Below are 576,716 nucleotides of genomic sequence, written 5' to 3' on the forward strand. Positions count from 1 at the left end.
GGCCTCAGCCTGGATGAGGGCGGCCATTTCGTGCACTTTTCGTGGGCTCCCGCACTTGTGCGCACCAAATGAGGGGACTGCGACGTCGAAGAACGTAATGCGCAGGCACGCACCACGCACGACCGCACCGCGCATGCGTGGTGGCGCAGCAAACGTGCTGACGCGACAACGTGCGACAACTATGGCTCCGCCCATTTAAAACGGCAATGCCCTGCCAAATCTCGACAATGCCCAAGATGTGGCAGACTTGGCCACTATGCTGTCTTCTGCCGAGCAGCTCAGCCTGCCAATTCATATCGCTTCAGCCAGCTTCGCAGGAATGTCCGTGCAATTCAACCCATGGTCACCGAGTCCGATGCGGACCTCCCACACAGTAGTGACACCGAGGACCCAAAGGCGCCTTTTCGAGTCGGTGTTGTGACAAAAAACAGGCTGCCCCGAAGCAAAGACACCAGCCGCTGTGGGTATACAGCATCGATCCAGACGATGAGTGGTGTGCCACCCTGACGGTCAACCGGTCCCAAATACGATTCCGACTGGACACTTGTGCCTCCGCCAATCTCATTGCGTGGTCTGACTTCCAAAGCCTTTGTGTCAAGCCAGCCATCCTTCCATCAGCCTGCCAGCTATTTGATTACAATGGCAATGTCATTGCTGCTAGCGGCTTGAAGTGACGCACAAGTCACGCAAAGCCATCCTTCCTTTTGAAATCGTGGGCTCCTCGAAAGCCTCCTTCCTTGGCGTGCAGGCATGCAAGCTGTTGAACCTAGTTTAGAGAGTTCACTCTCTCTCTCCTGATGACACGTCTGCTTTCCAGGACACTGACTTCAGAGCGCAACTCAACACCATCATCGACCAGCACCACGATGTCTTCGAAGGCATGGGCATGCTCCCATACACCTACAAGATCTTATTGAAACAGGATGCCACGCGTGTGGTGCACGCACCTCGCAGGGTCCCAGCACCACTTAAGGACCGCCTCTAGCAGCAGCTGCAGGACCTCCAGGACCAAGGAGTGATCTCCAGAGTCACGGAACCAACCGACTGGGTCAGTTCCATGGTATGTGAGAAAAAGCCTTCCGGCGAGTTGAGAATTTGCATTGATCCCAAGGATCTAAATCGCAATGTCTTGAGGGAGCATTATCCAATTCCCAAGTGCGAAGAGATCACATGCGAGATGGCTCGCGCCAAGCTCTTCACCAAACTAGACGCCTCAAAAGGATTCTGGCAAATCCAGCTCGACAAATCCAGCAGGAAACTGTGTACATTCAATGCCCCCTTTGGCAGATATTGTTACAACAGGATGCTGTTTGGGATCATATCCGCTTCAGAAATTTTCCAAAGGATCATGGAACAAATGATGGAAGGTATTGAAGGTGTTTGCGTCTATGTCAACGACATAATCATTTGGTCCGCCACCCCGCAGGAGCATGTCAGTCGCCTCCAGCGCGTGTTCAAACGCATACGTGAGCAGGGCCTATGCCTCAACAGGGCCAAATGCTCTTTTGGTCAGATGGAACTCAAGTTCCTCGGGGACCACATCTCCCAGTTGGGTGTGCGGCCGGTTGCAGACAAGGTGGCTGCTATCACAGCCATGAAAATGCCAGAGGACAAGAAGGCGGTCCTCCGATTTCTGGGCATGGTCAACTTTTTAGGGAAGTTCATCCCTAACCTCGCCTCTCATACCATGGCTCTCAGGAGCCTGGTCAGGAAGACGACAGACTTCCAATGGCTCCCTGCCCAAAAGCGCGAATGGAGAGAACTCAAAACCAAACTCACCACGGCCCCGGTCTTAGCTTTCTTTGATTCAGCAAAAGAGACCAAAATTTCGACCGATGCCAGCCAATCCAGCATTGGGGCAGTTCTCCTGCAACGCGATGAGGCCTCATCATGGGCCCCCATTGCATATGCGTCATGCGCCATGACCCCCACGGAACAGCGCTACGCGCAGATAGAAAAGGAGTACCTGGGCCTTCTGACCGGTGTGGTTAAGTTTCACGATTATGTGTACAGACTTCCTCAATTCACCGTAGAGACTGACCATCGCCCACTGGTCAATATAATACAGCAAGACTTGAACGACATGACGCCTCGCCTCCAGCGTATTCTTCTCAAGTTCAGGCGATATGACTTCCAGCTGGTATACACCCCAGGCAAAGACCTCATCATTGCCGATGCTCTCTCCAGGGCAGTCAACACTCAGTGTGACCCAGCGGGATTCATCTGCCAGGCTGACGTCCATGTGGTCTTCGTGGCCTCCAATCTACCTGCCACGGATAAACGCCTCGTCCAAATTCGCCGCGAGACGGCGGCGGACCCTTTGCTACAGCGTGTCCTGCGCCACCTAACAGATGGGTGGCTCAAGGGCCAATGCCCTCAGTTCTATAACGTCAGGGATGATCTGGCGGTAGTAGACGGGGTTCTTCTGAAACTGGACCGCATTGTCATCCCGCATAGCATGCGCCAGCTCGTCCTGGAACAGCTACACGAGGGCCATCTTGGCGTGGAAAAGTGCCGCCAACGGGCTCGAGAAGCAGTGTACTGGCCCGGCATTAATGAGGACATAGCCAACACAGTGCTCAACTGCCCCACTTGTCAGCGCTTCCAGCCGGCCCAACCACGTGAGTCCCTGCAGCCCCATGTGTTGGTCACGTCACCTTGGACCAAGGTGGGCATCGACCTGTTCCACGCGCTGGGTAGAGACTATGTCCTGATTGTGGACTACTTTTCAAATTACCCGGCGGTGATACGGTTGCACGACATCACATCGTCTGCAGTCATCCGTGCCTGTAAGGACACCTTTGCTCGACACGGCATCCCACTCACGGTTATGTCGGACAATGGCCCCTGCTTCGCAAGCCAGGAATGGTCCAACTTTGCCAGGTGGTACAATTTTGCACATGTGACATCCAGTCCCCTGTACCCCCAATCCAACGGCAAAGCGGAGAAGGTCGTCCACATAGTCAAACGGCTCCTCTGCAAGGCTGCCGATGCTAGGTCCGATTTATACCACGCCTTGCTGGCCTATCTCTCCGCCACACTGTCCACTGGCCTGTCGCCAGCCCAGTTGCTCATGGGTCGCACCCTGAGGACGACGGTACCGTCCATTCATGTCCCAGACCTCGACCACGTTCCGGTCCTTCGACGGATGCAGCTGTCTCGTGCACAGCACAAGGCGGCTCATGACTCCCGTGCAGCTGATCTCCCTGCTCTGGCTCCAGATGACAACGTCTGCATCCATATTCCGGATGGTGGCTGGTCTGCAACTGCTGTGGTCCTTCGGCAGGTGGCCCCCCGCTCGTTCCTGGTCCATCTTCCAGATGGCTCTGCTCTACGCCGCAATCGACGCGCCCTTCATCTCGTTCCGCGCTCGCTACATGATCATCCACTGTCGCCTCGCCCTCCTGCTGACCCTGTTATGGACTATGCAGAGATCCCAGTCACTCTGCATCTTCCTCACTCTGACGCAGTCCAGCCCGCTCCTCAGCCGGCGGCTCCCGACCCACCCGTGAGGCGGTCAACCAGAATTCGTCGCCCACCTCAGAGAATTAATTTGTGAACTTTGTGGACTTATGGACTTTCTGATTTGTTCTGTTCTTCCATTTGATCGTTTACATGGTTTGTATATAGCGTTCATCTCGTTATTCTTGTGACATACTGTTTTTCTGCACCAGGCACCTTCCCATGTAAGTAGCTTAGTTCTCATGTACGTAGTCCTGTAAATATTTTGCACACACATAGTCAGGGACATTCTCACCATACACTATTTATTGCCACACAGGTACATTCTTTTATAAAAGGGGGGATGTCATATATACGCCAGTATATCAAGGTGCAGGCACACACTGATGGACACACAGTGGGACCAATCAACACACACAACACCGCAGCCAACCACCAGTTAGAGCACACGCACTATAAAGACGGGGCATCGGAGTTCCCGCTCATTCGAGCTGCAGCTAGCTAGGAGGACAGAGCTCACAGCCTGCAGCACAGACACTCACCTGAGTGCATCGACTGGTTTGGACAAGGCAAAGGTCTTTAGTTAAAGTTAGTATCGTGTTAACCCACAGTCAGAGTATGTTAATGATTCAATAAAATAGTGTTGCACTATTTAAAGTGTTGGTGACCTGTATGTGTTCCACGGATCCAGAGCACCCAACACAACAGGGTCCAGGGCATCTTTTGTCGCTCTCACCTGATCCTCCAAAGCGTGTACATATCTCCCTCTTTAGGCGCATGGGAAGGAGATGATTGGTACGCTCAAATAGTTGATGGATGACATGTTGGCCTTGATAAAGGAGGATTTTTGAAAGGTGCGGGAGAAGGGAGAGGTGTTGAAGGGGGTGGTGGAGGCATTGTCGCGGCACTGCAAACAGCTCAGTTCAATGGGAGTGGAGCTGTGGAAGGTGGAGGAGAGTAATAAAAGGCTAGGAGCCAAAGTGAAGGACTTGAAGAACAAGTCATGGTGGCAGAATCATCAGATCGTGGGACTGTTTGAGGGGCTGGAGGGAAGGTTGTGTAGGTCAAAGCCTCCAGGAGATGAGTCGAATATGAGGTTTTTTTTGGAAGGGCTGGAGTGTCCTAAAGTAGGAGAGCAGATGGCAGGATTGGAGGAGCCAGTGGGGATAGAGGAGGTTCAGACAGCGATAGGAAGATGCAAATAGGTAAACCATCAGGGCAGGATGGGTTCCCGGTGGAATTCTATAAGACGTTTTTGGAAAGCCTGGTGCCACTGTTGATGGAGATGTTTCAGGACACAATGACTAAAGGGGCACTCCCAGTGACGATGCGACAGGCTGTTGTTAAAAAAGGATCAGGACCCGGTGGAGTGTGGGTCGCATCGGCCAATCTCACCGTTACATTTTGATGCCAAGACTTTGCCAAAGCATTGTCGCATAGGTTGGAGGAATGCCTTCTGCAGGTGATTGGGGAGGATCAGATAGGGTTTGTAAAGGGTAGGCAGTTGTCCTCAAATGTGCAGTGCTCGTTAAATATGGTGCTCTCCCCATCAGGAGGGGGGGGAGCTGGAGGTGGTGGCGGCGCTGGACACAAAGAAGGCGTTTAATCGAGTCGAGTGGAGTTATTTGTTTGCGGTGTTGGAGTGGTTTGGGATGAGGCCCAACTTTATGGCAAGGGTTAAATTGTTATATAAGGAGCCGAAGGCAAGTGTTTCCACAAATGAGGTGAACTAAGGTTATTTTCAGCTGCAGAGTGGAATGAGACAGGGATGTCCCATGTCCCCCCTTTTGTTTGCGCTGGCGATATAGAGCCCTTCGCCATTGCGCTGAAGTGCTCAGATAAGATGAGAGGGGGGGGGGGATAGTGAGGGGGAGGGGTGGAGCCTAAGGTGACCCTGGATGCTGGTGAACTTCCATTGTTTATTTCTAACCTGGGTTCTACGGTGGGGGTTCTAATGGGGCTGATTAGGTGATTTGGGGCTTTTTCGGGATATAAATTGAATTTGGAGGAGAGCGAGTATTTTTTGAGTTATTCTCCGGGTGTGGGAGCTGGCCTGGGAGCATTACAGCTTTGTGTGGTGATTAATCATTTCAGGTACCTGGGGATGCAGGTGACTTGGGACTGGGATCAGCTCCATAAATTGAATTTTACGAGCCTGGTGGGTGTAGTGATCTCTGTATATCAATATACATGATCAGTGTATGTAAAACTAGTACAGTCAATTCAACACTAGATGTCTCACTATCAGGTGATATAAAAAGGACTTTCCTCTTCTTTCTAAGAGTGTGCGCATCAGGAGCGTGAACAGACAAGACATAGAGTAGCTAGGGAGAGAGAAGTGATAAGTTATTTCATTATTATATTGTATAGTTAGTTATCTTTACTATATTTTATCTGTTTACTAGTTGAGTACGAAGTAAAAAGAACTCACAAATCTAATTTATATTACTCAATAAATTAGTTTATCTTTACAAGAAGAAAACTGTTCATTTCATCAACTCAGCTGGTTCAAAAGAGTAATATACTATATTACACCCCTGATCATTGGCAGGCTGGGTGCAGGTGGTAAAGATGAATATCTTGCTGCGGCTTTTATTTTTATTCCAATGCTTGCCAGTCTTCTTGCAAAAGGTGTTTTTCCTGGGGGTGGAACGGTTAATTTTGTCGTTTATATGGACAGGTAAAGTGCGAATATTCAGAAGACGGTGCTTCAAAGAGGGCGACAATCTGGGGGTTTGGCTTCGCTAAATCTCGGCGAATGCCGAGAAGGTGCGGGGCTGGGATAGGGAGTCGGAGGCAATGTGGGTGAAGATGGAGGCAGGGTCATGTAGGGGTTGGGATTCCGGGCGCAGCTCCCATTTGCCCCTTGGAAATTCTCAGGTAGTCCGGTGGTGGTAGCCACCCTGAAAATTTGGAGGCAATATCGACAACATTTTAAGTTAGGGGAAGGGTCGAAGAGAATCATCTGTTTGAGCCAGCGAGACTGGATGCTCGGTTTCCTGAACTCTCCATGTGACCCCCAACCCTCCCTCCACCTTCAGCCCCATCCTCTTTCAACTCCTCCCACCCCATCCTCTTTCAACTCCTCCAACCCTTCCTTCACTGCCCCCCCCCTCCCCCCCCTCCCCCCCACACTGCACCGCTGTGAACCATGCATGTGGCCAACAATGTCCTCTCTGTGTCGCCTCAGGAAATGTTTTCCCAAAATCGGTGGGAGAGGGTCCAGATTGGCAGTGGTGTGCCAGACATCAGAATCCTCAGTTACTTTGAGGAGCGGGCTCTGGTGGTGACCGGTGTGGCCGAGGCCAGAGTGGTCACCAACGCAGAGGCTGACGGACACTGCGGAGGTGAGGAACCGCCGGGCTCCACCTAGAGGACCTGTCAAACGGGAGTTATTATTGCTTTACTGACTGATCCATCCCTACCACTGACCACATGTCCATTCTCCCGCTCGTCCTTCAGCCGATGGTACCGACCCATCACGGGTGACCCCCTCTCCAGCCTCCCAGAAGAACACCTCGGAGGAGAGCTCGGAGGATGCCACCATAATCGTCATGTCACAACTGGCATCTCCACCCTCCACCTGCGCAGATACACACACCTCAGTGGGAAATGTTAGTGGTCAGGCGTCTGGGGCACAATCAACATACAGTTCGTGTGCCCCCGGTCTCTTTGCCTGAGAGCAAAGATGGCTGCTCACCTTCTCGGCTCTCCACGGAAGCCCTTCTGCCAGGTTCAGGTTCTAAAAAAGGAGTACTAATCGGCGCCAGCTTGACCACTTCCTGGGGAGGCCGATGAATGATGGGAGGCAGTTGGATATGGGGTCGCTCCTGTTAATTGTATGGAAATAGGGTTTAAGTGGTGATAATTGGTTTCCCACCGCGCTCCAGCAAGGTCCCGATTTTGCTCACTGGAGCGGGCCGGTTGCATCACACGCTGTGTCTCCAGCAGCTTATCGATAGAAGCCTTCATCGGCTCAAGCAGGTCCGCTTTAATCTCCCTGAAGCAGCGCTGGATAACCTCCTGTTGCTCCTGCACCCACTGCATCCATGCTGCCTGGTCTCCGCCCGCCGCCATTTTGTTCTTCTTCCCTCGCACCTTCTTCGGGTCCACCACCACTTTTTTAGTCGCCCCGCTTCTGGTAAAAGCCATAGGCTGTCGGGGCACTATTGTACTCTCCTTCCCACCGCGGGAAACGTCGAAAAAGTGCCGTTGGGGGCCCTGAAAAGAGCCCAAAAGTCAGTTTTTTGCGGGAGCTGCCGAATGTGCGACTTAGCTCCGCATATCTGCAACCGGAGGTCCTACACACTGGTATATGATGATACACAGACAGGCAGTGATTGACACACAGGATGACCAGTGAACACACAGACACAGCAGCCAATCACCAGACAGGACACGCCCACTATAAAGCCAGAGGGCACTAGTTTTTTTCGCTCTCTTGGGATCCAGCCTCTGAGACAGTCAGAGCCCGTGAGCAGCAACTAGAACACACACCATGTGGTAGTAAGATAGTCTGGTCAGGTTAGCCTCTAGAGCCATGACGCCAACTGAGCAACGATACGCTCAGATTGAAAAAGAATGCCTGGGCCTCCTCACAGGGATTGACAAATTCCATGATTATGTGTACGGACTCCCCAAATTCACGGTCGAGACAGACCACAGGCCATTGGTTCACATCATCCAAAAAGACCTTAATGATATGACGCCACGGCTACAACGTATCCAAATCAAACTCCGCCGCTACAATTTTGACCTGGTCTACACCCCGGGCAAAGAGCTCATTCTGGCCGACGCACTCTCTAGATCCATCACCACGCCGTGTGAGCAGTCAGACTTTGTCTGTCAGATAGACGCTCAGGTGAAGTTTAGTGCATCCAACTTTCCGGCCACTGCTGAAAGGGTCGTGCAAATTCGTCAGGAGACGGCCAGGGATCCTTTACTCCAGCGGGTGATGCGATATCTCACCAAGGGTTGGCAAAAGGGTCAGTTTTAGAATATAAAGGACAATCTAGCGGTAGTGGACAGCATATTAATGAAGCTGGACAGGATAGAAATCCCAAGGGCAGCACGGTGGCACAGTGGGTTAGCCCTGCTGCCTCACGGCGCCGAGGTCCCAGGTTTGATCCCGGCTCTGGGTCACTGTCCGTGTGGAGTTTGCACATTCTCCCAGTGTTTGCGTGGGTTTCGCCCCCACAACCCAAAGATGTGCAGGGTAGGTGGATTGGCCACGCTAAATTGCCCCTTAATTAGAAAATATGAATTGGGTACTCTAAATTTATTTTTAAAAAGGATAGTAATCCCACAGAGCATGCGAGAGCTGGTCCTCAGCCAAATCCACAAGGGTCACCTGGGCGTCAAAAAGTGTCACACGTCGAGCCGGAGAGGCAGTATATTGGCCAGGCATCAGTCAGGATGTCACCAACACGGTCCTCAGTTGCGCAACGTGTCAAAGGTTCCACCCGGCTCAGCCCAAAGAGACTTTACAGCCGCATGAACTGGTGTCCTCCCCATGGTCCAAAGTTGGTATTGACCTCTTTCATGCCGAGACTATGTCCTCCTCGTGGACTACTTTTCCAACTACCCCGAGGTGGTTAGACTGCCTGACCTCACTTCAGCAACGGTCATCAAGGCATGCAAAGAGACTTTTGCCCATCATGGCATTCCAATTACAGTTATGACTGATAATGGCCCTTGTTTCTTCAGCCAGGAGTGGACGGATTTTGCCCGGCGGTACAATTTCACGCACGTCACTTCAAGCCCCCACTACCTCCAGTCGAATGGGAAGGCTGAAAAAGGAGTCCACATTGTTAAAAGACTGTTGTGCAAACCTGCTGACTCGGGTTCGGATTTTAACCTGGCGCTGTTAGCCTATCGGGCGACTCCTTTGTCCGCTGGCTTGTCCCCTGCATCGCTGCTAATGAACCGCACACTACGGACGACGGTCCCGGCTATCCACATCCCGGACCTTGACAATTTTCTGGTCTTGCAGAGGATGCAACAGTCTTGGGATTAATGCAAGTCGGTGTACGACGCCCACTCCACAGATCTCCCTGCTCTGGCTCTTGCTGACCGGGTTCGTGTTCAGCTACCTGACGGTGGCTGGTCTGCCACGGCTGTGGTGGTTAAACAAGTGGCCCCGAGGTCGTTCCTCGTTCGCATGCATGATGGCTCCTTTCTTCGGCGTATTAGGCGGGCACTGCGGCTATTTCCACACCCGCCACCGGAACGTGATGTCCCGCCTCGCATGCTGGTTCCTCAGGATGCACCTTTCCATGAGGCCACCGATCTGCCAGTTCTTTTACCAACCTCTACATTGGAGGGAGTTCCGCCCGTTCAAGTGCAGGCGGCCCCTGACCCACCCTTGAGGCGGTCAACCAGGACTCGTCACCCGCCACAGAGACTGGATTTATAGACTGAATGTTGCATTACCTTGTGCTCCCTTTACACATCTGTACATATTGTTTCTTCCTAATTTGTTATCTGCCCTCTATCTGCACTAGACACCTTCCCATGTGAATATGTTAACATACTTTGTATATAGTCATGCTCCTGTACACACACACACACACTATTTATTGACCCACACACATTTTTATGAAAAAAAAGTGGGGAGATGTCATAATATACACACAGGCATATGATGGTGCACAGACAGGCAGTGATTGACACACAGGATGACCAGTGAACACACAGAACACAGCAGGTAATCACAAGCCAGAGAGCACTAGTTTTCCCGCTCTCTTGGGATCCAGCCTCTGAGACAGTCAGAGCCTATGAGCAGCGACTAGAACACACACCATGTGGTAGTAAGATAGTCTGGTCAGGTTAGCTTCAGGTCTCCAGTCAAGTCAGCATAGTGTCTGTCATAATATACACCAGTATATCATGGTGCAGACACACACACACACTGATGGACATGCAGTGGGACCAATCAGCATACACAACACCGCAGCCAATCACCAGTGAGAGCATTATTTATCTCCCTGTGGAATATGAGCTCCCCCGTTCGTGGGTGGAGGCCTATCAGCTGGGGCTAAAGAAAAATTGCCTCAAGAAAGCCAGTCTGGACTGGGACCGGTGAGAGCAGTAGTCCCGATTGGGACCGGATGGCGGGAAGTGAGCAATGCTGTGGGTGGAGTCGATTGACACTCCAGCTGATTTACTTATTGTTCATAGTAAGTATAAAGCCAGCGGAGCTCTAAGTAAATCTGTGTAAATCCCAGTGTAAATATAGGGTGACAGACAAGTGGCCATCTGATCCCACTGTTGTAGGAATCGTGCAGCAATCTGGGCAGTGTAAAACTGGCAATTGAAAGTACAGGAGATGCGAATATGGTGAGACTTCGAGGGTTCCCAATGCATATCTTCAGGATATGCAGGTCTCGAACTATCTGTAGACTGAAAGAATTGAGTCTATGTATAAGCATTCACTATATTTCAATGTGCATCCTTTGTTTCTAATTTGTTCATTTTGGTGAATAGGTCTTGGTTTATATTCCTTTCTGATCTTATAACATTTTAAGAGATTCAAGCAGAATCTTGCCATAGTGGACTTTTATTCAAGGTATTTTGCTCAGTTAGCTTGATGGCCAGTGTGTGGTTCAGAATATGAGAGTTCAATTCCTGTTCTGGCTGAGAGTGGGCCCCATCTCCTCGCCTGCCCCATGCTTGATGCAGAGTGGTGCCCCTCAAGCTATACAACCAATTGTCTCTCTAATAGAGATGCCCTTAGCCCCTCAGGGGCTATATAAACCTTCCTGTATAAACCTACTAAAGTGATTATAATGGGAGACTGAATTAATTAATTTTAATCTGTTTCAACCATAATTCTTCAGTGCGCATTGAAAACCCAGTGGCATATCTAACAAGGCAATTCTTCTTGATGATTGAAATATTTATCTAGAGAGTTCAAGTTGGCTTTAATGATCTCAGGTATAAGCAGATATCTTGTATTCTTCAACTCAAATACAAGAGCAAACGTGCACTTGGGGAAAAACAAGGAGACAAATGGGTGTCAAGTCAATACAGACTAATAAGTCTGGAGATTTCATTTTTACAAGTTATTTTAACAGAAGTTACTATTTTGACATCCAAGTAAAAGATGGAAGGAATTATGCAACAATGTTGAATTTTCAATTACAGCAGTGTCATGCTGTGAACCAGATATAATGCAGTTAATATTCCTAAAGCTGCTGAAAATATCAAATGAATTTTATGAATAAACATGAAGTTAGTATAAATCAGAAACCACAATGTGGAATTAATTAGCGCTATTCGTAGGAGCATCACTCAAAATGCTCCTCACTTGGAGGTATTATGAAAAGTTGTTGTAATCAATTGAATAGCAATTACTGTCCCTCGTCAGATATTATTAAGTTACTCAATGTTTATTATACTGCTTTAAAAAGATGCATGAATTATTTTTTTACACCGTGCCTCTTAAGTAGCGTCAAGGAAACCTAAATGAAAGACTGAATTCTCCATCTGGATTTGCTGGTTTCTCCACCAAATCAGGTCAGTGTAGATGGAACTTACAGAGACAGAAATAGGAGGGTAGACGTAACCAATTGCGCATCTCGCTTTCAGGTACAACTGCTTTTGGTTGCTTGCCTTGCTGTAGGATTATTTAAACTAGTCAGTTGTGGATATACAGTGTATTGCACAACACATGTATCATAACTTAAGCAGCAGGATGCAGATTCAATTCATCATTCTGAATTGGCACAAATAGGCTTGCTATTTTATATTCTATTCCCATTTCATTACCTATTTACATGGCATTTCTAAATGTCAGAGATAGATATTCCTTTATTAATTGAATGTTTCAGAACGATCAATTTTTTGACAGATATCTCAGAGACCAAAACAAAGGCTCTCCAGTTTAAGATGGGAGATAAGGAGAGTTTTTTTTCTCTGATGGTCATTGGTCTGAAGAATTCTATTCCACAGAGCAACAGGGGCATGGTCAACACAGCCATTTAAGACTAAATTAGATAGATTATTGATTGACAATGGAGTAATAGGATATATCGGGATAGACAGGAAAGCAGTGTTGACACCACAATCTTATCAAATTGCGGAGTAGGCTTGAGGGACCAAATGGCCTACTCTGACTCCTAATTCATATGACTGCTCCACAGGAGTATTGTTTGCCATGCAAAGGTTCAGTTTTGAGGCCCTGTATTTTCTCTTTTTTTTTTAATTTGTTTTTATTCAAAATTTTTCAATAACTTTTACAAACCACTACAAAAAGAAAACACCAAAAAGCATAGTAATAATTAAGAAAACAAGGTTAAAAATTAGCAAAACAAGGTGGGGTATCTGCCCTTTACAAACAAAATCTATCCACCCCCCCACCCCCACCTCGCCCCTCTGGTTTGCTGCTGCTGCTGACCTCCACTTAACGTTCCGCGTGAAAGTCAAGGAACGGTTGCCACCTCCTGGAGAACCCCTGCAAGGACCCTCACGAGGCAAACTTTATCCTCTCCAACCTGAAAAATCCAGCCATGTCACTGACCCAAGCCTCTACACTTGGGGGTTTCACGTCCCTCCACATTAACAAGAGCCGCCTCCGGGCTACCAAGGAGGCAAAGGCCAGAACTCCGGTCTCCTTCGACTCCTGCACTCCTGGATCGTCTGACACACCAAATATCGCTATCCCCCAGCTCGGTTTTACCAGAGTGTCCAAGACCTTGGACATGGCCTTTGCAAAGCCTTTCCAAAATTGTTAGTGCTGGGCATGCCCAAAACATATGGACATGGTTTGCTGGGCCCCCTGAACACCGCGCGCACCTGTCCCCCACCCCAAAGTACTTACTCATTCTCACCACTGTCATATGCGCCCGGTGCACCACCTTAAACTGAATCAGGCTAAGCCTGGCACAAGATGAGGAGGAATTGACCCTGCCCAGGGCATCAGCCCACAGGCCCTCATCTAGCTCCTCACCCAGCTCCTCCTCCGACTTGCCCTTCAGCTCTTCCACCGAGGCCTCCTCCGCCTCCTGCAGCTCCTAGTATATGTCCGATACATTGCCATCCCCTACCCACACGCCCGAGACCACCCTGTCCTGTATCCTCCGGGCAGGTAGCAGCGGGAATACCCCCACCTGCTTTTTCACGAACGCCTAAACCTGCATGTACCTAAAGGTATTCCCTGGGGGCAACCCTCAGACTAGCAAAAGTCCCATCAATAAACAAGTCCCCCATCTTTTTGATACCCGCTCTGTGCCAGCTTAGGAACCCACCATCTATTCTACCTGGAATGAACCTGTGATTGTTCCATATCCGGGTTCAGACTGGAGCCCTTGCCTCCCCCTGTGCCGTCTCCACTGACCCCAGATCCTCAATGTCCACCGGGCTCGTGGTGTACCGTGTCGGCGGGAGTGGCAGCGGAGCCGTTATCAATGCCCCCCAGGCTAGTATCCCTGCAAGACGCCACCTCCAACCGCTTCCATGCTGCACCCCCTTCCTCTACTACCCACTTTCAAATCATGGATATATTCGCTGCCCAATAATAGCTGCAAAGGTTCAGCAGCGCCAGCCCACCCCCACCCCAACTGCACTCTAAGAACAGTCTCTTAATATGCGTGGTCTTATTTGCCCACACAAATCCTGTAATAATCCTGTTGAAGAAGGACTTGGGGATGAGGATGGGAAGGCACTGGAAGACGAACAAGAACCTGGGGAGGACCGTCATCTTCACGGACTGCACCCTGCCCACCAGGGTAAGTGGCAGCATGTCCCACCTCTTAAAGTCCTCCTCCATCTGATCCACCAGCCGTGCTAAATTGAGCTTGTGCAGGGCATCCCAACTCTTAGCCACCTGAATGCCCAAGTAGCGAAAGCTCCTCTCCACCATCTTAAGCGGTAGCTCTCCCAGTCTCTTTTCCTGGCCCCTCGCATACCTAAAGTACTCCGACCGCAGCCAGTTCGTCGAAACACTCGCTACCGGGGCCTGAGCAACAATTTAACCCACCCTATAAATTCCTCTCTAAACCCAAATCTGCCTAACACTTCCCACAGGTACTCCCACTCCACCCGATCGAAGGTTTTCTCCGCGTCCATTGCCGCCACTACTTCTGCACCCCCCCCCCCTCCCCCCCTTCCCCCCTTCCGAGGGCACCATGAACACATTCAGGAGCCTCCGCACATTCGCGTTCAACTGCCTACCCTTCACAAACCCCGTCTGGTCCTCATTGATCACTCCCGGGACACAGTCCTCAATCCTAGTGGCCAAGATCTTGGCCAACAGTTTGGCATCTACATTAAGGAGCGAAATCAGCCTATAGGAGCCACATTGCAACAGGTCCTTATCTCGCTTAAGGATGAGCGAGATCAGAGCCTGCAACATCGTCGGGGGAAGGGCTCCCTTTTCCTTAGCCTCGTTAAAAGTTCTCAACAATAGCGGACCCAACAGCTCTGAGAATTTACTGTAAAATTCTACGGGATACCCATCCGGTCCCGGGGCCTTGCCCGACTGCATACCCTCCAACCCTTTACCCAATTCCTCCATCCCAATCGGGGCCCCCAATCCCTTTACCCACCCCTCGTCCACCTTAGGGAACCTCAGTTGGTCCAGAAATTGCTTCATCCCCTCCACCCCCCCCCCCCCCCCCCCAACCCACCCTCCGGGTTTCTTACTCATACAATTTGCCATAAAAGTCCTTGAAGACCTTGTTGATCCTTGCCGAGCTCAGCACCATGTTACCCCCCCCATCCCTAATTCCCCCAATCTCCCTGGTCGCCTCTCTCTTCCGCAGTTGATGCGCCAGCATCCTGCTTGCCTTCTCCCCATACTCATACATCGCTCCTTGTACCTTCCTCAACTGAGCATCAGCCTTCCCCGTGGTAAGCAGGTCAAACTCCGCCTGCAGACTCCGCCGCTCCTTTAACAACCTCTCCTCGGGGGATTCCACGTTCCTCCTGTCCACCCTAAGTATCTCCCCCACCAACCTCTCCCTCTCCACCCTGTCCCTCTTCTCCCTGTGGACCCTGACTGAAATTAGCTCCCCCCTGATAACTGCCTTCAGCGCCTCCCAGACCACACTCACTGAAACCTCCCCCGTATCATTGGTCTCCACATAGCTTTGGATACACTGCCGAATCCGCCCACAGACCTCCTCATCCGCCAAAGTCTTATGTCCAGTCTCCACAGAGGGCGTTGGCCTCTCTCCTCCCCCAGCCCCAACTCCACCCAGTGCGGGGCATGGTCCGAGATGGCAATGGCCGAATACTCCACCCGCTCCGTTCTCGGGATTAGTGCCCTACTTACCACAAACAAAATCAATCCGCGAGTATACCTTGTGCACAATGGAGAAGAAAACTCCTTCGCCCTTGGCCTGGCAAATCTCCATGGGTCCACTCCCCCCATCTGTTCCATGAACCCCCTCAGGACCTTGGCCGCTGCCAGCCTCTTACCAGATCTCGACCAAGACCGGTCCAGTGCCGGATCCAGGACCGTATTGAAGTCCCCCCCCATTACCAAACTGCTCGACTCCAAATCCGGAATCCTACTCAACATCCGCTTCATGCTCGTCCCAGTTCGGAGCATACACATTCACGAGCACCACCCGGGCTCCCTGCAACTTGCCATTCACCATAATATATCTACCCCCTTTATTCACCACAATACCCGCCGCCTCAAATGCCCCCGCTTGCTCACCAAAATTGCGACCCCCCTGGTCTTCGCATCCAGCCCAGAGTAAAAAACCTGCCCCACCCATCCCTTGCTCAGCCTGGTTTGATCCGCGATCTTCAGATGCGTTTCTTGTAGCATGACTACGTCTGCCTTCAGCCCCCTTAAGTGCGAAAACACACGGGCCCTCTTGACCGGCCCATTCAGGCCTCTCACGTTCCACATGATCAGCCTGGTCAGGGGCCTAATTACCCCCCCCCCCCTGCTGACTAGCCATCTCCTTTTTTAGGCCAGCCACGTGCCCGCACCTTCCAGACCCCAGCTGGAGGCTTCCCGTGCCGACTCTCCCCTTTAAAATACATTTAATATATAAGTCAGCAAAGCAGCATCCCAGCCCCCCCCCTCAACTCCCCCCACCCCAGTCAAGCATCCGCTTAATCCCCCCTACTGCCCCCATTGCACTCCCGCAAGTCAGCTGACTCATGCTGACCCCGGCCGCTCCCGCCTCCACCTCCAATCTCACTGTCGGCTCCCCTTACGAGTCTCCAACCCCCCCCCCCCCCCCACCGAAGTGAGGTAAAGAGAGTCTCCCCCTACACCCTGTGTGTACAGAGAAAGAAGAAAAAAAACCAAAGCACAATACTCTCAAACCCCCTAGCTTCGGGTACTGCCCCCACCATTGAACGGATAAACTGCTCTCCCTGTCTGGGCAAACCCCACCACCTGTGGTGCAGCTCTTCCCAACTGCGACCTCACCCAAAGCCTCAAGGGCCCAGGGCAAAGGGGGCACCAAAAACACAAGAGAACACGGGGAAAACCCCAACATAACACCGCCCCCCCCTCCCCCTCCACCCCACCAGACTTCCCACAACATACTACAGTCCATTAGCTCGAGTCTAGCTTCTCATTCTTGATAAAAGTCCACACCTCGACCGGCGTATCGAAATAGTGGTGCCGGTCCGGATATGTAACCCACAGCCTCGCCGGTTGTAACAGCCCGAACTTCACCATTTTGCTGTGGAGGACCGCCTTGGCCCAGTTGAATCCCGCGCGCTTCTTGGCCAGCTCTGCACTCCAATCCTGATAGATACGGATCTCGGTGTTCTCCCACTTGCTGCTCCGCCCCTTCTTTGCCCATCGCAGGACACACTCCTTATCGGTGAAGCGGTGGAATCTTACCACCATAGCTCTCAGCGCCTTGTTCGCCCTAGGCCTCCTTTCCAGGACTCTGTGCGCCCTATCCAGCTCCGTGGGCCGCGGGAAAGCCTCCGCGCCCATCAGCGTACCCAGCATTGTGGTCACATATGCCCCAGCATCCAAACCCTCCATGCCTTCAGGGAGACCCAGGATCCGCAGGTCCTGCCTCCTTGACCTATTGACCTATTCTCCAGGTCTTCCAGCTTCTCCAGCCATTTTTTGTGCAGCGCCTCGTGCGCCTTCACTCTAACCGCCAGGCCCAAAATCTCATCCTCATTATCAGAGGCCTTCTGCTGCACCTCCTTGATCGCCCTCCCCTGCATCTTCTGGGTCTCCACCAATCTCTCAATCGACGCCTTCATTCGGGGCCAACATCTCCGTCTTTAACTCCGTCAAGCAGCTTCTCAAAAACGCCTGCTCTCCAGTGACCACTGGGCCCACGCTGCTTGATCCCTGCCAGCCGCCATCTTGTTTTTTTGCACCCGTTCTCCTCTCTTCTCTAAAGCTGCTTTTTTGATCGCCCCACTCCTGGTCCACTCCATACAGCACTGGGGGACCCTCACTGTTTCCTTTCCACACTGGGAATCTCCGTCAAAGTGCCGCTGGAGCTCCGTAAAAGGGCCTAAAAGTCCGTTATCGGCGGGAGCTGCCGACCGTGCGACCTACCTAGGAATAGCCGCAACCGGAAGTCGAGGCCCTGTATTTTCATTAGGATACCAAATAATACCTATTAATCCAGTGTCAAATCTGCACATGTATCATTTTAAAGAAGCAGGTTTGCATTAGATAATATTGAAAATATGATATCCTTTGGGGACAGCGACCATGGAATGATCAAATTCAGTGGCCAGGTTTTGTGTTAGTAATGATGGCAAAACTATCAATGCTCACCATCATTACTTCTATGAACCTGCCAGCAACCTCTGGAGTCCAAACATGCACAATTAAATGTGGAAATCCAGAAATTGCTGTCAGTGATTCTGCGCTTCTCCACTGTTGAAGCCCCCAGTGTGTAATCAATTAGAAATTACTAAGCCAATGAAAACTTTCCCTTAAACTTCTAATAATCTTCTTGTAAAAATCCTTGAAAAATTGGTCAGTGTTCTATGTTCATAACTGCTGAACATGTGGATAGATTTCTTCAAGAACAACCTGTCCCCTTCCCATAGCAGATTTCCCTGCCATGTAAGGTATCTAATAACTCCCCCTTTTGCCCCCCTCTCCTCATCGTCCAAGGCCCCAAGCACTGCTTCCAGATGAAGCAGCAATTTATACATGCGTTTCTGACCATCTAGTCTACTGTACTCACAGCTCACTATGTGGCCTCCACTACATCAGGGAGATAAAATGCAGATGACTGCTTTGCCGAATCCATCCCAGTTTTTACGACCCCCTGGGCTAGTGCATGGTCAATTCCCCATTTGACCCAGACTGGCAAAATACCCAAAGTCTTTGGCCCTTGGCTGCGAAATAACTAGTCACCAGGTTTGTATAGTTAAACACATTTAAATTTATCAATAACAATACCTAGAATTAAATATGCAGCAAATACAAAAGGTGAACGATTATCTAATTCCTAAACCTGCCTCTAACCCACCCCCACCCTTAACATATATATGCACACACACACACACACAGAGGGGAAAAGAAGAGTGTAAAAATAATAAGTTAAAAAGGATAAGAGCATATGTTTCAGGTGGTTATCATCTAGCACACCTTCCTTTAATCTAAGCTTTCAATTTAAGGTTTCTGCTTTCAGCTTGTAAGGATTTTCACTGTAGATTCATTCAGGACTCTGCAGTTTCAGAAATATGGCAGCTTTGCAGCTTTTCTGGTGAAAAGCGAGCGAGAGAGCAGCTCCTTTCCTCCAAGAGTCCAGGCCCCGACTGTGCTTTCTATATTTCTCTGAAAATTCCCACTTGTGTAGAATTCAATCACCGTTTGTTACCATGCAGAATACAGCCTTTTGGCCAATTCATTGGCCACCAGCCAACCAATCAAACCACATCCCTCCCATCTCTCAGGTGCCATAAAGTCTGAGTTCTGTTGTTCAAAACTAGCACAGTGTACTATGTTGCAACCTTGAGTTCCTCACTTCCTCTGTTTGACTTAAAGATGTATGTCCATGAAGCATCGATGGATCAAAATGATAATGGCAAAAATAAAGAAAGGGGAAATAAGGGAATCAACAGGACGGACCCTTACACTGTTGAGTCCAAAAGCATACCTCTGAGCCTGGTGGCCTGTAATTTTAATTCTTCACCTTGCTCTCATGCCGACACGTCTGTCCTCAACCTACTACACTGTTCCAGTGAAGCTCAGCACAAGCTTGAGGAAAAGCACCCCATATTTCCATTAAGCACTTCACAACCTTTTGGACTCAACATAGAGTTCAACAATTTCAGACAATAATCCCAGCCCTCATTTTTGTTTCCTTTTCTTTGCATGTTTTGTTTTTTCAGGCAGCAGCACACCTGCTCTATATACATCTTCCTTTGCGCCTGTAAGACAAATTCTTGTAACTCAACCTCTTTCATCCTCCGACAGATCTTTCTTTTGTCCTTTTCCCATCCATCCCTTGCTTAAGACCCATTAAATTTCTCACTTTAGCCAGTTTCGCTGAAAGATCACAAATCTGAAATGTTGGGCGGAATAATGGCAGTCTCAGGTTCTGACTTAAAACTGGCATGTTTCGCTCCAGAAATACAGCCAGGTTTCCTGTCCAGATCAAGATCGGTGGGCTTGTTTTGCGCCGCCACTCTGGCAGGGCAGGATCTGATAGAGATCAAGGTGCCATCTTTAAAGGGTGCCCTGATCAGCGAGAAAGCTGAATTCTCTCCCCAAGCTTCGGGGCGATCCCCCACACCACCACAGAAGTAGGGGGGGCACCACCAAGATCCACTGGCCAGCCTCATTGGCGGGGGTTGGGGCAGATCTCAAACTGAGATTTCGATTATATCAAAGATCAGGATGATTGAATTACTTTAAAGGAAATAAAGGAGAAAATTAAGCAAATTGAAAGAAAAATATTTTTCAGCAGCAGATACCAACCAAAACGGTGTGAAATATATTAAGAAAACAAATCTACTGAAATTTGAAAATGCGTATCACACCATATGAAAAGCAGAAGGACTGAGGGCTTGGGGAGTTAAATTGGGAAAACGATATTAAGAAATTTGTGTGGTACCACATCAGTAAGAGGACAGTGAGGAGGCGATGAGAACCAAAAACAAGCAGACTGTACAAACCTTTTGAATGTTTATTTCTCTGAAGTGTTCACAAGCACAAATAGTCAATGAGTAATTAATTAATTCAGTGGAAGCCCTAGATAAGCAAAAATGGTTCAATGTCAACTGTTAAATGTTCAGGAAGAAAAGACTGTGGCTCAAATGTCCTGCACGTATACTGTGATTGTACCCACCAGGAACCTCTGCCGTGGACCCCTGCAGATCTTCCATGGTCAGTGTAGCTTCCTCGATTAGCCATTAAATGGTGAGCAATTTCAATAGACAACAAAAGACAAACTACTGCAGTGGCTGGAAACTGAAATAAAAAGAAAATGCTGGGAACACTCAGCAGGAATGGCAGCATCTGTGGATGGAGGAACAGAGTTAATGTTCCGAGAAGACTCTGAAGGGCCATACAGAATAGAAAAGTCAACTCTATCTCTGTCTCTCCACTTTCAAGGCACTTCATAGGAACAGGTTAGTCTGAGAGCAGGTTAGTTTGAGGGGTGGGGTGGGTGGGGAAGGATAGTCAGAGAGGTCCCCATGGGGAGTTGTGGGAGTTCAATACTATAATTACCTAGCATTTAAAAGCAGTTTTAGTTCTTCCAATTCCTCCTGGGTAACTATTCATGTGAGGAAGTTGGAACCATCCAAAGACTGGGATTTAAGTTGGAGTATCTGATGGTTCCCAGTGCAGGGCAATTGCCCAATGGAAGTTTGAACTTCCCAGGCAATTGCCATGCAATACTCAGGTGGGGCTCCCATGGGGAGGCTCCCAGCGCACCTATGGAGTACTCCCCCAGGGGAACGTCAAAGAGATCCAAAGTTATGGGCCTATAAGTCAGATAACTAAAACATTGGCCAAAAGGTTAAGCAATGAAGAAAGTAAGGTAGAACAGTATAGGGAGCGAAGTCCATAGCTCAGTCCCTAAGCAAGCAAGTTATGAAGATGAAATAAGGAGTCTACAAAAGGATATAGATAGGTTAGGTGAGTGGGCAAAAACTTGTCAAATGGAGTATAATGTGGGAAAATGGGAGGTTGTCTATTTTGGCAGGACAAATAAAATAGAGGCATGAATGATTGAAGATTGCAGAGCTTAGGGATGTAGTGAGAACTTGGTGCCCTAGAGCATGAATCACAAAAAGTGAGTCTGCAGGTGAAGCAAGTAAATATCAAAGCTCATAGAATGTTGTCATTTATTGCTAGGGGAATTGGATACAAGAGTAGAAAGGTTATGCTTCAGTTATACAGGTATTAGCGACACCACAACTGGAGTACAGCATTGGTCTACTTATTTAAGGAAAGATATAAAAGTGTTGGAGGCAGTTCGGAGAAGGTTTACGAGATTAATATCTGGAATGGACAGGTCGTATTATGAGAAAAGGCTGAACATGTTAGGCTTGTATCTGCTGGAGTTTAGACGAGTAAAGGGCAACTTTATTGAAAGACATAAAATCCTGAGAGGACTTGACAGGGTAGATCTTAAAAGAATGTTTCCGATAGTGGAAGAATCTAGAACTCAGGGTCACTGTTTAAAAATGAGGGATTGCCCATTTAGGACAGAGATGAGTGGCAAAACTTTGAGGCTATGGCCGGAGGATTCGTGGCATTTTATGTGGGAAAAATCAGTGCTGCCCCAGAACAGATGCAGCGACTGGTGAGGGGCTAGCCGCCACGCACGTAAAACTCCCAGCCTCCCACGAAATAAACGGCCGGAGAATTGCCGGGTCCGTAGCTGCGCATGGCGATGACCTTCAGTGGTCGTGTCGTACAACATGGCGCTTGACCATGCGCAGGACCGACCTGCCAGATTGTGCCCCTCGGATACCCCCTTGCCACTCCCTGGCTTACCCCCACCAGACCCTCTAGCCCTCGCTGAAGCCCCCCCGCCCCCCCCGGCCAGCAGCACGGTTCCCGCCCGATTGTGGCAGCGCTGGACACAGTCAGTAGCCGCCACGCCGGGATCCCGCACGGCTGGGACCACACATCCCCCACTCCATAGTGAACTCGGCCCATAGGGGAGGGCCTTCAGGTGACGTCTTAATGCCATCCCAATGGTGTGTGTCATGATGACGCTGTTTTAGAGGGGGCGGTGCATGCGCAACCTGCGTAAAACAAGCGCTGCCCCCAATTCGGTTGCAAAAATGGATTCTCTGCCCAATCACCGATTACGAAATCGTCGTCGGGAAACGGAGAATCTCGCCAAGGATTTTCTTTTCTAAGAGTTCCGAGGCTTTGGAATTCTTCAGGCATATCCTCAAAACATCTTTAGGGCATAGGATTCTTGATAAACAAGGGGTGAAAGACTATTGGTGATAGCATGGAATGTGGCATTGAGATTAAAATCAGATCAGCCAGGATCTTATTGAATGATGCAGCAAACAAGATGGACCGAGTGTCCTATTCCTAATTCATATAACTGAATGGTTCAATGGTGGACCAATAACAATCTGGGATGCTTAGGAGGCCAGAATTGGAGGAGTACAGATATCATGCAGAGCTCAGGGCCTGGAGGGGATTACAGAGATAAGGAAGGGTGAAGCCCCAGACAAGCATTTTAAAATCCACACACTTGACTAGGAGCCAATGTAGGTCAGTGAGCACATAGTCATACGTAAGCACTACTTCACACAAATTTAGACATGGGCAGCAGGGTTTTGGAGGACCTCAGGTTTACAAAAAGTAGAATGTTGGAGACTAGCCAAGAGTGCATTGGAATAATTGAGTCTGAAAGTAATGAATGAGGGCTTCAGCAGCAGATAAGCTGAGGCAAAGGTGAGTAGGGCAAAGTTACGGAAGTAGGTGGAAAATTAGCCTTCATAGTGGGAAGAGTAAGTGGTCGGAAGCTCATCTCAGGGTCAAATATAACCAAAGTTACCAACAGACTGTTTTCATCTTGGTCTGCATTTAGATAGTGATGGAGTTTGGAATGGGGTCCGAAAACAATGTGCTGGATATGACACCAAGATAAAAGTAAATTGCTGCGGATTCTGGAATCGGAAACAAAAACAGAAAATGCTGGAAAATCTCAGCAGGTCTGACAGCATCTGTGGCGAGACAACAGAGCTAAGGTTTTGAGTGTGACGAAGAATCATCTAGACTCGAAACATTAGCTCTGTTCTCTTTCCACAGATGTAGTCAGACCTGCTGATTTTTCCAGCATTTTTTGTTTGTTGCTGGATCTGACAGTGGGGTAGCTGAGAGATGTTGTGATAAGCTAGAGTTGTCAGGTTAAATGAGCAGCCTGATATTGTGTTTTCAATTGATGTCGGTGCAGTTGAGAAGTCGGAAGCATGGACATGGGGTAACGATAAATCCTTTGAGACAACAAAGATAATGGTGTTGCTGCAGGAGCAGGAATATTTACCATACAAGAGGAGCTGGAAGTTTATTGGTAATGGGGGGGGGGTGGGGGGGGGGGTTGAGAATAAGAATTGGAGGGGACCCTCGGCTCTAAACAAGTCATAGGTGTAGCCACTGACCCCTTTGTAAGAGGCTGTTTCAAAGCTTTTTAATAAATGCGCCGAACAAATCTTTTCGGCCTGCAGGTGGCCCCTCATCCGATCAGTTCATTAGTACATCTGAACTGCTCATATGCCTGGATCCTGAGCAGGTCTGAAATATTAGGAATTTAGATGTTTTTAATCCTTGCCTCCAGACAACTCTTGCCTCCAATTTCCCTTTATGGCAATGATCTTATAAAAGGGCAGTTTTAGGTTCTGCACTCCTCCCCCCATGGCTATCAGAAACTGATGAAGTAGCATAAACTAACCACATACTTGACTACAGCTTCATCGGCATGGCCAAAAACCAAATCCGAATGGGTGATGGATCATTATTTGGAGGTTTAGGAACAACTGCTTCACTCTGCAACCCAATCAGTAGTCAGGTGTACCCGAGATCACCAAGTGTGTATCGCTATAAACCAGCTTCCATGTGCTGTCTTTCAGCTGGCAGATTTGAGTTAGGAAACATTGTCAAGGACATTGTCACAATGCGCAGGATGTGCTTTCTACAGTAAATTTGGTCACAGAGTTAAGCAGTTACTCCAACCGCTTAACATTCATTGGGATTTGGTTTGTGTCCAGCAGTCCAGCAATGGGGTGAGTTATGTGACTTGAGAGTAGTTTGTAGTGTCTGTTCGTGTAGAGAGGGGTAAACCTATTCTTACTGTTAGTTAATTGAACCTTCCTGGAAACCTGGCAAGTGGGTTTCATTGGGGTCAAACGGATTCCAAAATGATACGCCCGACGATGGGCATTTGGAAGAGAATGTGTGCCACTTGGTGGCAGAATCCACTACTAAAGCCAGCTGAATTTTCTGCCTTCCAGGATGCTGCTGATGATTGCCCAGCCTGATTCACTGGTGCGACTGGAGGGAAATGATTGTCAATGGGAGCAGGGATTCTTTATGCTACAGTCCATCCAGTAATTTACTGTTATGATAATCCAGGTGGAACAAAGTTATCAGTGCTGAGTGATGTTTAGGTTCTGCCAGTTTGGTGATGAGCATGGTTTTGCATGCATCAGACACACTGCAGACCAAAATAAAAAAGAACGCCAGACCTTGTTTGATGAGGATGCGGAGGGGGTCCTGTATGGGGCAGAGCATGCACCTGGGATGCTCTAGCCGCCTCCAGGTCCAACGACTAGGGGGTCTGGCCAACGGCACGAACTTCCCATCCCCACACCCCCTCCCCAAGAACACGCTCCCTGTACCACCACACCCCACCTGTGATTCCTACCTGCCTCCCTACAGGGTGTGGGCTCTGGGTTGACAGTAACAACTTGTCTGGTCCATGGGGTGGAGGATGATGACAATCCCCTCCAGTGAGCTCTGGTGCATCGTTTGACAAAGTCTGAGTCCTGCCTATGTCCTCCTAGGTAATCCCTGCATGTGAGCTGGAGATTCCATCACACGCTCGCACCGAACCCTTGGAGTGGCAGAGGTGTTGACGGGGTTAAAAGGGAGGGCGAGGAGCGGGGTACCGGAGATGAGAGAGTCCGAGGTGCTTCGGTGTTCCAGCACCACCACCTCCCTTGGGGTGCCCGATGGCCTTTGGGCTACTCCTTGGGATGGGGGTGCGACTGGAGCGAACTGCTGGGACACCCTATCACTTGCCATTGCCAGTCCTGGAGGCCCGCTGTCGTCTCGCCTCAGGTCTCCATGTTCACGGTCATGGAGCACAGGGACTGGGCTACCACCCTCTGGGACTCGCTCAGGTGAGCCAATGCCTGGGTAATGCTAGCAACACACTCAGCCATAACCCGTTGTGACGACACTAAATTCTAGAGTGCCGCTGCAATATCCCCCATTGTAACTGCGCAAAGCTCTGGAGCGTGCTGCAATGTCATGGCCCTGGTACATAGTTGTCTGTGACAGGGCAGCCCAGTACTGTGCCTTGACCACCACATGCACAGAATGCTCCAGGCCTTGTGCATCCTCATAGTAATAATATTTATTAGTGTCACAAGTAGTCTTACATTAACACTGCAATTAAGTTACTGTGAAAAGCCCCTAGTGGCCACATTCCGGCGCCTGTTCAGAATGTCCAATACACCTAACATGCACGTCTTTCAGGACTTGTGGGGAGAAACTGGAGCACCCTTGGAAACCCACACAGACACGGGGAGAAAGTGCAGGCTCCACACAGTGACCCAAACTGGGAATCGAATCCAGGTCCCAAGCACTGTGAAGCAACAGTGCTAACCACTGTGCTGACCATGGCCGATGCCACTCCTGCGGTGTTGGCCTGAGTAGCCACGCATGGTCAGAACCACCTCCTGTCCGTGTAGGCAGTCTAACTCCTCCAACTGCACCTGCAGATGGTGGTTGGTTGTTGACAGCCCCTGATGTAGCCCCCTGCTGTGTCTGCATCTTCATTATCGATGGGACCACAGCTTATTGAAGCCAGAATCCGGTCTGGACAGTACCCACTCCCTGGGGTCGGTCTGAGGAATTGAACAAACGAATGTGATATAAAAGTTAGTTCAAATATTAGTTACAGTAATGTGGATGTGATCAGTCTAATAGTAGTGAGTTCACAGACAAAGGATTTCAGAAAACATGGCAAGGAAGGGGGGAGGGGTGGCTGGTAGAGGATGGGAAAAGGAATTCTGGGTAACAAGAGGCCCAGGGTTAAGGAATGAGAAGTGAGCCAATCAGGATTTATGGCCAGGTCAGGTGGTGTATAGGATGGCCTATGGGAATCTTGTATGTGAAACTTGATGCCATTTGAATGCATTTGTAGAGATTCCTTTGTCTCCAGTAGCACTCGGTTCGGGAGACCCCAGGAGGCAGCTTGTGTTCTGGGTCTTTGCAAGTTGGTTAAAAATAAATAACACTATGCCTACAAATCCATCTCGAGTTTTATTGAGGCTAGACTGACGGGTAAAGAAAAATTAATATTGTCAGGTCCACCCTCCAACCATCCGCCCCCTCCGGGGTTTCTACCTCCACCTGAAGTACCACAGCACATGTGTAGTGCATGCCAGATAGTGCCCCATGAGCCTCTTCACTAACATGCCCAACCGAGGCGAGTATCTCTGGGATGGTGGAGGGTGTTGTCCCCAGACAGGTGCTGCAGGGTATCTCGGGCTGCGGTTTAGGGTCTTGCGTCGCTATGCGTTGCCGACTCCTCACTGTCATCTGCTTGTGGCTGGGGAATACCAGAAGGGCCCGCTTCGTCACCAGGGGATTCTGCAAGACACAAGATATGACGCATGATAGGATAGGGGGTTGGGGTGGGGGAGGTGATGGAGTGGTATGGGGATCATGCCATGTGTGCCATAAGGACAAGCAACTCAGTGGGGACTCACTTCGTTGCCCCATGCCAACCTCCACCTTGGCGACTGCCGTCTCTCCAGGTCCACTGGCCAGGTGCTGCTCCACGGCGGTGACAATAGGTCCAGCGGTTCCCCTCTCGCCTTCTCTCTTTCGCTGCAGTTATGTGCCTTCTTCTGGAGAGGGGGGGGGGGGGGGGGGTACAGAAAGTGCATTTTAGACAGTCGGACGCGTGCAACCCGTGGTGGGCAGCTGGTGGCCTTGGTGGCCAGGGTACCCAGCCATTGCGGGCAGTATGGATGCTGGCATGAGTTGCCGGGTGGGGAGCTGCCAGTGGGTTTCGGTCACCCTCCAGATTGGGGGGGGGGGGGTTCGGGTGCGGGGGGGGGGCTGGTGCCAGGGACATGGTACTGTCTACTCAACCTGGCTGCCCTGAGGGGGCTGTGCAGCTTTTTTCTGCATTGCTGGCCGGTCCTGGCAGTAGGGCGCATGGTGCTCATGGCCTCTGCCACGTGTGCCCAGGCCCGGTGTATGGCGGCGGGTAGTAACCTCCCTCCCATCCTAGAGAACACGGTGGCCCACCTCTCCTCCATGGCTCCAAGCAGGGTCTAGTGGGGTGCTGCTCTTTATGCTGCCATCTTATTGGTGAGGATGGTGCGTGGAGTGTCAATATGGGGCTGCAGCTCATCGGTCTCTCGCTTGGCAATCCCTACCCTGGTGAATCAGACATCTCTTTTCATTGGAATCAATAGAGATCCATGTGGCACCAGTGCTAACCCATTAATGGATCACAAAATGCTTCTGGGCCTGCCGCCAATTTAGTGGTCGTAGAAGTCCACTGATTCAATCCCTGGCGTCAACACTTTTAATTAATAATCTTTGTCACAAGTAGGCTTACATTAACACTGCAATGAAGTTACTGTGAAAAACTTAGTTTTAGAATCAGAGAATCCCGCCCTAGATCTTAGCTGCACCATTATAGAGAACTTCCAAGAAGAGGTACAGACTTCCAAATGAATGAAAGAGGTAAAAAGGAACGAGAAAATAGACGCACGGGTGAAACTTCGGTTTAATAGTTCTTTGCACAGGTTTGAGTGTTATCCCTCTTGCCTGCTCCTCTCCAAAAGATACTCCATGGACCACAATTCTCTGGTAATTTATTACAAGTAGTAATGTATGTCTGGCTACCTGAACTTGAATCTCAGTAGGTGTGTTCAAACACACAATTTCCAAAAGGGGTCAGTGAGTAGGAGCCAACATCAAGAATCCATCTTCCTTCTGGGCTCAGCTATCTGATCACTAACCTGTGATCTTTCTGGTCTATGCCTTGGAATCACACCATACATGCATTCACCTACAAAATCCATCAGGTAAAAACTAACCATAAAACACTGAAAAGCATAGGTTTGTCAAAATGCATCTGTAATGTTATAAATTGTGGGCAAAGCTATTAAATAAAATGCCGAATCAATTTCACTTTCTCAATCACGCTGTAACTCTTCTACTCTTGTCACAAGGCAAACCTTTTATTATGTAGAAAATTACATAACCAGACCAAGATATGACCAATACTGAACTCCATTTTTCATGCAATTTTTGTATAAGTTCAAGGACATCCAGCACTGTAACAAAACAGGACTAAATGCTACGAAAATAGAAACGGTGAAACTGCTCTGTGTCTTCACACATTTGACTGAGAAATTTGGGTTGTTTGAAAAGGTATAAAATGATACAAGCAAATTAAAGCTTCACTTATCAGACATTAGATTGAACCTTCGGTTTCGTTGCACAATGTAAATTAATTTTGTAAACATTTTTACAATAACTTTAACTGAAGAGGAATGCATGTCACAGTTTTATTTTTAAAATTTAAATTTTTGCAAACTACACAGTAGTTTCGTTTCTCCAAAATCCAGTTCTGATGTTTCCAGTGCTGTCTGCATTCAGCAAAGGAACATCGAGGCCACTGCCTTTCAGCAGTCCATTTTGACTAGCCAGGTTAAGGCCATAAGATTTATGGTTCTCAAGTTCGACCACTATGGGCTGTTGCAGGCTGTCTTTACTGCTACTGGCTCCATCCTTTACTACATTTTGATTGCATTGTGTCGGTGTATAACTGACATCACTACTATCAGGTTGGCTGTGACTTTGATGGCGTTCTCGAAAAGCAGAGCGAGACCTCCTACTGCCATGATGACTCTCATGGTTACTGTGTCGACTCCTTGGCTGGCTATTGTGCACACTTCCTTCTACGCTAGTAGGCACATCATATGCATACTCTCGTAACACAGTCAGCCTGCTGTGTCGATGAGCTTGGTGTGCCCTAGTCCGATTTTTATGATGCCTGTTTACTTGTCCATTAGAACGGTATGGCACTTCTACAGGAGCCACATGCATCTTTAGGTCATTGTCCATTGAATGTTCTGTAAGGCTATTGTCAAGCTGCGTTGATATGTTACTTGCCAAAGGAACAATCTGGTTCTGTACTGCTGCAGCATGTAGATTAGTCAGCTTACATCCTGAGAATAGTTTGTTGTTGCTGGATGCAGACTTATTTGTACAGGAGGACTCTGCACTACTGTTGGTAAGTTTTGGGGTTTCTCGATTGGCATGACTGGAATCCATAGGCTGAACATTAACTTGCATGGAGTAAGTACTCCTCCCTGGACAGCATGTTGTCATCCAACATAGTCGCACATCTTCTCTGCCAATACAATGGTGAAGTATAAGAAATGCAGCTAGGCTCAAAGCTGTGGCTCCAAACAGACAGCTAAAAATAAGGTCCATCGGATAGTACTGGGAAACTGCCAGTGCACCCGATACCCACAGGGCAATATACATAAACAACGATAAACATGCACCAAGCAGTTGTGCTTGGAATGTGTGCTCATTCTCCAGTGCAGAGGAGGAGACTACAGAACAATTTGCCTGTGATGTTGAATTTGAATCATTGACATGACCCTCTCCATGGTCTGTGCTTGCCAAACGCTGATGCTCTTCTGCTGCTTCCTTTAGTTCATATTTTCGCTCTGGGTGCTGTTTAAGCTGCACAAATATGCTTAGGAAATAAATGCAGTTTACGAAGATGATAAAGCCCACAGGTCCATAAAATGCCCCTAAACTTGGTTCCCAAGCCATCCAACAGCTGCAAGACACAAACATGAAATATTATGTTAGGAGTCCCAAGCAATTGAATTCAAATATACATCCTAATTTAGTAAAATGATTTGGATTAACTCACAAAACAATGCAGTGCAAAAAAGAACAACCTCTTAGTTTTAAGATTTTCAAAATGGAAAAATCCATTATTTTAAAACAAAAAAAGTCAGTGAAATCGGATTTTGGTTTGGTTCATGCCAGATTTTCTGAAAATGCAGTTTAGTATTTTTAAAAAGTAGGTCACTTATCTGATAGGAGGTCTCCCCTCCCCACCCCCACACACAATAAATCCAAATCTTGTATATGAAAATAATCCTGAAGGGATTGGAGAGCCTTCAGGCAATATGGATCTGGGGTGATTTTCAGGGGACATGGGTGTCACAAGCTAGGACAGCATTTATTGCCCATCCCTAATTGTCCTTGAGAAGGTTCCCAAGCCATCCATGCTGAAGATCATGTGGTGTAGGTACACCCACAATGCTCTTAGGGGGGGAGTTCCAGGATTTTGACCCAGCATATATGGAGGAGGAAGAAGAGAGAAATTCACTTGGAAACATATATGCCAGTCACTTAGCTGGGTCTACCAGTCTATAAAATCAATCTGGTTTAAATGTTGCAATAAAGTGCAAGACGTTGATTCTCCCTCTGGTTATAACCTCATCTCCCTCAGTAAGAAGAGAGACAATGAAACAACAACTGCACTCCACCAAACATCTAGCTTTTAATTGCTCCAACAGCACTTGACGTTACTTAAGATGTTACAGAGATATTATTTAATTCAAAGAATGAGGATTATCCAACACTTTATCTTTTAATATTTTATTTTTGCTTGGCATTCTTTAAAAATATCATATCTACTTTTCAGATTTAAAATGTCGATCTGACAGAATAAATAACAAATTGTCATAGAACATTAAAACAATTACAACTTTTACTGCAAGGCAATAGAATAATCCTCGTTAAGTCCTCAAACAGGTTGGCTCTTTCTGTAAATGTTTAATGCTGAAAATGTGCACGTAGATTTTAAATGCGTTACTCCACGTAAAACTGGCGTTGTAGATTGGCAAAAATAAAAAAGTATACTGAAAATAATTAGCATGCCAGACAGCAGCTATGGAGAAGGAAACAGAGTTAATGTTTCAGGTTGATGCCTTTTTGTCAGAAATGGAAAAGTTCAAGATGTAGCATGCTTTAGGCAAGTACAGGGGCAGAGAAAGTAGGGAGAGTCTATGATAGTGTGGAAGGCAGCATCATTAGAACATAATAGAGATGGAAAAACTGGGAGAATCAAAAAGAATAACCTCTGTTTAATTTCGGATTTTGAGCATTTGAAGTATTCCCGTTGTGGATTTTAGAAAAATGGCTCAATTTTCATTTCTGTTTAAATAAATGGGCAAAGAAAATTGTGTGGTTTCTGTAATGGGTGTTTAATCCACAATGCTAGTGTTATGCACTGGCCGCATGAAAATATACCCATGTTCACCATGGGCCAGAATTCTATGCTCCCCCACCAGTGGGTTTTTAAGGCAGTACGATAAAGCGGAGGGGGGGGGGCATGAAATTGAATAGATGGAATACCATCCCGGTTCCTGCCCACCCGGACCACAGGTCGATTTTATGCTGGGGCTGGCAAGGCCTCGGCAGGAAGGTCACCCATAACCCAGTTGAAGCTCTTTAGTGGCAATTATTGGTCACTAAAGGGCCATTTCCTGCCCAGCCTCAATTTTTTAGGCTAGCCGGATGATTAAACTTCTATGGGGTAAAAATAAGTTACATCACGGGTGGTCTGATGGTTCCTTGCCTTTTTCCCGAGGCCATCATTGTTCCCTTCACTCCCCACAGGGCTTCCCTACTCTCTCTGCTCTGGGACCCCTTGAACTTCCATGGGCCTCCAATGCCCAGCCTTCGGCTCCGATGTCCTCCTGTATTTCTTCTTCTGCAGCGCTGTTGCTGCAGGGACCGGAGCGCTGCTGGCCAATGAGATTGGCTATCAGCATCGAAAGCGGGACTTCCTCCCAAGTGAGGGATGGAAGTTCCATTTTCAGCTACTTAAAGTTCATTTGAGAGTGAAATGGCTGAGGGGCACTCGTGAAGTCGGTGGCAATGTGTTCCCCGCCGACTCTTCAGATGGCAGGATGCAAGACTTTGCTGTTCAAAAAATTCAGGCCATGAACTTATTATGATTTGTGCAGTGTACTTTTACCACCACTAGATGATGCAAGTTCACCTTGTAAAAAATCTGAAGTATATCTAGATATGTCGCAGTACAGGAAATCGTTTTTTAAAAAGCCGGTATAGTGTGCTGGCAGCAATTTCAGAGCCTCACTCAATTTTTACATGGACACTCTTTGTATGTCATACTGCACTAAAACACTCATACATGCTTTGAAATCCTATGAACTTAACGGACTCTTTTCTGGCCTCAAACTATTATTCATAAATACCAGCTCTTTCAAAGCTCTGTGGCTTGTAATGTATTACACATGAACTCCAGTTTCACACCACTTAATTCCTTGCTGGCCTACAATGGCTCCAATGCCCCAATATCTCAACTAAAATTTGAATCCTCATTTCTAAACCATCCCTCAACCCCACTCCTATCTCAGTAACTGCCCCCCAACCCCTTCCACCCAATTTCCGTAATTGCTTAATTTGTTGCAACTCATCTTGTGCGTCTTCTTCCACTTTACCTCACTATCAGGGATTGGATCTTCAGGTACCTACGTCCAATTTTCCCTGGAATTTTCTCAGTAAACCACTTTGCTGCTTCACCTCACTGTCTTCCTTTTAAAACCCTCCCCTGAACAACTTCTTTGACCAAAGGTTTTGTAACTCCTGTTAATCTTTGGTGTGACATTAACTTTTCTTCATGCAACTGATGTATTTTGGGATTTCAGCGTGGTGGTGTGTCACACGAGGTATCGACTTCGCACACTGGTCTGTTCCTGCTCTCTGAATGGTCTGAGTGACCGGTGACCCGACCTGACTCAACTCGTCCCAATCTGCCCAACCTGACCTCGCCAAACTGCCCAAACCCAAAAACCAGCAAGATCAGAAATCTGCCCTGGATTCAGTCCCAAGTTTGTCAGTTTGAGACACTGTACCTGTACAAACTATTATATCTTCCATAACATTTTTCTCTAAAATGTGTTTAAACAAAATTTTCGCAGTGTTTCTCTGTGCCTACTCTTCACTTTAGGGCAAGAGCTAATTCCAGTAAAATCTGATTGTTGAGTAATAGCTTGTATTTATATCATTAGCTTTCGGAGCGCTGCTCCTTCCTCAGGTGCGGGTTCCTTCCTGACATCGAAACAAACCTGTTGGACTTTAATCTGGTGTTGTAAGACTTCGTACTGTGCTCACCCCAGTCCAACGCCGGCATCTCCGCATCATTGTATTTATATGGCATCCTTAGCTGAATAAAACATCGCAAGGCACCTCACAGGAGTGTTATCAAACAAAACTTGACACCAAGCCACATAAGACGTTGGGCAGAAAAGAACAAAGAAAATTACAGCACAGGAACAGGCCCTTCGGCCCTCCCAGCCTGCGCCAATCCAGATCCTTTATCTAAACCGGTCGCCTATTTTCCAAGGATCTACTTCCCTCTGTTCCCCGCCCGTTCATATATCTGTCTAGATGCATCTTAAATGATGCTATCGTGCCCGCCTCTACCACCTCCGCTGGCAAAGCGTTCCAGGCACCCACCACCCTCTGCGTAAAAGACTTGCCACGCACATCTCCCTTAAACTTTCCCCCTCTCACCTTGAAATCATGACGCCTTGTAATTGACACTCCCACTCTTGGAAAAAGCTTGTTCCTATCCACCTTGTCCATACCTCTCAATTTTGTAGACCTCAATCAGGTCCCCCCTCAACCTCCATCTACCTCCTAATCTACTCAACCTTTCTTCATAGCTAGCACCCTCCATACCAGGCAACATCCCGGTGAACCTCCTCTGCACCCTCTCTAAAGCATCCACATCCTTCTGGTAACGTGGCGACCAGAACTGCACGCAGCATTCCAAATGTGGCCCAAGCAAAGTCCTATACAACTGTAACATGACCTGCCGACTCTTGTACTCAATACCCCGTCCGATGAAGACAAGCATGCTGTATGACTTCTTGACCACTCTATCAACCTGCGTTGCCACCTTCAGGGTACAATGGACCTGACCTCCCAGATCTCTCTGTACATCAATTTTCCCCAGGACTCTTCCATTGACCGTCTAGTCCGCTCTTGAATTGGATCTTCCAAAATGCATCACCTCGCATTTGCCTGGATTGAACTCCATCTGCCATTTCTCTGCCCAACTCTCCAATCTATATTTTGCTGTATTCTCTGACAGTCCCCATCGCTATCTGCAACTCCATCAATCTTAGTATCATCTAACATGAGGTAGGTGTTAGGGAATATTTTGAAGGAGGAAAGAGAGGGTGGCAAACAAAGAGGTTTAGGGAGGTTACTCCAGAGTTTAGGCCCTTAGGAGCTGAAGGCAAGGCTACCAATAGTTGAACGATTACAACCAGGGATATACAAGAAGCCAGAACTGCCAAAGCACAAATTTCCCAGATTTGTAGGACTGCAGAGAAATAAAGGTGAGGTAGGGAGGCCATAGCTCTGGAGGGATCTGAAAACAAGGATGAGCATTTTAGAATCAACATGGTGCTTAACTGGGAGCCACTGTAGATCTAGGAGACACATGTGGTGGGTAAATGGAACTTGATGCGAGTTAGGGCAGGCCAGCAGAGTTTAAAATAGTTATTCCATTTACAGGATGTGGGTGTCGCTGGTTAGCCCAGCATTTATTGCCCATCCCTAGTTGCCCTTCAGAAGGTGGTGGTGAGTTGCCTTCTTGAACCGCTGCAGTCTCTGAGCTGTAGGTACACCCACCATGCTGTTTGGATGGCTTTAAGTTTGAGGCCAGAATGTGCAAGGCCAGTTATGCATGGAATGGAATAGTCAAATCCAGAGGTAATGACGGTATGGATGAGAGCTTCAGCAACAGATGAATTGAGACAGGTGTGAATCTATTTCAGCATCAAGCATGATTTCAGGACCAATTTATAATATGCAAATCAAATCATAAATCAGTTGCAGAACCTGATACAATTCCAAGTGACCAATAGGTGGAGTTTTAATTATATACATTTCAACCACTGATACTAGGCTGTAAGCAGCACAACCAGATTGCAGCAGTAAGTGCAGAAATGAAGTTATTGAAAAAAATCTTGATTTTTGAGAGCAAGAAGTTAATTTCAATTTTGAAGCCTCACCAATATACAAAAAATTTCCGTTGCAAGTATTATTTATCATGCAATTTATGTACCTCCTTATTTATATATATTTTTTAAAAGGCTGTGTAGGTGGAGAGTAACAGCAGGGTGGGTGGGGCACGGGGGTGTTTGTTATTTATTTGTTATAACATTTCCCGTTTGTTCTCTTTTTGGTTGTGTTTGATGGGTGTGTGTGTATAAAAATATATATGCCTTAATAAACATTTTAGAAAAAAACTTTATATTTACAGTTGCATGAGTGAATTTATCATTGCCATCCGGTCATGATGAGTCAACTTTATATTGTGGATTAATGTGTGTGGCAAAATGGGCAATGGTAGCAGATTCCCTTCCCTTGGAAATCAGTTGGGTTTAGACAAAACAGCAGCTTTCATGGTCACCTTTCTAGGCCATAAATCCAGATGAACCAAATTCCATTTTAAGCATGGCATGATAGAATTTAAATTCATTTCTCTGGAGCTGCTAGTCCAGTAACAGCGACAACATCCATGATATCAGAATCAAAATATGCAGTTTCGGGACTCTACACACCTAGGTTTTAGTTTTAAAGTCATACTAATAAGTTTGGCAAACATTCCAAAAGATTCTTCAGAAGTAAAAAGCAGGTTGCAAAATAATAGCAAGTATTAGATTGATCTCCAAACAGACTCCAGTAACAAATGCTCTGTTTTACACAGCATTTATCAATACATAACCTTTCAGGAATTTTTTCACCCCTTCCTAACTCCAGCTTGAAGTCTGCCCAACATCACCTACTGAAAACAATCTAAAAAATTAACGGAGTACTTACTATGGTGCATTTACTTTACTTCCATAATTTTTAATATTAGCTGCTGCTGTAATACCACATACTATGATAGGAATTCCTCCACCAATGAGGTAGAACCTGAAAAGACATGATCAAGAGGAAAGGTGCTAAACAACTGCAAGTCTGTTTTTCAAACATAACTGTTTCCGACAGGTTAGATCTTTTAAACTCGTCAGTGGTACAATACACGAAATCCGTCCAACATAGTACTTACCCACTGATTTTAGATGTGACACAACTTTATCACATAATGTAACATTTTAATCATTGCTGAACATGTAATGATATTCTCTGATCTTGGATAATTAAATGAGTAATGGACATCAATGTTCCCTTAAGCTGTGTAGATTTGTAGTCATTGTAGCAATTGGGAAATGTGCCATGCAGGGAACAAATACATCACACACAAGGAACATTCCCGTTAAAATATGCCAACATATGCCAAATATGCTGTACAGCTATCTTAAATGGGACATGCTTGCATCATGTTGGCCACACACAGCAAACAGAAGTTAGGAGGAACATTGATGAACATACATTAATTAACTTTTCAGCCAACTTGGGAGATCAATGTGTAGGTAGCATGTTGCTTTACAATTGACTGATGCACAGTGGAAAGGGAGGTTATACATTTTGACACAGTTCACGGTGTATACAATCACATAGAATATAAAGCACAGAAGCAAGATCGATGTCCCAATAGGTCCTTGCAGACATTTATGTTTCATACACGCCTTCTCTGATCCCCCTTCATCTTGCTCGATCACAATCTTACGTAATTTTCTTCTCTGTGTTTATCCAGCTTCCCTTGTATGTCTCAATACTTTTCACCTCAATTTGGAGAGTTCCAAATTCTAACCATCCTCCGGTTACTCTTGAATTACTTATTGGACTTTTAGTATCCCTCTTATGTTAATGGACCTTAGTTTTAATGGACCTTGTTCTACAAGTACAGATTATTCTAATTCTTAAATGACTGTATTAGCATCAAAATAATTAGTATCTGCACTATTGCACTATTCGGTAACCAGTCAGATTATTGACTGCAGAGATAAAAAGGAAATACTGGAGATTGGAAATGTAAATAGTAATCCTGAAACATAAGGTAGAATTGAAGAAGATTCAAATTTAAAATGTAATTTTTTTTCTTCATTCCTTTCCAGAAGCTAATGAAACTGCCTGACATTTCCAGCATATTAAGTTTATTCTTAGGTTTATTGTAATGTTCCAGCCCCTCATAACCTTCGGCTAGCTTATCCAACTTGCGTTTACGACTAAGAAATTGCAAAAGCTGCAGCATGAGGCTTTGCGAGGGCAGGAAATTATCAGTTCCACACTAGGATAGGAAGTCTTGGAACGGGCTAGAACTCCTGCTCCATTTGGATCCACCAAAAAACAATGCTTGGACAAGTTTGACTGACCACCAGAAGTTTTTTCATTTAAGTTTTATTTTTCTGAATTATTTTCAAAAAGCAGTTGGTTCGGCTCCTCAAATGCCTGGAGCAAAGACCGCCCGCTCTGCAAAACTGTACCAGAAAATTACAATCAGGTCTTAAACCAGCGTATGATTTTAATTTTCTTATTTACGCAGCTTTCAATTGATTTTGGTGGGCTGTCCAGAAGGAATGTCTTTTCTGATTACAACATTCTACTGGTTCATTCAAGTAAGTGACATCTCCGATGCAGTGTGAAAATCAGCGAGTGAAAGGAACTATAGGTTTTATACTTAGGTGTCAAATACACAACAAAATTATCTATAGGTGTTGTTGGAGATGCTGTTAATACTTAAGGAGTGTAAACTTGGATGCGTAATATAAAATTATGCATATTTAATATATTAAATTGTACTTTTTGGAAGAATAATGAAAATACAGTAATTTTGGAATTTGCATATAGCTTAAATATTGGCTTCAGTTTACAGCCTTCAAATTTTAGTTACTTTACTTTTAAAATATTACACACGATCAAGACAAAAAAAAGTTTTAAAAGCTCCGCACCGTATTGAATTTAAAATCATGCATACTTCCTGTGATCAGATTGGTAAGTTGGGAAAAATATTGGAACAACAAGCAATGGCTACTAATTATTTTTAAAATGTTCCATGAGGTCTAGACATTGAATAAGAAATTAAAATCAACATTTTTACATTTAATGAACAAACGTTGTCCTACTTTATTAATACGTGCTATTTTGAAGTTTGTGGACTCCTTAGTACTTGGGCCCTTCTTATTGCAAGGCCCATTCCTATAAAAATACGTAACAGCATATTTAAAAAGATTATTTTCTCTTTATTCCTCGCAGCCTGCATCAGGTTTTGTTCCTTTCCATATTTTCTTCAAATCGTTAATTATCAAATGATTGTAAATCCATTTTACCATTTTATTTTCCTCAAATTGTACCTCAATATCTTATCAAATAGCTTTCAAAATGTTCTAAGAATGTGTTTTTTTGATGATGTAGAATCAAGACTGAACCTATTCACATGCATACACAGACACATATCTCATATCAAATGATTTTCCTTGAAAGCAGCATTACTTAATCGTCAAAGTAAGATCATAAGCTGAATTCTAAAAACATTCTCTTCTGAAATTAATAAACTAAGTGCAAAGTTAATGCATCATCCAACAATGAAAGCATCCCCTAGAAAAGGACTCTTGGGTTAAAAAAAAAGTCTTCAAACCTCTGTATGATCAAGTACAAAATTCTGAAACAAACTGTACATCATAGCTTATGAAACACGAACAAACATTCTCACCTGAGCATTGGCCGAGGTGGGGGTGGGGGCTCTTCAGGGTCTTGGCATCTCTTTGCTTTCCTTGTCAACTGTTTGAAAATATTTCGTGCTGTGACGCCAACCCACAGGATGGTGGCGAGGGTAGAATAGTGTAGAATTATCCCAACCTACAATTTTAAAAGATCAACAGGTGAGGAATTATAGAAATTTAGAATCTGGAACTCTGTCATTACACTGGGGTATGCTATAATGATGAGTTTATGTTTTACTATTCATTTACAATATGATTAAATATGCTTCTCTCTATAACACAGTTAAACTATTCACTGCATATGCTACTGCATAATTTAACCAGTTTATGGGCGATCCTCCACCTAAAATTCCACTCAAATATAAAACTGTCCCATGAAATTACAAGGCAGCTATTCACCAAAACTGGAACCTTCAAATCGACTTTCTCAAATATTTTCTCCCCTCTTCACCATTTCAACCAACCCATGTTCATCTATTTTCTCCTTGTTATGATGCCCGAAAAGACCAACAATACTCAAAAATAAATTTGAACTTCCAGTTATAATAGTTGAAAAGGATAGTATAACAAGATTTCAAATTTTATGATTCTTACTGTAATGAATAACTAAAAACTATTTTCTTCTTGTGGGCAACTTGTACTTTAATCTAGAGAAAGGATTCCCTTTTGTAATTATCACACACCACACTCTCCATGGAATTACAGCCCCCCATCCCCACGAGTGACCACCTCCAGATGCTTGCTTAGTTTTGAGAGATTTTTCTAAATCCACTACCAGCAGTAAAGCCTGTCTCATTGATTCTTCCTCTCTGGCCATGCCAGGAAGAATCTTCAAGAAACCTACAATGGCTGCAGGATATGTCTATTCCACTAACATGCAACGTGTTACCCTGGTTCAGGTAGAAAAACTGATTAGCTATTATTTACCGCAACTCTCTTTCACCTTAAAAGTAAATGGACAGTTTAGAGCACAAATGTTTACAACCCAATACTTTTAACACCTTTCCGGGACTTGGGAGATTCAGAGTGAACTCAGAGACTGATGCTATTGTCTCCAACCATGAACACTGTACATCTTAGCCTCAGTAACACAATCAGGAATTCCCTGACTTTTAACCCTCCGCCCACCACCCCACCATCACGTTGTCAAGCAGACTTCAGAAAACTCCATCCCTCTCTTTCCTTTCTAAGATAGTTAAATGGGAATTTTGTTTCACAACTTTCAACATTCAGCCAGATGCTCACTGATGAGTTAAACATCAGAGACATTTCAGCAACATAGGTATACTGCAGAGAAATGTAAAATCAGTAGTGGGGCCCAGTAACCTCAAAGGAACGTTGCTAGTTATCTGTCAGAGGATGAGGAGTGAAGCATATTGGAACAACATATGAGAGTGGGCTGCAATGTTTCTACACTTTGGTTGAAATTACATGGGAAGGTGGGAGACCAGACAGGACAGAAACATGAAGGAGGCTGTGACTTGTAGACAAGAGGTCATCCAATTTTAGTTGCTGATGAAGGTTTCCCATCATTTGCATATATAGGATGTTGTTGATAAACAATGTACTACTGAATTCAAATAACACAATCGCAAAGGCTGAATTAATCTACTGATATTAATACACAAGAGAACATTAATACACATGCCAACCTGCTTCTTTTGGTGCTGCTAATTTTAATGTCTTAAATCACCCTTCCCAAACCAATCACCACTACTTACTTCACCCTACTGTTAACACAGAGGTTCTCTCAAGCTCCTCTCTGTCATGTTTCTATGGACAATTCTCATTCTTGTCATGCTGTATTGTATTTTACTGAAATCCTAGTGGGGAAAACATCTGCTGCACTTTTTATTTTCAATCATTCAGGGCTAGGCCAGCAATCATTGCCCATTCCTAACTGGCCATGAGAAGGTGGTCGTGAGTTGCCTTCTTTGAACCTGCTTCCAATTACCCATTTCTGAAATCCTACAAAGTAATGGAAGCTTATGTTCACGATTGTCTGCCACAATACCAGCTATTGATGAAGTTCTTCACAGAAAAACTTACTGAAAGGAATTAAACCAGCCTACCAAACGGCACCATTTTACAGACAGTGTATTTCATGATTTTAGACTTAGTTCAGCATTGATAAACTGTTTGAGCCTCACTGTGAGATTTATCATCACAAATGTCATGCATGACTACAAGGATGCAAGTATTTTGATGAACAATATTTATAATCAAGCTTTTCTTGATATATATTAATGATCAAAATTTGGGTGTATTTGGCACAATTTCAAAATTTGTAGGTTGAGAAAAAGGTTGAATTATTGTGAGCTGTGATGAGGATTGTGATAAGATTTCCAAAGGATATAGCCAGGTTTGTGAAAGGAACAGACACGTGGCAGGTAACATTTAATGCAGAGAAGTGTGAAGTGAAGAATAAGGAAAGGCAATATAAACTAAAGGAATGTAGGATCAAAGAGACTTCAAGTAGATATGCACAAATAGTTGAATGTGGCTGGGCAAGTAAAGTAGAGGTACAGGTGGCATCTTACCATATTTTTTCCAAAAAGTCAGGCTCAGACTGAAAACTGGTCTGTACTCTCCAGTTGCACAGACCAGTTTTCTCTTCAGATTTCGAGCCTCTTTGAAGAAAAAAGAGAAGGGGTTTACTTCGTCACTCTGGCTGGCTGGGGCCAGATACAGCCGACACCTGGCTCCAGAGATCAGGGTGCCATCTTTAAATGGCACCCTAATCAGAACTGAAAACTGAGCGGCCCCCACCACGGAGGTATCGGGGCTCTCTTTCTCTCTCTCCCCCACCCCTTCCACGTAAGTAGCGCCGGCGTTTCTCCCGCGCATACAAGTTTCTCCCTTCACAGCCCACTCTCTTTCTCTTTCCCCCCCCCCCCCCCCCCCCCCCCCCCATGGGGCTCCAATGAGCGCCGCACCTGGCACAGGCATGTTTCTCTCCTGGGTGGGGGGGGGTTAGCTATACTTACCTTTGCACCACCAGACGAATCTCCTCGACTGAATCCTATTTGTGAAAGATGTTGTAAACCTTGCTGGTGTATGAATACTTACGGAGGAATCATGTGGTGGGTGGGGGGCTCATTGATATTAAAATATTTACTTTAATGCAATTAAGTGAGGATGCTGCCCTTTTGAGGGCTTGAACCTCATGACGTCGCTGGCGAATGGTGGGGAAAATCAAGAAGCGATCGCGTTTCCTGATTCTCTTCAGATTATTCTCCCGCTTCGCCGTTCTCTCTGACATCAATCGTGGGCTGAAATTTGCCACCACAGAATACAAAAGCAAGTAAAAGTCTAGCAGCGGCTGTGCAATATGACTGTTCTTTGGAATGCTGAAGAAGTCATATTGGACTTGAAACACTCACGGTTATACTCTCCATAGATGCTGCCAGACTTGCTGAGTTTTTTCAATACTTTCTTTTTATTTCAGATCTCCAGCATCCACAGTATTTTACTTTTATTTTTGAGGTCATGATGCTAATTTATGATAAAACACTGGTTTGGCCTCAGTTGAAGCATTGTTTACAATTCTGAGCACTAAATTTTAATGAGGATATCAAGGCTTTAAGGGGGCGCAGAAAGTATTTGAGAATTCAGTTTTATTATCCTTTCACGGGTCGTGGGCAGTGCTGGTTAGGTCAGCATTTATACTGCTCATCTCCAATTGTCCTCATGGTGATGGTGGTGAGCCACCTTTTGAACCACTGCAGTCTGTGGCGTAGTTAGGGGTCGCTTAGCTCAGTTGGCTGGACGTCTGGTGCATGATGCAGACTGGCGCCAACAGCACAGGTTATTCATGAAGGCCCTGGCTTCTCAACCTTGCCCATCGCCTGAGGAATGGTGGCACTCAGGTTAAATCACAACCAGTCAGCTCTCAAAGCGGAGAGCAGCCTAATGTCCTCTGCGACTGTGGCAACATTTACATCTAGTGCTGTTACGGAGGAAATTAGGATTTTGACCCAGCTACAGTGAAGGAATGGCGACATAGTTCCAAGTCAGGATAGTGTGTAGCTTGGAGGGGAACTTGCAGATTTTTATGCTCATCTGCTGCCCTTGTCCTTCCGGTGGTAAATGCCATAGGTTTGTAAGGGGCTGGTAAAGGAGCCTTGTTAAGTTCTTGTCGTGTATCTTGCAGATTGTACACTCTGCTGCCACTGTGTTTCAGTGGTGGAGGGAATGGATGTTGAAGGTGTGCCAATCAAGCGGGTTTCTTTGGCTCGGATGGTGTCGGGCTTTTTTAGTGTTGATGGGGACTCCTCACTTGTGCCTTGTAGATGGGGACAAGCTTTGGGGAGTCAGGTGACGAATTATTCTCATCCTCTGACATGGCTGATCCATATGAATGGTTCCAGGGATAAGCATCTTCAGTTACAAGGATAGTTGGGAGAAGTCATGGTTGTTCTCCTTAGAGAAAAAAAGGTTCAGAGGATATATGATAGAGATGTTCCAAATCATGAAGGATCTAGATAGAGCAGATACAGAGAAATTGTTTTCAATGCCGGAAGAATTCAGAATCAGAGGACACTGATTTAAGTTGATCGGCAAAAGAAGTCACTGAAACGCAAGAAAAACTTTTGTTATGTGGCAAGTTGTTAAATCTTGGAATTCACTGTCCAAGAGAGTCATGTAAACAGATATAATCATGGCTTGCAAGAGGGAATTGGATGAGCACCTTTAGAGAAAAGTATTACAGAAGTACATGGAAGGGATCAAGACATGGGTCTAACCAAGTTGCTCTTGCAGAGAGCTGGCACAGACTTGACAGGCCGAATGGCAGCTTCTTTTTGTTCTTCACAATTCTATGTTCATAAATATACATTAAAAGCATTACACTCCAGTTCTACACAGTAACTTGTGCACGCTTGAGTGTTAATGTGCTCCCATTTTATCGCTGGCAGTTTGCCAAGATTATGCTCTGGTGAGGTTTCTTCTCAGGTGTCTTATATGGTTCCAATCAGCATAATACATGATACCATCTAAAGCTTAAAGGTGGTGCAAGTAAGGAAAGTCATCACCAAGGTTAGAAGAGTAAACCATTAGGGCCAATTAGGCAAGGTGTGGCACCTCAGACGTCAGGAGACACATATTATTTAAGATACCCAAACAGGGTGAAAAGGTAACCCAGAGTAAAGCTTTCAGATAAGAACGGTATAATAAGGGGTCACACATGAAGTAGTGAAGGCAAAATTTAGAATGTCAGCAAATACTTTTTAAAAATAATATTTATCGAAAAACTTTTTAGTTGAACAGAATAACATAAAATACAAAACAGATGCTTCAAGTTCCAATATACAAAGAACACAATCCAACAATCAAGAACACTTCCAAATTAAAGGTAAGCAAGTACCGATGATCCCCCTCGAGGATGGAATCCACCAGCCTCGGCCATTCCACCTTCGCAATCTGTTCAGAATGCACTTTATAGGAATTTATTCCCCCCCCCACCCACCCACCCAATGACCACCTTAAGTGTTCCCCATAACATGGAAGGTGAAATAGACTCACTTTTATTAAACTTAATAGACGGGATTCTCCTGTGCGGGGACCAAGTCCCCACGCCGGCGGGAAAACCGGCGCGAACCACTCCGGCGTCACCAGCCCCCGAAGGTGCGGAATTCTCCGTGCTTCCGGGGGCCAGGTGGACACTGGAGGGGTTGGCGCTGCGCCAGCCGGCGCAGAAGGGCCAGCGAGTTAGCGCATGTGCCGAAGGGCCGGCGTGATCTTGCGCATGTGCAGACCGGCCGGCATTTTCTGGCGTATGCACAAGGGGCTGTCTGCTCCGTGCCGGCCATGGTGGAGCCCTACAGGGGTCGGCGTGGAAGGAAGGAGTGACCCATGGCACAGGCCCGTCCGCAGATCAGTGGGGCCCAATCGTGGGCCAGACCACCGTGGCCCCCCCACCCCACGAGGATCGCACCAGCTGACTTACCTGCCAGGTCCAGCCATGTGGGACCATGTCTAATCCACATCGGCAGGACTGGCCAGAAACGGACGGCCTCTCGGCCCATCGGGACCCGCAGAATTGCCGGGGGGGGGGGGGGGGGGCTGCCAACGGCCCCCGACCGGCATGGCGTGATCTCTGCCCCCGCCCAAAAACCACCGCGGGAGAATACGGCTGCCGGCGTCGGGGTGGGATTCGCGCCGTACCCCAGGGATTCTCTGACCCGGCCCCGGGGGGGGGGGGGGGGGGGGGAATCCTGCCCAATATATTCCCCAATGGCAGAGGACACATGCTCGCAAAATCTTTATCCACCAACAACGCCATATCCAATGTCCATGGCGAGTGCTGGGAGGCACCTGACTCTAGGATCAGATTCACAAAATGTGGAGCATGACCCAAAATCACAATCGCTGATATCCCGCTCTCTTAACCTCGGGGAGGAGATATCTTCCGACAACAAAAAAATCAATCAGCGAGTAAACCTGATGGACATGGGAGAAAAAGAAAACTCTATCCCTCAGGTCAAAAAGCACCACAGATCTGCCACGGTTTGGTGAAACTCTGGGGACAATCATCAACTTTGGTGGTTAAGGAAAACTGGTGGTATTGGATCAGCTCGGTCAAGTGGAAAGTATAACAGGTGGCTAATTTTATTTCAACCAAAATTACACTGTGGGGAAGGCAGGAGAAAATTTATTTTCAAAATGTTGGAATAGTTATAAATTAAGATTAAATTCATCTACGTGTTTTTTGATGTATTGCAAACATTGAAAAAAAACATCAGGGGGCCAACTCAAATTTACCAAACCAGCTAGCTCACAAACCAGAAGGTTGAACCATGTTCAATCACTGAAACAAACCGTGATGCCAAACAGAAACTTTGTCTGCCAAGTCCACGAGCTATAGACTCCAAGTACGTTGGATGCTGTTTGTCCAGACAATTGATCAAACTCAGATCAACAATACCTACCTGTACGCACACACACCTGCAACAGAATATGACCAAATTAGAGCATTTCCTTCAGAGTTACTAAAAAGAACTTGCATGTGTATTGGAAACATTGCATGATCATGCTATACAGGGTACCTTTCTAAGACCTGGGATCAAAGCCAATCTTTTGGGGAACCACTTCAATTCATAAGCAACATGTACATTGCTGAATTTAGGAGTGCTGATTCTTCGACCGATTCTTCAAATGATATCACCAAATATTGGAAGTTGGCTTTGTGAGCAGCTTGACTGTGAATGATGAGACTCCACTATTCCAAACTATTTTTAATTAGGTTCAATTACTTCAAATAAAAAGTGAATGTAAATGTACACTTTCAAATAACCTCAGAGATGCATACTATTAATACTATTGCTTTGTGTCCGTTCCTTCACTGGTATTATTTCTATTGCAAAGTATTCATTACAGAGCGCAAATAAAGAGACTAAAAAATGTTGCTTACCGCTTGGCAAACACTGATATTCCTAGTCTGATTGATACCCCCTACAAACACTGCACACGTCAGGAAAACGTGAAAGCAGAAATTAACCAACATGTGCCAGCTCTTTCGGCTGATCCGAACCGCACTGTCAAAACAGAAGAAATTAACAGGTGTTACTGAATGATCACAAATAACTTTAAATAACATTTCAAACTTTTCTTTTCTTTATTCATCCCACTTTAGCCAGCTTAGCAGAATGGCTGGTGCCTTCAAAAGCTTCAATGTTACACTGTGCCGTCATCCTGTCCAATGGCACATGCGCATTGTCGTTCAAGATATAGTATGGGATATATGTAGGCTATTGCTGGATTTCTATTCCAGTACTTTTGCATTTGTATGAAGGGAAAGTATTTATGTGCAAAGTCATTGATCAAGGGGTTATGTTTGTATTTTTGCAGATAACTGGTCATAATTGATGATTATTAAGCTTTGTTTTAATTTGCAACAGAATTATAAATTTGGACTTCCGGTTGCGGCGATGCACTGCTAAGCCGCACGTTTCGGCAGCTCCCGTTCTAACGGACTTTTGGGCTCTTTTCGGGAACCCCAACGGAATTTTTTTTTGACCAAACCCAGTGTGGGGTGACGAAGGAAGGAGTCCCCCCGGGTGTGTATGGAAAGGATCGGTGGTAGTGGCCAGATTGCGAAGGATCCTTTGGAGCAGCGGCAAAGAGAAGGAATAAGCAAGATGGCGACGGATGGAGCCCAGACGACATGGGGCCCGGACCAGCAGGAATTCCTCCGACGGTGTGTGGAGGAATTAAAGAAGGAGGTGCTGGCGCCGATGTTATTGGCAATCGAAGGGCTAATAGAAACGCAAAAGGCCCAGGCGATAGAGCTCCGTGGGGTGAAGGCGAAGGCATCCGAAAACGAGGATGAGATTCTGGGCCTAGCGGTAAAAATGGAGACGCATGAGGCGCTACATAAGAGGTGTATCGAAAGGCTCGAAGTCCTGGAGAACAGCTCGAGGAGAAAGAACCTCCGGATTCTGGGTCTCCCTGAGGGATTGGAGGGAGCTGACGTTGGGGCTTATGTGAGCACGATGCTCCATTCGCTAATGGGAGCTGAGGCTCCCTCGGGCTCCCTGGAGGTGGAAGGGACTCACCGGGTCCTTGTGAGGAGACCAAAGGCTGGAGAACCACCAAGGGCGATAGTGGTGAGATTTCACCGCTTCACCGACAGAGGGGCAGTTTTGAGCTGGGCCAAGAAGGTACGGAGTAGAAGGTGGGAGAATGCGGTGATACGAGTGTATCAGGACTGGAGCACGAAGGTGGCGAGAAGGAGGGCGAGCTTTAATCGGGCCAAGGCGGTGCTTCACAAGAAGAAAATAAAGTTTGGAATGCTGCAGCCGGCGCGATTGTGGGTCACGCACCAAGGCAAACATTACTACTTTGAAACGTCAGATGAGGCATGGACCTTCATCCAAGAAGAGAAACTGGACCAGATCTGAGGGACTGATGCTGTGGGGGAGACGACGATGTTGATGTATAGAAATGTAAATTGGGGAATGGGAGGTTCACAGTATCGAGACGATAGACGGGGTTTTTTCTCTTCTTGACGGGGGGGGGACACTGAGAAATGTGGGCGCTGGTGGAAAAAGGGACTGAGGGGGGGATGGGAAATGGGGGAGCTGCGCCATGGGGGGGCGGGGGCGATCCAGGAAAGCGCGGGATTTTTCCCGCGCTAGGGAGAGGATGGCGGGAAGATAGGCGCAAGAAGGATGAGAGTTCCACACACGGGGTTGTCAAGGAGAGAGTGGGGGAAGCCGGGGTCAGTTGGAGTCAGCTGACTTTCGGAAGCATCATGGAGGGAGTAACCATGCTAGATGGGGATCTAGCGGGGGGGGGAGTCAACTGGGTTGCTGCTGCTGGGAGCGGGAGGGAGCTGGCAAGGGAAGAGGTGGTCGGGACGGGAGGGCGCCGCCTGGGGGACGGGTGGGTGCGCGGGACCTGGACGGGGGACTGGCCTAGAATAGGGGATGGCTAATCGGCCGGGGGGGGGGGGGGGGGAATCCGGCTGATTACGTGGAATGTGAGAGGCCTAAATGGGCCGATTAAGAGGGCCCGAGTGTTCGCGCACTTAAAAGGACTGAAGGCAGACGTGGTCATGCTTCAGGAGACGCATCTGAAGGTGGTGGATCAGGTTAGGTTAAGGAAATGATGGGTGGGACAGGTGTTCCACTCAGGGTTGGACGCGAAAAATAGAGGGGTGGCGATATTGGTGGGGAAACGGGTGTCGTTCGAGGCTAGGAATATAGTGGTGGACAATGGGGGTAGATATGTGATGGTGAGTGGTAGATTGCAGCGAAAGAAGGTCGTGCTGGTAAATGTATATGCCCCGAACTGGGACGACGCGGGATTTATGAAGCGGATGCTGGGACGTATCCTGGACCTGGAGGTGGGAAGCCTGGTAATTGGGGGGGGGGGGGGGGGGGGGGGGGGGGGTCAATATTGTGCTGGATCCAGGGTTAGATCAGTCTAGATCCAGGACCGGAAGAAGGCCGGCAGCGGCCAAGGTGCTCAGGGGGTTCATGGAGCAAATGGGGGGAGTGGATCCGTGGAGATTTGCCAGGCCGTTGGCCAAAGAGTTCTCCTTTTTCTCCCATGTCCACAAGGTATACTCCCGGATAGATTTATTTGTTTTGAGCAGGGCACTGATTTCGAAGGTGGCAGGAACGGAGTATTCGGCCATAGCCGTTTCAGACCATGCCCCGCACTGGGTGGATCTGGAACTAGGAGAGGAGAGGGAACAGCACCCACTCTGGCGACTGGATGTGGGACTATTGGCGGATGAGGGGGTCTGTGGAAGGGTGTGGGGATGTATTGATGTTCCTCTCCCCCTGGAGGCCAATGATGACAGTGAGATCCAGGTGGGGGTAGTATGGGAAGCACTGAAGGCGGTGGTTAGGGGAGAGTTGATCTCCATTAGGGCTTACAAGGAGAAAAAAGAGGGCAAAGAAAGGGAGAGATTAGTGGGGGAGATTTTGAGTGTGGATAAAAGATATGCGGAGGCCCCGGACGAAGGACTATATAGAGAGAGGCGAAGACTTCAGACGGAGTTTGACCTGCTGACCACAGGGAAGGCAGAGGCACAGTGGAGGAAGGCACAGGGGATGAGATACGAATATGGGGAAAAGGCGAGCTGGCTGCTGGCCCACCAGCTTCGTAAGAGGATAGCGGCGAGGGAAATTGGGGGAGTCAGGGATGAAATGGGAACTACGGAGAGGAGAGCAGGGAAGGTAAATGAGGTGTTTAAGACTTTTTATGAGAGGCTATATAGGTCCCAACCCCCGGAGGGAAAAGCGGGGATGCAACAGTTTCTGGACCAACTAAGGTTCCCGAGGATGGAGGAGCAGGAGGTGGCAGGTCTGGGGGCGCCAATTGAGGTGGATGAGGTGACTAAAGGGCTGGGGAATATGCAGGCAGGGAGGGCCCTGGGACCAGATGGGTTCCCGGTGGAATTTTACAGGAAATATGTGGACTTGTTGGCCCCGCTGCTGGCGAGAACCTTTAACGAGGCCAGAGAAGGGGGGACTCTACCCCCGACAACGTCGGAGGCGACAATATCACTAATCCTGAAGCGGGATAAAGATCCGCTGCAATGCGGGTCATATAGGCCTATCTCGCTCCTGAATGTAGACGCCAAGTTGCTGGCAAAAGTGCTGGCGACGAGGATCGAGGATTGTATCCCGGGGGTGGTGCATGAAGACCAGACAGGGTTTGTAAAGGGGAGACTACTGAATGTCAACGTGCGACGTCTGTCGGGGGTGATAATGATGCCCCCAGCCGAGGGGGAGGCAGAGATAGTGGTAGCGATGGATGCAGAGAAGGCATTCAATAGGGTAGAGTGGGAGTATCTATGGGAGGTGTTGAGGAGGTTCAGGTTCGGGGAGGGGTTTGTCAGTTGGGGCAAACTCCTATATGGGGCCCCAGTGGCAAGTGTAGTCACAAATCGGCAGAGATCGGAGTATTTTTGGTTACATAGGGGAACAAGGCAGGGGTGCCCCCTGTCCCCATTACTGTTCGCGTTGGCAATTGAACCACTGGCCATAGCGTTGAGAGACTCTAGGAAGTGGAGGGGGTGGTTAGAGGGGGAGAGGAACATTGAGTGTCACTCTACGCAGATGACCTACTGCTATATGTGGCGGATCCTGTAGAGGGGATGACAGAGGTTATGCAGATATTGAGGGAGTTTGGAGATTTTACGGGATATAGGCTAAATATGGGGAAGAGTGAGCTTTTCGTAGTACGGGGATCAGGGAAGAGGGATAGATGCCCTGCCGTTAAGGAGAGTGGAAAGGAGCTTCCGATATTTGGGGATCCAGGTAGCTAGGAGCTGAGGAACTCGACACAGACTTAATCTGACGCGGCTGGTGGAGCAGATGGAGGAGGATTTCAAGAGGTGGGATATGCTGCCGCTCTCACTGGCGGGCAGAGTGCAGGCGGTAAAAATGATGGTCCTCCCAAGGTTTCTTTTTGTGTTTCAATGTCTCCCCATTTTGATCACTAAGGCCTTTTTCAAGAAAATAGACAGGAGTGTTGTGAGTTTCGTGTGGGCAGGGAAGACCCCGAGGGTAAGGAGGGGGTTCCTGCAGCGCAGCAGGGACAGAGGGGGACTGGCGTTGCTGAATCTGGACGACTACTACTGGGCAGCCAATGTGGCGATGGTTTGCAAGCGGATGAGGGAGGGAGAGAGAGCGGCATGGAAGAGGCTGGAGATGGCGTCCTGTAAAGGAACGAGCCTATAGGCGCTGATGACGGCGCCGTTACCGCTTTCCCCGAAAAGGTATACCACAAACCCAATGGTGGTGGCAACCTTTAAGGATCTGGGGGCAATGGAGGTGACACAGGCGGGTGACGGGTGCCTCGGTGTGGTCCCCGATCAGGAATAAGCATAGGTTTGTCCCAGGAAGGATGGACGGAGGGTTCCAGAGCTGGCACCGGGCAGGAATTAGGAGATTGAGAGACTTGTTTATTGATTAGTTTGCGAGCCTGGAGCGCTGGAAGAAAAGTATTAGTTGGCCCTGGGGAATATCTTTAGATATATGCAAGTGAGGGCGTTTACGAGGCAACAGGTGAGGGAATTTCCGTTGCTCCACACAGGGGATCCAGGATAGAGTGATTTCGGGGGTATGGGTTGGGGAGGGCAATGTGTCCAAAATATATAGAAGATGAGAGACGAGGGGGAGGCGCTGGTAGAGGAGCTGAAAGGAAAATGGGAAGAAGAGCTGGGGGAGGAGATTGAGGAGGGGCTGTGGGCTGATGCCCTAAGTAGGGTAAATTCCTCTTCCTTGTGTGCCAGGCTTAGCCTGATACAATTCAAGGTTCTACACAGAGCACACATGACGGGAGCAAGACTGAGCAGGTTCTTCGGAGTGGAGGACAGGTGCGGGAGGTGCTTGGGAAGCCCGGCGAACCACACACATATGTTCTGGTCGTGTCCGGCACTGGATGAGTACTGGAGGGGAGTGGCAAAGGTGATTTCAAAGGTGGTGAAGGTCCGGGTCAAGCCAGGCTGGGGGTTAGCTATATTTGGGGTAGCGGAAGAGCCGGGAGTGCAGGAGGCGAAGGAGGCCGATATTCTGGCCTTTGCGTCCCTGGTAGCCCGGCAAAGGATCTTACTTATGTGGAAGGAAGCGAAACCCCCCCGGCGTGGAGGCCTGGATAAACGACATGGCAGGGTTCATAAAACTGGAATGGATGAAGTTTGCGTTGAGAGGATCGGTTCAGGGGTTCTCCAGGCGGTGGCAACCGTTCCTTGACTATCTCGCGGAACGTTAAGGGAAAATAGATCGTCGTCAGCAGCAGCCCAGAGAGGGGATGGGGGGGGGAGAACGGGACAATTTCTTGTTACGTTGCTAGTTCACTATTTTATTTAAATAATGTTACTTATTAGTTATTAGACAGGAGTACATAACATTCTGAACAGGTTTTATTCCTTGGTTATTGTTGCAACAAAGGATTGTCTGTCCTTCAGCAAAAACAGAGTTATAATAGGGGCAGCACGGTAGCATTGTGGATAGCACAATTGCTTCACAGCTCCAGGGTCCCGGGTTCGATTCCGGCTTGGGTCACTGTCTGTGCGGAGTCTGCACATCCTCCCAGTGTGTTCGTGGGTTTCCTCCGGGTGCTCCGGTTTCCTCCCACAGACCAAAGTTGTGCAGGTTAGGTGGGTTGGCCATGATAAATTGCCCTTAGTGTCCAAAATTGCCCTTAGTGTTGGGTGGGGTTACTGGGTTATGGGGATAGGGTGGAGGGGTTGACCTTGGGTAGGGTGCTCTTTCCAAGAGCTGGTGCAGACTCGATGGGCCGAATGGCCTCCTTCTGCACTGTAAATTCTAAAATTCTATGATAATATGAATAGCTTCAGATTACATTAAGACCATAAGACCGAGGAGCAGAAGTAAGGTCATTCGGCCCATCGAGTCCACTCCACCATTCAATCATGGCTGATTTCAACTCCATTTACCCGCTCTCTCTCCATAGCCCTTAATTCCTCGAGAAATCAAGAATTTATCAACTTCTGTCTTAAAGACACTCAACATCCCGGCCTCCACCGCCCTCTGTGGCAATGAATTCCACAGACCCACCACTCTCTGGCTGAAGAAATTTCTCCTCATCTCTGTTCTAAAGTGACTCCCTTTTATTCTAAGACTGTGCCTTATTATTATTAAATGATAAGCAAATGACAAGCAAGTAATATAACCTGGTATCTAAGCTGAGGTGAAGACTTCTGATTCCATCGGCTACCTGTTTGACGGTGAACTTCCAACCACCCAAAAAATCACTGAGCATTAGCCCTACGAAATACGCCCAACAAACTGGGACCTAATTATTTTTCTTTATTCTTTCATGGAAGCTGATGTCACTGGCAAGGCCAGCATTTGTTGTTCATCCTCAATTGTCTTGAATCGAGTGGCCTGCTGGACCATTTCAGAGGGCAGTTAAAGATTTGCTGGAGTCACATATGTAGGCCATACCAAGTAAGGATGGCAGATTTCCTTCCCAAAGAAGGTTAGTAAATTAGAGGGGCTTTTGCAACTGATGATACGGAAACTAACTTTATATTCCAGAATTGTATTAATTGAATTGAATCCAATCTGTGGTGGGATCTGAACATCTGCCCCCAAAGCATTAGCTTGGGCTTCTGGATTAGTAGTCCAGTGTCATTACCATTCCACCACCACCTCCCCATAATTATATACATTACTTTGGGTCAATGCCACGACTGGCTCATGGTACTGAATTATAAAATGCATTACCTGTGGTAGTAGATGTAGCTGGCAATAATTATGGCCAAACAAATGAGCAATACTGCTGCAGCAACATACACTACTGGATGCAAGAGGTCAACAATTTGCAAAAGGAAATCAGCACCAGTCAGATCCTGATGGGTACAAAAATGTCACAATCAAACATGGATTAAAGATGAAAAATACATTCATTCATCAGCTGAAAGAGGTGAATGATAATCGCAACATTTCAAAAGTGGAGCTGTTAGGCAGCTTACAAAACACAGCAAAACCCCACAAATAGCAATGTGATAATGACCAGATCATCTGTTTCAGCAATATTATTTGAGATATAAATCTTGGTCAGCCCCAATCTTCTTTGAAAAGTGCCAGGGAATCTTTTATGCAAACCTGAGAGCGCTAATGAGGCCATGGTTTAAATTATTTGAAAGACGACGCCTTAGGCCAGTAGTCTCCAAATAGTGGATCATGATTGACAGGTCGATCAAAGAATCTCGAACAATCAATTGTCATTGCCTGCCAAACCAAGCCAAATTGCGCGAGACTTGGGATGCTCGTAATGATGAGCCAATCAACCCATTGCATGCCAACTCACACCAAATTGCACAAGATGCAGGATTTCTTATAATGGCAAACACATCAGCTCATTGTCTGCCAAACCATATCAAAGTGTGGGGTGTCTGATCACATTTTACCTATTGGTTTCCATGGACGGTGTACATACCGAGAACATTTGATTACAATATAAATTTTGCAATGTGTGATCCTTATAAATTTCTATAACGGTATAGTTGGTGTGAAGGAGGAGTGTATTATAGTTAATATTTTCCTGTTTCATAAATGTTTTATTCTTTTCTTAAGTTTGTCAGCAGTCGTGCGAGTCGGTTCGTCCATGCATTCAAACAAAAAAATACAAGTGGCGGGATTCTCCATTTCTGAGATTAAGTGTTGACGCCAACAAATCGGACACCACTAAATTTGAAAAGTGTTGCGAAGTAGATATGTAAATTGCGTAGTAGTGATCAGGTCACATTGAACAAGGGTAACCTGTAGCATGTATTAGGAAGCAAAGACAGAGGGTGATAGAATTCCACAATTTTGAGGTCAGCGTTATATAAGAGTGCTTTCATAAACAAGTATACAGAGGTTGAAGAGTGTGTAGGATAGTTCAATTACAATTGAAAAGGAACAAAAGAAACCATGTCTGAAGTTCAGAATTGTTGTATCAATATCTTACCATCAGTACTGCATAGTTATTCAACGAGTAGCACTGCATTGTGGTGACATTCTCATCTGACATGACAATCTGGCAGCCATCAGATATCCATCCTCCATAACCATTCAAGAGGTTGAAATCCCAGTATGCTGCAACAGCATCTACCCCATGTGCAATACGACGCAATGTCACAGTAATAGGTTGACTGAGAGGATATTGGCTGTTGCCATCTTTTAAAGAAAGGCAAAGAAATATTACAAGGATAAGAAAGCAATTCAAATTAACAAATGGATAAACCTGTACCTTTAAACAAGCTGCACTGATTTTTCTCACTGTTGGTTTCCTAAAGTTATCCAAGAGCATAAGAATTAAGAGGTTGAGTAGGCCATTTGGCCCCTCGAGCCTGTTCTGTCATTTGATTGTGGTCTCAACCCTACTTAATGCTCCCGCATGATTGGAAATATCACCGTAAATTCATATCATCAACAGGAGTCTGTGCGGTCTATCTAATACAGAAGAGCATTACACAAAAATGAGATTACCTTTTATTTTTGGTCAACAGGAACAAAATCATATTTAGAGTTCTACAAATGTCAACAATCTAACTAGTAAAATCAACAAAATTTAGGACTACACATAGACATCTGTATCACAGTGTCACACCGCGACAAACAGCAGGGGTAAGAGCAGTATAGCTGGAGCCATACAAAACAAAGTGACCAGTTGCAGACAAAATGAAAACAAAAATATTGAATCTTTTTCTCATTCATCAGAAAAATATATATTTTTAATTATATAATTTTAGCAACATAAACCATTTTTAAAATGCTGTTTTGAGTTGCTCTAAGCATCAACTCGCACATTATAACCAGTTATATTATTTCTAACAGTATGAAGTTGCTTGGGCAGAAACTAAATTGACTGGATTGAGAAAGGTGAAAGTGAGCTTTTCCAGTAGTATCTGTGTCTCCTTTGCTTCCACCTTATGAACCATAATTGCTCATTTTTCAACTTAAATCCGAATAAGATAACTGCAAGGGATCTACACTATTTTCTTTGTCTCGCCTTTCAATTCTCTTTGTCATCATCATACATTGTTATTAACTCTAAGATGAAGAAATTACATTTAGGTATTTTGACTGCACACTCCCAGATTCCTACCTATCTTAGTGTAGATGACCGGAGAGGCCACAGTCCGTCTCTTTCCATCATCTGCCAAATTTGTAGAATTCCCCGTGCTTGGAAAAAGTTTGCCATTCCGGAAGGCAATAAGATGTAATTTGTAGACTGCATCTTCCATTTGGTTTGGTACAGGATTGTGGACAAACAAGGATTGTGGCAACTGAACAGATGCTTCTGCAACAGTATTCTATAGTGTTTAAAATAAATAGTTTGAGAAGTGCTACAAGTGTGTTTCATCAAAGGCTAGATCGTGTAAAAAGTTACAAATATCTGGACTTGAAAATTAAGATTTCAGTTAATGTATATTCACTGTTGTAAGGGAAATCACATATCACATTATTCAACTTTCCAAGCAAAAATAAGGACACTGGATAAAGTGGAACAGAAAACTGGCATGGAAGGGAATGGATGTCAAGTGTTTTAATTGCCAATTAAAAGGGATGCTGTAGTATACTCCATTTACTAGTGGGAGAATAGTATAAATAAAATAATTAACCTTCTATGCAATCCCACTTATCTATCAGTCTCCATCCCACTCCACTTTATATTTATAAATAAAATACTTCCGCTTTATAAGCTCAAAATCCTGACAAAAAATTCTGATCTTGTATGCGAGTAGTGTGGTACTACTTCTCAGGTCTTGTGTCTGAAGGCAGGTGCTTGGCAATTATTAACTACATTTAGGGAAAGGAGGCAGGCCCCAAGTGTACCTCAGCCAGAACAGGGATCAAACCCCTGCTGTTGTCATCAATCTAATCCACATGCAAGCAGTCCAGTTAATCGAACTAACTGCATCATCCCTGCCCTATATTTCAGGACAATCACAGTTATCTATTTTAGGAATACCATTAATACAATACTTAGTCCATGTACATCATTTGGATGAACACATCAGATTGATTGATTTTGATGACGAAATATTGATTCTATTGGATAGTGTGGTCTCTTGTGCAGACTAATTCATCTTTCATCGGACTTATGTGAACATTGTAAGGCATGGTCAGGCTTCACCCTGATGCTGTAATCTTGCTCTACAATTACAAAACAGTTACTCCAACATTATAGCACTTCAAAGGGACTGAATCATTAAAACGCAAATGCATGCTCGGTAGTGAAGGAAAAGAAAAATGTTGGGCGGGCTTCTCTGGTCTCTGACGCCAAAATTGTGTTCCAGATCAGGCTGAAAATCCCCGTTTGCGACAAAATCGGGGCGGTGCCGCTTTCACGATGCCCTGCCCACTCCAAAGCAGCATACTCCAGGAGTACGCCGCAAGTCATATCGACTGCCTCAGGACGTTACAAGAGTCCCACTCCCCGATGCTCTGCCCCTGACTGGCCAAGTTCGCAACGGCATCGGTTGCGTGTGCTATTTTTTGTCGGAAACTCGGCTTGGCGGCTGTGGACTCAGTCCAGCACCACCACAGTCGGGGGAGAGCCAATCCGTGGGAAGGTGGGACTTTGGCAAGGGTGGGGGGCACTGCGGGGGGTGGGCCGGGGGTCACGAGCCTGGCCAAAGGGAGGGCACTATTTCGCAGGCCGCCGCTGTGCGCATGCGCGGCCACAGACCCGGCACTTCTCCGGCTATATCAGCAACTACAGCCGGGTGCTCTAAGCTGCCTGCCTGCTAATCGCCCACCAATCGGAGGATCGGTGACCGTTTTGCGCTCGGTTGTAAAACGCCACCGTTCCCACGCCGGCGTCAGGACATAGCCTGAAAATCGGAGAATCCACCCAGTTATGTTTTAACCGAGAGCTCACAAACACTTTTATTTCTAAATACACCACATTCCCACAAAGAGAGCTGTTAAGCTCCAGGAAGAGACTCATTGGGCATTCAAGGAATTACAGAATTGCTATGGCACAGAAGGAGGCCATTTGGCCCATCATGTCTGCACAGGCTTTCGAACTGACATTCTGACTTATTGTCAAGTGCCTGCCTTTTCCCCATACCATTGCACATTATTTCTATTTAAATAATCATCTAATGCCCTCTTTAAGCCTCGATTGAACCAGTCTCTGCCAGACAGTGCATTCCAGACCTGAACCATTCATGATTTTTGAAATAAATGTTGACTAACTGGCAGTAAATTTACTGGATCATTGCATATGTTGATGTCTGGTTGATAATGTAATTCAAGGTGCTCAGTTGATGAGCATTGTTTCATTAAGGATTGAAGAGAGCCTGCGGGGACACACTTCGCAGTTAAGAGGCAGAGATCTGATCTGCTCCATCCTGTGATTAAACCAACCATCAAGAAAAAGATCTGTGTCTTGTTCTATACATCACTATTTGGCTTCGATCCATTTATCAGAATAGACCAGATATTCTTTCAAAAACCTTAAATACACTATTTTCCCCCCCATTCACACATGATTTTTACAAATTATCTCACATTATTTCTATATTTACAAACCAAAAACAGGTCCACACTGCTACCACTGTGCATCAGTGGTGCAGTGAATGAATGATTGTGGATGAGGTGCTAACTAAGTGGGCTGCTTTGCCCTGGATGGTGTTGAACTTCTTGAGTGTTGGTGGAGCTAAACTCATCCAGGCAATTGGAGCGTATTCAATCACACTCCTGGCTTGTGCCTTGCAGATGGTGAACAGACTTTGGGAAGTCAGGAAGTCTGTTACTTGCTACAGAATTCCTAGTCTCTAACCTGCTCTCATAGCCACATTATTTATATGGCTCGTCCTGTTCAGCTTCTGGTCAGCATGTTGCTTGTGGGGGATGCAGGTTTAGCAATGTCATTGAATATCAAAGGGCAATGGTTACATTCTCTATCTGGAGATGGTCATTGCCTGACACTTCTGTGGCACAAAATTATTTGCTACTTGTCAGCACAAGCCTGGATACTGTCGAGGTCTTGTATTTGGACATGGAACTGTTTCAGTAACTGAGGAATTGCATATGATGCTGCACACTGTGCAATTATCACTGACCATAGAATAGAATTTACAGTGCAGAAGGAGGCCATTCGGCCCATCGAGTCTGCACTGGCCCTTGGAAAGAGCACTCTACTTAAGCCCACATCTCCATCCTATCCCCGTAACCCAATAACCCCACCTAACATTTTAGACACTAAAAGGGCAATTTAGCATGGCCAAACCACCTAACCTGCACATCTTTGACTGTTGAAGGAAACTGGAGCACCCGGAGGAAACCCACGCAGACAGGGGGAGAAAGTGCAAACTCCTCACAGAGTCACCCGAGATCGGAATCAACCCGGCTCCCTGGTGTTGTGAAGCAGCAGTACTAACCACTGTGCCACCATACCGCGCATCCCCACTTCTGATCTTATGATGGCAGGAAGTTCATTGATGAAACAACTGACGATGGTTGGGTTTAGGATACTATCCTGAGGAATTCCTGCAGTGATATCCTGGAGCTGAGATGTGACAGACCTCTAACTACCACAGCCATCTTCCTTTTTGCCAGATATGACTCTAACCAGTAGATCGGTTTCCCCTTGATTCTCGTTTACTACAGTTTCCCTCAAGCTTCTGGATGCCATACTTGGTCAACTGCAGTCTAGATGTCATGGGCAGTCATTTTACCTCACCAAGTGGAACAATTAAAACTGGGGATGCAAGAGAGGCCAGAATTATGGGAGCGCAGATATCTCTTGGAGGTTTGTGGAGCCACAGGAGATAGGGAGGGGTAAGGAATGGGGACATTTGAAAACAATTATAAGAATTATAAAATCAAGACATTGCTTGACTGGAAGTGAATGTAAGTCAGCAGCACACGGGTGCTAGGGAAACAGGTTTTGCTAGGAGCTAAGACATGGGCAGCAGAGTTTTGGACAACATCAAGTTTTCAGAGGGTAGACTATGGGAAGCCAGATAGGAATGTATTGTAATAGTTGTGTCTAGGGATAACAAAGGCACGAGTGACAGTTTCAGCAGCAGACGAGCTGAGACAGGCAAAGTCGAGTGATGTTATGGAAATGGAAATAGATGGTCTTAGAGATGGCATGAATAGGAGGTCAGGAGTTCATCTCAGGATCAAATTTAACACCAAGGTTGTGAACAGATTGTGTTTAATCTCCGACTGCCGATAGAGAGATGGAGTCTGTCGCCAGTCCAAAGATGTGCAGATTAGGTGGATTGGCCATGCTAATATTGCCCAAAGGTTAGGTGGGGTTACAGGGATAGGAGTGGGGGGATAGGTAGGGTGTTCTCATCAGAGCAAGGGCCGGTGCAGACTCGATGGGTTGAATGGCCTCTTTCTGCACTGTATGGATTCTATTATTCTATGAATGGAATTTGGAGTGGGAACCTAAAACAATGGCTTCAGTCTTCCCAATATTTAATGAGGAAATTTTTGATCATTTGATGTCAAACAAACAATCTCATAATTGACCAACAAGATAGAAGTCTAGAGAGGTGATTGTGAGGTAGAGCTGGATATCATTATTCATGTGAAAACGTGCTTCAGACACCACCGACTCAGCTACACAACTGTATAGAGACAATGGAGGTGGATTGTGTGGTCAATTGTATCAAAAGCTGCAGACAGATCAAGGAAGATGAGAAAAAAAAGTTTATCTTTATCGTAGTCATGTCGAATGTTATTTGTGACTTTGATGAGAACAGTTTCGATACTCTGGTGAAACCTGATTGGGGGGCTTCAAAATTGATTCCAGGAAAGATGGTAATGGATTTGGGGGAATCAACACATTAAAAGGCTTTGGAGATGAAAGGGAGGTTTGGAGTAGGGCACAACGATGGTGGGGGTCAAGGGTTGTTTTTTTTAAAGAGAGGGGTGATGACAACAGATTTAAAGGAGGGTGGGACAACATTTGAAGAGGGAGAAACATTTACAATATCAGCTGACGTGGAGGCCAGGTGGAGGTCTCCCTGGTAACAAGGTTTAGGATGTCTCCGAACGGGTAGCGGGCATCCTGAAGGGGGAGGGCAAACAGGCAGAGGTCTTTGTACATATTGATACTAACGACATAAGCAGGAAGGGCCACGAGGTCCTGCAGCAGGAGTTCAGGGAGCTAGGCAGAAAGTTAAAAACAGGACCTCTAGGGTGGTAATCTTGGGATTACTCCCTGTGCCACGTGCCAGTGAGGCTAGATATAGGAAGATAGAGCAGCTAAACACGTGGCTAAACAGCTGGTGTAGGAGGGAGGGTTTCCATTATCTGGCCCACTGGGAGCTCTCCCGGGGCAGGTGTGACCTGTATAAGAAGGGCGGGGTGCATTGAAGCTGGAGAGGCATAAATATCCTGGCTGCGAGGTTTGCTAGTGTCACACGGGAGCGTTTAAACTAGTATGGCAGGGGGGTGGGTACCGGAGCAATAGGTCAGAAGGTGAAAAAATTGAGGGAGAACTAGGGAATAGGGCCAGTATAGCTCTGAGGAAGAGCAGACAGGGAGATGTTGCTGAAAATAGCGGGACTGGTAGCCTGAAGTGCATATGTTTTACTGCAAGAAGTATAACAGGCAAGGCAGATGAACTTAGAGCTTGGATTAGTACTTGGAACTTTGATGTTGTTGCCATTACAGAGACCTGGTTGAGGGAAGGACAGGATTGGCAGCTAAACGTTCCAGCATTTAGATGGTTCTGGTGGGTTAGAGGGGGATGAAAAATGGGTGGAGGAGTTGCACTACTGGTTAGGGAGAATATCACAGCTGTACTGTGGGAAGACACCTCAGAGAACAGCGAGGCTATATGGGTAGAGATCAGGAATAAGGGTGCAGTCACAATTTTGGGGGTTTACTACAGGCTACCCAACAGCCAGCAGGAGATAGAGGTACTAAATGAATACTTTGCATTAGTATTCACCAAAGAGAAGGAATTGGGGGATGTTGAGTCTGGTGAAGGGTTTGTAGATAGCCTGGTTCACATTGAGATCCAAAAATACGAGGGGCGCAATTCTACCATCGGGAGTCTAAGTGCCGACGCCGGAGAGAAAACCGGAGTGTTTCACTCCAGCGCCGGAGCCCGCTCCCAGCCCCCTGTTCTTCCGCCCCCGGGGAGCTAGGAACGGCGTTGCTTCATTTACGCGCGCCAGGCCTTGGCGCCGCGTAAAAGCGGTGCCGCGTAATGACGTCACCCGCGCATGCGCGGTTGCCGTCCTCCCAAGGCCGCCCCACAAGATGATGTTGGATGGATCTTGCGGGGCGGCGGAGGGAAGGAGGTCCTCCTTCAGAGAGACCCCATTTGAGGGCGCCCCCCCCCCCCCCGGTGCAGGAACCCCTCTCCTCCCCCCACAGGCCGCCCCCGGAACCTGTCGTATTAGGCAGGCTGCTCGGCCCATCCGGGCCCGAAAATCGCCGCTCGCCCATTACCAACGGTAAGCGGCGATTCTCCCAGCGGCCAGCCGTGATTCTCACCGCGCCGGTTAGGGGGTGTTCGGAGAATCACGTGCAGGTGCCGGGACCGCGTGGCGGGACACGCGCGGCGCCCCAGCGATTCTCCCACCTGGCGTAAGGGAGAATTCCGCCCGAGGTGTTGGGCGTCTTGAAAAATATTACGGGAGGAAAGTCCCTAGGGACTGATGGGGTCTACCCCAGAATACTGAAGGAGGCTAGAGAGGAAACTGCTGAAGCCTTGACAGAAATTGTTGGATCCTGACTGTCTTCAGGTGATGTCCCGGAGGACTGGAGAACAGCCAATGTTGTTCCTTTGTTTAAGAAGGGTAGCAAGGATAATCCCGGGAACTACAGGCCGGTGAGCCTTACTTCAGTGGTAGGGAAATTACTGGAGAGAATTCCTCGAGACAGGATCTACTCCCATTTGGAAGCAAATGGACGTATCAGCGAGAGGCAGCACGGTTTTGTGAAGGGGAGGTCGTGTCTCACTAACTTGATAAGAGTTTTTCGAGGAGATCACAAAGATGATTGATGCAGGTAGGGCAGTGGATGTTGTCTACATGGACTTCACTAAGGCCTTTGACAAGGTCCCTCATGGCAGACTGGAACAAAAGGTGAAGTCACACGGGATCAGGGGTGAGCTGGCAAGAAGGATACAGAACTGGCTAGGTCATAGAAAGCAGAGAGTAGCAATGGAAGGGTGCTTTTCTGATTGGAGGGCTGTGACTAGTGATGTCCCGCAGGGATCAGTGCTGGGACCTTTGCTGTTCGTAGTATATATAAATGATTTGGAGGAAAACGTAACTGGTCTGATTAGTAAGTTTGCAGACGACACAAAGGTTGGTGGAATTGCGGATAGCGATGAGGACCGTCAGAGGAGACAGCAGGATTTAGATCGTTTGGAGACTTGGGCGGAGAGATGGCAGATGGAGTTTAATCCGGACAAATGTGAGGCAATGCATTTTGGAAGGTCTAATGCAGGTAGGGAATATACAGTGAATGGTAGAACCCTCCAGAGTATTGACAGTCAGAGAGATCTAGGTGTACAGGTCCACAGGTCACGGAAAGGTGCAACATAAGTGGAGAAGGTAGTCAAGAAGGCATACGGCATGCTTGCCTTCATTGGCCGGGGCATTGAGTATAAGAATTGGCAAGTCATGTTGCAGCTGTATAGAACCTTAGTTAGGCCACATTTGGAGTATAGTGTTCAATTCTGGTCGCCACACGATCAGAAGGATGTGGAGGCTTTAGAGAGGGTGGAGAAGAGATATGGAGGGCATTAGCTATGAGGAGAGGTTGAATCAACTCAGTTTGTTCTCACTGGAACGACGGAGGTTGAGGGGCGACCTGATAGAGGTCTACAAAATTATGAGGGGCATAGACAGAGTGGATAGTCAGAGGCTTTTTCCCAGGGTAGAGGGGTCAATTACTAGGGGGCATAGGTTTAAGGCGCGAGGGGCAAGGTTTAGAGGAGATGTACGAGGCAAGTTTTTTTTACACAGAGGGTAGTGGGTGCCTGGAACTCGCTGCCGGAGGTGGTGGTGGAAGCAGGGACGATAGTGACGTTTAAGGGGCACCTTGACAAATACATGAATAGGATGGGAATTGAGGGATACGGACCCCGAAAGTGCAGAAGATTTTAGTTTCGACGGGCAGCATGGTCAGCCCAGGCTTGGAGGGCCGAAGTGCCTGTTCCTGTGCTGTACTTTTCTTTGTTTGCAATGGTTTTTATTAGGGACCAGAGCGCCAAAGGTAGAGGTGAGGCTGCGTTTGGTTAAATCAGTGGCTGCAAAAATGTTGTGGTGAAAGGAGGGTCAAAGGCTAGATCGTTGTGTTTTTAAAAATGCTAAATGAATTGGAGGATAATTTTGTATCCAGGGACAAGTATGTATCAAGGGACAGTTAGTGAAGGTAGGGTTGAAGTATGGGTGGGGAATGTGGGTGGTGAATGATACAATGAAATGCTCAGAAAGGTTTTTATCTGTACTTGGTACGATTGGCATTAGCCAGATCTTGTGAGATGGTAATGTCGCAGGGGTGGCCATTAAATAGGTTGTAAAGTTTACATGAAGGGAGAGATTTAGGGAAGATAAATGGACTGCGATATTAGAGGAGAGAGAACATGGACTTTGTAACTGAACCAGCATTAATAACTTTTTTAAAAACATGCTATTTGAGGGAAGGAGTTTCACCCTTCCATAATCCTCTGAATAAAGAGATTCCTAACTTCTCCCCTATATGGCTTGTCTCAATTTTAAGATTATGCTCCCTTGTCTTAGTCTCCCTCTCAGCAAACATCTCTCTCTCTCAATCCACCAATTCCTTTCAAAGTCTAAAACTCTCAATCAAATCACCCTTTCACTTTCTCTATTCAAAGGAGTACAAGCCCAGCTTATGTCGTCTCTCCTCACAATCTAACCTTTGAAGCCCAGGTAACATGCTGGTGAATCTCACAGAAGTGCCTTTCACCACTTACATTATACTCAAATCAAATCCTTTTTGGTCCAAAATGGAAGATCTTACTTAGAATTACCTGCTTTGAAATCCATCTGCCACAGTTCGGTCGACTCAACTAGTAACATCCCTTCATAATTTTATATTCCTAGCTACAATACTTACTATGCCACAAATCTTTACGTCAACAGCAAACTTTGATATCTGGCTCCCAATTGCATTACTTAAATTATTAATAAATATAGTGAATAGTTGAACCCTTAGGACAGATCCTTAAGGGGCACTACTAGTTACTGCCTTTAAATTCCAGTACAATCCATTATCCTCTACTCTGTTTTCTATCTAGCCAATCTTCTCACCAGGTCCATAGCTTGCCTTTAATTCCAGTTGTTTTCATTTTGGTTAACAGTCTCTTATGCAGAATCTTATCAAATGCTTTCTGGAAGTCCATGTAAACTGCATTTCTATGTCTATTACTTCAGTTCTAGAACTCTTTGTCACAAAAAGCTGTGGAGGTGGGTCATCTGAAAATTTCAAAACCAAGATAGATAATTTTTTGTTAGGCAAAGTATTAAGGGATACTGAACCAAAGTGAGTAGATAGAAGAAACAGATCAGCCATGATTTTTCACTGAATGACAAAGCAGGCTCAAGGAGTTCAATGAGATTCAAAAACAGCTTTTTCCCCTAGACTCCTAAATGACCCTCTTGTGAACTGACCTGTTTAATACTACACTCTTGAATGCTCTAACCAATGCCGGTGTCTAGGTATTTACATTGTGTACCTTGTGTTGCCCTATTATGTATTTTCTTTTTCTTTTCATGTACTAAATGATCTGTTAGAGCTGCACGCAGAAAACTACTTTTCACTGTGCCTCGGTACATGTGACAATAAACCAATCCAATCCCTATGTATCACATTGTTGAGCTTTTATATTGGAAAAATTCAATCCATCCAAAATTTCCTCTTTCTTGAGAGAGAATTGTTTAATATAAGCATTTACTGCCAAATATATAAGTGGTTGACCAAAAAATCGAAAGGTACACATGCTCATGTGCTTGAATGTTCAAATCTAAAGTGCAGGTACCAGATATGCACCATCAACTGGTGTATTCTCCATGACAATGTCTCTACCAATCAGAGTCCATTTGCCATACAGAATACATTTGTTATTTCCCTTACATTGCTATTCTTGTATTTTGTACTGATGAGGGTAAGATGGAAAGTTGAGAAAAAAATGCCTTTTTTAAAGCAATATTCTGGTGAACTGGTGTGACGACAATAATCTCTCCCTCAATGTCAACAAAACGAGAGAGATTGTCATCGACTTCAGGAAGTGTACTGGAGAACATGCCCCTGTCTACATCAATGGGAACGAAGTAGAAAGGGTCGAGAGCTTCAAGCTTTCAGGTGTACAGATCACCAACAACCTGTCCTGGTCCCCCCATGCCGACACTATAGTTAAGAAAGCCAACCAACAACTCTACTTTCTCAGAAGACAAAGGAAATTTGGCATGTCAGCTACGACCATCACCAACTTCTATAAAGCATTCTTTCTGGTTATATCACAGCTTGGTATGGGGCCTGCTCTGCCCAAGACCGCAGGAAACTACAAAAGGTTGTGAATGTAGCCCAGTCCATCACGCAAACCAGCCTTCCATCCATTGACTCTATCTATAATTCCCGCTGCCTCAGAAAGCCAGCTAGCATAATTAAGGACCCCACGCACACCAGACATACTCTCTTCCACCTTCTTCCGTCAGGAAAAAGATACCAAAGTTTGAGGTCACGTACCAACCGACTCAAGAACAGCTTCTTCCCTACTGCCATCAGACTTTTGAATGGACCTACCTCGTATTAAGTTGATCTTTTCTCTACACCTTGCCAGAACTGTAACATTATATTCTGCAGTCTCCCTGGATTCCTTCCCTATGTACAGTTTGCATTGTTTGTACAGCATGCAAGAAACAATACTTTTCACTGTATACCAATACATGTGACAATAATAAATCAAATTAAAATATTTGATAGTTTTCTCTTCAGGTTGATTTTAATTATAATAAATTACTATAAATACGCTGATAAAAGATTTGACAATGTCAAGAAAGCAGAAAAGTTAACATGTATAAAATACAATTAGATTCTATTCAGGAAGGTTTGTATAGGAAGCTAAACTGAAGCCATATTGTTTGGATATTCGGTCATAATCATCCTTTAACATAAAGAGTTAGGTTCTACAATCAGCTTTTATTCACACGCATGACATAATTAACTTTCCCCATCTCCCACCAGTACAAATACAGTCATCTAATCCATGAACAAAAACTTTGCAATTTCACATCGTCGCTCAGGTTTTAATAAATGTATATACAATAATCATAGAACTGGCAATGGAACATTTTACTGCTTGAATCAACATTAAGTATTTCCAGACTGAGTGCTAATAAAGTGCCCTGGCAATAATCCATGAAAAGCAGCTCTGCCTGTACAAGTGCAGCGATGGAAACGTCAATTTCCCACAGCAATCTTGGAGAGATTTCCAATCTAGTTCCAGTTAACGTTAAACTCACTGTTAATTTAATGTAAAGAATATTAACAGAATAAGGAGATTTTCAGTACATCAGTTAGGGCTGAGTTCACCAAGTTCTCAGGTAAATTGCTTTGTGATTACTAACCACCTGGTTATCTTTTACTGCTCGTCTAAGAGTTGACTATAGTATTTTAACAAGAGCACTCAATAATAAACTGAAAATTTGAGCAGGTTGCTGAAATAGTAACATAATAATTACATTTACTAATAATTAGTAAGAATCCATGGAAGTCAGATGATTTGGCCAACCTCCACAATTATTCAGAAAAACTCCCGATTGTTGTTCAATAATTGCCTTACTTTGCAAAACCATTCTCGAGCATTAATCAAGGCAGTTATATCAGAACAATTACATTCCAAAAGCACCACAATTAGAACTTTATATAAAAATAAAATGTACACATATCTTTCTCATCCGTAATTACTTTCTTACCTTTATTACAAAGCTGGAAAGTGTGCTGCTAATATTGCCAGGGCTGCATTTAAAACTGAACTGTTTATCCAGGTTGCCATCAGGATCTCGGCGTGTAAAGTCAGAAAGTCCTGTTCGGTCTGCCATGGCTACCTTCTGGAATACAGTGCAAGTCATTCCAGTGAAGCCATTAGCCTTCACCACAGAAGCTTCCATTGCAATGTTTGGAGAATACTGTAGAGACAGTAGTTTAAGTTGTTAGATTGCATATCTATACAATGATCAACATATTTATTTTGGGGGGGAAACTGCAAACAAGGACATGGGTTTTGATATCTTTAACGATGAAACATGTTTTAGCAAAAAAAAAATTGACAATGGCTCATAAATGGGCAGAAGGCGAATTACACCTTTGTTTTATAGGTACTAATATTTTAACAGCTACAAAATATTTTAAAGCTCTTTTCTTACTGTGGAATAAACCAGGGCTCCACTTGCTAGCCTGTAAGTAGCAATGCGTTGTAAACACTGAACAATTCGAGTGCAGGCCTTTGCTTCCCACTGAGCCAGCCAAAGGACATGCTGATCTGCTAACATGATGTTACTAGCAATATCCACCATGACATCCCCAAGCTAAAACAAACACATTAAAAAAAAAGTCAATGCAACTATTAGAAAAAATACAATCCTTTGACATAAAACATTTTCAGCACTATTAAACAGTGCAGACTATTAAAAGCCCAGTTCGATCAAAACTGACAATCTAACAATCTTTGGAAACATAATAAAAATACTATCATTATTTTTGTTAAAATATTGAATACTGTCAGATCACATTTTCTTCCACAGATGGAATGCTTACATAATAGCTGGTAATGTTTAACATTCTAATGTCAAAAATGCAAAACAATCTTTATGACACTGTATAGATTACATAAACTCAGTTCAATGTCTGTTCCCACCAGATTTTCAAACATAATCCAAAGCAAGTAAAGCAAATGGGATGCTTTGATTTCAGAGGAGACTCAATTTAAACCAAACGCAACATTGATCTGCCAATTACAAAACTCTTGTCTGTCAACCAGTTGCACAAGCAGAATACTAACTTGTCTCTAAAATTAAACACCAAGTGCCCGATGTTCTCATGCCACACTACTCTTCCAACAATCTGATTATGTTTTTACAGTTGCAAATTCATAACTTCTTACAAGTTGTGTATTTCAACTGGCATGTACCAGTTATGAGTACATTGTCCCATGTCTGAAAATGTCCCACGTATGGTCCGATCAAGGACGGTAGCGGGAGATTGTGTATTGAGTCTGAAGAGATAGGAGAGGTCTTGAATGAGTACTTTTCTTCTGTATTTACAAATGAGAGGGGCGATATTGTTGGAGAGGACAGTGTGAAACAGATTGGTAAGCTCGAGGAAATACTTGTTAGGAAGGAAGATGTGTTGGGCATTTTGAAAAACTTGAGGATAGACAAGTCCCCCGGGCCTGACGGGATATATCCAAGGATTCTATGGGAAGCAAGAGATGAAATTGCAGAGCCGTTGGCAATTATCTTTTCGTCCTCACTGTCAACAGGGGTGGTACCAGGGGATTGGAGAGTGGCGAATGTCGTGCCCCTGTTCAAAAAAGGAACTAGGGATAACCCTGGGAATTACAGGCCAGTTAGTCTTACTTCGGTGGTAGGCAAAGTAATGGAAGGGTACTGAAGGATAGGATTTCTGAGCATCTGGAAAGACACTGCTTGATTAGGGATAGTCAGCACGGATTTGTGAGGGGTAGGTCTTGCCTTACAAATCTTATTGAATTCTTTGAGGAGGTGACCAAGCATGTGGATGAAGGTAAAGCAGTGGATGTAGTGTACATGGATTTTAGTAAGGCATTTGATAAAGTTCCCCATGGTAGGCTTCTGCACAAAGTAAGGAGGCATGGGATAGTGGGAAATTTGGCCAGTTGGATAACAAACTGGCTAACCGATCGAAGTCAGAGAGTGGTGGTGGATGGCAAATATTCAGCCTGGATCCCAGTTACCAGTGGTGTACCGCAGGGATCAGTTCTGGGTCCTCTGCTGTTTGTGATTTTCATTAATGACTTGGATGAGGGAGTTGAAGGGTGGGTCAGTAAATTTGCAGACGATACGAAGATTGGTGGAGTTGTGGATAGTAAGGAGGGCTGTTGTCGGCTGCAAAGAGACATAGATAGGATGCAGAGCTGGGCTGAGAAGTGGCAGATGGAGTTTAACCCTGAAAAGTGTGAGGTTGTCCATTTTGGAAGGACAAATATGAATGCGGAATACAGGGTTAACGGTAGAGTTCTTGGCATTGTGGAGGAGCAGAGAGACCTTGGGGTCTATGTTCATACATCTTTGAAAGTTGCCACTCAAGTGGATAGAGCTGTGAAGAAGGCCTATGGTGTGCTCGCGTTCATTAACAGAGGGATTGAATTTAAGAGCCATGAGGTAATGATGCAGCTGTACAGAACTTTGGTGAGGCCACATTTGGAGTACTGTGTACAGTTCTGGTCGCCTCATTTTAGGAAGGATGTGGAAGCTCTGGAAAAGGTGCAAAGAAGATTTACCAGGATGTTGCCTGGAATGGAGAGTAGGTCTTACGAGGAAAGGTTGAGGGTGCTAGGCCTTTTCTCATTAGAGCGGAGAAGGATGAGGGGCGACTTGATAGAGGTTTATAAGATGATCAGGGGAATAGATAGAGTAGACAGTCAGAGACTTTTTCCCCAGGTGGAACATACCATTACAAGGGGACATAAATTTAAGGTGAAAGGTGGAAGATATAGGAGGGATATCAGAGGTAGGTTCTTTACCCAGAGAGTAGTGGGGGCATGGAATGCACTGCCTGTGGAAGTAGTTGAGTCGGAAACATTAGGGACCTTCAAGCAGCTGTTGGATAGGTACATGGATTACGGGAAAATGATATAGTGTAGATTTATTTGTTCTTAAGGGCAGCACGGTAGCATTGTGGATAGCACAATTGCTTCACAGATCCATGGTCCCAGGTTCGATTCCAGCTTGGGTCATTGTCTGTGCGGAGTCTGCACGTCCTCCCCGTGTCTGCGTGGGTTTCCTCCGGGTGCTCCGGTTTCCTCCCACAGTCCAAAGATGTGCGGGTTAGGTGAATTGGCCAATGATAAATTGCCCTTAATGTCCAAATTGCCCTTGGTGGTGGGTGGAGGTGTTGAGTTTGGGTAGGGTGCTCTTTCCAAGAGCTGGTGCAGACTCAAGGGGCCGAATGGCCTCCTTCTGCACTGTAAATTCAATGATAATCTATGATTAATCTAGGACAAAGGTTCGGCACAACATCGTGGGCCGAAGGGCCTGTTCTGTGCTGTGTTTTCTATGTTCTATGTTCTATGTATAGGATAGCAGTTCCCAAGCAAATATCGATTTAGTAACACTTTGACAGACTCGCATCATACACAAGCTTGACTGACATGCTCTTAAATGTATAAACAGTTTTGTTTAAGAGTTTACTGATGAACAACAAAAAATTGTAATAAGAATTACATCATATTCCTGTAGAAGCCTGCAGGTTTATAATCCAATACTCATGTTTTTCTGTGCACTGTTAGAGATTGTAAAGCAATGGATGCAGATTCATAAAAGAACAATGTGTCCAGGCAAACGTCCTTAACTTTAGTCACTCACTTGAACAAATTCTCAACATCATTTTCTAAAAACTCTCTCTAATTTAAATAAATTAAACTCCATTACTCAGGATTTTCCAGCATTTTTGCTAGCATTGTGGGATTTTACTTTTTTATTTGCCCCCTCCTTTGTTTTTTCCCCCCCAAAACAATTCTTTGTATGTTATCCCCTGGTACCCCGAGCAATATTTATTCTTCAATCAATTTCACCAAAACAGATTATCTGGTCATTACACTGCTGTTGGCAGGAGCTTACGGTGCAAATTTGTTGCCATGTTTCTACATCACAACAGTGACTACAGTCAAAAGATACTTCACTGTCCGTAAAGCGGTTTGAGACATGTTGGTCATGAAAAATACAATACAAATCTAAGTTTTTCTTTAGTTTAGGGTTGTAAACATTCTTTAACCGTGGCTCTTCTTCCATTCAGATTGTCAATCTAGGCTCAATTGTAATTCCTTGCACATCATGCCTCTTGTATGTTCAAGCCCCACTCCAGAAGCTTGAGCACAGATTTTAGGCCAATGCTTTTGTGCATTACTGAGAGAGTACTGCACTATCAGAGGTGCTGCCTTCTGGGTTAAGTGTTAAAACAGGACCCATTCTGACCTCTCAAGTGCCAAGAACCAAAACTAGATTATCTGGTCCCCTATTTCATTGCTCTTTACCGGAACTTGCTGTGAACAACTTAACTGTGATACTTCATTCAATCTACTAAAAAAATTACTTAGTTAGCTGCAAGGTGGTTTGCGACATTCTGAAATGGTGTACGGTGCTATCTTAGGTTTCACTTATTTCATTAGTTATTCTACTTTCTTGCCTTGTACTTTTTTGTCTACCATCTCTTTTATCTTGTTCCTCAAATTCATCAACATTAATAACTGTCTAACTTTAAACTAAATGTACGTATTTCGCAATAATTACTTATCTTAAATAATTTCCTTCAAGAAAGAGGAAATTCTGAATGGATTCCATTGTTCCAATGAAAAGACTCAACAATGTGACACACAGGAACTGGAGTAGACTATTTAGTTCCTCGAGCCTACGCTGCCATTTACTGAAATTGTGTTTCCATTGAATGAAGGAAACAAAACTGTCATTGCAACTGTGTTTTAAAGGTGAAAAGTAAAAATTCAGGTACTGAATTACTAGATTGGAAACACAAACCAGGGCACTGATACGAGTTACAAGACTAGATTGTTCTAATGGCAGGGTTTCTCACCCCACCAGTCGAAGAGTTGATGGGAGCACATCTGCATTAATACCAAAGGGCGAGACATCCACCCCTAAGCACACTTTAGAAAGCTTATTGCCGATCAGATGGTTGACAACTCTGGAATCCCAGCCACGCCAGTTTCGAGTAGTGACTACTGCTGGGAGTTCCTAAAGAGGAGATGGCTATGGAGACAGGTTTGAGTCCAGGGTATCAGCAAAGCCTGGCTGGTAGGACCCAGTGAAAGGACAGAGGATGTTGGGGTGCCAGGTTTCAGATGCTGGGAGAGGAAGCGGGGTCATTGCCAGTGAGCACAGGGAATGTGCAGCCTACACCCCCACCATTGCCACCAGCCCACCGCCGTGGGTAAAATAGCTGCAGGGTGGGATGAGGCACATGAGTGATGATTAATCGGCCAACTAGGGTCGCAAATATTACCCAATGCCTTAACCACCTATCCAAAGAATGGGAGCAAAGTCAGTGGTAGGTGGTGGGCAGGCCACATGCTGGGCCAAAGCACTCCCCACCATCCCACCTTGTCTTTGAACCTGCCGAGAAGGGACCATAAAATTGACCACGAGTGGAATAAAGGTAATTCAGATGAGTCACTCTTTTCATGCATTATATTCAATTTGTCCTCTTGGAGGTTCTACTCCTCGAAATAAATTTTTCCAGCCAAAGTTCAGAAGAATTTCTCACCGGCCTACATAGGTAATCAAATGAAAATGAATAATTATCCCTTTATCTGGTTGCCACTATTAATGACAATAAGACATTTATTATACATTTAATCGCTGACATGTTTGAGAAATAGATCAAACTCCGTGAAAAGCAAACAAATGAACTCAATCAAAAATAATCATTTATTTTTGAAAAATATTTTATTAAGGCAATTGTATTATGATTTTAACAAAATAAGCAACCACACACCCAACCAACAACAAAACCCAGCCAACGTAGCTTACATAAACAACTCCGCAATCCCAATTTCCCACCAACCTTCTCCCACCTTACCCAACTCCCCATGCCTCCCCTTTTTAACCCCTCCCCGCCACTACTGACAGCTTATTTTTTCCCAACAAAGTTGATAAACTGCTGCCATCTCCAGGCAAACCCTAGCATCAATCCACTCAGGTCTTCTCAAGCCCAAGAGACCCAGCCATGTCACTGACCCACACACCCGAGTCCCTCCATGTCAATAAAATCCATCTCCGGACTACCAGGGAGGCAAAGGCCAAGACATCGGCTTCTCTCGCTCCCTGGACTACCAGGTCTTCTGAAACACCAGAAATTGCCACCTCTGTACTTTGAATCACACTTACCTTCAATACCTCCGACATGACATCAGCAAACCCCTGTCAAAATCCCCTAAGCTTTAGACATGCCCAGAACATATGGACATGATTTGCAGGTCCACCCTCATACCACCTGCACCTATCCTCCACCCCTTCAAAGAACCTGCCCATCCAGGCCAGAGTCATGTGCACTCTGTGGACCACCTTAAATTGTATCAGGCTAAGCTTTGCACACGATGAGGACACCTTTACTTGTCTCGGGGCAGCCTCCCATAGTCCTGCCTCTAGCTCCCCACCCAGCTCTTCCTCCCACTTCCACTTCACCTCCCCTAGCGGGGATCCCTCCCATTCCACCAGCTCCTTATAAACCTCCGGTACCTTCCCCTCCCTACCTTATCCTGTAGCCCCTGGGTAGTTGGTGCAGGAACGTCGATGCCTGCCTCCGCACAAAGTCCCTCATCTGCAAATAGCGAAACCCATTCCCACCGGGCCGTTCAAACTCCCCCTCCAACTCTTCCAAACACGAAAAGTCTATCTATAAACAGATCAGCAAACTGCTCAATCCCACCCGCTGCCACCCCGAAACCCCCCATCAAGTCCCCCCGGAGCAAACCGGTAGTTGCCACACATCGGTGCCCAAACCGATGCCACCTCCAGCCCCATGTGCTGTTGTCACTGTCCCCACACCCTCAGGGCCGCCACCACTGCCGGGCTTGTGGAGTACCTGGCCAGCGATAATGGCAGAGGCGCCATTAACAGTGCCCCCAAATTTGTGTCTCTACACGAGGCTGTCTCCATCCGTTCCCACGCAGACCCCTCCGCCATTACCAATTTCCTGCCCATTACCCATTTCGTGACCATCGCTATATTTGCCGCCCAATAGTAATTTATAAAGTTCGGAAGGGTCAGCCCCCCCCGCCCCGCTCCAGCAGCACCTTCTTCACCAGCAGCTTCTTCACCCACGGGGATTTACCCGCCCACGCAAACCCTGAGATCACTGCATTCACTCTCCCGAAAAAAGCCTTGGGTATGAAGATTGGGAGTCGCTGGAAAACAAATAAGAACCTCAGGAGGACCATCATCTTCGCGCTTTGAAGCCTTCCTGCCAGTGACAGCGGGAGCGCATCTCATCTTCTAAAGTCCCCCCTCATCTGCTCCTCCAACCAAGCCAGATTCAGCTTATGCAGCTGGTCCCACCCCCACGCCACCTGAGTCTCAGAATACTGAAAGCTCCCCCCCACCACCTTGAATGGCATCTCCCCCAACCTCTTCTCCTGCCCCCTCGCCTGGAAACAGAAAGTCCTCACTTTAATCCATATTCAATTTGAACCCTGAAAACCGGCCGAATTCCTCCAGGAACCCCATAATTCCCCCCCCCCCCCCCCCCACCCCCAAGTAGGTCCGAAATGTACAGCAACAGATCGTCCACGTAAAGAGAGACCCTATACTCCACCAACCCCCCCCCGCCCCGCCCCGCCACTATCCCCTGCCAGTGCTCTCAGCGCCATCACCACCAGCTATATAGCCAAGGCAAAAAGCAGTGGGGTGAGTGGACATCCCTGCCTCGTCCCCCGGTGCAGCCTTAAATAACCCGAGCTCATCCGGTTCGTCCGCACGCTTGCCACTGGAGCCTGATACAGCAGCCGGACCCAATCCACAAAACCCTGCCCAAACCCAAAGTGCATCAGGACCTCCCCAAATAGTCCCACTCCACCCAATCGAAGGCCTTCTCTGCGTCCATGGCGACCACCACCTCCACCTCTCGTTCCTCGGGGGGCATCATTATCACATTTAGTGGCCTCCTGATATTAGCCGCCAGATGCCTCCCCTTAACGAACCCCGTCTGGTCCTCCCCGACACACAATCCTCAATTTGCGAGGCCAAGATCTTGGCCAATAACTTGGTGTCCACATTTAGCAGTGAGATCGGCCTGTATGACCCACACTGCTCCGAATCCTTATCCCGCTTCAAAATTAAAGAGATTGAGGCCCGTGACATCATTGGGGGAGGGGGGGGGGAATGCACCCTCCGTTCCCTTGCCTCGTGAAACACCCTTACCAACAAGGGCCCCAGAACCCCCGATAATTTTTTACAAACCTCCACTGGGTATCTGTCTGGGCCCGGGGCCTTGCCTGACTGCATCGCCTCTAACCCCTCCACCACTTCGACCAGCCACCCACCTTCTCTCTCTTCCCCCGCCCGCCCATCCCCCTTCTGATCAACCATAACCCCTCCTGGGCCAGAAAACAATCACATTTTTGAGCACATCAGCAGATGCTGCCTGTTGGGTAACTGCAATCAAAACTAGTAATAGAGTTCTACAATTTTCATAGCTAATCAGTCTACCTGTTAAAACAAAACTAGATTTCTGAAACTAGAAATGCTTCAAATAATTGTATCCCCTTTACTTACTATGAAATGACAATGAGCATTTGAGCAGATCATTGTTCTTGGAAATGAAAAAAAAATGGAAAGAATGTCTCATATTGCTGAGCTCACTAAAACTCTAAGTAAACATGAACTACGTTTTATTCACACATGGCTGATCAAAAGAATACAATCTGGACTACTCCGCTTGACAATAAGTATTTCTAGTTACTGCACAAAATGAAACCAATCTATAAACACAAACTTAATAAGGAACTATTCCATTTTAATGGCTTAAAACTCTCATCTGTAATTTAGTTTCACTATTTTCAATGCCTTATTTTTGCCAATTCATTGTATACATTCAAGATGGTTTTACATTTAAATGAATCATCTTGCGGATTTGACTGAATGACAACTATTGTTTTGCATGACAGAAAGATAGGTGGCAAAGTAAACAATGTAGGTGAAAGCATAAATTTATAAAGGGATGGGCAAAACTACAGCAAATGGATTTTGATTTGGCAAGTGCAAGGTTCTCCCTTAGGAGAAAGAATACTGAATAGTGAAAAGCTAGAAATGGAGGTCATAAAAGACTTCAGATTCCATGCACAGTGATCATTAAAATATCATGAAATAGGCACACACAATAAATGAAATGAAATGAAAATTGCTTATTGTCACAAGTCGGCTTCAAGTGAAGTTACTGTGAAATAACATATTTCCCCTGCTGCAGTCCATACTTCACCCTCCAAGAAACAAAATATTTCAGGACAATCACAGTTATCTATTTTAGGAATACCATTAATACAATACTTAGTCCATGTACATCATTTGGATGAACACATCAGATTGATTGATTCTGATGAAAAAATATTGATTTTATTTGATAGTGTGGTCTCTTGTGCAGACTAATTGAAAATGAAAATCGCTTGTCACGAGTAGGCTTCAATGAAGTTACTGTGAAAAGCCCCTAGTCGCCACATTCTGGTGCCTGCTCGGGGAGGCTGGTACGGGAATTGAACCGTGCCGCTGGCCTGACTTGGTCTGCTTTCAAAGCCAGCGATTTAGCCCTGTGCTAAACCAGCCCCTGTAATCAAAAGGGTCAAAATAATCAACAGAAAGCTGAGCGTTCTGTTTAGAGGGCTAGAATACAAAAGTTCAGAAGTCATCTCTCGCTTTACAACACCCGTGTTAGACTATACCAGGAGAACTGTGTTCAGTTCTAGACATAACACAGCAGGAAGGACATACTGACTTTGGAGAGAGTTCAGTGTAGACCTACCAGCATGATACCTGGACCCCAAGGGTTAATTTTGGAGAGAATTTTCTTCTTTTTTTAAAAAAAAATCGTTTCTTAGATTGTGAGCATCGCTGGCAAGACACATCTCTATTGGTATTGCCTTGACCTATTTGCTACAATGTGAAAATATACACATCAAGGGAGGGAGTTCCAGGATTTTAGCTCATCAAAGATGAAAGAATGATGATACCGCAGCACAGTGGTTAGCATTGTTGCTTCACAGAGCCAGGATCCCAGGTTCAATTCCCGGCTTGGGTCACTGCTGCACGTTCTTTCAGTGTCTGTGTGGGTTTCTTCCGTAAGTCCTGAATGAGGTGCTTGTTAGGTGAATTGGACATTCTGAATTCTCCCTCAGTATACCCGAACAGGCATCGGAGTGTGGCGACTAGGGGATTTTCACAGTAACTTCATTTCAGTGTTAATGTAAGCCTACTTATGACAATAAAGATTATTATTATATTTCTAAGTAAAGATAGTGTGTGATTGGAGCAGACCTTGCAGGTATTGATGTTTCAATGTGCCTGCTCTCCTTGCTCATCCAGTTATTTTCGGGGGGGGGGGGGCGGGTGACAAGTTGTAGTGCATCTTGTACATGGAACAGAGTTTTTTGTTTCACATGATTTACTTGCCGGCAGTGACTGGAAATGCATCTCGTCAGACACAGTAGTTTAGGTTATCATAGAACTTACAATGCAGAAGGAGGCCATTCGGTCCATCGAATCTGCACTGGCCCTTGGAAAGAGCACACTACTTAAGCCCCACGCCTCCACCCTATCCCCCCTTTATCCCCGTAATCCAGCAACCCCACCTAACCTTTTTGGACACTAAGGGTAATTTTAATGGCCAATCCACCTAACCTGCACATCTTTGGACTGTGAGAGGAAACCAGAGCACCCGGAGGAAACCCACGCACACAAACGAGAGAACGTGCAGACTTCGCACAGACAGTGACCCAAGCCAGGAATCGGACCAGGGACCCTGGAGCTATGAAGCAACTGTGCTAACCACTGTATTGTATTGTATTGATCAGTAGTGTCCCAACAAAATGTGCTTCATGTTTATTTCAAACTTTACTCAGTTCAGCAATACAAGGCAGAGCTTTACATTTTTTTGGTAGATCATTGTTCTTTGAAATCGTTTAAGTACTTCTTGTAATCTGACAATAAATGTCATACTTTTAAAATGTTATCACCATTTGAACAACTTAATTTTAATTTTGTTTTTCCTGCTGGTAGCCCAGAATGAAAATTGTGTAAACCTCACTAGTTGTAATTGTTAACTAATCTAAGGCTTCAGTAGCATCCGCCTACGATGTTCATAAATGTAACCTGAATCTCCATTAAATTAATTAGATTTGTTTTCACTGAGATTTATAATCGATTTCTCATACAATGCATGATAAATGTTTTGTTGTCAATGGTAATGGCAACTGGATACAAGAATAATTATTTATTTTCATTTAATTGTCTATGTGGATCAGTGAGAAATTATTCAGAGAGTTCCCATGGGCGATTCCTGTTTTTGCTCTTGCCATGGAATGTGAGGTGGTGGAGGGAGTGAATGCGGAATGTGGTTAATCAAGCAGACTGTTTTGTCCTCAATGATGTTGAGCTTCTTTAGTGTTGTTGGAGCTGCACGCACCCAGGCAAGTGGACAGTATGTCATCACACTCCAGATTTATGACTTAGAAATAATGAAAAGGCTTTGGAGTGAGGAGATGAGTTACTTGTTGCAAAATACTCAGAGCCAAGCCTGCTCGTCTAGCCACAGTATGCGTGTAGCTGCTTCAGTTAAATTTCTGTTCAATGGTAACCCCGCCATGTTGAAGATGGTCATCAGGCAATTGTGTGTTGTGAATATTCAATCATCTTCAGCTGCTTCATCAATGACCTTCCTTCCATCATAAGGTTGAAACACTTGCTGATGATTGCACAACATTCAGCACCATTTGTAACTCATCAGATATTAAAACAGTCCCTGCTAATTGAAGAAAGATCGGGACAGTATTCAAGCATGGCCTGATAAGTGGCAAGTGACCGTTGTACCTCACAAGTGTACGGTATTGGCTATCTCCAGCAGGAGAGAATCTAACCATCTCTCCTTGACACTCAATAGCATTACCATCTCTGAATCCCCCACTATCAACATCATGGGGGTTATCATTGACCAGAAACTGAACTGGACCAGCCATATAAATACTGTGGCTCCAAAAGCAGGCCAGAAGCCCAGAATTTTGAGGCAAGTAACTCATCTCCTTACTCCCCAAAGCCTGTTTTCCATCGACAAGCCACGAGTCAAGAGTGTAATGGAATACTCTGCACCTGCCTGGATGAGTTCAACTCCAAACATAACTAAAACTTGACAACATCCTAGTCAATGCTGCCTGCCTGAATGGCACCCACTAACCAATTTAAATATTCATCTCCTCCACCACTGATACACAGTGGCAGCACTGTACCATCGACAAGATGCACTGCAGCAACTGACCAAGGCTCTTTTGACAGCAGCTCTCAAACCAACAACCTCTACCTCTCAGAAGGTCAAGAGTAGTAAATACATGGGGATACCACCACCACTTGCAGATTGCCCTCCAAGACACATACCATCCTGACTTGGAACTATATTACCATTCCTTCACTGATGCAGGGTCAAATCCCTGGAACTCCCTTCAGAGCAGCACTGTGAGTGTACCTGGCCGAGATCAACTGCAGTGGTTCAAGAAGACGGCTCACCACCATCTTCTCAAGGGCAATTAGGGAGGGGCAACAAATGATAGCCTAGCCAACAAAGCCCAAATCCCATGAAAGAATTCAAAAAATATACCTCGCCATTTCCTAACTAATAAATAACAAACTCTCTACCACAAACAATAGTTTATCCTTGGCTTTTTGTAAATTTTAGATCAGAGATTGATAGCTTTATGTTCACCAAAGTTGTTCAGAGGTTTTGGACAAAAGCAGTGAATATGGAGTCAAGCCATCAGCCATGTCTCACTAAATGGTGGAATGGGCTCAAGGGACTAAATAGCTCACTCTTGTTCGGATGGTCTGCCTGTTGTTCTCGTTTCTTTTTATAACATAAGAGCACTTGGTTAAATGTTTATGGGATACAGATAGTTCATGAAAATTAGAGAGTTGTCAATCTTGTTCAAAGAGACATGGCAGCAAGTGCAACAAATTGAAAAATGAACACTGATGTTTTCAAATGAGATTTGGTTCAGGTAAATTGGTGAGAAAAAGCAGAAAAGACATTTACTCAGCAACTTGCTATTCTATACATGGCATAAAGAACTTCATACTTGTATCAAATGATTCATTTATACAAAATATGATCCATTCACTAGGCAAAAAGTCTATATTTCATAAGCATAACAAAACATTTTGGGGAAGGAATTAATATAAAATGTAAATATGCCGAAGTATTTACAGGTGACATTGAAAATAAATAATCTCAAAAAACCACCTCTTTGTATTTCTCTGCAAATCTGTCAAATTTTTCAATCATTTCAGCCACAAAGATGACATCCATCTTATCAGAAAAGTTTGCAGCTTCCACAGTGTATGCCAGAAGTTGCCGTGCTGTTGCCACAGTGTTTGTGAGATTCAAAGGCATCTGTTTATATAAAATGAAATGGTAATATTACAGCTGGATGACAGAGTAGAAGAAACCTATGGTCACTGTGAAGTAACTGAGATAAACAATTCATAAAGATTTTGCACGATGCCACTTGTTTTACCTTTTACGTTGTATACACCATACTTAATGCACAGCACCCAGAGCAGAAAACTGCAAAGTGGCATGTCAACGATAACAAAAATATCAGGAAAACATTTCAAGATTACAATGCACCTCATCTCTCAGATTTAGTATGCATTCTAAAAGAGGTTCCTGTAATTATACAGTGCCTTACCATCCTGCCAAAATATTTTTCCTTGTTTATATGATGATGAATTAGTTTACTGCAGTGACTGATGAGCAAGCTAATGGCCAGGGTTTTCTGGCCCTGACGCCAGCAGGCATCGTCACGGGCGGGATGGGAAAATTTGGACAGCCGTTGACTTTAACGGACTCTCCAAAGTTTTCTGTCCCACCCACAATGATGCCCGCCTGTGTCGGGGCCAGATATATCTGTCCAATGTTACAATTCTTACAATATAAACAGCATGCATTTTTGGTAATGTTATTTGAAGTTTGGGTTGTTTACTCAAGTTCTGGTGTGGTATTTAAACTTCGAGATAAGAAATAATAATAATGCTTACAGATTTAAGCGGCCATCTACAACATGCAATAGTAAGTAAAGTTCAGAAAAGGCAAAGTTCTATTTAACTACAGAAACGTTTCTTGCATATCACAATATGCATTGCCTGTGCTGTACATTTCTTTGTTCTTTGTTTGTATCCCTATAACTGAATAAGTGTGTTTATTTTCTACATGAATTCAAGATATAAATTTAAGCTTGCAATAATTTTACAGCATGAGATAATTTTTCTAATACAAGTGAACACTCGTGAATGTTCGATGTACCTGGTTAAACATGTAAAGCACCCGTGTCACATCATTTGCATACTGACATCGAGAATAATTGTCATCGGACCAAAATCCTCCTCTATCACACTTGCGCCAAGCCTTCTTTTCATCCTGAGAGCCACCAGGGTATATGCCGGTGCCAGCGGAGTAACGGGTACAGAGCAGGTAGGCAGTGATGCCAGCCAGTGTACGAGGCCATCTGTGTGTAAGAAAATGATTCCATTCGACTTACTCAAATTTAGCGCTAAACAGAAATTTAAAGTTTAGTTTCCAGAAAAAGAAAAAAAAAAACTATTGTCACAGTTCTGGCCTACCTCTACCCTATTTCTTACGTTTCCATACTCTAAACCTATCTTGCCTATGACAACTTTGAATATTTGTTGATCAATTTTGAAAAAACAAATTTGACGACCCCTTTATCTATAAAACAGTAAGGAAAATATTGAAAATGACCACAACATTACACTAGAATCAAAATATAAAACCAGAAATATCAAAACAATCAGTTCAGTATTTTAATTTTAATGTTATGCGTAAGTCCCTTTTTACTGCAAAAAGCAAAATAACACCATAGTTTCTAAGCATTGTCGAGCTCCAAGTAAAGTACAATATGGCAGACCTAAATTAAATACTTCCCTTAACTGGATTTAAAAAATATATATATTTTTTAAAATTCTCCTTTTTCACATTTTCTCCCAAATTTAGACCCAACAATAAATAATAATCAGTAACGAATGTAATGTCAATCCCCATATCAATAACAACGATCCCATTCTCCCACCAAACCCCTAACATTAGCCTGCATGTTAACATAAACAAATGACAAAAAGGAATGAGGAATCACCCACAGTCACCATTAACACATACAGTCCCCCTCCCCCCAACCCTCCCAGCCCCCCACCCCCCTAATGTTTGATGTGATTCAATTCTCGAAAGTGCATAATGAATAATGCCCATGAATTGTAGAATCCCTCCACCCTTCCCCTCAGTTCAAATTTGACCATTTCAAGCGTCAAGAATTCCAGCAGGTCCCCCTGCCACGCCATGGCACAGGATGGAGAGGTTGATCTCCACCCTAACAGGATCCGCCTTCGGGCGATCAACGAGGCGAAGGCTACAACATCTGCTCCGTGCCCATTTCCAACCCCGACTGGTCCGACACCCCGAATATGGCCTCCCGAGAGCCCGGATCCAGTTTCACGTGCACCACTTTAGAGATTACCCGAAAAACTTCCTTCCAGTAATCCTCCAGCTTTGGACAGGACCAAAACATATGAATGTGGTTTGCCCCCTTCCCAGCCCACAACGTTCACATACATCTTCTACCCCCTCAAAGAGCCGGCTCATCCTCGCCCTTCTAAGGTGTTCTTTATACAACATCTTCAGTTATATCAGCCCCAACGTCACATACGAGGTGGGGCGTTCACCCTCTGGCGCACCTCATACCAGAACCCCTCCTTCATAACCTCTCCCAACTCTTCCTCCCACTTTGCCTTGATCCCTTCTAGCGGCGCCCTCTCCTCCTCCAAAATAAACCGCCGATACTACCCCCTTCTCCAGTCTCCCTGTCGTCAGCACTATGGAAGCCGGCTCTACTGTATCTACTTTCTGGCAAAGTCTCGAACCTGCATGTATCTAAATATTTCCCCCTGTTCCAGTCCATACTTCACTCCCAGCTCCTTCAATCCCGCAAAACGACCCCCAAGAAACAAATCTTTTAGTGTCCTAATTCCTTTCTCCTCCCATCTCTGAAAATTTCCATCCCACTTCCCTGGTTCAAATCTATGGTTCCCCCGAATCGGCATTTCCCTTGACCCTGCCCCCAACTCGAAGTGCTGTCGAAACTTCCTCCAAATTCTCAACGAGGCTATTACTACTGGACTCCCCGAGTATCTCCCCGGGGCCGTCGGGAGTGGCGTTGTCGCTAGCGCCTTCAATCCCGATCCCCTACCCAAACTCTCCTACATTCTGCCCCATTGGGAGTCAACCCCTCTGACTCAGTTCCGTACCTTCTCCACATTCACTGCCCAGTAATAATACATCAGATTCGGAAGACCCAAGCCACCTGCCTGCCTTCCTCTCTGTAGTAGCACTTTTAAAATTCTGGCCACCTTCCCATCCCATATGAACGAGGTAATCATCCCTTCAATCTCTCTTAAAAAAAAAAATGCCTTTGGCAGGAAAATCGGCAGGCATTGAAAAATAAACAGGAATCGCGGCAGCACATTCATTTTAACCGCCTGTACCCGACCCTCCAGTGACAGAGGGAGACCATCCCACCTTGCCAGATCAGCTTTCATCCTCCTCACCAAACTAGAAATGTTGTACCTACGGGGCACCCCCAATCTTGAGCAACCTGCACCCCCAAGTATCTAAAGTGAGTCCCTGCCCTACAGAATGGCAGCCCCCCCCCCCCCCACCTCTGCCCCCATCCCTAGTCGAGACACCACAAAATATTCACTCGTTTAGATTTAATTTGTATCCCGAGAAAGACCCAAATATCCAAAGCAGCTCCAGTATTCCCCCTATCGGCACACTCGATCTGACACGTATAATAACAAGTCATCAGCATACAAGGACACCCTATGCTCTATCCACCCCCCCCCCCCCCCCCCCACCTCCCCCGGCACTATCCCTTTCCATACGCCCGAACTTCTTAACGTGATGGCCAATGGCTCAATCGCGAGTACAAACAGTAGGGGGGGGGACATAGGACATCCCTGCCTAGTCCCACGGAGGAGAGGAAAGTATTCTGAGCTGATGTTATTTGCGCGGACACTGGCCCTCGGCTCCTTATATAATAGTTTTACCCAGTCCGCAAATCTGGGTCCAATTCCAAACCGCTCTAGAACTGCCATCAAGTACCCCCATTCTACCCGGTCAAACGCTTTCTCGGCGTACAATGCCACAACCACCTCGGTTTCCTTCCCCTCCGCCGGTAGCATAACCACGTTCAATACCCTCCTAATGTTCGAAAAGAGCTGGCTCCCTCTCAAAAACCCCGTCTGATCTTCACCCATCACCTTCTAGAGGCACTCCTCTAGCCTTCCTGCCAGTACCTTCGACAATATCTTTGCGTCCACGTTTAAAAGTGATATGGGCCTATACGACCCACACTCTGTCGGATCCTTATCTTTCTTAAGTAACAGGGAAATCGATGCCTGCCCCAAAGTTTGTGGTAACACCCCCTTCACTATCGCCTCCTCAAACATCCCCACCATCAGCGGTACCAGCTTATTGTTGAATATTTTATAATATTTCACCGGAAACCCATCCGGCCCTGCCACCTTCCCCGACTGCATCCTCCCAATCGTACCTTTTATCTCCTGCTCCATTATCACCCCCTCTAATGTAGCCCTGTTCCCCTCCCCTAACCTCAGGTACTCCAGCCCATCTAAAAACTCCTGCATCTCCTAGCCTCCCCCAGGTGGCTCTGACCTGTTCAACCTCTCACAGAATTCCTTAAAGACCTTGTTAATCTGGTCTGGAGCTACCACCAACTTCCCTGCCCTGTCCCGCACCTGGACAATTTCCCCTGCCGCAGCCTCCCTGTGGAGCTGACTCACCAACATACTCTCCATGTACAAACTGGATTTTAAATAGGATCTTGTAACCTATGCTATTACGACATTATATCAATGCCTTTAATGAAAGAAATCTGCCATCTTTACCTGGTCTGGCCCAAATGTGACTCCAGACACACAGCAGTGTGGTTGTCTCTAAACTACCCTCTGAAATGGCCTAGCAAGCCACTCAGTTTAAGGGCAATTAGGGATAGCCAATGCTGGCCCAGCCAGAGACACCCACATCCCATGAAAGAATTTTAAAGATTCAAAACTGCAGACAAAAAACTGAACAAAAGACAGCACAACTAGAATGAGCAGGAATGGGGAAAATAATTATAATCACTGGCTAACATGCTGCATAAGTACTAGCACTGCATTTCCAACATTTTAGAAACAAGTCTGTGCAACATAGTAAAAAAAATTGGACAAAGTGTACTTATACACCAGGGAGTACGGGGGGTGGGGGGAGATGCGGATTGAAATCTGTGTGGCGATGGTGGCAACATGCATATTTGTTTACATGTATGTTGTAGTCTAGAGATTAAAACAGTGATGGTAGAGGCTTTGACTTTCTTTCCATCACATGGCTAACCTGGAATCTCTCCCTCTCTCATTACCTGCATGTTTTGGAAGGATTTTCAGGTTGATAATCAACCTATTTGGCCATATTATGAGCATGCCTTCCTTGGCCATCAGCTCCTCAGGTTGGACTTAAACCCAGTGCTTCTGGTTCAGGGACAGGAATGCTGCCCACTACACCACAAGGATTCCGAAATCATGTGTAGAAGGAGGATGATACTGGAGCTAATACTTAACTAAATTTCTTCACAAGCCAGGTCTCATTATGCATTAACAAGCACAGAATTTCACAGTTTTGTCCTGCTTGGGAAATTGGAGCTTTATTTCTCTTTCACTGATGTACTCTCCTCTCCTTACTGGTGCGCAGTAACAAAGGCATCATGTACCCTGTGGTTCTTATCTACAAGAGTAAGAAGTGCTAAATTCAGCATTAAAACAATACTGAATATGGTAAATTCTTTCTTTACATGACTCAGTTATTAGAACTGAAATAGTTACATTTGAAAAGAATAAATATTTATTAGCACCTTGCTTGTAACATTGCACATGATTTGGATGATAGGCTAGTTTATATCAATAATAGTTTATTGTGCATTTCTTGCAATGAAGACCTCTTGTCTTGCACACTCCAACAACCCTAAGCTCACACAAACTCTGCTGGCTATATCATAACTCCCACCAGGTCCTGTTCTCCATCACTCCTGTATCCACTGACCTACATTGGCTTCAGTCCACGCAAGGCACAAATCCCTTCCTATGTTTAACCTCCAGCCCTGTATCAGTGAACTCTGCATTCCTCCAATCCTGATTTAGTCATTCCCCCACTTGGTTTACAGCACTATTTATTAGAAACCATTTGCAGAAACCAAGTATGGCCTGTAAGCTTCTAGAGCTAATAGTTGACCAATAATATGCAGAAGCTCAAAAGTGAACATTGTGTCCACCATTTGGGACAACACAGCACATTTCTATTGTTTTACGTATTCCAGGAAATGTTATGGAAGATGTTAAAAACTGAAATTACTATTTTGCTCAGTTGTGTGTGTTATGCAAAGTTAGATCTTCCTGGTTTAACTTAACCTCTGCTTGCTAGAGTAATTATCAATTCCACCACGAGGTTGCCCTGCTACTCAAGGTACACGAAAACAATAAAATATCCCGTTCAGCTCAAAAGCTTGCCCCATTTTTTTTTACATTTGACTCCTGATATTGATTAATTAAGTACTGTGCTTTATGGAAGAACTCCTTCAAGGGTACTCAGTTCAAGGGTAATTAGGGATAGCCAATGCTGGCCCAGCCAGAGACACCCACATCCCATGAAAGAATTTTAAAAATTCAAAACTGCAGACAAAAAACTGAACAAAAGACAGCACAACTAGAATGAGCAGGAATGGGGAAAATAATTATAATCACTGACTAACATGCTGCATAAGTACTAGAACTGCATTTCCAACAGTTTAGAAACAAGTACTCAACAATCAATCCTGATAACATGCTGGATTTCTGAAACAGGTTTCCCAATCTTCTGACAAAGGTGAGAGTTTGGCTAACTTTAAAACAAAGTTCTGTACTGTAACTTAAGAGCATATATCATTGCAACTTGAGACAACTAATGTCTTATCTTTTTTACTGCCATTGTCTGCACATATTTAGAAACTCAGCACTTTTTATTAATTTAGATAGACAATTAAATGCATCAAGAAAATTGATCATTTACTAAACCACATTCCTAGAGAATAACTACAAATTGATGCTCAAGCATCAATCACTCAACTTTCCCAAACCCCATTCCTGTACATATTAACAAAGTAGGTTTTGTTGAAACTCATTTTTAATAAATGCCACAGTCCGAGACAATTTTCAAATATATAGTACATCTCAATAATGCCTTGCAGCCAGCAATTCTATCATTGCAAATTTATTAACTGCAATCAGTTGTGATGAGTAAAGAAAGCACTTTAATTTTAGACAATAAGTTTATTGAAAAAAGGACACCACCATATGAAACATTCTGCCAGTCTTTCATGAAAAAGCTTTTTTGTGCAAGGTCATTACCTGAAATCACCTTTGTTATTCATCACCATCTCTGAAGGGCAGTACTTAGCTGAGCTCTCCAAGACAACTACGTCAATCTGTTTTGTTTTGTTTCCTCGGTTGGTTTGAACATGGCATTCCCAGTTTCCAGTGGAACCCATTTGGATATTTGAGATAGTTAGAGCACTGCATTTAGAAATAATTACATGACCATTTTACAGAAACATAGAAAGGAATACTCAAGTTTGGAAAGAATTTATCTTTGGAAAATGGACTAATTTATCTTATTGTAAATATCCACAGCTGAAAGATGTATTAACTACATGCATGCCCACCAACAACAAGGACATTTCTTGAAATGGATCAATGCTTTGAGCAACTCTTTAATGCTAAATGACATTTTTTCTAAATTTAAAACTCACTGAAAGTAGAGAATAACATTTTGAAGCAGTGTCAAATCTTTAAGTATCTTAAAGCCATTGAATACAATATCTTTACTTTGCCAAATATCAAGTATTATGAAGTAAATGTTGGAAAAGGTATAAAAACCAGGGGTTGGTTTAGCACACTCGGCTAAACCGCTGGCTTTTAAAGAAGACTAAGGCAGGCCAGCAGCACGGTTCGATTCCCGTACCAGCCCCCCCGAACAGGCGCTGGAATGTGGCGACTAGGGGCTTTTCACAGTAACTTCATTTGAAGCCTACTTGTGACAATAAGCGATATTTATTTCATTTCAATATAACCAGCATAACATTTCTGTGAATTTAATTCACATTTAAAATGCACTATCAAGGATACCTGAAATAGCTTTTCTCAACATTTGGAGCATTACAATCTAGTAAGATAATATTTTCCACATTTAAAACATTTGCTTTTGAGCAAATATTTGGACACCTATGGAAGGGTAAAAAATCGCACTGGGCAAAGTGTCAAAGTAGGGACATTATATCCAGGTCAGATGTCCTGAAACGTAACAGCTCAATGAAACAGATTGGAAAGACAATAATTTTTAAAGACCCACTAAATTGACCTTCATAATACTAGAAGATACATCCCATAAGAAAAAAATAGAACGCTTTACAGTGTTGATCTATTTCAAGTATAGAAAAAAATAGACCTCATTCTGCACATGCACCATAATTATGGAATTGAACTTTCCTATTCGGAATGTTAAGATGTAAATAATACAAGCCAGATTATTACCTTGCAATAAAGGAACAATTGTGTATCATATTTTTTTCAACAAGGATTCCTTGGGACTCATCAGTTTCCACTATCTTTCCATCCTGATACCAGAGCACTTGCATGTCCTGGCCAATATAAGAAGCCATGCACTGAAAAGGCAGACTGTCGCCCTCAAACACAACCTGACGGTGGGAAGGGGTCAGCTGAAAGGACGGCAACTCAAGAGGAGCATCTGCAATAACAAAGATGAGTTCAAATAAAAACTGTTCGCAAGTACAGGTTTCAGTTAGGTTATAGAATGCAATAATGATAAGTTATTAAATACAAAACTGAATGCACAAATATCATGAGAAGGATTTTACGTTCCTCATTGGCAGGTTTGCATACCTGGAGGTGGGGAGGGGGGTCGTAATATTTCCTGGCTGGCTTTCCCAAACTGTCCTCAATTTTACAGCAGGCAGAGGGCAGCCCACAGTGAGATAGGATTAATTAATGTCCTCATATAGTGATGGTGGCGATTGAATTTTACATTCGGTTTGTGGGAAAGACTAAGTTGAAGACAAATCCTTTAAATTTAAATCAGGGCAATCATGAAGGCATGCGAGTAGAGCTGGCTAAAGTGAACTGGAAAATTAGGTTCAGGGATGGGCTACCAGATATGCAGAGGCAGACATTTAAGCGGGCATTTTAGAATACACACAATAAGATACATTCCTAAAAGAAAAAAATTCAAGGGGAGGTTAACTAAAAAAATTAAAGGTAGTATCAAACTTAAAGAAAAATAATATAATTGCATAAAGATGGGTGGTAGTTCAGAAGATTGGAAAGAATATTAAAAAACGACAAAGAATGCCAAAAAGATTAATAAGGAGGGAAAAATTTGAGTTCCAGAGAAATCTAGCGACAAATATAAAACAGACAGATAGTGAGCCATTCTATAGATCTTTTAGAAAGGGTTAACAAAGTGAGCACTGGCCCAATAGAAAATAAGTCTGGGGAATTACTAATGGAAAATAAGGAGTTGGCAGATTAATTTAAGTGATATTTTTCATCGGTCTTTACGATAGAGAATACAGTAACACAGAAATAACCATAAATCAGAATTTGGAAGGGAGGACGAACTCAGAAAATTAGCACCAGGGAAGTGGTACTGGGCAAATTGTTTGAGCTGTGGGCTGACAAATCCATGGCCGGTCCTGATGGATTTCATCTTAGGATCTTAAAAGTGGCTAGTTTTTTTTACATTTGCTCATGGGATGTGGGTGTCGCTGGCTGGGCCAGCATTTATTGCCCATCCCCGAGGAATTTAAGAGTCAACCGCAGTGCTGTGGATCTGAAGTCATATGTAGGGTAGATCAGGTAAGGACGACAAATAAGAAATAACAAAAGGAAGAAGTCCTTGGAAGGAGTAATCTATAGGTTCCCAAACAGTAGTTCTATAGTGCTGCACAGTATAAACCAGGAAATACTGGGGGCTTGTAAGAAAGTTACAGCAATATTCATGGGTGATTTTAATATGCACATAGACTGGAGGAATCAAATTGGCAAGGATAGCCTGGAGACAGAGTTCACTGAATGCATTAGAGATTGTTTCCTGGAACAGTATGATGGGGAACCAACCAGGGAGGAGGCTACTCTTGATTTGGTATTTTGTAATGAGGAGGGATTAATTAATGACCTCATAGTTAAGGATCCACTATGGAGTGGTGACCATAGTACGGTAGAATTCAAGATTGAGTTTGGGGGTAAGAAAGTGGAGTCCCACACTAGTGTTCTGGAATTAAACAAAGGAAATTACATAGGCTCGATGATACGATTTAGCCTGTATAGACTGGGTGGAAGGCTAAAGGGTAGGACAGCTGATGAGCATGGCAGTTGTTTTAAGGACATATTCAATTCCTCACAACTAAAATATATCCCAGTAAGAAAGAAAGATGATAAGAAGGGTAAAAAATATCCATGGCTAAACAAGGAGGTCAAGGATATTATAAAGACAAAAATTAAGGTATAGCATATTGCAAAGGCCAGTGGCATGCTGGAAGAGTGGGAAACTTTCAAACATAAACAGAGGGATGCTAAAAAAGTAATAAAAACAGAGGGATGCTAAAAAGGTAATAAAAAGAGCCAAGGTAAATTACAAAAAAAAAAGCTAGTGCAGAATTTCAAAATGGATAGCAAAAGCTTCTACAGGTACATAAAAGAGAAGAGAGTCGCTAAGGTGAATGTTGGCCCCTTGGAAGATGAAACTGGTGAGTTAGTAGTGGGGAACACAGAAATGGTAAAGATGCTAAATCAATACTTTGCCTCAGTTTTCACAGTGGAGGACACAAATGCCATTCCTATAGGAACAGGCAATTCAGAGGTAATAGAAAGGGTGAAACTTGGAACGATCAGCATCGATAGGGAAACGGTACTCAACAAACTCTTGGGATTGAGGGCAGACAAGTCCCCCGGGCTTGATGGCCTACATCCTAGGGCGTTAAAAGGAAATGGCAGCAGAGATAGTGGATCCATTGGTTATAATAGTCCAAAATTCCCTGGACACGGGAAAGGTTCCAATGGATTGGAAAAATGCTAATTTAACACCCTAGGCAGAATGTGGGAAATTACAGACCAGTTAGTTTGACACCTGTTGTTGGAATATTGTTAAAATCAATTATCAAGGACGTAATCTCAGGACATTTGGAAAGCCAAAGCGCTGTCCATCAGAGTAAACATGGTTTTATGAAGGGAATTAATCATGCTTGATTAATTTGCTAGAGTTCTTCAAAGATGTAACAAGCAAAGTGGATAATTGGAATCCTCCATAGTATATCTGGAGTTAGGGAAGGTGTTTGATAACGTGCCGCACAGAAGGTTAATTCACAAGGTTAGATCACATGGGATTAAGGTTAATTGATTAGCTTGGATAGAAGACTGGCTGATGGACAGGAGACAGAGAGCTGCCATAAATCGGTATTTTTCTGGATGGCAAGATGTAACTAGTGGAGTTCCACAGGGCTTAGTCCTTGAGCCCCAGTTATTTACAATCTATATTAATGACTTGGATACAGGGATAGGAGGTTCCGTAGCCAAATTCACAGATAACACAAAAATAGGGAGACAGTAAGTTGCAATGAGGAAATAAGAACCTTACAAATGGATTTAGATAGGTTAGGAGAGTAAGCCAAAACGTGGCAGATGGAGTTCAACATGGATAGGTGTGAGGTCATGCAGTTTGGTCGAAAAAAGTGAAAAGGCAACTTATTATCTAAATGGGGACAGACTTCGCGGTGCTCCGATGCAGAGGGAGCTGGGTGTCCTTGTGCATGAGTCACAGAAAACTAGCATGCAGGTGCAGCAGATGATAAGGAAAGCAAATGGAATGTTGGCATGTATAGCAAAAAGAATTGAGTATAAAGGTAAGGAAGTGTTGTTGAAACTATACAAGACATTGGTAAGACCGCACCTGGAGTATTGTGCACAGTTTTGGTCCCCTTATTTGAGGAAAGATGTAGTGGCATTGGAGGCAGTTCAGAGGAGTTTCACTAGATTGATTCCTGGGATGAGGGGTTTGTCCTATAAGGAGAGATTGAACAGTTTAGGCCCAAACTCTCTAGAATTTAGAAGAATGAGGGGAGATCAAATAGAAGTATACAAGATGCTAAAACGTGTGGATAAAGTAGACGTGGAACCGATGCTTCCTCTTGTGGGGCATTCTAAAACGAGAGGACATAATCTTAGAATAAGAGGGAGCAAATTTAAAACAGATGTGAGGAAAAACTACTCCCAAAGGGTTGTGAATCTGTGGCATTCGCTACCCCAGAGTGCGGTGGATGCAGGGACAGTGAGTAAATTTAAGGAGTTAGACAGATATTTAATTGATAATGGGTTGAAGGGTTATGGACAATGGGAAGGGCAGTGGAGTTGAGGCCATGACGGGATTAGCCATGATCACATTGAGGGGGTTTAGGCTCGGGAGGCAAAATTACCTACTCCTGCTCCTAGGTCATGTGTTCTATTGAAGAGATACTCTGGCTGATTGTGGAATCCAATCTCTTGGTCTATTGCATTGTAGGTAGCAGATGAGAAACATATCAGCCATGATAGAATGGAGGAGCACACTCTATGAGCCGAATGGCCTAATTCTGCTCCTATATCTTATTTCCTTCCCTAAAGGACATGAGTGAACCAGATGCATTTTTATAACCATTGACAATGGTATCATGGTCATCATTAGGTACGAACCCTGGTCTCCAGAGTATTATTACCTGTGTCTCTGGATTTCCAGTCCAGTGACAATACAACTGCACTACTGATCATTGTTTTTAACTTTCCATAATTTCCTAGATTCGGGAAAGGTTCCATTAGATTGGGAAATAGTGAATGCAACTCCTTTATTCTAAAAGGGAGGAGACAGAAAGCCAGTTAACGTAACGGCTGTCACAGGGAAAATGTTTGAAATTAATATTGAAAATGTTTGAAATTAATATTAAAAATGTCACTTAAAAATGTCAAAATCATCAGGCAAAGTCAACAGAGTTTTGTGAAAAGGAAGTCATGGTTAACCAATTTATTAGAATTTTTAAAGTAACATGTGCTAGCGATAAAGGGAATGTACTGTTTTAAAATTTCCAGAAGGCATTTGATAAGCTACCATATCAAACCTGTAGGTGGTAACCTATGGACATGTATACAAAAGTGGCAGTAAATGGTCATTTTCTGGTTGGCAAGATGGAACAAGTGGTGTGCCACGAGGATTAGTGCCGGGACATCAATATTTTGGAATTTATGCAAATAACTACGATGAAGGGATCAAAGGCTTGGTTGCTGAATTTGCTGATGATACAAAGATATGTAGAAAATTAAGTCGTGAAGATGACACAAGGAGTATATGTTAAATGATTGGGCAAATATTTAACAAATGGATTTTAATGTAGGTAAATGTGAAATGGTCCATTTTGGCAAGAATAAAAATCATATTCTCTAAATGGTGAGAGATTGTAGAGCTCTTGAGGTGCAGAGCTGCCCTAGTACATGAATCACAAAAGATTAGTTTACAGATACAGCAAGTAATTAGGAAAACTACTAGAGTATTAGCATTTATTGCAAGGGGATCTAAACACAAAAGTAGAGAGGTTATGCTTCAGCCCTATAGGACATTGGTGAGACCACATCTGGAGTACTGTGTATATCATTAATTAAGGAAGATGTAAATGCGTTCGAAGCAGTTCACTAATATCTGGAATGGGCAGGTTGTCTTATGAGGAAAGGTTGGACCAACTGGACTGGTATCTGCTCAAGTTTAGAAGAGTAAGAGGTGACTTGTTTGAAATATAGACGATCCTGAGGGGTCTTGACAAGGTGGTTATGGAAAAGATGTTCTTGATAAGCATGGGGGTAAAAAATCAGGGGAAGTGAGCATGTAGATTTGAGATTGCAATCAAACCAGCCACGATCTTATTGAAAGAAGGAGCAGGCTCAAAGACCCAATTGGTGGCCTGCTGCTCCTAATGTGTATATTCGTATGCCTGCCCTCGCCCCAACTGAGGCTATTGGAATAGGTTCAGGCGCAGGGGAGAAGGGAAGGCCGGCAGGCTATCCTGTTCGGGCCCCAGGAAGGAAAAGAGAAGGGGTGGCGGGGGAAGGGAGGGTGCCTCCTTCAAGGTCCCAATATGCACATTGAGCAATCTTCTTCTGTCCACTGCCAGCTATTCTCTCCCCCCCATGCCTCTCCATCAAGATCCTCACCCTATCTTGGCAACACCACCCCCAGAAGCCTCACCGACTTAACCTGCCTTGAGAATCCACCCACCCCTTCCCTGCCCCATCCTATTCCTACATCCATTACTTTTACTGGTCCTGGACTTCGACTCTGGGGACTGTTTGCAGCTCAACTCTGCGGACTGCTTGTAGTTGTAGTCCTGGCCAATGTTACTGCTGGTGTTGCTGGGAATACTAAGCGGTTTGCCAGAGATTGGACAATCACTCTGAGGTGAGACGTCTGCCCAACTGGAGGAGGGAAGTTCCATCTATAGTCAATTGACACTCCTCGGAGCGTTAAATAATTACAGGGTTGCTGTGATTGGCAGGAATGTGTTCCCGACAGACTCTTCGGGTGATGGTGTTTCAGATGTCTCTTTAGTGGCTGTTGTTCTTAAGTAATTTTAACATTATTATTTCTTTATCGCTTAGCTTCAGGAATATAATTGTTTTAATTTCTGGCTCAACATAATTAAACTCCGTTTTCTAACTCTGAGTACAGTGCTTACAGTATTGCCTTTACCCATCAGGTAATATTTCATAAGTGGCAAGCCCCAAAACTGAGCCTCTAATAGTGGATGACTGAGAGATGGTCGAAGGGCTGTCGTCGAAGCCCTTAAAGCAGTTAGGTTGTTCTCATAACTTTCTTTGCTATTGACTTCAGCTTTTTGTACCTGAGGCCATGGAGGATTGGGTCCTGACCAATGAGGAAACAGACCGTACTCATCAGGAAATTGGAAAAAGCATCTTGGATGTCGGAGAGCAGAGAGCAATGGATCACAACGGTGGAAAGCAGAAGGAATTGTGCAAGAACAGACCGTGCCAGGCAGTGTACAACATGACTGGAATGCAATGAGCAACGGCCAGCAATTTCTGCTTGGGTGTTTGAAACTCTTGGGCGCATCTGGTATATTAGTTTTTTTTAAAAAATGTTTTATTAAAGCTTTTCCAACCAATGGTTTTACATAGCAAAAATAGAAGTACAAATAATAATAAAAATAAACAAGAATTCTTAAACAAAACAAGGTGGGTGTTGTCTTCATATAAAAGTTACATTATATCAACAGTTCCCCCCCCCCCACCTGAAACCACCCCCCCCCCCCCCCCAGGATGCTGCTGCTGCCAATTACTGCTCCCCTAGAAAGTCAAGGAAAGGTTGCCACCGCCGCAAGAACCCCATCAAGGACCCTCTCAAGGCGAACTTTACTCGCTCCAGGCTGAGGAAGCCCACCATATCGCTAGCCTAGGTCTCCACACTCGGGGGTTTCGAGTCCCTCCACGTTAACGAGATCTCCGGGCAAAGACCAGTACCTCTGCCTCTTTCGCTTCCTGCACTCCCGGATTCTCCGACACCCTAAATATCGCTACTGTTGGACTCGTCTTCACCCGAGTGTCCAAACTCCTCGACATCACCCTCACAAACCCCTGCCAGAATTCTTCAAGCGCCGGGCATGCCCAAAACATATGGACATGGTTCGCCGGACTCCCTGCACATCTCGGGCACCTGCCCTCCACCCCAATAAAAAAACCTAATTCTTGCCACCGTTATATGCGCCCGATACACCACCTTAAACTGAATTAAGCTGAGCCTGGCACATGATGAGGAGGAGTTCACCCTGCCCACTGAGGCTTCCTCCACCTCCTGCAGCTCCTGATATATGCCCGACACCTTCCGCTCCCCTAACCAGATGCCAGACACCACCCTGTCCTGGATCTTACGCGGGGGCTGCAGCGGAAATGTCCCCACCTGTTTTCTAAGAAAGTCTGGAACCTGGCGGTACCTGAACGCATTCCCCAGGGGCTGGCTGAACCTCTCCTCCAGCGCCTGCATGCTAGGGAAAGTCCAGTCTATAAACAGGTCCCCCCATCCTCCTGATACCTGCCCTATACCAGCCTTGGAACCCCCCATCCATCCTACCTGGAGCAAATCTATGGTTATTCTGTATCGGGGTCCACACAGAGGCGCCCTCCTCCTGCCTGTGTCTCATCCACTGCCCCCAAATCCTCAGTGCCGCCATCATCACCGGACTTGTGGTATATCGCGCTGGTGAGAACGGCAGCGGAGCCGTGACTAGTGCCCCTAGGCTGGTGCCTTTGCATGACGCTGCCTCCAGCTCCCCCTCCTCCATCATTCACTTCCTAATCATGGCCACATTGGCCGCCCAATAATAGCTGCAGAAGGTCGGCAGAGCCAGTCCTCGCTCTTCTCCCCTCCCCCCCTTTAAGTTGAGCCTGTGCAGGGCATCCCAGTTCCTGGCCACTTGTATCCCCAAGTACCGAAAGCTCCTCTCCACGATCTTGAGCTGGAGCTCCCTCAGTCTCTCCTCCTGGCCCCTACCGTGGACCACGAACAGCTTACTCATCCCCACGTTCAATCTATACCCCAAGAAGCTCCCAAAGTCCCTCAGGATCCGCATGACCTCCCCCATCCCCTCTAGCGGATCCGAAATGTACAACAACAGGTCATCCGCGTAGAGGGAGACCCGGTGTTCCTCTCCCCCGCGCACCAGGCCCCTCCAATCCCTTGAAGTCCTGAGCGCAATGGCCAACGGCTCAATTGCCAGGGCAAACAGCAACGGGGACAGGGGACACCCCTGCCTCGTCCCCCGGTGCAGCCTGAAATACTCCGACCGTAGCCGGTTCGTGGACACACTCGCTCCAGAGGCCTGATACAGCAGCTTGACCCACCCTATGAATCCCTCACCGAATCCAAATCTGCCTAACACCTCCCACAAATACTCCCACTCTACCCTGTCAAAGGCCTTCTCCGCGTCCATTGCAGCCACCACTTCCGCATCCCCCCTCGGAGGGCATCATGATAATATTCAGGAGCCTCCTCACATTCGTGTTCAGCTCCCTGCCCTTAACAAAACCCTCACTGGTCTGGTCCTCACCAATCACTCCCGGGCCACAGTCCTCTATACTGGTGGCCAGAATTTTTGCCAACAGTTTGACGTCAACATTCAGGAGCGATGTCGGCTTGTAGGACCCCAGTGAAGCGGATCTTTCTCCTTCTTCAGGATAAGCGAGATCAATGCCTGCGACATTGTCGGAGGGAGGGTCCCTTTCTCCTTTGCCTCATTGAAGGTTCTCATCAGGAGCGGGCTCAACAGCTCCGAGAACTTCTTATAAAATCCTACAGGGAAGCCGTCCGGACCCGGGGCCTTGCCCGACTGCATGCTTGCCAGCCCCCTGACTACCTCCTCCAACTCAATTGGGGCACCCAATCCCTCCACCCACTCCACTTCCACCCTCGGGAACCTCAACCGGTCCATAAACTGCCTCATCCCTTCCCCCTCCCCAGGGGGTTCCGACTCGTATCACTTCACGTTGAACTCCCTGAAGACTTCATTGACCCTCTCTGGGCTCAGCACCATGTTTCCCTCCTTATCTCGCACTCGCCCAATCTCTCTAGCCGCCTCCCTCTTGCGCAACTGGTGCGCCAGCATCCTACTCACCTTCTCCCCATACTCGTAGACTGCCCCTTTCACTTTCCTTAACTGCGCCTCTGACTTCCCCGTGGTCAGCAAGTCGAACTCCGCCTGACGTTTCCGGCGTTCGTTCAGCAGCCCCCCTGGGGCCTCCGCGTATCTCCTGTCTACCCGGAGTATCTCTCCCACCAGCCTCTCCCTCTCCTTCCTCTCTCTGTGGGACCTGATGGAGATGAACTCTCCCCTAACGACCGCCTTCAAAACCTCCACCACTGCCACCGTTACCTCCCGTGTCATTCGCTCCCACATAGTTCTCAATGCTCCTCCCTATCCGCCCACACACCACCTCATCTGCCAGCAGTCCCACATCCAATTTACAGAAAGGGCGCTGACCCCGCTCCGCCCCCAGCCGCAGATCCACCCAGTGCGGGGCATGGTCCGATACCACAATGGCCGAATATTCAACCCCCTCCACCCGCGGGATCAGCGCCCGACTCAACACAAAGAAGTCTATCCATGAATAGACTTTTTTTTTTAATAAATATTTTATTGAAAATCTTTGGTCAACCAACACAGTACATTGTGCATCCTTTACACAATATTATAACAACACAAATAACAGTGACCTATTTTATAAACAAAAAATGAAAAAATAATAAATAACAAAAATGAAAACTAACCCTAATTGGCAACTGCCTTATCACAAGTAACACTCTCCAAAAATATAATTTAACAGTCCAATATATAATTATCTGTAGCAACGACCTATACATATTATACAGTATATATTAACAACCCTGAGAGTCCTTCTGGTTCCTCCTCCCGCCCCCCCCCCCCCCCCCCCCCCCGATCCTGGGCTGCTGCTGCTGCCTTCTTTTTTCCATTCCATCTATCTTTCTGCGAGGTATTCGACGAACGGTTGCCACCGCCTGGTGAACCCTTGAGCCGACCCCCTTAGAACGAACTTAATCCGCTCTAGCTTTATAAACCCTGCCATGTCATTTATCCAGGTCTCCACCCCCGGGGCTTGGCTTCTTTCCACATTAACAATATCCTGCGCCGGGCTACGAGGGACGCAAAGGCCAAAACATCGGCCTCTCTCGCCTCCTGCACTCACGGCTTTTGTGCAACCCCAAATATAGCCAACCCCCAGCTTGGTTCGACCTGGACCCCCACTACTTTTGAAAGCACCTTTGTCACCCCCATCCAAAACCCCGGTAGTGCCGGGCATGACCAAAACATATGGGTATGATTCGCTGGGCTTCTCGAGCACCTCGCACACCTATCCTCCACCCCAAAAAATTTACTGAGCCGTGCTCCGGTCATATGCGCCCTGTGTAATACCTTAAACTGAATCAGGCTTAGCCTGGCACACGAGGACGACGAGTTTACCCTGCTTAGGGCATCTGCCCACAGCCCCTCCTCGATCTCCTCCCCCAGCTCTTCTTCCCATTTCCCTTTTAGTTCATCTACCATAGTCTCCCCTTCGTCCCTCATTTCCCTATATATATCTGACACCTTACCATCCCCCACCCATGTCTTTGAGATCACTCTGTCCTGCACCTCGTGTCGGGAGCTGCAGGAATTTCCTCACCTGTTGCCTCGCAAAAGCCCTCAGTTGCATATACCTGAATGCATTCCCTTGGGGAAACCCATATTTCTCGGTCAGCGCTCCCAGACTCGCGAACTTCCCATCCACAAACAGATCTTTCAGTTGCGTTATTCCTGCTCTTTGCCACATTCCATATCCCCCATCCATTCCCCCCGGGGCAAACCTATGGTTGTTTCTTATCGGAAACCCCCCCAAGGCTCCAGTCTTTCCCCTATGCCGTCTCCACTGTCCCCAAATCTTCAGTGTAGCCACCACCACCGGGCTTGTGGTGTAGTTCCTCGGTGAGAACGGCAATGGGGCTGTCACCATAGCCTGTAGGTTAGTCCCCCTACAGGACGCCCTCTCTAATCTCTTCCACGCCGCTCCCTCCTCCTCTCCCATCCACTTACTCACCATTGAAATATTAGCGGCCCAATAATACTCACTTAGGCTCGGTAGTGCCAGCCCCCCCCAATCCCTGCTACGCTGCAAGAATCCCTTCCTCACTCTCGGGGTCTTCCCGGCCCACACAAAACCCATGATGCTCTTTTCAATCCTTTTAAAAAAAGCCTTTGTGATCACCACCGGGAGGCACTGAAACACAAAGAGGAATCTCGGGAGGACCACCATCCTAACCGCCTGCACCCTCCCTGCCAGTGACAGGGATACCATATCCCATCTCTTGAAATCCTCCTCCATTTGTTCCACCAACCGCGTTAAATTTAACCTATGCAATGTGCCCCAATTCTTGGCTATCTGGATCCCCAGGTAACTAAAGTCCCTTGTTACCTTCCTCAACGGTAGGTCCTCTATTTCTCTACTCTGCTCCCCTGGATGCACCACAAACAACTCACTTTTCCCCATGTTCAATTTATACCCTAAAATATCCCCAAACTCCCCAAGTATCCGCATTATTTCTGGCATCCCCTCCGCCGGGTCTGCCACGTATAGTAGCAAATCGTCCGCATACAAAGATACCCGGTGTTCTTCTCCTCCTCTAAAAGTACTCCCCTCCACTTCTTGGAACCCCTCAACGCTATCGCCAGGGGCTCAATTGCCAGTGCAAACAATAATGGGGACAGAGGGCATCCCTGCCTTGTCCCTCTATGGAGCCGAAAATATGCAGATCCCCGTCCATTCGTGACCACGCTCGCCATCGGGGCCCTATAAAACAGCTGCACCCATCTAACATACCCCTCTCCAAAACCAAATCTCCTCAACACCTCCCACAAATAATCCCACTCCACTCTATCAAATGCTTTCTCGGCATCCATCGCCACTACTATCTCCGTTTCCCCCTCTGGTGGGGCCATCATCATTACCCCTAACAGCCTCCGTATATTCGTGTTCAGCTGTCTCCCCTTCACAAACTCAGTTTGGTCCTCGTGGACCACCCCCGAGACACATTCCTCTATTCTCATTGCCATTACCTTGGCCAGGATCTTGGCATCTACATTTAGGAGGGAAATAGGTCTATAGGACCCGCATTGTAGCGGGTCCTTTTCCTTCTTTAAGAGAAGCGATATAGTTGCTTCAGACATAGTCGGGGGCAATTGTCCCCTTTCCTTTGCCTCATTAAAGGTCCTCGTCAATACCGGGGCGAGCAAGTCCACATATTTTCTATAGAATTCGACTGGGAATCCATCCGGTCCCGGGGCCTTTCCCGCCTGCATGCTCCTAATTCCTTTCACCACTTCTTCTACCTCGATCTGTGCTCCCAGTCCCACCCTTTTCTGCTCTTCCACCTTGGGAAATTCCAGCCGATCCAAGAAGCCCATCATTCTCTCCCTCCCATCCGGGGGTTGAGCTTCATATAATTTTTTATAAAATGTCTTGAACACTCCATTCAATCTCTCCGCTCCCCGCTCCATCTCTCCTTCCTCATCCCTCACTCCCCCTATTTCCCTCGCTGCTCCCCTTTTCCTCAATTGGTGTGCCAGCAACCTGCTCGCCTTCTCCCCATACTCATACTGTACACCCTGTGCCTTCCTCCATTGTGCCTCTGCAGTGCCCTTAGTCAGCAAGTCAAATTCTACATGTAGCCTTTGCCTTTCCCTGTACAGTCCCTCCTCCGGTGCTTCCGCATATTGTCTGTCCACCCTCAAAAGTTCTTGCAGCAACCGCTCCCGTTCCTTACTCTCCTGCTTCCCTTTATGTGCCCTTATTGATATCAGCTCCCCTCTAACCACCGCCTTCAACGCCCAGACCACTCCCACCTGGACCTCCCCATTATCATTGAGTTCCAAGTACTTTTCAATGCACCCCCTCACCCTTAGACACACCCCCTCACCTGCCATTAGTCCCATGTCCAGTCTCCAGGGTGGGCGCCCTCCTGTTTCCTCCCCTATCTCCAAGTCTACCCAGTGTGGAGCGTGATCCGAAATGGCTATAGCCGTATACTCCGTTCCCCTCACCTTCGGGATCAACACCCTTCCCAGCACAAAAAAGTCTATTCGCGAGTAGAATTTATGGACATAGGAGAAAAACGAGAACTCCTTACTCCTAGGTCTGCTAAATCTCCACGGGTCTACACCTCCCATCTGCTCCATAAAATCTTTAAGTACCTTGGCTGCTGCCGGCCTCCTTCCAGTCCTGGACTTCGACCTATCCAGCCCTGGTTCCAACACCGTATTAAAATCTCCCCCCATTATCAGCTTTCCCATCTCTAGGTCCGGAATGCGTCCTAGCATCCGCCTCATAAATTTGGCATCATCCCAGTTCGGGGCATATACGTTTACCAAAACCACCGTCTCCCCCTGTAGTTTGCCACTCACCATCACGTATCTGCCCCCGTTATCCGCCACTATAGTCTTTGCCTCGAACATTACCCGCTTCCCCACTAATATAGCCACCCCCCTGTTTTTCGCATCTAGCCCAGAATGGAACACCTGCCCCACCCATCCTCTGCGTAGCCTAACCTGGTCTATCAGTTTTAGGTGCGTTTCCTGTAACATAACCACATCTGCCTTAAGTTTCTTAAGGTGTGCGAGTGCCCGTGCCCTCTTTATCGGCCCGTTCAGCCCTCTCACGTTCCACGTGATCAGCCGGGTTGGGGGGCTTCCTACCACCACCTCCCCCCCCTTGTTGATTAGCCATCCCCTTTTTCCAGCTCCTCACCCGGTTCCCACGCAGCTGTATCTCCCCCAGGCGGTGCCCCCCAGCCCATACCAGCTCCCCCCTCTCCCCAGCAGCAGCAACCCAGTAATTCCCCCCTCCCACCCCCCCCCGCTAGATCCCCCGCTAGCGTAATTACTCCCCCCATGTTACTCCCAGAAGTCAGCAAACTCTGGCTGACCTCGGCTTCCCCCCGTGACCTCGGCTCGCACCGTGCGACGCCCCCTCCTTCCTGCTTCTCTATTCCCGCCATGATTATCATAGCGCGGGAACCAAGCCTGCGCTTCTCCCTTGGCCCCGCCCCCAATGGCCAACGCCCCATCTCCTCCACCTCCCCTCCTCCCCCCATCACCACCTGTGGAAGAGAGAAAAGTTACCACATCGCAGGATTAGTACATAAAACTCCTCTTTCCCCCCTTTTTAACCCCCCTCTTCGCCCCCCACATTCGCCCCACCACTTTGTTCAAATGTTCTTTTTAATAACCCGCTCATTCCAGTTTTTCTTCCACAATAAAAGTCCATGCTTCACCCGCCGTCTCAAAGTAGTGGTGCCTCCCTCGATATGTGACCCAGAGTCTTGCCGGTTGCAGCATTCCAAATTTTATCTTCTTTTTATGAAGCACCGCCTTGGCCCGATTAAAGCTCGCCCTCCTTCTCGCCACCTCTGCACTCCAGTCTTGATAAACGCGGATCACCGCGTTCTCCCATTTACTGCTCCGAGTTTTCTTTGCCCATCTAAGGACCATTTCTCTATCCTTAAAACGGAGGAATCTCACCACTATGGCTCTGGGAATTTCTCCTGCTCTCGGTCCTCGCGCCATCACTCGGTATGCTCCCTCCACCTCCAACGGACCCGCGGGGCCTCCGCTCCCATTAACGAGTGCAGCATCGTGCTCACATATGCCCCGACGTCCGCTCCCTCCGCACCTTCAGGAAGACCAAGAATCCTCAGGTTGTTAGTCCTTGCGTTGTTCTCCAGTGCCTCCAACCTTTCCACACATCGTTTCTGATGTGCCTCATGCGTCTCCGTCTTCACCACCAGGCCCTGTATGTCGTTCTCATTCTCGGCTGCCTTTGCCTTCACGACCCGAAGCTCCCGCTCCTGGATCTTTTGTTCCTCCTTTAGCCCTTCGATCGCCTGTAGTATCGGGGCCGACAGATCTTTCTTCATTTCCTTTTTGAGCTCTTCCACACAGCATTTCAAGAACTCGTGTTGTTCAGGGCCCCATGTTAAACTGCCACCTTCCGACGCCATCTTGGTTTTTGCTTGCCTTCCTTGCCGCTGTTCTAAAGGATCCACTGCAATCCGGCCACTTTCTCCTCCTTTTTTCATCCGTATCCAGGGGGGATTCCCTTCTGGTTTACCGCACAGTGTTTTTAGCCGTCAAAATTGCCGTTGGGGCTCCTATCAAGAGCCCAAAAGTCCGTTTCACCGGGAGCTGCCGAAACGTGCGACTCAGCTGGTCATCGCCGCACCCGGAAGTCATCCATGAATAGACTTTATGGACATGGGAGAAAAAGGAAAACTCCTTCGCCCTTGGCCGCGCAAACCTCCACGGGTCCACCCCACCCCCCATCTGGCCCATGAACTCCCACAGATCCCTGGCCGCCGCCGGCCTCTTTTCTGACCTGGACTTGGAACGGTCAAAATTGGGTCCAAGACCGTATTAAAGTCCCCTCCCATAATCAGGTTACTTGACTCCAAGTCCAGGATCCTACCCAACACGCGACTCATGAAGTTCGCATCGTCCCAGTTTGGGGCGTATACATTCACTAGCACCACCCGGGCCCCCTGCAGCTTGCCACTCACCATTATGTACCTGCCCCCCTTGTCCGCCACGATACTCCCCTCCTCAAATGCCCCTCGTTTACTAACCAAGATTGCCACCCCTCTGGTCTTTGAGTCTAACCCCGAGTGAAACACCTGTTGCACCCAACCTTTCCTTCGCCTCGTCTGGTCCGCGAGCTTTAAGTGCGTCTCTTGCAACATGGCCACGTCCGCCTTCAACCCCTTTAAATGCGAGAACACGCGGGCCCTCTTGGCCGGCCCATTCAAGCCCCTCACGTTCCACTGGTATATTAGTATTAATGGTGAACACACCTAGAGTAGTGAAGACTCTGAAATCGTGTGCTTTTGGAAGTACTTCAATTTTTTTTTTGAGTTCTTTTCACCTCAGGTTATATTAAGACTACTAGTACAATAGTATAACGTTGAATGTTAAATTCTTACCACAAGTCAGAAGTTCTTTCTTAACACTCGTTACTAGCTGGCCGTGCAGAGATTTGGGGAAAGCACACTTAGTTTCTCGTACAGTTATATTTTTAGTCTTTATCCACTGAATCATCCAAAGCAAGTTGCAATCACACAAAAGATAGTCCGTCTGAAATTCGCTAACAATGACAAAATTAAAAAATTAACTGTAATGTTGCCAAATAGTTTTTCTTTACAAGGATTGTTCTCTCAAGAAACTTGTTCAGTTACAAAAATCTGACAAAAATCTAAAAGGCACCTAAAACATATTTCATGGACCCATGTGCTGGTGCTTAAATTAAGTTTATCTAACTTTTCTGAAAGTATAATTTGAAATATTTTCCAATTCATCAACTGAAATTATCAATAATGAAATAAACCCAATAAAATACATTTTATAGCATACAGTCAATTAAAGATATTCAATTCAACTAAAAATAAAACTGCATCTTTTAATTCGAATGGCAACTTGTCTGAATTTTATGACAATTTCAGACTCAAGCTGAGCAGGGAGACTATGCGAGATAACTGCCAGATCCTGGCATACCTGGCACCGCGGGGGAATGGGGGAGGACACCCTCTCCCGGAGGCCGTCAAGGGGTCCTTCCAGGCCCTGAGTGGGAACCTGTCCGGAATCTCACAAGAGGGCAGCACGGTAGCATTGTGGATAGCACAATTGCTTCACAGCTCCAGGCTCCCAGGTTCGATTCCGGCTTGGGCCACTGTCTGGGCGGAGTCTACACGTTTTCCCCGTGTGTGCGTGGGTTTCCTCCGGGTGCTCCGGTTCCCTCCCACAGTCCAAAGATGTGCAGGTTAGGTGGATTGGCCATGATAAATTGCCCTTAGTGTCCAAAATTGCCCTTAGTGTTGGGTGGGGTTACTGGGTTACTGGGTTATAGAACATTACAGCGCAGTACAGGCCCTTCAGCCCTCGATGTTGCGCCGACCTGTGAAACCACTCTAAAGCCCATTTACACTATTCCCTTATCGTCCATATGTCTATCCAATGACCATTTGAATACCCTTAGTGTTGGCGAGTCCACTACTGTTGCAGGCAGGGCATTCCAAGGGTTATGGGGATAGGGTGGAGGTGTTGACCTTGGGTAGGGTGCTCTTTCCAAGAGCCGGTACAGACTCGATGGGCCGAATGGCCTCCTTCTGCACTGTAAATTCTATAAGCTCGGTGCTCAGTTGCATCTGCGCTGTCACAGAGGCTTTGTATGCCCGGTCGACTCAATACATCCATTTCAACGTGAACCGAGCAGCGGGGTTCACCGCCATCACGAACATGTTCCAGGTCCAGGGGTGATCCACGGGATGCATTCCCCATTACGAGCACCAGCAGATGACAAGCTGCTCTACACAAACCAAAAGGGGTTCCCAAATTGTCATAAAATCTAGGCAAGTTACCATTTGAATTAAAAAATGCAGTTTTATTTTTAGTTGAATTGAATATCTTTAATTGACTGTATGCTATACAATGTGTGTGACCATCATGCATGCCTGTGCCCGATATTCAGGCAGTATGCATTCCCCTCCGCTCCTTGCTACTGACTGGGTGTTGGCTCCTGGCGAACGGGATCATTCACTGTGGACGTGGTTGATGACACCTATCCAGAGACCACAGGCCGATGCAGACACCCCCTACAACAACGCCCATGCAGCGACCAGGAGTGTGATGATGCGGTGCTTCGCCATTCTGAAGATGCGGTTCAGGTGTCTGGACCACTCTGGAGGGGCCCTCCAGTATGATGCTGAGAGGGTTCCCGTATCGTGGCGGCCTGCAACATCATGTAGCAGAGGGGTGACGTTTTGGAGGAGGAGGATGAACTCCAGGCCTCGCCCGATGAGGCGGATGCAGAGTAGGGGTAGGATAGGCAGGACCTGTGGCCCAGGCAGGTATGAGAGGCGGAAGACTGGTGCGCCAGAGGCAACACACGTGGAGCACTCTATTTGCCTCCAGCTTCACTGACTGGGGAGGGGGTCTAGCTAGAGGGATGGACACTGCATCCCACCCCAACACCCACCCCCCCAGTCCCCCGCCTGCAACCCCGTCCATGATACATACCTGCCGCACTACGGAGTGTGGGCCCTGGGTTGGCAGTAACAGCGGGACTGGTCCATGGGACGGAGGATGATGACAACCCGCTCTGGGATAAGTCCTGGTGCTCCGCATCTTCTGACATCTGACTCCTGCCCACGGTAACATTTTCCACCATCCACCTGGGTGATCCCTGCATGAGCTGGCCATTCCATCACATGGTCCCATTGGATCCCTACGCTGACCAGCTCGCCCCTCAGGTGGAACAGTCGCTGAAGATTGGCATGTAGGTACAGCAGGCAGCGAGGAAAGCTAATGGCAAGCTGGCCTTCATAGCGAGAGGATGAGAGTATAGGAATAGGGATGTCTTGCTGCAGTTATACAGGGCCTTGGTGATGCCACATCTTGAGTAATGTGTGCAGTTTTGGTCTCTTAGCTTGAGGAAGGACAGTCTTGCTCTTGAGCGTGTCCAGCGAAGGGTCACCAGACTAATTCCCAGGATGGCAGGACTGACATATGAAGAAAGACTGGATCAACTGGGCTTGTACTCATCGCTGTTCAGAAAAATGAGAGGGGATCTCCTAGAAATATATAAAAACCTGATGGGATTGGGCAGGCTAGATGCGGGAAGAATGTTCCCGTGTTGGGAACGTCCAGAACCTGGGGTCACAGTCTAAGAATAACGAGTAAGTCATTCAAGACTGAGATGAGGAAGAACCACTTCTCTCAGAGAGTTGTGAGCTTGTGGAATTCTTTACCACAGAAAGCTGTTGGGGCCGGTTCATTGGATATATTCAAGAGGGAGTTGAACGTGGCCCTTACGGCTGAAAGGATCCAGGAGTATGGAGAGAAAACGGGATTGGGATACTGCATTTGCATGATCAGCCGTGATCATATTGAATTGGTGTGCAGGCTCGAAGGGCCGAATGGTCTACTCCTGCACCTATTTTCTATGTTTCTATAGCACTTTGTGCAAATGGAATCAAAGGGTACAAAATTCTGAGAACACGCACTAATAGATTAAAAAACAGCATCTTCCCCGCTGTTAGCAGACTCCTAAACGACCCTCTTATGGACTGATCTGATCTCTTCACAAATCTTCTCTACTGAGTAGTACTACACTCCTGTATGCTTCACCCGTTGCCTGAGTCTATGTATTTACAGTGTGCATTTTATGTTTGCCCTATTATGCATTTTCTTTTCATATTCGGAATGATCTGTTTTGAGCTGCTCACAGAACAATATTTTTCACTCTACCTTGGTACACGTGACAATAAACCAATCTAATCCAATTAGGCTATCGAGTTGGATGATCAGACATAATCATAATAAATGGCGGAGCAGGTTCAAATGGCTTCCTCCTGCTCCTACTTTCTATGTTCCTATTTACACAGAAGACATATGATAGTGGTTTGCTTGCCTAGTTTCTGCGTTATAATCGCTGTGTGGTATATAGAGGTCAAGGTCAGTGATTTAATAATATACAAAAGAAAAACAAGAGACTAATATTGGCACAAAATGGAAAACGTCTCTTTTTGAAAAGAATTCAATATTAGGTTAACGAACAGCACTTTCTCACCTCACATCCCAAAACATATGAAGATCAATTTCATTTTTAGAGTTTCCCTTTCAAATGTATCTTTCTAAAAAAGTAGTTGTGCACAGGGGTGGCATGGTGGCACAGTGGTTAGCAATGCTGCCTCACAGTTCCAGGGAACCAGGTTCAATTCTGGCCTCGGGTGACTGCGTGGAGTTTGCACTTTCTCCCCATGTCTGCGTGGGTTTCTTCTGGGTACTCTGCTTTCCACCCACAGTCAAAAGATGTGCAGGTTAGATGGATTGACCATGCTTAAATTGCCCCTTAGTTTCCAAAAAAGGCTAAGTGGGGTTACTGTGTTACGGTGGAGGTGTGTGCTTAAGTCGGGTGCTCTTTCCAAGTGCTGGTGCAGACTCGATGGACCGAATGGCCTCCTTCTGTACTGCAAATTTTATGATTCCATGATAAGTAGTCTTGGTTAGGCAGAGGAGTGGGCAGGACTAGACTTCTACAGGGCTTCTTCTGACTGTCCAATATAACTGATGGAAGCTCAGGCGAAATAACATTAAAGCATTATTTGCACTGACTTTTGGGGAATTTTGTTAGTCTTCTACCAAGTTTACAGTGATAGATTAGGTTAGCCAACACAGAAATTCTACCTCATTCTGTGAACCCATAATTTGCCACTAAGGGATACTTAATGTTCTATTTTTCTTTTAAAAATGGTAGTCTATTCTTCCTTGCTCTGTGGAGAAAGTGAATGAACACGATGTACAAGCAGCTGACAAAGAATTATCCAGCGTCGAAACGTTAGCTCTCTTCTCTCTCCACAGATGCTGTCAGACCTGCTGAGACTGTCCCATATTTTCTGTTTTTGTCTGACAATGTATATTAGTTTCGTAACATTTTGGGCTTCCGGGTGCGGCGATGACCAGCTAAGTCGCACGTTTCGGCAGCTCCCGGTGGAACGGACTTTTGGGCTCTTAATAAGAGCCCCAACGGCAATTTTAACGGCTAAAAGCACTGTGCGGTAAACCAGAAGGGAATCCTCCCTGGACACGGATGGAAAAAGGAGAGGAAAGTGGCCGGATTGCGGTGGATCCTTTAGAGCAGCGGCAAGGAAGGCAAGCACGAACCAAGATGGCGTCGGAAGGTGGCAGTTTAATATGGGGCCCTGATCAACACGAGTTTTTGAAACGCTGCGTGGAAGAACTTAAAAAGGAGATGAAGAAGGAGTTGATGGCCCCGATATTACAGGCGATTGAAGGGCTAAAAGAAGAGCAAAAGACCCAGGAGCAGGAGCTTCGGGTCGTGAAGGCAAAGGCTGCCGAGAACGAGGACGATATACAGGGCCTAGTGGTGAAGACGGAGATGCACGAGGCACACCATAAACGATGTGTGGAAAGGCTGGAGGTGCTGGAGAATAATGCGAGGAGAAAGAATTTAAGGATTCTTGGTCTTCCCGAGGGTGCAGAAGGGGCGGACGTCGGGGCATATGTGAGCACGATGCTGCATTCGTTAATGGGATCGGAGGCCCCGACGGGTCCGTTGGAGGTGGAGGGAGCATATCGAGTGATGGCGCGAAGACCGAGGGCTGGAGAAATTCCCCGAGCCATAGTGGTGAGATTCCTCCGATATAAGGACAGAGAGATGGTCCTCAGATGGGCAAAGAAAACTCGGAGCAGTAGGTGGGAGAACGCGGTGATCCGCGTATATCAAGATTGGAGTGCGGAGGTGGCGAGAAGGAGGGCGAGCTTTAATCGGGCCAAGGCGGTGCTTCATAAAAAGGTCAAATTTGGAATGCTGCAGCCGGCAAGACTGTGGGTCACACATCAAGGGAAGCACCACTACTTTGAAACGGCAGATGAGGCGTGGACATTTATTGTTGAAGAGAAATTGGAATAAGTGGGTTATAAAAAAGAACGTTTGAGACAATGTGGTGGGGCGAATATGGGGGGCGAAGAGGGGGGAAAAAGGGGGGAGAGATGATTTTTATGTTGTTAATCCTGCGACCCGGTAACTTTTCTCTCTTCCCCATGTTGTGGGGGAGGGAGGGAGGGAGGTGGAGGAGCTGGGGGCGTCGGCCATTGGGGGCGGGGCCAAAAGGGAAGCGCAGGTTTTGTTCCCGCGCTATGATAATTATGGCGGGAATAGGGAAGCAGGAAGGAAGGGGCGTCGCACAGTGTGAGCCGAGGTCACGGGGGGGAAGCCGAGGTCAGCCAGAGTTTGCTAACTTCTGGGAGCAACATGGGGGGTGCAATTACGCTAGTGGGGCATCTAGCGGGGGGGTGGGAGGGGGGGGGTTTACTGGGTTGCTGCTGCTGGGGAGAAGGGGGAGCTGGTATGGGGTGGGGTGGGCGGGGTGGGGGGGCACCGCCTGGGGGGACACAGCTGCGTGGGAACCGGGTGAGGAGCAGGATAAAAGGGGATGGCTAGTCGAGAAGGGGGGGGGGGTAAAGAGCCCCCCAACCCGGCTGATCACGTGGAATGTGAGAGGGCTGAACGAGCCGATAAAGAGGGCACGGGTACTCGCACACCTAAAGAAACTTAAGGCAGATGTGGTTATGCTACAGGAGACGCATTTGAAACTGATAGACCAGGTCAGACTACGCAAAGGATGGGTGGGGCAGGTGTTTCATTCGGGGCTAGATGCGAAAAACAGGGGGTGGCTATATTAGTGGGGAAGAGGGTAATGTTTGAGGCAAAGACCATAGTGGCGGATAGTGGGGGCAGATACGTGATGGTGAGTGGCAAATTACAGGGGGAGGCGGTGGTCTTAGTGAACGTATATGCCCCGAACTGGGATGATGCCAACTTTATGAGGCGCATGTTAGGACGTATCCCAGACCTAGAGGTGGGGAAATAGGTAATGGGTGGAGATTTTAACACGGTGCTGGAACCAGGGCTGGACAAATCGAGGTCCAGGACCGGAAGGAGACTGGCAGCAGCCAAGGTGCTTAAGGACTTTATGGAGCAGATGGGAGGAGTAGACCCATGGAGATTTAGTAGACCTAGGAGTAAGGAGTTTTTGTTTTTCTCCTATGTCCACAAAGTTTATTCGTGAATAGACTTTTTGTTTTGGGAAGGGCGCTGATCCCGAAGGTGACGGGGCGGAGTATACGGCTATAGCTATTTCGGATCACGCTCCACATTCGGTGGACTTGGAGATAGGGGAGGAAAAAGAACAGCGTCCACCCTGGAGAATGGACATGGGACTAATGTCGGATGAGGGGGTGTGTTTAAGGGTGAGGGGGTGTATTGAAAGGTACTTGGAACTCAATGATAATGGGGAGGTCCAGGTGGGAGCGGTCTGGGAGGCGCTGAAGGCAGTGGTTAGAGGGGAGCTGATATCAATCAGGGCACATAAAGGAAAGCAGGAGGGTAGGGAACGGGAGCGGTTGCTGAAAGAACTTCTGAGGGTGGACAGACAATATGCGGAGGCACCGGAGGAGGGACTGTACAAGGAAAGGCAAAGGCTACATGTAGAATTTGATTTGCTGACTACGGGTACTGCAGAGGCACAGTGGAGGAAGGCACAGGGTGTACAGTACGAATATGGGGAGAAGGCGAGCAGGTTGCTGGCCCACCAACTGAGGAAAAGGGGAGCAGCGAGGGAGATAGGGGGAGTGAGGGATGAGGAGGGAGAGATGGAGCGGGGAGCGGAGAGAGTGAATGGAGTGTTCAAGGCATTCTATGAAAGATTATATGAAGCTCAGCCCCCGGATGGGATGGAGAGAATGATGTGTTTTCTGGACCAGCTGGAATTTCCTAAGGTGGAGGAGCAGGAGAGTGTGGGACTGGGAGCACAGATCGAAATGGAGGAAGTAGTGAAAGGAATTAGGAGCATGCAGGCGGGGAAGGCCCCGGGTCCGGACGGATTCCCAGTTGAATTTTACAGGAAATATGTGGACTTGCTGGCCCCGCTACTGATGAGAACCTTTAATGAGGCGAGGGAAAGGGGGCAGCAGCCCCCGACTATGTCAGAAGCAACGATATCGCTACTCCTAAAGAAGGAAAAAGACCCGCTGCAATGGGGGTCCTATAGGCCTATTTCCCTCCTGAACGTGGACGCTAAGATTCTGGCCAAGGTAATGGCAATGAGGATAGAGGATTGTGTCCCGGGGGTGGTCCATGAGGACCAAACTGGCTTTGTGAAGGGGAGACAGCTGAATACGAATATACGGAGGCTGCTAGGGGTAATGATGATGCCCCCACCAGAGGGGGAAGCGGAGATAGTGGTGGCGATGGATGCCGAGAAAGCATTTGATAGAGTGGAGTGGGATTATTTGTGGGAGGTGCTGAGGAGATTTGGCTTTGGAGATGAGTATATTAGATGGGTACAGCTGCTGTACAGGGCCCCGATGGCGAGCGTGGTCACGAATGGACGGGGGTCTGCATATTTTCGGCTCCATAGAGAGACGAGGCAGGGATGTCCTCTGTCCCCATTATTGTTTGCACTGGCGATTGAGCCCCTGGCAATAGCATTGAGGGGTTCCAGGAAGTGGAGGGGAGTACTCAGGGGAGGAGAAGAACACCGGGTATCTCTGTATGCGGACGATTTGTTGTTGTATGTGGCGGACCCGGCGGAGGGGATGCCAGAGATAATGCGGATACTTGGGGGAGTTTGGAGAATTTTCAGGATATAAATTGAACATGGGGAAAAGTGAGTTGTTTGTGGTGCATCCAGAGGAGCAGAGCAGAGAAATAGAGGACTTGCCGTTGAGGAAGGTAACAAGGGACTTTCGGTACTTGGGGATCCAGATAGCCAAGAATTGGGGTACATTGTACAGGCTAAATTTAACGCGGTTGGTGGAACAGATGGAGGAGGACTTTAAGAGATGGGACATGGTGTCCCTGTCACTGGCAGGAGGGTGCAGGCGGTTAAAATGGTGGTCCTCCCGAGATTCCTCTTTGTGTTTCAGTGCCTCCCGGTGGTGATCACGAAGGCTTTTTTCAAAAGAATTGAGAAGACTTTCATGAGTTTTGTGTGGGCCGGGAAGACCCCGAGAGTGAGGAGGGGATTTTTGCAGCGTAGGGGGGGGCTGGCACTACCGAGCCTAAGTGAGTACTACTGGGCCGCCAATATCTCAATGGTGTGTAAGTGGATGGGGGAAGAGGAGGGAGCGGCGTGGAAGAGGTTGGAGAGGGCGTCCTGTAGGGGGACTAGCCTACAAGCTATGGTGACGGCGCCGTTGCCGTTCTCACCGAATAAATACACCACAAGCCCGGTGGTGGTGGCTACACTGAAAATTTGGGGGCAGTGGAGACGGCATAGGGGAAAGACGGGAGCCTCGGTGCGGTCCCCGATAAGAAATAACCATAGGTTTGTTCCGGGGAGAATGGATGGGGGATTTGGAACATGGCAAAGAGCAGGGGTAACACAATTGAGAGATCTGTTCGTAGATGGGACGTTTGCAAGTCTGGGAGCGCTGACCGAAAAATATGGGTTGCCCCAAGGGAATGCATTCCGGTATATGCAACTGAGGGCTTTTGCGAGGCAACAGGTGAGGGAATTCCCGCAGCTCTCGACGCAGGAGGTGCAGGACAGAGTGATCTCAAAGACATGGGTGGGGGATGGTAAGGTATCAGACATATATAGGGAAATGAGGGACGAGGGGGAGATTATGGTAGATGAGCTGAAAGGAAAATGGGAAGAGGAGCTGGGGGAGGAGATTGTGGAGGGGCTGTGGGCTGATGCCCCAAGTAGGGTAAACTCATCGTCCTCGTGTGCCAGGCTAAGCCTGATACAATTTAAGGTGTTACACAGGGCTCATATGACTGGAGCACGGCTCAGTAAATTTTTTGGAGTAGAGGATAGGTGTGCGAGATGCTCGAGAAGCCCAGCGAATCACACCCACATGTTCTGGTCATGTCCGGCACTACAGGGGTTTTGGGTGGGGGTGACAAAGGTGCTTTCGAAGGTGGTGGGGGTCCAGGTCGAACCAAGCTGGGGGTTGGCTATATTCGGGGTTGCAGAAGACCCGGGAGTGCAGGAGGCGAAAGAGGCTGATGTTTTGGCCTTTGCGTCCCTCGTAGCCCGGCGCAGGATACTGTTGATGTGGAAGGAAGCCAAGCCCCCGGGTGTGGAGACCTGGATAAATGACATGGCAGGGTTTATAAAGTTGGAACGGATTAAGTTCGTCCTAAGGGAATCGGCTCAAGGGTTCACCAGGCGGTGGCAACCGTTCGTCGAATACCTCACAGAATGATAGAGGGAATGGAAAAGAAGAAGACAGCAGCAGCAACCGGGCGGGGGGGGGGGGGGGGGGGGGGGGGAGGAACCAGAAGGACTCTCAGGGATGTTAGTGTATATGTATAATATGTATAGGTAGTTGTTATAGGTAATTGTATATTGGATTGTTGGATTGTATTTTTGGAGTATTTATTTTGGACAAGGCAGTTGCCATGTAGTTTTGTTTTTGATTTTGTTTATATATTATTTATTTCTTTGTTTAAAACTGGCCATTGTTATTTATATTGTTATATTGCTGTGTAAAGGATACACAATGTACTGTCATGTTTGGCCAAAAAATCTTGAATAAAATATATTTTTTAAAAAAAGTTTAGTAACATTTTGCATCAATTTTACAAAAGTGTCTAATTCGCCAGATTAAATTCAATATTTCTTTCAAAGCAAAATAAAAAACAAACAGGTGTTTGAGGGAGAAAAGTATTATTTAAATAGAATCAACCAAAGATAATTCCAATGAATTCATAGAATTTACAGTGCATTCGGCCCATCAAGTCTGCACCGGCTCTTGGAAAGAGCACCCTACCCAATCCCACACCTCCAACCTATCCAGTAGGTTGTAACCCAATAACCCCACCCAACACTAAGGGCAATTTATCATGGCCAATCCACCTGACCTGCACATCTTTGGACTGTGGGAGGAAACCGGAGCACCCGGAGGAAACCCACGCACACACGGGGAGAACATGCAGACTCCGCACAGTGACCCGAGCCGGAATCAAACCTGGGACCCTGGAACTGTGAAGCAATTGTGCTAACCACTATGCTACCGTGCTGCCCACATAATTGCACACAGGAGTGAATGAAAGCTTTACAGCAAGTAGAAACAAAGTATGGACAAAACTTTCAGAACATGAGAAGTAGCTAAGGAAAAAATAAACTTGATGTATCACTTACATATATTTCAGCGACAAAAGGTTCTCAAATGTCCCTTGTGCCAATGTAGAAAACAGGTTTCCTGAAAGGTTCCTGGAAATAGAAAAATCAGTTCTAAAAATCCTGTGCTGTTTCATGAAGTTCTGTTTGCAATTTATATGAATGATTTCGATGTTGGAATAAAAAATACAATTTCTATATTTGCAGAAAACACCAAAATGGGAGATAGTCAACACTGAAGAGACGGCAACAAGTTCCAAGACGACATGAATAAACGTGCATGACAGGTATACGATTTGAGATTAATTTCGACCTAGATTAGGCATGAGGTATTACATTTTTCCAAGTTATGGTAAACCTACACCCATCTTTGGTTAGGCCACACTTAGGGAGTAATGTGTACAATTTTGTACAAAGTATGTGGAGGCACTGGAGAGAGTGCAAAAAAGAAATTTACATGGATAACAGAACTGCAAGGCCATACACATCAGGAACAGAGTAAAAGCCGAGGTCTCTTTTCTTATTAAAAGATAATATTGAGGGGTAACCCAATAGAGATCTTTAAAAATTCTTAAAGATTTTGATACAGTAAACACAGAATATTGTTACTTGTGGGTAACAACAAAACAAGAGGCCACACATTTAAGATAGTCACCAAGAAATTAGATACAGAATTCAGAAGGAACTTCTTTCGCTAGAGAATAATGAAAATATGGAACTTGTTACCACAGGGAGTAATCATGGTAGGTACCAGAGATGAATTTATCAGGATGCTCGATAAGCATTTGAGAGAAAAGGGAATAGAGGGTTACACGACTAGTGCTAGATAAGTAAATATGGGAGGAGACTGGAGTAGAGCAGAAATAGAGTCGTTCGGCTAATTTTGCTTGTTTCTGTGCAGTATGTTCTATGTAATTAACTAAACAAAATCTAAACAATGTCAGGATTAAATAAAATCAAAATATAGTCAAAATATACACTATTTTAAATTAAAAAGTAAATTCACTTGAACTGATCACTTACAAACGGATAAGATTTGATATGCCTCTGAACATTTCCCCATTTAGACAGCCTATTCTGTTGTTAGATAAATCCCTGTAAGAAAAAAAAAATCCACCAGGTTATATTGGTTACTACATATAGGGGAGATTTTATCTCTCCATTTTAGAGAGTGTCTACTCTTGTGAAGTCATACACCCATGTATCACCTTTCTTTCCTTTGTTGGGCTCCCCTCTCCTAGGATATACAGCTCCACCGCAGGCCAGCTGCTAGGAGGCATCAAGGAGCATGGTGACGTGGGTTACCATCAGACAATCCTCTTTCCCATGCAATCCAGCTTCTATTTTCTTCAGCAAAGAGATGTTCTCCACTACCTGTACTATTAGCAGTTATTCACCAACAACCATCGATTTCAATCAGACTTCACTCTAACTAGAGTCAGAATCAGACGGGGCTGAACAGACAGAAAAGAAAATGCAGGGTTGTTGTTTCTATTGCCTAGGGTGTCTAGAACACACGGTCAAAGGCTCAGGGCACAGAGTCGGCCATATAGGACAGAGATGAGTTGTAATATCTTCATTCAGAGGGGGGTAACCTATGGAATTCTCTACCATAGAAGGCAGCGGAGGCCAATATACTTAAGAAGGAACTGAATATACTTAAGTAGGAACTCGATAGATTTACTCTAAAGGTGTCAAGGAGTATGGGAAAAATGCTGGAGTACGCTGTTGAGATAGAGGATCAGCCATGATTATGCTGAATGGCAGATCTGGTTCAAAGGGTAAATGGCCTACTCCTATTTTCCATGTTTCTATTCAAACTCCACACCAGAACCGAAGCACAAAATCGAACTTAACACTACAGTGGACTACTAAGGGAATGTTGCATTGTTAAAAATGCCACTTTAATCGGAGGACTGATCTGTTGGCAAAATACCTTAAGACACTATTTAAACAAGAGCAAGTTTTGCTTAATGGCCAACATTCATTTTTGACAAAACTTGTGAGAAAAGGGTGGTACAATGGTTAGCACTGCTGCCTCACAGTGCCAGAGACCCGGGTTCGATTCTGACCTTGGGTGACTGACTAAGTGAAGTTTTCACATTCTTCCCGTGTCTGCGTAGGTTTCCTCCAGGTGTTCCAGTTTTCTCCCGTGGTGCAACGATGTGGTTAGGTGGATTGGCAATGCTAACTTACCCCTAGGTGGGATTGTGGGGATAGGGCCTGTGTAGTGTTATGGGCGAGGCTTTTTCAGAACCCCAAAATATATCATGGAGTTCAACCAACCTCTCCCTTTAATGGATTTGCTGCTTTTCCTAGCACACGGCTTTTTCCCCCGAGGTGTGGGATTACAATTATGGACGCGTGGGTTTTTAAAACACAAAACACTGTTTATTCCATGAACTCAACTTAACGTCTTAAATAATCATTGGATCTCTTAACACCCCTTACTTCAAAGATAACTCAGAAAATATTGCAACAGTAAATAATTCCTTAAAATGTTCCTTCAAACTTCCAAGAGACTTAACACCTTTAAACAAAATCACATCAGGTTAAAGGCTTTACTTTAAATCACCCAAATGATCCAGAGATAGTCTTTCATGGCAGAGATCACAGCTTTCCAGCTCACTGCAAAACACAGACACACACCCAGCACTTTTCCTCCAAACGTGGCTTTCTACTTTTAAACTGCTCTCAGCAAAACCAGCCAGGCACTTTTTAGCTGCTCTCAGCAAAACCAGCCATGCACTTTTCAAACAAACTGCAAAACCAAACTGCAAAATCTGCAGCTCTCTGGAAACCGACAGACACAAGCTGTTTTTCCAAAACTAAAATTAAAAACCTGCAAAATGGCTGACCTAAAGCCCAGCTCCACACACTCTCTGACATCACTGTTTTCTTAAAGGTACATTGCTTAAACATCCATGTCTTAAAGTAACCTCGCATGACACCTCCCCCCAAGAAAAAAAAAAACCCCATCATCATCAGGATGGTTTCATTTTTCACTTTTGCACCATCCACTAAGGAATGCACACAGTAAATATACATTTTCATTTAAAGAAAACAACACACGCAAACAGTTATAATAATATAGTCCATTTTTCTTTGTTCTTCTTCCTCCAACCAAAATCCTTCTCGATTGACAGTCTCTTTGAACAAGAAAGTCTCTGCACGATCCATCCATTCCTCTGTGCCTCGGCATTTCTCTTTAGAATCAGATACTTTAGTTCAATCTGACCACAGAGTCCCTTGCAATTCTCCAATACAGGAGCATTGGTGATCACAGCTTTCAGGCAGTCAAATGCCTGTTGAAAGTCCGCTGTCCATTGAAATTCTTTACGTTTCTTCAGCAATTCCAGCAGTGGAGTAATCACGCCACAAAACTTTAGCACAAATGTTCGATCAAATTCATTCATGCTAGGAGATCGCATTATTTCCCTTTGTCTTGAGGGTGTCGGAAACTCTGCAAGGAAAGCGATTCGGGCTTCTCCAAATTCACTTTCGGCTAGGTTCATCACTAAACCCGCCACCTGAAGTCGATCGAAGAACTCCATACGATGGTTTAAATGTTCTTTCCATGTCTAGAAGTTGGAAATAAAAGCAGATTGTCCCACTTTCTCCATGCAATCCTTCAATGGTGCGACAGGATAAGAGTCCGTTCTTGTAACTGCATTCACCTTTCTATAGTACACCATCGCTATAGAGTTGGGTACCATCTGGTCTAGGTACCATCACTATGGGTGAGCTCCATTGGCTGCAACCCACTTCAATTATGCCATTCTTCAGCATACTCTCAATCTCTTTGTTAACTTGTGCCAATTTTAAAGGATTAAGTCGATATGGATGTTGTTTGATAGGAACAGCATTTCCCACATCTACATCAGATATAGCCATTTTAGTACTTCCCAATTTATCTCTGCAAACTTGCCCATGTGATATCAATAACTCTTTCAGGTCAGTTCGTTTTTCCTCTGGAAGGTAACTTAACAATTCATCCCAATTTTTAGGAACATCCTCATTTTCCAATTTAATTTGAGGTATGTCAAATTCAGTCATCTGGATTTGGTTCGTCACTTTGTGTTAGAATCATTAAAACTTCCTTTTTCTCTCCTTCCCTTTCAAAGTACCTTTTAAGCATATTCACATGACACACTCGGTGAGTCTTCCTTCTATCTGGTCTTTTTAACCACATAATTCACCTCACTTAATTTCCTTTCAATCTGATACGGTCCACAAAACCTAGCTTTTAAAGGCTCCCCTACCACTGGTAACAACACGAAAACTTTATCCCCACTGGCAAAACTACGATCCGCTACCCGTTTCATCACATTTTGTGCAACTTTCAAAATGTTGTCTAGTCAATTCACCTGCTCTATTTAATCGTTCCCTAAAATTTGACACATAATCCAATAATGTAATTTCCGATTTCTCACCTACCAATTTATCCTTAATCAATTCAAGTGGTCCTCTTACCTCATGACCAAAAATTAGTTCAAAAGGACTAAATTTAGTAGATACATTAGGTGCATCCCTAATTGCAAACAATACAAATGGAATTCCTTTATCCAAATCCTCTGGATAATCTTGACAATACACCCTCAACATTGTCTTTAATGTCTGATGCCACTTTTCTAATGCTCCCTGCGATTCTGGATGGTACGCAGGTTATTTAAATTGTTTTATTCCAAAGCTATCCATAAATTCTTTGAATAACTTTGAAGTAAAATTCGATCCTTGATCCTATTGAATTTCTGTGGGTAGTCCATATCTAGTAAAGAATTTAAGTAACTCCTCCACAATCCTTGTAGCTGTAATATTACGTACTGGAATGGCCTCTGGAAACATAGTAGACACATCCATTACAGTCAAAAGATATTGATTCCCACTTTTTGTTTTAGGAAGCGGTCCTACACAATTTATTATGACCCTCGTAAAAGGTTCCTCAAATGCTGGAATGGGTATTAAGGCCGCTGGTTTTATCACTGCTTTAGGTTTCCCTATCACTTGACATGTGTGACATGATTGAAAAAATTTAACTACACCTTTATGTAGTCCAGGCCAATAAAAATGTTTCTGGATTTTAGCTGGAGTTTTCCTTATTCCCAAATGACATCCCACTGGTACCTCATGTGCAACTCGCAACACCTCCTTTCTATACCCTACCGGCAATACTAATTGATGAACTTCTGCCCACTTTTCATCCGCATGCATATGCACAGGTCTCCATTTTCTCATCAAGGCATCATTTTTACGGTAATAACACTCTGGTATACTCTCAGATTCCTCTTCCGTATATGCTTTCTGATATATCCGTTTTATTTCTACATCTTTCTGTTGTAACTCCACCAATTTTCCTGAACTAAAAATATCTGCCTCATCCTTCACCTGTTCTTGTTCTTTTTCAACCATCTGATCAAAAATCGTTTCTGATAATTGCACTTCAACTACACCTTCACTCTTAGATTTCTCCTCTTGTCTTAAAGTGTGACTTTGCGACCTTGTTACTACACAATCCGGAAAAATCCCAGGATATTCGTCCTTAAACACTTCAGTTGACTGATTTTCCAATGGCTTATCAACCACAGTAGGCCTCACTCCCACCTGCGATCCAGCTATATCATTACCCAAGATAAACTGTATTCCTGGACAAGATAGTTCCTCTATTACTCCTACTACCACTTCACCACTCTTCACTGGACTTTCCAACCTTACCTTATAGAACATAGAACATAGAACAATACAGCGCAGTACAGGCCCTTCGGCCCACGATGTTGCACCGAAACAAAAGCCATCTAACCTACACTATGCCATTATCATCCATATGTTTATCCAATAAACTTTTAAATGCCCTCAATGTTGGCGAGTTCACTACTGTAGCAGGTAGGGCATTCCACGGCCTCACTACTCTTTGCGTAAAGAACCTACCTCTGACCTCTGTCCTATATCTATTACCCCTCAGTTTAAAGTTATGTCCCCTCGTGCCAGCCATATCCATCCGCGGGAGAAGGCTCTCTCTGTCCACCCTATCCAACCCCCTGATCATTTTGTATGCCTCTATTAAGTCTCCTCTTAACCTTCTTCTCTCCAACGAAAACAACCTCAAGTCCATCAGCCTTTCCTCATAAGATTTTCCCTCCATACCAGGCAACATCCTGGTAAATCTCCTCTGCACCCGCTCCAAAGCCTCCACGTCCTTCCTATAATGCGGTGACCAGAACTGTATGCAATACTCCAAATGCGGCCGTACCAGAGTTCTGTACAGCTGCAACATGACCTCCCGACTCCGGAACTCAATCCCTCTACCAATAAAGGCCAACACTCCATAGGCTTTCTTCACAACCCTATCAACCTGGGTGGCAACTTTCAGGGATCTATGTACATGGACACCTAGATCCCTCTGCTCATCCACACTTTCAAGAACTTTACCATTAGCCAAATATTCCGCATTCCTGTTATTCCTTCCAAAGTGAATCACCTCACACTTCTCTACATTAAACTCCATTTGCCACCTCTCAGCCCAGCTCTGCAGCTTATCTATATCCCTCTGTAACCTGCTACATCCTTCCACACTATCGACAACACCACCGACTTTAGTATCGTCTGCAAATTTACTCACCCACCCTTCTGCGCCTTCCTCTAGGTCATTGATAAAAATGACAAACAGCAACGGCCCCAGAACAGATCCTTGTGGTACTCCACTTGTGACTGTACTCCATTCTGAACATTTCCCATCAACCACCACCCTCTGTCTTCTTTCAGCTAGCCAATTTCTGATCCACATCTCTAAATCACCCTCAATCCCCAGCCTCCGTATTTTTTGCAACAGCCTACCGTGGGGAACCTTATCAAACGCTTTGCTGAAATCCATATACACCACATCAACTGCTCTACCCTCGTCTACCTGTTCAGTCACCTTCTCAAAGAACTCAATAAGGTTTGTGAGGCATGACCTACCCTTCACAAAGCCATGCTGACTATCCCTGATCATATTATTCCTATCTAGATGATTATAAATCTTGTCTCTTATAATCCCCTCCAAGACTTTACCCACTACAGACGTGAGGCTCACCGGTCTATAGTTGCCGGGGTTGTCTCTGCTCCCCTTTTTGAACAAAGGGACCACATTTGCTGTCCTCCAGTCCTCTGGCACTATTCCTGTAGCCAATGATGACATAAAAATCAAAGCCAAAGGTCCAGCAATCTCTTCCCTGGCCTCCCATAGAATCCTAGGATAAATCCCATCAGGTCCCGGGGACTTATCTATTTTCAGCCTGTCCAGAATTGCCAACACCTCTTCCCTACGTACCTCAATGCCATCTATTCTATTAGCCTGGGGCTCAGCATTCTCCTCCACAACATTATCTTTTTCCTGAGTGAATACTGACGAAAAATATTCATTTAGTATCTCGCCTATCTCTTCAGACTCCACACACAATTTCCCATCCCTGTCCTTGACTGGTCCTACTCTTTCCCTAGTCATTCGCTTATTCCTGACATACCTTATATAATAGAACACTACTCCTCTCACCCTGAATTCCACATATCACCACCTTTTCTGGCAACATTCTTCCCAAACGACATAATTCCTCATTTCTTACCATTAAAGATTGACTAGCCCCTGTATCTCTTAAAATTGTGACTTCTTTACCTGCTCCTCCTGATACATGAGTAAACTTTACCCAACACAAGTAAATTCTTTAAAGACATCTGGCACCTTCTTAATAATCACTTCTTGAACAGGCTGTACAAACGTTTGCACCTCCTTCGCTTCACTTGGGCTTTCCTTCACCACTCTAACAAATCCCACTGTCTTATCCTGTTTTACCACATCAGCCTTTCCAGTGCTTTTCTTCAACCACCAACACTGTGACTTTACATGGCCTAGTTTATTACAGTGAAAACATCTGAAACTTTTCATTTCTTTTCCACCCTCCTGGATTTTTTTTTTAATGAGGTACACTCCCTTTATTGTCTCCCATCAGATCACCTTTACCTTTACCACTCGAGTATTTCTCATGTCCCCAGTTTCTATCCCTCACTGCCTGAAACTGATGTCAGAAACCAATCTTTGATTTATGAACTAATTCATAATCATCTGCCATTTCCACTGCTAATCGCGCAGTTTTAACCCTCTGTTTTTCCACATGCATTCTCATTTCATCAGGAAATGAATTTTTAATCTCCTCCAAAAGTATAATTTCTCTGAGAGCTTCATACGTTTGGTCTATTTTCAAAGCCCTTTTCCACCTATCAAAATTACTCTGTTTGAGCCTTTCAAACTCCATGTATGTTTGACCAAATTATTTCCTTAAATTTCTAAACCTTTGGCTGTAAGCTTCAGGCACTAGCTCATATGCACTCGAGATGGATTTCTTCACCTCCTCATACGTCCCAGATACCTCCTTCGGTAGTGTTGCAAACACTTCACTAGCTCTACCTACCAGCTTTGTTTGAATCAGAAACACCCACATGTCCTGTGGCCATTTCATTTGTTTAGCTACCTTCTCAAATGAAATGAAAAAGGCTTCCACTTCCTTCTCGTCAAACCTTGGCACTGCTTGGACATATTTAAATAGATCCTCACCACGTCTTCGACTATGACGCTCTGTCTCATTATCCTCATCCATCTGTACTTTTCCCTTTACGTCTGCCAATGTTAACGGATTGTCATGTTTCATGGCCATTTTCTGAAGTTCAAACTCCCTCTCTTTATCTTTTTCCCTGATCTGTATCTCCCTTTCTTTTTCTTTTTGTTCTGCTAGGGCTATTCTTTCTTTTCTCCTTTCTTATCTCTCCTTTTCGTTTTCCTCTCTCTCACTCTCGTATTCCAGCCACTTTACTTCTTTGTCATGTTCCATTTGTTTAATTTGCAACTACATTTTTGCCATTTCCAATGAGTCAAACTCTATCTCAGGCAACTTTAAATGCTTAACCACCGCCATAATTACCTCACCTTTTCGCATTTGATCAGGTAATGTTAACTGCAATGTTCTTGCCAAATCTAACAGTCTGCTTTTCGTTTCTGTCCATAAAGTACTACGTGTGACATTCTCCACCCCCAAAAACGTCTGAGCCTCTGAAAGAGCGATTGTTCACAACACTCTCCCCACTTAAACTAAAATACCACACCGGAAAAGCAACAATCCTTCACTGTCTTTAAGTTCACAAAAGCCAATCCAATAGATAGACTTTTATCCCCCTTGAGCCCCCAATTATTATGGGCGAGGCTTTTTCAGAACCCCAAAATGTATCATGGAGTTCAACCAACCTCTCCCTTTAATGGATTTGTGGCTTTTCCTAGCACACGGCTTTTTCCCTAGGTGTGGGATTTCAATTATGGACACGTGGGTTTTTAAACACAAAACACTGTTTATTCCATGAACATAACTTAACATCTTAAATAAACATTGGATCTCACAACACCCCTTACTTCAAAGATAACTCAGAAAATATTGCAACATTAAATAATTCCTTAAAATGTTCCTTCAAACTTCCAAGAGACTTAACACCTTTAAACAAAATCACATCAGGTTAAAGGTTTTACTTTAAATCACCCAAATGATCCAGAGATAGTCTTTCATGGCAGAGATCACAGCTTTCTAGCTCACTGCAAAACATCGACACACACCCAGCACTTTTCCTCCAAACCTGGCTTTCTACTTTTAAACTGCTCTCAGCAAAACCAGCCAGGCACTTTTCAACCAAACTGCAAAAACCAAACTGCAAAATCTGCAGCTCTCTGGAAACCCACAGACACACACAAGCTGTTTTACCAAAACTAAAACTAAAAACCTGCAAAATGGCTGACCTAAAGCCCAGCTCCACCCACTCTCTGACATCACTCTTTTCTTAAAGGTACATAGTGTAGCCACCTAAATTGGCCAACTCACGATTTAAAATGGCGAACGGCAAAGGCTGATGGGAAAGTCAGCCAACGTAGACAGAAACCAGCAGCTGCAGGTTTGCTGTGTATTTACCTCTGCAAAGGCCAGACAACAACGATACCAGCGACCATCAGCATAACAAAGTAGCAGCCATCTGTATACTGATGAGCAATCCCCGGGAACAATAAGCAACATTTTGGACACACAAAGCAAAGCCAGACTCCTCGGCGCCAGCAGGAGCCACCACAAAGGAGGTGAACGAGCACCTCAAGACCGCCCATCGATCAGGGAACCGCTCCAGTATTGGAGAAAATCGAACCAAGCAATTGGGACACAGTCCAATCACTTGGGAGCAGGTACAGGGTCCGTCCCGAAAGGCTAGAAGCCCCTGGGGACTATAAGAATTGAGCCCCAAGTTCAAATTGCTCTCTTCACGCTCTCTTCAGCTCTTCTTCCTGCCCGGGTCACCCAGCAACATGAACCAACATTGACCGTGACCGGTGCAGTGATCGTCGACTGACGCAAGTCTTAATTCAACGCTCGCTACGAGATAGGCGCTCCTAGCTACCAATCCGTACCAACTTCGAATCCCGCAGACTCAGAACCCGAACGAATGGCCATTTGTTCCCCTGACCTGGTGGGCCAGTCCGAAGTTAAGTATAGGCCTGTTAGTTGTAGAAGTAGCTTAGACGTAGAAATTGTGCACGAGTAGCGATTACTGTGTATAATAAATGTGCTTTGATTTAAATCTTACTAATCGGTGTATTGGGTTATTGATCATTACTCGGACTTGAACCTCGTGGCAGTATCATAAAGATACCTGGCGACTCGAGAGCAAAGGTAATAAAACAGAGCAATTGAACCAAGGAGAAAGTTAGCAACATTATTTGTCGACTCTGGTGTGAGCCGATCTAGAAGTGGAAAACCACTCCAGGAGAACACAGAATTTGAATTAGAGATCCAATCGGAAACAGAAAACCACAAGTGTTCAAGCAGTTCTGATCAATACTCATAATTCAGAAGTGTGTGTATGCATGCATAACTAACAGGGCTATAAAGGTAAAACTGATAGATTTTTTTGTTGCAACAAAACTGTCGGAAGTTTGTATATCGGAAGGTAGTGAAAGCCGTACCCGTATTTACAGCACCGCCTTAATACCCCTGTCCGAAATTTGAAGAGGAGCATTCGGATAGGAAGGATGGCAATGCAATGCCTCATGAACCCAGAGGAATTTGCGGTCGCAGCGACCAGCAGCAGTAGAGTGGGACAATGTCCCATTTGGGAGGAAGAGATCAGGAAATATCTCAAAGGGAAAGGATGGCCCCTTTGGAATGAATTCTGTGACAACGAGGAATCAGGCCCCGGGAGTATAGGACATACTTGGTGGGAGAACCTGAGCGAGATCCACGAAAAGAGCTCAGGGAAAGCGCGCAAGCCGATGGCAATCGTGTCCTGCTTGGCACAATTGCGAGGCACAGAGGAGGTCGTTAGGACGCTCCAGAAAGAAGTTGAGGACATACATAGAATGAGTAAGGTCGATGTAAGCGAGGTAGAAAAGGACAATTTGGAATTGAGAAGGAAGTTGGCAGCAAAAAATGGAGAGGTGGAGGATGCCAAAAGGGCACACCAGTCTTGTCTGGCGCACTTAAGCATCTTCCAGTCTCAATATGAAAAGGCCTATCAGGACACGCAACGTGAGGTCCTGGTACGTGAAGAAACAGAAAAACAGGTAGAAGCATTACAGAGACAGTGTAGTGATCTAAAGGCGGCATTAAGAGCACTCCATGCTGCCACCACAGAACAAAGACAAAGCACATTAGATCACACAAAGTTCCAGAAGCAGATTGCAGAGCTGCAATCGCTGCTTTCAGTTCAGAAAGGCTTCCAGGAAACCTTTGGAGCGAAATTAGATCAGGAAGACGGCCCTGATTGGGAAAAATTGAATGAAACAGCGCAGAGATATGTTCAGGGAACATGTGGCAGGGAAAGCCACAAAAGAGGAAAGCGCCCCAACCCCCCACAGAGCAGATAGTTCAGGCTCCAATGAACCCAGTCACCACCCACCGCACAGCCACATCGGACGATGCAGAATTTCTATACTCCACCGCAATCCTGGATGCGATCATGTATAACCGGGGTGACCCTGTAAATGGCCTCAACAAATGTAGGCAAAAGAAAGCCGAGCACCCCACAGCGTTTGCTGGATGCCTGTGGATCCACTTTGCAGCAGTCTTTGGAGACTTAGACCGTGCCCAAGCTTGCGCGAGTTATGATCCCTCAGAGGAGGCCCATAACGAGAAGTGGGTAGTGAAAAGATTGTCCTGCACTTGGGAGTAATCTATACAAAGCAAACCTGCAGTCAAGAATCCCGAGGAAAAGCAGGCCGACGCAGATATACTGGCAGTAAAAACACACCAGAACCCCGCATGGCTGAATGAAGGAAAGAACAGCCCCCCACCCAAGTCACAGGAGTGTTACAACTGTGGACAGTTGGGACACTTCGCAAGAGAGTGCAATGCCCCTAGAAAGCCATAGAGAGCCCAGCAGACGGGCACTCTGTGTAAGAAAAAGACAGAGCCCATTCATAGTATTAGCGCCCGTTCAGATCAGACGGACTTGACCGGAACAGACTGACTGTGTACGGGCTCCCCCAGTTGGGTCTGCGACACCCTTTGGGATAGGTCCGGACGACCGGTAGTTGTAGCGAAAATTCGGGGACAGCCCATCGAATTTCTCTGGGACACAGGAGGGTCCCGCACCACAATAAATTCCTCCACCATGTTCCAAAAGGACACGTGGCCCACTACAGCCACCATCACCCTCAGCGGCTTTACAGGCCACTCACAGCAGGGACACATCACAGCCCCTGTACCAATTCAAATCGCCACCATCACCACCAAGCACCCCGTAGTTTTAGTTGACCTGCCCCACAATGCAGAACACATTCTGGGAATCAATTTCATGAATTCCCATAATCTTTCATTTGATCCAGTCAACCAGTGTGTCTGGAAGATGGCAAAATCCGCAAAAGCCCCCGCAACGCTCAACATAGGAGAGTACGCAAACAAAATTAGCGCAGTAGGTGAATTCTGGTTCAACCCGACCACGCTTAGCACGGACAATCAGGTTAGGGTAGTTCTGTAAAAGTACAGGGCAGCATTCGCGACCCACAAGCCTGACTGTGGACGGATGACTGTTTCCGTACAGATCACAGGACCGGTCCCTAGACCCCCAAAACAGTATGGATTTCCCCAAGAGGCAGAGGGAGAAATCTCCAAGGTAATAGAAAGCTTATTAGAGCAGGGCGTACTTAGATCAGTAGCCTCCACTAATAATGCCCCGATTTGGTCAGTGAGAAAGCCCGATGGATCATGGCGACTGACCATCGATTACCGGGAACTCAACAAAATCACCCCCGCAGCAGCCCCCACAGTAGCAACAAGTCCCGAGACCATGCTCAAGCAGGGATTCAATTCCCGATTCTTTACGGTTTTGGATGTCAGTAATGGATTCTGGTCCATTCCATTGCAAAGGCGTGCCAGTACAAATTTGTCTTCACCTTTAAAAATCAGCAGTACACGTGGACATGCCTTCCACAAGGATTCCACAACTCCCCCTCCATTTTCCACCGACAGCTGGCAAATGGTTTAGCCAAATTCTCTCGCCCCGAATGTCTGGTCCAGTACGTAGATGACCTACTACTGCAGACAGACACCAAGGAAGAGCACATTGAGCTTCTGTCCGAACTCCTGGAACTCTTACACTCAATCGGTTGTAAAGTCAACCCCAAAAAGGCCCAGATTTTGGAAGATAAGGTGATATATTTGGGAACAATTATCACACATGGTAAACGCGAGATCGAGCATAAACGGATTGACTCGATTGCTAAATTGCCCCTTCCCCAGAACGTTTCAACCCTCTGGTCGTTTTTAGGACTGGTTGGCTACTGCCGAAACCACATTGACGGTTTCGTCAGCAAGGCAGCACCCCTCTCAGACCTCCTAACGAAAGGAGCCCCTGGGAATGGCTTCCGCAGCATATGGATGCTGTGGACTCTTTAAAACAGGCACTCATAGCAGCCCCCCGCACTACAAGTTCCAGACCCGCTTTCGCCCTATGCTATAGAGGTAGCAACCACAGACCGCACCCTTTCGGCCGTGCTCCTCCAGGAACGGCACGACCAGTTAAGGCCCGTAGCTTACGCCTCCAGACTTTTAGATGCTGTGGAGCAGGGATTTTCAGCCTGTGAGAGGCACCTGCTCGCAGTATTTTTCGTACATTACCGGACTGAACCCCATCACAATTCTCACCGAACACACCCCCACCCAACATTTACTGGACGGACGACTCAAGGACGGTACAGTAAGCCAGATTAGAGCAGCTAGATGGACCCTTCTCTTGCAGGGACGGGACATCACTGTTAAATGGACAAAGACGCACACCTTTTTAGCCGACCACCTACAGTACCCCGGAACCCCCCATGAATGTGAAATTATCTCTCCACACCACACCACAGGCCCCTTTATCGCTAAAACACCCCCCAGAAAGATAGGTAGTTCAACCCAGAGCCCCCAGCACACAGACATGTGTGAGCCCATAAAGATCTATGTGGATGGATCTTCCACAGTATTGGATGGGAAACGCATAACAGGTTGCGGTATTTATGTCGAGGACACACAGGGACGCGCCCGAGAGGAAATACCATTAAAACTTCCAGGCCACTTGGGCGCACAGGCAGCAGAGCTCGCGGCCATCGCATATACAGTGGAACACCCAGATTCCTTCCCCAGCCCAGCAGACATGTACTTGGACAGCTTCTATGTCTGCAACAGCCTCACGGAATTCCTACCCCTGTGGAAAGCAAGAGGATTTGTTTCCGCAGACGGAAAACCCCTCCCCTCAGCCCTATTGCTCCGTCACATTTTAGAGAGAGCACAGAACAGGACTTTTGGGACAGTCAAAGTCCGAAGTCATCATCGTTCCTCCCCCCCTGGAAATGTGAAAGCCGACGCACTGGCTAAAGCAGGTTCCAGGCACGGACACCACCCGAAAGCGCACCAGTGAGTGCAGTTCAGGTCTCACAGACAAAGATCGAGGATCTAGTGGAGGCCCAGCAGGTCAGCAATCTCAGGGAGATTGTAAAAGGAAACTATCCAGCACCCTATGAGCGGTATAGAAATGCTCTGACCACACAAGACGGTGTGGTGTTAAAAGACACCCTTTATGTGGTTCCTGAACAGGACAGGAATCAACTGATTTGTTTGTTCCATGACAGTCACGGACATCAGGGAATCGATCCCACCACAGCCCATCTCAAGTAGCTCTGTTGGTGGCCGAATTTAAAGGATGATGTAAATCACGACATCGAGAATTGCCTTATCTGTGCCCAGAATAATCCGGACAGATATGCCAAAAAGGCTCAACTCAGCCACACCCGACCAGTTAACGGCTCCTGGACTAACCTCCAGATTGATTTTATAGGACCATTGCCCCATTGCAGGAATGGCTATAAATATTTACTCGTGGTGATAGGCACGTTTACGAAATGGGTGGAAGCATTCCCATCCAGAACAAACACAGCAAAGACCACAGCCAAGATCCTCACCCACCACATCTTTACAAGATGGGGACTCCCCCGCAGCATTGAATCCGACCATGGTTCCCATTTTACGGAACGTGTCATGCAGAACGTCATCACGATATTTGGCATCACCCAAAAATTCCACATAGCATACCACCCACAGTCGAGTGGTATCGTGGAGCGCATGAATCGGACCCTAAAATCCACCCTCAGAAAAATGGTCCAGCAAAACAACACCACTTGGGACTCAGTCCTCCCTTTTGCGCTGATGTTTTTGCGTAATACAATTTCAACTTCCACAGGTTACACCCCACACACCCTCATGACCGGACACCCCATGAAAGGCACAGAATTTTTATTAGGTTTAGACTTGAGCAGCCCCGAAGTGACGGCTCTCACGCACGAGAAAGCAGTAGAGCAATTAGTGGAAAATGTTAAAACGGCTCAGCTAGCAGCTGCAGTAAAATTGGGCACCAGAAAGAAACAGAGCAAGGCTTGTTTCGACAAGACAGTGCATGCGACTGAGTACAGTATAGGACAGCAAGTGATGCTCTCCATATACAACCCCAGCACATTCCTGTCACCAAAGTACTCGGGTGCGTACTCCATTGCGGACAAAGTAATCCCTTCCGTATACAAGATAAAGTATCCCAACGGTAAGACTGCGTGGTTCCATATCAACCAGCTGAAGGCATATGGAACACAGTCTACTCACACCACGTCATGCTCGATGCAGCACACCACACCCCGCCCACAGCCAACGGAACCCTACCACCCCCCAACACGTCCAGCCCAGCCACGGACTCGACCTCGACTCCACCCCCGAAATATACACTCCGCCACGGAACGCCCACCGACTACAGCAGCAGAGACAGCGACTGTGACTCGGACGATAGCCACAGCACGCCTCCCTACTATCCCCATGCAGCAGGACCCACACCCAGCGAATCCGACTACGATCCGAGTGATCCCTTCATGATCACTTTCCTGAACAAACCCCACCACCGACCAACACTGACGACCCCGATTCCGTCCCCACACAACTAGACACCACCTATTGGCACAGAGACAACTCATACAGACTCGTCCGAAATGACGAGAGTGACCCCAAGTCACACCATGCAGCCCTATCAACCTTAATACATTCAAGAGTTTGGCATCCGGGAGAAGATGACGACCTTGAGTCGGACTCCCAAAACGAGAACCCCTTTGCGACCCTGTTCACAACCGATAACTGAGGTGTCCAGATGATGTTTTAAAAGGAACCGCTTGGGAGAAGTGTTGTCCTTTCTGATGGAACCACGCCTTTTCGGCCGAAACCTCTCAGGACTTGCCCACAGAGACTCGCTATTGGCCAGACGCTAGTTCAGAGGATCTAGTTTGTCTGCAGAGACTTGTTAAGGTACCAGACGTCCGTTCATAACTGCCCTTCTGGTTCGAGGGAAGAACCATTACGGCAGCCCCACCACGATGACTACATTTCCTGCCCGTTCTTGTCGGTTGCTCAGGCGGTGGAGAAACGGCTTGGGTCCCGCCCTGCCTGGGAACCCCCTCTCTGGTCAACTACGCTTGGGTAGGGGAGACACGGCATTGGTAGCCGTCCTACACGGGGACTCCATCCAACTCTTACCCGGGGACTCCATCCAACTCTTACCCGTCGCGGCCCATACGGACCTTATTTTGGAAATTTTAGTTCAAAAGGTTTTGTTTTGTTTCAGGTAACCCTTAGGTTGCCAACCACATGCTACTTACATCCTGAAACATTTGGATGGTAAATCGCACAGTCTGCGAGACTAAAATTCGTTTTTTTGAGAGAAAAAAAATAGAAAAATGAGGGAGTCACACATAGTGACCAATTATAAAGGGAGTAATTGGCACTAAAGGAGACAGACTATCATACGAGATGTTAAACCAAGATAGTTACAGACGCTATGCTTGTTTCCACAGAACGCTAGAAGCTCCAGGACCAGAGAAGAGAAGAAAAGAGAAGAGCCACGAGGACTTCCTTCACATGGTTCACCATCATGATAATGGACATTTGGTTGCGAGTGAACGCGAACCCCATGACTTCAAGCCCCCCAGCCGTTAATGTTTCACTTCCCCACAGTACCCAGTGCCCAGTCACCAGCGACACCACAACATCTTGGTGTGCCAGGTTTATAACCTGGTACTCCCTGTCCTATGTAATAGAATCCTTACTGGTATTGACGATACTCTGCTGCATCGTGCAGACTATGCATCTAAGAAAATGGAGAAGGAGAGCCGACCGCACTCGCACCCCGGTATATAGGATCAGATCCCCTATTTTCGGATACGACCAGACCCCCGACCATCGCGATCTATAATAAAGAGCATTCACTTGCGGTTTTATTGTAAATAAAGAAATGTTCAGAATGTTCATTAGCAATTGTACGATCCTGAGCTTGACTGCCAAGCCAGGAAATGTGTATAAACTGCTATGATTATGTTTGTATGGTTGAGGAAGTTAGAGTGATGAAATGTTTAAGTGAGTGTAGTGTATTAAGGATAGTTAGAGGTTCCCATTTTTTTTGTTTTGTAATGCATGTCCCTGTTTGACATAGCGCCCCTTAGAATTGTCAGGTAAAACTTTTTTGCATAGTTATGGTTAGTGTAGAGGCCATGAAAGAAGTGCTCCCCAGGTCAGGGAATGGAAAGCAACGTAGTTATGTGATCCTTCACGCTTCGCGTTAGGATCACAAGGAGGGTGTGTAGCCACCTAAATTGGCCAACTTCCGATTTAAAATGGCGAACGGCAAAGGCTGATTGGAAAGTCAGCCAACATAGACAGAAACCAGCAGCTGCAGGTTTGCTGTGTATTTACCTCTGCAAAGGCCAGACAACATCGATACCAGCGACCATCAGCATAACAAAGTAGCAGCCATCTGCATACTGATGAGCAATCCCCGGGAACAATAAGTAACATTTTGGACACACAAAGCATAAGCCAGACTCCTCGGCGCCAGCAGGAGCCAACACAAAGGAGATGAACGAGCACCTCAAGACCGCCCATCGATCAGAGAACCGCTCCAGTATTGGAGAAAATCAAACCAAGCGATTGGGACAAAGTCCAATCACTTGGGAGCAGGTACAGGGTCCGTCCCGAAAGGCGGGAAGCCCCTGGGGACTATAAGAGTTGAGCCCCAAGTTCAAATCGCTCTCTTCACGCTCTCTTTACCTCTTCTTCCTGCCCGGGTCACCCAGCAACACGAACCAACATTGACCGTGACCGGTGCAGTGATCGTCGACTGACGCAAGTCTTAATTCAACGCTCGCTATGAGATAGGCGCTCCTAGCTACCAATCCGTACCAACTTTGAATCCCGAAGACTCAGAACCCGAATGAAAGGCCATTTGTTCCCCTGACCTGGTGGGCCAGTCCGAAGTTAAGTATAGGCCTGTTAGTTGTAGAAGTAGCTTAGACGTCGAATTTGTGCATGAGTAGCGATTACTGTGTATAATAAATGTGCTTTGATTTAAATCTTACTAATCGGTGTATTGGGTTATTGATCATTACTCGGACTTGAACCTCGTGGCGGTATCATAAAGATACCTGACGACTCGAGAGCAAAGGTAATAAAACAGAGCAATTGAACCAAGGAGAAAGTTAGCAACAATTGCTTAAACATCCATGTCTTAAAGGTACTCTCGCATGACAGTAGTGTGGTGCTCTTTCAGAGAGTCCGTGCAGACCCGATGGACCGAATGGCCTCCTTCTGCACAGTAGGGATTCTATGAAAATCACATCAATTGGTGAGTCACTAATTTGGGGTTTCACAAACCTTGCTATGTGCAACTTTGCATTCAAAACAAAATTGTAGGAGGGAAGCAGCAATTTATTAAGCCAAAATAACATGTTTATTAATGAGGGGGGGGAGAGAGAGAGAGAGAGAGGAGACAGAAGAGGAAGAGGGGAAAGAGTAGTTTGGGGGAAGGAAAAGGATAATGTTAAAGTTTCCTTCGATCGTTAAGGTTATTCATGGACAAGATATAATTGTTGTCCTCTTTCTCTCCTTGGTAGATTGCCATTCTCCCTAAACCTTTCTGCCAGCACTAATAGGACAGTAATAACCTCAAAAACATGTTGTTAAACTTATTATCGCATTAATGGCAATAATTGGTCCATTACAACTTTCCAGGAGTCAGTCTACTTCAGATGGCATGCCTCGTATAATACATAAATAAAGGTCATCTGACAGTCCTGATTGTCATTTTAGCACTGGTTGCAGCATATGACAAACACTCCCCAAAAGGTTTCACTTGTAATACAGCTGAAGAGACATTGGAAATTTAAAATTATTTCTGTGGTGCCAACAGGGGTAGGGGCACTCCACTGTTCTCCACAGTATAATCTGGACCACTGCCACATTCCACAATTGCTAAACCTGCTCCTCCCCAACCGCACCTCCAGCTGATGGCCTGGGCATTCGAGCCACCTGATGTTAGAGTGGTCATTTGGCAGTCAGTTCCATTTAAATAAGGCTGAAGTCTTAAAATATTCTCTGACTTCATCCATGAAATAGACGGGCTGTTGCACTGGCCAGCAGTTAACCCCTCTTGTTCTGCATAGCTCTTACACACCATTTCCTGTTGCTTTCATCATATCTTCATATATCCATATTTTATCAAATTTTGTAATCTCTCATTTGCAAGTCTTGTTTCTTTTAGTCTCCTTTCTTACTTTGGTATGGCTCTCCCTTTTTATCTGCTTTCTCTTTTTCTCTATTTATGCCTGATTCTGTATGATTGTCTGACAAATACACTAGTTTCTTCCTGCAGATCTCTTGTTTTTCCCTGACACATCTGAAGCCAAAACTATGATCTTCACCCTCTGCACAAAATGGTGGTTTTTCTCCTGTGCGTTCTCAAACTCCATTGTGAAGAGTCCAACAAATTCAGAAACATTAGGGTCAAGTAATATACTAAAAGTTCCTATCATTATTGCAGGCTAGATTTTCTGATTCCAGCTTTTTATTTTCTTCTCTACCAAAACGGAGTCTCATGTCTGCAAAACAAAAAGTGGAGCTTAAATCCGGATGTACAACTTTGCTCAGGTGTCTCTTTTATTGAACTGTTCTTAGGAAATTCACAGTGCCAAACAATTTAAAAGAAACAACACTCAGTCTCTCACATTCACCTGCTGCAACATGTACACAAAGGAAAATAATGAGCTGAGGCCTGAGAAGAAACAGAAATTGGAACTTTTACATGGAACAAGGCAGGCGTCAGACTGGACCCTTTGAATTTTTTTTAAAAGTCAGACATGGTGGAAGATAATATATTAACAATCGCTTGCCATTTAGACCATAAATCACTGAATTTGAAAGAAACAATGGCAAAATTATGGATGGCTGGATTGATGAATAAATGAAGTTGTTAAAGATCTTAATAAAGTAGCCATGTCATACACATTGCTCAATGCAAACTCCTGTCACAATTAAAGCGAATGAATCACTCCTATTTTAGGGAAGTACTCACATGACAAAGACCAGTGCTGAACAAAACTCTACCTGTTTTTAATTATCGGAACCACAGTTTTCTAAATTGAAAGAAAGTGCAGAGTTTGGGCTATGCCAGCAGTGTGATGACAAATGTCGGTTCAAAACCCAAATATTTTGGGAACAGTGTGCAACACAAGGTGCATTACATTCTAGGTATTATTGGCAGATTAAACCCAGACCAACATAAAAGGTTGAATGGAACTTTTAATTTTACTGGGGCATAAAATGGGCAATAAAGAATTTGGCCACCCATTATAAACCCTCTTCTGGATTTTTCAATCCATTGAAGTTAACCGAAATGAAAATTGGGTGGGTTTACAAAATAAACCACCTATCCAATAGAACCCATTCCACACACCAAAATTAATGTTGATAGTTCCGAGGTTTGAAATGTGTTCGAAAGCAACACATTTTCTATTCATAATACAGTAAAAGTCACTGTTATTTGGCATACGATTGGAATGGAGGTGCCACTTAATCAACCACACTGGTTGTAATGTTGAGTTCTGTGTTTTCATCCAATGGGAAAGCTCCAGGATGATCACACAGATATTGAGAGGTGGAAGAGCAGGCGAATCGAGTGAGCGGCACCATAGGAAGATGGTGCAACAGAGTAATGGGAGGCTGAGACTGGAGTAAGGATTGACTGCCGATAGCTACTATCTGTGCGAGTCTGACATCTCCAATCAAAAGAACAGACCTGATAAACTCAGCCACTGAATTCTGGTTAATTTGGTTGGTAGAGTGTCAGATAACAACTATTTTACTGTACTGTTATAACCTATCTGAATACTATTGGTTATCCCATAATATATTTTAGTTTATTGACAACTCAACAATACAAAAGAGTCAGCAACATGCAAAAGCATCACAGTCACAAATATCAGTAATATGCTGAAGGCATTTACAAGATACAAAAGCCACCAGTTCTCAAGCCAGCACACACATACAACTAGCTCCTGTCCCCAACAGTAGCCCCACATTGGCAGAAAGGTGCCCAACGAGCAGCATAGACCCGGAAAAGAACGAGAGAGAGAGAAGAGAGAAAAGAGAGCGAACACCCCCTTTCCTCCCAAGAGGGGCCACAGTTCAATCTAAAACAGTTCCTTTGAATAGGCCACCAGCTGCAAAGCCAGCATGTAGCCACCTCTCCACCCCCACCCCCCCAACCCTCCCAGTGGTAGCCCCACATCGGTGGAAAGGTGTCCAAATGAACAACAGAGACCACTGGAAAAGGACACACCAACGCGCTGCCCTAATGGCAGTCCCACATCAGTGGAAAGGCACTCCAATGAGCAGCACAGACCACCAGAAAAGGACACAACGATACGGGGCATTGCAAAAGAGAGAGGCATAACACCCTTTACAAAAAAAGAGAAACAGGTACAGAGCAACCATAAAATACCCAACAAACAATTAAAGACGAGGCAAAGCTGCCAGCACTCAAGCCAACACATGTTCCCCTCCCCGGCTCCAGCAACAGTCACACGTCGGTGAAGTGAGCTGCCGCAAGCAGCTCCGTCCACCGGAAAAGGACAGGCACTGCACAGTTGAGGAGGGAGAGAGAACATCCCTCCCCGTCACCAGCATCAGGGAGGAACCCTCATCCCCCAGTGCACAGAAGCAGGAGGGCCGCAACTGGCGAGCACCCAGCCACTAAACCCAAAGTAACAAACAAAAATATAATAATAACCATACAATCCCCCAACAGTAAAACACAATCAACAGCAGTATAAACAGTGCACATAGTCAATCGGGCCACTGCCCTACTGCTCTCACAGCTCCCGCATCTGGTTCCAGACACCATCCAGTCTAAAACTGTTAAAGTGAGTTTGTTCCAGTCTACTTTCAGCCCGACAACAGGCCAACCAAGATCCGCTCCTTGTTCCACTTCAAGCCAATAAGGACAAAGGCAGCCAGTGACAAGTACGAGCCCCAGGCTTGGCAACTGCAGGCACACACTCTCCTCTCTCTTCCCTGCAAGCAACTGGCAGCAGGAACAGGCTCCACTTCCTCACCATTCAACCGGTCATAGCACCGTTCCCCTTGCCATTGTCCAGGCTTCAAAGTCACAGTTGTTTACAGCATGGAAATGGTCCCTTCGGCCCAGCTTGCCCATGCCGCCCAGTTTCTATCACTAAGCGAATCCACTTGCCTGCATTTGGCCCATATCCCTCTATACCCACCCTGCCCATGTACCCACCCTGCCCATGTAACTGTCTAACTGCTTTGAAAGGAAAACATTGTACCCGCCTCTACCACTGCCTCTGGCAACTCATTCCAGATCCTCACCACCCTCTATGTGAAAGAATTTCCCCTCTGGTCTCTTTTGTATCTCCCGCCTCTCACCTTAAACCTATGCCCTCTAGTTCTAGACTCCTCTACCATTGGGAAAAGAGTCCAGAAAAGGCAGACTGCATACAGAATAACACACTAGGTCCGGAAGCAGGGTTACAGCCAGAGGCAGCATGAACTCAGAGACAGATTCCCCTCCTGCACCTCAGAGCATGAGTTACTCAGGTGGAGTGTGAGCTCCCCCAATGAGGGGGGTGGGGAAATCATTAGCAGTTTCAGCTGTATAAACAGAGCTGGCCAGTGGTACCAGCTAGAGTAGGAAGCAGTGGTGAACTACTGCTGCTGTGTATATATCTTGTAAATAAAGTTATTTTTCTTTTTGACTCTACAAACTTGTGCTGGATTCTTCGTGGCCCTCACAAAATGTACCAATTGTTGAAAGCACATTTGGCCTTTGTTCCCTTATACTCACGTGCATTAAATAATTCCATACTCACAGTCTTTTCAGTGCTGAAAGTCCCCAGAAAGCATCTGTTTCTATATTGCCAATAAGATTGTTCTTCATGTCTCTGCAAGAATAAAAAAGTATTAAATATAAAGGCTCATATTCCAATTAGTTAAAACACATTGCTTTCTTTTGCGGATGATCAAGTACTGAGGACACTTATGAAGTTCAGAACAATCAATTAGAACATTTTTAATATAACAGCTCATTTTCTCATAATGTACAGCTGATGCGGAATATACATGTCAATGAATAAAACATGTTTCACTTGGGCAATTTATTGGTAACATTTTAATAAATGTGCAGCTCAATTGGACCAACTATTGTTATTATAGTCAAACACAATGTAATATAATAATCCAAAATATGTTAATGTAGCTGTTAAAATGAGTATAATTTTTGAGACTAATGTTTTTTTCAGCGCATTTAAAGGTAACACACAAATCAAAAGGACTACATAGAAATGTGTGCACCAGCCCCTTACAATTCTAAGAGTGCGGGGCAGCATGGTGACGCAGTGGATTAGCCCTGCTGCCTCATGGTGCCGAGGTTCCAGGTTCGATCCTGCTCTGGGTCACTGTCAGTGTGAAGTTTGCACATTCTCCCCGTGTTTGCGTCGGTCTCACCCCCACAACCCAAAGATGTGCAGGCTAGGTAGATTGACCATGCCAAATTGCCCCTTAATTGGAAAAAATGAATTGGGTACTTTAAATTTTTTTTTAAATTGCAAGAGTGAAAATGTAGTTACTCTGTTTTAACAATATGGTAAGAAGTACATATTTTCCAAATTTCAAAGCAAATCTTATCTGTTAAAATATCTTCAGTTCAGTATAATTCCTTATTTTATTTTTCCTTCAAAGGGTCAGTGCTCATGAGTTTTTCATTTAACTTTCCTCTTTTACCCCAACTCTCCAAAGGAACGACCTATTACATTGAACACTCCACAGGCAGCAAGCAGCAAACCCTCCAAATAGGAATATAAAATGTTAAACAAATGTAAAATATTTAATCATGGGCTCATCATAAGCAAACCCAATCCAGTCTGCATCCACTTGAACATCTCCAGAAGGATTCTAAGTGATGCTTGTTCTAGACCCGCTACCAGAGGAAACAACATCTGGGCATCCAGTCTGTTCAGCCTGGTCAGAATTTTATACGTTTCAATTAGATCCCCTCTCTTTCTTCTAAATTCGACTGAATACAGGCCCAGTTGACACAATCATTCCTCATACAACAATCCTGCCATCCCAGAAATCACAACAATCCTGCCATCCCAGAAATCACAACAATCCTGCCATCCAAGGAATCTTTCTGATGAATCTGCGCTGCTCTCCCTCTATAGTAAGTCTATCCTTAAAGTGAGGAGATCAAAACTGCATGCAATATTCCAAGTGTGGCCTCATTAAGGTCCTGTACAACTGCAGCAAGACATCCTTGCTGCTGTACTCAAGACCTCTTGCAATGAAGGCTTCCATTTGTCTTCCTAACTGATTGCTGTACCTGCATACTTACTTTCAGTGGCTGGTGGACTAGGACACCCAGGTCATTTCCCAATCCATCACTTTTTACCTAATACTCTGCATTGGTTTCTCCTTCTACAGTGGATGACTTCATATTTATCCACATTATGCTGCATCTGGCATACATTTGCCCACTCACAACTTGTCCACATCATCTTGAAGCCTCTTAACATATTCCTCACCCCACTCACATTCCCACCAAGTTTCCTGGTGTCAGCAAACTTGGAAATATCACATTTGGTTTCCTCATCCAAATAATTAATGTACATTGCGAATTGTTGGGGCCTAAGCACCCTGATCCCTGTGGGGCTCCACTAACCAATGCCAGCCACTCGAAAAAGGTCAATCTTTTTCTTACTCTGCTAACCAATTCTCAGTCCATACCAATATATTACCACAGTCCCTTGCACTTTAGTTTTTCATATTAACCTCTTTTGTGGGATTTTATCAAAACCTTTCTGAAAATTCAAATACACCACATTCACTGATTCAACCCTTGTATTCTGTGAATCTCATCCTCACAAAATTCCTGTAGGTTTGTCAAACATTATTTCCCTTTCATAAACCTATTGTTGACTTTGTCTAATCCTGTTGAATTTTTCTAGGTGTCCTGTTATAGCATCCTTCATAATAGTCCAGCATTTTCCCTACTAATGTTAGGCGAACCGGTCTGTATTTCCGTTTTCTGTCTCCTTCCCTTTTTTAAATAGAGGGGGTTACATTTACCACCTCCAATCTGCCGGGACAGTTCAGAATCTACAGAATTTTGGAAGATAACAATGAGCGCACTCACTGTTTCTATCAGACCTTGGAGATTTATTAGCTTTCAGTCATATTAATTCTCCAGCACTATGTTTAGTAATACTAATTGCCTTCAATTCCTCCTTCTCGCTAGACCCTTAATTCCTTCGCATTTCTGCGAGGTTATTGGTGTCTTCCACCAATAAGACAGAATTAAAGCAGTAATTTAATTGCACCGCCAATGAGTGAAAGGCAGTGATGAGCTTGAGAAGGATGGAATTCTGGAGGCAATTGCAACATAATCATTGCATGAAATACCAGCCAATAGGCATAAAGGCTCTCTCCAACTATTTCACTCCCTCAAGCTGATAGAGATTATGAATTTAGCAGGTGATATCAAGAAAATATTGAGAAGTTGCTCCAGTGTAATTTGTAGATGGTACACACTGTTCTGACTGTGTGCTGGTGATGGAGGCAGTAAGTCTTTAAGGTACGGAATGAGGTACCAATCAAACAGACCAATTTATCCTGAATGGTGTGAAGCTCCTTGAATGCTGTTTCTGGTCCAACAAGGAAGGAGACATTGCTATATCTGGTTCTGGGGAATGAGTTGTATAAATTAAATGTCTGTCAGGAGACATTTCGGGGACAGTGATTACAATATCATAATGTTTAGGTTGGCTATGGAAAGGGACAAGGAGCAATCCAGAGTAAAACTAATTAAACTGGCGGTTGGACAAACTTCCATGGGGGATAGCAGGTCTGGTCCAGGTAAATTGGAATGAAAGATTAGCAGGCAAGAAACTGTAATAGAACAATGAGCTGCCTTTAAAGAGTTCAGGTACAGTTACGGTACATTCCCACAAGGGGGAAAGGTAGGGCAAACTCCAGAACATCTTGGGGATGATTAAAGAGTTAAGAGTAAGGTGAAGTAGAAAAAGGATGCATATTACAAATGTCATGTGAATACTACAATTGAGAACCAGGTTGAATATGGAAGGTTCAGAAAGTTTTTTTAAAAAATAGGGGAAGCAAAGAAAGTTTATGAGAAGAGGCTGACCACTAACATATAAAGGAATCCAAAAGTTTTCTCTGGACATACAAAAATAGTAAACGGGTAGTAAAAGGAGCCCGGAGCCAATTAGGGACCTCAAGAGGAATTTACAGATAGAGACAGGTGGTATGATTGAGGTACAAAATTAGTTTGCAATCTTTACGAAGAAGGTGCTGCCCAAGTCATGGTGAAAAAAGGTGGTTGAGACATTAGATGGGCTAAAAACTGACGACGGAGGAGGTATCTGATAGGCTAGTTGTATTTAAAGTTGATAAGTCACCAGGATTGGATGAGATGCAACCAAGTATACGGAAAGAAGTAGGAGTAGAAATTGTGGAGGCTCCTTCGGTACAGAGGGTAGTGCCAGGGAACTGGAGAATTGCAAGTGCTGCACTCTTGCTCAAAAATGGTTGAAGTGTAGGCAACTGTATGACAGTCAGTTTAACATCAGTGGCGGAGGACGCTTTTACAAAAAAATGCTAATTCAGGACAAAATTATCACTCAGACAACTGTGGATTAATTATGGAAAATCAGTATATTTTTAAGGGCAAATCATGTTTAAATAATTTGCTTGCTTTTTTGATACGGTGACAAAAGGGTTAATGAGGTTGTATCGCATGAATTTCCAAAAGGCAATTAATAAAGTGCCACATAACAGACTTGTCAGCAAAGTTAGAGCTCATAAAATAAAAGGGACAATAGAAGAATGGATATGAGAATTGGCTGAGTGACAGGAAACAAAGTGAAGAAGTGACATTTGTTTTTCAGACTGTAGATATCCAATGGACGTTCCAGGGATTAAAGTTAGGAACCCTGCTTTTCCGGATATATATTAATGACCCAGGCTTTTTTGTGCATGACAAAGAAAGTGAATTGTAAGGAGAAGAGTGGTAAACTTCAAGAGGATATAAACAGGAATTTACAGAGCAGAAGGAGCAGAAGCAGCAGAAGGAGCAGCCCATCGAGTCTGCACCGCCCCTTGGAAAGAGCACCCTACTTAAGCCCACACCTCCACCCTATCCCTGTAACCCAGTAACCTCACTTAACCTTTTTGGACACTAAGGGCACTTTTTCATGGCCAATCCACCTAACCTGCACATCTTTGGACTGTGGGAGGAAACCGGAGCACCTGGAGGAAACCCACGCACACACGGGGAGAACGTGCAGACTCCGCACAGACAGCGAACCAAGCCGGGAATCGAACCTGGGACCCTGGAGCTGTGAAGCAACTGTGCTAACCGCTGTGCTACCGTGCTGCCATACCCCCTGCCTCCAACTGTAAATTCCCCTCAAGGTCCCTAACTGGTCCGCTCCTAATAGGAGATCCTGGGCTTTATAAGCAACAGTATAGAGTGCAAAGCAAGAAAAAGTTATGGGACACTGATTTGGCTTCAACTGGAGTATTGCATTCAGTTCTGGGCACCGCTCTTTAGGAAGGCAAAGGAGAAGCTGCAGAAAAGATTTGTCAGAATGATTTTCAGGGTGGGAAGCTTCAGTTACGTAGAACTACTGGAGATGATGGACTGTTCTCCTTCAAGAACAGAGTAGATAGGGAGACACATTTTTCTTAACGGAAAGATAGAGAACCAGAGGTCATGATTTAAGGCAAATGGCAAAAGATACAATGATGACATGAGGAAAGACTGTTCTTCGTGGTTAGAATTTGGACTGTCTGCCCAAGGCCGTGGTGGAGACAGATTCAATCATGATTTTGAAAAAAGGACTGGGCAATTATGAAGCAAAAAACAATTGCAGGGGTAGGAGAAAAGGCGAAGAAGTGGGACCTCATAGTAAATGATCCTCTTGGTAAGAGTGAACATAACATGATAGAATTTCACATTCAGGGCGAGAAATCCATGTCTAAATCTCGAGTCTTAAATTTAAATAAAGGCCACTACAAGGGTATGAAGACACAATTGGTTAAACTGCAATGAGAAAATAGGTTCAAAGGTAAGATGGTAGAGAAGCAGTTTTAGACATTTAAAGAGATAGCTCATAACTCTCAGCACAAATATATTCATTGAGAAAGATTCCAAGAGAGGGGTGAACCATCTATGGCTAACTAATGAAGTTAAGGATGGCATCAAATTGAAGGAAAGGATACACAATACTGCAAAGATTAGTGGCGAGCCAAAGTTTTGGAAAATATTAGCAAACATCAAAGCTTGACAAAAGAAACAAGTGATAAATTGGGAGTATGAGAGAAAACTAGCAAGAAATAAAAATAAATATAGTATATAAAGTATATAAAAAGTAACGGAACAGCTAGACTAAATGTTGGCCCTTGAGAGGATAACTGGGGAATGAATATTGGGAAAGAAGAAAGTTGCAGAGACTTTGATCAAATATTTTGTATCTGCCTTCACAGTGGAAGGTGCAAAAAGCATCCCAAGAATAATAGAAAAGCAAGGGCAAAAAGAGATGGAGGAACTTAAAATAAGCACAATTAGGCAAAAAGTACTAGAAAAAACTAAAGGCTGAAAAATCCCCTGGACCTGATGGCCTATTCTCCAGGGTCTTTGAAGAAGTGGCAGCTGAGATGGTGGATTCATTGGTTGCAATCTTCCAAACTTCCCTAGATTAGGAAAGGTCCAAGCAGTTTGAAAAACCTAAAATGTAACAGTTCTAGTAAAGAAAGAAGGGATGGAGAAATGGTGAAACTATAGATCAGTTTGCCTAACATTCATATTGGGAAAATGCTATAATTCTAGGGGAAATGCAGATTCAACATGGTTTTTGAAAGGAAAATTATTTTTGCCAAACTTATTAGAATTTTTTAAGATGTGGCAAGCAAGATGAATAGTAGTGATCTTGGATTTCCAAAAGGCATTTGATAAGACGTCACATGAGGTCACTGCACAAGAGTTCATGGTGCTGTGAGTGATAAATTAGCATAAATAGTACATAAGCTAGCTAATAGTCATTTGCTACCTATATTGATGACTTGGATGAAGGAACCAACTGGACTGCAGCCAAATGTGCTGATAATTCAATGATAGGTAGGGGCTGCAAGTTGTGAGGAGGATACAAATAGTCTGCAAAGGGATATAGATAGGTTCAGTTAATGAGCAGAAATCGGGCAGATAGAGTGTAGTCTTTCATTCATCCATGGTCAGAGGGTTGGCAACACCAAGAAAAATCTTTCTCCACATATTTTTATTTTCCAATGCCCTCACTGCCTGTCCCCGAGTCCAGTCCACATTCTAAAATTATCCATTTATGCCATCGCAAGGCTTTCTTGTGCATGATTCTCAGGCATTGGCCTCGCATTGTCTCCTTTTCTAAGCACTCTATACCTGTTTGCATCACATTTCCAAAACATGTCAGCTTCCTCAATATCACTGCCTAAAAAAGGTTCCTCCTAACACCAGTTTTGAGTAGCCAATCGTTTGTTCGCTTGGTATTCTACGATGTCACACGGAATATGTCTGAATCCTTTCATTTCAAATATTCTTATTTGAGTCTCATCACTCTTTTTGATGATCCAGATGGAGCATAATCTGGGAAAATGTGAAGTTATCCACTTTGGCAGAAAGAATAGAAAGGCAGAATATTATTTAAATGGAGCGAGACTGCAGATGGCAGCAGTAGAGAGGAATCTGGATGTCCTTGTACATGAATCACAAAAGTTAGAATGAAAGTACAGCAAGTAATTAAGAAGGCAAATGGATGTTGGCTTTTATGGCAAGGGTGTGGAGTATAAACGTTCTTGCTACAAATGCACAACACCTTGGTGAGCCATACAGGGTACTGGGTACAGTTATGGTTTCCTTACTTGAGGAACATACTTCCATTGGAAGCAGTTCAGAGAAGGTTCACTAGGCTCATTCCAGAGATGAAGTGGTTGTCTTATGAAAAAAGGCTGAGCAGGTTGGGCGTATACTCATTGGAGTTTAGACGAATGAGAGGTTATCTTATTAAAACATTAAGATTCTGAGGGGCCTGGCAGGTTAGATGCTTAGAGAATATTTCCCCTTCTGGGAGAACTTGAGGGCACAATTTCAAAATAAGGGTTCTCACATATAGATATAGATGATGGAGCAATTTCTTCTCTCAGAGGATTGATATCTTTAAATTCTCTTCCACAGAGAGTAGTGGAGGGTGGGTCAAGAAATATATTGAAGGCTGCGTTAGATAGATTTTTGATCTTCAAGACAGTCCAAGGTTATTGGGGTGGGGGGGGGGGGGGAGAGAGAGGGGTAGCAAGTAGGCAGGAAAGTGGAAACCAGGCCGCAATCAGATCAGCCTTCATCTTAATGACTGGCAGAGCAGATTCAATGGCCTGAATGGTCTACTCCTGCTCCCATTTCTTCTGATTTTATGACTTGCTCTTGCAGAGAGCCGGAGAGCTGGCACGGAGAGAACAAGCCAAATGGCCTCATTCTGTGCTACAACCATTCTATGATTCAGTCAGGCAAGCAGAGAATGTTCCTTCACACTCCTGACATGTGCCTTGTTGATGGTGAAAAGGCTTTGGCAATCAGGTGATGAGTAACTCATCATAAAATATCCAAGCTCTGAGCTGCTAAGTAGATACAGTATTTATATAGCTGGTCCAGGTAAGCTTCTGATCAATGGTAACCCCCAGGATGTTGATGGTGTGAAATTTGGTGATGGTCATCACATTTCTGGTCACCTCATTATAGGAAGGATGAGGATGCATTGGAGAGGGTACAGAGAAGATTTACCAGGATGCTGCCTAGACTGGAGGGCATGCCTTATGAAGAAAGGTTGAGGGAGCTAGGGCTTTTCTCACTGGCGCGAAGAAGGCAGAGAGGTGACTTGATAGAGGTGTACAAGGTGATGAGAGGCATGGACAGAGTGGATAGCTAGAGACTTTTCCCCAGGGTGGAAATGGCTGTCACGAGGGGACATAATTTTAAGGTGATTGGAGGAAGGTGCAGAGGAGATGTCAGAGGTAGGTTCTTTACACAGAGAGTGGTGGGTATGTGGAATGCACTGCCAGCAGAGGTGGTGGAGTCAGAGTCATTAGGGACATTTAAGCGAGTCTTAGACAGACACATGGATGCCAGTAAATTGAAGGGGTGTAGGTTAGGTTGATCTTAGATTTGGATAAATGGTCAGCACAACATCGTGGGCTGAACGGCCTGTACTGTGCTGTACTGTTCTTTGTTCTACAAATATCAAGAAGAGGTGGTCAGACTCTCACTTGTTAGAGATTGTCATTATCTGCACTTGCATACTACAAATGTTCCTGATACTTGCGATGGCCAGCCTACATGCTGCGCAGAGCTTGTTGCACACAAGCATGCACTGCTTCATTATCTGAGAAATTGTGCATGGAACTGAACACTGTGCAATCATCAGTAAATATCCCAGCTTGTGACTTTATGTTGAAGCAGCTAACGTGGTTTGGATGCTGCAGTGAGGATCACCTGCAGTGAAGATAATTGGTTTTCAACAACCATAACCATCTTTCTTTGTGCATGGTATAAATCCAACCGCAAGTGAGTTTTGCCCCTGATCCCTATTGACTTTCATTTTATTAGGGAGCTTTGATGCCACACTAGTGGAATGGTGCCTTGATATCAAGGGCTGTCAGTCCCACCTCACCTCTAGAATTCAACTCTTTTTGTCCATGTTTGTATCAAGACTGTAATGAGGTCTGGAGCAGAGTGGTCAGGGCAGAACCAAAACTGAGCGTCCATGAGCAATGATAAAATCTTCAAAAATACATAGCAGTGTGTCAAGAGGCCACGATGCAAACACTAGCCTATCACGGAGTATCAATCCCTTTGTTGACCTGTGTTGTGTACTGCAAAGCAATCCCAGATTGAGAAATTTAAAATGAAGCACTTACATTTTTTTCAATTATCTTGTGTATGATTTGGCATGTCTCAACATTTCCAAAATATGATAGCTGCAGAAAATATCAAAACTTAGATAAAAATACTGGCATGTGGAGACAAAACAGTTTCAAAATATGGCTTACTGGCCTTTTGCTCTCGACACTACTTGAAAGCTGCAGAACTCTCGATGAATTACAGGTTTCAAATGATTACCAGTTCAACATATCATTAACTAAAATTGTTTTAAAACTGAAGAGGCAAATAAGACCAGGCAGTCCTTTGAAACCATTTCATTTTGAAAATCTCCTCTCATCTCTTAAAAGTAGAAAAACAACATCTACCATTAGTGTTTACAGCAATGTAAATAAACTCCCATCAGAAATGTTTAAGAGTTAGATAGTACTTTAATCATGCTGTCAATTGTACCCAACTCAGACTATGTTTGGGTGACGTTAAACAACATTGCAGCAGACAGGGTACCTGGTTAATACTGAGAAAAGGAGGGGAAGCATTAGTTTAGCAGATTCAGCTAATCTCTTAAATTCAGACATTGAAATAAAACAGATAGCTGCCATCACCAGACCTAAAACTCTCAAAATTATCTTTTACCGAGATCCACATCACTTAAAATAATACCATATTCCTGAAAGGAAACTCAGACTGCAGACAGAAGCATGTGATCATGATCAAAATCTTTAGTGGCTGGCATTGCAGTTGACTATTCCCATAATAGGCTGAATCGCAGCCTTCATACAATACAAGTTATGTGCTGCAGTGATGAGATGGTTGATCTCAGACAAAGTTCTAATTAGCTTATTATCCAGGTGCAAAGTTACATGGAAATTTATGTTGCGAGACACCATGATAAGAGACAAGCATTTTCTGAAGTCAATGGGTCTGAATTCCTACTACTTGTCAATCTACCCTTTCAAATTGAATTGAATTGGAATGACTTAAGGTTTTTCCATATGAGAACAGGGAAGTAATGCATCTCTTAGGTCTAAGACAGCTAACCAATACTTCTGGATGACTGGCTGGATAATCCTGATGGAACTCTGTTCAACTCTCCACAGGTGCTACCTGACCTACTGAGTATTTCAAGCATTTTCTGGTTCTTATTTCAATCATCCCCTTTATATCAGTTTGTCTACCTCCACTAATAATTAAAGAGGACATATGATCAGACAGTGTTGGGGCAGCTCATGCACAATCGTTGAAGGTGACAGGATGAATTAAGTGGGCATTCTTTGCTTTACAAATAAAGACAAGAGTACAGAAGCAACAACGTTATAATAAACCTTTATAAATCACTGGTTATGTTTCAGCTGGAGTAGTGCGTCTAATTCTGGACACTGCACTTTAAGAAGGATGTCCAGTCCTTAGAAATTGTGCAGAGATGTTTACCAATTGGTAAACATAAAGCTTGTCGATTCAACAAATTTCTACGTCCAATTAATTTAGGAGCCAGGAACAAAAGGAAATGTTTGGCAAAGAGAAATGTGGGCCCATTCGAGACAGAAGAATTCAAAATGAGCATCAAGGAGGTGACAGAGAAATAAAATAAATACTTCATGTCTGTCTTCACAGAACAAGATACAAATACCTCCCAGAAATACTAGAGAATTAACGGACAAGTGGGAGTGAGGAACTGAAAGAAATGATTGGTAAAAAAAAGTAGTAGTGAAGAAATTAATGGGACGGAAAGTTGATAAATCCCCTGGACCTGATGATCTACATCCTAGAGTATTGAAAGAGGTGGCTATAAAGATAATGGATGCATTTGAGGTCATCTTTCAAAATTCTCAAGATTCTGGAATGGTTCCTTCAGATTGGAGGTTAGAAAAGAGGGAGAGAGAAAACGAGGGACACAGACCTATTTACTTGACATTAGTGGGAGCAAAAATGCTAAAATCTATCATAAAGGATAAGGTAAGTGAACACTCAGAAAGAAATGGGAAGATTAGACAGTCAACATTTATGAAAAGGAATTCATGGTTGACATCTGTTAGTGAGTTTTTTGAGGATGTAATCAGCAGAATAGATATGGGGATACCTGTGGATGTGGTGTATTTGGATTTTCACAAGTCTTTTGACAAGTCCCACACAAGTAGGAACACATGTGATTTGGGGTAAAATACAGACATATTTTTAGAATTGGTTAACAGGCAGAAAACAAAGGAATAAATGGGTCATTCTCAGGTTGGCAGGCTGCGACTAATGGGTTACCACAAGAATCATTGCTTGGGTCCCAGATATTCACAATCTATATTACTGATTGAATATGGGGACCAAATGTAGTATTTCAAAGTTTGCTGATGACACAAAACTAGGTAGGAATGTAAGTTGTGAGGAGGATGCAAAGGGGCTTTGAGGGATTTAGAAAAACTAACTGAGTGGGTACGAAGATACCAGATAGAATATAATGTGAAAATATTTGGAGTTATCCACTTTGGTAGGAAAAACAGAACTGCAGAGCGTTTTTAAAATGGTGAGATTGGGAAGTGTTGATGTTCAAAGGTAACTGGGTGCCCTTGTTCATGAATCATTGCAAGTTAGAATGCACGTGAAGGTGAAGCTAGTAATTAAGAAGGGTATGTTGTCCTTTATTACAAAAGGATTTGAGTATAGGAGTAAAGACATCTTGCTGCAATTGCATAGAGTCTTGGTAAAACCACACCTGGGGAATGGTGTACAGTTTTGGTCTCCTTACCCAAGATAGGATATACTTATTGGGGTTTGTTTAATAAAGGTTCACCAGACTGATTACTGGGATGGTAGAATCGTCCTCCGAGGAGAGATTGAGGAGTCTGAACCGGTATTCTCTAGCATTTAGAAGAATGAGAGGCGATCTCAATGAAACATACCAAATTTTGATAGGGCTAACAAGAAGGATGCAGGAAGGATGTTTCTCCTGGGTGGTGGGGTCTAGAACTAGGGGATTCAATCTCAGAGTAAGTGTAAGGAATTTCCTCACTCAGAGGTAGTAAATCTTTGGAACTCCCTACTCCAGGGGGCTATGGAGGCTAGGGCAGAGAGTACATTCAAGTCAGAGAGCAATAACTATCTAGAGGGTAAAGACATCAAAGGATATGGGAATAGTGTGAGAAAACGGTGTTGAGGCAGAAGATCGAATTGAATGATGGACCTTCCGCGAGGGGCCGAATAAATTAGTCTTGCTCCCATTTACTGTGTTCCAATGATCCAACTCATTTGTGACCATTTCCCCTTCAAGAATGTTGAGATGCTTTCATTTTGAAGTAATGCTTCATGCTAGCAATCGTCTACTTCAGTAAGTCATTGCTGGGAAACTGAAGCTATCCTCAGCAACCATGGCTGATAACATCAGTGCAACATCTTAGGGCATGAGTTGAGCATGTGTATAATGAGGTCCGTGCAGTTACCATGGTCGTAATGGAGTACATCACTGACATGCTAAAGGCACATTTTACATTTCTGAATCAATCAGGGAGACTCTGCAATATCTTCTGCAAGTATCTCAATAATTGTAGTTTTATGCCATCTGCTGCACATGTTTGCTGCACAAAAGTGGTTCATCATAGATACCATGGAGGCTAAAAACACAGCAGTGATTAGCCAGTGCAGCAACAGGCTGAAATGGGTGTAAATGAAAACACACTGGAAGAAATATTTGTTCCACTTATAGAGCAAAGTTTCATTTGAGTCCCATATATGTCCACTATACTAACAGTCCTGTTGAGATCTTTACCTTTTTCTCCACAAAGAGGTCAGCTCTGCAGCCACTTTTCAATATCCAACCATCTGAACTCCTATTCATGTAACCAAATTGTCACACCTGTACAAAAAAAACGTATTTGCACAACCCAGAATTTTATTGCCAACCCCTACTTGTGTATGTTTCTAATCTTTCTTATCACTGTATATACTTCACGGTGTTATGTATGTCAGAGGGAGCACCATCATCTGAATGCCATGCAACTAGAACTGGAAGTTGTATCTGCAGAGCAACAAATCTCCAGGAAAATGGAGACAACGGTACCAAGGAGATCAGTGAAGCCCTGCCAAAGCCCCGCTGGCAGCCGTTACCACAGCAGCATCTTCAACCACTGCCAAGGACATTGAAGCTGGAAGAAATTGTCTTCTTGATACACAATACCTCAGACCCCATACAGCAATCATCTCGACATCCATCAAGGAAGGACAGACTGCTTCAAGAGCCCCTCCTCCAGATGCCTAAATGCTCCACCATGCACTGCAACACTGTTGATTATTTCTCCAATGACCTGCATTTCCTGTGACTAATATCCTCCACTTGATCCACCATTTGCTACACACTGTCCAATATATTTGGTTTGATCCCTGTAGAGACTGCTCACATTTTAAAAATAAATGAATTCCCCAGCGACCAACAGAGTCGCATGACAATCTAAGATTTTTATTGTAACACAAACGATAAACCTTTGTATGTCACACCACTCTCTATGTAGCATTGAAGATTCAATCCCAAACTCCTCCCAGCTTTTTAGCAGGCTTTCTTCTCCCTGCATCACCAGGGTGAGTCTTCTACTTTGAAAGTTGTTGGGCTCAGTCTTCTGATTATCTCCCAACTGGTTTCTAGTAGCAAGACATCTCCTGTAACTCCTTGGTCCCAAAATCTCAACAAGTCCCGTCTCTTTGAACAAAAAAACTCTTCAATCAGCATTCTGCTTGGTGGCTAACATACAACAAACAGTCTTTTCCTTGGCTTACAGCTGGCTCCACTCTCCAAGTCCCATCGACCAGCTGCCTATCTTTGTGTCAAAATTTGAAAACTGGCATTTTATTTTCCATAGTTTTCCGCCAGGGGTCTGCCTTCAGGCAGCGATCTCACCATCCTCCTATTCAGGTAATTCCATTTCGCTTTAAATTAAAAGAAACATTTAAAAACATAATCCATTGTAAAGTTGTACATTTGTAACAATTCCTTAATGCCTGCACAAATACTTGATGCCCAACCATCATGTACATATTTTTAAATGCACAATACAATACAAGAGATCCAGATTATCAGTCTCTTTAGTAGAGAATGGATATTGCCTGATCCTCTAAGCAATGTTTTCCTCCACGTGTCTACCTTCAGCTGCTCTTGCTCAATTGCAATCTGTATCAGTTAGCCTCCAGCAGTGAGCTTTTCAGTACACGATAGAATGCTGGTACCCCTTCCATAGAATTCAAAGGGAAGAATAGAATACATTCAGATAGGTGATAACACGCCCAATAGAACATAGAACATAGAAAATACACAGATCAGGGAATCTAGCGAATAGCACAGGGTAGTTAAAACACATATGCATTAATTCTGGATGTTGGTTCTCTGTCTGCAAATGTCCTTGAGTCATAGACTCCCTGCAATGACCATTCTAAGATATGAGGGCATCAGAGGACATTCGGTCTATCGAGTCTGCACTGACGCTCTAAAAAAAACACTCTATTAAGACCCACGCCCCCACCCTATCCCTGTAAGCCCACCTAATTTTTTGGGGACACTAAGTGACAATTTAGCATGGCCAATCCATCTAACCTGTACATCTTTGATTGTGGGAGGAAACCGGAGCAGCCAGAGGAAACCCACACAGAGAGAACATAAAAACTAAAAAAAGGTATACAAGTATTTCCTGTAATTATCCAAGTACCATAATAATTGGATTTCATCTTTCATGTCATTAAAACAAGGTATTTCAAATATAGATAAAAACATTAAAAATTTAGAAAGCAAATCCATTCAGAAATATCTAAACTTTAGAAGCAACATTCGTTCAATACACTATTCGCTTTGTTCTCTATGAACCAGTGAGTTAAGTTTGAAAGGCAACAGAGTATGAAACCCAATACTCCTACCGTAACTTGAACCTTCAACAAGTGGTGAATAACGTAGAATTCTTGCTTAAAATGGTAAAACTCACATATCCACCATTCAAAACTACAAGCTTTCAAGTACCCAGAGGCAAATAAAAAGGAAAGGTTTGTTTAAAAGCTTGTTGCAACAAGTTCATAGCATACACTACGCAGCACTTCAAAGCAATCTTTGTGAAGCCAATTTCCAATTCAGAATATTGACAGTTTTGTTTCTGCAGTATATGGCTTTTATATAGATAAAGCACACAAATGCTAACAAAATAGCTGTTTCTTAGATCAAACTTCCGATTCCTCTACAATACATCAACTATGGAGTTTTGTACACAACTGGTGCTTGGGATTTACATTAGTCACAACATGAATAACCTTTGCTCCCATTAAACATTCATGCCAAATGTGTATTCTATTAGCAAAACATTAATTTAAGTTTGAGATTTTCATTCTTATAATCTCACTGGAATATACTTGAGCAGATATAATTAAATTTGAGAAGGAAGATGTATGGAATGGAGCAAAAATGGTAAAAGAAATTACAACCATTTTTGCATAAAATGAATACAGATGGTATCAGCTTTTAAAAAAAAGACCTGGTAGCAGGCCGATGGAATACAAAATATAATCTAGAATTTACAATGCAGGAGGCCATTCGGCCCATCGGGTCTGCCCCGGCCCTTGGAAAGAACACCCCACCCAAGCCCATGCCTCCACTCTATCCCCGTAACACAGTAACCCCACCTAATCTTTTTTGGAGACGAAGGGCAATTTACCATGGCCAATCCACCTAACCTGCACATCTTTGGGCTGTGGAAGGAAACCAGAGCACCCGGAGGAAATCCACGCAGACACGGGGAGAACGTGCAGACTCCGCACAGACATTGACCCAAGCCGGAATCGAATCTGAGACCCTGGAGCTGTGAAGCAACTGTGCTAACCACTGTGTTACGGTTAAAAAAAGTCAACCAAAGATGTGCAGGTTAGGTGGATTGGCCATGATAAATTGCCCTTAATGTCCAAAATTGCCCTTAGTGTTGGGTGGGTTGCTGGGTTATGGGGATGGGGTGGAGATGTTGACCTTGGGTAGTAGGGTGCTCTTCTCCAAGAGCCGGTGCAGACTCGATGGGCCGAATGGCCTCCTTCTGCACTGTAAATTCTATGATTCTATGATTCTATGAACCCTTGTGAAAGCAAGACAAGTGTCTGGAATACTAAGATTTTACACAATATCATTCAGACTTCTGCAATTTATACTCAAAAAGATTCTCGTAACCCTGCTCAGCCACTTAACCTATCAGACCACCTGGTGCATTTGCTGCTTTAATCTTTACTTGATGTATAACTCACAGATGTTGTTACAATAGCTAGAAACACAGAAGAATGACCGTAGTAAAGTGGAGGAATTCACAGCTGGAGCTATCTTAGAAGACAATTCACATAGCATAACAGTCCGATCTACACCCAAGTTATGGGTGTAGATGCCAAGAAAATGCCAAGTTAATTCCCATTTTTATTGTAGTATAGCTATGAGTTCAATTGTACATTAATGGACAAGGGACTGGGAGGGAGAGGTCACGTGGTGCGAGCAGGGGAGCAGTCATCCACGAACTCCAGCTCTGCTCATCCTTTAATCCATTGTTTTATCCTGTGTATTTTTCAGGATATATGGTGTGTGCTATGTCCCTGGAAGTTCCTTTTTAAGTATTTTTATTCAACAAATTTTCAACAGTATTACAATACAAAACTCCAGAAAAACCTCCCAGCCCACTTCCCCCAACAGTCAATGGTAACCAAATGCCGAAAATGCAGGATGAACAAACGCTAACAATTGTAGACCCCATCACTCACCTCCCCCCACCCCAGAGCAAACATCCTTTTCTAGGGTCAGGATCTTCAGCACTTCCCCATGCCACACCAAGGCACAGGGTAGAGAAGATGACCTCCACCCCAACAAGACCTGCTTATGAGCAATCAGCAAGGCGAAGGCCAAAATATCTGCCCCAGCACCCGCCTGTAGCTCCGGCCCATCCGACGCCCTGAATATGGCTTCTAGGGGAACCAGGCTCCACATCCACATGCAGAACCGCCGAGGTGGCTGAACACTGTCCTCCATAACCTTTGCAGCTTTGGGCAGGACCAAAATATATGCTCACGATTCGCAGGGCCCCTCCCATATCGTTCACAGACATCCTCCACCGCTTCGAACATCCAGCTCATCCTAGACTTTGTGAGGTGTGCCCTGTACACTACCTTCAGCTGTATCATAAGACCATAAGACATAGGAGCGGAAGTAAGGCCATTCGGCCCATCGAGTCCACTCCACCATTCAATCATGGCTGATTTCAACTCCATTTACCCGCTCTCTCTCCATAGCCCTTAATTCCTCGAGAAATCAAGAATTTATCAACTTCTGTCTTAAAGGCACTCAACGTCCCGGCCTCCACCGCCCTCTGTGGCAATGAATTCCACAGACCCACCACTCTCTGGCTGAAGAAATTTCTCCTCATCTCTGTTCTAAAGTGACTCCCCTATCAAAATCCCCCACTGACATCTCCGCCTCCAACAATGAGTTGGCAGGCATATTGGGATGTTCCTCGCAAAGTCCCGCACGAAGTCTGCTTTTCCTGAAGCTTTCGCCCCGCACCAGCCCAAACCCTCCCCCAACTCCGCCAAACTCGCAAATCGCCCTCCCAGAAACAAATCCTTAATTTTTTAAATCTCCCTCTCTTCTCAACCCCGAAACCTCGCATCCATCCTCCCCGGCTCAAACCCATGATTCCCCCCCCTAATCGGCATCCCCCCCCAATCCAGCTCCCAACCTAAAATGTTGTCTCCAGGTCTTCAACATGATCACCATCACTCGACTAACTATATATTTCCCTGGGGCAGCGCCCGCAACCCTGACCCCCTGCAAGAGCCCGCCTGTATCCTCACCCACATAGCGCACCCCTTCACTGCTCCAACCCCAAACCTTCTCTGCATTTACCACCCAGTAGTAACACCACAATTTGGGAAGCATAACCCCCCCCCCGCCCAACCTGCCGTCCCCTCTGCAGTGTCACCTTTCTAATCGTGGCTCAAATAAACGGAGATGAGCCTGTCTACCCCCCAAAAAAACGCCTTGGGCAAAAAAGACTGGTAGGCACTGAAAGAAGAACAGGAATCGTGGCAAGTCATTCACCTTTACTGCCTGCACCCGGCCTGCGAACAACAGATTGACCCACCTCAACAAATCAGTCCTCACCTACCCCACCAAGCTGGTGAAGTTAAACTTTTGAAGCCCAGCCCAACCCCAGGCCTCCTGCGCCCCCAAAGACCTAAAATGGCACCCCCCCTCATTCCCCACCCCTGCTCCTACTCCCGGTGGGGAGACCACAAAATACTCACTTTTCCCTACATTCAATTTGTACCCCGAAAACGTCCCAAATCTCTGGAGCAACCTCAGTATACTCCCCACTGAAGAACCTGGCTCCGAAATATACAGCAGCAAATCACCAGCATATAAGGAGACCCTCAGTTTCACCCCGCCTCTCACTATGCGTTTCCACAACCCGAGCTCCTCAGCACAATAGACAAGGGCTCGAGAGCCAATGCAAACAGAAGGGGGACATGGGGCATCCCTGCCTCGTACCCCAGTGCAATGCAAAATACCCTGAATTCATACTATTTGTGCGTCCGCTTGCCATCAGCTCCTTATATAGCAGCTGCATCCACGCCACAAACTTCGGGCCAATCCCAAATTTCTTCAACTCCGCAATCAAATAACTCCACTCCACCCGATCGCGCGCCTTCGCCGCATCCAGCGCCGCCACCACCTCCGCTCTGCTGAAGAAAGCACCACGTTCAACAACCCTTTACGAACCACATCTGGTCCTTCCCAATCACCTTTGTGAGGCACCCTTCCAACCTTAACGCCAACACCTTTGCCAATATCTTGGCATCCACATTCAGTAGAGATATGGGCCTATACGCCCCACACTCATTGTCCTTCTTCAGCAACAGCAAGATGGAAGCCTGTTCCATTATTTGCGGCAATATAACCATAGTGTCCTCAAACAATCCCACCATCAATGGCATAAGCCTGTCCTTAAATCATTTATATATTCGACTGGATACTCATCGTGCCCCGCCGTCTTCCCTAACTGCATCCTCCCAATCAACACCTTCGCCTCAGCCTCCACACCAGTACCTCCAACCCTGCATTCTCCACCTCCCCCAACCTCTGATGCGCCAGCCGACACAGAAACTTCCTCGCCTCCCGCTCCTTCTCCGGTGACTCCGACCTACACAATGCTACCGTAGGCAGCGCGGTAGCATTATGGATAGCACAATTGCTTCACAGCTCCAGGGTCCCAGGTTCGATTCGGCTTGGGTCACTGTTTGTGCGGAGTCTACCCGTGTGTGCGTGGGTTTCCTCCAGGTGCTCTGGTTTCCTCCCACAGTCCAAAGATGTGCAGGTTAGGTGGATTGGCCATGATAAATTGCCCTTAGTGTCCAAAATTGCCCTTCGTGTTGGGTGGGGTTACTGGGTTATGGGGATAGGGTGGAGGTGTTGACCTTGGGTAGGGTGCTCTTTCCAAGAGCTGGTGCAGACTCGATGGGCCGAATGGCCTCCTTCTGCACTGTAAATTCTAATATGAAGATCCTTATGGAACTCCTTGAGCTCCATATCAATCTGTTCTAGAGCCACCACCAACTCCCCCATCTTACCTCGCATTTAAATTACTTCCCTTGCCACGGCCCACATCCAGAGCGGACCTGCTAACATACACCTGCCTTCTCCCCGGACTCATCAACAGCTCCCCTCGCCCTTCTCAACTGACACACCGTTTTCCCCGTGGACAATGCGTCAAACCTCATCTGCAACCCCTTCTTCTTTCTCAGGAGACCTGGGTATGTGTCCCATCCACCTCCAAAATCTCTTCCATCAGTCATCAGTGTTCCTCCCTCTCCTCCTTAGTCTTAAATGAGATCACCTCCCGCCCCCCCCCCGCCCCCCCCCCCACACCACCTCCTTCAGAGCCTCCCAGACCACCGACCTTCCCCGTGTAATTAAACCCCATGTACTCCTCAATCACCTTCCCCACCTTGTCACAGAAGCTCCGATCTGCCAGTAACCCCGATCATCCATTCTCCACCCCAGCCTCAAATCTGCATCCTTCTCTTAAACTACATCTATCCAATGCGGAGCGTGATCGGAGATTACAATTGCTGAGTACTCCGACCTCTTAACTCCGCCTTTTCCATCACAAAACAGTCAATTCTGGAAAGGTTCACCAGGGAGAAAAACGATTACTCCCAATAACTTGTGTGTAAAAACCTCCACCGATCCACCCCTCCTTTCTCCCTCATGATCCCAACCAACGCCTTCGCCCACCCCTCAGCTGGGTCAACAAGTGTGGCTGGGACCTGTCCACCTTCGGTTCCAACACTGTATTCCAATCCCTCCTACTGTCAGCTCATCCAGATCCGGGATGGCTGATACAAACCCCGCATCATCCCAATTGAGGCCATATACGCTTGCCAGAGCTACCAACCTCCCCTCCAACGCACCCATCACTATCACATACCTGCCCTCCCGATCAGCCATCACCTTCTCCATCTGAAACCTCACCCTCTTGCCCACCATAATCGCCATCCCCCCCGAGGCCTACTATCGAATGTAACACCTGACTCACCCAGCCATTCCCAAGCCTCATCTGATCCTTCATCCTCAACTGCATCTCCTGCAGCATCACCACATCAGCTTTTAAACTCTTCAAGTGCGCGAAAACTTTCGATCTCTTCACCGATCCCTCTAACCCCCTCATGTTCCACGTCACTATTGTGACTGAGGTACTCTCACACCCATCCCCCCACCCCCCCCCCCCCCCAAATCCCCTGACCCTCCTCTCTGCCATCAATACCCCGGGCCCTGCCCATCCAGCAAGGTCCGCCCCATCCTTTTGTTATGATGAAACACCTCCCCCCTCCCAGAATTCCCCCCATCCATTTCCTCTTGCAAATACTTCACCCACTATCGATCCCCTCCCTCCACCATTCACACCTCCCAGGGCCATAGAAACATGCAGGCTCCAACGACCACGGCACCATCCCCACAACACTCTTGTTCACGAGCCAACCTTAGTTTGTTAATTCGATGGTGCCCACTAGAGGTCTCCCTCCTCCCTGCGCCCTCCTCAGCAACCCAGCCCCACATGCCCCAAAAACCCACCTCCCTTATACCAAGGAGCAATATAGAACTGCACCCACAAGAAAAAGGAAAAGAAAACCAAAACCCAAAACACTGTAAACAACCCCCCAATTCAGGAGACAGACAACGAAGCCCCAAGCCAATAGAAAACCCTCCATAAGAAAAACACGGTCTCCGTCCCCACCAACCCAGTCCAAATCCCAACACTCATCTCAGTCCCAGTCCTTCAGCCTTAACGAACACCTCTGCCACCTCCACCATCTTGAAATAAAAGTCCCTCGAATTGTGATTCACTCAACTTTGCAGGGTTTCAAAGTAACTTCATTGCAATGCTAATGTAAGCTTACTTGTGAGACTAATAAAGATTATGAGACCACTCCAAATCTCACTTCACTGCAATACAATGCCGTCTTCATCCATCCAAAGGCTGTCCGCACTTCTCACCAGCTCCGTTAGGTCTTGGTATATTCGTATACTAACACCTTCACACTTCATATCTCTTCTCTGCTTTGCCATGCTCAAGACCTTCTCCTGCGCGTGGAACTGGCTGATTCGCTTTAGGCTTCGGCCTGAGGGACAGATGTGCCCTGTAACGGGAGGATTCTTCACCCTCCCCCATCAACTCTGCCAACATCTTTGCAAAGTACTCGGTCAGCCTTGGGCCCTCCACCCCCTCAGACAGGCCTATGATTCTCAGATTTTGTCTCCTCCACCTGTTCTCCAGGTCCTCTATCTTAGCTTTGAGCCCTTTGTTGGCCTCCACCACCCTCCGCATCTCCTCACCCATTGAGGTGAACTGGTCGCTGTGTTGCGACAATGCCTCCTCCACCCCCTTCAACTTCTCTCGTTGCTCCCGCACCTCGACCGACGCATTCATCACTGCCACCTTTATTGGGGCAATCCCCCGCCCCATCCACCTTTTCATCGCAGTCATCATCTCCCTCCGAAGCACTTTCACATGTTTGGCAAACTGCCTCTCGGACTCCACCGACATAACCTTGGTCAGAGTTTCGACCGTAAGGGGAGCGATCCAACGCGTCAACCAAGGCCCCACCATCTTACTTCCTGCAGGACTCAGCCTCACGTGACAGCAGACCTTTGCTCGCCCCCTTCTTTTCAGCACCCTTCTTCTGTGTCTTCAACATTTCCCATCTTCCTTATGATTTCCACACCAACTTATTCACAAACTCTCCCTGAAACCTGGTACAAAAGTCCAAAAACCAGAGACTCTAGCAGGAGCCACCTAACGTGTTGAGCAGACTCTTGCCTTGATGGTGGTGCGAGCATCTGAATGATGGCCGCTAGCGAGGAAGTTAACTTGGCTGAGGATCCCAGCTCTGCGGTGCAGGTCATTTGAACTCACTGTGAAGAATTGCGGGGTAGCTTTAGGAGTGCGGTGGAAGCACTCGAGAAGGTTCTTGCACTTGAAAGAGCACACTCCCTGGTGAGGGCCCACCTTTTGTGTTATCGAAATTTTGTTGCATGACGTGTCGTCTCTCTTGCCTGGTTCGGCAGAGAGGAGTTAAGTGTGGTGTGCCCCTGAGCCGGTCCCTGGCAAGAAGTGATAAACAAGTTCCCGATTGAGTTCGAAAATTGGCTGACATGCCTTGGTAATCTTGATTTGGAGGTTTAGTGCATCAGATTCGATGAATCACAACATATCCTGTCTTTGAAGCCAGGGGTAGCTTTGGCCCACCAATTGTTGGTCCTGCTTGTCCTGTTCTCGATGCTAGTCATGAAGGTTTGGAAATGGCCAAGCCGGTTAATTCATTCCCCCTGGCTGGGGCCTAGGCTGTGGACCGCCTGGGTGTAACAGCATGGTGGAATTGATGGTCTCTCGTGCTTCGATCGTTGAAATGCTTGAGAGATCCTGAAGAGTGCTTGCTGATCCTGGCTTATCCTTCATTTTCTTGTGCAACATGGAAGATGTCTTTATCCTGCAAAATGCCCCATGGCTCTTCTCTAGCCCTGATGTTGCTCCGTGTTGATCATGTTGCTGATTATTTGCTGTTGTCTTTTCTCCTATAGAGGTGCGAAACAGGAGTGTGATGGCCAGTATCGTTAGTTATCCTGATCTAGCAGAATTCCAGAATTAATTAGAATTAATCTAGTAGGCAGGCCCCACAAACATTCCCATCTTCAAAATCAGCAAAAATGACAGATGCAATATAGACAATTACTGCCTTATCAATCACCTAACAATCATAAGCAAAGTAATAGCAGGTGTGAGTGATAGTTCTGTAAAGCTGCACTTACACAGCAACAACTGCTCACTGATGCTCAGGGTGGATGCTGTCAGTTCCTGGCCTCCTTACACCCTTGATCCAAACTTGTGCAAAAGAGCTGAATTCAGAAGTGAGATGATAAAGACTCCCCTTTATATCAAGGTAGCATTTGACTGGATGTGTATTAAGGACTAGTTTCGAAATGGAAGTTAATGAGAACCAGGGGAAAAGCTCGACATTAGTTGGTCATACCTAGCACAACGGAAGATGGTTGTGTATGTTGGAGGCCGATCATCTCTGCCCCACGTCGTCACTGCAAAAATCCCTAGGGCAGTACATAGGCCCAACTATCTTCAATGACTTTTCCTCCAATTGGGCAACATCACCTCCATGCAGGCCGAAAGACGCCAGGACCAGATGGGTTCCCAGCGGACTTCTACAAATAATTCTTAGCAGCACTTGCAAGAGATGTTTGCAGACTCACTAGTGAGGGGCACCTTGCCTCCAATGCTAGCACAAGCCATTATATCGCTGATACCCAAGATAGACAAAGACCCAACCAAAAATGGATCCACTGTCCCCGCTCCTACTTGCGCTGGCAATTGAACCGCTGACGATTTCCCTCAGAGCAGCAAAAAAATGGAAGGGAATCAAAAGAGGAGACAGAGAGCAGAGTCTCATGCTATGCAGATGGCCAGTTCCTCTACATCGCGGACCCACAAAGCAGCATGGAAGGGATTATAAAGGTCCTGAGTTCGGAGCCTTCTCGGGCTACAAGCTCAAGCTGAGCAAGAGTGAAGTCTTCCCGGTGAACGTGAAAGGGGCAGAGCTGGAGGGATTACCATTCAAGCGAGCCTAATACAAGTTCCGTTATCTGGAGATCCAGATTGTCCACAACTTGACATGGATACACAAATGGAACTTGACCAGTCGGGCAGAGGAAGTAAAAATAGGGCCTACAGAGATGGGACACAGTCCCGATCTCCCGAGTGGGAAAGGTACAGACGATCAAGATGAACATGCTGCCCAGGTTCCTGGCCGTGTGTGTGTGTGTGTGTGTGTGTGTGTGTGTGTGTTGGGCGGGGGGGGGGGGCTCCACTTGCGAAAGGCTAAGCCTCATGCAACTGAAAGTGGTGCACAGTGCACAGCTAACCAGAATCCAAATGAGCAGGTTCTTCTCAGAGGTGGAGGATAAATGTAAACAATGCCAAGGGGGCACGCCAACCACACGCACATGTTCTGGGCATGCCCCAGACCTGTCAGGCGCTGGACAGCCTTCTTTGAAGCAATGTCCAAGGTTGTGGGGTGAAGGTGGAGCCAAGCCCAAAAGTGATAGTCTTCAGGGTACCGGACCAGCCAGAACTATTTATGGGGAAGGTGGCCAACGCTCTTGCCTTTGCCTCCCTAATCGTCCGCCGAAGAATCCTGCTCAGCTGGTGATTAGCAACGCCACCCAAAGCTGCAGACTGGCTGGCCGACCCGTCAGATTTCCTCCACCTGGAGAAAATCAAATTCACCATCCGAAGTTCGGAGAGGTCTTCCAAAAGACATGAAAGCCAAAGACATGGAAGCCAACTTGTTCCGAGACCTGTTTTTAAAAAAAATTATTTTTATTCGCCTCCTTTTTCACATTTTCTCCCAAATTTACACCCACCAACAATAAACAATAATCAGCAACAAATATGTCAATCCCCATAATAACAACGATCCCATCCTCCCACCAACCCACAAACATTTACATAAACAAATGACAAAAAGGAATCAGGGATTACCCATAGTCACCCTTAATACACACAGCCCCCCCTCCCCCCAACCCCCCCATCCAATGTTCGATGTTATCCAGTTCTTGAAAGTGCATAATGAATAATGCCCATGACTTGTAGAACCCCTCCATCCTTCCCCTCAGTTCAAAATTAACCTTCTCAAGAGTCAATATTTCCAACAGGTCCCCCCGCCACGCCAGGGCACAGGGTGGAGAGGCTGCTCTCCATCCCAACAGGATCCGCCTTTGGGCGATCAGCGAGGCGAAGGCTACGATATCTGCCTCGCACACGTTTCCAACCCTGGCTGGTCTGACACCCCGAATATGGCTTCCCGGGGGCCCAGGTCCACTTTCACGTGCACCACCTTGGAAATTACCCTAAAAACCTCCTTCCAGTAATCCTCTAGCTTGGGACAGGACCAAAACGTCTGAACGTGATTAGCGGGGCCCCCTCCACAACACTGACACACATTTTCTACTCCTTCAAAGAATTGGCTCATCCTCGCCCTCGTGAGTGTGCTCTGTATACCACCTTCAGCTGTATCAGCCCCAACCTCGCACGAGGTGGAGGCATTTACTCTCCGGAGCACCTCACACCAGAACCCCTCCTCTATACCATCTCCCAACTCTTCCTCCCACTTTGCTTTGATCCCTTCCAGTGGTGCCTTATCCTCCTCCAAAATAGCTCCGTACACCGCCGACACTACCCCCTTCTCCAGTCCCCCTGTCGTCAGCACCTCCTCCAGCAATGTGGAGGCCGGCTCCACCGAGAAGCTCTGTATCTCCTTTCTGGCAAAATCTCGAACCTGCATGTATCTAAACATTTCTCCCTGCTCCAGCCCATACTTCGCTTCCAGCTCCTTCAATCCTGCAAACTGACCCCTAAGAAACAAATCTTTTATTGTCTTAATCCCCTTCTCTTCCCATTTCCAGAAATTTCCATCCCACCTTCCTGGCTCAAATCTGGGGTTCCCCGAATCGGCATTTCCCTTGCCCCCTGCCCCCAACCCGAAGTGTTGGAGAAACTGCCTCCAAATTTTCAATGAAGCTATTATTACCAGACTCCCTGAGTATTTCCCTGGAGCTATCGGGAGCGGCGCTGTTGCTAGTGCTTTCAGTCCCAACCCCCTGCACAAACTCTCCTCCTTCTGACCCACTGGGAATCAACCCCTCTGACCCAGCTCCGCACCTTCTCCACATTCGCCGCCCAGTAGTAGTACATCAGGTTCAGAAGACACAAACCCCCTGCCTGCCTACCCCTCTGTAGCAGCACCTTTCTCACTCTGGCCACCTTCCCTCCCCATATGAACAAGGTAATCCTTCCCTCAATCTCCCTGAAAGAAGCCTTTGGCAGGACAATCGGTAGGCAACACATTCATTTTAACCGCCTGTACCCGGCCTGCCAGTGACAGAGGAAGGTCGTCCCACCTTGCCAGATCGGCTTTCACTCCCCCACCAAACTTGAGATGTTGTACCTGCGAAGCCTCCCCCACTCCCGGGCAACCTGCACCCCCAGATACCTAAAGTGAGTCCCTGCCCTACGGAATGGCAGCCCCCCCCCCCCCCCCCCCCCCCCCCTTACCCCTGCCCCCACCCCCGGCCGAGACACCACAAAATACTCACTCTTGTCTAGGTTCAGCTTGTACCAAGAGAAAGATCCACATATTCCCCCGATCGACACACTCGGTTCCGACACATATAACAGCAAGTCGTCGGCATATAAAGACACCGTATGCTCTATCCCCCCCTGCACTATTCTTTTCCATGCTCCCGAACATCTTAATGCGATGGCCAATGGCTCAATCGCAAGTGCAAACAGCAGGGTGGACATAGGACATCCCTCCCTCGTCCCACGGTGGAGAGAAAAATATCTCGAGCTGATGTTGTTTGTGTGGACACTCGCCTTCGGCTCCTTATATAGTAGCTTTACCCAGTTCACAAATCTTGGTCCAATTCCAAACCGCTCAAGAACTGCCATCAAGTACCCCCATTCTACCCGTTCAAACGCCTTCTCGGCATCCAATGCCACAACCACCTTTGTTTCCTTCCCTTCCGCCAGTGCCATAATAACGTTCAAAACCTTCCTAATGTTCGAAAAAAGCAGACTCCCTCTCACGAACCCCATCTGATCCTCACCTATCACCTTCGGGAGGCACTCCTCCAGCCTACCTGCCAGTACCTTTGCCAATACTTTTGCATCCACATTCAGAGGTGATGTGGGCCTATACGACCCACACTCCGTCGGATCCTTATCTTTTTTTAAGCAACAGTGAAATCGATGACTGCCCCAAGGTTTGTGGCAACACCCCCTTCCCTATCGCCTCTTCAAACATCCCCACCATCAGGGGTGCCAGCTTATCCTTGAATTTTTTAATAATATTCCACTGGAAACCCATCCGGCCCTGCCACCTTCCCCGACTGAACATAGAACATTACAGTGCAGTACAGGCCCTTCAGCCCTCGATGTTGCGCTGACCTGTAAAACCACTCTAAAGCCCATCTACATTCCCTTATCGTCCATATGTCTATCCAATGACCATTTGAATGCCCTTAGTATTGGCGAGTCCACTACTGTTGCAGGCAGGGCATTCCACGCCCATACTACTCTCTGAGCAAAGAACCTACCTCTGACATCTGTCTTATATCTATCTCCCCTCAATTTAAAGCTATGTCCCCTCATGCTAGACATCACCATCCGAGGAAAAAGGCCCTCACTGTCCACCCTATCAAATCCTCTGATCATCATGTATGCCTCAATTAAGTCACCTCTCAACCTTCTTCTCTCTAACGAAAACAGCCTCAAGTCCCTCAGCCTTTCCTTCATACCAGGCAACATTCTGGTAAATCACCTCTGCACCCTTTCCAATGCTTCCACATCCTTCCTATAATGCGGCGACCAGAATTGCACGCAATACTCCAAATGCGGCCGCACCAGAGTTTTGTACAGCTGCAACATGACCTCATGGCTCCAAAACTCAATCCCTCTACCAATAAAAGCTAACACACCGTACGCCTTCATAATAACCCTCTCAACCTGGGTTGCAACTTTCAGGGATCTATGTACATGGACACCGAGATCTCTCTGCTCATCCACACTGCCAAGATCTTACCATTAGCCCAGTACTCTGTATTCCTGTTATTCCTTCCAAAATGAATCACCTCACACTTTTCTGCAATAAACTCCATTTGCCACCTCTCAGCCCAGCACTGCAGCTTATCTATGTCCCTCTGTAACTTGTAACATCCTTCCGCACTGTCCACAACTCCACCGACTTTAGTGTCACCTGCAAATTTAGTCACCCATCCTTCTACGCCCTCCTCCAGGTCATTTATAAAAATGACAAACAGCAGTGGCCCCAAAACAGATCCTTGTGGTATACCACTAGTAACTGGACTCCAGTCTGAACATTTCCTATCAACAACCACCCTTTGTCTTCTTCCAGCTAGCCAATTTCTGATCCAAACTGCTAAATCACCCTGAATCCCATGCCTCCGTATTTTCTGCAGTAGCCTACCGTGGGGAACCTTATCAAACACTTTACTGAAATCCATATACACCACATCAACTGCTTTACCCTCATCCACCTGTTTGGTCACCTTCTCAAAGAACTCAATAAGGTTTGTGTGGCACGACCTACCTTCACAAAACCGTGTTGACTATCTCTAATCAAATTATTCCTTTCCAGATGATTATACATCCCATCTCTTATAAACCTTTCCAATATTTTGCCCACAACAGAAGTAAGGCTCACTGATCTATAATTACCGGGGTTGTCTCTCCTTCCCTTCTTGAACAAGGGGACAACGTTTTCTATCCTCCAGTCTTCTGTCACTATTCCTGTAGACAAAGATGACTTAAAGATCAAAGCCAAAAGCTCAGCAATCTCCTCCCTAGCTTCCTAGAGAATCCGAGGATAAATCCCATCCGTCCCAGGGGACATATCTAGTTTCACACTTTCCAGAATTGCTAACACCTCCTCCTTATGAACCTCAAGCGCTTCTAGTCTAGTAGCCTGAATCTCAGTATTTTCCTCGACAACATTGTCTTTTTCCTGCGTGAATACTGATGAAAAATATTCATTTAGCACCTCTCCTATCTCCTCGGACTCCAAGCACAACTTCCCACTACTGTCCTTGACTGGCCCTACTCTTACCCTAATCATTTGTTTATTCCTGACATATCTACAGAAAGCTTTAGGGTTATCCTTGATCCTACCTGCCAAAGACTTCTCATGTCCCCTCCTGGCTCTTCTTAGCTGTCTCCTTAGGTCCTTCCTAGCTAACTTGTAACTCTGGAGCGCCCGAACTGAACCTTCATGTCTCATCTTTACATAAGCCTCCTTCTTCCTCTTGACAAGTGTTTCAACTGCTTTAGTAAACCACGGGTCCCTTGCTCGACCACTTCCTCCCTGCCTGACAGGTACATACTTATCAAGGACACGCAGTAGCTGTTCCTTGAACAAGCTCCACATTTCCATTGTGCCCATCCCCTGCAGTTTTCCTCTCCATCCGATGCATCCCAAATCATGCCTCATCACATCATAATTGCCTTTCCCCCAGATATAACTCTTGCCCTGCGGTATATACCTATCCCTTTCCATCACTAAAGTAAACGTAATCGAACTGTGGTCACTATCACCAAAGTGCTCACCTACCTCCAAATCTAACACCTGTCCTGGTTCATTACCCACTACCAAATCCAATATGGCCTCGCCTTTCGTTGGCCTATCGACATACTGTGTCAGGAAACCCTCCTGCACACATTGGACAAAAACGGACCCATCTAAAGTACTCGAAATATAGCGTTTCCAGTCAATATTTGGAAAGTTAAAGTCCCCCGTAACAACTACCCTGTTGCTTTCGCTTCTATCCAGAATCATCTTTGCAATCCTTTCCTCTACATCTCTGGAACTTTTCGGAGGCCTATAGAAAACCCCTAACAGGTTGACCTCTCCTTTCCTGTTTCTAGCCTCAGCCCATACTACCTCAGTAGACGAGACCTCATCAAATTTCCTTTCAGCCACCGCATTACTGTCCATGACTAACAATGCCACCCCTCCCCCTCTTTTACCATCTTCCCTGAGCTTACTGAAATATCTAAACCCCGGCACCTGCAACAACCATTCCTCTCCCTGCTCTATCCATGTCTCCGAAATGGCCACAACATCGAAGTGCCAGGTACCAACCCATGCCGCAAATTCACCCACCTGATTTCGGATGCTCCTGGCATTGAAGAAGACACACTTTAAACCACCTTCCTGCCTGCCGGTACACTGCTGCAACTTTGAAACCTTACTCATGACCTCACTACTCTCAACCTCCTGTATACTGGAGCGACAATTCAGGTTTCCAAGCCCCTGCTGCTGAACTAGTTTAAACTCTCCCGAAGAGCTTTAGCAAATTCCCCCCCGCTCAGGATATTGGTACCCCTCTGGTCCAGGTGTAGACCATCCCGTTTGTACAGGTCCCACCGACCCCAGAATTATCCAGAAATCTGAAACCCTCCCTCCTGCACCATCCCTGTAGCCACGTGCTCAACTCCTCTCTCTCCCTATTCCTCGTCTCGCTATCACGTGGCACGGGTAACAACCAGAGATAATAACTCTGTTTGTCCTAGATCGAAGTTTCCACCCTAGCTCCCTGAATTCCTGCCTTACATCCCTCAATTGCATCCTTTATCTCCTGCTCCATTAATGCTCCTTCTAATGTAGCCCTGTCCCCCTCCATGGGACCAGTGTTCTATCGAATAGGATAAATAGGTTGGTCACAAGGACTTTAAACTAGCAAGTTGGGGGAAGGGAAGTGTAAAGCTATGGACAGTATAATGGTTAATGGAGATCAAGGCAGCAGGTTACGTGACAGGTTATGTAGAGATATGGGTTCAAAGACAAGAAAAATTAGGAGAAAGGGTAAGAGGAAAAATAAATCGCGAAAAGTTACTGATCAAGGTGTTAGGATTCATAACAAAGACATAAAAAACAACATAAGTGTCCTTTACCTGAATGCTCGTAGTATACGAAATAAGGTAAATGAGTTGATGGCGCAAATCATCGTGAATGACTATGATTTAGTGGTCATTACTGCAACATGGTTAAAAGGTGGTCACGACTGGGAGTTAAATATCCAAGGGCATCAGACTATACGAAAGGATAGAATGGACGGTAAGGGAGGTGGTGTAGCTTTGTTGTTTAAGGATGGCATCCGGGCAATAGTAAGGGATGATATCGGTGCTATGGAGGACAAGGTTGAATCAATTTGGGTGGAAATCAGGAATAGTAAGGCGAAAAGGTCACTGATAGGAGTAGTCTATAGGCCACCAAATAGTAACAGGATGGTAGGGCAGGCAATAAGCAAAGAAATAACGGATGCATGTAGAAATGGTACAGCGGTTATCATGGGAGATTTTAATCTGCATGTCGACTGGTTTAACCAGGTTGGTAAAGACAGCCTTGAGGAGGAGTTTATAGAATGTGTCCAGGATAAGTTCCTGGAACAGTATGTAATGGAACCTACAAGGGAACAAGCGGTCCTAGATCTGGTCCTGTGTAATGAGGTAGATTTGATTAATGATCTCATAGTTCGGGATCCTCTTGGAAGGAGCGACCACAATATGGTGGAATTTAAAATACAGTTGGAGGATGACAAGGTAAAATCAAACACTAGTGTTTTGTGCTTAAACAAAGGCGATTACAATGGGATGAGAGAAGAACTAGCTAAGGTAGACTGGGAGCAAAGACTTCATGGTGAAGCAGTTGAGGAACAGTGGAGAACCTTCCGAGCGATCTTTCACAGTGTTCAGAAAAGGTTCATACCGACAAAAAAGACGGTAGAAAGGGGAAAAATCGACCGTGGATATCTAAGGAGGTGAGGGGGAGTATCAAATTGAAGGAAAAAACATACAAAGTAGCAAAAATTAGTGGGAGACTAGAGGACTGGGAAGTCTTTAGGGTACAACAGAAAGCTACTAAAAAAGCTATAAAGAAGAGTAAGGTAGACTATGAAAGTAAACTGGCTCAGAACATAAAAGCAGATAGTAAAAGCTTCTACAAATATATAAGACAAAAAAGAGTGGCTAAGGTAAATATTGGTCCTTTGGAAGATGAGAAGGGAGATTTAATAATAGGAGACGGGGAAATGGCTGAGGAGCTGAACAGGTTTTTTGGGTCAGTCTTCACAGTGGAGGACACAAATAACATGTCAATGACTGATGGAAATAAAGATATGATAGGTGAGGACCTTGAGATGATTGTAATCACTAAGGAGGCAGTATTGGGCAAGCTAATGGGGCTAAAGGTAGACAAGTCTCCTGGCCCTGATGGGATGCATCCCAGAGTGTTAAAAGAGATGGCTAGGGAAATTGTAAACGCACTAGTGATAATTTATCAAAATTCACTAGACTCTGGGGTGGTCCCAGAGGATTGGAAAGTAGCAAACGTGACACCATTGTTTAAAAAGGTCGGCAGAAAGCGGGTAATTATAGGCCGGTAAGCTTAACTTCGGTTGTAGGGAAAATGCTGGAATCTATCATCAATGGAGGGAAATTGTCCTATTGGGCAGACGCAGCATGGGTTCACAAAGGGTAGGTCGTGTCTGACTAATTTGGTAGAATTATTTGAGGACGTTACCAGTGCAGTAGATAATGGGGAGCCAATGGATGTGGTATATGTGGATTTCCAGAAAGCTTTTGACAAGGTGCCACACAAAAGGGTGCTGCATAAACTAAAGATGCATGGCATTGAGGGTAAAGTGGTAGCATGGGTAGAGGATTGGTTAACTAACAGAAAGCAGAGAGTGGGGATAAATGGGTGTTTCTCTGGTTGGCAACCTGTAACTAGTGGGGTCCCTCAAGGATCAGTGTTGGGCCCGCAGTTGTTCATAATTTACATAGACGATTTGGAGTTGGGGACCAAGTGCAATGTGTCAAAGTTTGCAGACGGCACTAAGATGAGTGGTAAAGCAAAAAGTGCAGAGGATACCGGAAGTCTGCAGAAGGATTTGGATAGCTTAGGTGAATGGGCTAGGGTCTGGCAGATGGAATTCAATGTTGCCAAGTGTGAGGCTATCCATTTTGGGAGGAATAACAGCAGAATGGATTATTATTTAAACGGTAAGATGTTAAAACATGCTGCTGTGCAGAGGGACCTGGGTGTGCTGGTGCACGAGTTGCAAAAAGTTGGTGTGCAGGTGCAACAGGTGATTGAGAAGGCTAATCGAGTTTTGTCTTTCATTGCTAGAGGGATGGAGTTCAAGACTAGGGTGGTTATGCTGCAATTGTATAGGGTGTTGGTGAGGCCGCATCTGGAGTAGTGTGTTCAGTTTTGGTCTCCTTACCTGAGAAAGGACATATTGGCACTGGAGGGAGTGCAGAGGAGATTCACTAGGTTGATCCCAGAGTTGAGGGGATTAGATTATGACGAGAGGTTGAGTAGACTGGGACTATACTCATTGGAGTTTAGAATGATGCGGGGGGATCTTATTGAAACATATAAAATTATGAAGGGAATAGATAGGATAGATGCGATCAGGTTGTTTCCACTGGTCGGGGAAAGCAGAACTAGGGGGCATAGCCTCAAAATAAGGGGAAGTAGATTTAGGACGGAGTGTAGGAGGAACTTCTTCACCCAAAGGGTTGTGAATCTCTGGAATTCCTTGCCCAGTGAAGCAGTTGAGGCTCCTTCTTTAAACGTCTTTAAGAAAAAGATAGATACCTTTCTAAAGAATAAAGGGATTCGGGGATATGATGTACGGGCCGGAGAGTGGAGCTGAGTCCACAAAGATCAGCCATGATCTCATTAAATGGAGGAGCAGGCTCGAGGGTTAGATGGCCTACACCTGTTCCTAGTTCTTATGTTCTTATGTTCCCCTCGCCTCGGGTACTCCAACCCAGCTAGAAATTGCTGCATCTCACGGTCTCCCCCGGGTGTCTCTGACTTGTACAACCTCTCATAAAACTCCTCAAAAACCTTGTTAATCAGCTCCAGAGCCACCACCAACTTCCCTGCCCTATCCCTCACCTGAAGCATTTCTCTTGTCACTGCTTCCCTCTGGAGCGGACCTGCTAACATATCTCCATGTTCATAAACTGCACCTCTTGCTCGTCTCAGTTGGCGCACCGCCTTCCTGGTAGACAGTCGGTCAAACCTCGCCTGTAGTTCCTTCCTCTTTTCCAGCTTCGCTGGGTCCCCATCTTCTGCATAACTCCTATCTACCTCCAGCATCTCATCTGTTACCCTCTGCCGCTCCAACCTCTCCACTTTGTCCACCCTGACCTTAAACAAAATTACCTCACCCCTCACCACCGCCTTTAGAGCCTCCCAGACAACTGCCTTCGACACCTCACCATACAGTTGAAACCTACATATTCCTTAATTATCTTTTCAATTTTCTCACAGAACACTTGGTTCCCCAAAAGCCCCATATCCAGTTTCCACCCCGGCCTCTGCGCTACCCCTTCTCCAGTACCATCCACCCAATGCGGAGCATGATCTGACACTGCAATTGCCGAGTATTCCGACCCTTAACCCCAGCCAGCAATGCCTTCCCCACCACAAAGAAGTCGATCCACGAGTATACCTTATGGACTGCTGAGATAAACGAATACTCCCATTCCCTTGGGTGCAGGAACCTCCAAGGGTCCACCCCTCCCATTTCCACCATTAGCCCAGCCAGCGCCTTCGCCCCCCGATGGGACCAGCGAGCGCGGCCGTGATCTGTCCAACCTTGGTTCCTGCACCAAGTTCCAGTCCCCCCCCCCAAAATCAGTTTGTGTGTGTCCAAGCCGGTGATGGCCCAAACACCTTCTTCGCGAAACCCACATCACCCCAATTGGGACCGTCTACACTTAACAGCGCCACTAATCTCCCCTGCAGCGCCCCTGTCACAATCACATATCTATCCCCCTGATCTGCCACCACCTTCTCCATCTGGAAGCGTACCCTTTTGCTGACAATTACCGCTACCCCTCGAGCCCTTCCGTCAAATGAGTCCCTCAAGTGAGTTGTTCCGAGACCTGTTTGAGCCAACAGTAAGGGGGGCGGAAGAGTAGGGGCCATGAAGGCACCAGATAATATAAAGAGGAAGAGAGACAGAAACAGCCAAAATAAACAATGCTTCCCCCCCGCCCATATCTAGCTGGCAAACATACACAACCAGTCGCATGACCTAGGGCTTTGTCGAGGCAGGCACAAGTTAAAATGCAAACAAACCAGGATGCCAAGGGAACACCTAACAGGGGAGTGGGAAGGAGAGGGAGGGCAGGGCTACCTGATGGGTTTGGGGGATGGGGGAAAGAGAGGGCTATTCATGGGAGTGACCCTTTAAGAAAGGTTTTTGTCTTATCATATGGCTTCAGTGATGTCATTTTGTGGATGGAGCTGAACTGTGGCTGTGAAGTTTATTTTTGTTTTCAGATTTGGCTGCTGTGGACTCAGACAGAGAACAGAAGTGTTTTGGCCTGTCTCTCTCTATTTTCATTTTAAATATTTGTTCCTGTAAAAATCACCTTGGTGGTGGCTTTAGATATAGTTTGCTTTCCGGAAAGGTTCAAAGTTGCTGGTGAGACGGGGTCAGAATCTCAGGAAAAGCCAGTCTTATTCAAGTGAGAATGCAGAGTGCTGGGCCACGCCCTTGAAAAGGTTTTTTTGGTTCATGTGATTTTGTTTCTGAATTGGAACAGTTAAGGGGGAATTCATCAAGTGTTATACATAAACTACTGTCACTGTGGGGTATCTTTATGTTTGTAATTGATAAAAATTCTTGCTTTGTTCTCTAAGTTCTGAGAATAAAGCTTATTTTGATTAACGTGTATAGGAAGGCTGTTGAATCACACCTCAAGTGAAGGCTCTTGTGCTCCTCCTAGCCAAATTCAACAAAAAGATATAGGTCAGGTGAACTCCATAATATACTTTGGAGTTTCTAAACCCTGGCCCATAACAATATGTAAAACATAACTTTTTCTGTAAATCATGTAAAAACAGCCAATTTCTCAATAAAATCTCCAACTCAATTACCCCCTCTGGCAACGCATTCCATTTTCCAAAATCTTCTGCATTTTTATAAAAGCATCCTGTAATAATTTTCTTCATTTCCTTGGTGATCAATTCAAATTCACAATTCCATTGACTTCTCAAACAAACAGAGGAAACAGTCAAAAGCAGAAGGGAATTCGATAGAGTGCATACCTCTGCCACACTACGCTAACTCAAAAAATTATTAGAATTAAACATTTCTTATAAGTGTCTTTTCCCTTCCTGGTTCAGCTGAAAAATGAAATCATTTTATTAAATGCTTCCATCTCACTGAGGGCACTTCCAGCTAATGTACATCCAACAACGTGTTCTGAAAATTCTGCTCACGTTTCTAATGGGCCATCTGAATCAGCACGCTTAAAATGATGACTGGCTAAAAATATTTTTAGGGCTATTTCCAAGTTAGGCTATGGGCTTGTACTGGGAAAAGTAAACTAAAAATATATTTATTTTTTCCCAATTAAGGGACAATTTAGCATGGGCAATCCACCTACCCTGCACATCTTATGGATTGTGGGATGAGACCCATGCAGGCATGGGGAGAATGTGCTAACTCCACATGGACAGTAATTCGGGCCGAGATTGAACCCGGGTCCTAGATGCCATGAGGCAGCTGTGTTAACCACTGGGCCACTGTGGAAAAGACAATTTTGACTAAACAGCTGATACTGGAGTCCAATTTTCTTTAAATAGAAATAGTGAGAAACAGGAGGTAAGTGCTATGTGGGTCAACTGAAAACATAGTTGATAGAATTTACAGTGCAGAAGTAAGTCATTTGGCCCATCGAGTGTGCACCGAACCTTGGAAAGACCATGCCACTTAAGCCCATATTTGCATCCTATCCCCTTAACCCAGTAACCCCTCCTAACCTTTTTGGAAACGAATGGCACTTGAGCATGGCAAATCCACCTAAACTGCACATCTTTGGACTGTGGGAGGAATCCGGAGCACCCGGAGGAAACCCACGCAGATACGGGGAGAATGTGCAAACTCCGACAAGACAGTGACCCAAGCTGGGAATCAAACTAGGACCCTGGAGCTGTGAATCCACAGAGATAACCATTATGCTACCGTGCCGCCCAAAGGCAGGAGGTGGCAAGGCGAGGAGAGGATGTTCTTCCCTTAATTTCAGGACAGAGTATTCTGTAGTTGTTCTATTTAAATGAGTCACCCAGTGAAGTTTTGTCATATCTATCATTATTTTCAGATAATTACAGAAGGGTAGCCCTCTTGCCTCAGAGGCATTTGTTTTAATCCCAAATACAGAAAACATAATCCAAGCAAACAACTCAAGTGTAGTATTGATTAAGTACTGCAGAGGTGCCATCGTTCAGGTCAGGTGTTAAATCAAGGTTACAGTTTTCTTCTCAAATGTATGGTTAGGAGCCGATGACACATTATTAATTTCTGCTGATCTCTTGAAAAAACATCCTCTCTCAACTACCACAAAAAACAATTATTCATTTGTCTCAATGTCAGGTGTTGACCATGCTGCCTATAAATTGGTTTCTGACTGGCCGATATAACAGTGATCACATTTCAAACATGCTTGGGATGTCCCATGGCCATTTTCATTACCAACTATACCAAGTGAAGCTGATCATCACTGCACTATATGGCCACCTTACTTTGAAACAAAGCAGCTTGGAACAATTTGAATCAAGCCTCACTTCATCTAGCATCAATTTATTTTGCCTGCAGGGATTGAATAAACATGTCAAAAAGCCACAGTTACAAAGTTAGGTCACACAAATAAATAATTGTTATGTCTCTGGTTCCTGCTAGTACACTGGTAGATATGGAGTACCGTGAACCAGATTTCACAAAGCAGGCTGCTAAAATGAGCGACTAACACCGCAAGCTGAAAAGGCATCTATGCAAATTCTTAACAGTGAAAATAGTACCAATATTTTGTTTCTCTATCTTCATGCAGAATGCACAACTAATTAGCAATTTTTGGAAACGTTATGCTGGGTATTATAGTGGCATTAGGAATTCAATGGGCTGCAGAGAAAACAAAATATTTCCTGCAGAATCCATCACAAGTCATTTATTCTAAAGTCAACCAAGAAGTAAAAACCTTCCCAAATTTTTTGCTCAAAGTGAAATCTTGGAGTAGGTTAACCATACACTCCATGCTAATTTTTTCTACATTAATCAATTAATGTTCAGATCAAGAGTATTAGATAGATTGGTGCTGTGTTTGTATAGTCTAGATATCCAAATGATTAATATGATCTAAATGATTGCAAGTTCAGTATTCAAACATGCTTGGTTCTGGAAATTAGTTCAAGAAAACAGCAGTTTCCACAGGGATCCAGTATTAAACAAGGTAAGTATTTATTCAATGTTATCAATTTTGTGATTTCTTAGCTCACATCTTTAAAGTTAACATCCGGCAAACTATAAGAAAATATCTCCTTAGATAAAGAATGTTATCTACATATCATTAAAAAAAAAAACTAAATGTTCACCTAGTTAAGGAGTGATTAGTGCAATTAGATCAGAGAGATCCAGATTCATTCCCTAGATTTATAATCTCAGTCAAGCCTCAACATTTGGACTTGGTGCCCTTGGTTTGGAAGAGAGTTTCCTTAATGCTGTTTTAGTGATTCATGTTGGAGATTCCACCTGTGGTAGAGTAGCTTGGTTTCATTGTATCTATATCAAATAACATGCTAAAGTTTGCCATCTAGGATTGTACATGAAAAATAGCACAACGGCAAAGTTCCAGAGAGATCTATGGAATCATAAACTACAGATGATCAACACCTTCAGAAGAGAAAAGGTAAAAATATGAGGCGAGGGACAGCTTAAACTAGCTAACTCACCTGAAAACAAAATTTCAAAAAATCTCTTTAAAAAATTGGAGGTGAGAAGCAGGAGGAAGAAGACACGTTGACATGCACGAGAACTGGCAATGTTTTTGGTTTTGTTCTGGTCCGACCATCATAACATTACTGGGTGTATGCAAAAACTCCAATTGCTTGTCACCAAGGTTTCGGCACTTTTGGGCTAGCTATAAATGGTAGAGTAGACTCAGCTCTGGGGAAATTCTCAGCCATGTAGCATTGTGTAAAGCATAATATTTATTGGGTCATCACATGTTGATGTAAAATGTTGTGCAGGTTTCCTTGGCTGATATTTCTAATGAAATCATAAGCATTTTCTGAAAGAGATTCTTGTGATAGTTCCAGTATAGCAAAAATGAAGAAATCTTCAAAACATATTTATGATGTTGCAATACAAAGTAACCAGGTGAATTGCTAATTTAGTCCTAATAATGCCAGAAATTAATATGAATGAAGCCGCTCCACTTAAACATACCAAGGAAAATTAATTCAGAGCCAGTCTTGAAGTAATGGCACTCAAGAAAAAAAAAACTTACAAAATATCATACTTTGGCCAACAATTCTAGCCAAAAGAACAGGTTAAAAATAGGATTGTCATTTTAATTCTATGTTTGGATTAAGCCAATATTTAAATAAAATGGGAATATTTCCTTCCAAGCAGTAATACTTCCATTTCACTGGCGTGAAATCAAAATGACTGGAACTGTAACTTTACTTTCATGTAGGTAATTTTTATTTAATTTTGGGAAGGTCTTCTGAAGAAAAGCAAATTTAAAGCGCTTGGGAAATGTAATTTTAGTTTCAATATTTTCTTTTAGTTTATATTTCTAAAGCAAGTTGAAATGCCTCACTTGAATTTTCCTTCATAATTGAGAAATGATACAAGAATTAAATTAAAACATAGGTTTAGGACCCAAAATAATTTCATGGCCAATATTCTTTTGATGCATTTCTCATACTTTTGTGAACATTTAGCTGCTTGAAGCACTTTCATTCATATTCTCATTCTTCCTTTGAAGGGACTCGAATACTTATTTCAACTCAGAGATCAAAAGCTGGCTTTCATTCTATTCTCCAGCAACATTTCAGGCAGCCGAGGTCTGCTGCCAAGGGAAAACATTCTTAATTCTTAATTCTTCACCCTTGGTGGAAAATAACTTTTATTATTCACGCTGCAAAAGTGAAGGTAATGGGTAACTCAAAAAGCAAAGTTCATTCGTTCTACCGATTTCAAACATGAACATTTATTTATATACTAATTACATCAGGCATGGAAATTTGAGAAGGAGAAAGAAAAAGGGAGAACAGGCTTGTTTGAACAAGTGTGCAAGACAGAGTGCGTGAGAGCAGTATGCAGAGATAAAAAGAAGTGTGAGAAAGAGAGACAGACAAAAATTTTCCTTACAGCATTGTTTGGGAATACTTCAACTGGTTCTTTGAAATATCAGTAATGGCTTATAGTCAAGTAAAAAGTTATGATTGCTATCAGGGGGATTACTAACTACAATTAAAAGACAGAATTTGTTGTTTCGATAAAGTATTACTCCATACATGAATAGCCAAGCAATGCAGGTTTTTATGCTCCAAAATTGGGAAGAGAAGATTTAGAGGAGATTCGATAGAGATATTCACACTCATGAGGGGTCTGGCTAGGGTAGTAGGGAAAAAAATTCTCACTGGTGGTGGGGTTGAGAATGAAGAGGGAACGGGTTTAAGGTAATTGGCAAAAGAAGCAATGGAATCATGAGGAGAAACCTTTTCACGCAGCAAGTAGTTAGGATCTGGAATGCATTGCCCGAGAGCCTGATGGAGGCAAATTCAATCCAGGCATTCAAGAAGGAATTGATTATCTGAAAAGGAGGAATGTGCAGGTTTGTGGGACAAAGGCAGGGGAATGGCACTACGTGCATTGCTCAGGCAGAGATCAGCAGCAGACACAGGAGAGAAAACAGCCTCCTTCTGTGCTGAAACCATTCTGTGAAACCCATCTTGTTCAGAAGTATGACTGAATTGCTGACTGCTTACCAGTATAACTTGTACCACCATCCAATCTCTTCAACATTAGTCGTCTACAGTTCCAGAATTTCATTACAAACTTCAAGAATAATATATTATCTTTTGTTTAGACACACTGCAAAGGTTTGGCTTTAACCATGTGATGACTGTTAGAAATTGTTATACTTGATATTTGTTGCAGTATTGTTCCTAAAAAAAGGGTTTTGAATGCATGCAGCCAGTATGTCTGCTAAAACTATAATTAAGGGATTGTAAAAGTAAGGAAATCATTGATTTTAATCATTTATTTGTTTACAGATAGAGGTCTAATGGAATATTGTTTTGAGTCTTTTGAGGATCCCGGGATGCAGATACTTTATGAGTGATTTTGGTCCTGGCTAGCCAGGCCATGGGGCATCTTGTGGGAGGAGATAGAAGAATGTCTTATGCTGGAGGTAGAGATGATGCAATTAAGGTGGGGGGGGGGGGGGGGGGGGGGGGAGGAAAGAGTTAGGTCTGCCTCTAGTTTTGGAATGCAATAGGATTTTAAGTTGAACAGAAGCGTCTTGAGTATGCTCCTGAAAGGTTCCATCCAAGGAATCTGCACAGAGAAAAGCAAGTAAACCTGATTGTTAACTTTATTTACAAGTGGTCTTTGAACTATATTGATTTGCTGAATTGGAATATATATAATATATAGTCGCAGCTGTAGGGAGTAAAGTTCAAGTTTTTTTAATTTAAGAACCATTTTAACTGTTAAATGTAAAGCTGTTGCTTTGTTGCTAATAAGACCATAAGACATAGGAGCAGAATTAGGCCACTCGGCCCCTTCGAGTCTGCTCCGCCTTTCAATCATGGCTGATATTTTCTCATCCCCATTCTCCTGCCTTCTCCTCATAACCCTTGATCCCCTTATTAATCATGAACCTATCTATCTCTGTCTTAAAGACACTCAGTGAATTGGCTTCCACAGCTCTCTGCGGCAAAGAGTTCCACAGATTCACCACCCTCTGGCTGAAGAAATTCCTCCTCATCTCTGTTTTAAAGGATTGTCCCTTTAGTCTGAGATGGTGTCCTCTGGTTCTAGTTTTTCCTACAAGTGGAAACATCCTTTCCACGTCCACTCTATCCAGGCCTCGCAGTATCCTGTAAGTTTCAATAAGATCCCCTCTTATCCTTCTAAACTCCAACGAGTACAGACCCAGAGTCCTCAAATGTTCCTCATGCGACAAATTCTTCATTCCAGGGATCATTCTTGTGAAGCTCCTCTGGACCCTTTCCAAGGTCAGCACATCCTTCCTTAGATACGGGCCCAAAACTGCTCACAATACTCCAAATAGGGTGTGACCAGACCATTATACAGCCTCAGAAATACATCCCTGGTCTTGTATTCTAGCCCCCTTGACATGAATGCTAACATTTCATTTACCTTCTTAACTGCTGACTGAACCTGCACATTAACCTTAAGAGAATCATGAACAAGGACTCCCAAGTCCTTTTGCGCTTCTGATTTCCGAAGCATTTCCCTATTTAGAAAATAGTCTACGCCTAAATTCCTCCTTCCAAAGTGCATAACATCACACTTTTCCACATTATATTTCATTTGCCACTTCATTGCCCACCCTCCTAGCTTGTCCAAGTCCTTCTGCAGCCCCCTTGCTTCCTCAATACTACCTGTCCCTCTACAGATCTTTGTATCATCTGCAAACTTAGTAACAGTGCCTTCAGTTCCTTCTTCCACATCATTAATGTATATTGTGAAAAGTTGTGGTCCCAGCACCGACCCCGAGGCACACCACTCGTCACCGGCTACCATCCTGAAAAAGACCCCTTTATCCCCACTCTCTGTTTTCTGCCAGTCAGCCAATCCTCTATCCATGCCAGGAGCTTACCCTGAACACCATGGGCTTTTAACTTATTTAACAGTCTCCTATGTGGCACCTTGTCAAAGGCCTTCTGGAAATCTAAATAAATCATGTCCACTGGTTCTCCTTTGTCTAACTTCCTTGTTACCTCCTCAAAGAACTCCAACAGATTTGTCAGACACGATGTGATTGATTTGGTGTTTAAATTAAAGTTAGTTTTAACATAAAAGATATCTATAGGTCAGTGCTATCATTCCTTTGGTGCGGTCACGTTTTACAAATTGCAAATAGTTGGGCTCTCATTCGGGATCCTAATAGTGGCCTCAGCCACTTCAAACTTCAACTCAACAATCACTTCAAGGTTTTTTACTTCTCACAATGTCATACAGATATCCATATGTCATATAGCTTGTTCAAATAGCGCCTTTTTATTTAAGTGCTGTTTCTAAATTAGGGAACTTATCCGAATAGCAGTGCCTCCATTTTTGTTTTAATGTGGCGGCAGCACTTTCGGCAAGAACTACACAATAACTGCGAATGCACTGATTGTGTTTTTTTTTTTTTTTTAAAACACTTCCCACTGCTTCACTTACCGTTTGTCTCGTTCCGTCAGACTTGTGGCTTCCCTCTCCCAACCCCCTCAGTACCTCCAATCAATGCTTCCCTTCCTCCAAATCCCCTCACTCTCTGCTGCTTCCCTCTCACGACACTTTCACCACCATCCTCCCGACCCTCCCTCGAGCAGTTATGGGGAAGCAGCAAGGGAGTTGGGAGAGATACAGCGAGCAGGTGGGAGCGAGGGGTGGCAAACCAAATGGTGAGAGGGGCAACATGTGGTGAGTGACTGAGAGGGTAAAGAGATGGAGCAGCATCTTCCATCTCTTATAGATTTGAAAGTTTTGGCATTTAATTAGGGTTCATATCCATTTTAACTGCACCTAAAATAAGCTGGATAAGTTAAAACTATATATGCGCTCGACTTGGCACATATTGGGATACAATTTTAGCAACACGAGAAATTTATTCTCAGCTTTTTCCTACATTGGCTAAATGTTATTTAAAACTTGTGTTGAATTTGGAACAGTCAAATGTATAATCAATCGGTTTGGGATTTCCTTCCCCTCTCACTCCAACTTTCCAAGTTAATATAGAAATCCATCAGCGGCCTCGGTGTGGTCCCCGATAAAAAATAACCATAGGTTTGCTCCGGGGAGAATGGATGGGGGATTTGGAACATGGCAAAGAGCAGGAGTAACACAATTGAGAGATCTGTTTGTAGATGGGACGTTTGCAAGTCTGGGAGCGCTGACCGAAAAATATGGGTTGCCCCAAGGGAATGCATTCCGGTATATGCAACTGAGGGCTTTTGCGAGGCAACAGGTGAGGGAATTCCCGCAGCTCCCGACGCAGGAGGTGCAGGACAGAGTGATCTCAAAGACATGGGTGGGGGACGGTAAGGTATCAGACATATATAGGGAAATGAGGGACGAGGGGGAGATTATGGTAGATGAGCTGAAAGGGAAATGGGAAGAAGAGCTGGGGGAGGAGATTGAGGAGGGGCTGTGGGCTGAAGCCCTAAGTAGGGTAAACTCATCGTCCTCGTGTGCCAGGCTAAGCCTGATACAATTTAAGGTGTTACACAGGGCGCATATGACTGGAGCATGGCTCAGTAAATTTTTTGGAGTAGAGGATAGGTGTGCGAGATGCTCGAGAAGCCCAGCGAATCACACCCACATGTTCTGGTCATGTCCGGCACTACAGGGGTTTTGGGTGGGGGTGACAAAGGTGCTTTCGAAGGTGGTGGGGGTCCAGGTCGAACCAAGCTGGGGGTTGGCTATATTCGGGGTTGCAGAAAAACCGGGAGTGCAGGAGGCGAAAGAGGCTGATGCTTTGGCCTTTGCGTCCCTAGTAGCCCGGCGCAGGATACTGTTGATGTGGAAGGAAGCCAAGCCCCCAGGTGTGGAGACCTGGATAAATGACATGGCAGGGTTTATAAAGCTGGAACGGATTAAGTTCGTCCTAAGGGGATCGGCTCAAGGGTTCACCAGGCGGTGGCAACCGTTCATCGAATACCTCACAGAAAGATAGAGGGAATGGAAAAGAAGAAGGCAGCAGCAGCAACCCGGGGGGGGGGGGGGGGGGGGGGGGGGAGGAGGAACCAGAAGGACTCTCAGGGATGTTAGTGTATAAGTATAATATGTATAGGTTGTTGTTATAGGTAATTGAATACTGGACTGCTGAATTGTATGTTTGGAGAGTATTTATTTGGGACCAAGCAGTTGCCATTTAGTTTTGTTTTTTAATTTTGATGTTGTTTATATATTATTTATTTCTTGTTTAAAAAACTGGCCATTGTTATTTATATTGTTATATTACTGTGTAAAAGATACACAATGTACTGTTATGGTTGGCCAAAAATTTTGAATAAAATATATTTTATAAAAAAAAGAAATCCATCAGCGTCGGCTGGGAATGAAAAGATAATTTATATGCTACAAATGGAATGATCTAGAAAATATTTCACCGCCATCACACATGACTTACAGATTCATGAATGGAATTTCAAATTACTTCTCATTTATCACATATAATAAAATGGTAGAATAAAATTTAAATTTTTAATCAAAATCTCATATGCAAATTACAGAACAATCCAAATATTCTGATGATGCAGTACCAATATTTTTTTTTAGTTTTAGTATCCTCAAATATTACACAGAGATGTCACTACACATGGGAAAAAGTGACTTATCTCATCAGCCAAATCATCCTCACATCATCATTCATCCAGTACTGAGAACAACAGGGGAACAATGACAAAAAAGGAGATCTTGGGTGAGAATATCTGCAGTCCCTGGAGGGCAAGGGGCAACAAAAGAGGGATAGTTCTGGGGATGAGGGAAGACAAAAGAGAAAATGTGTCTGACAGGTAGAACAAAAGACCAAGATTGTGAAAAGTGTGTCGTAACAAATAACCAATTATGGCACAAAAACAAAAAATGCAGGAAATATTCAGGTAAAGTAGCATCTAGTTGATGGCCTTTCACCGAAACTGAAGAAAGATAGAAATGTGAGAACAGTGGTTCCCTCAGCCTTTGGATTGGTCCGCGAGACTACTGCAGTTGGTCCGTGGAAAAAAATACATACGAGGGACACGTAATTGTATCATAATCAATGTTAAATTATTATTCAGAATGCAATTTGCTTCACAAACACCTCAGTGTAATAAAATCTGCAAAGTATTTGAGTGCGCGCATCATAAACAATTAGAAATAGCTGTGCTTTTAAAAACGGTTGATATACAAGTTTGACTCTCGTTACCGCAGGCTATGGAAAAATGTTTAAAACGGCTGGTATACATGGTGGTCTGCAAAAGCTTTTGATGACAATCTTTGCTCCGCATAAAGGAAAAGGTTGGGAACCGCTGTGTTAAGAGTTTTAAGTCAGCAGAAGGTTGGAGGGGGCAATCAGAACAAAAGGGAATTACTATTTCTCTCCAGACACAGTAGATCTGCTGAGTGGGAGTCATATTCATGCATAGCTGAGTCAGGGAATGCATTAAGTTATGTTTAGGGTTTTTTGCATAAATATATATATATATATATATATATATATATATGGAAATCCTTGGAGCAGTGGTTGGCAACCTAGGCTAGTGAGTGGGCCGTCATCTCAATGGGCTGCAAGATTGAAATCTGGCTTATTCACGAACAATGACCCCATGAATAAGATTAAATGCATTTAATACCCACTGAATATTTCATAACGAGTTATAGAAAATGCTCAATCATTTATATATTAAATAGAACTATCAGCTTCAAATAATAAAAACAAAATAAATGTTTACGCTTTGGACAAAGAGAAGCACACGATTCTCCCAGTCAATGTTGTGTGTAATCAGCATGCAGCTCACTTCACTTACCTTTGCTTTACCTGCCGATCACTTCAGTCATACTGACAGGAAAAAAGCATTCGGACGGAAATCAGTCAAATATGGCAACCCTGCACTTGGGCAATGATCAACTCGTGGGCTGCACTCAAAATCCAGATGGGCTGCATGCAGACCCCGAGCCACAGATTGCTCACCACTGCCTGAGAGGGATCCAGCGGATCAAGGAGTTTTAGAATCAAGGCGATCTGGATAGTGGTCTCAGGATGGATTTTCTGCACATTGGTTAGTGCTACAAATACAAAGTTTAGATGGTGGATAGGTTTTGGGACAGTCCTTTTAGTGATAAAATGGAGACGTGACGGTGTCATGTCACCAGTTCTGAATTCTGCCCAACATCAACCCTAGGTGGCTTGGTTGTTATGAGGTCAATTGGGATCCCAAGTCAAGAGACCTGCTGACATATGCAAGATGGTCACTCCTGGCAAGAGCATCTTTGATAACAGTGGGTAGACTGTTACGGTGAAATGTCAGGAACATCAGGTTTTATAAACAGTTGGACATTAAATAGTCTCTTTAATTCCAAGATGAAGTTAGGGGTCAGAGGATAGCTATTTGGTATTTCTTGCTGGACACAAGGTCCATGTGCTCATGTTGCCATGAAGATGAGCTTGGGCACAGGAAACGTCCATATTAAGCAATTGTAGTCTTGGGTTAGAGGTTTTCCTCAGACATCACAAAACAAGCTAGTCCTACACCTGAAGCAGGGAAAATGTTGACCCATTCAAAAAAGGTAAAGGTAGTCCCAGATGACCAATGGCTGCTTTCTGCTTTGAAGGAGAAAGCTGACTTTTGGCGATTTAACCGGAGGATCACCACACCTCAGATGTGAGGGAAAGGTTGAGAAGGTGGGCCTTCATGAATAATCCTATGGTTACCATGCAGAACACGGGTGGGAGCTCACGCTTCAACTGAAGAGACTACGTTTGTTAGGATCTAAACAAGGCTGGAAGATTTGCCGAGACAGAGCTAGTGAGAAGGAATCTCCAGTGTAACCCTGACAGTGAAAGTGAGTTCTGGGACTAGAAACTACCCAGCTGGGAAAGGAAAAAAGCAAGCCATTGGGAGTAAAGATTGAAAAATAAAGTGTCAGCTTAACTAAAAGTTGAATGGAGAATTTATTTTATGTAAAGTACTATTTTCCTACTATTTTCAGTCAATGTTTCATTTGGTTTATTTGTTACAGAATAAGACTTAAAACTTGAAATCTTGTCACATGATCCTTCCAGTTAGCCACTGGAAATTCAAATACATTTTTAATGCCATCAGTCTCTACAGAGATCACAATATCAGAGACCACCAAGTATAAGGAAACAGTGATGATCTTGGGCTGCCTAGTGTACAGAGACTCTTAAGAGTGTCAGGAAAATGATGGCTTGAGGCACCTGTTATTTGACTGCATCACAACAGCTCTGATTTGTAGGTTTTGTTCCAGTGGGAGATATCTCACTTCTTGCAATGTTAGTCCGGCATTGTCTATTTTCCCTCACAGTCGTAACTCAGAGCTGGCAACTTCATTCTTTGCTGTCTAGTAATATCAGGATTGTACTCAGCTTCTATTGTCAGGGTTTGAATGGATTTAATCATGACTTTGCATATATAAGCAGAATAAGCAGCTATTAAATGTAATTGAAAGGGGAGGAACAGTTAAATCAGAGCAGGAGACAGCACTGCTTAGGTCAGAGGCAGGAAAGTCAAACAGACTGGTAGCATGAGCGTTGTGGAATGCTATCCTGATGAGCAGAGACACTGGTGACTATGGGAAGCAGATGGAGCAATAAAGAAAGTGAACCAAGTTTCTGTACTGAATGTTTGTGATGATCAGTCAAATATCATGCTTACTGGATGATAGAAATATGCTGGTCCTGGCTATCTGCTAAGCACAAGCAGTATGAAGCTCAATAGTGAACTTATTGATTGGCAAGGCCAGACTGTTAAGAAGCACAAAAGGAAAATCCAGCAAGATGATACAGACAGCAGTTATGAACCTGGAATTTACAGGAGCGAATGCACTAAAGAATCGAAGAATTACAGTGCACAAGGAGGCCATTTGCCCCATCGAGTCTGCACCAACCCTCTGAAAGAGTACTTCATCCAAGCTCACTCCCCGCCCTATCCCAATAACCCTTTAACCCAAACTACACATCTTTATGGACACTAATGGGCAATTTGACATAGTCAATCCACCTAACCTGCACATCTTTGGACTGTGGGGATAACTGGAGCACCAAGAGGAAACCCCCACAGACATGGTGAGAAAGTGCAAACTCCACTCAGACAAAGAGGGCAGCGGTGAGAGGTGAAGAATAAGGATGTCAGGTTGGCACATACAGTGGTAGATGTGGAAGACTGCTATGGGAGTCCACCTACTACCAATTCATCTTGTTTAATGATTCATTTATTCACCAGTTATGGTTATAAATATGGCAATAGTGCTGCTTAACACTTTCAATTAAAGCAGGGTACTTCCAGGGGCCCCTGGAGCTGGAAGGGGCCCATAGAGTGTTGGCGAGGAGGCCCAAGGCTAACGAGCCTCCGCGGCGGTGCTGGTGCGGTTCCATCGGTTCGTCGATCGGGAGTGTGTGCTCAGGTGGGCCAAGAAGGTGAGGAGCAGCAGGTGGGAGAACGCGGAGGTTCGGATATATCAGGACTGGAGTGCGGAGGTGGCGAAGAGGGGGGCCGGGTACAATCGAGCGAAGGCGGTGCTGCACAGGAAGGGGGTGAAGTTTGGCATGTTGCAGCCGGCGCGACTGTGGGTTACCTACAAGGACCGGCACCATTATTTTGAGTCTCCGGAGGAGGCGTGGGCCTTTGTTCAGGCCGAGAAGCTGGACACAGACTGAGGGTAGGGATGGGCAACTGGGGACTGCGGTGGATATGTTATGCCTATTTTTGGTTCCCGGGGGGGGGGGTTGCCTTTGCATTGTTTTGGGTTTCTTTTCCTCTGTGTTTTTCTCTTTCGGGTTGGGGAGGGTGGATGGGGCGAGTTGGGCACTGTTTTGGTTGGTGGCAGGGCCTGGTAGGTGGAGAGCGTGGGCTTTTTTCCCTCGCCGAAGACTGGGGGGGTCGGGGCCGGGGCGGGGAAGCAAGGATCGTTTCCCGCGCCTAGAACGGAGGGGGGAGGGGGAGAGCATGTGGATGGGTAGCTGGAGAGGAGGGTGTGCCACACAATGGGAGGAGTCGAAGGGGAGGTGGGAGTGGCCGGGGTCAGCAAGAGTCAGCTGACTTGCGGAAGTGCAATGGGGGGAGTAAACCAGCGAGGATGGGTCCTAGCCGGGGGGGGGGGGGGGGGATCGAGTTGCTGCTGCTACGGTCAAGGAGGAGCTGGAGCGAGTGGGGGGGTCAAGACGGGGGTATGCCGCTGTGGGGAACGGGCCGGGTGTGGGGTGCGGGCGCGTGGCTGGCCGAGGAGGGGTCATGGCTAGTCGGCGGGGGAGGGGGGCTGGTAGCCCCCTGATCCGGCTGATAACCTGGAATGTAAGGGGACTGAATGGGCCGGATAAGCGGCCGCGGGTGTTCGCGCACCTGAAGGGGCTGAAGGCGGATGTGGTTATGCTCCAGGAGACACACCTGAAGGTGGCAGACCAGGTTAGATTGAGGAAAGGGTGGGTAGGTCAGGTGTTTCATTCGGGGCTAGATGACAAAAATCGAGGGGTGGCGATCTTGGTGGGAAAGAAGCTGTCATTCGAGGCATCGAGCATTGTGGCAGATAATGGCGGTAGGTACATAATGGTAAGTGGTAAGTTGCAGGGAGAGAAGGTGGTACTGATCAATGTGTATGCTCCGAACTGGGACGATGCGGGTTTTATGCGGCGTATGTTGGGTCGGATCCTGACAAATATAAATTTCTTTACCCGTCAGTCTGGCCTCAATAAATGTCGAGATGGATTTGCAGGTACAGCATTAGTTATTTTATTTGACTTGCAAGTCTGTCTCAATTCACAGTGGTACAGAACACATCCTGCTTTCTGCACCCCCGGAATCGAGCGAGTCTGTAGGGCAAAGGAATCTCTACTGATACATTCAAATGGCATCAAGTTTCACATACACGATTCCCATAGGTCATCCTATACCCCTCCTGACCTGGCCATACATCCCAATTGGCTCACTTCCAATCCCTTCCTCTGGCCCCCTATTAACCAGCATCCTTTTCCCCTCCGTAGCTGGACACACCTCCTCCTTGCTTTGCCATGCGTTCTGAAATCCTTTGTCTGTGAACTCACCAGAATGAGACTGGCCTATCTCTACATTACAGTAACTAATATCTCTAAAACAATTATTTTATATCACATTCGTCAATCCCAGACTTGGAAGTGGGGGGCCTGATAATGGGGGGGAGATTTTAACACAGTGTTGGATCCAGCACTGGATCGCTCCAGGTCTAGCACGGGTAGGAAGCCGGCGGCAGCTAGAGTGTTGAGGGGATTTATGGACCAAATGGGAGGGGTGGACCCTTGGAGATTTGCAAGGCCGGGAGCTAGGGAAATCTTCATTCTTCTCACATGTCCATAAGGCTTATTCTCGAATCGACTTTTTCATTTTGAGTAGGGTGCTGATAGCGAGAGTAGAGTATACCGGGTATTCGGCAATATCCTTTTCGGACCACGCCCCGCATTGGGTGGACTTGGAGATGGGGGAGGAGAGGGACCAGCGCCCGCTGTGGCACTTGGAGGTGGGGCTATTGGCGGACGAGGAGGTGAGCGAGCGGGTCCGAGGAAGTATAGAGAGGTACTTGGAGACCAACGACAACGGGGAGGTCCGAGTGAGGATGGTATGGGAGGCACTGAAGGCAGTGGTGAGGGGAGAGCTGATCTCCATTAGGGCCCACAAGGAGCGGGGGGAGAGGGAGAGGCTGGTGGGGGAGATGGTGAGGGTAGACAGGAGGTATGCGGTAGAGCCTGAGGAAGGATTGTTGAGGAAGAGGTGCAGCCTCCAGGTCGAATTTGACCTGGTGACCACCAGGAAGGCGGAGGTGCAGTGGAGGAAGGCCTAGGGCGCGGCCTACGAGTATGGGGAAAAGGCAAGCCGGATGCTGGCGCATCAGCTTCGGAAGCGGGACTCAGCTAGGGAGATCGGGGGAGTTAAGGACAGAGGAGGGAGCGTGATGCGGAGTGGGGTTGGCATCAATGGGGTCTTCAGGGACTTCTACGAGGAATTGTACCGATCCGAGCCCCCACGGGAGGAGGGAATGATGGGCCGTTTCCTGGAGCAATTGAGGTTACCAAAGGTGGAAGAGGGACTGGTGGCGGGACTGGGGGCCCCGATTGGGCTGGAGGATAGGAATAGGAGCAAAGGGATAGGAAGCATGCAGGTGGGGAAGGCACCAGGGCCGGACGGTTTCCCGGTCGAGTTCTATAAAAAATATATGGACCTGTTGGGCCCGCTGTTAGTTAGGACCTTTAATGAGGCAAGGGAGGGGGGGGGGCTTTACCCCCGATGATGACCCGGGCAATGTGGGTCTTACAGACCGATTTCCTTGCTAAATGTAGATGCCAAGGTGCTGGCGAAGGTCTTAGCCACGAGGATTGAGGATTGTGTGCCGCAGATCATCCATGAAGACCAGACGGGGTTTGTGAAGGGGAGACAGTTGAACGCGAATGTGCGGAGGTTTTTGAACGTTATCACGAGGGAGGGGGAGGCGGAGATAGTGGTGGCGATGGACGCTGAGAAAGCCTTCGATAGGGTAAGGTGGGGGTACCTGTGGGAGGTGCTGAAGAGGTTCCGGTTTGGGGAGGGGTTTGTCAGGTGGGTTAGGTTGTTGTATGAGGTCCCGATGGCGAGTGTGGCCACAAATAGGAGAAGACCCGAGTACCTTCGGTTGCACCGAGGGACGAGACAGGGATGTCCCCTGTCCCCCCTGCTCTTCGCACTGGCGAACGAACCCCTGGCTATGGCACTGAGGGAGTCGAGGAACTGGAGGGGGTTGGTGCGGGGTGGGGAGGAGCATAGGGTGTCGCTTTATGCGGACGGCCTGCTGCTGTATGTGGCAGACCCGGTGGGAGGAATGCCGGATGTAATGAGGATTCTTAGGGAATTCGGGGACATTTCAGGGTACAAGCTCAATATGGGGAAGAGCGAGCTGTTCGTAGTTCAGCTAGGGGACCAGGAGAGGGGGATTGGCGAGCTCCCACTAAAAAGGGAGGAGAGGAGCTTCAGATATTTGGGGGTCCAGGTGGCCAGGAGCTGGGGTGCCCTGCATAGGCTTAACTTTACAAGGCTGGTGGAGCAAATGGAGGAGGAGTTCAAGAGGTGGGACGCATTGCCGCTGTCCTTGGCGGGTAGGGTGCAGTCAATCAAAATGACGGTACTTCCAATGTTTTTGTTCCTGTTCCAGTGCCTCCCCGTGTTTATCCCGAAGGCTTTTTTCAGGCAGGTTAACAGGAGTATAATGGGGTTTTGTGTGGGCGCGAGGGACTCCGAGGGTGAGGAGGGTGTTCCTGGAGCAGAGTAGAGATAGGGGGGGGCTGGCGCTGCCCAAACTCTGTGGGTACTACTAGGCTGCCAATGCGACAATGGTGCGCAAGTGGGTGATGGAGGGGGAGGGGGCTGCATGGAAGAGGCTGGAGACGGCGTCCTGTGTGGGTACGAGTCTGGGGGCGCTGGCAACGGCGCTGCTGCCGCTCCCTCCAAGGAGGTATACCACGAGCCCTGTGGTGGTGGCGACCCTCAAAATTTGGGGGCAATGGAGGCGGCATAGGGGGGGAAGTTGGGGCCTCGGCGTGGACCCCATTACGGGGGAAACCACCGGTTCGCCCCAGGAAGAAGAGGTGGAGGGTTTTCGGGGTGACACAGGGCAGGGATACGAAAGTTGGGGGACCTGTTTGTGGACGGGAAGTTCGCGACCTTGGGTGAGCTGGAGGAGAAGTACAGGCAACCCCCGGGGAACACCTTCAGGTACTTGCAGGTAAGGGCGTTTGCCAGACGGCAGGTGGTGGAATTCCCGTGGCTACTGCCACACACAGTACAGGACAGGGTGCTCTCGGGGGGGTGGGTGGGAGTGGGGAAGATCTCAGAAACGTACCAGGTGATGCAGGAGGATGAGGTGGTCTCGGTGGTGAAGTTGAAAGGTAAGTGGGAGGAGGAGTTGGGAGAGGAGATCGAAGAGGGGACGTGGGCAGATGCCCTAGGGAGGGTGAACTCTTCCTCTTCGTGCGCGAGGCTCAGCCTCATACAGTTTAAGGTGCTGCACAGGGCACACATGACCGGGACAAGGATGAGCCGGTTCTTTGGGGGTGAGGACAGGTGTGTTCGGTGCTCAGGGAGCCCAGCAAACCGCACCCATATGTTCTGGGCATGCCCAGCGCTGGAGGAATTTTGGAAAGCGTAGCAAGGACGGTGTCGAGGGTGGTAGGATCCAGGGTCAAACCGGGCTTGGGGCTCGCAATATTTGGGGTGGCAGAGGAGCCGGGAGTGCAGGAGGCGAAAGAGGTCAGTATTCTGGCCTTTGCGTCCCTGGTAGCCCGGCGAAGGATTCTCCTTCAGTGGAAAGATGCGAGGCCCCCAAGCGTGGAATCCTGGATCAGCGATATGGCGGGGTCCATTAAATTGGAGAGGGTCAAATTTGCCTTGAGACGGTCGGTACAAGGGTTCTTTAGGCGGTGGCAACAATTCTTAGACTTTCTGGCAGAACGATAGACATTGGTCAATGGCAGCAGCAGCTCGGGGGGTGGGGGGGGGGGGTTTACTTTATTTTTGTTTATGTTATTTACACTGGAGGGTCTGAGGGGGTGTATACACCTGTTGTGTTAAGTCGGGGTGTTAATGTTAATTTATTTATTTATGTACGGGGGGGGGTTGCTTTTTTAGATTGTGTTTTGTACTTAACACTGTTGGGTTTTTTTTCCGTTCTCATTTTGTTATTGATATTTTATGAAAACCTTTAATCAAATTTTTTTTTTTTTTTTTAAAAACACTTTCAATTGCAAGCAAAACAATCTTCTCACTAATTTCCTGTACCGGTCATCTGTTTTTTTAAATTTGAGATTTACTGAATGGAACAGGGTTCAGATGGCCCTGTTCTAACAATTGCAGTAGGCAGCAGTGCTAATGCAGTTGAGGAGTTATCAGCTAGAAGATAGAGGAAAACCAGTCAATGTTATATTTGGATTTTCCAACGGCATTTTGTTAAGGTGCCAAACAAAAGGCTACTACACAAGATAGGAGCTCACTGTGTTGGAAGTAATATTCTGGCATGGACAGATGATTGGCCAACTAACAGGAGGCAGCCTGTTGCAATGAAGGGATCTTTCACATGTTGGAGGGCAGTAACCATTGGAATGCCAGTGGTCAGTGCTGGGACTGGAGCTCCTCACAACATGCATTACTGATTTGGAGGAAGGAACACAGTGTACTGTGGCCAAATTTGCAGATGGTACAATGGTGGGGGCGGGGGGGGAGGCAAGATGTAAAGAGAATATAAATAATTTACAGAGTGATAGTGACAATTTGAGTACATATGCAGAAAATTGGCAAATGCAATGTGGGAAAATGTGAGATTGCTCATTTTGGAAGAAAGAATGAGAAGGCAGATTTTTATTTAAATGGAGACACTGCAGAAAGGGGCTTGGTGTCCTTGCTCATGAAACTCAAAGCTAGCAAACAGGTATAGAAGGTAATTGGGAAGGCAAATGGAATGATGTTTTTTATTTCAAGGGGGCTGGAGGATACAAGTAAGGGTTTGCTGCAACTGCACATGGTACTAGTGAAGCCACATTTAGAATACTGCGTACAGTTTTGGTCCCCTTATTAAAGAAAGATACATCATTGGAAGCAGTACATAGATTTACTAGGATGATCCTGGTTATGGATGGACTGCCATATTAGGAAAGATTAAACAGGTTGGGTCTGCGCTCCTTAGAGTTCAGAAGAATGAGAGATAATATGACTGAAACTTATAAGATTCTTAGTGTTTACCGAACAAATGTTGGGAGGGTGTTTCCACTAATGGGAGAGTGTCAGACCAGAGGGCATAGTCGCAGAGAGGGTGTGCTCATTTAAGAGGAATTTGAGGAAGAATTTCTTCTCTCAAAGAGTGGTGAATCTTTGGAACTCTTTACCCCAGGAAGCTGTGGAGGCAGAGTCCTTGAACATTTTCAAGGCTGAGATTATTGGTTCTTTATCAGTAGGGGGATTAAAGGTTACGGAGAGAAGGAAGGAAAGTGGACTTCAGTGAGTGTTAGATTAGTCATGATCTTATTAAATGGCAGAGCAGGCTTGAAGGGCTGAACTGCCTGCTCCTGTTCCTATTTCTTATGGTCTTAATGCACATTGCTTTATTTTACCCATTTTGTTGATATCTTGTGAACTTTTATTGTGCCACCACAACTTTGGAAGTAAATCCGTTCAGAATTCATCAAATACTTCTATCTAACTTCATTTCACTCAGAGCACTAATCAACTGTATTCAGCTGATAGCTTGTAGTGCTGCAAAGTTACATTAAGATACTCCAGAGGATAAAACAATTTTACTTATAGGTTTACTTGGCTGAAAAACTAAAAGTTGATACTTACAATCTCTCTAGGTATATTTGTCCAATAAATGAGTGGTTTTTCAACTCTGTTAATTTATTGCTGCTCAGGATCCTGTCAAAAGAAAAAATCAAAAATTAATAGCCAAGAATACCTACTGATTCTATGTAGTGTCACAGCTAGCTATAATAGATTTTTAAAACCTGGTATTTGGCATGCACTTCCTTGGCCACATTTATCATAATTTGTGTGTCACAATTATTTTCAGTCCCACTCTGTTAACATTTGTAATGGAAACATTTTTTTATTGTGGTGAAAGTATTGGCATTGCCTGCCACACTATTAATTACAGACCTCAAGTGACATTGTTCCAACTCCCTACTCCTGTCACCAAAATACTTTGTATAATGCTGCAACAGAGTCTGCAAGAGGCACCAGCCATCTTCGGCCTTCTGTGTTCAAATAAGATTGCAATACTCTTCTGTTATCATGAAGTTTTCTATCAATACATTTTCTCCAAGCTATTTTATAACTAGTTTAAATTAAATCTACTGACAAAACGGGTTTCTGCAATCTTCACCAACAGGGAACAGAGTGAGAGGAAGAAAGGTGGAGGAGGAAGAGAGGGGGGTGCAGAGAGAAGAATGGTGGTGGAGTAAGGAGCAGGTGGAGGGAAAGAAAGGAAAAGCCCAGAAAGGTGAAGGAAAAAGGAAGAGGAAGAGGTGCAAAACAGATAGGGAGGTAAAAGCAGAGAACGGTGATATGGAGGACGAAAACAAGGTTTAAGATGGAGGTTAGAAGTAGAAGGGTGTCAGAAGGTGCAGAGGGAGAAAGTGTCAGCGAGGATCGAGTGCGTTTAAATGGAAGATGGAATGTCTTCATGCCTCAGTCTTGGGAACCAGCACCCCATTGGGAAGGGAGTTGGGAGCATGGAACTGTGGGTGATTGTTGGGTGAAATGTTTCACATAGGTGGGGAGTGGCACTTCAATGGGGGTTAAAAAGGTTGGAGTGAAAAATAAGAATCCAAGGATCTGAAAGATGGGACAGCCAGAGTTTGGAGATGTGTCTCAGTTGGAGAGCGGCAAAATGTCTCAGTGCGAGTTACCAAAATCTTGGGCCTCATTGGTGGTGGAAAGAATACTCAATTGACAAGGCAAGTCTGTGTAAAAGGTCAAAGGTTTGTCAACACTGATTACTGATATGAATTGGGAAAAAAGTGTGATTAATGGGATATGCATACAGCAATTGTTTCAGGTGTGGGGGGATTAAGCAGGCTGCTGCTTCAGCTAAGCGGGGGGGGGGGGGGGGGGGGGAAGAGAGGAGAGTTAAATTAATCACTATACTTTAAATAAAATTTGACTTATGCATCGAGTTTTTCTAAACCACTGACAAATTGGCATGCAGTATATAATATATATTCAGGTTCACTCAATTCTCAGCTCTGGGAATTTACCACTTGGAACAACAGTTTAAATGTGAATTATTTTTCTTAAAGATTAGGAGCTATTTTAAAACTTTAAAAACATAAATTTTCTCAATGCTTAGAAGATCTTAATTTATTGGACTTGGGGCAACACCAATTTATTCGGCACAACCTAATTTCTCTACAAATGCGAACTGCCATAATTTGGTTTAAGTTTCACTGATCCGGTACTTTGTTTAAAAATAATTGTTTTGAAATTTCAATCTTCCAGGTTGGGTGAAAAGTATAGTTGTACTGACCCTTGATGGTAATTTGGTCAGGTCACAGTACTATACAACAGCATGTTGTCATGTAACATTACCCGGGCCCGATACAAATTAGCCGTCATGTATATCTACCTCACATCATCATCTATTGTTATTATATACAATCATTTTTTGTGACTCCCTTATGTATTTTAATATGACTGATTAATTCCCAGTCCTTTTTTTTCTACCTATTACATTGCTTTGCCAAATGTGTTTGTTTTCATTCTTTCTACAACTTGTTTTCCATTAAATTACTTTTCTCCAACATTGACAACCTATTCTATTTCTCACTATCTAAGCAGCTTATTGCTCGAGCGACAACCTCTTTCTGAAAAGCCCAAATGCTGCCACTGCTGGAGAAATCAAAATTTTATTTATCTATTCACCATTTTCCCAATTTATTTCCATTTCTCTAAATGAATCATTCCCAACAACATTGACATTGCGAGGGACATAAGAGCACAAGAGCAAGAAGGTTACATTGAACTTGTATAAAACACTAGTTTGGCCTCAGCCAGTTCTGAGTGCCATACCTTTGGAAGGATGTTTAGAATGCAGAAAAGATTCACGTGACTGTTCCAGGGATGAGGAACTTAGTTACATAGATACATTGAGAAGTTGGAACTGTTTTCCTTGGAGAAGCGAAGGCTGAGAGGAGATCTGTTAGAGGTATTCAAAATCATGAGCAGTCTAGACAGAGTGGATGGGGAGAAACTATCAAGAACACGACAGCACAGATTTAACATAATTGGTAAAAGAAACAAAAACGATATGAGAAAAAACTTTTTTCACACAGCGAGTGGTAAAGGTCTGGAATGCCCGAGCATGGTGGAAGCTAATTTAATCGAGGCACTCAAAAGGGAATTAGAATGTTTTTGAAAAAGGGACAATGTGCAAGGTTAGAGTCAGAATCTGACAGCACAGAAAGAGCACCTTCGGCTCATCTTGCCTGCGCCAGCCATCAAGCACCTATTTTAATCCCATTTCCCAGCACTTGTATCTGGAGATGGCAAGTGAATAGCACTAGGAGAATTGCACTAGGTGAATTGCTCATTTGAAGAGTCAGTGCAAACAACTGGGACTGAATGTTGTCCTTTTGCACTGTAAGAATTATGATTCTGTGACAAGACTACAAGCACTTTCCCACTACCATTTTCTAAAGCATAAGAATTCCCCCACACCATTTTCTATACCTTTCCACTGCCCCAGAAATCTGCAGCTGTTTTATATTTACTCTGAAGATCTTCCCCATCAACTCACCTTATTTATTACCTTTTAGTCTGCAATGCCAGATTGCATTTCTTCCTCATTAACTTGCCAATTTATTTTCTTTCTCTCCAGTTTCAGGGGAGTTTTAGTTAAAAGCTTTTTAAACCACATTTAATTTCACCTGGGGTCCCAGAAGCCCAAGAGGTCTGCTGCAAATTTAAGCAATCACAATTTCTTCCCCAGCTTCTATGGCTTTACCCAAATCAATTTTTTCCAATTATTACATTTAGAACAAGCCAGTCATGTCGAATTACATAAAACAAACCAATGGGTGAAAAAGTCAGCCAGAGTTAATCCAGTTATATGTAAAACTGAACTTAGGCCCTGATGATAACTGCCTAGTGGGAAGGAAACAGGGATGAATTCCAAAATGAAGGCATGCAGCTTCCTTCAAATACATTAGTGACTGACCCTTTACCAGAAGGCTGGGCATTCTCTCATGCCCCAAACCTTCTGGAAGTGGGTGGGTTACCCATTTTGTTACTTATATTCCAACATCTGCTCAAGGGATTGAAATTTTAATCTTTACCAGCTCCCAAACCCAGTGGCATAATATACCCAAACCCAGTTTATAATACCAAAATATATGTTCTTCGTGTACCGATATTCGCCTCACATCACTTGGAGGTTTGTCTTCAATCGCTCACCTGCTAATATGCTAACAGCTTGTATGAGAGTCTCCCCCTGCCCAAATTGTTACACTCCTTTACCAGACCCAGGATAGTGGGTGGATACCCGGTTAGGGACCAAGAACATTTTGCTGAAAGTAGATAGTTTAAGATTCGAGATGCTTATTAATTGAATAAAACCACAAGATCTGTTTTGAACAAACAAACATGAACTTTAAAATCTTAGAAAAATAAAACAATTTACAATATGCACCCATACGGTAATATTGAGGGCAAACATGAGGTGCATGTGAATTGACACGCAAAAAATAGTTGAACACAACACACTACAAAATAAATAACAGATGTGATCAAACCCAATTCCATGGATTTCTCAACAACCCACCCAGACATTCGGCCCATTATAAACCAGCCAATCTCATTGAAACGGTCTTTTGCACCAGGGTCTCTAGTTTTCTCTCTGGATTCTCCTCAAAGTCTCCACCTTGAAAAGCTTGCCTTGGAGCCCTCTCCAAAGGTCGCTCCCACTCACACAGCTTCAACACAATCCATTTCACAGGATTTCAATCTCGCCTTCCGAGATTCTTTACCCCGGATCTCAGTACATTTGAGCTTCACCTTCCAAGAACAATTTCAAGCAGAATACATACCATTACTTCAAAGAGGTACCTTTGCATGCAGTATGAGTCACCAACCTTTGACTGCCTTCTCAGATCATCAAGGTTTCTCTCACATCCACTTCACTTAAAATCTGCTCCTCGCAGCTCTTCCTTAAAATTGGAACCTATTATTTGTTTCTTTCTTCTAACAGGACCTATAGAATTCTGTCGCCTCCTTTTAAAGTCTCGGCCTACCCCCCTCATTGGTTTCAGAACTCTCCTTGTCCCTATCCGGTGTATCATTCCCTGGGACACCTACTTGTTAATGGCTCGCTGTTCCAGGTCATCCGACTTGCATTTTCACACCATTCTTCCTTTTTTCCTTCTGCACAGGCATGCAGGGCCAGTCTTCAACTTAAAGAGCATAAAATCACATGTTCTGGGCGTGTCCTAAACTAAGGGGGTACTGGCAGGGATTCGCAGACATCATGTCCCGGGTATTGAAAACTAGGGTAGCAATGAGTCCTGAGGTGGCAATTTTGGGGGTTTCGGAGGACCCGGGAGTCCAGGAGGAGAAAGAGGCCGACGTCTTGACCTTTGCTTCCCTGGTAGCCCAGCGACGAATACTGTTGGCATGGAGGGACTCAAAGCCTCCGAAGTCTGAAGTATGGCTTTCGGACATGGCGAGCTTTCTCAGCGATCCTTGAGAGGATCGCTGTCAGAGTTTGCCCGGAGGTGGCAGCCATTCGTTGACTTATTTGCGGAGAATTAATAGTCAGCAGGGGGGGGTGGAGATAGGGTAGAATAGAGTAGGGGGTTGCCTAGGCAGGTTATTGTGAGAGGGGAGCCGATGCTTGCATTATGTTTTATTTGCTTTTTGTACACTACGGTATAATGTTGCTGTTTTATATGCCAAAAATACCTCAATAAAATTGTTTATTTAAAAAAAAGACATAGGTTTGTACATAAATATATGTAGTGAGAGTATCTTTAAGAAATGGGTGTTTATTACTGCAGTGATGTCAGAGACTGGGTGGAGCTGGGCTGTCTGTCAGCTTTTTACTTTTGTTTTAGGCTGTTTGCTGAAGGGGGTGTTTTAGTTTCGTTTTCAGAGCTGAATAGCTGCAGTCACAGCCAGAAGGTATATGAATCTCTCTCTCTGTAATACAAAGACTGTAAATCGATCCTTTGGTGATTTGAAACTAATAATTGGTCGCAGTAGTGACTTTAACCTGATGTGCTTCTGTTATAGGTTTTGTTTTTAAGTCTTATGGGTGTTAAAAGGAAAGCTTAAAGGATTACTTAGTGTTGTAGTTTTTGAGGGTTTTATTTGAATTATGGTTGCTAAGATGTTCACTGTATGTTTTAAAAAGGTTACCTTGAGTTCATAGAACACTGTTTTGCTTTAAAAAATACTTTTCCATTTCTGCTGTACCACACCTGTAGAGTGGGCCATGTGCTCCCCATACCACAATCTATTAAAAGTTGTGGGTCAGGTGAACTCCATGATACACTTTGGGGTTCTCTGAGCCCTGGCCGATAACAACAAGTCCCCCCCAATTTTTTTCTAAAGAGCGTAAAATAATCACACTCTGCGTATGTGGCTATTCCACAGCAGGCACATGCACAGAAGGCCCACGGTTCATCAGAAATTGGAGTTCCCTACCTCCGATGGCAAGTATCGGCATCATTATTATGATGATTCTGGACCAGACCCCAACATTTGCTCGGAAAACAGACAGAAACGTATAAATTTGTAAAGCTGTGAAGAAAGGATATTTCACTGTACGAGTGACTCCATGCAAAAATTAGGATATGGTACATTAAAACAAACTTTATTATTAACACAGTATTACCAAACACAGGAATACTTGTTGTATTGAAATACCTTGGGACGCGAGAAGAGAGACAGAGAGAAAGCCAAAAAGAAAGACAGAAAGCCAGAGAGAGAGAGAGAGAGAGAGAGAGAGAGAGAGAGAGAGAGAGAGAGAGAGAGAGAGAGAGAGAGAGAGAGAGCGCCGAGAGAGAGCCAAGAGCGCTGAGAGAGTGAGAGCGACGAGAGAGACAGTGAGAGCGACGAGAGTGAGAGCGAGAGCGCGGAGAGACAGCGAGCGCTGAGAGCAGAGAGAAAGAGAGAGAGAGAGAGGGGGAGGAGTTAAGGAGAGAGAGAGCTGAAAGAGAGAGAGAGAGAGAGAGAGCAGAGAGAGCGAGAGCATGAGAGAGAACGAGAGCGAGAGAGAGAGAACGAGAGCGAGAGCGAGAGAGCGAGAACGAGAGCACGAGAGAGAGCATTAAAACAAACTTTATTATTAACACAGTATTACCAAACACAGGAATACTTGTTGTATTGAAATACCTTGGGACGCGAGAAGAGAGAGAGAGAAAGCCAAAAAGAAAGACAGAGAGCGAGAGAGAGAGAGAGAGAGAGCGCCGAGAGAGCCAAGAGCGCTGAGAGAGTGAGAGCAACGAGAGAGACAGTGAGAGCGACGAGAGTGAGAGCGAGAGCGCGGAGAGAGAACGAGCGCCAAGTGAAAGCGAGCGTCGAGAGAAAGCGAGCGCCGAGAGCAGAGAGAGAGAGAGAGAGAGGGGGGGAGGAGTTAAGGAGAGAGAGAGCTGAAAGAGAGGGAGAGAGAGCAGAGAGAGCGAGAGAGAGCGAGAGAGAGCGAGAGAGAAAGAGAGCGAGAGAGAAAGAGAGCGAGAGAGAAAGAGAGCGAGAGAGAAAGAGAGCGAGAGAGAAAGAGAGCGCGCCGAGAGAGAGAACACAAGAGAGAGATAGAGCGTACAAGAGAGATAGAGCGTACGAGCGAGAGAGATAGAGCGTACGAGCGAGAGAGATAGAGCGTACGAGCGAGAGATAGAGCGTGCGAGCGAGAGAGATAGAGCATACAAGAGAGAGACAGAGAACAAGAGAGACAGAGCGCACGAGAGAGAGAGAGACAGAGCGCACGAGAGAGGCAGAGCGCACGAGAGAGAGACAGAGCGCACGAGAGAGAGAGAGAGACAGAGCGCACGAGAGAGAGAGGCAGAGCGCACGAGAGAGAGGCAGAGCGCACGAGAGACAGAGCGCACGAGAGACAGAGCGCACGAGAGAGAGACAGAGCGCACGAGAGAGTGAGACAGAGCGCACGAGAGAGTGAGACAGCGCGCACGAGAGAGTGAGACAGCGCGCACGAGAGAGTGAGACAGCGCGCACGAGAGAGTGAGACAGAGCGCACGAGAGAGTGAGACAGAGCGCACGAGAGTGAGACAGAGCGCACGAGAGAGTGAGACAGAGCGCACGAGAGTGTGAGACAGAGCGCACGAGAGAGTGAGACAGAGCGCACGAGAGAGTGAGACAGAGCGCACGAGAGAGAGAGACAGAGCGCACGAGAGAGAGAGACAGAGCGCACGAGAGAGAGACAGAGCGCACGAGAGAGAGACAGAGCGCACGAGAGAGAGACAGAGCGCACGAGAGAGGGAGACAGAGCGCACGAGAGAGGGAGACAGAGCGCACGAGAGAGAGAGCGCACGAGAGAGAGAGCGCACGAGAGAGAGAGCGCACGAGAGAGAGAGCGCACAAGAGAGAGAGCGCACGAGAGAGAGAGCGCACGAGAGAGAGAGCGCACGAGAGAGAGAGCGCACGAGAGAGAGAGCGCACGAGAGAGAGAGAGCGCACGAGAGAGAGAGCGCACGAGAGAGAGAGCGCACGAGAGAGAGAGCGCACGAGAGAGAGAGCGCTCGAGAGAGAGAGCGCTCGAGAGAGAGAGCGCTCGAGAGAGCGCTCGAGAGAGCGCACGAGAGACAGAGCGCACGAGATACAGAGCGCACGAGAGACAGAGCGCACGAGAGAGAGAGCGCGCACGAGAGAGAGTGAGAGAGCGCACGAGAGAGAGATAGAGCGTACGAGAGAGAGAGAGAGAGTGTACGAGAGAGACAGATAGAGCGTACGAGAGAGAGAGACAGAGAACAAGAGAGGCAGAGCGCACGAGAGAGAGGCAGAGCGCACGAGAGAGAGGCAGAGCGCACGAGAGAGAGGCAGAGCGCACGCGAGAGAGGCAGAGCGCACGCGAGAGAGGCAGAGCGCACGCGAGAGAGACAGAGCGCACGCGAGAGAGACAGAGCGCACGAGAGAGAGACAGAGCGCACGAGAGAGAGACAGCGCACGAGAGAGGTAGTGCACGAGAGAGGTAGCGCACGAGAGAGAGAGAGCGCACGAGAGAGCGCACGAGAGAGAGAGCGCACGAGAGAGAGAGCGCACGAGAGAGAGAGCGCACGAGAGAGAGAGCGCACGAGAGAGAGAGCGCACGAGAGAGAGAGCGCACGAGAGAGAGAGCGCACGAGAGAGAGAGCGCACGAGAGAGAGAGCGCACGAGAGAGAGAGCGCACGAGAGAGAGAGCGCACGAGAGAGAGAGCGCACGAGAGAGAGAGCGCACGAGAGAGAGAGCGCACGAGAGAGAGAGCGCACGAGAGAGAGAGCGCACGAGAGAGAGAGCGCACGAGAGACAGAGCGCACGAGAGACAGAGCGCACGAGAGACAGAGCGCACGAGAGACAGAGCGCACGAGAGACAGAGCGCACGAGAGACAGAGCGCACGAGAGACAGAGCGCACGAGAGACAGAGCGCACGAGAGACAGAGCGCACGAGAGACAGAGCGCACGAGAGACAGAGCGCACGAGAGACAGAGCGCACGAGAGACAGAGCGCACGAGAGACAGAGCGCACGAGAGACAGAGCGCACGAGAGACAGAGCGCACGAGAGACAGTGCGCACGAGAGACAGAGCGCACGAGAGACAGAGCGCACGAGAGACAGAGCGCACGAGAGACAGAGCGCACGAGAGAGAGAGAGCGCGCACGAGAGAGAGAGAGAGCGCACGAGAGAGAGATAGAGCGTACGAGAGAGAGAGAGAGATAGAGCGTACGAGAGAGAGAGACAGAGAACAAGAGAGACAGAGCGCACGAGAGAGGCAGAGCGCACGAGAGAGAGGCAGAGCGCACGAGAGAGAGGCAGAGCGCACGAGAGAGAGGCAGAGCGCACGAGAGAGAGGCAGAGCGCACGAGAGAGAGGCAGAGCGCACGAGAGAGAGGCAGAGCGCACGCGAGAGAGACAGAGCGCACGCGAGAGACAGAGCGCACGCGAGAGAGACAGAGCGCACGCGAGAGAGACAGAGCGCACGCGAGAGAGACAGAGCGCACGCGAGAGAGACAGAGCGCACGCGAGAGAGACAGAGCGCACGCGAGAGAGACAGAGCGCACGAGTCCAGGAGAGAGTGTGAGAGATCGCAAGCGAGTGCCTTCAGGACAACTGTTCCCCAAAAGCTGATATCTGTTCACGGCCATATCTACAGTGACTGACTCAAAACTGGACTGCTTCAATTTTTTCTACAGTATTACAGAAATTATATCTTCCTTATCCCTCTCAAATCCCACAACCTGATTACTTAGGTTTAACCACAACGGGCAGGATTCTCTGTCCACCCGGTGTGCCCCCGCCAGCAGTGGGATCTTCTTGCCTGGCAGCCGGCCAATGGGGTTTCCCATTGTGGGCACCCCATGCCATCGGGAAACCCACGGGCATGTGTGCACTGCCGGCGAAGTGGAGAATCCCACCAATGGAGAATCCAGTCTCATGTCTCTAATTATCTACTCCCCAGATATGATAAAAATCCATTAGGGTCGTCCTTTCACAGATAAAAATGGTTTGAAATAAGGATGACCTCATCTTTACAATACCATAATTACCCCTCCTGTAGCCACAGTAACTGCCAGTCTTTTAAACCAGGATTTGTTTTAAACCTTAGTGCAGCAGATACATACACATACTAACCAAAACTTTTAACTATTACTGCAGCAGATATATATAATTCAATACATATCTGAAATTCTTACATTCATCACAATCAAAATCTATTGCTAGATTTTTCACAAGCTGGAAGACGGTAGCCTATCTGCTACTCAATAGCTTTAATGAATGGTACAAAAATCAGCTTCTGTCTCAACATTAGTTTCTCACCATTTCAAATCAACCAGTGTAAAAATCTTAACATTCAAATTAATTGCCGTTCAATGATAGATACTCAAGTCTGACAAAAAAGTTCAATCAATATTTTCTTACAGCACCAAAAATTCAGAAAATGGAAGTTTTACTACCACAGTTCCATTCTGTTCCCTTTGTATAAAAATCAGATTGGTAATTTTCTAATCACTCAGAGCATTTAATTTAAGAGTCCACCAAAACAACGTTCACATCATAGCATCTTTAAAATCATAAAAATCTTCCAAAATGGCACAATCAAAGAAAGAAAAGTTTAAATAGGTGACTGAAAAATTATGTTTTGGAAAGCTCTTTTAAAGATGCAAGAGAAGTACACAGAGCCTTTAGTCACCATGGAAACGTAAACCTGTCTCCCTAAGCCATTATTCCAAAATACAGTCTCGACAGGAAAGGGAAAAATTGTTGCACTAAATTGGGCAGCACGGCAGCATAGTGGTTAGCACAATTGCTTCACAGCTCCAGGGTCCCAGGTTCGATTCCGGCTTGGGTCACTGTCTGTGCGGAGTCTGCACATCCTCCCCGTGTGTGCGTGGGTTTCCTCCAGTTTCCTCCCACAGTCCAAAGATGTGCGGGTTAGGTGGATTGGCCATGATAAATTGCCCTTACTGTCCAAAATTGCCCTTAGTGTTGGGTGGGGTTACTGGGTTATGGGGATGGGGTGGAGATGTTGACCTTGGGTAAGGTGCTCTTTCCAAGAGCCGGTGCAGACTCGATGGGCCGAATGGCCTCCTTCTGCACTGTAAATTCTATGATAATCTATGAAATCCAGAAGAAAAACTGTTTTAGTCAAACATGTAACATTTTACTACAAGTATTTGAAAGCCGCTTCCTTTAAAAAAATATAATTTTAAAGAAGGTTGGCATAAACTTCAAAAGCGAATTAACTGGATGTGAAGCACTTTGGAATGCCCCAAGGATATGATAATTCACTTTCATTTGAGCTATTATCTGTAATTAATACAGCAATGAACAACTGTTTTTCATAATATATATTCTGTCCCCTTGTGAACTTCACTTTACTTTCCATGTGTCTTAAGGAGTCATTCTTAACTTTCTTGAATTTCCAGGGCAAGAATTTGTCATTTAATACTGTAGATCAAATTAACTTAAAAAAGAATCACTGCAATGCAAAGAGAGGCTATTCGGCCCATCGAGTCTGCGCAGACCCTCTGAAAGAGCACCCTACCTAGGCCTACGCCCCATCCTATACCTGTAACCCAGTAACCCCAACTAGCCTTTTGGACACTAAGGGGCAATTTATCATGGCCAATCCACCTAACCTGCACATCTTTGGACTGTGGGAGGAAACCAGAGCACCTGGAGGAAACCCACGCAAAGTGAGAACATGCAAACTCCACACAGTGGACTCAAGGCTGGAATTGAACCCGGGTTCCTGGTGCTGTGAGGCAGCAATGACCACTGTGCCACCATGCTGCCCCTTGACGTTACTCAAATGGTCACTGCCAATGTTTGTCGATAGAAATTAAAACATATTCCTAGGTGATTGCAGAAATCTGGATGGTTAGGCAGACATAGATGGATATATACATACATACAAGGAAATCTGCATATTATCTGAAATCTGCTCCATTGACAAAAATGGAGGGGAAAAGAAAAAAAGAAAAGCCAATTGGCAAATGCAATACATTTTTCTGATACAAACTTACATACAAACTAGGAGGAGTAGGCCACTTGGACCCTGGGGCCTGCTTGGTCATTCAATAAGATTATGGCTGATCTGATTGTAACCTCAACTCCACATTCCCACCAACACTTGATAACCTTTCACTCCCTTGCTTACCAAGAATCTCCCTTGCTTACCAAGAATCTATCTACCTCTATCTTAAAAATGTTGAAAGATTGCTTCTACCGTCTTTTAAAAAAGAGAGTTCCGAAGACTCATAACCCTCGGGGAGAAAAATGTCTCCTTATTTTTAAACTGGGACCCTAGTTCTAGATTCTCCCACAAGAGGAAATAACCTCGCCACACCCACCCTGTCAGGAAAAAATAAATACTGGGTTAAAAACTTACGTCACCTATACAGGGCAAGGCAAAGCCATGGAGAAATGTGAAAAAGAATGCAAGTATTTTTTAATTGGCGAGTAGGAACACAGTGCCTATCCAGTATAATAGAATCATAGAATTTACAGTGCAGAAGGAGGCCGTTCGGCCCATCGAGTCTGTACCGGCTCTTGGAAAGAGCACCCTATCCAAGCCCACACCTCTCCCCTATCCCCATAACCCAGTATCCCCACCCAACACGAAGGGTAATTTTGGACACTAAGGGCAATTTAGCATGGGCAATCCACCTAACCTGCACATCTTTGGACTGTGGGAGGAAACCGGAGCACCCGGAGGAAACCCACGCACACATGGGGAGAACATGCAGACTCCGCACAGACAGTGACCCAAGCCGGGAATCGAACCTGGGACCTTGGAGCTGTGAAGCAATTGTGCTAACCACTATGCTACCGTGCTGCCCAGTATGGACATATTGGAAGTACAAGTCTCCAAGTGTGTAAAACAATTAGTGGCATTTCAGCTAAATTGATATCTGTGGAAGCAGGGAGACCACCTGGAAAGCATTTCGAAAGTCAAACCTAGAGGTAACAGATGTGAATGACAGAGAAGGACACAGGCAACACTATGAAGGTGGAAGATAGCAGCCTTAGTGACAGAATAGATGCGGGAAAGAAATTTCAGTTGAAAATTAAAATATATTTGCCAAAATTAAGATGCAGGATATTTTGACTTAAACAAAAGTAAATGCTAAATGTACGATTGCAAGAGCCACTAACTAACTTACAATAAGGAAAAGGGCTTTAAAGGTAAACCAGACTTCTCACTACAACAATTACTTAAACCAATGTAACATTTCAACATAAGGAAACATCCCAAGGTGCTTAACAGGAGCATTATAAAGTAAAGTATGACACCCAAGCCACGCAAGGAGATATTAGGTCAGAAGACCAAAAGCTAGTTCAAAGAGTTAGGTTTTAAGAACTGTCTGAAAGGAAGAAAGTGAGGTAGAGAAATTGAGAAGTGTGGGGAAGGAGTTCCAGAGCTCGGGGTTTGGGAGACTGAATGGGGCAGCAATTAAAATCAGGGATGCGCAAGAAGCCAGAATTAGAGGAGCACAGACAGCTGAGGATTGTGGAGTTGGATGACATTGCAAAGATCAGAAAAGCCATGGAGAGATTTGAAAACAAGGATGAGAATTTTTAAATCAAGACATTGCTTAACTGGGCGACAATGTAGGTTAGTGAGCACAGGGCTGATAGTGGAACAAGACTTGTTGAGAGTCAAAACATGGGCAACCATGCTTTGATCATCCAAAATCAATTCTGCTGGGCCAGCCAACTGCTTAGGATGCCAGTGTCCAAACTGCCAAAGCAAATCTTCTTCACCCAGCTCAAGGAGGACTGCCGAACAAGAGTGTGACAAAAGAAGCACTTCAACGACTTACCTCAAGAAATGCAACATAGGCGATCCTTGCTCAGAAGAGATCTACTTGCAGGAACTTTCTGATTGAAGAGATACAATTCTTCGAGAACACCTGACAGCAAGAGAAGGTTCAGAAAAGGAACCAGCGATCCTGAGTCCAAAGACCAACCCCACCTCCGAGAAACACCTGCCAAGTGTATGGTCATGATGCAGCTCTAGGACCAGGTACACCAACCACATAATGACAATCCACATGATCCATGACCAATGACATGAGTTTCTTAGATGGACAATCACACTTGTCAGTGAGTGCTCGCTGAAGTCCTCTCCAATCACGAATGGAAAAAATGGAAAAACAATTGGACAGTATTAGCAATAGGTGACTGATATGAAATTATAATTTTTATGCCCCAAAGTTGAAAGTTCCGCTCTATGCTTGTTCACAAGGAGGAACTGAAAGTGAACCCGTGAAAAGCAACGGGTCCCGACAGAGTCCCTGGGCGAGCACTCAGCCTGCGCTAGCACTTAGCCTGCGCTAACCAGCTTGAGAGTGATATTTTCAACAACTCACCCCTCTGCTCCGAGGTCCCCACCTGCTTCAAGGCCACCATAATACCAGTACCAAAGAAGAACAAGGCAGCGTGCCTCAACGGCTACCGACCGGTGGCCCTGATGTCTGTTATCATGAAATGCTTCGGCGGCTAGTTATGAGGTGGATCAACGCCAGTCTCCCAGACGGTCTCAATCCATTGCAGTTCGCCTATCGCCGCAACCGATCCACAGCAGATGCTATCTCTCTGGCCCTACAATCACCACTAGAACATTTTGACAATAAGGACACCTACGCCAGACTGCTGTTCATAGACTACAGCTCCGCCTTCAACACCATTATCCCGACAAGAATTATAACCAAACTCTGCAATTTTGGACTTCACCCCTCCATGTGCAGCTGGATCCTTGACTTCCTCACCAACAGACCGCAATCTGTCAGGATGTTTAACAGCACCTCCTCCACAATAGTCCTCAACACCGGGGTCCCATAAGGATGTTTGCTCAGTCTTCTACTGTACTCCCTGTACACACACGACTGTGTGGCAAGATTTATCTCCAATTCGATCTATAAGTTTGCGGATTATACAACTGTGGTGGGTTGTATCTCAAACAACGATGAATCAGACTACAGAAGGGAGATAGATCATTGTTTGCATGGTGTACCGAAAACAACCTCTTTCTAAATGTTGGAAAGACCCAGAAACTGATCGACTTCAGGAAGTGTAGCATGACACCCGCCCTGACTACATCAATGGCTCCAAAGTGGAGATGGTCGATAGCTTTAAGTTCCTGGGGGTCACCATCACCAACAGTCTATCCTGGTCCACTCACGTTGATGCAACAGTCAAGAAAGCCCAACAACGTCTCTACTTCCTACGGAAACGAAAGAAATTCAGCATGTCTGCATGGACTCTCACAAACATCTACAGATGTGCCATAGAGAGCAGTCTATCTGGCTGCATCACAGCTTGGTATGGCAACTGCTCCACCCAAGATCACAAGAAACAGCAGAGTGTGGTGAACTCAGCCCAACGCATAACACAAGTTTGCCACCCTCCCATTGATTCTGTCTACACCTCCCCCTGCCTCAGAAAGGCAGGCAGCATTGTCAGAGACCCCCCCACACCCAGGCTTTTCTCTCTTCCAGACGCTTCCATCAGGCAGAAGATACAGAAGTCTGAAGACCCGCACATCCAGATTTAGGAACAGCTTCTTCCCCACAGCTACTAGAGTCCTCAATGACTCTCCCTCGGACTGATCTGTTCCCTGTAAGAACACTTCACCATGACCTATGCTGCTCTTGCTCATGTATTTCTTGTTTGACCCTTGATCCGCGCTGTAACCAATCACTATTTATTGATGAAGATTTGTCAATGTACTCTGTTGATTATTCTTTTCATAGATTCATAGAATTTACAGTGCAGAAAGAGGCCATTTGGCCCATCGATTCTGCACCGGGCCTTGGAAAGAGCACCCTACTTAAGCCCACACCTCCCCCTAACCTTTTTTGGACATTGAGGGCAATTTAGCATGACCAATCCACCTAACCTGCACATCTTTGGACTGTGGGAGGAAACCAGAGCACCTGGAGGAAACCCACACAGACACGGGGAGGATGTTCAGACTCCGCACAGACAGGGACCCAAGGCGGGAATCGAACCTGGGACCCTGTAGCTGTGCAGCAACAGTGCTAACCACTGTGCTACCGTGCCGCCCACATGTCTACTATGTACATACTGTGTATGTTCCCTTGGCAGCAGAAAAATACTTTTCACTGTAGCTTGGTACATATGACAATAAATATCAATCAATCAGTCAGAATCAGTTAATTATAGACTAGCATTATGATTATTTGGCCAAAGTTCAGAACATCCCTAATGACTGACAAACTATTGCAGTATCTTATTGCTAACCTGGTATTTGAATACATCAGTCTAGCTTCAGAGCAATGCATCTACTAATGATTTTAATTGATAGTTGAAAAATGAAATAAAACTCACTTTATCCATGTTAATAAATTACAGCAATAGTCTTTGACACTATTATTGGTGTTACAGCCAGATGAGAAGTGGTAGAATGGCTCCCTCCTCTTTCCGCACCTCGGAAAGTGTTTTAAAATAAATTGTTTTCAATTTAGTGAGTATTTAACTGTTTACGTGCTGTGACTGTAAAAGAGGTTCACATTCAGAATTTCCTATAAATGTTAAAAAGTAAAGGATATCGAGTGCATTGCCCTTAACACCCACTTGCTTAATGGATCCCAGAGGTTGATGCCTTAGTTTGTTTCAGGCAGTGTCCAGAGCTTTTTATGGATTATACGCAAAGATGGTGTAAAGTCTTGACAGATGACCTCTTGTCATTTTTATTCTGAAGTCATCAGCTGTTTAATTTGTGTTGAAATGCTGCCTGCAGCATTTAGTTGGTCAGATACAAACAGGTACAAGCTATGCAGAGCAGCTGAAGGGAGTGAGAGGGATCATAGCTTCTCTTCTTGCTGTCTGTTTGACCCCAACCCGGAAAAGCAGTGTCTTGAACATGCAGGGTCAGCTTGCTATCCTATGACCTGCGTTCACAAATTAGCCAACTTTTAAAATACGGTCATAGCAAGCTGGGAAACCCTAATTTCATGTCCATTGTTTACATAGATTAAACAGCTGGGGAGCCCTCCCTCAGCCAGGGTTCATCATCCAAACTGATTTGAATTTAATGGCTCAGTCTGCACCCACCAGAATAAAAAGATTGTATCTGGATATTTGTGAATAGTTCATTAGATGGGCCGTTCACTCTCTTTTAAGTTGATTGTCCGGCTGTGTTACCTCCAGACAGCAAAACTCCTTTCTGATTGCTTTGTAATTTGCAAGGAGAAGTTATGTACATATTCAGCCACTTTAAGAACTGCTGTTTAGGTCGCTTAAAAGTGCTCACGTCAGTCTTTCTTAGAACTTATCCCATGGTTTCAGCCCACTCATATAACTAGTCATTTTTGATATAAAACATGGTTTCACAGCACCAGAAATGGCATTTTATCTTTATTCATAGAATCATAGAATTTACAGTGCAGAAGGAGGCCATTTGGCCCATCGAGTCTGCACCAGCCCTTGGAAAGAGCACCCTACTTAAGCCCACGCCTCCGCCCTATCCCTGTAACTGCACCTAATCTTTTGTTCATTAAGGGGCAATTTAGCCAGGCCAATCCACCTAACTTGCACATCTCTAGAATGTGGGAGAAAACCAGAGCACCCTGAGGAAAACCATGCAGTCACGGGGAGAAAGTGCAAACTCCACACAGACAGTTACCCGAGGCCAGAATTGATCCCGAGACCCTGGAGCGGTGAGGTAGCAGTGCTACCACTGTGCCGCATGGTTAGCTGCCATATTTAACCTGGATACATAAATTTCAATAAAGACAGGAATACTAGTATTAGTTAACTGGACATGGTTAGTTTTATTATACCATCTCTTTTTCAAGAAGAGCTTGGTTCCACTCTACATCAGTGCTGTGAATAAAATTAAAACTGATTTGCTTTATTGTTGACAGATTGCTTAACATGCCAACTGAAAAACAATGGCAACAGAAAATTACGATGGAGAATAACTTTGCCACAACAGATTAATCTCATTGCCTGTTCCCTCTAAGGTAGCTCTTTATTTTCAAACCCATATGTATGTTTGGTAATTACATCTCATTTACACTTTTACAAATAAGTATTATGGAATATTAGAAATCTATTAATAGTGTGAAAATCCTCAAATACCGTACCTGTCACTGTCAGCAACCTCAGCATTGTATAAAATAATTATCCCGTTAAACACTAAGGCTGGATTTTCCATGTTTTCCAGCCGCAGAGGCAGCCCGCCATTGATCACTAACGGAATTCCAGTCCCGCTGAGGTTTAAGGTTATTTGTATTGCTCCCCCACCACACTATTGGGGAACCCACCGCTTTGGGCTGCCTTCGGCGGAACCAGAAGATCCTGCCAGTAGGAATGGCAGATAAATCCCACCCTAAGACAAAAGAGCAGGAAACATGGAAAACATCCTTCACATTGCTAGTCTCAGGACAGTTCAAGAAATGGACAGCAAGAAATATTATTAAGACAGACTATTCCACAAATCGTTCACAATCTACATCAAGACGATGAAGTTAGGTTGACTGCCTGGGAACAGGACTATAGTCATCGTTAGTGGCAGCCTTCCTATTTGAAGTCAAGAATACGAGAGCTGCGGAATGATACTCAATATTCTCTATCAGTTCAAATGCGCACTCAGTATGTCAGTGCTAAAGCCTCAGGTGCAATTTCTCCTACATAGAGGTTTTTCTGGACAGTCGGGAGCTCTACACTTGCATGCAGAAGTTTTAATGCAACATGACCATCACTTGCTGAATTAAACTGCTGGGCTATGGATTGAGGAAAACCTGTTGACTGGTGCAATGAAGCAACAGACATTATCACTAAAAAAAAGATGCACTGCAGCATTCCTACTATTACAAATGCTCCTCGGGGTCCTTCTGTGCTCCCAGCAGAGAGATAATTTTGTGAGATCTCTATCATTCGCACCTATCTCTGCCTACCCTCATTGTTCTATATAACATAAAACATTTATACAAAGTTACATTTTCTAACCTATTTTTTCCCAAAGCACCGCATAAGACAGTCAGAAGATCAACCAATTTAATTGGAATGTACCTTTGTAATCAGGCTACAGGGTATTTAATTAATTAGTTCAAAATAAGGAAATAAGGCAATCCAAAGAGAGTCACACCATAGCATATCATTCCTCTTACACTTCAAATGTTTCTTCACTGGAATGTGCACTGTTGATTAGGATCATAGATATTAAGTCTTAATCTTTAAAAGGATTTGTATTTTTGGTTGCCTAGTAATTTTTTTTTTTAATTCTCCAAAGCATTATGTTGGTTTTCTTAGCATAAGGGCTAAGGATGAAACACCATGTCAATACAGGATGATTTTTTATTTAAAAAGATAAATAATGTTTGCAGTTTGAAGTTGAACCTTTGAAAACATTTGTCAGAACATATCAATAGGTTGGCATCTGCAATATATATCTGGCAGAAAAGTGCAGTAAGATGTTTTAATACAGATTGATTAGATATAGTAAAATACAGACAACAGCAAATGAAAAATTGAGACATTTGAAAATGTTTTAGATTACATCACCATTGTCTTTTCAACAAAGATTTCAGAGTTTAAAAAGTGTCATGAGAATGTCGCTTCAAGAAATGTTTGGCTGCTCATGTTACTGCAGTGATGTCAGAGCGTGGGTGGAGCTGAGCTCTGGCTCTGCTTTTTAGTTTCACTTTGAGAAAAGCTTGGGTGAGTCTGTGCTTTTTTGGTTTCGTTTAGGAGCTGAAGCCAGACAAAGCAGGTGTACTGCTGTTCTCTCTGCCATGAAAAGACTATCTCTTGATCATTTGGTGAATTCAGAATTATAACTGTTTTCAGTAGTGAATTTAAACCTGATGTGCTTCTGTTAAAAGGTGTTTCTTTTGTCTTCTGGATGTTATTTGGGAATTTATTAAGGATTACTTAGTGTTGTATTCTTTGGGGGTTGTATTTGAATTAATGGTTGCTAAGATATTCACTATGTTTTAAAAAGGTTAACTTGAGTTCATTGAATAAACATTGTTTTGCTTTAAAAAATACTTTTCCATTTCTGCTGTACCACACCTGTAGAGTGGGCCGTGTGCTCCCCATACCACAATCTATTAAAAGTTGTGGGTCAGGTGAACTCCATGATACACTTTGGGGTTCTGTAAACCCTGGCCCATAACAAAGGACAATCAAGAGGAGGACAATTCACTTGTTTTTTTGCACTAGATTATAAAGAATTTCCAACACAGAAATAAGTAATTCAGCTCAACTGGCCCATGCCAATGTTTATGCTGCACAAAAGCCTCCTCCCATCACTCTTTGAAGAACTCAATATGGGTTTCTGTTATTTATTTCAGCCTCACTATCTTGCTTCCCCTTAAATGCATTTGTATTTTTTGTCTTAACTGTGATCCATGTGGCAGCAAGTTTCACATTCCCACGACTATCTGGGTAATGAGGTTTCTCCCGCATTCTATTCCCAATTTATTTGATGCTATTTTATATTTATGGCCCCCACGGTTGGACTCCTCGACAAATGGAAAAATCTTCTCTTGACTACCTTAGCAAACCCTTTCACAATTTTAACGATGTCGATTAGGCCAGCCTTCAGCCTTTTCTTTTTTAGAGAAGAGAATCTCAATCTGTTAGCCTTTTCCAATAGGTAGAAGCTCTCCATATCTGGTATCAACCGTGTAAATGTTCTTGTACCCTTTTTCCTGTGCTCGTTTATCCTTTCTCTATTTATAAGTTAAGAATCATAGAATCGTAGAAGTTTACAGCATGGAAACAGGCCCTTCGGCCCAACCAGTCCATGCCACCCAGTTTTTACCATTAAGCTAGTCCCAGTTGACCGCACTTGGCCCATAACCCTCTATACCCATCTTACCCATGTAACTATCTAAATGCTTTTTGAAAGACACAATTGTACCCACCTCTACTACTACCTCTGGCAGCCCATTCCAGACACTCACTACCCTCTGAGTGAAGAAATTGCCCCTCTGGGCCCTTCTGAATCTCTCCCCTCTCACTTTAAACCTATGCCCTCTAGTTTTAGACTCCCCTACCTTTGGGAAAAGATGTTGACTATCTACCTTATCTATGCCCCTCATTATTTTATAGACCTCTATAAGATCACCCCTAAGCCTCCTACGCTCCAGGGAAAAAAGTCCCAGTCTATCCAGCCTCTCCTTATAACTCAAACCATCAAGTCCCGGCAACATCCTAGTAAATCTTTTCTGCACTCTTTCTAGTTTAATAATATCCTTTCTATAATAGGGTGACCAGAACTGCACACAGTATTCCAAGTGTGGCCGTACCAATGTCTTGTACAACTTCAACAAGACGTCCCAACTCCTGTATTCAATGTTCTGACCAATGAAACCAAGCATGCCGAATGCCTTCTTCACCACCCTGTCCACCTGCGACTCCACCTTCAAGGAGCTATGAACCTGTACTCCTAGATCTCTTTGTTCTATAACTCTCCCCAACGCCATACCATTAACTGAGTAGGTCCTGGCCTGATTCGATCTGCCAAAATGCATCACCTCACATTTATCTAAATTAAACTCCATCTGCCATTCGTCGGCCCACTGGCCTAATTGATCAAGATCCCGTTGCAATCCTAGATAACCTTCTTCACTATCCACTGTGCCACCAATCTTGGTGTCATCTGCAAACTTACTAACCATGCCTCCTAAATTCTCATCCAAATCATTAATATAAATCACAAATAACAGTGGACCCAGCACCGATCCCTGAGGCACACCACTGGTCACAGGCCTCCAGTTTGAAAAACAACCCTCTACAACCACCCTCTGCCTTCTGTCGTCCAGCCAATTTTGAATCCAATTGGCAACCTCACCCTGGATCCCGTGAGCTTTAACCTTCTGCAACAACCTACCATGCGGTACCTTGTCAAAGGCTTTGCTAAAGTCCATGTCGACAACGTCTACTGCACTACCCTCATCTACCTTCTTGGTCACTCCCTCAAAAAAGGCCAGAAGAGGCCAGAATTATACATATTTCACTCAATGTGTTTCACCCAAGGTTCTATACAGGTTCAGCATAACTTCCTTGGTTTTCAAATCTATTCCAGTAGAAATGAGCTGTAGTTTTCTATTTACATTTATCAAACAAACATAAGAGCATATGAAATAGTATCAGAAGACCATACAGCCTGTTCAGTCACTCAATAGGAATATGATCTTGGACTTCAACTCCACAGCCCTGCCCAACAACGTACATCTATATTACACCTTTTAATATAATAAACAACCCAAGGTACTTCACAGGAGCACTGGAAAGCAAAATTTGATCGAAAGCTCACAAATAAATGCTATGGTGGATGATTTAAAGCCTGGTCAAAAAGACAGATTTAAATGGCATTTTAAAAGGGGAGGGATATGTACAAATGGGAATTCTGAGCTTCGGCCTTAGAAATTGAAAGCATGATCAGAAATGGTAGAACAATTAAAATAGAGGATAATTAAGAGGCTACAATCAGGAGAACACCAAAATCTTGGTTGGTTGTCAGCTGGAGCAGATTAAAGAGCTAGGAGGAGGTGGTCATGGAGGGATTTGAAAACAAGGACAGGAAATCTAAAAATAGAGGTATTCCTTAAGTGGGAGCCAATGCAGGTGAGTAAGCACAGGAGGGATGAGTGAACATGATTTGATGCAGGAGAGGATGGCCTCAAGTTCAGGGAAGGTAGAATGTGAGAAACCAGTCAGGAGTATAATGGAATACTAAATCTAGCAGTAACAAAGGACTGGGTTTCCACAGTAGATGAGCTGAGGCAGCAGCAAAGTTAGACAATGTTACAGATGTGGATATAGGAGGACCTTTTTTTTTTTAAATTAAGTGCTTTTATGAAAGTTTTAACATTTTATACAAAATACAAACAATAACCTGTAGCCACCTAAATTGGCCAACTCCTGATTTAAAATGGCGAACGGCAAAGGCTGATGGGAAAGTCAGCCAACATAGACAGAAACCAGCAGCTGCAGGTTTGCTGTGTATTTACCTCTGCAAAGGCCAGACAACATCAATACCAGCGACCATCAGCATAACAAAGTAGCAGCCATCTGCATACTGATGAGCAATCCCCGGGACCAATAAGTAACATTTTGGACACACAAAAGCAGAAGCCAGACTCCTCGGCGCCAGCAGGAGCCAACACAAAGGAGGTGAACGAGCACCTCAAGACCGCCCATCGATCAGGGAACCGCTCCAGTATTGGAGAAAATCGAACCAAGCGATTGGGACAAAGTCCAATCACTTGGGACCAGGTACAGGGTCCGCCCCGAAAGGCGGGAAGCCCCTGGGGACTATAAGAGTTAAGCCCCAAGTTCATATCGCTCTCTTCACCTCTGCGTCCTGCCCAGGTCACCCAGCAACACGAACCAACATTGACCGTGACCGGTGCAGTGACTCTCGACAGAAGTAAGTCTTAATTCAACGCTCGCTACGAGATAGGCGCTCCTAGCTACCAATCCGTACCAACTTCGAATCCCGCAGACTCAGAACCCAAACGAAAGGCCATTTGTTCCCCTGACCTGGTGGGCCAGTCCGAAGCTAAGTATAGGCCTGTTAGTTGTAGAAGTAGCTTAGACGTAGAATTTGTGCATGAGAAGCGATTACTGTGTAGAATATATGTGCTTTGATTTGAATCTTACTAATCGGTGTACTGGGTTATTGATCATTACTCGGACTTGAACCTCGTGGCAGTATCATAAAGATGCCTGGCGACTCGAGAGCAAAGGTAATAAAACAGAGCAATTGAACCAAGGAGAAAATCAGCAACAAACCCTCAACTAGGTGCAAACAACTAAAACCCTCAAAACAAGCCTTCAAAGCAAGGAAGAACCCCGCCCCACATATTCACTCCTATTTCTACCCCCCCCCCCCGCCCCCCAAATAGCTAACAGTGAGCAACTCTCTGAAATACAATATAACCTGCCCCCATCTCTGGTAGAATCCTTCAATCGACCCCCACATGCACCTTCTCAAGGTGCAAAAATTCCATCAAATCCCCTAACCACGTCAAAGCACTCGGCAGCATTGCTAGCCTCCAACTCCACCTCAACAACGAGGTGATTAAAAGGACATCTGTTCCACACTTATCTGCAGCTCCAGCACATCCAAAACTCCAAAAATAGCCAACGGACAAGGCTCCAGCTCAATACTTTAAATCATCAATAAGGTGTTGAAAAAACAACCACCAAAAACACCCCCAATTTGGAACAGGACCAGAACATGTGTGTGTGATGAGTGGGTCCTCTCGAACAGCGCTCACACCTATCTTCCATCCCCTCAAAAAACCGAATCATCCTGGCCTTAAATGAAGTGCGCTCAAAATACTACTCGAGCTGCATCAGGCTCAGTCTTGCACACGATGATGTAGCATTTACCCTCCGCCCCATTCCATACTTCCTGCTCCAGTATTGGCCCCAATTTCTCTACCCATTTAGCCTTTATCCCTTCCACTGAACGCAACTCTTTCCCTAAGATCCGTTCATACATGCCGGACGTGCTGCCCTCCTCCGACTCCAAACAGGCGAGAATCCTCTCCAATCAGGACAATGGTGGCACCACCGGAAAATCTGATAACATCCTCTTCTCAAAGTTCCATACCTGGAGGTACCTGTCTGAACCTGCCAACCCAAATTTCTTCTTGAATTCCTCCACACTGGCAAGCCACCCTTCCAGGATTAAATCATTCACTCTCTCCAGCCCTTTCTCTTTCAATGCCCCAAATGTGGCATTCAACTGTGCCGGCTCAAATAGGTGGTTAGCACAATTAGTCAGCCATTAGGCAGCCCCCAACTTGAAGTGCTAGCGGAGTTGCCTCAATATCTTTAACATGGGCATTACCATTGGGTTCATCAAGGGGCTGGTTTAGCACAGTGTGCTAAATAGCTGGCTTATAATGCAGAACAAGTCAGCAGTGCGGGGTCAATTCCCGTACCAGCCTCCCTGAACAGGCACCGGAATGTGACGACTAGGGGCTTTTCACAGTAACATCATTGAAGCCTACTTGTGACAATAAGTGATTATTATTATTATAACTATCGTGGCGCCGCTACCAATGCCCCCAAACATGTCCCTCTGCATGACCCGGACCCCATCTGAACCCCTGAATCCCCGTACCACCCCAGCACCTTCTCCACGTTGGCTGCCCAGTAATAATATAACAAGTTTGGCAGCTCCAGGCCCCCTAACTATCCCTCTAAAGAACCTCGAAACCTCGGGACCTTACCCGCCCATATATAGCCGGAGATAATCCACTTGTCCCTTTGGCTGGAACACCAGGAGGCACTGAAATAAAAACAAAAATCTTGACAAGGTGTTCAGCTTAACCAACTGGACCTGTCCTGACAAAGATAGTTGGAGACTATCCCACCTCTGTAGGTCCATCTTAACTCTACTCACTAAGCTCATGTAGTTCAACCTCTGGAGCCACGCCCAAACCCACTCACTTGGACCCCTAAGTATCAAAAGCGAGTGCCTGCTAACCAAAACAGCAACCTCCCCAATCTGGCTCCCCTCCCTGACACGGAGACCACAAAATATTCGCTCTTCCCCATGTTCAATTTGTAACTGAAAAATACCCATAATGTACCCCATAGACAACCCCAGGTCCCTCACATACAGCCATAAATCATCTGTATACAACAATACCCTATGCTCCACCCACCCTAAACAATCACATTCCACGGATTCAAGGCCCTCAAAGAAATGGCCAACGGCTCAATCGTCACGCAAACAACGGAGGAGACATCGGGCACCCGTCTCGTCCCGATACAACCAGAAAGACCCCGAGCTCGTGGCGTTGGTACAAACGAGAGCAAATGAGGCCACATACAACAGCCGTACCTACAACACAAACACAAACTCGGATACAAGTGGTCTTTTAATTAGTTCATTTCTTTCGATGGTCTCGTTTATTTGTGTTATTACTGTTTGTGGAAATATGTATCCTTGGATATTTGCACCTCCAATCCACCCAAATACCACCACAAAAAAAAATGACCTTTCCATTATCAAAATGCACCACCTCACACTTAGCTATATTGTAATTTACACATCCACTCTTGAATTTAGTTGCAATCATCCTCAGTAGCAACCACTTCAATTTCTTATCAGCAAATTTTGCAATTATATTTTGATTATCTATATAATCGTATATATAAATGGTGAAAGACAGCATTTCCCACCTTCTTCCAGTTTGACTACCTTTAGCCTCGGTTCTATCTTCATAGTGCACTCTATCCTCATAGGAATGCCTAGAACTGCTAAACAACGAAACTTTTGTGCCAGTAAAACCCGTAAGAAGCAGCAGGAGGAATGACCAGTTTGTCAATTTTCGACAGCACTGGTTGAAGGAGAAATGCAAGTCAAGGTATTAGAACCCCCTACTCCTCTCCCAAAGTGCCTCCTGACACGTGACATCTCATCAGAATGATGGTGTTTCCAACAATTTCCCCCTGGATTATTTCCAAGTCTGGTTCCACAATTTAATCCAGAATATAAGACAACAAATAAAAGAAACATGTTGCAATTAGTTAACAAGAAAAAAATTGCTTTTATATTGCACTTCTAACATAAAACATTCCACATCCTTGTCAGAGAGATAACAGCTAATAAATAAAGGAAACAGATACCAAACCCTGATGAGAAAGTTAAAATAGATGAACAAATGCTTGGTTATATATTTTTTTAAGATTGTAATAGCTGACGAGAGAAGTAGAACTGTATACACAGATGCCACTGTTTGTCGGTGGTGGAGGGATTGAATATTTGCAGAAGGGGTGCCAATCGAGCGAGCTGATTCGCCCTGGTGTTGAGCTTCTGCAATGTCATTGGAGCTGCACTCATCACGGCAAGTGGACAATATTCTATTACACTCCTGACTAGTGTCTTGTAGATGGTGGACAATCATTGGGGCGTCAAGAGGTGAGGTCCCCACTGCAGGATTCCTAGCCTTTGACCTCTCTTGTAGTTCTTGCGCAATTCCCAAGGTAATAGAATCAGTGGTAAACTCATGCAGCAATAATAAAAGTAAACAGGAGATGAAATAGTTAAAAATTACAGCATACACACATCACTGCCATTTCTAGCTCTTTACATGGAGCTATTTACCTTTTTCAAGTACCCTGTCCTTTACTTTTGCATTCCAAGTTTCTACATGGCTAGCTAATTTTCTTTCAAATCATGTCCTGGCCTCTTCCGCAATCATTAGCTGTGATGCATTTCAAATTCTAACAATTCTCCGAGGTAGGAAAAATCTAAATTCCCCCGTCTTTCTTATCGTGATGCTACTGAATCTACAATTCTTTGTTACTAAATTTACCAATCGCTGGAAATTAACTTTCACTGCTTACCGTCTCAAAAGTATTTCACATCTTCAGTTGGAATCTTCTCCATTAGTAATGTTCGTTCATAATTATTGCAATCTATCATACCTGGCATGCTTCTAGCAAATCGGTCTTTTCCTTTACCCATTTCTCTTCCGATAATTGTGAGCCTTAAAAAGGGAGCCACATCATGGGCTAGACATTTTCGGAAGTGTGGAAAGAAGCCTTGTGTATGGGTGCAACATTCAGCAAACCAAAGAATTGCCTTGTACAAATTTACCAACATTTCTCTATATAGCATTCGCTAATCCTTCAGCAAAAAGCTAGAATGCCATGAGCCTTTTCTTTTTCCCATCTTCGCCCTTTCAAGCTTTAAACATCTACATATTTGCACCCTTAGAATACTTTTGTCTGTCCAGATCATTCGTGAAGAGAGCCTGTGAGTTATTGAACAAGTTGCCACAGGGAGGGACAAGCTATTGGATGTGTTGGCAGGCTTAAAATTGGAGAAATCTCTAGGGCTGGACGAATTGTATCCCAGGTTGCAGTGGGAGGAGAGGGAGGAGATTGAAGGCACCCTGATCCAAATTTTTAATTCTTCTCTGGCCACGGGCGAGGTGCCAGACGACTGGAGAACCGCAAATGTAGTCTCACTGTTTAAGAATGGCTGTAGGGATAAACCAGGGCACTACAGGCCATGTCAGTGGTGGGGAAACTAATAGAGAATATTCTGAAGGAGAGAATCTATCTCCACTTGGAGAGACAAGGTTTCATCAGCATGGTTTTGTCAGAGGGAGGTCATGCCTAACAAATTTGACTGAATATTTTGAGCACGTGACTAAGTGTGTAGATGAGGGTAGTGCAGTTGATGTAGTTTACATGGATTTCCAACAAAGCATTTGACACGATTCCACATGGGAGACTTATAAAGAAGGCAAATGCACATGGGATACAGTGGGACCTGATATGGTGGATTTAAAGCTGGCAGAGCTGTAGGAAACAGAGGGCGATGATAGATTGCTGCTTTAGTGACTGGAAGTCAGTGTCCAGTGGTGTACCACTGGGATCAGTGCTGGGTCCCCTATTATTCATTATTTATATAAATGACTTAGATGAGTTTGTGGGGGGGTAGGATCAGTACGTTTGCGGATGACACAAAGATAGGCCGGGTGGTTAACAGTGAGGCTGAGGGTCTTGGGTTAGAGGAAGATATAGACGGGATGGTCAAATGGGCAAAAAGTGGCAGATGGAATTTAATCCTGAAAAGTGAGAGGTGTTATACACTTTGGAAGGAGCAATTTGACAAGGAAATATTCAATGAATGACACCACACTGGGAGGACCTGAGGAACAAAGAGACCTTGATGTCTCTGAAGGCAGAAGGGCAGGTTAATAGGGTGGTGAAAAAGGCATATTGTACACTTGCCTTTATCAATCGTGGCATAGATTACAAAAGGAAGTTGTGTTGGAGCTGTAGAGAACATTGGAGAGGCCACGGCTGGAGTACCGTGTGCGGTTCTGGTCGCCACATTAGAGGAAGGATGTGATTGCACTGGGGAGGGTGGAGAGGCATTTCACCAGGATGTTGCTTGGGATGGAACATTTAAGTTATGAAGAGAGGTTGCTGGGGATGGAACATTTAAGTTATGAAGAGAGGTTGGATAGATTATCATAGAATTTACAGTGCAGGAGGACATTCGGCCCATCGGGTCTGCACCAGCTCTTGGAAAGAGCACCCTACCCAAGGTCAACACCTCCACCCTATCCCCATAACCCAGTAACCCCACCCAACACTAAGGGCAATTTTGGACACTAAGGGCAATTTATCATGGCCAATCCACCTAACCTGCACATCTTTGGACTGTGGGAAGAAACCGGAGCACCCGGAGGAAGCCCACGCACACACGGGGACGATGTGCAGACTCCGCACAGACAGTGACCCAAGCCGGAATTGAACCTGGGACCCTGGAGCTGTGAAGCAATTGTGCTATCCACAATGCTAGCGTGCTGCCCTTTAGAATAGACTTGGGTTGTTTTCGCTGGAGCAGTGAAGACTGGGGGGCGACCTGAACGAGGTGTCCAGAGTTATGAAGGGCATGGACAGGGTGGATAGGGAACAGTTGAAGGGTCGGTTCCGAGGTGCCTCAAGTTCTTTAAAAAGTACATGGAGACTTCCGGTTGCGGCTTTGTGGAGCGAAGTCGCACATTCGGCGGCTCCCACAAAAGACTGACTTTTGGGCTCTGTTCAGGGCCCCCAACGGAATTTTTTCGATGTTTCCCGGTGTGGGAAGGAGATTACAATAGTTCCCCGACAGTATATGGCTTGTACCAGAAGCGGGGCGACTAAAAAAAGTGGTGGTGGACCCGAAGAAGGTGCGAGGGAAGAACAACAAAATGGCGGCGGGCGGGGACCAGGCAGCGTGGATGCAGTGGGCGCAGGAGCAACAGGAGATTATCCAGCGCTGCTTCAGGGAGATTAAAGCGGATCTGCTTGAGCCGATGAAGGCTTTTATCGATAAGCTGCTGGAGACCCAGAAGACCCAGGGGGTGGCGATCCGCGAGGCCTGACAAAAGATCTCCGACAATGAGGACGAGATCTTAGACCTGGCGGTAAAGGTGGAGGCGCATGAGGCACTCCACAAGAAATGGCAGGAACGGTTCGAGGAGATGGATAATCGGTCGAGGCGGAAGAACTTGCGGATTCCGGGCATCCCGGAGGGGTGAGAGGGGCCGGACGTGGGGGCCTATGTGGTCACCATGTTGAACTCGCTGATGGGAGCAGGGTCCTTCCAGAGGCCCCTGGAGCTGGAAGGGGCCCATAGAGTGCTGGCGAGGAGGCCCAAGGCTACCGAGCCTCCGCGGGCGGTGCTGGTGCGGTTTCATCGGTTCGCTGATCGGAAGTGCGTGCTCAGGTGGGCCAAGAAGGAGAGGAGCAGCAGGTGGGAGAACGTGGAGGTTCGAATATACCCGGACTGGAGTGCGGAGGGCCGGGTACAATCGAGTGAAGGCGGTGCTGCACAGGAAGGGGGTGAAGTTTGGCATATTGCAGCCGGCGCAACTGTGGATCACCTACAAGGAACGGCACCATTATTTTGAGTCTCCGGAGGAGGCGTGGGCCTTTGTTCAGGCCGAGAGGTTGGACACAAATTGATGGTCGGGATGGGCGTTTGGGGATTGCGGTTGATGTGTTACACGAAGAAATCGAGTTGCTGCTGCTATGGTCAAGGGGGAGCTGGACCATGTAGGGGGGGTTGGGACGGGGGTCTGCCGCCGTGGGGAACGGGCCAGGCGTGGGGTGCGGGCGCGTGGCTGGCCGAGGAGGGGTTATGGCTAGTCAGCGGGGGAGGGGTGCGGGTAGCCCCCTGATCCGGGTGATAACCTGGAATGTAAGGGGACTGAACGGGCCGATCAAGCGGGCCCGGGTGTTCGCGCACCTGAAGGGGTTGAAGGCGGATGTGGTCATGCTCCAGGAGACACGCCTGAAGGTGGCAGACCAGGTAAGATTGAGGGAAGGGTGGGTAGGTCAAGTGTTTCATTCGGGGCTGCATGCCAAAAATGGAGGGATGGCGATCTTGGTGGGAAAGAAGGTGCCGTTCGAGGCGTCGAGCATTGTGGCAGACAATGGCAGTAGGTACGTAATGGTAAGTGGTAAGCTGCAGGGAGAGAGGGTGGTACTGGTCAATGTGTATGCCCCGAACTGGGACGATGCGGGTTTTATGCGGTGCACGTTGGGTCGGATCCCGGACTTGGAAGTGGGGGGCCTGATAATGGGGGGAGACTTTAACACGGTGTAGGATCCGGCACTGGATCGCTCCAGGTCTAGGATGGGTAGGAAGCCGGCGGCGGCTAAGGTGCTGAGGGGGTTTATGGACCAGATGGGAGGGGTGGACCCTTGGAGATTTGCAAGGCCGGGGGCTAGGGAATTTTCATTCTTCTCGCATGTTCATAAGGCTTATTCCCGGATCGACTTTTTTATTATGAGCAGGGCGCTGATAGCGAGAGTAGAGGATACCGCGTACTCGACAATAGCCAGTTCGGATCACGCCTCGCATTGGGTGGACTTAGAGCTGGGGGAGGAGAGGGACCAGCGCCCGTTGTGGCGCTTGGAGGTGGGGTTGTTGGCTGACGAGGGGGTGAGTGAGCTGGTCCGAGGAAGCATAGAGAGATACCTGGAGGCCAACGATAACGGGGAGGTCCGAGTGAGGATGATATGGGAGGCGCTGAAGGCGGTGGTTAGGGGAGAGCTGATTTCCATTAGGGCCCACAAGGAGAGGAGAGAGCAGAGGGAGAGGGAGAGGCTGGTGGGGGAGATGGTGAGGGTAGACAGGAGGTATGTGGACATGCCGGAGGAAGGACTGTTGAGGAAGAGGCGCAGCCTCCAGGCCGAATTCGACCTGGTGACCACCAGGAAGGCGGAGGTGCAGTGGAGGAAGGCCCAGGGGGCGATTTACGAGTATGGGGAAAAGGCAAGCCGGATGCTGGCGCATCAGCTTCGGAAGCGGAACGCCGCTAGGGAGATCGGGGGAGTTAAGGACAGGGGAGGGAGTGTGGTGCGGAGTGGGGTTGGCATCAATGGGGTCTTCAGGGACTTTTATGTGGAATTGTATCGGTCCGAGCCCCCACTGGAGGGAGGGCGGGATGGGCCACTTTCTGGACCAATTGAGGTTTCCGAAGGTGGAGGAGGGACTGGTGGCGGGATTAGGGGCCCCGATTGGGCTGGAGGAGCTGACCAAAGGGATAGGGAGCATGCAGGCGGGGAAGGCACCGGGGCCGGACGGCTTCCCGGTCGAATTCTACAAAAAATATATGGACCTGTTGGGCCCGCTGTTAGTTAGTTAGTTAGAACCTTTAATGAGGCAAGGGAGGGGGTGCTCTGCCCCTGAGGATGTCCCGGGCACTGATCTCCTTGATCCTGAAGCGGGACAAGGATCCCCTGCAGTGTCTTACAGGCCGATACCGGGTCTTACAGGCCGATTTTGTTGCTAAATGTAGATGCTAAGGTGCTGGCGAAGGTCTTAGCCACGAAGATTAAGGATTCTGTGCCGCAGGTCATCCACGAACACCAGATGGGGTTCGTGAAGGGGAGGCAGTTGAACGCGAATGTGCAGAGGCTCCTGAACGTTCTAATGATGCCGGCGAGGGAGGGGGAGGCGGAAATAGTGGTGGCGATGGACGCTGAGAAGGCCTTCGATAGGGTAGAGTGGGGGTACTTGTGGGAGGTGCTGAAGAGGTTTGGGGAGGGGTTTGTCAGGTGGGTTAGGCTGTTGTACGAGGTCCCGATAGCGAGTGTGGCCACGAACAATAGGAGGTCCGAGTACTTTTGTTTGCACCGAGGGACGAGGCAGGGGTGTCCCTTGACCCCCCAGCTCTTCGCACTGGCGATTGAACCCCTGGCTACGGCACTGAGGGAGTCGGGGAACTGGAGGGGGTTGGTGCGGGGTGGGGAGGAGCCTAGGGTGTCGCTCTATGCGGACGACTTGCTGCTATATGTGGCGTATCCGGTGGGGGGAATGCCGGAGGTAATGAGGATCCTCAGGGAGTTCGGGGATTTCTCGGGGTACAAGCTCAACGTGGGGAAGAGCGAGCTGTTCGTGGTTCACCCAGGGGACCAGGAGAGGGGGATTGGCGAGCTCCCACTAAAAAGGGCGGAGAAGAGCTTCAGGTATTTGTGGGTCCAGGTGGCCAGGAGCTGGGGGCCCTGCATAGGCTTAATTTCACAAGGCTGGTGGAGCAAATGGAGGAGGAGTTCAAGAGGTGGGACGCGTTGCCGCTTGGCGGGTAGGGTGCAGTCAATCAAAACGACGGTGCTCCCAAGGTTTTTGTTCCTGTTCCAGTGCCTCCCCGTGTTTATCCCGAAGGCTTTTTTCAGGCAGGTTAACAGGAGTATAATGGGGTTTGTGTGGGCGCGAGGGACTCAGAGGGTGAGAAGGGTGTTCCTGGAGCGGAGTAGAGATAGGGGGGGGGCTGGCGCTGCCCAACCTCTGTGGGTACTACTGGGCTGCCAATGCGACAATGGTGCGCAAGTGGGTGATGGAGGAGGAGGGGGCTGCATGGAAGAGGCTGGAGACGGCGTCCTGTGTGGGTACGAGTCTGGGGGCGCTGGCAACGGCGCTGCTGCCGCTCCCTCCAAGGAGGTATACCACGAGCCCGGTGGTGGTGGCAACCCTCAAAATTTGGGGGCAATGGAGGGGGAAAGTTGGGGCCTCGGCGTGGACCCCATTACAGGGGAACCACCGGTTCGCCCCAGGAAGAACAGATGGGGGGTTTTCGGGGTGGCACAGGGCAGGGATACGAAGGTTGGGAGGCCTGTTTGTGAACGGGAAGTTTGCGAGCCTGGGTGAGCTGGAGGAGAGGTATGGGCCCCCCGCCCCCCCGCCCCCCCGGGGAACACCTTCAGATACTTACAGGTAAGGGTGTTTTGCCAGGCGGCAAGTGGTGGAATTCCCGCGGCTGCTGCCACGCACAGTACAGGACAGGGTGCTCTTGGGGGGGGGGGGGGAGAGAGTGGGGAAGATCTCGGAAACTTACCAGGTGATGCAGGAGGAGGAGGAGACCTCGATGGTGGAGTTGAAAGGTAAGTGGGAGGAGGAGTTGGGAGAGGAGATCGAAGAAGGGACGTGAGCAGATGCCCTTGGGAGGGTGAACTCTTCCTCTTCGTGCGCGAGGCTCAGCCTCATACAGTTAAAGGTGCTGCACAGGGCACACATGACCGGGACAAGGATGAGTCGGTTCTTTGGTGTTAAGGACAGGTGTGTTAGGTGCTCGGGGAGCCCAGCGAATCACACCCATATGTTCTGGGCATGCCCAACGCTGGAGGAATTTTGGAAGGGTGTAGCGAGGACGGTGTCGAGGGTGGCAGGTTCCAGGGTCAAGCCGGGCTGGGGACTCGCAATATTTGGGGTGACAGAGGAGCCGGGAGTGCAGGAGGCGAAAGAGGCCGGTATTCTGGCCTTTGCGTCCCTGGTAGCCCGGCGGAGGATTCTTCTTCAGTGGAAGGATGCGAGGCCCCCAAGCGTGGAATCCTGGATCAGCGATATGGCGGAGTTTATTAAATTGGAGAGGGTGAAATTTGCCTTAAGAGGGGCGGTACGAGGTTTCTTCAGGCGGTGGCAACCGTTCTTAGACTTTCTGGCAGAACGGTAGACAGTGATCAGTAGCAGCAGCAACTCGGGGGGGGGGGGGGGGGGGGGGGGGGTCTATTTTATTTTTGTTTAGTTACACTGGGGGATCTGAGGGGGTGTATATATTTGCAATGTTTGTTTTGTGTTAATTCGGGATGTTAATTTATTATTTATGTACGGGGGGAGGGGGACATGGGGGGTTGTTTTTCTGTATTTTGCATTTAACCCTGTTGGGTTTCTTTTTCATTTTGTTGTTGATATTCTGTGAAAACCTTAATAATTTTTTTTTTTTTTAAAGTACATGGATGAGCACTTGCCACATCTTATCATTCGAGGCTATGGGCCAAGTGTTGGCAAATTCCTCATCTGCTCATGTCCAATTATTCATATACAAATGCAAAATATTTATGGGAGTACAATACAGGAAGCGATTCCCAATTCTTTACCAAGCACATTTATGCATGACCTAGGTCACAAAGCCCCCCAGAAGAGAGACCCCCATCAGGAAGCCCCCCCAGAAGAGAGACCCCCGTCAGGAAGCCCCCCCAGAAGAGAGACCCCCGTCAGGAAGCTCCCCAGAAGAGAGACCCCTGTCAGTGAGCTCCCTAGGTGAGAGACCCCTATCAGAAAGTTCCCCACAGAAGAGAGACTCCGGTCAGGAAGTTCCTCGCAGAAGAGACAGGATGAGCAGATTCAAAAGGCCAATTGGCCCACTCCTCCTCTTAGTTTCTATGTTTCTCCCCAATCCCCTTCTATAGTCTGAGATGCATGCCAACTGGGTCTGGTGATTTTTCTATTTCTAATCCCCAATAATCTATTTTCAAATATATTCCACATTTTCAATGGCAGTCTTACAGACCCATTTGTCCTCTGTAAACTGTGTGATGTCGCCAGGGGCTGGGGATCGTGATAGATGGGGTGGAGTTCACTCAGTTCAATAGCTCACACAGTTGTCTAAGTAGCAAAAACTCAATGTTTGTTTAAAGGTATTCAGGTATTCAGCAAAACAGAAAGAAAATAAAAACCTAGCTCTTGTCTGGGCCTAACTTTACACACAGTATATCCCTATTTATACCTGAATGGCTAATCCGTTTTCCAGGGAAAACTCAACACAGGATATAACAGCGAACAGTTCGATTACCAGTATGGGTTTTCATACAGGCCAGAGTTCAATCCAAATTTGGGTTTTCGTAGAGTCCAAGGTTGCAACAAACACACAGTAAGCACACAGCAAATTCTTCACTCTCCAAGACACCTTCCTTGCATTCACCAAGTTAGCTTCCTAACTTTTCCATCAGTCTGCCATGTGACATCCAGGTCGACTTTGTGGCCATCTTGGAAGGGATAAACTCTTGTCAAGAAACTGGAGAATCTAATGCGATAAGTACTGTCCTTCCAGCACACAGCCCCTGGTGACACCACAATGGAAGAAAAACATTTAAGCACTACTCCAATTCATTCTAAAGGTCCCCTCATTTCCCAAACCATTCCCTTACTGCCCTTGGGAGAAAAATTTAATTCAAGGTCCCAAAAATCTGTCCAACTTGGCAGCACCTTCCAACCCCATAATCATTACCACCCAGAAGGATAAAGGCAGTAGAAGCATGGGCACAGCAAACCTGTAAGTTCTCCTCCGGGTCATTCACCATGCTGACTTGGTTCTTTCACTATTGCTGGGTCTAAATTATGGCTTGCTGTTGTGTGTGTCATGGGGATGTCCCTTTAAGAAATGTATTGTCTTCTCAAATGGCTTCAGTGATTTCATTGTGTGGGTGGAGCTGGGCTGTGGCTCTGAGTATTACATTCGGCTTACACAGTTGGAAACTGGATTCGGACAAAGAAGGCTTCCCGTCTCTCTCTCTCTCTCGATGTTAAAAGGTGTCCAGATCACTTGAAAATTTAAAAGTGATAACTGTTTTATGTAAAGAATTCAAACCTACTGTTTTGGTAAAAAGGGTTGTTCTGGTTTATTGGATGGTGTTATCAAGTTGAAACAACAGAAAGGGAAGTTATTAAGGGATATATATATTATATGAGAGAGAGAGAGAGAGAGAGAGAGAGAGAGAGAGAGAGAGAGAGAGAACTGTAGCTGTGTGGGTATTTATATTTGTAGTTGATAAAAATGCTTACTGGGTGCTAATAGAAATGTTAACTGAATTTGTAGAATAAACTTTGTTTTTGATTAAAAGTGCCAAGGCCTCTGTTGAATAACATCTAAAAGGTAGGTACTTATGCTCCACATTACCAAAATCTATAAACAGTTGTGGGTTAGTTGAACTCTGATATACTTTGGAGTTTTCTAAACCCTGGCCCATAACATGTGTTGTTCAAATTTTTAGATACCTTGTCTTTCCACGGTAATTTGAGGTAAACAAGCATATTTCAAGTCCAAAAGTGCAAGTTGGCATGATATACAGTGAACAATGATCTGGTCAGAATAGCCATTAACCCATAGGATGGCTCTGATGTGCCCTATATCTACGTGTATCATACAAACTCACATATCAGCCAAAAGCCCATTTTGAACCTGAAAAATATCCAGTCTTCTTCAAATTACCTTGGAACGGCAAAGAACCTCAAAAATCCAAGCAAGAGGTTAAGCAAGCTGCTTCACACTGCTACTATGCAGTGACTAAGTTCTGGATATTTTCCATAACCGGTTGCAGTCAGTCCAAAAAGAGGTTCTACCTACCACACAATTCAGTCATGTTTAAATATCAGTGCCAGTGCGATGCGGATTACATAGGCCATACGTCCCAACAATTAGTCAACTGAATCAAACATCTTAGCCGGGATTCTCCAATCACACGGCCAAGTTCTGACGCGACGTGAAATGCGGCACAAGCCACTTCGGCGTCAACAGGCCTCCACGTCCAGGTATTCACCCCTTCCTAGGGGACTAGTAGGGCGCCGGAGTGGTGTCTGCTGCTCCGGCGCCCGAAAGCCGGCTCACCAGGGCCGGTGCGAGTCCACGCATGCTGGCCACAGCCGGCGCGAGTCCGCGCATGCATTCCACAGCCGGCATGATTCGGCGCATGCACGTGGGTTCCCGCCTCCGCACCGGCCCCGGGCAATCTGGCAGATCCCTACAGGGGCCGGAGGGGAGAAACATAGGCCTCCCACGGAACTAGTCCGCCCGCCGATCGGTAGGTCCCGATTGCAGGCCGGGCCACCGTGGAGGCCACCCCTGGGGTCAGATTCCCCCGTTCCCCCACCAGGACGGCCCCCGCAGGCAGAACTCCAAGGTCCCGCCGGGTAGGACCATACGTAACCTACGCCGGCGGGACTCGGCGGGCACTCGGCCCGTCGAGGCCCAGAGAATCGCCAGTGGGGCGCTTTCAATGGCCCCAACCATTGCGATGGTGCCCAAGAATCGGCGGGCCGGCGTCGGAGCGGTGTGGCGCGATTCCCGCCCGCCCCGGCGATTCTCCGACCCAGCATTGGGTCGGAGAATCCCAGCCCATGTCCTTCGGTTGTTTGTAACATGCAAAGTGAAGAATGCACTCAACCACCCTGTGCTTTTAAAATCCAAGACAAAACGTATACTGTTAACGTGCATCCACGATTGGGCAGCATTTCCTGAACAATACTGAGTGCACTAATAATTATATTAACAACCAATTTAAGATAACAAACTCAAGCTTCTACATGGCTCATTTTCACTGGCTGAACGCAACGGATCCTTTCTCTGCAAACAAAAGCAATATGTTCAAGCCTTGTGCCTTTGTTTCCGAATTACCTGGGCACATGGGGAGCCAATAATTCCTCACTGCTTTCTCTATGGCCTTAAGCAGAACTGAGGTGCTAAGTAATTAATGCCCTTTCCTCTATAGAGTATAAATTGTTGTGATCGCTTGAAATTTGACAGTTGTGTGTCCTGATGAGTGCAAGGGTAAAAGCTTTGGCAGCATGTCTTTCTTGTCAGCAACGTGTAAACATAGTTTATTAACATTATGAAAAAGCAATAAGCGCACTACATTTATGTTTAAACATAAGAAGCAAAACGCTTTTATCTGTGACCAGACTAAAGGTATAAAATAATTTGGAGACACTCATCTTTACTTCAGTAACCATTAATACTCTTTTGCTTTCTGATAAAGTTCTGTAGATGCAGATATGCAGCTATTTAATGACTTGTCGGAGGAGGAGATGATCAAGATTGACAAATTAAGTACAGAGCTTTTTCCCCCTATTCTCAGATTGGCATTTACTTGACCCTCAGAAAATAATGATGTTTTGTAACAATAATTGGGAACAAGATGCTTCCTACAGTCGTGAACATGCTGGTTCTGTTTTTTTTAAAAAAAGAGCAATTTGAGAATATAGGCCAAAAAAGGCTTAATTGGAAATGGAGACGAAAATAAAGATAACCAAAAGTAGATTTAAATGGTCAAAATGCTTGTGAAGGTGTGATGGGAGGGAAAAAGCAATAATTACTGCCAAATCTTTCGATTGGCAAAATAAAACATATTTTTTAAAATCTTGCACAATAGGTTTTGAAATGGAAACCTTTGTTACTTGTGTGGCCACTTACCAGACAGGTTCTTTCTGCTCTTCATAAATCAACTATTGTCTTTCCGCAGATGCCAAGTAGGAGTTAGCATTTTTCAGCCAAAAGTCAGGGGTCTGCATTTACACGAGATTGACTATTACTCAAGTATAGATGTGACTGCAGCTCAAACCACAACAATGATTGTTTTATGCAAGTTTATGCCTCGCCTAACATTAACTTTACCTGAAAATATAAATGATTGAATGAGGATAGTTGCAGAACCAATATAAAGTGAAGTCCTTTTAAAACCATTCTTGTTTAGAAAGAAGACATATTATATATATATATATATATATATATATATATATATATATCGAGAATCATAAGGGTAAACAGTTAAAAAAAAACTAAATGTCTAACTGGTAATACCCAAATACAGATTAAAGTGGATATACCATAATGGTTATGAAGCAAATACCATGAAAATCCATGTTGCAGACTTGGAGATTCAGATTGATTGAAAGAGCAATGGGGAAGAGCAACAGGATCGGTACGACAATTGTAACAAAGATTGTTTCAGCTCTCTTGGGCTCGGACTACAAGACAACACGTATCCGCTCCCAATGGGAGATCGTCACGTCCATCAGATAACATCAACTGCTATCTGCAGTTCTTCCTCCTCGAATCTTTTCTTTTACTGTTTTGAACATTGAGTGTATTTTGGTCCAAGCTTCAAGTTAATCATTAGTTTAAATGGCCTTGGTTTGTTAGTTCAAACCTCATCACCCAACCACCCCTAATGATCAGTAAAAGACTTGAACGTGGATTTTCTCTCAAAGTTGGTTTCAAATTCCTCAACCTTCTTTGTATCTAGACCACGTGTCGACACTAGATTACACTGGAATAAATCAAAGAGTTTGCTTCTGCCTCGACTGTTTTCCTTTGCTCTATGAGACGTGGAAAAAATCTAGAAAACTCTAGATCTCTTAAACTTAGCTTCAAATCTCTGGACATTTCTCAGCATAAAGGTGACATCTGCTGTGGGTTATATCGGCTATACCATGAGGTCCAACCTGTCTCGCTCATCTGCTACTTTTCTGCAATATTTAAAGTAACTTTGACCAGTTTATTAGGCTTCCGGTGATGGCATTGAAATGAAGGGCGCAGGTTAGGTGTCTCCTGCTAGAGTCTCTGGTTTATGGACTTTTTTGCCCAGTTTCAGGGATAGTTTGTGAATGAGTCAGTATGGGAAGTTATAAGGAAGACGTAAAATGTTGAAGATCTAGAAGAAGGGTGCTGGAAGGACGGTGGTGAGCGAAAGGCCGCAGTCGAGTGAGTCAGAGAGTCCGTAGGAAGAAAGATGACGGGGGTTGGGTCATGGGCTGGGGCTACACCCTTCACGGTGGAAACTCTGATCGAGATGATGTTGGTGGAGTTCAAGAGGCTGTTTGCCAAGCATATGGAGGTGCTTCGGAGGAGATGATGACTGCGATGAAAGAGTGGGTGGAGGAGGCGGGTGTCCTGGAAAGACAGCAATGACGAAGACGTTGGTCGAGGTGCGGGAGCAAGGAGAGAATTTGAAGGGGGTGGAGGAGGCATTATTGCTCTCATAGAACCATAGAATTTACAATGCAGAAGTAGACTATTCGGCCCATCAAGTCCGCACCGGCCCTTGGAAAGAGCACCCTACTCAAGCCCACACCTCCCCCTATCCCCATAATCCAGTAACCCCACCGTTTTGGACACTAAGGGCAATTCAGAATGGTCAATCCACCTAACCTGCACATCTTTGGACTGTGGAAGAAAACCGGAGCACCCGGAGGAAACCCATGCAGACACTGGGAGAAAATGCAGACTCCGCACAGACAGTGACCCAAGCTGGGAATCGAATCTTCAACCCTGGAGCTGTGAAGCAACTGTGCTAACCACTGTGCTACCTTGCTGCTCATATAGTGACCAGTTCATCTCGATGTGTGAGGATCTGCAGAGGGAGGTGGGGGCCAACAAAGGGCTCAGAGCTAATAGTGGGCCTGCCTGAGAGGGTGAAGGGCCCGGGGCCTACCGAGTACTTTGCAAAGATGTTTGCGGAGTTGATGGGGAGAGGGAAGAACTCTCCCGCTACGAGTTTTGTTTCCCATGCTATGTGCACTCAAATACAGGTCCATTTATTATTTTAGTAACCTCTAGCAGTAACTTCTATTTTACTCCCTATATCTGTCTCCCTTCCTGTCATGGTTGGTTTATCATTTCCCACAATAATACCTTTCCTCTTGCCTTTTCTATATACGTTGATTTACCCCACAAGACCAGAAGTCATAGGTGGTGGTTATTTGGCCCATCGAGGCTGCTCCACCATTCAATGAGATCATGAGTGATCTGATATGATAATCCTCAACTCCACTTTCCCAGTTTATCCCCATAACTCTCCACTCCCTTATTCTGAGATTATGCCCTCCGGCCCTAGACTCTACCACAAGAGGAAACAACCTCTCAGCATCTACCCTGAGAATCCTATGTGTCTCAATAAGGTCGCCTCTCATTCTTCTAAACTCCAATGAGTACAGGCCCAGCCTACTCAAATTCGCCTCAAAAGAAAATCCCTCCCTACCTGGTTCCCCATTATTATTTCCCCAGTCTCATTTTCTAAGATGCCTAAGTTCACTTGGTGCTCTTTCTTCATTTAAAGACTATCCATTTTTATATTGCTTGCTAATTTATCCTCAGTTTATCTTCTCCCTCTTTATTTTTAGGGGGGTTACTTTTGTTGGTTTTTAAAACTTTCCCCATCCTCTGACTTACCGCTAATCTTTGTCATATTGTCTGTTTCTTTAAATTTAATACTATTCTAGACTTACTGCTATCGTCCTCCTATTAAAAATGTTCTCACCAAGCTTTCCTCACCGATTTCCTCCCTCAGCGAACAACCTCATATCCTTCGTAATTTCAAACCGCATCGCAACGCAGCCTCTTTTTTTTCTGGGTTCACTGTCCTCTCAACTACCCTTAATTCCTCCCTTCATGGACACCGACATGCTCACATCTGAAAACATGCAAAAACCTACACTGCTTTTTGATAATGTCACTGACGGGCAAAATGCAGGTGAGAAATGACAAGGATTTGATGTTTGAGATGTCACAGGAAATGGTACAGAAGCAGACAGAGTATGGCAATCTGGTTATGATCAATAAGAATGCAACCAAACGAAAGCAACCCTGCAACTCGTGGTCTTGCTAATCCTTTTATATCAAATACAGTTAAGGCTGTCTGATCGCTTCCGTGTATCACTCTCCACTCAATTCCTCTTCCGTACCCCAACCCTACATCCTCCGATACACCCCAGGAAAATACTATCGCACAATTCAATTTCAAATGCCCTTTCAAAACTCCAACCATCTAACCTTTGGCTCTCCATATGCCACATTGCTGCAGCCACTGATTATCATTATTTTTTTTAGGAAACATTTTATTGAGGTATGTATAATTTTAACATTTTAACATATTAACATTCCAAATAACAGAACGGTCTGACACACGCAGAAATCCCACAGTAACATACCCAACTTCCCCCGCCCTAACTCCTAGCTACCCATATATTAGATTCCCTGCCCTTATTCTCCACTTCCATGCCTCCCCTTTCTCCCCCAGCCCCATTCCTCCCTCCCCCACCGTCAGTTTTCCTTAACGAAATTGATGAACGGCTGCCACCTCAGAGCGAACCCCTTAAGGCGAACTTAATCTTCTCTAGCCTGTGAAACCCTGCCAGGTCACTGACCCGCACCCCCAACTTTGGAGGCTCAGAGTCTTTCCATCCCAACAAAATCCGTCTCCAGGCCACCAGGGAGGCAAAATCGGTCTTTCTGCCCCCCTGGGCTCCCGGATCTTCTGACACTCCAAATATTGCCACCTCTGGACTTGAGTCACCCTCCCTTCCAGGACCTCTGACATGCCATCTGCGAATCTCTGCCAAAATCCCCTCAGCTTCAGACCCGCCCAAACATATGTACATGATTCGCCGAACTTCCACCGCACCTCCCATACCTGTCCTCCACCTCCTCACAAAACCTACCCAATTTTTATTCTTAACTCCACTTTGGATGTCTCATTCCCAGTAAAACCATTACTCTCTGTCAACCTGGCCAATCTTCCTGGTACAGTCCTCATTGCCAGTTCATTCCAAAGGATACAGATTTGAAAGGATTTGGCAGACAATCATTAGCTTTCATCATCAGATCTGGCTGGATAAATAAAAATACCTACTGTCTACTAAAACTGCTTACTTATTTCATGATCGCCCTGGCTTCTTTTCTCTAACACAAAATTTATTTTTAAACCCCTCTATCCCCATCACCTCCAACAAGTTCAAGGAGCTCATGGACTTCTTCATCATGTAGACGGAGGTCATCAAGTCAGCTGCTTCTACAGCATTCCACATTCCAGTATCCCATCTGGCCAAACATCTTCTAAAGTTTGGTTTCTGCTCTAGTTCTGAACTTGCATCTTTTAATATTAACAGTTCTCTCTCTTCAGGTGCTGCACTCTCCGTCAAAGCTGCCATCAGCACCCCTCTGCTGGAATTTTAAAAACTCATTCCCACCACTGTTGCAAATACTTCCCCATCGTCATCTCCCCAATGTCCTTGAACATGTTGTCACCTCCCAAATCTGTTCCCATATTCCCCAGAACTCATGTTTGGATTCCCCCAGTCAGCATTTTGTCCCTCTCCTTAGCTCTCATTCAAGCCACAAATTACATCATACATGAGTAACAGGACCACTTCCATGGAGTGACAATCATGACAATCACCAGCGGATTACCACTCCATTTGTCTTTATTTACCTAGGTCAGGAGTTGCACATTTCTCATCTGATCTTCCAATCTAGCCTTGGCGAAAAACATGCAGGGCAGCAGTTCTGGTGTCCGCCCAGTGCAAAGTAGCAGCACTGGGGGAATTGAAGCCATGCCCCCAGCTGCCATAAACAGTGAGTTTAAAGGTCCCAGCTACTTTGAGAAATCAAAGAAAAGGTCAGTGTATACGTGGGTGAAGGGCAGGCCATTAGGGTCCAGTCCCATAGTTAGCCAGGAGTTATAATGGTTTTGTCTTGACCCTTCTAACTTTTTCTGCATAACTATTCTGCGAAGAAAGTGGGAATTATCCAAAGTCTCTGGTTTAAGTCGGAGTTCCGGATGGTTCCAGGCGCAGGGAAAGTCCCCATTGGGAGTTCAAACTTTGCAGGCAATTCCTGCGCAGTCTTTCTGTGGGGACCTCTGGGATGGAGCCCTCAGGTAAGAGCGCCATCCCAGATAATGGAGGTTCTGGTCATATACTACACAGACGCATGGCCATTTGACATAAATGTACCAATCATACAACAAGGACTGGTAAAATAATCCTGTAACTTCCTGGCATTGGATTTCGGGGGGTACTCCAAAGAGGCACCGGAAAATTTATTTTGGAAGTAATTCCTTTTCCCAAGTAGGCATTTATGTGGCAATTGTCCATAAGTACCAACTTCCCCTGGACAAAATTACACTGTGATGAATTTAGGAATTTCAATACATTGTATTGTAGGTATTTGGTGCAGTAAGTGTTAAAAGCCTGGGTTAGAGTATTTTTTTTGACTGCTGCAACCATGATTTAAAAGAAATCCTAGTTTAAAAGGTAAGTATATTTTGGGAGCTATGGGTACAATGAAAGTACTGTAAAAAGCTTGGGATCATGGAATTGTTTTTATGTAGGGATTCCTTGTGGAGTTGATTATATTTAAGCTTGGTGAGGTGATGTCATTACTGGGTGGAGTGAAGGCATCAGGTATTTTGTAGGAAAAGCAGGTCAGTTCAGTTTTGGATGAAGCTGTGACCACAAGATGGGTTTTGCTCTCTGCAGTTCATTTAAAAAGAGACCAAGAGTCTGCAAAGTAGTGCAGACATGTCTGAGAACAACGGGAGCTGAGACAATCTGAAAAGCAGCTTCTGAAGACATAAAGCCAGAGTTTCTGCATTGGTTCTGACAGGAGTCACATTTGGTCTTCAAAGCAGTGTCAAAAGATCTCTTTCTCAAAGAACATCTCTGTAAAGCAAATATTCTTATTGGTCATTGGCAGTGATAGTGGATTGAAAGCCAATATGGTTTTTCCCTGTTGTTTAAGTGGGAATAAAGATAGCACTAATGGTACTGTATTCACTGTATTGAGTAGCATTGTTTAACAGGTAATTGTAAGTTATTTTTTGGTGTGATGTTAAAGATTTTAATACTGTGTTCATAATAAAGTTTGTTTCAATATTCCACATCCCTATTTGTGCAACCAGTCCTGGAGCGAAGTATCCTTACCTCACAGTTTTACAAAATTAAAATAAAATATTGGGGTTTCTGTCCAGTATCCTTGCCACTGTTGGGGTCTGGTCTGGATCACTTAAATCACTATCACTATCTTCCGATGGTTCTGTCTGTGTTACGATATTAGTTACTCTAAAAGATGTAGAAGAAATAAAACCATTTCTAACTTCAGTGTAATTATTTTAAAGAAGATCAGTCCCCACACTGACACCCCCACAATCCCAAACTTCCAGGGAACTCCCGAACCCCCACCATCTGACCCAACACCCACACAAGATTCTCCACTCAGTCACCCCCCTCCCCTCGTCCGACCTGAGATTCTACCCCACCCCCCCAAATCCCATCCACTTACTTTAAACACCTTCTCCATGGCCCGTTATTTTTCAATGGCACTTTTAATATCACCCGCTTAAAAGGGGAAATAAAATAAAATAAAATAAAAGGGAGAACGAAAAAGGGGGAAATGTCCTCCTTCTCTGCACCCAGGAACCCATTGCACTGCCTGAATCGCACCCGGCCTGAGTCAGGATAGTCGGGTAAGACAGATATTTAAGAATTTTAGTGCAGGGAAGTGTGTATGGAATGGCAAACCAACATGGATTACCACTTCGAATAAGTTACGGTCCAATAATATGAGTTCATTATTTGAAGATAAGACTATATACATACAGTGCTCACTGGGAGTCTAATTAGCACCCGATAGTTGTCTCACTCTCTCACCAATTGTTTTTCTACATGTCAAAGGATTGAAACTTGAATATCAAATATTCAAAAACTACCATGTTACGTTCTTCTCTCTGACTAGTGCATTAATCATAAAAAATAATTTGATAAAACAACAATGCAACTGCTGTAGGCAGAGAATAAAGTGATAGGACTACCAAATCACATCCTGTCTTGGTGATAGTGACTGACAGTAGTTTTAGATATGGCCTGCCTTAATGGTACACCCTAAATCCTATCACAACATGCAACAGCTTTCCCTGGAGCAGTCCAGGCAGTTCCACTGCCCTGCTCTATCCCCTTAGTCTTGCAAGTTTATTTAACTCAACTGTCTATCCAATTTTCCACCACCCTCATGCGCAGCAAGTTCCAGAGCACTATCACCGCTACGTAAAAATCGTCTTCATGTATGACCTTAATCCTTCCACTGCCAGCTAACATGAACATTTTCACCTTCTCGATCTTATCAAAACCTGTCAGGATCCAGTACAGCTGTCAAATGTCCCCACAATCACCTTTGCTCCAAGGAGAACAATCCAAGCTTCTCCAGCCTAACCTTGTAGCAAAAAATCCCCCATCCCTGAAACCATTCTGGTACATCTCATTTGCACCCTCTTAAGGACTCTCACATCCTTCCTAGAATGTAGCAACCAGAGCTGGATGCAATGCAATACTTGTGGCCTAACCAGAGCTTTATACATGTTCAGCGGGACTTCCTTGCTTTAGCACTTAATGCCTTATTTATGAAATCCAGATCTTAAATGCTTTGTTAACCAATCTCTCAATATATCCTGCTACCTTCAAAGATCTATGCAAATGCACTTTCAGGTCCTTCGGTCTCTGCACATTCTTCAGAACTCTTATCATTACATTTATTTTTCATTTCCCTATTGCTCCTACCAAAATGCATCATCTCATACTTCTCTGTATTAAATTCCATTGGCCACTTCTTTGCCCTTTTTGCTAACCAAGGTCCCACACATATACACACACACACACACACGTGACACTGACCCTTCTAATCAATGAGCCACTATTTTGTTCACAAGCCTTTTGGGATACTTTGTCAAATGCTTTCTTAAAATCCAGACATTTAGTTCATCAAAAATCAATTCAATTTGAATAATGGCAAATGTGATCTGCTTTTTGCAAATCCATCCCAGCTTTTCCTAATTAACTCAAATCTCTCAAAGTGCCAGTACCTTTTTTCTCCCAGATTGTTTCTAAAACCTTACTCACAACTGATAAGCAGATCTCTCAGGGAATGAAGGAATATGACAAGCACGTGGAAATGAAGCCCAAGATCAATCATGATTATATTAAATGGTGCAGCAGATTTGATGGGCAGTATGATTGACCTCTGTTCCTATCTTCGGAGTTCTTGATGTTAAACTATCTCGCCTATAGTTACTAGGGCTTTCCTCACACCAGGAGACAATTTTTGGGTTCTCTTATGTTGACTGCCATTTTATACTTCTATTCTTCCTTTGCCGGTTTTATTTCCTTTTCGCTTCCCCTCTTAACCGCTTCCATTTGACCTGGTTCTCATGTGAAGAATTCATTTGACGTGCATCATATTTTTTCCCCATCATATTCTTTACCTCCCATTACATAAACAGCCCTGATTTGGGTTCTCCTATATGTTGTCCCTGCTGGAATGTAGCTAGCTACTGTAAAGCAATGCCTTATATCAAAAATAGCTATTTACTGGCTGAAAACCATGAATTAAGTTAAGACTAGAACCGCAACTGTGGGGGCAGCACGGTGGTGCAGTGGTTAGCACTGCAGTCTCACGGCGCTGAGGTCACAGGTTCGATCCCGGCTCTGGGTCACTGTCCGTGTAGAGTTTGCACATTCTCCCCGTGCTTGTGTGGATTTTGCCCCCAAAACACAAAGATGTGTACGGTAGGTGGATTGGACATGCTAAATTGCCCCTTAATTGCAAAAAATGAATTTGGTACTGGAAAAAAAAAAAATTTTAAGAACCGCAACTGCTAAGATGGCCGAGAGTCAGGTGACCTCAGGTCTCCAGATAGTTCTTATGCAAATGAGCATGGGTTTGGTGCACAGATATGATGGAGTCAAAACACCTTATGGAATTTACACCTCCTATTGTCTGTGCACTTACAAAAACTTGATCCATGGACTCTCAGTATCACTGCCTCCAAGCTCAATACTTAACAAAGAGAGCTATAGCGAAACCAGTTTATCATACGCAGGTATGAACAGCCACTAAGCAATCCCCATATGCAATGGCTTCCAACTTCAAATCATTTGGATGGATAATTGAAGCACTGATCATGTGGTCACAATGAATTGTCACCAATTATAAAATTAACATAAATTTCAGTTTGTGTCACCTATTGGTAACTAAGAATTGGAAACTAAGAATCACTGTGGAAAATGCGCATGTAGCAGTTTATAAGGGGGCACATGACCCTATACAAATGTTATTAATTCAAGGGCTCGAACCTTTTGTTTGTACAAGAAATGTCATGCATTATCATATAATTTTACATTCTAATATTTTGTTCTTCCACTGAAGATTCTTGCCAGTGAATTTTCATGCCTTGTTTTTCCTCATTGCACCACATCACATTTCACTGCACAGATATCAGTCACATATTTACCTATTTCTCTCCCGTGACCTTCAACCTCATGCATTTCTCCTCACAGCTTCCCAAGCCCCCTAATTTGGTATGAGCAACCTGGCCTGACACAAGAGGAAGGATAAATGGAGAAAAAGCCAATCACAAATTAAGAAGAAATATCTTACCCTTATCCTGCTAATCATTAACATGAATTTACGCTTAGTCTTTCTGCGATTGCGGTGACCCCTTTTTTCCATGCAACTATACTGTGAGACATCATGCTACTTCAATTTTGCAGAAGAGACTTCCACGTTAGCGTTTTATTCCTTGAAAATTTTAACACTAATAAATGCTTTTTCTTCTTCCCCTTAATAGTTAGGCTTTAAACATAGTTGCAACTTGTTAAGAACCCAGTAGAAACCAAAACCTTTTTAAAGAGTTGAATTTCCCAAACCTTCCTTTTTCTTTAGTCTGACGCACGAATTGCCTGTTCATGTTGATCTGGGTTGATGTTAGTTTGTTTGGACAAGATTTCACTTTTTATAAACTAAAATCACATTCGTCAGACATGAATTAATGGGCAACTAATTTGTCAACAAAAAGGTAACATTTTACACACGCTAACACAAAAAATAAAATATATCCAATGAAACACTTCTACTCAATGCCATGCTTCTGGCACATATGTAACATTACATGAACAATCCCAGTCACTCCCAACTCTCTAGCAGTGGTGCACTTCTCCCCGCCATGTTAAAACTGCCAATGTCCTTTGTTATGAGACTCCGCTAATGTTATTTGCGAGTGTGTTCAAATCTGATCTTGGGTGGTGTACTTCTTTTGGACATTAGTGAGAAACGTCTGCGGAAAGTGAGAAATCAAAACTCTCTCTCATTAAACAACAATAAAAGTATTCACTAAAAGTAGAAGAAAGATAATGAAACACTACAAGGAACAATCTTATACTTGGTCACATTAACAGTAAGCACTTCATCCCTCAAAGACTGGAAATCTGAAAGCATCTATTTCCCCTGTAATCCCTATTCTTTCCTGCTCCTTCCTTTCTCTTCATTGTTGCCCAGTCATGGTTTACAAAATACATGGCAGCTTGACTTTACTTGTGCCAAAAAAAACATTTATCCATTCATTATAATAGCACCCTACCATTTTGTGACACACTTCCTCAAAAAGAAAACTGAACATCTAAATGTTATCTAAATTATAAAATAAGTTTTCATTTTACACAAAGATCTGTTTAACTTACCACTATTATAAAATGTTTTGGCATACTCGGGCAGAAGAGAAAACTCCAATAAACTTGTATACATTCTCGACAGTCTTTCAAACTCTCGTCCAGCAGTATGTAATTTTTAAAAAATTAAATGGCTGTAATAATAAACTCCAATGAAATAAACCTGCGTTGCAGTTTCAAATCTTTTCCAGGAAATTCAATGGATTATGATCCATAAACATGACTGCGCAGGATTACTAGCCATGGAAAGTTTGAAGTGTTACAGTGCCAGTGTTAGACAAAGTCTCTTTTTCAAAGATGGAATATTTCTGCTGATGACTCTTTATTTTTCTGGAAATAATCCCACGATTTTTCAATTCCCTGGTCAACTTTCTGCAACAAAACAGGCCCACAACCATATTGCTTGCATCAATAGCCCATGTGAACTGTTTCCCAGTTTGGTGTAGCTAACACTGGGGCAATGGTTCTGACAGTTTTAAATTATCTAAATGCTGCTTTACAGTCCTCTGTCCATTGAAACAGTTTGTTCTTTTTCAGCAGATCGTTGAGTGGATGCAAGACACAGGTGCAACTTGCTACAAGTTTGCGATAAAATCCACTGTTTCCCAAGAACCTCAGAATCGCCTTCCTTGATGTAGGCTTGGGGAAATTCAAAATGTCCTGCACCTTTGTATCCCATGGTGTAATTTGCCCATGTCTCATAATATGTCCCAGGTATGCAATTTTTGGCCTGGCGAAGTGGCTTTTTGCCAAATACGTGACAAATCCAACCCTTTCCAAACACCCAAACAACTCCTTCAGGTGTCTTAGATGATCCTACCACTTCTGGCTGAACACTGCCCAGTCATCGATATACACTATGTAGCGTCACAAACCTTGAACCATCTCATATGCAATGCTTTGAAACGTCATAGGTGCATTCTTCTTATCAAAAAGCAATACCTTGAACTGATAAAGTCCTTAGGGTGTCAAAAAGGGAGAGATCTCCTTTGCTCTCTTGGTCAAAGGCACTTGTCAGTACCCTTGCAGCAAGTCGACCTGAGAAATTAACTTGTAACATCCAATTCGCTCAAGACAATCGTCCACATGCAGAATAGGGAATTAATCTATTCTGGTGACAGCATTTATTTTTCTGTAGCCCACACATATTCTTTGCATTCCATCAGGATTTCGCACCATCACTATAGGAGGGCTCCGATTGCTAGAACTTAACTCAATGATATAATTTTTCAGCATAAACTCAATCTCTTTCTGTACTTGTGCTAGCTTAACTGGATTCAACCAATATGGATGTTACCTGATTGGAATGGCATCCCCCCACATCTACATCATGCCTGGTTACCTTTGTTCCATCCAATTCATCTCCACAAATAGCTTTGTGTGACTGCAGTAACTCTTTCAGCTCCATCCATTTCTTGTCTGAAAGGCAACTTAACCAGTTTCTACATTGTCCAGGACTTCCTTATTACCCAATTGAATTCGAGGGAAGTCACTTGTCAGAATTTAATCCCTCATTTCTTCTTCCTGTTTGATGAGTAATAAAACCTCACTTTAGTCCTCATCTTCTCTCTCCCAATGTTTTTTAATCATATTGATGTGACATCCTCTTTGCAATTTACATCTCTCTGGTATACATACCAAATAATCCGCATCACTCAGCTTCTTTTCAATTCAATACAACACACTAAATTGGACTTTCAGTGGTCCTCCTCGTACTAGTAATAAAGTAAGTACTTTCTATCCTTCTGCAAAACTTCAAACCTGTGCTTTTCTATCAGCTACTGTTTTTATTCTTTTCCCAACTCACACGCCCCATTTAGTCTTTCCATGAAAGTTGAGACATCGTCTAGAAGTGTAGCTTCTGACTCCTTTATTCAATAGCTTTTCTTGAATTAATTTGTGTGGTTCTGTAACTGTAGGTCTAAAGAATAATCTTCAGCACATTAACAGTAAGCACTTGGTCCCTAAATGACTCGACTCTACCTCTCCATTGCCCAAACAATTACCATACATCTATTGATCAAATCTTGCCAGTGACTACCACACCATAACACCTAAGTGGCCAGGACTTGGAAATGGTTTTTGGTTCAGCAAAGAACATGATCTTTTGCACAAACTGGCTTTTGCCTTCAGCACTTAATCTCTAGCTGAGCTGTTTTCTGTCCCTCTTTTTCTATTGTTTCTTCAGCACCTCATCTGTGACTAGCCTGCTTCCTGGCTTACAGCACTCTTGAATACTTAATGTATCAACTGCAAAGAATGCCTTTCTCCCTATTCTTTCAGGTTCCTTCCTTTCTCTTAGTTGCTGCCCAGACATGGTTTACAAAATACACAGAAGTTTGATTTAATATGGCAAGGCTCTTGAGAACATAAGAACTAGGAACAAGAGTAGGCCATCTGGCCCCTCGAGCCTGCTCCGCCATTCAATGAGATCATGGCTGATCTTTGTGGACCCAGCTCCACTCTCCGGCCCGTACACCATATCCCCGAATCCCTTTATTCTTTAGAAAGGTATCTATCTTTTTCTTAAAAACGTTTAAAGAAGGAGCCTCAACTGCTTCACTGGGCAAGGAATCCCAGAGATTCACAACCCTTTGGGTGAAGAAGTTCCTCCTAAACTCGGTCCTAAATCTACTTCCCCTTATTTTGAGGCTATGCCCCCTAGTTCTGCTTTCCCCGACCAGTGGAAACAACCTGCCTGCATCTATCCTATCTATTCCCTTCATAATTTTATATGTTTCAATAAGATCCCCCCGCATCCTTCTAAACTCCAATGAGTACAGTCCCAGTCTACTCAACCTCTCGTCATAATCTAATCGCCTCAACTCTGGGATCAACCTAGTGAATCTCCTCTGCACACCCTCCAGTGCCAATATGTCCTTTCGCAGGTAAGGAGACCAAAACTGAACACAATACTCCAGATGTGGCCTCACCAACACCTTATACAATTGCAGCATAACCTCCCTAGTCTTGAACTCCATCCCTCTAGCAATGAAAGACAAAACTCGATTCGCCTTCTTAATCACCTGTTGCACCTGCACACCAACATTTTGCGACTTGTGCACCAGCACATCAAGGTCCCTCTGCACAGCAGCCTGTTTTAACATCTTACCGTTTAAATAATAATCCATTCTGCTGTATTTCCTCCCAAAATGGATAACCTCACACTTAGCAACATGGAATTCCATCTGCCAGACCCTAGCCCATTCACCTGACCGATCCAAATCCTTCTGCAGACTTCCGGTATCCTCTGCACTTTTTGCTTTACCACTCATCTTAGTGTCGTCTGCAAACTTTGCCACATTGCATGTGGTCCCCAACTCCAAATCATCTATGTAAATTGTGAACAACTGCGGGCCCAACATTGATCCTTGAGGGACCCCACTAGTTACAGGTTGCCAACCAGAGAAACACCCATTTATCCTCACTCTCTGCTTTCTGTTAGTTAACCAATCCTCTACCCATGCTACCACTTTACCCTCAATGCCATGCATCTTTAGTTTATGCAGCAACCTTTTGTGTGGCACCTTGTCAAAAGCTTTCTGGAAATCCAGATATACCACATCCATTGGCTCCCCGTTATCTACTGCACTGGTAAAGTCCTCAAAATATTCTACCAAATTAGTCAGACACGACCTACCCTTTATGAACCCATGCTGCGTCTGTTCAATGAGACAATTTCCCTCCAGGTGCCCCGCTATTTCCTCCTTAATGATAGATTCCAGCATTTTCCCTACAACCGAAGTTAAGCTTACCGGCCTATAATTACCTGCTTTCTGCCGACCTCCTTTTTTAAACAGTGGTGTCACGTTTGCTGCTTTCCAATCCTCTGGGACCACACCAGAGTCTAGTGAATTTTGATAAATTATCACTAGTGCGTTTACAATTTCCCTAGCCATCTCTTTTAACGCTCTGGGATGCATCCCATCAGGGCCAGGAGACTTGTCTACCTTTAGCCCCATTAGCTTGCCCAATACTGCCTCCTTAGAGATTACAATCATCTCAAGGTCCTCACCTATCATATCTTTATTTCCATCAGTCACTGGCATGTTATTTGTGTCTTCCACTGTGAAGACTGACCCAAAAATCTGTTCAGCTCCTCAGCCATTTCCCCGTCTCCTATTATTAAATCTCCCTTCTCATCTTCCAAAGGACCAATATTTACCTTAGCCACTCTTTTTTGTCTTATATATTTGTAGAAGCTTTTACTATCTGCTTTTATGTTCTGAGCAAGTTTACTTTCATAGTCTACCTTACGCTTCTTTATAGCTTTCTGTTGTCCCCTAAAGACTTACCAGTCCTCGAGTCTCCCACTAATTTTTGCCACTTTGTATGTTTTTTCCTTCAATTTGATACTCGCCCTCACCTCCTTAGATATCCACGGTCGATATTTCCCCTTTCTACCGTCTTTCTTTTTTGTCGGTATGAACCTTTTCTGAACACTGTGAAAGATCGCTCGGAAGGTTCTCCACTGTTCCTCAACTGCTTCACCATGAAGTCTTTGCTCCCAATCTACCTTAGCTAGTTCTTCTCTCATCCCATTGTAATCGCCTTTGTTTAAGCACAAAACACTAGTGTTTGATTTTACCTTGTCATCCTCCAACTGTATTTTAAATTCCACCATATTGTGGTCGCTCCTTCCAAGAGGATCCCGAACTATGAGATCATTAATCAATCCTGCCTCATTACACAGGACCAGATCTAGGACCGCTTGTTCCCTTGTAGGTTCCATTACATACTGTTCCAGGAACTTATCCCGGACACATTCTATAAACTCCTCCTCAAGGCTGCCTTTACCAACCTGGTTAAACCAATCGACATGCAGCTTAAAATCTCCCATGATAACCGCTGTACCATTTCTACATGCATCCGTTATTTCTTTGCTTATGCCTGCCCTACCATCCTGTTACTATTTGGTGGCCTATAGACTACTCCTATCAGTGACCTTTTCGCCTTACTATTCCTGATTTCCACCCAAATTGATTCAACCTTGTCCTCCATAGCACCAATATCATCCCTTACTATTGCCCGGATGCCATCCTTAAACAACAAAGCTACACCACCGCCCTTACCGTCCATTCTATCCTTTCGTATAGTCTGATACCCTTGGATATTTAACTCCCAGTCGTGACCATCTTTTAACCATGTTTCAGTAATGGCCACTAAATCATAGTCATTCACGATGATTTGCGCCATCAACTCATTCACCTTATTCCGTATACTATGAGAATTCAGGTAAAGTACACTTATGTTGTTTTTTATGTCTTTGTTATGAATCCTAACACCTTGATCAGTAACTTTTCGCAATTTATTTTTCCTCTTACCCTTTCTCCTAATTTTCCTCGTCTTTGAACCCATATCTCTACATAATAACCTGTCACGTAACCTGCTGCCTTGCTCTCCATTAACCATTATACTGTCCATAGCTTTACCCTTCCCTTCCCCCCCAACTTGCTAGTTTAAAGTCCTTGTGACCAACCTATTTATCCTATTTGCTAGAACACTGGTCCCAGAATGGTTCAGGTGAAGACCGTCCCAACGGTACAGGTCCCTCCTGCCCGAGTACTGATGCCAATGCCCCATGAAATGGAATCCCTCTTTCCCGCGCCACTCCTTTAGCCACGTGTTAACTTCCCTAATTTTCTCAACCCTATGCCAATTGGCACGTGGATCAGGTAGTAATCCAGAGTTATAACCCTGGAGGACCTGTTCTTTAATTTAGTCCCTAGTGTTTGATAATCCCCAAACAGGTCCTCTTTCCTAGTCTTACCTATGTTGTTTGTCCCAACGTGGACCACAACAACTGGATCCTCCCACTCCCTCTACAAAATCCTTTCAAGCCGATCAGAGATGTCCCTCACCCTGGCACCGGGCAGGCAACATACCATGCGGGACTCACGATCTGGCTTACAAAGGATGCCATCAATCCCCCTAATTATAGAATCCCCTACAACTACCACTTGTCATTTTGCTCCCCCCTCTTGAATGGCTTCCTGTACCACGATGCAGTGGTCAGTCAACGCATCCTCCCTACAGCCCTCTTCCTCATCCACACAGGGAGCAAGTACCTCATACCTGTTGGACAAGGTCAAGGGCTGAGGCTCCTCAACTCCTAAACTCAGGATCCCCCTACCTGCCTCCCTTGCAGTCACACCACTCTGTCCCTGACCACTGCCCGAATTAACAGTACTTAGTCTACCTGGTGTGACTGCCTCCTGAAACAAACCGTCCAGGTAATTTTCCCCCTCCCTGATGTGCCGCAGTGTGTGCAGCTCGGTCTCCAGCTCATCAATTCTGAGCCGAAGTTCCTCGAGCAGCCAACACTTGCTGCAGACATGGTCACTGACGGTCTCAATGGGATCCACCAGTTCCATCATCATACAGCAACAGCACATCACCTGTCCAGCCATATTCAACTAGTTAATTAATTTAAATAATTTTAAAAAATGTTTTATAGAACCTCAAGGTTAAACCCGAACACCAACAAAAACACAGCCCTCTCTCGCCATTCACCCGAACTCAGTCACTCACCTAAACTCAGATGCACTCTGTTCCAATCAGCACTCTGTGACTAAAGGCACTTCTGCCACACCTTTTGTACCCTGCCTGATTTCCAATGAGCCAATAGGCCCGCTCCAGGAAGTGAAGTCTCCAACTGCCACTCGACCTGTAACTAAGCACTTTTAAATATGCACTCACCTCTCACCCTGCAGCCTGTGGCCTGCTCCAGGAACTGAAGTCTCTTTTAAATATGCACTCACCTCTCCCAGCAACCCTGCAGCCTGTGGCCTGCTCCAGGAACTAGTCTCTTTTAAATATGTACTCACCTCTCCCAGCAACCCTGCAGCCTGTGACCTGTTGGAGGTGTTTATCTGGAATTCTCCGTTTTACTTTGAGTTAAAGATACATTTAAAACAAAACATCTTGTAACAGAACATCTTGTAAACTTCAGTGTTCATCATACAACCCACATAATGAAAAAAAAACTTTACCATAGTAATGATTTTTTTCCCTCATAACTTGAACAAAATACAACAAATTACAACACTAAACATTTAAACAACTAACTTATGTTGCTCGTTTTAGCCTTAGTTTAATTGCTCTTGTTCTATCACCTTTGCTCGAGTCGCCAGGTATCTTTCTGATACCGCCCCGTGGTTCAAGTCCGAGTAATGATCAATAATCCAACACACAGCTTAGTAAGAGTTAAATCAATGCACATTTATTATATACAGCAATCAATACTTATACATTAATTCTACTTCTAAGCTACGTCCTACAACTAACAGGCCAATACTTAACTTTGGAAATGGCCCACCAGGTCAGGGAAACAAATGGCCTTTCGTATGGGTTCTGAGCCTGCGGGATTCAAAGCGGGTACAGGTCGATAGCCAGGAGCGCCTATCTCGTAGCGAGCGTTGGAGTGAGACTTATGTTTCTTGCGGCTGTTGTAGGAGGTCAGCAGCAGGGTCTCGAAGGGTGCGGAGAGGAGAAGATGGGTCGATTTGAACTTGGCCCCTATTCTTATAGTCCCCAGGGGCTTCCCGCCTCTCGGGGGCAGACCTTGTACCTGGTTCCAAGTGATTGGACTTGGTCCCAATCACTTGGTTCGATATTCTCCAATGCTGGAGCGATTCCTTGATCGATGGGCGGTTTCGAGGTGGTCATTCACCTCTCTTTGTGTAAGCTCCTGCTGGCGCCGAAAAGTCTGGGTTGGCTTTGTGTGTCTAATTTGTAGCATATTGTTGTCGGGGATTCCAAATTTATACGCAGATGGCTGGTGTGTTGTTATGTTGATGGCTGCAGGTGTCGATTCTGTCTGGCCTCCCCAGAGGCGAATACACTGTTTTAACTGCAGCTGTCTGTTTGAGTCCTGTTGGCTGATTTTCCCATCAGCCTCTCCCATTCGCCATTTTAAATCGGGGTTTGGCCATTCTAATCGGGAGTTAACCATTTTAAGTGGCTACACTTATTACACAATGGTCGAGGTAACATTCATTGCCATTTTGTCACATTTCCCAATTAAACATTCTTTCTTCGCAACATTACAGGCCAACAAAAACTAATCTCATGTGACAATTAAGATTTAAAGTCCAGCTTGCAGGTGTTCTTGGCTTCCCAACTCTCTTGCAAATTAGAGGGTTTTTAAAAAACTTTTGATTCATTTCCTTTCAATGACCCCCAAAATATCTCCCTTTTCTTTTGTGTAGTCTGTACGTTTTTTTCCATGACTTTGGTTAAAAGATTGACTTGGTTTTGTAACATTCATGCTTTTAAAACCGTGCATTGGATTATGCATAATCTGGAGTTGGGATGGCACTTTCGATGGGCCAACAGGTGCCATAATTTGCTCGGTCTAGTTTTTTTCTGTAAAGAACATTGCTGATTGCTGCTAAACCACCTGGCTTCTGGGTACTTGTCGCAGTGAAGAAGAAATTCCCCACCATCACACTTCTTACCCTCTGGATGCAAAATTCATTTTGTTCTCCCTTAAAGTTGGACACTTAAGTTTTCACTTTTAAAAAACAGGCTCTGAACCATTCTGTTCAGATTCTAACTTGATTTCAATTTTGTGTAATGTCTGCATGTTTTTTTTTTAAATATCCAAGTCTTAAAAAAAAAAGTTGCAACCAACCAAACATGCAAATTGATGAGAACAATTGAATTCACCGCATCCCACTTCAATTTAGGATCATTTCAATCTTTAAATTATTTTTCATTGTCTAACTTTTTTGCTTTCTTTTCCAAGAGATGCAGATTACCTACTTTTGTGCAAACCGTCCATTTATCGACCAAGTAAAATCCACTTTAGCGCCTTTAAGAATTTTGATGCTCAACTAAGAAAGCTTGGTATTCATTTTTATTCAGTTCACAAACTTTTCAATCTTTTTGCTTTTCACCTGCCCATTGTATTTGAGCTATGTCCACACTAGCAAGATCAATTCCTCATTATTTTAAAGTTTTAATTTACATTCATGAACACATATCCTTCCTCACAGCTCTATCACGCCAGCTTTTCCAGTCTCCTTCAAAGCATTCCTTTCTTTTGTTACATCACCTGCTTTGAATCCTGTTGCTATCTGCTTTCTTTACCTCACCTGGCTCATGTTTTTCCTGCATTTTTAATCCAGATGGCTTTAACTTGTCTCCAACTATCATAGAATCTCTTTAGTGCAGAATGAGGCCATTTGGCTCTCTGAAAGAGTACCCTACCCAGGCCCCCACCCCATATCCTGCAACCGCATAACCTCACCTAACCTAACCCTGTATGCTTCATCCGATGCCAGTGTTTATGTAGTTACATTGTATATGTTGTATTTATGTATTTTCTTGGATTCCCTTTTCTTCTCATGTACTTAATGATCTTTGAGCTGCTCGCAGAAAAATACTTTTCACTGTACCTCGGTACACGTGACAATAAACAAATCCAATCCAATCCAATCCAATCCACATCCCTGGACACCAAGGGGCAATTTAGCACAGCCAATCCACCTAACCTTTTTTTTAATTCATGCACGGGATGTGGGGGTCGCTGGTTAGGCCAGCATTTTTTTTGCATAATCCCTAGTTGCTCTTCAGAAGGTGGTGATCAGTTGCCTTCTTGAACCACTGTACATCCTTGGACTCTGGGAGGAAACTGGAGCACCCGGAGGAGACCCACGCAGACATGAGGAGAACGTGCAACGTCCACATAGACAGTCACCCAAGGCCGGAATTGAACTTGGGTCCCTGGCGCAGTGAGGCAGCAGTGTTAACCACTGTACCACCGTGCTGCCCGTATCATAGAATTTACAGTGCAGAAGGAGGCCATTCGGCCCATCGAGTCTGCACTGGCCCTTGGAAACAGCACCCCATTTAAGCCCACACTTCCCACCTATCCCCGTAACCCAGTAATCCCACCCCAGCTTTTTGGGCACTAAAGGCAATTTTAGCATGGCCAGTCCACCTAACCGCTTTGGATTGTGGGAGGAAACCGGAGTACCCATAGGAAACCCACACAGGCACGTGGAGAATGTGTAGACTCCACATAGACAAGACAGTGACCCAAGTCAGGAATCGTACCTGGGACCCTGGGGCTATGAAGCAACTGTGCTAATCACTGTCCTGCCATGCTGCCCATTATCATTTACTTATTTTCAACCTGATGCTCCAATGTCCTTTTTATATTAGCAGGCCACGTTTCTCTGGTTAAAACATTACTTTTCATGGCAGTATTTACAGAAAGTCACTTGGCTTATCCTGTACAACTTCAGTTTCAATCTCAACAAGCTTTCCTAAATCAGTAGATATGGCAATGCCCTATCCCTAGGAAAAACATTTTTGAGCAAAGAATCCACTCCTCCAACAGGAAAATTATGAACACAATACTAATGTTTATGGGATCAGTCATTTTAAATTATCTCTGTAGTAAAGAATGGGCAAGACGTTCCATCAATGCTCCGTATTAATACATTTTTATTTAGCGAACGTTCTGGAGAGAAATTCCCATCACGTATAATATCAGTGGCTGTGCTGGTCCTGTATCTCAGAATAATAATCGACTTCTCTGTGTTTCCAACATTTAGCCTTCACATGTCCTTTTTTATGACAAAGATAATCTTTTAATTAAACTTATCTTCCAGACTGTCTTTCTCTTATAACTTTGTTTCATCCCTCATGCCATTGTCCTCACTTATGATCAGATTTCTTATCTCGAGTTTCTATGCAAGTTCCCTAACAAAGATCTATTACCAACTTGTTTGCAAAAGAATTCCTAGTCATGTGCCATTACCACAGCCTCACTTATCTTAGGAACGGTTTTCTTCCAGTTGTGACTTTAGTTCCAAAAGGGCATTTTAAAATTCTTCTATCAGAAACATTCACTAAAATAAGTATTGTGCAACCTTAATCTACCTACACTAGATATCCAACTTTCCCCTTGCCTGGATGAGCGTAGCTCCAACAACACTCAAGAAGCTCGACACCATCCAGGACAAAGCAGCTACTTGATGTTTCAACAAAAATTCACTCCCTCCATTATCGACACACAGTGGCAGCAGTGTGTACCATCTACAAGATGCACAGCAGGAAATCAACAAGGCTCCTTACACAGTACCTTCCAAACCCACAACCACTGCCATCTAGAAGGACTAGGGCAGCAGTTACATGGAAACACCACCACCTAGACGTTTCCCTCCAAACCACTCAACACCCTGACTTTGGCATTTCTTCACTGTCGCTGGGTCAAAACCCTGGAACAGCACAGTAAGTGTACATCCACCATATGGATTGCAGTGGTACAGGAAGGCAGCTTACCATCACCATTAGGGATGGGCAATGAATGTTGGCCTAGCCAGCGAGGCCAACATCCCAGGAATTAATTTTAAAAAGACACCATTTCCTTTTGTCTAACAGATTCCACACAAATCTGGCTGTTTCTTCCTTAAATTTCTGTTTGTAACACTCTGGAACTAACTAAGGTATAGAGAACAGCAACTTTCACAGCGTCATAATCATCAGACTGTTCATCAGAAAGAGATTAGTACACCACCATAGCTTTCACTATGAAATCACACTGCAGTAAAATGGTCTCATTTTTGGCCACTTCAGCTTTATGGCATTGTTTTCAAATGACAAAATGTGGTGGTATATATTAGGGGTAATATGGTACACCAGGAATGCCGAGGAGCTATCGGAGGACAGATGCTGGATCCCGATTGGATCCTCCACCTACTGGGCTCCACCCAGATAGGCGGGGTATTAGAACCTGGGTTTAATCCCCGCAGCTGCATTCTGTGACTGAGCTGCTGGGGGAACGTGTCTGAACAAGTCTGCTCAATAAAGCCTCGATTGAAGTTCTTTACGTCTCGCCTCGTGTGTGATCGATGGTGCTACACAAAGCATATTTCAATGCCTTCCTCACTGAATTTAGGCACTAAGTTAATATTCCTTGCCAACTCAAAATCAGGACTTAATTTGAAGCATCCTCAAGTTTTACTGCCATCTTCTGTCCACATAACGCAAGCCTTTCTCTGTTGAGTTCATTTTTTTCTCTCTTTGGAATTGCCTTTTCCCCGATTCCTTACCTTCTAATTTTTCATTTTCTCTCTCTCTTTGCACTTCTAATTCAAGTTTCCACATTTCTCGCCCATCTTCTTTTTCCCTTTCTTCCAAATACAAGTTGTTTTATTTGTAATTGGAATCTAGGTAGCACAACACGAGTGCCATTGGGATCACCTTTTTCCTCCTTAAGATTCAAGTGCTGAACTAATACTTCCAATAGTCCCGGCTGCCTTTTAGCTCTTAATTTCAAGTTGACTCCTCGGGCACGATTTAACGGAAACATTTCCAAGTGAAATTTTTGGCGCGATTGCTGGAATGTTTCTCTATGGCAGCGTTGGCAAGATCATGGCTCATATTTAATGGCACTTTGTGCCAGAAATGACCCCCCATGAGATTCTCGCCATTACTGGCTGTCTTACCATCTGATTCACCAGACTCGTGCCTCAGCGTCTCACCGCTAACAAGGGGTAGCTGCTTTTAAACATTCCCTCATCATTCACTCCCACTCAACACACTAGCATGGCAGTGCACAGACCTGCTCCTCGATTTAGGGGTGATGACCTGGCCAAGCTTCTCAACACTGTGGTTGAGAGACGGGACATACTGTTCCTCAGAGAGGGTCAGTAGACCAGCAGCAGAGCAGCCACACTCCAAACATCCTCATCGTCAGCAGTAGGTTCAGCGGAAATTGAAGTTTCAATATAGTTACCAATACCGCCTGGGAGGCAGTGGCAGTCAGTGCGGGCAGCATGACAAGGAGGACTGCCGTCCAATGTAGGTAGGTGACCAATGACCTCCACCAAACTGCAAGGATAAGTTACCACCTCTCTGCTGGCATCAGTTCTGCCATCCGCCTCTCAAATTTCCAAACCTCTGCCCTGCAAATTGCTGGCTGACACCTCACACCCTGATATCTGATCTTTGTGCTTGCTCCTCAGAGCACACTGGCACCGACCAGCACAACCCTTTCATGTTCAGGTGTGGTGCCCACACATGCCAACTGCTATAGACACCCCCTGACACATTGTGTGGCTCAAAATGCCCTTTTCCCTGCAGTAGATAGCCCATAATAAGCGAGAAAGGTCCAAGACAGGTGGGCAGAGAACCAGAGATTCAAGTCCCATGAGGATCATACCCTGGGATTCCCAGGGTTGACCGAGGAGAGAGCAGTCACTGACAGCAGGGCTGGATTTTATTTTTTATTCATTTACGGGATGTGGGCGTCACTGGTTATGACAGCATTTATTGCCCACCCCTAGCTGCCATTCAAAAGGTGGTGGCGAGTTGCCTTCTTAAACCACCACCGTCCTTGAGGTGTACCCACTGTGCTGTTAGGGAGGCAGTTGCAGGATTTTCCCCAGCGACAGTGAAGGAATGGCGATATATTTCCAAGTCAGGGTGGTGAGCGACTTGGAGGGGAATCTCCAGATGGTGTGGTTCACAGGTATCTGTTGGTCTTGGCCTTCTAGATGGTAGTGTTGTGGGCTTGGAAGGTGCTGTGTAAGGAACCTTGCTGAGTTACTGCAGTGCATCTTGTAGATGGTACACACGGCTGCCACATATTTGCCCTGGATGATGTCAAGCTTCTTGTGTTATTGGGGCTGTACTTATCCAGGCAAGTGGAAAGTATTCCATTACGCTCCTGACTTGTGCCTTGTAGATGGTGGACAGGCGTTTTTGGGGGGGACAGTAGGTGAGTTATTCGCTGTCGGATTCCCAGCCCAGCCTGGTAACAAGAGTATTAATATGGCTAGTCCAGTTCAGTTTCTGATCAATGGTAACCCCCAGGATGTTGACTGCGAGGGATTTAGCAATAGCAATGCCATTGTATGTCAAGGGGCGGTAGTTAGATCCTCTCTTGTAGGAGATGATAATTGCCTGGCACTTGTCTGGCGTGAATATAACTTGCCACTTGTCAGCCCAAGCCTGGATATTGTACAGGTCTTGCTGCATTTGGACATGGACTGCCTCATTATCTGAGTCGTCGCGAATCGTGCTGAACATTGTGCAGTCATCCGCAAACATCCCCACTTCTGATCTTATGATGGCTATTGATGAAGCAGCTGAAAATGGTTGGGCCTGGGACACTAGCCCGAGAAACTCCTGCAGTAATGTCCTGGAGCTGAAATGATTGACCTCCAACCACCACAACCACCTTCCTTTGTGCCAGTTGTGACTCCAACTAGCAGAGAGTTTCTCGTCCCCCCCCCCCCCCCCCCCCCCCCACCCCCACCCCCCCCCCCACCCCGTCCCCCCCCCCCCCCCACCGATTCCAATTGATTCCAGTTTAGCTAGGACTCCTTAATGCAACACTCGGTCAAATACTGCCTTGATGTCAAGGGCAGTCACTTTCTCCACAGGTGAGGATCCACGGCCCCTTCACCCAGATGACCTGTCTCAAGTGAGTTGTTCATGATCCTTCCCTCTCACTGACCACATGTCCATTGTCTCACATGATCTCCATCTGAAGGGGCCAGGCATTCCACGGAGCCGTTCTCCCACTGTCGCACAAGAGACCACCTCAGTGCAGTGCTCCGCAGAGACCACCATTGAGCTGGCACAGCTACCATCCATTTCCACCAGCACAAGAGACACACCTCAGTGGATAACACCTTCTACTCCTATTTTCTATGTTTCTATTGGGGAAAAAGCGGGTTTAAGCTATTGAGTTGGATGATCAGCCATTGAATGGCGGAGCAGGCTCGAAGGCCTCCTCCTGCTCCTATTTTCTATGTTTCTGCTGGTGGACCGGCTTCTGGGGCACAATCTGATGAGCACCACGCAGTTGCTGATCCACAACAGGTGGAGGTAGGAACATCCAAGGGAGTCAGCAGTCCGAGATCTGCTGGATCCCAGGGCTCTGCCGAATCCCAGGCAGATGCCGAACCTGACAAGGTTATCCCAGAGCTGATAGGACTCAGTTGTGACATTCAAGAGGGGCGTGTCCGCAACATCCCAGCGAATGTATAGCCGATTGGAGGAGACCCAAGTGGTTTTGCTGCAGCAAACTATGCCGATAATGCATGACAACGAGGCCAACACTGCTTGGGTGGCTACCACAGTGGAATGCCTGAAGCACGACGTCAGTGTCTTGAGTGGTGGTGCCCAGTCTGTGATGATTATGGTATCATGTTCCAATAGACGAAGGACATGTCCCAGACACAGGTGGACTTTGCCAAGGCACTCCAGAGCATAGCCCTGTCACTGAACACCATCGCTGAGGGCAAAAACACCATGGTGCAGAGAAAGGGGAGCCGTCATGAGTGGCAGCGCCATATGACGCAAAGGCCTCTGAAGCTCATGACAACTGCCGCTCGGTCCCATGGAGACCCTCAGAGCCCTACCAGCACCATTAGGGAGGAGTAAGCACTGGAGGCCAATCCTGGGCCTGCCACCAAGGAGACGACGGCAGTCGCCAGTTTCTCCAAATCTCTCCCCCCCCCCCCCCCCCCCCACCCCACCACCTTACACCGGCGCATCTCAAGGGCAGCAGGTAGAACAGGGTGGCACGGCGATGCCAGTAAGTCGACTGGGGTCCTCCGGCTCCAGGCTCTCCAGTGGACATCTGCCAAGAGCATCAAAGGCCACAGGGTGCAGAAAGCAGCCCCTCCTCAAGCCTGATACAGTGGTCCAAGCTCAAACGCCCCGATGCAGACCCCATTCAGAGGATGGGTGAGTGCGCGGTCAGCAGAAAGACAGGAGTCAGACTTTGGCATAATCTGAGGAACGCCAGGGCTTTCCTCACACTGGCTTTCACACTAATATCATAAACCAGTTCCTCGCCAGGTATCCCTTATGGCCCAAGACCCAACCCATCATCATGGGTCGTCCTCGAAGATACCGGGGATCTTGGAGCGTCCCAGGGCGTAGCTGCTATGCATGCTCCATGGGAAGCATGTACACACGTGCATGATACGGAGGCAGTACTTGTACACGAGTTGAATATTCAGGGAGTGGAGCTCCTTCCTGTTAACGATGGGCACTCCCTGATGCCCCGGTGGGCGCAAGGTAACATGCGTGCCGTCTTTTGCCCCCTGGACCTGGAGCAGCCTGGACATTTTGGTGGGCCTGGTCCAGCTCATAGTTGATATAATCTGTTGCCCGGCAATTCAGGGCATCAGTGGCCTCACAAATACACTTGTGGGCTATCACTTGGGAAATGCCGCATAATTCCCGTTTGAGCCCTCGAATGAACCGGTGGCATAGAGGGTCAGGGCTGCAGTGACCTGCACAGCCACCGGGAGCATGTGCCCTCCTCCATGGGGTGTCATGTCCTCAAAGACATGGCACAGGTGCTGCACTGTCTCTTTGTTGAGACGGAGTCTCCTGCGGCACATGCTGTCCGTCATCACCTTGAAAGATTATCATAGAATTTACAGTGCAGAAGGAGGCCATTCGGCCCATTGAGTCTGCACCGGCTCTTGGAAAGAGCACACCACCCAAGGTCAACAACTCCACCCCATCCCCATAACCCAGCAACCCCACCCAACACTAAGGGCAATTTTGGACACTAAGGGCAATTTATCATGGCCAATCCACCTCACCTGCACATCTTTGGACTGTGGGAGGAAACCGGAACACCCGGAGGAAACCCACGCCCACACGGGGAGGATGTGCAGACTCCGCACAGACAGTGACCCAAGCCGGAATCGAACCTGGGACCCTGGAGCTGTGAAGCAATTGCGCTATCCACAATGCTACCGTGCTGCCTACGTGAAAGAGCAACTACGTCTGCACACCTTGGCCGTTAGTGGCATCCTCCTCTGGGTCCTCTCGGCCTGATGAGTGGCCAGGTCTTCAAGGTGTGCGATAACTCCCTGCTAATGGAGTACTACCCCCAGCCTGTGTCAACGCTGCTGCTGCATTCTCCAGTGTCTGGCTGCCTGGGCTACCACCAGCACCACAAGGGCTGGCTCCGCGGAACCGCTATAACAAACCATATTTTGTGTATCTGTAAGGAATTGGAAAAGGGACAAGGATCCGGGTTCGATCCCAGCCCTGGGTCACTGTCCATGTGGACTTTGCATTTTCTCCCAGTGTCTGGGCGGTCTCACGCCCGCAATCCAAAATGATGTGCAGGATAGGTGAATTGGCCACACTAAATTGCCCCTTCATTGAAAAATATAGTTGGATACTCTAAATTTATTTTTAAAACAAGGAATTGGAAAAGGAGACCAACCATCAGTTAAGGCTTCTCCCTGGGACCCTCAAATCCCCCAAGTCTCCCCCACCCTGGTGTGTCCCACCTTCTCTCAGAGAGCTATTTGAGCTGGAAAATCTTGCTCTGCACACTCACTCCCGGCCACAGCGGGAGCCCCTAGACCCCAGGCAGGAACATTAGGCAAACTGTGTTCAAGTGCCCCCACCTGATCCACACACGAGGATACCCCCAGGCCGAAGCCCAGTAGAATGTTTGAGTGGTGTCTGCTGCCTCTATGGCGCTGACGCTTCTCGAGTTCAGGCAAACCTTTCAGGCTTCAAAGTTTGATTGAAATGCATTGCAGTTAGCATAACCATAGTCTGAGACACGGCACGTGTTCCCACAAGAATCCACTTGAGACTATTTTGTTTCTTAAATGATCAACAGTAACAAAGGTTTGAAAAGCAACTACGTCCCACACAAAGCATGCTAACCATTAAACAACAAGGAAACGTCACCATTCCATATTGGTGCCAATACAAAGCTGAATAATAATCTTAATAATAATCTTTATTGTCACAAGTAGGCTTACACTAACACTGCAATGAAGTTACTGTGAAAATCCCCTAGTCGCCACACTCCAGCGCCTGTTCGGGTACACAGAGGGAGAATTCAGAAGGTCCAATTGACCTAACAATCATGTGTTTTGGGACTTTGGGGAGGAAACCGGAGCGCCTGGAGGAAATCCACGCAGACACAGGGAGAACGAGCAGACTCCGCACAGACGGTAACTCAAGCCGCGAATCAAACCTGGGACCCTGGAGCTGTGAAGCAACAGTGCTACCCATTATGCTACCATGCTGCTGTGCCGTCTATATCAGCTCATTTTCACAAAAAAAAACACAATATCTGCCCTCAGAGGTTCCTCCACAGAAACGGAGGATAAGCCTGACATTGTGTTATCATGTCCAGAACTCATATAGAAATGATTTGTCCATCAACGTGACACTTGTTCCACGTATCAGTGTCATTCTCCATCCAGGAGCCGCAGCTCTGCATGCCGTCCCGCACAGCGCAATGTCACCAGAACCAAATCCTGGCATCCACATATTCTACTAGCGCTCGAGGTGCAATTGAACAACCTTGGCTTCCAGCGTGTTTAAACCGCGGTGACGTGCCAGTTACATTCAGCACTCACCACTCCAGCAACAAAAGCATCAGCAATCTGAAAAGGCATTTCTTCAACGACTTTAGCAGGTGGCCCATTTGGATCAATGACGTGCATCAGGTCCTGCGTCTTCGTGCTTCAAGCGGATTGCCTTCTGGACTTGTACGTCCTGCTGAGGACAGTGTTCCAGGGCACAAGTATCTTAGAAAAAATTGTCCTTCTTTCCAGGCATTTACCGCCTCAAGCAGGAGCAAGCAGCAAACAGAACCTGCAGCTGTGAAATGCTCCTACAAATAACAAGGCCAATTCCTCATTAGCAAAAGGCTATCCATGGTCAAAGGGAGTTAAAGTTACCTTCAACATAGAACCAAGTCCTGGTAACGCAAGGACAGACCAGGCAGCAGCTATAGCTGCCCCCGTTATGGATATCCACTATATTTAAAGATGGCTTGAAGGCCTCACGGATGAAAGCCACCACTGCCTCCCCCACCCCCCACTCCACGCCCCCAAAGACCTTTACTGTAACAATCTATAATCAAATAAACAGGCAACTAATACATCAAACTAAAGAAACAGTTTGCATTCACCAAATAACTGTAATTGTCTTATGAAATCCTTTCAAGCAATGCCATGCATCTGGCAAATATGCAGGAGAACACGAACAGTCCCATCGTCACTCCCAGCTCTGCAGCACATTCTTCTGACAATCTTTCCACTCACCTCAAGTTTTCCCGAATAGGATCACCAGCAAGGCACACTTCGGTGACCCTCCATTCCTTAAATCTTCAAAAGTCCTGTCTGTTCCCTTCCTTTTGAACAGAAACCAAACTCTCACCAGCATCTAATGCCGATACAAGAAACGGCTCACCAGTTTTCCCACAGCAGTAGCTCCTGTCTCTGCATCTCAGACAAAAGTACTGTGAAAAAGGTGCTGAAATTGCAACTCCACCTCATGGGTTTCAGTTTGAGTTTCTCGCCCCATGGCAACTGGATCACATGGGCATGTCTCGGCGTTCAGCCTTTAACTGGAATTCATTGCGTTACTTTCAAGTTACAGATGCATTTAAAAACGTAACCGTCTTCTCATACTAATGAACTCAAAACGAATGCTTCCAACTAAATTACAGTGTAATTTACTTCTAAAACAGCTGGAGATGTAAGAAATAAAGACAGTGAAACAATTTTGAATGTAATTAACTTTACATTATATCTTAGATATCATCTAAGATAAATAATACCTAAATCACAGACTATCACAAGCAACCCTAATCACAATCCGCCTAATATAACTGGCGTCTTTACATTAAACAATGTGATTAATGTCATTTTATATTTTTCCAGCAAAAAGGATAGGGAGTGGAAGTGGTACACTGAGCTCCTTTCATTTGACTGTTTGATTGATTGGAGTTCTGAACAGTACAATCAGACCTATTCCAGGGCATAACTTGGAATTCAATCACAAGGCGCACAGCTGCAAATTTGTCCCACAAGATGCATATCACTGGGGTTTGTACATCAGCAGCCAGGGACTTTCCAATATTTAATTATGGGGTACAAATTTCAGTATCACAACTACATAGTAAGCTCTTGGTTGTTACCCTGGAGGTCTGATTATCCAGTTAATTAGAATTTTCAGTAATTTAGGAAATAGAACATGTTTTGCCATGCAGCTATTAATATTGCCCGGCAGTAAAATACTATTGATTTTGTTACATCTACTCTGAAAGCTAACAGTAATTTAGGTTTGCACTGCGGGTATTTACTTGCCTAAAAGGGCAGCATGGTAGCCTTGTGGATAGCACAATTGCTTCACAGCTCCAGGGTCCCAGGTTCGATTCCGGCTTGGGTCACTGTCTGTGCGGAGTCTGCACATCCTCCCCGTGTGTGCGTGGGTTTCCTCCGGGTGCTCCGGTTTCCTCCCACAATCCAAAGATGTGCAGGTTAGGTGGATTGGCCATGATAAAATTGCCCTTCATGTTGGGTGGGGTTGCTGGGTTGTGGGGATAGGGTGGAGGTGTGGACTTGGGTCGGGGTGCTCTTTCCAAGAGCCGGTGCAGACTCGATGGGCCGAATGGCCTCCTTCTGCACTGTAAATTCTATGTAAATAAACTAACGATACTGGCCATCACACTCCTGTTTCGCACCTCCATAGGAGAAAAGACAACAGCAAATAATCAGCAACATGATCAACACTGAGGGCAGCACGGTAGCATTGTGGATAGCACAATTGCTTCACAGCTCCAGGGTCCCAGGTTTGATTCCGGCTTAGGTCACTGTCTGTGCGGAGTCTGCACATCCTCCCCGTGTGTGCGTGGGTTTCCTCCGGGTGCTCCGGTTTCCTCCCACAGTCCAAAGATGTGCGGGTTAGGTGGATTGGCCATGATAAATTGCCCTTAGTGTCCAAAATTGCCCTTCGTATTGGGTGGGGTTACTGGGTTATGGGGATAGGGCGGAGGTGTTGACCTTGGGTAGGGTGCACTTTCCAAGAGCCGGTGCAGACTCGATGGGCCGAATGGGCTCCTTCTGCACTGTAAATTCTATGATAAAAGCATGCATCATTTCTAAAGTAAATATCGACGTTCATGAAAAGAAAGACCCATTCCCTCAGATTAAAAATAGACTGAGAAACAATGTGCAGTGGCAGAAATTATGTCAAAACTTAATATAAATGTGTCAAACATTTCATATTTACATGCAGGTGGTAAGAAAGATTAGTGAGCAGCTGAGCCTTACAGACCAGGGAGGTTGCATATTCAGCTGGCAGTCTTTGTGATCTCAGCTCAGGAAATATTAAGTGTGATGTTATCAGTTTCAATAGAACTGAAATCTTCTTTTTGTATCAAGATGATCTTCTACTTGTATTAAACTGCAATTAAGCAACATATTGGATACAACACAACGAAGCATTCAACCTACAAAATGGGGTTTGTTAAATAGCACAAGCCACAGAAAAGCATGCAAAATTGTTCCAAGTTTTAATCAAATCAGTTATTGCTAACTGACAGCTGGATTACAAGAAATCATAAATAATTAAATACATTTTTTTTAAATCCTTTCTCAGCACAGGCTCTGGGACCACATTAGTCAACTTTTGCCAGCCATTATGAATTCTAAGGCCTACATTTTAAAAATGGAAACTGCCTATCCAGATTTTACATTGCAAATGCACTCACTCCTTAATAGTGCCACCGCAGTACCACAGTTTTGTACTTCCCAGCATACATTACAAAGAAACATGGTCCATCCAACTGCTTCCCTCCCAAAATGCACAAACTGTTTGTTTACCCAGAAATTATACTTCCATTTGATATTTAAAGAAGACAAAAATGTTAAAAGTAGGCTTGAATTACAGCCGCACATACAGATGTATTTATCCCTACTGCCCGATGCATTTCAACTGAAGGATGTATTTGTTCGCAACTCCTTGTGCATAATGGGAGTGTAACTGGTCTAAAAATCATTAAAGGGTTCAGTGCTTCCACACTAAAGAAGGTTAAAAAAAAAATTAGAAAAATTACGCCGACCGATCATCATCTCGAACTTTTACTGTAAATCACCAGGTGAGGACAGGTTTGGGCTCAGCTAAGATATCAGCTGTGATCACATAACTTACTAACACTCACCAAGGCTTACACATTAACAACACATATATGAGCCAAGTTTGGGGCTTATTCTTGGAGATTCACTCAACATAAACCTCCCACTCAGGGTCACAACCTTTCAATGAGCACAAGTGGTCAACATGACTATTAGCACTGCAGGACATTTCCCCACTAAATTAACACCAGAGACAAGCTACCCTGTCTCAAACCTACAATGTCCCAATGTAAGCAGACATTCGGACTACAGACATTGGTCACAACTTGCCAATGATCACGAGGGGAACAAACACCAAGTCAACATGACTACTAGTACTGCAGGACATTTCCCCACTAAATTAACACTGAAGACAAGCTATCACGGTCTCAAACCTATAATGTCCCAATGTAGGTAGACATTCTAAATACAGACACTGAACACCTAACTCCAAAAAACATCCATGAGCATAGACACTCTGAAAATGTGAGTAACTCCACATAACATTTGTGAATGTACCCTTAATCATGCACTATTTGATAAAATATTTGAATGTACAACTAAATATAATAGCTTCATAAATTGCAGATGTACATATTTGAAAATTCAATGAAAAGGTCAGGGCAATATCTGAATGTTTCAAAAACTGACTTCAGAAAGAGTTCACAAAAGTCAACATGCAGAGCAACTTTTCCCCAGACATGCAATCATTAAGGGCAGTCTCAGAACACCAAAGCATCAGTTTCTCGCCTCAGTGGCAACAAATTTCTTTCGCCCACCCAATATCCATGTCCGCGTTGTGGAAAAGTAGTGCCAAAAGCAATAACATTCAGGACTATGCCCAGCAAATACTGGAAAAAGCAACAGCAGATGGGCAAGAGGCACAGTAGTTTGACAGCTCCACTGAGCAGGGTATATATAGTGGTGGTACAAGGCTGCACTTGGACCAATGGCACCAGTGACCACCACCTATCTGCTGGGGTTACTCGCCAAGAACAGCAAAATCATGGCAAGAATGTGCACACCATCTATGCTCTGGAATAATTATTGGTCCCATGGCTTCTCAAATCTAAGTACTTGGTAAGAGGCAAAATGATAATAATACAGACCTCAATTAATTGCAACAATCTAAACAGCCTATTGATTCTACATTGACAGCACTCAGAACTGAGGTTATGCATTTTCAGTTGTGTAATTCAGGACACAAGAAATAAAAGTTTTCATATATGCTGACTATATCGAATATAAAAATATTTTAAAGTTTACCAATTATTCATATTCAAAATAACTGCATTGAAAACTTGACAATCTCATATAATCCTGCATTGTACACCAACATTTGATTCATAAAAGTCAAATTTCTGTGAAACTTTAACTGTAACACATTAAGATAAAGTGGTCAGTGAAGTCAAATATACAATTGTGATTTCCCACATAGTGAGCTTGTAATTTTAATAGCAGGTGAGGTGAAGTAATCTTGCAGCTGATTGAACCTTGAATATGTCCTCTGGGATATTAGTTAGCAGTAAGACGAAGAAAAGCTGCAACAAAACATTAATTTTATCAGCCTTTTGAGTGTCAACGAGTCCCCATCAGAACTGCCAGAGATAATTCACTGATCAATAGCAATTGTAGTTCATAAAATTGCTACAAGATTTACCTTTGATGCAACTAAGTAACTTTTAAACATTTAGGTCAAGATAAGAGTTTGAATCTATTTTTTAAAAATCTGGGCCATTACTTTGTGGATTTCCTTTCCAAAATACCCAGTGCAGCATCTGATATTTATGTAAAGACAAAAGTGCAGAAATATAGTTACATGTAAACATTACAGGAATAATACTAATTCTTGTGAGTGAGCTGCACTAATCAAATATAAACCAACATCTTAAAAAAATCTTCGTAAGCTTATTATCGTCTTCTTGGACAGTCCCTCAGGATCCAGGATGACTTGCTTCCACTGGCTCCATGGGTTCTGAGATGGCTGCTAAGTCCAATGTGTGATCTGAAGACTCTGCCAAAAGCAGGGCTGGTGATGCTTGGAGGGTCAGAAGGTTTGTACGCTCACTGACACGTCAACTTTGCCTCTGCATGTTCCTGAAGCCTTTTGTTATGTTCAATGCCTTCCATTTTAGTCACTCAAGCCAGGGTCTCCCATGAGTCAGTGGGGATTTTCTGATCTCTTCAGGAATTCTTTGAGGTCATCCCCTAAAGCATTTCTGCTGCCTTATTGGGAGTCTCCGGACATGACCAAGTTCCAAATAGAGCAGTTGCTTGCGAGTTTAGTGTCAGTGAAGCTGAGTTGAATGATCAGTGCCAAAAATATACTTATTGGACTCTGACTTGTACTCAAACCTTTACCTATACCCGAGCAACACTCCTTTCTGTCTACCACCCCGTTTCAGATTGAATCATATTGTTCACAAACCTCAGCATCCTACTCAACCACAAGCTAAGCTGCTGGCTCCATATACCTGCATTACAAACGCTGCCTACTTCCATCTCTGCATCACCAGCCACCTCTGCTGCTAAAGTCCACTGCTGAAATCCTCATCAGGCTCATCTGCAAGCATTCTCCTGGGCCAGTTTCCCAGCCGCGCCACCCTCCACCCTCCAAAAAACTTCAGCTCATCTCTGCTGTCTGTTTTTATCTTCCATGTCCTGGATTGCCCATCATTCAGTCCTTGCTGACCTACATTAGTTCCTGATCACCCAATGCCTGAAATTCAAAATAGTCATCTAACCTCCTCCAGCAACACAACACACAAACTCACTTTTTAAACTGATTCTGGCTATTGAGCTTCTCGACTCTCTTTGCCCACCATTGGTAGCTGTGCCATCAACTATCTAGACCCAGAATCTGGAATGCTGGCCCCTGACTTTTTGCTCCTCTCTCCAATTTTACTTGAAAGGTCCTCCCACTTGACCAAGCTTTTGGTTATTCCTCCCAATTTCCTTTCCTTTGGTTCAGCATGCATTTTTTCCCCTCACTCATTTGTGAAGAACCTTGGGAGGATTTTCTGCAAAGGTCCAACGTTAATACAAGTTGTTGCTGAAAATCTCTCCATTTTAGTTAGCAGTATGTCTGAATGAACTCTCCTGCTGAACAATTATACTTTTTTATGGTGCCGCATAAAAATTGCTTGGAACCAATCAACAGGGGGAAGCAGTGACGTAGCAGTATTGTCTCTGGACTAGTGATCCAGAGTCATGCTCCCGGTTCGAATCCCACCATGGCAAATGGTGAAATTTGAATTCAATTTAAAAATCTGGAATTAAAAGTCTAAAAGTGACCACAAAACCATTGGCGATTGTCGTAAAAGCCCATCTGGTTCACTAATGTCCATTCGGGAAGGAAATCTGTTGTACTTACCTGGCCTATAAGTGACTCCACATTCACAATGTGGTTGATTCTTTAACGCCCGCAGGGGTCGGTAATAAATGCTGGCAGCCAGCTAAGTCCACATCCCATGAATGAATAAAAAAAACCAAAGACAGACAATGTAACATACCATGACAGCAGATCTCCTGGTAGGATTATCTACAAGCAGCAGCAACACCCAAGATTTATAATAACAGTATTAGCAAACAGAGTACAAGTTGAAGCTATTATATGACAAGAGCATTGTGTCAGGTTTTTTCTTAAAGCGGAGAGAAAGCAGGCAGCTTTTCTGTGTCTATTAAAATTTGGGAAAAAGTCCTTTCTCCTTTACATCTTTTGCATGCAATGGCAATGCCATATATTTTGCTGTCAGATAAAGCATAGGCAAGCTCTTCTTTCCTACTCCCATTCCTATGTGCTTCCAGTTAATTTATTATTTTTCACCTTGCACACCTTTTGACTGATTCGTGCTGCAGTGTTGTTTTAAAGCAGCCCCAAATCAGATAGCTACTCTTGTTGCACAAGTCAAAACTGAATGTTGCAGACTATTAAAGCATACCAAAAACCTGATTTCATCCAGTCATAGCAATCATTAGCAAAACCACTGGCTTTTTCTTTGCAGGGCCAATGAACAGCACCTTTCATCATCACCACCCAGTGGAGATCAGTTAACAGTACAGAGATGAAACAAAGCTGAAAATGTTCCTATATATATATATATATATATATATATATATGGATTGGTACTTTATTATTCACTGCATTCGTTCATTACTCCACTGGAAAACAAAATATGCTACAAACGGCACGAGGCTTATATTTTCCCAAATTCAAGGAGTCAGAATCAGCTCAGAAGCCAGTCCAGTCTTGTAGCCATCATTAACATTGAATAGTTCCCGTTGAAGGAATCTCTCAGGTCAATCATTTGATCCTCATCCCCCAAGATGGCAGGTCTGCATAGAGTTCGAATTTTTTCTTTGAATGGAAAGTGGAAGAATACTTTGAACACTCCATGGACTTTCCTCCATATTGCTTTGCTGGTAAGGCTCTAGGACTGGGATGCACAGTCTAAATATTAGGCTACACCTTCAAAACTATTTCTCCACACAAAAGGGTGGTAGAGGTTTGGAATCGCTTTCCTGCAAATGGTAATTGATGCTGGACCAATTGAGAATTATCAATGGAGATTGATAAGGTTTTTGGGATATGGGACAAAGTTCGAAAGCACAGATAAGCCTCATTGAACTATGGAACAGGTTGAAGGGGCTGAATGGCCTTCTCTAGCTCCTCTGATCCGATGAAACTACAACTTATTCCCTGTACTAATTTGAACATAGTAACCACTTAAAGTTATGCAGAGGAAAATAAATTTCAAAAAGGCCTAAAAACCTATCAAAGCATTAAACCATATCGCCAACTCACTTATTCAGTGCTGCACAGGCTTTCTTCTGCCACCAATTACGTAGCTACTCATTTAACTGAAGGAATTTCCAAGACAAACCTGCTTTGTTATCAAGAGCAATTGCAAATCAGGAGGAACATTTTGAGTTCTTTTCACAGATGCATGTTTTTCAAACAGAGCAAACATTATATCAAGCATACTCCACCAAAAGTGAAGTAGAATTTTTCTGACCCAAAATATAATCCCCAACAGTCAACAGTTCCCTACTGATTAGAATTATCAATTGCTTCAGTTTGGCAAAATATGGGGTGCCCGTAACATGCTCCTCAAACACAATTACCAATCACCTAACCTTGCCAGAATTTTAAAAAGAAACTTATGCTAAGTGCTTTCCACAGATCCACTTACCTACATTATGTGCATTTAGAACCAAAATAGAATGAAACGCCTCCCCTTCTGTACTGTCACAACAGAATTATATGTGCTAGATACTAATTAAATGAAAAGCTCTATTACTGTCATTTGGGTAAATTGAGAACAGTGTAATTTATGCCTAAAGTACACATGCAAAGTTTTCTCACTTAAAAGCTAAAGTTGTAAACAATGAGTTCCAATAACTGAACATTTTTCAATATTATTTCTAGTCTATAATTAAACATTCACTATGTTGCCCCAACATCCTATCAACCAAAGCAACAGAAAGCTCTAAGCAGACAACCACCCTCAGCATCAAGACGACAAACTTTTTTTTTCAAATTAATGTAGCCCATGATCAACATCAGTTTTCATTCCCCACCACTATGTTTCAGCAAAATTGAGGACTTAGCTCAAAGCCACAAGGCCTTAATCTGCATAACTCTACCGTATCTCTATTTCAGTCACTTGAAATTATTCTGAGCTTTAAACTGAAATTTGGGATCCATACCCTTCCCATCACTAAGACCACACCTTCGTAATTTCACCCGTGTCCACCTCTGGTTCAGCTCGCTGTTAAGTATACAGTCGAACATACCTTTTCTATCTCCAGACTTGATTATTCCAATGTTTCCACCCTCCAGAAACTGGAGGTCATCTAACATGCTGTTGCCAATTCCCTGATTTGCACTAAGTCACATTCAACCATCGTGCCTTGGTTGCTGATCTGCACTGGCTCAGTCAGCAATATCTCAATTTTAAAATTCTCATCCTTTGCTAGGATTTTCGCCAAGTGGGTAGTGGTGGGCCAGCCAAAAGTCCACTGCTTTCAACAGGACAGGGCAATCCCAGTGCCGGACAGGGCTGGAAAATTCTGCCCTGGTGTTCAAATCCTCATCGCTCTTTTTTTCTGCAACTACCTCTAGCCCTGCTACCCACAGAGAACAGCAATTGTGGCTTATTGTACAAGCACAATCTCCTTTCTCCCCCCATTCACTTCAGCTCTCGGTCTTAAGTTCGGGAATTCCCTCCCTAAACCTCTCCATCTTACTACCTTTCTTTACTCCTGGAATGCATTCCTTGATATTAAGATTTTCAGCCAAGCTTTCTTTCATCTCCTTATCTGGTTCAGTTCTATACTAAGTTTGATAACACTTCTGAATTTGGAATGTCTTTCTATTAAATATGCATAGATAGAGGATTGGCAAACTGATGGAAGACAGAGAGTTGGGATAAGATGGGCATTTTCAGGATGACAACTTGTAACTAGTGGAGTGCCACAGGGATCAGCACTGGGCCTCAATTGTTTTGAATCTACCTTAATAACTTGGGACATCCGATGGCAGCCATGAGCTTAGTGGTCACACGAAAGGTGGCTCTCTCCTGGAAACTTTCCGTTTTTTTAACCCGTCGAACGGGCACCAAAAACTTGTAAAAGTGAACCAACCAAACCCCCAGCTATAACTCGCCCGATAGAGATGAGGCAAACCAGCAGCCAGGCCTCAAGGGCAGTAAAAGCAGGGGGAAAGACCCCAACCCCAGAACATGGGGACCCGCCTGGCGGCGCAGACCTGAACATGACCGACCCAGCAGAGTCGCTAATGTCGACCCAGTCATCGACGGATAAACTGATGGAGTTTATCTCCACAGATCTCCAAAGGCAGAGAGGCAGCAAAAAAGTATCTCACAGCAGCAATGAAGTTGGCAATAGAGGCCACGCCGGTTCCCATAAAGGGAGCGATGGACAGAGTGGAGCACAGACTGGAAGACCAAGAAGCGATGGTTCGAGACCTGGAGAAAGCGGCCACCGACCAGGAAGAGTGGATTACTTTGCTCGAGGCGACAACGTCTGTGACGATCCAGAAGGTGCTAAGTGGGAAGATGGATGACCAAGAGAACAGATCCAAACGACAGAATCTTCAGATCATTGGGCTACAGAGGGTCGGAACCCAACAGAATTTATCTCGAGAACGCTCGGGGCAGCACGGTAGCACAAGTGGATAGCACTGTGGCTTCACAGCGCAGGGTCCCAGGTTCGATTCCCCGCTGGGTCACTGTGCGGAGTTTGCACTTTCTCCCCGTGTCTGCATGGGTTTCCTCCGGGTGCTCCGGTTTCCTCCCGCAGTCCAAAGACGTGCAGGTTAGGTGGATTGGCCATGATAAATTGCCCTTCGTGACCATAAAAGGTTAGGAGGGGTTATTGGGTTACGGGGATATGGTAGAAGTGAGGGCTTAAATGGGTCAGTGCAGACTCGATGGGACGAATGGCCTCCTTCTGCACTGTTTGTTCGATGTTATGTTCTATGTTAAAGCTGGTTTGGGAAGAGGGCTTCACCAAAACCCCAGAAAAAGACTGGGCCCACATGTCGCTCCACCAAAATGCAATGTCAGGGGAACCACCACGGTAATAATCGCAAAGTTCCACAAATACCAAGATAAGGAACAGGTCCCGAGGTGGACAAGGAACATGCGGTCATGTCAGAGGGAAGGACACACCATTCACATTTACCAGGGCATTGGAGCCGACCTGGACAAGCGCTGGGCCAAAGCTGCACTATTTAAAAACAAGGTGCGATTTGGCAAGTTATACCCAGCGAGACTCTGGGTCACGCACAATGACAGGGAACATTACTTTAATACACCGGAGGAAGCGAACAAGTTTGTGCAGAAAAAATGACTCGAGGAAATAATGCGGAAAGACACAAAGTACGGACTTACACAAACTAGAGCGGGAAGGGCTAACTATACTTGGGGTCTGCCATCCATCTAGGGCAAGGGGCCAGACCCATACGGATTAAGACCAAAAGTCTCCTTTTTCCAGGAGGGAACCACCACACTACCAGATAAGCTGGTGTACAAGAGATCTAGAGTCTTCACCCATCTAAAAAGCCTGAGGGCCGGCATAGTCTTTCAGAGACCCACTTAAGAGAGAAGGACCAACTGAAGCTAAGGAAAGACTGGATGGGACACGTATACCAGTCATGCTTCGACACAAGGGTGAGGGGGGTGGGGGGTGGACATTCTATTTAACAAAAGGATAGCCTTTACAGCGACAAACACGGTGACTAACCCAAGGAGACGGTATATCATGGTTAGCAGGGTACTAGAAAGAGCCCCGGTGGTATTAGTTAACATAAATGACTCTAACTGGGACGACGCAGAGTTCATTAAAACGACCATGGCAGAGATCCCCTACCTCAATTCCCACTAACTGATCTTGGGAGGAGACTTTAACTCCGTACAGGACACGAAGGCAGATAGGTCTATCCCCAGATCGGGGGTCAAATCATTATTGGCGAGGGATCTACAGGAGGCAGAGTGGCGCAGTGGTTAGCACTGCAGCTTCATGGTGCTGAGGACCCGGGTTCGATCCCGGACCCGGGTCACTACCCATGTGGAGATTTGCACATTATCCCAGTGTCTGCATGGGTCTCACCACCACAACCCAAAGATGTGCAGGGTATGTAGATCGGCCACGCTAAATTGCCCCTTAGTTGGAAAAAAGATTTCCAAAAGGAATGGCGAGGGAACTAATCACCTTCATGGAGCAGATTGGAGTGATAGACCTATGGAGGTTCAACTATCCTAGGGAGGAGGAGTTCTCCTTTTTCTCCCATGTCCACAAAGCCTATTCCCATAGAGACTTCTTTGTAGTGGCAAAATAGGGGTAGTAGGGGCGGAATACTCCACAATAGTAATCTCAGACCACGCACCACACTACGTGGATGTGAGGTTGGAGGTGGCCTGCACTCCGCGCCCCCATGGAGGCTGGACACAGTCCTCCTCACCGACAAAACCGTCTGTAAAAGAATGACAAGCCATCGACAGGTATGTAACCTGCAACCAGCATTTTCCCCCCACCACATGCTGGGAGGCTCTGAAGGCAGTGATCTGGCAGGAAATAATAGCATACAGCGCACTCAGGGACAGGAAGGATATGGCAGGCGAACAACTCCATATTCGAAGTGGATCGGGAGTACTCCACGGCCTCGATGGTAGAGCTGCTGGTGGAGAGGGAAAAACTACAGCTGGAATTTGACCTGCTCTCCACTGGGAAAGCAGTGAACCAGACCCGCTAGGCACAGGTGACCTTTTGAGCACAGGGACAAAGCCAGCTGCTTACTAACAGCCGAGGAAACAGGTAGCCACAAGAGAGATAGCGCAGAAAAGAGACAGGAATGGTAGGATGGTCACCGCTCCAGAGGAAATCAATTGAGCCTTTGCGACCTTCTACTGAGGACATATTTGCGTAGAGGAACTCAAAAATGAAACAGCTCCTGGAAGGACTGGGCATCCTGGCTGTGGGGAAGGAAATGAGACAGGGACTGGAAGCACTCAATCTCATTGATCCCAAAGAAAGACAAAGACCCAACGGACGGTGGGTCATACAGACCCATCTCACTCCTGAACACAGACGGCAAAATCCTGGCGAGGCCAGAAGTAATTGCGGAAGATCAGGTTTGTCAAGGGCAGGCAGCTGACGGTGAACATCAGATGCCTACTGATCGTAGTCATGACCCTACCCGGGGAGAAGACACCAGAAATTATCATCTCCCTGGACGCAGAGAAGGCCTTCGACTGAGTAGAATGGAAGTACCTCATGGAGGTACTGGAATGGTTTGGTTTTTGGCCAGTTTTCACCTCATGGGTGAAACAGCTGTACAGCGCTCCCATGGCGAGCGTATGGATGAACACCACCAGTTTTGACTATTTCTAGCTGCACAGATGCACGAGGCAAGAATGCCCGGTGTCCCCGCTACTTTTCGCTCTGGCAATTGAGCCATTGGCCATCGCTCTTAGATCAGATCTTAAGAGGGGAGGCAAGGCACTTACAGGGGAGACAGGGAGCACAGAGTTTCACTCTATGCGGATGAATTGCTGCTCTCCATCACAAGCCCCCCTAGCCAGTATGGGAAAGGTAATGGAACTCTTGACGGAGTTCAGAGCTTTCTCAGGATACAAACTAAACCTTAGCAAGAGCGAAATCTTCCCGGTTGACTCCCACAGGGCGAAATAAGAGCTGGGAATGTGGTCATTAAAACTGGCACAAACCAAATTCAGATAGCCCACAGCTGGGCACAGTTCCACAAGTAGAGCCTGTCCAACCAGGTGATAAGAGACCTGCGGAGGTGAAACTCTCTCAGGGTTTCCTTGGTGGGAAGAGTGCAGATGAAAAAAAATAGAGCGTGCTGCCAAGGTTCATCTTCATTTTCAGTTGCCTCCGACCTTTAACCCTAAATCCTTCTTCACCAAGATGGACAAGCCAATTATGGCTTTCAGTCATGATCTCATTGAATGGTGGAGCAAACCTGATGGGCCAAATAGTCTACTTCTGCTCCGATGTCTTGGGTCTTTTGCAAATTATACATGTATTTGACCATTGGATACATTTATCCAACAAATAGACACAATGTAACATAGAAAGAGTTACTTAGCTGGATGCATTCACAAAGTAAATATCATTCTCCCTTGTTTATTAAACACGCATTTTGTTTTCTATTTTTCCCACCTCAATTTAGTTAGTTCTGACAGCAAGAAATCTAAACTGAAGGATTCTCAGTTTTTAAAATTAAAATCAATTCTACTTCAGATGTCCAACTGCACAGCTTAATAGTGAAATTTCCAAGAACAATCTAGAGTCTATGGGTCTCTTCTTTATTCCTCCTACAAAGCAACTATATTGGTAGCAGTGGCTACCTGCCCATATTCTCTAGATGGCAGAGCAAAAGAAAAATGCATCAGCAATTAATTGAGTTCTTTGAGCAGAGATAGAGGATACCCACATCATAACAGGGAGGGAGCACACACACACACAGAAGAAGCCTAAAATTGAAGAGGAGAAAACACAAATGCATAGTGAGAGTTAAAGTAGCAAAGGGACCCAAATGAGTGCTTTAAGGAATGGCAAGAAGCATACAAGCCTCATGAATGAAGCAGAAGACAAGGCTTTACCTGCGAGTAAGAAATGTGATGAAAATATGATGCAACAGTAAGGATAGGTTTTATATGGGTTTTCTCGGTCTGAAATGTTCTATGTGCCTCATTATGTTGGGCATAGAACAGCTACATGATGAACTGCAACAACTCACCAAAGTGGGACAGCATGTAACAAATGCACAACCTCCACCACTTAGAAGGACCACAGCAGCAGGCATAGGCGAAACACCACCATCACTAAACTCCCCATGAGTCATACACCCATCCTGGCTTGGAAAAAATTGCCCTTCCTTCATAATTGCTGGGTCAAAATCCTTGATCTTGCTACCCAACAATAATGTGGGAGTGCCTTTACAACACCGATTGCAGCGGTCCAGAAGACAGCTCACCACCATCTCCTCAAAAGCAATAATGGTGGGCTCAGTCAGCAATGCCCACATTCCAGGAAAGTATTTTTAAAGTTTACAATTACCATGCACTTCACTTGCCTGGATTTGCTCTTTTAGATTTGTACCACACTAACATTCCAAATTAGCAACTCAACAAAAAGAAACATGCGTTAGACCTGAAATTAGTGTGAAAAGTAGTATGGGACTTTTTTTGTATCTTTTATATCTTAATAAAAGCTACCATGATTATTATGTTTATGTTATTTTCCCTATTTTACAGAACTCTTCAAAGAAAGTGTCATTTGTTTTACAACACAAAAATCTAAAACTCTTAATAATTGAGTGCACAATATGTGAAACAAAAAAAATAGGAAATTCTATGCTGTGCATATGTATAAACATATTTAAGCCAAAATGAAGATTAGGTATCACTTGCTATACTTAATTCAATTCAGTTTGGAGTGTTTACAGTCCACACATTATAAAGATAATGTCAGTGCAAAGTGATTGAGTTCTACGCTGTTAAACTTAAGAGCGTAAAATGAGTGTCAGAACTCTTAACCATCCCTAAAGAGTAACAAAATGCAACCATCTCCTCCAGGGAGTCTCACTTCTTGAGTTGGGGCCCCGTCTCCAGATTCAGGCTACAAATGTAGCAATGATGTGAACTGAAACCACTTTGCACTGATATTGCAGTTGCAAAGTTTCCGAAATGGATGTCAAATGCTCCACCAGTGATGAACAATTAATTGCAAAAAGTTCTACGCACCTTATCAAGGCATTATAAATCCTTAGAATAAACAATTTCTAATCAGTTTTCTGCCATCTTAAACCTTAATTGATATTACATTAGTGTCTAATAACTGCAGCATTTTATTCACAGCAGAGTTTCAATTCTTCAGCTTTATGGCTCATAGATGGAACGGATATACCTGGCTTTTCAAACTATTCAGGCATTGATTAATGGTTGAATAATTCACTAAAAATAAAGAGGCTTCACCGTGACAGATTGACACACATGTTTAAATCTAAGCAGGAAACAATCTTGACTAGAACTGTGATACATTGTGAGCTAAAATAGCAAACAGCTGTATAAACAGTGTTAAAGGCCCAAATGTGCACCCAAGAAAGGCCGAGCAAGAATTATAATTCTGGATATCAATTTTCCAGACGGTTTTCCATACAGGAAAAAATACTATTACAAAGCAGAAAGTAGTTTGCAACCCTTTCAAATTCCGTAATTATTTTAACCTGATAAACAATAATGAAAATCATCTTGTCACTAGGTTAGCCCAACTATGCAGATGGATGTTTGGGCACAAAAACCTAAAGCTAACAGATATCTGGGAAATAAACTGTTCAGCCTTAACCTGGTGAAACAATATGCAATGTTTCTTCCCTCCACATGCTATAAGATTTGGTGATGCACATTCCGAGATAAGTAGTGGGCATCGGGCAGAATAACTTTCTTAACAGTGTTGATGTTTGCTGAATAATAATTTTTTAAAATATATTATGTAACATATATTATATGTACACAAGCATCTTTTTTAAAATTAAAAATAAATACTACGTCTCCTGTTCCTTCGAAAAGGTCACTCAAAACATGAATCTTTCACTTCTTTCAGGTGTCAATTGGCCTTCAGCATTTGTTCAGTATTTTTTAGTCCAGTTTCCTCTTTATCCCAATAATCACTTTTGTTGTGCAGTATAAACTTACAAATTCCAACCTCAAATAGGCCCCAACACAAAAACAAATCTCAGACTATAATAGGCTTTCTACTGGAGTTCATTCTGGATCTGCATTGTAAATGTGGATTCAGAATTCTGTTCGCAGCAGCCTGTTTGTTGCCATGGTGATGATGCATGGAAATCCCATGAAATGCAAATAGCAGCAAGCACATCATCTCCATGAGTATGCATTGTTCTGCATACTAAAATTTACTATATATATATATATATATATATCAAGATTCAGGAATGAGTGAGTGAAAGGGGAAGATGAATCTCCGAAAAACAGAAATGGTTCAATACAAGGAATTAAGGAATTCTAACAACTATAATAAGGTGCAATCAGAACAGTTCAGGGGTCTTTTCAGTAATTATGTCATTTTTTTAATGTAATGTTTATTTAGTCAGGTAAGTAAATTTAAAACCAATTCACATTTGCAGTAACAACCTGACCAAGAGGTTAACACTGTAGCAACAGAAATGACACAATACAATTAATTTAAATGCTAAAAACAACAAAATACAAATTATCAGTGAAAGAGAAGTACAAGTATCAGTCAGAGCCTGAACCCTTCAGCAAAAGGCATCCAGGGTAATAAAATTATTTAGCTTCAATTTTAGTTGTATCTTGTTCCATTCACTGGCAGTCGCAAACTAAAATGAATTACAACCAAAGATTCTGCTCACCCTTGTGTGAACAATTTGAGCAAGTCACATGACCTCAGAATAGAAGAATAGACAATAAACAATTTTTTTTACATAGGCTGGTGTTTTCCCTAGCCAGTTTCAATAAATTAACAGAAGCCAGTGGAGTTGCTGACTTGCGTGCATTGAGGCACCAGTTAATCAGGGAGTACAGGTCACATTGATGGGTGTGAAAAGGGGCAAATACCACAAGAGGATGTCTAACTTACCAAGAGTGGTTTTGGAAGCCATTTTATAAATGAGGTCATTGTCATCAAAAACAGACGGGATAGACATCTGAATTATTGTGTATTTAATAGAGTGAGTAAAAGAGCTTATTGTGATGCGGAAAATCAAGTCTAGACTTAAGCTTGTAAAACGTCAACGTGTAAATTAAAAGTCAAAGCATGGTTTAGCCAGATTCCATGATATTTGTAAATAGAAACTTGCTCAAGCTCTGATTTATCAAATGTTCAAATTTCACAGGCAAAGTAAGACTTTTCCTACTCTACTTGTAATCACAAAATCTTTACTCTTGATGATTATGAACTTGAGCAAGTTTCCACTTACAAATTTCATTGAGCACCCTGGTAGCAAGAAACCTGATGAATTGATCCAAATGGCATATTCAACCATTTTTCCAATACTAATTTTTATGAAAATATTTTTCATAATGTTTTATATCAGAATGCAGGACTATTTAAATAAATCATATTCCCTACACTTGTATCTTTCCTTTCCCTTATGGAAACTGCTTAATCCTCTTTCTTTCATACATATCAACAATCTGAGCTTGGGGGTTTATTGGCTGTGGTCATTAAATAGACGAGAAATAACGTGCAACAATCATGAACATTTTTAATCAATCCACATGATGTATGTGAACCTCACTGACACCCACAATACTGGTCACAAATAATTGGTCTAAATGGTTCTTTTGAGAATATATTATTTTTTCGATTATTTTCTAAGAAATTACAGGTGGGAAAATTTGTAACAAACTTAGATTGCCTTCCTTTACAAACAGAAAACACATGAAAATCTAGGTCTATTATCACATGAAAATTATTTGAAACCCCAAAACACTATAACCAAATCAGTGTGCACCTAATGCGCACAATACCATCCAATTGATTAGATATACCATGAAACAGCAACAAATAGAGGTTTCCCAGACTACAGGTACATGGCAATTGACTGAATTAAATTTAAATAATTATGATTATGAGAATACAACTTCACAGAATCAAGCAGAGTGAAATCATCAGTAATAATTTCAGAGGCCAGTGAATTACTTCTGACTTTTAGGCTTTTTTAATCTAATGAGGAATGGAGTGAAACTCAAAAGTCCATGTCCTGCTAATATTGCCCATTATACACTAAATTAGGATTTACTTGCAGGATTTACATGATGTTAAGCATCATGTCTACAGAAATATAAATAGACCAATGTGCAATCATGCATTCAGTACCTTGCACTTTAATATGTTGGCCCCGCACTGAATAAACTCCATTTCACATGACTGAAATTACAATGAGTAATGGCAGCATTTATCAGTCAACCGCAAAAGGCTAAAACCATTTCATTGTTTTGTTAGACAACCCAATTTACAATGAGACCAGAATAGTAGGTATGCAAAATACAATAAACCGCTCTCAATAAACAGTTTAAAACAAGCTGGTAAAAATCAGCAATCCAAGCTCAGTGGTGCATTGGCTGTGGTGGTTAAACATATATATGAAATAGGAGAAGGGTGGCACGGTGGTGCAGTGGTTAGCACTGCTGCCTCACAGCTCCAAGGACCCGAGTTCAATTCAAGCCTTGGGTGACTGTCAGTGTGAAGTTTGCACTTTCTCCCAGTGTCTGTGCTCTGGTTTCCTCCCACAGTCCAAAGATGTGCAGGTTAGGTGGAGTGACCAAGCTAAATTGCCCCTTAGTGTCCAAAAGATTAGGTGGGGTTACTGGGTTATGTGGATAGGGTGGAGGCATGGGCTTAAGTAGGGTACTCTTTCTAAGGGCCAGTGCAGACTCAATGGGCTGAATGGCCTCCTTCTGCACTATAAATTCTATGATTCTAAGTTGCCCATTTGCCCCTCAAGCCTGCTCTGCCATTCAATAAGATCATGGCTGATCTGTTTGTGTTTCAAATTCCACATCCCCACCTACCCCTGATAACCTTTGATTATCTTACCTAACAAGAAAGAATCTATCCATCTCTGCCTTAAAAATATTCAATGACCCTGTCACCACTGCCTTCTGAAGCAGAGTTCCAACATTGTATAACCCTCAGAAAGACATTTCTCCTCATTTCTATCAGCCACAAGAAGAAACATCCTGTCCATGTCACCTTGTCAAGAACCATAAGACATAGGAGCAGAATTAGGCCCCTCGGCCCATCAAGTCTGCTCCGCCATTCAATCATGGCTGATAAAACATTCAGGATGTTCGTGTACGTCAATCAAGTCACCCCTCAGTTTTTAAACTCCAGTGGAAACAAGCCCAGTCTGTCCAACCTTTCCTCATAAGACAATCCACTCATTCCAGGTATCAATCTAATAAACCTCTTCTGAAACGCCTCCATGCATCTAGATTCTTCAAGTAGAGATCAAAACTGCACACAATATTTGAAATGTGGTCTTACCAATGCCCTGAGTGGCTGAAGCATAACATCCTTACTTTCAAGTTCCATTCCTCTCGTAACAAAGGATAGCATCCATTAGCCTTCTTAATTACTTGCTGTATCTGCATAATAACTTTGTGACTCATGCACAAGAACACCTAGATCCCTCTGCAGCTCAAAATTCTAAGTGATACTGTTTTTAATCTTCCTGCCAAATTGAACTTCACATTTTCCCATATTGTACTCCATCCGCCAGATTTTTGTCAACTCACTCAACCTATCTATAATCCATCCACAACCTCCATATGTCTTCTTCACAACATACTTTCCTACCTATCTTTATATCATGTGCAAACTCAGCTACCATGCCTTCGTTCCCCTCATCCAAGTCATTTGTATAAATGTAAAAAGTTATGGTGCCAGCAAAGACCCCTGCAGGACATAATTAGTCACATCCTGCTAATCAGAAAAAGAACCATTTATGCCTACTCTGTTTTCTGTCAGTCAACAAATCTTCTATCCTTGCTAATATGTTACCCCCTACACCATGAGCTTCTATTTTACACAATAACCTTTGATGTGGCACCTTATCAAGTGCCTTCTGGAAATCCAAGTACATCACCTCTACAGACTCCCCTGTACCCACAATGCATTCTTAGCCCTTCAAAGAACTCGAATGAATTGGTTAAATATAGTGAGGTTATGCTTCAGTTGTACAGGGCATTGGTGAGATCACATCTGGAGTACTGTGTACAGTATTGATCACCTTATTGAAGGAAATCCATAAATGTGTTAGCATCTCAGAGGTTTCCTGGACTAATACCAATAATGGGCACGTTGTCTTATGAGGAAAGGTTGCAGAGGTTGGGTTTGTATCCACTAAAGTTTTAAAAAAAGAGTAAGAGGTAAGACTTGATCGAAACCTTTAAGATTCTGAGGGGTATTGAAAGGGTTGATGTGGAGAGGGGTTTTCCTCTTGTCCTAGAATCTTGAACTAGGGGTCACTGTTTAAAAATAGGGGGTCATTCATTTAAGACAGTGATGAGGAGAAATCTTTTCACTCAGAAGGTCGTGGGTCTCTGGAACTCTCTACCTCAAAAGGCAGTGGAAACAGTGTCTTTGAATATTTTAAGATAGAGCTGGATAGATTCTTGATTACCAAGGGGTAGCTTCTAGTGGCGTAATACAAGGGGAAGACATACACGAGGTGGCTCACACTAAGTACTGCACCTTTTGACCTTTTCTCTCAGTTTCTTTTGGAAACATACTTAATATGAGATAAGGATCCTATATGAGTGAAATGCCCAGAGAAGTCAGGGAAACGACGATGGATAGTAGAAGTTCGTCGATGGAATCAGAGGACTCTCCGAGCTCGCTGACAGATAAAATGCTGGAGGCAGACTCTGGGGCTCTGGCCACTACACTAACGGCTGAGGTGCTTTAGAGTACCTTGGCAAAGGAATTTGACAAACACTGGTGGGTTGCGTCGGAGGACCTCCGGAAATCGATGTTGGAGGCCTTGGCCACCATTCGAGTGGCTCTGGAGAAGACCAATGAAACTGTGAAAGCCATGGAGCGACGATAAAAGAGATGGAAGTGGCCCTCTCGAGATACAGTGATCACATTGTCTCACTGGAAGCAGAGATTGGCTGAAGTGAATAAATTGTTGAAGGCCAAGGGATATTAGTTAGAGAATTGAACCAGGAGGCAAAACTTTCAAATTGTGGGGCTGCCAGAGGTGATGGAAGGTCCAACACAGCCACAGAGTAGTTAGCACAGATGCTCAGGAAGATGATGGGGGAGGGTGGATTCACACCCCTCCGGAGCTGGACCATTTCCACCCTACACTCTGGCAAAGGTCTCACCCTGAGAATCCACTGCATGCGATAATAGCGAAGTTCCATAGCTTCAAAAAGAGACGGCAGCTTCTGAGATGGGCGCGGGAGCATCGTTACTTCAAATGGAATGGGCACACCATCAGGTTTTATCAAGGTGTGGGAGCAAAGCTGGCGAAGAGGGCTGCATTCAACAAAGCTAAGGCCCGCCCTGTACAAAAGTGAAGTCTTGTTCAGTGTGGTATATCTAGCACGACATAGAGTGATCTTTGAGGAAAAGGACTGTTTATTTGACGTGCCGGGAGAAGTGGACTACTTTGTTGGGTTGGGCATGGTGTAATTGGGTTTGGATGTTGGGGACGGGCATGTTGATTGCTGGGGTTCCACAGAATTTACAGTGCATGTTTACTTTTGTATTTTCCTGTTCTTATAGGGTTGAATAACCTTACAAGGTTGAATTTTTACAGCTTGGGATTAGGTATAAGGTTTAGTTTTATTGGTTGGAAGCATCCCTCCTTACCTAAGAGTTGGGGGGGGGGGGGGGGGGGGGGTGGAGGTCCAATCACCAGAGAAAAATGATTCTCCTTCTTCTCCCACGTGCACAAGGCCTACTTGCATATAGGCTTTTTTGTTGCAGGGAAAATGGTGCTCCCAGGGGTAACAAAGGCGGAATACTCAACGATAGTAATCTTCACACCATAGATGTGGAGGTTGGAGAAGGGCCAGGTCCAACAGCCCCCATGGAGACTGGATACGGCTTTCCTTGTCGTTAAGGAATTCTGTACAAAGATCTCCCAAGCCACACACGGTTATGTACCCTGCAACCAGAACGGGGAGGTTCTGAAGGCAGTGATCGGGATGGGGGGAGAGGGAGGGAAATTATAGCTTATAGGGTCCACAGACAGGAAAAATGGGCAGCCAAGCAGTGGACAAAAATATGAATACATTGATCAAAGTTGCTGTAATATTCTAATGCCCTCTCATCTCCCAGCAATGAAATAACATTTACAAATATTCCAATCGATGGGTCAAATGTGCATTTAGATCACTCCATACTGGAGGTGGATCTGCAGTACTCCACGGCCCCAACCGTGGAATTGCTGGTGGAGAGAAAATAAGCTGCAGATGGAATTTGATCTGCTCTCCACAAGAAAGGCAGCCCACCAACTCCGACAGTCACAGGGGCCTTTTACGAACATGGAGACAAGGCCAGCCACATGCTGGCGCACCAGCTAAGGAAGCAAGTAGCTTCAAAAGAGAAAGTGCAAGTTAGGGACAGAAATGGTAGGATGGTGGCAAACCCAAACGAGGTTAACAAGGCCTTTGCAAACTTTTACCAGGGGCTGTACACCTCCAAACCCCCAGAGGGGGACTCAGAGATTAAGCAGTTCCTTGACAGACTGGATATACCAGTGGTGGGGAAAGACAGGAAACGTGAGCTGGAAACACCGCTAGAGCTGGGCAAAATCGTAGAATGCATTAATTCCATGCAGGCAGGGAAAATGCCGGGACCGGGTGGGTTCCTGGTAGACTTTGACAAAAAATTTACCGCAGCACTGGCCCTGCACTTACGGGAGATGTTCAACAAGTCACCGTCGATGTCGCCCACACTGGCCCAGGCCTCGATCTCACTGATCCCCAAAAAGGATAATGACCCGACAGAGTGTGGATCATACAGACCCATCTCACTCTTTAACATCGTTGTAAAAGTCCTAGTGAATGTTCTGACGAGGCAGCTGGGTTTGTCAAGGGCAGACGGCTAACAGCGAACATCAGACGCCTGCTGACTGTAATAATGACCCCATACGTGGAAAGGGCACCAGCGATGATTGTTTTCCTGGATGCGGAGGAAGCCTTTGATCGAGTAGAGTGGAGGTACCTCATAGAGGTGCTTGAACTGTTTGGGGTTGGAGCAGGGGTCACCACGTGGGTGAATCTCCTGTACAGCGCTCCTATTGCGAGCGCACGGATGAACGCCACAAACTCAGAGTACTTTTGGCTGCATTGGAAAAGGAGGCTGGGGTGCCCCTTAACCCTGTTCTTGTTCGCACTGGTAATGAAGCCACTGGCCATCGCCCTTAGCTCAGCAGTGGTGGACGGGCATTTGGAGAGCGGGCAGGGAGCACAAGAGTATTACTCTATGTGGATGACCTGTTCCTCTACATATCGAATCCCCTGGCCAGCATGGGAACTTAGGGAGTTTGGTGCCTTCTCAGGTTACAAAATCAATCTGGGGAAGAGCAAAATTTTCCCCGTGAACCCCCAAGAGGGAGAAGTGGAGCTGGATCAACTAACGTTTAAAGTGACCCAAACCAAGTTCAGATATCTGGGGATACAAGTAGCCCACAACTGGACGAGGCTCCACAAGTGAAACCTCTCCCAGTGGTGCAGGAGGGGAAGATGCAGCGGCCGAGTGCTCCAATTGAGCTGGAGGAGGTGATGGGGTGCATTGGGTCAATGCAATCTGGGAAGGCCCCGGGTCCGGATGGATTCCCAGTAGAATTTTATAAAATGTTCGTTATTGAGTTGGGGCCTCTCCGAGTGGAAATGTTTAATTATTCAGTCAATAAGGGGGACCTTCCGCCCATGCTGACACAAGCATCAATTTTGCTTATTTTAAAGAAGGATAATGATTCAGGAGTTTGGATCATATCGTAGATATCACTTTCAAATGTGGATGCAAATGTGCTGGCCAAGGTGCTGGCAACGTGCATGGATAGTGATAGGTCAGGACCAAATGGGGTCCGTGAAGGGGCGACAGCTATCGTCAAATATTAGAAGGTTATTAAATGTGGTGATCTCCCCCCCCCCCCCCCCCCCCCCCCGCCCCGCCGCCGAGGGGTCAGGAAAGGGAAGTGATAATATCTATGGTCGCAGAGAAGGTGTTTGACCGGGTTGCGTGGGAATACCTGTTTGAAGTTTCGGGGCAGTTTGGTTTGGGGCCAGGGTTGGTAGGGTGGATTAAGATGTCATGCACGGCTCCGAGAGCCGATGTACATATGAATAATACAAATTTGTTATATTTCTGTTTGCACCGGGGAACGAACCATGGTGTCTGCTGCTCCAGTTGCTTTTTGCATTGTCGATTTAACCACTGGCACTTAGGGCTTCAACTGAGTGGAGAGGTAGCGAGAGAGGGTTATAGAGCATGGAGTGCCCCTCCATGCTCCATACACAGAAGACTTGCTGCTGGAGATCACAGACCCGGTGAATAGGATGGATAGGATTATGGGGGTATTGACAGAGTTTGGGTCGTTTTCAGGGTATAAGCTTCATGTGGCAAAGATCGAGGTGTTCCTGGTCAATGCTCAGATGCAGGGTAAGGGTTTGGGGAAGTTGCCATTTTGGCTGGTCATTTCGAATTTGATACCTGGAAATAAGGGTGGCGCATAGTTGGGCTCAGTTTTATAAATTGAATTTGGACAATTTGGTAGAAGGGATGAAGGGGGACTTCAAGAGGTGGGATGTTCTTCTGCTTTCGTTGATGATGACAGTTGTACCGAAGTTTCTGTTCACCTTTCAGAATCCCCCATTTGTATGCCAAAGTTGATTTTTAGGAAGCTAAATAGGTTGCTTTCGGATTTTATATAGGCAGGTAAAGCACGTTAGGAGGGTGTTTCTGGAGAGGGCCAGGAAGGGGCACTGGGGGTGGCATTGCTGAATTTGTTGAATTGTGACTGGGCAGCAAACGTGGAGAAGGTTCGGAAGCGGGTCATGGAGGAAGGGTCAGTGTGGGGTCAGATGGGGGAGGCTTTGCGTAGGGGGACGCGAGGACACTGGTGTTGCCACTTCTTCCATTCTCACTGGCCCAATACTCCATGAGCCGGTGGTGGTAGCAGAGCTTTGAATCAGTGCAGGCAACATTTTAAGACTGAGGGCATGTCGTTGTGGGCATTGATTTGTGATAATCATAGATTTATTTGTGCAGCGTTGGACTAAACGTTCAGGGTATGGGAGGCGATAGAGAGGTTCAGGGATGAGTTTGTGGAGGGCAGGTTTGCAGAGTTGGGAGTATTGGTTGAACCGAGGGGTAATGGGTTTCGGTATTTGCAAATCAGGGACTTGTGAGGAAGGAGCTGGCCACGTTTCAGAGGCTTGTCCACCTGTCATTGTTTGAAACGATTGTGTCGGAGGATGAAATGAGGAGGGTAAGGTCTCCAATATCTATGGGAAGTTAATGGAGTGGGAGAGGGCTTCGCTGGAGGAGGTAAAAAGGAAGTGAGGAGCCTCTGGGGAGGGGGGTTATCGAAGCGAGGACATGAAGCAAGGCCCTGCAGAGGATAAATTCAACCTCCTCCTGTGCAAGATTGAGCCTAATTCATTTCAACGTGGTGCATTGAGCGCACTTGACAGTATTGCAGATTAGTTGGTTTTTCCCAGAGGTGGAGGATAAATGTGGGCGGTATTCAAGGGGGCTGGCAAATAACACTCATGTTCTGAAGTTGGAGGAGTTTTGGGAGGCTTTTGCAGGGGCTATATCAGAGATTTGGGGGGTGATCGTGGCCCCAAGTCCATGAGTGGCGATATTTGGGGTGTCGGAATATTTGGGAGTGCAGGTGGGGAGATAGGATGATGTGTTGGCCTTTGGCTCCCTGCTAGCCCGGAGGCAGATCTTGTTAGGGTGGTAGGATCTGGAGCCGTCCAAGGCTGCAGGGTGGGCGAGTGACCTGGCAGAATTTCTACAACTGGAAAAGATAAAATTTGCCATTAGGGGTCAAAGGATGGGTTCTTCTCAAAGTGGAGGTTGGCATCACTTTCTTCAAGGAGCAGTAGGGGTCAGTGGAGGGTGGGGTTGTTATGGGTTATTGTTCTTTTACATTATAATTATAAAATGGGACATGTGGGGTGTCCAAGGGAATGGAGGGATTTTTGTATTTTGGCATGTGTATAAAGATGAATGTTTACTGTGTTTTGTATATAAATTGAAAATGCCTTGAATAAAATATATATTTTTTAAAGTTCATTTCCTGATTTAATTACTGCAAACAACCCCAACTGTTAATGCGCGTACGAATGCTCAGAACTCTGGCTTTGCTAATATGTGGAGGCCCTCTTTTAAGTGGAGGAGGATAAATCAAAGGCAGGGGGAGGGGAGAGGGGGAGCACAGGTGTCCCTGTACCCAGATGATCTACTTCACTATATTATGGACCCAATGCCCTCTATGGACGAGATAATGAAGCTGCTTAGGAGCTTGGCTCCTTCTCGGAGTACAAGTTGAACTTGGACTCGGGGGAATGCTTTCCAGTCAACCCGCCAGGAAGTAGAGCCCAACCCAGCTGGGGGCGTTTCCTTTTTGAATTTCCAAGACTAGCTTTCATTATCTGAGGGTCCACAACTGGGCCTCACATCATAAATTACATTACAATAAACTGGTTGATAGTGCCAAGTCCGACTTAGAGGTGACAGACAGGGTTCAGACTATTAAAATGAATGTACTCACAAGATTTTGAGAATTTTATTTATTTTTCAATGTCTCCCCATTTTACTCCCCTCCTTTTTTGTCAAAGTCAACAAATTAGTGTCCTCCTTTATCTAAGTGGGCAAGACTCCAAGGATCTGTGGGGCTTTCCCCCCCCCAAAGAGATGGACAGTCAGGGGGCTTGGCTCTACTCAATGTATTGTTTTACTATTGGGCAGCCAATATTCAGAAGATATTGTGTGATTCAGTGATCTTGGTTCCATTTGGGGACAAATGGAAGCAAACTCCTGCACGGTTTCTAGCCTTCGCGCAATTATTATGGCCTTTCTCTCTGGTAAGATTTTTCCTGAATCCAGTGGTGTCCACCCTGAAAATATTGAAGCAGTTCAAGCTCTGTTCCCTGTCTTCGCTAGCCCCCCATCTTCAACAACCACCTTTTTCTGCCAGTGGGTTTTGACTTGTTTAAGTCATGGAAAGGGAAGGGTTTGGAGACCTGTTTGTGGAAAGGAAGCTTGCCAGTTTTGAGGAGTTGGCCGAAATTCTAACTACCTGGTTCCAGTCTTTTTAGGTTCACGGTTTTTCACCCAAGGCCTTTTCCTTGGCACCACCCTCATCATTGTTGAAGAGGATTTGGTCTTTGGCCGGGTCTGATGGGTGGACTATTTTGGGCATATGTGGCCATATCCGCTCAGCAGAGTGAGCTCCGTTGAGTGAGGCGAGGACAAAATGGGAGGGCGAATTGGGTCCCATTCTAGATGGTAAGGTATGGAGTGAGGCCCTTCATAGGGTCAACTCCACGTCTTCATGTGCGCGGCTAAGTCTGATTCAATTCAAGGAGGTGCATAGAGCACATCTGACTAAAGCAAGGATGAATAGATTTTTCACTGGAGTGGAGGACAAATGTGAGCATCACTCTCGGGGGGGGGGCGGCTAATCACACCATGTATCCTGGTCTTGTTCCAAGTTGGTAAGCTTCTGGGCCATGTTGGAAATACGCAATGTTGACTTGGATCTATGCCCACCCGTCGCCACATTTGGGGTATCAGACTTGCTGGTGTTTCAGACAGAGCTGAAGGCAGATGTCCTCGCCTTCATCTCGTTTATAGCCCAGAGAAGAGTTCTGCTTGGGTGGAAGTCTCCTACTCCGCCTAATGCCTGGGGTTGGTTGGGTGATCTCATGTGTTTTTTCAAATTTTGAAACGGTTAAGTAGTACACCATTAGTGTGTCACTAGAAATGTTCTACCCAAGATGGCAGTCGTTCATTTCTTCTTTTAAGGAACTAGTCATGATCAGTTGCTTGGATTTTGGGGTTCAAGTTAATATGTACTTTTACTTGTTAATCTCTTTCTTCTATTGTGTAATTTTGGTTAATTGTATTGTATGGTTTTGTCATTATGGAAAATGTTTAATAAACATATTTTTTTTAAAACAAGGATTATCGGGGTTAGGCAGATGTGTGGCGTTGAAGTTGCAATCGGATCAGCCATGATCTTGAGTGGTGAAGCAGGCTCGAGGGGAAGAGTGGCCCACTCCTAATTCGTATGTTTGTACCCTTTTTCCAAATAAGACGACAAAATCTGTACATAGTACTCGAGATCTGATCTCACCAAGACCTTGTACAGCTGCAGCAAACTTCCTACTTTTATATTACATTCCCCTTGCAATAAATGCCAACATTCCATTTGCCTTCCTAATCACTTGCTGTACCAGCATACAAATTAACTTTGGGTGATTCATGTACCAGGACACCCAGATCCCTCTGTATCATTAGGTTCTGCAATCTTTCTCCATTTAAATAATGTGCTGCTTTTCTATTCTTCCAGCCAAGTGCACAAATACATTTTTTCCCACATTATACTCCGTCTGCCACATTTTTGCCCAGTCACTTTCTATATCCCTTTGTAGACTCTTTACCGCCTCTTGACAACCTACATGCCTAATTATCTTGGCATCATTGGGAAATACAGTTACCATACATTCAGTCCTTTCATTTAACTAATTGATATTGATTGTATATCGTTGAGGCCCCAGCACTGATCCCTGTGGCACTAGTTACTGCTTGAGAACCTGAAAATGACCGATTACCAAGGCAGGCCAGCAGCACCGTTCAATTCCCGTACCAGCCTCCCCGAACAGGCGCCGGAATGTGGCGACTAGGGGTTTTTCACAGTAACTTCATTTGAAGCCTACTTGGGACAATACGAGATTTTCATTTCATTTATTCCTACTCTCTGCTTTATGTTAGCTAACCAATTAGTTCCCATGTTAATAGGTTAGCCCATTGTTGGAGACAATGGCTATAGAACAGGAGAACATGGTGTTCTGAACTAATTGGGATTTATGAATAGTTGAAACTGGCAAGGCAAGCATTAAGAGCAGTGTGAATATTTTACACTCCATGAGAGAAAATATCATGTAGCCTTCCAGAGCTAACGGGAGATCTAAACAAAGATTTTTCATAGGATTAAAGAAATCCTATATTCTCAGATCAAGGAGTTATTGATGAGATGTCACCAAATTTAAAACTCTTGGAAAATATTTTACATAGCTTTATTGGAGCACAGAAAATGTTACCACAGGGCGCATAGGGAGAGAGCACTGCATCTTTTAATTGAAAAATAGATAAACCTTCAGCAGAGAAAGATACAAGGCTGTGGCTTGGTCAAGCACTGTAAACACAACAGGAAAAAATAGTTTTCTATTGCACTGTAAGTTTGTATGGTTTTATCCCTTACATTACCCAGTAGCTAAATGTAGTACTGTGGAAACTATACTAAAGTGCCGCAGACTCCACAGTTGTCGGCTGGTTTGATCGTACAACACAAAACTGGAAAGGAACTTAGGCTAGTTATGTTCCAGAAATTATGTTTTGAGGTTTTAATGAATGACATTCTGTAATGCTCCAAAAATTGATACAGTACTGCTTTCCTCAAATCAAGAAGCCAAATGCAAGTTTCACTGATCCATTTCTAAGGGAATTAAATTATTTATTTATTTTTAAATTTAGAGTGTCCAATTATTTTTTTTTCCAATTAAGGAGCAATTTAGTGTAGCCAATCCACCTAACGTGCACATCTTGTAGAGTTGTGGGGGTGAAACCCATGCAGACATGGGGAGAATGTGCCAACTCCACACGGATAGTGACCCAGGGCCGGGATTCAAACCCGGCTCCTCAGCGCCACAGTCCCAGTGCGATCCACTGCACCACATGCCGTCCCATTATTGCTTTATTTTGTTTGATAGGGTTATAGTTTAAGAAAGAGAGAAACTCAAAAAAGGTGCATGATAGAACTTTGCCCTCCAGTAATCCCTTTAACCAAATCCTCTTTGGTATTATGATATTTCAGTTAGGCTTGCCTAATATTTCTCTCACCTGGTTATTTTTTCTTCTTTACAACTTCAGTACCTAACTTTAATCTCCAAGTGTTTCCAAATGAATAAAATGTTCGACTCATATCCTTCTATCATTTTGTAAATAAGCTCATGGCATAACTGATCACACTTTCAAATAGTTCTGACAACGCTTTGTACGGTATAAATCGTTGCCTTGTATTTGTAAATATATGCACACAGATATATACACATCTTAACATTTGATTCATCTGAACAATCTTGCCACACTACATTAATTAGCCTTTCAATGCAAAGTCAAACTTACTTACAAACCAGTCTTTATCCAGCTCTAACACATCTGCTCAAGTCTAAAGTCCTTGCAATAGCATTGTTATCTGCAGGTTTTGCTTTCCCACACTGGAGTATCACCTGCTAACAATATCCTCAGAACAGTCATTAGTAACTCAGAACAACAACCACAGCCACAGCACTGTGAAATTCCACTTGCCACCAATGAACTAGAACAAGTCCCATTGACTAATCACAGTCTTATAATTTCACCAAATAGCAACCCTTTCCTTAGCTTTAAATTTGTTATAAAGGGCACTGTTAACTTCGTCTGAAAAACAAGCCGGAGTCAACCATAACAGCATTTTCTGTTATTCTCTGAAAACAAACTTTCCAATGTACTGTAAATTCTATGATTTCATGCGAGTTTTTGTTCCACAAATCAACCTTAGAATGCCTCACATCTGAACTGGCCCAAAGACCCAATGAGTTTAAACTACTATACAGATGTCAAATCCAACTAAGCTGGAAAAAATGTGTGGCAATCTATGTATCTGTGGATCCCAGATAAAATAAATTTTGAACATCAGATAATTGATCAAATGATTTATTAAGATTCACAAAGGGTTCTGATTGTATTAGCATTTCTCAAAGGGTAAATTAGGAATATTAAAATCATTATTTCAAACATGGAATAAAATAATTTTCCTAGTCAATTAAAATGGATTAGTTCACCTGGTGAAAAAGTGCATGTTACAAACCCAAAGAAACTAGATTTTTTTTAAGGGAAATGCAATTCTAATGTATTCTGAAAGGGCAGTCCTAATAAGAATACCCAGAAAAGGCATGCATACTTGAACAATCTCTTTCCCGTCTCCTTCTCATGATCTCTTAATCCCGAAGGCTCCCCCAGACAACAAAATTACTCAATCATTCCAGAATGGTCCTCTATTTGCTTGCAGTTGTTTCTTTTCTCTCGAGGTTAAAGCACAAAATTTAGAAATCAATTGATAACCGCTCCCCAACAGTTGCAGATCAAGATGCACAAACAAATGTATTTCTGCCTCATTTTATACATAATCTAGTACAATCTCCACTATGCACTCACTAAGTATCAGCAAGAGTTCTGACACTTCACCACTCTAGACATCTTGCACCAGCTCAGTGCCAGAATGCCTGATCTTATACGGCCAACCTTCTAATCATCCTGTTACTCATTTCCAGATTACAGATAATATATTATTCCCCCAGATCCCCAGTTATTAAATCAAAGCACTCCAGCAATAAATGTTGCACCCACAATTGAAGTGCCTTCAAAAGAATCATGTTAGAGAAAAATAAAATGCCCAAACCTCAATACTACAGCAACATATTTGAATACTTGCCTTCTCACAACTGCTGGTACACATACCATCAGCATATTAACTGACTAAAAAGTGACTGAACTGAACACTAAGAAAATAACATTCAGATCTCACATCTTCAAATCCGAATAATCCAAATAACATTTTTGAAGCCATGAAATCCGCAATCTTCTCCTCACACACACCTTGCTGGACCATGAATCTCTCGGTCAAGGTGCTAATCCCCTATGACTAATAAACCTCTGCTAATGCCATTCTTCATGCACGCAGGAAATGTTCTTTCCCTCAGGCAGCTCAGGCAATGAACAAGTGCAGAGAGAAAGAAAAACACAAGTACTGTTCAATAAAACATTAATACAATGAATACAGCTTCAAGACAAAGTTTTGGGATGGAATACATTTTGGGTTTTGGGGCATTTTTAAAATCTTGTATTAGTATCTGGATGCCAAACTTAGGCTGCTGGGGTGGCATGATCTTTGATGTTCCAAATGGCTTCTACTAGATCTTGACTTTTCTTTTGCTTACATTTGCAAGATTGGCATTATATTCCATTGGGACATTTAATAACCAGACAAAGTTCCCATGGTCCAAATAATTTATGTCTAACAGGCACATCAGTCATACATTACTTTATCCTAGTTGCAATTGTTATTTCAGCTGCTTTAGTTACAATGCAGATTTTTCTAATTACCAACTAGCTGTTTGCTGTGTTGTTTTTACATATGAAAAACATTCCCTGCCTTTTCCTCACCATATTAGTACATCACATTGATTGCTGTTGCCTGAAGCACATGAATCCATAGAGCTGTTAAAGTACAGTTGAACAAAATCAAACTCAAAGTCAAACCACTGTCACAGGTAAAAACAGCTACACATGCGTGTGCGCGCGCACACACACAACACAATGCATGTAGAGCATTGGTATGAAGCTAACATTACTTTGCACCAATGTCAAACTTTTGCAGTGAAAATTAGATGTCAAGGCCACATGACTCCAAAGTGGAATCGTCAAATTCAGGCTTCACGAGTGTATTACTGCAGCAGTAAAAAGCCAAGAAACTTCACACCACTAATGGTATTATTGTCCATTGATGGTGCATTCATGTTGCATTCATGTTGCAACATATGGTTCAATATCTGTAAACAAAGGTCTGCAGCAACATCTCCCATGGAAGTTTTGTGCAAGTTGGTGCTTTTATTGTACAGATTCTAACTATGAGTTATGAAAATGTGAATTCAATTAGTACTAGGAACTTAAAATTGTAGGAGGGTTTTAAAATACATGCATATTGTCTGGAATATGTGCCGTCCCTTTAATGCAGGGTTCTTTCTATTCAAGTAACAATCATTTTTGGTGAATATTTTTGTAAACTGTGCCCCAGTTTTCTTAGATTACAAATCGGTGCATTAATTTGCACAATGACAAGAGTTGGATAATTTCAGTGCAACCAGCACTCCCCACCACTGCCTCCTCCCCACCAAAAGATATTTTCATAAGAATCTGCTGAACTACAAATTGTAACTAACAAAATGGGATTGCAGGGAATATATAACTATGAGCCAAGGAAAATGTGTGGATTCCAGTTCTTTTGTAAAAGAAAACTGTTAGATGTGGTTACATAATTTTACAAGTGGGCCATTCTCGGCTATCTCTAGTGTCTTCATTTTGATTGATCAAGTGACATGAGTAAGAGCAGAGTGGGATTAAACTAACAAAGAGCCACCAAAATAGCATAATGGATTGAATGGCCTCCTTCTTTGTTCTATCATTCTGAGTTAAATATAGATTTTGTGAAGAGCAACTGCAAAACACTCTGCAATCACTGAGGAGAGCAAGGTTATTGTCCCTTCACTAAATAAACATTCGTTCTGCGACCATCATATGGGCTTCCGAACCTTGCGCTTAAACGTTTCAGAAATATACTTAAAAGTGGCCCAAAAACATAGACCGAACTTCGCCACAAATTCAAACGTACATCCTACAAAGTACCCGCTGCCCATTTCTTTGAATACTTACAAAGTGACTGTCCTGTTGGGGAGCGTATCCAGTGGGAAAATCTCAGTCAGCTCCAGGTTGGTGCACACGACTTTCTTGTCTGCCGTCCCAGGGACTGGGGTGGCCGCCGGGGAGGAAGAGAGTTTCCCAGCGTTTTTCGGACGCTCGTCCAACCGTTTACAGCCACTTGGAACCGAGACACAAGCACCGACCGCCAACAATAAAATCACCCCTGACAGCTCCACACACACGCCGGCGATACGGGATTTCATTTTCTGGAAGTGCAGTTACAAACTTCGGCGGTCGTAAATCCCAGTATCGGGACAAACTTTCCTGCGGTTTGTGTGTGTCCCCTTAAAAGCGAATGGAAAGCCCCTCCAAAGAGGCCCGCAAAGCACAATAATTCCCCATTCAAAGGCTGTACTGGAAATGGTGAAACACGATGCCCGGGTTCACAAGCTTCTCACACACGGTTTATAAAACTTGAATTCAGTCGGTGGGCCCCCGTCCTTCAGCGGGCTTCGCGTTTCTTTTCTCCGTAATGCCGGCTGCCAGCCGGAATCAGCCCACATTTCTTTGTGTCGCCCGACTCGAGCAGCAGCTTCTTCACCGGCCACATCCAGGAGAGAGAGCCCGAGAGTGTGGGGGGAGGAGTGCGGCCACAGACAGACAGGCGGAGAGCTGCGAGTGGCTGAAGCAGAGGCGACCGACTGGCAAGCGCAGACACACAAAGAAATACACAGCCTTCTTCCCACATTGATCTGCAGACACCCCTCCCCTTACAAACCTCCCGGGAGAGAGACCCGCAGCTCCAGACCCAATTCAAAATCTTCCCCTTTTTCTTCCTGAAGCAAATGCAGTCTGGAAAGAGGCGAAGTGGGAAAGGTCTGGAAACGGCCACCTCAAACTTCGCAGTCGCTCCGGCGGAAATTTGGCGATAAAGAGGGATCGACGTAGATTTGTTTTTCCTTATTGGGGGGAGAAGAGGGTGAGATTTCTCGCTGTTGAAGATTTCGATTATATTCCCGGGCCTTGCGGGCAAATTGTGTGTAGGTTTTTTTTTTGAGTATGTTCCTCGTGTCCCGCGGTCTATTGTTGTGGAGCGAACTCGACCCTGAAAAGTTTCCGTCAGTGGAGACGCTGCTTCCGACCTGCTGCCTCCATGTTGGACTGTTCCCAACACCGCCCAGCCCCTCCCCTCCCCAGGCAAAGTGGGGCACAGGTACTCAGTGTGAGCACTTCACTCCAGGAATGTGTTTTACACACCTGTACACTAACATGCCTGCAAAGTTTCACTCCCTGTCGTCTGCTTGCACTTTTGTCTGTGGACTACCCAGAGTCAAGCGCTGTTTCCCCACTTGGTGCAGCGGGGAGAAGTCCCCGCTTGTTAACCGCAAATTTCTGGATCAAAACACACTTGGGTTCCTGCTTCCAGCGTTTTGAAAGTTTCAATGAAATGTGAATCATGCTCCACATTCTATCCTTAAAACCACGGCCACACTGCAAAACTACTTAATTAGCTGTAAAGCGCTTTGAGATGTCCTGGGGGCATGAAGGGCTCCATCTTCTTTCCAATTTAAAGCAAGGCCACCGGTTAATGATGACTAAATGTACATATTAGATTCTATGATCTTTGCCAGTGTTTGAAGAATTGCACTTTGTAATTTCATCCTTCATTGGGCCTGTGTTTTGAAAAACCTCCATGCCGGTGAGCTTGGGGGATCTTATAGAAACATAAGATTATGAAGGGAATAGATAGGATAGATGCGGGCAGGTTGTTTCCACTGGCGGGTGAAAGCAGAAATCATAGCCTCAAAATAAGGGGAAGTAGATTTAGGACTGAGTTTAGGAGGAACCTCTTCACCCAAACGGTTGTGAATCTGGAATTCCTTGCCCAGTGAAGCAGTAGAGGCTCCTTCATTAAATGTTTTTAAGATAAAGATAGATAGTTTTTTGAAGAATAAAGGTATTAAGGGTTATGGTGTTCAGGCCGGAAAGTGGAGCTGAGTCCACAAAAGATCAGCCATGATCTCATTGAATGGTGGAGCAGGCTCAAGGGGCCAGATGGCCTACTCCTGCTCCTAGTTCTTATGTTCTTATGTGGCTGATAGAACAGAGAGCCTGGGCTGTGACATTGACAATCAGGGTAATACTGGATGGTGGTGGAGCAGGTGAGAAGTCCCTGGAGGTGTCGGTGTATTCAGTGTCCTGGTGCCATATCGGCCCACTGCAGAAGCCATCCAAGTGCTGAGGGTTTCATTCAGCCCTAATTCCACTGGGAATGCCAAGGAGACATGGGGATAAGGCCAGTCGCCTTGGCTCACCAGCATAAATGGCAGGCGGCCTCCCGGAAGAACACACCGCAATTTGAGCAGAAACCTCGTTTCCGCCATTCAGGTTAATGTGGCTTTTGAATTTTTTTACCACGATCGTAATATATCGGAAGATCCTCCAGAGGTTGGTCATATCTGACTTTTTGGACAGCCTACTGATCCCAACTGTTGAGGTGGATTGTAGCGATAAGTTGGAATCCCTGATGAAACCTTAAAATATATTGGATTGATGCAATCAGGCAAAGTCCCTGGTCCAGATGGTTTCCCGATTGAATTCTGTAAGAAATTCTCAGAGCAGCTTGTGCCTTTTGTTATGGGCCAGGGTTTAGAGAACCCAAAAGTGTATCATGGAGACCCACAACTTTTAATAGATTGTGGTATGGGGAGCACATACATGGCCCACTCTACAGGAGTGGTACAGCAGAAATCGAAAAGTATTTTTTAAAGCAAAACAATGTTTATTCTATGAACTCAAGTTAACCTTTTTAAAACATACAGTGAACATCTTAGCAACCATTAATTCAAATACAACCCCTAAAGAATACAACACTAAGTAATCCTTAATAAATTCCCAAACAACATCCAAAAGACAAAAGAAACACCTTTTAACAGAAGCAAATCAGGTTTAAATTCACTACTGAGAACATTTATAATTCTGAATTCACCAAATGATCAAGAGATAGTATTTTCATGGCAGAGAGAACAGCAATGCAGCTGCTTTGTCTGGCTTCAGCTCCAACACTGAAACAAAACCAAAAAACCACAGACACACCCAAGCCTTTCTCAAAGTGAAACTAAAAAGCAGAGCCGCTCCACCCACACTCTGACATCACTGCAGTAACATGAGCAGCCAAACATTTCTTAAAGTGACATTCTCATGACACCTCTCCCCAAGAAAAAAAAATAAACCATCAACTTCAAGATGGTTTCATTTTTAGCCTTTTCAGTATCCTTTCAGAAATGCACACAGTAAATATACTTTTTTGTTTAAAAAAAACAACACATGCAAACAGGTATAATAATATAGTCCTTTTTGTTTTGTTGTTATTTTTCCTCCAACTGAACCTGCTTCCATTCATCACATTCGTGACAAAGCATCGGCTATCACGTTTCTTCATCCTGCCACATGTACTCTTTTTAAATGAAATGGTTGTAACAATATACTCCAGCGAAACAGCCTTGCATTGTTATTCCGGAATAGCTCCAAAAACATCAATGGATTATGATCAGTACCGATCATACTGAGCGGTGTCAGACGGATTGCTGGTCACATAAATGTGAAAATGTTGCAAAGCCAGCACCAAACTCAAAGTCTCCTTCTCAATCGTTGAATACTTTTGCTGGTGAGAATTCAATTTCTTTGAAAAATAACCAATAGGCTGCTCTAGCCCTTCGTCGTCGTCTTGTAGAATCACCGCACCTACACCAAAATCACTCGCATCAACCGCCACTTTGAATAGTTTTGTATAATTTGCGATGGCTAACACAGGAGCAGTGGTGAACACAGCCTTCAGGCCGTCAAATGCCTGTTGACAATCCGCTGTCCACTGGAATTTGTTACGCTTCTTGACCAAGTCCGTCAGTGGAGCGACCACACTGCTAAAATTCGGTACAAATTTCCGGTAACATCCACTCATACCAAGAAATCGCATTATTTCCCGTCATGTCGAGGGTATCGGAAACTCCCCAATAACTTTTGTTTTCACATCCCGTGGGACCATTTGACCCTGTCCGATTATATGGCCAAGGAAAATGACTTGGGCTTTTCCAAATTCACTTTTGGCTAGGTTTATCACCAAATCCACAACCTGAAGTCAATTGAAAAGCTCCATCAGATGTTTTAACTGTTCATTCCATGTCTGGCTGAAAATTACCAGATCGTCGATGTATACCGCACAATTGGGTAATCCTGAAACAACTTTGTTAGTTAACCGTTGAAATGTGGATGGGGCGTTTTTCATGCCAAATGGCATAACTTTGAATTGGTATATACCATCTGGAGTCACAAAAGCTGAAATCCCCTTTCGCCCTTTCGGATAAAGATACCTGCCAGTAACCTTTAAGGTAAATCCAGTTTGGAAATAAAAGCTGATTGTCCCACTTTCTCAATGCAATCCTCCAAACGTGGGATAGGATAAGAGTCCATTCTTGCAACTGCATAAACCTTTCTATAGTCCACAGTCAACCGTTGGCTACCGTCTGGTTTAGGTACCATCACTATGGGTGAGCTCCATTGGCTGCAACCCACTTCAATTATGCCATTTTTAAACATACTCTCAATCTCTTGTTAACCTGTGCTAATTTTAAAGTGTTAAGTCTATATGGATGTTGTTTGATTGGAACAGCATTTCCCACTTCTACATCATGTATAGCCATTTTTGTACTTCCCAATTTATCTCCACAGATGTGCCCATGTGATATCAGTAAGTCTTTCAGGTCAGTCCATTTTTCCTCTGGAAGGTAACTCAACAATTTATCCCAATTTTTAAGAACATCCTCATTTTCCAATTTAATTTGAGGTATGTCAAATTCACAGTCATCTGGATTTGGTTCGTCACTTTAAGTTAGAATCATTAAAACCTCCTCCTTTTTCTCTCCTTCCCTTTCAAAGTACCTTTTAAGCGTATTCACATGACACACTCGGTGAGTCTTCCTTCTATCTGGTGTTTTTATCATATAATTCACCTCTCTTAATTTCCTTTCAATCTGATAAGGTCCACAAAACCTAGCTTTTAAAGGTTCACCGACCACTGGAACAATATTAGAACTTTATCTCCACTGGCAAAACTACAAACTTTGGATTTCTTGTCCGCTACTCGTTTCATCACATTTTGTGCAACTATTAAATGTTGTCTGGCCAATTCACCTGCTCTATTTAATCGTTCCCTAAAACTTGGCACGTCATCCAAGAATGTAATTTCCAATTTCACACTCACCAATTTGTCCTTAATCAATTTAAGTGGACCTCTTACCTCATGACCAAAAATTAGTTCAAAAGGACTAAATTTGGTTGACTCATTAGGTGCATCCCTAATTGCAAATAGTACGAATGGAATTCCTTTATCTCAATCCTCTGAATAATCGTGACAATAAGCCCTCAACATTGTCTTTAATATCTGATGCCACCTTTCTAATGCTCCCTGCGATTCTGGATGGTATTGCAGTTGATTTAAATTGTTTTATTCCTAAGCTATCCATAACTTCTTTGAATAACCTTGAGATAAAATTCGATCCTTGATCCGATTGTATTTCTGTGGATAGTCCATATCTGGTAAAGAATTAAAGTAACTCCTCCACAATCTTTTTAGCTGTAATATTACGTACTGGAATGGCCTCTGGCAACCTAGTAGACACATCCATTATCGTCAAACGATATTGATTCCAACTTTTCGTTTTCGGAAGCGGTCCTACGCAATCAATTTGGACCCTTGTAAAAGGTTCCTCAAATTCTGGAATGGGTATTAAGGGCGCTGGTTTTATCACCGCTTGAGGTTTCCCTATCACTTGACATGTGTAACATGATCAACAAAGTTTGACTACATCTTTCTGACGTCCAGGCCAAGGCGCCTGAATGTGGCGACTAGGGGCTTTTCACAGTAACTTCATTTGAAGCCTACTTGTGACAATAAGTGATTTTCATTTCATTCATTTCAAATGTTTTTGGATTTTAGCTTGAGTTTTCCTTATTCCCAAATGACCTCCCACTGGTACCACATGTGCAACTCGCAACACCGCCTTTCTATACCCTACCGGGAATACTACTTGATGAACTTCTGCCCACTTTTCATCCGCCTGCGTATGTAAAGGTCTCCATTTTCTCATCAAGGCATCATTTTTACGGTAATAACACTGGTATACACTCAGATTCCTCTTCCGTATATGCTTTCTGATACATAGAACATAGAACATTACAGCGCAGTACAGGCCCTTCGGCCCTCGATGTTGCGCCGACCTGTGAAACCACTCTAAAGCCCATCTACACTATTCCCTTATCGTCCATATGCCTATCCATTTTAAACATCCGTTTTATTTCTACATCTTTCTGTTGTAACTCCACCAATTTACTTGAACTAAAAATATCCACCTCATCCTCCACCTGTTCTTTTTCATTTTTCAACCATCTGATCAAAAATCGTTTCTGATAATTGCTCTTCAACTTCATCTTCACTCTTTGATTTCTCCTCTTGTCTTAACCTGTGACTTTGCGACCTTGTTACTACACAATCCAGAAAAATCCCAGGATATTCATCCTTCAACACTTCAGTTGTCTGATTTTCCACTGGCTTATCAACCACAGAAGGCATCACTCCCACCAGCGATCCAGCTATATCATTACCCAAGATAAACTGTATTCCTGGACAAGATAGTTTCTTAGTTTCTCTATTACTCCTACTACCACTTCACCACTCTTCACTGGACTTTCCAACCTTACCTTATAAAATGGAACACTACTCCTCTCACCCTGAATTCCACATATTACCGCCTCTTCTGGCAACATTCTTCCCAAACTACATAACTCATCTCTTACCATTAAAGATTGACTAGCTCGGGCTTCCGGTTGCGGCTATCATAGATTATCATAGAATTTACAGTGCTGAAGGAGGCCATTCGGCCCATCGAGTCTGCACTGGCTCTTGGAAAGAGCACCCTACCCAAGGTCAACACCTCCACCCTATCCCCATAACCCAGTGACCCCACCCAACATTAAGGACAATTGTGGTTACTCAGGACAATTTAGCATGGCCAATCCACCTAACCTGCACATCTTTGGACTGTGGGAGGAAACCGGAGCACCAGGAGGAAGCCCACGCACACACGGGGAGGATGTGCAGACTCCACACAGACAGTGACCCAAGCTGGAATCGAACCTGGGACCCTGGAGCTGTGAAGCAATTGTGTTATCCACAATGCTACCATGCTGCCCCTATGTAGAAAGGCTATGTGGAGCTAAGTCGCACGTTCGGCAGCTCCCATCAGAAACTGACTTTGGGGCTCTTTTGAGGGGCCCCAACGGCATTTGTTCAACGGTTCCCAGTGTGGGAAGGTGACAGTACGGTTCCCCCGGCACTGTATGAATTGGACAAGGAGTGGAACGGTCAAAAAAGTGATTTCGGTGCAGCAAAAAGTGCGAGGGAGGAGAAGCAAGATGGCAGTGGGTGGAGACCAAGCAGCGTGGGCGCTATGGTCACAGGAGTAGCAGGAGTTCCTCAAGCGCTGCTTTGCAGACCTGAAGGCAGAGCTGTTGGAGCCGATGAAGGCGCCGATTGACAAGCTGTTCGAGACCCAGAAGGCCCAAGGGGTGGCGAGCCGGAAGGTGCGACAAAAGGCCTCGGAGAACGAGGATGAGATATTGGGCCTGGCGGTGAAGGCGGAGGCGCACGAGGCGCTGCACAAGAAGTGGCAGGAAAAGTTTGAGGACATGGAGAATCGGTCAAGGAGGAAGAATCTTCGGATTCTGAGTATCCCGGAGGGAGTGGAGGTGTCGGATGCAGGGGCATACGTGGTCACGATGCTTAACACGCTGAAGGGCGCGGGAGCTTTCCCGAGGCTCCTGGAGCTGGATGGGACTAACCGAGTCCTGGCGAGGAGGCCCAAGGCCAACGAGCCGCCACGGGCGGCACTGGTGTGGTTCCACCGCTTTGTGGACAGGGAGTGTGTCCTAAGATGGACCAAAAAGGAACGGAGCAGCAGGTGGGAGAACACAGAGATCCAAATATATCAGGACTCAAGCGCGGAGGTGGCCAGGAAGAGGGCCGGCTACAACCGGGCTAAGGCGGTGCTGCATCGGAAGGGGGTGAAATTCGGGATGCTGCAGCCGGTGCGATTGTGGGTCACATTTCAGGATCGACACCAGTACTTCGAGACGCCGGAGGAGGCGTGGACTTTTATTCAAACTGAAAAGTTGGACTTAAACTGAGGGTTTGTTGGGAGGGGTTGCCTAGGGGGGTTACTGTGTTTTGGGGGATGCTCTGTTCTGTTTTCTTTGGTGCTGGGTGGGGTAGGGTGAAATGATTTGAAGTGGGGAGTGTGTGTATGTCAGTTGTTGGAAGGATGAGTTGGAGGCCCGGGGTGGGGGAGTTGAGACAAGGCTGCAAAAAGAGAGCTGCGCCAGAGAGGGCGGGGCCGGCTTGGTGGGAAAGCGCGGGCTTTTTCTAGTGCTGGGGAAGGAAGGGGGCGGGGCCGGGGGGAAGGGTGGTGCTAGAGAGGAGCGCACACTGATTGCCAGGAGGAGGAGGGGATTCTCGCACTGAAGGTCGATGGAGTGGCGGGAGAGGCTGGGGTCAGCCGGAGTCAGCTGACTTATGGGAGTGCCATGGGGGGAGCAATACAGCTAAAGGAGGACCTAGCTGGGAGGGGGGGGAAGAGGGGGGTGGGGAACTGGGTTGCTGCTGCATTGGCCAAAGGGGAGCTGGTGTTCACAGAGAGAGTCGGGGCGGGGGTCCGCTGCCTAGGGGAATGGAGGGCGCGGGGGGCGCGGGCACATGGCTGGCCTAGAAAGGGAGATGGCTAGTCAGCGGGGGGGCGGGGGTGGGGGGGGGAAGCCGCCTGATCTGGCTGATAATTTTAATGTGAGAGGCCTGAACGGGCCGGTCAAGAGGGCCTGGGTGTTCGCGCACCTAAAAGGACTGAAGGCAGATGTAGTTATGCTCCAGGAGACGCATTTGAAGGTGGTTGACCAGGTTAGGCTGAGAAAGGGGTGGGTTGGGCAGGTTTTCCACTCAGGGCTGGATGCAAAGAATAGAGGGGTGGCGATTTTGGTGGGGAAACGGGTGTCGTTTGATGCGCTGAACATCGTGGCAGATAATGAAGGTCGGTACGTGATGGTGAGTGGTCAGTTGCAGGCGTTGCGGGTGGCACTAGTGAATGTATACGCCCCGAATTGGGATGATGCCGGATTCACGAGGCGCATGCTGGGTCGGATTCCGGACCTGGAGGCAGGGAGCCTGATAATGGGGGGGGACTTCAACACGGTGTTGGACCCAGCACTGGACCGCTCTAGGTCCAGGACGGGTAAAAGGCCAGCGGCGGCCAAGGTGCTTAGGGGGTTTATGGACCAGATGGGGGGAGTGGACCCATGGAGGTTTGCCAGGCCGAGGGCCAGGGAATTTTCCTTTTTTTCCCACGTCCATAAAGCCTACTCCCGGATAGATTTTTTCATTATGAGTAGGGCGCTAATCCCGAGAGTGGAGGGCACGGAATATTCGGCCATAGCTATTTCAGACCATGCCCCGCATTGGGTGGAGCTGGAGTTGGGGAAGGAGAGAGACCAGAGTCCGATGTGGCGCCTTGATGTGGGACTGTTGGCGGATGAGGAGGTGTGCGGGCGGATTCGGGGGTGTATTGAAAGATACTTAGAAGCCAATGACAATGGGGAGGTGCAGGTGGGGGTAGTCTGGGAGGAGCTGAAGGCAGTGGTCAGGGGAGAGCTAATCTCTACTAGGGCCCATAAGGAGAGGAGACAGAGGGAGAGATTGGTGGGGGAGATATTAAGGGTGGATAGGAGCTACGCAGAGGCCCCCGAGGAGGGACTACTTAAGGAGCGACGAAGCCCCCAGACCGAATTCGACTTGTTGACTACCAGGAAGGCAGAGGTGCAGTGGAGGAAAGCGCAAGAGGCGGTGTACGAGTATGGGGAGAAGGCAAGCCGGATGCTGGCACATCAGCTCCGTAATCGGGAGGCAGCGAAGGAGTTTGGTGGTGTTAGGGATAAAGGGGGGAACACGGTGCGGAGTGCGGTGGGAATAAATGGGGCATTCAGGGACTTTTATGAGGAGCTGTACAGGTCTGAGCCCCCGACGGGGAGGGGGGGATGCAGCGATTTTTAGATTGGCTGAGGTTCCCGAGGGTGGAGGAGGAGCAGGTGGTTGGGTTGGGGGCACCGATTGGGCTGGAGGAGCTGGTCAAGGGGCTAGGGAGCATGCAGACAGGGAAGGTACCGAGGCCGGATGGATTCCCGGTAGAATTCTATCGGAAGTACATTGACTTATTGGGCCCAATCTAGTGAGGACTTTCAATGAGGCGAGGGAGGGGGGCCCCTGCCCCCGACAATGTCCAGGGCGCTGATCACGCTGATCTTGAAGCGGGACAAGGACCCATTACAGTGTGGGTCATACAGGCCGATCTCACTCCTCAATGTCGAAGCAAAGTTGTTGGCGAAGGTGCTGGCTACAAGAATTGAGGACTGTGTCCCGGGGTGATTCATGAGGACCAGACGGGATTTGTGAAGGGTAGGCAGTTGAACACCAATGTGCGGAGGCTCCTTAATGTAATTATGATACCTTCAGTGGAGGGGAAAGCGGAGGTAGTGGCGGCTATGGACGCGGAGAAGGCCTTCGATACGGTGGAGTGGGAGTATCTTTGGGAAGTGCTGGGGAGGTTTGGGTTCGGGGAGGGGTTCATCAGGTGGGTTAGGCTACTTTATAAAGCTCCGGTGGCGAGCGTGGCCATGAACCGGCGGAGGTCGGAGTGCTTTCGGCTGTACCGGGGGACGAGGCAGGGGTGTCCCCTGTCCCCCTTGTTCGCATTGGCAATTGAGCCTCTGGCGCTGAGGGAGTCCAGGAACTGGAGGGGATTTGTTCGGGGGGGGAGAGGAACACCGGGTGTCACTGTAATGCGATGACCTGTTATCATAGATTATCATAGAATTTACAGTGCAGAAGGAGGCCATTCGGCCCATCGAGTCCGCACCGGCTCTTGGAAAGAGCACCCCACCCAAGGTCAACACCGCCACCCTATCCCCATAACCCAGTAACCCCACCCAACACTAAGGGCAATTTTGAACACTAAGGGCAATTTATCATGGCCAATCCACCTAACCTGCACATCTTTGGACTGTGGGAGGAAACTGGAGCACCCGGAGGAAACCCACGCACACACGGGGAGGATATGCAGACTCCACACAGACAGTGACCCAAGCCGGAATCGAACCTGGGACCGTGGAGCTGTGAAGCAATTGTGCTATCCACAATGCTACCGTGCTGCCCGGCATATTGTATGTGGAGGACCCAGTGGAGGGGATGCCGGAGGTAATGCAGATCCTCAGGGAGTTTGGGGACTTTTCTGGATATAAGCTTAACATGGGGAAGAGTGAGCTCTTTGTGGTACACCCAGGGGACCAGGGAAGAGGAATAGACAAGCTTCCACTGAAGAGGGCGGAAAGGAGCTTTCAGTACCTGGGGATCCAGGTGGCTAGGAGTTGGGGGGGCCCTGCACAAGCTCAATTTGACACGGTTGGTGGAGCAGATGGAGGAGGAGTTCAAAAGATGGGATCTGTTGCCAGTCTCGTTGGCGGGTAGGGTGCAGTCGGTTAAAATGATGGGCCTTCCGAGGTTCCTCTTTGTATTCCAGTGCCTTCCCATTCTGATCCCTAAGGCCTTTTTTGAGCAGGTAAGCAGGAGTATAATGGGATTTGTGTGGGCGAATAAGACCCTGAGGGTAAAAAGAATGTTTCTGGAGCGTAGCAGGGACAGAGGAGGGCTGGCGTTGCCAAATCTATGTGGGTACGACTGGGCTGCCAATGTGGTCATGATCCGAAAGTGGGTAATGGAAGGGGAGGGGGAGGAGTGGAAGAGGCTGGAGATGGCGTCCTGTGTGGGCATGAGTCTGAGGGCGCTGGTGACAGCACCGTTGCCGCTCCCGCCTACAAGGTACATCACGAGTCCGGAGGTGGCGGCGACTCTGAAAATTTGGGGGCAGTGGCGGCACAGGGGCGAGGTGGGGGGCTCGGTTTGTTCCCCGATTCAAGAGAACCATCGGTTCGTCCCAGGAAGATAGGATGGGGGGTTTCTGAGCTGGCATCGGGCAGGAATTAAAAGAATGGGGGACCTGTTTATTGATGGGACGTTCGCGGGCCTTGGAGCGCTGGAGGAGAAATTTGGGCTGCCTCCTGGAAACGCCTTCAAGTACATGCAGGTGAGGGCATTTGTGAGATGGCAGGTGAGGGAATTCCCGCTGCTTCCAGCACGAAGGATTCAGGACAGGGTGATTTTGGGTGTATGGGTTGGAGAAGGCAAGGTCTCGGCGATCTATCAGGAGGTGCAGGAAGAGGAGGAGGCCTCGGTGGAGGAACTAAAAGGCAAGTGGGAGGAGGAGCTCAGGGAGGAGCTAGATGAGGGTCTGTGGGCTGAAGCCCTGGGTAGAGTTAATTCTTCCTCCTTTTGCGCCAGGCTCAGCCTGATACAGTTTAAAGTTGTTCACAGGGCGCATATGACAGGGGCGAGGTTGAGTAGGTTGTTTGGAGTAGAGGACATATGTGTGAGGTGCTCGGGGAGCCCGGCAAATCACGTCCATATGTTCTGGGCGTGCCCCGTGCTGGAGGGGTTTTGGAGGGGCTTTGCGAGGACTATGCCCAAGGTGATGAGCACCCAGGTCAAGCCGAGCTGGGGGTTAGCATTATTTGGGGTATCGGACGAGCCGGGAGTGCAGGAGGCGAAAGAGGCCGGTATTCTGGCCTTTGCATCCCTGGTAGCCCGGCGGAGGATTCTGCTACTGTGGAAGGATGCAAAGCCCCCAAGCGTAGAAGCTTGGATTAATGACATGGCAGGGTTCATTAAATTGGAGAGGATAAAGTTTGCCTTGCGGGGATCTGTGCAAGGGTTCCTCAGGCGGTGGCAACCGTTCCTAGACTTTCTGGCGGAACATTAGGAGGAAGTCAGCAGCAACCCGGGGTGGGGGTGGAGTCTCCGGGTATGTGTTTATTTCGTTTCGTGGGAGGGGTTTGTATATTGGGGGAATTCTCTGTATAATTTGGCCGTACGGTGTCTGTATGTTTTATTTTTTCTTTCTGTAAGGGGGGGGTTTGTTGAAAATTTGTTAACATTGAATTAAAAATATATATTTTTTTAAGATTGACTAGCTCCCTTATCTCTTAAAATTGTGACTTCTTTACCTGCTCCTCCTGATGCACATGAGTAAACTTTACCCACACAAGTAAATTCTTTAAAGAGATCTGGCACCTTCTTATCAATCACCTCTTGATCAGGCTGTACAATCATTTGCACCTCTTTCGCTTCACTTGGGCTTCCCTTTACCACTTCAACAAACCCCACAGTCTTACCCTGTGTTACCATATCAGCCTTCCCAGTGCTTTTCTTCAACCACCAACACTGTGAGTTTACATGGCCTAGTTTATTACAATGAAAACATTTGAAACTTTTCATTTCTTTTCCACACTCCTTGATCTCTTTTTTAGTCTGAGATACACTCTCCTTATTATCTCCCATCAGATCACCTTTACCTTTACCACTTGAGTATTTCTCATGTCCCCAGTTTCTATCCTTCACAGGCTGAAACTAATGTCGGAAACCAAGCTTTGATTTATGAACTAATTCATAATCATCTTCCATTTCTGCTGCAGCCTCGCAGTTTTAACCCTCTGCTCTTCCACATGAGTTCTCACTACATCAGGAATTGAATTTTTAAACTCCTCCAAAAGCATAATTTCTCTGTGAGCTTCATACGTTTGGTCTATTTTCAAAGCCCTTATCCACCTATCAAAATTACTCAGCCTTTCAAACTCCATGTATGTTTGACCAAATTCTTTCCTTAAATTTCTAAACCTTTGTCTGTAGGCTTCTGGCACTAGTTCATATGCACCTAAGATAGATTTCTTTCACCTCCTCATACGTTCCAGATACCTCCTCCGGTAGTGATGCAAACACTTCACTAGCCCTACCTACCAGCTTTGTTTGAATCAGTAATACCCACATTCCTGTGGCCATTTCATTTGTTTAGCTACCTTCTCAAATGAAATGAAAAAGGCTTCCACCTCCTTCTCGTCAAACCTTGGCAATGCTTGGACATATTTAAATAGATCTCCACAAAACCTTCGACTATGACGCTCTTTCTCACTATCCTCACCACTATCATCCAACTGTACATTTCCCTTTCCGTCTGTCAATTTTAACTGACTGTCATGTTTCATGGCCATTTTCTGAAGTTCAAACTCTTTCTCTTTATCTTTTTCCCTGATCTGTATCTTCCTTTCTCTTTCTTCTTGTGCTGCTAGGGCTATTTTCTTTTCTCCTTTCTTCTCTCTCCTTTTCTTTTTACTCTCTCTCTTTTGTATTCAAGCTGCTTTCATTCTTTCTCATGTTCCATTTGTTTAAGTTATACCTGAATTTCTGCCATTTCCATTGAGTCAAACTGTATCTCAGGCAACTTTAAATGCTTATCCACCGCCATAATTACCTCATCTTTTTGCATTTTGTCAGGTAATGTTAACTGCAATGTTTTTGCCAAATCGAACAGTCTGCTTTTAGTCTCTGTCTGTAAGGTACTGCGTGTGACCATCTCCACGCCCAAAAATTTCAGAGCCCCTGAAATAGCCATTGTCCACAACACACTCCCCACCTAAACTGGAATATCACACCTGATAAGCAACCACAATATGCTCACCCCTCACTACTGTCCTTAAGTTCACTAAGCCAATCCAATAGATAGATTTTTATCCCTCTTGAGCCCCCAATTTGTTATGGGCCAGGGTTTGGAGAACCCCAAAGTGTATCATGGAGTACACCTGACCCACAACGTTTAATAGATTGTGGTATGGGGAGCACACGGCCTGCTCTACAAGTGTGATGCAGCAGAAATCAAAAAGTATTTTTTAAAGGAAAGCAATGTTTATTCTATGAACACAAGTTACCCTTTTTAAAACATACAGTGAACATCTTAGCAACCATTAATTCAAATACAACCCCCAAAGAATACACCACTAAGTAATCCTTCATAAATTCCCAAACAACATCCAGAAGACAAAAGAAACACCTTTTAACAGAAGCACATCAAGTTTAAATTCACTACTGAGAACATTTATAATTCTGAATTCACCAAATGATCAAGAGATAGTCTTTTCATGGCAGAGAAAACAACAATACACCTGCATTGTCTGGCTTCAGCTCCAACACTGAAACAAAACCAAAAAAGCACAGACACACCCAAGCTTTTCTCAAAGTGAAACTAAAAAGCAGAGCCAGAGCTCAGCTCCACCCACACTCTGACATGACTGCAGTAACATGAGCAGCCAAACATTTCTTAACATGACATTCTCATGACACTTTAATTCTAGACATGTTCAAAGATTCCCTACCCAGGGGGCACTGTCCCTGACCCTCATTCAAGCCTCTATCTCTCTGCTTCTTAAGAGGGACAAAGACCTGACAGAGCGTGATTCGGACCGTCCGTTTTCTCTTTTGAATGTGGACATCAAGCTACTTGCCAAGGTGCTGGTGCTTCAGCTGGAGCCTTGTCTCCCAAATGTAATCTGAGAATCAAACAGACTTCACGAAGGGCCAATAATCGTCGGCCAATGAACATCTCCTGTTAATTGTTGTCCTTTCCACTCCTCAGTGCCCAAACCTGGGATTACCATAGATTATCATAGAATTTACAGTGCAGAAGGAGGCAATTCGGCCCATCGAGTCTGCACCGGCTCTTGGAAAGAGCACCCTACCCAAGGTCAACACCGCCACCCTATCCCCATAACCCAGTAACCCCACCCAACACTAAGGGCAATTTTGGACATTAAGGGCAATTTATCATGGGCAATCTACCTAACCTGCACATCTTTGGACTGTGGGAGGAAACCGGAGCACCCGGAGGAAACCCAAGCACACACGGGGAGGATGTGCAGACTCCGCACAGACAGTGACCCAAGCCGGAATCGAACCTGGGACCCTGGAGCTGTGAAGCAATTGTGCTATCCACAATGCTACCGTGCTGCCCCTAATGGGATGATAGTATCTCTGGATGCTGAAAAGACATTTGATAGAGTGCAATGGGAGTATTTATTTGGGATTCTCGGGAGGTTTGGTTTTGGCCAGAAATGTATTACTTAGAATCATCTGTTATATAAGGCCCCCACTGCCAGTGTTCGTACAAACGTCTTGAACGTTGATTTTTTTTAAAAATAGTTGATGCAGAGCCGTCCACTATTTCCAATCCTGTTTGCTCTGGCAATAGAGCCGCTCGCGATAGCGCCGAGGTCTTCTGATAAGTAGAGGGTGATTATTCAGGGTGGGGTGGAGCATCGGGTGTCCCTTTACATGGGCAACCTGCTTCTTTATATCACAGATCCAGGATCCTCCATAGATGGCATAATGAAGTTGTTTAGCATATTTGGCTCTTCTCAGGGTACAAGTTGAACTTAGGCAAGAGTGAATGTTTCCCGGTCAACCCCACTGGAGAAGTTAGCGTTTTGCTTTGGCAAGATAAGCATTCGCGATCTTGGGGCCTGGGTGGCCCACAACTGGACCTCACTTCATAAGTTAAATTACACTAGCTTGGTTAGCAGTATCAAAGCAGACTTGTAGAGATGGAACAACGTCCCCCTATCCCTGATGGGTATGGTTCAGACTATTAAGATGAATGTGCTCCCAATATTTTATTTTTCCTTCAGTGTTCTCCCCATTTTTCTCCCCAAGTTTTTTTTATCGAGGTCAATAAACTTGATATCCTCTTTATTTGGGTGGGTAAGACTCCTAGAATTCATAGTGTTCCCCTCCAAAGGGACAGTCAGTGGGCCTGCCCTGCCCAATCTTTTGTTTTAATTAGTAGGCAGCCAATATTCAAAACTTATTACTGTGGTTTAGCGATCCCAGGGGAAAGGTTCCAGGCGAGCAACCACACGGAAGCGATGACTGAAAGGAAACTCAATATTTATTTTACCTGCTATAATACAACTCCTATTCCCTGAAGGATCTCCCGTGCCCTGTCCACACTCGAGCCAGGTTATTTATGTCCCATAGGGACATTGGCTTACGGGTATAGCTTCGCCCCCTCATCGGGGGAGATCATATTCAGCTGAGGCCACAGGGACTCTGATGTTGCAGACCCCATGGCCTCCGGTTGGGTTGTAACACTGGTTCTATTTGGAGACAAATGGAAGTTCGCTCCTGCATTTCTTCCATTCTTGCTGCAATGATTACTGCACCGTTGCCTTTTTTCCCTGCTAGATTTTCCTCAAATCCAGTGGTGGCCTCCTCCCTGAGAATTTGGAAGCAGTTTAGGCAGCATTTAAAGCTCCTTTCCCTGTTTTCGCCAGCCCTTATTTGCAATAATCACCTTTTCCTACCTGCTGGTTTGGACTCGACATTTAAATCTTGCGAGGTGAAGCACTTGGAGTGGTTTGGGGACCTGTTTGTGGAGGGCAGGTTTGCCAGCTTTGAGGAATTAGCTGAGGAATTCCAGCTGTCCAATTCCAATCGTTTTAGGAATGACCAAGTTCGAGATTTTTCACCCTCCTTTCCTTTGGCACCGCCCTCTTCCCTGATGAAGAAAATTCTATCTCCGGCTAGGCCTGACTTGGGGGGGGGGGGGGGTCTATTTTAAATATATAGAGTCATATCCTTTCAACTGAGGTTCGGGTAATCAGCGGGGGGCGCGAGAATCGCGCTCCGACGCGGGCTCGCTGATTCTCCAGCGCCGACTCCCGGGCGCCCGCGGGATCGCCGCCGTGCTGGTCGGGAGCCGATGAAAGCACCCCCCCCCCCCCCCCCCCCGGTGATTCCCTGGGCCTTGACGGGCCGAGTGCCCGACGAGTCCTGCTATCGTGGGTCACGTATGGTCCCACACGGCGGGACCTGGATGTTGTGTCTGCGGGGGCCGTCCTGGGGCGGGGGGGGGGGGCAGGGAGGTCCTCCATGGTGACCTGGCCCGCGATCGGGGCCTACCTTTTGGTGGGCAGGTTGGTTCCTCCACGCTGGGCCACTGAAGGTCTCCGCCATATTGCCTGGGGGCCGGCGCGGAGACAGGAATCCACGCGCAAGCGCGAACTAGCACGAGCCACGCCGCGCCGGCTGGAGCAGCAGAGACCACTCCGGTGCCGACCTAGCCCCCTAGGAAGGGGTGAATACCTGACAATCAAGGATCGTTGACGCCGGAGTGGTTCATGACGCTTTTCACGGCGGCGGCAGAAATTGGGATTGGAGAATCCCGGCCCATGTCTTCATTTGCTCAGCTGAGCCTGATTCAGTTTAAGATTTGCAGAGGAAGCACTTGACCAGGGCAAGGGTGAGTGGGTTCTTCCCTGGTGTTGTGGATAAGTGTGAGCGCTGTTTTCTTGGGCAGTCCAACCATACATTGGTCCTGTCCCAAGCTGGTAGGCTTCAGGGCCTCATTCTTTGACATTACTTCAGAGATACTCCATGCAGATTTGGATCCATGTCCACTGGTGGCCATATTTGGGGTGTCGGATACATTGGTGGTACAGTCTGGGGTAAAGATGGATGTCCTGGCCTTTGCCTCGTTGATAGCCCAGTGCCAAATTTTGCTTGGGTGGAGGTCTCCCACTTCGCCTAGTGCCTCAGCTTGGCTGGGTGACTGAATGTAATTTCTGCACTTGGAGAAGGTCAAATTCACCATTAGGTGGTTGGTGGAGAGATCCTCTCTAAAATGTCAACCATTTATTTCCTTTTTAAGAAGTAAGCCACCATAAATTGTTTGGGGGTTTAGGTCAGTATTTGGTTTTAAGTTAATTTGGTGTGTGTTTTCTCTTTTTTGTTGATTGTGATGTCCTGCTTTTCTTTCCCTGTCTGATTGTTACGGGTTGTATTGATTATTATGAAAACTTGTTTAATAAACATTTTTTTAAAAAAGAAGACATGGGAATGCAGAGGGGTCACAGTCAATCTTACATCTCTTTGGGGTAAGTTCTTTATTGGAACAAAAACCTTCCCAAGAACACTTTTACTATCTCTCTGAGATTCTCTCGGTACCAATCCACTCAGTGTAAAGACGTTTCCTGTATGTGCTTCATCTACAAACTTTCCATTTAATCACCCCCATATCCCTGTTACTTGTCATGTTGACTTCAGTGGAGTTTAAGGTGGGTGGTGGAGTAATGTGGGACTACCTATGCAGGAGTGCCCCTTTGCATGATTTGTGATTTGCCATGGAGAGTTTTGCACGGAACAGTTGTACATAGTATTTTTAAAAGTGCCTTTATTGCCTTTTATGTCCCGGAGGAGTCCATAGCGTATATCTGTGCTCAATGCAAGAGGTTGTATCTCTGGTTGTTCCTCCAATTCCAGCCAAATTCTGGCCCGATGCTCCAAATCTTTGTCCAGCCAGTGGGCTGGGTGTGGGTGGTAAGTCAGTGGACCTTCTTGTGGGTCAGCTCTTGGGCCTTGCTAAGATCTATGGGTCCAGATTGGGTGCAGCTCATGGGGCAGGTGAGAGTTGCTCTGCCAGCCTGTCTCGCTTCTGCGCCATGACCATACCCACTCGCCCTGGAGAGGGTGCATGCAGTTTCGGTTAGTGAAGCTGCAAATAGTGGGAACTGCAAGGTATAGGCTGTCTAATTTTTTTTGTAAGTTATTTTGTATTTGTGGTGCAAATACCCTAGATTGATACTTGCTTTAATATTTTTGACTTCCATCCAGTGACCCTGGAGCTTCAATGTTGCCCACATGAATGCACTAATAACAAGACTACCGACATATGAGGCTTGATTGTGCCAATAAAACAGTTTTTGGACTTCCTCAACAAGATAGGTCTGTTCCAACTATCGGTGAACATATTAAATTACTGGCCAGAAAAGGTTACAGACCATCTGATTTTTCTCACAGACTAATTGCCCATTCCTCTAATATCTACTCATTTCTCTCTTAATATTTTCCAAACTCTATACCTCCGGGGCAGTCTGTCTCACTTGTTTACAAAGTAATTAAATTTAAACAATGTGCTCCTTCCTCTGAGCTTGAACCTTTGTTCTGTGTTTCATTTGTTCTTTATATTGATGAAGACAGATGAAACATTATCTCTTTTTTGTAGTGAGTTCTTTGATTACTGATGAAATCTAATTTTGTTGGAATGAGCTACCACAGATTGGACGTTGGATCCGAGATACACCAGGTTAAGACCCTTAATGAACAAATCCCTCAGAAGATCTTTTATTGTGCATTGACAACTGGGAAGCAAATCTTGATTATTCCAGTGATTTTTCCATTCAAATTTAATCAATGCAATATCTCTCAGTAAAAGGTGTCTTCATGGATAGCTTTTTGCCATGCTTCTTATCTTCAGCAAGTTGTTCCAATCTCTGACCATCTATTTTATACATTTTCAGAGTTGCTTTTAAGCAAACCTTAAATCTTCTTTGCTGATCATCAAAAAATTGCTTCCTAGTTGTCAATGCACAATAAAAGATCTTCTAAGGGATTTGTTCATCAGATATTAGCAACCCATGGCCTAACCCACTGTATTCATGCCTTTGTGATCAGTGTATCAATGCTTGGCACGTCAATGCTTGGTACCATGGGATGTGTCCTGCCAAATGACCACCATTGCTTTAGCTGAAAGTGATAAAGTTTGTTCATGTGTCATGAGTGTGTTGCTCAAATTTCATAGGCATTTGGCAGGATCAACAGAACAGCAACAACTTTCCCTCAAAATGCACAGATGTGTGACCACATAGCAGTCCAGAACATACTGTGCTGGGGTCTGCTGTGTCCTCCACAACCTTGCACAGCAGCAGGGTGACGAACTAGAGGCTGCTGATGAGGTACATGTGGCCATACCCGAGGAGGAGGACAAGGAGGATGAGGCGGCGGCGGACCAGCAGGAGCTGGAGGACCAGCCGGAGGCTTCAGGACAGGCAGCACTGGCAAGGGTCCGGCAAGCCCAGAGGGCCAGGCAGGCCTCATAATCGCCCGATTTACTTAGGACGTGGCCTGGTCCATCGTTGCTACCTTAGCCAACCCCCACCTCCATCTCCCACCCACCCAGAATTTCTGTTACATGACTCCAGGGTTCTGGGACTGTGTCGGCACCGTCAGCGGGTCACTCTCAATAACCCAGCGAGAGCTGAGCGTCAGTGTTCCTCAATCTATGCCATGGTTTGATCTCTGCCTGTCTGCTGAATGGTGGCTCACACCCATCACCTGCAAGTGGTGTGCCTGGGGAGGGGGTGATGCCCGGAGAGATTGTCCAAGGGGTCGTAGGTAGGCCCCACATTACAAAGAAAATGACAGAGGCATCATACTGGTTTGCACAAGGATGTTTATTGTGTTTTACAATTCCCCACTCTCCCAATGGTGCAACCCCCCCCACCTCTCGGTTCCTCAGTGATCCTCTATGTGCTTTGCGCGATGCCTTGGACACCTTCACTAATGGTGCCGACATCATGCACCAGGCTCTCCACTGTGTTCACCACCCGAGCAGTGTTGACCTCGGTGCCAAGCATTGCCACCGACATCTCCTGTACCCGTAGCCTCTGAGACTTCTCCATTCGGCCATGGGTCTTCTGGAGTGTCACTGACATCTTCCCCTGAATGTCCTGACCACTGCTTATCGTCTCCATCTGCCCCGGGAATACCTCTTCTATAGGCTCAGCATCAGGCTGGGACCCGGGGTCCAGCAGACCTCAGACTGCTGTCTCGCCTGGGGGTTCCTGCCTCTACCTGATGTGCATCAGCAGCTGTGCCCCAGAAGCCTGACCATTAACATTTCCCTCCGAATACGTGTATCTGTGTTGGTGGAGGGTGGGGCTGACAGCTGTGAGGCCTCGATCATGTCTTCCTCGGAGCTCCCCGCCAAGGTTTTCTCCTGGGAGGCTGGAGAGGGTGCCACCCGGGATGGGTTGGCACCATTGGCTGGAGGACCTGCGGGAGAATGGACATGTGGTCACTGGAGGGATGTGTCAGTCAATAAGGCAATAACAACTCACGTTTGACAGATCCTTCGGATGGAGCCCGGTGGTCCTCACCTCTGCAGCATCCTTCAGCTTCCACGTTGGTGACTGCCCTGTCCTCGGCCACCTCAGTCACCTCCAGGCCTCGTTCTTCAAAGGAGGTGAAGATTCTTAAGTCCGGTACCCCACCGCCAGTCTGGGCCCTCTCCTGGCGATTGTGGGAGAGCTTTTCCTGAGGAGACACAGAGAGGGCATGGTTAGCCACGGGCGTGGTGGGAGGGGGGATGTGAAGGAAGGATTGGGGGAAGTTGAAGGGGGAGTGGGGATGAAGGGAGGGTTCAGGGGTTTGAAGGGAGGGGAGAGTGAGGGTTGGGGTTGCATGGAGAGTTGAGGGGGTGGATGCTCGCTTGAGGGCGGAAAGGTCTTGGTGAGGGGTTGGGGGGGGGGAGATGCTTGGTGTCTACTCACTCGTGCTGCCTGGTGTGGGTCATTGACTTTTTTCTGGCGCTGGAGGCCGATCCTTGTTACACTCCCAGAGCTCACAGCTGCCGCCACTTCGTCCCAGACAGCACTGGCTGCCCTGTGGCTGACCCTTCGGGACCCTCGGGAGAACAAGACATCCCTCCTGGCCTCCACAGCATCTAGGAGCTTCCCAAGATCTGCATCCCTGAATTTTGGGGACGGTCTCCTGGGTGCCATTGTTGCGAGCTGACTGGGGTGGCTGAGCAAGCGCTGCTCAAGTGCTGCTCGACCTTGATAGTGGGGAGCTGGCGAGCACGGTCCTGGCGAAGCAGCTGGCATGCTTTCATTTACAGCAAGAAGCCCTTAGGGCCTCGTTAAGTGGACCAATTAATGTTGAATTGTGTTGCTGGACTCACTGGGTCGAGCACCGGGAAGCTGGCGGCAGTTCCCGCTCGCTACAACACTTAGAAATCTTTCCAGAGAATCACACCCATAACCTTTCATTATGGGGAAAGGACTCTGGTGCAACTGGCATCACTAATGCACATCAGGACCTTGAGAAAGTCCTGACATGCGCACATACATGGTACCTATGCAGTAAGTTTAAACTTTCGATTGCCGGTGCTTGTCCCGATTGCTCTGTGATTCCGACAACAGTGGGGTCAGATGGCCTGAACCACACAGGGGCAGCAAGGTAGCATTGTGGATAGCACAATTGCTTCACAGCTCCAGGGTCCCAGGTTCGATTCCGGCTTGGGTCACTGTCTGTGCAGAGTCTGCACTTCCTCCCAATATCTGCGTGGGTTTCCTCCGGGTGCTCCGGTTTCCTCCCACAGTCCAAAGATGTACAGGTTAGGTGGGTTGGCCGGGATAAATTGCCCTTAGTGTCCAAAATTGCCCTTAGTGTTGGATGGGGTTACTGGGTTATGGGGATAGGGTGGAGGTGTTGACCTTGGGTAGGGTGCTCTTTCGAAGAGCCGGTGCAGACTCGATGGGCCGAATGGCCTCCTTCTGCACTGTAACTTCAATGATAAGGCTATTTTCCCATACCTAGCCCAGTTTTTACACGGATTTACTTAGAGCTTTTTATAGCCGGTATAAAGTCAAAGTAACTCTTAAGCAAATCAACTGGATTGTGGAATCACAATGGCAACTACAGCAACGTTTAGCCTCCCTCCTAGCAACGTTTACTTTTCTGTCAGTGTTTACCAACCCTCATTGCAATATTCACCACCGTCCCCAGACAGTGCTGAACTCTTCTCACATTCCCCTCTACTGACTTACCTTCTGGAATCCTGGCTGCTGTCAGGCTATTGTCAGAAGAGCCAGAATTGTCATGGAGGGTGGAGGGTGGTCATGAGCATTCTCATGAGGGGAGAGGACGGAGTTGAACACTGTTGGGCGTGCGGGGGAGTGTGAGGTGGCAAGGCAATGTTTTCCAGCAAGGCAGCTTGAGTGCGAAGGAAGGGCCAGGGAGTTTAAGGTGCTAAGGAGGTGGCAGATTGAGTGTAATGTGGGGAAGTGAGGTTATTCACTTTGATCATAAGAATAGAAAAGCAGAATATTTTTTAATGTTGCGAAATTTGTGCATGTTGATGTTCAGAGAGCCTTGAACTGAACTATCTAAACTGGATACACTGAGGGATTTTTGTTCACCATTGTAGTTATGGCATAAATGTATATTCCAGATCAGCCCTATACCTAGCCTAATGATCATGATTTGGCATGCTGTGGCAGATTGAAAACCACAGGTATAAAACATTATCCCCATTAAACTAGTTTCTTTGACTTTCCTTCCGATATAATATTTGTATGACTCTTTTGATCCAGTTTGGGAGTTTGATGCTGGATCCCATTACAACATTGTTTTCAGAGAAAATATTTGAAGACACAATATAACCACAAAATTAAAACTGGATGATTTACCGAGTAATTGCACAGCAATTAATTCCTCTTGCAAACACCACCTGCTGAAGTCAGAACTAAATTAAGATAAAATAAATGTTATGGATACTGCTAGGGAAATCAGGATATATCCTAGCCTGTTCTTCGACTTAGGCATTCCCTCAGGATCAAGGATGACTTGCTTCCAATCCTTTCGATGAGTTCTGAAGTGGTTTAATAGTCTCTTCCAGATGTGGGGCAGGTGGTGCTTGGATGATTAGGTAGATAAGTTGTTGGGAGAATTTGGCACTCTCTCTGATGCAGGAGGGCTTCTTAAAACAATACGTAGATAGTCCAACTAGGGAAGGGTCAGTACTGGACCTGGTATTGGGGAATGAGCCTCAACAAGGTGGTAGAAGTTTCAATAGGGGAGCATTTCGGGAACAGTGACCACAATTCAGTAAGTTTTAAAATGCTGATGGACAAGGATAAGAGTGGTCCTAGGGTGAATGTGCTAAATTGGGAGAAGGCTGATTAAAACAATATTAGGCGGGAACGGAAGAATCTAGATTGGGGGCGGATGTTTGAGTGTAAATCAACATCTGACATGTGGGAGGCTTTCAAATGTCAGTTGAAAGGAATTCAGGATCAGCATGTTCCTGTGAGGAAGAAGGATAAATATGGCAAATTTCGGGAACCTTGGATAACAAAAGATATTGTAGGCCTCGTCAAAAAGAAAAAGGAGGCATTTGTCAGGCTAGAAGGCTGGGAACAGACGAAGCCTGTGTGGAATATAAGGAAAGTAGGAAGGAACTTAAGCAAGGAGTCAGGAGGGCTAAAAGGGGTCACAAAAAGTAATTGGCAAATAGGGTGAAGGAAATCCCAAGGCTTTTTACATGTACATAAAAAGCAGGGAAAGGGTTGGCACACTGAAGGACAGGCGAGGGAATCTATGTGTGGAGCCAGAGGAAATGGGCGAGGTACTAAATGAATACTTTGCATCAATATTCACCAAAGAGAAGGAATTGGTGGACGTTGAGTCTGGAGAAGGGTGTGTAGATAGCCTGGTTCACATTGACATCCAAAAAAATGAGGTGTTGGTCCTCTTGAAAAATATTAAGGTGGATAAGTCCCCAGGGCCTGATGGGATCTACCCCAGAATACTGAAGGAGGCAAGAGAGGAAATTGCTGAGGCCTTGACAGAAATCTTTGGATCCTCACTATCTTCAGGTGATGTCTCAGAGCACTGGAGAATAGCCAATATTGTTCCTTTGTTTAAGAAGGGTAGGAAGGATAATCCAGGGAACTACAGGCCGGTGAACCTTACGTCAGTGGTAGGGACATTACTGGAGAAAATTCTTCGAGACAGGATCTACTCCCATTTGGAAACAAGTGGACGTATTAGCGAGAGACAGCACGGTTTTGTGAAGAGGAAGTCGTGTCTCATTAACTTGATAGAGTTTTTCGCGGAGGTCACAAAGATGACCGGTTTCGTGAGTCCTATTTGGTCTGTTGCCTTCTGGGTGCAAGGGTTCGAGACATAATGGATCGGCTGGACAAACTTCTGGAAAGGGAGGGTGGCCAACCAGAGATTGTTGTTCATGTGGGAACTAATAACATAGGGAGGGACAGTTTTGAGGTCTTGCAGGACCAGTTTCAGGAGTTAGGGAGTAGGTTGAAACATAGGACCTCCAGGATAGTAATCTCTGAAATACTACCTGGGCCACAAGCTTCACCATTTAGGCAAAGGCAGATTAGGGAGGTAAATGCTTGGCTTGAGGGATGGTGTTGAAGGGAGGTGATTAGATTTTTATTTCATTGGGATCAGTTTTGGGAAAGGAGAAAGCTGTTCAGAAGAGATAGGCTTAATCTGAGCCATAATGGAACCAATCTCCTGGCGGACAGAATAAATAGTGTACTGGGAATGGATTTAAACTTATAAGGTGGGAGGGGGGGTTGACGAATGGGTCTAATTTTAGAAGTACCAATGAGAGCAAAAGAGAGAAGATGGGGAATGGGGAAAGGAAGTGAGAGACTGTCTGAGTGTCATCAGTGAACAAAGAAATGCCCCCCCCCCGCACCCAAAAAAAGGCGAGAGATAAGGGCAGGGTTAAATTGTATGCATAAATGCACGGAGTATAGTGAACAAAATTGGGGAACTGGAAGCAGAAATCGCTCTCAGGGCATATGACATAGTAGCATTGACAGAAGCATGGCTCAAGCCAGATCTGGACTGGATAGTTAACATCCCGGGTTATAAGGTTTTTTGTAAGAACAGAGTGGGTAAAAAGGGAGGAGATATAGCAGTTTTGGTCAAAGATAGTATCATAGCTCTTGAACGAGATGCAGTTCCTGAATCTATATGATTGGAGATGAGAAACAGGAAGGGAGCGGTGACTTTGTTATTTACTATAGACCTCCAAATAGTGGGGAGGAAGTGGAAGAGAGCATTTCATAGATTTCATAGAATTTACAGTGCAGAAGGAGGCCATTCGGCCCATCGAGTCTGCACCGGCTCTTGGAAAGAGCACCCCACCCAAGGTCAACACCACCACCCTATCCCCATAACCCAGTAACCCCACCCAACATGAAGGGCAATTCTGGACACTAAGGGCAATTTATCATGGCCAATCCACCTAACCTGCACATCTTTGGACTGTGGGAGGAAACCGGAGCACCCGGAGGAAACCCACGCACACACGGGGAGGATGTGCAGACTCCGCACAGACAGTGACCCAAGCCGGAATCGAACCTGGGACCCTGGAGCTGTGAAGCAATTGTGCTATCCACAAGGCTACCGTGCTGCCCAATTTGTCAGCAGATTATGGAACCTGCAGGGCAAGTATGGTTGGGATAATTGGGGATTTCAATTACCCTAACGTAGACTGGGAAACGGGTAGAGTGTGGGGCACGGAGGGGGAGAAATTCCTGCATTGTGTGCAGGAGAACTTTCTGCAATTTCTGGTACATTTCCAGTCATGCCAGGGGGCAAGCTGTGATAGATCTGGTCCGAGGAGATGAGGCAGGGCAGGTGGAGAACATCAAAGTGGAGGAGCCATTGAGAAGTAGCGATCATAATATAATACGATTCAATGTTAAGTTGGATTAGGATAATAATCAGTCACTGGTCCAGACTGGAAAAGGGAAAATTTTAAGGGTCTACAATTTGAACTGGAGCAGGTGACTGGCAGATGAACTTCAATGCAGCGAAATGTTAGGTAATACATTTTGGTAGAAGAACCATGGGGAGACAATATAGGCTCAATGGTACAACTTTGAGGGGAGTACAGGTGCAGAAAGACCTCCGGGTTCAAGTGCATAATTCTCTGAAGGTGACCAGGCAAGTTAAAACAGTTGTTGAGAAGACTTTTAGCATCCTTAAGTTTATAAGTAGAGGCATAGAGTGTAAAACAGAGAAGTGATGCCACACCTCTATAAATCATTGGTCAGACTTCCGGGTGCGGCGATGACCAGCTGAGTCGCACGTTTCGGCAGCTCCCGGTGAAACGGACTTTTGGGCTCTTGATAGGAGCCCCAACGGCAATTTTAACGGCTAAAAACACCGTGCGGTAAACCAGAAGGGAATTCCCCCTGGACACGGATGGAAAAAGGAGAGGAAAGTGGCCGGATTGCAGCGGATCCTTTGGAACAGCGGCAAGGAAGGCAAGCAAAAACCAAGATGGCGTCGGAAGGTGGCAGTTTCACATGGGGCCCTGAACAACAAGAGTTCTTGAAATGCTGCGTGGAAGAGATAAAAAAGGAAATGAAGAAAGAGCTGTTGGCCCCGATACTACAGGCGATTGAAGGGCTAAAGGAGGAACAAAAGACCCAGGAGCGGGAGCTTCGGGTCGTGAAGGCGAAGGCAGCCGAGAATGAGGACGATATACAGGGCCTGGTGGTGAAGACGGAGATACAGGAGGCACATCAGAAACGATGTGTGGAGAGGTTGGAGGCACTGGAAAACAACGTAAGGAGGAACAACCTGAGGATTCTTGGTCTTCCTGAAGGTGTGGAGGGTGCGGACGTCGGGGCATATGTGAGCACGATGCTGCACTCGTTAATGGGAGCGGAGGCCCCGGCGGGTCCGTTGGAGGTGGAGGGAGCATACCGAGTTATGGCGCGAGGACCGAGAGCAGGAGAAACTCCCAGAGCCATAGTGGTGAGATTCCTCCGTTTTAAGGATAGAGAAATGGTCCTTAGATGGGCGAAGAAAACTCGGAGTAGTAAATGGGAGAACGCGGTGATCCACGTTTATCAAGACTGGAGTGCGGAGGTGGCGAGAAGGAGGGCGAGCTTTAATCGGGCCAAGGCGGTGCTTCATAAAAGGAAGATAAAATTTGGAATGCTGCAACCGGCAAGACTGTGGGTCACATATCAAGGGAGGCACCACTACTTTGAGACGGCGGATGAAGCGTGGACTTTTATTGTAGAAGAAAAACTGGAATGAGTGGATTATTAAAAAGAACGTTTGGACAAAGTGGTGGGGCGAATGGGGGGGGCGAAGAGGGGTTTTATGTTCTAATCCTGCGGTGTGGTAACTTTTCTCTCTCCCACAGGGGGTGATGGGGGGAGGTGGGGAGGGAGAGGAGATGGGGCGTTGGCCATGGGGGGGCGGGGCCAAGGGAGAAGCGCGGGCTTGACTCCCGCGCTATGATAATTATGGCGGGAATAGAGAAGCAGGAAGGAGGGGGCGTCGCACGGTGCGAGCCGTGGTCACGGGGGGAAGCCGAGGTCAGCCAGAGTTTGCTGACTTCTGGGAGCAACATGGGGGGAGTAATTACGCTCGCGGGGGGTCTAGCGGGGGGGGGTGGGAGGGGGGAATTACTGGGTTGCTGCTGCTGGGGAAAGGGGGGAGCGGGTACGGGAGAGGATGGGCGGTGGGGCACCGCCTGGGGGAGATACAGCTGCGTGGGAACTGGGTGAGAAGCTGGAAAAAGATGATGGCTAATCGGCAAGGGGGGGGCGGTGGGAAGCCCCCCAACTCGGCTGATCACGTGGAACGTGAGAGGGCTCAACGGGCCGATAAAGAGGGCACGGGTACTCGCACACCTTAAGAAACTTAAAGCAGATGTGGTTATGTTACAGGAAACGCACCTGAAACTGATAGACCAGGTTAGGCTGCGCAAAGGATGGGTGGGGCAGGTGTTCCATTCGGGGCTAGATGCGAAAAACAGGGGGGTGGCTATATTAGTGGGGAAGCGGGTTATGTTCGAGGCAAAGACTATAGTGGCGGATAACGGGGGCAGATACGTGATGGTGAGTGGCAAACTACAGGGAGAGACGGTGGTTTTGGTAAACGTGTATGCCCCGAACTGGGATGATGCCAATTTTATGAGGCGGATGCTAGGACGCATTCCGGACCTGGAGACGGGAAAGCTGATAATGGGGGGAGACTTTAACACGGTGTTGGAACCAGGGCTGGATAGGTCGAAGTCCAGGACTGGAAGGAGGCCGGCAGCAGCCAAGGTGCTTAAAGATTTTATGGAGCAGATGGGAGGTGTGGACCCGTGGAGATTCAGTAGACCTAGGAGTAAGGAGTTCTCGTTTTTCTCCTATGTCCATAAAGTCTATTCGCGCATAGACTTTTTCGTGCTGGGTAGGGCATTGATCCCGAAGGTGAGGGGAACGGAGTATACGGCTATAGCCATTTCGGATCACGCCCCACACTGGGTGGACTTGGAGATAGGGGAGGAAACAGGAGGGCGCCCACCCTGGAGAATGGACATGGGACTAATGGCGGATGAGGGGGTGTGTCTAAGGGTGAGGGGATGTATTGAAAAGTACTTGGAACTCAATGACAATGGGGAGGTCCAGGTGGGAGTGGTCTGGGAGGCGTTGAAGGCGGTGGTTAGGGGGGAGCTGATATCAATAAGGGCACATAAAGGGAAGCAGGAGAGTAAGGAACGGGAGCGGTTGCTGCAAGAACTTTTGAGGGTGGACAGACAATATGCGGAAGCACCGGAGGAGGGATTGTACAGGGAAAGGCAAAGGCTGCATGTGGAATTTGACTTGCTGACTACAGGCACTGCAGAGGCACAATGGAGGAAGGCACAGGGTGTACAGTATGAATATGGGGAGAAGGCGAGCAGGTTGCTGGCACACCAATTGAGGAAAAGGGGAGCAGCGAGGGAAATAGGGGGAGTGAGGGACGAGGAAGGAGAGATGGAGCAGGGAGTGGAGAGAGTGAATGAAGTGTTCAAGACATTTTATAAAAAATTATATGAAGCTCAACCCCCGGATGGGAGGGAGAGAATGATGGACTTTTTGGATCGGCTGGAAATTCCCAAGGTGAAAGAGCAGGAAAGGGTGGGACTGGGAGCACAGATCGAGGTAGAAGAAGTGGTGAAAGGAATTAGGAGCATGCAGACGGGAAAGGCCCCGGGACCGGACGGATTCCCAGTCGAATTTTACAGAAAATATTTGGACTTGCTCGCCCCGGTACTGACGAGGACCTTTAATGAGGCAAAGGAAAGGGGACAACTGCCCCCGACTATGTCTGAAGCAACGATATCGCTTCTCTTAAAGAAGGAAAAGGACCCGCTACAATGCGGGTCCTACAGACCAATTTCCCTCCTAAATGTGGATGCCAAGGTCCTGGCCAAGGTAATGGCAATGAGAATAGAGGAATGTGTCCCGGGGGTGGTTCACGAGGACCAAACTGGGTTTGTGAAGGGGAGACAGCTGAACACGAATATACGGAGGCTGTTAGGGGTAATGATGATGGCCCCACCAGAGGGTGAAACAGAGATAGTAGTGGCGATGGATGCTGAGAAAGCATTTGATAGAGTGGAATGGGATTATTTGTGGGAGGTGTTGAGGAGATTTGGTTTTGGAGAGGGGTATGTTAGATGGGTGCAGCTATTGTATAGGGCCCCAGTGGCGAGTGTGGTCACGAATGGACGGGGATCGGCATATTTTCGGCTCCATAGAGGGACAAGGCAGGGATGCCCTCTGTCCCCATTACTGTTTGCACTGGCGATTGAGCCCCTGGCGATAGCGCTGAGGGGTTCCAAGAAGTGGAGGGGAGTACTTAGGGGAGGAGAAGAACACCGGGTATCTTTGTATGCGGACGATTTGCTACTATATGTGGCGGATCCGGCGGAGGGGATGCCAGAAATAATGCGGATACTTGGGGAGTTTGGGGATTTTTCAGGGTATAAATTGAACATGGGGAAGAGTGAGCTGTTTGTGGTGCATCCTGGGGAGCAGAGTAGAGAAATAGAGGACCTACCGTTGAGGAAGGTAACAAGAGACTTTCGTTACCTGGGGATCCAGATAGCTAAGAATTGGGGCACACTGCACAGGTTAAATTTAACGCGGTTGGTGGAACAGATGGAGGAAGATTTCAAGAGATGGGATATGGTAGCCCTGTCAATGGCAGGGAGGGTGCAGGCGGTTAAGATGGTGGTCCTCCCGAGATTCCTCTTTGTGTTTCAGTGCCTCCCGGTGGTGATCACGAAGGCTTTTTTTAAAAGGATTGAAAAGAGCATCATGGGTTTTGTTTGGGCCGGGAAGACCCCGAGAGTGAGGAAGGGATTCTTACAGCGTAGCAGGGATAGGGGGGGGCTGGCACTACCGAGCCTAAGTGAGTACTATTGGGCCGCTAATATTTCAATGGTGAGTAAGTGGATGGGAGAGGAGGAGGGAGCGGCGTGGAAGAGATTAGAGAGGGCGTCCTGTAGGGGGACTAGCCTGCAGGCTATGGTGACAGCCCCATTGCCGTTCTCACCGAGGAACTACACCACAAGCCCGGTGGTGGTAGCTACACTGAAGATTTGGGACAGTGGAGACGGCATAGGGGAAAGACTGGAGCTTTGGGGGGGTCCCCGATAAGAAACAACCATAGGATTGCCCCGGGGGGAATGGATGGGGGATATGGAATGTGGCAAAGAGCAGGAATAACGCAACTGAAAGATCTATTTGTGGATGGGAAGTTCGCGAGTCTGGGAGCGCTGACCGAGAAATATGGGTTGCCCCAAGGGAATGCATTCAGGTATATGCAACTGAGGGCTTTTGCGAGGCAACAGGTGAGGGATTTTCCGCAGCTCCCGACACAAGAGGTGCAGGACAGAGTGATCTCAAAGACATGGGTGGGGGATGGTAAGGTGTCAGATATATATAGGGAAATGAGGGACGAAGGGGAGACTATGGTAGATGAACTAAAAGGGAAATGGGAAGAAGAGCTGGGGGAGGAGATCGAGGAGGGGCTGTGGGCGGATGCCCTAAGTAGGGTAAACTCGTCGTCCTCGTGTGCCAGGCTAAGCCTGATTCAGTTTAAGGTATTACACAGGGCGCATATGACTGGAGCGCGGCTCAGTAAATTTTTTGGGGTGGAGGATAGGTGTGCGAGGTGTTCGAGAAGCCCAGCGAATCATACCCATATGTTTTGGTCATGCCCGGCACTACGGGGGTTTTGGATGGGGGTGACAAAGGTGCTTTCAAAAGTAGTGGGGGTCCGGGTCGAACCAAGCTGGGGGTTGGCTATATTTGGGGTAGCACAAGAGCCGGGAGTGCAGGAGGCGAGAGAGGCCGATGTTTTGGCCTTTGCGTCCCTAGTAGCCCGGCGCAGGATATTGCTAATGTGGAAGGAAGCCAAGCCCCCGGGGGTGGAGACCTGGATAAATGACATGGCGGGGTTTATAAAGCTAGAGCGGATTAAGTTCGTCCTAAGGGGGTCGGCTCAAGGGTTCACCAGGCGGTGGCAACCGTTCGTCGAATACCTTGCGGATAGATAGATGGAAGGGGAAAAAGAAGGCAGCAGCAGCAGCCCAGGATTTGGGGGGGGGGGGGGGGGGGAAGGGGTGGGGGGGTGGGGGGGCGGGGGGGGTGTAACTTGTGACAAGGCAGTTGCCAATTAGGGCTAGTTTTAATTTTGTTATTTAATATTTATTCATTTTTTGTTTTTTGCTTATATAAAATAGGTCATTGTTATTTGTGCTGTTATAATATTGTGTAAAGGATGCACAATGTACTGTGTTGGTTGACCAAAAATTTTCAATAAAATATTTATTAAAAAAAAAAATCATTGGTCAGACCACATCAAGAGTATTGTGTTCAGTTCTGGGCACATTATTTAAGAAAGGATGTCAAAGCCTTGGAGAGAGTACAGATGGAATTTACTAGAATGAAACCAGGAATGAGGAATTTTAGATACAAGTAAAGATTGGATAAATTGGGCTAGTTTTCCTTGGAGCAAAGAAGATTAAGAGGCGACCTTATTGAAGTGTTCAAAATTCGGAACAATTTTGACAGGCTAAAGAAGGATTTTCTGCATCCACTAGTTGGTATGTCAGTGACTAGGGGTCACAAATTCAAGATGGTCAGCAAGAGAGAAGAGTGAAATGAGGAGAAACTTCTTTACTCAGAGAGTTGTTAGGGTTTGGAATGTATTGCCTTGGAGAGTGGTGGAGGTGGATTCCATAAGAGGTTTCAAAAGAGAGCTGGATATATATTTGAAAGTGACAAATTTAGAGTGCTATGAAGATAGGGCTGGGTAATGGGACTAGCTAGTTTTCTCTTTTGGGAATAGATGCAGACACGATAGGCTGAATGGCCTCCTTCTGTGCTGTAAATAACAAAAGTACTCCCGGATTTACTTTATTGTAATGGCTAAGGTGTTGTTAGCAGGGGTAGCCAATTCAGAGTATTTGGAATCGTGGGGCGGGATTTTCCGACCCCCCCGTTGGGTCGGAGAATCGCCGGGGGGGCAGCGCGAATCCCTCCCTGCCGCCCCGATGCCGGCTGCCGAATTCTCCGGCTCCGGGGTTTTGGCGGGGGCGGGAATCGCGGCGTGCCTGTTGGCGGACACTAGCAGTGGCCCCCCGGAGATTCTCCGCCCCACGATGGGCCGAATGGCCGCCCGTTTTCAGCCGGTGTAAATCAAACCAGGCCCGTACCGGCGGGACCTGACTGTACGGGCGGCCTGCGGAGTCCTTGGGGGGTGTTGGGGGGGGGGGGGGGTGCGGGGGATCTGGCCCCGGGGGGGGGGGCACCAATGTGGCCTGGGGCACACCGATCCGTGGGCGGGCCTGTGCCGTGGGGGCAATCTTTCCCTCCGCTCCGGCTGCTGTCAACCTTTGGCATAGCTGGCGCAGAGAAGAACCCCCCTGCGCATGCGCTGGGATGGCGCTCCCGCGCATGCACCAACTCGTGCCGGCCGGCAGAGACCCTTCGGCGCCGGTTAGCGCGCCGCCAAGCCCTTCCGCCCCGGCTCGCATGAAGCCATCCCCGCCGGCACTGGCCTAGCCCCTGAAGGTGCAGAGGATTCTGCACCTTCCGGGCGGCCTGACGCCGGAGTGGTTCACCCAATCCTCAGCGCCAGTATGGTCTGCCCCGCCGGGTAGGGGAGAATCCCGCCCGTGGTCTCTGACCACGCAACACACTGGGTAGATTTGCGATGGCACAGGCGGAGTTCCAGCGGCCGCAGTGCAGGTTAGATGTGAGATTGTTGATGGATGAGGATGTGTGTGTGAGGTTGATGGCAGCAATCCGAAGCTATCTCAATTGATTCATCTCAATTTGGGTGTACAGGAAGAGGATGAAAGAAGAGGGTGAGGTTAGTGGATGAGATTTTGAGGGTGGACCGGAGGTACTCTGCTGCACCAGTAGATGGGGCTATTAAAGGAGAGACAGAGGCTCCAAATGGAGTTTGGCTTGGTGTCCACGGGGAAGGCGGTGGGACAATTGCAGGGGGCCAGAGGGGCAGTGTATGAGTGTGGAGGAAAAGCGAGCAGGATATTGGAGCACCAACTGAGGAAGCAACCACGAAGAGATCGGAAGGGTGAGGGATGAGAGAGGCAAGGTGGTGTCAGACCCAGAAGGGTTGAATGGGGCATTTGAGGCCTTGTGCAGAAGGCTGTATGAGTCGGAGCCTCAGTCTGGGGAGGAGTGTATGAGCCGGTTCTTGGAGGACCGGACTTCCCGAGGGTGAGGGAGGAGAAGGTGCAGGGTTTGGGGGCCCCGATTGGGCTGAGGCAGGTGATGGACTGCATAGGCTCGATGCAGGTAGGGAAGGCCCTGGGGCCTTACAAGTTCTGTAAGAAGTTTGATGCGGAGCTGGGGACTCTGCTTGAGGGGATGTATAATGAGTCGAGGGTAAGGGGGTGCTCCCCGCTAAATTGTCACAGGCGTCCATTTCATTGATTTTAAAGAATGATAAAGACCCAAAGCAGTGTGTGTCGTACCACCCAATTTGGCTGCGAGATGCGGGTTGCGAAGTTGCAAGCAAAGGTGCTAGTGTTGCGGAGAGAGGTACCGGGGGTGATAGGAGAGGACCAGACGAGGTTTGTGAAGGGACGGCAGCTGTTGAAAAATGTGCGCCGTTGCTCAATGTTATTATGATGTCCTTGGAGAGGCAGGAGGTAGAAGTGGCAATGGATGGGGAGAAAGCTTTTGATCGGGTTGAGTAGAGTATTAGTTGAAGGTGCTTGGCCGCTTCAGGTTTGGCCAGGGCTTTGTGGATTGGGTTCGGCTGCTGTAGAGGGCACCGATGGCTAATGTCCAGACAAACTGGGTGAGTTTGGGGTACTTCAGGTTGAATCGGGGATGTGAAAAGGGTGCCCGCTCTCCCCACTGCTTTTTGCTCTAGTCATAGAGCCATTGGCAATGGCACTCAGGACATCGAGGGATTGGAGAGGGATGGGAGCACAGAGTTTTGTTGTATGTAGATGATCTATATATCCCGGACCCGGTGGGGAGTTTTGATAGGCGATCAAAATTATGACCTCTCTCAGGATTACAGCATTCACTCTCCCGCCATTCCCACTCTGGCAGTGCACTTGCTGTTGCCTGTCAGCCAACCAGCCAAGATGGCCTCCGCAAATGCCAAGAATGTCCAGTCCGAAGCTGAGCCTTCTAAACCCGCAGCCACTTGATGTCATCCTCCGAGGTCACCTGAGTCTCCTCCACTGAAAGTTAAAAGCCTTTCACCAGCCATGCAGCAGCCAATGGAGTAGCTCTGCATAGCATCACTTTGCCAGGCAAAGGCACATGGAGGACAGGTACTAAGCACATGCATAAGGATGATTAGTTTGCACTTGTTTATATATGACATGCTTTGATTTATAAATTTGGTTTGGAAATTTTATTTTGTGTTGGCTTTTACTTTTTCATTGTGGCCAAGCAGAGGCTGTAATGGTCAGTAACAGAGGGAAGGTGTGGCTGTTGGTGGATGGGGAATTGGATTACATTTACAGGTATCATAACCCAATGTGTTGTTCATGGACACCCAGCCAGAAAGGGGTTATTTAGGTTCTGATCTCCCTTCTTCTCCTGCATCCTCCTCCTGCTCTTCAACTGCCTATTGCATGGCTGAAATGCTATGACAATGGTCTTCTGGTATTGGGTGGTCACATCGACTACTTCTTTTTTATGTAAACATTTTATTGAGGTATTTATGATTTTATAACAATAACAGAAGAAACAATGTACATACAAATATAAACATCATGCAAAGGCCGTCTTCCTCCCTCACAGGACCCACCTTACCAACACCCTAGTCTAAACTAAACTAAACCAAACCACAACACCCCCCTTCTGCTGACGGTTAATTTTCCCCAAAGAAGTCGACGAACAGCTGCCACCTCCGGCCAAACCCTAACATTGACCCTCTCAGGGCGAACTTGATTTTCTCCAGACAGCGAAAGCTAGCCATGTCAGTTAACCATGTCTCAGACTTTGGTGGCTTAGAGTCCCTCCAAGCTAATAATATCCAGCTCCGGGCTACCAGGGAGGCAAAGGCCAGTACGTCTGCTTCTTTCTCCTCCTGGATTCCCGGGTCTTCCGACACTCTGAAAATCGTGACCTCTGGACTCGGTTGACACCCTTGTTTTTAACACCTTGGACATGACATCCGCAAATCCCTGCCAGAATTCCCTAAGCTTTGGGCATGCCCAAAACAAACACACATGGTTCGCTGGCCCTCCCGCACACCTTGCGCACCTGTCTTCTACCCCAAAGAACCTGCTCATCCGGGCCACTGTCATGTGAGCCCTGTGCATGACCTTAAACTGTATCAGGCTGAGCCTGGCATCGACTACTTCTGGCACTGCTCTTCCAAGTACTGAAAAGCTCCTTCAGAGTGGCAGAGGGAACAGAACCACTTCTTGTGGCTATAGTTCGAGTACATTAGGTGGGTCCATTTTTGTCCAATGTGTGCAGGAGGGTTTCCTGACACCGTATGTAGATAGGCCAACGAGAGGCGAGGCCATATTGGATTTGGTACTGGGTAATGAACCAGGACAGGTGTTAGATTTGGAGGTAGGTGAGCACTTTGGTGATAGTGACCACAATTTGATTATCTTTACTTTAGTGATGGAAAGGGATAGGTATAAACTGCAGGGCAAGAGTTATATCTGGGGGAAGACAATTATGATGCGATGAGGCAAGACTTAGGATGCATCGGATGGAGAGGAAAACTGCAGGGGATGGGCACAATGGAAATGTGGAGCTTGTTCAAGGAACAGCTACTGCGTGTCCTTGATAAGTATGTACTTGTCAGGCAGGGAGGAAGTGGTCGAGCAAGGGAACCGTGGTTTACGAAAGCAGTCGAAACACTTGTCAAGAGGAAGAAGGAAGCTTATGTAAAGATGAGGCATGAAGGTTCAGTTAGGGCACTCAAGAGTTACAAGTTAGCTAGGAAGGACCTAAAGAGTGAGCTAAGAAGAGCCAGGAGGGGACATGAGAAGTCTTTGGCAGGTAGGATCACACAGGAAAAAGACAATGTTGTCGAGGAGAATACTGAGATTCAGGCCACTAGACTAGAAGGGCTTGAGGTTCATAAGGAGGAGGTGTTAGCAATTCTGGAAAGTGTGAAACTAGATATGTCCCCTGAGCTGGATGGGATTTATCCTAGGATTTTCTGGGAAGCTAGGGAGCAGATTGCTGGGCCTTTGGCTTTGATATTTAAATAATCTTTGTCTCCAGGAATAGTGCCAGAAGACTGGAGGATAGCAAATGTTGTCCTCTTGTTCAAGAAGGGGAGTAGAGACAACCCAGGTAACTATAGACCAGTGAGCCTTACTTCTGTTGTGGGCAAAATCTTGGAAAGGTTTATAAGAGATAGGATGTATAATCATCTGGAAAGGAATATTTTGATTAGAGATAGTCAGCACGGTTTTGTGAAGGGTAGGTCGTGCCTCACAAACCTTATTGAGTTCTTTGAGAAGGTGACCAAACAGGTGGATGAGGGTAAAGCAGTTGATGTGGTGTATATGGATTTCAGTAAATTATTTGATAAGGTTCCCCACGGTAGGCTACTACAGAAAATACGGAGGCATGGGATTCAGGGTGATTTAGCAGTTTGGATCTGAAATTGGCTAGCTGGAAGAAGACAAAGGGTGGTGGCTGATGGGAAATGTTCAGACTGGAGTCCAGTTACTAGTGGTGTACCACAAGGATCTGTTTTGGGGCCACTTCTGTTTGTCATTTTTATAAATGACCTGGAGGAGGGCGTAGAAGGATGGGTGAGTAAATTTGCAGATGACACTAAAGTCGGTGGAGTTGTGGACAGTGCGGAAGGATGTTACAAGTTACAGAGGGACATAGATAAGCTGTAGCGCTGGGCTGAGAGGTGGCAAATGGAGTTTAATGCAGAAAAGTGTGAGGTGATTCATTTTGGAAGGACTAACAGGAAGACAGAGTACTGGGCTAATGGTCAGATTCTTGGCAGTGTGGATGAGCAGAGAGATCTCGGTGTCCATGTACATAGATCCCTGAAAGTTGCCACCCAGGTTGAGAGGGTTGTTAAGAAGGCATACGGTGTGTTAGCTTTTATTGGTAGAGGGATTGAGTTTTGGAGCCATGAGGTCATGTTGCAGCTGTACAAAACTCTGGTGCGGCCGCATTTGGAGTATTGCGTGCAATTCTGGTCGCCGCATTATAGGAAGGATGTGGAAGCATTGGAAAGGGTGCAGAGGAGATTTACCAGAATGTTGCCTGGTATGGAGGGAAGATCTTATGAGGAAAGGCTGAGGGACTTGAGGCTGTTTCGTTAGCGAGAAGAAGGTTAAGAAGTGACTTAATTGAGGCATTCAAGATGATCAGAGGATTGGATAGGGAGGATTTTCCTTGGATGGTGATGTCTAGCACGAGGGGACATAGCTTTAAATTGAGGGGAGATAGATATAAGAAAGATGTCAGAGGTAGGTTCTTTACTCAGAGAGTAGTAAGGGCATGGAATGCCCTGCCTGCAACAGTAGTGGACTCGCCAACACTAAGGGCATTCAAATGGTCATTGGACAGACATATGGATGATAAGGGAATAGTGTAGATGGGCTTTAGAGTGGTTTCACAGGTCGGCGCAACATCGAGGGCCGAAGGGCCTGTACTGCGCTGTAATGTTCTATGTTCTATGTTCATGTGTATGTGTGGGTTATGCACTGAAGTCATTAGCAGGTTGCCTTTGCATCTCAATAGCCATCCTTTAATCTACCAAGGTGGCTCAAATACAGGTGGCATAGCAGACTGCCGTAGAATGAATAAATCATGATCACTCGCGGGGAATCGGGCATTGACCTGTATGATTTGATCATGCATCAACTGGAAATTGACGGATTGGAATCCCTTTCAGTTGTGGGACATCTCAGAGTTTACAGGTCAAATCCACAATATATGTGCTGTCAATGGCACCTTTTGCCATGGGACGCCAGTAATGCTTGAGAACATGCATGCTATGTCTGTCCCATGCTCTCTAGCAAGAAAGAATGAAATGTAGTTCTTTCTCATTGAAGAAAGGGTGTTGTGAATGCTCTTAAGCAACAGTGAACAGCAAACAGTGAGACAATGCACTTATCTTCAGCTCCAGCCTAGACGGTACCCAAACATAAAGATTCATGGTCAAGGCCACCTTTACAGCTACTGCCAATGCGGTTTTTAGCACTAAATAAATGTACAATCGTAACAATAGCCAGTCAATCAACAACCGACCTATAGGTAGTTGATGAACCCATGAAGTAACTCGGATGGTTGTTAAATAAGTCATGCGCGATTAACAAACAGCATAAGCTGGGTTATTGAGCTCCAAAACAGCAGTGTTGATAGATATAAAAATCAGCCTACTCTGCATATGTCTGGTCGAAGCCACTGTTCATAAACTAACACCCTCAGCAATATTGCATTCAGCATGACTCACTCTTACTTTTGTAGAAAGGCATTATGGATGCTGCAGGTCAAATGGCCTCCTTCTGTGCTGCAATAATTCTATGATTCTATGGGCTGGATTGTAGCACCCAATGGCAGTGGGCTAGGAGGTGGGGGTAGCATAAAATGAGGCGAAAGGCATCCAGAAGGAAGCCCTAACTATATACTAGAAAATGTTGCGGGAGGACGTCATGCCGGAGCAAGGTAGAAATGTAATTAGTCTGTTAAAGAGGCATTTAACAGCAATTTTAAAAGGCTTTTCTGAGTTTCAGAAGGAAACATGGGAATACTAATGCTTCTGAACCATTCCAGCTCTAACCAGGCAAAGGCTTAGTGGGAGATCAGTGTAGGCTGCAGTCGGCAGCCCTTCCATATGGTAGCATGGTTAGCCAGGGAGTGTGGGGCTGGTTGGAGAACAGAATCAGCATTCTGGAGCAGGGGCTAACTTGCGTAGCACAGCGGGGGTATTCCACTTGATTGCTCTCAGACTTTGCACCATTGTCTACAGATCAAATGGGGGAATGGTAAAGGCCCTGAGAGCTGAGTGGGCCTCATTCACTTAGCCTCACTGAGTGAGGAAGAACATCAGAGAGGGAGATAGTTGGCGCCATGGACAGTGACGCAGCACCAACCAAAGAAACACCAGGATCAGGAATATGGAAGGACAGGGAGAAGCAGGGCGCACAGAAGACATAACTAGCTATTTGGGCGCAAGCAACAATATCCCCAAAGAGAGGGTCTCCCGTTGGAAGCTCAACTTCCTTCAAATGTTACAGCAATGATGGTTGCTGAAGACTGTGCCTCTCCAGGAAGTATTACTGTGATGTGTGCCATGATGGAAGATGAGCTGAGCCTTATGGCAGGAGTGGGCACCCAATGCCTAAGGCATTGAAGGTCACCATGGCATTAAATTTCAATGCCACAGAGTCATTCCAGAAATCTTCTGAGGATATCTGTGGGATCTTACAGTATACATATCAACTGGCCACCAGTCCCATCATGTTCTCGAGGCAATGACTGTGAATGATTTCACACAGATCTGGACAGTCATGCTGAGAGGACTTTAAGGTTTGGGGTCATCACAGGATTTCCCCAGATGTTATTGCCTGTACACATGTGGCCATCAAGGTTCCCCCAGACCAGACAGCAGCTTTCATGAACAGGAACAGTTTATTTTGCTCAATTTACAACTGGTCTGTAACTGCCACAACAGGGGCGAAATTCTCCTACCCGCCCCGCCACATTTATGCGTCGACCGGCCGGCGGGAGTCTCCGGAACACCGGCCGGTCAATGGGGTTTCCCATTGTGGGGCAGCCCCACGCCGTCGGGAAACCCCCCGGTGCCGGCAGAACGGAGACTCCTGCCGGCGGAGAATGACGCCCCAGATCTATCGGGTCTGGTTAAGGTTTCTGGGAACTGCCACAACACCTACAATACTAGGACAATCCCAGATGCTCTACATTTTCAGACCCAACCATCCCCCGCCCCCCCCCCCCCCCCCCAACCATGTCTTCAAGGATGGCTATACTTGCCTGATATCATAGAAAGCATCCTATTGGGCTGCATCACAGCCTGGTATGGCAACTGCTCGGCCCAGGACCGCAAGAAACTTCAGAGAGTCGTGAACACAGCCCAGTCCATCACACGAATCTGCATCCATCCATTGACTCCATCTACACCTCCCGCTGCCTGGGGAAAGCGGGCAGTATAATCAAAGATCCCTCCCACCCGGCTTACTCACTCTTCCAACTTCTTCCATCGGGCAGGAGATACAGAAGCCTGAGAACACACACAAACAGACTCAAAAACAGCTTCTTCCCCGCTGTTACCAGACTCCTAAATGACCCTCTTATGGACTGACTTCATTAACACTACACGCTGTATGCTTCATCCGATGCCAATGCTTATGTAGTTACATTGTATATCTTGTGTTCCCCTATTATGTATTTTATTCCCTTTTCTTCCCATGTACTTAATGATCTGTTGAGCTGCTCGCAGAAAAATACTTTTCACTGTACCTCGTGACAATAAACAAAATCCAACCCAATCCGATAAGGGCTACCCACTAAATAGTTGGCTGCTAATGCCTGTGAGGAACCCAAGCACAAGTGCAAAGATACAAAGACTTCCACAGTACAACTTGAATGACCATTGAGCATGCCACAGGTCTAATGAAGGTGAAGTTCAGGTGCCTGCATAAATATGGTGGAATCATCAATGTACCCCAACAATGGTCTTCTGCATCGGGTGGTTTGCTGTTCTCTGTGCATCCTGACACTTGAAGGGTGAATCTTTGAATAATGAAAACATCTGAAAGCTTAATGCCTCCTCTGACAATGAGGAGATGGAGGGGGATAGTGACCAAGCACCACAGGATAAAGACCCTGAGAGATAGAAGCCAACGCACAATGAGAGATGTGCAAGGATTTCACGCAGGCAAGTTTCACGTGAGCGTTACTCACCCCGTCAATCCAATAAATCTTAATGTTGTGTCCTTGATAACCCTTACCAGTTCTCAGGATCTGTCATCACATGAGCAGAAATGCCATGACTTCACTTGGTGTTCTCTTGCCATCCCACACTTTGTGGAAGCCAGGGAACTATGAATGGCACAATAGCATTTAAAGAACTAGAACTAAATAATTCTTCCAGTGCTGCGCAATATCCCAATTCATTTTGAATAAGTACACATCAAAGTGACTTCTAATATCAGCACTTAACTCTCTGCAAGCCAAATGCAGCAAGGTGAATTTCTACACTTGTTTGTGGGTGTTCCTGTACAATTCCCTCTTTCTGCTATCACTGACATAGGGGCAGGCTGCTGACCTTTTCATTTCTATAGCTTAGATAACCGTAGTATTCATCCTCCTGGTGGGCCCTGGCCTTTTGAAGGTCTTTTCCACAAGTGCAGAAGACCTCTCTATCTCCAAGGCTATGTGGTGTTACTGTCAGAAGGGTTGATAGCCAATATCCGTAACAAGAGTAGTCTGAGGTGCTGCAGCCAGCCGCTCCTCCATCCTTTGAGGGCCAGCCTGCCCTGCTCATCTGAGGTGTCCTAGGAGTTGGTGGAGGCTCCAGGCTTCTTGTCCCCCCTCTCACCTAGCCATTGTTCCACAGAGCTCATGTAGGTGGCATGCAGCTCCATGTACAACTGCAGAATTGATAGCATTGTCTGCTGGATATGACTGTCCATGAGGGTTGCCAATCTCTTGATGGAGAATGCCATGCATGCACACATGGACTCCTTCAGCCTCTGGAAGCTCCGCCAGATGTTCCTGCAGTACCAGCTGCCTTGCGGGTGATTCCGGAGATATGTTGTCAGCCTGAAATTGAGCATTGCCATGTCTTCCCACAGTCCTCAGAGTATGAATGGCTTCAACTGTCCCTGTCCATTGCTTGAATGCGACCAAGCTGTGCTCGGAAGAATGTGATTCCATTGCTAACACGTGACCGTATCTGTCCTGTGTAGCATGCAGGAAAATGGGAGGACTGTCTCTCAGGCTAGGTGGCTGGACATTCTTGTATGTGATCTACAAGAGAGATAAGACTAATGAGAGGGTTTTATGTTTTGCAACACACCCTTCTAACTATTCATCACCTGGAAATCTATGTGAACAGTGATGCATATATGAACAGAATGTTTGTTGCTCACCAGTGGACTAGCATCACCCATTCAACCACTCACTCTCTTGGTGCACCACATCTATCCCACTCTCCACAATAGCAAGTTCTGCCTCCATTCCAAACAGTCCCAGTGCTTCTTCCTCCATGGCTACAATAGTTATGTACAACATGCCATCTCTGGTTCTGCTCATTACCCTTGCATTATGGGTTCTACTTTCCTGCAAACACATACATTCCTATTAATATTAATCGTCATCCATCAAAGAGAGCTATGACTCCTATGCTGGTGGCAACCTGAGTGTCCAACATGATGCGATAGGCAAACCGCCTACATGTGGCCATTTATCACAAGCTGTGTATGAATCACCTCTGCACGACCTACACATCTGACACCCAATGCTGATGTCTACTTATCTCCTCTAAAATGGTGAACACCCTCTTCTACTATCTCTTATTCAAAGCCCAGTCACATTTATGGATGCTAGCTTAAAATTATGTGCTGCAGTCAACTTGCCAGACCACCACAGGTTATTGACCTTTTATGACACTACAGTCAGGTAAGAGGAACAATTCATTTGAAAGAAATAAAATTTAGAGTACCCAATTCATTTTTTCCATTTGGGATTCCATTTCATGGGGCATTGGCATCAGTTCTGGGGCAGGAAGGACCTGTGCCGTTGGGATGCTCTTCATCTGAACCATTCTGGGACCAGTGTTCTAGCAAATAGGATAAATAGGTTGGTCACAAGGACTTTAAACTAGCAAGTTGGGGGGAAGGGAAGGGTAAAGCTATGGACAGTATAATGGTTAATGGAGAGCAAGGCAGCAGGTTACGTGACAGGTTATTATGTAGAGATATGGGTTCAAAGACAAGGAAAATTAAGAGAAAGGGTAAGAGGAAAAATAATTTGCGAAAAGTTACTGATCAAGCTGTTAGGATTCATAACAAAGACATAAAAAACAGCATAACTGTACTTTACCTGGATGCTCGTAGTATACGGAATAAGGTGAATGAGTTGATGACGCAAATCATCGTGAATGACTATGATTTAGTTGCCATTACTGAAACATGGTTAAAAGATGGTCACGACTGGGAGTTAAATATCCAAGGGTATCAGACTATACAAAAGGATAGAATGGATGGTAAGGGCGGTGGTGTAGCTTTGTTGTTTAAGGATGGCATCCGGGCAATAGTAAGGGATGATATTGGGGCTATGGAGGACAAGGTTGAATCAATTTGGGTGGAAATCAGGAATAGTAAGGCAAAAAGGTAATTGATAGGAGTAGTCTATAGGCCACCAAATAGTAACAGGATGGTAGGGCAGGCAATAAGCAAAGAAATAACGGATGCATGTAGAAATGGTACAGCGGTTATCATGGGAGATTTTAATCTGCATGTCGATTGGTTTAACCAGGTTGGTAAAGGCAGCCTCGAGGAGAAGTTTATAGAATGTGTCCGGGATAATTTCCTGGAACAGTATGTAATGGAACCTACAAGGGAACAAGCGGTCCTAGATCTGGTCCTGTGTAATGAGGCAGGATTGATTAATGATCTCATAGTTCGGGATCCTCTTGGAAGGAGCGACCACAATATGGTGGAATTTAAAATACAGTTGGAGGATGACAAGGTAAAATCAAACACTAGTGTTTTGTGCTTAAACAAAGGTGATTACAATGGGATGAGAGAAGAACTGGCTAAGGTAGACTGGGAGCAAATACTTCATGGTGAAGCAGTTGAGGAACAGTGGAGAACCTTCCGAGCGATCTTTCAAAGTGTTCAGGAAAGGTTCATACCGACAAAAAAGAAAGACGGTAGAAAGGGGAAAAATCGACCGTAGATATCTAAGGAGGTGAGTGAGAGTATCAAATTGAAGGAAAAAACATACAAAGTGGCAAAAATTAGTGGGAGACTAGAGGACTGGGAAATCTTTAGGGGACAACAGAAAGCTACTAAAAAAGCTATAGAGTAAGGTAGACTATGAAAGTAAACTTGCTCAGAACATAAAAGCAGATAGTAAAAGCTTCTACAAATATATAAGACAAAAAAGAGTGGCTAAGGTAAATATTGGTCCTTTGGAAGATGAGAAGGGAGATTTAATAATAGGAGACGGGGAAATGGCTGAGGAGCTGAACAGGTTTTTTGGGTCAGTCTTCACAGTGGAAGACACAAATAACATGCCAGTGACTGATGGAAATAAAGATATGATAGGTGAGGACCTTGAGATGATTGTAATCACGAAGGAGGCAGTATTGGGCAAGCTAATGGGACAAGTCTCCTGGCCCTGATGGGATGCATCCCAGAGTGTTAAAAGAGATGGCTAGGGAAATTGTAAACGCACTAGTGATAATTTATCAAAATTCACTAGACTCTGGTGTGGTCCCAGAGGATTGGAAAGCAGCAAACGTGACACCACTGTTTAAAAAAGGAGGTCGGCAGAAAGCGGGTAATTATAGGCCGGTAAGCTTAACTTCGGTTGTAGGGAAAATGCTGGAATCTATCATTAAGGAGGAAATAGCGGGGCACCTGGAGGGAAATTGTCCCATTGAGCAGACGCAGCATGGGTTCATAAAGGGTAGGTCATGTCTGACTAATTTGGTAGAATATTTTGAGGACGTTACCAGTGCAGTAGATAACGGGGAGCCAATGGATGTGGTATATCTGGATTTCCAGAAAGCTTTTGACAAGGTGCCACACAAAAGGTTGCTGCATAAACTAAAGATGCATGGCATTGAGGGTAAAGTGGTAGCATGGAGTTTTGTCTTTCATTGCTAGAGAGATGGAGTTCAAGACTAGGGAGGTTATGCTGCACTTGTACAAGGTGTTGGTGAGGCCACATCTGGAGTATTATGTTCAGTTTTGGTCTCCTTACCTGCGAAAGGACATATTGGCACTGGAGGGAGTGCAGAGGAGATTCACTAGGTTGATCCCAGAGTTGAGGGGATTAGATTATGACGAGAGGTTGAGTAGACTGGGACTGTACTCATTGGAGTTTAGAAGGATGCGGGGGGACCTTATTGAAACATATAAAATTATGAAGGGAATAGATAGGATAGATGCGGGCAGGTTGTTTCCACTGGTCGGGGAAAGCAGAACTAGGGGGCGTCGCCTCAAAATAAGGGGAAGTAGATTTAGGACCAAGTTTAGGAGGAACTTTTTCACCCAAAGGGTTGTGAATCTCTGGAATTCCTTGCCCAGTGAAGCAGTTGAGGCTCCTTCTTTAAACGTTTTTAAGAAAAAGATAGATGCCTTTCTAAAGAATAAAGGGATTCGGGGATATGGTGTACGGGCCGGAGAGTGGAGCTGAGTCCACAAAGATCAGCCATGATCTCATTGAATGGCGGAGCAGGCTCGAGGGGCCAGATGGCCTACTCCTGTTCCTAGTTCTTATGTTCTTAATTAAGGGGCAATTTAGCGTGGCCAATCACCTACCCTGTGCATCTTTAGGTTGTGGCGGCGAAACCCACGCAAACATGTGTAGAATGTGCAAACTCCACACGGACAGTGACCCAGAGCCGGGATCGAATCTGGGACCTCGGCGCCGTGAGGCAGCAATGCTATCCACTGTGCCACCGTGCTGCTCTAAGAGGAACAATTCATAGCTGAGATCTCCTCTGCAATCTCCCTCCAGGCTTACTCAGTATGCGATGCCATTCTCCACCTGCCATCCTGGTGGATCAGGATTTCCCTTCTACTCCCTTACACTCTGGTGGTATCACTGAATCTTGAGATTACCCTTGATCAAACTTTGATAATTTCTTTCACCTGCACTTCGGCCAGGGCTATCTACCCACTTCCTGCAGGGCTGCTGCATTATCCCGTGCTGCTGCCCAGCTTTTAAAGATGCTCCAGTGATTGACCTTGTAGAACTTCCCCAGCCTGCTCCATCTTCAGGAGCACTCCCCCTTGTGCCAATCCCTAATTTGCTGGCCCCAATAATATCCTGCACGGAACTCCGGCCCCCCACATGAAATCCTACAAATCCAATTCCATGTTAAACACCTGAGGTGTGTGCATTTCTGTGAAAATGAGACAAGTGTGCCGACCTTGATGTCATTGTTCAACCACAGTATCTCTAAATTAACCTGTACTATTACACAATTTCAGTTCTATGTGTTAATGTGTTACATCATGATCAGCATTTTCTTGCTTACCGATTGTTAATCGAGGGTTATCGACTGTTTGACCCAAGATGGCTTTTTAGTCTAAGCAATAAATGTTTATGATATGAACTCTGTTTATGAATATAAGAGGTTAATTCTCAACCATACAAGAGTGAGGGGTAAATTGGGGGTTGGGATATTAATAAGTCCTCACAGAAGTAAATGAGGCAGCCTTGAAACTGTTAGCTGTAACAGATTAATCTGAAACAATAGGCAGTTTGTTATTTCATTTCAATCTTTCAGGATGTTATAACCTGCCTACTTACCATTGGCTGGGGACTAATGACAATCCCACAATCCTGTGGGAGTATGAGCTTCCCCAATGAGGGGGGCGGAGAAACCATTAGTAAACTCCTAGTATAAATAAAGCTGGCCAGTTTAGGAACCAGCAGGAAGGAGTGTGCAGCAAGGGAAGTTGCTGCTGCTGTTATATATATATATATATATATATATATATTATATATATATGTTATTGTAAATAAATGTTATTACTTTGTATACTTAAAACTCGTGCTGGATTCTTCGTGGCCCTCACAAAACTGGCGACGAAGGTTAAAGTGAATAGCTGTCTACACTGCTGAAGCCACCTCCCTGGATTTTTGTTGGATACAGGTTGGAAGTTGTTTTCTATTATACCATGCCTCTGTACGGACGTTTGGATGTTTTTGATGCTGTGCTGGAAAGCTGGAACCAGTACACACAACGGATGCGTTACTATTTCCGGGCAAACAATATCACCGAAAATGAAAGCCAGGTGGTCATATTGCTCACCGCCTGTGGCCCGCATACGTTTGGGGTGATTAGGAGCCTTACGTGCCCAGCTGCACCGGACACCAAAACGTTTGATGAACTTGTGAATATAGTGGGGCAACATTTTAACCCAACCCCGTCCACGATAGTCCAGCGTTACAGGTTTAATACCGCTGAGAGGACCCCTGGAGAATCCCTTGCCGATTTTCTATCCAGGCTACGCAGGATTGCGGAGGAGTACCGTGACTATGGTGAGACCTTGTCAGAAATGTTACGCGACCGTTTGGTTTGCGGTATTAACAATGCGGCCACACAGAGAAAGTTGTTAGCTGAGCCAACATTGACTTTTCAACAGGCCATTCAAATAGTATTGTCCCGAGAGAGTGCAGAACGAGGAGTGCAGGAGCTACAGGGAATGGAAGTGCATGCCTTGGGGCGCAACCCCTTCCGTCCGAAAACGTCCCCCCGCACTCCTGCGGTACCTTGGGCGAGGCAACGTCCGGACCGACACCAGTGGCCGTCGGACATTCCTTCCCGAAGGGAGCCTTCTCCAGAACCAATGGATGAGGAGCCATGTCCGTGTCAGACTTGTAGGTGCCGACCCCGTCGCGGACGGCGGTCCTGGGGGCGCCAGAGGAGCTGTCATTCCAACCGAAACTGGGACCAGCCCAGGGGCCGTAACTGGGACCAGCCCAGGGGCCGTACCTTCCATGTGGATGAACGTGCGGCGACTACTCCTGAGGACGTGGAGACAGAGGACGACTGCCTGCAGTTGCATTGTGTGGCAGCTCCCCGTGTGGCCCTCATTAAGGTGACAGTACGGGTCAATGGCCACCCGCTTGAGATGGAGTTGGACACTGGCGCAGCGGTCTCCGTGATCGCCCAGAGGACATTCAACCACATCAAGCAGGGTATACAGACCCTTACATTAACCGACTCACAGGCCAGGTTGGCCACCTACACGGGGAAACCACTGGACATTGCAGGAACTACAATGACCCCTGTTGTTTATGGAAGCCAGGAGGGGCGGTTCCCACTTATCGTGGTGTGCGGCCATGGGCCCAGCCTGTTGGGTCGGGACTGGTTGCGCCATTTGCGGTTGCAATGGCAGCACATCCTCCAAACAGTTTCTGAAGGGTTGACTGAGGTGCTGGGACGATACCCAGATGTATTCCAGCCTGGTTTGGGGAAAATAAAAGGGGCCGTAGCCCGTATCCAAGTCGGACCAGGAGCCACGCCGCGCTATTTACAGGCGCGCCCGGTGCCTTACGCCTTGCTCGAGAAGGTAGAAGGGGAGCTCACTCGTTTGGAGAGTTTGGGTATTATCAGGCCCGTCCGTTTTGCTGACTGGGCAGCACCAATTGTACCTGTAATGAAGCCAGATGCCACAGTTCGCTTGTGTGGCGACTATAAACCTACAGTGAATACGGCATCCCGACTCGACCGATATCCAATGCCTCGCATAGAGGATCTTTACGCGAAGCTTGCAGGTGGACTCTCGTTCACAAAATTAGATATGAGTCACGCCTACCTGCAGTTGGAGCTGGACCCTGCCTCCCGACCATATGTAACGATTAATACACACCGGGGCCTGTATGAATATACACGGTTGTCCTTTGGAGTATCCTCTGCCTGCGCAATTTTTCACCGTGTTATGGAGGGCATTTTGAGAGGTTTACCACGTGTTGCTGTCTACTTAGATGACGTTTTGATTACAGGGATGTCGGAGCAGGAACATTTGGAAAATCTGGAGGCTGTCCTTAGACGCCTTTCGGAGGCTGGAGTCCATTTACATCACACAAAGTGCGTATTTCAGGCAAAGGAAGTAGTCTACCTAGGTTATCGGGTGGACCGCGAAGGTTTGCACCCCGTCGCAGCGAAGGTGCGTGCAATTCAACAGGCCCCCACCCCGACTGACACTTTGCATCTTCGTTCTTTTCTCGGTCTCGTAAACTATTACGGGAAGTTCCTCCCCAATCTGGCAACTACGCTGGCCCCGTTGCACCTTCTGCTAAAGAAAAATCACACCTGGGGTTGGGGTCAGCCGCAAGAAACCGCTTTCCGGTGGGTAAAGCAACAATTGTCGTCGTCTGGGTTACTAACCCACTGTGATCCTGGAAAGCCTTTGCTCGTCACATGTGATGCATCCCCGTATGGTATTGGGGCCGTCCTGTCCCACAAGATGGAGAACGGGGCCGAGCGGCCGATAGCTTTCGCCTCCCGCACATTGACTGCAGCAGAGAGAAAGTACGTGCAGATCGAGAAGGAGGGCCTGGCAGTGGTTTCTGCGGTGAAACGCTTCCACCAGTACGTGTATGGCCGCCATTTCACTATCGTGACTGATCATAAGCCTCTGCTGGGACTTTTCAGAGAGGATAAGCCAATACCACCCATTGCTTCCGCACGGATCCAGCGCTGGGCTTTGTTGCTTGCAGCATACGAGTATTCTCTGGAGCACAAACCAGGTACGCAGATAGCAAATGCCGACGCACTGAGCCGATTGCCTTTATCGACCAGCCCCATGTCGACCCCCACGACCGGTGAGGTGGTTGCAACCCTAAATTTTATGGACACCTTGCCTGTCACGGCATCACAGATCCGTGAGTGGACCCAGACGGAGCCAGTCCTGTCAAAGGTTCGGCACATAGTCCTGTATGGTGGGCAGCATAGACAGCTCCCAGGCGAGTTGCGGGCATTTTCCTCCAAGCTGTCAGAATTCAGCGTGGAAGACGGCATCCTCTTGTGGGGGACGCGTGTGATTGTCCCGGAAAAAGGCCAGGAGCTGATACTAACAGACTTGCACAATGGGCATCCAGGTGTGACCAAAATGAAAATGTTGGCCCGGAGTTATGTCTGGTGGCCAGGCCTCGACACCGACATTGAGAAGGTGGCCCAAAACTGCTCCATTTGCCAGGAGCATCAGAAGCTTCCGCCGGCCGTGCCCCTACATCACTGGGAATGGCCAGGGCGGCCTTGGGCATGCTTGCATGCAGATTTTGCAGGCCCTTTTCAAGGATCCATGTTCCTTCTATTAATTGACGCCCAGTCTAAATGGCTAGAGGTGCATAAGATGCAGGGGACAACGTCCTGCGCAACAATTGAAAAGATGCGTTTGTCGTTTAGTACGCATGGCCTCCCCGAGGTGCTGGTCACGGATAATGGCACTCCATTCACGAGTGAGGAGTTTGCGAGGTTCACAAAGATGAACGGTATACGCCATATCCGCACTGCCCCTTACCACCCGGCTTCAAATGGGTTGGCAGAGCGCGCAGTGCAGACATTCAAAAGAGGCCTAAAGAAGCAGTCTTCCGGATCAATGGACACGAGACTGGCTCGCTTTTTGTTTATGTATAGGACCACCTCCCATTTGGTGACTGGGGTAGCTCCCGCATAACTCTTAATGGGCCGGAGACTTCGCACCCGCGAAGTTTTCCCGGACATTGGCGCAAAAGTACGCCGCACACAAGAACGGGAGGGACAGGGATTTTCTCGGCATCGGCCGATTCGGCAGTTTGCGCCCAGTGACCCAGTGTTCGTTCGGAATTTTGCTGGTGGTGCCCAGTGGGTTCCTGGTGTAATCTTTCGCCAAACGGGCCCTATATCTTACCAGGTGCAAGCTCAGGGTCGTCTCCAGCGCAAACATGTAGACCACGTTCGGTCCAGAAGACTATCCCCTCAAAAGATTCCCCGCCCCAGGAGCTCATTTCTACAGCCGCAGAGACCAGAGACAAGGGAAGGTAGTCCTCACAATCTTCCACTGGTGTCTCACTCGAAGCCTGCGCAGGTCGTTACAGAACCAAATGGATATAGGGACTCTGACATCACGGAGGCAGCAGACTCTGACTCCGAGATGGAGACACAGGATGCATCAGAGGGGAAATCCTCGGGTCCACGGGCCGTGGATGTACAACCGTTGCGCCGTTCATCACGGAAGCGCCGGTCACCGTCTCGTTACACGCCGCCTGATCCAGCGCCGCGTGCGAATGGTGTCCGGCCTGCGGCAAAACGAGTCCGCCGCCCTCCTTCGCCAGGGTCTTCGGTGGATTCCTTGGACTTTGGGGGGGAGGGATGTTATAACCTGCCTACTTACCATTGGCTGGGGACTAATGACAATCCCACAATCCTGTGGGAGTATGAGCTTCCCCAATGAGGGGGGGCGGAGAAACCATTAGTAAACTCCGAGTATAAATAAAGCTGGCCAGTTTAGGAACCAGCAGGAAGGAGTGTGCAGCAAGGGAAGTTGCTGCTGCTGTTATATATATATATATGTTATTGTAAATAAATGTTATTAGTTTGTATCCTTAAAACTCGTGCTGGATTCTTCGTGGCCCTCACAAAACAGTTGATACTTGTACTAAGATAATAATAATGATTGCTTATTGTCACAATTAGGCTTCAATGAAGTTACTGTGAAAAGCCCCCAGTCGTCACATTCCGGTGCCTGTTCGGGGAGGCCGGTACGGGAATTGAACCCGTGCTGCTGGCATTGTTCTGCATTACAAGCCAGCTGTTTAGCCCACTGTGCGAATGTCTATTATCATAAATCGGAGAAACATGCAATGCTGTTGCTTTGTTAAGATTGCCGTTACAAGTCAATCAAGAACCTGAAGGACATTTTGTCAAATCCTATATTTCTCACATGGGGGAAACTTTTGTTCTTGTCATTCTAGGGAGGGCAGTAGTTGGGTCAATTGGCAGTCCTACTGGTCAATTGGGCAAGGAGAAATTAGGTCAAACCATCAACTTCCTGTTCAAATCAAGTACAATTAAACAATGACCCACATGTTCAAGGTCAGTTAACAAAGTCTGTTGTGAGAGGCAGCTAAGAGCCAAGCCAATCTATTTTAAGATATTAACCTTGAACTGATTCAGTGATAGGGCTGATGAAAATAAAATGCTAGTTAACCTAATAATAGGGATAACAAGATAGGATTATTTTATCATGAGAGTGGATTATATTTTATTCATGAAATGTGGGTGTCACTGCCCATCTCTAATTACCCTTGAGAAGGTGCACCCACAGTGCTAACTTCAGTTAAAGTAAAATCAAATTAACTGTAATTGCTGCTGTATGTTAATTAATGTAAAATAAAGCTTTTTAATGATTTGTATAGCATCTTTTCCCAAATGTGAATTTGCTTTCTTCTTGGAAGATTGAAGAAGCACACATTATGTTATTTAGAACACACAGTAAGAGGGTTTCACTGTTATATCACATTGGTCATTGTATATTTAGATATTGGGTAGAAAATGTAAACTAATGTTCCCTTAGTGGAGAGATCAGTGATGCTAATTTAACATAATTGTTTGGACATTGAGCTTGTTGCAGAGATTTTCATGAGGTCACAGGAAGTTACCCTACATTTCAACCGCCCCCACCCCCGCCGTCAACCTCCAACCAGAAAAGTAGTACAAAGAATGGAAGATATAAAATCTATATTAAAGTATGTGGGAAATGGCACAGCCAGTTCTAGTATAACAGCGCACATTAAAGTCACATTAAAGACAGCTTTTTAAAGTTTGGTAACTTGCTCGATCATCCACGTTTTAATGATTTAAAGACTGGCAACACTGAGCAGTGCTCTGTGCCTGCTTTGCAGTGTTATAAATAAAGCTCTGTTGTTCTTTGACTTCACAGTAAGGTGCAGAGACAGTAAAATGTTGTTCTCATTCACAGGACTATTAAGAAAGAGCTCACACTACATTCTTCAGTCAGTAGATCAGTAGCATTAAAATACTCTGAGCTCTGGCTTTGTAACTCTGATGAAGTAATGAATTAAAAAAAAGTATTCTGCAGGCCTTTCTCATCTGTTCACCACGATTATGCTGAACAGGCAATTAACAGCCAAACGACAGAATTGTCAGCAAAGTGTAGGCCCAAGGCTGCTTCAGACGGAAGAGCCACTGTCATGCTCAAAAGCCCGAGTGCTCCTCAGGTGTTCACCACTGTTTTCCCTTCCTACATCATTGTTTCAGACTGTGAAAAGACACTACAACTGCCATGCTTGGAGCAATAGTGGAGGCCTGGGCATCCTCGGAGCCTTCCTCCCTGCATGTAATTCTCCAGACTGTGACCAAAAGGTAGGAGGGTAGAGGAGACACCCCATCTGAGGAACAGCAGAGGATCTCAGAAGATGCTCCATCCCATTCTTGCTTGGCACCTTCCACCAGCTCAGATACTTACACCTCATTCAGAATGTGCGTAACGTCGCAGGCAAGCGATCACTTGGAAACGACGCCTGTAGACAAATTTGGTTTTATTTAGGTTACTTATATACTCCTCCTCCTCCGTTCCCAGAATCCATAATACCCCGTCATTAAAATTCCAGCAGTCAACTAAGTCGGCAGCGGTGAATTCTCTCATGTGCCTGGCTGGCTTCACTCTGGTCTGTTTCTGCTGGTCACGGTTCCTATCCTCGATGTCTGGCGAAAGGAGGCTCAATCATGTGCGAAAGCGACGATCCATTTAAAGCTCCATGGGCATCACCCCAGTGGTAGTGTGTGCCTTGGTGCTATAGTAGAACATGAAATGAGCAGGTTTCTGGTGAGCCTGAGGTATGTTTTCTCATCCCCAATTTGAATGTTTGTACGGCACGTTCTGCCAACTCATTCGTGGATGGGTGATAAGGTGCGGTGCGGACATGACGGACTCCATTTTGCTTTAGAAAATCCGCAAACTCCGGACTAGTGGACACGGTGCCATTGTCTGATACGAGGACCTCTGGGAATCCGTGAATGCTATAGGTCTGTCGGAGTTGTTCGGTGGTGACACGCGATGTAGTCGTCGTGACCCAGTGTACATCCATCCATTTAGAATGTGCATCTACTATGGTGGGTACATTATCCTTGGAAAGGCCCCATATATTCCAACTGGAGGCGAGACCACAGCTGGCCCGGCCATTCCCATTGGTGAAGTGAAGCTGCCAGGTGGAGCTTCTGGTACTCTTGGCACCGGGTATACTATTTAGCTAACTTCTTGATCCCCATGTCGATGTCGTGCCACCACATGTGGCTCCTGGCCAACATTTTCATTTTAGAGACACCTGGGTGGCCATTGTGGAGGTCCTGTAAAATTGCCCCCTGGCCGCATTCAGGGATGACCACCCGGGAACCCCACAGGAGGATGCCATCCACCACGCTGAGTTCCGCCACTTTCGTGGTAAAAGCCCTTAGGTCCTCCAGGAGGGCACGGTGCTGGGCCTGGTAGAGAATGATGTGGCGGATCCTGGCCAGCAGCAGATCCGTCTGTGTCCCAGCCTTTACTTGGGCCGCTGTTCCGGCAATGAGTCCATAAAATGCAAGGTTGTGACTACCTCGTCTGATGCCGCTGGCTTTGGCTATCTGGTGGGCAGTGGGAGGTGGCTGAGAGCATCCGGAGGGAATCTTTGTCCCTGCGCGATGTTCCAAAACATACTCGTACACTGCCAGAAGTAGAACCTAACGCTGAATGAAGGCAGACGCCATTGGGGGAATTGCCTGTCCTCTTTGATTAACCCAAAAGCAGTTTATGGTCGGTATAAGTCGTGAACGCATGGCCATAGACCACTTCCATTGCATGGAACATGCACTTTTCATGCCACAGGCGGGCCCTGGACAACTCGAGTCTGTGCAGTACTTACTCCAGGTTTTCAGATGCTCAGAGGAACCAGCGATCAGTAAACTTCCACCCGAGGCACCCACAGAGGATATTTTTCATCACCCTCTGGAATATGGCACATGCCGACGAGACCCCGCATGGCAGCCTGGTATATTCATACAACCTCCTTTGCTTGTTGATGGTCAAGTATTTTCGCGAGGATGGGTCCAAAACCAACTGGAGATAGGCGTGGCTCATGTTGAGCTTGGTAAAAGTCTTCCGACTGCTGAGCCTCGCGTATAGGTCTCCAACCTTCTGCACCGGGTAACGATCCAGACAAGACACTCGGTTGATTGACATTTTGTAATAAAGGCGGACGGACCCGTCAGGCTTCATAACCGGACCAATCTGCAACTTCTCCAAACGATCCAGTTCAGCATCTACCTTCGGTTTCAAAGCATAAGGAATGGGTCGGGAATAAGGAGACCCTACTGGAACATCCCTGGGAAATGTGCCAACACCGCATCTGGTATATCAGGGTACATTCGGCATACTTGCTGCCAGTCCAAATGGAGGGGTATTGGCCAGTAGGTGCTGCAGCAAATTTGAGCCGGAATCTTTCGCCACCACCAGTGGTAGATTCGCCGACTCGGACACGTATTCCATGTGAACTTCTGAGGTGCCCGCAATTTCCAACAAATCCCATCTATACGTCGCCAACCGGTCGTCGGTATTCTTCAATGCTCAGGCACGTATCCCGGAACAAATTTGTTGTACATGCGGCGGCTGGTTAGAGACCACGTCTCCAGTATCAAATATCATCATAATCGAGAAACCGTTGATCAGGACCGTGACCTGGATAGGCGTCACCCGTGGTGCCAAAATGCAGTAAAGGTGGTGGGTCTCCTCGGGTTCGTTGTCGACAAAATGCGTCTGTGATCTGGGGCGGTTGTCGGTGAGGCGGTGGAAGGTGGGTGAGGTTTCCTGCTGGCACCTGTCCTGTTGCCTCCCTCTGGCGCTGGCACGTTCATTCCACTCAGGAGGGACCTCCAGCGCACAGCATCTAGTTGCGGGGAATTGGTGCCATTGGTCCTGGTCCCCTTGAGTGCGCCCCCAACAGCTTGAGTCCGAAACGTTTGCCTGGGAGAGGGGCGCTCCGCACCTTGCTGGGCGACCGAGGTTCAAGACAGGCATCCCTCAGAGATCCTGGACTCCGCATTCTGCAACCTCCAGGGCAACGCTATCTCGGTTGCCTTTTTCAAGTCTAAATCAGTTTCACTCAATAAATGTTCTTGGGTCATCACGCCTCTGATTCTGCAAACCAACTGGTCTCTGGGCACTCTGATAACACAGGCCCGAACTCGCAGAACTCGGCGAGTTTGCCCAGGAATTCTGCTGTAGGTTTGTCCTGGCATTGAGAAGTCGTGTGGAAACAAAAACAGTGAATGATTAGTGGCGGTTTCGGGTTGAAATGGTCGCCAACCAGTGTAACTGAACTAGCAACTCATACAACCATCCTCAAAGAAGAAGAGTGTTGTGTCTGCAAGATTTTGATACATGCTTTGGCTATCCAGTATCGAATGAGGAAAGGAGAATCCTGTGAAATATTTCCCTTGAATCAACAGTGGAAGTTCATGGTAATGTTACAGGTATTTTTATGGAGAAAATATTTGAGTACTGTTTCCTAAAAGAAGTATTTAGCTCTGAGGTTAATTAAGCAGAAATCTTTGGGAAATGTTTGTAGAATTACTTTTAAATTTGTAAATGTAATATTGTATATTTAAGTTTTTCTTTTCTTTTTTAATAGATGTTTAAATTTAATATTTAAAATCTCCAGAAGTGGTTTGAAATTTTTACTGCTAACTTCTCATAATAAAATTCAAATGGAAAATTGTTGTGTGAGCTTGGCTAAGTTTCCCTTTGGGATTCGGATTATCCGACAATTACCTTTTGCCGTATCATAACATTAGACAGGTTGCCAAATCCCCTGCGCTCCCTTTGAGGATGCAGCTAGACTCTGCCAAATGTAGTAGCTCATCACAACACCTCCAAAAACACTCTACTGTACTCCCACAAGCTTTGCAAAAGCAAAGAGTAGTCTAAATCTTCTTACCTGCAAATAAAGCTCCCTCTTGCAGTTGAATGCATGTGCTTTGGCGAGTAACAAGATAATACACTGAGTGGATCAATGTTGCCCACGTTTGCAATTTCTGTATCAAATCAGCAAGAATGATTCTTCGATGTCACCATCTGGCCAGTTGGGAAAGCAACAGTGCAGCACAGCATGTCTAAGCAGGCACCTTTTATATCTAGAAGCAGAGAGAAACATACATGTCACACTCAGAGTGCCAGATTTTTCAGTTAATAGATCCAAACATCAAAGTTTCTTACATTTTCTACTGTTGCCTTTTTTACCTACTGTAAATATGGCAGTCAGTGAGGTTGCCCTCTTTTCTTTGGATATCTATATTATATTGCTCAGAGTCGCCAGGTATCAAATGATACCACCACAAGGTTCAACCGGCTATCAATCAAAGAGCCAAACACCAGTTAGTTCAAGATCAAGGGTACTTTATTTACACACACAATTAATCATGCAACATAGACACTACTAGTTAAACTGCACCTATCAACTATGACAACCTGTACTTAACTTCAGACACCCGGCTTAGGTCAGAGGAACAGTGGCCGTTGTTTGATTCTGGGTCTATCGGGTCTGTAGAACTAACTGCTGCTCAGCTGGGCTTATCCGTCTGGTAGGGGGCATTGAACTTGAACTTGCTTCTGATGGTGCTGCACTTGGAAGTAGACGTTGCCGGAGTGCCAGGTCCAAGAGAGGCCAAACACATGGTGGTCTCTCTTTTTATCCTTGGGGGTTTTCACGCTCTTTTGGGCGGTCCTTCAGTTTGGACCCCACTAATTGGGTAATTCCTGATCACTGTGTTCGATTCGAACCAATAAAGGGGTGGGTGCCTTGATGGCTGGGCGTGTCCGAAGCGGTCATTGACCCTCTTGTTTACGCTTCCCGAGTACAGGGAGTGGCGGCGAAATGTCTGGAATTGTATCGGTCGCTCAAGTATCAGTCCTTTGTCTGGCGGAGATGGACCATCAAAATGCTAATCGGTTTGGGGTTTTGATACCGTCTGGATTCCTTGCTCACAAATATACATTCAGGCTCTGAGCCTGCCTGAATCTCGCATTGTCCATTTTTCCCGCTATGCTTTGCGACCTTCCCTGTTCCTGGTTGTAAGTGGCCATCCCCAATGGCTACACCACCATTAGTGCTGCAGATGTATATTTCATTGGTTTAATGTCTATAACACATTAAAACTATTGATGTTTTGATTTGAAATGTTGTTGATTAGATATATATTCTTAAAATGTTGCACACTGAAATTGGTTGGTTAACTATTGGCAAATGCAGTTAAACAAATCTGAACTTTGTTAATCATTGAGCAATTTGTTGCTGAAACATGTAGAAGTGCACTAAATATTCATAAATGTTTTGAAATTTATGACAGATTAATATTGGATAAAAGTCAAAATTAGGAATTCAGATCGCAACTTGCTAAGTTGTGTGTATCCATCAATAACAGTTCCCAGTCTAAAAGGGAAGTTAATACTTTTTCATTGTATTGAGGCTGAACAAAATTTTGCAAGTTTTGAAAAAACTTTTGTATGCTTCATATTAAAAAGTGAAACGAGCGAAGTGAATATTTAAGCGGATTCCCAGCAAAGCAACTAATGTTCTGAGAGTCAGCTGCATAAATATATGGCTGAGGATAGAACTAAACACTTCTGATGATGTAACGGCAAGGCAGGCATGATAGCTCTGATACCTGTTGATCTCTTCAATATACCTTCTCATACCATTTCAACTATGCGGTGCTTTATGTAAAGTGATTTAGAAGGATTAACCATCAGTAATTGAAAATTATCAACTACCTTCAGAATCAGCAGTTTGCAAGTAGATGCCTGGTTGCTCCCAGAATTATTGTGAATGTTTACAACATAAAACAATTTTAGATAATTTTTGTTAAGCTTTCATTGTCCTTCTAATTTTAGATTTTTTTAAATTTCAACAAACACACTATATATTCTGATTCAGAAACATTTAACATATGAATGAGAAACAAAAAGGAAAATAGAAAAGACAAAGACCAGCACTAACAATTTAAACAATATAAACAAAAACAGTTAGAAAGCATGAGCCCTTTAAGAGCATCGTTACATATAACATTTCCTTTTCCATCCACTCCAGATTGCCAATCGGATGCACAATACAATTCCTATTTAAATTAAACTCTGGCATATCTTTCAAGGTCACTTCATGCTGGTCAGAACATCATTCACTGCAAAATGTAACTGGGGACCCTACAAGAGACATTTCAACGGCAGCATCTTGTTAGTGGTGAATATCACTCATGTTGCTACTGCATAGTAGCAGTGTGATGATACAGCTAGCTTCACCCGTTGCTCAAGTTTTTGAGATATCTTGCCCTTCCAGGGTATTCGGAGGTAGACTATCACTTTTCAGGGCCAGAAGTGATGGGTAGCACAGTGGTTAGCACAGTTGTTTCACAGCTCCTGGGTCTCATGTTCGATTCCTGGCTTGGGTCACTGTGTGTGGAGTCAGCATGTTCTCCCCGTGTCTGCGTGTGTTTCCTCCGAGTGCTCCGGTTTCCTCCCACAGTTCAAAGATGTGCAGGTTAGGTGGATTGACCATGCTTTATTGCCCATAGTGTCCATAAAAGGTTAGGTGGGGTTACAGGGATAGGGTGGAAACGTGGTCTTAAGTAGAGTGCACGTTCCAAGGGCCGGTGCAAAATCGATGGAACGAATGGCCTCCTTCTGTACTGTAAATTCTATGGTTCTATGGTTCCGATGCTCCTGCATTGGAAGGACCAAACCTGCTGGACAGAAAATATGCAACAGTATGAACATGCTATGTAACAAACATTTGAGTTTCTTATGTTAACATACAGCTTCAACAATGGACTTGCGATGTTTCACAGCCTCATCAATAAATTCTTCTGAAAATGAACACACAATACTTAGTTGACAATGTCTCTTGGTTATATGTTCACTGCGCTCATCTCCAGCTAAAAATACGATGGATTTGTGAAAGCCAGAGAAAAAAATCAGCATGTATAACAGCCAAATTACTGAAAACAGAAGATAGAAATCATCCTGGGTTTGAGGATACTAATGCTGTAGTGTTCCAGTGAAGGTTCAGGTGCAGGATGAGATCACTTCTGCAGATTGTGTTCTGAATCTTGCCATTGTGCCAAAGACTGACAAGCAGAAGCAAATTGTTTACTAAAGTGGTCCTGAGCAAGAAAAGGTCTTGCAGGATTGTACAGCAAAGTCAATCAAATCAGTAACATTTGTGTCACACAAGTGCCAGGCAAAGACCATTTCCAACAAGAGAGAATTCAACCCCTTGTCATTCAATGACACTGCCATCACTAAATCCCCCAATATCAATATCCTGTGGATTTATAATTGACCAGAAACTAAACTGGACTAGCCATATCAATGTTATAACCGCAAGAGCAGGTCAGAGACTGGGAATTCTACATCGCGTAAACTCATGAACAGGCCTAAGACCGTCACTTCTGGCCTGAAAAGTGCTAGTCTACCTCAGAATACCCTGGAAGGGCAAGATATCTCAAAAACCTGAGCAACAGGTCAAGCTAGCTGTATCACGCTGCTACTATACAGTAGCAACGTGAGTGGTATTCACCACTAACAAGATGCTGCCATTGAGCCAAAGAGATGTTCTGCCTATCGCACAAATTAATAATATGAATCTCACTGTCAGTCTAATGCTAGGTATGTAGACTGTACGTCCCAAAGACTGGTGAGTCTTATCAAACTGCATGTCCCGTCTACTGTTCACAACAGGCAAGGTGCAAACTGTACCGAACCAGCCTGTGCTTGCAAAACAAAAAGTGTTCAACATGACATGCGTTTTGCAATTGGGCAATATAGGGCGGCATGCTAGCACAGTGCTTAGGGATCTGGGTTCGATTCCCACCTTGGGTCACTGTCTGTGCCGAGTCTGCACGTTCTCCCCATGTCCGCGTGGGTTTCCACCGGATGCTCCGGTTTTCTCCCACAAGTCCCGAAAGACGTGCTGTTAGGTGAATTGGACATTCTGAATTCTCCCTCAGTGTACCCGAGCAGGTGCAGGAGTGCGGTAACTAGAGGATTTCACAGTAACTTCATTGCATTGTTAATGTAAGCCTACTTGTGACAATATTATTATATTTGCAAAATAATCTTCAGTGTTCTTAATATAATGCTGACAACCAACTTAAAAATTGTTAGTCAGGCTCACAGTGTGGCATATTTGCATGTACTGGAAGCTGATATATTATTACACAGGGCCTTGTTCTTTGCAGACAGAAAGAAATAAGCGATTTTCATTTCAATTTTCATTCATATACACATTGCACCTGTTTCAGTTAAACAAAATAAGTCTTAACCATTTGCTGGTTCATTTCTCAGGGTAATGCCTTGACCAATCTAAGTCAAGTTGTTGGTTTAATTTTTCAAACAATGCTTAACAGTTAATTGTCAGGCACCATTACCTGGTACATTCTCCATGGCAATGCTTCTACCAATTCAAAGTCCACTTGCCAACCAATCAGCACTCACTTCTTGCACAGTAAAAGTTGTTTCCCACAACACTGGTACTCTTGCTATTATCCTGTTGAGTGCAAGACACAGAGCTTCAATATGTCTCCTTTTTAAGCAATACTTATTTAGGGCTGTTCCTAGCAGGTTTAAAACCTGCTCAGCAGTGCTTTCTTTTAAATCAGGTGGAGTCTATGAAGGGTGGGTGATCCACTTTGCCAAATTATCAACCAGAAAATGAAATTGAAAATTATCGCCGATCAGTTGGAGTACAATCAAGCTCACCTTTAATTCACTCAGAAAATGGAAGACCCTTTGTTTTCTCCCTATGTATCTTCTTAGTACCATAGGGTATTTTTGTATTGATACAGGCGCGATTCGCCACTCCCACGCCGGTTGGGAGAATGGCCTGGGCCGCCAAAATTTCCGGGGACGCCGGTCCGACGCCCTCCCGCGATTCTCCCAAGCGGCGGGAATGGCCCAGTTGAGTTTCGCGGGCCGCAGGCCGGAGAATCGCCGGAGACACCGAAAATGGCGATTCTCCGGCACCCCCGCTATTCTGAGGCCTGGCTAAAACGGCGGGTTCCCCCCGGTGCCGTCCACACCTGGTCGCTGCAGTCGTGGGCGGTGCGTGAACGCTGGGGGGGCCGGCCTGCGGGGGACGAGGGGGGATCCTGCACCGGGCTTTACCGGAAATGTGGGGTGGCCCGCGATCGGTGCCCACCGATCGTCGGGCCGACCTCTCTGAAGGAGGACCTCCTTCCTTCCGCGGCCCCGCAAGATCCGTCCCCATCTTCTTGCGGAGCGGACTTAGAGAGGACGGCAACCACGCATGCGCGGGTTGGCGCCGGTCAACCCGCGCATGCGTGGATGACGCCCGTTATGCGGCGCCAGCCGCGTCATCTATGCGGCGCCGCTTTTACGCGGGCGACAAGGCCTGGCGCGTGTAGATGACGCGGCCCCGATCCTGGCCCATTGTCAGGGCCTGAATTGATCGGGACCGGGGCCATTCCGTGCCATCGTGAACCTCGACGGCGTTCACGACGGCGCGGCCACTTCGGCGTGGGAGTGGAGAATCGCGCCCATTGTGAGAGCAGTGCTGAGATATGTGTCCTTGGAATAACACACTCATTTTTAATGTAGCATGTGTCTCTGGTGATTGCAGGGTACATTGGAGGCTAGTAGAAAATAGGTCAGAAATTTTTTTCTGTATTTTTGACTGCTAATGTGAGGTAGAAAATGTAAAGCTCCAAGTAACAAATGGTTGCTGTGTTTCCTCCTCTATATTCTTAGATGTTAGTGATATATGAGCATGGTTACCGAACCTCGAGAAAATATTTGCCTGGGCCTTTGGCTCCCTCAGCGTTCACTTCTGTTGAGGGTCATAATGGTACCACAATTCCCAGGGAGATGACTTACCCTGGAATCCAAAAGTTGCGGTTTGTCTGAATCGACCTCATTGGCAGCCACACTCATCCGATGGGAGCTGTCAGCTTGTAACTGGGCTGATTTCCAAGGTCTCACGGTTCCTCTGAGTGAAGAAATTTCTCCTCATCTCAGTCCTAAATGTCCAACACTATACCCTGAGACTGTGACCCCTTGTTCTAGATCCCCCAAACAGGGAAACATCATGCCTGCATTCAGAAATTTACATGCTTCACTGATATTCCCCCTTATTCTTCTAAGCTCCAGTGAATACAGACCTAGTTGACCCAATCTCTCCCCATACGACAATCTTTCCATCCCATGATTAATTGATTGTGATAGTGCTATCAGTGTCCTAAACTTTCATACAAATTTAACCTGACTGGAAGGCTCACATTCATGACTGAGAGTGACAGATCATAGAGTCCTAAATAATGATCACATACTGAGGACTCAGTCTGAGGGTGAGGTCAGAACATTATTCCTTCATGAGAGATGAGCTGCCTCAGGCTGGACTCAAACAGTCCAGCGAGAACCAGCGAGTGATGATTGTCCTCCTTGAGGTGCTGTGCAATGCTCCAGGCATAATTCCATGAGTGCACTGACATTTGCAATGTTGTTTCTGCATCTTGAAGGTTCCCATAGGCAGTGAAATGTTGGCATGGTGATTGAAAGGACTGCACCATGTCTACTTGCTTTACTGCGAGTGCTGGAGGAGTTTTTATCCAATTACAGAATGGCCAAGTGAAATGAATGAATGAAAATCGCTTATTGTAGGCTTCAAATGAAGTTACTGTGAAAAGCCCCTAGTCGCCACATTCCGGCGCCTGTTCCGGGAGGCTGTTACGGGAATTGAACCGTGTTGCTGGCCTGCCTTAGTCTGCTTTCAAAGCCAGCAATTTAGCCCTGTGCTAAACAGCCCCTGTGCTCCAGAGGCTGCGTTGCCTTCCAAGGATGAGCCCATCGTCACACAAGATTGTGACTACACATTTTGAGATTGATGTCCTTCATTGAGATGTTGAGGGTAGCAAAGTAGGTATTAATTTCTAGCTTATATTGAGGGAACAGGTGAAATAGACTTCAACATCCAGGAACTTTGCTGCTTTTAGGGCCTCCTGGGCACAGCGTCATGTCTGGCCCATGCTATGGCTTCTTTCTCTGGTGGCAGCATCCTCACTTTCTTCAAATTCATCCCTTTTGATGTCCTTCTCATTGGATAAGATGTACAGCTCCTCCATTTCTCCATCTGGTAATTCATCCCCCCTTTGGAGCACCAGGTGGTGTGGAGTGCAGCAAACCACAATGATTTGGGACACCATCTGGGAAGAGTACTGGAAAGTGCTGCCTGACTAGTCCAAATATCTAAAACACATCTTCAACATGCCAATGATGTGCCCAATCAAGTGTTGTAGAGTGTATGCCTCCTCTGAAGCACTCTGTAGCCACTGAATGGGCACCATTAGCCAAGTTCTTTGGATTAGCCTTTATCAGTGACAAGCCAACATTGAATGAGCAGAGGGCCCTCGAAGATCTGTGGCACCTGCAAGAGACTCAGGACGTAAAAGTCATGCGAGCTCCCAGTGTACCTCGCACAAATCTTCATAATCTGTTTTAATGATCGCAAAATCTTCACCTTGAAAAAGTTGAAGCCTTTTCTGTCGAATAACCTTTGTAGCTGCTGCAGGACGCTCTTAATGCCACATGTGTGCAGTCAATGGCACCCTGCACCTGTGGGAAGCTGGAGATCGCTGCAAATCTGGTTGGCTTCATCCAGGAAGAGTTGGATATAATTGTGTGCTTTACTGAATAGGGCATTAATGACCTCTTGTATACATTTTTGAAAGGAAGATTGTGCTATTACACAGATGTCCGCCAAAGAGCCTGGAAAGGGCCACTTGCAAAACAATTGTGTGCAGCAGTCACCCTTAGAGCCACTGGCAATGAATGGCTTCCCAGTCTGTGCAACACCAGATTCTTCTGAAGGATGTGGCATATGTGAGTCACCACATATTGAAAAATGAAGGTGTCTTTGGCACTGTCTTTTGCTCATCTGCAAGGATGAATGGTGACTTTGGTACATCCTGTGTCCTGCCAAACCCTTCTGTGGGATTAATCTCTCCTCCTCAGCTTCTGAGTCTTCAAAGTGCCTCGCTGGCCCATGTGTGTCAGGGTGAAACATTTCCCTTTATCCAGCCCGATGGCGACAGACTCCTTTTCTCCTGCTCTGTTACACGAAAGCAACGGCAATGATCTCCATCCATCGCCAAGCTTGGGAGTCATTGTGAAGTCCTTGGGCATCCTCCATTCCAGGCATTCCATCTCCAGATCATCTGTTGTATCTGTAGAACAGCCTTAAAGATGACTAGCTGCTGAGTTTGCCCCCTTCCTAGTCCCCTGCATGTCCCAGATATGACAGTGCATTTCAAAAGAGGCTTTGATTGGGATGAGTACAGCCAGGAACTACAAGCCCCAATCAGGGCACTATCAAGCTGCCTTCTTTGGAGTAAACCAAAGCCCATCCTTGCACTAATGTAATGACAATGATTGCTGAGCCATGTAAAACCTTTTCAAAAAAATATATTTATCCAATGCATTTTCATACATACAAACAGAATCAGAAGAACTAGCAAACACTTTAGTAAACAACCAGCAACCACTCCCTCCCTGCTCCCCTGATGCCAACCCTTCTTCACACCCAACCCCCCCTCCCAACCCCTTGCACTGCCCCCTCCCCCTTGCTGACCTCTCAAACCTCCTTAAAGAAATCAATAAATGGGTTTCAACTCCAGGTGAACCCATCTGCCAACCCCCTCAAGGCAAACTTAATCTTCTCCTCCCTCAGGAATTCTGCCAGGTCGCTCACCGCCAGGTCGCTCACCCACACTCTTGCGTTTGATAGCTCCAAGTCCACCATCGGAGTAAAATCCATCTCCGGGCTATCAGGGAGGCAAAGACCAGAACATCAGCCTCTCTCACCCCCTGGACTCCCGGGTCTTCTAACACCCCAAATATCGGCCCCTCTGGACTCAGAATGGCTTCCAACCCCAGCACCTTGGATATCATGTCCAAGAACCCCTGCCAGAACCCCCTCAGTCTTGGACATGCCCAGAACATGTGGACATGATTTGCAGGTCCTCCGACACACTGCCCACACCTATCCTATACCCCCCTCTCAAAGAATCAACTCATCATCGCCACCGTCATATGAGCCCAATGCACCACTTTGAACTGGATGAGACTTAACCGCGCACATTATTTTTAATAATCTTTTATTGTCACAAGTAGAAGTAGGCTTACATTAACACTGCAATGAAGTTACTGTGAAGATCCCCTAGTCGCCACATTCCAGTGCCTGTTCGGGTACACAGAGGAAGAATTCAGAAAGTCCAAATTATCTAACAGCACGAAGAGGACCTGTTCACCCTCCGCATGGCCTCTGCCAATGTCTCAGCCCCACTTCCCCCCCCCCAACTCTTCCTCTCACTTACGCTTACTATCCCCCACCAGAGCTCCCTCCACTCCATCAACTCCTTATAGACATCCAACATCTTCCCTTCCCCAATTTAGTCCTTCAACAGTACCTTGTCCTGCAACCCCTGGGGCAGCAGCCTAGGAAAGGACGACACCTTTCTCCTTACAAAGTTCTGAACCTGCAGGTACCTAAAGCCATTCCCCCTGGGCAACTCCTACACTTCCTCCAGGTCCTATAAATCTGCAAATTTGCCCCTATAAACAAATCAGTAAAGCTCCGAATCCCTGCCTGCCACCACCTCCGAAACCTTGTGTTCAGCCCCACCGGTGCAAACCTATGGTTATTACAGATCGGTGCCCACCCCGAGGCACACTCGTGCCCAGATGCTGCCACCACTACCCCCACACCCTTTGGGCTGACACCACCACTGGGCTCATGGAGTGTCTGGACAGAGAGAATGGTAAAGGTGCCAACAACAAAGCCCTTAAACATGTACCCCTATGCGATGCCACCTCCATCCATCCCCATGCTGACCCATCCCCTACGGCCCATTTCTTTTTTTTAAACAAACAATTTTAATGAGGAATATTTGGCATTACAAACAGCAACAGTATAAAAACAATGTCCAAAGAGCAATATAGTGCAATCACCGACTCCCATCCCTCCAAGACCCGCCTTTTTGACCCCCTATTCTACACTACCCTAACCCCCCCCCCCCCCGATGACGATTATTCTCCGCGAAGAAGTCGATGAATGGTTGCCACCTCCAGGCGAACCCCAGCAGTGACCCTCTCAAGACGAACTTGATCTTCTCTAGGCCAAGAAAGCTCACCATGCCAGTTAACCACGTCTCCGACTTTGGAGTCTTTGAGTCCCTCCAAGCTAGCAGTATCGGCTTCCGGGCTACCAGGTAAGCAGAGGCCAGAACATCTGCCTCTTTCTCCCCCCTGAAACCCGGGTCTTCCGACACCCTGAAAATCGCCACCTCTGGACTCATTGCCACCCTTGTTTTCAATACTCTGGACTTAACGTCCGCAAACCCCTGCCAATATCCCCTCTGTTTTGGACACGCCCAGAACATGTGGACATGATTCGCTGGTCCTCCCGCATATTTTACACACCTGTCCTCCACCCCAAAGAATCTACTCATCCGGGCCACTATCATGTGAGCACGGTGGACCACCTTGAATTGGATCAAGCTGAGCCTGGCGCATGTTGCGGTCGCATTGACTCTGCTCAACGCGTCCGCCCATAAGCCATCCTCCATCTCACCACCAAGCTCCTCCTCCCACTTACGCTTCAGCTCCTCGACTGCGTCTCCTCCGCCCCCATAAGTTCTTTGTAGATGTGTGAGATGCTCCCCTCTCCCACCCATTCCCTAGACACTACCCTATCCTGGATCCCCCTTAATGGCAGGAGTGGGAAGGATGATACCTGCCTGCGCAGAAAGCCCCGCACCTGTAAATATCTAAATTTGTTCCCGCTGACCAGCCCAAACTTCTCCTCCAGCGTCCTTGAGCTAGGGAAGCTCCCCTCTAAGAACAGATCCCCCATTCTCTCAATTCCCGCCCTTCGCCATACTTGGAACCTCCCATCCAAGCTCCCTAGGGCAAACCGGTGGTTGTCACAGATTGGGGACCAGATCGATGCTCCCACTGCTCCAACGTATCTCCTCCACTGACCCCAGATCCTCAAGGCCGCCACCACCACGGGGCTGGTGGAGTACCTCGCCGGCGGGAACGGCAGAGGTGCCATTATCAACCAGACTGGTACCCCTACACGAGGCTGCCCCCACACGCTTCCAAACCGACCCCACCCCCACCACCCACTTCCTTATCATGGCTATGTTAGCCATCCAGTAATAATTACTGAAATTTGGCAGGGCAAGACCCCCTCCCCCTGACTCCGCTCAAGCATCTTCACTCGCGGGGACTTACGCGCCCACACAAAGCCCAGGATGATATTGTTAACCCTCTTAAAAAAGGACCGCAGGATGAAAATTGGAAGACATTGAAATACAAATAAAAATCTCGGGAGGACCGTCATTTTAACCGTCTGCACCCTCCCAGCCAGCGACAGCGGCAACTCATCTCATCTCCGAAACTTGCCCCTCATTTGTTCAACCAACCGGGACAAGTTCAACTTGTGTAACCGGCCCCAGTCGCGCGCCACTTCTATCCCTAGGTACCTGAAACTATCCCCCACTAACCTAAACGGCAGCTCCCCCAGCCGACCCTCCTAACCCCTAGCCTGGACTACAAACATCTCACTCTTTGTCATAGTCAATTTATATCCCGAAAACCGGCCAAATTCCCCCCAAATCGCCATAATTTCACCCATCCCTGCCCCTGGATCCGATACGTATAAGAGCAGGTCGTCCGCGTACAGCGAGACCCTATGTTCCACCACCCCCCCCACCCCCCCCACCCCCCCACCCCCCCCGAACCAGCCCCTTTGAAGCTCTCGGAGCAATTGCCAGAGGCTCTATAGCTAACGCAAACAGCAGTGGGGAGAAGGGGCACCCCTGTCTTGTCCCCCTGTGCAGTCTAAAATAGTCCGAGGTTGTCCTATTCGTCCTTACACTAGCCTCCGGGGCCTGGTACAACAGCCTAACCCAGTCGATAAAGCCCCTACCGAATCCAAATCGTCCCAGCACCTCCCATAAATAGTCCCACTCCACCCGGTCGAACGCCTTTTCCGCCTCCATTGCCACAACTACCCGACTCTCCGGGGGCATCATAATCACGTTGAGCAGCCTTCTTATATTGGCCACCAACTGCCTGCCCTTGACAAACCCGGTTTGATCCTCCATAATCACATCCGGCACACAATCTTCAATCCTAGAGGCCAAAACTTTGGTCAGCAACTTGGCATCCACATTATGCAGCGAGATCGGCCTATCTGACCCGCATAGCTCCGGGTTCATGTCCCGCTTCAAAATTAACGAAATGGTGGCCTGTGACATCGATGGGGGCAGCACCTCTCCATCCCTTGCCTCATTAAAGACCTTGACCAGCAACGGCCCTAAAATCCCCGAGAATTTCTTGCAGAATTCCACCGGATATCCGTCCGGCCCCGGGGCTTTACCCGACTGCATTGCCTTCAAGCCCTCAACTATTTCTTCAGCCCTAATCGGGGCCCCCAGCCCATTTACCAGCTCCCTACCTACCCTTGGGAAGGTCAGTCCGTCCAGAAAGCGTCTCATCCCCTCAGGCCTCGTGGGGGGTTCCGAGCAATAGAGCCTACTGTAAAAGTCCCTGAACGCCCTGCCGAATCCGCTACCAAGTTCTCATCCCCGTCAACCACCCTCTCTATTTCCCTGGCCGCTTCCCTCTTCCTAAGCTGCTGTGCCAGCATTCTGATGGCCTTCTCCCAGTGTTCGTAGAACGCACCCCTCGCCTTCTTAAGCTGTTCCACTGCCTTACCTGTGGACAGCACCCCGAACTCCGCCTGCAGCCTCCGACGTTCCCTTTAAAGCTCCACCCCCAGGGTTGCCGCATACCTCCTATCTATCTGTAGAATCTACTTAACCAGTCGGTCCGTCTCTGCCCTATCCGTCCTGTCCCTGTAAACCCGGATCGAAATCAGCTCCACTCTCACCACTGCCTTCAGCGCCTCCCAGACCACGGCTGCTGAGACTTCCCCTGTGTCATTAACCTGCAGGTAATTCTGCATACAGTTCCTCAGCCTCTCGCACACCGCCTCGTCCGCCAACAAGCCCATGTCCAACCTCCATTGCGGGCGCTGGAAGCTCTCCTCACTGACCTGCAGTTCCACCCAACGTGGGGCATGATCCGAAATAGTGATGGCCGAATACCCCGAGTCCACCACCCCCGCCAATAAATCTCTGCTCAAAATGAAAAAGTCAATCCGGAAATAAACCTTATGAACATGCGAATAAAACAAAAACTCCTTCCCCCTCAGCTGCCTAAACCTCCATGGGTCACCCCCCCCCCCCCCCACCACCCCCCCCCCCCCATGGGTTGGGTCGCCCCCCCCCACCCCCCCCCCCACCCCCCCCCCACCCCCCCCCCCCACCCCCCCCCCCACCCCCCCCCACCCCCCCCACCCCCCCCCCCCACCCCCCCCCACCCCCCCCCCCCCCCCCACCCCCCACCCCCCCCCCCCCCATGGGTTGGGTCGCCCCCCCCCCCCATGAAACCTATCAGTTACCTTGCCATTGCTGGCACCCTCCACGTTTTCGGACACAACCGGTCCAGGCCGGGGTCAATGGCTGTATTAAAATCCCCTCCCATAACCAACTTTTGCGAGTCCAAGTCACGGATCTTCCCCAGCACCCTATTTATGAATTCTACATCGTCACAGTTTGGCGTGTACACGTTAACCAAGACTACCTTCCTCCCCTCCAGCTTACCGCTCACCTTGACTTAACGGCCCCCACCCCCACCCCCACCCCCGTCCGAGACTATACTGCCCACCTGAAATTGCACCCGTATATTGATTAGAATCACCACCCCTCTAGCCTTGGTGTCCAGCCCCGAATGAAAGACCTAACTGACCCAACCCTTCCTTAGCCTGACTTGATCCACCACTTTCAGGTGTGTCTCCTGTAACATTACCACGTCCGCCTTCAGAGCCCTCAGATGCGTGAACACACGTGCCCTCTTAACCGGCCCACTCAACCCTCTAACATTCCAAGTGATCAGCTTAGTTGGGGGGCACCGTACCCCCCCTCCCCCCGCCGATCAGCCATCCCCTTTCCAGGACTCACCCCCAGGCCATGCGCCGCGACTCCATCGGCCCGCCTCCTGGCAGCCCTAACCCCGACCTCTCTGTCCCAAATCCTAAGTCACTCCTTCGTCAGCAAACTCCACCCCTCCCCCCCCTAGCAACACCACTTTGTAACCTAACCAATGCCATTTTTTGATCATATACACACACCCCACTGTGCTTCCATAGACTAACTCACCCAGCTAGCCCGGTGGCCCTCACCTCCGGTGCCAAGAAGTCTCCCACCTTTTGTCCCTCACTCGCCACCCCTGCCCATCGAAACAACTTCCCTCATCAAACCGACCCCAAACAATCGGTAAATTACCATAGGAGACAATCCAGAACGAAAAACCCCATCAAGAACCCCCCATAGTGCAAATCAAAGTAATAAAAAGTTAAAAGCCCCACCAGCCACCCCCACCAAAACACCAAAAACCCATAGGAACCGAATAACCTTTACTTGCCCCATCTTCACCCAAACTCAAATGCAGAAGAAAAACGACAATCAAAACGCATAACATCACTCAGGAAACTTCAACTTAAAACAAAAAGTTCTCAGTTCAGCACCAGCCCTTTCTTCTTGGCAAAGTCCATCGTGTCTTCGGGCGACTCAAAATAATGGTGCTGGTCCTTGTGCGTAACCCACAGACGCGCCGGGTGTAACAGCCCAAATTTCACCTTCTTCTTAAACAGGATCGCCTTAACTTAGTTAAAGCCTGCCCTCCTTCTAGCCACTTTCACGCTCAAATCCTGATTGACACGCAATATGCTATTGTCCTATTTGCAGCTCCCCGTACGCTTGGCCCACTGGAAAACACACTCCTTGTCCAAAAATCAGTGGAACCGGACCACCATCGCCCTTGGGGGGTCCCCCGGCCACAGCTTCCTCGCCATCGCCCTGTACGCCCTGTCCACCTACAACGGTCGGGGAAAAGCCCCCTCCCCCAGAAGCTTCTGGAACATACTCGCCACAAACGCACCAGCGTCAGCCCCCTCAGCTCTTTCTGGGAGACCGACAATTCTTAAGTTCTGCCGGCGAGCTCTGTTCTCCAGATCCTCCACCTTCTCCAGCAGCCTCTTTTGCTGATCCTTCAGCATCCCCATCTCCAGCTCGACCACCATTTGGTGCTCCTCCTGGTCCGCCAGCGCTTTCTCCAGCTTCTGTATCGTCCGATCCTGGGAATCCAGCCTGCGCTCCAGCCGATCGATCGATTCCTTTATCGGGTCAAGACAGTCCCGTTTCTGTCTAGCAAAGCCCTCTTGGATGACCTGCATCAACTCCTCCGTCGATGGTTGGGCCATCGCAGCAGGGGTCCGAACATCAGCCATATTGTCTTCAGCCGCAACCTCCAGCCAGCCCTTGCTTATCTTCTTATTTCTTCCTTTTCGATCCCTTGGGGTTCTCCGTTCCATACACCAATGTGTGGATCCAGTACCAAGTTATCTGCGCCTTCAAAGCCAGTACTCAAAACCACAAAAAAGTCGGGGGAAAAGGTCCAAAAGTCCGGCCAGAGCGGGAGCCACCGAATGTGCGACTTACACCCTCATAGCCGCCGCCGAAAGTCAACCCCCTACAGCCCATTTCTTAATCATAGCAATATTCACCACCCAATAATAATTCATCATGTTCGGCAATGCCAGCCCCCCTGCCCCTGCTCCAAGAACGCCCGCCGAACCCACTGGATTTTCCCCGCCCACACAAACCCAGAGATCAGCGCATTAACCTTCTTAACAAACGACTTGGGGACAAAGACCAGGAGGTTCTGGAATACAAACAGAATCCTTGGCAGCACCGTCATTTTCGCTATCTACACCTGCCCTGCCAGTGACAGAGGCAGCACACCCCACCTCTTAAAGTCCCCCTTCATCTGTTCCACCAACCAAGCCAGATTATATTTTTGCAACTGTGCCCAACTCTGCGCCACCTGGCTACCCAAATACCTAAGCCATGTAAAACCTGAACCTCTCAGCTGCAATGAGTAGGGCTGTTTGGAGCATTTTGCATATTTACTTTAGCTGTGGCCCCTTTATAGTCAGAATCTTTTGACCTTTACAGTTTCCTATTAGAGGGAAAAATGGTCATTGAGATCTACAGCACAGAAAAGGGCCTTCGGCTCATCGCGTCTATGCCGGTCAAAAACAATTACCTAACTATTCTGATCCCATTTTCCAGCACTTGGACCATTCCTTGGCATCACAAGTGCACATCTAAATACTTCTTAATACACCTTAAATACATTTTGAATATATCTAAGTACTTCCCAGTATGTTTCAGCTGAACTTTGTTTACCATGTCCTGAAGTGGAAATGGAAATTATTAGGGTGTCACTTCAATCAGCCAACGTGCAGCAGTTGACTCCTCCCACAGGCCCTCAGACTTCTCCTAGTAATTTTTTCAAGATAATTTTTCAACTGCATATTTATATCACCTGGTCAAATGGTGCTGCTCCGCTTCTATTGTAAGACCTGCTTCAAATCCATGCCCCATGCTCCATGCCCCATCCCCTCTAAGACCCTCCTTTATCCTGGAAGAGCATCATATTTAAAATGGAGCAGGTCATGTGATTAAAATGGCAGTGGATTTGGATTAGGGGGATCAATTGCCAGAATAGCTTCCACCTGTGCTGTAGATTGATTTTATATCTACCTACCCAGCCCAAAAAGAGCATGGAATATTAAAGTGTCCTGAGGAAATGTATTGGAACGGAGAAGACCCAAAATGGTGAGCTTTTGAATTTTGTTTAACTCCCTTGTGGAGCCAGGTGATGCAGATGTTCTACTGTTCCGCAGAAGGAAAGCTGAGGTATCTCCTGCCATGAGCTTGTCCTTCTATTTGGGGAACGCCGATATGATCAGGCTGCCAATTGTTGAGGGTGGTCCTGGACAGCACAATTTTCTGGTGCTCCTTGATAACTTCCCATTCGAAGGTTTCATGAGAACCAAGGGTAGTGGGTGAGTATCCAATTCACAATGCTGGCCACATACTGCTCAGGCTGAGCTCGGGTAACAATTTATCTAGGTAATTTAAGGATGATACAAGCAAAAAAAGAATAAAGACGATTGAAGCAGGAAAATTATAGAATATCTCATCATAAATAAATAAATCTGGTGCTCCTGCTAAAACACTGTAAAACTCACTTCTGAGAATAAAATACCTCAACAATCACAAAAGAATTAAGTTGATTTTGATATTTGAATCTGGACCAATCTAAAGGATTGTTTGTGTTATGTTTCAGCTTTCATTAACTAGGTTCCTTTAACAACTCTCTTGTTTCCCCTCAGTTAGGTTCAGAAGCTGACTAAAGGAACTTTTATTTGTCACTGAAGTAATTTCATTAAGTTAAACATAATGCCAAAATTTAAGTAAAAGCTGGTAGAAATTTTTTTTAATCAACCAAAGTTCACAGATATAATGGGCCGGATTCACCATGAACCAACGGGTCGGGCCCCTCCGGCGCCAAGGAGTGGCGGGAACCACTCCGGCCGCCCCGATGATGCGTAATCCTCCGCACCTTCAGGGGCTAGGCCGGCGGCGGAGTGGTTTGCGCCGCACCAGCCGGCGCGCAAGGGGCTTGGCGCCACGCCAACCGGCACCGAAGGGCCTCTGTTGGCCGGCGCGAATTGGCACATGCGCGGGAGAGCCAGCGTGTGCTGGCGTCATACCATCGCATGTGCAGGGGGGTTCATCTCCGCGCCAGCCATCGTGGACTGTTACACCGGCTGGCGCGGAGGAATAGAGTGCCCCCACGGCACAGGCCCGCCGCTGGGCTCCAATCGCGGGATAGGCCACCATCCCGGATAGGGCACTGGCTCCCAGGGGCCAGATCCCCCCGCACACACACCCCCCGAGGACCCCGGAGGCCGCCCGCGGACCCAGGTCCCGCCGGTAAGTACCTGTTGTAACATACGCCGGCGGGACTGGCCGAAAACGGGCGGCCACTCGGCCCATCGCAGGCCGTAGAATCGCCGGTGGGGGCGCTGCTAGCGGCCGCCGATCGGCACGGCGCTATTCCCGCCCCCGAGCCTGCGGGGGCGGGATTAACGCCGCCCCCCGGCGATTCTCCGACCCGGCAGGGGTTCGGAGAATCCCGCCCAATATGTTTTAAATTATTATCCTTCCTACATGTCTATAAATATCAAGTATAATGTTTTGAAGTAACACTATACAATTGGTATGATCCAGAGATATGGTCCAGCAATAACCTGTTCACAGATGCTCAGTTTAGGTTCCGCCTGGATTACTCAGCTCTGACCTCATTTCAGCCTTGTTTCATAGAACATAGAACAGTACAGCACAGAACAGGCCCTTTGGCCCTCGATGTTGTGCCGAGCATTGTCCGAAACCAAGATCAAGCTATCCCACTCCCTGTCATTCTGGTGTGCTCCATGTACCTATCCAATAACCGCTTGAAAGTTCCCAAAGTGTCCGACTCCACTATCACAGCAGGCAGTCCATTCCACACCCTAACCACTCTCTGAGTAAAGAACCTACCTCGGACATCCCTCCTATATCTCCCACCCTGAATCTTATAGTTATGCCCCCTTGTAACAGCTACATCTACCCGAGGAAATAGTCTCTGAACGTCCACTCTGTCTATCCCCCTCATTATCTTGTAAACCTCTATTAAGTCGCCTCTCATCCTCCTCCGCTCCAAAGAGAAAAGCCCTAGCTCCCTCAACCTTTCCTCATAAGACCTATCCTGCAAACCAGGCAGCATCCTGGTAAATCTCCTTTGCACCCTTTCCAATGCTTCCACATCCTTCCTATAGTGAGGTGACCAGAACTGCACCCAATACTCCAAATGTGGTCTCACCAGGGTCATGTATAGTTGCAGCATAACCCCGCGGCTCTTAAACTCAAGAGTCCTGTTAATAAACACTAACACACTATAAACCTTCTTCACGGCTCTTCAGACATGGATAAAGGAGCTAAATGCCAGAGATGAGATGAGAGTGACTGCCCTTGACTTAAAAGCAGCATTTGACCGAGTCTGGCATCAAGGTGCCCCAGCTAAACTGGAGTCAATGAAAATCAGGGGGGAAACTCTCCGCTGGTTGGAGTCATACCTGGCACAAAGGAAAGTGGTTGTGGTGGTTGGTGGTCAATGATCTCAGCTCCAGGATATCACTGCAGGAATTCCTCGGGTAGTGTCCTAGGCCCAACCATCTTCAGCTGCTTCATCAATGACCTGTTTTCCATCATAAAGTCAGAAGTGGAGATGTTTGCGGATGACTGCACAATGTTCAGCACACTTCACGACTCCTCATATAATGAAGCAGTCATGTCTAAATGCAGTAAGACCTGGACAATATCCAGGCTTGGGCTGGAAAGTTACATTCGCGCCACACAAGTGCCAGGCAATGACCATCTCCTACAAGAGAGGGTCTAACCATTACCTCTTGACAGTCAATGGCATTACCATAGCTGAATCCCCCACAATCATTGTTCAGAAACTGAACTGGACTAGCCATATTGATACTGTGTTACCAGGGAAAGTCAAAGACTAGGAATCCTAGGACGTGTAACTCATCTCCTGACCCACCAAAGCCTGTCCACCATCTACAAGGCACAAGTCAGGAGTGTAATGGAATACTTTGCACTTACCTGGATGAGTGCAACTCCAAGAACACTCAAGGAGCTCGAGACTATCCAGGACAAAGCAGCCCGCTTGATTGCTTCTCCTTCCACATACATTCAAAATCTCCACCACCGACAAACAGTGGCAGCAGTGTGTGCTAGCTACACGAAGCACTACAGTAACTCACCAAGGTTCCTTAGACAGCACCTTCCAAACCCACGACCACTACCATCTAGAATGACAAGAGCAGCAGATACCTGGGAACCCCACCACCTGGAGGTTCCCCTCCAAGTCACTCACACCGTGACTTGGAAATATATCGCCGTTCCGTTACTGTCGCTGGGGTAAACTCCTGGAACCCCCTCCCTAACAGCACATTAATTGTACCTACTCCTCAAGGACTGCAGCGATTCAAGAAGACAACTCACCGCCACCTTCTGAAGGGCAACTAGGGATGGGCAATAAATGCTGGCATAACCAGCAACACCCACATCTCGTAAATGAATGAAATAAAACATGGTGAACAAATTGAGTCTTTATAAAAAAAATCAGTTTAATTCATTAGGTTCGAAGGTAAATTTTATTGCAAAAGTCAAAAATTAAGAAAATATTAAATGAACATGCAATCTTTCTTCTTCACCAATGATGCTGCAACAAGTATTAACTTTTATTCATTTATCTTTTCTAAATGCAGAACTCTTTTAGTGCAGACTTCCCCAGCTGATTTCCATGGCAATCTGTTTTTTTCCAAGATTATCCCCCTTGGTAAATCGTTATCCTTACTCCTGCTTCTATTTTCTCACAGTGGCACAGCAAGTTAATGTTAAGTTGGTGTTCATGTAAGAGTGATTCCCAAGCTATATAAGATGGCCTTGCAACAGAAATTGGATTTGTTTCAGCTGCAATTGCAGTTAAACTTTCGCTCTCAATGGTGATCGATAAGAACAACAGTTGACAAGGAATCAAGGAAATCCACATCTAGTTCCCTTCATGCGCTCAGTTGGCTACAACAGCTTACAGTGTTAGAATGAATGATACGCCATTGTACAGTCTATAATAACAACTTTAACATTTTATTTTTATGGTTCCCAAACTCATATGTTTCTAAAATCCCAATTTGACCTTTTGTTTCTGCTGGCCAAATGTCACCTATGATATATAAGCCATTTTATGTTATTAATGTCAATGAGGATTGACAGATTGGATTGTTCACTGTAATGCTGAACCCTTCAGGCCTCAGCAAAAATTAGAGAAAATAATAGCTGAGCAATAGGAAGATATACTGCCGTGTAATATAATAAGCTCTGAGACAAAAATAAATCCAGAAGGCAAAAACACAGTAGTAGATGTTTCGGCATTGCAAGAAAAAGCGGATAATCTCAAAGATGACAGGAGAAAGAAGAATTCTTTCACAGCTGACATGCCTGAGGGTGTGGAAATTAATCAATCGAGGCAGCTTTTTACTGGTCTCTGACAGGAGCTGGAACTTTATCGGGGCCTTTAGAAATTTGACGAATATAAAACTGTTCTTGTTGGAATAGAAACTAAGGGAGTTGGAAGATTCAAGCAGGATTGATAGGTCATCATTCACTTTAAAAAGTGATTATTATTCATTATAATGTAGGAAGATGTGCGACAATTCCATTTGCATCTTACAAATGCATTATGCAGATACATGGGGTAAACCTTCAGCCCCACCACCCAGGTGGTAATGTATCTTCACCCTTTTTAGAACGCTATGGGTATCAATGAGTGGGTATTCAGCTTGGCCAGGGGACCAGCAAAGCAGTGAAGCCATAAGACCATGAGACATAGGAGTAGAATTAGGCCACTCGGCCCATTGAGTCTGCTCCGCCATTCATCATGACTGATATATCTCATCCCCAGTCTCCTGCCTTCTCCCCATAACCCCTGATCCCCTTATTAATCAAGAACATATCTATCTCTGTCTTAAAGACACTCAGTGATTTGGCCTCCACAACCTTCTGCGGCAAAGATTCCACAGATGCACCACCCTCTGGCTGAAGAAATTCCTCCTGATCTCTGTTTAAAAGGATCATCCCTTTAGTCTGAGATGGTGTCCTCTGGTTCTAGTTTTTCTTACAAGTGGAAACATCCTCTCCACTCTATCCAGGCCACGCTGTATCCTGTAAGCTTCAATAAGATCCCCCTCACCCTTCTAAACTCCAACGAGTACAGACCCAGAGTCCTCAACTGTTCCTCATACGACAAGTTCTTCATTCCAGGGATCATTCTTGTGAACCTCTGCTGGACCCTTTCCAAGACCAGCACATCCTTCCTTAGATACGGGGCCCAAAACTGCTCACAATATTCCAAATGGGGTCTGACCAGAGCCTTATACTGCCTCAGAAGTACCTCCCTGGTCTTGTATTCTAACCCTCTTGACATGTGCTTTCTTAACTGCCAACTGAACCTGCACATTAACCTTAAGAGAATCATGAACAAGGACTCCCAAGTCCCTTTGTGCTTCTGATTTCCTAAGCATTTCCCCATTTAGAAAATAGTCTATGCCTAAATTCCTCCTTCCAAAGTGCAGAACCTCACACTTTTCCACATTGTATTTCATTTGCCACTTCATTGCCCACTCTCGTAGCTTGTCCAACTCCTTCTGCAGCCCCTTGCTTCCTCAATACTACCTGTCCCTCAAGCCAAAAGGTATCCACATATTTTAAAACAAAATGATAACAGAAGCAGCCCAGAGCAGAGAGATCTTGTTACACTAATCTTATTCATGCTTTGTCGAGTTGTAATTTCAGTACTAAGTTTGGATATACCAATATAAAACTTAAAATTGCCAGACCACAACTGATAAGACCAATGTAAATATTGAATGCTGAAATAGTATCTTACTAATTCCACTATAATACTTGGCATTATTACAATACTCTCAAAATCAATTCCGATCATGCTGTCTGTCGTAATTAATTGAATGAGCCTTTTTGTCAAGAGTCTCACCTCTTAACCAATAAAGCTATTCTGTTGACTAGATTTAAATCTGTATGGGGTTGAAGTGAGCAGTACATACTGATTGCCTAATTTTCCTTTAAATGCCATGGTGCATGCTCAAACAACATAATTGCTCTTTGTTAGTAGTTGTTTGTATGTGGTAGTACTCCAGATTTAAGAGGAAACTGAAGGGCTATTGTTATGGACAGATATAAATCAGCCAGCAGGAGCAAGCAGTGAAGTGCATCTCATTTGCATTAGCACTGCTAATATAACACTAGCATTAGGTTAATACGTAATAAGGCCAAGTCTTGGACTTTTGTTGACTCCTCTTTGTGCTCTTGCGGAAAAGTCAGTCAAGGTCATTACCCACCCACTCCCACTGCAACCTGTGACACGCATTCCAACCTTGCTGTCAATCAGAACTGATACATCAATGGCAGGCAGTCCAGATATTGAGTTGCAAACACAGTGCAGAAGTGAAAAGAAGAATATGTAGCATTGTAAGAGTAGGCCATTACACTGAAGAGCTGCAGTCATGGTCATTGAGAGACTGTTGTTCAAAGCACTTCTTCTCTCGGAGAGTGTTTTCACTGCTTGATGGGTGATTGCTAACTTCTTGGAACACACTTTACCGAACTCACATTTCATTCACCCGCCGCTGCACTTCCTTGCTACCAGCCTTCAGCATGGCATAAGCGCATCTTATGCAACTCCATTTTCCAGCTCTGCTGAGGGTTAACAGCAGAGGTCGCACCACCACCAACTGCTCCAGAAGCAGCAGGAGCAACAACGGCAGAAGAACAAGTTGCCTTCTCCTCAGCTTCATGCTACTCCACAGGGCAGAGGATATTGGCACCAAGATCCAGCTGAAATGAGGTGAAACGCCCAACAGAGGATCGACATGCAAAAGATCAACTCCTTTGCGTCAGTGAGCACCGGTACCTCAAGAGGCTCAGACTCTCATCGCAGGTCGCTGTTGACATCTGCAGCTTCCTGGCAAAGACCTCCTTCACAAAGGACCAGGTGTGGACCTGTCACTGGCAGACAACCTCAATCTCCCACCACCTCCCCCACCAACCCCTCACCCAATCTTTATAAGGCTTTTAATTGTAATACAAAACAAAACTTTATAGTCCCACCGATGGAGTTTGAAGGTGGGGTTAGCCTATAAAATAGAGCTCGTGGAGTGCCTGCTGCCTACTCTCCTACCCCAACCTGTCTTTCATTATATCGTAGGTGATGGAGGCACGGGTGGCTTTTGATCACATTGAGGCCCTTAAATGGTCAATTAATGCCCATTCTATTCTACCAGTGGCAGGAGGAGGCCCGAGCTAGATGGTAACCTGGCAGCTTTTACTGCACGGGCTTGTGTCAGGAAAGAGGGGAGGAACTTTGTTTTGGGGTTCCCCAGGTCCGCTGGAGGGAGATGCCCCACAAGGCCAAATCCCCTTTTTAACTCTCATAGAATTTACAGTGCAGAAGGAGGCCATTCGGCCCATCGAGTCTGCACCAGCCCTTACAAAGAGCACCCTACTGAAGCCCACGTATCTACCCTATCCCTGTAACCCAGGAACCGCCACTTAACATTTTATGGATACTAAGGGTAATTTAGCATGGCCAATCCACCTAACCCGCACATCTTTGAAAAGCCCCTAGTCACCACATTCCGGCGTCTGTTCGGGTACACAGAGGGAGAATTAAGAATGTCCAATTCATCTAACAAGCACGTCTTTCGGGACTTGTGGGAGGAAACCGGAGCACCGGAGGAAACCCACGCAGACACTGGGAGAATGTGCAGACTCCGCACAGACAGTGACCCAAGCCGGGAATCGAACCTGGGACCCTGGAGCTGTGGAGCAACTGTGCTAACCACTGTGCTACCGTGCCGCCCCAACTCCTTAACCCTAACTCTCTCCCTTGTCAACCGAAATCCAGCCCTTCATTCCCTGTCAACCAGGCCTCACTAATATCCTTAATTCCAGCCTCCATTAACTCCTCTTATTTGGGGTCTGCCTGTTATCCCAGCAGTGGTCACCACTCTAACTTGGCGCTGTCAGGAATACAGAGCTGCTGGAAAATTGAATTGGCGAACATTTCTCTAAGTTGGTTCTTCCCTCCCGGATATGGACAGAAGCCTCACCCTTAACTAATTAATGCCCCGTGGAATGTTAAATTGCTACAGGGCAGCAGGGTTTGGTTTCATGAGATTGCGTGTTCCTTTCTCTCGCTATCTCAATTGCTCTACAAGGGGGTCAATGGACCTTCCTCTGGTGTATCCTCAGATCTTCTTCCTTCTTCTCCAGCAGAAGTAATCAAATTCTCCTTAGTATGTCCATGGTTATAATGATTTAATTGGCAAAGACAGGTACATTCACAGATAGAGTGAAATGGTCTGCAAACATATATTCTTGGGTAGTGGTGGATGCGTTCCCTGAATGAATGAATTTGTACTCCATGTCCAAATTGTGTATTGAAAAATGGAAGAGATATCTATCCTCCACATTTGGTTCACTGCAATTTGTACTACTATACTAATTGGCAAGACTCTAGACATTGGGAGCGATTTACAGCCCTCATTAGCCGTCAGTGAGAATGGCGATGAAGGCGCAAAATATGGCGAGAATCGGGAAACATAGAAACATGGAAAATAAGAGCAGGAGGAGGCCGTTCAACTCTTCGAGCCTGCTTCACCAGTCATTATCATGGCTGATCATCCAGCTTAATAGCCTAATCCCGCCTTCCCCCAAAGCCTTTGATCCCCTTCAGCCCAAGTACATTGTCTAACTGCTTCTTGAAAACATGTTTTGGCCTCAAGTACTTTCCGTGTTAACAAATTCCACAGGTTCACCACTCTCTGGGAAATTTCTCCTCATCTCTGTCCTAAATGTCTACCGCGTATCCTCAGACTGTGACTCCTGGTCTGGGCACCCCCACCATTGGGAACATCATTCAGTGGGAGGCCGGTTTAGCTCACGAAGGCTAGACAGATGGTTTGTGATGCAGAGCAAGGCCAGCAGCGCTGGTTCAACTCCCATACTGGCTGAGGCTATTCAAGAAGCTCTCCTTTCTCAACCTTGCCCCTCGCCTGAAGTTTGGTGATCCTCAGGTTAAATCACCACCAGTCAGCTCTACCCCTCAAAGGGGAAAGGAGCCTATGGTCATCTGGGACTTTGCATCTTACCTTCTTGCATCTACCCGTCTAGTCCTGTTAGAATTTTATAGGTTTCAATGCGATCCCTCCTCTTTCTTCTGGACCCCAGCGAATACAATCCTATCCGACTCAATCTCTCCTCAAATGTCTGTTTTACAATCCGTGGAATCAGTCTGCTAAACCTTTGTTGCACTCTCTCAAGAGCAAGAACATCCTTCCTCAGATAAGGAGACAAAAACTGCACACAGTATTCCAGGTGCAGCCTCAACAAGGTCCTGTATAATTGCAGCAAGGCATCCCTGCTCCTGTACTCAAATCCTCTCACGATGAAGGCCAACATACCATTTGCCTTCTTTACCACCTGCTACACCTGAAATACTTACCTTCAGCGACTGGTGTACGAGGCCACGCAGGTCTCGTTGTATATTCCCCTCTCCTAACTTATGGCCATTCAGAGGCTGTGTTTGCTACCTGTTTTTGTTACCAAAGTGGATAACCTCGCATTTATCCAAACTATACTGCAAATGCCAGTCATTTGCTTACTCACTCAACTTGTCAAAATCATACTGAAGGATCTCTGCATCCTCCTCACAGCTCACCCTCCCACCCATCTTTGTGTCATCTGCAAATTTGGAGGTATTACATTTTGTTCCCTTACCCAGATCAATTTAGCGTGGCCAATCCACCTACCCTGCACATGTTTAGGTTGTAGGTGCGAAACCCACGCAAACACAGAATGTGAAAATTCCACACGGAAAGTGACCCAGAGCCGGGATCAAACCTGTGACCTCGGCGCCCTGAGGCAGCAGTGCTAACTGCTGCGCCATCATGCTGCCGTGACTCTGTTCAATCCTGCCATTGTTTTCTAAGTGCTCTGCTATAAAATATATCATAATGGTTTCTAGAAATTTTCCCACTACCGCCGAGTGGCATACTGGTCTATATTTCCCTGTTTTCTTGCTGCCTTCCTTTTTAAATAATGGGGTTACATTAGCTAATCTGAAGGAATTTTTCCAGAGTCTATAAAATCTTGGAAGGTGACCACCAATACACCCACTGGGCATGTTTAATGGCCTCGACTCACCCGATTGGTGACACGACAAGGCCGTTGAATCTCGCGAGCTTCACAACGTTTAATGAAATCTTGCGAGGCGTCATGACCTGGATCTCACCCAGCAAGGGCGAGACCCAGATTAACACATTTAAGTAAGCCATTAGGCTCATTTAAATATGTCTGCGCCAGTCTCCCAAGGCCCAGGAACTAATGACCTCGCCGAGGATATCTCGCCAAGGCGCCATTTTGCACTGGTTTCCACAAACGTGCACCAGGCGTAATGGCAACTAGGGGGTCTCCCAGTTCACTAGAGACTCTTGAGTGGTTGGGCTCTGGGCAGGATTGTACCCTTACAAGCCAGGCATCTTTGCACTGCCAGGGTGCACAGGTGACAGTGCCCAGGTGCTCTGGTGTCAGATTGCCCGTGCCAGGGATCGGGCCGGGTGTGCCTTGTCCTCATGAAGTAGGGTGAGGGGGGCACTAACTGCATTCCAATCATTAAGTGTGTAATTTAATTGAATTTACCTCTCTTTAAAATGGTCAATGTTTACAAACATTGGCGTTTCACCACTCAGGCTACTGAAGCATGAAAGGCTATGAAGATATCAAAGCTGCAGATGGTTTTTATGAGCTATCAATCACAGATCAATACTTGAAAGCTACAAATGGCTTGCAGATAATGGATCTGTGGGAACCAGACGCAGGCACACATGTTCTCCTTCGAGGAATGGACACATGGAGCTGCAAGGTAAGCATTACAGCTATAATACTTCCCACTGCCCCTGTCTGGACTGCTCTCTAGCTTCCAGACAGGGCTCCCTTTCCTAGGTGGAGTGGGTCTGTGTGTTGGGGGTTCTGTGTATGGGGGGTCTGTGGAGGGGGTTCTTTAGGCAGGGGGTCCCTGTGGGGTAACCCCCTATTACAGGGGTTCCTGAGTGGGGGGAGTTCTGCAATCTGGTGATGGGGGCTGCTGTGCGGTGGGGGATAAATTCCAGTGCAGGGGATTCAGGGCTGTTTTGCAGAGGAGGGAGGGGCTATGGCCGGCTGCAGGACGTTGCTTTCGGGCCACAAGCTCAAGGTGGTACCCCTGGAAATCTCATATTCCACACTATGCATAAATTTGCATGGCATGGAACACTGAATTGCATCCCGCTTTACGGCTGCAAGGGGATCGTAAAACTGGTGCAATTCAGCTCCAGAGGGAGAACATAGGGTGGGATTCTCTGATCGCTGATGTCGAAATTGCGTTCGGCGATTTGCCGGAGAATCAATTTCTACGTCGGAATCACGCACGGCACAGTTTTTCCGATGTTCCGCCCCCTGAAAATGGCATACTGAAGGAGTACGCCCCTTGCCGTCGGGATGTCCTCAGGACATCACCTGAGGCCCTCCCCCGATGTTCCACCCCAAAGGGCCAAGACCCCGACGGCGTGGGGCACGTGTCCTCTCACTTTATTGGGACCTCGCGTGGCGGCTGCGGACTGTGTCCAGCGCTGCCACATTTGGAGGTAGCCATTCCACTGGCAGGGGGAACGCCGGCGGGGGGTGGGGGGGACTGGTCGAGGGTGGTCCAGGGGTGGCGAGGCGGGTTACAGGGCGGCAGGTTTTGGCAGGCCAGGTCAGCGCGTGGCCGGCGCCATGTTGTACGGCCCGGGTCGCCGTCGACCGCTGCCGTGCGCTTGCACGCCCACGTACCCAGCAATCCTGTGTCCTTATCGGCAGGTAAAACTGGGGGCTTTACGTGGTGCGACTGCTAGCCCCTCACTGGGCGGAGCATCAGTGCGGGGGGGCACTGACATTTTGGTCATGAGACCAGAAGGATCCTGTGGACATAGGTGCAAAATCGGAGAATCCAGCCCTTAGTTTCCCAAATGGAAAATTTTGCCCCTCATGTCTGCCAGCATTCTCTGGTTAGGAGAACGTCAAAGGCTGAAAACTTGTAGAGAATTTGCTCATCTCATCAGTAGGTGGAGAAAAACACTGGGACCACTGACCTTGGAAAGGCAGTGGTAGCTGAGATGTGTAATTCACCCTCTCTGGGCCCTTATATCAGCTTGTTCAATGATAGGTTGCGCTCAGCTCTCTGTCAGGCAGGAGTCAGGTATTTCACATAGATTAAGAGGACCATTGCTCTGTCCTCACTGCAAGTCATTCTCCTGCAGTGTCCAGCCAATTACCTTACCGCTCTGCCCATGAATGTAGCCGCCATAGTGATGACCTCCTTCCCGCAGGCACCACAGTGGTGTGTGTCGAGACAGGTCATCACATACTAGTCCTCATCATCACCAAATTCAGAGGCTATGAGGGTGTCCCTAGCCCTTTGCCCATGTGGGCCCTGGCCATTGCCTGCGATCCTTCCACCTCCTCCTCCATGGCCGATTCTCGCTGTCTTCCTCGACATCCCCCTCTTTCAAAGAGATGTGGCACTCCTCCATCTCCTCCTGGCTCAGCTGCTCACTCTGTTGAAGTGCCAGGTTGTGCAGAATGCAGCAGACTACAATGATGCGGGATATGCTCTGGGGGCTCTTGGAGGGCTTCCCCTGAGCGGTCCAGGCACCGGAACCACATCTTGAGAAGTCCAATCGCCTGCTCGACCAGTGCATATATTGACATATCAGCTTTGTTGTAGCAAGTCTCAGCGGGTGTTTGTGATCTCCGCCTTTGGCATCATCAGCCACCTCCTGAGTGGATGCCCTTTGTCTCCGAGGATCCAGCCTTCCAACCACTGCTTTCCCTCAAAAATGGCTGGGATCTGCGAGCACCCAAAGATGTAACTGCCCTGGATGCTGCCTGGGAACCAGTACAAAGCTACATGATGTAAAATCTGGACATTGAGGTAGTGGTATCACTTGCTGTTCACAAATGGTGCACCATGCTATCATGGGGATTGCAGAGCCATATGGGTGGAGCCAATGACACTTTGCACATGGGGCATGTCTGCTATGTGGTTGAAGCTCATAGCCTAGGCGTCCTGGCTGGCCTGGTCCCAGACCAAGTTAATGTACCTGTGGGCCCTTGCAAATAGCGCATATGTGACATTCCTTATGCTCTTGTGTGGGGCTGACTGGGAGTTGGCCAACAGGCCACCTATGCAGCCCTGAAATTAGCTGCAGTCACAGAAGTGTGGAGCACCAGTAAATCTGAAGACCACAGGCAATGGGTGACTTCCCAGTCCATGTGGTGCTAACTCTTGCATCACCTGGTACTGGTGGCCCACTGTCCCCTGGAACAGTTGCAGTCCTCTCCAGTGCAGGACCCCGACATCTGACGGTAAGACGTTCTACCATATAATACCCATGGCCAGTAGCATCTCCTCTGAAGCTCGGCCATCCATGGCTCTGCTCCTGGAAGATCAATTGGCCCTGCCTCCCCCTCCTCTGCAGAGCGCTGGTCCTGGCCACATACAGTGGTATGTTGATGTCACTGTTGCCGCTCGATCACCATCAAAGGAACTTCCAGCTTGACTGGCTTCCAAATCAAAACTGAAAGGAAGAGAACATTAAAGTGAGCGATGCGAAGTCCTGACCATGCTCTGATCCACAGCCTTCTCAGGATCTGTGACATCCGCCCATGTGCATCCCCATATGTGGGTGCCTTTCCAATTAGCCTTACTCTCTCCCATGTCACACAATCGCCTCTTCACCACAGTTGCTCCTCTCAAGTCCACTTGAGTGAAGCGCCTTGACCCTTGAGAGCCTCAGCAGGATGTGTGACTCCTCCAAGGGTAAAGATTGAGGCAGTTGATGCATTTAATGGACCTGTGTTCTGACCTCATGGGGGAATTATACGCTCCACTCATCATCTCTTGAACGTGGTGATTGATGGCCAATTTCATCATAATACATTGCACTGGGGACCACATTTATGTCACCTCTCTGTTATGGAGACATGAGTATTAGCCTTGGAGTTCAATAATCGGGGGCTAGGCTTCAAAGGATTAACAATTGGGTGCCAATCAGTGGCGCCCTCATGCATTGCAATGTTGACTAAATTGCCACAATTGACTCGTCGTGGACCGGTCTGGGAGCTGAAAAGGCTTCCCCTTGTGTCAGGTGAGGCACAGCTGATGCATGTGAAGATGTTAATTTGCAGTCATCACCAAACTTAGAGAATACCTCATTCCCCAGCTTTCATGGGTTGCGAATTAAACAAGCCCCCCAACTTGAATAGCCAGTCACCCATACACTAATCTGTGACAACCTGGTCTACATATTCAGTGATGTGGAGATGCCAGCATTGGACCGGGGTGAGCATAGTAAGGAGTCTTACAACACTAAGTTAAAGTCCAACAGGTTTGTTTTGAATCACTAGCTTTCGGAGCACAGCTCCTTCCTCAGGTGAATGAAGAGGTGGGCTCCAGAAACATATAGATGGACAAGGTCAAAAATGCAAGACTATACTTTGAATGCGAGTCTTTGCAGGTAATTAAGTCTTTACAGGTCCAGACGGTGCAACTGGAGAGAGGGATAATCACAGGTTAAAGAGTGTGAATTGTATCAAGCCAGGACAGTTGTTAGGATTTTGCAAACCCAGGCCAGATGGTGGCAGGTGAATTCAATGCGACATGGTCCCGTTTGAGGCCATACTCATGTGTACGGAACTTGGCTATAAGTTTCTGATTGACAATTCTGCGTAGTCGCACGTCCTGAAGGCCGTCTTGGAGAACGCTTACCTGAAAATCAGAGGTTGAATGCCCTTGACAGCTGAAGTGTTCCCCGACTGGAAGGGAACATTCCTGCCTGGTGATTGTCGTGTGATGTCCATTCATCCATTCTCGCAGCGTCTGCATGGTCTCGCCAATGTACCACGCTTCGGGACATCCTTTCCTGCAGCGTATGAGATAGACAACATTGGCCGAGTTGCACGAGTATGTACCACGTTACTGGTGGGTGGTGTTTCATAGAATTTACAGTGCAGAAGGAGGCCATTCGGCCCATCGAGTCTGCACCGGCTCTTGGACAGAGCACCCTACCCAAGGTCAACACCTCCACCCTATCCCCATAACCCAGTAACCCCACCCAACACTAAGGGCAATTTTGGACACTAAGGGCAATTTATCATGGCCGATCCACCTAACCTGCACATCTTTGGACTGTGGGAGGAAACCGGAGCACCCGGAGGAAACCCACGCACACACGGGGAGGATGTGCAGACTCCGCACAGACAGTGACCCAAGCCGGAATCGAACCTGGGACCCTAGAGCTGTGAAGCAATTGTGCCATCCACAATGCTACCGTACTGCCCGTGTTCTCACATGTAATGTGGTGCCCATGTCAATGATCTGGCACGTCTTGCAGAGATTGTCATGGCAGGTTTGTGTGGTGTCGTGGTCGCTGTTTTGAAGGCTGGGTAGTTTGCTGCAGACAATGAGGTTGCGCGGATGTTTGAAGGCAAGTAGTAGGGGGTGTGGGGATGACCTTGGCAAGATGTTCATCTTCATCGATGACGCTTTGAAGGCTGCGAAGAAGATGTCGTAGTTTCTCCGCTCCGGGGAAGTACTGGACGATGAAGGGTACTTTGTCGGTTGTGTCCCATGTTTGTCTTCTGAGGAGGTCCGTGCGTTTTTTTGCTGTGGCGCTTTGGAACTGTTGATCGATGAGTCGAGTGCCATATCCCATTCGTACGAGGGCATCTTTCAGCGTCTGTAGATGTCTGTTACGCTCCTCCTCGTCTGAGCAGATCTGTGTATACTGTGGGCTTGTCCATCGGGGATGGCTTCTTTAATGTGTTTATGGTGGAAGCTGGAGAAGTGGAGCATCATGAGGTTATCCGTGGGCTTGCAGTAAAGCAAAGTGCTGAGGTGATCGTCCTTTATGGAGATGAGTGTGTCCAAGAATGCAACCGATTCTGGAGAGCAGTCCATGGTGAGTCTGATGGTGGGATGCAACTTATTGATGTCACCATGTAGTCGTTTCAGTGATTCTTCGCCATGAGTCCAAAGGAAAAAAATGCCATTGATGTATCTGGTGTATAGCATCAGTTGAAGGTCCCATGCGGTGAGGAAGTCTTGTTCAAACTTGTGCATGAAGATGTTGGCATATTGAGGTGCGAATTTGGTCCCCATGGCTGTTCCGTGTGCCTGGATGAAGAACTTGTTGTAGAAGGTGAAGACGTTGTGATCCAGAATGAAGCGGATGAGTTGCAGAATTGCATCTGGAGATTGGCAGTTGTCGGTGTTGAGTACTGAGGCTGTTGCAGTAATGCCGTCATCATGGTGCTTATAGACACTGACATTAAGTTTCTACAAATATGCAAAAAAGCAGACAAAATCCCGAGGGGGCTCACAAACCCACTCAAGACGACCTACAATACAGACTATGCTGAGAGACTCTGCCGTCGTACCTCTCCCACACTCCTCAACCACCTCGTACACCAGCTCTACAGCAGACGCTGCAACCTGAAAATCTTTGACTTTGTCTGTATATATGTTTCTGGAACACACCTCTTCATTCACCTGAGGAAAGAGCTGTGCTCCGAAAGCTAGTGATTCGAAACTTTAACCTGGTGTTGTAAGACTTCTTACTGTACATATTCAGTGGTCTTGAACAGCCAAACAGCTTTTGCCCTCAGGTTTCACAGTGTGGGGATTTCCTCTAACTACACTTGTCCTCCCCCCTGTGTGAGGCTCTTCAGCCCTCATGATGCTGGAAATCACCCCTTGTCAGTGTCCCCACACTGCCAATCGAGCCTGGCATCTCACAGGCCCCCACCCAGGGATCTCACCGCAGCCCCCTGTGCTGACTCTGTGAATTCACCTGCTCCCACCCACATTCGGGTTGCCACTCTGGAAAGACAATCCCTCACTGGTGATGTTGCAACAAGCCCAACAAGGAGGACCCATTTTTAAAGCTATATAATAATCTTAATAATAATCTTTATTGTCACATGTAGGCTTACACTAACACTGCAATGAAGTTACTGTGAAAAGCCCCTAGTCACCACATTCCGGCGTCTGTTCGGGTACACAGAGGGAGAATTAAGAATGTCCAATTCATCTAACAAGCACGCCTTTCGGGACTTGTGGGAGGAAACCAGAGCGCCCTGAGGAAACCCACGCACACATGGGGAGGATGTGCAGACTCCACACAGACAGTGACCCAAGCCGGAATCGAACCTGGGACCCTGGAGCTGTGAAGCAACAGTGCTAACCACTGTGCTACCATGCTGCCTGCACCTGCACTGCCTGCCTGCACACTAGCTGCTGGACCACTTTAAACTCACAGCCATGAAGGGGCTGTCAGTGACTCCACTACACGAGATAGCAAGAATTAACCCCCCCCCCCCCAAACTTCCATCATCAAATTGAATTTAGCACTGGGTCCCCCGCGTCCTTTCCAATGTCCCCTCTGCGACTTGCACATTAGAGGGTGATGGTGACCTGAGCGCATATCTCTGATATTCCCTTGGGATGTGGGATCACCAGATTCTAATTTTTATACACCTGTTGTAAATGGCGGCGGCATGACGTCACACTGGTGCCCGCTGAATATTCAATGAGGGAGAACTCCCAGTGGGGGTGCTCACTAATGAGATTATAATGTATTTAAATAAGTTCCTGATATTCTGCGGCAGAATTGTCATTTGGGGGGACCTGAAAAATTGGTAAACGTGATTTTGCAGGCATGAAACACATTTCCTGCTGCTCACCGTGTTTTGCATCTGCGTCGCGGTTGTTGCTGATAGCCGACGCGGGCTGGAAATAGCCCACTAAATGTCAATTTTGGTGCAAAGCCGGTCTGAATCCTGCCGGACACGTCGATGCAATTCAGACTGCAATCGTCAGGCACTTCAATTTCCCCACATGAAACTTGGCGTGCCTGTGGCGCGATGCATCTGATTCACCTATCCTCGGGGTCATCTAAGCATTTCAATCAATGCTTTTAAATGGCTCCACAGCACTTGCTAACAGTCAAGCCAGGAGGATGGCAGCCAGGAAGTCAGTTCCATGCTTCACAGCAGGGCCCTTTCACATCTGTTGGATGTTGTGGAGGAGAGAAGTGCAACTATCTATCTGCAGATGGGTAGGAGACCCTTCAGTAAGGTCACGAATCCTGCATGGGAGACGATGTCTGCGCTGGTGATTTTCAGCACCCTCCACAAGAGGATAGGGGTTTAATGCAGGAAGAAATTGAATGAACTCCTCGCTGTTAGGGTAAGAGCTTCTTGTCTTCTCTCACAACTCTCCCTCTCCGGAACCCCTCACCATACCACACAAGAAAATAGGCACAGGAGTAGGCCATTCAGCCCCTCAAACCTGCTCCGCCATTCAATGAGATCATAGCGGATCTGTGACCTAACCCCATATACCTGCCTTTGACCAATATCCCTCAATACCTTTTACAAAAAAGTATCTGTCCGTAAGAAATTACAGAGTCGTGAACACAGCCTAATGCATCACGCGAACCAGCCTCCCGTCTATTGACTCTGCCTAAACCTCCCGCTGCCTTGGGAAACTGGCAGCACAATTAAAGATCCCTCTTCCAAACTCTTCCATCGGGCAGGAGGTAAGAAAGTCTGAGAACAAGCACTAACAGATTCAAAAACAGCTTCTTCCCAGTTGTTACCAGACTCCTGAATGACTCTTATGGACTGAATGAACTGATCTCTCCACGCATCTTCTCTACTATGTAGCACTTCACTCCGTATGCTTCACCCGATGTCTCTGCATTTACATTGTGTATTTATCATATGTCCTATGTTTTCATGTATGGAACTAACTACCTCGACTGTACGCAGAACAATACCTTTCACTGTACCTTGGTACATGTGACAATAAATCCAAATCTAAATCTCAGATTAAAATTAACAAATGATTGATCATAAATTGCCATTTGTGGGAAAGAGTTCCAAACCTCTACCACTCTTTGTCTGTAGAAGTGCTTCCTAACATCTCTCCTGAATGGCCTGGCCCTAAGTTTTAGACTATGCCCCCTAGTTCTAGAATCTCCAATCAGTGAAAATAGTTTATCTTTATCTACCCTATCTTTCCCTGTTAATATCCTGAAGACTTCATTCAGATCAACCCTTTAATTCTCCTCATAACCTTTAATTCTCCTCATAACCTAACTCCTGAAGCCCAGTTATCATTTTTGTAAACCTACGTTGCATTCCCTCCAAGGCCCAAACATTCTTCCTAAGGTGCGGTGCCCAGATCTGCTCATAGAACTCCAAGTGGGGTCTAACCAGGGTTTTATGAAGCTGCAGCATTTCTTCTGTGTCCTGATACTCCAGTCCTGTAGATCTACATGCCAGTATTCCATTAGACTTTTTGATTACTTTCTGCACTTGTTCATGGCATTTTAAAGACCTCTGCTCCGGAACCCTCAGGTTTCTTCGGACATCCACTGAATTTAGCTTCATGCCAAGTAGAAAGTACCCTGATCTATCCTTTTTTGGTCCAAAATGGATAACCTCACACTTGCTTACATTGACCTCCATCTGCCACAGTTTTGCCCATTCAACTCTTCTATCAATATCCCTTTGTAATTTTCTGCTGTCGTCTACAATGCCACCCAACTTTGTGTCATCATCAAATTTGGATAAATGACTTTCTATGCAATTATCCAAGTCATTAATCAATAATATATGGGACAGCACTAGTCACATCCTGCCAATTTGAGTCCCTACCCATTGTCCCTACATTTTGTCGCCTGCCACTCATCCAATTTCCCAGCGATGTCTGTAACTTGTCCTCAATTCCGTGTCCTACTTACTACCTTAGTTAAGGTCTCTTATGTGGGACTTTATCAAAATCTTCTGGAAGCCCATATAAACAACATCCATAGACATTCCCCTGTCCACTAACATAAGAACATAATAAGAACATAAGAACGAGGAGCAGGAGTAGGCCATCTGGCCCCTCGAGCCTGCTCCACCATTCAATGAGATCATGGCTGATCTTTTGTGGACTCAGCTCCACTTTCCGGCCCGAACACCATAACCCTTAATCCCTTTATTCTTCAAAAAACTATCTATCTTTATCTTAAAAACATTTAATGAAGGAGCCTCTACTGCTTCACTGGGCAAGGAATTCCATAGATTCACAACCCTTTGGGTGAAGAAGTTCCTCCTAAACTCAGTCCTAAATCTACTTCCCCTTATTTTGAGGCTGTGCCCCCTAGTTCTGCTTTCACCCACCAGTGGAAACAGCCTGCCCGAAACATAGTCACCTCTTCAAAAAATTCAATGAGGTTTTTCAGGCGTGATCTACCATGATCATGAATTTATTCATCTATCATGAATGTATGCTGGATTAACTGAAAATTTTCAAGGTGTCCATAAGACCATAAGACATAGGAGCAGAAATAGGCCACTCAGCCCATCGAGTCTGCTCCGCCATTCAATCATGGCTGATATGTTTCTCATCCCCATTCTCCTGCCTTCTCCCCATAACCCCTGATCCCCTTATTGATCAAAAACCTATCTATCTCTGTTTTAAAGACACTCAGTGATTTGGCCTCCACAGCTTTCTGCAAAGAGATTCACCACCCTCTGGCTGACTCTATCCAGGCCGCGCAGTATCCTGTAATTTTCAATAAGATCCCCCCCTCATCCTTCTAATCTCCAACGAGTACAGACCCAGAGTCCTCAACCGTTCCTCATACGATAAACTCTTCATTCCAGGGATCATTCTTGTGAACCTCTTATGGACCCTTTCCAAGGCCAACACATCCTTTCTTAGTTACGGGACACAAAACTGCTCATAGTACTCCAAATCGGGTCTGATCAGAGCCTTATACAGCCTCAGAAGTACATCCCTGGTCTTGTATTCTAGCCCTCTTGGCATGAATGCTAACATTGCATTTGCATTCCTAACTGCCGACTGAACCTGCACGTTAATCTTAAGAGAATCGTGAACAAGGACTCCCAAGTCCCTTTGTGCTTCTGATTTCCTAAGCATCTTCCCATTTAGAAAATAGCCTATACTTCCATTACTCCTTCCAAAGTGCATAACCTCACACATTTCCACATTGTATTCCATCTGCCACTTCTTTGCCCACCCTCCTAGCCTGTCCAAGTCCTTCTGAGGCCCGCCTGCTTCCTCAATACAACCTGCCCCTCTACAGATCTTTGTATCACCTGCAAACTTAGCAACCGTGCCTTCAGTTCCTTCCTCCAGATCATTAATGTATATTGTGAAAAGTTGTGGTCCCAGCACCGACCCCTGAGGTACACCATTAGCCACCGGCTGCCATCCTGAAAAAGACCCCTTTATCCCCATTCTCTGCCTTCGGTCAGTCAGCCAATCCTCTATCCATGCCAGGATCTTACCCTGAACACCATGGGCTCTGAACTTATTTAACAGTCTCCTATGCGGTACCTTGTCAAAGGTCTTCTGGAAATCTAAATAAATCATGTCCACTGGTTCTCTTTTGTCTAACTTCCTTGTTTCTTCCTCAAAGAACTCTAGCAGATTTGTCAGACATGACCTCCGTGTGACGAAGCCATGCTGACTCAGTCCTATTTTATCATGCACTTCCAAGTACTCCGCGATCTCATCTTTAATAATGGACTCTAAAATTTTACCAATGACCGAGGTCAGGCTAACCGGCCTATAATTTCCCCTCTTCTGCCTCCCTCCCTTCTTAAACAGTGGTGTTACATTAGCCATTTTTCAGTCCTCTGGGACCCTTCCTGCCTCCAGTGATTCCTGAAAGATCATCACCAATGCCTCCACAATCTCCTCAGCTATCTCTTTTAGAACCCTGGGGTGTAGTCCAACCGGTCCAGGTGATTTATGCACCTTCAGACCTTTCAGTTTCCCTAGAACCTTCTCCTGAGTAATGGTCACTGCACTCACCTCTGCTCCCTGATTCTCCTGGAGCTCTGGCATCCCACTGCTGTCTTCCACCGTGAAGACTGATGCAAAGTAACTATTCAGTTTGTCTGCCATTTCTTTCTTTCCTATTATTACTTCTCCAGCCACATTTCCCAGTGGTCCAATGTCTATTTTTGCCTCTCTCTTACCTTTTATATATTGAAAAAAACTCTCCCTATCTTCCTTTATATTACTAGCTAGCTTTCACTCATACTTCATCTTCTCTCCCCTTATTGCTTTTATCGTTGTCCTCTGCTCGCTTTTAAAAGCTTTCCAATCCTCTGGCTTCCCACTAATACTCGCCACTTTTTCTTTAGCTTTTATGCTGTCCTTGACTTCCCTCGTCAGCCATGGATCCTTCTCCTCCCTTTTGCATGTTTCTTCCTCCTTGGGATGAATTTCTGTTGTGCCTCCCGAATAACCCCCAAAAACTCCTGCCATTGCTGTTCCACTGTCTTCCCTGCTAGGCTCCTTTTACAATCAACTCTGGCCAGCTCCTCCCTCATGTCTTTGTGGTTACCCTGATTTAACTGTAATACCGTTACATCTGATTGCAGCTTCTCCCTCTCAAACTGCAGGGTAAATTGAATGAATGAAAAATGAAAATTGCTTATTGTCACAAGTAGGCTTCAATGAAATTAATGTGAAAAGCCCCTAGTAGCCACATTCCGGCGCCTGTTCAGGGAGGCTGGCACGGGAATTGAACCATGCTGCTGGCCTGCCTTGGTCTGCTTTAAAAGCAAGCAATTTAGCTCAGTGAGCTACCACATTGTGGTCACTACTCCCTAAGGGTTCCTTCATCTTAAATTCCCTAATCAAGTCTGCCTCATTACACATCGCTAAATCCAGAAATGCCTGTATCCTCGTAGGCTCTGTCACAAGCTGCTCCAAAAAAACATTCTTAGATATTCCACAAATTCATTTTCGTGGGATCCACTACCAACCTGATTTTCCCAGTCCACCTGCATATTGAAGTCCCCTATGATTACTGTAATATTGCCTTTTTTACATGCCTTTTCTATCTCCTGATTTATTTTCTGCCCCACCTCCTGACTACTGCTAGGGGGCTTGTACAGAACTCCCATCGGGGTCTTTTTATCTTTGCGATTCCTCAACTCTACCCAGAGAGATTCTATGCCTTGTGATCCTATATCGCTCCTTGCTATCCATTTAACTTCATTCCTTACTAACAATGCAACCCCGCCCCCTTTGCTCATCTGCCTGTCCTTTCGATAGGACACATATCCTTGTATATTTAGATCCCAGCCCTGATCCCCTTGCAGCCACATCTCTGTGATGCCCACAACATTGTACCGGCCAATTTCAATGTTCGCAACAAACTCATTTATCTTGTTCCGTATACTGCACGCATTTCGGTATAACACCCTGAATCCTGCATTGACCATCTCCCTTTTCACACGTGTCACCTTTTTTGGTCTGCCTGAGGGTGATGTTGTTCTTTTAGTTTGGTTCTCTATTTCCCCTTCAGTTATTACACCTTCTAAGCTCACATTCTGGTCCCCCCCCCCACCCCCCGCCCCCCGCCATACTAGTTTAAATCCTCCCGAATGATTTTAGCAAACCTCACAGCCAGGATATCAGTGCCCCTCCAGTTGAGATGTAACCCGCCCTTCTTGTACAGGTCCCACCTGCCTCGGATAGAGATCCCAATGGTCCAAAAATCTGAAACCCTCTTTCCTACACCACCAGTTTAGCCATGTATTTAGCTGCACTATCCTCCTATTTCTAGCCTCACTGGCACGTGGCACAGGGAGTAATCCTGAGATTACAATCCTAGAGGTCCTGCTTTTTAGCTTACTGCCTAACTCCCTGAACTCCTTCTGCAGGACCTCATCACTCTTCCTGCCAATGTCATTAGTACCTGTGTGTACTACGACCACTGGCTGTTCACCCTCCCCTTCAGGATGTCGTGTGTTCGTTCAGAGACATCCTTGACCCTGGCACCAGGGAGGCAACACACCATCCTGGAGTCTCTTTCACGTCCATAGAAGCGCCTATCTGTGCCCCTTACTATAGAGTCCCCTATAACTATCACCCTCCTGCACTTTGCCCTCCCCTGCTGAGTTACGGTGCCATTGTTCTGGCTGCTGTTGTTTTCCCCTGATAGGCTATCCCCCCCCAACATCATCCAAAACGGTATACCTGTTAGAGAGAGGGACAACCACAGGGGATTCCTGTGCTTACTGCCTGCCCTTTCTAGTGGTCTCCCTATTCTTGATTTTATACTCCAACAATTTTCCCACCACAAATGTTAGGTTAACTTGTCTGTAATTTACTGGTCTTCCTCTTCAGCCCTTCTTAAAAAGCCGAGTGAATGAGCAATTTCCCAATCCAGAGGGATGACTCCTGAATCTAGGGAACCTGAAAGATTATATTAGGGCATCTACAATATGATCCCCTACTTCCTTTAACACCCTCAGATGGAAACCTTCGGGCCCTGGGGATATGTCACTCTTTAGTTCCATTAATTTCTTCATGATTGATGTTTTACTTATGTTAATTTTATTTAGTCCCTGTACCCGATCCACTAGTAATGTCCTCGGGAGTTCCGGAAAACTATCCTCCTTTTCTACTATAAATACTGAGGCAAAGTAATTATTCAACATGTCAGTCATTTCCCCATAGCCATTGACAATATCCCCACTTTCAGTCTTTAGTAGGCCAATTGCTCATGATCACTAACTTTCCCTTTATGTAACGAGAAACTTCTTGGACTCCATATGTTGCCACCTCGCTGGGCCCCACCTTCTGACCTCCCACATGCTTCCTCATCTCCCCTGAGACTCCACTCCTCACAATTCATCCCAGCTCACGCGCACCTCCACACATGCCATGCACCATTGCCATCTGACCCATCATGATGCCTGCTCACTACGTACCCATTTGTCTCCCTGCTGGATAAGCTGGCTGATAATCATTATGAGCAGGCAAATACAGGCAATAGCATGGTGGAGCTTTGATTTATTTGGGGAGAGAACCCTTGAGTTTGCTGGGGAGCCACAGGAGTGGGCCTGACGGAGAACGATGTGGGCGGGAGAAAGGAAAGTGAGGAGTCTCTGCACTTTCACTCCCTCTGACAAAACCTACATGAGTTCCAACTCTCCCAGATCTTTGCCATTGCCATGCTTGATTTTTATATCCCTTCCCTTGTAGGAAAATCATGTGAACAGCCTGGCCTGACCACAAGCATTGATCAGAGCTGCGAGATGTCGGTGTAGGGCACAGAAGAATCATCAAAGTTGTCGCCTGCACCATCCACCAGCGCAGTGGCAAACACATCAGTGGGTAATCTTAGCAGACAGGCTTCTGGGTCACTATCTGATGAGCATCACACTGTTGCTGGTCCACATCAGGAGGAGGCAGGAACATCCCAGCAATCGGACAGTCGGAGGTCTGCTGGATGCCAGGAGGCAGCTGAGCCCCAGCCTGGTGTCGTCCCTTTGGCGTCGTTCATCCCTCAGCTGCTGGAGATACAAAAGAGTCAGGAATATAGGAAATTCCCACGACTGCAGGACTGTCTGGAGGAGTCCCAAAGTCTTGTATTGCAGGAGATGCTGCCTGCAGTGCAGGGCACCCCGGCCAACACTGCAAGGGCAGCGGCCGCAGTGGAGAGCTTGGGGCTTGACATCAGATCCTTGGCGGGAACTGTCCAAAGCATGACTCAGACCATGAGCTCCACGGTTCAGGCCATGAACATGATGGTTCAGGGCATGAACTCGATGTGAGGGATTTTCTGACCGTTTCCTGCCAGCCAGATCTTTCGGCCCTGCCGATGGTGAACCCCGCCGCAGGTTTCCTGGCGGTGAGGGGCGGATTCAATGGGAAATCCCATTGACAGTGGCGGGGCCAGAAGGTCCTGCTGCTGGCCAATGGCGAGCCACCGAGAAGCACACTGCGGGGGGAATGGAAAATCCCTCCCAAAGTTCAGGGCATCAACTGCATAGTTCAGTCACTGCTGGGCATCCACAAGTGCCAGCGCCAAGGATAGTGGGGCTTTTGCATCTAATTCCAGCTTCCCATGGAGTGACCCAGGGGTCCCTGTGCATCCGAAGGGTGGAGGGTTTGCTGGTGTATAGCCCTCGGCCTTCCATCCAGGAGACCGTGGGAGTATCCAGTCAATCAGACGCCTCCTTCCAGAGACCGGGGCACCTCAGGCATAGTGGAAAAAACAGGGTGGCACACAAACATCTGTGTCACCCTCAAGTAAGCCAGGGCGCTCTTGGTTCCTGCCCTCCAGGGGTGCTCGACAAGAGCATCTCAGGCATCAGGGAATAGGCAGCAGGCCGCCTCCAACTCATGTGGATCCTGGGAATACACCTAGACATAATGGGGGGTTTTGTAAGGCAAAAAAACTTGTAGTTGCACAGCATGAGTCCTTGGATCTGTTGAACATAGACTTTTGTTTTATTCATATCTATAACTGTAATACATCTCACTTTTGTTCCACTTTAGGCTGCACGATCTCCACTGATTTCTGAATGGAATGGCACTTCTCACCTTAAGAATGTATTCAGGGGCAACACGGTGGCGCAGTGGGTTAGCCCTGCTGCCTGACGGCGCCGAGGTCCCAGCTTCGATCCCGGCTCTGGGTCACTGTCCGTGTGGAGTTTGCACATTCTCCCCGTGTTAGCGTGGGTTTCGCCCCCACAACCCAAAGATGTGCAGGCTAGGTGGATTGGCCACGCTAAATTGTCCCTTAATTGGAAAAAATGAATTGGGTATTCTAAATTTATAGAAAAAAAAAGGAATGTATTCAGACTTACAGTGCTTCCATGCCCTCTTTGTGATCATGTCATCTCAGTCTAAGTGTTTCACTCGCGATGACAGAACTTAGTAATTAATGTTGCAGGGAACCCTCTAACCGATCCCCCATTCCCTGAGGCTGCATAAGGATAGATGAGTGACTCCATGCATCAGCACTCTGAGATGACCCAGGCACCAGGGAGTCTTGAGCTGGCATCAGACAGCCAGGAGCATCTTTGAAGAACATCACAGACTATTCCTCATTGTGAGTCATCATCCTGCATTGAATGGGCAGCTGGCACTCGTGGCCTCCCCATCACCAGCTCCCTGGGTTGTGACTCCTTGCAGCCCCCACTCCCCAGGTGCATAGGACAGGTAACATCCTGAAGGAGCACCCAAGTGTCCACTCTAATCATCATCCTCCAGGAACCATGCGGCAATGAGGGCATCCCTAGCCCTCCTGCCAATGAGTACACTTGTCCCCATATGGCCACTTCCCTCCGCTTCTTCTGCAGACTGCTCCTCGGCGCTCTTCTCAACTTCCTCCTCATTCCAGGAGACGTGTCTTTCCTCCAGATCCTCTTCCGAGAGCTCCTCGCCCCATTGTAGAGCCAAGTTGGGGAGGGTGCAGCACACCCCACAATGCCTTGACCAATCAGGGTCAAGCTTCCTGGTTTAAATTTCAAACAATAGTTGGCCGTTAACTGTCAGGCACTCACTGAGGCAATGCCTCTACCAGTCAGAATCCACTTGCAAACCAATCAGCATGCTCTTTTCATGCAGTAAAAATTGATGTTTTCTCGTTGTATTGGTATTTTTACAAAATGTCATGATGAGGCAAAATGAAAGGCTTTGACAAAAAAGTATTTTTTTCAGCAGTGTCTGAAGAACTGCTGTAGTGATATCCTGAGGCTAAAATGATTGATCTCCAACAACTCCAACAACTACAATAATTTTCCTTTGTGCTAGGCATGACTCTAAACAGTGGAGAGTTTTTCCCCGATGCCCAATGACTTCTATTTTGCGAGGGATCTTTGATGCCACACTTGGTCGAATGTGCCTTGATCACAAGGGCAATCACTTTCACCTCAGCTCTTTTGTCGATGTTTGGACCAAGGCTGTAATGAGGCTAGGAGCTGAGAGGTCCTAGCAGAACCCAAACTGAGCACCAGTGAACAAGTTACGACTGTGCAAGTGCCACTTGATTGCACTGTTGATGATCCCTTCCATCATTTTGCTGATGATCAAGATGGATAATAATTTGCCGGGTTGGATTTGTCCTGCTTTATGTGGACAGAACATACCAGATACCAGTATTGTAGCAGTACTGGAACAGCTTGACGAGGGGCATGACTAGTTTGGGAGCACGAGTCTAAGTACTATTGCTGGAATATTGTCAGAGCCCATAGCCATTTCAGTATCCAGCACCTTCAGCTGTTTCTTGATATCATGTGGAACAAATCAAATTGACTGACGCTGGCATCTGTGATGCAGAGAACCTCAGGAGGAGGCCAAGATGAATTTGGCACTTCAGGATGTAAACGGTTACAGTATTTAGAAGTAATGGTCTCAAGTGAAAATGATTACCAGTATATTATATGTAGACCAGAGTTTTACATGCTAAAGAAACCAAAATGTTATCAAGAAATACATGGAAAAGTTAAGCACAAAATCATTTGTTATTTATTCTAACAAAATACAGCATGTAAATACGATCGGTTAATTACTGAATAAATGTAATAATCTTGCTGTAGCTCTTTAGGACAGGTGACCAGTTAGAAAAGAATTGTTATTTATACAACGCAACTTTCACATTACAGAATTTGTCATTCGTTTCTGAACTGTTTCTAACCTCCTTCTTTTGATGTCAGCAATTCATATGGCTCAACCTAGCTGATTGACAGTGGCATTATCTCTGGTTAACTGAGCTTGGCTTAATTGGCAAACATGCAAATCTTCGCAAGATCAAAAGTACAGATTAATAGCTTGGAACATCATTCAGCAAAATGTAAGGGGGTATTTTAACTCTACAGTTGGTGAAAACAAGATGGACAGTTCAAATCTGTCAGGATACTTATCCACTGACATCCTATACTATTCCTGTTGTTTTCTAATTTCATCAGTTATTCTGAGCAGGCAGCAAGTGCATTTGCCTGAAACTGGTAGAATCATTCTTTAGTTATGCAGAAGTCCAAATGCAACATTAATTGTTTTCCCACCAGGTGACGATAGTGGGAGGAGAACCTAGACTTGAACAGGCTTAATCAAGTAAGTTTTAAAATAATGCTTTTAACTTTACTTGCAGAGCCTTGAAGAGCTGGAGCTTCCGTTCGGGTCCCATCAAAATATTTTTCAAAAATAAAATGTTTTCACCATAGAAAAAAATCAAGAAGAACAACCACAACAATATAAACAACAATCCCATCCAAATCCAAGAAATCCACCCAACCCGCCCCCTTAACAGTCAACGGTAGCCAACTCCTGAAAGTGCATGATGAACAAACCCCAACAATTGTAGAACCCCTCTTTCGCACCCCCCCCTCAGCTCAAACCTCACCTTCTCCAGGGTCATAAACTCCAGCAGGTCCCCCCGCCACACCGAGGGACAGGGTGGAGAAACTGACCCCCACCCAACAAGACCCACCTACGAGCGATCAGCGAAGTGAAGGCTAAAATATCTGTCCCAGCTGGCACCTCTGGCTGTGCCAATGCCCCCGAATATGGCTTCTAGGGGACCGGGCTCCACATCCACATGCAAGACTCCAGAAATTGTACTAAACAACATCCTCCAAAACCATTCCGGCTTTGGGCAGGACCAAAGCATAAGAACATGGTTTGTAGGGCCCCTCCCACATCACTCCAAAACCCTCCACCCCCTCGAACAGCAGGCTCATCCTTGATTTTGTGGGGTGTGCCTTATACCATTTTCAGCACATTAGGTCGAGGCAAGCACCCTCCCCAGCACCTCACACCACAGTCCCTCTTCCAACAAACCCTTCCCAGATCCTCCTCCCACTTTGCCTTAATCCCCCCCATAGACACCCTATCCTCTTCCAGGATCCTCCCATAGATCGGCAAAACAACCCCCCTCACCAGCCCACCCACTGACTGCACCGCTTCCAGCAATGAAGAGGCCGGTGCTATCAGCAAGGTCGGGAAAACCTTTCCTGTGAAGTTCCAGACCTGCATGTACCTAAACCCTTCCACCTGAGCCAACCCATACTTCTCTCCCAGCTCCGCTAGTCTTGCGATTCGTCCCCCAAGGAACAAATCCTTCATTTCCTTCATTCCCTCTCTCATCCCATCTTTGAAACCTCGCACCCATCCTCCCCAGCTTGATCCCATGATTCGCCCTAATCAGCGCCCCCAGACCTGGCCCCCATCTTAAAATGGTGCCTAAACTACCTCCAAATCTTCAATGTGGCCACCACCACTGGACTCACCGAATACTTTCCTGACGCCATCGGAAGCGGCCCCATTGCCAACGTCCGCAATCCCGACCCCCTGCACAAGCCCATCTCCATCTTTACCCACCGGGCCATCCCCTCCTTGCTCCAGCCTCAAACTTCTCCGCATTCGCCGCCCAATACTAATACAGCAGGTTTGGGAGGCCTCACCCTGCCCCCACCCTCCCTGTCACCCTATCTGCAGAGTCACCCCGCTAATCCTGGCCATCTTCACCCCCCCCCCCCCCCCCTGACAAATCAACAAGGAAATCAACTTTTCCATCCCCCTGAAGAAGGACTTTAATAAAAAAGACTGGCTTGCACTGAAATAAAAACAAGAATCATGGCAAAACATTCATTTTAACTACCTGCACCCGGCGCACCAACGACGGAGGGAGGTTGTCCCACCTTGCCAGATAAGCCTTCACCCTCTCCACCAAACTAGGGATATTATATTTTTGGAGCCCTCCCCAATCCCAGGCCACCTGCATCCCCAAGTACATAAAGTGGGTTGCTGCCAAATGAAATGGCAGCCCCCCAACTCCCCCCCCCCCCTATCTCTACTCCCGGCGGGGAGATATAAAATACTCGCTCTTGTCTAAGTTCAATTTATATCCCGAGAACTACTCAAATCTCTGGAGCAGCTCTATCATACTCCTCACCGATGTGCTCGGTTCTGAGATATACAATCGTAGATCATTAGCTTATAAGGACACTCTATGATCCATCCGCCCCTGCCCCCCTCCCCACCCCCCACTAACCCCTTCCACAGACCCAAGCTCCTTAGCGCAATGGTCAAGGGCCCTATAGCCAATGCAAACAACAGGGGGCAGGCACATAGGGCACCCCTGTCTGGTGTCCCGGTGCAGTTTAAAGTACCCCCGATACAGCAGCTGCACCCATGCCACGAACGTCGGCCCAATTCAAAATCTCTCCAATGCCGCCATCAAGCAAACCCACTCTACCTGATCATCCACCATTTCTGCATCCAGTGCCAACACCACCTCTATCTCCTTTACCTCCGCCAGAGACAGGATCAGAACTAACAACCTCCCTATGTTCAAGAATAGCTGCCTTCTCTTCACAATCCCGTCTGATCCTCCATAATCACCTTCGGGAAACACCCCTCCAACCTTGACGCCAGCACCATTGCCAATATCTTGGCATCTACATTCTGTAGAGATATGAGTCTGTACGACCCACACGCCACTGGATCCTTATCCTTCTTTCGCAGCAATGAAATAGAGGCTTGCGCCATTGTTTGCAGCAAGACACACCTGCCTTCGCATCCTCAAACATTCCCACCATCAGCGTCGCCAACCTATCCTTAAATTTCTTATAGAATTCAACTGAGAACCTGTCCAGCCCCGCTGCCTTCCCTGCCTGCACCTCACCTCGTGCTCCCTCACCGGCTCCTCCAAACCTGCCCTATCCACATCACCCAACCTCGGATACTCCAACCCATCCAGGAACCTCCTCACCACCGACTCCTCCCCCGGTGGCTCTAACCTATATAGATCCTTATAAAACTCCTTGAATACTTCATTGATCTGCATCGGAGCTACCACCAGTTTCCCCATCTTGTCCCATACCCGAACTATCTCCCTCACCGCCGCCTCCTTCCGGAGCTGGCCAGCCAGCATACGCCCTACCTTCTCCCCGGGCTTGTAGACCGCCCCCCCCCCCCCCTCACCCTTCTCAACTGGCGCACCACTTTCCCTGTGCCCAACTGGTAGAACCTCGCCTGCAATACCTTCCTGTTGGCCAAGAGGCCTGGGTTCAGGCCCCCCGCGGACCTCCCATCCACCAACAGAATTTCCTCTATCAGTTTTTAGCGTTCCGCTCTCTCCCCCTTGTCCACCTTAGCTTTGAACAAAATCACCTCCCCCCTCACCACTGCCTTCAAAGCCTTCCAAACCACCGACTGCGAAACCTCCCCGTGCAATTAAACTCCACATATTCCTCGATCAGGGGTGAAATTCTCCCCCAACGGCGCGATGTCCGCCGACTGGCGCCAAAAATGGCGCCAATCAGACGGGCATCGCGCCGGCCCAAAGGTGCGGAATGCTCCGCATCTTTGGGGGCCGAGCCCCAACATTGAGGGGCTAGGCCGGCGCCGGAGGGATTTCCGCCCCGCCAGCTGGCGGAAATGGCGTTTGGTGCCCCGCCAGCTGGCGCGGAAACGCGGCGCATGCGCAGGAGCGTCGGCGGCCGCCGACAGTTTCCCGCGCATGTGCAGTGGGGAGAGTCTTTTCCTCCTCCGCCATGGTGGAGGCCGTGGCGGAGGCGGAAGGGAAAGAGTGCCCCCACGGCACAGGCCCGCCCGCCGATCGGTGGGCCCTGATCGCGGGCCAGGCCACCGTGGGGGCACCCCCGGGGTCAGATCGCCCCGCGCCCCCCCCCAGGACCCCGGAGCCCGCCCACGCCGCCTGGTCCCGCCGGTAAATACCAGCTTTGATTTACGCCCAATTTCTGGGCGGGACTTCGGCCCATCTGGGCCGGAGAATTGAGCGGGGGGTCCCGCCAACCGGCGCGGCCCGATTCCCGCCACCGCCCAATCTCCGGTACCAGAGACTTCGGCGGGGGCATGATTCACGGCAGCCAACGGCCATTCTCCGACCCGGCAGGGGGTCGGAGAATGACGCCCCTGCTTCCTGGTTTTATCACAAAAGCTCAACCCATGTCCATTCTCCGCCAACAACCCATGTCCATTCTCCATCCAGCTTCTGAGCCATCCCCTTTTCCAAAACCACATCCAACCAATGCGGAACATGATCTGAAATCATTATTGCTGAGTACTCCGACCTCCTAACCCCAGCCAATAGCTCGTTCCCCAACGTGAAAAAGTCTATCCTCGAATACACCTTGTGTACCTGGGAGAAAAATGAATACTCCCATTTCCTTGGTGCAGGAACCCCCACAGGTCCACTCTTCCCATCTTCCTCATAAGCCCAGCCAGCACCTTGCCCCTACCCCCCTGCTGACTAAGCCAGCGAGCGCGGCTGCGACCTGTCCACGTTTGCTTCCTGCACCATATTCCAATCCCCCCCACTATCAACTTATGGGTATCCAAATCCGGGATGACACCCAGCACAAACTCTGCATCATCCCAGTTGGGGCTATATACGCTCACCAGTGCCACCAACCTCCGCTCTAGTACCCCCGTCACTACCACATACCTGCCCCCCAGGTCCGCCACTACCTTCTCCATCTGAAACCTCACCCTCTTACCCAATACTGCTACACCCTGAGCCCTGCTATTGAACCCCAAGTGGAAAACCTGACTCACCCAAACCTTCCTAAGCCTCACCTGATCATTCACCGTCAGATGGATCTCCTGCAGCATCGCCACTTTCACTTTTGACTTCTAAGTGTTTAAAATCCCTTGATCTCTTTACCGGTCCCCCTAACCCCCGCACTTTCCACGTCACTATTCTTATCAGGGGTCTCTCACCCCTCTGCCCCTCCTATCCACCATCAACATAACCCGGGTCCTGCCCCTCAGGCCTGACCCGCCCCATCCCTTTGTTATTGTCGTACCCCTCCCCCGCCCCCCCCACACCTCCCAGAATCCTCTCATTCCACTTCCTCTTGCAAACACCTCTCCCAGTATCGATCCCATCCCCCATCTTTCACACCTCCCAGGCTCATCAAAACCTGTTCGACTAGGTTCCAACGACCGCGGCCCCTTCCCCACCACACTCCCGTTCGCTAGCCAACCTTCGCTTGCTAGTGTAGAGGCCCCTGCCCAGGCCCCCCTCCTCCCAATCCCCTCCCCCATGACCCAGTCCCGGAAAACAAAGACAAACAAACAAAACCTATGCAAAAACTGCGCCCCAGAAAACATCCTTAACCACAATATAATTGATGTGGAGATGCCGGCGTTGGACTGGGGTGAGCACAGAAGAAATCTTACAACACCAGGTTAAAGTCCAACAGGTTTGTTTCAAACACTAGCTTTCGGAGCACTGCTCCTTCCTCAGGTGAATGAAGAGGTATGTTCCAGAAACATATATACAGACAAATTCAAAGATGTTAGACAATGCTTAGAATGCGAGCATTTGCAGTTAATTAAGTGTTTACAGATCCAGAGATGGGGTAAACCCAGGTTAAAGAGGTGTGAATAATCTCAAGCCAGGACAGTTGGTAGGATTTCGCAGGCCAGATGGTGGGGGATGAATGTAATGCGACATGAATCCCAGGTCCTGGTTGAGGCCGCACTCATGTGTGCAGAACTTGGCTATAAGTTTCTGCTCGGCAATTCTGTGTTGTCGCGCGGCCTGAAGGCCGCCTTGGAGAACGCTTACCCGGAGATCAGAGGCTGAATGCCCTTGACTGCTGAAGTGTTCCCCGACTGGAAGGGAACATTCCTGCCTGGTGATTGTCGCACGATGCCCGTTCATTCGTTGTCACAGCGTCTGCATGGTCTCGCCAAAGTCCCAATCTCAGTCCCATCTCTCATTTCAGTCCCAGTCCTTCGGCCTTCACGAATGACTCTGCTGCCTCCACAGTCTCGAAGTAGAAATGCCGCCTTCACCCGTCCGAAGGCCGCCTGCCTTCTCACCAGTTCCACCGTCAAGCCTTGGTATATTCGGATACCAATGCCTTCTCACTTCACCTCACACCTTTGTTTCGCCCAACTCGGAACCTTCCCCTTAACGTGAAACTTATGGAAGCATATTATAACTGCCCTTGGTGGCTGGTTTGCTTTCGGCTTGGGCCTGAACGACCGCTGAGCCCTGTCAAGCTCCTATCGGGAGGGTTCTTCTCTCTCCCCCAACAGCATTGCCAACATCTTTGCAAAGTACTCAGTTGGCCTCGGGCCCTCCAACCCCTCAGACAGGCCCATGATACGTAAATTCTGCCGCCTTGACCTGTTTCCAGGTCCTTTGGCTCTGAGCCCTTTGTTAGTCTCTGCCACCCTCCGCAGCCCCTCACCCATCATGGTGAACTGGTCACTGTGCTATGAGAGTGCGTCCTCCACCCCCTTCAGCTTCTCTTCTTGCTCCCATACCTCGGCTGATGTCTTTGACACTACTGCCTTCACCGGGACAATTGCCTCCTCCACCCACTCCTTCACAGCAGCTGTCATCTCCTTTCGCAGCACCTCCATGTGCTTAGTGGACTGCCTCTCAAATTCTCTGACCATCACCTCGGTTAGAGTTTTCACTGTGAGGGGAGCGTCTCCACCCAATGACCCAGCCTCCACCATCTTTCCTGCTGCCAGGGTCACCTGTTCACGTGATGGTGAACCTTCGCTCGTCTCATTCTTTCTAGCGACTTTCTTCTGGTTCTTCGACATCCCCCACCTTCCTTATACTTTCCTGCACCAGCTTGTTCAAAAACTGCCCCTTAAACTGGGCATTAAAATCCAAAAACCAGAAACTCGAGCAGGAGCTACCCAAAATGCGATTTCCACCTACATGCCACCACCGGAAGTCGGGTCCCAGCAAATTTTAGATCACCATAAAAACTAGCTGGTGAAAATATGTCTTTGCAACTTTGTGTTGTAGCTTCACTTGTTTGGCATTTCATATTTAGGAATGCCTGGCGTACTTTTTTACATTTCTCATTGAATTCTGATTTATCATTTCAGGGAGGTCTATAATTGAGTTGAAGGAGTAATCAGCAAGTTTCCCTGCCCATGTTTGACCTGAAGCCCCGAGATTTCATGTGGTCTAGAGTCAATGTTGAGGACCTCTCGTGTCACTCCCTCTCAATTGTATGCCATTGTGCCGTCACCTCACTGGTGGGACAGGACACCCAAAAGATGGTGATGGAGAAGCCTGGAATATTGACTAAGAGGTATGATTCTGTGAGTATGACTTCTTCAAATTGTTTGTTGACTAGCCCGTGGGACAACTCAATCAACCTTTGCACAAGTTCCCAGATATTAGTCAGAAGATATTTGCAGGGTTGATTGTGCTGAGGGTGTGCTTGTTGAGTCCAAATTCAATGCCTAGGTCAATGTTATTTGGTACTTCTCCTCCAGGCACCATGCCCTAAAAGACCGTTGGCGACTGTAATAATTCTAGGAGGCTTGGAGTGAAAGGCCAAGCTGGTTTATTTTAAACTGAAAGTAAAGCTGCTACTGTGGCACACAAAACAAACATCCCAGCCCAGGTCTATTGGGAAGTGTCCGTCCGAATCTGGGAGCTACATGTAAATGTCCTGCTAACAAGCCCCAGCTTGGCCGGCCTCTGGCAGCTCATCAGGGGAACTTGTATTCTACAAAGACCACATGGAGATCAACTAGTGATCCTCTGTGGTCCTCATGAGGGTTATCACACCCCTCCCCCGTCAAGTCCAAGCATCCTCCTCACTGCCGCGGCGATGAGGCCTCTTTTGTCACTTGGCACAAGGCCTCGGGTCGGCAATAGGTGGAGCCGGATTGGGGGGGGGGGATGGCGGGGGATGTGTGGTGAAATGGACTAGGGCTATTGCTTCCTTGTTAAGTGCTGAAGGGTCACAGATGGAGGCTCATCCTCGGTACTGACGTCCAGTGGAGGATCAATCACCTCAGTTTCCGTTTCAGACTCTGAATCTTCAACATTGGCTCAGTCTGCTTTCCAGAGTTAGCCGCAACGAGATTCAAGGATGTCGTCTCTGCTGAAATCGTCTCCGCTGGAGTGGGTTCCCTGCTTCTCACGTAGGCCATGTGTTTTTCATGATCTTCCTTGGATTTTGACTTTGTAATAATCTGGATCAGTCTTTTCCAGCATGACTCCTGGAATCCATTTCCACATCTCCACATTTCTGCACATAGATGACATCTCCTGTACTGAAGGTCCTTTTGAGTCTTCTGGCATTGTTTATTTTGGTCTCCTGCTTTGACTCCATTCCCCCCCCCCCCCCCAGCCCCCAAGTTGTGAAACAGCAGGTTGAGCCTGGTGCACAGTCATCCCATTAATTCTGCTGGTGCGACTTCTGTCATTTTGTGTGGTTTGGTTCTATAATCAAAGAGAAGCCGGGCCAATTTCGTATTCAGGGAACCAGCATGTGCCTTCATTACAATTTGAACTGCCTGTTCGACCAGGCTATTAGACAATGGATGGTACGGTGCCGTTTGGATGTTTTTAATGCTGTTCGACTTCATGAATGCCTGAAAATCAGCAATGGTAAAGGGGGTACCATTATCGGATACGATGACCTCTGGTATGCCGGAGTTTTTTTATTACTGCATGAGAAGTCATGGAGGTCATACAATGTAATTTTAACTATTTTTAGTGAGCCTATAATAAGGAACATTTATCCCAAACGTGGGTCAACGAAATCCCTGTGCACCCATATCCATGTAATTCCTGATCATTCCCATGTGTGCAAAGAGGCCGAAGGTGGGAGCTTCTGATTCTCCTGGCACAAGCAGCACTGCTTCATCATATTCTCAATGTCTGTATCGAGCCTGGACCACTTGACATAGCTCCTTGTCATACCCCGGGGCGTCCATTGTGCAATTCCGTCCAGATTGGGAGCTGACCTGGGAGGGGAACAACTATTCAGGTTCCCCACAGGATGATGCCATCTTCTACACTCAGCTCTTGTCATTTAGTAAGAAAGCTTTTGTGGTGATCTCTATAGGTGCATGTACACAAGGGGTTATTGTGTAATCAGTAGCACCACATGACCACTAGAGGGCCGGACCAACAGGGGTACAAAAGGCAGCCACATTGAGTCTCTCTCTCTCTCTCTCTTGGGTGCATTGTCATCAAAGCAACAGCAGACTAGTTTAGATGGCCAGTGGAGTCACGTATAGTTACCATGGTTAGATCTTGTTAACCTTATCACTAGTATCAAAGTTAAAGTAGAGAACTAATGTAAATATTGTTGTAGTTACTCAATAAACCTTTTGTTACTACTGGAAGAGTTTGAATCTTCTTCATCGGGATTCAGAATACCTCATCACTAACCAAGGATTGAGTAGCACATGTTACCTACCATGCAGGTAACAAAACATGGTACCAGGCAAGTGGCTTGAACATAACTAGTTAGATTAGGTTAGACAAAAAGAGCAGAAAAAGAGAAGACTGGACATTCGACTGTGGAAGACTTTGCAGCAAATGGATCCTCGACGACTGACTATGGGACTCATTGGACCTCTACGGCAGCTGGAAACAACCGGTAATTTAAGTTATGACTGGAAAAGATTTGAACAGATATTCCAAATATTTATCGCAGCTAATGGTTTAAGCACGGTCTCTAATGCAACGAAAATAGCACTACTACTCTCAATAGGAGGGCATGAAGCGAGATAAATCTATAATTGCTTTAATTACTTAGAAAGTGAAGACGACACCAAAATAGAAGTAATACTCAAAAAATTTGATGAACACTGTAAGAGTCAGTCTGGTGAGATGCTGGAAAGATTTAACAATTGTCATAAATGCCAGAGAAACAGGGCCCATCAGTGATTTTATTACAAATCTCCAGTTAATACCACAAGGCTGTGATTATGCTGATTTCAGAGACACTGTGATAATGAATCAATTAATTTCTGGACTATCTGATTAAAATTTGAGGGAAGAACTAACACAAAACAAGCATCTAACTCTAGAAACTGCTATACAAAAATGCCTTGCTTATGAACAAAAACAAAATCAATACTATGAGTCTTTACAAACACAGAATCAGTGTCTAGAAAACAAAATTGGTAAAAAAGGCGCCAAAACTTATCATGAGGCAGAGGCAGGATCTCACTCGATGCAACAGCTCTTTTTGATTGGCAGCCATCTTGAGCGAGTGCGTTCCAGCCAGTACGCACATGCGCACTCCTCAAAAAGAAGGAAAACGGCAAACTGCACAGCCGCGCATGCATAGTTGCGCCAAGATCGCACAGTAAAGGAAACTTGAATTGCGCATGCACAATCGAGTCCTACGCATGATGTCACGAGCGTCATGACGTCAGATGACCAGGACCACGCCCACTTAAAAGGGAAATGCATGAAAATGAACAAAAATAAATTTAAAGCTGCAAAACCCAATTTTCTTACCTCAAAAGACAGAACATGCCCGAACTTACACCAGCAGTTGAAAATAACTTTCACAACACCCTGGAACAAGCAGTCTGCACCACCCAAAGTGAAGAGCACAATGAAAAATCCGAAACCAAAGAAGATGATTTGTTCATTGAACATGAAGAGAACGATAACAACTCCGAAACAAAAAGGGATGATTTGTCTATCAAACAATACACACAATACTGCTCAGACATGGCTGAGTTATTCGGATATGCTGATCACAGCATCAGCAACAAGGTTTAAAAGCTCAACACTACTCTTCTCATGGTAGATTAATCCAATACCATGGTGCCATGGCAGATCGTCGACACATTAGATGACAGCAATATCCAAGACGAAGACGACACCGCACAGAGCACAGAACGACTCTGTTGAGAGAGCACAGATCGATTCTACAGTGAGAACACAGTGACTCCACAAAGAGAGCGATGAAGGACTCCACAGAGAGAGCGATGACAGACTCCACAGAGAGAGTGATGAAGGACTCCACAGAGCGAGCGATGAGGGTCTCCACAGAGCGAACAATGAAAGACTCCACAAAAAGAGCGACACAAGCCTCCACAAAGAGAGCGACGCAAGCCTCCACAAAGAGAGTGACGCAAGCCTCCACAGACAGCTTGGTGACAGACACAAAAATGGAAGCAAGCAAACACTCCATAGCGAACGCCATACATGAACAAGACCATGAAGATCTATCAAACTTATTTGAGCCACCAGAAGAAGACTATAAAAGTCTACCCAGCTCATTTAACCAACAAGAAGACACTGAATGTCTACCCACTGTATGTGAGACAAGTGACGAAGAAATCACAATTTCCATACAGGATGTGCAGGATCACAGCGAGACTGACATATCTCAGCTCGTCTGCACAGAAAGCACTCAACAATCAGAGGAGGGCTACTCATGAGTCCAGAGAGACCACGTCAAATGAAATCGTGAAGATTTTGACTCCAAAAGAGGAGCACCAAGAGTCCAGAGAGACCATGTTAATAGAAATCTTGAAGATTTTGACTCCAGAAGAGGAGCACCAAGAACTCAATGGTAATTCAAATGAACCAGAAATAACTCCAGAAGAGGAGCACAAAGAGATCACAGATGATTCAAGTGAACCAGAAATGACTCTAGAAGAGGAGTACCAAGGATACAAAGAAGAGGAATCAAATCCACCACAAATGACTGATGTCACCAACATCAATGCAACATCAGATCATCTCACAATTCTCAAGAAGAAACGCTCAATGTAACAGATACCACAAAGGACACTGACACCAATAACTGTGACAAAGACTCACATCATCAAAACGGAACACTCATTGCGTGCAACAGCAAAAACAAAAACCACATGCAGCGCAACAAGAGCAACAACAACAACACGAAGCGCTGCAGAAACAAGAACAACGTCAGCAACATCAAAAACTACAAGCACAACAGCAAAAACTACAAGAAGAACAACAAACACAACAAGAAGCATAACAAAAACAGAAACAATGAGAAAAACAACAAGAACAACAGCGAAAACAACAAAAACAGAAACAACAAGCATGACGAAAACAACAACAAGAACGACAATGAAAACGACCAAAACAGAAAAGACAACAATGAAACAACGACCTGTACAACATGGTACAACTCTGCACATGAAGGACAATGCCACAGCACACTGCAAAACAATGGCAAGAGTACAAACATGCCATGGCATGGCAACAAATCTCGCAAATTAATATTTGCTCCACAACCCAAACAAGCAAACCAGCTGTCAAGAAAGATGACATGCAGAATCAATACCACAAACACAAGAAAAGGTCCAGGTCAGACAACAAAGATGACAGACAGAATCAACACAACAAACACAGGAAAAAGTCCAGGTCACACAACAAAGATGTAACACAGAATCGCTTCTGCAAGCAGTGAAAAAAAAGCATAAATCAGACTACAAAGTGATTCGACCATTCAAATACCTCATTGATGACTTCTTGGTTACTTAAACACTGGAACACTGACGACGTTCACAAACAAATAACAACATCAAAATCACCACTTCAAAAACAGAAGAAGAATGCAGCTCGACCGAACAAACTCATAAAGTATGGACTCACAAAAATTTTTTTTTTTAAATTAAGACTGGACTCATAAATATTAATTGGCTTTGTATAATCGTCAAGATCATCACAACTTGTACATAACATCATTTGTCTACCTATTTCACGCAAGCAAAACAAAACCTAAGAGACTAAATGTATTAACATTTGACAGATTAACTCATTGATTTCATGTTATTCATTTGCAAACTGCATCCATTATGTTTGTTCAATTTTCTTTACAACATACAGAAAATATGTAACACGAAAAAAAGGGGGATGTGGTGATCTCTATATGTGCATGTACACAAGAGGTTAATGTGCAATCAGTAGCACCACATGAACACTAGAAGGCCGGACCAACAGGGGTATAAAAGGCAGTCACATTGAGTCTCTCTCTCTCTCTCTTGGGTGCACTGTGATCAAAGCAACAGCAGACTAGTTTAGGTGGCCAATGGAGTTACGTATAGTTACCATATTTAGATCTTGTTAACCTTATCACTAGTATTAAAGTTAAAGTAGAGAACTCATGCAAATATTGTTGTAGTTCCTCAATAAACCTTTTGTTACTACTGGAAGAGTTTGAATCTTCTTCATCGGGATTCAGAATACCTCATCACTAACCAAGGATTGAGTAGCACATGTTACCTACCACACAGGTAGCAAAACAGCTTTCGTGTCATTCGTGGAGTGTCCTCGGATTCCGCCACTGAGGATCATGTGGTGCAATTTTGCCAGTGTGGGGTCCTTCTGGGTCCATGCTTGAATCTGCTTCATGGATACTGGTAAAGGTATCGAGGAAGTTCAAGGTCATGGTGACTTCTTCCAATGCCAGCAGAGGGGCCAAGCTTGTGGGCAGCAGAAGGTGACTCAGCGCATCTGCGTTGGGAATGTGTGTTCCTGTGCTGTGCTCGAGGAGTAGCCGTAGGCCACTAACAATAATTTAAAAAAATAATAATAATTTTTATTAAAGGTTTTCATAAAATATCAATAACAAAATGAGAAAGAAAAAAGAACCCAACAGGGTTAAGTACAAAACACAATCTAAAAAAGCAACCCCCCAAACCCCTCCCCCCTGTACCTAAATAATAAATTAACATTAACACCCCGACTTAAGACAACAGGTGTATACACCCCCTCAGACCCTTCCAGTGTAAATAACATAACAAAACAAAAACAAAAATAAAGCTCCGGCCATATTGGCAGCTCGAGCCGGGTGCTCTACGCTGCTGCCTGCTAGCCCCCCACCAAGCGGAGGATCGGTGGCCGTTTTGCACTGAATTTTCGGTCGCAAAACACAACCGTTCCCACGCCGGTGTCAGGACATAGCCTGAAAATCGGAGAATCCAGCCCCTGGTCTGTTATAATTGTGAAATTTGAGCATATGGGTGGAATTTCATCACCCCAAAAATAACAGCCAATTAATCCTTTTTGATCTAATAATAGAGTCTTTCCACGTTTGCCAAGGTTCTGGATGCATAAGCTATAGATCTCTCTGTGTCATCATCCCATTGATGGGAAAGAACTGCCCCAACCCATATAGAGAGGTATCCCATGGTAATACTAGTTCTCTACTGGAGTCATAATGACCAGGATTTTTGATGATAGTAACTGATGCTCCACCTTCGGGAATGCTTCAACCTGCGGCGCCTGCCACGATCACTTCTGGTGTTTTTTTAACATGTCTGCAGGGATGACAATAAAGTGGGCAAGTTTGGGATAAATTTCCTTTGGTAGTTCACGAGGCCTAGGAAAGATTTTATTTTGTATTTTGTGGGATCGATGCCTCCTTGTAGCCTTGATTTTGTCCTTCATGGGGTGCAGGCCTTTTTAATCGACTCGGTACCCTAGGTAGATCACTTTGCCTGCCTGGAACACAAATGATTCTCATTTGAGGCCTGCATCAGAAAATCATCTCAACACATCCTCCAGATTTGTTAGGTGCTCTTTTTCTGTGGCTCCTGTGACTAGTTTGTCATCTAAATATACTGCCACCTTAGGTAGCCCTTGAAGAATGTTCTCCACCACGCATTGAAAAATGGCGCACACCGATGAGACTTTGAAGCGCAGGCATGTATATTCGTATAAACCCTTATGGGCATTAACCGTCACGTACTTCCTGAATGATTCATCTAGTTCTAGCTGGAGGTAGGCATGGCTCGTATCCAATTTGGTGAAGGTTTGACCCCCTGCCGGTTTGGCATCTAGATCTTCTATGGGGTACAGATATAAACGCAAGGCTTCATTAACCATTAGTTTATAATTCCCGCAAAGGCAGACCGACTTGTTGGGCTTGAGAATGGGGTCTACGGGTGCATCCCACTCTTGTGAACTGCAGTGGTCATATTATCCCGAGGCTCTCTAACCGTTCAAATTCAGTCTCTGCTTTGCTAAGTAAAGGGTATGGGACTGACTGTGCCCTGAAATATTTGGGTCGGGCATCGGGGTCCACATAAATGTTTGCCCTTGCTCCCTTTATTCTACCAAGACCTTCTTGGACTACCTCGGGGTATTTGCCAATGACCTCATACAGTCCATCAGTTCCTAGCTTAAAAATTTGTAGGCAGTCCAAATGGATCCAAAGATGTGCAGGTTAGGTGTTTTGGTCATGACAGAATTGCCCCTTAGTGTCCAAGGATTTGTAGGAAGGTGGGTTTCCGGATATAGGGCAGGAGAGTGGGCCTAGGGAGGATGCTCTTTCAGGGTCAGTGCAGATTCAATGGGCCAAATGGCCTCCTTCTGCACTGTAGGCTCTACGGTTCTATGGACCACCTGGAGCCAGTTTCTGCCCAAGAGGCTGAGTTCTGGTTCTCGTAACAACTAGGAGCGGGAGTCGGACTGTCTGCTGCCCTTAGGTAACCGGGATCATAGTGGCCCCAAAATCTTCAAAGTTTCCCCTGTATATGTGGCCAATCTGGCCGTGATGTCTCACAGGTCTAGGGGCAAGTTGCCCATCCGCAGATGCTGGAAGGTCTGTTCCCGACGATGGAGACAGCAGCTCCCGTATCCACCTCTGTTTCTAGGGAATGGTTTGAACATTAATGTTATCTTTACTGGGGCAACCTTAGAAGTGATGATGCTGCTTTGATTTGTCCCCTATCATATTGTAAGGTCCAGTCCTGAGGTTGCTTTGGATTTGGGCAGCATGTGTACTGAACTTAAATTCCCCTGTAGTAGTGCTGGAATTTGAACCCAAATCTCCAGGATGTTAGCCCCAGCCTTTGGATTTCTAGTCTGATAACATAAATACAATACTACCATAGCCACCTATTTGCAAACATGGTAAATGAATTTCTTAAAACTAACATGAAGGAAAATATCAGTAACTGTGTTGTCATCTCATTCAATAGAACTTTCCAAGCTATTCTATTGTTTTTATGTGGACAAGAAAATATGTTTTGGAGTAGCACCGATAATTGGTACAAATCCTCCAGAAAGTGACAATCACCATCAGATACTGCTCCGCTCTTACTTTTCTGCACCACAGTGCTGCTTCACATTTCTGGCCAGTTCTTCCCAGACCGGCTTTTTCAGAAACTTGGAGCATACAGTCCAACAAAGAGCTTCAGCATAGCACGGGACTGTTGTTGGGTGGGGTGGGGCAGGGGGAGCAGGGTGGGAAAAGGCAATCCACATCACCTTTTTACAGCATTAGCTTTCATAAGGTAAGTTTAAATATCCATTGTGAATGTTAGTGAATGGGTGGCACATGCTGGATTTCACACTGCAATGGACTTCACGGCAAAACTAGATTGTTAGTAGGTCAACACACGTCTGCATGCAACGGACAACTGTGAAGGTAACATTTTAGTTACCTAAGAGTCAATAAGGATAAAGCCACATGTGCTGAAGTAATTGAGGCATTGAAGAGATATTTCAATCGAAGGAAAATTCATTAAACATACCCAGAGACACGGGGATAGAATTGGTACATTTATTAATGATTTGTTCTGATTTGCAGCAAACTCAGTATGATATCAGAAAGAAAAGCTAAATCATGACAGAACCACTGTTGGAGTATTGGATGATGCATTATCAAATAACTTTCAGTCCAAGGGCAGCACGATGGAGCAGTGGTTAGCATCGCTGCGTCACGGCGCCGAGGTCCCAGTTTCGATCCCGGCTCTGGGTCACAGTCTGTGTGGAGTTTGCACATTCTCCCCGTGTTTGCATGGGTTTCACCCCCACAACCCAAAGATGTGCAGGGTAGGTGGATTGGCCATGCTAAATTGCCCTTAATTGGAAAAAATAAATAAATTGGGGACTCTAAATTTATTTTTAAAATAATTTAAAAAAATAAATAAATAAAATAACTTTCAGTCGCTAGAATACTGGCAAAGGCGTTTCATTTAAATATTCAAGCCAGGATTAGGATGCAGAATCAATTGGTAGTCAGAGGGGAGAGAGACACGACCCAAATCCCAAAGTAACAGATACAGTTGAATTTATCAGACATAAAAAAGGAAAAATAGGGAGAAGGAGATAAAATAAATGACAGCAGCCCAGACTTGCAAAAAGGCACAGGAATTATCCTGCCAAAGACACACAATGCCATTGGTGCAAATATTTCAGGCAATATGCTGCAGTAGAAAAAATGGGCAGAACAAAGAAAACATTTAACAGCATTCATGAAGTTGCAGATTCATAAGACATTCTTCGGGGAGATTAAAGAATTAAGCAGGAATTATTGGAGTGCAGAGATATGGTAGGTCACAGAACACACTTTAAACTAGATACTGGAGCAGCAGTTTCAGTTCTTACAGTTACTGAACCATGGTTTAAATCATAGAATTTATAGTGCAGAAAGAGGCCATTCGGCCCATCGAGTCTGCACCAGCCGTTGGAAAGAGCACCCCACCCATGCCACACCTTCACCCTATCCCCGCAACCCCACTTAACCTTTTTGGACACCAAGGGCAATTTAGCAAGGCCAATCCACTGATTCTGCACATCTTTGGACTGTGGGAGGAAACGGAGCACCCGGAGGAAACCCATGCAGACACGGGAGAATGTGCAGACTCCTCACAGACAGTGACCCAAGTCGGGAATCGAACCTGGGACCCTGGAGCTGTGAAGAAACTGTGCTAACCACTGTGCTACCGTGCTGCCCCGGTGAAAGTGAGTTCTTCTACCATCTCTCAAAAAGCCTACAGACCAGGAGGAACAGAGCTGAAGGTTCTGGGGGAGCCATTTTAAAATGCAGCGAGAAAGTGTTTACTGTAGCACGGTACATGATTCAAGATTAGAGTTGTTCACTTTTAAGTAGAAAGGCATGTATAGAATTTAATTTAATTTGAAGAATAGAGGAAACAAAGAATGGCAAAAGTCAGTCAAGAGTTTCCAACCAGAATTTCTAAAGTTATTTACAACATTGGGACAGCTAAGAAAAACATATTGTGTAATACTGAACCCAGAAGCGAAACCAATATGCTTATACAACTCGAAAGCTTCTGCAGCCATTGCCTCCAAAGGTAAAGAAAGAGACTGACTCAATGGTAATACTGTTAAAGAGCTAATTAACTGGTGCTCAGGGACGGTAATGTTTCTGAAGCCAAATGGTTCTATAAGAATTAGTATTGACTTCACACAATTCAATAAGGTTGTGAAAAGAGAAGTCCATCCAATGGTGTCAGTAGATGAAAGATTAGGTAAATTAGGGAAGAGCTCAATATTCTCTAAATTAGCTGTTAATTACAGATTCTGGCAAATAAGAACAGGAGTAGGAGCAGGAGTAGGCAATTCAACCCCTCACGCTTGCCCCACAATTCAATACAATCATGGCTGATCTCATCTCGGCCTCAACTCCATTTTCCTGCCCATTCTCCATAACCCTTCAACCCATTGCTAATGAAAGATCTGTTTATCTCTTACTTAAATTTACCCAATGTCCCAGAATCTACCACACTCTGGGATAATGATTTCCACAGATTCTTGAGAGAAGTAATTTCTCCTCATCGCTGTTTTAAATCTGCCATCCCTTATATTAAAACTATGACCTCTCATTTTACATTGCCCACAAGAGGAAGCATCCACTCTATATCTACTTTGTCAATACCTTTTATCATCTTATATACCTCAATTAGATCTCTCTTCTAAATCCGAGAGAGTATAGGCCTACACTGCTCAATCTCTCTTCATAAGTCAAATCCCTCAACTGGAATCAATCTAGTGAACCTCCTTCGAACTGCCTCTAATGCAACTACATCCCTCCTCAAATAAGGGGACCGAAACTGTATACAGTACTCTTGGTGCTGTCTCACCAGTGCTTTGTCCAGTTGCAGCAAAACGTCCCTACTTTATACTCTATTCCTTTGGCTGTAAAGGCTGAAATTCCATTTGCCTTTCCTATCACCTCCTGTACCTGCATGCTAGTTTTTTTGCAATTCATGCACGAGGACACCTAGATCCCTCTGCACCAAAGGACTTTGAGGTTTCTCTCGATTTAGATAAGTTGCCTTTCCATTTTTCTGACCAAAATGGATAACCTCACACTTATCCACGTTAAACTATATCTGCCAAATTTTGGCGCACTCACCTAATCTAGCTATATCCATTTGTAAATTTCTTAATTCCTCATTGCAACTTACTGCTCCACTTATTTTAGTGTCATCTGAAAATGTGGCTATAGTATCTGCTATCCCTGCACCCAAGACATTACATGGATTGTAAATAGTTGGGGCCAGAGGACTGAGCCCTGTGGCACCGCTAGTTACTCTTGCCAACCAGAAAAGCACCCATTTATTCCAACTCTACCTTCTGTCAGTTAGCCAGTCTTCTATTCAAGCTAATAAATTACCCATAATCCCATGTGATCTTACCTTTTGTGTGACACCTTATCAAATGTCTCCTGGAAATCCAGATATATGACAGGATGCTCATTATTCACTTGGTTTGTTACATCTTTGAAGAACTCTAGTAAGTTGGTCAAATATGATTTACTCTTCATAAAACCATGCTGACTCTGATGGATTGTGTTTTGACTTTCTACCTGATTACCTTTGATTTCTAAAAAAAATGTAGAGTACCCAATTATTTTTTTATAATTAAGGCAGCAGTGCTAACCAAAGCACCACTGTGCCGCTGCTGAGTACCTTTGATATTCAACCCCCAGACCTGGTCTCCTTGTAACCATGTCTCAGAATCGCAACCAAATCATACTCCTTTGTCTCTATTTATGCTGTTAACTCATTAATTTTGTCCTGAATGCTTCATGAATTCAGACAAGCCATTAAATTTGTTATATTACCAAATTTCCCTACTCTTGTCTGATTCTTTGGTGCAATATGACTTTCACATGTTCTGTGCCTTCATTTCATTTTCTGGTAACAATTCATCTCATCACTAACCTGCACTCCTACCTTCTCCTTTAACTATGATTTTCTAATTTTCCATTCAACGGAACTGTAGTCTTCGTCCTAAGCCTATTGGGAAATATGGCAAAGTTAAAAGAGACATGATAGCTTGATGGGTATTCATAAAGGTACCAGCAATGTGAAGACACAGGGCTTTAAACTAAATAGTGGGTGGGGGGGGGGAGAGCCGTGATGGTTAAAAAGGCTAATGCTGTATCAGCATAAACAGCGAGGATCTGCAGTGAAGAACAGGATGTGCAGTCAGGGAATGGGCACAGGAGCTGATTGGACAATGGCTATACCTATGCCTTGGACAGATAGTGATTAAGCACAGACCCCTGTGTGTAGGTCATGCTCCTCAGAAGAAAAAGTGAATCATGACTCTTTGATTTGAGCAAATGACTGGAAGCATGAGATCAGTGCCACTGAGATCTGTATAAGAAGGGGAGAGAAATAAATTTTATCAGTGAAACCCTGAGGAACAACATCGCAGAAGAAAGAAGCCTCAAGCCTCCAGCATGAAGATGGAGTCTTATCTCCACTTGTGCTTGACCAAGGGCGATGAAGTAGTGACGTTCTCCACAAATCCACGACTAGAAATTTGATAAGTATTAACAGTTTCCACATGCTTGTGAGCTTGCAGTGGTGGCAAAGGAAGGTAGAATCATTTATATATTTTTGATGCCTTGTATGGTCGAACCTCCCTTGTCACATTGGGACCTTATATTGTGTTCAATAAAGACGTAATCTGATTTAAAGATAAAGTTGCTGTGTCTATCAATTGACTGGATCTAGTGTCATGACTAGAGAACAGTCTATGCCCCAACTATACTGCCCTCCGATCATGACGACATTTCTTTTCTCTCCCCCAACTTGAATGGCTCTCTGTACCATGGTGCTGTGCTCAGTTTGCTCATCCTCCCTACAGTCCCTTCTCTCATCCACACAGGAAGCAAGAATCTCGAACCTGTTGGACAAGGACAAGGGCTGAGGCTTCTGCAACCCTACCTCTTGGATCCCTCTACCTGCCCCACTGATAGTCACACGCTGGCTACTGGCCGAATTCAAAGCAGTTAATCTAAGAGGTGTGACTACCCTATGGACAAGCTCTCCTTACACACAGAATCTGCTCAGACAAGGAGGAGCGTAACAGACATCTACAGACGTTGAAAGATGCCCTCGTACGAACGGGATATGGCGCTCGACTCATCGCTCGACAGTTCCAACGCGCCACAGCAAAAAACCACACCGACCGCCTCAGAAGGCAAACATGGGACACAACCGACAGAATACCCTTCGTCGTCCAGTACTTTCCCGGAGCGGAGAAACTACGACATCTTCTTCACAGCCTTTAACACGTCATCAATGAAGATGAACATCTTGCCAAGGTCATCCACACCCCCACACTACTTGCCTTCAAACAACCGCGCAACATCAAACAAACCATTGTTTGCAGCAAACTACCCAGCCTTCAGAACAGGGACCACGACACCACACAACCCTGCCATGGCAATCTCTGCAAGACGTGCCAGATCATCGACATGGATACCACCATTACACGTGAGAATACCACCCACCAGGTACGCGGTACATACTCATGCGACTCGGCCAGCGTTGTCTACCTCATATGCTGCAGGAAAGGATGTCCCGAAGCGTGGTACATTGGCGAGACCATGCAGACGCTGCGACAACGAATGAACGGACATCGCGCGACAATCACCAGGCAGGAATGTTCCCTTCCAGTCGGGGAACACTTCAGCAGTCAAGGGCATTCAGCCCCTGATCTCCGGGTAAGCGTTCTCCAAGGCGGCCTTCAGGACGCGCAACAACGCAGAATCGCCGAACAGAAGCTTGTAGCCAAGTTCCGCACACATGAGTGCGGCCTCAACCGGGACCTGGGATTCATGTTGCATTACATTCATCCCCCACCACCTGGCCTGTGAAATCCTACCAACTGTCCTGGCTTGACACAATTCACACCTCTTTAACCTGGGGTTACCCCATCCCTGGATCTGTAAAGATTTAATCACCTGCTAATGCTCGCATTCCAAGCATTGTCTGGCATCTTTGAATCTGTCTATATATATGTTTCTGGAACATACCTCTTCATTCACCTGAGGAAGGAGCAGCGCTCCGAAAGCTAGTGACATCGAAACAAACCTGCTGGACTTTAACCTGGTGTTGTAAGACTTCTTACTGTGCTCACCCCAGTCCAACGCCGACATCTCCACATCATACCTCCTGAAAGACAGCGTCCAGGTACCGTACCCCCTCCCTGATGTGTTGCAGCATCTGAAGATCAGACTCCAGCTCATCAACTATGCGCCGAAGTTCCTCAAGCAACTAACACTTGCTACAGATGTGTTCACTAGGGACCAGAATGAGATCCACCAGCTCCCACTTCATGCAGCTATAACACATCACCTAGCCCTGCATCTGTACTCTATTTAATTAGTTTTTAATACGTTTTTAAAATATTCCCAACTGGTTTTTAGCTTTTGTAATCTGTAAAACATTTCTCCTATTTACCTTCAATCTGAAATCAACTGAGAATAGGTAATGCAAATTAGAAGTTACTTACCAGCTAATGAACTTACCTTTTTCCTGTGACGTCACTCCTGGATTGTTTTTCAAACTCCCCATGCTGCCGAATAGGGTGTTCCTCACAGGGCCTGGCTGTCTCTGCTCCTGCCTCTTTCACCCAACTCCCTGTTTAACCAACTGTGGTTGGTTGTGCTGTGCTCTAATGCAACAAGACAGCATTCAGTGTAGACCACTAGAAGAGGAGTTCCAGCTTCTCACGACTTTCATGACTGTTTTAATGGTTTACCCTTTGGAATAACATCAAAGAATAATATCAAATGATTTAGAGGACGTACATGGAGTTGTTTGTAACATGGATGGCATGTTGATATATGGGCCCACTCAAGCTAGCATGAAAGTGAGAGCACCGCTGAGAAGACTAGAAGAAACAGATGTGACGTTCAACAATAAATTTGAGTTTTCACAGCTGACAATAAGGTTTCTTGGTCACCTAGTAAGTGCATCAGGAATAAAGGTGATCCACTAAAGAACAAAGTCATAAATAAGATTCCAGCTCCAAGGAATATCATGGAGTTACAAAGGGAACGGCGAATCCAGTGGCAACATTTCTAAAACACTTAACAGAGCTCAGTGAAGCACTCGCAAAGACAGTAAATGGAATTCTGAAGAAGTATATCAGAAATCATTAAACAAATCAAGGGGAGGCAGATGTCATCAGAGATAGTACCATATTAGGATCTGGAATTACCTACAATTATAGCAGTGGATGTACCCTCTACAGGATTGGGTGCAGTACTTTTCAGACAAGGAGATGGAAAATGCAGACCATTATATTATGCATCAAGTTCATTTACAGACACAGAGAAGTATTACGCAGTGATGAAAAAGGAAGAATTAGCAGCTCTGTGGAAATGTAAGAAATTTGCTACATCTTAGGTCTTCACATGACATCCTAAACAAATGATAAACCTTGGGTGTCATTCTCCGACCCCCCAGAGGGTCGGAGAATGGCCGTTGGACGCCGTGAATCCCGCCCCCGCCCCCGCCGAAGTCTCCGAAGGGAGAAAAGTCGGCGGGGCGTTAATGTCGCCGCTGCCACGGAGAATGTCACGGGTCTGCGCAAGGCAGCCGATTTTCGGCCTGCCGATATTCTCCCTTCCGGATGGGCCGAAGTCCCGTCGACGTGATGACCGTTCACGTCGACGTAAATTAAACCTCCTTTTCATCGGCGTGACCCGGTGCTCCAGGCTCACGCCGACCAGCGTGGAGGTGAGTGACGGCCTGGGGGGTTGGCTCTGGGCAGGCAATGGCGTGGCCGCAGTCTGAATGCGTGAGGAGAGGTGTGTCTCGGCTTGTGTGTGTGTGTGTGCGGCGGGGGGAGGGGGTTAGAGTAGGCTGGGCTCCGGGGGAGTGCCGGGAGGGGGTCCGTGCCGGGGTGGAGGTTGGGGGGGGGTCCGTGCCGTGCCGGGGTGGAGGTTGGGGGGAGGGTCCGTGCTAGGGTGGAGGTTGAGGGGGGGGGGTCCGTGCCGGGGTGGAGGTTGGGGGGGGGTCCGTGCCGTGCCGGGGTGGAGGTTGGGGGGGGGTCCGTGCCGTGCCGGGGTGGAGGTTGGGGGGGGGGGTCCTTGCTGGGGTGGAGGTTGGGGGGGGTCCGTGCCGGGGTGGATGTTGGGGGGGGGTCCGTGCTGGGGTGGAGGTTGGGGGGGGGGTCCGTGCCGGGGTGGAGGTTGGGGGGGGGCCCGTGCCGTGCCGGGGTGGAGGTTGGGGGGGGTCCGTGCCGGGGTGGAGGTTGGGGGGGGGTCCGTGCTGGGGTGGAGGTTGGGGGGGGGGTCCATGCCGGGGTGGAGGTTGGGGGGGGGTCCGTGCTGGGGTGGAGGTTGGGGGGGGGGGGGTCCGTGCCGGGGTGGAGGTTGGGGGGGGGTCCGTGCTGCGGTGGAGGTTGGGGGAGGTCCGTGCCGTGCCGGGGTGGAGGTTGGGGGGGGTCCGTGCCGGGGTGGAGGTTGGGGGGGGTCCGTGCCGGGGTGGAGGTTGGGGGGGGTCCGTGCCGGGGTGGAGGTTGGGGGGGGGTCCGTGCTGGGGTGGAGGTTGGGGGGGGGGTCCGTGCCGGGGTGGAGGTTGGGGGGGGGTCCGTGCCGGGGTGGAGGTTGGGGGGGGGTGTCCGTGCCGAGGAGGGGGATGGGAGGGCAAGTGAGTTGGTCCACCTGGCCAGGTGCCAGCCTCCAACAGTTGGACCCATGCGGTCCATGCCACCTGGCTAGGAGGAGGAGGGGATATGGGCAATGATGACATGTCGTCGTTCCCCTCCCCCCCACCAGGCCGTCATGTTTTCAAATCATCCAGCGATGTTGGCCGCCGTGGTGGCAGCCGCTCATGTCTATGTTGCCCTGGATGAGGAGGAGGAGGAGGAGCGTGCCAGAGAGGCGGCGCAGGCTGCCGCAGAGGGGCAGGCGGCAGCCGCCCAGGCTGGAGGGACACCTGACCGACAGGACGAGGAGGGGGAGGAGGATGTCGCGGCCCCATGGCAACGGAGGCACCCGAGGGCGCCCCGTGTGTACCGGCCCCGGCAGTCATACCAGGACCTCACGGACCGGGAATGCAGGAGGAGACTCCGGATGAGCCGGGAAACCGTGGCACACATCTGCCACCTGCTGGCACACCTGTCACCGCGTGGCACTGGCGGGGGACACCCTCTCCCCGTGTCCGTCAAGGTTACGGTGGCCCTGAACTTTTATGCAACGGGGTATTTCCAGGCACCGAGTAGGGACCTGTCCGGCATATCGCAGACTTCGGTGCACCGGTGCATCCGGGCAGTGACAGATGCCCTATATGCCATGGCGCACCGCTACATCCGTTTCCCCGTGGACCGGGCCAGCCAAGATGCCCGGGCCGTGGGCTTCTCTGCCGTGGCCGGGTTCCCCATGGTCCAGGGCGCAATCGATGGGATGCACTTCGCCGTGCGGCCACCTGCAGATAACAGGGCCGTGTTCACTAATAGGAAGGGGACCTTTTCGATGAACGTACAGGTGGTCTGCGACCACCGCATGATGATCCTGCACGTCTGCGCCCGTCACCCAGGCAGTGTACACGACTCATTCGTGTTGTCGCGGTCATCCATCCCCGGCATGTACGAGGGACGCCATCCCCGGCTGACGGGCTGGTTGCTGGGCGACAGGGGCTACCCATTGCGATCGTGGCTGATGACGCCTATACGGAGGCCACGCAATGAGGCGGAGAACCGCTACAATGATGCCCATGTAGCGACAAGGGGAGTGATCGAGAGGTGCTTTGGCGTGCTGAAGATGCGTTTCAGGTGCCTGGACCTCTCTGGGGGCGCCCTCCAGTATCGGTCAGATAGGGTCGGCCACATCATTGTGGTGTGCTGCGTCCTGCACAACATAGCCCAGCAGAGGGGCGATGTGCCGCAGGCAGAGGAGGGCGGAGTGGAGGAGCAGCAGGAAGAGGCCCAGTCCTCCCCAGATGAGGGGGATGGGGGCAATGGTCAGGGCAGACGGGGTAGACACAGGCGGGTGGCTGTCCACCGTTACCGGCTGGCCCAGCGGGCACGGGACAGACTGATAGACGCCCGCTTCACTGACTAGATGGGCGTGGGAATCGGGTAGTATGGCCACAGACCGCACACCATGGCAACAGCCGACCACCCACACCCCCCACCCATCCACTCACCCAGCACCCTCACCCCCCTCCCCAACCCCACCCACCCCACCCGCATGCACACCCCCCCCCCCCCCCCCCCCCCCCCCCCATTGCCGATCCACCTGCGGCACAACAGGCCGGGCTCACACAGTTGCGGGTGGACGCGTGTCTATCGCAGGCCATGGAGGATGATGACAACCCGCCCTGCGATGAGCTCCTGGCTCTACATCATTGGACTATGTCTGACCCATGGCCACAGTACCACCATCCACCCGGACCATCCCTGCATGCGGCTGTGACACTGCAGCGCACGGTCCCGTCCTCTGCCCGGGGGATGTTGATGGCGGCCCAGGGGGAAGGGGGCAGACTCACCTGGGGCTGAGGTAAGACCACCCCTCACACACACACTTGCGCTCAACGTACATGACACCCCCGCACACTTTGGACAGAGCACAAAGGCAGCTTCGGTAGGTGTAACATTGACTTTAATAACCAAAGGAGTTCATGCACGTGCCCTAGCCCCTAAAACTCATCTGTGCCCTGCACCCGTGCCAACTTACTCAGTGTCTAATTGTTTGGCCTTACGGGCCCTTTGACTACGTCTACGTGGTTCCCCAGACGGTACAGCAGAACTGGAGGTGGACTCCTGTGATTCCTGCCCTCTGACACTGGATCCCTTTGGCGGCCGTTTCCTGGGGCGTCCTGGCCTAGATGGGCCAGGCTGCGGCCCGGGCGACTGGGATGGCGAGCTGCCAGCCTGTCCTGCCCGTTGCCCACCCGATGCACCTGGGACGGAAGGGGGGGAGTCCGAGGTGTCGCGGTGTTCCGGGACCTCCCCTACAGAGGGAGTGGGGACGGACCACACCACCTCCTCCTCCCTCGGGGTGCCCGATGGCCCCCAGGCCTCTACATGGGTGGGGGATGCGAACGGACTGGCCCTCCGACGCCCCCCCCGACATCTGGCGCTGCCAGTCCTGGAGGCCCGTGCTGGTATCGACAGGGGTCTGCAGGTTTGCAGCCATGAAGCCCAGGGTGTTGGCAAACCCTGTCTGTGACAGTGCGACGCCGGCTCGCACATGGCCACTGGCGCCGATGCCCTCAGCGATGGCCTGCAGAGACTGGGCTATGGCGTTGAGCGCCTCTGCCATCTGGCGCTGGCACTGGCTCATGGCCTCCTGTGAGAGGGCAGCCATTTCCTGGGCCACAGACGCCGCCTGAACGGAAGGCCCCAGGCCTCGCAAACCGTTCCCCATGTCTGACACCGTCGCACCCATTGCCTCCACCGTGGACGCCATCCGTGCGCTGTCGGCCTGGGATGCACGCATGACCGGCACCACTCCCAGCTCCTGGACGCGGGTGGACTCCTCCACCTGCGACCGCAGCCGCCGCAAGCCGCCCGTCACCCTCTTCGCTCGTCTCCGGGTCGGTGGTTGCATCGGATCTATGTGTGGGTGTGGTAACTGCAGGAACCCGGGATCCATCTGGGCGGCAGATGTTCGCTTGGGCTGGGCTGCCCTCCGACCGCCCGGTCCCTCTGCTGCTCCTACCTCCACCTGCTGTACCGGGACGGCTGTGTTGTGCGCACCAGTGAGTGTACCAGACGCCTCATCACTAAAGTGCCCAACCGTGGTGAGTGTTTCTGCGATGGTGGAGGGTGTTGGTGACAGCAGTGGCGTTGTGTCGTGCTCTTCGTCCCACTCTGAGTCCATGGCACTTTGGGGTGGGGGTTCGTCTCCACCCATCCACTCTGAGTCACTGTCCGGTATTTCGTCTTCCTGGGTAGTGCTGTCCCGGGTAGGGGTGTCCTGGGTAGTGGTGTCCTGGGTAGTGGTGTCCTGGGTAGTGGTGTCCTGGGTAGTGGTGTCCTGGCTCGGATGTGACGGGGGCCTGTGGCTGCCCCCCTCATCACTGGGTGGTCGCTCCCGCACGTGACGGGGGTGTCGTCTCCCTTTTGCTCTAGGTCTTTCCGTCTCCCGTGGTGTGCGAGGGGCATCCTGCGGGCGTCGCATGCTGGGGGGTCCCGGTCTCTCCGTCTCCCGTGGTGTGCGAGGGGCATCCTGCGGGCGTCGCATGCTGGAGGGTGCGGGTCTCTCCGTCTCCTGTGGTCTCCGAGGGGCATCCTGCGGGCGGTCTGCAACTGCGGGGATGGGTGCCTGGACGTTTGGTCCTGCGATACACAATGAAGCATGCATGGTTAGACATCAGGCAGTGATCAGGTGATATGGGGGAGGGGGATATAGAGGAGGGGGGATATGGGGACGGGCTGTCGGTGGCTCACTCGCCAGTACGCCCCCGACCTCTGCATCAGCAACCTCCCGGTCCTCAGGTCCGCCAGCCAGTTCTAGGGCCCTTTCCTCGTGTACGGCCAGTGGCCTCTCATCAGCGGGCCCTCCTCCAGTCCTCACATGCTCCCTATTGTTGAGTGCGCGCTTCTCCTGTGGGGGGGGGGGCAGGGGTAAAAGGCAACAGTGTTAGGCAGGTATATGAATGCACGCCATCGGTTGCGCGTGCATTGCAGAGGTTAAGGTTAGGGCTGGATTCACTTGGGGATATGGGGGATATGGGGGAGGGGGGATATGGGGGAGGGGGATATGGGGGAGGGGGGATATGGGGGATATGGGGGAGGGGGGGATATGGGGGATATGGGGGAGGGGGGAGGGGGGATATGGGGGATATGGGGAGGGGGGATATGGGGGAGGGGGGATATGGGGAGGGGGGATATGGGGGCTATGGGGGATGGGGGATATGGGGGAGGGGGGATATGGGGGATATGGGGGAGGGGGGATATGGGGGAGGGGGAATATGGGGGATATGGGGAGGGGGGATATGGGGGAGGGGGGATATGGGGATATGGGGGAGGGGGGATATGGGGGATATGGGGGAGGGGGGATATGGGGGAGGGGGGATATGGGGGAGGGGGGATATGGGGGAGGGGGGATATGGGGAGGGGGGGATATGGGGGATATGGGGGAAGGGGGGGATATGGGGGATATGGGGGAGGGGGATATGGGGGAGGGCGGATATGGGGAGGGGGGATATGGGGGAGGGGGATATGGGGGATATGGGGGAGGGGGGAGGGGGGATATGGGGGAGGGGGGATATAGGGGATATGGGGTAGGGGGGATATGGGGGAGGGGGATATGGGGGAGGGGGGATATGGGGAGGGGGGATATGGGGAGGGGGGGACATGGGGGAGGCTCACCCTGCCTGCTCTGACGAGGTCGTTCACCTTCTTGTGGCACTGGGTGCCTGTCCGTGGTGTCAGGGCCACAGCGGTGACGGCCTCTGCCACTTCCCTCCACAGACGCCGGCTGTGGCGTGGGGCATCTCTGCGGCCGTGCCCGGGATACAGGGAGTCCCTCCTCTGCTCCACCGCGTCCAGGAGCGCCTCCACATCGCGTGACTCGAACCTCGGGGCTGAGCGACGGCCAGCCATCCAGTCGGGTGTTCCGGTCGGGTGTTCCGGTCGGGTGGGGGAGCAGCGCGGCCTTATGAACCGTCACGCCGTGCAGCGCGTATGACGCTGCACGGCGTGAACCACTGCGCAAGCGCGGATCCCGTTACGTTGCTGCTAGCCCATTTCGGGCCGGAGACTATCGACCCATTTTTCCGACGTGACGCAAGTCGGATTTGCGCCGTTTTTTGCGCCGATCGGCGGACTTTCCAGCCGATAACGGAGAATTTCGCCCCTTATTCATACTATTAAATTCAAAAGAATTTGCAGCAATGCCACCAAGAATTCAAAGGATTAAATTAAGATTGTTGAGGTTTGATACTTGTACAGTATATGTTCAAAGGAAACAACAGAGCACAACAGATGTGTTATCATGCATTGAAACAAGAAATTCAGAAAAACAAGATATTGAATTTGTGGATGAAGCGGAGGAGTTTGCTACACTGACAGTCCATACCCGCAACTTCATAAAAAATGAGTGAGATTAAACAAGTTCAAAAACCTGACGTAGATTGTAAGTAGATCAAAGATTTTCCATCAGAGGATGGCCAACATATATATGACATGGTCCTACTTTGAGACCACATTTTGAGCAGAGCATATCTGACAGTGATCGCTGATTTACTGATATACGATATAGGACAGTAATCCCAAGAGCACTGAGACTTGAGGTCATACAGTGCCTACATTAAGGTCATTTCGGTATCACCATGTGGAGAGCCAGAGCATGGTATTTGGTTTGGTGGTTGGGTCTCTCAAGTCTTGGAAGAAATGATATTCCGACGTATTACATGTACAATTCACAAACAGAAATCAAAAGAACCCCTACTGCAAACCTCTTTTCCTATAAAGCCATGGGAATGCCCAGGAATCAATTTATTTGAGCATGAGGGGGAAATGTTCATGATAGTAGTAGGGTGGATTGAAGTGAAGCAGTTACATGGGTCACACATCAGAAACAGTGATAGGGATTCCTGATATTGTGATATTAGATAATAGTCCACAATTCATAGAATCATAGAATTTATAGTGCAGAAGGAGGCCATTCGGCCCATCGAGTCTGCACCGGCTCTTGGAAAGAGCACACTGCTTACGCCAATACCCGTAACCCAGTAACTCCACCTAATCTTTTGGACACTAAGGGGCAATTTAGCATGGCCAATCCACCTAACCTGCACATCTTTGGTCTGTGGAGGGAACCGGAGTACCCAGAGGAAAGCCACGCAGACACGGGGAGAAAATACGAACCCCGCCCAGATGCTCACCCGAGACCAAAATTGAACCTGGGACTCTGGAGCTGTGAGGCAGCAGTGCTAACCACTGTGCCACCATGGAACGAACCGTGCACTGTGTAATTCACCAACCATGAGGGTTGGTTTCTTCCACCCCACCCGCCCGCCGCAAGATTGCCATGGGCGAGACGTGGACAATGGAAAAGTCCTTTAACTTTGGCCGGGATTTTCCGGTCACCAGGCAGGCGTTGCCAGAGAATCCCACCCAGAGTTTGAAAAGTTTACAGAATTATTTTGATTTGTTCACATAAGTTCATCGATGTTTTCTCAGGTTATAGAGAAGTGGAGAGAGGAATCCGAATTGAGGCATTACTGAAAAAGAATGAAGATTCTCAATCAGTGCTGTTGAGATCTTCACCCTTGCAGAATCGATTGACTCTCCATCCGAGTTACTCATGAGAAGACGATTTCAGACACAGATATCTACCCTTCACATGCATTGATGCCACAGTTCAAAGAAACAGACTTAGAGAAAGTAAGAGATAAAGAGGAAACTTACCAAAGTAAACAAATGAAACACTATGATAGTCATCACAGAGCAAGAACATTATCAGATCTTCAACAGGGAGAACGGGTTTGGATCTGACATCAATCAAGATTTGGCGAAATAGCAGAGAAAACACCACAAACGAGATCTTACATTGTCTAGATGGAACAGTAAAAAGAAACAAAAAGCTTGATTGCAATTGAACAACAAAGTGAGAATCAGAGAGGTGGCATTCATCAGAAATGACAGCAGGCACTGAAGCGGGTGATCCCGAACCACCTACTAATTTGAATTCTACTCAACAGCAGAATGTGAGTGACTTATTTCCTGCAAATGAGATGAGAACAAGAAGAAAACATGGAGAGAAAGAGAAAAATTACGTTTACCAATGAAAGAAAAAGAGGCTACATTTCCTCAGAGACTTCAAAACACTGAAATGTTCAGAATGACGAGGAGATTGAAACATTGGATTTTCAGGAACATCAGAGAATGTTGAAGTCTGAACAGAGACTTGGGGGAGCTGTAAATATTGGAATATGCTAGACTAAGTTTCCTGAAGGGCTAACTGAAACAGTCTGCAATGTCATAGGAGGAAGTGACATATACTCATGTGAACTGAGAGTCTAGGAGAAAGAAGCATGGAAAGAAACTAATATGCGAGAGGGTTCCTATAAGTGTGTTACAATAAAGTTAGAGTGTTTGCAGTTGGCAGAGTTCGAGAGTTACTGAAACAATTCCAACTCTACAACACAATACTACAATGGGTAGGATGGTAGGTGGGTAGGGTGGTAGGGAGGCAGGAGGGGTAAGATGTCAGGTGGATTGGTGGGTGAGTGGGTCAGGGGTACTTGGGTTGGGTAGGGAGGTGTTTCAAGTTGGGGGATAACTAAGTTGGATTGGGGGGTTGTTTGGTCGGGGGTACGGGGATAGTTGAGTGGTAGAAACGATTCCGATTGGGCTGGAGGTTAGTTGGGCATTGTTGGTCAGGTTGGGTTGGGGGAGTCGTCAGGTCAGCTTGGGTGGTGTAGTCCGGTCATGTCAGGTCAGGGGGAAGTTGGGGTTCAAGGGGTTTGTCGACAGTTGGAGGTAGTCGGAAGGTCGAGAGGGGTCAGTGTGAGTGATGGGGCAGTAGTTGTATAGTTATCCATTTTTTTGGATTTGTATGTCTACCATTTCCTGGGGTAATTACCCAGCTAAATGCACCAGAACCGTCTGTAGTCTCTAACTCTAAGTCGGAGACTGTTTCAGAGGATCTTGGGGAGCAGAGGAATTGTCCATTGGAATTCAAACTTCCTGGGCAATCCTCATGGATATCAGTGCAATGGAATTTCCACGCGATCCAAACGTGCACCTTAGATTGTATGCCTGGTCTACAATGATCAGGCTGTTATTTCTGTCAGGAATAACAGGTTTTCAGTTAGAACAATCTTAACCTTTGATCTGCAATTCTGGATCAGAACAAGACTACCCTCTGCTGGCAGATTGAATTAACTGTCATAAGTGTGGCCTTAAGCCATAACAATTCATTATGCATAAAATAATTATCTGTCAAAATTAAAACATCTAAAATTTATTGACGACATTGTTTATAATTCATTATAAGTCTGCAAGGTAGACTTCTGTAACGTGGCCACAATCTTCTGTCTCCCTAGATTCACCCCATTCTATCCATTGGCACCTAATTGCTCTGTCATCATAAGGCAGACGAACAAGCAGGATGTGTGAGTAACAAACGTTATGTGCGACACTGACCGCTGGCTGACCACCATCTTATTATTTCATAGTTAAAAATCAAGATCCATCCTTAGAAATGTCCTCAGGGAATGAAGATACTGGGCGGGATTCTCCCCTACCCGGCGGGGCGGGCGGTCCCGGCGGGATGGAGTGGCGTGAAACACTCCGGCGTCGGGCCGCCCCAAAGGTGTGGATTCCTCCGCACCTTTAGGGGCCTAACCCGCACCGTTAGGGGCTAGGCCCGCCCCGGAGTGGTTGGCGCCCTGCCGGCTGGTGTAGAAGTCCTTTGGTGCCACGCCAGCCTGGGCCAAAGGGACTCCGCCAGCCGGCGGAAGTCCGCGCATGCGCGGGCGCATCAGCGTCTGCTGATATCATCCCCGCGCATGCGCAGGTGGGGGGGTCACCTACGCGTCAGCCATCGCGGAGACCTACAGGGCCGACGCGTAATAAAAGAGTGCCCCCACGGCACAGGCCTGCCCACGGATCGGTGGGCCCCGATCGCGGGCCATGCCACCATGGGGGCACCCCCGAGGCCAGATCGCCCCGCGCCCCCCACAGGACCCCGGAGCCCGCTCACACCGCCAGGTCCCGCCGGTAAGGGACCTGGTTCAATTCACGCCGGCGGGACTGGCATAGCAGCAGCGGGACTTTGGCCCATCACGGGCCGGAGAATCGCCGGGGGTGGGGCCCGCTGACCGGCGGGGCGCGATTCCCGCCCCGCCGAATCTCCGGTGCCGGAGAATTTGGCGGCCAGCGGGGGCGGGATTCACGCTGCCCCCCCGGCGATTCTCTGACCCGGCGGGGGGTCGGAGAATCCCGCCCACTGAAACATCTTGGGGGGGATTCTCCCAAAATGGGACTATGTCCCCACGCTGGTGTAAAAACACTGAAGTTTTACTCCAGAGATTCCTGGAAAAAAGTACAGCTAATTCAATGCTCTGCAGGGGGCGAGCAGGGACCCTGAGTATTTCACGCAGCTTTAGCTGCGGTTATGGGCCTCCGGACTTGCGGTTTTGAGTCCACGCATGCCTCCAGCGGCCGCGCCGAGCTCCATGGCGGACTTGGACCGCGGAGGCAGACAGAAAAATTAGAACCCCCTGATCGCCGAGCATCTGACGGCGCGGATCTAACCCCCTGCTGCCTATAAGGACCCCCCTGGTGTCCGATCCCCCCTGCTCCCCACCAGGGTTACCACGGACTGAGTCCACAGCCGCCAAGCCAGTATCCTGACTGGCAATACCAGGTTAGTTCGAAGCCGTCAGGTACTCGGCTGGTCGGGAACAGAGGATCGCTGGGCTGGCCTATGTCAATGGGCCCCCAGCCGCGTGGCGTACTCTGCGATTGTGGTAGTCGGTATTAGGGGTATTACGGTACCCTGAATAATACTGTAAGACCATTGGTGTGGGAGGTACCTGAGACTGCGATTTCATTGGTATAGCCTGCCTGCTGGTTCCGCCCAGTAAGGCGGAGTATAAGAACCTGTGTCTCCCCAGCAGCTGCATTCTGCACCTGTGCTGCTGGGGGAAACATCTAGTACAATAAAGCCTTCAATAGTCTCCAATCTCATCTCAGGAGTTATTGATCGAGCATCAATTTATTGTACTAGATTTTAAAGAATGGAGCTCCGAATCAAGCCGGAGTGTCTGCAACTCAGCCCCCATGCGGCAAACTCAGCAGCAACCTTCAAACACTGGCTGGCATGTTTCAAAGGGTACCTCAGGACGGCCACAACTGAACCTATGGAGGACCAGAAACTGCAAGTTCTCCACTCGAGGGTGAGCCCAGAGATCTACACCCTCATCGAGGATGCGGACGATTTCGAGGCTGCAATGACCCTGCTGAAAGGACACAATATTCGCCCTGTAAACCAGGTCTACCCCCGACATCTGCTAGCGACGAGGCGACAAATCCCCGGGGAATCACTGGAGGAGTTCTACCGTGTGCTCCTGGTGTTAGGGAGGAACTGTGACTGCTCGCAGGTTTCGGCCAGCGACCACACAGAACTTTTGATCCGGGACGCATTCGTTGCAGGTATGGTGTCCTCCCAAATCTGCCAGCGATTGCTGGAGAAAGAGACACTAGGCCTCAAGAAGGCACAGTCCCTTGCTAGCTCCCTGGATGTGGCCTCCCGAAACGCCCGCGCTTACGTCTCTGACCACGCGGCAGCCCTTTGGGCAGCATGGAACCCCCCCGCGGCCGACTCCGATGCATCCCCCATCCTCCCACAAGCTTGTGCTGTGAGACTGCCAGGCAACCCCGGAGGGCCCCGCTGCTATTTTTGCGGGCAAGCCAAGCACCCCCGGCAGCGCTGCCCGGCCCGCTCATCCATCTGCAAAGGGTGTGGCAAAAAGGGCCATTTCGTGGCAGTATGCCAGGCCCGGGCGGTCGCTGCGATCTCCAGGGGTGAACCAGGACCGCCACCACAACTCTCTCCATGAGCCACGTGCGGCCAGCGGGCGCCACCATCTTCCTTCTCCAGGGCCACATGCGGCCTCCGGGCGCCGCCATCTTGTCCCCCGGGGACCACGTGCGATGGATAGGCGCCACCATCTTGTACACCTCCAGCCATGTGCGACCAGTGGGCGACGCCATCTTGGCTGGACTCTCAGGACGCCGACTCGGATGACCAAACACCGCCCAAGGAAAACATCCAAATTTTGCCACGACTGGCCTCGGTGAGCCTGGACCAGTCTCGGCCCCGAACACTCTCGACTGCGACGACAGCCGTGCTCATCAACGGGCATAAAACATCCTGCCTGATCGACTCCGGGAGCATAGAGAGCTTCATACACCCCAACACGGTAAGGCGCTATTGTCTGCTCATCCACCCAGTCAACCATAAAATCTCCCTGGCCTCCAGGTCTCACTCGGTAGAGATCAAAGGATTCTGCGCAGCGAACCCCACGGTCCAGGGAAGGGAGTTAAAAAATTCCCGGCTCTACGTCCTTCCTCACCTCTGTGCTGCCACGCTCCTAGGGTTTGACTTCCAATGGAACCTCCAGAGCATAACTTTTAAATTTGGTGGGCCTATACCCCCCCTCACTGTCTGAAGCCTCGCTACACTCAAAGTCGATCCGCCTTCCCTGGATCTTACGACGGAGGATCGAGCTCTTCACCTACAACTATGAGATCTTGCATCGCCCGGGAAGCTAAACGAGCCTCCTGATGCCCTATCCCACGGCACATGTGCCAATGCACAAGTGGACCGCCTACGGGCCCTCCACGAGGACCTCTGCCACCAGGGGGTCACTTGATTCTTCCATTTCATTAAGACCCGAAACCTGCCCTACTCCATCGAGGAGGCCAGGACCGCCACCAGGAATTGCCAAATCTGCGCGGATTGCAAGCCGCATTTCTACAGGCCAGAGAAAGTGCACCTGATAAAGGCTTCACACCACTTTGAACGCCTCAGCATGGACTTCAAAGGCCCCTCCCCTCCACCGACCGCAACACGTACTTCCTGAACATGATTGACGAGTACTCCCAGTTCCCATTCGCCATCCCCTACCCCGACATGACCGCAGCCACCGTCATAAAGGCCCTCCACAGTATCGTCACGCTGTTTGGTTTCCCCGCCTACATACACAGCGATAGGGGTCCTCCTTCATGAGCGACAAACTGCGTCAATTCCTGCTCAGCAAGGGCACTGCCTCAAGCAGGACGACCAGTTACAACCCCCCGGGGAAGTGGGCAGATGGAGAGGGAGAACGGAACGGTCTGGAAGACGGTCCTACTGGCCCTACGGTCCAGGAATCTCCCAGTCTCCCACTAGCACCAGGTCCTCCCGGATGCTCTTCACTCCATCTGATCACTGCTGTGTACCACGGCCAACCAAACCCCTCACGAACGTCTCCTTGTCTTCCCTAGGACGTCCTCCTCCGGGACTTCGCTCGCAACCTGGCTGGCTGCTCCTAGACCCATCCTGCTCTGTAAACACGTGCGGGCGCACAAGTCGGACCCATTGGTCGAGAGGGTCCACCTCCTGCACGCTAACCCTCAATATGCCTACATGGCGTACCCCGACGGCCGACAGGATACGGTCTCCCTACGGGACCTGGCGCCCGCAGGTCCCCACCTACACCTCCACTTCTGACCCCATCCTCCCTCCCACCGGTGCACTCCACAGCTGCCCTCTTCCCAGGTGGATTGGTCCTTCCACTGGCCCCATCTAGGGATGAAGCTGCTGAAGAAGCCGAAGCCACGCTCCCGGAGCCACGGATGCCTGAGCTGGCGCCTGCATCACCGCTGAAGCTACGACGATCGCAGAGGACAACCAGGGCCCCCGATCAACTAATTGCTTCATTCTGACTGTAAATAATTACTGTAAATAGTTACGACATGTAACGTGGCAAAACACTGTGCTAATGTATACCGGGTACCACCATACCCTACACCTCTACCACTGTACAACGCGAGACCACCACCCCCGCCCATGCCGGACTCTGTTTTTTAACAGGGGGTGAATGTGGTAGTCGGTATTCGGGGTATTACGGTACCCTGAATAATGCTGTAAGACTATTAGTGTGGGAGGTACCTGAGACTGCGATTTCATTGGTAAAGCCTGCCTGCTGGTTCCGCCCAGTAAGGCAGAGTATAAGAGCCTGTGTCTCCCCAGCAGCTGCATTCTGTGCTGCGCTGCTGGGGGAAACATCTAGTACTATAAAGCCTTCAATTGTCTCCAATCTCGTCTCAGGAGTTATTAATCAGGCATCAGCGATCACGCCGATCCTCGGGTCCCGGAGAATCGTCGGACAGCCACCGGGCTTGATTTCGGCGTGAAATTGGATTCTCTGCCCCCAGGCCGAACGCAATTACGGCGCGTGGCTGCAGAGAATCCAGCTCTTGTTTCAAGATTCAAACAGGCAGTCATGAAGGAACTCTCTCAGAGAAAGTGGAATTACTTGTGCACAGTGAAAACGGACAAGCACAGCATTGAGGATGGCTGGGGACTTTCAAGGATATACTCTACTGTTCTTGAGACCCTTGGCCCTAACTCTTGGAAGCATCAAGACTGAGTCAGTGAAAACAATGAGATGATACAGAAACTATTGTAGGAGCAACACTAATGGCCAGTAACTTCTATTTATTTTTTGGTCTAAAGTTGATTGTTTGCCGCACACGTGCGGTGTGACCAGCTGGAAGTGTAGACGCACGGGACTGCATGTCGAAACGCGCCACGTTTAAACTCCCCATGCAGTGTTTTTTCACCTGCTTTCCTTCCACTGCTGCGCTGAAGAGAGGGATGAAAAATCCAGGGTCAGCACTAAGTTGGTTGACTTGCCCCGATGTTAGGTGAGCTTTTACACTTTTTTATTTGCGCTTTTTTTACTCAGTCCAGGATCATCGAGCAGAGGCAGGAGACATCGCGAGCCATTGTTTTGGTGGGTAAATGTTGTATTTTATTAATGTTTAGTATTTATAAATATGCTTAAAGTGCAAATAAAGTAAAAGGAAGATATATTTTTATTTTGTTAAAAATGTGGTTTGTCATGAGGATGTTAATCCATTAAAGGAACTAGAATGGATAGGATGCAGTGATCACTCGCAAACAAGTATGCTTGTCCACCCAAGATACTCAGTGTCACTAGTCACAGGTTCTGTGGGTCCTTGCATGGCTGATGAGCCTGATCCTAGAGCTGCATCTTCAATCGCTCACTTGGCCCGAGTTTCCAAATGGTGGGATCGGTCGTCGGACTCTATGTCGCAAATATTCCTTTCTCGGGCACCTTTTACATAGAACATACAGTGCAGTAGGAGGCCATTCGGCCCATCGAGTCTGCACCGACCCACTTAAGCCCTCACTTCCACCCTATCCCCGTAACCTAATAACCCTTCCTAACCTTTTTTTGGTCACTAAGGGCAATTTATCATGGCCAATCCACCTAACCTGCACGTCTTTGTACTCTGGGAGTAAACCGGAGCACCCGGAGGAAACCCACGCAGATACGGGGAGAACGTGCAGACTCCGCACAGACAGTGACCCAGCAGGGAATCGAACCTGGGACCCTGGCACTGTGAAGCCACAGTGCTAATCACTTGTGCTACCGTGCTGCCCATATTTTTCTGGGACTCCTCTTGCTGTTGGGTGTTCTCGAAGAATTGTGTCCCTTCAATCCCTCCAAATATGTCTCTTTTGAGCAAAGTCTCCCAGGGATTGACGTTAATGTTCCATTTCTTGAGGTAAGCCTTGAAGGTGTCTTTGAAGAGCTTCCTTTGTCCTCCTCTTGTTCGGGACCCTTCCTTGAGCTAGGTGAAGAAGATTTGCTTTGGCAGTCGGGACTCTGACATCCTAAGCATATGGGCGGCCCAGCTGAGTTGGTTTTGGATGATCATGGCCTCGATACTGCTGCTATTGACTCCTTCAAGAACACTAATGTTAGCCTGTCTCTTCTCCCAGCTGATTCAGAGCTAAAGTACATTTGGATTTTGCAATGTATTTTTAAAAATAAATTTAGAGTACCCAATTCATTTTTTTTTCCAATTAAGGGGCAATTTAGTGTGGCCAATTCGCCTGCACATTTTTGGGTTGTGGGGGCGAAACCTACGCAAACAAAGGGAGAATGTGCAAACTCCACACAGACAGTGACCCAGAGCCTGGATCGAACCTGGGACCTCAGTGCCGTGAGGCAGCAGGGCTAACCCATGTTGCAATGTATTTTAAGCTGTGTTGTTTAAGAGTCTCCCTGATGTAATGTTCATCCTTAGAAGCCTCAGTGATAACGTCAAATGCTTTAACAAAGATTAATGTCTTAGTTGGCATATGCAAGCCTCCTTTAAACTAATGTGAACTATCTCTCTGACAGGTATTGCAGAATCCAGTACAGATTCAAAATTTGTAGTCATGCTTCACCTCCATTGGGACATCACACTTATAGCTTGGCTTCTTAAAATCCTTGAACATCTTTTGAAGCTTCAACGTAGGCACAGGGATAATGAAATAAGAGTTAGGCTACATCACTGCCTGGCAAGGAAGCAAATCAATTACCCACTCTGAAGAATGTACAGGCAAAGGACACCCCAAAATGGTATCAGAGGAGATGTGTGTGCCAGGATACTGTGCTTCAGCAGCTGCTGCTTTCGGACTTTGAGCTTGTAAAGTTAACAATTGAAACGTCAAACCCCTCTCTCCCTCCTCATCTCACTCACTCCCTTGGCCCCTTTACCTCTCTCCCCCCTTCACCCCTCTTCCTTCCTCTCCTTTCCTCCCTTCTCCCCTCCCCTTTAATAATAGACAGAACCGTTGTGTCTATGTGGAAAAATATATTTTATCGACCATTGTGTTTAAGTGAGAAAATAGATTTTATTACCAGAAATTTGTAAAAGTTGAGATTGTTATTACACAAAATTTCATTGTTCAGCTGATAAAGTTAAATGTTAAGTTAAATGTTAACTGGTTTCTGTGTTTAGTACTTATAAAATTATTTTTGTTAATAAATGTTGTCCATTAAACTTTAGAAGCTTCTACAAATGCCTTACTGAAACATCAAAACAACATTTAATCATGAGATAATTATAAATGAATAAGATGATTGAAGTAATCAAGGCAGAAACACAATAGCATGGGTAACACGGTGACACACTGGTTAACACTGCTGCCTCACAACACCAGGGACCCGTGTTCAATTCGGACCTTGGGCGACTGTGTGGAGTTTGCACATTCTCCCCATGCCTGCATGGGTTTCTTCCGGGTGCTTCAGTTTCCTCCCATAGTCAAAAGATATACAGGTTATGTGGGTTGGTCATGCTCAATTGCCCCTTCGTGTCCAAAGGTCAGGTGGGGTGATGGGGATAGGGTAGGGCATTGATATAGACTTGATGGGACAAATGGCTTTCTTCTGCACTGTAGGGATTCTATGGTTCCATGAACCAAGACAAGAAAATATCAGGGGCGAAATTCTCCGGTCTCGGCGCGATGTCCGCCGACCGGCGCCAAAAGCGGCGCAAATCAGTCGCCATCACGCCGCCCCAAAGGTGCGGAATCCTCCGCATCTTGGGGGGCCGAGCCCTAACCTTCAGGGGCTAGGCCCGCGCCGGACTGATTTCCGCCCTGCCAGCTGGCGGAAGTGCCCCGCCAGCTGGCGGAAGTGCCCCGCCAGCTGGCGCGGAAATGAAATTGCCGGGCGGCGCATGCGCGGGAGCGTTAGCGGGCACTCACGGCATCCCCGCGCATGCGCTGTGGAGGGAGTCTCTTCCGCCTCCGCCATGGTGGAGACCGTGGCGAAAGCGGAAAGAAAAGAGTGCCCCCATGGCACAGGCCCGCCCGCGGATTGGTGGGCCCCGATCGCGGGCCAGGCCACCATGGGGGCACCCCCCAGGGCCAGATCGCCCCCCCCAGGACCCCGGAGCCCGCCCGCGCCGCCGGTAAGGTAGGTGGTTTAATGCACGCCGGCGGGACAGGCATTCTAGCAGCGGGACTTCGGCCCATCCGGGCCAGAGAATCGCGTGGGGGGGGGCCGCCAACCGGCGCGGCGCGATTCCTACCCCGCCGAATATCCGTGCCGGAGAATTCGGCAACCGGCGGGGGCGGGATTCACGCCAGCCCCTGGCGATTCTCCGTCCCGGCGGGGGGGTCGGGGAATCTCGCCCCCCATGTTACAAAGACGGTGACAGCTAAAAGCCCTGGGGTGCTTTTAAAATCTTACGACCATAATGTAAATGGAAACATACAAACACTTTTCAGCATGCCACACGTAAAGTTATATAATAATGTAGAACAGATTTTAAAAGGTTCACAGATTTAAACGAAATAACAAAACCTCTATTTATTTATAAATAACAATCACATTTAATCATTAAAAAATTACTTTAAAAGAACCAATAACTGCAATGCTTGTATAAAAGAAAGAGTTAAAAAAAAACTTCTACATATTTTAAAACATTTGTAAAACTTGTTACTTGTTGCTTGTTGTCTTCAATATAAATCTGCAGTTTAAATACCTGCCCTCAATGCGCGTTCCTGCAGCTGCTGCCTCATAATGGGGTGTGGCTACATCAAAACTTCGCCATGCTGGAATCTGTGCTGGAGGCCCGAGGTTGCCACTGGAACAGGAAGGTTCGCCGCAATTTCTGAGCGAAGATAAGTGTGCAGTTTTCTCTTCCAGTACCTGCATGCCGTGGCTTTCTGCCGATACGTTATAGAAGATCATAGAATTTACAGTGCAGAAGGAGGCCATTCGGCCCATCGAGTCTGCACCGGCTCTTGGAAAGAGCACCCTACCCAAGATCAACACCTCCACCCTATCCCCATAACCCAGTAACCCCACTAATGGCAATTATGGACACTAAGGGCAATTTAGCATGGCCAATCCACCTAACCCGCACATCTTTGGACTGTGGGAGGAAACCGGAGCACCCAGAGGAAACTCACGCACACACGGGGAGGATGTGCAGACTCCGCACAGACAGTGACCCAAGCTGGGAATCGAACCTGGGACCCTGGAGCTGTGAAGCAATTGTGCTATCCCCAATGCTACCGTGCTATGGGCCATTATCTCCACAGGGTTTATCTCAATCACAACTCATAACTATTCAAGAATGCTGCCGACTGGAACATCGACAGGACTACCCAATGCGAGCTCTGAGGTGCAAGACACTTGGATGAATCAGCAAGCAGACAAATCTTTTGTTTTTTGAAGACCACAAAGACTGGAAGAAATCCTATGATGTCCTGAAATCTGACTCTGAGCCCTAGGGCTGGTTTAGCACACTGGGCTAAATCGCTGGCTTTTAAAGCAGACCAAGGCAGGCCAGCAGCACGGTTCGATTCCCGTACCAGCCTCCCCGAACAGGTGCCGGAATGTGGCGACTAGGGGCTTTTCACAGTAACTTCATTGAAGCCTACTCGTGACAATAAGCGGTTTTCATTTTCATTTTTCATTTCAGATGTACTGGTTCATCGCCAATCCCATGTGTCAACAGGTCAACATTTCTCACAAAAAAAGCCCAAATTCTCGAAAAATGGGAAGAACATTTTAAACACATCCTCAATCGGCACTCATCCATCATTGAAGAAGCAGTCAACAGGTTGCCATCAACTTCTCTCTTGATGACCCTCCCACGCTGTTAGAAACGATGAACACAATCAAACTACTGTCTGATAGCAAAACTTCAGGAGCTGATGTTACTACAGCTGAGGTCGACAAGGCTGGAGCTGAATGCTTGGTCAAGAACCTCACTGAACCTTTTCAGTCCTTGTGGGAACAAAGAGCTCAAGAGTTAAAAAATGTTTCCATTATCCAGCTGTACAAGTGGAAAGGAGCTCTCCAATTTTTGAGAATCATAAAGGAATCTCACACCTCTCCATTGCCAATAAAAATCTTTGGCAGAATCCTTCTGAGTCGTTTCATGTAACATGTCAATCAGGATCTGATGCCAGAAAGTCAGTGCGGTTTTAGAAAAGACCGAGGAACCACTGATATGGTATCTGCAGTTAGACATCTCCAGGGGAAATGGCAGGAACAAAAAGTGGTCCTCCACACCACATTTGTTGACCTGACTAAGGCCTTTGACATAGTCAGCTATGAGGGCGTTTGGAAGTCCCATGAAAGCATACTCAAGTGAGTCCTCAGATCGTCTGATCCATTCCCAGTCACTAATGGAGTTAAACAGGGCTGCGCACTAGTTCCAACCCTCTTCAGTGTGTATTTTTCCACAATGGTTTCTGATGCCTTCCTTAATGCTGATGCTGGCATCAAAATCAGATATCACATTGATGGAATGCTGTTCAATCTGAGACGACTACAGGCAAAGACCATGATCTCCAAGGAAATACTTCACAGTTTCCTTTTTGCCAATGACTGTGCACTAGTTGCCAGTTTAGAGCTGGACAACTTCGGCTTATGATCAGCACGAAGAAAACCGAAGAAATGTACCAGCCTGCTCTGGGGAGGCCTTATCTTGAGCGCAAAGGTTTAGACCATGACCAGAAACTGTCAGAAGTGGATAAATGCCCTTATCTCTATATCACATTCATTTGAGCTGTCGATATTGAGAGTGAGACATATACAAGACTTATCAAAGCAAGTATAACCTTCAGCAGACTTTGAATATCAGTCTGGCAGTGAAGAGGGGTCTGTCTGCCTACCAAACCCAAAGTCTATAGAGTAACTGCCCACTCTGCTCTCTGCATGTCAGTCCTGGCTGATGTGCCAGGTCATGTCAGGAAATTCAAGCACTTCGACTTGATGCCTTTGGAAGCTTCAGAAGATCAGATGGACGAAATGTTGATGTGCTTATCTGAACTGGCATTCTAAGCAATCACACCATATTGAGACAGTTGGGCTGGTTATGCAGCCAGCATGTCTGACTCTCATTTCCCAAAGCAAATCTGCACTGGTGAGTTTGAGTCTGGGGTGCGCTTTCATGGCGATAAAAGGAAGCATTACAAGGACATTCAGAAGGCTTCACTAAGGAATTTTGATTTTGACTTCAAGCCATTGGGGAAGCTCACCTAGGATTGCTGCATCTAGCACAACCAAACAAAAAGCATCATGGGCTCCCGCGAAAGCAAGCACATATCAGAGGCAAAGAAAAAATGCATCAAAAGGAAATCCCATGTACTTTAATTTTTACATTGATTTAAAGCCCAGACATCTGTTGAGCCTTTGAAATAACTGAACAGATGCCTAACTTCCTTGCTTGAAAGGCCATCTTTTGAAACAAAAGACCATTTCGTTCAGACATTTCAAAGACTCCATTGTATTGACTTCTATTTATATAATTTAGCAATGGAATCTCATTATGAATGCATGGCTGAACTCCAAGCCCCACTAATACATTTTGCTCAGCAGGAGTGAACTACAAAGCTGTGAAGGGGACAGACAGTCAGGTCTGTTTGATTGCCAGTTTTCTGAGCAGTTAATTGGGCTAAATGTTTTTGGACAGATGTTTGTTTATGTTACCAGATTTAAAAGCATTTAAAAGAAGTGAATTATTCAAACAGAGTTTGACAGTTTTATCAGTTCTTAAGGGGAGCAATTTTGTCAAGTAGTATGTGAATGGATGATTGTTTATTTATTTCATGAAAATTTCAAAGACTTCACAGTGGTGCCACGGGCACTGCTTAAATTATGTATCAAATGGAAACTGCCTGAGTAGATATGGAGGATGCGTGGGGGACATGAAAGGGGCATGGAGAAGAGGTGACGGGTATGGAGGATGTATGCAGGATTTGAGGGGGCATTGACATACTGGGGGGCATTGTAGGAAGGCGGGGAATGAGGTGGGTGGGCGTGTTAAGGAGATGAAGAGGTATGGGATGAGGGCTAGGGGATCTAATTGTCATCCACAGAACTTGGACCATGTCAAATGAACGGAGGCTCGCTTTCTAACCTGCCGGACTCAGCATCTACCTGTCACTGTTCCTACCTCAGACCTGCTTGGGATGTGGCAGCCCTGGATCCAGCCCATCACTGATTTTCCAGGGAGAAAACAACAGGTGCATGTGAGTTCGTTCAGAACTTGGGAATGCGGTGTGGTGGTATGTATTAGAGGTAGTACGGTACCTGTGAAGCCAAGAGGCTATTGGCTGACAGGTCCCAGGTCCTGGTTGGATCTGTCGCCTGCTGGCTCCGCCCAGAAGGTGGAGTATAAGAGCTCGAGTTCTCCCAGCAGCCGTATTCTGTAACTGAGCTGCTGGGGAACAAATCTTGCTTAATAAAGCCTCGATTGACTTCATCACTTCTTGACTTGAGTGAGTAATTGTTGCGCTACAATTTATTAAGCGAGCTTAAAAGACTATGGAGCTCCGGATCGCCCCGGAGTGTCTGCGAATCAGCCCCCATGCAGCAAACTTGGTGGCTGTGTTTAAATACTGGCGAGCATGCTTCGAAGGTTACCTTCGAACGGCCCCCGGTAGATCAGAAAATGCAGGTCCTGCATTCCAGGGTGAGCCCGGAGCTCTACACGTTCATCGAAGACGCGGAGGATTTCCCGACGGTGCTCGCCATGCTGAAAGGGGTCTACATTCGGCCCATAAACCAGGTCTATGCACACCACCAACTCGCGACGAGACGGCAAATCCCAGGAGAATCGCTCGATGAGTTCTACAGCGCGCTGTTGATTTTGGGAAGGAACTGCAACTGCCCGTCGGTGAGCGCAAACGAGCACACGGAGCTCCTAATCAGGGATGCTTTTGTGGCAGGTATGACTTCTTCTCAAATTCGCCAAAGACTGTTAGAGAGAGACTCGTTAGGACTCACAGAGGCACGGGCCCTTGTGGCCTCCCTCGACGTGGCCTCACAAAATGCCCGCGCCTACGGCCCCAACCGCGCGGTAGCCCCTTGGGCTCCGTGGACCCCCGTTGCGACCGACTCCCCGGCACCCCCCCCCCCCGCAAGCCTGCGCGGCTAGAGCACCAGACCATCCTGGTGGGCCCCGCTGCTATTTTTGCGGGCACGCGAAACACCCCCGGCAGCGCGGCCCGGCCCGCTCAGCTATTTGTAAAAGCTGCAGCAAAAAGGGGCATTACTCAACGGTGTGCCAGTCCCGGGGGGTCGCCGCAATCTCCGGGGAAGAATGGAGACAGCAGACTCAACCCCCCCGCGATCCATGTGTGGCCTGCGGGCGCTGCCATTTTGGGTCCCAGACACCACGCGGGGAGGATGGGCGCCGCCGTCATGTGACCCCCCCGGCCACGTGCGATCCATGGGGGCGGCCATTTTATCCACCCCTGACTGCGTGCGATCCATGGACGCCGCCATCTTGGCTGATAGCCAAGGACCCCAGCATAGACGACTCCACGGGGTCGGAAGAAAGCGCCACGATGCAGCAACCAAGACTGGCTTCGGTTACCCTGGACCAATCGCGGCCCCGGACGCTCCAAAAGGCAACGACAATGGTGCTGGTCAACGGGTACGAGACGCCATGCCTAATCGACTCTGGGAGCACGGAAAGTTTTATCCACCCGGATACGGTAAGACGCTGTTTTCTTTCTATTTGTCCGAGCACCCAAAAGATTTTCCTGGCAGCGGGATCCCATTCCGTAGAGATCAAAGTGTTCTGCAATGCGAACCTAACGGTGCAAGGGAGGGAGTTTAAGAATTATAGGCTTTATGTCTTTCCCCAACTCTGCGCTCCCACTCTCTTGGGGTTAGATTTCCAGTGTAACCTCCAGAGCCTAACGTTCCAATTCGGTGGCCCAATACCCCCACTCACTATCTGCAGCCTCGCGACCCTCAAGGTTGAACCGCCTTCCTTGTTTGCGAACCTCACCCTGGATTGCAAACCCGTCGCCACTAGGAGCAGACGATACAGCGCCAGGATTGGACGTTGATCCGGTCTGAAGTCCAGCGGCTGCTGAAGGAAGGCATAATCCAGGCCAGCAATAGTCCCTGGAGAGCCCAGGTGGTAGTTGTGAAGACCGGGGAGAAGCAGAGGATGGTCGTAGACTATAGTCAGACCATCAATAGGTACACGCAGCTCGATGCGTACCCTCTCCCCCGCATATCCGACATGGTGAATCGGATTGCACAGTACAAGGTCTTTTCCACCGTGGACCTCAAGTCCGCATACCACCAGCTCCCCATCCGCCCGAGTGACCGCAAGTACACGGCCTTCGAGGCAGACGGGCGGCTCTACCACTTTTTAAGGGTCCCATTCGGCGTCATGAACGGAGTCTCGGTCTTCCAACGGGAGATGGACCGAATGGTTGGCCAGCACGGGTTGCGGGCCACGTTCCCATACCTCGACAATGTAACCATCTGCGGCCATGACCAGCAGGACCACGACGCCAACCTCCGCAAATTCCTCCAGACCGCTAACGCCCTGAACCTCACCTATAACAAGGAAAAATGCGTTTTTAGCACCAACCCGTCTGGCCATCCTGGGATACGTAGTGCGCAATGGAGTGATAGGCCCCGACCCCGAACGCATGCGCCCCCTTATGGAATTTCCCCTCCCCCACTGCTCCAAAGCCCTGAAACGCTGCCTGGGCTTCTTTTCGTATTACACCCAGTGGGTTCCCCAGTACGCAGACAAGGCCCGCCCGTTAATCCAGTCCACTACCTTCCCCCTGTCGACAGAGGCACGCCAGGCCTTCAGCCGCATCAAAGCGGATATCGCAAAGGCATCGATGCACGCAATCAACAAGTCCCTCCCCTTCCAGGTCGAGAGTGACGCATCCGATGTAGCTCTGGCGGCCACTCTCAACCAAGCGGGCAGACCCGTGGCCTTTTTCTCCCGGACCCTCCACGCCTCAGAAGTCCGCCACTCCTCAGTGGAAAAGGAAGCCCAAGCCATAGTGGAAGCTGTGCGACATTGGAGGCATTACCTGGCCGGCAGGAGATTCACTCTCCTCACTGACCAACGGTCGGTAGCCTTTATGTTCGGTAATGCACAGCGGGGCAAAATTAAGAATGACAAGATCTTGAGGTGGAGGATTGAGCTCTCCACCTATAACTATGCGATCTTGTATCGTCCCGGAATGCTGAACGAGTCGTCCGATGCCCTATCCCGCGGCACATGTGCCAACGCACAAGTAGACCGCCTCCAAGCCCTCCACGAGGACCTCTGCCACCCAGGGGTCACTTGATTCTACCATTTTCTGAAGTCCCGCAACCTCCCCTACTATGTTGAGGGGGTCCGTACAGCCACCAGGAACTGCCAAATCTGCGCAGAGTGCAAACCGCACTTTTTCAGGCCAGATAGAGCGCACCTGATAAAGGCTTCCCGTCCCTTTGAACGCCTCAGTTTGGATTTCAAAGGCCCCCTCCCCTCCACCGACCGCAACGCATACTTCCTGAACGTGGTGGATGAGTACTCCCGTTTCCCCTTCGCCATCCCCTGCTCCGACATGACAGCGGCCACAGTCATTAAAGCCCTCGGCACCATCTTTACACTGTTCGGTTTCCCCGCATATATCCATAGCGACAGGGGGTCCTCCTTCATGAGCGACGAACTGCGTCAGTTCCTGCTCAGCAAGGGCATTGCCTCGAGCAGGACGACCAGTTACAACCCCCGGGGGAATGGTCAGGTAGAGAGGGAGAACGGTACGGTCTGGAAGACCGTCCTACTGGCCCTATGGTCCAGAAATCTCCCAGTTTCCCGGTGGCAGGAAGTCCTCCTGGATGCCCTCCACTCCATCCGGTTGCTGCTGTGCACCACCACTAACCAAATGCCTCACAAGCGACTCCTTGTCTTCCCCAGGAAGTCCTCCTCTGGAACGTCGCTGCCGACCTGGCTGGCAGCCTCAGGACCCATCTTGCTCCGAAAGCATGTGCGGGCGCACAAATCGGACCCGTTGGTCGAGAGGGTTCACCTTCTCCACGCAAACCCTCAGTACGCCTACGTGGCGTACCCCGACGGCCGACAGGACACGGTCTCCCTGCGGGACCTGGCACCCGCCGGAAACACACACCCAATCCCAACACCAGTCACCCCCTCCCTGCCACCGACGCACCCCTGGGGCTGAGGCGATCGACAAGGACGACCAGGGCGCCCGCTCGACTCGTGGAATCCGCGTGACACACAAAAAAATAACTTGTAAATAATTCTGACAAACCCTGTACATAGTTAACTGTTGGGCTAAATGCATAGCCACTGTACGAAATTTGTTCCAGGACCAGCCTTGTAAACCCCTACCACCATGCGAACCACCACCCCGCCGGGTTCTTTTCTAACAAGGGGTGAATGTGGTGGTATGTATTAGGGGTAGTACCGTACCTGTGAAGCCAAGAGGCTATTGGCTGACTGGTCCCGGGTCCTGGTTGGATCTGCCGCCTGCTGGCTCCGACCAGAAGGCGGAGTATAAGAGCTTGAGTTCTCCCAGCAGCCGCATTCTGTAACTAAGCTGCTGGGGAACAAGTCTTGCTTAATAAAGCCTCGATTGACTTAATCACGTCTCGACTTGAGTGAGTAATTGTTGCGCTACATGCAGTATTGGGAAAAGACCTGATTCACAATTCCTGAGGTTATCATGAAAATTGGTCCTTAAGGTCTTTCTCTATCTTGAAAAGATTAAACTAAACCTTTTTGTTGAGTTGCGAACCCAAGCAGCCAACGCTCTGATGTCATTCAATCATCCTTGGATAGAATCAGCTGTGATGAAAGTGAAGTACATTTGTTGCTGTCCTATTTAACTCCATCAGATATGGTTTCAGCATTATCTTGAAATGGATTTGCGATCTGTTAGACTGAGCATGGGTGGTCCACAAGGCTGCAGAGATATTTGTTTACCACGAGGAAGTATATTTTAGGTTTTTGCTTTGTCTAGTTTTGAGTGATATTAAAAGCAATCAATCAAGTGAAAGATCAAAGGAATAAGGAGAAAACATATCTGTTATCACAGCTGGGATCGTCATCGCAATGATAACATCATTATCTTATCATCAGTAGAGAAGCAACCTAAGTGCTGAGAGCCAATGTTTGCTGGGAAGGGCGACCTTCAAATCATGGAGAGAATAAAAAATTGAAAAGCGTAGCCTGAGAAATTCCCAGTAGCCGATCAAAATCAACTGGAGTTCCTTTGCCAGAAGTGCACCTGAAACCTGGTTTATATCTGTAATGCGAGAATGATGGAGTGGGAGCAGCTGTGAAGAAGCTCCCATATTTTCAACGTTGTACAAATCTGAACATTAAACTTTGATCAAAGTTGTTAAAAAAAATTCAATGTCACTGCAGTTGAAACTGATAATTTTGTAATTGCTTTTAAACATAAGTGGAGCACATTATGAAGTTATATCAGTGATGCATTTAAACCTGAAGGGCGGTATTCTCCGAAGTGTTGACGCCAATGCAGAATTCGTGAACCTTCACAACAGGAAACCTGGCACCGCACCGGGACCGATTCTGCTACTGTTAAGGGGCTAGCACCGGCATGATGTGGAACACAATCAATTCTAATGAGAAATGCTGCGGGATTTGCTGGTTTTGTGATTAACACTCAGGACGCTGACAAGCTGCAGCCGCATAAACACAATTCACCCCCCCACACACATCACCCTGGCCAACAGGATGGCAGCAAGACACACGGCATCAAGATTCGCAGACGCAGAGCTCGAGACCCTGTTAGACGCTGTGGAGGAGAGGAGGATGACCCTGTACCTGCCAGCCACTGTTCGCTGTGCCTGTGCGCAGGTGGCAGAGGCTGTCAGCGCTGTGGGCAACATAGTCCGGACCGGCCAGCAGTGCTGTAAGAAACTGCATGACCACCTCAGGGCGGCCAGGGTGAGTAGGCAGCACTCTGCCCCTGGCAGCAAACCCCTCCCATACATCCATAAGCTTACCCCCCCCTCCCCCACCTGGAGGGTGGGCGAACACTGCATCACATGCTGGCACCCATACTGGCCGCCATGGCCGGATGCACTGGCCACTGAAGTCACCCTGGGCTGCATGCATTGGGCTGTCTAACACTGTCGTTGTTTGTTTCCGCCCCCTCCTCCCCTCCCCAGGAGAAGCCTGCACACAACCGCCGGGAGTGAGAGAAGATTGGAGGGGGACTGCTGGATCTGCGGCCCCTCACTGTGGCAGAGCCTGGACGTGGTCAGCGGCCTGGAGGAAAGGGAGGTCGACGAGGTGGAGTTTGGCTACGGGTGAGGAAGAGAGAACCCGCTTAGATGCAGTTCCCCATGACACGTGTGTCAACCAAACTCCCCTCCCAACACCAACCCCACACCACCCTCACCCCCGCCCTCACCCAACACCACACCCATCCCACCACCCCTACCCACACACATACCTCCACTCCTCCGTGGCCCGTGGTTCAATTATGCGTCTTGTCTTGTGTCTTACAGGACCTGGTGGTAATGGGGCAGGTCCATCTGGCGACTCCACCCCCAGCCAGTGCCACAGCTGGAGCCCACCCGTGAGCCGAGCAGCGATGTGAGCAGCTCGGACACCAGCCCTTCGTCCGAGACTGAGGAGACCCTGGTGCTCGAGTCAGAGGATGACACTGACTTTCACAGCTGCTTCCAGCACACTCCTCCATCCCAGAGGCACTCACCTCGGTTGGGCACTTTAGTGAAGAGGTTCCTGGGACACTATCTGGTGCACACCACACAGCTGTTCCGGTACAGCAGGTGGAGGTAGAAACACCCAGGGGGTGGATGGTCGGAGGACAGGTCGACCCCCGGGCAAGTTGTTGCCCAGATGGGTTTTGGACGTCTGGAACAGACAGTCCCATCGATCGTGGAGATGCAGTTGCAGAGCCAGGGACTACATGAGGGGCCGTCGGCGAGCATCCGGTACCTGCAGGTGCAGCTGGAGGAGTCCAACTGTCCGCAGGAGCAGCAGGTAGTGCCGACTATGCATGCCACTCAGGCCAACATCGCACGGGTAGCGTCCGCGGTGGACGCAATGGGGGCAATGGTTTTGGCTATGAATCAGCCTCAGCGACTCACCACTAATAGGTGGGGGGATCTGCTTTTAAACACTCCCTCACCACTCACTCCCAGTCAACACAGAAACATGGCAGCTTGCAGAACTGCTCCTCGCTTTAGGGATGCCGACCTGGCTTCTCAACACAGTCGATGTGAGACGGGACATCCTGTTTCTGGAGGAGGTCGGAGGACCAGCAGCAGGGACACCAATACCGCCTGGGAGGCAATGGCAGTGGATGTTAGTGTGGGCAGCATGACCAGGAGGACCACGGGAGACTGTGTGGATTTTGTACATTGTCTGCATGGGTTTCCCTCGAGTGCTCCGGTTTCCTCCCACAGTCGAAAGATGTGCACGTTAGGCCGATTGGCCATGCTAAATTGCCCCTTAGGGTGTCCCTTGCAGGAATATGATGGGGGATTGGGCATAGGTGGAGTGGTCTTTCCAAAGGTCAGTGCAGACTCTATGGGCCGAATGGCCTCCTTCTCCACTGTAGGGATTCTATAATTCTATACATCTACTCCCTTATTGGCAAAGTACGAAGTCTTACAACACCAGGTTAAAGTCCAACAGGTTTGTTTCGATGTCACTAGCTTTCGGAGCGCTGCTCCTTCCTCAGGTGAATGAAGAGGTCTGTTCCAGAAACACAGATATAGACAAATTCAAAGTTGCCAGACAATGCTAGGAATGCGACCATTCGCAGGTGATTAAATCTTTACAGATCCAGAGATGGGGTAACCCCAGGTTAAAGAGGTGTGAATTGTATCAAGCCAGGACAGTTGGTAGGATTTCGCAGGCCAGATGGTGGGGGATGAATGTAATGCGACTTATTGGCAAAAGCATGAAGCCAATCAAGTCACCAACCTGCTAGACCCTTATAGTCCTTTAATTTTATTGAACTCGAAGTTACAGAGAGTGGGATATTCCATCTCTTGCAGAGTGTTTTGCAGTGGCAGAGGCAGCCCACCATTGACCAGTGGCGGGATCTTCTGGTCTGGCCCTGTTAACGAGGTTTCCTGTTCTTTGCCTCTTCGCACCCTCCACCACCAGGGAGCCTGCGGCGGGAGGGAGCAGAGGGGGGGGGGGGGATGCGGGGAGAGGGGGGGAGGGTCACCTTTGGTGGGATTGTAAGATCCTGCTGGCAGGAAAGGCCAGAAAATCATGCCCTTAAGGCCTATGGTGTGCTCGCGTTCATTAACAGAGGGATTGAATTTAAGAGCCGTGAGGTGATGATGCAGCTGTACAAAACTTTGGTAAGGCCACATTTGGAGTACTGTGTACAGTTCTGGTCGCCTCATTTTAGGAAGGATGTGGAAGCTCTGGAAAAGGTGCAAAGAAGATTTACCAGGATGTTGCCTGGAATGGAGAGTAGGTCTTACGAGGAAAGGTTGAGGGTGCTAGGCCTTTTCTCATTAGAGCGGAGAAGGATGAGGGGCGACTTGATAGAGGTTTATAAGATGATCAGGGGAATAGATAGAGTAGACAGTCAGAGACTTTTTCCCCGGGTGGAACACACCATTACAAGGGGACATAAATTTAAGGTGAAAGGTGGAAGATATAGGAGGGATATCAGAGGTAGGTTCTTTACCCAGAGAGTAGTGGGGGCATGGAATGCACTGCCTGTGGAAGTAGTTGAGTCGGAAACATTAGGGACCTTCAAGCAGCTATTGGATAGGTACATGGATTACGGGAAAATGATATAGTGTAGATTTATTTGTTCTTAAGGGCAGCACGGTAGCATTGTGCATAGCACAATTGCTTCACAGCTCCATGGTCCCAGGTTCGATTCCGGATTGGGTCATTGTCTGTGCGGAGTCTGCACGTCCTCCCCGTGTCTGCGTGGGTTTCCTCCGGGTGCTCCGGTTTCCTCCCACAGTCCAAAGATGTGCGGGTTAGGTGAATTGGCCAATGATAAATTGCCCTTAATGTCCAAATTGCCCTTGGTGTTGGGCGGAGGTGTTGAGTTTGGGTAGGGTGCTCTTTCCAAGAGCCGGTGCAGACTCAAAGGGCCGAATGGCCTCCTTCTGCACTGTAAATTCAATGATAATCTATGACTAATCTAGGACAAAGGTTCGGCACAACATCGTGGGCCGAAGGGCCTGTTCTGTGCTGTATTTTCTATGTTCTATGTTCTATGTACCCTCCCTACTTTTTAATCTATCTGTGAGTGTATGATCTTTGACTGTGCATGTGAAAGACAGAGCGTTTTTACAAATTATTTTTACTTAGACTGGGTTAAGTATAATAACAACTATCCTCTTTTCATTGAAAACTCAAGGAAAGGGTAGCACGGTGGTTAGCACTGCTGCCTCATGGCGCCGAGGACCCGCGTTCGATCCCGGCCTTGGGTCAATGTCCATGTGGAGTTTGCACATTCTCCCCATGTCTGCGTGGGTCTCACTCCCACAACCCAAAAAGATGTGTAGGGTAGGTGAATTGGCCATGCTAAATTGCCCCTTAATTGGGAAAAAAAAAGAATTGGGTACTCTAAATTTATTTAAAAAAAAGAAAACTCAAGAAAATCTGGCTGACCATGTCTTTTATGGTGAGAGCATGCAAGCAGTTAAACACGCGCTGAAATAGCAAACATATGGGGCGTGGTTCAGCGACTCTGTTGCACCTGGCATGGAGCTGGGTGCAACGGGTGAATCACATGAGAGGCCCAAATTGGTCTCTCTGCCGCGTGCCGGGCAGATCGCGAGTCTCCCGCCTTGCTCTGTCTTCCGTGATCTGGATCACGTCCTCGCTGACCTCAATATTTCAATGAGCTTGTTTAAATACCCGGATGCCGGATTCGTCCAGCGCCCGGGACACAATGGCTGCGCCTGCGAAACCTCGCCAGGATGCCCTTTAAGACTGGCCCACACAAATTTGGACCAGGCTTAACAGCACTTGGGAGGGGGGGCTTCCAGGTCATTGGAGACCCATGGGTGGTCGGGGACAGGACAGAGTGGCACTCTGGCACTCCCCCGGCACCTGGGCACTACCAGCCAGGCATCCTGGCATTGCCACCTTGGCACACTGGCAGTGACAGGGTGGCACTACCAGGGTCCCAGAAGCACTACAGGTGCTAGACTGGCATTGCAACAATGCCCAGATGTCAGTTTGGCACTGCCAGGGGCCGAGTCTAGAGGGGTTGCCACTTGGAGGGGTGGGTGAGGGGGCTTTTCCAGGGACGGCCCAGAGGATGGTGCGTGAGTGGGGGGGGGGGGGGGGGCGGTGTTCAAAAAAGCAGCTGAACTGGGAAGGGGAAGATCGGGGCTGCTGGACAACATAGCGCCCTGATCTGCGAGGAGCTTTTCCTGCTGCCGAGATCAGCTCATCAGCCGGAAATCCCTCCAAGTGCAGCCTCAGTGGAGAGAATATCCCCGAGGCCAAAAAAGCCGGCAAAGTGCCCTTGATAAGGATGATTTTTGGCGTTTCAGCCACTGAGAAGCAACCCGCTAAATGCACTGTTCAGCAGGCTGTAACTTCAGCCCGCTGAATTGCTTCCATGACCCTTTAGAAACCCACTGTGTCAAATGAGGAGTATAAAAGAGGGAAGCCCTTTGACCCCTCACTTTATTATAACAATATAAATACAAGTTCCTACTGAATTTGTTTGCATAACAACAGTCTGTTCTTCAAAGGTAATTCAGTGTTTGAAGTACAATCGGATGTTTCTGAAAAATAGGATAAAACAGTATAGAAATGCAAGTCTTTCTTTTTATCTGAATAAATTGAGTTGGTTCAATTTAGCCTCACACTCGAAATGATTGACATTTACTGAGTGTTAATCTAATGAAGACTTGTAATGAATTCAGTTCCTGCAGGTTTCTTGATAATACAATGTCACCTGATGCTGGTAAAAGTTATTTTTTGGGGGTAAACCCAATGCATATCGACAAAATATTACAAACTCTCATTATAATTTGATTTGAGCTGGATAATGCTACATTTTGAAAAATACAATTACTCCTGTTATTCTTCTAAAACTAAGATTTTCATGAAGAATGTTGCAGTTTTATTGCTGTTCTGGAAGGGAATATTATTAAATTTGTAGTCCCAAATGTTATTCTGAAAGTCACACATTTTAATTTAGTTCTTGTTGACTGCTGTTGAATTTATCCGATGTAGCACTTTCCCCATTGTCTTGTGATACATGCAAATCAAAAATCATGTCCATTCTTGTGTGATTGTCTATGGAGACAACAGAATATTAAAACAAATCAAATTGAAGGTCTGTACTTCAAACTTGAAGTGTTGAAGGAGCTGCTCTCCCTGCTCCCATTATTCTAAATACTGATTTTTGCAGCTCTCTTCATCCAGTAGCAATGCACGCCTAAGTGTTGATGTGTTAGGCAGGTTGGTTCAATGTGGACTGCACTCGATGTAGGGGAGTTAGAAACAGACGTCTAACATAGGAGAAGATCCAACACTGTTTTATTCAACTAGATGTACTGCTGTACATATTCAGCTGTGGGTCGACACTATACTGATCTGACTAGTGACCTTGTAGTAGCCTGACCAGACTTACTAGCTACCGTATGGTGTTTGTGCTTGCTAGCTCGTGGACTCTGACTGTCTCAGTAGCTGGGTCCCGAGAGAGCGGGAAACCTAGTGCCCTCTGGCTTTATAGTGATAGTGTCCTGTCTGGTGATTGGCTGTGCTGTGTTGTATGCTTACTGGTCATCCTATGTGTCAATCACTGCCTGTCTGCATCTCATTATATACATGAGTGGATATTATGATATCTCCCCCCTTTTTTTTGGAGTTAAATAAATACTGAGGTGTGTATATATATATATATGCCTGACTATATGCAAACGGTGATTGAACAAACGTATAAACATGGGAAGGTGTCGATAGTGCAGATACATGGCAAACTAAGCAATATTTACAAGAGTTAAGTCGATGGATTCAGTCGCAAAAATTTACAAACGTTAAGTCTACAGATTCAGTCTTTGTGGCAGGCGACGAATTCTTGTCGATCGCCGCAGAGGTGGATCAGTAGCCGCCTGCACGTGGAGAGGTGGGATCGCTGCCATTGCGGTGGTCGCATGGGCTGGCAGGATCGCTGGCAGATCAGTGGCCTCGTGGCAGGGTATGTCCGGAGGAAGCATGATAGCCGGTGGAGAACTGCGGTCAGGTGGTGGGCGTGGAACTCTTCGCAATGCCCGTCTGTTGCGCCGTAGCAGGGAGCCATCAGCCACGCGAACAATGAAAGACCTCGGGGCAACTTTTTTTGACAATAACAGCTGTGGCTGATCAACCGCCCTCAGGCAACTGGACGCGAACATGGTCGGCTGGAGCCAACTCTGGTAAATCCGTGGCATGAGCATCATATGTGGCCTTCTGTTGGGCCCGGGACTGCTGCACGTTTTGTAGTACCGTGAGGTGGTCAAGGTCTGGAACATAGATGGCTGGAACTGTGGTCCTCAGAGTGCGATTCATGATCATCTGCGTTAGAGACAACCCAGTGGACAGTGGGGTTGCCCTGTATGCCAGCATTGCCAGGTTGAAGTCGGAGCCTGAGTCTGCAGCTTTGCACAGCAACCGCTTGACAATATGGACCCCTTTCTCGGCCTTCCCGTTTGATTACGGGTAGTGGGGACTGGAGGTAATGTGACAGAAGTTGTGGGACTGCAAAATCAGACCATTCTTGGCTGTAAAAGCATGGACCGTTGTTGCTCATTACCGTGAGTGGTATCCCGTGCCTGGCGAACATTTCTTTGCAGGCTTTGTTGACCGCCTTCGACGTGAGGTCGGACAGTTTCACCACTTCTGGGTAACTGGAGAAGTAGTCGACCAGGAGTACGTAGTCATGCACTTGGCGTGAAAAAGGTCTACACCTACTTTGGACAACGGAGAGGTCACAATCTCGTGCTGTTGCAGTGTTTCCTTGGGTTCAGCCGGTTGAAACTTCTGACAGGTGGGGCAGTTGAGGACCGTGTTGGCAATATCCTGGTTAATGCCTGGCCAGTAAACCGCCTCCCGAGCTCTGCGTTGGCATTTCTAGACTCCAAGGGGACCCTCATGGAGTTGACCCAGCACCAGAGCCTGCATGCTTTGAGGAATAACGATCCTGTCGAGTTTCAGAAGGATTCCCTCCACAACCGTCAGCTCGTCTTTAACATTAAAGAATTGGGGACATTGTCCTTTCTGCCAGCCATGGGTAAGGTGCTGCATCACACGCTGCAGTAAAGGATCCTGGGCCGTTTCCTCACAAATTTGGACCATCCATTCATCAGAGGCTGGGAGGTTGGTGGCACACAATTGCACTTGCGCTTCTATGTGGCAGATGAAGTCACCTTGTTCACACGGTGTGCTGATGGACCAGGAAAAGGCAATCTGCAATGATCAGCTCTTTGCCTGGCATGTAGACAAGTTCGAAGTCATAGCGGCGGAGTCGAAGAAGAATTCGCTGTAACCGAGGTGTCATGTCATTTAAATCCTTCTGGATTATGTGGACTAGAGGCCTGTGGTCCGTTTCCACCGTGAATTTCGACAGGCCGTAAACATAGTCATGAAACTTGACTATTCCTGTCAGGAGACCCAGACACTCCTTTTCGATCTGGGCATACCGTTGCTCAGTGGGCGTCAAGGCCCTGGAGGCATATGCCACTGGAGCCCAGGACGAGGAGTCATCTCGCTGGAGGAGCACCGTCCCAATGCCGTCCTGGTTTGCATCAGTTGATATCTTGGTTTCCTTGGTTGGGTCGAAAAACGCTAGAACTGGGGCTGTGGTGAGTTTTGCCTTCAGCTCACACAATTCCGCTTCATGTGTGGGCAGCCACTGGAATACCGTTGACTTCTTGACGAGATGGCGGAGGGCCGTGGTGTGGGATACCATATTGGGAATGAATGTCCCGAGAAAGTTGACCATCCCGAGGAAGCGGAGGACCGCCTTCTTGTCCTCCGGGGTCTTCATGGCGTTGATCGCCAAGACCTTGTCGGCGTCTGGCCCGCACACCCTGCCACGAGATGTGGTCGCCTAGAAACTTTATATCAGATTGACCAAATGAGCACTTGGCCCTGTTGAGCTGGAGACCATGTTCATGAATTCGCTGGAAGACCTGCTTGAGGCGAGCGATGTGTTCTTGGAGCGTTGTGGACCAGATGATCACGTCGTCCACGTATACTCGTACCCCCTCGATGCCCTCCATCATCTGCTTCATGATGTGATGAAACACTTTGGAGGCAGAGATGATACCGAAAGGCTGCGGTTGTAACAGTAGCGGCCGAACGGGGTGTTGAACGTGCACAGCCGTATTTGCCAAAAATCCCGGGAGGCGTCCAGCTTAGTGAAGAATTTGGCATGAGCCATCTCACTGGTTAACTCTTCACGCTTCGGGATCGGGTAGTGCTCCCGCATGATGTTGCGGTTAAGATCCTTGGGATCAATGCAAATGCGGAGCTCCCATGATGGCTTCTTTACGCAGACCATGGAGCTGACCCAGTCTGTTGGCTCCATGACCTTCGAGATGATGCCCTAGTCTTGAAGATCCTGTAGTTTCTTTTTCAGACGATCCTTGAGGGGCGCCGGCACCCGGCATGGCGCATGGATTACAGGGGTGGCGTTCGGCTTGAGCAGTATTTTGTATCGGTACGGGAGCGTGCCCATCCCATCGAATACACTGTGGTACTGCTTGATAATGTTGTCTATGTCGGCTTGCAAATTTCCATCGGGCGAGGCCGGTGACGATGACATGGTGTGGGCTCGCTGAACCAGGTTCAGGAACTTGCAGGCGCGAGCACCGAGCAGGGACTCCCTGTCAGGCCTGACGATTTCAAATCGTAACGTTGCCTTGATCGTCTTTTTGGATACCCCTAGTTGACACGAGCCACTGGCAGCTATGGCATTGCCATTGTAGTCAAGGAGCTGGCAGGCCGGTGGAAGAATGCTTGGTCGGGCCCGGATGGTGTCAAGGTCGGATTGTTAGATGAAGTTCGCAGCCGCGCCGGTGTCCAGTTTAAATCGGATGCGAGCCTTGTTAACGGTGAGGACAGTACACCACTCGTCGTCGGGATCCACACTCAGGATCGAGAGGCGTTGCGCAGGTGTGGTGGAGGCCAGCTCATGTGTGGTTATGATGCCCACCCGATATGGAGACTTGAGGCAATCAGCATCAGGATCCGTTGGGCTGTCGGGATCAGAATCTGGCATGCCTTGTTGTATTGAGCAGACACTTCTGCGCCGCAGCTGGGATTGCTGCTGCTGAGCGGTGGAGCGGATCTGCAGAGGGCTGCGTAGTGGCCAAGCTTGACACATCAGATTCATCGGCATCCTCTTGCCGGACATTGCCTCTTTAAGTGGGCGGAGCCACAATTCGGACACATCATGACGCTGATGTCAGCGCGATCCGTTTTCCATCGTGCATGGCAAGTGCGGTCGGCCGACGTACGCACCTGCGCAGTCGGGTTGTCGGGCTCGTCGTCCACTCGGTCGTGGCGCGCATGCACAGGGATCCGAGAAAAGCGCGCAAAACGGCCACTCTCCTCGATGCTCAGGCCCTGCATCTGTGCAATGGCCTGTACCCTTTATGCCTCGTGGGAGGCCAGCTTTGCAGTTTCTCCTGCCCTGATGTGGGAGTAACGATTCTTGGAATGCTCATGGACAACGCACATCTCGATAGCAACAGAGAGGGTCTACTGTTTGATTTTAAGGAGCTGCTGCCGCAGGGAGTCGGAGTGGACCCCGAAAACGATTTGATCCTGGATCATGGAATCAGCCATCGAGTCATAGTTACATGACTGCACTAGGATATGGAGATGGGTCACGAAGGACTGAAAAGGTTCATCCTTACCCTGAAGCCTCTGCTGGAAGATGTACCGTTCAAAGCTCTCATTCACCTCAATGTCGCAGTGGCTGTCGAACTTTAGCAGGACTGTTTTGAATTTTGTTTTGTCTTTGCCGTTGGCGTACGTAAGTGAATTGTCGATATGGATGGCGTGGTCCCCCGCAGTGGAGAGAAATAGCGCGATCTTCCTGGCATCCGATGCTGCCTCGAGATCGGAGGCTTCGATGTACAAGAGGAACTTTTGCTTGAAGATTTTCCAGTTGGCGCCGAGATTGCCGGAGATGCGGAGTTGCGGAGGAGACTGGATTTTTCCATTTCGCTGGATGGCTGCTTGCTGGTCGATGCTGATTCACTCGAGGTTGATCCGTCAAGATCAATATCACTCTGGTACCATGATGTGTTGGGCAGGTTGGTTCGATGTGGACTGCACTCAATGTAGGGAAGTTAGAAACAGACGTCTAACACAGGAGAAGATCCAACACTGTTTTATTCAACTAGATGTACTGCTGTACATATTCAGCTGTGGGTCAACACTATACTGATCTGATGTACTGCTGTACATATTCAGCTGTGGGTCGACACTATACTGATCTGATGTACTGCTGTACATATTCAGCTGTGGGTCGACACTATACTGATCTGACTAGTGACCTTGTAGTAGCTTGACCAGACTTACTAGCTACCGCATGGTATTTGTGCTTGCTAGCCCGTAGGCTCTGACTGTCTCAGTAACTGGGTCCCGAGAGAGCGGGAAACCTAGTGCCCTCTGGCTTTATAGTGGTAGTGTCCTGTCTGGTGATTGGCTGTGCTGTGTTGTATGCTTACTGGTCATCCTATGTGTCAATCACTGCTTGTCTGCATCTCATTATATACATGAGTAGATATTATGACAAGTGTCATCAACATAACCAACTGCTACTGGTCTTGCAGTCCTGTTCCGACCTTGATTACAAATAATTCTGCAGTTAATCTGAGTTTTGAACAATGAAAGTATGAATAATTGATGTTACGCTTTGATGGTTCCTTCTTTATGTGAACTACTGTTGATCTACTTGTTAATCCTGGACTGGCAATGGAGGAAATTGCTAATTATTATTTTGCTGCTCTTTTATCATTGCTCATTTCTACTCATGTTGCTTTCACTGCTGTTGTTGTTGCATATGCCTTTTCCATAGCTGTTAACTCATCATTGAAATTGGATGCAATTTATCTGTGACCTGAACACCCCTACTTTTGCATAACATTCTCAGCTCCATCTCTGGCCCATCTTCTACTCATAGGCATGTTTCTGTAATCCTGATAGTATCAACATTTGTAAGAGCTGAGAATATGTTCTAATCCAAAAGGTTATTCTGAGTATTTCTTTCAGTTCAGTAGTGAAGTAATGATTGCTAATGGTTAGAAATTGGTTACTATTTTCCCGGTTTAATGAATGTAAAACGTGTGCATAAATGTTAGTTTTGTCAGAGTATATCCTGCACCACATGAACACCTGACAAATGTCATATTGGAAGTGGATGGTTATCAGGCCACTGGGGTGTCTACCTAGAACAGTTGTTAGACTTCTTGCATATGCCAGTCTTATGAATCTTCAAGGAATTCGGCCTGGGCTGAGCGAAGCAATAGTCAAGGCTGCTCTACTAAGTTTTTCCACTTCTGGGTGTTGCTGCCACCAGAAGGTAAGCTGTTAAAAAAAAATGCCTGTGGAGCTCCTCCTGGCTGCACAGAACTCCTGATGGCTGCAATTGCACCCTCTCCCTCACTACTCGTTCTGCCTCCCCCACCACTCGGGACTTAGCTCAGGGCTGCTGCCAGCAAAACCAGACACCTAAAGCTGGTTCTCGGAAATGAGCAACCTGTCTGTGGAGATGCGATAGACATAATCAATTTGCTTACATTATTTAGATGAAACCTATGATCCAACTGAGGCCAGGCCTTAGACCTCCCAATTTCATATGTGTGCAGTGGCAATTCTGTGCCAAAATAAGGCTCGGATTAATTTTTACCCCAAAAGGTTAAAACTAGATATTCAATTTTTTTGGTAATATTACAGAAATAGATTTGGGATTACTTCATGAAATATACACTTCCTCATGACAAGAAGTCAAGCTTTAAAATCTTGTGCTAGTAAACAGATGGCATCCATAATCTCCTAGGAACAAACACACACAAATATAGACCCTGTCATTTCTTTGATATTCCTTGCCTGTCATCACTGAGGTTGGTGCTCATAATACTCACTGGTACGTTAAGTCATATGAGTATTCCAGTTTAGATAATATTCCAGTGAGGCCCTCCATGTTATCAATGTACAGCATGCTTTTCCAATGCTTGGCATTCCTTCAGCATAACTACTAGAATGCAACACTTTAAGATCATACTCTAATGGATTTCTAAGGGAAAAGACTTTATCAAGCTCCCAAATATGTCATCAGACACCTTAAGAAACAGAAATGGCATTTTGTAGTGTAGTCGAGATAAGCAAGACATCAATCTGAGCATATGTATTGGAGAACAATATCAAGGGGTAGCAAGCAACTAGATGAAACGCCATGGCACAATTTCAAAAATGAAAAAAGTAACGAGAGTTGTAAATTCTTTTATTCAACGTAACTGTTCTGCAATTTTTTATGTATTTAGTGATAAGCAAGAGATTAACGATTGCTTTGACATAAAGGTCAGAAATTGGACTTCGGAGTACCTTTCATATCTCCATAATGATCTCAAGCACACCGAGACCCTTTAAAATATGCAACCCCATAAAGTTGGCCTATTTTTTTTATCAGTACTTGTAAAAGTAATTACTTGTCGCAACACAATGTAAAGAAAAGCTTTATACATTTAAAAAAGATAAACAGAAAACAATTCTGACTTGTTCCTTCAGGGAAAATAACCCAAATCTTTCAGAATGGTACTATGAATACACAGTGTGACTTCTTAGCCCAGACAGATAAAACAAAAATGTTCTCTTCTTGATGGCTGTAAGTGGCATGTAAAATAAGAAACAACACTCTATATTCATGAACATTCATCACAGCATAAAACAATCTCTACTTCAGTATTAATTGGCACTAATCTGGCAATTCTAGGAAAATTACTATGGACTGGAAACACCATACTTGTGAGGTAGAGGTATGTTTGATGGCTAAGGATGAAGGTGTTCCTCTTGAGCTGAATAATGTAAGATTGCATGGCCTCAAAATGGGCAGGAAAATTAAGCCTGAAGTCAACTGACCTTTTAATGGTCTGTTAAATTGTCCATCCTGCCTGTGACGATTCCTGCAGTGGATAGATTCGGAAAATTTACCCAATATGTTTTATTCTGCACTCAGCTTTGTTACAAGTGGCCAGAGTGCTTGATACAGATACAAGATCTGATTAACTTTCTTTAGCTTCTCCTCCTTGATGAGCTCAAAAACGACTTGCTCTTAACTAAAAATACAATTGAACACTGAAACATTTCAACAGGATTTTTACACAAATATATAATCGTTAAGTATAATTCTCGAGGGACTTCTGGTGGCGGCTGTGAGGGAGTGAGTCGCACATTCGGTGGCTCTCACTCCGGCTGGCTTTTTGGACCTGGTTTCCCGACTTTTCGGAACTTTTGAGCGCTAGAAAAGACAGCCACAAAGTTGCTGATTGAAGTGTGCGGAGCTGTATGGAAACAAAGAAGAGCAGAAAGCAGGAAAAGAAGGGGCAGAGACAAAGTGGTGTGGGAGCTGACCCGGGACCAAAGATGGTTGAACGGACCGTGGACCAGACGATCCAAGCAGCGCTGGACAATATGCTGCAGGTCATAAAAGGAAGTTTTGAAGACATGAAGCAGGATAACTTAGAACCGCTGCAGAAAGCGATGGAGCAAGTGAACCAAAGGCTAGAGGCCCAGGACAAAAAGGTCAAGGAGCTGGAGCAAGCGGTGGAGGAACAGGCAGACATGCAAACTATCGCTTTAATAGAGATAGATGGGTTAAAGGAGCGACAGAGAAGGCTGCTTGACAGAATTGAAGACCTGAAAGCAGAGCCCGCAGACAAAATTTGAGAATTATTGGCTTCCCAGAGGTGGTCAGGTTCCACAGGTTCACAGGTTCACAGACAAGGAGCAGGTCCTTCAGTGGGCAAAGAGTACGAAGAGCTGTACATGGAACAACAATGTCCTGCGCATTTACCAAGACCTAAGTCAGGAAGGAGGTGGCCAGGCGGCGAGCAGCCTTTAATAGAATTGAAGAGATTTTGTTCAAAAAGCACATGAAGTTCGGTCTGCTTTTCCCGGCGCGGCTTTGGGTCATGCACCAGAGTCAGCATTACTACTTTATGGACCCCGACGAGGCGATGGAGTTCGCAAAGGATCAGGGACTGGTGCCGAACTGAGGGCCCACGGGCCAACGTCAGAGTCTGAGTGTTATTGTCTGTGGGACATCTAGTTTTCTTGGACTGACTTTATATTTTTTGTTGCTTCACAGGTACTTTGTAGTTGCTTTTTTCTGTTTTCGCTGCCTATGGTACAATGGGGATGGGGGGGGGCGGGGGGGTGCGGGTGCCCCGGGTGCCTCCTCTCTCTTTTGGGTTGTCTTTTTTATTTTTCTTTGTGTTTTGGAGCTTCCAATGTAACAGAAATTTGGCCGGGAAGCAATGGGGGTTAAAGGTATTGGATGCAGGGGGTGACGCGGGTACTGTGTTGCTGTGTGTTTTTATTATTAATGCGCAGAAAGGGGTGATCGGTATCACTCATCTGTTTACACAGCTGGAAGAGCATTGCAGCTGGAGCTGTCTTGGGTCTTTGTTTGATTGCTCTTGTTTTTTGTTTGAACTCCATTACTGCAGGGAGACTGCTCGAGACTGAACTCCCTTACTGCAGGGAGACTGCTCGAGACTCAACTCCCTTACTGCAGGGAGACTGCTCGTGACTGAACTCCCTTACTGCAGGGAGACTGCTCGAGACTGAACTCCCTTACTGCAGGGAGACTGCTGGAGACTGAACTCCCTTACTGCAGGGAGACTGCTCGAGACTGAACTCCCTTACTGCGGGGAGACTGCTCGAGACTGAACTCCCTTACTGCAGGGTGACTGCTGGAGACTGAACTCCCTTACTGCAGGGAGACTGCTCGAGACTGAACTCCCTTACTGCAGGGAGACTGCTCGAGACTGAACTCTCTTACTGCAGGGTGACTGCTGGAGACTGAACTCCCTTACTGCAGGGAGACTGCTCGAGACTGAACTCCCTTACTGCGGGGAGACTGCTCGAGACTGAACTCCCTTACTGCGGGGAGACTGCTCGAGACTGAACTCCCTTACTGCAGGGAGACTGCTCGAGACTGAACTCCCTTACTGCGGGGAGACTGCTCGAGACTGAACTCCCTTACTGCAGGGAGACTGCTCGAGACTGAACTCCCTTACTGCGGGGAGACTGCTCGAGACTGAACTCCCTTACTGTGGGGAAACCGCTCGAGACTGAACTCCCTTACTGCAGGGAGACTGCTCTAGACTGAACTCCCTTACTGTGGGGAGACTGCTCGAGACTGAACTCCCTTACTGCGGGGAGACTGCTCGAGACTGAACTCCCTTACTGCGGGGAGACTGCTCGAGACTTGACAAATTACAAATTTCTTTACCCGTCAGTCTGGTCTCAATAAAAGTCGAGATGGATTTGCAGGTACAGCATTAGTTATTTTATTTGGCTTGCAAGCCTGATTCATTTCACAGAAGCATAGGACACATCCAGTCTCCTACACCCCGGAAAGCGAATGAACAAAGAGACAAAGGGATTTCTGCAAATCAATTCAAATGGTATCAAGTTTCACATACACGATTCCCATAGGTCATCCTATACCCCTCCTGACCTGGTCATACATTCTGATTGGCTCACTTCTCATCCCTTCCTCTGGCCTCCTTATTACCCAGCATCCTTTTCTCCTCCTTTGGTGGACACACCTCCTCCTTGCTTTGACATGCGGTCTCAAATCCTTTGTCTGTGAACTCACCAGAATGAGACTGGCCTATCTCTACATTACAGTAACTAATATCTCTAAAGTAACTATTTTATATCACATTCGTCATTCCCTCCTTTTATCATTCCATGATAACCGAACTATCCAATCCATAGCTACGGTCCCTCATCTAAAAAGATCGTTCGCTGCATTTCCAATTCCTGGCGTAGCCCCCCTTCATCTGCTGCACCCTCATGGATTTTGACAGCCAAGATTTTAGGAGCGTTGATCTGTTCCAGTGTACCCCGCATTCTACCCATCACACATTTAAGGATGGCTGGGCCCACAAAGATGCAGCCAATAGCCACTGCTAAATACATGGCCATATTTATCAACCAGTCCTTCCAACCTCCAAATCCCCAGTTACCCCAAGAGCCAGGATCCTGCATTCCGTCCAGGTGATCCCGTATGTGATCCATAAATTTAGTGATGTTAGCGGTTAAGTCTTGAACTCCCATAATACACTTGCCCTGTACTATGGTGCATACCCCACCCTCACGGGCCAGAAGATAGTCAAGAGCATACCGGTTCTGCATTGCAAACAACCGCAGCTGAGACAATTCCTTGGTTATTGCCCCGAGGGCTCCCAAGGTTTCATTTCCCAAGATGGTAAGGCCACAAATAAAATAATTCCTATCGCTGACAGCCAAGGAACCCCCCCACACCTCCCAGTGTCAAGACGCTCTGAATTCCCCACCGGGCTGAGGGGCCCCGGTTGGGTGCGAGAACCTGAGGCTTTTTCCAGTTCTCGCAGAATTCAGCTGAGACTGCCCGGCGTGCTAACTGATTATGCAGCATCCACGCCGAGGGGCAGGGGACTGTGGTAGGGACTAGAGTCCCAATAGCAATTTGGCGGGGAAATGGGGGTGACAAAACATTAGTTGCTGTACCATTTTTAAATAAAAAAGTAGTATCCTTGTTCCGTGTACAGGTGAGCATCACAATCAGTATATCGGTTGCGTAGGGATCCCCCCGTAGCCCAGTTTATCCAGCTTTGGAACGCCCATTCGGGCCGCCAAGCAATGCGGAAAGCCCTAGTCCCAACAGTGATATGAGAGACATTCGCCCAGCCACAAAGGAGCTGGATGCCGGCGTTCAATAGAACGCCAGTGGTGTTGTAACAAACGCATTGGCCAGACTCCTGGGTGATATGACACCTCCTGTCCGTACAGGTGGGGAACAGATATGTTATATTCGTTTCCACCTCTACCAGCAAACAGCCGTATCCTTCACTGCTGAAACAATTCTCGTACGACCGGGAATCCCTATTGGGAGTGAAGTGGCTAGGTATATACGCCCTCCACCGTTGCAGCCTATCATACTGTGAGTGGGAATTATCCCGAGGAAGGGGAAGGCAAATAGCCGGTGGTGCTGAACCCGGATCGTAAGGAAGAGTGACTTGCTCGGGCGGTGACTCGGAACGCTGACAATGAACCACCGTTTGGGGAGTGCCCCAAAGCGGTGAAACAGAAAATAACCTAGACACCGCTGCGGGGTTCGGGTAGCCGACAACCCATCCCTGGCCATACAAGCGGTGGTAAATCTGGTAAAAGAGATTCATACTACCCGGGTTTTCCTCAGTGTGGCCTTTAACTAACTAAAGTGTATCTCCTGATAACCTACGTTCTAGCTGTACTCCCCTTCTCACACGCTCCGTCCTCTCTCTAGTCCCCCTCTCTCTCTCACAACCTCTTCCTACCTTCTCCTGACGGTCTGATGTTACCTTTTTCGCACCAATCTTAACACATCCAAAATCAAATTTACATGTACTCCAAAAACAAGGCAATGTCCATATAATATTCCCTTCCCATCGCCGGGACCGGTGCAATTGCTTCATGACTCCTGCATTTTCCGTTATCCTGATGACCTTCCATGAGTCGATACCATGTCCTCGTATATGGGGGCAGTGAAGAACATCACCTCTGCATAAACGAAATGTCCTTGTAGTTTGATTGGGGTTACAAATGTAGATAATATTTCCCTTTTCCATGTCCGTCGCCAATAACACTCCAAGCGAGGTGAGGCCGTAGATCACACAGACGGTGCGTAGCCACCCCATCATGCTCCACACCTGTAAAATAGCACTGGGGAAGGGAGGCAGGTTAATCTGTCCAAGAAAATGAGGCCCGTTATCAGAACTCAACTGAGCTGGCATACTGTACCGGGGAATGATTTCCCGCATCAGAACTTTAACCACAGTAGCAGCTTTATTATCGGTAGTCGGATACGCCTCAAACCATCTGCTGAACGCATCCACAATGACCAAAACATATTTATAACATTGACACCTTTCCAACTCAATGTAATCCATTTGTAGCGTCTCAAAGGGACCACTGGGCAACGGGGTTTGCCCCATCCCACAAGGGATACCTTTGCCGGTGTTATATTGCTGACAAATCAAACACCGATTACTGATACTCTAGGCCAACCCCTGCATTTCAGGGTGCCACCAAGTGTCCAGCAACAAATCACTAGTCCCTCGAGCCCCACAATGAGTTGCAAAGTGTACACATTCAGTGACCCATAAAGCCAGTACATCAGACATACAAGTCTGATGTGCTGGCGTGGTCCATAAAGAGGAAACAGAATCATAAGTACAACCTAACTGTTTCCACATTTGTTTATCACTCTCAGGAGCGTCCTCCTGTAACCTTATGATGTCTTGGATGGTTGGCATTGACTTGTCAGAAGCAGACATATTTATAGTAGATCGTTTAGTCTGACTTAACATTTTAGGCACCATCTCTTGCTGAATTTGCGCGGCTGTCCGCGCTGCACAATCTGCTTGTTCATTACCAACGTCAACTGGGGTCTTAACATTTGTGTGAGCAGCGCATTTAATGACGAAAATCTGCGCGGGCATAAGGAGGGCCTGCAGTAAGTCATTAACTAAACCCCGGTGGGATATTTGACCACACATATTCATGTCAGGTTGTTCTGACGAAATATCACTCAAATCGTCCCTTATTGTGGTAGTTTCCTGAATCAAGGCTAAACAGTCGTGGCCAGGTGCGTCTTCATGGACAGGGGGACCACTAACAAAACAGGCTGGATTGATAGTGGTACAGTGTTTAAATGTCAGACGTGGATTGTTCAAAAGGTATATCTCATACCTATTCTGACGAGCTGCGGTAAGATGCTGAGTCTGCAGTTGCCTCAGTAGTGCGATGACCGAGTGGGAGCTATACACCGTAATATCCTGTTGGAGAGTGAGAGCATGTAACGGCTATGCGATGGCATTGATTGAACGTAAATCCTGTACTAATCAGTACTGGTCTGGCTTGGCTGGTTTAGGCACAGCAAGTATGGGGGTGTTACATTCTGATTGGCAAGGGACCAAAATACCCTGTTGCAACAGCTCTCGAATTAATTTGTCCATAGACGGGGCTGCAGTCGAGTGTTAATCGTTTCAGGGACCTCAAAATATTTTATGGCAGTGCCGTCTGGCGTGACTTGAAGTGCGTACTCTGTTGGATCTGAATGATCCCCTGCCCTCCTTACCATAGGTCCCAGATCCCTGGCATGGTACTGGTTGTGGACCTGACGTGTAATATGAGGGCTTACCGAAGCGGACTGTGGCCATAAATGTGGTGGTATTGTAACAAAATCGGCTGCACCTTCTTTTTCCGTGACTGTGGCTGTAACCTTGACTGGCCATTCGGTCCAAATTAATGGCCGGTATTTGTCCTCCAACTCCCTGTTTTGTCCAGTTCTGTCATATGGCCTCCTTCTGCACTGTAAATTCTATGATAGGCCAGGGTAACGTGATGCAGTGAATGTTCAATGTCTAACGTCCACCACTGGGGGGTGAGAGAAATATAGCACTGTTGTCTCATCCTCCATGATTTAACCATTACCCCCTCGTCTCCGCACTCTAGCTGCAGCTGGAAGATACACAGTAAATCTCGGGCCAACAAGTTACAGTCCAATCCAGTAGTCACTACAAACTGATGATCTGCAGACTTATTCTCGTAAGTGACTGTCACAGGTTCAGAAATAGGATACTCACACACCTGTCCTTGGAACCCCGACAAATGCTGGGTGTGGTCAGATAGTGGTAGGCGAATTTCTGATTGCAGAGAAGACATGGCTGCTCCAGTGTCGATTACAAATGGGTGATGTTCATCTCCTATCTGCAGAGAGATAATAGGTTCCCTGTCCGATTGGAGAGTCCTTATGACTAAATTAGCAAGTCAATCCTGTGTTGGGAAAGGGTTTGCCTAGGAGAAGTCAGTGTATCTCGTCTGTCCTCCCCTTGGTGGGTACCCCCTCCTTCTGCTGCCTGTTTTTTAAAGGGGCTTCCTATTGCCAGTGATCTGCATGGCCGCAATTAAAACATGCATTGCTCCCTCTATATCTGCCCCGTCCTCTTCTCCCAGTAGACCAATGGCCCCTCAGAGGGGGCGGCAGTTGTAAAGCTGTTGGTGCATACGGTGGGCCATAAAAAGGAGCTGAGGGTCCCTTTGGGTGGGTTTGATATCCTCCCCCTCGCTGATCCACCCACCCAAAGTCACAATATTGGGGCACCAGCTGGTAAGCTACCATTTCTGCCGCTTGTTGGGGTCGCAGATCATCCTTTTTCATTACATACTCAGTCTTAACCTTTGTAACTGAGCCTCCTTCCTGGCCTACACCCTCCTTCCAATAAAATCTGACTGCCCTTGCCATCTGGGAAGGGTCGTTCTCTGTCCAATTCATGTCATTACATTTCACAGCAGTAGCCACGGAAGGTGGTAGGCAATGCATTAACATAGCACAATATTGAGGGGAATTCTGACCATTTTGATATGGCAAGTCACCTGACTGCCCACGGTAGATTTCATTAAAACGTTCCAGAAATTCCTCTGGCTCGTCAATCTTCTTAGGTTTTAGGTCTAAGATAGCGGAAATATTTATGGGCTTTTGAAATGTGCTATTCAACGCATTCAGGATTTGTGTCCGTCTATCGTCGTCTAACGCATGGGCTTGCTGAAGTGCGGCGTGGCTAGCATAATTCAAGTGATTAAGATAATTGCGGTACTCTGCTGGGGTTAAAACCTGCTGGACTAGGGCCCAGAGGTCCCTAGAATCAACGTGATAAATTGAGATGGTAGTTCTCAGGGAATCCAGGAAAGCAGCAGGAGATTTTTTTCTACCTGGGATTGTAGCCATAATAGCCATCATCTCACTGGGTGTCCATGGGAAGTAAACGTCTATCGTGGGCTGCGCCCCGGCAGTCATCGCGTCAGGGTTTGGTATCTTCCTAGTCGGCAACTGTCTCCGAGTCTCACCAGGGGGCACTCTAGCTATTTCCTCTGGTTCTTCCAAGACTTCGACGTCCCTTCCTGTCACTAGAGGGAGTTCTTTCTCTTCAAAATCATCTGTGGCATCTCCCTTTGTTCTCGAAATTTGCGGTTTCCCCTTGGTCTGAAGGGATTTAGGTGGTATGCTTAATTGTTTCTGGTTAGGATCAAGCCCTTCTCTCGCTGTCCGAGATCGGGCCCTAGAGCTACCTGGGCTTGTGGAACAGAGCTCCTCCTCCCCCACTGATCGTGAAGATGGCAAATCGGGACCCACGCTATCAACCAAAAGGGCTGGAGTGACTGGCATGTTTGGGATCTGGGGAGCAGTGACTGGATATAAATTATTATACTCTGGTGGTTCTGGAATTAGTGCAGACAATGCTACAGGTGCAGTCAAAATCCTTTGCTGACATTTTCAAATTATCAAATTGGTCATTTTCTGTCAATTCAAGGCCAGCCATTGAACTACGTAGCCCATCTTTTGTTTGACCCGAGCCTTTCCTGTCTTTACTTGCGCATCATTTTTTGAATGCACATTCCTTTTTCAAGACCTGTAATTTTTTTTTTGTTATCCTGTTCACTAATTGGAATTCCCATTTTAAGGGCATTGTCCTGCCAACTTGATAACATGATCCTATCTCTTTCCTCTTGACAATATTGTCTCCATAATCTAATTAACTCTTTAGCTTTCATACTTTGGCTCTTTCTTTTTTTAAATTATATATATATTTTTTATTTGCTTATTTATAACCAATGGCAATTTTTGCTCCTTGGCAAAATGATTGAAAAGGTTCTAACAGTGTTCTTTTAAAACTTAAAATGTTTGAAAATTCAAATTGAATTACTGCAACTTGCAAGCTTAGCTCTGATCTCAACTCAGAACTAAATTTACGATTTGCTTAATACAAACTTGTATAACATTTACAACTTAATTAATTCTTTATCTTAACAATTTTTCTTTTAACAAGTTTTTCTTACATTCTCAAAAATGTTGGCTGCTATCAATGAGGGAGCAGTTAGCTGCGGTGATGTATACCGGAGCAAAGTCAACTGTCATCTCCAGATTTACACTTTTTAAAATGGTATCAGTGAGTTTCTTTAAGTTTCTATTAATTCACAAATAAAATGAGATAAACATTATTTCAAGTAAGTAAAACTTAAGATTCTGGCAATTTCAATCAATTGCTTTCGAAAATAATAACTTTTATCAAAGAGGTGGAGAAACCCACTGGTTTCCTTTAATTAATTCAAAACGTAACTTTGCTGGAGTTCACTGACTCAAAGGAAAGGTATCCGATTACACTACAGGCTGCTGCTGTTATCTCAAGGCCTGAGTGAGAAGCACTGTCTGTCGTCTTTAACTTTGGCAGCTGCTGTTATCCCTTTGAGAGACTTCTGCTTCAACCAACATGCAGCATCCAGCTCTATGGATGTTCTTTGTCTTGAAATTTATCCAAGCAATTCCCCACAATCTCAACTAGTCCTCAGAACTGCGTTTTTCGCCACTACAGTCCAAGGGTACAATTTTAGCTTAATCAACTATAGATTTAAAACACACACATGGAATTGAATCATCTTCAGATTTAAAAACACTTATTGAACTGAACCTTCATCTACTGAAGTCCCATCAGCCTTAAAAACACTTACTTAACTGAACCTTCATCTACTGAAGTCCCATCAGCCTTAAAAACACTTATACATGGAATTGAATCATCGTTTTAGATGTCCCATCAACCCAAAACCTAACCCAAGCTGAATCAGAACTCACACATGGAGTTGAGCCATCTTCAGATTTAAAAACACTTATTTAACTGAACCCTCATCTGCTGAAGTCACATCAGTCGTCAACAACACAATTAACCCAAAACTGAACTATCAATTATGATATCCCATCAGTTTAATTTTCTAATCCCCAGACTGACCTTTGATTTCGTCGAGACGATCTTTCCGTACCAACCGCGAGTGACCAGACTAATCAGACAATAAGAAGAGGGGAGAAAGCAAAGCGCGGTCATTTTCCAGCTATACATTGTGGGCCCCTTCTTCCCACTCTCCCTGTTCATAATCAGTCTAATTCTGATTTCGCGGTTGGTCAGAACCGTCTTGAGAAATCCCGGGTTTCCGGCACCAAATGACAAATTACAAATTTCTTTACCCGTCAGTCTGGCCTCAATAGAAGTCGAGATGGATTTGCAGGTACAGCATTAGTTATTTTATTTGGCTTGCAAGCCTGATTCATTTCACAGTAGCATAGGACACATCCAGTCTCCTACACCCCGGAAAGCGAATGAACAAAGAGACAAAGGGATTTCTGCAAATCAATTCAAATGGTATCAAGTTTCACATAGACGATTCCCATAGGTCATCCTATACCCCTCCTGACCTGGTCATACATTCTGATTGGCTCACTTCTCATCCCTTCCTCTGGCCCCCTTATTACCCAGCATCCTTTTCTCCTCCTTTGGTGGACACACCTCCTCCTTGCTTTGCCATGCGGTCTCAAATCCTTTGTCTGTGAACTCACCAGAATGAGACTGGCCTATCTCTACATTACAGTAACTAATATCTCTAAAGTAACTATTTTATATCACATTCGTCAGACTGAACTCCCTTACTGCGGGGAGACTGCTCGAGACTGAACTCGCTTACTGCAGGGAGACTGCTCGAGACTGAACTCCCTTACTGCAGGGAGACTGCTCGAGACTGAACTCCCTTACTGCAGGGAGACTGCTCGAGACTGAACTCCCTTACTGCAGGGAGACTGCTCGAGACTGAACTCCCTTACTGCAGGGAGACTGCTCGAGACTGAACTCCCTTACTGCAGGGAGACTGCTCGAGACTGAACTCCCTTACTGCAGGGAGACTGCTCGAGACTGAACTCCCTTACTGCAGGGATACTGCTCGAGACTGAACTCCCCTACTGCCGGGAGACTGCTCGAGACTCAACTCCCTTACTGCAGGGAGACTGCTCGAGACTGAACTCCCTTACTGCAGGGAGACTGCTCGAGACTGAACTCCCTTACTGCAGGGAGACTGCTCGCGACTGAACTCCCTTACTGCAGGGAGACTGCTCGAGACTGAACTCCCTTACTGCAGGGAGACTGCTCGAGACTGAACTCCCTTACTGCAGGGAGACTGCTCGAGACTGAACTCCCTTACTGCAGGGATACTGCTCGAGACTGAACTCCCTTACTGCAGGGAGACTGCTCGAGACTGAACTCCCTTACTGCAGGGAGACTGCTCGAGACTGAACTCCCTTACTGCAGGGAGACTGCTCGATACTGAACTCCTTTACTGCAGGGAGACTGCTCGAGACTGAACTCCCTTATTGCAGGGAGACTGCTCGAGACTGAACTTCCTTACTGCAGGGAGACTGCTCGAGACTGAACTCTCTTACTGCAGGGAGACTGCTCGAGACTGAACTCTCTTACTGCAGGGAGACTGCTCGAGACTGAACTCCCTTACTGCAGGGATACTGCTCGAGACTGAACTCCCTTACTGCAGGGAGACTGCTCGCGACTGAACTCCCTTACTGCAGGGAGACTGCTCGAGACTGAACTCCCTTACTGCAGGGAGACTGCTCGAGACTGAACTCCCTTACTGCAGGGAGACTGCTCGATACTGAACTCCTTTACTGCAGGGAGACTGCTCGAGACTGAACTCCCTTATTGCAGGGAGACTGCTCGAGACTGAACTTCCTTACTGCAGGGAGACTGCTCGAGACTGAACTCCCTTACTGCAGGGAGACTGCTCGAGACTCAACTCCCTTACTGCAGGGAGACTGCTCGAGACTGAACTCCCTTACTGCAGGGAGACTGCTCGAGACTCAACTCCCTTACTGCAGGGAGACTGCTCGAGACTGAACTCCCTTACTGCAGGGAGACTGCTCGCGACTGAACTCCCTTACTGCAGGGAGACTGCTCGAGACTGAACTCCCTTACTGCAGGGAGACTGCTTGAGACTGAACTCCCTTACTACAGGGAGACTGCTCGATACTGAACTCCTTTACTGCAGGGAGACTGCTCGAGACTGAACTCCCTTATTGCAGGGAGACTGCTCGAGACTGAACTTCCTTACTGCAGGGAGACTGCTCGAGACTGAACTCTCTTACTGCAGGGAGACTGCTCGAGACTGAACTCCCTTACTGCAGGGAGACTGCTCGAGACTGAACTCCCTTACTGCAGGGAGACTGCTCGAGACTGAACTCCCTTACAGCAGGGAGACTGCTCGAGACTGAACTCCCTTACTGCAGGGAGACTGCTCGAGACTGAACTCCCTTACTGCAGGGAGACTGCTCGAGACTGAACTCCCTTACTGCAGGGAGACTGCTCGAGACTGAACTCCCTTACTGCAGGGAGACTGCTCGAGACAGAACTCCCTTACTGCAGGGAGACTGCTCGAGACTGAACTCCCTTACTGCAGGGAGACTGCTCGAGACTGAACTCCCTTACTGCAGGGAGACTGCTCGAGATTGAACTCCCTTACTGCAGGGAGACTGCTCGAGACTGAACTCCCTTACTGCAGGGAGACTGCTCGAGACTGAACTCCCTTACTGCAGGAAGACTGCTCGAGACTGAACTCCCATACTGCAGGGAGACTGCTCGAGACTGAACTCCCTTACTGCAGGGAGACGGCGCGAGACTGAACGCCCTTACTGCAGGGAGATTGCTCGAGACTGAACTTCCTTACTGCAGGGGGACGGCTCGAGACTGAACTCCCTTACTGCAGGGGGACGGCTCGAGACTGAACTCCCTTACTGCAGGGAGACTGCTCGAGACTGAACTCCCTTACTGCAGGGAGACTGCTCGATACTGAACTCCTTTACTGCAGGGAGACTGCTCGAGACTGAACTCCCTTATTGCAGGGAGACTGCTCGAGACTGAACTTCCTTACTGCAGGGAGACTGCTCGAGACTGAACTCCCTTACTGCAGGGAGACTGCTCGAGACTCAACTCCCTTACTGCAGGGAGACTGCTCGAGACTGAACTCCCTTACTGCAGGGAGACTGCTCGATACTGAACTCCTTTACTGCAGGGAGACTGCTCGAGACTGAACTCCCTTATTGCAGGGAGACTGCTCGAGACTGAACTTCCTTACTGCAGGGAGACTGCTCGAGACTGAACTCCCTTACTGCAGGGAGACTGCTCGAGACTCAACTCCCTTACTGCAGGGAGACTGCTCGAGACTGAACTCCCTTACTGCAGGGAGACTGCTCGAGACTCAACTCCCTTACTGCAGGGAGCCTGCTCGAGACTGAACTCCCTTACTGCAGGGAGACTGCTCGCGACTGAACTCCCTTACTGCAGGGAGACTGCTCGAGACTGAACTCCCTTACTGCAGGGAGACTGCTTGAGACTGAACTCCCTTACTACAGGGAGACTGCTCGATACTGAACTCCTTTACTGCAGGGAGACTGCTCGAGACTGAACTCCCTTATTGCAGGGAGACTGCTCGAGACTGAACTTCCTTACTGCAGGGAGACTGCTCGAGACTGAACTCTCTTACTGCAGGGAGACTGCTCGAGACTGAACTCCCTTACTGCAGGGAGACTGCTCGAGACTGAACTCCCTTACTGCAGGGAGACTGCTCGAGACTGAACTCCCTTACAGCAGGGAGACTGCTCGAGACTGAACTCCCTTACTGCAGGGAGACTGCTCGAGACTGAACTCCCTTACTGCAGGGAGACTGCTCGAGACTGAACTCCCTTACTGCAGGGAGACTGCTCGAGACTGAACTCCCTTACTGCAGGGAGACTGCTCGAGACAGAACTCCCTTACTGCAGGGAGACTGCTCGAGACTGAACTCCCTTACTGCAGGGAGACTGCTCGAGACTGAACTCCCTTACTGCAGGGAGACTGCTCGAGATTGAACTCCCTTACTGCAGGGAGACTGCTCGAGACTGAACTCCCTTACTGCAGGGAGACTGCTCGAGACTGAACTCCCTTACTGCAGGAAGACTGCTCGAGACTGAACTCCCATACTGCAGGGAGACTGCTCGAGACTGAACTCCCTTACTGCAGGGAGACGGCGCGAGACTGAACGCCCTTACTGCAGGGAGATTGCTCGAGACTGAACTTCCTTACTGCAGGGGGACGGCTCGAGACTGAACTCCCTTACTGCAGGGAGACTGCTCGAGACTGAACTCCCTTACTGCAGGGAGACTGCTCGAGACTGAACTCCCTTACTGCAGGGAGACTGCTCGAGACTGAACTCCCTTACTGCAGGGAGACGGCTCGAGACTGAACTCCCTTACTGCAGGGAGACGGCTCGAGACTGAACTCCCTTACTGCAGGGAGACTGCTCGAGACTGAACTCCCTTACTGCAGGGAGACTGCTCGAGACTGAACTCCCTTACTGCAGGGAGACTGCTCGAGACTGAACTCCCTTACTGCAGGGAGACTGCTCGAGACTGAACTCCCTTACTGCAGGGAGACTGCTCGAGACTGAACTCCCTTACTGCAGGGTGACTGCTCGAGACTGAACTCCCTTACTGCAGGGAGACTGCTCGAGACTGAACTCCCTGACTGCAGGAAGACTGCTCGAGACTGAACTCCCTTACTGCAGGGATACTGCTCGAGACTGAACTCCCTTACTGCAGGGAGACTGCTCGAGACTGAACTCCCTGACTGCAGGAAGACTGCTCGAGACTGAACTCCCTTACTGCAGGGAGACTGCTCGAGACTGAACTCCCTTATTGCAGGGAGACTGCTCGAGACTGAACTCTCTTACTGCAGGGAGACTGCTCGAGCAGGACACATCAGGGGGATGGGTGTGGATGGGTGGGGGGATGAGCTCGGGGGAACAATGGGAGTGAGCCAAGTGGGTGCCGGAGGGATGAGTCACCAGGCTAGCGGGAAGCTAATCAAGGGAGCCAGGTGGGGGGGATGCATACAGCCAGTACAATGCAGGGGTCAGGTTACAGAGGGGTGTTGTTGCTCGGGGGGGGGGGGAGGGGGGGAAGTTATTTTGCTGACATGGAAGAGATCTAAAGTAGGTAACAGAGTGGAGGTCAGGGGTGGGAGCTGCCAGGAGGCGAACTGGGAGGGGCACGGCACATGGGCTGGAGGCGGGCCCAAGAAGGGGGATGGTTGATCGGCAAGGTGGGGGGGTGGGGGTGGGGCAGGTGCCCTCCAACCAAGCTGATCACCTGGAATGTCAGAGGACTAAACGGGCCAGTCAAGAGGGCGCATGTGTTTGCGCATTTGCGGGCTCTAAAGACGGACATAATCATGCTGCAGGAGACACATCTGAAAGTGACTGACCAGACCAGACTAAGGAAGGGCTGGATTAGCCAGGTCTTCCACTCGGGCTTGGACTCTAAGTCCAGGGGGGTGGCAATCATGATCAATAAACAGGTTCAATTGGAGGCGGAGGGCACAATTGCAGACGGAGGTGATAGATTTCTTATGGTCCATGGTACGCTTGAGGGGATGTGGGCAGTCCTGGTGAATGTATATTCTCCAAATTGGGACGACGCTGATTTCATTAAAAGGGTGCTGGGGAAAATCCCAGACTTAGATTCACGCAAGCTGATCATGGGTGGGGACTTCAACATGGTCCCCGGCCCCGGACTAGACAGGTCATGCTCCAGAGCGGGTAGGCTCCCAGCGATGGCAAGGGAACTGAGGGGGTTCATGGAGCAGATAGGGGGGGGGGGTAGACAAATGGAGAGCCAGACGGCTGACGGGAAGGGAATATTCGTTCTACTCGCATGTTCATAAAGTATACTCTAGAATCGATTTTTTCATCATGAGCAGGGACTGCGTAGGCAGGGTAAAAAATACAGAGTGCTCGGTGATCACCATCTCGGATCATGCCCCACACTGGGTTGATCTGCAGGTCTGGAAAGGAAGCTACCAGCACCCGCAATGGAGGTTGGACGTAAGATTGCCAGCGGAGGAGGGGGGGGTGCGAGAGACTGTGGAAGTGCATGCAGGACTACCTGCAGGTTAATGACACAGAGGAAGTCTCAGCAACGACCCTGTGGGAGGCGCTGAAGGCGGTGGTAAGGGGGGAGCTGATTTCAATTTGGGCCCACAGAAATAGAACGGACAGAGTGGAGATGGACAGACGGGTCAAGGAGATCCACCGGACAGATAGGGAATACGCAGAGGCCCCAAGGGCTTAGAGATAGACGGAGACTGCAGGCCGAGTTCGGAGTGTTGTCCATGAACAAGGCAGTGGAACAACTCAGGAAGGCAAAGGGTGTGGTCTATGAGCATGGGGAGAAGGCTAGTAGAATGCTTGCGCAGCAACTCAGGAGGAAGGAGGCGGCCAGAGAAATAGGCAGGGTAGTGGACGGTATGGGGAACAGAGTGGATGACCCATCAGGACTGAACAGGGTGTTTCGGGAGTTTTACAGCAAGCTCTATACCTCAGAACCCCCTGAGGAGCCAGAGGAGATGAAGCGCTTCTTAGACGGACTGACCTTCCCAAAAGTGGATAGGGGGCTGGTATACGGACTGAGGGCCCCGATCAGAGCTGAGGAAGTACTGGGGGGCTTGAAGGCCATGCAGTCGGGTAAATCCCCGGGGCCGGATGGATACCCAGTGCAGTTCTACAAAAAGTTCTCGGAGATAGTGGGGCCGGTGCTGACTCGGGTATTTAATGAGGCAAGGGACAGAGGGACGCAAACCCCGACGATGTCACAGGCTACCATTTCGCTGATATTAAAACGGGATAAAGACCCGGAAGCGTGTGGGTCATATAGACCAATCTCCCTGATCAACGTCGATGCCAAGCTCCTGGCTAAGGTCTTGGCGCTTAGAATTGAGGATTGTGTCTCGGAGGTGATCGGGGAGGACCAAACAGGGTTTGTGAAAGGCAGACAGCTGGTAGCCAACTTGAGAAGACTACTCAATGTGATCATGATGCCCCCGGAGGGCAGAGAGGTAGAGGCAGTGGTGGCAATGGATGGCGAGAAGGCCTTTGACTGGGTGGAGTGGGATTATTTGTGGGAGGTACTCGGACAGTTTGGGTTCAGGGAGGGCTTTGTTGACTGGGATAGACTATTGTACCAGACCCCAAAAGCTAGCGTGAGGACGAATAGGACAACATCAGAGTACTTTAGACTACACCGGGGGACCAGACAGGGATGCCCACTCTCCCCGTTGCTGTTTGCACTGGCCATAGAGCCGCTGGCGATTGCCCTGAGAGCTGCGAGGGGGTGGAAGGGAATGATTAGGGGAGGGGTGGAACACAGGGTATCGCTGTACGCGGACGACCTGCGCCTGTATGTATCGGACCCGCTGGCTGGGATGGACAGTATACTAGGAATATTGAGAGAAATTGGCAGGTTTTCAGGGTACAAACTGAACATGGCTAAGAGTGAGATGTTTGTAGTGCAGGCGAGGGGCCAGGAGAACAGGTTGAAGGGGCTGCCATTTAGGAAGGTGGGAGAAAGTTTCTGCTACTTAGGGATACAGGTGGCACGAGAATGGGGCAGGCTGCATAAGCTAAATTTGACTAGGGTGGTGGAACAAATGAAGAGCGAGTTCAGGAGATGGGATGCACTCCCGCTATCACTTGCGGGGAGAGTGCAGACGGTAAAGATGACAATCCTCCCAAGACTCCTGTTTGTTTTTCAGTGCCTCCCGATTTTCATCTTGCGTCCTTCTTCAAAAGGGTCAACAAGATTATTATGGGCTTTGTCTGGGCGGTGAAGTCCCCGCGGGTGAAGAAAGCAATGCTTGAGAGGAACCGTAGCGAGGGGGGGCTGGAGCTGCCGAACCTCAGCAACTACGACTGGGCAGCCAACATGGCCATGGTAAGGGGTTGGATGGTGGGTACGGGGTCTATTTGGGGGCGAGTGGAGGCGGCTTTGTGCAGGGACACCAGTTTGGCAGCCCTGGTCACGGCCCCCCTACCGCTCCCGCAGGCCAGGTACGCCACCAGTCCGGTAGTGGTGGCAGCCCTGTGGATCTGGGGCCAGTGGAGGAAGCATGTAGGGGAGGTGGGAGCATCGGTCTGGTCTCCAATATGCGACAACCACCGATTCGCCCCTGGGAGTTTGGATGGTGGATTTATGCGTGGCAGCAGGCGGGGGTGGGAAGGACGGGCGATATGTTCTTGAGGAGGAGCTTCTCGAGCATGAGGAGAAATTTGGACTAGTCAGAGGGAATGATTTTCGGTACTTGCAAGTGCGTGACTTCGTACGTAGACAGGTCCCACCCTTCCCACGCCTTCCGCCAAATGGGATCCAGGACAGAGTAGTGTCTAGGGGAGAGGTAGGAGAGGGGAAAGTCTTGGATATTTACCGTGAACTTATGAAAGGGGAGGAGTCCCAGACAGAGGAACTGGAGCTCAAGTGGGAGGAGGAACTCGGCGAGGTGATGGAGGAGGGGGTATGGGCGGAAACCCTGAGTAGGGTAAATTCAACTGCAACATGTGCTAGGCTCAGCCTGATTCAGTTCAAGGTCGTTCACCGGGCCCACATGACGGTGGCCCGGACGAGTAAATTATTTGGGGTGGAAGATAAATGCGCTAGGTGTGCGGGAGGGCCAGTGAATCACGTCCACATGTTCTGGGCATGCCCAAAACTTAGGAGATACTGGGAGGGATTTGCGGACATCATGTCCCAGGTACTGAAAACTAGGGTGGTGATGAGTCCAGTGGTGGCAATATTTGGGGTCTCGGAAGACCTGGGGGTCCAGGAAGAGAGGGAGGCTGACATCTTGGCCTTTACTTCCCTGGTAGCCCGGCGACGTATACTGCTGGCATGGAGAGACTCCAAGCCCCCAAGACCGAAGCATGGCTCTCGGACATGTCGAGATTTTTCGGGCTGGAAAAAATTAAGTTCGCCTTAAGAGGATCTGTATTAGGGTTCGCCTGAAGGTGGCAACCATTCATCGACTTCTCCGCGGGGAATTAAATGTCAGCGGGGGGGAGGGGGGGGGGTAGATTAGCGTAGAATAGGAGGGATAAATCGGCGGGTACTGTTTATGGTTTATGAGAGAGGAGTGGTCTTTTGCACTATGTTTCTGCTTTGTGTTGATATTTGCACATTACTGTACACTGTAACTGTTTACAATGCCAAAAATACCTCAATAAAATTGTTTATTAAAAAAAAAAGTATAATTCTCGAATATGGTTGCAAAGTACTTCCATCAGTAACCAATATTCAAAATTAGTCCCGGTTATACTTAGTTTAATGTTAATACATAGAAAAACAACAACTATAACTAACATGCGTATCGTGGTGCAGAGATATGGAGATAACAAACAACTTGGTCAAAAAGGTAAGTTTTAAGAAGGTCTTAAAATATGAAAGGGAGGTAGAGGGGCAGAAAGATTTAAGAAGTGATTTCTAGAGTGTAGGGTTAGATGGCTGAAATGGTAAATATTTTCCACATTGGCCACTTTCTGAAGAAGAATTTTCAGAGATCAGCCCAGAATCTATCTTTTATGATTCTGACCTGTGTCCCTTTGTCCTACTGACACTGTTTTAATGTAATTTTCCAGACCATTTGCTATCTTTTAAAAAAAATAAATGTTTTTATTGGGTTTTTGAACAAAGTATATTTACCGTTATGTACACAGAATAAGAAATATATATATATTTACATATATAGAAGAGAAGGGCACACCCAACACACCAAAAAAAAAGTAATAATAAAAAAAGAAATAGAATAACTGGTAGGGTATTGTGCCCCATCTCAACAGCAGCAACTCTGTACAACTGGCAAAATTATTTACAACGCATAAGTAGGCGACTATTTGTGGGGGAGTGGGAGGGGGGTGGTGGAGACTGGGGAGATAAATATACATTTGGCTGCTGGAGAAACAATTACAGTGGGCAATACCCGAATGGGTTTGGTGTTGGCGGTGTCACTTGCTTCTCCCGGACAGATCTCACTGCCGTTGACGTCTCGCGTTCACTGATGTGTTGGGTACTCTGCTACACAGACGAACCAACACGGTTGCGGATGGTACAACTCAGTTTTATTACTAACATTTATTTACAATGGTAAACTGGTTACTGAGGTTCGATCATAACGCTTGAATCTGTGGACCTATTCCTAATACTATCTTGGAGTGGCACTCAGCACATGGTGGATGTCTGAATGGCTTGCTGTGAGCTCTGTGCCCTGAGCTGTCTCCTGCTGGAAATGCCCGGGAAGTGTCGTGGTCCCTGTTTTGTAGTGTGTATGCTCTTGCCTGTGATTGGCTGTGATGTGTGTGTGTTGATTGGTCCGTTCATCTGTCCATCAGTATGCATGTATGTTTGTACCATGACGTTTACCTGAATATCATGGCATCCCCCTTTTTTTACAAGAACATGTACCTATGTGGTTATAAATAGAGATGTGTACTGAGTGCAGCTGGATGTGTGTGTGCAATATCTACAGCATGTACATGGGGCTAAACTATATACAAGGGGCGATGTCGGGTGCGACATAGCAATGAGGTTGTACCATAAACAAAAAACGGGGAAATGTTGAACGAGAATACAAACTCCTGTACCGACAAGGAAGAACAGAAACATATTAACACAGTGGTATTATGAGTTCAATGTTCAAACAGGCTCATAAGTCCAGTCGAGTAGGTGGGCGACGAATTCGGGTTGACCGCCTCAAGGGTGGGTCTGGATCCACCGGCTGAGGAATGGGCCTGGTCACGGGCGACGACGGAAGGGGCATGGTGGCAGGAAGCTCCACAAAGTCGATATCAGGAACAACAGGAGGGCGTGGTGCCGGTGTAAGTTCCCGGAGCGAGCGTGGAAGTAGGCGAAGAGCCCGGCGATTGCGCCTACCAATGGATCCATCAGGCACGCGAACCAGGAACGAGCGGGGAGCCACGCGTTGGAGAACTTCGGCAGGTGCTGACCAGGTAGGTGGATGCGGACGTCGTCTCCAGGCGCCAGGGTGTGAAGATCAGTTGCCCGTGTGTCATATGCCATCTTCTGGCGAACGCGCTGCTGTTGCATCCTGTGCAGTTCCGGAGCATGGTTGGTTGTGGGGACCAGAATGGATGGCACAGTGGTCCTGAGGGTGCGACCCATCAACAGCTGGGCTGGTGAGAGGCCAGTGGCTAGTGGGGCCGAGCGATAGGCCAGCAGGGCTAGGCAGAAATCCGATCTGGCAGCAACAGCCTTGCAGAGGAGCCGCTTGACGATGTGAACGCCCTTCTCCGCCTTTCCATTGGACTGGGGATGCAGAGGGCTGGACGTCACGTGTGCAGCACGTGGGGGCAGGGGGCAGCATGGTAGCGTTGTGGATAGCACAATTGCTTCACAGCTCCAGGGTCCCAGGTTCGATTCCGGCTTGGGTCATTATCTGTGCGGAGTCTGCACATCCTCCCCATGTGTGCGTGGGTTTCCTCCGGGCGCTCCGGTTTCCTCCCACAGTCCAAAGATGTGCAGGTTAGGTGGATTGGCCATGATAAATTGCCCTTAGTGTCCAAGGTTGCCGTTAGTGTTGGGTGGGGTTACTGGGTTATGGGGATAGGGCGGAGGTGTTGACCTTGGGTAGGGTGCTCTTTCCAAGAGCCGGTGCAGACTCGATGGGCCGAATGGCCTCCTTCTACACTGTAAATTCTATGTAAATTCTAAGCCATATGAAGCAGCAAAGGACGACCATTCCTGGCTGGCAAAACAGGGCCCATTGTCCGACATGACAGTAATTGGAATGCCGTGGCGAGCGAAAGTGTCTTTGCAGGCCCTTATGACAGCGGACGATGTCAAATCGTGCAGGCGTATGACCTCTGGATAGTTTGAAAAGTAATCAATGACGATTACATAGTCCGTGCCGAGTGCATGAAAAAGGTCCACACCCACCTTCGCCCAGGGGGACGTCACCAGCTCATGGGGCTGAAGCGTCTCAGGTGGTTGCGCCGGCTGAAACCTTTGGCAGGTGGGGCAGTTGAGCACCATATTGGCAATGTCATCACTGATGCCCGGCCAGTATACCTCCTCTCGGGCCCTCCGTCTGCACTTCTCGACCCCCAGATGGCCTTTGTGTAGTTGGTCGAGGACCACCTTGTGCATGCTGTGCGGAATCACAATCCGGTCCACCTTTAGGAGGACACCATCAATGATGGCCAAGTCGTCTCGGACATTGTAGAACTGCGGGCACTGTCCTATGAGCCACCCTCCCGTCATGTGGCGCATCACCCGTTGTAGAAGGGGGTCAGCCGCAGTCTCCCGGTGAATATGGGCCAGACTGGAGTCGTCAGCTGGCAGATTTGCCGATGTGAAGGCCACCTGCGCTTCGACCTGACAGACGAACCCCTCCGAATCGGGCAGTGTGCTCACTGCTCTAGATAGGGCATCCGCAATGATAAGGTCCTTTCCCGGGGTGTAGACCAGTTGGAAGTCATACCTCCTGAGTTTAAGTAGGATGTGCTGGAGGCGAGGGGTCATCTCGTTCAGGTCCTTATTAATGATGCTGACCAGGGGTCGATGGTCAGTCTCAATGGTAAACTGTGGGAGACCATACACGTAGTCATGGAACTTGTCTATTCCGGTTAGCAAACCCAGGCAGTCCTTTTCGATCTGCGCGTAGTGCTGTTCTGTGGGGCTGATGGCTCGCGAGACATAGGCGACCGGGGCCCATGACGCAGTGTCATCCCGCTGTAGGAGTACCGCCCCAATGCCGGACTGGCTGGCATCAGTCGAAATTTTAGTGTCACGAGATGTGTCGAAAAACGCCAATACCGGGGCTGTGGTGAGCTTAATTTTGAGCTCCTCCCATTCCTTCTGGTGTGTGGGCAGCCACTGGAACTCCGTGGACTTCTTGACTAGGTGGCGCAGAGCTGTCGTGTGGGAGGCAAGGTTGGGAATGAACTTCCCCAGGAAGATGACCATGCCTAGGAAGCGTAGCACTGCTTTCTTGTCTGCCGGCTACGGCATGGCTGTAATGGCGCTCACCTTGTCTGCATCCGGACGGACCCCTGACCGGGATATGTGGTCCCCCAGAAACTTCAGCTCAGTTTGGCCGAAAGAACACTTGGCTCGGTTGAGGCACAGGCCGTTTTCCCGTATGCGCGCAAAGACGCGCTGGAGACGATTGATGTGCTCCTGTGGTGTGGTGGGCCAGATGATGACGTCGTCACGTAGACGCACACCCCTTCGATGCCCTCCATCATCTGCTCCATGATCCTGTGAAAGACCTCGGATGCCGAGATGATGCCAAATGGCATTCTGTTATAGCAGAACCTGCCGAAAGGGGTGTTGAAGGTGCACAGCTTTCGGCTGGACTGATCTAGTTGGATCTGCCAAAAACCCTTTGAGGCATCCAGTTTTGTGAAGATTTTAGCCTGGGCCATCTCGCTCGTGATCTCTTCCCGTTTGGATAAGGGCAGTGTTCCCTCATTACGTTGTTGTTGAGGTCTTTTGGATCAATGCAGATCCAGAGCTCGCCGGAGGGCTTCTTAACACACACCAGGGACTGACCCATGGCACAGGCTCCGTGACCCGGGATAGCACCCCTTGGTCCTGGAGATCCTGCAGCTGCTGCTTGAGGCTGTCTTTGAATGGTGCTGGGACCCTGCGAGGTGCGTGAATGTCCGGGGTGGCGTCCGGTTTGAGCCGTATTCTGTAGGTGTAGGGCAGTGTTCCCATGCCCTCGAATGCCTCCTGGTTGTGGGCGAGGAGCGATTGGAGCTGTGCCCTGAATTCTGCATCCAGGAAGTCAGATGTGCCTTCTGGAGACAGAGCATGGACTCGTTGCACAAGGCGGAGAACCTTGCACGCCTGTGCGCCTAGCAGGGAGTCCTTTGATGATCCGACTATTTTGAATGAGAGTGTGGCCGTGTGTGTGTTGTGTTTCACCTGGAGCTGCCAGGATCCCATAGCCGGGATAACGTTCCCATTGTAGTCGACCATCTTGCAACAGGATAGCCGAATTGGTGGTCGGACCTTCATGGCGTAGAACGCTGACCATGCTATGAGGTTGGCGGAGGCGCCAGTGTCCAGACAAAATGTTATCGGTGATCGGTTGACCATTAGGGTGGCACACCATTCATCATCCGGATTGACACTGTTCTCTTGCTACGGCTGGTGGGACCTGGATTTAGACATCCGGTTCCCATCAATGACCGAAACACGGAAGGCGTCCCGGTCGTCTGTGTCACTGGTCTGGATATCGTCTGGGCACGACTTGTAGTAAGGAGGCTGAATGGTCCGCACGTCCCTGCGTGGTTGTCGTAATTGGGGAGCATTGGCAGGTTGAGCTGCTCGACAGCAGGCAGCATAGTGGCCCATCTTGCCACAGCGGAGGCATTGTCGGTTTCTTGCCGGACATTGCCGCTTTAAATGTGCTGCTCCGCAGTTGCTGCATGTCGTGACGTCATGGCGTTCGTTGCGCCACCGCGCATGCGCAGTTCGGTCTTGCGCCGCGCAGTGTGTCGACGTCTTTATTGGCGCGCACAAACGCGGGAGGCCCCGGAAAGCGCGCAAAATGGCCGCCCTCGTCCGGGCCGCGGGCGGAGAGGAACTCGATCGCCTGGACCCGTTCGGCCTCGTAGGATTCCTGCCTTGCCGATCCGGCCACGTAGGACCCCTGCCGCGCCGATTCGGCCCCTTGAAATTGGGAGTAGCGGCTAGTCGCGTTTTCATGCAGGACACAGGCTTCGATTGCGAGGCTAGGGTGAGGCCTTTAATTTTTAAGAGCTGCTGGCGTAGGGTGCCCAAGGTGACCCCGAAAGCAATCTGGTCCCGAATCATTGAATCGGAGGTGGTGTCGTAACCGCAGGACTGCGCGAGGATACGGAGGTGCGTAAGGAAGGATTGAAAGGGCTCATCCTTACCCTGAAGGCGCTGCTGGAAGAGATACCTCTCGAAACTCTCATTGACCTCGACGTTGAAGTGTTGGTCGAGTTTGAGAATGACCGTCTTGTATTTGGTCTTGTCCTCACCTTCCGCGAAAACCAGGGAGTTGTAGACATGGATGGCGTGTTGACCTGCCGTGGAGAGGAGGAGGGCGATCTTTCTGGTGTCTGAAGCGCTCTCCTTTTTGTTGGCTTCCAGGAAGAACTGGAAGCGCTGTTTGAACAGCTTCCAATTGACGCCGAGGTTTCCAGCCACTTGTAGCAGCTGCGGCGTGCTGACGGTATCCATGGCGCAGGATGGCAGATTCCAGAGGATTCGTAGGTAGGTCCCACAGTCACTCCTGGTACTATGATGCGTTGGGTACTCTGCTACACAGACGAACCAACACGGTTGCGAATGGTACAACTCAGTTTTATTACTAACATTTATTTCCAATGGTAAACTAGTTACTGAGGCTCGATCATAACCCTTGAATCTGTGGACCTATTCCTAATATTATCTTGGAGTGGCACTCAGCACATGGTGGATGTCTGAGTGGCTTGCTATGAGCTCTGTGCCATGAGCTGTCTCGTGCTGGAAATGCCCGGGAAGTGTCGTGTTCCCTGTTTTGTAGTGTGTATGCTTTTGCCTGTGATTGGCTGGGGTGTTGTGTGTATGTTGATTGGTCCGTTCATCTGTCCATCAGTATGCATGTATGTTTGTACCATGATGTTTACCTGAATATCATGACACTCACCTCCGCTTCAGCCGTTCCTCCTGTCTCACCTGTATTCTCCCTGTTCTGTCTTCCTGGAGATGCCAAGTTTGTTATCGTATCCCGTGCCCTCCTTCCGACTGTCATTTCCCTGCCTCCCCCCCACCTCCCTGGTTCTCCTCTCTTGTTCCCTGTCCCTTCCCTCTCCTCCCCTCGCCCCTCCTGTGGTTCGCATTTCGTTCCTCTTAGGATTAGCTGTCCCCCCCCTCCCCCCTTCCCGGTCTATCTCTCCCTCTCATGCTTTGGCTACTTTCCCCTGATTCTTGGCTACTTGGCTATTCTTCTGCTTGTTCATTGGCCACAAACAGGCCCCGGAACAATTGGGTGAATAGCTCCCACGTTCTGTGGTTTGCTATCTTATATACCTCCTTAAGATTATCTCTCTGATGCCTTCTTTTCAGGGTGAAAAGCTTAAATCTATGCAGTCTTTTTTTAAAATTCAGACCCCGGACTAGGGATGCATCCTGTAACTCTTTTCTGTACTTCACCCAGCAACTAGAGTGGGACACCGGACTCAAGGTGTAGTCTGATGTGCATTGTTCATGAATACTTGGACTGAAATTCTTATATTCTATTATTCTGGCTATGTTTGACATTATTTGACTTTACTGTTTACTTATCTGACATGTCGAACATTAAGTTTACTGAGACTCCCAGGTTTTATTCAAATCCATCCATAAATATGTCATGATGTGTGCGTGTTTTCCATTTTTCTTTCTAATGTCCAATTCTTTACAATTATTTGCACATTGCTTTGCCCACTCATATTTTCTTCAATTTATTCTATAAATTTTGAGTTGCTACATTTGATTTTACTGTTTCTCCTACTTTGGTATCGTCTGCAAATTTAACAAATTTGAATTGAGTTTCAGAATCCATGGTACTGGTGTAAATTAGCAACATTAGTGATACAAAGAACAAAGAAACGTACACCACAGGAACAAGCTCTTCAGCCCTCCAAGCCTGCACCGACCATGCTGCCCGTTTAACCTAAAACCTTTTATACTTCTGGGGCCCGTATCCCTCTATTCCCATGCTATTCATGTATTTGTCAAGACGACCCTGAAACGTCATTATCATACCTGCTTCCACCACCTCCTCCAGCAACCAGTTTCAGGCACCCACTACTCTCTGGTAAAAAACTTCCCTTGCACATATTGTGGTGTTGGGTGTTCTGACACACAGATGAGCCAACACAGTTGCATATGGTACAACGCTTCTTTATTTAAACTTGGTATTTACAGTTTGGTCTTTGCACTCTGCACGTGGGGGGTTCCCTGCTTGTGGTGTTTTAACAGCTCTTTCTTGTTCCCTTCTCCCCAGACCTACTGACCACCAGGTGTCGTGCTCGTGCTTTTTATATGGTTGGTGTTCTTGTCTGTGATTGGTTGTGGTGTTGTGTACTCTGATTTGCCTGTTAGTGTGTCCATCATGATGTGTGTGTTTGAATATCATGACATCCCCCCTTTTTACAAAGATATGTGCCTACGTGGTGATAAATATGATCGTGTCGTGAGTGCATCTAGGAGTGTGTGTGTGTCGTGTGCAGCATGTGCATATGACGGAACTATGTACATGGGGCGATGTCGGGTGCGTCACATGAGCCAAGTTGTACCATAACATAACATAAATGCGAACGAGAGAAGAAGAAAAAAAAACTTGAACAGTTGTCCAGTCAGACGACCTCTGGAACGATAAACAACAACAGGTTATCATGTAAAATTGTGCAACTTGTTAAACATATGAACGGTATTATAAGTCCAGTCTAATGGGCTTGCGACGAGTTCGGGTTGACCGCCTCAAGGGTGGATCAAGAACCACCGGCTGCTGTGCAGGCCTGGCCATGGGCGGCGACGGAAAGGGCGTGATGTGCGGCAGCTCCACAAAGTCATCCTCGGAAGCCTGTTGAGGATCTGGCGTGTGCGTGCTGTGTGGCTGTGAGCGTGGAAGTCGGCGAAGGGCGCGCCGATTTCGGCGACGCACGGAACCATCCGGCATGCGAACCAGGAACGAGCGGGGAGCCACTTGTCGGAGGACTTCGGCCGGTGCTGACCAGCCACCATACGGTTGATGGACGCGTACTTTGTCTCCGGAGGACAGGGGGGGCAGGTCCGTCGCTCGTGTGTTGTACCGACTTTTCTGGCGATCACGCTGCAGTTGCATGTTCCGAAGAACCGCCTCATGGTCTGTCGTTGGTGCCAGGATGGACGGTACCGTCGTCCTGAGGGAGCGACCCATTAGTAGCTGCGCTGGCGAGAGACCCGTGGATAACGGGGCCGATCGATAGGCCAGCAAGGCAAGGTTAAAGTCCGATCCGGCAGCAGCCGCCTTGCACAGGAGCCGCTTGGCGATGTGGACACCCTTTTCAGCCTTCCCGTTCGATTGTGGATGCAGAGGGCTGGACGTCACATGAGTGAAACCATATGCTGCGGCAAAGGACGACCATTCACGGCTGGCAAAACAAGGTCCATTGTCTGACATGACAGTCCTTGGAATGCCATAGCGAGCAAATGTTTCCTTGCAGGCCCCAATGACTGCGGACGACGTCAGATCATGGAGAGGCATGACTTCCGGGTAGTTTGAGAAGTAGTCTATAATAACAATGTAATCTCTGCCGAGCGCGTGAAATAGGTCAACACCCACCTTCGCCCAGGGGGACGTCACCATCTCGTGTGGTAGAAGTGTTTCCGGAGGTTGCGCCGGCTGAAACCTCTGACAGGTTGTGCAGTTGAGCACCATGTTGGCTATGTCTTCATTAATACCCGGCCAATATACCGCCTCCCGGGCCCTTCGTCTGCATTTTTCGACGCCCAAGTGGCCTTCGTGTAGTTGATGAAGAATCATCTGGCGCACGCTGTGCGGAATAACGATCCTGTGTGATTTCATAAGGACCCCATCTATGTTGGTGAGATCATCTCGCACATTATAAAACTGGGGGCACTGCCCTTTTAGCCACCCTTCCGTCATGTGGCGCATCACTCGCTGCAGAAGGGGGTCAGTCGCCGTCTCTGCGCGTATGTGGGCCAGACTAGGATCATCAGCTGGCAGATTTGCTGCTGTCAGAGTTACGTGTGCCTCAATTTGACGCACGAACCCCTCCGCATCTGGTGGTGTGCTCACTGCTCGGGAAAGAGTGTCCGCCACGATGAGTTCCTTCCCCGGAGTGTAGATCAGTTCAAAATCGTACCTCCTGAGTTTAAGTAAGATGTGCTGGAGGCGAGGAGTCATGTCGTTCAGGTCTTTGTTAATGATGTTGACCAGGGGGCGGTGGTCAGTTTCGACCGTAAATCGTGGCAGGCCATACACATAGTCGTGGAACTTGTCCAGTCCAGTTAACAAGCCCAGGCATTCTTTTTCGATTTGCGCGTAGCGCTGTTCGGTAGGGGTCATGGCTCGTGAGGCATACGCAACCGGGGCCCATGATGACGTGCTGTCTTTTTGCAGGAGTACCGCTCCAATACCAGATTGGCTGGCGTCTGTTGAGATCTTTGTAGGGCGAGTCGTGTCAAAGAAGGCCAGCACTGGTGCCGTGACCAGTTTGTGCTTGAGCTCCTCCCATTCCCGCTGATGCGATTGGTGCCAGTTGAATTCTGTCGATTTTTTTACGAGATGGCGCATATTTGTTGTATGAGAAGCCAGGTTGGGAATGAACTTCCCAAGGAAGTTGACCATGCCCAGGAATCTTAAGACAGCCTTCTTGTCAGCCGGTCGTGGCATGGCTGTGATGGCGCTAACCTTGTCTGCATCGGGACGGACCCCTGACCTTGAGATGTGGTCCCCGAGGAATTTCAGCTCCGTCTGGCCGAAGGCACACTTCGCACGGTTGAGACGCAGGCCATTTTGTCGTATGCGGGTAAAGACACGTCGTAGACGATGCATGTGTTCCTGCGGAGTGGTGGACCAAATGATGATATCGTCCACATATACACGTACCCCTTCGATGCCTTCCATCATCTGCTCCATAATGCGGTGGAATACTTCAGATGCCGAAATGATGCCGAATGGCATCCGGTTGTAGCAGAATCTGCCAAAAGGGGTGTTGAATGTGCATAGTCTTCGGCTGGCCGGGTCCAGTTGGATCTGCCAGAATCCTTTGGACGCATCCAATTTAGTGAATATTTTGGCTCGCGCCATCTCGCTGGTGAGGTCTTCTCGTTTCGGGATGGGATAGTGTTCCCGCATGATATTGTTATTCAGATCTTTTGGATCTATACATATACGGAGCTCGCCAGAGGGCTTCTTTACACAGACCATGGAGCTGACCCATGGCGTGGGCTCCGTGACCCTGGATGGGACCCCTTGGTCCTGAAGAATCTGCAGTTGTGCCTTGAGGCGGTCTTTGAGTGGCGCAGGAACCCTGCGAGGTGCGTGAACGACAGGGATGGCGTCCGGTCTGAGTCGAATCTTGTACGTGTATGGCAATGTCCCCATGCCTTCAAAAACCTCCTGGTTGTGAGCAAGGAGGGAATGGAGATTTGCGTGGAACTCAGCATCCGGGAGGTCGGATGTCTCATCTGGAGAGAGAGACATAATGCGCTGTACCAGGTGAAGGACCTTACACGCCTGTGCGCCCAGTAACGAGTCCTTTGATGAGCCGACAACTTCGAAGGGGAGTGTGGCCGTGTACCTCTTGTGAGTCACCTGTAGCTGGCAAGATCCTATGGACGGGATGACGTTCCCGTTATAGTCAACCATCTTGAGCCGGGATGGCGTGATGGGTGGCTTGACCTTCATGGCCTGGACTGCAGAGTAAGCAATCAGGTTGGCGGATGCGCCGGTGTCCAGACGGAAGGCGACGCGAGATCGGTTGACCGTCAGGGTGGCACACCACTCATCGGCTGGATTGATGGCATTGACCTTGTTGACATCAATGACGGAAACTCGGAAGGCATCCTGGTCATCTGCATCACTTAACTGGAAGTCTTGATGCGTGGGCTGGACGGTCCTGACTCGTCTGCGAGGTTGTCGAGGATGCGCCGGATCCATGGGTTGAGCCGAACGACAGTGGGCTGCGTAGTGGCCCATCATGGCACATCTGTGGCACTGTCGGTTTTTTGCAGGACATTGCCCTTTTAAATGTAGAGCTCCACAATTGCCGCACGTCATGACGTCACGGCGTTCGTTGCGCCACTGCGCATGCGCAGTGCGATCTTGCGGTGGGCGCGCCTGCGCAGTGCGTCCCTCGTTGTGGCCGTTATTTTTGGCGCGCACCTGCGCGGGAGACCGCGAAAAGCGCGGGAAGCGGCCGCTGTCGTCCGGGCCGTGGGTCGGGAAGTAATCGACGGCCTGGATGCGTTCGACGTCGTGGGCGGCCTGGCTTGCCGATTCGACGGCTGGGGACCCCCTCCGTGCCAACTCGGACGCCTGAAATCGGGCAAAACGGCAGGTAGCATTTTCGTGGAGGACACAGGCTTCCACAGCAGACGCTAAGGTGAGGCTTTTCATTTTAAGAAGCTGCTGGCGTAGGCCACTGGAGGCAACGCCAAAAACAATCTGGTCCCTGATCATAGACTCTGTGGTGGTGCCGTAACCGCAGGACTGCGCTAGAATCCGGAGGTGCGTCAAAAAGGGTTGAAAAAGCTCCTCCTTACCTTGCAGGCGTTGCTGAAAGAGGTATCTTTCAAAACTTTCATTTACTTCAACTTGAAAGTGCTGGTCCAGTTTGAGGATGACCGTGTCATATTTGGCTTGGCTTTCGCCTTCTTCGAACACCAGTGAGTTGAAGACGTCGGTTGCGTGCGGACCTGCGTAGAAGAGGAGCATTGCAATCTTCGAGTCATCCGAGACATTCTGTTTTTCGGTGGCACGGATGTACAGGTCAAATCGCTGCCTGTAGAGCTTCCAGTTGGTACCTAGGTTCCCCGTGACTTGCATCGGCTGCGGTTTGCCGGTGTGGTCCATGTCCAGAATGGCAGGTTAGTAGGCAGGTATCGATCCACTCCTGTACCATGTGGTGTTGGGTGTTCTGACACACAGATGAGCCAACACAGTTGCATATGGTACAACGCTTCTTTATTTAAACTTGGTATTTACAGTTTGGTCTTTGCACTCTGCACGTGGGGGGTTCCCTGCTTGTGGTGTTTTAACAGCTCTTTCTTGTTCCCTTCTCCCCAGACCTACTGACCACCAGGTGCTGTGCTCGTGCTTTTTATATGGTTGGTGTTCTTGTCTGTGATTGGTTGTGGTGTTGTGTACTCTGATTTGCCTGTTAGTGTGTCCATCATGATGTGTGTGTTTGAATATCATGACACATATCTCCTCTAAACTTTGCCCCTCGCACTTTAAACCTATGTCCCCTAGTAATTGACTCTTCCACCCTTGGAAAAAGCTGGGAAAAAGCATAACATTGAGCCTGGAACATCCCATTCAGTACTTCATCCATATCCTGACATGGCACCTCTAATCATTACCTAGATCTATTTGACCAGGGGTTGATCATGGAGTCAGTATATCAAACGACTCCATTTCTTCTTTACTGCGAACGAGATCACAGGAGCGGTCAAGCAGAAGGTGATACTTCTGACACTTTGTGGGCCCCAGACCTGAAGGCACCCGACTCAAAAATCTTTGACCAGTTAGTGAAATTGGTTAAAGAAGATTATAACTCAAGAACCTTGATTATCTTCCAATGTTATAAGTTCAACTTCACAGTGAAGGACCATGAAGAGTCTGCCTCAGCCTTCATAGCCAGGCTTCACCAGCTTGCTGAGCACTGTGAGTTTGGGGACTGTGCGCAGCAACATGTTGCGTGACCGGCTGGTTTGTGGGATCTACAATGTCAAGAAGCTTCTGGCGGAGACCACAATTACATTGGAAGTAGTGATCAAGATAACTCAGGCGATGGGTGTGCCGAAACAGGCACTACTGAGCTTCAAAGTGTGGCTGAAGGGGAAGTTCAACAAGTATGGGGCAGTATGGCTGCGAGGTCTGCAGTGGGATCATCAAGCGCAGTTCAAAGTCAGACACCGTCCTCGGGACAGGAACGGACCCCAAGGAAAGATTAGGGGCGTCAAACCAAATTCGAGGTGGACTGCTATCATTGTGGGGCACTCTCCCAGGAGACCTGCCATGTTCGGGAGTTTGTGCCCTTCCATTTCAACTGAAGGAGGCACATTCAAGCAAGTTTCCACATGAAGCAAAGTGCACCAGTGCAAAACAAAAAATTAGCAGCAACATAGCAGCTCACAGTGCCACTGAACACAGTGGAGAAGAGTTCTGGAGAAGAGAATTTGATGCATCGGTTGAATGCAGTCCACTCCACTTGAGTAAATCAGCTCCGATTGAAATTGTCTTCAGTGTGAATGGTAGACCCCTTAAAATGGAAGTTGACACCCAGGCGTCGCTAACCACAGTGTGTGAACAGACCCAGGCCAGGCAAAGATTAAGATAGTGGCATGCGGCTGCAACTGGTGGCCAGGAATAGACAAGGCCATTGAAGGACTCGTAAAGCTGTGCCATCCTTGCCAGCTGCAGAAATATTTGCTGCCTTCCACCACACTTCACCCTTGGGAATGGGGCCAGGTTGCACGTCGACCATGGTCCACGTGGATTATGCAGGCCTGTTTTGGACAAGATGTTTTTGGTACTGGTAGATGCCCACTTGACGTGGTTATCGGTCCAGGAGATGAGGACCGCTACCTCAGCGCCCATTGTAGAGGTTTGCACTGTGTGTTTGCCATTGGGATTCCCAAGGCATTCGTTTCGGACAATTGCCCCTCCTTCACTTGTGATGATTACCAGCGTTTTGTGAGCAAAATTAGAACATAGAACATAGAACATTACAGCGCAGTACAGGCCCTTCGGCCCTCGATGTTGCGCCGACCTGTGAAACCACTCTAAAGCCCATCGACACTATTCCCTTATCGTCCATATGTCTATCCAATAAGCATTTGAATGTCCTTAGTGTTGGCGAGTCCACGACTGTTGCAGGCAGGGCATTCCACAGCCTTACTACTCTCTGAGTAAAGAATCTACCTCTGACATCTGTCCTATATCTATCTCCCCTCAATTTAAAGCTATGTCCCCTCGTGCTAGACATCACCATCCGGGGGAAAAGGCTCTTGCTGTCCACCCTATCCAATCCTCTGATCATCTTGTATGCCTCAATTAGGTCACCTCTTAACCTTCTTCTCTCTAACGAAAACAGCCTCAAGTCCCTCAGCCTTTCCTCATAAGATCTTCCCTCCATCCCAGGCAACATTCTGGTAAGTCTCCTCTCCACCCTTTCCAGTGCTTCCACATCCTTCCTATAATGTGGCGACCAGAATTGCACGCAATACTCCAAATGCGGCCGCACCAGAGTGTTGTATAGCTGCAACATGACTTCATAGCTCCGAAACTCAATCCCTCTACCAATAAAAGCTAACACACCGTGCGCCTTCTTAATAACCCTCTCAACCTGGGTTGCAACTTTCAGGGATCTATGTACATGGACACCGAGATCTCTCTGCTCATCCACACTGCCAAGATCTTACCATTAGCCCAGTACTCTGTATTCCTGTTATTCCTTCCAAAATGAATCACCTCACACTTTTCTGCATTAAACTCCATTTGCCACCTCTCAGCCCAGCGCTGCAGCTTATCTATGTCCCTCTGTAACTTGTAACATCCTTCCGCACTGTTCACAACTCCACCGACTTTAGTGTCATCTGCACATTTACTCACCCATCCTTCTACGCCCTCCTCCAGGTCATTTATAAAAATTACAAACAGCAGTGGCCCAAAAACAGATCCTTGTGGTACACCATTAGTAACTGGACTCCAGTCTGAACATTTCCTATCAACCACCACCCTTTGTCTTCTTCCAGCTAGCCAATTTCTGATCCAAACTGCTAAATCACCCTGAATCCCATGCCTCCGTATTTTCTGCAGTAGCCTACCGTGGGGAACCTTATCAAACGCTTTACTGAAATCCATATACACCACATCAACTGCTTTACCCTCATCCACCTGTTTTTTCACCTTCTCAAAGAACTCAATAAGGTTTGTGAGGCACGACCTACCCTTCACAAAACCGTGTTGACTATCTCTAATCAAATTATTCCTTTCCAGATGATTATACATCTATCTCTTATAAACCTTTCCAAGATTTTGCCCACAACAGAAGTAAGGCTCACTATATGGGAACAGCCCCCTATAATTCAGCGCTGAACAGTCTGACTGAAAGGACCATTCAAACTTTCAAGAAGGCCATGGAAAAGCAGTTGGGTAAACCACTTTGCCAGAGGTTGACTAATTTTCTGCTATTGTGCAACTCAACCCCTCATGTTGTTCAGGTGCTGTTGGTTGAGAACCCGATTGGACTTTGTATTTCCAAATTTTGCATGGAGGGTGGAGGAATGTCAGGCTTCCCTGAGGGTAGAGCAGAGAGAGGAAAGGTCATTCTGGCTGGGAAGCCTGATTTTGGTCCGTAATTGCACAGCAGGTTTGCCGTGGTTAGAAGGGTGAGTTGTGGCCCGGTCGGGGCTGGTGTCTTATGTGGCCGATGTTGACAGGAAATCTGTTAAGAAGCACATCGAGTACCTGAGGAGTCGCAGGGTGATGACCCCCAGAGTCGAGTCAATGAGTCCTACGAGCACTGTGAATACTCCAAAACTTGTTCCAGCCAAGGGGAGCCAGGGACTTCCACTTCTGTTCAACCAACTGTGTCTATCAAGGTTGGTGGGGCTAGACCTGCTTGAGCCGATGAAGGCTTCTATTGATAAGCTGCTGGAGACACAGACGGCCCAGGGGGTCGTGATCCGCGAGGCCCGACAAAAGATCTCCGACAACGAGGACGAGATCTTAGGCCTGGCGGTAAAGGTGGAGGCGCATGAGGCGCTCCACAAGAAATGGCAGGAACGGTTCGAGGAGATGGATAATCGGTCGAGGCGGAAGAACTTGCGGATTCCGGGCCTCCCGGAGGGGCTAGCGGGACCGGACTTGGGGGCCTAAGTGGTCACCATGTTGAACTCGCTGATGGGAGCGGGGTCCTTCCAGGGGCCCCTGGAGCCAGAAGAGGCCCACAGAGTGCTCGCGAGGAGGCCCAAGGCTAACGAGGCTCCGCGGGCGGTGATGGTGCAGTTTCATTGGTTTGCTGATCGGGAGTGTGTGCTCAGGTGGGCCAAGAAGGAGAGGAGCAGCAGGTGGGAGAACGCGGAGGTTCGAATATACCAGGACTAGAGTGCGGAGGTGGCGAAGAGGAGGGCCGGGTACAATCGAGCGAAGGCGGTGCTGCACAGGAAGGGGGTGAAGTTTGGCATGTTGCAGCCGGCGCGACTGTGGGTCACCTACAAGGACCGGCACCATTATTTTGAGTTTCCGGAGGAGGCGTGGGCCTTTGTTCAGGCCGAGAAGTTGGACACAGATTGAGGGTCGGGCTGGGCATTTGGGGATTCCGGGTGATATGTTACTTTTTCAGGGGGGGTCCTTTGCTCTTGTTTTTATTTTTATTTTCTCTTTCTGGTCCGGTGAGTGTGGTTAGGGCGGGTTGGGCACTGTTTTGGCTGGGTTGGTCGGGGGGGGCTCTTGGAGGGGGGTAAACAAATGGAACAGGGGTGGATGGCCGGCGGTGAGATGGGACCCCGCGGGGGAGGGGGAGGCCCGAGTCGGGGGTGAGGGGACTGGGCCTGTAAAAGGAGCTGCGTCAGAGGTGGCGGGGCCGGGTAGGTGGAAAGCGCGGGCTTTTTCCCGCGCTGAAGACTGGAGGGGGCGGGGAAGCAAGGGTTGTTTCCCGCACTTGGGATGGAAGGGGGAGGGGGAGAGCCTGCGGATGGGGAACGGAAGAGGAGGGTGTGTCACACAATGGGAGGAGTCGAAGGAGAGGCGGGAGAGGCCGGGGTCAGCAGGAGTCAGCTGACTTGCGGAAGTGCAATGGGGGGAGTAAAACAGCTAGGATGGGTCCTAGCCGGGGGTGGGGGTTGGGGGTGGTGGGGGGAGGGGGGCTGGGGGAGGGGGGTAACCGAGTTGCTGCTGCTATGGTCAAGGGGGAGCTGGAGCAAGTGGGGGGGGGGGGTCGAGACGGGGGCCTGCCGCTGTGGGGAACGGGCCGGGCGTGGGCTGCGGGCGTGTGGCTGGTCGAGGAGGGGTTATGGCTAGTCGGAGGGGGAGGGGGGCGGGTAGCTCCTGATCCGGCTGATAACCTGGAATGGAAGGGGACTGAACGGGCCGTTCAAGCGGGCCCGCGTGTTCGCGCACCTGAAGGGGCTGAAGGCGGATGTGGTTATGCTCCAGGAGACACACCTGAAGGTGGCAGACCAGGTAAGATTGAGGAAAGGGTGGGTAGGTCAGGTGTTTCATTCGGGGCTGGATGCCAAAAATCGGGGGGTGGCGATCTTGGTGGGAAACAAGGTGTCATTCGAGGCGTCGAGCATTGTGGCAGACAATGGCGGTAGGTACGTAATGGTAAGTGGTAAGCTGCAGGGAGAGAGGGTGGTACTGGTCAATGTGTATGCCCCGAATTGGGATGATGCGGGTTTTATGCGGCGCATGTTGGGTCGGATCCCAGACTTGGAAGTGGGGGGCCTGATAATGGGGGGAGACTTTAACACGGTGTTGGATCCGGCATTGGATCGCTCCAGGTCTAGGACGGGTAGGAAGCCGACGGCGGCTAGAGTGCTGAGGGGGTTTTTGGACCAGATGGGAGGGGTGGACCTTTGGAGATATGCAAGGCTGGGGGCGAGGGAATTTTCATTCTTCTCACATGTCCATAAGGATTATTCCCGGATTGACTTTTTTATTTTGAGCAGGGCGCTGATAGCGAGAGTAGAGGATATCCAGTACTCGGCAATAGCCATTTCGGATCACGCCCCGCATTGGGTGGACTTAGAGCTGGACGGAGGAGAGGGACCAGCGCCCGTTGTGGTGCTTGGAGGTGGGGCTGTTGGCGGACGAGGAGGTGAGTGAGCGGGTCCGAGGAAGTATAGAGAGGTACCTGGAGGCCAACGATAACGGGGAGGTCCGAGTGGGGATGGTAGGGGAGGCGCTGAAGGCAGTGGTTAGGGGAGAGCTGATCTTCATTAGGGTCCACAAGGACAGGAGGGAGCGGGGGGAGAGGGAGAGGCTGGTGGGGGAGATGGTGAGGGTAGGCGGGAGGTATGCGGAGGTGCCCGAGGAAGGGTTGTTGAGGAAGAGGCGCAGCCTCCAAGCCGCATTCGACCTGTTGACCACCAGGAAGGCAGAGGTGCAATGGAGGAAGGCCCAGGGGGCGATTTACGAGTATGGGGAAAAGGCAAGCCGGATGCTGGTGCATCAGCTTCGGAAGCGGGACGTAGCTCGGGAGATCGGGGGAGTTAAGGACAGGGGAGGGAGTGTGGTGCGGAGTGGGGTTGGCATCAATGGGGTCTTCAGGGACTTTTATGAGGAATTGTATCATTCCGAGCCCCCACTGGAGGAGGGAGGGATGGGCCGCTTTCTGGACCAATTGAGATTTCCGAAGGTGGAGGTGGGACTGGTGGCGGGATTGGGGGCCCGATTGGGCTGGAGGAGCTGACCAAAGGGATAGGAAGCATGCAGGCGGGGAAGGCACCGGGGCCGGACGGTTTCCCGGTCAAATTCTATGAAAGATATATGGGCCTGTTGCGCCCATTGCGAGTTAGGATCTTCAATGAGGCAAGGGAGGGGGGGGACTTCACCCCCGACGATGTCCCGGGCACTGATCTCCTTGATCCTGAAGTGGGACACGGATCCCCTGCAGTGTGGGTCTTACAGGCCGATTTTGTTGCTAAACGTAGATGCCAAGGTGCTCGCGAAGGTCTTAGCCACGAGGATTGAGGATTGTGTGCAGCAGATCATCCACGAAGACCAGATGGGGTTCATGAAGGGGAGGCAGTTGAACGCGAATGTGCGGAGTCTTTTGAACGTTATCATGATGCCGGCGAGGGAGGGGGAGGTGGAGCTTGTGGAGGCGATGGACGCTGAGAAAGCCTTCGATAGGGCAGAGTGGGGGTACCTGTGGGAAGTGCTGAAGAGATTTGGGTTTGGGGAGGGGTTTGTCAGGTGTCAGGGTTAGGCTGTTGTATGAGGTCCCGATGGCAAGTGTGGCCACGAACAGGAGGAGGTCAGAGTACTTTTGGTTGCACCGAGGGACGAGGCAGGGGTGTCCCCTGTCCCCTCTGCTCTTCACACTGGCGATTGAACTCCTGGCTATGGCACTAAGGGAGTCGAGGAACTGGAGGGGGTTGGTGCGGGGTGGCGAGGAGAATAGGGTGTAGCTCTATGCGGACGATTTGCTGCTGTATGTGGCAGACCCGGTGGGGGGAATGCCAGAGTTAATGAGGATCCTTAGGGAATTCGGGGATTTCTCGGGGTACAAGCTCAACGTGGGGAAGAGCGAGCTGTTCGTGGTTCACCCAGGGGACCAGGAGAGGGGGATTGGTGAGGAGCTTCAGGTATTTGGGGGTCCAGGTGGCCAGGAGCTGGGGGGCCCTGCATAGGCTTAATTTCACAAGGCTGGTGGAGCAAATGGAGGAGGAGTTCAAGAGGTGGGACGCGTTGCCACTGTCCTTGGCGGGTAGGGTGCAGTCAGTCAAAATGACGGTGCTCCCAAGGTTTTTGTTCCTGTTCTAGTGCCTCCCGTGTTTATCCCGAAGGCCTTTTTCGGCGGGTCAACAGGAGTATAATGGGGTTTGTGTTTGTGCAAGGGACTCCGAGGGTGTTCCTGGAGCGGAGTAGAGATAGGGAGGGGCTGGCGCTGCCCAGCCTCTGTGGATACTACTGGGCCACCAATGCGCAAGTGGGTTATGGAGGGGGAGGGGGCTGCATGGAAGAGGCTGGAGACGGCGTCTTGTGTGGGTACGTGTCTGGGGAGCTGGCAACGGCTCCGCTGCCGTTCCCTCCAAGGAGGTATACCACAAGCCCAGTGGTGGCGGCTGCCCTCAAAATCTGGGGGCAGTGGAGGCGGCACAGGGGGGAAGTTGGGGCCTCGGTGTGGACCCCAATACGGGGAACCACCGGTTCGTCCCAGGGAGAACAGATGGAGGGTTTTTGGGGTGGCACAGGGCAGAGATACGAAGGTTGGGGGACCTGTTTCTGGACGGGATGTTCGCGAGCCTGGGTGAGCTGGAGGAGAAGTATGGGCTCCCCCCGGGGAACACCTTCAGGTACTTACAGGTAAGGACATTTGCCAGGCGGCAGGTGGTGGAATTCCCGCGGCTGCTGCCACGCACAGTACATGACAGGGTGTTCTCGGGGGGGTGGGTGGGAGTGGGGAAGATCTCGGAAACTTACCAGGTGATGCAGGAGGAGGAGGAGGCCTCGGTGGTGGAGGTGAAAGGTAAGTGGGAGGAGGAGTTGGGAGAGGAGATTGAGGAAGGGACGTGGGCAGATGCCCTAGGGAGGGTGAACTCTTCCTCATCGTGCGCGAGGCTCAGCCTCATACAGTTTCGGGTGCTGCACAGGGCACACATGACCGGGACAAGGATGAGCCGGTTTTTTGGGGGTGAGGACAGGTGTGTTAGGTGCTCAGGGAGCCCAGCAAATCACACCGATATGTTCTGGGCGTGCCCAGCGCTGGAGGAATTTTGGAAGGGCGTGGCGAGGATGGTGTCGAGGGTGGTAGGATCCAGGGTCAAACCGGACTGGGGGCTCGCAATATTTGGGGTCGCAGAGGAGCCGGGAGTGCAGGAGGCGAAAGAGGCAGGTATTCTGGCCTTTGCGTCCCTGGTAGCCCGGCGAAGGATTCTTCTTCAGTGGAAGGATGCGAGGCACCCAAGCGTGGAATCCTGGATCAGCGATATGGCAGGGTTTATTAAGTTGGAGAGGATGAAATTCGCCTTGAGAGGGTCGGTACAAGGGTTCTTTAGGCGGTGGCAACCGTTCTTAGACTTCCTGGCAGAACGGTAGACATTGGTCAATGGCAGCAGCAACCTGTGGCGGGGGGGGTTTACTTTATTTTTGCTTTTGTTATTTACACTGGGGGGTCTGAGGGGGTGTATATACCTGTTGTGTTAAGTCGGGGTGTTAATTTTAATTTATTATTTATGTACAGGGGAGGGGGGGTTATGGAGGGTTGCTTTTTTGAACTGTGTTTTGTACTTAACCCTGTTGGGTTCCTTTTTCATTTTGTTATTGATATTTTATGAAAACCTTAATAAAAATTATTTTTTTTAAAAAAGGTTGGTGGGGCTAGTTCACCCGTTGTGGAAGTGGTTCTTTCTGAGATGGCATCCACTGTTGACCACCCAATCGCCCAAGGAGGTGCCGAGCCTATGGTTGGGCTTTGTCACCTTGCACAAATCAAGTTGTTTCCTATCTAAAGTTGAGTTGACTGCTGCTTATGATATTTATACCTGACAATGCATTCTGCTACTTTACAGGGAATTTTGTCTGTTGCCTCTGTGTGTTTTGTCACTATTTTAGCATGTTTCCAATCTACTGCTGTCTACTCAGCTTTCATTGCCTTCCTCATAATGATTGTCAGTGCACCTTGGGAATTAATTTGTTTTAAACACCTTTCAGATGGTCCAGCACTTCAAACTCAGTTTATATCTTTATAGAAATAATATTAAGATAATGGGAAAGCTGCCATATAGATTCACAAGGCTATTACCAGGGGTGAAAGATACAGCTATGAAGAGAACATTTGAGAAGCTGAAGCGATTTTCATTAAAGCTGAGAAGGTTAAGGGGTGGCCTTACAGAAATCCTCAAGATTATGAGGAGCTGTAATGAGGTGAATAATGATAAGCTACTTCAACTGAAACAGTGAGAGGTGAAAGAGAGGGCACAAATTTATGGCAATGTGGAATTTTATGCCACAAACTATTGGTGAAGCAAAATTGATGAATAATTTTTCAGTTATAATTGAAACGTTATTTGTAAATTAATATTATTGAAGGGTATAAGAAAATATCCAGGGAGTAGAATCCTGTAGAGAAAGAGTTGGCTAGCTACATATTCTGTTTCCATAGTTAAATGAGGCCCAGATTTTCACTCCCAAGGCACAGAGTTGGGAAATGTTCCCATTGGATCTTCATGCTGAGGTGGTGCGGATGCTTGATGGAACCAGAATGACTGCTCCTTGAAAGAGTTCTGAGGCAGCTGCAGGGGATGTTGGGTTAAAAGGCCCACCTCTGTGCTCTGGGATTTTCTTCCATAGATACATAGGAAATTGAAAGGCTATTCGGCCTCTCGTGCCTTACCTGCCTGTCACTAGCTCATGGATGATTTTCTACTTCAACACTATTTTCCCACATTTTGTCTATAACCCTTGATATTGAACATACTCAATGCCTGAGCCTCTACAGCCCTCTGGCATAGAAAATTCCCAAGATTTACCAACATTACCTTGGTCCAAAATAGCCTACCTCTTATTCTGAGACTGTGTCCCTTGTTGCTAGACCGCCCCCCCCCCCCCCCCTTACCCAATCAGGGGAAACATCCTTTCGACATCCACTCCAGAGCCCTATCAGTATGGCTCAATAAGGTCACCTCTCTAAACTCTAGAGAATACAGGTTCAGTGTCCTCAATCTCTCCTCAGAGGAAAATTCTGCCTTCCTATGAATCAGTCTGGTGAGCCGTAATTGCACTCCCCCTGTGTGCAGTATATCCTTCCTGAGGTAAGGAGGCCAAAACTGTAAACAATTTTACCAAGGCTCTATACAATTGCAATAAGAAATCTTTACGCCACTACGCAAATCATTTTGCAATAAAGGCCTTTCGAATAGCTGTTACACCTGCATGTTGGCTTTCAGTAACTCATGAACAAGGACAGCCAAGTCCCTTTGGATATTAACGCTCGCCAATCTCTCACCATCTAAGAAATACTCTGTATTTCTGTTTTTCCTACCAATGTGGATAATTACACATCTTTTCCACATGCTATTACATCTACCATGACCTTGCCCACTAATTTAGCCTGTCTAAATCCTCTTGAAGCCTTTTTGCATCCTCCTCCAACTCACACTCCTCCAAGTTTTGTGTCATCAGCAAACTTTCAAATATTACATTTCGTCCCCAGATCCAAATCATTGTAATAGATTGCAAATAGCTGGGCCTTAAACACTGATCCCTGCTGAAACCCAATAGCCACAGTCTGTCAACGTGAAAGTGATCTTTTTATTCCTGCTATCTATTTTTTGTATGTTAACCAATTCTCAGTCTATGCTCGTATATTACCCCAATTCGATGTGCTCATATTTTGCTTACTAACCTCTTGCGTGGAATCTTATCCAAAGCCACCTGAAAGTCCAAATGCACCACTGGTTCTTCTTTATTTATTCTGCTTGCTACATCAGCACAATAGTACTGAAGACTTGTGCTCCAGAACCTGCCGCACCTCTGGCCAAGCTGTTCCAGTACAGCTACAACACTGGCATCTAGCCTCCGGATCTAGCATCTAGTGGAAAGTTGCCCAGGTGTGTCCTGTACACAAGGAACAGGACAAGTCTAACCTAGCCAATTACTGCCTTATCAGTCTACTCTCCATCAAAAGAAATGTGATGGAAGGAATCAACAACAGTGCTATCAAGCAACACTTACTCAGTAATAACTTGCTCACGGATGCTCAGTTTGGGTTCCACCAGGGTCACTCAGCTCCCGACTTCATTACAGCCTTGGTTCAAACGTGGGAAAAAAAACTGAATGCCAGAGGTGAGGTGAGAGTGACTGCCCTTGACATCAAGGCAGCATTTGACTGAGTATGGTATCAAGGAGCCCCAGCTAAACTGGAGTCAATGAGAATCGGGGGGAAAGTCCCCTCTGTTTGAAGTCATACCTGGTACAAAGGAAGACAGTTGTAGTGGTTGGAGGTCAATCATCTCAACACCAGGATATCACTGCAGGAATTCCTCGGGATAGTGTCCTAGGCCCAACCATCTTCAACTGCATCACCAATGACTCCCTTCCATCATAAGGTCAGAAGTGGGGATGTTTGCAGATGACTGCACAATGTTCAGCATCATTCGTGACTGCTCAGGTAATGAAACAATCCAAGTCCAAATGCAGCACGACCTGGCCAATATCTAGGCTTGGGCTGACGAGTGGCAAGTTACATCTGCGCCACACAAGTGCCAGGCAATTGACCATCTCCTACAAGAGAGGATTTAAAACCCGCCCCTTGACATTCAATGGCATTAGCATCGATGAATCCCCCACAATCAAAATCCTGGGGGGTGAACATTGATCAGAAACTGAACTGGACTAGCCACATTAATACCGCGGCTACCAGGGTAGTTCAAAGACTAGGAATCCTACGGTGAGGAACTCACCTCCTGAACCCCCAAAGCCTGTCCACCACCTACAAGGCACAAGTCAGGAGTGTAATGGAATACTCTCCACGTGCGTGGATGAGTGCAACTCAACAACACTCAAGAAGCTCAACACCATCCAGGACAAAGCAGTCCGCTTGATAGCTCTCCCTTCCACAAACATTCAAACCTTCCACCAGTGACAGCCGATGAACAGTGGCAGCCGAGTGTACATCTACAAGATGCACTGCAGTAACTCCCAAGGTTCCTTTGACAACACCTTCCAAACCAACGACCACTATCATCTAGGAGGACAAGAGCTGCAGATACCTGGGAACCCCACCACCTGGAAGTTCCCCTCCAAGTCACTCACCATCCTGACTTGGAAATATATCACTGAACCTTCACTCTTGCTGGGGCAACATCCTGGAACTCCCTCCCTAACAGCACAGTGGGCATGCCCGCACCTCAAGGAGTGCAGCGGTTTAAGAGGCAACTCAACACCGCCTTCTGAAGGGCAACTAGGGATGGGCAATAAATGCTGGGCTAATCAGCAACGTCCACATCCCATAAATTAATTTTTAAAAATCTTCAAAAAACTCTTAACAGGCTTGTTGAATAAGAATTTTTTTCATGGCTTCCGGTTGCGGCGATGGCCAGCTAAGCCGCACGTTTCAGCACCTCCCGTTTCAACGGACTTTTGGGCTCTTATCGGGAGCCCCAACGGAAATTTTTTGCGGCCAAACCCAGTGTGAGGTGACAAAGGAAGGAGTCCCCCCGGGTGTGGATGGAAAGGAGCGACAGTAGTGGCCAGATTGCGGAGGATCCTTTGGAGTAGCGGCAGAGAAGAGAAGGGAGAAGCATGATGGCGGCCGAGGGAGCCCAGATGGTATGGGGCCCGGAACAGCAGGAGTTCCTCCGACGATGTGTGGAGGAGCTCAAGAAAGAGGTGCTGGCGCCGATGTTACTGGCAATCGAGGGACTAAAGGAAACACAAAAGGTCCAGGCGATGGAGCGCTGTGGAGTGAAGGCAAAGGCAGCCGAGAACGAAGACGAGTTACAGGGCCTGGTGGTAAAAACGGAGACGCACGAGGCACTACACAAGAGGTGCATAGAAAGGATGGAAGCCCTGGAGAACAGCTCGAGGAGGAAGAACCTACGGATTTTAGGTCTCCCCGAAGGAACAAAGGGAGCGGATGCTGGGGCGTATGTGAGTACAATGCTCCATACTCTAACGAGAGCTGAGGCCCCAACGGGCCCCCTGGAAGTGGAGGGAGCGTACCGGGTCCTCGGGAGAAGACCAAAGGCAGGGGAAACACCAAGAGCAATAATGGTGAAGTTCCATCGCTACAGGGACAGGGAAATGGTCCTGAGCTGGGCTAAGAAGACACGGAGTAGCAAGTGGGAGAACGCGGTGATACGCGTGTATCAAGACTGGAGTGCGGAGGTGGCGAGAAGGAGGGCGAGTTTCAACCGGGCCCCATAGGAAGAGAGTCAAATTTGGGATGCTGCATCCGGCGAGATTGTGGGTCACACATCAGGGCAAACACCACTACTTCGAGACGGCGGAGGAGGCAAGGACATTCATTCAGGAAGAGAAATTGGTCTAGACTTGAGAAATTGATGCCCGGAGAGGGGTAGCGAGGTGGTGGCACAGAAATGTAAAGTGGGGAGAGGGGAGGGCTAATTGTATCAAATAATGTTGGACGGGGAATTTTTCTCCCCCCGATGTGGGGGACATGAAGAAATGTGGGCGCCGGTGGAAAAGGGGACAGGGAAGGGGAATGAGGGAACTGCGCCATTAGGGGCGGGGCCGAGAGGAAGGCGCAGGTATTTTCCCGCGCTATGGAAACTATGGCGGGAAAAAGGGCGCAGGAAAGAAGGGAGCCTCACACGCAGGGGGGTCAAAGGATGGACGGGGAAAGCCGAGGTCAGCCAGAGTTAGCTGACTTCTGGAAGCAATATGGGGGGAGTAATCAAGCTAGAGGGGGATCTAGGGGGGGGGGGGGGGAGGGGGGGGGGATTAACTGGGTTGCTGCTGCTGAGAGTAAGGGGGAGCTGATACGAGGCGAGGCGGTCGGGACGGGAGGGCGCCGTCTGGGGGACAGACGGGTGCGTGAGACCTGGGTGAGGAGATGGTTTAAAAAAGGGGATGGCTAGTCGACGAGGGGGGGTAAATGGCCCCCCAACCCGGCTGATCACGTGGAATGTGAGAGGTTTAAATGGCCCGATTAAGAGGGCAAGGGTGTTTGCGCACTTAAAGAGACTGAAGGCGGATGTAGTTATGCTCCAGGAGACGCACCTGAAGTTGGCGGATCAGGTTAGACTAAGGAAAGGATGGGTGGGACAGGTATTCCACTCAGGTTTGGACGCGAAAAACAGAGGGGTGGCAATACTGGTGGGGAAACGTGTATCGTTCGAGGCTAAGACCATAGTGGTAGATAGTGGGGGCAGGTATGTGATGGTGAGTGGCAGATTGCAGGGTGAGGCGGTTGTGCTGGTGAACGTATATGCCCCGAACTGGGATGACACGGGATTCATGAAGCGAATGCTGGGACGTATCCCGGACCTGGAGGTGGGAAACTTGTTAATGGGGGGGCGACTTTAACACAATGCTTGACCCAGGGCTGGACCGGTCCAGGTCCAGGACCGGGAGAAGGCCGGCAGTGGCCAAGGTGCTTAAGGGATTTATGGAGCAAATGGGGGGAGTAGATCCGTGGAGATTCGCCAGACCAATGGGTAAAGAGTTTTCCTTTTTCTCCCACGTCCACAAGGTATATTCCCGGATAGACTTTTTTGGTGTGGGAAGGGCACTGATCCCGAAAGTGGCAGGAACGGAGTACTCGGCCATAGCCGTTTCAGATCACGCCCCGCATTGGGTGGAGCTGGAACTAGGAGAGGAAAGGGACCAGCGCCCACTCTGGCGATTAGACATGGGACTACTGGCGGACGAAGGGGTATGCGGAAGGGTGAGGGGATGTATCGAAAGATATCTGGAGGTCAATAACGATGGGGAGGTCCAGGTGGGAGTAGTATGGGAAGCGCTGAAGGTGGTGGTTAGAGGAGAGCTGATATCCATCAGAGCCCACAAGGGGAAACAAGAGGGTAAAGAAAGAGAGAGATTAGTAGGGGAAATTTTGAGGGTGGATAGGAAGTATGCGGATGCCCCAGACGAAGGGCTATACAGGGAAAGACGAAGATTACAGACGGAGTTTGACCTGCTGACCACGGGAAAGGCAGAGACACAGTGGAGGAAGGCACAGGGGATACAATATGAATATGGGGAAAAGGCGAGCCGGCTGCTGGCCCAACAACTTCGGAAGAGGGGGCCGGCGAGAGAGATTGGAGGAGTTAGGGACGAAACGGGAAAGATGGAGCAGAGAGCAGGGAAAGTGAACGAGGTGTTCAAGACATTCTATGAGAGGCTGTACAAGTCCCAACCCCTGGAGGGGAAAGAGGGAATGATACACTTTTTGGACCAGCTAGAGTTCCCGAGGGTGGAGGGGCAGGAGGTGGCAGGTCTGGGGGCGCAGATTGAGGTGGATGAGGTGATCAAAGGAATTGGGAACATTCAAGCAGGGAAGGCCCCGGAACCAGATGGGTTCCCGGTGGAATTTTATAGGAAGTATATGGACCTGTTGGCCCCGCTTTTGGCGAGAACCTTTAATGAGGCTAAGGAAAGGGGGACATTACCCCCGACAATGTCGGAGGCGACGATATCGCTAATTCTGAAACGAGACAAAGACCCGCTGCAGTGCGGGTCATACAGGCCCATCTCCCTCCTAAACGTAGACGCCAAACCGCTGGCCAAAGTGATGGCGACAAGGATAGAGGATTGTGTCCCAGGGGTGGTACATGACGACCAGACAGGGTTTGTTAAGGGGAGACAATTGAATGCCAATGTACGAAGGTTGCCGGGGGTGATGATGATGCCCCCACCGGAGGGGGAGGCAGAGATAGTGGTGGCAATGGATGCAGAGAAGGCATTCGATAGGGTGGAGTGGGACTATTTGTGGGAGGTGCTGAAGAGATTTGGGTTCGGGGAGGGGTTCATTAGATGGGTTAGATTCTTGTACGCGGCCCCGGTGGCAAGCGTCGTTACAAACAGGCAAAGATCGGGATACTTTCGATTACATAGGGGTACAAGACAAGGGTGCCCCCTGTCCCCGTTACTGTTCGCGTTGGCAATTGAACCATTGGCCATAGCGCTGAGGGACTCTAAGAAGTGGAGGGGGGTGCTTAGAGGGGGAGAGGAACATCGAGTGTCACTATATGCAGACGATTTGCTGCTATATGTGGCGGACCCGGTAGAGGGGATGCCAGAGGTAATGCAGATACTCAGGGAGTTTGGAGAGTTCTCGGGATACAAATTAAATATGGGAAAGAGCGAACTTTGTGTGATGCACCCCGGGGAACAGGGCAGGGGGATAGATGCTCTGCCGCTGAGGAGAGTAGCAAGGAATTTTCGATACCTGGGGATTCAGGTGGCCAGGAACTGGGAAACCCTACATAAACTTAACCTGACGCGATTGGTAGAGCAGACGGAGGAGGACTTTAAGAGGTGGGATATGGTGCCCCTGTCATTGGCGGGCAGAGTACAGGCGGTTAAAATGGTGGTCCTCCCGAGGTTTCTTTTTGTGTTTCAGTGCCTCCCCATCCTGATTACAAAGGCCTTCTTCAAAAAAATAGACAGGAACATTATGAGCTTTGTGTGGGCGGGAAAGACCCCGAGGGTAAAGAGGGGGTTCCTGCAGTGCAGTAGGGACAGAGGGGGATTGGCACTGCCGAGTCTGAGTGACTACTATTGGGCCGCCAATGTGTCGATGGTCTGTAAGTGGATGAGGGAAGAAGAAGGTGCGGCGTGGAAAAGGTTGGAGATGGCGTCCTGTAAGGGAACGAGCCTAAAAGCGCTGGCGACGGCGCCGCTACCGTTCTCCCCGAAAAGGTACACCACAAACCCAGTGGTGGTGGCGACCTTGAAGATCTGGGGGCAGTGGAGACGACATAGGGGAGTGACGGGTGCCTAGGTGTGGTCCCCGATAAGGAATAACCACAGGTTCGTCCCAGGGAGGATAGATGGGGGATTTCAATGTTGGCAGCGAGCAGGAATTAGGAAGCTGAAGGACCTGTTTGTGGACGGGACGTTTGCGGGTTTGGGAGCATTGGAAGAAAAATATAAGTTGCCACCAGGGAATGCTTTCCGATACATGCAAGTGAGGGCATTTACGAGGCAACAGGTGAGGGAATTTCCGCGGCTCCCGACGCAAGGGGTCCAGGATAGAGTGATTTTGGGGGCATGGGTTGGAGAAGGCAAAGTGTCCGAAATATACAGGGAGATGAGAGACGAGGGGGAGGAGATGGTAGAGGAGCTGAAGAGAAAATGGGAAGAGGAGCTGGGGGAAGAGATTGAGGAGGGGCTGTGGGCAGATGCTCTAAGTAGGGTAAATTCCTCGTCCTTGTGTGCTAGGCTTAGCCTGATTCAATTTAAGGTTCTACACAGAGCGCATATGACGGGAGCAAGACTGAGCAGGTTTTTTGGGGTGGAGGACAGGTGTGGGAGGTGCTCGGGAAGCTCGGCGAACCACACTCACATGTTCTGGTTGTGTCCGGCACTGCATGAGTTCTGGGAGGGTGTGGCAAGAGTGATCTCAAAGGTGGTGGGGGTCCGGGTCAAACCAAGCTGGGGGTTGGGTATATTTGGGGTTGCAGAAGAACCGGGAGTGCAGGAGGCAACAGAGGCTGACGTCTTGGCCTTTGAGTCCCTAGTAGCCCGGCGAAGGATTCTACTTATGTGGAAAGAAGCGAAGCCCCCGGGCGTGGAGGCCTGGATAAACGCCATGGCAGGGTTCATAAGACTGGAATGAATAAAATATGCGTTAAGAGGATCGGCTCAGGGGTTCACCAGGCGGTGGCAACCGTTCCTTGACTATCTCGCGGAACGATAATGGAAAAACAGAAAAGACAGCAGCAGCAACCCAGGGGGGAGGGGTGGGGGGGGGGGGGGGATTATTCCATGTTCTTGTTTTTTCTTAGTTAGTTGTTGATATTTGTTTTTTGTTTATTTCTTTTACCATCTGTTGTTAGTTTAATATATTATTTAAATAACGTTTAATGTATATTCCTTTATTAAGTTGTAGAAACGGAAAATCTTTGTTTGAAAAACTTCAATAAAATATATTTTTTTAAAAAAAGAAATTTTTTCATAAATCCATGTTAACTCTGTACAATTCTACCATTATTATTGAAGCGTCCACTTTTCACATCCTTTATAATAATCACTTATTGTCACAAGTAGGCTTCAATGAAGTTACTGTGGAAAGCCCCTAGTCGCCACATTCCGGCGCCTGTTCGGGGAGGCCAGTACGGGAATTGAAGCCGCGCTGCTGGATTGTTCTGCATTATAAGCCAGCTGTTTAGCCTACTGTGCTAAACCAGCCCCAACTCTATAATAGAGTCTTGTATTTCCCTACGACTGATGCCAGGTTTATAGGTCTTTAGTTCCCCATTTTATCTCTCTCTCCTTTCTTAAATAGTGTGGTTACATTTGCTACCTTCCAATCTGCAGATGCTGTTGCAGAATCTAGAAAAATTTGGAAAATGACCACCAACACATCTGCTATCTCTAAAGCCACCTCTTTCAATACTCTAGAATGTGGGTCATCAGGTCCAGGGAATTTCTCTAGTTCTAATTTTTAATTTCTCCAGTACCACTTTTCAAAAAAAGTAATATTAATTTCTTTCAGCTCCTCAATCTCACTAGTCTCTTGGTTCTCTCATATTTCTGGAAGATGTTTTGTATCCTCCTCTGCAAAGGGGGTGGCACAGCTGCCTCACAGCACCAGGGACCGGGGTTCAATTCCGGCCTTGGGTGACTGCCTGTGTGGAGTCTGCACGTTCTCCCTGTGTCTGTGTGGATTTTCTCTGGGTGCTCCGGTTTCCCCCCACAGTCCAAAGATGTGCAGGTTAGGTGGATTGGCCATGCGAAATTGCCCCTTAGTGTCCAAGGATCTGCAGGTTAGGTAGGGTTACTGGGATAGGGTGGGGAGTCAGCCTAGGCAGGGTACTGTTTCAGAGGGTTGGTGCAGGCTTGATGGGCAATATGGCCTCCTTCTGCACTGTAGGAATTCTACGATTCTTCTATGAAGACAGAAACAAAAACATAGAATGCCAGCTGACACGGGAAATCCATCATGCAGGTCGCCAGCTGTTCAGCCAGCTTTTCTCGCCACCTTGTGTAGCACCCTGTGCAAAGAAAAACTGCAGGCATGGGCCAATCCGTCATGCTGATGGGGCAGGGCAGGGAAAAACTGGCAATGCTGGAAATTCCAAGTTCAGGGAACTCCTTTACAAAACAAAAAACTAACACTCCCATGCTCGAAGGCCCCCCACACATTCACAAGCGGAATGCTACCACAAACACGGGGAAGCCCTCCTGCCACAGATAAGGGAACTGTCGCTAAGGACATGGGGAACCCTACCTCACGGATAAAGGGAGCTCCTCAATGGAGAACAGGAACCCCCTCAATGGAGCTTCCCAGAAGGGCCTTCCTTGGCACTGCCCCTGGCACTGCACCCTGGCACTTCCCTCTGGCACTTCTCCCTCACTCCAAACCCATGCCCCATGCCCCCCCCCCCCAGCTAATCAATGGCCCTATCCATCCCAAGATCTTTCATAGCCTCCATACCAATCTATGCTCTCACTCATCCCCATGCCCCTTATAGCCCCCATGCCATCTTAGTGCCAACTCATGCCAATGCCCCTCAACTAGCATCCTTTTCCCTTACTCGCTCTGTGCCAACTCATCCAGTATCCGCCATGGGCATGCTTCAGGAAACATGCTGAGCTAAAATAAAATAAAGTTCTAAGTATCTAATACAGACTTCACTATATTAAAAAACTCTCATTGATAAAGTCCTATTCAATAGATTTAAATACCAGCAAGTACTTAATTCTTAAAAAAAGATTGTACATATAGCCCCACATCAGAGTCAGCTATCTCTTCATAACCTCTTGAAATTGTCAATCGAACTGTGAATTTAAAGGCACTCACTGCGATAGTAGTTTGTAAGAGCAGTCAAACAGCAATAATACCATCTTGATTGTCCTTTGGATTATGCCAACAAACAGCTGTTGAAACTGCATGAACTAGTTATTTTCAACTCAGAGACACAGCAGGCTGTTTTTTTCTGCAAAATTTAAAGGCCAAGTGGTATAAATGATTTGCCAGATTGATTGTTCCAGGACCTTATCTGTCTTTTACAATAAGTCATGTCTGCTTATTAAAATTGGAGGTCAAACATTGTGGGAAATGGACTTCACACCAGTGAAAATGGGATCTGTTTGGACGTAGCACTGAGTTCAAATGACCCTGCTGGGGTTGAATTTTCCCATGTCTGAATCACAACCTGCCCCCTTTATCCTACTGGCAAATATAATCGTTTGGAAATGATTGCAGCACTTCCAGATTTGGAGTCGGAGTGCCATTTTGGATAAGGCACGGAGTCTCCATCACTCTGTGAAAATTCAGGTCTGTATCTTTCGGAAATCCCGCTGAATGTGTTAATAATTGCTGAGGTTCCCCCATATAGGAAAACATTAAAGTTACTATCTAAAAACTTTCCAATTACATGCTGGCAGTGGGGAATCCTGCCTCTTGGAGGTGCCTAAAAGAAAACTGCAAACACTGTGCTTGTCCAACATGCAATACCAATTGGCGAGATTTCACATAACCATTGTGGACTCAGAATTTTAAGTAAGAAGTCTTACAACACCAGGTTAAAGTCCAACAGGTTTGTTTCGAATCACTCGCTTTCGGAGCACTGCTCCTTCCTCAGGTGAATCCTTCCATTTATCTGAGGAAGGAGCAGTGCTCTGAAAGCTAGTTATTCGAAACAAATCTGTTGGACTTTAACCTGGTGTTGTAAGACTTCTTACTGTGCTCACCCCAGTCCAACGCCGGCATCTCCACATCCTGGGCGTCATTCTCCGACCCCCCGCTGGGTCGGAGAATCGCCGGGGGCTGCCGTGAATCCCGCCCCCGCCGGTTGCCGAAGTCTCCGGCACCGGAGATTCGGCGGGGGCGGGAATCACGGCGCGCCGGTTGGCGGACCCCCCGCTCGATTCTCCGGCCTGGATGGGCCGAAGTCCCGCCGATAAATTGCCTGTCCCGCCGGCGTAAATTAAAGCACCTATTTACTGGCGGGACAAGGCGGCGTGGGCGGGCTCCAGGGTCCTGGGGGGGGCGCGGGGCGATCTGGCCCTGGGGGGTGCCCCCACGGTGGCCTGGCCCGCGATCGGGGCCCACTGATCCGCGGGCGGGCCTGTGCCGTGGGGGCACTCTTTCCCTTCCGCCTCCGCCACGGTCTCCACCATGGCGGAGGCGGAAGAGACTCGCTCCACTGCGCATGCGCGGGAAACTGTCAGCGGCCGCTGACCCTCCCGCTCATGCGCCGCCCCGACATGTCATTTCCGCGCCAGCTGGCGGGGCAACAAAGGCCGTTTCCGCCAGCTGGCGGGGCGGAAATTCCTCCGGCGTCAGCCTAGCCCCTCAATGTTGGGGCTCGGCCCCCAAAGATGCGGAGCATTCCGCACCTTTGGGGCGGCGCGATGCCCGTCTGATTGGCACCGTTTTGGGCATCAGTCGGCGGACATCGCGCCGTTTCGGGGGAATTTCTCCCCAGAATTGTAAGCCACTGGTCCAGATTAAATGAGTAATATTGACAATCTTCAACTGGCCACCAGAGGGCATTGCAATGCACAGGTTACACAGATCTGAACACACTGGATTTCCATTGAAATTTATTTATTTGTGTTGCTTTTGTATCCGTGAACACATTTTTAATGTATAATGTTTTTGAGTGCCAGCATGGCAGCAAGGCGGGCAGCATCACAGAACATGTCACTATTCTGCTGCCAGATTGCACAGGTATTACGATCCCAGACCAGGGACTGGATTCTCTGGTTTCCCCTTGTGGGGCAGCCCCACACCGTCGGGAAACCCCCGGACCACCGGCAAAATGAAGCATCTCGCTGATGGAGAATCCAGCCCCAGACCCCAGCAGTGGCTGGGATACTGGGCCATAATTGCAATATTTTAGTTTATTTTGTAAGACTGCACAGAGAGAATACTTTGCTCCAGGAGTGATCCACGCAGAAATAGAGATTTGGTATTTTAAAACAAAGCTTTATTAGCACAATATTAATACTCCTTCACGTCCCTCTTAGTTTAACAATTACACCCAGGTTTTAGGATTAACATAGATTACAAAGTACATCTCAATCGACAATGGTCTCATAAACACAAAATCCCTTTTAAGCACACAAGATGACTGTGGGCAAATACACTCTCTACTCTGAACCCCAAGTGAATGTTTGTTGATGTCTCCTCAGAATTCCCCCTCCCCAGATGATTGTCATGTGAGAATTTCCACATTCCACTCCCAAAAACATGCTTTAAAATGTTCCCAATATAATTATTCTTTCCCTTGGCAGTTTGCATTCGGGAATTCAAACCAAGTTTTCCAAATTACACTTTAAAATCAAGCTTCTCCTCCTCTTTTAACTGCGAATCCAGCACAAGATTTTACACCAACCCCTTTAGGATTTAATTCTCTTGACTGCTGTGGAAACTGTTCACAATTACTTTAACTCTCAATTCCCAGGTTGCAGTAAAATGGCATCAGACATTTCATGTGCCTCTGAAGTCTGCTGTCCCATTTTAAATCTAGTTTGCATTCCTATAATGCAGAAGGAGGCCATTCGGTCCATCGAGTCTGCACTGATCCTCTGAAAGAATACCCTACTTAGGCCCACTTAGGTAATTTAGCATGACCAATTCACCTAACCTGCACATTTTTGGACTGTGGGAGGAAACCTCAGCACCTGGAGGAAACCCATGCAGACAGGGGGCGAAAGTGCAAACTCTGATTGATTTCCTGGAGCTGCCTCTCCATACGAGTTCCCATTGTCTCAATGGAGGTGACTGTGCCCAAGGTCAATGTAGTGCTCATGCTCTGCATGGATTCCTCCAAGACAGAGACCATGGCATACTAACCCTCAAGGATCTCTGCCAGATCTCCTGCACATCCTGCTGGGTGTCCAGCATCTACTACCTGTTGGATAAATCACCTGGACCAGATGGACTACACCCCAGGGTTCTAAAAGAGATAGCTGAGGACATTGTGGAGGCATTGGTGGTGATCTTTCAGGAATCACTGGAGGCAGGGAGGGTCCCAGAGGACTGGAAAATGGCTAATGTAACACCACTGTTTTTAAGAATGGAGGGAGGCAGAAGACGGTAAATTATAGGCCGGTTAGCCTGACTTTGGTAATTGGTAAGACTTTAGAGTCCGCTATTAAAGATGAGATCACGGAGTACTTGGAAGTGAATGATAAAACAGGACTGAGTCAGCACGACTTCGTCAAGGGGAGGTCATGTCTGACAAACCTGTTAGAGTTCTTTGAGGAGATAACAAGGAAGTTAGACAAAGGAGAACCAGTGGACATGATTTATTTAGATTTCCAGAAGGCCTTTGACAAGGTGCCACATAGGAGACAGTTAAATAAGTTAAGAACCCATGGTGTTAATGGTAAGATCCTGGCATGGATAGAGGATTGGCTGACTGGCAGAAGGCAGAGAGTGGGGATAAAGGGGTCTTTTTCAGGATGGCAGCCCACTCTACAGGTGTGGTGCAGCAGAAAAATCTAAAAGTATTTTTTAAACAAAACAATGTTTATTTATGAACTCAGTTAACCTTTTTAAAACATACAGTGAACATCTTAGCAACCATCAATTCAAATACAACCCCCAAAGAATACAACACTCAAAGTAATCCTTAAACTTTCCTTTTAACATCCATGAGATAAAAAGCCCTTTTTAACTCAGAGATCAGGTTTTAAATTCTCCACTGAGAGCAGTTATCACTGTTAAATTAGCAAGTGATCTGAAGACATTCCTTTCATACAGAAATAAATCAGAATCACACCTTGTCTTGCTGGAGGCAGCTCCAAATCTAAACCGAAACCAAACACACCCTGTAGCAAACAGCCTAAAGCGAAAGTAAAGTAGACAGACAGCCCAGCTCCACCCACACTCTGACATCACTGATAAACACCCATTTCTTAAAGGTACATCCACTACAGATATTTTTAGAAACACCCATTTCTTAAACACCCATTTCTTAAAGGTACTCTCACATGACAATAGGACGTGAGTATTACTGGTAACCAGCATTTATTACCCATCCCTAATTGCCCTTTAGAAGTTTGAAGTGAGCTATCTTCTGAAACTGCTGCATGCCACATGGTGTAAGTATAACCATAATGTTGTTAGAAAGGAAGTTGGAGGAGTTTTACTCGGTGATTTAGATTTAGATTTATTATCACGTGTATTAAAGTACAGTGAAAAGTATTGTTCTGCGTACAGCCCAGACTTTTGTATCTTCTGCCCGATAGAAGAGGTTGGAAGAGAGAATAACCCGGGTGGGAGGGGTCTTTGATTATGCTGCCCGCTTTCGCAAGGCAGCAGGAGGTGTCGACAGAGTCAATGGATGGGAAGCGGGCTTGTGTGATGGACTGGGCGGTGTTCACGAACCTCTGTCGTTTCTTATGGACTTGGGCTGAGCGGCTGTCATACAAAACTGTGATGCAGCCAGATAGGATGCTTTCTATGGCACATCTACAGAAATTGGTAAGAGTGGTTGTAGACATGCCGAATGATAAAGCAGTGTGTACAGCATTCCAAAGGGACTACACCGGTCCACTCCTCAGTTCCGCGTGATACCATTGTCCTTCCCATGACATCTTTCTATGCAAGCGCAGGAGGTGCAGCGCCTGCCGTTTTACCTCCTCCCTCCTCACCATCCATATCTCCAAATGCTCCCTCCAGGTGAAACAGTGATTTATCTGTACTTCTTTCTATTAATAATACTGTATTCACTGCACATGATGGGATCGCCTCTACACCAGGGAGACCAAACGCAGACAGGGTAACAGGGCTACTTGTGTTCAGTCTGTCCTTTTAATTCTACACTATGCTTCTAACCTTCTGCCTCAGAATCCTATGCAACTCAATGCAAGCTCGATAACGTGTGACTGGGTTACTTTACAGCTTTCTGGATTCAACACTGAGTTCAACAATTTTAGATTATTACCTCTGTCCCTTTTTTGTTCCCTTTGTCTTTGTTGGTTTGTTTTTCTCTCTCTTGCTTCTCTCTCATTCGTACATAATTTGTATTATTGCATTTTCTTTGCTTTCAGCAGGCAGCTATCCCGCCATTCACACCTCTTCTGGACACACATTTGGGGCAGAATTTTCCACGCACACCTCCCAGCCACATTTTTTGCAATAGTGGAAGTGGCCCACTAATGGCCAGCGGTGGGATCTTCTGGTCCCACCGTTGTCAACAAGGCTTCCTGTTGAATGCACCCCTTGCCACCAGAAAACCCATGGCAGGGGTTCACGGCTGCTGGGACCGGAAGATCCTATTGATGTGAATAGCTGGATAGTCCGACCATTGTTTTTTGTCCCATTACCACCTCCTTTGACCTTGCACCATGAACCCTTTTGCTATTAATCTCTCCTGTCTTCCACCGCATTACAGACCTCCCCACCTGACCCCCACCTTTTTCTCCTTCACCCGCCCAAACTTATTCCAATTCTAACATTTTCTTTTTTAAGAAAAAATTCCAATTAAGGGGCAATTTAGCGTGGCCAATCCTACACATCTTTGGGTTGTGAGGGTGAGACCCACGCAGACATGGGGAGAATGTGCAAACTCCACACGGACAGTGACCCAGGGCCAGGATCGAACCTGGGTCCTCGGTACCCTTGAGGCAGCAGTGCTAACCACTGCGCCACCCTGTCGTCCAGTTCTAACATTTTCTTGTTCTGATGTAAGGTCACAGACCTGAAATGTTAACTCTGCTTCTCACTTTAAAGATGCAGTAGACATTCTGACTATTGTCACCGTTTTCTGTTTATATTTAATTAATACAGATTATCACTGAAGAATATGCAGGCTTTATGTCCCTTCCAAAATATGGAATATAAAGTATCATGAGACCAATTCATATTGACTTTAATTAATTGGGCACCTGAGGAAAAACAGGCTTGATCTTGAAAAAGCACAATACCCAAGAAAACCAATTAAAATAGCATCAGTTCATAAGAAGCCAAAATAGCCATTTACAACATACTTCCTAAAATTAACAGGAGTTTTGAAAAAACTGTCCAGTTGGTAGAATATTAAGGAGTACTATTGTATTTGGATTATACATATTCCAATTTGCTATGAGTTCTGATCTCTAACTGGAACTAAAGCTCAGTAGTCAATTTATACCATGTGAATCTTCAATGCAGCAGTCATTTAAAAGAAAATGTAAGTGACTGAGAATTTAATATTGTACGGGATGTGCTACTGTGTCGGTCTTGTTATTTTCTTCATATTTCCTGGCTCAGCATTTGGAGATTAGCATTGTCTGCCACTTGTCCCTAAATTCTTACATTTTTCAAAAAGAACTGTGCCAGTTACCAAGCAATTTTTGACTTAACTGGTGCTTGAACAAAGGCATAATAATGACAAAGAAAACTCGTTAGAACAGAAATTTTCTAATTGACACAGATTTGAATACATGCCATCAGATACATGTGTTGGATACCAGATATCACTTTGTCACAGAACCATGTATCCGCAGTTACATTAGGTGGAATTTTCCAACATTTTTTAAAAAGTGCCTGAACTTTGTCGTTGATGTCCATGGCCCTGGCATCCTGACTAACCTGCTCCCGGTCCAAGTTGATGTACTGTGGGCCCTCTCAAATAGCACATCTGTGACCTCCCTTATGCACTTGTGCACGGCTGACTGGGAGATGCCGCACAGGTCACCCATGGAGCCCTGAAACGAGCCACTGGCATAGAGGTTCAGGGCGGCAGTGACTTTCAGAGCCACAGGCAATGGGTGCCCTCCCAGTGCAATAGTGCCTGTTGTGTTGGGTGCTCTGCTACACAGACGGAGCAACACGGTTGCGGATGGTACAACTCAGTTTTATCACTAACATATATTTACAATGGTAAACTGGTTATTGTGGTTCGATCATAACCCTTGAATCGGTGGACCTATTCCTAACACTATCATGGAGTTGCACTCAGCACATGGTGGATGTCTGAGTGGCTTGTTGTGAGCTCTGTGCCCTGAGCTGTCTCCTGCTGGAATGCCCGGGAAGTGTCGTGTTCCTTGTTTTATAGTGTGTATGCTCTTGCCTGTGATTGGCTGTGGTGTTGTGTGTGTATTGATTGGTCCGTTGTTCTGTCCATCAGTATGTATGTATGTTTGCACCATGGTATTTACCTGAATATCATGACATCCCCCCTTTTTTACAAGAACATGTGCCTATGTGGTTATAAATAGAGATGTGTACTGAGGGCAACTGAATGTGTGTGGGTGCAATATCTACAGCGTGTACATGAGGCTAAACTATATACAAGGGGCGATGTCAGGTGCGACATAGCAACGAGGTTGTATCATAAACAAAAAACAGGAAAATATTGAACATCAAAACGAACTCCTGTAACGACAAGGAAAAATAGAAACATATTAACACAGTGGTATTATGCATCAATGAGTTCAATGTTAAAATAGGCTCATAAGTCCAGTCTAGTAGGCGGGCGACGAATTCGGGTTGACTGCCTCAAGGGTGGGTCAGGATCCACCGGCTGAGGAATGGGCCTGGCCATGGGCGACGACGGAATGGCCATGGTGGCAGGAAGCTCTACGAAGTCGACATTAGGAACAACAGGAGGGTGTGGTACCGGTGTAAGTTCCCGTAGCGAGCGTGGAAGCAGGCGAAGAGCCCGGCGATTGCCCCTGCGAATGGAGCCATCAGGCATGCGAACCAGGAACGAGTGGGGAGTCACGCGGCGGAGAAGCTCGGCAGGTGCTGACCAGCCACCTTCTGGTAGGTGGATGCGGACGTTGTTTCCAGGTGCCAGGGCGGGGAAATTAGTTGCCCGTGTGTCATATGCCATCTTCTGGCGAACGCGCTGCTGTTGCATCCTGTGCAGTACCGGAGCATGGTTGGTTGTGGGGACCAGAATGGATGGCACAGTGGTCCTGAGGGCGCGCCCCATCAACAGCTGGGCTGGTGAGAGGCCAGTGGCTAGTGGGGCCGAGCGATAGGCCAGCAGGGCTAGGCAGAAATCCCATCCGGCAGCAACAGCCTTGCAGAGGAGCCGCTTGACGATGTGAACGCCCTTCTTCGCCTTTCCATTGGACTGGGGATGCAGAGGGCTGGACGTCACGTGTGTGAAGCCATACGAAGCAGCAAAGGATGACCATTCCTGGCTGGTAAAACAGGGCCCATTGTCCGACATGACAGTAATCGGAAAGCCGTGGCGAGCGAAGGTGTCTTTGCAGGCCTTTATGACAGCGGACGATGTCAAATCGTGCAGGCGTATGACCTCTGGATAGTTTGAAAAGTAATCAATGACGATTACATAGTCCCTGCCGAGCGCGTGAAAAAGGTCCACACCCACCTTCACCCAGGGGGACGTCACCAGCTCATGGGGCTGAAGCGTCTCAGGAGGTTGCGCCGGCTGAAACCTTTGGCAGGTGGGGCAGTTGAGCACCATATTGGCAATGTCATCACCTCCTCTAGGGCCCTCCGTCTGCACTTCTCGACTCCCAGATGGCCTTCGTGTAGTTGGTCGAGGACCACCTTGTGCATGCTGTGCGGAATCACAATCCGGTCCAGCTTTAGGAGGACACCATCAATGACAGCCAATTCGTCCCGGACATTGTAGAACAGCGGGCACTGTCCTTTGAGCCACCCTCCCGTCATGTGGCGCATCACCCGTTGTAGAAGGGGGTCAGCTGTAGTCTCCCGGCGAATATGGGCCAGACTGGAGTCGTCGGCTGGCAGATTTGCCGATGTGAAGGCCACCTCGCTTCGACCTGACAGACAAACCCCTCCGAGTCGGGCAGTGTGCTCACTGCTCTAGATAGGGCATCCGCAATGATAAGGTCCTTTCCCGGGGTGTAGACCAGTTGGAAGTCATACCTCCTGAGTTTGAGTAGGATGCGCTGGAGGCGAGGGGTCATTTCGTTCAGGTCCTTATGTATGATGCTGACCAGGGGGCAATGGTCAGTCTCAACTGTAAACTGGGGGAGACCATACACGTAGTCATGGAACTTGTCTATTCCGGTTAGCAAACCCAGGCACTCCTTTTCGATCTGCGCGTAGCGCTGTTCTGTGGGGGTCATGGCCCGCGAGGCATAGGCAACCGGGGCCCATGACGCAGTGTCATCCCGCTGTAGGTGTACCGCCCCAATGCCGGACTGGCTGGCATCAGTCGAAATTTTAGTGTCATAAGATGTGTCAAAAAACGCCAATACCGGGGCTGTGGTGAGCTTAATTTTGAGCTCCTCCCATTCCTTCTGGTGTGCGGGCAGCCACTGGAACTCCGTGGACTTCTTGACTAGGTGGCGAAGAGCCGTCGTGTGGGAGGCAAGGTTGGGAATGAACTTCCCCAGGAAGTTGACCATGCCTAGAAAGCGTAGCACTGCTTTCTTGACTATCGGCTGTGGCATGGCTGTAATGGCGCTCACCTTGTCTGCGGACGGACCCCAGACCGGGATATGCGGTCCCCCAGAAACTTCAGCTCGGTTTGGCCGAAAGAACACTTGGCTCGGTTGAGGCGCAGGCCGTTTTCCCGTAACCGCGCAAAGACGCGCTGGAGACGATTGATGTGCCCCTGTGGTGTGGTGGACCAGATGATGACGTCGTCAACGTAGACGCGCTCCCCTTCGATAACCTCCATCATCTGTTCCATGATCCTATGAAAGACCTCGGATGCTGAGGTAATGCCAAATGGCATTCTGTTATAGCAGAACCTGCCGAAAGGAGTGTTGAAGGTGCACAGCTTCCTGCTGGACTGGTCCAGTTGGATCTGCCAAATAGCCTTTGAGGCATCCAGTTTTGTTAAGATTTTAGCCTGGGCCATTTCGCTCGTGATCTCTTCCCGTTTGGGTATGGGGTAGTGTTCCCTCATTATGTTGTTGTTGAGGTCTTTTGGATCAATGCAGATGCGGAGCTCGCCAGAGGGCTTCTTAACACACACCATGGAGCTGACCCATGGCGTGGGCTCCGTGACCCGGGATAGCACCCCTTGGTCCTGGAGATCCTGCAGCTGCTGCTTGAGGCGGTCTTTGAGTGGCGCTGGGACCCTGCGAGGTGCGTGAATGACCGGGGTGGCATCCGGTTTGAGTCGTATTCTGTAGGTATAGGGCAGTTTGCCCATGTCCTCGAATGCATCCTGGTTGTGGGCGAGGAGCGATTGAAGCTGTGCCCTAAATTCTGCATCCGGGAAGTCTGATGTGCCTTCTGGAGACAGAGCGTGGACAGCTGCACGAGGTGGAGAACCTTGCACGCCTGTGCGCCTAGAAGGGAGTCCTTCGATGATCCAACTATCTCGAAGGAGAGTGTGGCCGTGTATGTGTTGTGTGTCACCTGGTGCTGGCAGGATCCCATAGCCGGGATAACATTTCCATTGTAGTCGACCATCTTGCAACGGGATGGCCGAATTGGTGGTCTGACCTTCATGGCGTAGAAGGCTGACCATGCTATGAGGTTGGCGGAGGCGCCAGTGTCCAGACGGAATGTTATCGGTGATCGGTTGACCGTTAGGGTGGCACACCATTCATCACCCGGATTGACACTGTTCACTTGCAACGGCTGGTGGGTCCTGCCTGGAGACATCCGGTTCCTATCAATGACCGTAATACGGAAGGCGTCGCGGTCGTCTGTGTCACTGGTCTGGATATCGTCTGGGCACGACTCGTAGTAAGGAGGCTGAATGGTCCGCACGTCCCTGCGAGGTTGTCGTAATTGGGGAGCATTGGCAGGTTGAGCTGCTCGACAGCAGGCAGCGTAGTGGCCCATCTTGCCACAGCGGAGGCATTGTCGGTTTTTTACTGGACATTGCCGCTTTAAATGTGCGGCTCCGCAGTTGCCGCACGTCATGACGTCATGGCGTTCGTTACGCCACCGCGCATGTGCAGTTCGGTCTTGCGTTGAGCGCGCCTGCGCATCACGTCCCTTTGTGTCGACGTCATTTTTGGCGTGCACAAACGCAGGAGGCCGCGGAAAGTGCGCAAAATGGCCGCCCTCCTCCGGGCCGCGGGCCGGGAGGAACTCGATCGCCTGGACCCGTTCAGTCTCGTAAGATGCCTGCCTTGCCGATCCGGCCACGTAAGACCCCTGCCGCGCTGATTCGGCCGCTTGAAATTGGGAGTCGCGGCTGGTCGCGTTTTCATGATGGACACAGGCTTCGATTGCGGAGGCTGGGGTGAGGCCTTTAATATTGAGGAGCTGCTGGCGTAGGGTGCCCGAGGTGACCCCAAAAACAATCTGGTCCCGAATCATTGAATCGGAGGTGGTGTCGTAACCGCAGGACTGCGCGAGGATACGGAGGTGTGTAAGGAAAGATTGAAAGGGCTCATCCTTACCCTGCAGGCACTGCTGGAAGAGATACCTCTCGAAACTCTTGTTTACTTCGACGCTGAAGTGTTCGTCGAGTTTGAGAAGGACCGTCTTGTACTTGGTCTTGTCCTCACCTTCCGCGAACACCAGGGAGTTGTAGACATGGATGGCATGTTGCCCTGCCGTGGAGAGGAGGAGGGCGATTTTCCTGGTGTCCGAAGCGCTCTCCCTTTCGTTGGCTTCCAGGAAGAGCTGGAAGCGCTGTTTGAACAGCTTCCAATTGACGCCGACGTTTCCAGCGATTTGTAGCGGCTGCGGCGTGCTGATGGTACCATGGCGCAGGATGGCAGATTCCTGAGGATTCGGAGGTAGGTCTCGCAGTGAACGTGTTGACTCCACGCAGACAGTGACCCAAGCCGGGAATCAAACCTGGGACCCTGGAGCTGTGAAGCAACAATGTTAACCACTGTGCTACCATACTAATGAAGGACATCAATCTCAGAATGAGTAGTCACAATTCTGCATGATATTTGCTTCATCCTTGAAAGACTAGGCAGCCTCCAGAGAATGTAGCTGTTCTGTTATGGGATTAGAACTCCACCAGCCTGCTCTGTGAGGAGATTAAATGTGGTGCAGATTTTTCAAGGACTGTGCCAACATTTCACTGCTTATGGCAGGCTTCAACAGGCAGGAACAGCACTGCAAGCTTCAGTGCACTTAAGGCAGTCTGTCTGGAGCATTGAAAGGCAACTCAAGGAGGACAATTGTCAATCACTAGTTTTTGTGTGAATGTCCGAGCACTGATATGAATCCAGACTGAGGCATCTCTCCATAGGTCATCCCTTTGTGAGAATAATGTTCTGGCCTCATCCTCAGACATATTCCCAGTATGGGATCATTGCTTAGGATTTGTGATCATGTTAGGATACTGTTAGAAATCCTTTGTCTGCTCTGTGATTCCTTTTTTTCAATTCCTGTCTTGACAGCCTTTCATCCACCATCTTTTAGCTAGCTGCTGCAACATTGAGATTTCTGTTTAAACTACAGATTTTGGGCACATTGAAACACCCCTGTTCTAATGGACCAGGCCAAGACATCCCCTTTATGTTCTGTGGCAGAGCCCATGATGTCAGTTTGATAGGCTTGGCAAGCAGCCAACCAGTGAATGTAGAATTCTCAGCTATCTCCTATTGTTGCCTGTGATTGGTGAAGCCATTCAAAATCTTCCAGGAGGAAGTCGGGTCATCTGAAGAGCTCGATTTTGTCTTCAGTTCTATGAAAGTAGCCAGCTATAGAGCAACTTGAACATTCACTTCACCTCTCCCTCTTTGCCAAGCAATTTTAAGAGGTATTCTAGCTAAATATGTGGCTACTCTCCTGGTTAAAGGACAGACAGCAGTCAGAAATGTGGAGCGATACTTGTGGTGTGGAACATTGAAAGCAGTTTCCTAACCAGGTCTGTGAGGCTTTAATTCTCTGCCTGAAGGGCTGTGAGAAGCTCAAACAGAGACCATTCTTTAAAGTACCTTCTGTACAGAGATTGACAAAGGGGATAAAATCAGTGTTTACTCAGGAAGAAAGCTGCAGTACTTTATCTGGGAGACGGAGATTCATCAAACGGCCAAAGGCTGAAATTGCATCGGCCTGAACTTCCTGTACCTAGCTCCATATGGTGATAGAAGGCAGGATTGCACTGACCTGGAACTCTTGTGTGAATCTATTCCTCAGAGATCACAAGCACAGCAGTGAAGATCAATCTCGAACCTTATCTCTTAAACCCCGTTTTCTTTAATACCTCACCAACCTTTACCATGTGTCTGTCTTGTGTGAGTCTGGGGTGGAGGATGGGTCGGCGTTTTGGGATTAGGTTTACTGGTAGACCATTGTCCTGTTATTTCTTTGTATATTCTTCTTTTCCTCTTATTAATATACAGTTTGATCATGTTCTACTTAAACATTTGGGGCTGGATTCACCGATTTGGAGGTTAAGTGCCGACGCCTGCGTGGGAACTGTGGCGTTTTACGACGGAAGAATCGGCGGCGAACCCTCACCGATCCTGCGACTGGTGAGGGGCTAGCAGCCACGCCGAGTAAAACACCTGGCTCCCACGACAAAAATGGCTGGAGAATGGCCGATCCGTGGCTGCGTATGTGCAAAGTGATGTCCTGCAGCGGTCGCGCCGTAAAACATGGCATCGGACGTGCACGGACCCGAACTGCCAAATACTACGCCCGTGGCCACCCCCCACCAGTCTCACCAGGTCTCGCGGAAGGCCGCCCGGCCAGCAGCAAGGCTCCTGGCGGACTGTGGCGGCGCTGGATACAGTCCATAGCCAACACGCAGGATTCCCCAACCGCTGAAACCGGAAGTGAACCGCGGAGTCGGGAACCTGGCTCATCAGTGTTGGTGAATTGGGGTGGCCCCGGAGAGTCAAGCCCGCTAATGATATGCCAACGGTGCTTAAACGCCATGTGGCGAGCGATTCATTTACGCCATTTCCAGGGTGCCGGAGGATCCCAATTTGGCATCAAACTGGCACTAACCACAATTTTGGTGTCGGAGGCTGTTCTCTGACCAATTGTATCTTGCGATTTTGGCGTTGGCCATTGGTGAATCCCGCCCTTGGTGTCTATAACTCATTGGGGCCATTGAGGGTTAAAGATCTCAGGAAAACACAAATTATTGGATAAATCACTTACGTTGGGACTCGGGGTCTGTTGGGCTGGAACTGATCGCGCACTCACCCAGGGTATCATAAAAATCTGTCATTTTTCATCATGGATGCGAGTCTGAAAATTAAGTCACCTTTGTGTGTACAGAGAGAGCTTCAGCAGCACCATCATCTGACCATTGACAAGAACTGATGACCCAGCCTTCATCTGGAGTTTCTCCAAGATCAAGTCCTGCATTTTCTTGTTATCTGGGTGTGGGGTGTGAGCTGAGCTAGTCAATCTTGTCACAGCATTTAAACTGAGTATTCATTAAGAATCGAGAGTGCACATCAGATATAGTGGGGCTTCATTGTGGTTCCATCTGAGGCCTCCAGATATTCATTCCAGCAGTTTCAGATATACACAAGGAGGCCTGGGACACTGATGGCAATGTCATGATCAGATAGCCATGCTGATTGTCCATCTGAGAACTACCTCAGCAGTTTTAGCAAACCATGCTAAGCAGAATTCTCCCATTTATTAGTCTGGCATCATGTTCTTGGACACATATAACAGACATTTCAGGAGTCACCAGTACTAGCTAGGTCTAAAGCTCTGCATCATGCTGGTGGAGAATGGGAACTATTATAGGGGTGATGTTTAGCTGTACACATGGTCACAATGGCATGCTACAGCTCACCATGAGTGGCTAAGGTCCCCGACTATTATTTGAAATGTAACCCACACCCAAGCCAGAAAGACATTACATGGAGACCATTGAAAGTTGAACTGAGTTAGATTGGCATAATGCTGTTCCCCATTAAAACCTGTAACATCCACAGATCAATCTTCAGTGCAGTGGCATCAGGACAATAAACAAAACTGCAAAATCTATCCTCATGAGGCAACATGATATGACCCTCTAACGTAAGTCGAGATTTTCATTTCCCAACTGTCATAATATACACCAATATATCATGGTGCATACACACACACACTGATGGACACACAGCGGGACCAATCAACACACAGAACACCGCAGCCAATCACCAGTTAGAGCACACTCACTATAAAGGCAGGGGGCATCAGTTTTCCCGCTTATTCGGGATGCAGCCTCTCAGAAGCACAGAGCTTACAGCTTACAGCACAGATCCTCACCATGTGCTGAGTGCATAGACTGGTTAGGACAGGCATAGGTCTTTAGTTCAATCTAACATTGTGTTAACCCACAGTGAAAGTATGTTCAACAGTTTCTCACTTAATAAAATAGTGTTGTACTATTTTAAGTGTTGGTGGCCTGTATGTGTTCCTCGGATCCAGAGCACCTAACACATCATGATACCCGTAGTTGAGGGATGTTAGAACTTCTTAGACCTACCGGCAAGTGATCTGCCTTCCACCAGCATACCGTCATCCTGCAAAATGGACAGCGTCTGCCCGCCGCCGCCGCTCCGCATCACCAGTAACCTAGGGGCCAACTGGAAGATATTCAAACAACGCTTCCAGCTCTACCTTGAAGCCAGAGACTGGGAAGCTGCTTCAGACACCAGGAAGATTGCTCTCTTCCTATCCACGGCTGGGAAATATGCCACCCACATTTTCAATTCTCTCAACTTTGCTGATAGTGAAGATAAATCAAAATTCAAGACGGTCCTCCTTAAGTTTGACAGTCACTGCGACATCGAGGTGAATGAAAGTTTTGAGCGCTATGTATTCCAACAGCGTTTGCAGGGTAAGGATGAACCTTTCCATTCCTTTCTCACCAACCTCCACATCCTTGCGCAGTCCTGTAATTACGGGCCCACCTCCGACTCCATGATATGCGACCAGATAATTTACGGTGTTCAGTCGGACCCCCTACACCAGCAGTTCCTCAAGGTAAAGCAGCTCACCCTAGCGACTGTCATCGAGACCTGCGTGCCACATGAACACGCCACTAGTCGGTATTCCCACATCCAAGTGGCTGAAACGGCGCGGCAAGGTCCCCACAAGGCGGAACGGGTCCAAGCAATCGAGCAACTCCAGGGCCTCAGCCTGGATGAGGGCGGCCACATTGCGCGCTTTTCGCGGATTTTTTGCTTTTTGTGCGCACTGAACTAGGGGACGGCGACGTCGACGAACGGACTGCGCAGGCGCGCACCATGTACGACCACACCGCGCATGTGCGGTGGCACAGCGAACGTACTGACGCTACAATGTGCGGCAACTGTGGCTCCGCCCACTTAAAGCGGCAATGTCCTGCCAAATCCTGACTATGCCTGCGATGTGGCAAAATTGATCACTATGCTGCTTTGTGCAGATCAGCTCAGCCTGCCAACTCTCGTCGCTCCAGGATCCAGAGCACCCAACACATCACCAACCACCTTGTTAATAGAGCAAGAGACTTTGTTCACGTTGCATCTGTGGCTAGAAAGGCGACTTGCTGCCCTGAGATTGTATGAGACACCATGGGCGGGATTCTCCCCTACCCGGCGGGCGGGGGTTCCCGGCGCCGAAGAGTGTACCACTCCAGCTTCGGGCCGCACCTTCAGGGAATAGGCCGGCCGTGGAGTGGTTAGCACCACGCCAGCTGCCGGGGAAGGGGCTTGGCACCACGCCAACCGGCACCAAAGGGCCTCCGCCAGCCGGCGCGAGTTGGTGCATGCGCGGGAGTGCCAGCATGTCCTGGCGTCATCCCAGAACATGCGCAGGGGAGGTTCATCTCCGTGTCGGCCATGGCGGAGGAATAGCAGCCGACGCGGAGGAATAGAGTGCCCCCATTGCACAGGCCTGCCCGGGGATTGGGGGGCCCTGATCGCAGGCCAGGTCACCTTGGGGGCATCTCCCAGGGCCAGATCCCCCCACGCCCCCCCCCCCCGAGGACCCCGGAGGCCACCCGCGCTGCCAGGTCCCGCCGGTAAGGACCTACTCTAATTTACGCCGGCGTGACCGGCAAAAAACGGGGGGGCCACTCGGCCCGTCACGGGCCGGAGAATCGCTGGGTGGGGGGCAGCTGACAGTGGGCGCCAACCGGCGCGGCGCGATTCCCGCCCCGCCAAATCCCCGGCGCCGGAGAATTCAGCAGCTGGCGGGGTGCGGGATTCACGCCGCCCCCGGCGATTCTCCGACCCGGCGGGGGGTCGGAGAATTCTGCCCCATGGATCTGTGGGACATGATGGGTGATAAGGGGTGGGGGCATCTGTTACACTTGTAATATTGCATCAGATAGAAGAGCCATTCACTGAATGAGACTTTCAGATAAGCAAAATATATTTACAGATGTGCAAAGTATATACAGTGAGCGAACACCTGTGCCACCATTGTGCTCTCAGTATTTCTTACCCTACCACTGCATCTAGGTCCTTCCCCAACATCCATTGCAGAGCTGGAGACACACTGCTGATGGCTGCAGCCTATTGTCTGTGATGACCTTGGCGGGCATCCTCTGGAAGATCAAGCCTGGATGTGCAAGACCTGCTTTGGGTCTCTTGCTGTGGAGCAGGTTTAGCCTCGTCCAGCTGAGCAGCTGGAGTTTCTGGGATTACAGGCAAAGGGGAATTGGAGAGACTTTTGCAGCCTAGGAGAGTCCTGGGTGGATTGCTCCAGGGTGCCCGGCTGGCGCTTCTGTTCCCTGTGGGTGCCAAGAGACCTCTCCCTGACTTCTTGTAGAGAAGGGGCTCATGGAGGGAGAGCACGGTGGCCTGTTTCCTTCTTGCCTAGCCTCTGATGGATCCTACTCATGACTACAATGATGGTGTACAGGTCCGAAATTATATCCAGAGGACCGAGTTCATATCCGGCACAAGCTGAGCATTCTACTAGACTAGGGTCTCCATGGTGGTAACCACCCTTCCAATGGTGACCTTGATGAGCTGGCATGTCGATGCCACAACATCAGGGTAAGTTAACCTTCTCCTCAGTCAACTCGCACTCTCATAAGGCCATAATGAAGTGGAAAGCAGGCGATCTGGCTTGGAAACATACCTCTCCGGCGACGGGAACTGCGCTGACTTACACACCCGCCACCGCACTTCATCTCCGGAGTGGAAAACTACACCCATAATGTGTATCTGATATCACGTCAAAATAAAGTCTGAAGTCTCTCTTTACTCGTTTTAACCCTCCACGCTAAAGACCTAGCCTACCGAGATGGCCTGAGATGGATTTATGGATGCTGTGCTCCGGAGTTGACTGAGGTATTGCAACTTATCTGCTGTGGTTCAATGAGACAGGCCAATTCCATTATCTTCTGAGTTCAATGTCAGAGATTATTTTCTAATGCGTAGCTGGCAGAGAGAATTCTGCTACAGAAAACAATATGGTGATTTTAAGAGAATATATAATTGCACCTCAAGAGTTCTCCAGCGATGACCAAATTCATATTATTTGCTATCTGATATTTGCCGCAAATTCAAGTGCATGGTTCAATTTGTGTGAGATTTGTAATAGTGAGCAGCTGCCGATCAGTTAATTTGAGTTTCCAGGATACTCCATATGTCTCATTATTATTGGGAATGATGGTGGCTTAAGTGGAAAAGGGTCATCACCTTTCATAAATCCTTTCATAAATTGGATCTGTTGTGTGTCAGAAATGTTTAACCTAAATTTTCCAAACAGATTGGCTACATATCAGATAGATCCAATTGGAAAATTTCGCCGAGCTCTGCTATGTGAGATCTCTGAACTTTTTTATCTATCACCTTTAATGTCATAATTTCTAGCAAATTTGGCGAAAGTAGCTTCTACCTCCATACGCTGTTTTCTAGGGTTGCCAACTGCGAACAAATTGTTATGGTTTAGAAAATTCCAAAGTATATCATGGAGTTCACCTGACCTACAACTGTTTATAGATTTTGGTTACGGGGAGCATAAGGGTCTAGTGTTGTTCAACAGAGGCCTTAAGCACTTTTAATCAAAAACAAAGTTTATTCTATGAATTCAGTTAACTTTTATATAAACACACACAATAAGCATTTTTATCAACTACAAACATAAATACCCACACAGCTACAGTACTCTATATATAAACCTTAATGCAGTCCCCTTACTGTTTCAATCAAGTAACACATCCAAAAACCAGAAAACCCTTTTACCAAAACAGTAGGTTTGAATTCCTTCCAGAAAACAGTTATTACGTTGAAGTTATCAAGTGATCTGGAGACACCTTTTAACATGCAGAGAGAGAGAGACACACACAAGACTTCTCTGTCTGAATCCAGCTTCCAAAATGTGTAAATGAAAGTAAAACTCAGAGCCACAGCCCAGCTCCACTCACACAATGACATCACTGAAGCCATTTGATAATACAAAACATTTCTTAAAGGGACACTCCCATGACAAAATGTATTCCTGGGGGTTTCATCACATTACTTGCCTTGATGCTGCAGCCATAGTTGACCAATGCACTCATCCTTGTGGCAAACTGCCTTCCTACTATGCTAGCTGAAAAGTAAAAAGACTCATAATCCCAATGGATGATGCTTGACTGTCAGCCAAGCAGCCTTTTTTCAATATCCTTGTATATGGTAAAGAGAAATATTCAAAGAAACCTTTTCAGATTAAAAAAAAATGTTACCATGATTTTTCTCCAGGATTGCACACAGCAGTGTCCTGGTGATTGATCTTCAATTCCTGAAGACTCCAGGCCAATCCTGGAGAATTGGTGACCACTGTTTCACCTGTTTCCTTACGGACATCCAGGGGTCTTGGGTCAGAATATACAGGTGGAAACATACATACTTGCCGTTGTCAGATGAGCAGTGAATGCAGAGACTTTGCTTTGTCAAGTAAGCTGTCAGCAAACTTTGCTGCATGCTGCAAATGGACCTCAGCCCCAGCACTGCTAATGTCTGTTAACATCACAATTCCCTTCTGACTTTTATACAGTAGACATTTTCCAGAATGTCACTGGAAATATCAGTAATAGCCACCAGTCAATTGTGCCAGGTCTAATTAGCATGTCATAGATGCATCATTCAGATAAGGCAATTAATTTCATCTTCCCTCCAATGGACACTCAGCAACAGCATGACGGGGCAATACAAGATTCCAGATTGGCAGAATACCTAAAAATTCACAAGTTGCTCCAGAATAACACTTCCTCACTGTCATACCGATGTAATGCAGAAGATTAAAGTTGCTTGCAACCAGCAGCATTACATTTTACATGTGAGTGGTTGATTCACTGGGAGCTGCCACAATTCTATGATTTAAAGGCTGCCTCCTTGCCAGCATTCTTTGAGCAAGAAAGATAATTCTTGGGGTAGCTCCTGGTTGCTCAAGCTTACAACCATTGCAAGTCATTTGTAAATATTCATGTTCCGCATCAAGAGACAGGTAGTTATTTAAGCTCGATGCATGTATAGGGAAAACCCAACCACTCACAAAACCTGCACGGAATAATATCAAGTTGCCTGTTTGGACCAAGATGCTGGCTTATGAGGCCTGTGTTCTAAGCACCTTATTGTATAGTGTGAAACATAGATGACTTACAGCTATCAAAAAGAAAACTCAGCAGCTCTCATCTTTGCTGTTTGCAGCACACTCTCAGCAGCTCATGGAAGGACAAAAATCATGATGCAGCAGTCCTTTGAAATAAAGCAAATTTCCAACATACGATGGCACCCATCAAGCATAGACAATTTTGCTGCCTCGGACACATTCACAGGATGGAAGATGGTTGCATACCCAAGCCAGAGCCAGGTGCTTGCAAGCGTGACACGAAGGTCCTAAATGTCAATTTTTGCAACTGAGAGACACTAACCAACAGCTGAGGGAAATTGTGACATGAGCTCTGGGGCGTCATGCGCCACCATGACAATCAGTGGTCCTAGAGGCTCAGCAACAGTTGCCAGCACCAGAAAGAAACATCCAAAACGACACCTGGTAAACATTTCATATGCAACACTTGTGGCAGAGTCTGCCCTCTCACAGATTGGTCTCTTCAGCCATCAGCAAAAATGCAGCATATGAAGCTACCTATCCCCAGCAGATTTGCCGCAAGCCCATCATCTTATATAGATGGAGGATTCAAACATTAGCTAAACACTAATATAATGAGGCATATTCACATCCGAGAGTAGTAAATAAGTAGCCATTGGCATCTTGAGGGTGAACCTCAAGTGTTTTATCAGTGTGGGGTCCAACATAATCCATCGTTCGATTGAGGATTACAGTCGGATGCTACACGCTACAAAATCTTTACCTAAAAAGGAAAATCTCCCATAATGGAAACCCCAGAGAGATAAGCGTCCATCTACAACATGAATAGCAGCAGCTTGAAGCACAAACACGTTGCCAGCTACAAGAGACATTATTGGTATTATAATAATGAAGAATTTCACTTGAATTCAATATCTGATCATGACGTGAACAACCATGCCTACATCTTTCTCCATCCCTCTACAAATATGACATAACCCACAGACCTTTCTCGATACAACTCACTAAGCTCCTATTAGAACATAGAACAGCACAGTACAGGCCCTTCGGCCCACAATGTTGTGCCGACCATTTATCCTAATCTAAGATCAACCTAACCTACACCCCTTCAATTTACTGCTGTCCATGTGCCTGTTCAAGAGTCGCTTAAATGTCCCTAATGACTCTGACTCCACCACATCCGCTGGCAGTGCATTCCACACACCCACCGCTCTCTGTGTAACAAACCTCCCTCTGACATCTCCCCTATAACTCTGGCTATCCACTCTATCCATGCCTCTCATTGCCTTGTACACCTCTCTCAAATCACCTTTCTTCCTTCTTCGCTCCAGTGCGGAAAGCCCTAGCTCCCTCAACCTTTCTTCATAAGACATGCCCTCCAGCCCAGGCAGCATCCTGGTAAGTCTCTCCAAAGTATCCACATCCTTCCTATAATGAGGCGACCAGAACTGGGCACAATATTCCAAGTGTAGTCTAACCAGGGTTTTATAAACCTGCAGTAAAACCTTGCGGGTCTTAAACTCAATCCCCCTGTTAATGAAAGCCAACACACCATACGCCTTCTTAACAACCCTATCAAGCTGGATGGCAACTTTGAGGGATCTATGGGCATGGACCCCAAGATCCCTCTGTTCCTCCACAATTCCAAGAATTCTGCCTTTAATCCTGTATCAGCGTTCAAATTTGACCTTCCAAAATGAATCACTTCAGATTTATCCAGGTTAACTCCATCAGCCACTTCCCATCCTAGCTCTGCATCCTGTCAATTTCCTGCTGTAACCTGTAGCAGCCCTCGACACTATCTACAACTCCACCAACCTTCATGTCATCGGCAAACTTACTAACCCACCCTTCCACTTCCTCATCCATTTCACTGCTCATATAAAAACCACAACGAGCAGAGGTCCCAGAAGAGATCCATGCGGGATACTACTGGTCACCGACCTCCAGGCGGAATACTTTCCATCCACTACCACTCGCTGTCTTCTTTCGGCCAGCCAATTCTCTATCGAGATAGCCAAATTTCCCTGTATTCCATGCCCCCTGACTTTCTGGATCAGCCTACCATGGGGAACCTTATCAAATGCCATACTGAAATCCATATACACCACATCCAATGCCCGACCTTCATCAATGTGTCTCGTCACATCCTCAAAGAATTTAATGAGGCTTGTGAGGCATCTCCTGCCCCTCACAAAGCCATGCTAACTTAATCAAACTATCTTTTGCTGAATAATCATAAATCCTAGCTCTCAGAAACCTTTCCAATATTTTGCTCACCACAGACGTAAGACTGATGGGTCTGTAATTCCCAGGGATTTCCCTATTCCCTTTCTTGAAAAGGGGAACAACATTCACCTCCCTCCAATCATCCGGTACTACTCCACTGGAGAGTAAGGATGCAATGATCATCACCAACAGCGCAACAACATCTTCTCTCATTTTCCGTAGTTTATCCCATCTGGCCCAGGGAACCTACCTATCCTGATGCTTTTCAAAATTTCCAGCACATCCTCCTTCTTAATATCAATCTGGTTAAGCCTATTAACCTGGTCCATCCTGTTCTCACGAGCAACAAGGTCCCTCTCTCTAGTGAATACTGAAGCAAAATATTTATATCGGGCCTCCCCTACGTCTTCAGACTCTAGGCACAAGCTCCCTCCACTATCCCTGATCGGTCCTATTCCCACTTTAAGCATCCTCTTATTAGAACGTCTTGGGGTTTTCCCTAATCCTTCCCGCCAGGGCTTTTTCATGCCTCTTTCTAGCTCCCCTAAGTCCATTTTTGAGTTTCTTCCCGGCTACCTTGTAACCTTCTAGAGCCATACCAGATCCTTGCTGCCTCAACCTTACTGAAGCTTCCTTCTTCCTCTTGACCAGAAGCTCCACTTCTCTTGTCATCCAAGGCTCCTTAATCTTGCCATTCCTTCCTCGTCTCAGTGGGACAAAACTATCCAGCACTCGCAGCAAGTGCTCCTTAATCAACCCCACATTATTGTTGTGCATTTCCCTGAGAACCTCTGTTCCCAATTTATGCTCCTCAGCTCTTGTCTAATAGCAGTATAATTTCCCCTCCCCAATTAAATACCTTCCCATACTGGATAAAAGCAAATTACTGCAAGTGCTGGAATCTGAAACCAAAAAGGAAAAAGAAAATGCTGAAAAATCTCAGCAGGTCTGGCAGCATCTGTAGGGAGAGAAAAGAGCTAACGTTTTGAGTCCAATGACTCTTTATCAAAGCTTTGACAAAGAGTCAGTGGACTCAAAACATTAGCTCTTTTCTCTCCCGACAAATGCTGCCAGACCTGCTGAGATTTTTCAGCATTTTCTTTTTTCTTTTTGGTTACCTTCCCATACTGTGTGTTCCTATCCCTCTCCATGACTATGGTAAAGGTCAAGGCGTTGTGGTCACTGTCACCAAAATGCTCTCTCACTGAGACAGCTGACAGCTGGCCTGGTTGATTGCCAAGCACCAAATCCAATATGGCCTCCCCCCTAGTCGCCTATCTACATATTGAGTCAGGAATCCTTCCTGGACACACCTGACAAAATCTGCTCCATCCAAACCATTTCCCTTAAAGAGGTTCCAGTCAATATTAGAGAAGTTGAAGTCACCCATGACAACAACTCTGTTACTACTGCACCTTTCCAAGATCTGCCACCCAATCTGTTCCTCCATCTCTCTGTTGTTATTGGGGGGTCTATAGAAAACTCCCTACAAAGTGACTGCTCCTTTCTTGTTTCTGACTTCCACCCATACTGACTCAGTAGACAAACGCTCCTTGACTGCCTCCTATTGATAAAAAGAACATCCAAACCTGTGGAAGAACAAAGGCTGGAACCTTACGGCCCCTTTGAAGACAGGCTGGGAGGTGGGAGGGGTAGCAAAATGATGGTGGAAAGTATCAGGAGGGAAGGCCTATTTTTTGGATAGATGCTTGATTGACAAGGTGTCAAAGGGTATAGGGGGGTGGGAAGCAAATTGGAATTGAGGCCACAATAAGATCAGCCATTATTGAGTGATGGAGCAGGCTTGAGGGGCCGAGGAACCTCTTTCTTCTCCTAATCCTGTATATCTGTATGTTTGTTTCCGCCACCAGATGATATTCCCAGCAATGGGATAACAGCTCTTTGCTGTCTGCCACCAGAGGTGGACGACCAAGTAAGCAAATTCAGTAACCAGTTGTCAACCATTTTGCCACCCTGTTAATTTTCCTGGTGGCAGAACAGTCCCCAGCCACATGAAGAGCTTGCCAACTTCATCAAAGTGGCCTTCCTGCAGATTCCGATGGAGTGTGTTCCTTTCCCAAGGCTCGATAGCCAACAGAGGGACCCAAATCAACCGGTGGAGAGTTCATCCCTCCAGTCACAGGGGCCTGCTAGATTAGCCACAGCACATCAATAATTTTATAGTGGCCCTTCGAGTGCACCTCAACATTTGTTTTTATTCTTTCATAGGATGTGAATCTCGCTGGCAAGGGCAGTATTTGTTTTCCGTCTCTAATTTCCCTTGAGTACTCTTGAACCACTCTAAGTCTGTGTGGTGCAGTGTAGGAACACTGGCGGTGCTGTTAGGGAGGGAGTTCCCGGCTTTTGATCCAGTGTCAGTGAAGGAACGACGATGTAGTTCCAAGTCAGTATTATGTGCGGCTTGTAGGGGACTTCCAGGTGGTGGTATTCCCCTGCATCGGCTGCCCTTGTCCTTCTAAGTGGTAGAGGTCACGGGTTTGGAAGGTGCTTGTTGGCAGCACATCTTATATATGGTACACTCTGCTGTAACTGTGCACTGGTATTGGAGGGACTGGATGTTTAAAGAGGTGGAGGGGGTGCTGATCAAATGGTTACTTTCTTCTGGATGATGTTGGCCTTCTTGAACGTTGGAAATGCACTCATACAGGCAAGTGGAGAGTATTCCATGACACTCCTGATATACGCCTTTTAGCTGCTAGACAGGTTTTGGGGAGATAGGGGACTGGATTCTCCGATCCTGCATTTGTATCCATAGGATCCGTACGACCAGACAGTCGCCGCTGCTCCTGCACCAATCCTCCGTCTGGTGGGGGGATAGCAGTCACACAATGTAAAGCCCCCGGGTACCTGCGGATACGGCCGTAGAATGGCCAGGTTCGTGGCCGCGCATGCGCACAGCAGTGGCCTGCCAAAATCTGCCCCCCTGTAACCAGCCTCGCCAGCCCCAGACCACCCACTACCAGTCCCCCAGCCCCCGACGAAGGTCCCCCTGCCTGCAGGACGCCCGCCCCCCCCCCCCCCCCGACTGTGGCGGCGCTGGACTCAGTCCGCAGCCCCCACGCGAGGTCCCTGAATGGTGTGAGCACACATGTCCCACGCCGTTGGGGCCTCGGCCCATCGGGGGCGGAGCATCAGGGGAGGGCCTCAGGTGATGTCCTGAGGCCGTCCATACCGTGCGGTGTACTCCCCGAGTCCGCCGTTTTTGAGGTGGCGGAGCATTGCGAAAACGGCACCGCCCCCGATTCCGGTGTAAACAGGAATTTTACTGCCAATCGCCAAATGTGATTTCAGCATCGCTGATCGGGAATTCCAGCCCAGGATGTGAGTTACTCGCTGAAAAAATCTCAATCTATGACCTGTATCCACAGTATTTATATGGCTGGTCACGTTTAAAATCATGTAAATAGTAGCTCCCAGGATGTAGACGCTTGGGATTCAACAATGATCATGCTGTTAAATATCATGGGGAGGTGGTTAGATTCTCTTTTGTTGGAGAAGGTTATTGCCTGGCACTTGTGTTGCATGAATGTTACATTCCATATATCCACCCAAGCCTAAGTATTGCCTAGGTCTTGTTGCGTACGGACACTTTTTCATGAGGAGGAGTGTGAATGGTAGTGAACGCTGAGCAATTTGGAGTGAACATTCCCATTTATGAACTGATGATGCAGGGAAATTCATTGATGGAGCTGCTGAGAATGATTGGGCCTCGGACACTACCCTGAGGAAATCCTGCAACAATACCTTGAGGTTGAGATAATTGACCCCCAACATCCTCAAACATCTTTCTTTATGCTCAGTTTTCCCCTTTGATTTCAAAGTTCCAAGTACTACCTGTCATGATATTCAAACACACACATCATGATGGACACACTAACAGGCAAATCAGAGTACACAACACCACAACCAATCACAGACAAGAACACCAACCACATAAAAAGCACGAGCACGACACCTGGTGGTCAGTAGGTCTGGGGAGAAGGGAACAAGAAAGAGCTGTTGAAACACCACAAGCAGGGAGCCCCCCACGTGCAGAGTGCAAAGACCAAACTGTAAATAGTGAGTTTAAATAAAGAAGCGTTGTACCATATGCAACTGTGTTGGCTCATCTGTGTGTCAGAACACCCAACACCACATGGTACAGGAGTGGATCGATACCTGCCTACTAACCTGCCATTCTGGACATGGACCACACCGGCAAACCGCAGCCGATGCAAGTCACGGGGAACCTAGGCACCAACTGGAAGCTCTACAGGCAGCGATTTGACCTGTACATCCGTGCCACCGAAAAACAGAATGTCTCGGATGATTCGAAGATTGCAATGCTCCTCTTCTACGCAGGCCCGCACGCAACCGATGTCTTTGACTCGCTGGTGTTCGAAGAAGGCGAGAACCAGGCCAAATATGACACGGTCATCCTCAAACTGGACCAGCACTTTCAAGTTGAAGTAAACGAAAGTTTTGAAAGATACATCTTTCAGCAACGCCTGCAAGGTAAGGAGGAGCTTTTTCAACCCTTTTTGACGCACCTCCGGATTCTAGCGCAGTCCTGCGGTTACGGCACCACTACAGAGTCCATGATCAGGGACCAGATTGTTTTTGGCGTTGCCTCTAGTGGCCTACGCCAGCAGCTTCTTAAAATGAAAAGCCTCACCTTAGCGTCTGCTGTGGAAGCCTGTGTCCTCCATGAAAATGCTACCTGCCGTTTTGCCCGATTTCAGGCGTCCGAGTTGGCACGGAGGGGGTCCCCAGCCGTCGAATCGGCAAGCCAGGCCGCCCACGACGTCGAACGCATCCAGGCCGTCGATTACTTCCCGACCCACGGCCCGGACGACAGCGGCCGCTTCCCGCGCTTTTCGCGGTCTCCCGCGCAGGTGCGCGCCAAAAATAACGGCCACAACGAGGGACGCACTGCGCAGGCGCGCCCACCGCAAGATCGCACTGCGCATGCGCAGTGGCGCAACGAACGCCGTGACGTCATGATGTGCAGCAATTGTGGAGGTCTACACTTAAAAGGGCAATGTCCTGAAAAAAACCGACAGTGCCACAGATGTGCCATGATGGGCCACTACGCAGCCCGCTGTCGTGTGGCTCAACCCATGGATCCGGCGCATCCTCGACAACCTCGCACACGAGTCAGGACCGTCCAGCCCACGCATCAAGACTTCCAGTTAAGTGATGCAGATGACCAGGATGCCTTCCGAGTTGCCGTCATTGATGTCAACAAGGTCAATGCCATCAATCCAGCCGATGAGTGGTGTGCCACCCTGACGGTCAACCCGAATTCGTCGCAAACCCATTAGACTGGACTTATAATACAGTTCATATGTTTAACAAGTTGCACAATTTTACATGATAACCTGTTGTTGTTTATCGTTCCAGATGTCGTCTGACTGGACAACTGTTCAAGTTTTTTTTTTTTTTCTTCTTCTCTCGTTCGCATTTCTGTTATGTTATGGTACAACTGGATTCATGTGACGCACTCGACATCGCCCCATGTACATAGTTCCGTCATAGACACATGCTGCACACGACACACACACACTCTTAGATGCACTCACGTCACGATCATATTTATTACCACGTAGGCACATATCTTTGTAAAAAGGGGGGGGATGTCATGATATTCAAACACACACATCATGATGGACACACTAACAGGCAAATCAGAGTACACAACACCACAACCAATCACAGACAAGAACACCAACCACATAAAAAGCACGAGCACGACACCTGGTGGTCAGTAGGTCTGGGGAGAAGGGAACAAGAAAGAGCTGTTGAAACACCACAAGCAGGGAGCCCCCCACGTGCAGAGTGCAAAGACCAAACTGTAAATAGTGAGTTTAAATAAAGAAGCGTTGTACCATATGCAACTGTGTTGGCTCATCTGTGTGTCAGAACACCCAACACCACACTACCTGATACCACAGCTGATCAAACACTGTCTTGATGCCCAGGGGAGTTACACTCACCTTTTATTTTTCCTTCTATTTGCAGCTACAGCAATGGCCACGTCTATCAGTGACACTGCTGAGGCAGCAGAGCTGTCGACTCTCTGATTGAATACTTTTAGAGATGAATGAAATAATTTTGTCTGATGGATGCTTGCCTCCATGTTCCCTGGATATCGGATAGCTTCTGCTTCGTCTCAGCACATACTCAAAAGAAAATGCCAAAATTAAACTTTGCCATCAATAGGGAGTGCAGATCCCACTTTATGCTCTTGCCTCAAAAATTCAAATCCCCTGCCATATAAATGAACATCTCCATCAGTGCATCAGCAATGAGAAAGCACTAAATCGTAGTCCCTATACACCATGAGTTACTATTTTGTGAATTAAATATATACCAGGAGAGAGGGAACCTGTCCAGATGAAGGCTGGAGGTGACAAGGACACAGCACTGTCTCAAGGTCATCGATGGCAAGGCGTTAATGTACATTAAATGCATTATGAGAGGCAAGTTACTGTAAGTGGCAGATTTGAAATTGTGCATTTTTGATTGGTCTGGATGACTTCTTTTACTGTGCCAGATATGGTACAGTCATTTAGCTTTTTGTTTGCACAGCACAAATCCTCCTCCTGAATGGGTGCATAAGTATCTCCAGGTCTGCTGCCAGCCCCCAGTCTGATGTTCACTCCATCCATGATTTCCAGTCCCATCGAGTATACATTTCCTGGCTTGGTTCTCTTGGGAGTGCTTGAAACCTTTTCCCTACCCAACACATTTGATTGAGCAGCCAGTCACATCACCCATTGCCTGCCCACTATCTGCCTGAAGTTCCAATTGACCCCCTTCTTCCCATATTTTTGTGTTTCCCTTCCTAACATTTTAATCCCAGCTCTATTTTTTTTAAAGATATTTTATTCCAAACACAAGCAATAATATCAATTCTACATCCACTCAAAGCAAAGTATACAGTTTGTACATTTTCCCCCATTTAATCACCCCCCCCGCTCCCCCGTGACGAACAGCTCCTCACATAATGTCATGAGCAGCATCCACCATACCGCAAAGCCCTCTTCCAACCTTTTTTTTTCTTTTTTATAAATTTAGAGTACCCAATTAATTTTTTCCAATTAAGGGGCAATTTAGCATGGCCAATGCACCTACACTGCACATCTTTGGGTTGTGGGGACGGAACCCACGCAAACACGGGGAGAATGTGCAAACTCCACCGGATAGTGACGCAGAGCCGGGATCGAACATGGGACCTCGGCGCCGTGAGGCAACAGGGCTAACCACTAGGCCACCGTACTGCCCTCTTCCGACCTTCTTACTGCAAATTTGATCTTCTCCAACCAGAAAAACTCATACAGGTCCCGCAGCCAAGTCGCAACCCTCGGTGGTGTACCCGATCTCCTCTTCAAAAGAATCTGTCGCCCAGCAATATCCCAGCTCTATATTAGTCATGAGTAGTTAAAAGAAAATTCTGTGAAAGGATTGTACATTTGAAAGAATTTGCCTGGTATTTAACAGTCTCCACAGTCAATGATGTAATTTTAATTTATCTGAACAAGTTATTTTACTTTTTAATCGTCTAACATTATTTCATTTATCCTGAAAATTGCCGTCATTAGACACTTCCCGGTCACATTTCCACTATAGCATCTGAAGAAGATACAGGGGTGCAGAATGGTAAGTCAGTCCTCCTGACATGGGAACAATTGTTTACTGAAAATAGAATGTTATTATAAGAGTATAATCTACACTCCCTCTGGACACTATTTTCACACTATTCATGGGATAACTTCAACATGTAAGTTTAAATTTAATTTTGGATGTTAGGAACTGCCGGGTTTTATGAGGGAGCTCACAAATATGATTTTCGTGAGCCATCACTCAAGAACTATTTTAATATGATTTGTGGCATGGGTGTAATCACAAGATAGGTACACTAGCTGTTTTGTATTTCAAAATGCTTCCATGGTTATATATTTTACAACAACTAGGGGATGTTAAATTGAAATATTTGTGTTATATATTGGCTTGGAAGCAATCCATTTCATTTTATATTTATTCATCTGGGACAGTGTAACATTTACTGAATACCAACTTATAAGACTTCTGAGATTCTACCCAAATGACACTGGCTATGAAACTGATAATAGTTTATTAAATATTTTTTAAGAATCTCTGAGAAAGAAGTCAACTAATTGTGCTTACTTTTCTATTTAAGACATATAAAGTGGATCCCTTGGTTGCTGGAAACATTTGTCTTCTATGTAGCTAAACCATCCAAATCAGAATGGTTCTATAGTGATCATCGGGTACTTGCTGATACTCACTGTCGAATGAACAATGACTAATTTGGTACGATGCCTGAGGATAACTGGCACCCTTAGAACCATGGAGCCGATTTTGCAGCCGTGTTATCCTTCAGCGGAAACAGCCATGCAGGTGAAAAGTATCATGGGATTCATGAAATGCTATTCTCGCCGGCGAGAGCACGGTTCCTGACGTTCCTCGCTTCTCGCCAATGATGTAATGAGATTCCCACCTTCAAAGGCTGAGACTCTCATTGTAATACATTTTAATACATTTGCATAAAATTAGCACCCCCCCCCCCCCCCCACCACATGATCCCACCTCACTGAATATTCATTTCTCACCAACATGACATCATGTTGGCATGGTTTACAACACCTAAGGTGCAAATCAGTCAAGGGGATCCCTCCTGGGGGCGTAAGGGTATGTTTAGTCACTGGGGGGAGAGGGGCATGCCTGGCCAGTGCCCTGACACTGCCCCTGACAGAGGTTGGCATTGCCAGGTTGGCAGTGCCAACTTGGCAGTGCCAACATGGCAGTGTCAGCTGGCAGTACCAACGTGTCAGTACCAACCTTTACCAGGGAGCAGTGCCAAGTGTGGTCTCTCTGGGATGCTGCATGGGAAGGGCTTTCCTTATGTGTGTGGGGAGGGTTGATGTCTGAGAGGAGAGAGATTGCCTCTGAGACTGCAGTGCTGCAGGGAAGAGGGGGAAAATTGGGGAGATTGGGGATAGAACCCCCGAGACTACAGTGTTACAGTTCTGGGAGGGGAGGTTGTAGATTGCCCCCCGATGTTGGAATTATGGGGGGGGGTGCCCCAGTGTTGGTGTTGTGTGTTTGTGCCATTTGCTTGTGCTGTGGTAGTGGTGAAGGGGTTCCTCTGTGTCGGTGGGGTGGGGTGAGGCGGGGGTTGCTGGGGGTCGTTTACTTTTTGTGCTAATTTGGGCACCCTTTAATGATGGTATCCCGATCTCTGTGGAGCCGGCCTTGCCTGCTCCATCAGGCCCCGCCAGACTAATGGTGTCAGCCCCGTTCACGCTTTTATTTTCAGAGTGTCTTAAAATCTGGACTAAAAACTCGGCTGTGCAGCTAGAGAGCTACACACCGGTTTTCACTCAGCCTGACAATTTGAAAAAATATGGGAAAATTCCCCCCTACATGTCAACAAGAAGTCAATGAATATTGGATATGAGAGAAAGGATTGGAGGAAAATGGGAAGAGGAGGGGCAAGAGTGGAGAGAAGAAAATTGGTTAAAGTTAGAAAGAGTAAAAGATATTGCTGGAAGATCCCATGTGCCATTGTTTATGGAAGAAAGCAAAAAAGAATTTGTGTAAAATTACATGATACATCTGTGTGCACGTGTGATTGTACATTTTAGGCATTGTTTGTAAGGGAATTGTCAGTCAAAAATACAGAAATGAATGTAAAACAGATTGAAGAAAACAGAAATTGAAATTCATGTAATTGAAATACTACATGAATCTGTAGATCAGCACATTCAATAAAATAAAAAGAGCTTTATGAACAAAAGTGAAATGAAAACAAATTAATTCTGAAACATAAGAAATTACATATTAAAATGTATCCAGATATGTTTAATGAATATATAAACTGTAGGTCCCTGGAGTTCATGAAACCATTAATTATAGAGCTGCACGAGCTTTGTATTTCAATTTCTCTATGAAATGTATTTATTGCATTTTTTAAAAGAAAGAATCTTATTAAAATATTCATGAAAATTCCATTACCTATTGTGGATTTACCAATTGGAGCCATCATTTTCCACTTCCCTTATGAATGCATGGATTTGATTTCCATAACTGGTCACGCCTTCCCAGTCTTCCTCGCTTTGTTTACAGAATGCTTCTCACCCAGTCAGATGGTCCAACTAGGCCTGTTATCTGAGCTGTCATTATAAATTAAAAATTTAGAAGGGAATTTCTTCAACGTGCATCCATTATTTTAAATTATTCAATGACTGAGTGAAAAAGCCATTTTCTAAAGTGGTATGCATTTGAATTTAACAGGTAATGAAAATTAAATTTTATACTCACTTATTACTTTAATTTTTCACGAGGAACAAGCATAGAGTAAGTTCTAACGTTGGCTGCTCAGAGGCATGCAGGAGTGACTTGAATTGAATCCCTTTGATTTTCCCTCATTCATTATGAGGAGGTATTGGACCTTTCGCTGACTAGTTAAAATTGATCTCTGGATTTGCACATCACTGGACCATCCCTAGTTTCTCTGAGAAGGTGGTTGCGGAACTTCCTTTTGAATCACAGCAATTTGATCCAACGTTTTAGCTTTCTGGGCCACATCAGAGATAGTTGAGACCAATCATTGGAAGCAGCAGTTTACTACATGTGAAATTGAACCTGCAAACCCATATGTTACTCTGTATTATGTCTTTTTGGACTTTTAGGCTCGGGTAGCTCAAAGGGAGACTGGAAATGTTACTCTCGAATGTGGAGCTGCCACCAGCCTGCTGTAACTTCTTGGTAGGGTCCTTTTTGACTGTGCGGAGCGGGTTTGAAATGGTAATACCACTCCTGATTGGATTACTGTCATTGGGTGGGAGAATCAAATTTCTGAAAGGCTGGGTGAACCAATACAAGCTTTTATGGTGGGCTCTCAAATTTGCAGTTATATCCATGAATGTCAGGGTAGCAGTCAGGGTTAAAAGGACAAGACACCAAATTGGACACCAAAGGAATGAAAATAGAAAGCAGTCTAAGTTAAGCTTGGAGACCATGGTCTAAATACATAAAAGGCATGATTTAACAGTAAATGATCCATTTCCAGTTTTGGGTGTGCAACAGCGGCAAGAAACACCCCACTATTAAACGGCACTTTGCCAGATTATTTTTGGTCTCAGGGAGTTTTTCTCGGCTGAGGCCACACTTAGAGTCATTTATTGCTGGTGAACCCGGCAGGAAAGGCTTCTCGCAGATTGGGGCACCTTTTTGGCTGGCTGCCCCTATTTTCCCCCCCTTTCAGCTCCTCCTCCCGCTTTTGACCATCCTCCCCCCCCCCCCCCCAACCTCAGGGTGGCCCCGGGAACACCCCATCACCCCCCTCCACCTCAATCCTTGGCACACGGGAACCCTGGGACAGCCACCCTGACAATACCACTGCCATCCTGGCAGTGCCACTTGAGCACCCTGGCAGTACCAGGGTGGCACTGCCAAGGTGCCAGGTTTGCAGTGCCAAGGTGTCTGGGTGCCAAAGGGAGTGCCAGGATGCTACCCAGCCCTTTCCCTGACCCCACAAGGGTCTCTAATGGCCTGGGAGATCCTCCCAGGTGCCATTATGACTTGTCCATGTTTGTGGAAACCAGTATTAAATGGCACCCTGGCGAGGTCTTCCAGGTGCGGCCGTTAGGTCCTGGGCATCGGAAGAATCCACAAATGAATATTTAAATGAACCTCATGGAAATTTTCCGGGTGACATGGAACTTGGAAGTGAAAGGTTGTGAGGAATCGGAGAGAATATGGCAGAGATTTAATTGAATTATTGCAGCATTGAAGGATTGTAGTTACATAGATAGACTGGAGAAATAGGGGTCATTTTCCTTAGAGCAGAGAAGACTAAGAGGAGATATGACAGTGGTTCTTAAAATCATAAAGGATTTTAGATTAAGTAAATAAAGAAAGACTGTTTCCAATGGGTGGAAGGATTGATAACCAAAGCACACAGATTTAAGGTGATTATCAAAAGCATAAGAGGTGACAGGAGGTTTTGATTAGGATTTGGAATGCAGTGTCTGATAGGTGGTGGATACATATTGAACAGTCATCTTCTGAAAGGAATTGGACATATATTTGAAGTAGAAAAAATTCCAGGCAGAGGAATGGACTAAATAAATTGTTCTTTAAAAGACACAGACTCCGTCTGTGCTGTACTATCCTATGATTCAATTATTCAAAAAGTGGGTGGTGGAGGCCGCATGGAGGGAGGTGATGGAGGCAGTGAGTGCAACCTACACCATTGCAAGTGATGTGTATTTGTGCTTGAATTTTGTGTAACTGACCACCAGAGGGCACCCCAATGGCAGCCAGCAATTAGTCTTCAAGGTCCTCGCATATGTAATTTGTGCTATCAAAAGGGGATGTTTCTGAGAGACTGAAATAAAAGCAGTCATTATAACACTACATCCATTTGATTGTTTCTTGGACATAGCAGTTAGCAATGAGGTTAATAAAAAACACATTGTTACAAAGTTGATTTAACATTTTTGTCACTTAAGTAGTGGGCAGATTTGTCAGCAATATTTTGATAGATCAAAGAATACCAAATAGATCTAACTGAAGTAAATATGTAGAAAGATGTCATTTTGATTTGGGGGAAAACTAACTTACAACAAATGCCAAAAAGTTAAACAGCTTTGCTTGTTACTTTCCCAGTTGCCTTTATCGATTGGAATTGGCAAACCTAGATTAATTTATGCACTTCTGAATGCTCACTAATTCTAACTCAAATTATAGATTGAAGATCTTACCCATGGCTGACATTACACTAATCGATCTATAGTTACCTAGTTTATCTTCATCCTTCTTGGGTAGAGGTGTTTCTTGGCAACAGTCCAATCTCATTGTCTAATTTGCATATTTAAGTCACATTTGAAAAAAATGCAGTGAAGCTTGGCATAGTGAAATAATGTGTGAAAAATGATTGTCTGCAGTTCTTTAAAACGTAAACTATTTCGCTGGATACACTGGGTGGCACAGTGGAATAGAGACTGCACTTTCACCTCCAGATTAAATATTTAAATTTGGTGCAGAGAAATGGGATGAAAATGTCCTCTCTGCTGGTTATAGGGGGCGGAGAATCGTGGGAGCAGCGCCGGCCCCGATTCGGGCGTAAACGTCAATTCTCCGCCCCCATGCCAAACGCGATTTCGCTGTGGGACTGCAGCGAATCCATCCCAGGGTGCTTATGTGGAATTAACTTAGGCTATCTCAAGTCCTTTTCTGATAAACATGGCTTACATCACAAAACAATCCCTAAATTTGTAATAATTAACAATCTTGGGCGGGATTCTCCGACCGGGTCGGAGAATCGCCGGGGGCCAGCGTGAATCCCGCCCCCGCCGTGTCCCGAATTCTCCGCCCCCGAATATTCGGTGGCGGCGGGAATCGTGCCGCGCCAGTCGCCGGAAATCCCCCGGCGATTCTCCGGTCTGCGATGGGCTGAAGTCCCACCGCTGTCAACCCACGCCAGCTGGCGGGGCACCAAAGGCCTTTCCCGCCAGCTGGCGGGGCGGAAATCAGTCCGGCGCGGGCCTAGTCCCTCAAGGTGAAGGCTCGGCCCCTCAAGATACAGAGAATTCCGCACCTTTGGGGCGGCGCGATGCCGGACTGATTCGCGCCGTTTTTGGCGAAGGTTGGCGGACATCGCGCCGATTGCGGAGAATCCCGCCCCTTATGCAAGAATGACCAGGGGATAGCTGCTGTGGTAAATGAAAACTATGTCACACTTATCCAGTAAGGGTTAGGAGGTGGCATGCTGGGTCTCTCGAGAGTTTGGATGTGAGGGACAGTACAAAATCAAAGCAAATGGAGGTGTATTTTTCCCTCACAAAGCTTTCAAATGTTTACTTCACAAAACCTAAAGAGCTATTACTGGCTAGCATGCATACTGCTTTGTCCAGACATGGAGCCGTCCATAAACCCCTCCCTATAGATACATCAGCCGGGATTTATTACTCCCGTTTGCGGCAGGCATGTTTGGCGATGGACTGGAAAGTATCGTGAGAAGGCTCTAGATTCATTTTCCGGTGGTCTAAATGCAAGACACGGGCAGGAAAACCGGCGCCAACCACTCCGGCGTCAACAGCCCGTAAAAGTAAGAAATTCTCCTTACTTTCGGGGGCTAGGTGGACGCTGGAGGGGTTGGCACCGCTCCAGCTGGCGCCGAAGGGACGGCGCGGGTTCGCGCATACGCGGGGGTTCTCTTCTCCGCGCCGGCCCCTGGGCAATATGGCGGAGCCCTACAGGGGCCCGGAGGAAAGACGTGCCCCCACAGAACAAGCCCGCCCGCAGATCGGTGGGCCCCGATCGCAGGCCAGGCCACCGTGGGGCCCCCCCCCAAGGATCTGATCCCCCCGCGCCCCCCGAGGACTGCCCCCACATACTCATCTGCTAGGTCCTGCCGTGCGTGAGGTGAGTAATTCACGCCGGCAGGGCTGGCCAAAAATGGACGGCCGCTCGGCCCATCGGGGCCCGGAGAATCGCCGGGGGGGGGGGGGGGGGGGCGCTGTCAACGGTCCCCGACCGGCCCCACCGGCGCCCGAAAAACGGCGCTGGAGAATAGGGCAGCCGACATCAGGGTGACGGGGCGGGACCCGCCGGGTCGGAGAATCCCAGCCACGATCATTCCTTCCCCTCTCGGTAACGGGTCAAGATTCCCACCGTGCAGCATCGGAAACATCATTATAAGACATTTGTATATCATTATTGGGCCCATACGCCAGAATCATACACCCACTTCAGATTTTGCAACTTGAAACAGAAATAAACAGCACCGAGTTCTTGTACAATCATGGCAAGTACCATAAGAAGTCAAGCAGCAAGTAGTTTATGATCCCTTTAAATAGTATTGTTGATGGGGTTCAGTTGTTAGGGATTAAATAAGGACCTCAGTTGGATTATTGAGCTCCAAAAGGCTGGTTCTTTGATTGGTCGGATACAGGTCAGTCCAGCCAATGTCACCCAGTTTCACAATGTTTATCCTAGCTTTCCCTCCTCATGTGCCACTGCTCTCCAATAACAATTCATACTCCTGAGATCAATGGACACGAGCATGTAGCATTGTGAGGCAGGGAGACGGTGGCACAATGGTATTGCTGCTGGACTAATAATCCAAAGACCCAGGATAATGATCTGGGGACCTGGGTTAGAATACCACCATGGCAGGTGATGGAATTTAAACTCAATAAAATATCTGGAATCAAAAATTTAATGATGACCGTCAAACTATTGGCAATTGTTGTAAAATCCCATCTGCCATCCTTACCTGGTCTGTCCTATATGTGGACAGACCACAGCAATGTGGTTAACAACGGCAAACCCAGCCCTGCCGACCCTGCAAAGTCCTCCACACTAACATCTAGGGGCTTGTGCCAAAATTGGGAGAGCTGTCTCACCGACTGCGTAAGCAATAGCGAAAAATAGTCATATCTTACAGACAATGTCCCAGACACCATTATCACCATTCCTGCCATACATACCCAGCAGAGGTGGCGGCACAGTGGTATACTGTCGTGAGGGAGTTCCCCTGGGAGTCCTCAACATTAACTCTGGACCCCGTGGGCAAGGACACCACCTGCTGATTACCACGTACCGGCCACCATCACCACTTGGAGGAAGCACTGAGGGTGCTCAGGATGTCCTGTAGACAAGAAACAGGTCAAATCCAACCCAGCCAATTACCACCCTATCAGTCTACTCTCTACTCTCCAGCATGAGCAAAGTGATGGAAGGACTCATCAACAGTGCTATCAAGCAGCACTAACTCAGCAATAAGCTGCTCACGGATGCTCAGTTTCCGCCAGGGTCACTCAGCTCCTGACCTCACTATAGCCTTGGATCAAACCTGGACAAAAGAACTGAATGCCAGAGGTGAGGTGAGAGTGACTGCCCTTGACATCAAAGCAGCATTTGACCAAGTATGGCATCAAGGAGCCAATGGAAATCAAGGGGGAAACTCTCCACGGTTGGAGTCATACCTGGCACAAAGGAAGATGGTTGTCGTACTTGGAGGTCAATCATCACAACTCCAGGATATCACTGTAGGAGTTCCTCAGGGTAGTGTCCTAGTCCCAACCATCTTCAGCTGCTTCATCAATGATCTCCCTTCCATTATAAGGTCAGAAGTGGGGATGTTTGCGGATGACTGCACAATGTGCAGCACCATTCGTGACTCCTCATATAATGAAGCAATGCATGTGCAAATGTGGCATGAACTGGACAATATCCAGGTTTGGGCTGACAAGTGGCAAGTTACAATTACGTCCACAAGTGCAAGGCAATGACCATCTCCTACAAGAGAGGATCTAATCACCGCCCCTTGACATTCAATGGCATTACCATCGCTGAATTCCCCAAAATCAACATCCTGGGGGTTATCATTGATCAAAAACTGAACTGGAATAGCAACATTAACACTATGGCTACCAGAACAGGTCAAAGGCTAGGAATCCTACAGCGAGTAACTCACCTACCCCCAAAGCCTGTCCACCATCTACAAGGCACAAGTCAGGAGTGTAATGGAATGCTCTCCACTTGCCTGGATGAGTGCAGCACCGATAACATTCAAGAAGCTTGACACCATCCAGGACAAAGCAGCTTGATTGCTCCCCCTTCCACAAACATTCAAACCCTCTACCACCGACAAACAGTGGCAACCGTGTGTACCATCTACCCTAAGCCTAACTCACCACGGTTCCTTAGACACCACCTTCCAAACCCACGACCACTACCATCTAGAATGACAAGAGCAGCAGATACCTGGGAACCCCACCTGCTGGAGGTTCCCTCCAAGTCACTCACCACCCTGACTTGGAAATATATCGCCGATTCTTCACTGTCGCTGGGGCAACATCCTGGAACTCCCTCCCTAACAGCACAGTGCGTGTACCTACACCTCAAGGACTGCAGCGGTTCAAGAAGGCAACTCACCACCACCTTCTGAAGGGCAATTAGGGATGGGGATTAAATGCTGGCCGAACCAGCGATGCCTACATCCCGTAAATGAATAGGAAAAAGGCACATTTACAACATTTGTACATGAGATGGTTGATTGGAATTGGCAGAATTACAAGAAAGTGACAAAAACTCTTGCCAGTTCTCTCTAAACATCATTGCTAGAGGAGGAATCAGTGTAGGAAATGCCACCAATCTCTCTTACAATTTCTTATCGGGTTGAATCATGGCTCTCGCAAGTGGGTGTGTTGGGGCTAGCTGAGATACTAAAACTATATTTAGAAAGTTGAATCTAATCCCTTCAAGCAGCCTGCTTCTGGGTTTAACTGAGAAAGGACAAGTTGGAACCAGCAAATTTGTTAATTTAAATATCTGAATAATGCTGACAGCTTCTGATTCAACTAAATTTGTAGGTTTAATTGCAGCCCCCCAGGTTTACCAGGCCTCAGGAAACATAGCAGTTGAAGGGAGGAAAGAGTGGCTTGGACAAGCTTCTCCACAGTCCCCAAACTCTCCCCATTGTACCACCCCTCAAACACCAAGCACCTTCCCTTGCACCCTCCCCATCCTCCCATTTGGTGTCAGGGGTTACATCCCTCCCTGCAGTCTGTGCTGGAGTGCTCGCTACCTGATTGGGAGCCAAGTCTGTCAATCAGGCTAATTTCCACACAGGGATCCTATCAAAGCAGTACTACAAATGCTATGGCGTCAAAGCTCTTCAAAATGCAAGGAAATCCGAGCTTCCGTATTTTCCAGCAGGAACTCCAGCCCCAGCTTACAAAGTTCATCCCACCAAGTTCAGCTCAGAATGTTCAGAATCCAGTAGAATCTGGTTTTCCCTAATTTCTCATGCCCAATAATTTTGAACCCAAATAGGCTGGAAATTGTTGAATCATTGCACCATCATACCCTTGCTCCAGTTTGGTTCTTGTGAGTGTATGGCACAGAATGTGAACATTCAGCCCACCATGCCTCCGTCGGGTGTTTGACAAAGCTGTTCGGTTAGTTCCAATCTACTGCTCTTTGCCCATATAATGACGCATTCTTCTCTGCAAATGAAGCACTTTTATTATTATTATTTTTCTTCTGAAGGCATTCTCAGAGCGAATGGATTTTAAGGCTCATTCACACTTAAAAGGCATGATGAGAACATTTAGCTTAGTATTCCCAGAATTAGGATTTGCATTGGAGAGCTCATTTGACCTGGAAATGGTTAAATCGTCCTGCAAATATAATTTTTTAACGATATCTAACTCCCTTTGAATTGCTTTCATGACTCTTTCAGGCGTGCATTCCAAATCATAACTCGTTGTCTTGTTTCTTCTCATCATCCCTCTGGTTCTACTCCAATGTCTTTTAGAATCTCCACAATCTCATGAACAAGGAAAGAAGTTTTAGGGAGTGGAGGAAAGAATAAACAAATGAAGCACTTGCCTTGAACAAATAAGTCCCAAAGGATGTAATATAAACAATAAATAAAACAGCAAACAAAATAACTGGGAATGAGACGCTTTGGGGAAAGTAATAACAAGAATGATTTTTTTTTAAGGAGGTTTTGTAATGTGATGTATAAATAATAAAAATATTATAATGGCGGACCCTATATTCTTCAGCATCAGAAAACAAAGACTTGCATTTATATACAGTGCTTTTTACAACTTTAGGCTATCACAAAGCCTTTTCAGTCAATTCAGAAGTGTAGGGCGCGATTTAACAGAAAGGTTTTGCAGTGTCACCTTAGATGGGTTTGGCTGGCGTTTCTCTCCGGTGAGTTCCTGATGCGCGATCAATGACCACTAAAGTGAGGTTGTAGTCCAACTGAAGGCTTTAATAAGCTAGATGTTTCCCCCGCAGCTCAGTTACAGAAAGAAGGCTGCTGGGGCGACACGGGATCTTATACCCTGCCTTGCAGGGCGGAGCTACCATACAGCTTGACCAATACGAAACATACAATATCTACATACAATGGTGTTCCAGCATTACCAGTTACTGTAATACCTATACACAGACTACCACATTCAAAAGAGTCCGGCGGGGGTGGTGGCTTGATATTACAAAATGGTAACGTGGTAGAACTTATAGTTTTTGAGGTAACATAATACCTCCGTACAGCGTTTTGTCTTAGTGTCGTAACTATTTACAGATTCACAATTAAATATACACACTTTAAAATGAAGCAATCAGTCGATCGGGGGCCCTGGTCGTCCTCTGTTATCGTCAAAGCTCTGGTGGTGATGCTGGTGGAGGCTCGGGCGTCTGTGACTCCGGGAGCGTGGCCTCGATCTCTGTGGCAGCTTTGACAACCCTAGACGGTGCTGGTGGGGAAAACGGTTGACCTGGGAAGGGAGCGTCTGCGGGGTGCGTCGGTGGGTGGGGGGGCCTAGACGGGGCCGGGGGAAGGACCGATCCTCCTGGGAAGGGGGCGGCTGTAAGGTGTACCAGTGGGAGGGAGGGTCCGACCCCACATAGGCGTACTGGGGGTTAGCTTGGAGAAGATGGACCCTCTCGACCAACGGGTCCCACTTGTGCCCCCGCACATGTTTTCGGAGCAGGTTGGGTCTGGGAGCTGCCAGCCAGGTCGTGAGCAAGGTCCCAGAGGAGGACTTCCTGGGGAAGACAAGGAGACGTTCGTGAGGTGTTTGGTTGGTCATGGTACAAAGCAGTGACCGGATGGAGTGGAGGGCATCCGGGAGGACTTCCTGCTAGCGGAAGACTGGGTGATTCCTGGACCGTAGGGCTAGTAGGACGGTCTTCCAGACCGTTCCGTTCTCCCTCTCTCCCTGTCCGTTACGCCGGGGGTTGTAACTGGTCGTCCTGCTCGAGGCGATGCCCTTGCTGAGCAGGAATTGACGCAGTTCATCGCTCATAAAGGAGGACCCCCTATCACTATGTATGTAAGCGGGGAACCCGAACAGCGTAAAGATGCTATGGAGGGCCTTGATGACGGTGGTTGCGGTCATGTCGGGGCAAGTGATAGCGAATGGGAACCGGGAGTACTCGTCAATCACATTCAGGAAGTACGTGTTGCGGTCGGTGGAGGGGAGGGGGCCTTTGAAGTCCATGCTGAGGCGTTCAAAGGGACGGGAAGCCTTTATCAGGTCCGCTTTCTCTGGCCTGTTGAAGTGCGGTTTGCACTCCGCGCAGATTTAGCAATTCCTGGTGGCTGTCCTGACCTACTCGATGGAGTAGGGCAGGTTGCGGGTCTTGATAAAGTGAAAGAAGCGAGTGACCCCTGGTGGCAGAGTTCCTCGTGGAGGGCTCGGAGGCAGTCCACTTGTGCGTTGGCACATGTGCCGCGGGACAGGGCATCAGGAGGCTCATTTAGCTTCCCGGGACAATACAAGATCTCGTAGTTATAGGTGGAGAGTTCGATCCTCCACCGCAAGATCTTATTGTTTTTTATCTTGCCCCGCTGTGCATTATCGAACATGAAAGCAACCGACCGTTGGTCAGTGAGGAGAGTGAATCTCCTGCCGGCCAGGTAATGCTCCAATGTCACAAAGCTTCTACTATGGCCTGGGCCTCCTTTTAGACTGAGGAGTTGCGGATTTCGGAAGCATAGAGGGTGCGTGAGAAGAAGGCCACGGGTCTGCCCACTTGGTTGAGGATGGTCGCCAGAGCTACGTCAGACGTGTCGCTCTCGACCTGGAAGTGGAGGGACTCATCGATGGCGTGCATCGTGGCCTTTGCAATGTCTGCTTTGATGCGGCTGAAGGCCTGGCGGGCCTCTATCGACAGGGGAAAAGTTGTAGATTGGATCAGGGGACGGGCCTTGTCCGCATAGTTGGGGACCCACTGGGCATAGTAACAGAAAAACCCTAGGCAGCGCTTCAGGGCCTTGGAGCAGTGAGGGAGGGGGAACTCCATAAGGGGGCGCATGCGATCAGGGTCGGGGCCTATAACTCCATTTCACACTACGTAGCCGAGGATGGCTAGGCGGTCAGTGCTAAACACGCATTTATCCTTGTTATATGTAAGGTTAAGGATCTTTGCGGTCTGGAGGAATTTTCGGAGGTTGGTGTTGTGATCCTGCTGGTCGTGGCCGCAGATGGTGACATTATCGAGATACAGGAATGTTGCCCGTAAACCGTACCGGTCAACCATTCGGTCCATCTCGCGCTGCAAGACCTAGACACCGTTAGTGACACCGAAGCTTAAGAAGTGATAGAGCCGCCCATCTGCCTCGAAGGCAGTGTACTTGCGGTCACTAGTTCGGATGGGGAGCTGGTGGTAGGCGGACTTAAGATCCACCGTGGAGAAGACCTTGTATTGCGCGATCCTGTTTACCAGGTCGGATATGCGGGGGAGAGGGTACGCGTCCAGCTGCGTAAACCTGTTGATGGTCTGACTGTAGTCGATGACCATCCTATGCTTCTCCCCGGTCTTTACCACCACTACTTGAGCTCTCCAGCGCAGCCTTGTTCCCCAGCATCCCAGTTACAGAATGCGGCTGCTGGGAGAACCTGGGCTCTTACACTCAGCCTTACAGGGTGGAGCCAGCAGGCGGCTGATCCAATCGGGATCCAGTGTCTATCCACCAATAGCCTCTCGGCATCACAGGGTACCTTAATACCCCTAATGCATACCACCACACCAGGGACTGGCAGGTCTGTGCGGAGTGCAAGCCGCACTTCTACCGGCCGGACCGTACGCGCCTGGTGAAGGCTTCCCGCCCCTTTAAATGCCTCAGCGTGGATTTCAAAGGGCCCCTCCCCTCCACCGACCGTAACATGTACATTCTCAGTGTGGTCGATGAGTACTCCAGATTCCCCTTCGCCATCCCATGCCCCGATATGATGTCTGCCACCGTCATCAAGGCCCTCAATACCACCTTCGCTCTGTTCGGTTTCCCCGCTTACATCCACAGTGACAGGGGATCCTCATTCATGAGTGATGAGCTGCGTCAGTTCCTGCTCAGCAGGGGTATAGCCTCCAGCAGGACGACCAGCTACAACCCTGGGTAAACGGGCAAGTAGAACGGGAGAATGGGACGGTTTGGAAAGCTGTGCAGCTGGCCCTACGGTCCAGGAACCTCCCAGCCTCTCGCTGACAGGAGGTCCTCCCTGACGCTCTACACTCCATCCGGTCACTATTGTGCACCGCCACTAATACCACGACCCATGAACGTGTTTTTACCTTCCCCAGGAAGTCCACATCTGGGGTGTCGCTCCCGACTTGGCTTGCAGCTCCAGGACCGGTCCTTCTCCGTAGGCACGTCCGACTCCACAAGGCGGACCCCTTGGTGGACAGGGTTCACCTGATCCACACCAACCCTCAATATGCCTACATTGAGTTCCCCGACGGCCGCCAAGATACTGTCTCACTCAGGGACCTGACACCATCAGGTTCCACCCCAACACACTCCCCCACCCATGCGCACCCCCCCCCCTCCCACCGCGCCGCCAACACTGACCCCACCAGACCACCCCCCCCCCCCCCCTTTCCGCACAAGAGGACAAAGAGGATTTTGGCACGCTCCCGGAGTTCCCCGATGGCTGGCCAGCATCAGCACCGCCACCACCGTCATTGGTGCCACCTCCACCGCCAGCACCGACTTCGCCGCCACCGTTCAGCCGCTCCCAACGAAGCACCAAAGCACCGGATTGGCTGAACCTTTGACGGACTCCGGACCGTCAACATGGACCTTTTCTTTTTTTTCTTCTTGACACTGTACATAATTGCACTATTTGTATATAGTTTCACATCACCCCCGCCGGACTCATTTTTAACAGGGGGTGAATGTGGTGAACCACTGTATTAGGGGATGTAAGGTAGGACCTGCACTACAGGTTCACCGATCGCCCCTGCCGGCTAGCTCCGCCCACTAAGAACTGTATAAATATGCATAACCTCCATTGCCCAGCCATTTCACCAGCTGCAGCAGGAGGCCACGCATCTGACTGCAATAAAGCCACAGTTGTACCCAATCTGCGACTTTGTGCAATTGATTGCGCATCACAGCCTCCGAGTGTCAACCAAGGACTTGGCGAATTCCACGCCGCTTTCCATTCAAATCGATTGTGTTCAATGCAGTACTAGTGCTAGCCCCTACACTGTGACGGAATCGGTCCAGGTGCGGCGCCAGTTTTGCTGTCGTGAAAGTCCACAAATTCTGCATTGGCGTCAACACTTAGTCTCAGAAACGCAGGGGCGGAATTCTCCGACCCCCCGCTGGATCGGAGAATCGCCGGGGGCTGGCGTGAATCCCGCATCCGCCGAGTCCCGAATTCTCCGCCACCAGAGATTCAGCGGGGGTGGGAATCGCGCCGCGCTGGTCAGCGGGCCCACCCCCGGCAATTCTCCGGCCCGCAATGGGCCGAAGTCCCGCCGCTGTCAACCCTCTCCTGCCGGCGTGGATTAAACCACCTACCTTACCGGCGGGGGCAGGCGGCGCGGGCGGGCTCCGGCGTCATGGGAGGGGGCGCGGTGCGATCTGGCCCCGGGGGGTGCCCCCACGGTGGCCTGGCCTGCGATCAGGGCGCACCGATCCGCGGGCGGGCCTGTGCCGTGGGGGCACTCTTTTTCTTCCGCCTTCGCCATGGTCTTCACCATGGCGCAGGCGGAAGAGACCCCCTCCCCTGCGCATGCGCAGGGATGACGTCAGCAGCCACTGACGCTCCCGCGCATGCGCGGACTTACGCAGACCAGCGAAGTCCTTTTGGCCCCGTCTGGAGTGGCGCCAAAGACCGTCCACGCCAGCCAGTGGAGCGGAAACCACTCCGACGCGGGTCTAGCCCCTCAAGGTGAGGGCTTAGCCCCTAAAGGTGCCGCACCTTTGGGGCGGCCCGACACCGGAGTGGTTCCCGCCACTCCATCCCGCCGGGACCCCCCCGCCCCATTGGGTTGGGGAGAATCCCGGCCCTGATGTTAACTCTTATAATTTCTTTGGAGGTTGATATACATTAATCAAGATAGGTTTCAGGCTCAACACTGATGTCATACTGCAGCAATTAAGATCCAATGGGTGTCCAAGAACCTACCACCTAAGTGACAGACATTCAGTAAACAAACTGAAGGGCTACTGCTCAAGGTGAGGAGCCAATAAGACACAAAGTAAGGGTTAAATCGAAGACAAAGACCTTTAAAAAGTTTGTCTCATGCTGCAGGTCTTTGTTCTAATTCAGTTTTCTTTTGTGTATGTCCAGTCCTTTGCTTGTGCTTATGCTTTGCAGTGTGCTTCCATGTTGTTTATGTATTTTTTGATATTTATTTTCTATGGTTTTATTCTTTTGTAATCGGCAAGCTGCTAGTGTCGTATTCAAGCGTAATCGCCAAACAGCCAGTTTTTAATAAATTTTGTAATAGACAAAAGGCCATTTCGTATAAGAGTGTATACCAGCCAAGTGCCTGACAATAAAGCCATATTTTTGATTCTCACCAACTGGACTACCAATTCTTATTAGAAGAGGGACATAAGAGACCTATCACCCCCTTTTAGGCCCTCTCTTCCAGGACCCCGGTCTTCAACCCCCCAATCTTCTGGAGGCCCCTTCATATCCACCCTTCACCCCTGCCACCTTCATACCCCCTCCATCCCTCCTTTCATGGGCATGGCCCCCTCAGGCCCTGACCCTTGGCAGTGCCACCCTAGCACCTGGGCACCCTTGTATTGCCACCATGGCCCCCTGTCAGTGGTCCTGCAGTGCTAAGGTGCCTGGGTGGCAGGCGAGAGCCAGGGTGCCACGCTGCCCTGTTCCTGATCACCCAGATGCCTCCAATGGCCTGGGAGACCATCCAGGTGCTGTTCCACCTGGTCCAGTACTAAATGGCACCCTACTCTGGGGAGGCCGATAGATGTCGGGAGCCGGTTAGATCCGGCATCAGCGCGGTTAAGTGGGTATCAAACTGGGTCCCATCCATTGTGACACCTCACGGGACCTTGCGAGGCGCAACGGCTGTCGGGAAGCCCAGGGGGCCCTCTCTCAGCAGCTATCAGCTGTGTCCCACTCCAATTCCATGGACCACAGCCAGTAAATCACGTCCATTAACTTCAATAACATGAAGCTCTATTTATTATGTTCATTTATTTTAATTGCACTGCTGCTAGAATTGTTGGCAAAGGAATATCATCCGGGTATTTTGAATAGTCACCCTCTTATTGTCACCATTTCAAAGCTATATTTTCTTTTTTTAACAGTATTTTTGATGGAAGCATTTTCAAGGACATACAGATGAAAAAAGAGAAAGCAACAACATCAATAACCATCAAACAGTACCCACATCCTAACTCCCCCCATCTCTCCATCCTAGCTCACTCCTTTTTAATTATAGCAAGAAACCCCAAAAAGAAGGAAACCCCGCCCCCCCCTTGGCCCCTCCCCCTGCTGACGGTTTACCACTCCTTACAGAAGTCGAAGTCGATGAACAGGCTCCACCTCGATAAGAACCCCTCGTCCGCGCCTCTGATGGCAAACACAGGGCGGGATTCTCCTGTCTACGCCAGAATCGTGAAACGGGGTTGGGTGTAAATTCGGTCGTGAAGCCAGAATCGTGGCCAGTGCCGGTTGTCCCCCAGAATGCCGTGCTGTGATGACTCGACAGCGGCGTCAATGCATTCTACTGCGCACGTGCAGTAAACACTGTTGGCGTACCATTAGCAGGCACGACTCCAGGACCTCTGTGATGCTCCGCCTCTGCCGGGGGAATTACCAATGGCGAAGTTCACTTGTGGTTTCAAAAATCAAGAAACAGGCGCCAAGGCCGATGAGGGAAAGAGAGGAGATAGGACATGCAGAGGCCTGACCGTGGACTGCCGGTCTGACACTGGCAGGGCTGGCTGGGGAGAGCAGCAGGGGGTGATGGGGGGAACCAGGGGCTGGGCCATCGCGTCGGGCTGACACACCACTGGACCGGGGTGCCCAGACGTGGACCGCCATTGCAGTGGCCTGCAAGAGAGCCACCTTGCTACGCACCCACTGACCGCCCATCGTGGCCCGTGGTTGTGCAGCTGTATGGGTGACACCATCCCATCACCCACTGCTCCCAGCCCCTACCTTTCATCCACCACTCCCTAATCTCCACCCCACCAACTCCACCACCCCCCCACCCCCACCCCCACCCCCCACCAAAACCAGGCACCACCCACCGGCAGAGCATCACGCAGCCCAGGCAAGAGCAACGGCCACAGGATCCCCTGCAGGAGGGCGCCGGACAGAGGCCGTGAAGCGTACCGCTGGTATGGGTAGCACCACCCACCGCTACCATTGACAGCAGGGATAGTGGCCAGGGCCTGAGGCCCCCACGGAGCCGGGCACTGAGTCCGAGGCACGTGGTGTTCCGGCAACTACCCTGCTGGAGTCACCGGCATGGGCCCCATCACCTCCGATGGCACCCAGGCTACCGCCCCAACCAGGGTCTCAATGCTCGTTGCCGTGGAGGAGAGGAAGTGGACCACTTCCCTCTGGTTCTGTGTCACATCAACCAGTGACTGCACCACCTCCTTCTCAGTCTGTGCCATGTCGCCCAGCGCCCGGGCAATGCCACCCAAGCCCTCAGCCATGGCCCACTGTAACTGGGTCATGCTTTGGAGGGGCACTGCAATGTCCATGTGTCCCTGGTACACGGCTGCCTGTGATAGGGCTGCCCTTTCCTGGGCCTCGTCACTGCCCACACAGAGTGCCCCAGGCCTTGGCCATGTTGACCATGGCCGACACCTACACCTCCAAGGCTTCCTTCACGGACGTCACCCGTATGGTGTTGGCCTGGGTGACACGCATGGTTGGTACTACCTCCTGCTCCAGCAGGCGGTTGGGCTCCTCCAACGCCACCTGCTGGGGCTGGATGCTCATCAACACCCCCTCATGTAGTCCAAGGCTCTGCGACTGCATCTCCACGATAGATGGGACCGCCCTTTCCAGAAACTCGTCCGGACAGCAGCTACTCCCTGGGGTCAGACCGGCCTACTACCGCTGCCCTCTCGGGGGTTCTTACCTCCATTTGCTGTACTGGATCAGCTGTGTGGTGCACACCAGGCAGTGACCCAGGAGCCTCTTCACTAACATGCCCAACCGAGGTGAGTGTCTCTGAGATGATGGAGGGTGTTGGAGACAGCTGTGAGCTCAGTGTCGTACCCGGACTGTTACTTTGGGTGTCTTGGGCTGAAAAGGCACAATATTAGACAGTCGGATGCATACAGTACAGGGATTGGGTAGCTCGTGGCCTTAGTATGGGTACTGGCATGAGATGCAGATTGGGGATTCGGTCGACCTCCGGGTGGGGGAAGGGGAGGGGTAGCCTGGGCTCCCCGGGAGGGGTGGCCTGGGCTCCCCTCTCACATCCACGACCTTCCCCACCACAGGGCAGCATGATAGCACAATGGGTAGCACTGTTGCTTCACAGCTCCAGGGTCACAGGTTCGATTCCCGGCTTGGGTCACTGCACATTCTCCCCGTGTCTGCGTGGGTTTCCTCCGGGTGCTCCGGTTTCCTCCGACAAGTCCCGAAAGACATGCTGTTACGTAATTTGGATATTCTGAATTCTCCTTCTGTGTACCCGAACAGGTGCCGGAATGTGGCGACTGGGGGCTTTTCACAATCGCTTCATTGCAGTGTTAATGTAAGCCTATTTGTGACAATAAAGATTATTATACCACCGACACCCCAGCGATTCGATGGGATTGTTTGATGGATTGGCCAGCACTCATGCAGGTATCACCCGAAGGAGGGTGGAAAGGTCCACCGTGGGCAGGAATCAGACATTGTCAAATGATGCGATCACCAGAGCTCATCGCCGCGCGTTTTGTCATCATCCTCCATGCCATGGACCAGACATGGTGTTACTGCCAACTGAGTCGGCAGTAACACCAACTGCATCGCATAGTTTGGCAGGTATGTATCACGGGGGTAGTTGCAGGCGGGGGGGGGGGGGGGGGCGCGTGAGGGGGGGGGGGTGGTGTGGGAATGGCATGCAGTGTCTGCGCCCTGGCAGGTTTCCCGCCCTTTATTCGGTGAACCAGAAGGCGATCAGAGTGCTTTGTGATGTTGGCACTGGCGCACATGTCTTGCGGCCTCCCGTTTTTGCCTAGGCCCCATTTCCTGCCCACCCTCGCCCTCCCCTGCATCCTCCTCATTGGAGGAGGCCTTGTATTCCTTCTCCTACTCCAGCACATCGCCATCTGCTGTGCAATGTTGTGGATGATGCAGCAGGTTGTCACGATGTGGGCAACCCTCTCAGCATCATACTGCAGGGACCTTCCAGAGCGGTCCAGGCACCTGAACCGCAACTTCAGGAGGCTGAAGCACTGCTTGTTCACGCTCCTGGTCGCTGCATGGGTGTCGCTATAATCGGTCTCGGCGTTGGTCTGTGGCCTGCGGCTAGGCGTCATCAGTCACGGCCACAGCGGGTAACCCCTGTCGCCCAGGAGGCAATCCCCAACCACGGAGGGCATCTCGAACATGTCAGGATTTGTTGTGTGTACCAGGATGAAGGCATCGTGCAAACTGCCTGGGTATCGGGCGCAGACGTGCATGATGCGCAGCTGTTGGTCACATATCAGCTGCACATTCATCGAGTGGAACCTCTTTCGGTTTGTGTGGAGCAGTGTGATGAATGGTTACTGTACCCTTAACACCATGTAGGTGATGCCCCTTTAAGACCGGTTTTGGAACCCTGAGGGACTCCGCCCACCAGGGAGCCGTATATAAGGTGACGCCCTGTAGGTGTCACTCAGTAAGCACACGTCTCGGTAGCTGGCTAGTCCTCTGCTTATTAAAGCCTTCATTTACCATTCCACACTTTCGTGTCGTTATTGAAGGTACTACAATTTAATATGATTAGCAGGAAGGCCACCATTGCTGGTTGACTTCCAATATCCATTGTCTGCAGAGGGTGAAAGACTGACATGTTAGCATGGTGCATACCCTGTGACCAACCAGGTCCAATGGGCTACCTGGTGGCCCCGGTTGGCACTGCGAGCTCTGCCCCAGCATGTCTCCCACCCACCCATCTGCCCATCCTGGCCCCGTCATTGTGTGGCATCATGGAGATTCTGGCCCTGGCGCCTGTCCCTGATGCCAGGAATACCATCAGATGGCACTGCTATTGCCAGTGGTATGCTCCGCAGCCCCCGTAAGGGCTACTGTGTCATTGCACTTGAGTGGGCCGTGTGATGTCCCAACGATCAGTGATGGTCTGGTGAGGGGATTATGGCGCAGGGTGGGGTCCGGCGGTGGTGGTGGTGGGGGGGGGGGGGGGCGGTGGGGGCAGATGTCACTCTGCAGAACCAGGGGCCAATGTGGGTGGTCTGTGGAGTGCGCAGCAAGATGGCTGCCTTGCAGGCCACGGCAAAGCCGGTCCGTGACTGGACACCGCCCCAGTCCTGTTGGGGGTCACCTCAGCCACTCAGCCTGTTCCTCCTTCACCCCCCACCACCGGCACTGGCAGACCCCCCACCAGCCAAGTTGATCACACATACCCCCACTTTGGTGGCTCCAGATCCTACCTTCCCAGAAATATCTGCCTCCGGGCTATCAGGGAGACAGAGGCCAACACGTCAGCCTCTCTCGCCAACTGCGCTCGGAAACTCCAAATATTACCATCCATGGGCTCGGAGCCACTTCACCCCCAAAATCTTTGACAGCATCTCTGCAAAGGTTTCCCGGAAATCCTCCAAATTTGGACATGCCCAGAACATGTGGACGTGGTCCGCCAGCCACACTTATCCTCTATCCCGGGAAAGAACCAGCTTATCCTTGACACCGTCATATGTGCCCTATACACCATTTTACTGAATGAGACTTAGTCTTGCACATGACGAGGTTGAGTTAAACCTTTGCAGAGCCTCACTCCAGATCCCATCTCCTCTTCCCATTTCTGTTGGTCTTCCTCTACTGGGGACCTCTCTCTTCATCAGCTCCCCATATATGTCTGAGATCTTGCCCTCCCTTATCACACCCTCAGGCAGAATCTGTCTTGTATCACCAGAGGTACCACTTTTGGGAACAAAGCCAGCTCCTTCTTAACAAAATGCTTAATTTGCAGCTATTGGAAACCATTTCCCTTTGACAGCTGGTCCTTTGCCTCCAATTCCCCCAAATCCGTAAACATCCCCCTTATGAACAGGTCCCTGAAGCATTCTATCCCCGCCCGCTCCCACACCCCGAATATAGATTCTAATCCAGCTGGGATAAATTTATGATTGCCATAAATCAGCGCATGCAGCGACATGTCTTCCTTCTTGAAATCCTGTCGGCATTGGTTCCATACCTTCAATGCGGATATAATTATAGGGCACATGGAATACTTAGCCGGCCTCCTCCATCCGGCTGAACACCGACCTCTCCTCCACTGTCATTTCCTGATTCTCACAACGTTCGCTGCCCAGTAACAGCCTCCTGAGAACGGGAACAGCTTCCCGTAACAGCCTCCCCGAACAGGCGCCGGAATGTGGCGACTAGGGGCTTTTCACAGTAACTTCATTTGAAGCCTACTTGTGACAATACGCGATTTTCATTTTCATTTCATTTCATTTGCAGTAATAATTCAGCAGGCCCGGCTACAATAGCCCCATGTCTGTCTATCCATCTCCAAGAACACCCTCCTAATCTGAGGTACCTTACCCACCCATATGAATTCTGAGACCATTTTATTGATGCTACTGAAAAAAAACTTGGGCACAAAGATCAGGAGGTTCTGGAAAAGGAACAGAAACTTTGGCAACACTGTCTTCTTTACCGTCTGGACCCTTCCAGGTAACATTAACGGCAGAACCTCCCACCTCTTAAAATCTTCCTTCATCCCCTCCACCAAATTTGCCAGATTCAGCTTGTGCAACTGAGCCCAACCATTAGCCACATGTATTCCCAAGTATCGAAGGGTCGCCCCTGCCAACCAGAATGGCAGTTTCTCCAAGCTGTTCCCCGGCCCCCGCACGTTGATCGAGAATACCTCCCTCTTCCCCGTGTTGAATTTATATGCAAAAACAAAGTAAACCCTCCAAGTATTCCCATAGTCCTGTCAACGCTCTCCACTGGGTTTGAAATAGATAGCAGGAGATTGTCTGCGTACAGAGAGACTCAATGCTCCACCTCCCCCCTCATGATACCCCTCCATCCCCCCAAATCTAAGAGCCATTGCCAATGGCTCAATCGCTAAAGTGAAGAGCAACAGGGAGAGCGGACACCTCTGCCTTGTCCCCGGGTGCAACCCAAGGTACTTCAAACTAACATTATTAGTACGGACAGTCACCTTGGGGGCCTTGAACAGCAACCCAACCCAATCCCCAAATCCCTACCCAAACCCAAACCGGCCCAACCCCTGAAACAAATATGCCCAATCAACCCGGTCAAATGCTTTCTCCGCATCCATTGACACTACTACCTCCATTTCCTGGCCTCCCAGGGGCAGCATAATCACATTTAATAATCATCTAATCATAGAATCTACGGTGCAGAAGGAGGCTATTCGGCCCATCGAGTCTGCACCGGGCCCTGGAAAGAGAACCCTACCTAAGCCGACACCTCCACCCTATCCCCATAACCCAGTAATCCCAGCCCTTTTTGAACACGAAGAGCAATTTAGCATGGTCAATCCACCTAAGCTGCACATCTTAGATGACAGCTGCCACCCTTTCACAAACCCCATTTGGCCCCCACCCTAACACCCCCCCCCCCCGCACACAGTGCTCTATTTGCATTGCCAGCACCTTTGCGTCTACATTTAACAGTGATATTGGACGGTATGATCCACATTGCTCCGGGTCTTTGTCATTTAAAAAAATGAATCAGGTACAAGCCTGAGACAGCATGTGCAGGAGCACTGCCTTACCAACCAAATCATCGTTCATCTCGACTAATAAAGGCCCCAACTCTGAAACAAACTTTTTATAAAACTGCTGGGAACTCGCACCTGCCTGGGGCCTTCCCCGACTGCATTGAGCCCACACACCCCATGACTCCCCCCAGCCCAGTCGGTGCACCCAATCCCTGCACCTTCCCCTCCTCAACCAACGGAAACTAGAGTCCATCCAGAAACCACCTCATTCCCTGCCAGGGGCTCCGAACTGTACAATTTCCAGTAAAAGGCCTGAAATACTCCATTTATCCCCCTCCCCCCCGACTCAGTAACCACCCTGCTCCCCCCCCCTCCCTACCCCCCCCCCCCCCCCCCCCCCCCCGCCCCCCTCCCCACCCACCCCCTGGGTCTGTCATCCGCCCAATCTCCCTTGCTGCCGGTTGCCTCCTCAATTGATGCTCAGGTGTCCTGCTAGACTTTTCCCCATGCTCATACATCACCCCCCTAACCCAACGCAGATACCCCACTGCCTTCCCGTTGACATAAGCTCAAACTCCATTTGAAGCTTCTTTTCTTTTAACAGCGCCCCTCAGGAGCTGCCGCGTACCTCTGATCCACCGCCAAAATGGATCAACCAACCACTGCCTCGCTAACCGCTCCAATTTCTCCCTATCTATCTGGATTGAAATGAACTCCCATATTATCACTGCCTTCAAAGCCTCCCACACCACGAAGGTGGAGACTCGCCCGTCTTATTGTGCTCAACATAGTCTCGAATAGCCAGCCCCAACTTTTTGCAAATTCCCTTGTCAGCTAAAAACCTCGGGCGGGATACTCTCAGCCCGGGGCCAGGCTGGAGAATCCCCGCACCAGCGCAAATCGCGCCACGCCTCCCCGACGGCGACACGTGATTCTCCGCAGAGCCGAGAATTGGCGCCTGCATGGTTGGCGCGGCGCCGGTCGGGGGCCGCTCTACGCGGCTGACTCGCTGATTCTCGGCCGGGGATGGGCCGAGCGGCCGTCGTAAAAACGCCAAGTCCCGCCAGCGCTGTCCACACCTGCTCTCAGCCGGCGGGAACTTGGCGTGGAAGGGTCGGGGGGGGGCCTGTGTGGGGGGGGGAGGGGGTGTCCGACCCCAGGGGGGGTGAGCCTCCGATGTGGTCTGGCCCGCGATCGGGGCCCACCGATTGGCGGGCCGGTCTCTCTGGCTGGGGGCCTCGTTTCTTCCGCGCCGGCCCCTGTAGACCTGCGCCATGTTGCGTCGGGGTCGGCGCGTTGAAGGAAGCCACTGCGCATGTGCGCGTTGGCGCCGGTGCCACTGCGCATGCATGGATCCCGCGGCGCCCAGTTCACGCAGGGATCAGCAGCTGGAGCGGTGTGCACCTCTCCAGTGCCGTGCTGGCCCCCTGTAGGGGCCAGAATTGCTGATCCTGAGGCCGTGTTGACGCCGCCGAGAAACGATGGCGTCAACACTTAGCCTCAGGATCACAGAATCCCGCCCCTCATATCTAACCTCCATTGTGGCCGCTGGAGGCCCCCACTTTTCATCCGCAAGTCCACCCAATGTGGCACATGGTCAGACACCTCGATCGCCGAACATTCCGACCCAACCACCCCCACAAACGTTTTATCCAGGACAAAGAAATCAATGTGGAAATACACTCGGCGGGCATGTGAAGAAAATGAGAATTCCTTCATTCTCGCTTCCCAAACCATCACGGCTCCACCCCTCTCATCCGCTCCATAAACTCTAACAGTTCTTTCGCCATCGCTGACACATTCAAGGACCTAGGACACGACCGATCCAACCTGTGGTCCAACTGTGTATTAAAATCCACCCCCATAATCAGCCGGTGCATGTCCAAGGCCAGAACCTTTGCCAGTACCCGTTTCAAAAATTCCACAGCATCCCAATTTGGGGCGTAGATATTCACCAGCACTATAAGAGCCCCCTCCAGCCTCCCACTTACCATCAGAAACCTGCCCCCAGGGTCCGTCACTATACACCCCGCTGCAAAAACCACCCTCTATTTAACCAGCACCGCTACTCCCCTCGCCTTCATGCTCAACTCCAAATGGAATACCTGTTGCACCCAATCTTTCCTCAACCTCATCTAATCCACCATCTTAATTCAAATGAGTCTCTTGTAAGAACACTACATCTGCCTTCAAACTCTTCAAATGAGCAAAGATGCACAACCTCTTAATCAGCACATTTAATCTGCTAACATTCCAAGCGATCAACCGGGTTGGGGGGCTCCAGGCTCACCCCCTCGCTACGTTCAGCCATACTCCCTCTTTAATGGGCTTCTCCAGGTCCACTCCTTGCTCACCTCCAAGGCCTCCCAAGATGTCCGCCGCCATCCCCCCTTAACCACTGCTCCATACCAACTCATCCGCATCAGCAGCCCACCCTTCCCCCTGACCCCCTCCCCCAACCAAGCACCAAACAATCTGCCCTTGCAAACACCCCTTCCCTTCCCCAACCACAAACAAACAAAATCATCTTGATCCAAACCCCAATCCCCCTCCCCTTCTCCCTACACATCTCTACCCTCCACTTTGCTTCCGTT

At 47.3% G+C, this 576,716-nt stretch overlaps 1 protein-coding gene across 4 annotated transcripts; it reads right to left on the minus strand.

Annotated features, from left to right (window-relative positions):
* Window positions 1-28,358: 28,358 nt before the first annotated feature.
* Window positions 28,359-300,567, minus strand: adgra3 (adhesion G protein-coupled receptor A3). Of its 4 annotated transcripts, none has more exons than XM_072496487.1 (19): window positions 299,398-300,566; window positions 196,953-197,024; window positions 140,572-140,643; window positions 117,819-117,890; window positions 116,817-116,888; window positions 106,071-106,231; window positions 89,981-90,194; window positions 88,799-88,963; window positions 82,596-82,797; window positions 81,534-81,683; window positions 68,696-68,857; window positions 68,246-68,458; window positions 56,419-56,626; window positions 55,279-55,487; window positions 54,051-54,175; window positions 46,751-46,874; window positions 39,330-39,475; window positions 36,554-36,649; window positions 28,359-30,452 (listed from the first exon to the last, which is right to left on the minus strand). In XM_072496487.1, the coding sequence occupies exons 1-19, from the start codon at window positions 299,646-299,648 to the stop codon at window positions 29,192-29,194; spliced, it is 3,975 nt and encodes a 1,324-aa protein (XP_072352588.1). In that variant the 5' UTR covers window positions 299,649-300,566; the 3' UTR covers window positions 28,359-29,191. The 4 variants fall into 4 exon arrangements, with proteins under 4 accessions (XP_072352588.1, XP_072352590.1, XP_072352589.1 ...); XM_072496489.1 differs by lacking the exon at window positions 299,398-300,566 and adding an exon at window positions 149,717-149,776; XM_072496488.1 differs by lacking the exon at window positions 117,819-117,890 and having other exon boundaries at window positions 299,398-300,567.
* Between the last annotated feature and the right edge of the window lie 276,149 nt (window positions 300,568-576,716).

The sequence above is a fragment of the Scyliorhinus torazame genome, chromosome 3, assembly GCF_047496885.1.
Source record: "Scyliorhinus torazame isolate Kashiwa2021f chromosome 3, sScyTor2.1, whole genome shotgun sequence".
Classification (NCBI taxonomy): Eukaryota; Metazoa; Chordata; class Chondrichthyes; order Carcharhiniformes; family Scyliorhinidae; genus Scyliorhinus; species Scyliorhinus torazame.

Excerpts from the sequence above, each read along its gene's own strand:
- adgra3 (XM_072496487.1), bottom strand. The coding sequence starts at position 299,648 with ATGAAATCCCGTATCGCCGGCGTGTGTGTGGAGCTGTCAGGGGTGATT. Across the intron at positions 140,644-196,952 it reads CAAATATACCTAGAGAGATT|AGACATGAAGAACAATCTTA; the intron begins GTAAGTATCAAC and ends TTATTCTTGCAG. Across the intron at positions 46,875-54,050 it reads AGCTACATCTACTACCACAG|TGCGGTTCGGATCAGCCGAA; the intron begins GTAATGCATTTT and ends CTGTTTTGACAG.